This window comes from Neolamprologus multifasciatus, chromosome 17, assembly GCF_963576455.1.
Source record: "Neolamprologus multifasciatus chromosome 17, fNeoMul1.2, whole genome shotgun sequence".
Lineage (NCBI taxonomy): Eukaryota > Metazoa > Chordata > Actinopteri > Cichliformes > Cichlidae > Neolamprologus > Neolamprologus multifasciatus.
In genome coordinates this window covers 9,420,906-9,997,621 of record NC_140455.1, presented here as the reverse complement: position 1 = coordinate 9,997,621, position 576,716 = coordinate 9,420,906, and the positions used below count along the sequence as shown (strand labels likewise).

At 40.3% G+C, this 576,716-nt stretch overlaps 18 protein-coding genes, 4 long non-coding RNA genes, 1 other non-coding gene and 3 pseudogenes across 57 annotated transcripts; 15 read left to right on the top strand and 11 right to left on the bottom strand.

The window, feature by feature from the left end:
- Positions 1 to 83,424: 83,424 nt before the first annotated feature.
- Positions 83,425 to 86,794, bottom strand: LOC146498953 (uncharacterized; annotated as a pseudogene).
- On the bottom strand, positions 86,535 to 87,711 carry LOC146498952 (uncharacterized; annotated as a pseudogene).
- A 58,667-nt stretch (positions 87,712 to 146,378) lies between these two features.
- Positions 146,379 to 167,804, top strand: LOC146498951 (complement factor H-related protein 1-like). 7 transcript variants are annotated; one of them, XM_085138689.1, is made up of 17 exons: positions 146,388 to 146,608; positions 146,725 to 146,919; positions 147,122 to 147,227; positions 147,381 to 147,457; positions 147,578 to 147,769; positions 148,468 to 148,650; positions 148,787 to 148,981; positions 149,107 to 149,289; positions 149,853 to 150,020; positions 152,587 to 152,754; positions 153,089 to 153,280; positions 153,377 to 153,562; positions 153,946 to 154,113; positions 154,433 to 154,618; positions 155,042 to 155,221; positions 156,253 to 156,432; positions 167,479 to 167,804. In XM_085138689.1, exons 1-17 carry the CDS (start codon positions 146,539 to 146,541, stop codon positions 167,670 to 167,672), a joined length of 2,823 nt encoding a protein of 940 aa, XP_084994815.1. In that variant the 5' UTR covers positions 146,388 to 146,538; the 3' UTR covers positions 167,673 to 167,804. The 7 variants fall into 7 exon arrangements, with proteins under 7 accessions (XP_084994810.1, XP_084994812.1, XP_084994811.1 ...); XM_085138682.1 differs by lacking the exon at positions 167,479 to 167,804 and adding an exon at positions 156,963 to 157,292 and having other exon boundaries at positions 146,389 to 146,608; XM_085138683.1 differs by lacking the exons at positions 154,433 to 154,618; positions 155,042 to 155,221; positions 156,253 to 156,432 and adding exons at positions 164,524 to 164,679; positions 165,103 to 165,282; positions 166,306 to 166,485 and having other exon boundaries at positions 146,392 to 146,608.
- A 9,002-nt stretch (positions 167,805 to 176,806) lies between these two features.
- LOC146498950 (uncharacterized) lies at positions 176,807 to 178,964 on the bottom strand. Its single transcript, XM_085138697.1, has one exon. The coding sequence runs from the start codon at positions 178,803 to 178,805 to the stop codon at positions 177,291 to 177,293; it is 1,515 nt and encodes a 504-aa protein (XP_084994823.1). The 5' UTR covers positions 178,806 to 178,964; the 3' UTR covers positions 176,807 to 177,290.
- A 9,528-nt stretch (positions 178,965 to 188,492) lies between these two features.
- Positions 188,493 to 190,890, top strand: LOC146498949 (uncharacterized). Its single transcript, XM_085138705.1, has 2 exons — positions 188,493 to 189,498; positions 190,418 to 190,890. Exon 1 carries the CDS (start codon positions 188,501 to 188,503, stop codon positions 189,077 to 189,079), a length of 579 nt encoding a protein of 192 aa, XP_084994831.1. The 5' UTR covers positions 188,493 to 188,500; the 3' UTR covers positions 189,080 to 189,498; positions 190,418 to 190,890.
- A 3,527-nt stretch (positions 190,891 to 194,417) lies between these two features.
- On the top strand, positions 194,418 to 210,193 carry LOC146498948 (complement factor H-related protein 5-like). Its single transcript, XM_085138281.1, has 15 exons — positions 194,418 to 194,701; positions 194,885 to 195,064; positions 195,495 to 195,600; positions 196,261 to 196,337; positions 197,569 to 197,748; positions 198,008 to 198,196; positions 198,417 to 198,602; positions 199,071 to 199,250; positions 199,714 to 199,902; positions 200,774 to 200,890; positions 201,242 to 201,430; positions 202,973 to 203,158; positions 203,582 to 203,761; positions 206,972 to 207,151; positions 209,773 to 210,193. The coding sequence occupies exons 1-15, from the start codon at positions 194,632 to 194,634 to the stop codon at positions 209,961 to 209,963; spliced, it is 2,400 nt and encodes a 799-aa protein (XP_084994407.1). The 5' UTR covers positions 194,418 to 194,631; the 3' UTR covers positions 209,964 to 210,193.
- An 11,893-nt stretch (positions 210,194 to 222,086) lies between these two features.
- On the top strand, positions 222,087 to 224,128 carry LOC146498947 (uncharacterized). Its single transcript, XM_085138280.1, has 3 exons — positions 222,087 to 222,437; positions 222,674 to 222,978; positions 223,116 to 224,128. The coding sequence occupies exons 1-3, from the start codon at positions 222,111 to 222,113 to the stop codon at positions 223,747 to 223,749; spliced, it is 1,266 nt and encodes a 421-aa protein (XP_084994406.1). The 5' UTR covers positions 222,087 to 222,110; the 3' UTR covers positions 223,750 to 224,128.
- Positions 224,129 to 224,462: 334 nt separating this feature from the next.
- LOC146498946 (uncharacterized) lies at positions 224,463 to 226,061 on the bottom strand (annotated as a pseudogene). The gene is made up of 2 exons (XR_014870269.1): positions 225,797 to 226,061; positions 224,463 to 225,648 (listed from the first exon to the last, which is right to left on the bottom strand). The product of XR_014870269.1 is annotated as an uncharacterized LOC146498946 (transcript).
- Positions 226,062 to 227,823: 1,762 nt separating this feature from the next.
- LOC146498945 (uncharacterized) lies at positions 227,824 to 229,354 on the bottom strand. Its single transcript, XR_014870357.1, has 2 exons — positions 229,149 to 229,354; positions 227,824 to 228,633 (listed from the first exon to the last, which is right to left on the bottom strand). It is a non-coding gene; the product is annotated as an uncharacterized LOC146498945 (long non-coding RNA).
- A 2,811-nt stretch (positions 229,355 to 232,165) lies between these two features.
- On the top strand, positions 232,166 to 243,815 carry LOC146498943 (complement factor H-related protein 2-like). 5 transcript variants are annotated; one of them, XM_085138692.1, is made up of 10 exons: positions 232,166 to 232,451; positions 239,498 to 239,692; positions 239,819 to 239,989; positions 240,553 to 240,720; positions 241,278 to 241,346; positions 241,849 to 242,034; positions 242,166 to 242,360; positions 242,487 to 242,669; positions 243,293 to 243,472; positions 243,567 to 243,815. In XM_085138692.1, the coding sequence occupies exons 1-10, from the start codon at positions 232,358 to 232,360 to the stop codon at positions 243,752 to 243,754; spliced, it is 1,629 nt and encodes a 542-aa protein (XP_084994818.1). In that variant the 5' UTR covers positions 232,166 to 232,357; the 3' UTR covers positions 243,755 to 243,815. The 5 variants fall into 5 exon arrangements, with proteins under 5 accessions (XP_084994818.1, XP_084994821.1, XP_084994822.1 ...); XM_085138695.1 differs by lacking the exon at positions 239,498 to 239,692 and having other exon boundaries at positions 232,167 to 232,451; XM_085138694.1 differs by lacking the exon at positions 241,278 to 241,346 and having other exon boundaries at positions 232,170 to 232,451; positions 241,852 to 242,034.
- Positions 233,699 to 236,539, bottom strand: LOC146498944 (uncharacterized). The gene is made up of 2 exons (XR_014870356.1): positions 235,902 to 236,539; positions 233,699 to 234,678 (listed from the first exon to the last, which is right to left on the bottom strand). It is a non-coding gene; the product is annotated as an uncharacterized LOC146498944 (long non-coding RNA).
- A 930-nt stretch (positions 243,816 to 244,745) lies between the features above and the next one.
- On the top strand, positions 244,746 to 292,737 carry LOC146498939 (complement factor H-related protein 1-like). 3 transcript variants are annotated; one of them, XM_085138703.1, is made up of 9 exons: positions 244,746 to 244,804; positions 245,661 to 245,855; positions 245,982 to 246,164; positions 246,724 to 246,891; positions 278,101 to 278,268; positions 278,604 to 278,795; positions 278,887 to 279,072; positions 282,797 to 282,976; positions 283,071 to 292,737. In XM_085138703.1, the coding sequence occupies exons 2-9, from the start codon at positions 245,780 to 245,782 to the stop codon at positions 283,256 to 283,258; spliced, it is 1,341 nt and encodes a 446-aa protein (XP_084994829.1). In that variant the 5' UTR covers positions 244,746 to 244,804; positions 245,661 to 245,779; the 3' UTR covers positions 283,259 to 292,737. The 3 variants fall into 3 exon arrangements, with proteins under 3 accessions (XP_084994829.1, XP_084994827.1, XP_084994828.1); XM_085138701.1 differs by having other exon boundaries at positions 244,761 to 244,798; XM_085138702.1 differs by lacking the exon at positions 278,887 to 279,072 and having other exon boundaries at positions 244,765 to 244,798.
- On the bottom strand, positions 246,767 to 254,865 carry LOC146498942 (uncharacterized). 3 transcript variants are annotated; one of them, XR_014870352.1, is made up of 3 exons: positions 254,841 to 254,865; positions 252,632 to 253,405; positions 246,767 to 252,536 (listed from the first exon to the last, which is right to left on the bottom strand). It is a non-coding gene; the product is annotated as an uncharacterized LOC146498942 (long non-coding RNA). The 3 variants fall into 3 exon arrangements; XR_014870351.1 differs by lacking the exon at positions 254,841 to 254,865 and adding an exon at positions 254,738 to 254,833; XR_014870350.1 differs by lacking the exon at positions 254,841 to 254,865 and having other exon boundaries at positions 252,632 to 254,833.
- Positions 254,921 to 269,285, top strand: LOC146498941 (NXPE family member 3-like). 2 transcript variants are annotated; one of them, XM_085138691.1, is made up of 8 exons: positions 254,921 to 255,476; positions 256,298 to 256,450; positions 258,472 to 258,767; positions 259,899 to 259,969; positions 262,907 to 263,116; positions 263,192 to 267,211; positions 268,554 to 268,765; positions 269,176 to 269,285. In XM_085138691.1, the coding sequence occupies exons 1-6, from the start codon at positions 255,381 to 255,383 to the stop codon at positions 263,743 to 263,745; spliced, it is 1,380 nt and encodes a 459-aa protein (XP_084994817.1). In that variant the 5' UTR covers positions 254,921 to 255,380; the 3' UTR covers positions 263,746 to 267,211; positions 268,554 to 268,765; positions 269,176 to 269,285. The 2 variants fall into 2 exon arrangements, with proteins under 2 accessions (XP_084994817.1, XP_084994816.1); XM_085138690.1 differs by having other exon boundaries at positions 254,924 to 255,476; positions 255,992 to 256,450.
- LOC146498940 (uncharacterized) lies at positions 273,187 to 274,466 on the top strand. Its single transcript, XR_014870355.1, has 2 exons — positions 273,187 to 274,166; positions 274,205 to 274,466. It is a non-coding gene; the product is annotated as an uncharacterized LOC146498940 (long non-coding RNA).
- aspm (assembly factor for spindle microtubules) lies at positions 280,446 to 309,919 on the bottom strand. The gene is made up of 26 exons (XM_085138681.1): positions 309,184 to 309,919; positions 308,908 to 309,051; positions 306,608 to 308,150; positions 305,813 to 305,908; positions 304,701 to 304,802; positions 304,450 to 304,596; positions 304,112 to 304,351; positions 303,970 to 304,037; positions 303,737 to 303,878; positions 302,595 to 302,725; positions 301,741 to 301,916; positions 300,886 to 301,031; positions 300,529 to 300,614; positions 300,224 to 300,436; positions 299,222 to 299,426; positions 298,735 to 298,883; positions 298,101 to 298,229; positions 297,606 to 297,800; positions 292,006 to 297,285; positions 291,688 to 291,837; positions 291,400 to 291,591; positions 288,321 to 288,513; positions 287,203 to 287,357; positions 284,900 to 285,076; positions 284,617 to 284,789; positions 280,446 to 284,530 (listed from the first exon to the last, which is right to left on the bottom strand). The coding sequence occupies exons 1-26, from the start codon at positions 309,457 to 309,459 to the stop codon at positions 284,428 to 284,430; spliced, it is 10,611 nt and encodes a 3,536-aa protein (XP_084994807.1). The 5' UTR covers positions 309,460 to 309,919; the 3' UTR covers positions 280,446 to 284,427.
- A 133-nt stretch (positions 309,920 to 310,052) lies between these two features.
- trnah-gug (transfer RNA histidin (anticodon GUG)) lies at positions 310,053 to 310,124 on the top strand. The gene has a single exon. It is a non-coding gene; the product is annotated as a tRNA-His (tRNA).
- Positions 310,125 to 319,560: 9,436 nt separating this feature from the next.
- On the top strand, positions 319,561 to 324,306 carry LOC146498936 (uncharacterized). Its single transcript, XM_085138606.1, has one exon. It carries the CDS (start codon positions 319,727 to 319,729, stop codon positions 322,292 to 322,294), a length of 2,568 nt encoding a protein of 855 aa, XP_084994732.1. The 5' UTR covers positions 319,561 to 319,726; the 3' UTR covers positions 322,295 to 324,306.
- A 1,394-nt stretch (positions 324,307 to 325,700) lies between these two features.
- depdc1 (DEP domain containing 1) lies at positions 325,701 to 332,791 on the top strand. 2 transcript variants are annotated; one of them, XM_085138604.1, is made up of 12 exons: positions 325,701 to 325,943; positions 327,460 to 327,725; positions 327,846 to 327,990; positions 328,137 to 328,267; positions 328,378 to 328,508; positions 328,838 to 328,885; positions 329,037 to 329,174; positions 329,534 to 330,541; positions 331,086 to 331,258; positions 331,418 to 331,594; positions 331,826 to 332,032; positions 332,475 to 332,791. In XM_085138604.1, the coding sequence occupies exons 1-12, from the start codon at positions 325,896 to 325,898 to the stop codon at positions 332,610 to 332,612; spliced, it is 2,610 nt and encodes an 869-aa protein (XP_084994730.1). In that variant the 5' UTR covers positions 325,701 to 325,895; the 3' UTR covers positions 332,613 to 332,791. The 2 variants fall into 2 exon arrangements, with proteins under 2 accessions (XP_084994730.1, XP_084994731.1); XM_085138605.1 differs by lacking the exon at positions 329,534 to 330,541 and having other exon boundaries at positions 325,705 to 325,943.
- Positions 332,792 to 335,948: 3,157 nt separating this feature from the next.
- On the top strand, positions 335,949 to 346,698 carry LOC146498934 (retinal Mueller cells isomerohydrolase-like). 2 transcript variants are annotated; one of them, XM_085138354.1, is made up of 15 exons: positions 336,154 to 336,218; positions 337,093 to 337,175; positions 339,221 to 339,371; positions 339,785 to 339,892; positions 340,813 to 340,954; positions 341,184 to 341,331; positions 341,764 to 341,845; positions 341,993 to 342,125; positions 342,411 to 342,553; positions 342,643 to 342,772; positions 344,110 to 344,224; positions 344,362 to 344,456; positions 344,562 to 344,673; positions 345,335 to 345,501; positions 346,540 to 346,698. In XM_085138354.1, the coding sequence occupies exons 1-14, from the start codon at positions 336,208 to 336,210 to the stop codon at positions 345,478 to 345,480; spliced, it is 1,599 nt and encodes a 532-aa protein (XP_084994480.1). In that variant the 5' UTR covers positions 336,154 to 336,207; the 3' UTR covers positions 345,481 to 345,501; positions 346,540 to 346,698. The 2 variants fall into 2 exon arrangements, with proteins under 2 accessions (XP_084994481.1, XP_084994480.1); XM_085138355.1 differs by having other exon boundaries at positions 335,949 to 336,218; positions 345,335 to 346,698.
- A 3,446-nt stretch (positions 346,699 to 350,144) lies between these two features.
- On the bottom strand, positions 350,145 to 357,333 carry LOC146498933 (uncharacterized). 3 transcript variants are annotated; one of them, XM_085138351.1, is made up of 12 exons: positions 357,140 to 357,321; positions 355,279 to 355,446; positions 354,849 to 355,045; positions 354,519 to 354,697; positions 354,301 to 354,381; positions 353,814 to 353,992; positions 353,521 to 353,728; positions 353,316 to 353,407; positions 352,543 to 352,699; positions 352,283 to 352,405; positions 350,442 to 350,672; positions 350,145 to 350,330 (listed from the first exon to the last, which is right to left on the bottom strand). In XM_085138351.1, the coding sequence occupies exons 1-12, from the start codon at positions 357,157 to 357,159 to the stop codon at positions 350,244 to 350,246; spliced, it is 1,722 nt and encodes a 573-aa protein (XP_084994477.1). In that variant the 5' UTR covers positions 357,160 to 357,321; the 3' UTR covers positions 350,145 to 350,243. The 3 variants fall into 3 exon arrangements, with proteins under 3 accessions (XP_084994477.1, XP_084994478.1, XP_084994479.1); XM_085138352.1 differs by having other exon boundaries at positions 355,279 to 355,443; XM_085138353.1 differs by lacking the exon at positions 352,283 to 352,405 and having other exon boundaries at positions 357,140 to 357,333.
- Positions 357,334 to 359,818: 2,485 nt separating this feature from the next.
- fnbp1l (formin binding protein 1-like) lies at positions 359,819 to 409,306 on the top strand. 4 transcript variants are annotated; one of them, XM_085137149.1, is made up of 17 exons: positions 359,821 to 360,006; positions 389,103 to 389,218; positions 390,433 to 390,483; positions 393,308 to 393,455; positions 394,490 to 394,552; positions 395,590 to 395,694; positions 395,956 to 396,084; positions 396,682 to 396,828; positions 396,971 to 397,201; positions 400,562 to 400,576; positions 401,787 to 401,896; positions 402,088 to 402,220; positions 402,313 to 402,407; positions 402,918 to 403,093; positions 403,179 to 403,216; positions 403,313 to 403,433; positions 404,830 to 409,306. In XM_085137149.1, the coding sequence occupies exons 1-17, from the start codon at positions 359,983 to 359,985 to the stop codon at positions 404,835 to 404,837; spliced, it is 1,710 nt and encodes a 569-aa protein (XP_084993275.1). In that variant the 5' UTR covers positions 359,821 to 359,982; the 3' UTR covers positions 404,838 to 409,306. The 4 variants fall into 4 exon arrangements, with proteins under 4 accessions (XP_084993277.1, XP_084993275.1, XP_084993274.1 ...); XM_085137151.1 differs by lacking the exon at positions 400,562 to 400,576 and adding an exon at positions 398,128 to 398,295 and having other exon boundaries at positions 359,819 to 360,006; positions 403,313 to 409,306; XM_085137148.1 differs by having other exon boundaries at positions 403,313 to 409,306.
- Positions 406,056 to 478,185, bottom strand: bcar3 (BCAR3 adaptor protein, NSP family member). Of its 7 annotated transcripts, XM_085137135.1 has the most exons (20): positions 478,033 to 478,184; positions 477,730 to 477,913; positions 471,318 to 471,456; positions 465,944 to 466,058; positions 448,932 to 449,127; positions 448,564 to 448,821; positions 441,413 to 441,455; positions 423,297 to 423,425; positions 421,556 to 421,681; positions 421,350 to 421,466; positions 420,873 to 421,105; positions 420,099 to 420,199; positions 419,021 to 419,155; positions 415,710 to 415,934; positions 414,941 to 415,566; positions 413,418 to 413,533; positions 412,393 to 412,564; positions 411,909 to 412,020; positions 410,540 to 410,743; positions 406,056 to 410,436 (listed from the first exon to the last, which is right to left on the bottom strand). In XM_085137135.1, the coding sequence occupies exons 3-20, from the start codon at positions 471,405 to 471,407 to the stop codon at positions 410,258 to 410,260; spliced, it is 3,177 nt and encodes a 1,058-aa protein (XP_084993261.1). In that variant the 5' UTR covers positions 471,408 to 471,456; positions 477,730 to 477,913; positions 478,033 to 478,184; the 3' UTR covers positions 406,056 to 410,257. The 7 variants fall into 7 exon arrangements, with proteins under 7 accessions (XP_084993261.1, XP_084993262.1, XP_084993260.1 ...); XM_085137136.1 differs by having other exon boundaries at positions 471,318 to 471,446; positions 477,730 to 478,185; XM_085137134.1 differs by having other exon boundaries at positions 477,730 to 478,184.
- A 3,025-nt stretch (positions 478,186 to 481,210) lies between these two features.
- On the top strand, positions 481,211 to 504,027 carry hps3 (HPS3 biogenesis of lysosomal organelles complex 2 subunit 1). Of its 4 annotated transcripts, none has more exons than XM_085137143.1 (25): positions 481,211 to 481,583; positions 482,156 to 482,233; positions 482,325 to 482,396; positions 482,716 to 482,809; positions 482,995 to 483,068; positions 483,970 to 484,182; positions 484,976 to 485,036; positions 485,258 to 485,346; positions 485,569 to 485,683; positions 485,998 to 486,151; positions 486,232 to 486,314; positions 486,827 to 487,001; positions 487,253 to 487,334; positions 487,522 to 487,679; positions 487,865 to 487,966; positions 490,233 to 490,341; positions 490,459 to 490,676; positions 491,025 to 491,202; positions 491,495 to 491,728; positions 491,914 to 492,111; positions 492,245 to 492,433; positions 492,558 to 492,662; positions 495,908 to 496,114; positions 496,229 to 496,316; positions 497,874 to 504,027. In XM_085137143.1, exons 2-25 carry the CDS (start codon positions 482,183 to 482,185, stop codon positions 497,999 to 498,001), a joined length of 3,177 nt encoding a protein of 1,058 aa, XP_084993269.1. In that variant the 5' UTR covers positions 481,211 to 481,583; positions 482,156 to 482,182; the 3' UTR covers positions 498,002 to 504,027. The 4 variants fall into 4 exon arrangements, with proteins under 4 accessions (XP_084993269.1, XP_084993267.1, XP_084993266.1 ...); XM_085137141.1 differs by having other exon boundaries at positions 484,967 to 485,036; positions 486,001 to 486,151; XM_085137140.1 differs by having other exon boundaries at positions 481,213 to 481,583; positions 484,967 to 485,036.
- A 994-nt stretch (positions 504,028 to 505,021) lies between these two features.
- On the top strand, positions 505,022 to 513,319 carry LOC146498929 (uncharacterized). 3 transcript variants are annotated; one of them, XM_085137146.1, is made up of 16 exons: positions 505,022 to 505,159; positions 505,226 to 505,353; positions 507,105 to 507,263; positions 507,474 to 507,515; positions 508,292 to 508,410; positions 508,846 to 509,020; positions 509,110 to 509,235; positions 509,522 to 509,565; positions 509,662 to 509,731; positions 509,854 to 510,068; positions 510,585 to 510,765; positions 510,935 to 511,018; positions 511,727 to 511,872; positions 511,994 to 512,232; positions 512,318 to 512,427; positions 512,594 to 513,319. In XM_085137146.1, the coding sequence occupies exons 2-16, from the start codon at positions 505,231 to 505,233 to the stop codon at positions 512,741 to 512,743; spliced, it is 1,983 nt and encodes a 660-aa protein (XP_084993272.1). In that variant the 5' UTR covers positions 505,022 to 505,159; positions 505,226 to 505,230; the 3' UTR covers positions 512,744 to 513,319. The 3 variants fall into 3 exon arrangements, with proteins under 3 accessions (XP_084993272.1, XP_084993271.1, XP_084993273.1); XM_085137147.1 differs by having other exon boundaries at positions 505,024 to 505,159; positions 505,297 to 505,353; XM_085137145.1 differs by having other exon boundaries at positions 505,023 to 505,353.
- A 546-nt stretch (positions 513,320 to 513,865) lies between these two features.
- LOC146498928 (uncharacterized) lies at positions 513,866 to 517,701 on the bottom strand. The gene is made up of 4 exons (XM_085137153.1): positions 517,461 to 517,701; positions 515,146 to 516,315; positions 514,496 to 514,581; positions 513,866 to 514,379 (listed from the first exon to the last, which is right to left on the bottom strand). Exons 1-3 carry the CDS (start codon positions 517,496 to 517,498, stop codon positions 514,527 to 514,529), a joined length of 1,263 nt encoding a protein of 420 aa, XP_084993279.1. The 5' UTR covers positions 517,499 to 517,701; the 3' UTR covers positions 513,866 to 514,379; positions 514,496 to 514,526.
- Positions 517,702 to 576,716: the final 59,015 nt, after the last annotated feature.

The window sequence follows — 576,716 nt, the reverse complement described above, 5'->3', positions numbered from 1 at the left end:
CATCTTAGAACAAAACCAGTGTAACAATGTGTCATTTGCAATCACAGCTTACAGCACTCAGAGAGACAAAGTCAATACCTCCTAATAGACACAGGAAATTTGTAAGCTGTCCTGTTGTCTTGGCCAGAATGCTCATTCAGTCCAACCGTGGCAGTGCCATTTTTTTTACTGAGGCTCATCAACTAAAGTATGATTAACAGTTTAATGGTTAAACAAAAAAACATCAGCCCATGCAGATAGGTTGGTTCTTTGTACCACGCCTTCAAGATAAACATCTCTGCTCTAATAAAATAGCATGGGAGCTGTTTGTGCTTAAAACTGGAAAAAAGGATATTCACACTATCTTTAGCAGCTTGTACCTTTTAATTCAGTGGTCCCCAAGATTTTTTGCACCACGGACCGGTTTAATATTAGACAATATTTTCACAGACCGGCCTTTAAGGTGTCGTGGATAAATACAACAAAATAAAATAATACGACCAAGAAAAAAACTGTGGTATTTTGTAAATATAATAATAAACACAAATTCACTGTGTAATTGTGTAACTTTATTAGCAGTGTCCTCCTGAAATGTGCCAACAACAATGACAGTAAGATCCTCCTCTCTGCCCCTAAATTCTCTCTGGTTGCTATGGGCTGTTTTGTTTAGTTCATTGATTATTTAGTATTTTCCCCTTGTGTCTTCACCGTCTGTGTGTCTGTGTTTATATATGTTGTATGAGCCCTTGAGTCTTGTTTCCTTCTTTGTTCCATTCTGTTTCCTCACCCCGTCATGTCTCCTCTCTCCCTCATGTTCCTCGTTCCCTCTCGTCTGCCTCTCCTGTGCCATGTTCCTCAGTTTCCTGTTTTATTGTGAAAGTCTTGTGTATTCATATTCGGTGTGCTTCCCCAGTGGCGTCATGTTAATTTGTGTCAGCTGTGTTTCCCGTGTGTTCTCAATTCCCTCGTTATCCTCCTGTGCATTTATGTCAGCATTTCCCTCGGTCCTGTGTTGCGATCTCCCTCATACCCGGCTGTGTTTCATTCATCGTTTAGTTCCTAGGTTTTCCAGTTTAGTTCTTGTGTTAAATCGTGCCAGACTCTACCCAGAGGAAGACATGTCCGACATTGTCTGACCATCACCATAACAAAAGTTACAAGTCTTCTGGAAAAAGTTAATAAAAAGGTCACATTCATCTGATTTAAAGAACTCCGTTATGCTTATGAGTCCTATAAGCCATACTTACCGATACTAATTTTATTCCAACCTCCATTTATGTTTTTTCTTTCTTTTTACTTTGGGGAACCTGCTATTGCACATTCAAAAGAGAAGAAGAATATTCATTTATTCAGCCCTGGAGGGAAAGTCAGTCTCATGGTTACAAAGGTTGATGTAAACAGCTTAACCTCAATAAAAGTATAACCAGCAGGCTGTATGTTCCTCTGACATACTGAACACAGCGGTGGTGGTCCACTGTTAACCTAAAGCCAACCAAAATTTCACCATTTATCTTTGTGAACTGTGACTAATGAATAACAGAGGTGGAAATTTACTGAAGCCAAGCATGGCGGAGATGTGATCATCCACCCTGAACACATCACACTTCTCTCCAGTAGTGCAATAATGGATGGTAGATGGCTGCCATTACGACCTTCCCTCTGCACAGCAGAGCACCATGAGCCACATGAAATCAAATTACTGCTCCAGAGGTGATTCACTCTCCTCACACAACAAAGCCCCATTTTTTTCTTTCTCTCTCCTTCTCTCTTTGTCTCTTCTCATCTTCTCTCCCTGTTTGCTTCTCGTGTTAGCTTTGCAGATACCCTTAGGTTTAGAAACTTTAGAGTGGCAGACTGGGATGAAGTTTTATTCATTGCAAAATTATGAAAAATTAAAATTTTAGAAAATAATAACACCAGCTGAAACGAATGCTTTAGTTTCGGCTGGCAATGAAACAGTCTGCAATCTCAGCAGATCATCTGACCTAAAATACTGGTTCACCATTACCTTTCTGTATATCCTTTTGAGAATCATGTGCTACATAAGCTGCTTAAACATACAGCTGCTGCTCGCCTGCAAGCTGCTTTGAAACCTTTGACTTTCCATGCGTGCACGAGGAAGTGTGGAGATCTCCTGAAACTTGACACAAAGACAAAGACAGGAAGCAAAACCAGCTAAAGGGAAAAGACTGAAGCTCAAATATCAGGAATACTACTACTACTACTACTACTGATAATAAATAAATAAATACATTCATAAACCAGAACCGCATACCAAAATGGCACAGAAAGGAATGTAATAAACAGGTAGGAATATATCTAAGTAACCATTTGAGAAATAGAATAGTCAGCTAATAATAAATGATAATAATAAATAATGATAAAAGTCGTATAGGACTGCAGAGGTGGGGCAGAGGCAGAATCACACCAGAGAGAACGAGATGAAGACACGAAGTAAAACCAGAAAAAACACACAAGCAACGAGAATAAGTTATTTAATTAAGACAGACAAGAAGAGCTCACATGGAAAGCAGAACAAAAGACAAAATCTTGTAGACCAAAACAGTAACCAAACATCAAACCACAAACTTTTTTTTGTTTTTTTACATTTTAAGGTTCCTGATTTGTCTAGTCTTGGTTAATTTGTGTCTCTGCTATTTGTTACTGTTGCTTCATACATCTTGCCTATCACTATCTGTTAGGGAAGGCTAATTGATGAGGCCCTTGCTCTGGTCTTCATTTCTGCTTTTGAACAGTGCCATCTCTTTGACTCTTCGTTGGAAGAAGAACAAAAATGTAGAGGGAACGAGAAAATGGGGTAGTGCTTTGAGATCTCATAAATTCAATATATTCATATAGCCTAGACGCCCTAAAAGTGCCTGGGAGTGCATTTAGTGAGTCCATAAGTCACAACAGAGACGCGATGGTGATGCATGAGGACATTGGCACTCAGTTCATTCTGGAGCAGGTACTTTCTATCAGATAAGTCCAACCTTAATTTCTTCCGCTGGCCTAATGTGTTTTTAATGCAGCCTCGTGAGTTATGTTGCTGTCAGTCTGCTGGCTTCAGAGGGATGCTGGGATGTAAGTGGGCGGCAGACAGCGACCGAAAAAAAAAAAAGGTGGCAGAGATTAATCGCAGCGGCAGAGGCATCACATTTGATCAAATCCATATTGACTGAGACCACTGAGAGGGTTGCATCTGTGGAATTCAAGAAATGGGATGCTCGGCTTGTCTTGGCTGGATAAATGAGCTCAGTCTGTTCAAACGTGCATTTGACAAAACAATACGGATTGACCTCAGAAGCAATTCGTGTTATTGATACCGTGTGGAGGCAGGGAAATTTGTCATTGGGAAACGGTTCAATGGAAATGTTATTAATTCTCTGTTTGTTCTTTGTGTGTAGACCTAGTCTTGAATTGACTAAACATTACGCTATATGCCAAGAAAGGCTTTTTAGTGTAAAAGTAAGCCTCTGCCTTCCTTATTCATAATAATGTAATTATTTCCGCACTATATTTTTCATTTAAATAAAATGTCTTGGTCTGACTTCAGTAGCATCAGAACGCATGGCACAGGTTTCCAATTATTCGACATTGTGGGTAACAGAGGACTGGCTTGTAAGCATAGATTTCTGCGCCACAATTTTTACTTTGCAGTAAAAGGTGTAGATGGGTAATGGAAAAATTTGCAATTCGGATTCCATTATTGATGTCACATATTAATGCTCTTATCGATTCAAATTGGGTTCACATTGGCTCCACTTTGAGAGTGGTTCCACCTTTTACCCTCTTTTTGTGATCAGTGTTAGTGTCATTACAATATACATTACATTCATTACAACAACAATCCAAACAGTCACACAGTCACACAAGTCCCTATCCTAATGAGGACACATCCAATTTTTCTTTTACACATGAACACAAAGTCAACAACAAAGATGGAAATCAGTCCAAATATACTTCAAAACAATGATTCTGCTTTAGAAACATGAGCAGGTAGAAATGGATGCTACACGCCTGCCATCACTGTTTTGTTTTGTTTTGTTTTTTTTTTGTGGGGGGTTGTTACCTATTTAAGTTCAGTGTCTGATTGCTTGGCTGGGGTCAGCATTCACTCACATATATCATCAATCTCGGTTCTTGGCTAGATAAGCATTAGCATGCTTTATGTGAACATGCTTGCAAAGAGCAAAAATTGTGTTTGCAGTATAATGCAGCTGTTTCTGTCCTGAAATCAGCTTGAGCTTCACTATTGCACTCTTGTTCTTTGCATGTTCATAGTGTCCACACATAATGCGCCACCGATTCTTGATTCCCATCCCTAACAACTGGTATGTTTCAATTGTGAAACTAATATATTTTCTGTAGAGGTGATGCAGCAGTGGCTTTCTAACAACTAAAACAGCATGAATGGTGTTTACACTTACCTTTCCTCTTTTGGTTGTTTTGATCAGTGAGTTAAAGCTAATCAGAAATGTGGCTTTAAATTTTAAAGACCCCTCTAGATGTGGTTTAAAGGTCTGACATGCCTTTTTCTCACGAAGGTTCAGTAGTACTCAGCGTTCTTAAAATTACACCCTTTTTTTCCCCCTTCATTGGAAAATTCAGACACTAAAAATGTGGAAGTTTCTCTTGTATTCTCTGTGTACTAGATAATTCAACTATGAGACTTATTTTTAGCTAATTTTACACCATGGCTGACATAAAGACCTGATATCCACTGGTAAAACTTTAAGGAAAAAACAGACAAATTTTCTCCTTCCGGCAGAAGAATTTAAAAAGCCCGCACGTGCATCCATTCAACACATTGAAGGTCATATGAAATATTTATTAAATGTTCATCATTAAATATTCACGACTAAAAAAGCATAATTGACGTTTAGATATAAAGTTACTATAATGGAAGAACCAGAGACTAAAGTGGATCTATTATATTTATTTTAAGTCTTATAGTCTTAATGTTTCTTTTTGCCACAGAAAAGGGTACTGCATTAGCAGTAGTGAGTGTGTATGTATAAGATGAGGCTACAGTGTAGCAGTTACTTAAAAAAATTGTTTAAATGAACGGGATAAACTGGAAAGGGAGGATCATGTACATTTTCATTTCATTCCTTTTCGAGCATAAAATTGGACTTACTTATATACACATGATTAATATATTTGGTATTTTGTTTTGTTGTTTTATATGTCGTTTGTACTTAATTATTTTAAAATGTTCGAAATAAACGTATCTAACTAACAATTTATTTATAATCACAGTTATTATCAGTACTAGTGTATATATAGTTGCTGTTATTATATTTATACAGTTTTATTACTGCTACACATGTAAAATTCAAAAGTTTTGTTGTGCCATGAAATCAGAGTCACGCACAAAAAGTGCTTAATACAGAACAAAAATAAGACAAAAAAATAGAGTTTAAAAGAGAGTGAGGAAAAGTGTCATATGTAAGTGATGATATCATCCAGTCTATAAAAGAAACTGTTGGTATTTTATTTGGTGCATCAAACTTAAACTAATGCTTTCTAATTAAACAGTTATCAGTTATGTAATCAATCAGTGTTGGTCCAATGTTGTGTTATTGTGTTATGTTATTACGATTATACCGTTTTTTTATATTACTTTTCCCAGCCTGTTAATATCATTCAGAGTAAGATGAAGTTGATGTCGCTACAGGATTCACATCAACATAATTTGTAGCGTTATATAATAAATCTAGTGGATACAGCTCTGGCACTGTGAATTCAAAGGTTCTTCCTTTACTTGTGAGTCACTGCATGTTTTTTGCTCCAGTTTCGAGTCTTTGGCCGAAGGTTTTGCCACAGGGCTTCCAACATGCATGTCCCTTGCGCCGCACGCCCATCAAAGTGTTCAAAAGGAAACCTTCTTTTAAAACCACCATGCTTCCATTTTTTTCCTCGCTCATTCTTCGCTGTATTTTTGTCCCCCGGCCCTGATAATCCCCCGTATCCTTGGCTAATCAGCAGGAAAGGAACAGGACAGCAGTGAGCTCAGGGTTGAGTTTTAAAAATGCATGTTCTCCCACTGAACACACACACACACACAGGAGCCCACAGGGAACCAGTCTTCACTCTGGCGGGGGCGGGAGAGAGAACTACAGGGAGATAAAAACCTCCACACAGCGTAATGACATGCATGACTACCGACTGCATGAACACGCCATAGATCAGTGATGACGGAGCGGACATTTCCTGAGTTGAGGGGAGATACACAGAGAGAGGGTCTGAGGCCACAGAGGTGTGAGGGTGGCCGTATGTGTGTGTGTGGAAATGAGGGCTGGTTTCGGGTGGGAGGTCCTCTGCCAGTTAATTGTGTTTCCTCAGCCTTCTGCCTGCCAATAAATTGGCCCTGTGGTGTCTACCCAACCGGCCAGGCTGCCAGAGAAAGGTCACAGGTGCTCCGAGAGAACAGGACTACAGCACTGCATTCACTATGAGATGTAAAAACAAAGAACCAAAAAGTCAGATTTTCCTTTTCTTTTCTTTTTTTTTGCTCATTTTTACATTTCTAGGTGCTTTCAATATGCTGCATTTTTATCTCAAGACAGTCACAGCAGCAACATGGAAATTGATGAGTAAACAAATCAAAAGCTCGCTTGGTATTTTTACATCCGTGCAGAAACATTCACTGTCTTTTCTTTTTATTTAATTTTTTCATTATTTTTGCTTTTTGTGAGGTTGTAAGCATGTGTTTTTGTGTTTCTCACAAAAGCACCTGACTACAATGAAGCATCACCCAAACACTAAAAAACTATAATGCACAATAACAACTTCTGCTGCTGCTATCATCGCCGTGATGTCGGCAGCTAAATATAGTTTACAACATTTGAACCATGAAGCTTCGTGCTTTCAAGCAATCATTGAGAAATTTCCCTCATCTGAAGTGGGTTAGAGGCCCCTTCAGACTGTGATTTTGTTCTGTTTGACATGTGAGCTGACAGGCGTTGACACAAAGCTGGTAAAATATGCAGTCGCGACTACAAAGAGGTGGTTCTTGATCACACTATGAGGTACAAACCAACCAAAGATAACCTTCAAAGAATATACTGTTAAAAACAAAGTTGGGCTACATTACTACAGTCACACTGGCCAGGCTAAGTTTTTACATTCAATTTAATTCAGTATTTAATTTGCCATATAAAACTACTAAAAACTATGTTTCCTACTACCTTTGTTTGGACTGACAACACATAGACATATAAGAAATGATATATATGGATTCTATTATCTTATTTTGATTTTGTTATAACCTGTTACTGTGATTTACATAACTGTTGAAATACATAACAATTTAAATACATATACAATGTTCCTAAATACATATTTTGTTTTGGAAAACAAAAAAAGATACTTATCAGTTAACATATTTATTAGTAAACATTTAAACAGATTTTTCTCAACAGTGAAATGAATGTTACACATATGCTATATACACAAAAATACAAACTAACAAAAATAATTATACTCATAATTCATGCATCCATCCATGTTCTGTCCTTATCAGGGTTGTGGGCAGGCTAGAGCCTATCCAAGCCACCGGGCAGAAGGAGGGGTACACCCTGGACAGATCACCAGTCTTTCACAGGTCTAACACAGAGACACAGACAAGCATTCACACTCAGGGGCAATTTAGAATCATTAGTTAACCTGCACCTTATGTACATTCTGTAGTATTCATTCCACCTCATTTCATTTCTGTATTTTATGTATATAAGTTTAGATTAGTTATTTATAGTTGGTTTACACAGCGTTGTGTATGTATGTGTAATGTGTATATATAGACACGAGTGTGTGTGTGGTTTACATTGCTGTGCTGGAGAGCCACCATCTACCGGAACCAAATTCCTTGTATGTGTCTGCACATATACTTGGCCAATAAACACGATTCTGATTGTGAACCTAACCCCACTAACTGCATGACTTTGGACTGTGGGAGGAAGCCGCAGCACCCAGAGAGAGCCCACGCAAACTCCACACAAAAAGGCCCCGGCCAGGTGGTGGACTCGAACTCGGACGTTCTTGCTGTGAGGCACCAGCGCTAATCACCAAGCAAACGTGCTGCCCTTGCTCCGTAAATTATGTCACGTATACAAAAATCCGTTTCAGCAGCAAATAACCAAAGCCAGCACTTTGCACTATCAACTTCTTAAAGTATGTTTAAAAGGAAATGAATGTTTATCAAAATCTCAATGCTATTGACTTAAAATTTAATAATACACAGAAAGGCTCTTTTGATTTAATTTTAATAGGGAGTGGTCACTTGAAAGAGATGAACATGATTTATTGAGAAAGGGAAATGAATGTATTCGGTGATTAGACTCCGAAGACCCAATCCTGGCAGAACGGAGTCCCAGCAATCATAGGATTAAGGACAGGACCTCCTGGAGTCCAGACACTGAGTCTTGTGGCGAAGATGGAAACTGAGGTTTGGATGGAGCTCTGACTGAGGTGTGTGTGAGATGGGGAGGAGGTTTGTTGCATAAAGAGAGCCTGAAAAGGAAAACTGGCAGTGAGCAGAGATTTAAACCACACAAAGTAGAGGCTGATTTGCTCAAAGAAGGCAGACAAGAAGATGTTTGGACTAGAGTAATGATCTCAGTATTGAGATTGACAGCAGACAGACAGGCAGCCTTACACCTAGGAAAGCAAACAGATGACTTATTATAGATATTCCTTTTGAACTTACACATATGCTTTTCATGTATGTGTGGCTTAATAATATGTGGTTTAATACACAATATAACAGAGAAGACGATCCAGTAGACTTGTAGTCAAGACCGCCTAAGCCAAGACCAAGACCAGAGGGTATCGAGACCAAGACAAGACCAAGACAAAGTCGAGACGAGACCAAGACCTGATTTGTTTACAGGTGTCAGGCATATTTATGTGTTTTTGCGATGCACTTGCAAAGCCCTCCTCACTGTCTACTGTCTCACTCACTTACTGAGAGGACAGACGCACGCTCCACTTGACTGTCGCGTCTCTCACCCTCTCTGTTTTTCACATATGGATATTATCCTATATTCTCGCATGTGATTGTCCACAATATGGAGGGATTGGAGCATAGTTGAGCCACTGTGTGAGAGCTGAGCAGCAAAATGAAATTAAGTGAGGAGCCGGCTCTGGCTCAATGGGAGTCGACTCTTCTGATTCACTACAAAGCATTCTCTAAGCACGGCTCTCAGAGCTGATGCTTTTGCGCATGACACATTATCAAACGTTATGTTGTGTATCATGGATACTGTTGACTCCAAATCTTCCGACCACTATGTCGATCTGAGACAGCAAGACCTAGACAAGACCAAGACCACGTAAAAGTGGTCTCGAGACCACTTTTACGTGGTCTCGAGTCTTGACACCTCGAGTCTTGACACCTCCAACTCTACGATCCAGTACAGATTTCTACAACAAAATGTATTTAAAATGGACTCCACAGCTTTGAAACTATCCTCTCGGTTTCTGAGAACTCAAATTCTTAATTTCAAATGCCCACCTACTGAGCTCTCTATAATTCAAACTGTACCATGGGGCAGAAACATCAGACTTTCACAGCATGACTTTCATGATCAAAGAAAATCACAATGGCTATAATTTTGTGTTACCTATGAAAATTTGTTGAAAATCAATTGCATTCAAAGTATGAGTATACATAGATAAAGAGTTTGTTCCACAAACAAAAGAAAATGTAAAAGAAAAGTTACAAGCACATTAAGATGTTTAAGGCTATACATGGTCAGTACCACTGTACTATAACACCCTTGCTGTAACATTCATAATTTTAATATAAAAGGAAATCTATGCTTTTTGCAACATAGGGGCTGTTTGAAAACTAACACACACACACACACACACAATGGACACACATCAACATCAATATTCTAGATAATTACTAAAATCTGTGCACTCCTTTGTTTTATGTTGCATTCAGAGATCATTTGATTTGCTTCTTTAAAATGCACATATAGATATTGTAACATGATTTATTGCACAAAATCTCTGAAGGTGGCACGGTCTTGCTACACACCACTAGGTGCACACTTCTGTCACAATACACAGCCACCACCTGCCTGAGTATTGTGTAGGTTTCCATTGTGCAGCAGAAACAGCTCTGACCCCAAGGCATGGACTTCACAAGACCCCTGAAAGGTGTCTCGAACCATTTATTATGTTCCTTAAACCCTTCCTGAGCATTTTTTTGCACTGTAGCACAGTCTGTTTTCCCGCTGGAAGAGGTCCCTGCTATCAGAGAATACTGTTGCCATAATGGGGTGTATGTGGTCTGCACCAGTGTTTATGTGGGTGGTACGTGTCAAAGTAACATTCACATGAATGCCAGAGAGCTATGTGAATGCCAAGGTCTCCCCCGCATAACAGAGCACCTCTCCGGCTCCTCCTCTGTTCAATTCACTTCTTTCCTTCTGCTTGCACGTTTATTCTGCTTCCAACGTCTCAAGCTGACTGTTCATTTGCTCCCTAATATATCCCCACCCCTTGACAGGTGCTACTTTAATCAATCAATCAATGTAATTCCCTTCACCTGGCAGCAGGTTTAGCTGATTGGTTGTGGCTGATTGGTGTATTATGTAGTAGCAGACTTACTTAATAAAAGAGATGAATGCAGCTCTCCAGCCAGGGAGAAAGACCCATAAAATCCATACAAAAACAAAGAAAATAAAAAAATTCTATTAGGTCGATATTGTCCCTCAGTGAGAAACAATACAGATGCTGACTGGTTTTGAAATCATGGAGATATAAGTGCATCCCAACTATAAATTTAACAGACAGGTGTCATTATTTGTGCATGTCCGCTAGAATTTTCTAGAAATCCTTTTTCCCCAGTTAGCAGTGAGATCGCGTGATAACTGGAAGTCTTGTAAAAGCCTGGGAGTCTCAGCTGAAGGACGGCCTTCTGTACCTGTCTCTTTGTTATTGATTCCTGTGCATGCTACTGTCAGATGAGTGGCAGCTGGTGTGATCTCTGAAGTTCCTTTCATTGCATTTGAGGCTTTTTTATGTGGCTTCCCAGTTCCCTGAGTTATGTGCCTGCTCACTTGTTTGACTCTCCATTCATTATCACGCTGTCTTCCTTTTTTACTCTTTCACCTTAATGTTCTTTTCTATGCTCTTTAAAGATTTTAGGATCAGTTTTATTTATTCATGTTGGCATCTTTAGAAGCACATGAGAGAGTATTTGAAAGCATTTACACGTGTGACATTCATCTAGCTCATATGTGGGTCCATTTTGCCATACAATTCCCTCTCAGCATTGTTTTTGCTATGTAACCTCAGAAATCTCATTTCTCAGAGCTGATGTAGTACTCCGGGGCTAAACTCTGGACAAACAGCAGCATTATTTATCTCATTAGTGATAAATATTACCCAGTGCAATGCTACATTTGCAGATAACTACACTGGTAATGGCGCCCCAGCATTATTAAAGCTTTTCTTTTCTTGGCCTCACTGCTGCTGTAAGAGTCATTCCTGTGAACAACAGGCACACAGTTTTTTTTGTTTGTTTTTCTCCAGGCTGTTTAGGTTTTACTTTTTTTAAAATCTCATTACATCATCTGTGTTGAATGGCGCTATTTTAGCTGCTGGCTACAGGGCTGTGACTGCCTTGCAGACTGGCCTCACAGCAGCTACATGTTTGCTGAATAACAATCACGTGTTGCTTTGAATGGAAGCCTCGTTATCGCCTGACGTCATCGCCATCACTGGCTGTCCATCAAAATGAGGCAAATGGACAATACTATTACTACTAATCTACGTCGCCTGCTCCATCTGCTGCTGAGACATGAATTAGAAAATGATTTTGTATTTTCTTCTTTTATTGATTTCTCTTTCTTATTTGCCCAGACCGAGCAAACAAGCTGCTGCGCTTGGCTGCAGAGGTCTGGCTGTATCTCTGATGGATTAAGGTGTTTCAGTGTAACAATTCACCAATCTGTCATGTTCTCAGCAAAGTCCCAATTTGGTGTTAATATGCACTTAACCCTGATGTTATATTGACGATACATACAGTTAAGTGCACAAGTTTATGGATAGTTACAGTTTGGACTTTGTTTTAATTCAAGAGGCTTTGAAGCCTAAACCACGAATCAATTACCTGATTTTTTTTTTTAATGAGTGTTTATTGAAACTTCCGACAAATTAAAAAAAATAAAACAAGAAAAAATATGAATGTGCATATATGATTTTTGGGTTGCTTTTGCAGTATGCTTTGGGTCATTATACATTTGCAGTGTGATTTGTTTCCAGCATTTGTCTGACTGAACAGGAAGTAAAGCCTGTACACTTGCAGCCTATAGTCACCAGTAAACACCATCATGATCTGGTACAAGTTGATGTTTGTTCTAAGAAGTCCTAAAAATGTTTTCTGGAATTTTACAGGCTCTTTTGAATGTTTTCTGTCAAACACTAATCTGTTCTTCCTGTTCTTGAGTGTAACCAGTGGTTTGCACTTTGTTGTAAACTCTGTATTTCCATTGATGAAAGCAGCTCTTGATTGTTGATCTTGATGTTGGTAAGAATGTACCTATTTTATTGTTTTATTAACCAAACTTTAGTTGTGTCCTGTGGCTAATTTTTTTTTTTTTTCACTTGCGTTGCTATTCGTCTCAGATTGAGAATCACAGTAAAAAAAACTACCATGTACAACTTCAACACTCCGACTCAGCATGGAAAAATGAACTGATTGTCAGTCAATTATACCGTTAATTTGGAACTTTTGAAAATGGGGGACTGTGGATAAAAATGGTTGTATTACATAATCATTTAATGCCACACTTTTGTTAAACCTCTTTAATTAAAGCTGAAAGTCTGCACTTCAATCACACTTTCATTATCTGACTTACTCTGGTGGTTTACAAGGGCAGAATTACAAAAACAGTGCCACTGTGCAATATTTGAAGACTCAACTATACATCATGTCCTTCAGATTTAGTACTTTGTTTTAAGATATATGAATTTGAGGAAGATTACCATCTAGTCGGTGGTCAACAAAGATCTCAAGGTTTAATATCACAGATCTCAGATCTACTTTCTTTCTTTTTCAACCCGATATTGACTCACCAAGACGTGAAAGACGTGAAAGACGTGAAACATACACGCACGCAGAAATTTTTAGTAAGCTGCAGTACCTGCAGAGGGGGATATTTTATTTCAAGTCAGCATGAAGATAATCACGGAAAAGTGTTTTAACAGACATTGTTAACGCACATAGCTTAATTGTTTCAGGTGATTAAGGACTCCTGAATGTACTGTATACATTTTTTGCTGACTGCTGACTTTATGGCTTTAAATATATTATCTCCCCTGCTGGTAATGAATCTTTTGCATGCGTGTTCACTTCACATTTTGGCGAGGCAAAGCATTGGACCACTGTGTCCACTAAATGTTTTGTAGTGATACTGATTTATTTTATTCACTGAATATAGCAAAAAAAAAAGAAACAAAAAAAAGAAACAAATAAACACTGTGCAATAAAAAAATTCATTCCACAAAAAATTGTAAACGTTTTTTTTTTTATATCATATTTACTTGTTTTTCGGTTTCTAGTATTTGTTTGCATAACATAGACAGATGGGAGTACCTTTATGGAAGTTAGCATCTGCTCTCTGTCTGTGTTTCACACTTCATGTTTTTTTTTTTTTCAAACGATCCATCTAAAATCACAAATAAATCTATCTGGTTCACTGGAGTTTGAGTTTTATAACAGTTTATTTAAGACTGGCAAAAACAATAATGCCCCTCTAGGGGCTTTTCCAACATCATATTACCACTCTGTATTTGAGAAAAAACACAAGAAAAAAAGCCTGAGAGGAAAAGTACTATAAATGGCATCATGGTTTCTGTCAGTGTGTTTGTCATAATGTGGCAAATAGTGACAGCTAGAAAGTTTAAGACATTTATTGATAAAGAGTGAATTGTGAAAAACTAGTAGGCTGGAGATAGAAAGGTCCTGCAGCACAATAGTGTCACACACAGGAGCTCTGCCAGAGAGGAGAAAGGGAGCTTACACAAGTACAGAAGGTTTGCAGAGATGAGTTTGATAAACTGTGTCAGTCTTGCTTGTGTTGTAGAACAATGGAGTCACAGACGGGGGTCTGTGGGCAGCTGGTAGCAAACCAAAAGTTACTAAGTGCAACAGCCAGAGTGCACAGGCAGGTGAGCAGGTGAGCCTTTCCTCTGACAGGCTGCAGACAACGGGATGAAGGTTTAAGCTTGGCTGGAGGTTTCCACATACATACAGAGTGTAGACAGGTGTAGGAAGGAAAGAACTGTGGGGAAACTGCCCAGAGACGGACCCCGTGAGAGGACCCAGCCCAGCAACTCCACCTGAGACTAACAGCAAAAAAGTTGGAGAAACAAAAAAAAAAAAAACTTCAAAGCTGCACCAACCCTGTTTTCTGTGATGTTTGTTGCACATAATAAGCTGAAAATTTCAAATACCAGTGAAAAAAACCAGCTGTGGCTTTTCATGTAGTTTTACAACATTGCAGTAGTGCATAAAAGGAGCACTGATGAGTGTTTTAACAAGGGACACATATCAATATGATTCTAATTACATGGGATAAAAATAAACATGAAACAACAGTCAGTGCACCAAATAACTTATTCTACAGGCACTAACACAAAAATTGCGAAACAATAAACGATACAACAATTTGTGAGATATAAGAGGATGAAGAAAAAATTAGACATACAAATCACATATTCAGCGAATTAGACAACAAAATTGCAAATAGAGGAGCTGCACATATATATGTGTGTGTGTGTTATTAATTAATTAATTAATTTTTTTAACTTGATTTCTACTATTTATGTGTAGCTCTTACATTGTGGACACCACTTCCACACAAGAACAGTAAACAAGGTAAAGCGTAGGTACCACAGGTATGCAAAGCTAACAGATTTTCCTCTAAACAGATTAATTAGGGCTACAAAGGTTGAAAGAATATGTCCCAGTGAAGTATTTCAAAAATGCTCTTCACAGCTCTGCTGAGAAAGTATAAACACTAATGAGCCAGATGTTGACTTTGTTTAGAAACAGTGGGGACAAAAAGTGACATAACTAAAAGCAGAATAAGTGCACTGTTAAGAACCAACTTGCCTGGTTCCCTTCATAAATCAACAGACCAGGGGAGGAAAAGAGAAACAGCCGAGGGCAAAGAAAATAAGAATACAAAACATGCTCTGAAAATATTCTTATTTCCTGTTTTTTTTATTTAAGGGTTTTGACTTACTCCACTTCTACACTGAAAAAAATAACATGGTGGATTTACTTCATTCAATAGTGGACATTGGTTGCACAAAATAGTTTTGCTTTGGCAGCAACTTAAACAACTGAGTTAAATAAACACAACTTATTCATATTCAATAAGTCTGTGCAACATGTTTTAATCCTATGTTTTAATATTTTAATCCTTTGACTTTTACCCCAATACTACTTGGTCACTTAAATACTACATTTAATTTAGAATTAAATGTAGTATTTAATTTAGAATTAAATGTAGTATTTAGAATCACCAATTAACTTATCCCTAATAACTGCATGACTTTTAACTGTGGGAGGAAACCAGAGTACCCAGAGAGAACTGACGGACTGAACCCAGGACATGAGGTGTCAATCCAGGCTTAACAAAAGTAGGAACGCTATGATTACAAGGCTTGATCCAGAATTTTCTGTACGTTTTTGTCCTTGAAAGGTTACACAACAATAAATAGCAACTGCATACATGTGGTGTGTGTATAGTTGTCTGCCTCTTAAAACCCCAGTGATTTCTCTGTGGTTTGAAATCTCATGTGATCTTGTGAATTTTGTGAGTCCAGGCTACTAACCACTCTTACTAGATTGCATCATGTCATCTCAACAAGAATAACTGCCAGGAGGGGGAAAAAGTGCCTAACATATAACCCACATATGTAGCACATACATTTTAAACAAATCACTTTGTTGTGACACTGAAAAAAAAGAACCAAATTCCCTGTCCCTATTTGTTGATTTTTTTTGTTATAATATCGAAAAAAAATGTATTTAACAATATAGACTGTTTTGGCTGTGTGGTTTCATGACTTTATATCATATACACTGATAAACTGACGAATGAGCCACTTTAAACCAATGCAGAGGCCCACTTATGCATAATAATAATATTAATATTAATAGAAATAATGACACACACTGTAAAACCACCAGAATCTTCAAAAAGGTCATACCAACCACCACTTGTTTCACTCCTACAGCTTATGTTTGCAGTTTGTTAACCAAGCCTGTTAGCATTAGCAAATAATTTAGCACTAGCTTCCAAATTGCTCTTTTAATCTCCTGCCTCAACGACGCACCTGCAAAATATATCAAACACGAAACAAAATATTTTGAAGAAGATCTTGTCCTGACAAAGACGGATGTCTTCAAAAGTACTTTCCTCTAATGCGGAGTACCAGTTTGTCTCCAGGATCACGTTTTGCCATGACAGTAAATATACACACAGGCTCAGAAAGTGCACACAATATGGGCTAACCTTACAGATGGTAAGGCTAATGTCAAATATAGATGTGGGAAGCAGCATCACATCCATTCCCACTGGTGAAAGTCCATAATTTAGTTATGACCTCACATTCTCTGGCAAAGTATTTCACGCACATTAATATTGTTCACTTTGAAATGAAATATCTGCAGCTTTGCTTTACTCCTTCCCACTCTCTCAGGCTTGCACTTAATGCTCTTCTTCCTCTCTTCTTCCTCCTTTCTCAGTCTTACACTTTATACTCTGTATACTTTATCTCTCTCCCCACTTCTGTCTTCCCCCCCATGTCTCAGTTTCCAAAGGCTAATGCACTGGAGCAGATAATTATACACACCCTCCACCTCGCTTCCATACTGGCGTCTCAAACAACATCCCTCTCCTCCATGTGTGCACAGTGAACCTGCATTGATGCAGGAGGAGAGAAGACAAAATCACATATTCAGCGTACAGTGATAAATGAGGACACATATGCGGCAAACAAGCTGTCGTAGTGACATTGCTGGGGGCATTTCACCCCATTACCAAAATAGATCCATGTTATATGTGTGTGTGTTTCCCCATCACCCAACACAAATGTGCAAGTTAAAAGTTAAAAGCTTAGGACATAATTTAGACTTGCGTTGCAAAGATAACACGTAGAGCACTTTTTGAAGATGTTCGTAAGATGACTCTGACAATGGCAGCCTTAATGATCATATTTTAATGTGTAACGTCACCTTTGAATAGGCTTAAAGAGAAGTAAAGGTCAGGGAGGTAAAAAAAACAACAACAAAAAAACATCTAAGTCTTTTTCATATTCACCGCTATAGTCACAGTTCTTCCCATGCAGTCTCTAATTATCCTGACATAGTGCCCATAAATAGGAAATGTAAATGCCAAACTTTATCTTGTCTCCTGCTTATATTTACTGAAGCATACAAAATGACATGGTCCTCTTTACTCATTTCTTTCTCATTTCCCCACCGAGCTGCAAAATTCAGTCCTCTGTCCTGTTGCCAAATCAATCTTTTCTGGGACATTTGGGCCAAATGAATTATTGCTAAAGAAAACTGAGCTCAGGTGAAGTTCAGTTGGCAATGCATATAACAAAATCATGTAACTGAATAATTCAGATCATAAAATTTATAGTCTGCTTCCAGCTCACAAAGGTTAACAGCTTAGTTTAAAAGAGATGTTTACGCTTAAACATCTAATTAAATTGTGAATGTGCAGAATGGGCAAATTAGACATATCAGCTTTCTCAAAAAACACCCATCCTAGCAACCTGATTGAACCACTGAAGTTATTTGTCACAGAAAACAAAAATATTTTTGTATATTTAGTAAAAGCTAAATTAACACATGACCAGCTATGTTAGCAGGAATTAGTTTCTGGCCTGTTCTAATTTTGTTGGATGGTCAGTGAACATCTGGCAACCACCATTTGCAATGGAAAAATGTGCATTCCCCAACTGGTTGACAAGCAGTTGCTGGAAATTGCTTTGGAATCAGTTGTTAAGCCCACAGTCATGCAGGCCTAGAGATTGGTCAGTGACACAGTGGTAACCCCTGGTCGCTATGGTCCGCCATACTGTAGGTGTTTTACTGGGCTGAGAGAGTGCATATGCCATTTACCACACATAAACTGCTAGTTACAAAGAAAGAATGTGGGATGAGAGTGTGTGAGCCCTTGAGTACTTTGCACATTTATGTTTGTTTGTTTGTTTAGAGCAAGTCAAGCTGAACATTGTGAAGTGGAAATGAAAGTAAGGTAAGAGAGAGCCGAAAACTGCAAAAAACAGCTAATTTCACAGAGCTTGAATTTCTCATCTTTATAATTGATTTCTGTTCACACATGCCTACTTGAATTAATATGTAGGATTTACCATTATAAAACTACCTTGTAAAAAATGAGTGTGTAATACATTTTGTGAAACCTCTCATTTTTATTCATTAATGTGTGTATTGGGGGATTAATTGAGGATGCTATAAATAGCACATTTGTGTGCAACAGTTGTGCGTAAGCTGCTGTGGTGCTGCCGGAGGACCTTCCTGATGCATTACCTCTACCTCAGTCACCACCTTTCCCTCAGCCTTTCAGCTCTTTAAGGTTATTCCTTTTCCCCACAGTAATTTTTTCTGCTTGTGATTTAGGAATTAAAACCACCAAAGTGAAACAGCCACAGGAATAGCTATTGATGTGTTCTGTGTGTGACCCTGAAATAAAGGGATGATGTTTTTCAGTGGTGTCTCTCTGATAAGGAAGAAACAAATGATTTATGAACGCATGCTATCAGTTATGATAATGGCTAGCACTGATTAGTAATTAAAGCTCCAGCTTCCCATTCAGTTTTCTCATGCCTCCTAAACCTGAAAGCGCCTCCTAAAACTGTTGATCTTTTCACTGCCATGGCATGCTCTGTCTCTCAGGAGATAGAGCAGGTTGTCTACTAACTGGAAAATCAGTGGTTCAATCGCCGGCTCCTCAAGTGTTCACTGTCAGACTAGAGGAGCACTAGACGTTTAGTATACAATGTTAGTATGTGCCTGGGCAATGGAGTAGTATGTGCCTGCTAGGTTAAAAGTGCTTTTTTAAAAAAAATAATTTGGGGCGAATGAGTTCTTAAATAGAGTAGAAAACCATTAAATAATAGTCCATTAAAGATGAAAATTTGAAAAGGTCATACATGTAGGATGTTTTTGCACATTTCAAGCCATTTGTTGACCTCTTGTTTCACATGCACTGGAAAGAAACCAGAAAAAATAAAGTAGAAATAAAATCATGCATTGATTTTAACTAATGGTTCCCTCTAAGAGGGCAAGTGGATCCAAACCATGTTAGCAAATGTCACTGACAACATACTCTAAGAGAGACACCAATCATCTTGAGGGTTCAGGTTTTCCTTTCATTTGTCACCTGCATATAAATGTTTTAATGTCTATGAAAAAAAAAAACAACCTGCACACTAAAAATACAGGTACAAGTGTGGGTGAATGTGGTATTTTGGTGAGTTCTCTCACCCACATGACGTGTGTGTTTGTTTCCAAAAAGAAAGGTGACACACAACACTATAGGCACTAACATGCATGTGCATGTGTGTGCATATCAGATCAATTTTGTAAGCCCTACAGCCCAGCACAAATGAGTCACAGGTGTGAGCAGAGCCAGAGGATGTTTTCCTGACACAGTCACAAATAAACGAGATTTATTTCAAGGAAATCTTTTGTATGTGGACCACAGACTGTACATAAAAAATGGATGCAGCCTCTGAGTCAGAAAAGTGACGTCATCGCAGAAGTGCCTAAAACCTTATTTTTAATGGCCAGCAGTGGACAATTAAAATACCGCCCCCTGAGAAATGTCTCTCAACTACCAAGCTCTACAACCTGAGTAGAGACTTTTCCAAGTCTCATTGAATACGACCTCGAGGTAACAAAGTCAACCCTGATAATAAGGGAGAATGTATTTTTTGGATGTACCCACTATGTTATTCACAAATTGCTACCCTGATAAGCTGACCCGTGCTGCTGGTGTGGCTCTGAGGTGTACCAGGGACCCATGATACACAAACTCTCATGGCTGTTTTCCAACCCCTACACAGTATGCTACAAATGTAAAGGTAAAATATTGTAATTGATACTAAAGAGACTCATGAGTTTTAATTCAGATTGATGACTGTGCCCTCTAACCTTACCTACCAGTGATAATGGGCACCAAACTCTGCCCTTCCCTCTGTTCGCTAGCAGATTGTGTGCATTCAGTTTCAAATGCAGGTAATTTCAATATGCGCCGTCTGCATTTGAATTTACCCTCCACTTCAAAAACGATAACTGCGTTCAATCCTCTTCTGTAACATCTAGATGCTGAAGTATCACGACTTCAACTTGTCCATCTGCTCATATGAATGCCTGAAGGCAATGAGAAAGAAAGAAAAGTGTGTGGAGACCGTGTAGCAGGGAATAGTTCAGTGGTATCAGCTGGAAACCAGGCTGCGGTGCATCAAAAAGGAACTCAGCTGATATTATTATGCATTTTACTGCCTATTAGATTTCATTACTCTTTCACTGAATGTGCCAGGATGCTGTTCCAGAACGTTCCGTCCCACTTTAACCTCTGTTTGCACGGTAGCACACTGTCAATCACATAAAGCATACCCTGCTTTATTATCTATTTTATTCTTAATTGGGAGACTAATTTACTAACTGAAAAACATGCTGTATTAAATAGGACTTTAATTTAGCAATTGAGCTCATTAGAAAAGTGTTTACTGACGTAATAAATCAAGTGAGGAATAAGGTTATTTTCGCAGACTTATTGGAACCTGAGGAAGTCCCCCTCCAGCTGGCTGTCAGAAGGATTAACGTACTTACATTTTAGTTTTAGGACGCAAATGTTATGTTAATCTTTCATGTGATATGGACTGCACTTGGATTTACATATTGTATTTCAAGTCCTTCTCAACACTCAAAGCCTTTAGAATACAAGCCACCTTTAACAAACATATGTTAATAGACTGTTTTATTTTACAGACTTCACATCAGTGGCAAATTAAATTTAGAATCATTAATTTAAATAATGCAACATATCTTTGGGAAAAGGGGAGCACATGCAAACTGTACACTGAAAGACCCTAGCTGAACAGGAGATTCAAACCAGGGTTTCCTTTTTCCAAAGCACACTATGGAGAACATTAGGACCAGCCACACCGTAGGCTGTTGTTGACACTATAGAGCCGATATCTGCTGCCAGGTTCCAAGATCTGGTAGAAAGCCTGAAACCAGAAGAGTGAAAGTCGATGAGGCAGCACAGAAATGCCCATAGTTGGCTCAGTGCAAAGGTTTTCACATACTTTTAACCATATTGTGTGTGTGTGTGCGTGTGTGCGTGCAAGCAGTCATAGAGATCAGATATCATCGCCAGATACCATTGCAGAATTTACTGCTCTACTGCAGTCATTGAATAGCACCTGGCCTGCATGGCCTCAACAGGGAGAAAATATATTGCTCAACTGGTTCAGAGGTCTGTGACTCGCAGTGCTGAGAGCCTTACAATCCAGCTGGAGGAGGCCACAGGAAGAACTGATTATATGGAATATATAAAACTGATAAAGAATGTATCTGGGTTTGTGAGGCATTAAAATTAGAGGAAAGGATCAGGCTTTAATCAATACGAAGGGCCATAATAATCCCCTGTATGCATTCATTCATTTACTGCAAAGTTCACATTTGTTTCTTTCTCATTACACTAGCAGCAAGGAAGCAGCCGATTCCTTTGTCATTTCAGTCACAGATATATGCATTTCACAAAAACATCCAATTCTGTGGCTGCTTCACAAGAAAAGTGACTCTGCACACAGTTCATGAGATCTTTTTTGCAATTGTTTCAAAGACCCTCATTGCAAAAGAAGAAATGCTTCAGCAATGGAAGTGGAATAAAAAGAATGATTCGGTAGTTAATGTAGAACAACAGAAAAACAGAGCAAACTCAGAGCTGAACTCTGAAAATTGCAGCGTAAAAACAGTATCAAATGCTTTGCAATAAAGATGACAAAGAGCCGAACCTAAGAAGTTGAAGATGCTGCAACTTCACTATTTTCACTATAAGTATCCTCACCTTTCGAGGCCACAGCTGTGTACAAAAAGCATATTATATATAATTTATATATATTTGTCATGTGTTTTTCCAGTTCGTGTGGATGTGTTCGTTTGTGTAAATTGGGAGAATGTTTGTTAGTTAAATCTTCTCAATGTGATAATAAATTATAACAGTGAGTCTATTAGTTCTTTAAATTAGATTTCATCTCACAAAACTTTGCCATTGCGATCAGTATCAACAAACAAAATTGGCTGTGTCATCTCAAGACCTTTTGTTGGTTTAATAGCTTTCACTCCTCTGTGAAGGCTTTCCACAAGTTTTAGGAGTGTGTTTATGGAAAACTTTAAAGACATTTGTGAGGTCAGACACTGATGTTGGACAAGAAGGCCTGGCACACGGTTTCTGCTCTAATTCATCCCAAAGGGTTTGTATCAGGTTGAGGTCAGGACTCTGTCCAGGCAAGTCAAGTCCTTCAACACCAAACTCGCTCATCCATGTCTTTATGGATTTTGCTTTGTGCACTGGTGTGCTGGGGCTCTCCCTAAACTGTTCCTGCAAAGTTGGGAGCATGAAATTGTCCAAAATGTCTGGGTGTGCTGAAGCATTAAGAGTTCCTTTCAATGGAACCAACTCCTGAAGGAAAAAACAACAACAACACAACAATCTCGGAGATGTGTGATTGGATGGAGACGTGTGATTTGTCACTCCAGACAACACATCTCCACTTTTCTAGAGTCCAGTGGCAGCATGCTTTACACCACTGCATCCAACACTTTACATTATGGTTGCTGAGATAAGGCTTGACCATGGACACCCAGTCCTTCAGCTAATCTGAAGACCAAATGAAGTTTACAGGTCTGTAGTGATTGACTTTTGAGAAAGTTGGCAACCTCTGCACGCTATGCATCTCAGTATCTGCTGACCACACTGTGATTTTACTTGGCCAGCTACTTTGTGGCTGAGTTGCTGTCATTCCCAGTAGATTCCACTTTGTTATAATGCCTATATGTGAAATATTTGGTAGAGAGGAATTTCGTGACTACACTTGTTGCACAGGTGAATACTTTTGCATATATTATGCTTAAATGAATATATTCACACACTCATACAAGTTGTTCTATTCAGGTGTTCCAATCACTTCCATGGCCACAGTTGTAACAGGAAAACACTTCTAGAATTTTTATATTTGTAACATTCAGAAAATGTACCAGTTTAGGGACTTATGTTGTTTGCCTATCATAAACCAGATACACATACAGATACCAAACACAAACCAGCCCAAGTTTTAAAGATCTGGATTTCTGAATATACGATTACAATGACTATGCCTTTGCAAGACATTAGGCACCAGCTAATCATGCCTCTGCAGCATAAGTAAAGCTCTAGAGAATGGGAATAAAATGTCACCCGCTCCTAGAGGTGTTCGTCATCATCAAGTCGCTGTTCCACAGGGATCCACAACATGCTGAACACAGTTATGCCCGTTGGCATAACTGTCAAATCTGTCATGTTTCTTCTAATTAGTTACACTGTTTATATTGGTACTGTTTATATTCTTATCCTTGCAACATTAATTTGATGTCTGTATTACTGTCTTGTCTTGGCTTCATTAGCCAATACATTTTAAGTCCTCTTCAACCAATTATACAGTGAGAATTGAACTCATGAGCTGGCTTAACTGTAATTGGTTGCCTTGTGTTTTTGTCCAGCCTGACTCTGAATACACAGTGGTTTCAAAGCATTACTGTGTTCAAACAATGAAAGCCTTTGAATTAATCAGTGTGGTTCTGTCCCCTATGTCTTTGAGCTTAGGAGCACTGGAAAAGAGCTGGAAAAGATCAGGTAAAGCCCGACTTCAGTCTGTTATCTTGGTATTCATGACTATTCACTGCTGTGCTACTGTCATTATTTCTTAATGAAATAAAAAAAGGTTCTTGACATGGTTGCTCATGAAATGCTTGACTGAGGCATCCTGAGATACTTGTTTTCAGGTACTTTAAATAAAAATAATCCCATACTGAGATTTATTGCTTTCTGAGTGTTAGCATGTATGTTTCTTCTGTTCATATCTAGTATGTAGACCACCATTAGCAATAAAGTAAGTACATATTTAAACCCCTAATTAGCTATAATGGCTGAAAGTAATGTCACCTTACTGTGAATCCTCATTAAAAGTGAGATGTGACCTCTACGCAGAAGGCGAGTAGCTCGACAAACTTCCTTCTGTCTTCATTGAATAACAGACAGCAGAAGTTTTGCTGCATAAATAGTTTCCAGAAGTTCTTCTTGGGATTAGGAAGGGGGTAAATTCATCAATTTTATTGATCTCACCCCATCTACCACAGAGGACAGTGGAAAGTGAAAAGAGAAAGTGACACAGAGAGTCTGATCAATTTTTTCAGACAGAACTCAAAAAGTTTGGCAGTATAAACAGCAGTGGGGTCTTTGGAGATTATGCTTCAAATAAGCGTGCCAGAGGCATATAAAGATATATACTAAGCATAAAAAATGCAGTTGATCCTGAGGTAGCGCGCATCTCTACTTGGAGGTAGTGTGAATGATCGGTTTGATAGGATGGAGGTCTGTTGCTCTGTAAGACAGGTGAAGGTTGGCCATGAGAGACATTTCTGTGTCGATTAGCTTTTCCTGAACCAGGAAGCCGGCACTGTTTGGGCAGAGGGAAGCATATTACGCAATGAATGCAAAGTATGTGTACTAATAGACAACACTTCTCTTAATTAGATCTGTGTATGCACACAAAGACGTGGTATATAATTGGCATTCTGCCTGTATTTTAGGCTATGGTGGGTGGTCAGATTGCAGCAATTACTTCACCGAGACACAGAACTCCAAGTGCTTCAGTGAGTGGGAGACAATGTGTGTGTTTGTGTGTTCAAGGTGGCAAGGAGAGAAGTAGACAAATAATTTTGTATTGACTTACTAAGTGGAAACCTTAAGCAGTTTAGTTCATCCAGCAGGTCAACAGCTCTTATTTGAAATGGAAATTGAATTGCACACTGCATACACTTTTGTTTTACATCCCATTGTATGTCTCAAGGAGCTCTTCTTTCCCTAAAAGATAGTTAGAATTTTAATGTTCCGTTAGAGGAGCTGGAGCCTGTTTTTGGTCGAATTATTGATGAAGCTGCTTGGTATAGCTTATTTATTATTTAGTTTTAGTCAAAGTGATTAGTAATTAGCCATGATGCTTGATGCTGAAGCTGGGGCCTGTTAAATTGATGCTGTAAAATAAGTCTGGGACCAAAACAAACTCAGTTCAAACCTGTTCATTTATTCATATAAGACTCATCAGCGGTGCACTTACATAAGCTTCACCTCATTTTTGCCATGGCTGCTTTGTTCTCACTCTCTTTTTTTAAGTGTTTGTGTGTTAATGTTTGGATATAATACTCAGATACGATGCCAGTGGTGGTGGGAATCAAGTAGAGGCTAAAAATACTTTGAGATACTATCGCTATTATCTTCAGTACAAGATTATGAGTTGTTTTTTTTTTCTTCATTCTAACAAGATCATTAACAACGCCCTGAGGTCTATCAGATATCATTAGACAACCCTGAACTAAAAATGAGGCAGACATGATACTGTGGAGGTCTATTTACAGAAAGGCAGGGGCCTGAAAATAGCTTTAAATTATGTGTCTCATTATTGTTTCAATGCACATTAGCTGTTACTTTCATTAGCGAGTACAAAAATCTAACAGGATGTTGAAGGTGTTGGTAAAGGAAAACCAGAGCAACATGAAATCTAATTCCTTGTCTTTGATGTAAAATCATCAAAAAGACTCTCGAGAACCAATTCCAATGGAGGATAATCTCATGTACGTTTTTTGCATCGCTTGAGGCATATATTTGTCATAGTTTAATTATTTGCCATAAAACACGCACATGAGGGTAGCGAAGGTTATGAAAAAGGCAATCAACTATGCCAAATGAATATACTTTAGCGACTGTGCTCCAGGGGATAATACATATTTATTCAAAATTATTCATGTTTATGAGCCACAAAGATTCTCATGACTTCCAGAGTGGAAGAAGACACACACTATTTATGCATTTTAATGCTCCATTGTGATTACAAAATCTTAGAGAGTTCAAGTATTTGCTGCCTCCCAGTATTTAAATATTGGCAAAACTATTCCTGTTGCAGCGAACTGCATTTTCTGAAGACCGGCATTAAGGAGAAACTATTAACCTTTATACAGACCAAGTATGATATAAAAACTGCAAATGAGCAGGTGGGCATATGTCTTAAAATCTATATGCATTGATTCATTTCATTTATGCTCAACACTTCACTCCCAATGCTAAACCAACGGGATCCTTGGTTTAAAAAAGAAGGAGATATGTGAAAATTGAAACAACTGATGGATCAGAGCCTGTTTTTCACCAACTGACGGCCTTAATTAAGAATAGTTTTAAAGTGTAATTAAAAATTAGTTTTACACTGATACAGATGATCTAAGTGGGGAAATTAACTATAGCTATGACAAATATTTTTGGTGTCAGGGAATAATTTGTATTAAAATTACAGGGTCAATGGGTTTTTGAGACATTAAGCAACCGCAGCTTTTAGCACCTCCATGTTGGAGCAAGCTTAGTATTTTTCTTTTATATGCCTCCTGTGTTAACACCTTGTCTCCACAAATTCTGTTTTATCAAGTTTACTGTGTGTTTCAGAGATGAGCATAAATGTGTAATGTGTTGCATACTTTGGTTTCCGTTTTGCTTCTCAAAGACACCCAATTTTTGGCATTGACAGTAAAGATTTTAGCACAAAACCTCTATATATCGAAATGTTTTTGTGCTTTTGGTTGGTCTTTGGTTAGGGATATTAGCTTCCTTAATTCTGCTACTTGTCACATTTGATTTAACATTTGCAACTTTATGAACTTCAGCCATGCACAGTGTTGTGTGGGAAGTCACTTTAGTTGTGACATTCTGTTGATCCTCACAACAAGCGAAAGAACAAGCACAAGAATCTCCACAGGGAGGTCAAAAGTCAGGCTTAGCTAAAGAACATACCCCTTGAGCGGGTAACAATTCAGTAGAGTAGCTTGCTCAGGGGGGAGACTTCAGTAAGAAAGATGCTTGTCCAAATGGAGGACAAGACCAGCTCCTTCTGTCCTTTTGTCTATCTCAGATGCCTTTCTCATTTGCATACTCTGACACCTGATACCAATTTTGCTCTAAAAAATCTAATACTTGAAGTAAAGGTCAAAACAGGCCTTAGTCCTTACTCATCATATTTTAATATGCCTTGGGTGTCCTGTATTGTCTTTATCCAAACTCCAGAGTTAATGCCTTTTCTTAACCATCTGATGACATTTTCTAAACCGTCCACAGGCGTTAAAAAAGATGGATGATCTTACCCACTGGTTAGTCATGCTCCACTCTGAACCCTGCAGCTGAACACTATTGCTGTGGCCCTTTTGGTGTTTTAAAAATGCGTATGATGACTGATTGGTGGGTCTGAGCATACCCTGGACAGTCCTCATTTTTGACTCTAATTATAACTATAATTTTCAGAATAAACTTCATGTCTTTAATAGATAGTCTCAAATAGATGGGCTGCTGACCAAACAAAAGAATATAGGTTTGAGGCACTTCAGCACTGGCCCTGCTTTTCATATACAGAAACTACTTCCAAGTTTCTTGAAGTCTGTGAAGTAGTGTTGGTGCCTAAACCTAAACTGAGTGATTTAAAACAAAATGAATTAGCAGTACAGTGGCTCAATGGTTCGCACTATTGCATCACAACAAGGACAACCCAGATCCCTCCTGTGTAGAGTTTACATAAACTCCCTGTGCTTGTAATGGATTTTTATACAGTGATCCAGTAGAACACTGGAGAGAGTGAGACTCCAAACGTGTTAAATAAAGGTCAAGAGATAAAAGTGAAAACTAAAATTAAAAAAATGCAAAACAAAATTTTTCCACTTTGTGCAGAAGCTAAAGTCCTGCAGCCTGCCCAGTGATTTTTGGCCCTGATGCATCATAGCATTAATACAAAGGACACCTTGTGTATATGGAAAGCCACACAGCAAAAGCAAATCCATTGAAACGACTTGGTCTCTTTAAGTTAATGTGGATATTTTGAGCAACCCCATCAGGTACCAACTAATTGAGTCACTCCGCTCCCAGTGGACGACTTTCTGCATTTACTTTAAGCCCCAAAATAAAAATAAGAAAAAATATGGTCCAGTCTTTCACAAGTACAGAAAATAAATTAAAACAAGAAAAGATAAAAGAGCCTCCACATGGGTAAACAGCTCCAACACGCCTCACTGCCTTGCTGTATAAACTGTATCATGTCATGCTTTTCATACTAATGAGAGACAATTAGTCCTGAGAAACAGTGAGACACTCCTCCATGTGTCAAACCAGCATTCTCTGTTTAATGTGGACTCATTTGTTATGCACCTAGGGCTTATTACTGGATGGATGACTCTGGTCATCAAAGTTGACTCAGCAAAGTGGTATGAGAATTTAATTGCAAGGCACTGTCTACATCACGTGGCAGCCCAACTGTGTCAGTGCCTCCTGTGTATATCAGTATCAGTGTGGTTACACCAGGTCCATTGAGGGTGCTTTTAGAAGTAAAACTCCTTGCAGTGTTTGTCTTGACAAGAATTTTCAGGCCCAACTCAAACATTGTTTGCCAGATAAGAATGCTTCGTTTGTTGCATTGATGTGAAAATTCTTTGAAACAGTAGCGTTTAGTATCAATTTCCCTTACTGAGCTAGTGTCCAATTTGATGTACACAAAGAATGAAAAATTGTGTCTTAATTGATATTATGAAGAAATGGATACTGTGACAAGTTAAAAGCAGTTTGAGTTTTAAGAATATCACTAACAGCCAAATAAACATCCCTAGACATTATCAGACTTGCTTGAAAACTAGCATTATACTTTCCTTCTGAGTCTTTCCATCTATTATTCGCCATCTGTAATTCATTTTTTTGTTTCTGATAAGGCGCATGCAAAGCATACTTACACACCCCCATATTGCACTGGTGAATTTGCGTCTGTTGACTTGCTATATGTTGCAATCAGGAGAAATGTGCCAAGTGTGATCAGTATGAGATAGGCTTCTGTGATACAGTATGTGTCACTGCGACACAGTCACAGCTCCGAACTGCAAGCTCGCTGGTGACTAACCTGATTCCATCTGACAGCTTTCACATAATCTCCACATCATCCCCAAATAGAAAAAAGGATGTTGTGAAATTGCAAGCTGTGAATGAATCAAGAACAGTCTTCATATATTGATTTCTGCTCTAGCACCAAATTTAACTTTAAAAGTACCTTTGTTTTCTGGGGGCATCAAATATGATTAATGACATTATGCAATTTTCTGCTGTCTTGACATGATTAATGTTCCAATTTCAAGGGAAATGTATTTGTTATTATACTGGTAATATCACATATCTATGCGTACTTAAAAATCATATTGCTACCTTTTTGAATGCTGGAGCACGATTTGTTTTTGAAGCCAGTGTTTAGCTCTGGACTGCATCACTTCCACATAATTGGTTTTCTTTGTTGTGATATTTTTAAAATGACAGACCAGAACGCATCTGCTTTATAGCAGATGCGTACTTATTTTCCTGAATCTCTCAGTTATGACACTACAGGAGTCATGAAAGTCATTTCTAAGATTTTAGAGCAGCACAACAAAATAACGGGTTAAAAATAGATGCAATGGAAGTACAAACAAGCAGTCAGACATGTTGTTGGTCAGTGATTCCTGAGATTAGGGACAAAACAGGTTTTAATTTTCTAAAATATATTTTTTGATTTTTCAAAAACATATTTACATATAATTGTTACACAAAGGTTTGGCTGTCTCACCATGTTTTGGTACAATCTCCCAGGTGTAACATTTTTTAATAATTTATGTTTTTGCTGGAGAAGTGCAAGGTTTTTGTCAACACCGTCAGACACAAAGAAATGCAAAAATATATATTTTTAAATTAAGTTGTTTCAGCTATTTTGACTATTAGCAGCTTCTCTATTCTATTATTTATGCACATATGTTTTCAAAGTAATTATACCACATTTAAAAGTAAGATTGTTTTGGCTTTTTATTATTAGAGTTACAGTCATACATATTTTCAGAAGCTTGTATTTAATCTCTATAAGAAACAATCATATTAAGCAGGATGCAAATTACACATTTATTGAGAAAATTACGTATTTTTATTGGAAGATCGTGAGGGAGGAAAATATATGGTTCTCCAAAAGAGAAAAATAAACAAAAACTCCAGTTGACAAGGTGCTGACGGTGGTGACACAAATCTGACAGTGTTGACACACTAGTAGAAAACAAGATTTTATTTCTTTGAAAATGACCATTAAACCTTAACAACCTTTGTAATATCACAAAACACATCATAACAATTCTGTTTTTGCACATGTCAAGTTCTACATCTTAACAGTTCACCAGCAAGTAGCTGCCTATTACTCCTTGATTCCTAAAGTTCTCTGTGGTTATGTGTTTAAACCCTGCTGGACTTTCTCTCCTTTTGACTCTCTGTGCTAAATTCCAAAACCTTCTCTTCTGCCTTTTTTCTCTTTCTTTCAGATCACTGATGTTCTTTATTTTTCTCTTTCTCTCTGTATTTCTCCATTTTTCCCTTTCCTTTATGAGAAACTCTTTCTTCAACTCAGTTTGGCTGTTAATTTTTTCTCTCTTTCGTTTTTGATCATCTCTGTTCCTTCTCTTTCGTTCCTCTACTGACAGGTTCTTCTTTGCTATTCTAGCCTGAAATGTACCATTTTGTAATCACTATAATTTTTCTGAACCTTACGCTTTTTTACAGATTAAGGATGAATATTCACAAGACAATTATGCATTAAGCATTAGAGATGCTATCCGGTCTTTAAGTCTGATGTCATTAGCCATTTCCAGGTCCAAACTCCGCTGCAGATCCCAAAGTCCAAGGAACTCTGCGGCATCACTGAGAGTTACAAACTGTCTAAATTCTTTCATCTTTAATAAAATGATCAGTGTGGCTGCTCTACCAGGTGTAACATCCAGGCATCCATGAAATCAGAATATATGAAATTTAACAGAGTTAGACGTTAGATTGCTTGTTTCCACCTGAACATGATATACTAGCTCTGCTACCACTTCCAACATAGCTAGCTGGTATATAGTGATGTGCTACGTGATTGCTAGCAACACAACTATGTTAGCATAATATAAACACAGTGAAGCTAGAGGATGAATGCTAACTGTTTATAATAATGAATAATAATAATGTAGACATAAACAATGAGATTCAAGATAAGGCAAATTTGATAATATTTGACACATCTGTAAAGCAGAAATATCAGTAAAATACACAAGAAGTAATATGACTGAAATATTAGTAAAAAATAACTTAATATAAATGGTGAATAGCACACTTTTGTGGCATTTGTCAACACCATTAGAAAAAGGGTCAACACCGTCAGACAAAAATCCTGATGGTGTTGACAAAATACCCTACTTTCTCTCATAACACATGTTTTTCTGACAGAAGCCATCTTGTTTTTCATCAGTTGCTTATGGCTTCTACAATCTACCTAAATTAAGCTCTTTTTACAAAAAACAAAAAATTAAATCTTAGATTACATCGACTTTGGTGTTGACACACTATGGTTGTGACACAGAGTTTATCAGAAAGGTGTGCAATAAATGAAATTAAAATAAAAAAAAAATATCACAGCAGTGACCTCATGGCATGTGTATCAAACAGGAAGTGGTAAAGGGGTCCTCAGAGTGTAAGCTACCCACAATAATTCCTGATTCTTTTCTACTTTTAAAAACATCTGATGGTGTTGACAAAAACTCTGAACACGATTTTAATCACTTGAAAAATATGTAAAAATAAATTATCAATTGCATATTTTGATATTATATAAGGTATTGACTTAGATACTTAGTGACGAGAGCCATGATGTTTAATTTTACATTACTTTTTAAAAAAAATTCTGTATTTTAATATTATCACACCTGCTTCTGAACAATGGATTTTTAAGGTACTGGTAATGTATTGTACTATTTAAAATAAATAAATATGTATAAAAAATGCAAAATCATACTTTTGTTGTATAAAAAATTGCCTTGGTTTGTCTTTTAGGCAGTTGGGTTAACACTTGTATGCATATTTTTAACCACAAAATTGGGTTTTATCTGCCGGACATGTTTTGTCCCTTATCTCAAGAATCACTGTGGTAATATCTTAATCCAAGTCACGTCAGTTTTATCTGTTAACACCAAATTATATCATCGATCGTATTTGTATATCACATATAGTGAAGACACTACAATTATAGAGGGAAATCCCTAATAGTTTAACTAATAATTCAATTTTCCCATAGAATGAGAAGTTAGCACCAGTAATATGGCTAATAACCTCTGACTGCAGAAAGAAAAGCTTTGCTCAGTAGGTTTAATTTCAACCAGAATGTTCAATTTGAAACTTTGGTAGATTTTTTCAATTAACTCATTAGCGTATACATCTTATATCAAGAAATAACAAATTGAAGCAACAACTCATGTATCACATATATTTATGAGATAATTATTACTTCATGTCTCATTAACACAGTATCTCACAGTCTGTTGCTTAGTAACTCATCATTATCTATAAGTTTGAAATTAATGGTACATCATTTGTCAAGCAGCATTCATTATTTTGTATCCTATCATTTTGCAGCTACTCACAATTTTGTGCACCGCATTTTCAAGTGAATAGTGTCTTTTATATTAATAATTTACCACAAAAACAATGCTTTGACTTAAATGAAGTGCCGCCATTTTAATTCTCAGCGGCCTAGAAACTACTGAATAAATGTAGAAAAGGAAGTGTATTTGCAAAACTAATCATTGTACTGTATTTCCTATCTAATATAATGTCTTGATCAAGGTTTTTATTAGTGTCTTCAGCAACTCTCAGTGCGTGTACTGGACAGTCTGTTAGCTCAGAAACATTATAAGAATCCCAAATAACAATCCATCTATTTTTTTTATACCTATCTAGTTCACAGCTGCAGGAGGGTGTGGGCTGGAGCCTTATCTTTATACTATTACAGGGCAAGAGGTCCGGTACACTCTGGACAGATTGTGAAATAAAGATACTACCTGCCTCCAAAAGCCACCGGGATGAGACACAGGTGCTCATCCCATAACTTACCTACTTATTCTTTATATGTAGTTTTTATTCCTCAGTAACCACAAAAATTAAGTATAGGCCCTCCCCTACTTTATTTAGTAATGAAGCATGAGGGTAAAGTTTATTTATAAAGGGCTTTTCACAGAGATAAACACACATAGCACTGCAAATAAAAATGAAAAAAAAAAAAAAGCAATAATCACAAAAGTATATAATAAAAATAAAATACAGATAATAGTAATACAAGTTAAAACACAGAACTAAAAATATGTTTAAAAAACAGATGATTTTTTTAAAAAAATCAACAAAACAAACTGTCAATAGAAGTCTCAACAGAAACCATCATTAAACAAACATATTTTTTAAACTGCTTTAAAGACTTTAAATCTAAATAAATAGTCTGGAGTTAGTCTATTTAGTGCTTTATGTGTAAATGAATTCTAAAATCTACCAGAAGCTAATCTAAAGAATCTAAAATAGGAGACTGGTAGCTGTGATGGTGTCATGTTCAATATGGCAGACAACTCTTGAACTCATTGGCAAGTCTTGTCCCAACAATGGCTGATAGTTTCATGGGTATAGCAACTTTTATTTTAAGAGATAATACCTTAAGCAGTCAAATGAAATGTCAAAAGTTCTGACTCAGTTTAAGTGAGCAGTGCTACCTTTGATTCAACTCTTATTCACAGAGGGACACTTGAAAATTGAGTTTAACAGTTAGATTTTAGTACATGGATGATGCAAAACTTGGCCACATTGTGCATATCCTGAGGTTTATTCATTACTTAAATGATTTGCAGGGGAAAGGCCAGAGTTTTTCTGCTCCAAAACACCATTGTAAATGGTAAATGGACTGGTTCTTATGCAGGGCTTTTCTATTCTACCTGAGCATTCAGTGCACAGCTGGTGCAACATACAGCAATGATTCCATCTGAATATGGAGATTACAGCTCATGCTTTATGATGTGAAAAACTGTTGTGCGTTAATGAGTAAAAATCAAATAGAAGGCAGGCAAATCCCCTGGCATTGTGTTTGTCATGCTACTCATTTTATACCAGCACAGTTGGTGTGGAGTGCCATTGTACATGTAAAATGTCAATAAAGGGAAAGTCTATTCTATTCTATTCACCATCTCTCTTTAGCACCTAGATTTTCTATCATTACTGTACACAGACTCATAACTTTACCAACTTGGCACACAAACCAGTTTGAGGAAATTCTAATTTGGCAGTGTTATTAATGCTTTGCACTCACTCAGGCTATCTCTCTTGCCAATGTGACTGCATTGTGTTTCTATTTAAGAAGTCAGAGCATTGTGATCTGTTTCCTGAGAGTGCAGTTGTTGTTTTTCCCCAGTTTTTTCTTCTTCTTTTTTTTCTAGGTAATTAAATTTCTTTCTGCAAGCCCTTTATCAGCTGCTCTGGTATTTGCGGTTTATCTGTCACTCTAATGAGGCTGGGTTTTTTCCTCCCTCGGGGTGTGTGAAAGACTTTAAATCTATCAAATTATGCAATCCTGCTGCACATGGAAAACTAATGAAAACAAGGCAGTGGGATATTAATTTGAAATGATTTGAAAGAAAATTCTGCAGCAGGAAAGTCAGGCAAAATGGGAGTAGTCTAATTCAGTGGGAAGACACATGATTGAGCTCTTTAGAAAATCCTTGAAACAGTTGACACTCTGCACAATTTTCCCCCAGCAGTGCTGTAAAATTTTACTTTGAATACTAATATCACATTTGCTTTAGAGGATCAGTGGTCTTGTTATGACTGCAGGGATGCACAGGGACTTTATAGCCCACTGTCTCCCCATTTACGCTCCCTCTTCAGTCTTTTTACAAGCTTTATGATTTGATTAATATTTTTGCACTGCATGCCTTCTGCATAGACTTTCCATCAGAGAACTTTGTAATATGCACATATCAGATATTAGCCCTCTACAGGCATGCCAGTAAGAGATCAGACGGGTATAAAAGTAGCAGTTTTCTCAGTAATTCTTCTTACAACCCCCCCACCCCCTTAGGCAGCATCACATTAGAAGCTGATTTAAGGCTTTGTTGTCTTCTATAAAGAATATGGCAAAATAATGTCCAAACATAGAGAATCTGTCAATATGTCAGATGCATAAATTAATCAGTGTCATCCTTATCAATCTCAAGTGCTTTTTAGTGCCATCTTTATTTCTTTAGTCTTTAGCAGATTCATACTGGTCTGTGTAGTACTATTCCCTGCTCATAAACCCATCTAAAAAAAACCTAAAAGAGGGTTTATGTTTAAAGTTTGGGCTTTTCATCGTATGTTTCCTTTCTGTACTTGTAAATGAAAACGCTTCTTACCTCTCAAGACAAAAATGTCAAGCACCGAATCCTATGTTCCTCCCAACACTGATGGAAGAACCCAAGGTAAGACTGAGGTAAAGGTCTGTGCACTGTAAAATCTAATTATTTCCCAGAACTTAAAAAAATTATGCAAACTTGTTGCCTCAAAGTAAGTAAATCTTACTTAAGATGAGGACAACGTATTTATTCTTATCTCTACCAATGACAAGATTTTCTAGCAATCTGTATATTATATAGGACGATTTTAAATACCTCGTGACATATTGTATCATTTCTCAGATGGAAATGAAGTAAAGAAGAAAATACACCATGAGGTTAGAGAACAAGAAGAGATGTTTACACACAGCTCATTACCATAAATACTATTAAACAGAGATAATGCCCAAAATGTCCTTTTAAGTGCTGAAAAAAAATATTAACAAATAAACATAGAATAAAATTACTTTTTAAAATCTGTTGGCTGTTTTCATATTCATAGAACAACATTTTTAAGGAGTCCTGGTAGGTTAGTTATTAACATCAAAATACTGGTTGTGGCTCACAACTTGATCATTCATATAGTATATCCCACCAAATGAATTAGTAACCGTAGTATCAAGTTCCTGCTTAAAATCTATCTTTTAGCCATAATGGTTATTTTGCAGTTAAATGTATTCGTAATTAAGAGATTTAGTTTCACTACAGCAATCTGTTTGACCATCCCCCCTTTACCCAGGGGATGCCATACCCTACATTTACGAACTTCCTAAAATCCACAAGGAAGCTGTCCCACTCAGACCCATAGTCAGTAGCATAAACTCAGCCACTTATAACATTGCAAAACACCTTGCTACCATCCTTGCTCCTCTCGTGGGGGACACCCCACACCACATCAAGAACTCCACCGACTTCACTGACAAGGTCCAGAAACTTACCCTGGACCCAGATGAAACCATGGTGTCCTTTGATGTAGTCTCTCTCTTCACTTGCATACCCACCACGGAGGCCGTGGAGACTGTCAGAAAACGACTACAAGAAGACAGCTCCTTGGAAGACAGGACCAACTTCACACCCGATCAGATCTGCACACTGTTAGACCTCTGCCTTACCACAACATACTTCAAATACAACGAGGGTTTCCACAGACAAAAACATGTCACCTATTGTAGCCAACCTTTACATGGAGGAAGTAGAAAGGAAGGCTCTTGGCTCTTTCAAAGGAAGAGTACCCAGCCACTGGTACAGATATGTAGACGACACCTGGGTCAAAATCAAGACACAAGAAGTGGAATCCTTCACTGCGCACATCAACGCTGTGGATAAAAACATCAAGTTCACCAGGGAAGACACAAAGGACGACTGTTTGCCTTTCCTGGACTGCGCTGTGCACATTGAAGAGAATGGCAACCTCAACACTAAAGTTTACCGGAAGCCCACACACGGACCAGTACCTCCTGTTTGACTCCCATCACCCTCTGGAACACAAACTTGGGGTAATCAGGACCCTACACCACCGGGCAGAACATGTTCCCTCTAAGCCTGAAGGAAAAAAGAAGGAACACACGCATCTAAAGGAAGCACTCAAAACTTGCGGCAATCTTAAATGGATGTTCTTAAAGTCAGCAAAGATGCACAGAAAAGAAGATCAGACACCAGCAAGGGAGGATAAGAAGGACAGGCGCAACAACATTGTCATCCCCTATGTAGCCGGTGTATCAGAGAAACTCAGGAGAGTTTTCTCCAAGCATGACATCCCAGTGCATTTCAGACCCAGCAACACGCTCAGACAAAAACTGGTTCACCCAAAAGACAAAACTCCAAAACACAGACTTAACAATGTGGTGTATGTGGTACAGTGCAGCGAGGAATGCCCAGACCTCTACATTGGAGAGACCAAACAGCCACTTCACAAGCGCATGGCACGACATAGAAGAGCGGTCCCCAAACCCCGGGCCTCGGACCGGTACCGGTCCATGAGTCGTTTGATACCGGGCCGCGATAGTTGAGGCTCAGGTGTGAAATGTATGGTTTTCAGGGTTTTTATCGGTTTTGAGTGTTATTTTGTTATCGTTTTTTTCGTTAACTCGGTTTTCCTGGGTCTTTTCACGTGTGTTATGAATAAATCTTCTTTTTTACAGTACCGGTACTAGTTTTATTTTGCTGTATTTATCCGCAACACCTTAAAGGCCGGTCCGTGAAAATATTGTTGGGCATGAACCGGTCCGTGGCGCGAAAAAGGTTGGGGACCGCTGACATAGAAGAGCCACCTCCACAGGACAAGACTCAGCTGTCCATCTGCATCTTAAGGATAAAGGACACTCTTTCAAGGATGCCAATGTTTACATTTTGGACAGAGAGGACAGATGGTTTGAAAGAGGAGTGAAAGAAGCCATCTATGTCCACTGTGAGCAACCATCTTTGAACAGAGGCGGTGGTTTACGACACCAACTGTCTGCCATCTATAATCCAGTTTTGAGTTCCCTCCCCAGACGCCTTAACGCCCACTCACATCCTGGGCCATCTGACCTCAGGAATTCGCATGATAAGGTGGGGCCAGGTTTCACAATGAGCTCACCCTAAACTCTGGCTGATTGGGACCCACACCCATTTTCACACCTTGGCTCAGGTGATTAGAGGATCATCAGGGGTCCTTTTGTCCCTCTGTGGGGGGACACTCCCACTAGGTTTAAATCTGGGACTCCCCACCATTTGACCTTAGAACTGAAGAAGCTTCTCGGATGAGAGGTGAAACGTCTTCAAGTAACTTAAAGAAGTCCAGACGCTTTTCTTTGCAAGCTCCTTTGACGACCAAGAGCAGCACTATTTTTTTTCACTGAGTATACATAGAACTGTATTGTTCATTGGTCATATGTAACTCAATGTTATCTTAATTAAATCAATAATGTTGCCTTCATTATGTCTCATTTAATTGCATGCAAATATGTCCGGTGGGAGGGTTTTTCATCTGTTTATGTTTCTTTAGTCGACCTTGAGTCTAAAATTCCTCAGTGTCCTTCATTAGTAATCAGCAGCTATATTCTCTCCTTCAGAAATGTACAGATGTCTGTTTCCTTTGTCTGCATCCTTGCTCTCTTATGTCCCTCCATTGGTGTGAGGGCTAATGGGCCACAGTTCTCTGAGAAGCAAGGGGGAATTATCAAGACCTCTTAAACTTCAGAGACCCCCCAATGTTTGGTGAAGGCGCTGAATTTATTTCCTAAAATTACCACCTCCAGAATATGGTTGAGCTCTCTCTGGAAAGTCAGCAGATGCCACTCAAAATGAGCTCTGCCGGAGAGAGTCCCTCCAGTGGGGTTTGCTGTCAAATATTCATCATTTTCTCATAATACTGCTAGAATATTCTGCAGGCAGCTTCCATTATCATGCATATCAGCCTTTAGCTGTGGCTTGTGTTTGAATATAGTTAGTTACAATCATCTGCTATTTGATTAAAATGAACATCAGTATACATTAATAATGTTTTGTGGATTATGAGCAAACAAAAACTTTTGTTTACACTTTGTTTTGGTCTTTATAAAGTTATGAGGAACAAATGTCTGCACAGGGGCATGACAATTAAAGAACTTCACTACTTCCCATTGGGCTAGGATATGCTTAAACAGATAATAAAAGAAATAAACCTTTGGATCCTTTTTCCTTAAACTAAAGCAAGTATGAGGAAATGCAAATATAAACAAAATGGTTAACATAAAATTACGGCCTCAGTTATGGTTCAGTCACACTAGAATAAAAGTAAGACCACAGAGAGTGCACTAAATTCTTTTACATTTGACATTTGGTATCAAATGCATGCAGTTTCTTCCTGTTAAAGGGGAGTTTTTCCTTCTCACTTTCACCAAAACTGTTGCACATAGGGGGTCATATTATTGTTGTGTTTTTCTCTATATGTATTATTGTAGGGTCTACATTACAATATAAAGCGCCTTGAGGTGATTGTTGTTGTGATTTGGTGCTATATAAATAAAACTGAAATTGAATTGAATGTAGTTCCACCAATCATCTGATTCACCAAAGACTGAATGTGCAACACTCAACCTTCGGGTTACCACAAGGTTCCCTGGTGGGAGGCAACATGTCTCTAAGCAATCGTGGTCTGACTTGGACTGACGTAAATCCCCCAGAAAAATAAGCAAGGGTTTGGCAAAGCTCCAATCTAATAAATAGAAACATAAACACAAACAGATTTCAATCACATTGCATTCAGTCTGAGTCAGTCTGCAACAAGGATCACAACTCGTCTGTAATGTGTCTCTTTGAAATAGGGGATTATGTTTTGCTGCCTTGCTATATAAAAGCAAGGCAGCAAAACACCTATGTCATTCTGAAGTTAAGTCCTTATGTTACTCCTTGTGGAGGAATTTATGAATTTTGCCTGGACTCTGAATGTAAGTAGATAATGTTATTTATAGTTTATCTAGATTGTACGTGTTTGTAAGAGACAGCAGGAAATTTGCAATTTCACAGCTATCCCACATCGCTCTATTTTCACTGATAAAAGATTGCATGTAGATTGCAAACTTGACCCCATTTAGCTTAAGACTGACTCTTTTTCATTGCCACCTTTATGCATGCATTCATGCTTTGAAGACAGTAACTTATTGCAAGTGGTTGCAGATTTGGACCCCATCTCTGAAACAATAAAATTGCAACTTCACTGCACACTGTGACAATAATTAGATCTGTCACTTTTTTCCCGTAGCAGCAACATTAGCTGAGAAGACAGGATCCAAATGCAGGATTAAAGAATACAAGGAACTGAGCCTTTACTGTGGCGGACACAAAATCTATAAGGTTCAACAGAGATACAAAAACACAAGGAGCAAAGAATAGAATAGGACCAATACACAGGGATAATCTGGGCTAAACAAGAGGAGGCCATACAGGCACAAATAAGGCTGGCCATATGTACACAAGGAGATTTACAAAGATGAACAACAGGGGGAAAGAATCAAGGGAGGACAGTCATGTAGCAAAAATTATGTAAGTCATGAAGTGTTTGCTCATAGTGGAGCACTTATCTTACAGTATAAAGTGTCTTAATATGATTTGGAGCTATGAAAATAAAAGTGAACTGGATTTTAAGGAAAACTGACTAAATGTTACTAGGAAGTAGAACATACAGTAATAGAGGATACTATGGACTATTGTAAACAAAAAATTACAATTTTACTAATTTCTTGCCTCCATAGGAATGAAGAGTATCAGTAACCAGGTGCCGATAATCAAATGTGCTTGATTAATTGATCACTATCAAGTATGAGCACCTCTTTGAAAGCAGATTTTTTTTGGCACTTTGTTCGTTTGGAGCATTCAGGTGTGAGTTAACATGGTTCTACGAAGGAAAATATCAGCAATGATCTTAAATAAGCAACTTTTGCTGCCAATCAATATGGTAAATATTTTAAAGGCCAGTTCCAAACCATTTAAAGTCCATCATTCTACAGTGTGGAAGATTATTCATAAGTGGAAAGTATTCAGTGTCCTAGTGTTTCCAGAGGTAAATGTGCTAGCCAATGTGCATTAAGGCCAGACTGTTCAATACTCTGAAAAACTGCCAAAAAACAAACAACCCACAAACTACCGACCTCTGTTAGCATCTTAAATGTTAAAGTTGATGACCTTAAGCAAGTTTTTGACATTTGATTTCTAAAATATTTGTTTTCTTATATTTGTTTTTATCACAGCTGCTGCACTGAATTTGTTAAAAACTATACTGTGCATTTTCCAAGTGTGTCACTGTGCATTCTCTGTAGCTATCAGTGTTTCAGCAATTATGAAAACTCTCACTTTCATCGTTGAGAAGCTCCACAGTAGCAGTTGTGTAACAACTAGCTTTAATAGTTAAAAGAAAAAGTTAACTAAAATCGTACTAATCTCTAATAACACAGCTGCAATAAATGATGCACTTACAGATAATCCCAGGTAAATGTCACTTTTAAATGTCAGACATAATGAGTGATTGAAATCCACTATGTGTGTGTGTGTGTGTGTGTGTGTGTGTGTGTGTGTGTGTGTGTGTGTGTGTGTGTGTGTTTCCAAACCCTGATGCCTTCTATTGCTGGCCAAAAACGTTTCTAATTTCCATGATTCACAGTGCTGTACTGCCCGGCTCTTTGCTTCAGTGAATGTGAACACTGACACTTTATTTAGAGTCAGTCACACATAAACTGTCCCACTGAAAATTATCCCCCCAGAAATGATCTGTTTCTTGTTGTTTGATTTAAGTGCTCAGTGCTAAGTTGTAAAACTCAGATGAGCATCCTGATTCCTTTTTGCTTAAGAAAGACAACTCACCATCTGAAAGCAGGAACCACTATGCACCATTGGAGGTTCAGCACCTTGGACAGAGACCAGTACACATCACTTTCTGGGAGAGTAGGGAAAGCATGTAAACCTGCTGGCCCACACACAGCCGGTGAACCGCAGACAGAGGAGAGAAGGCAGTCCAAGATGAGATTCTGCACTGCCAGCGTGATTGCTGCTCACACCAGTGTTGGATGTCCCCATGCGCAAACCTTGATGATGTACAGGGCTCTCAGGTCACCTGTGCTGCCTGTCCATCATCCACTGCACCCCACACCACCCTTGCTTCCTGCATGCACTACTGATCTGGTTCAAGAGCTTTTTCTTTTGTTCTGTCTTTGTTACAAAAAAATAAAAATTACAACGAATCTTTATATTTGATAAATTGCAATAAAATAGGCAAACATAAAGAAAGCAACCAAAAACAAACAAACCCAAAAGTACTTTCATTATGTTGTTATTAGATATTTTTAAAAATATCTCTTCAGACTAAATTTCTGACACAGTTGTAAAGACATACAATGCTGAGCAAAACTCTTGAGCCACCCCTCATTTCTTTATATTTTGTTTCCAAGGAGACAGACTTTCTTGTTATTTTAAAAACTAGTCTTAAGCAGTAATTCTCCAGGTTTTATGGAGGTATTCCATAGTTTTTGTTTGGATATTGACTGCTTTTCACCTATTTTCATATCTCAGCATGGTGTGCAGTGTGTCCATAAAAAATGGAAACTGGACAAGTGGAGGACAAAAGAAGAATTGGACCATCACAGGTCCATAATAAGTGCTTACATATTCTATATTTGACTTTGTTCTATTTTCCTTACAAAGCCCATGGGAGGCATGAAAGTATACTAATCAAATTTATTTCTCTAAGTCGAAGTTACAAGGTGCTTCACAGTGTGATGAGGATTCCTGTCTGAAAATCATTGTGACAAAAAAAAAACCCAGACAATTAATTACCGCTCTGATATGCAAACAGCAGACTGCCCTGACGGCAACAGCAGCTGTTTCTATGCTTTCTCCTTTTATACTTTAATGTCTGGTTAACTTCACGCCAATGATAACACACAAAAACCTGCGAACTGCTTTGATGAAATGTTAAAAAGGTGAAACTTTTCACTTTTTAATCATGTTTTTTAGGATTTTTATGATGAAAGTGAAGGCTCCACATTGTCTGTCTGTCTGTCTCTCTCTCTCTCTCGCTCTGTGTGTGTGTGTGTGTGTGTGTGTGTGTGTGTGTATGTGTGTGTGTGTGTGTGTGTGTGTTGGGAAGGTTACTTTTAAAATGTATTCCACTACAGATTACAGAATACATGCACAAAAATGGATTTTGTGCATGTTACGTTACTCAATGACAGTAACATATTCTGAATACTTTGGATTACTTAATATGTTATCATGCTTTTTACAACTACATGAATGTACTATTGCTGTGTGATTTATTACTATTACTGAAGGTTACTTGACATACCAATACCAACTATATTTTTTTAAATCTTAATATAAAATGAGTAACAGTAGGTTGACATTAGGTAAGGCTGCACTTTTTGCAGCAATCTCCTATAGAAAACTATTCCGCGCGTATATAAAACAGGTCCGCAGCTCTCTCGCTAATACATCAGGTTCTGTGTCGGGCTCGTAGCCGAAAAATAGCTTTACTTTGTTGTCTGGGTCAACTTTGCTAGCGAGAGACAGAGAGAGGCGTCGAAAGGCTGCTCCAACAGAACTTATTGTTTGGAGGAAAACACGAACATGGTGTACAGTCGAGTCTTAATAGCTTACTTACAACTGGGCTACACTGCCCATGAGGCTACATTCTTTAGGGCTATGCCTGCAACACTCTGCCTATTGCCTTCATAATAAATAATATTTTAAAAATAATTTAAAAGAATATTTCTTCACATCATTATGCGGGCTGCAAGTAGAGGTGACAAGGTCCGCGAGATTGAGACACAGGCATTAGAGACTCGTTTGGGGCGTGGAAACCAAAAATAGAGAGGGCATAGCCGAACATATGAAAATACCACCGTGTAATCCCTTTATTTCAGCAAAGTAACTGTATTCTGAATACCACCTTTTTAAACGGTAACTGTAACGGAATACAGTTACTTATATTTTGTATTTTTAAATACGTAAAGCCGGTACATGTATTCCCCAACACTGTCTATCTATCTGTCTGTCTGTCTGTCTGTCTGTCTATCCTCCGACTCGTCACCTAATTTGTCTTCTCCCTTTTCCTTTACCTTCTAAATCATATGAGAACTTAGATGAAATTCAAACCTTCTTTGCAAGCGTGTGGTTGTTGTATGAAAAGTGAAAAGGAAAACCAACTTACAGAGTCAGTCAATTAAACCATCTGAAAAACTGCTAAAACCAAGAATATCCCCACTTGTATCCAGAACTGTGGAATCAATAGTTTGGTTTGGTGAACAGATGTGCACTACATTTACCAGTGCTGTGAACATTATTGACCCTGTAGAACTGTAGGCACATTTTTCACACTTTTATCCTGACCCTTGCTATAAAATATGTGTAAAATGTTCAAGTGTTACTGTGGACTTTACCCAGGCTGTATATACATGACAAGAGCCCAAGACCCGAAGTTTAACTTGTTCTAATGGAGAGGTGATCTAACAATATTGAACCCTGACAGACTTATGCTGAAAGAGGTGACTGAAAACTACAACATTTTATCAGTTGTGAAAAAAAGATATGTATCGTTTCCGGGAGAATCAGATGTTAACTGAAAGTATAATGGGGTGGATTTGAGGTGTTATGGAATTGTGAAAGATCGTAAAGCCACGCTGTATTGTCTGTGAGAGGAAAATAACTTACACACATACCTACTTGTTTGCTAGTGAGACCTGGAGAACATCCGGTAAATGTGTTGAATGTGAGAAAATCTGCTCGCTCTCTCTCTTTCTTCCTTCTTCTGACCTAAAGTTGTGTTCAGTCACACACAGAAAAGCACACGCATATCCGCTCAAACCTTCCCATGCCTCTCAGTCAGGAGATTTTCCAAATCTTGCTTATTTCATGGATTAGTTACAGGAGAGGCTTTAAAAATTGTATCTGAACGAACATTTTCAGGGGGAACCGCTATATAACCTTGCCGCTACCACACTGTCTGCCAGACTTAGGCTCATCTTCTCTGTAATAAAGGCAGGCACAAAGGAATATTCTTGCTTCTGCCCTGAACGCAGAGAATGCTGTGCTTCTTTTCTTTTGTCCATCACAGAGTCGTTTTGCTGTGCTATTCAAAAGGCATATTTCAGAAAAGAAATATGTAATTTAGTTTTGTCAAAGCTCTCAAAAGGACCTAAAATGTCACGCATAGAGCACAGAGGGAAATAAATTATTAGCCCGGTTCCTTAAATGACAAGGATGGATTAAACACAAACGAAAAGAAAAATCAGCAAATGTCATGACATGAAAAAAAGGGTTTCATAAATACAGCATGAAAATACTGCTGAGGTGGTGATCTGAAGAAAAACAGCTCTGTTCAAGTTATGAAGTCCAGCTTTTTAGAAATGTTATGCAGGTCATGTATAATAGGGAGAAAGGGGTGACTGAGTGTAAAGATGATCTCTTAGATGGCATACATGAGTGTTTTGACAGAATGTGTCACATTTCGTATTTTTAATTATTGTTATTTTTTATTATACAAAATACTTAGGAACTTTGAGTTATAGGAGCCCATTTCTGGGTCCCAGAATTCAGTCTTACAGTTTACAGTTATCAAATGTTGATTTGACAGATTAAGGTGTAGATTAATATTAGGGAAATGGCTGCTAAAGAGTTTTCTGGGTGCAATCAGGGGGCAAGATGTGTCAGGTTTGGTGGATCTTGTCTTCATCAAATCTGCAGGTGTGTTGCAGTGGAGAGTTGGATACTTGAGATGAGAATTAGTGCCTCTAAATCTGAAGCCATGGTTCTTAGCTGAGAAAAGGTAGGTTGCCATTTTCCGGTTAGTGATGTGCTGCTGTCTCAAATTGAGAAGCACAAGTATCTTCAGTTCTTGTTAAAAGTGGGGCAGGTAAAAGTGGGGCAGACTGGCTTATTGGTATCATGTTTGCAGTAATACAGATGCCGAATAGGGGCTGCTGCTCATCCACATCAAAAGGACCCAGCAAGTTGGTACAGGCATCTGATTGGTGTGGACACCTAGATGAGGTCTTTTGGGCATGTCTGAACTTGGAGGAGACATGTAGCAAACTGGAGAGATTCCTGGCTCCAGAAATTCTTTTTGTCTCACCAGCAGAGCCAGAGGAGGTGGCTGGGAAGAGAAAGATCATGCCATCTCTCCTTACACTGCAGTGGTAGAAAATGAATGAATAGGTGATCATTATTTAGCAATTATGGCAAGTACTGCTAATTAGTGCTGGCTCATAATTTGTATTCGCACTGGGAAACCAGATTTTGAAATTGTGTCTGATTTTTCTCAACTGACATGTCCATCATAGCATGTGCAGTTCAAGGAACTAAAACAGCTGTGAAATAAGCTTTAGCAATGTTCTTCTACCTACAGTTTCCGTGGGTACTGTGCAGATCCCAAGCCAATAAAGCACATGGAAAGGTGAGAAAACTTTGAGTACCAACTACAGAGTCAACTTTCCTCAATCTCCTTTCCACTGAAGTCAGCATCCTTATACCCATGGAGGCAATACCATAAGTCCCTAGAGTCTACAGTTATGCATTCATGAGTGTGAGACTGACCTGGAGGACAGTGGCACTTCTAACAATCAGGATGTAATATTTTCACAATAACACTAGAATGCTGATGTTTCATATTCATCATTAGAAGCTTATTAGCAAACTCACAAAGGACAGCTGAGCTGATTTCATTTTTCTATGTATCTAGTCATAAACCTAATCGTAATACCAGAGTGATAGTAAGCAAGGAGAATGGCAAAGTTGTAGTTTCACCTAAAGTGCCTTGAATTTTTGAATCAAACTTAACTATAACTGTTACTTTACTGCAATATTTATAACTAGTGTTGCAATCAATCCCTTCTGTGGCCAATAGCATTCACATCATCTTAACTTTTATCAAAAACAGAAAAAAGCTGACAGAGAATGAACTGACCACATGACTTTCATCAGTGATGATGTAATGCAACAAAGTCAGGCTTTCCTAACTCATTTATATTTTGAAGCTCAAGACCCTGGTGCTTTAATGTACATCAAAAGAGTTCTTTTGTTGACAGAGTTCTGGTAACATTAAAAATAGATGTCCCTTACCTTTAATGAACAAGTTCAAGCCTCAGGGCTTTCTGTTAAAAGTCTTACTTCAAAGTTGTTCAGCTCTGTTATGAAAGAGAACCTCCAAAAATCATCCTGTCCTTCAAGACTTCTCATCAATTCACTGCTCATGACCTGATCACATATGCCAAAACAGTGTAAGACATCAAGGTAAATAGATTATGGAGTCTAGTGTTGTTTGTTAATGAGCTATCATTTATATGAGAAATCAACTACTTACAGATTTATCTATGGTTACCTCTTTGCCCTGGAGTTCCAATTAAACAGACTCTTTCAAATGCGAGAGGTCCGAATCAATTATTTCAATTAGCCTATAGTTGACCAAATGCCCCCTTTTTAAACATATTTTTGCTTTTGAAGTCAGCCTGCAAAGTGGCTGCTACAGCTTTGGTAAACAGATTGGCTTTTTGTTTCAATTGTTTTAGAAAGCTGCAATGTGACAATGTGACATTTACAGAAAAAAATAATCTAATTTGCTTAACAAATTTATTATCTGTCAAAAACTTGTTTAAACTAAAAAATTACACTGTTATTTTATTAGGAAAACAACAAATGAAATTAATGTTTTTATCCCCAATCCTGTTCAGGAATGCAAGTTGGCATCTTAATAATATATATATATATATATATATATATATATATATATATATAAAATATTTGCACAGAAGTACTTTTCTTTTACAAAAAAAAGGTGAAAAATCACATTCTTGAAGTTAAACTTTCTACATTTTTGTGTTCTTGGATGATATTTATTTATTCCTCTTTAATTGCGTAGTTTGCATTTTCAGTCAAATTCATGTCAAATTGGTGTAACAGGAAGTGCCCTCAAGCAAAGTAAAGATCCCATTGGTCTTTAATTACAGTCACAATATCCTGATGATATGTTTTTAGCATTCTAATAAATAGGATTGATTACAAATCAATTTTACAACAGGGAGCCTGCATAAAACAACACTGTCATTTCATTCCCTTCCTGTTTACTGAACACATTTGGTTTTGGGTTGTTTCCAAGCTTTGTCCACATCCTGCACCAAATGATTAGAGGAGCTTCTAAAAATCTGCTTAGACTCAGAGCTCTGCAGGACTAGCAAATGGATGAAATGCATTTTTCCTATTCCTTTTTTTATGCTTTTTCATTTAATTCTGCCTGAGCTTTCAGAAATGACAGAATAACACCTGTGAATACCCACATATTCAAAGTAAATCCCCTTTTCAAAAGTGGTTGTAGCTCACTGCAATATAGTTGTGAGGGCTGGCAGATGTGAGCACCCTGTTATGAAAGCGACTGACCCTCCCCACTCTACATGTTTTTGTGCTACAGTGTCAGGCTGCTGTTCCTTTGCCAGTGCTTTATCACTTAGACTTTCTACTGGGTCTTTTTCTTTTTTCCTGGAAGCCCTCTGATGGAGCCTACTATTCAATTCACCAAAAACAACATGAAAGGAGGCATTGTGTTCGTTTAAAATTGGACTCTACAATTACATACCAAAGATGACACCTGCTGACGATTTAGTTGCCAGTCCGTCTTGTTTTTAAGCAGCCTGGCTGCTTATTTAAAACGCTTAAAACATTTTGCAGATGGCCACACAGCAGTTTTTCCAAACACAAGTCTATTTTAGCTGAATTGTCTCTAAACTAAAGATCCATGTTCAGAAAATACTGAACTGTAACTAATGATCCCTGGACAGATCATTGGTGCATCTTAGGGCTCCAAGATTTCAAAATCTTTGTTTTTTATATGTACCTCTTTTCAGTGATATCAACTTTAATAGCAGGATATTAACTAGGCATATAATTATTTTATTTCTGACACATTTTTCAAATAACCTATATTTGACAGCAACATAATAAAACTGGAAATTCTGCTTTTAGTGGCCCCCATATGGTTACCCCTATGAAAAAATTCTGGAGATGCCCCTGATTACACGTCCACGTTAATTTTTGGGTTCTCCAGGTGTGGAAAAATTCCTCATTTTACTAATTAAAGTATTTACTGTTATACAGTTTTTTAAAAATTTATCATGCATTGAATGGAAGAAAAAAAGGTGAATTGGGAATGAAACTGCAAGGGATCCAAAAAAAAAAAAGCAAAACAGTAGAGTAAAACTTAAAGTGGCACAATATGAGGCTATGGCTAAAATTAGCCAGTACTAGCAAGGGTCCATATCGTGCACTTTTGGTATATAATATTTATATTAATGAATACAATATTAATTCTATTTTGTAAACTTTGTGTTAAAAGAAGGTTATACTTACTGGTTAATGACTTCTGACTGAATTAGTTAGGAGGTGTTAGACAATAAGCATGCAGGTCAATCAATATCACCCCTCACTCATCAAAACATCAAGCTGGTGATGGCAAAAACACTTATCTCTGAAGGCTTAAGAGCAAAACTTCTCATATCAGTGGATAGTGCCACAGCAACAGTGTCCATATTTTATATACTCTGTGGCTATTAGCTCTTATTTCCAAATAGAAATGTCCCGACAACAGCAGGGAAACCAGTGTTTAATCTAAGAACGAATAGTTTGTAGCTAAAATTACATCTTTTTGCTTCTCTCTTGTTTTGTGTGCTTACATTGATTTGACTATTTAATAAATTATTTCATGTTTTCTATGGCTCAGTCTATGATAAATCTATTCTATCTGTTAACCTCCCGGCTCAATCACCTCTTGCTTATGAAAACGATTGCTTTGATCGAGAGAATTTGAGTTGGCATTTCTCAGTAAAGGTACAGAGAATTTGTACTTGCATACTCAATAGTTCCTACTTGTCAAGTACACTTAAGAGCCCTGATTTTTAAACAAGGACACAGCTCAGGGTGAAACATTAGCTTATGTTATTTTATTATATATATATAAATATAGTGTTAAAAATTAGTCCAGCAATTTGCTGCCCCATAAAAGGACATATGGAATTATTTTGAAAGATTATAGACACTGGACTGATTTCACTGTCCAATGAAAAGAAAACACAGATCAAATGTTATTTTTTTTTATCTATTATGTTTAACTCTAGTAGACTTTCAAAACTTATAACAGACAGATGGTGTTTAGAATGCAATCAATTAAATATTAAAAGAAGTTAATTTGATCATTTCTGGAGCAGACTTGATGACACTCTTCGGGATAACCACAAACAGCATGCTAGTCCAGATGTTTCTTCTTTGGGTAAAAATGCTCTCATTTTCCTTCCTGAATGTAAATTTGGATAGAAAATAAACAAGCACAACACATCTGAACATCAAAAAAGCTCAACTGATTCATTTCAATAATAAACTGATGGTGCTCCAGTGAGACTTAACTTTAATCTCAGCCAAACAGATTTGCTTGGGGGGGAAAAGACTAAAATAAACCAACAGATTTCTGATCATCATCTCTTTCCCCATCACTGTTGAGTAAGTTGAGTAAGTAGGAGTGTGATCAGAAAGCAGTGCTGTCAGTGCATGCACAGCCCAAGCACAGCAGCCCTTCAAGTCGGCACATTGGCCCAAACGTTCATCGGCCCACCAGCAAAATGCCAGGTATGGCAGATTACAAGTCCTGCCCTGCCCTTCAATCATAGATCAGGAACAGGTCAAGTGCCAGGCTGGACCTGGGACACCCTTACTCTTGGAGTTCGATAGGTGCAGGGCTCCTAGTCTCTGAAGCTGTCGGCATTGGCTGTCCCAGGTCAACTGGCAGCATTGGTCAGTTGACCCAGTTTGAGGAGACTGGTGAGAAGCTGGCTTGGGTACTGGGATGCTGCTGCTGCCGCTGCAAGGGGTAAGTAAGAAGGGTGACTAAATACAATGAATAAACTAGGTTAGAGACCCAGAATCATGACATTACGTGTGTTTATCTGTGAACACTCAGAATGAAGGTTGATTATTTTCTGGTTTTCCCTTTTTGAGTTCTAACCACTGTCACCAGGAAAGATCCCAGGTGCAGGAAGCACAGTGATCCAGCACAACAGGCGCAAGATGACAGCAAGCAGGGCATATCTTACAATCTTTGAAATAGAGGTGCAAGAGTGTGTTGGGCTAAAGAAAATGCCAAATATTGGATAAAGATTTTTTTTAAGTATTTCTTATCTTATCTACCAGCATTTTAATCATATATGAAGGAGCACAGAGCTTCTCAGAGATTGAGACTGTTGAAAAACATTCACATTCTTTCTGTTACCACTTCTTTTATACCTGTACAGCCCTGAAGCATGTATTTTTCCCCTGACTTGCAAAACCAACTGTTCGCGTAAAAGCTGAGTTGAGGTAAGGTAGCACATTTGCCCTCCATTAGTGTTTCTTTCTCTCATAGTTGTCAACCTGCTGCACTGTCAGTCGAGTTCATTCTAAGAACTAATTGACTGTAGAAGTTCACCTGCACCTATATAAGCTTTTATAAGATATAGCTTTTTGAAATTTGATAAAATATTTGTTGAGGTAAACGTCACTGTTTTTCATTCTTAGTTTTACTAGTTTGATTCGTTTATTAATATTACTTTAGGGGAGAAACCTGAATCCAAAGGCACAATGTGACAATGTGTGAGTGAATGGATTTTTTCTCCTTTTTTTCTTGTGCTATTGTGCCATATGTTGGGTTCCTTTGATGTCTTTCAATCAGAAAATGCTCTGCAGTAATAAGTATTGCATTCAGAATCTTTTGTGATTGTTTAATCTTTATCAATAAATCATATTTTACAAGCTAATGTTATGTTTTGAATTAAAGTCTATATTTAAAATCCAACAAGGGAAAAATAAGCCTAGTGGAGTAGAATATGAATATGAGCCTCCATACCTAGCCATTAATCTGAAAGTTATGGAGCTGAGTCACAGACGTTCCTCACATCCTTCACTGGATCATTAGATGTACTATCCATGCAGGACCTTGACTCGGATGCTAAATTTATGTCTTGGTTTTATGCTTGAAATGCACTTGAGTTTCTAGAAGCCAGGAAAGCGTTCTTCAGTACCTTGCTTTTGTGCATCTTGTTGGCTGACTGGCTCTTTTGTACTTTTGGATGGCAGTGAAGGTTAGGCTGTTCCTGATCAAAATTCAAGTCACACGCCTCAGGGATGCGTAGTCATTCAGCTGTGGACCCAATGGGTCAGGGTCTGACTCAAGGGTCCTTTCATGGTCGTAACCTCAGCAGAATGAGGATCGGTTGAAAACACATTACAGAGGTGGCTGCAGCATTGGGCAGACGATGATGATCTTTGACTGTTCCGCCTCAGCAGCCAGTTGTGTGAAATCTATATCAATTAGGTGTATCAGATTTTTTAGGTGTGACAGTGTGCATTAAGACGTGTTTAATACTACAGCTGAATGAAATGCTAGTGTGTTTTCCTGTCTGCTGCCATAGTGTTTTCTTATTAGATTCTTCAATCTAACTTTTTCCACCTTTACATTTAGACTTATTTTTCGTTAGAAGCTTACATATAAAAGTGTACATACAAGTGAGTGTACTTTGTGAACTCTTATAGATAATACTGATACAAGATTATATAAAACAATGAAAAACAAGTTCTACATCCAAGCGCCTTAGCTTTGGCTCCACATTTATTTGTCTGCCTAAATTTTCTGAATGAAGAAGGTGCAAAACTGTAGTGTTCCTGCTTTCTGACTCTAATACTTGCTGGAAACAATGACTAGCGCAGGAGACGGAAGACTTTCTTTTGTGTTCTGACTGTGTGTGCTACTCACTTCATGTTTGTATTTGTCTGAGCTGTGAAGCTTGTCGAATACATGTTGACGAGGGAAAGGGCATTAATGCTGCACTTTTCCTCACACTGGTGCATTTTATGCTTAATGTTGCTAGAGAGGATAAAGCTGGGGAAGACAAGCCTCTATGCACAGAAAAAGTACATGCTACACTGTAACATGATTGACTGCAGCGTTATTCTGGAAGATGTGCAATGATGCATAGCTGTGACAACTATTATTCATTTGGTGAAAATCCCTTTCTAGAAGTGGGTATGCATTGTATACCCGCATACAGCTCACACATCACTGCATAAAGGACAAAGGTCTGTGGACAAGCCAAAGTAAATCTGGGTAACAATTTGACACAAAAAAGTTTTCAGAATTTTTATCAACATTCAACACCACAACTGTTGCTGAAGATTGTGAAACACAAAAATAAATGCATCTGTAAATTTACATACCTCGAATTCATTATTAAGTAACAATGGAAAGAAAAAAATTAAAACAAAAGTGTATTTAACTCATTTATTTGGTCTCATTTCACTTCAGTATCTACAGCATTTTGCTGTCCAATATTGTTGTTATGGTGGGCGGATGGGACTCTTTATTCACAAAAACACCAGGTGCAGAGTATATACAGGTGAGGGGAAGTCGGGGTTTCCAGGGGGTCCAAAGGTGGGTCCGGGGAAGGGTATGGGTTCTTCACACTCATACTCCAAAATACGCTCCGCTGGGGGAAATCCTTACATATGCAACAACTTGTGCTCATGCTCAGGGTTCCAAAGGTCAGGGTTACAGGATGGGTCTGGGGAATCTATCCACAAAGAGACGAAGGTCACAACCAGAAACAAACTCATGAAGAAAACTAGAATTTCACAAAGCTGGGGTTTTACATTAACGTGTCTGACTCAATCATCCAGCAATCCTTGACTTCCACTAGTCGTTAGGGAACAATGTGGATTCCCCAACTGGTATGTGAGTGGTTGCAGGAGATAGCTTGCAGGTATACAGTACACTGGAAATCTTCTTTCAGTTGCTTTGGTTGCTAGATGATACCATCTGTTACCAGTAATTTGTATGGATAACACAGAATTGTCTGTAAACACTCACCAACTATATGCTAACTGGTTCTACAACTGTGAAGAGTGCAATAAAAAAAGTGGACACAGAGACCATCTGGATTCAAAGTTGGAAATTTGAAACATTTCAGCAATAAGGTAAAACATTTATGTTGGAGGGGAGCACTCTCCATGTCTACTTTCCACATTTTTTCACTACCTGTCAGCGATTACGAGTCCCAAGAGGTGTTTAATGCAGTAATACTTAACATATAGCAAAATAAAAGTTATTTGAGGTAATATACGTAAAATCAATGAACACATATTTTGTAAAAGTATTGTTAGTTTTACAATACTTGTCAAGACTTCTTTAAAGGCAGGACTGAATACACAAGACATTTGTTTATATCTATGCGCTCACTCTTATCCATACAATAATGACAAACAATGATACAATGAACTGATTAATTCAATTAAATGTAATTTGAATTGAACCAGATCAGAATAAGAGTTGCTTCAAGGCACTCTATATTGTAGGACTCTTCAATAACAGAGAGAAAACCCTAAAAACCAGACTTTTGAGCAAGCACGGAAGCCGCAACTAAGCCGCAAGCAAGGAAGCTGCAACTACTTGAAGGGGTGTGTGGCAGGGTGCTTAGGGTCAAATGTGATTGTATTTAATGGGAATTATATGGCTACTGCATCCTTTTGCACGGTGGCACGGTGGTTAGCACTGTTGCCGCACAGCAAGAAGGTCCTGAGTTCAATTCCAACGGGGCCGGGGTCTTTCTGTGTGGAGTTTGCATGTTCTCCCCGTGTTTGCGTGGGTTCCCTCCGGGTACTCCGGCTTCCTCCCACCGTCCAAAGACATGCAGCTTGTGGGGATAGGTTAATTGGATAATCCAAATTGTCACTAGGTGTGAGTGTGTGAATGAAAGTGAGTGCGAATGGTTGTCTGTCCCTGTGTGTTGGCCCTGCGACAGACTGGCGACCTGTCCAGGGTGTACCCCGCCTCTTGCCCTATGACAGCTGGGATAGGCTCCAGCGCCCCCCGCGACCCTGACAAGGATAAGCGGAAGCGAATGGATGCATCCTTTTGATTTAAAAACAAAAATATTTGTATAAATTCAGTTGCCTTTACTATAGAGGCTATGTCTGCAGACCGCATATTGACATTGTTAGACTAGTTACTGTAATAGCAAATAAAAATATCAGAAGCACAGCTTACATATAAATTGCTACTTGCATTTTGTTTAGATGGATACAATTACAATTTTTTTCAACATCTGTTAATGGATTTGAAATGGTGCTTATATAAATTTGTCTTCAGTTCATCATGCACGCTTCTTGGATACATAACACTTTATTATGATACATGACAGCTATTGGAGCTGCCTTACTGTTCACATCCTGCCAAGCATGATGCAGTTTGATGCCAGAACTGAAAAATCCATCTTAAATAGAATGTGCCTAAAACATTCACACTCTTCTATATCTGTTCACACAGATGTTTGCTGTCTTAGAAAGTACCAGTCCCTTGACAAATGATGTCTGTGATTTGTTGACCATCATTTTGCTTAGAAAAAGAAATTACTAAAAATGTAACATTCCCATTCAGTCTTAATATATGACACTTGCAGCAAAGTCATAAAAAAAATCACTCTATTGTTTTTTTACAGGGTGATTTAAAAAATCAGCCAAATCTAAATTGGCAAGCAATTTGAGTTTCGAGTAATTGTAACAGTCGTATGTAATTACAAAAGAGCATGTAAGATTTTCCTCCAAACAATCAAATCAGCACAGATTGTTTTCTTATTTGTTTGTTGATGTGTCACACACGTGTCGAAAAAACTGCAGGTCTGATTTTTGATACTTTGAAAAAGAGTCATTTATTAATGATTTATTCTTTTTCGGTTCTGATGGGAGTATAAGAAAATAAGACTGGGTAGATGGACTTTCTTTTAACTGCTGTTAGAGATTGTTAATGGCCATGCGGGTCTTTGTGCTTTTTTACCAAACAAACACTTTTTTTTAGCAAACTGAGCCATCAGAAAGCCATCCAGTGATGCACGGCCATGTTCTGGTGCAGACGGAGTGCATAGCAGGACATAATGTGCTTGCAGAGTCTGAATGTGTTTGTGAATATGTTCTTGTTAAAATGAAACATGAAGAAATTCTTGCAGTTCCTCAGTTGTGTGTACCAAGGTTTAAACTAGACACTGATTTATGATTATAACAATCACCCAAACCCCTCCCTCACCCTATGCCATCAGAGTATGTGATTTTTGGCTTTTTTTTTTTCCTTTCAAGTCTTGGCAATCAAGTTTTTTTTTCTCCGAGGCATACAGTGTCAGAGTTAACCCTAAACCTTTGATGCATTAGACTCAGAGAGTTATATTTACATATAGGCGTTCCCTTCTTGATTATCACAACATCACCCCAAAAGCAAGTGGATGTCTTGTGTGTTTGTAGCTGTTGGGTTTAAATAAATAAAAAAAACAAAAACAAAACCTCGTTTGTGTTTTATGTGCAGCAAAAAGAAATCTTTCCTACTGTGACTTTACTGTGCTTTTTATGTACTTGTCTGCTCTGGTACACACTGCTTCCAGGAAATAACCACAGTCAGTTAGTGAATCCATTATAACAGTCCCATATAGTAGGGAACCATGAACCCAATTCTGATTCACAAACTCATAAGCCCATATTCAAACCCATTATTTACTCGCAACAGAACACAGCAAACATATAATGTGCTTAAACTAAAATAAAATATAGTATTTGTGATTTTAATGGCAGCTATATGTCTCAAAATGTTGGGATTGAACCATGTTTACCTGTTCTGCCCTCACTAGATGTAGACTTGACTTAAATCAAGTTAGACAGACAGTGAACAGAATGAGAGAAAGGGACCTTTAAACAGATTCTTCTTTACTTTTGGCTGCATCTGCAGTTAACAGTGGCACGTTATTTTAAGTTTTCTATACATGGTATGCTTTATGCATTTTGCTCCTTTTTGCTTGTTTGTAAAACTAAATAAACACAACAAAACCAGATCATTATCTTCCCATTCACTGAGCATACATAATTTATTAGTTGAGATGGAGTTTCAGTGTCAATCTCAAAGTAGTCTAAGTCAAACATAACATTGAGTCAGTCCGACGTAACTTCATCCAGAAAGGCTCCCGTGCTGTCATCGCCGTGGACCGGCTCTACGTGGACGGACAGCTCTACCGCGACCCCGGCACCACACCGTGGTTATATTGACTGCACTCCAGATAAGAACCCGCTACACTCTTTTCTTATTCATTCACACTTTCTCCTTTAACATGGGTTTAACCTAGTAATATCAGTATGATGTCATAGCAGATATAACACCGTCACCCTCCGTCATTACTTTAATTGGAATGTTTCCGTTTCTTTTCTTTTTTTTGTTGTCGCTCACAGTTTATGTGGTTTCTTTCTTTCTCTTGTCTTTCACTGCTGTGATCACCTACTTCCCCACTCACCTACAAACAACACCTTCTATTTCTCTATATTTTCACACCACGATCACGCAAACACATGCGCTCAACGGCAGCACATTTACAACAGCCTCACAGCAAGCACAGACTTACAGGACACATACGCAAGCCACGCTTGTTCATATTAGTGAATAGTCACACACATAGTCAGACTTATGGAGCCTATCACCACACTTTTTTCTCTTTCTATTTACAAACAAGTGATGTTTCCACATTTTCTCCACCCGTCTAAACGAAACGCCCAGCTTACATCATTAGACATACACACACAATTATGGGCATGCTGAGGTTTGTCACATGGAATGTAAATGGGGCTGGCACCAGAGGAAAGAGGTTAAAGATATTTAACCAGCTTAAAAAACTACAGGCAGATGTTGTTTTATTACAAGAAACTCACAGACCTGTTACAGGTTTAAACGAACTTAAAACACCTGAGTTTCCTAATGTGTTTGCAGCTTGTTATAATTCTAGACAAAGAGGAGTAGCAATTTTAATACATAAAAATGTTAATTTTACAGTACTCGATACAGTTATAGATCCAGAGGGTAGATTTCTAATTATTAAACTATCAATATTGAACAAAAAACTATGTATTGTAAGTATATATGGTCCAAATGTTGATGAACCCTCATTCTTCCACAGATTTTTTAGTGCACTCTCTGAACACCTTGATTGCACGCTCATTCTTGGAGGCGACCTCAACCTTGGACTAAATGAAGAAATGGATAGGCTCAACACAACAGGAACTCAGCGCAATTGGCAATCCACAAATATAATCAAACAGTATATGAGCGACTATGGCCTTTGCGATGCATGGCGCTCCCTTCACCCCAACAGTAAGGAATATACTTTCTTCTCACATGTTCATCACTCCTACTCTCGTCTGGATTATTTTTTGGTCAGCAGCTCACTGCTGAGTGACATTTCAGACACTGAGATTCACCCTATAGCTGTCAGTGATCATGCTCCTGTATCTTTAACACTAATGCACAAGAATAATACTACGCCAAGTAAAAACTGGAGATTTAACACATCACTACTTAAAGATGAAGACTTTATTAAATATTTTAAAAAGGAATGGATTTCATATTTAGACTTTAATGACACTCCCGGAACATCTGCTTCTGTTCTATGGGAAGCAGGAAAAGCTGTGATGAGAGGTAAAATAATTTCTTTCTCATCACACAAAAAGAAAGAAGAAAACAAAAATATTCAGGAATTAGAAAAAACCATCAAATCCTTAGAAGAAGCCTACGCGTTCCACCAAGATCAAGAAATAATGAACAAAATATGCAAAACAAAACTAGAATTAAATGAAATTATTAATAGAAAAACACAATTCCTTGTACAAAGACTTCGCTTGCAGAATTTTGAACACAGTAACAAATCAGGTCGATTTCTAGCAAACCAGTTAAAAATAAAGAAAGAAAAAACAACTATATGTGCTACTAAAGATTTATCGGGGAACACAATATATGACCCTGGAAGAATAAACAAGATTTTTAGGGATTTCTATGAAACTTTATATTCACCACAAATAAACCCGTCTAAAAATGAAATTGATTTGTTTCTTGACAACGTAACTCTTCCAAAATTACTAGACAGTCAAGCAATGGCACTGGATTCGCCACTGACGCCAGGTGAACTCCAGGAAGCCCTGATAAGTATGCCCAATAATAAGGCTCCAGGTCCAGACGGCTTTCCTGCAGAATTCTACAAAGAATTCTGGACAATTTTGGCACCAGTATTCCATGGAATGTTGCAGGAAATCAAGAAAAATGGCAGACTACCACCAAATATGAATTCTGCTAACATTAGTCTCCTGCTAAAACCAGGAAAAGACCCTTTATTTCCCTCAGGTTATCGTCCAATATCCCTTATAAATGTAGACCTTAAAATAATCTGCAAAGCTCTCTCAAAGAGATTAGAGAAAATAACCCCCCTCTTAATTCATCCTGACCAAACTGGTTTCATAAAAGGTCGGCACTCCTCAACAAACACTCGTAGATTACTTAATTTAATAGACTACTCATACAATAAAAACATTGAAACCATAATATTATCTCTAGATGCAGAAAAAGCATTTGACAGAGTTAACTGGAAATTTTTATTTGCAACTTTACACAAATTTGGTTTTGGAAACTCTTTCATAAATTGGATAAGAATATTATACAATTCCCCAACAGCTCGTATCAGAACAAATGACCAGACATCCTCCAGCTTTTGTCTCCTGAGGGGCACCAGACAGGGATGCCCACTCTCCCCTTCACTTTTTGCAATTTTTATCGAACCTCTAGCAGCAGCACTTAGACAGGCTACAACAATTAAGGGCATAAAATGTAAGAACGTAGAACATAAAATCAGTCTCTATGCGGATGATGTGTTGCTTTTTCTGCAAAACTCACAAATCAACCTCTCTGAGGTAATTACTCTAATAAACTGGTTTTCAAGAGTTTCAGATTATTCAATTAACTGGCCAAAATCTACAGTTCTTCCCATTAACTGCTCCTTCCATAATTCATCTTCTGCCCCACTACAATCTGGAAATATTAAATATTTAGGTATTAATGTTTCACCTAAGCTTTCAGACTTAATTAAATCAAACCACATCCCACTTCTAAAGAAAGTAGAAGGCGATCTGACTAGATGGAAATCTCTACCCATATCACTCATGGGAAGGGTCGCCACTATAAAAATGATGATCTTGCCAAAAATAAATTACTTATTTTTAATGATCCCTAACAAACCATCACAAGATTGGTTGAGATCTCTGGATTCACATATTTCTAAATTCCTTTGGAAAGATAAACCCCCGCGCATCAGCTTAAAAACGCAAAAAGAACCAAAGATAGAGGAGGATTAGATCTGCCTAATTTTCACCAATACTTCTTAGCCAACAGGCTTCAGTTCATCTCAGAATGGTTAAAATGTACCCTCTTAGATGAGCCCTGGCTAGATGTTGAACAGGCACTATGCAATGATCTAGAGATTTCAGACCTACCATTTATTAGCTCAAACATCAAAAGACATGAATGCTTTAAAAGCATCAACATCAGCTTTTCTCTGACAGCATGGTGGGAGTTTCTAAAAATAACGGAGTCTTCATTAATCCCATGCAAACCTACACCTATCTGGAATAACCCTGACATATTACAAAACAATAATATGATTAATTTCCCAGAATGGAGTTGTAAAGGAATTAAATACTTAGAACATATATTAGAGGGAACAGAATTTATTCCATTTGACAGACTAGTTACACAATATGGGATCAACAAGAAAAGATTTTTAGAATATCAACAAATTAAATCCATAGTAAAAAAGAAATTTAACCTCAGTCAAGTTGAATTACAAACACCACCAAGTGTGGTTCAATTTCTTACTCTTAAATCCCCCAAACTATTATCTAAAATATACAGAACACTTTCTAAAATAGATGAATCAATATCCCTTCCTATTGCAAAGTGGGAAGCAGATTTATCAGTCAGCTTAGACCAAAACGTCTGGTCTCAGATTTGCTTAAAAACCTTTAAATTGATTAAAAATCCCAATCTGCAATTAATACAATACAAAATACTGCATAGAGTGCACTATACAGGTCATCGAATGTTTAAGATGGGCTTTACATCCGCCAACAACTGCTCACACTGTCAAGGCAATACACCAGACAGTTACATCCACGCTCTTTGGTTCTGTCCACCAGTGCAGAAGTTTTGGCACGAGATATGTGAGGACTTATCAAAGTGTCTGAAATGTAAAATTCCAACCTCCCCTTTAGTATGCTTGTTGGGAAATTTGGATGATGTCACTACAGAAATTAATACAGTCCACATGGTTTTTATTGCCCTATGCATCGCCAAGAAAACGGTCCTCATGAACTGGAAAAATAAAAATAATCTTAATTCTAGCCAATATAGAAACTATCTAATAGATCACATTAGTCTCGATATAGCCTCTGCCACCACATTAGATCAATCCCTCTGGGCTCCTTTGATCGGCTCCATCACCTAGCGGGGGTAGGGGGTCGTGGTTTGGTCCCGCCTTGGCTATTGTGGTTGATGTGGAGGTTGGGATGGGCTTAGGGCACCTGGAGGACCCCTAGAGACGTTATCCCTGGAGGGCTTAACCCGGGGGTTGTGTTCATAACCTGGTTAGTGGCTCTGGTCGCTCTCAGAGGTTGTTCTCCTCGTGGCCGCGTGCAGCGGGGCTGGAGGATGGTCTGTGCTGGCGGACGTAGGTTACTGGCCTGGTGGCCTGGCTGCCCCTGAGTGGATCCGGGGCGGGCGTGGGGGTTTGGGGTTTGGGGGTGCTTCGCCTCCGTGCTGGGGCTCTGGCTGGGCCTTGGGGGCTTCGGTCCTCGTCGGTGTGTCGCCGAGGTTGTGGGCGGGTGGGTGCACGGGGGCTCAGCCCTGGCGCAGCGGGCCTCTTGTGCATCGGCCTAACCGGGGGGCTCTTGAACTGGCAGGGAGGTTGTTCCATCTTTGCAGGAGTCCACTCTGCAGGTGGGGGAGAGACATAGGAGAGGTGGAGAATAAACTTAACCTGGGTGTCTGTGTCTTTTGTAGTCTGGGAGATGATTGAATGTTGGGGTGGGTACAGTTTCCTCTGCGGTGGGGTGGGCTGCCCCGGGTCCTGTGGGGCTTGGCGGTGCTGCTGCCGTAGGCCCCGGTCTGGATGGGCCTGGGCTCCCTTGCCTTGGTGGATACCAGAGGACGGGGGTGCCTATTGGGGTCAGCGGGGGAGCTGGCCCTAGGGAGGTACACCCTCCCCTCCCTTCTTTTCCTCCCCATCCCCGGCTGCCTCCCTCTTCCCGCTCCACCACACCCACCCACACAGGTAGGGCTTTGGGGTGCGGGTGTGTCACCAGGGTGCAGGGGAGACATTCCCCCCCCCCCCCCCCCCTCTGTCCTCTTCTGGCCACCTGTGCCTCAATTTTATCTCACAACTTAGACATCCACATTACTTACACTCTCATAACACACACACATATATATATATAGGGCCTTGAGGGTGGGCACGTTAACGGCGTCCAGTAGACGGTCTGTGTATTCAAACCTACCTCTGGCGCCGGTGCCCACCTCTCAATTTTAAATCCATGTAGACATTGAGGGTTCTCGGGAGGGGCCGTGCTAACACCTGCTGCTCTCTGGCAGCAGCACCATGCTCTCCCTTGTTTTAAATACACTTTAGAGCAACACGCAGCAACACTACACTTGAGCGGGAGGAGGGAGGTATGGGGTCTTAACACACCCCCGTTCTCTGCTAGCCATCGGGGCGGGGGGGCTGGGAAGAGATGCTGGCTGTCCGATTGGCCTCCCTGCTGCTGCGGAGCCTGGGGCGGTCTGCTTGCCTCCACCCCGGAAGGAAGGGTAACATCTCTTGGGTCTGGTTACCGTTTCCACCTCTGGGGGTGAGGATACCTGGACCCGGGGTATAGAGTATGTTTGGGGAGTGTGATTGTGTGTACATGTCCATTTACGTATTTTCCTACGTTGGGTGAGTGCTGAGTGTTTGTATATGTGTGCATGAGGGTGGGAATGCATGTCTGTGTCTGTGTGTGCCTGTTTGTCTGTGTCTATATGTCAGGTCGGGTCTTAGACTCCACCTCTCTGGGAACTCCCAGGCCCTCCAAAGTGTGGAGGCCTATCTCCCCTCACCACACTCCCTGCCGGTGACTGATGCCCTCAGGGGTCGGTGCATTGTTGGTTCTTGGTGTCCGGGGCTGGGCGCTCAGGTCATGTGCCAGCTCACTCCCGGTGGCTACTTGGCGGGGCCTGGCGCCTGCTGCTCGGTCAGGCCTCTTCCGGGGCGCGGGGGGCCCTCGGGCCTCCGGCCTCTGTGCCTGCGGCTCGGTTCACTCTGGCACAGCTGGCTGCCGGCGGAGCCGGCGGGCACGTCGGTGCAGCCCCCTCTAGCTTCTGCCCGGTGGCTACTGGGTGACCCCTCGTCTGGGGATCCTCAGCCCTTCCCATGAAGGTGGCACGGATGCCCCTCCGGTGGTCCTCCTTGGGCTCTTGCACTCTGGGGCCTCTGGATGTCTGGGGCCTGGATCTCCTCCATGCCTGCTTCATGCCCTGGGGAACAGGGCTATGGCTCTCTACATCCTCTAGCAGACCATTACATGGGGAAACCATTTGAATACAAGCGCGCCGATCCACACAGGTGTGCAAATGGGTGTTCACTGTTCGTAGACTTAAATCACACCTTTCTTGGCTGCTACTTCAAAGCACATTGTGCGCTGTCTGTCCTGCGTGCTGCACAACAACATTCAATATTTAGTATTTACTGCTGTTTACACTTAGCTAGATTAATGCGATGGTGTTGTGTATAGTATGTTGCTTTGTTTTGTTTTTTTTGCTTGTTTTCTATTCTTTTTCTCTCAACAGGTGATCCCGGAGATATTTTTTCTTCCCCCCTTTCTCACTGTCCCTCTCCCCTTCTGTTTTTCTTTTCCTTCCTCTTTCTTTCTCCCTTTCCTATCCCTCACTCATGTCTGTCCCGTCTGTAACAACTGAAAATAAAATAAATAATAAAAACAAAGGTCGATCAAATGGACCAATACGGCAATGTCATGATGATCCATTTGGCAAAATAAATCCATTGGGTATCCTTGTTGGTCTTCAGACAACAATTCTGATGGCTAAAGAACCAAATGGGACAGGCGAAAAAAAAAAAAAAAAACCATAACATTGAGTGAACTAGCATTATTCCTCATAACAAGTTAGCAAACACATGCTAATATTTATTAGCATTGCATATAAAGAAATGAGTCATAGCCATCCATCCATCCATCGTCTTCTACTTATCCGGGTCTGGGTTGCGGGGGCAGCAGCCTAAGCAGTGAAGCCCAGACCTCCTTTCCCCCAGCCACCTCCTTTAGCTTGTCCGAGGGGACACCCAGGCGTTCCCAGTCCAGCCGAGATATGTAATCTCTCCAGTGTGTAACTCAGGATATTCACATTATATGTGCATCACCAATTAGCCAGTAAGGTTATAATACAAAATGGAAACTAGGCATACATGAGCCAAGGTTTCACCTCTAACTGTGCACTCCCCAACAACCAAAATACCACCTAAAACACCATGATAGAGCATTGATTTGCTCAATCACATTTCACATAATCTTGGTCATGACTATAAGCTTAGTCTGAGGGTTGGAGCTTTTCCCAGGTCTCATAAACTTGTTTTATGTACCATTCTTTAATTTTTTCTTACTGTGGTTACCAGTACTGCAGGTGTGTTTCACCAGTCACAGTACACCTATGTCACTCAGAGTTTTCTTGATCTGAAATAATGACTACTCAGTAGTAGAAACTGAAGAAAAAACGCTGCAATGACCGTTCTGCAGTGCGGACACTCTGAAAATAGAGTACTTTCTGTGGTACCAATAAACAAGGCAAACAATAAGATTTACTACCATTAACATGAAAGCAAAATGAAAAATATAATAAAATATATCAGAAGGCAGAGGTCTTTTTGCATCCTTTATATTGAGAGAGAAAATATGTCAATAAAGAAATTAAAGGCTTAATCAGGTAAAATATTACAATTGAGGAAAAAAGTCAAAGCATGATAAACATATAGTTGAGCAACAGAATACATTAAAAAAGTTTCAGTAGATCTAGTTTTGGACTGCGAGAAGAAAGTAAAAAATGTTTTTTTTATAAACAAAACGAGGGAATGAGGTTGATAAGTTCATTGTTTTTTTGGAAACAATTCCAGTTTTCCATCAGTTACTCTAAATGCTGTCTGACGGTTATGTGATATGCTGTTTGTTCAGTCTGTATGTGTGGTCAGTAAGAACTGCAAATATAGAATGAATTGGTACACATATACTGCCAAGAATTATGGCAAAGGTGTTTTTGAAAAGCAAATGAGACAGAGAATTCTTAAGGAAGGATCATCCCTGCTTTTAAGTTTAGATCTCGGAACCTCTCACAAGACTTACCTGAGGATCTCAGCCTACACTTAGCCACATATGGGATTAAACATTAATGGATCTGCTCTGAGACCTGTCCCATCTGGACCTTATAATGCAATAACTGGAATCTTAAAATCTACTCTAAAATACATAGGTCTGTGGTGTAATGAAATTGGAATTGGTGATGTAGAATCTAATCCTTCATTAGAGATGGTGAGATTTCTGGTAGTGGCACTTTGAATTAACTGAAGCTGGGAAACGTGGTGATTGCTTTTGCATGAACAGACTGAGTGGGTTACGGTAGTGTAGTCATGTGAGGGATGTCAATTTGGAAGTGGAGAGTTAGAATTTTGTGTAACTGGCTAAAAACACAACAATTATTTTAACATGCTCACCAACAACGGTACATCAACATGTCAGTGGTGCATCACATTCTGGTCTGTTCAGGCCAACATTAGTGTAGAGTTATTTTTCTAAATTGAATTTCTCATATCTTGATATTGATTTTTCATATATTAAAAAAAAAGCTTTTAAATTGTTTTTTAAATGTCCTTGTTTAGTATTAACATCTACCATCATCTAATTGTTGTTATATATGAAAAAATAAATAAACAGAAGTGCAAAACATCCACTTAAAAAGAGGCCCATCAAAATAATGATTTTCTAACAGCATAAACACGCTTTGAGCTGAATTTTCGCTTGAACAGAAAACATCACATGAAGTGTTTTCATTAAGGTCAAATGTAGTGAATGTGTAGATTAAATAAACACTGTTTATTATTAAGTGCTTGAAGAAAAACTGATTTTAAGAACCTTAACCTCACGATGTGGGACATGACACCAGGGCATTACTCAGTGATGTCGCATCACCCTCAACCCACAGTTACTTCACAAGTGTCCATGAGCCAAAGAGAATCACCTTGATTTAAGAGTCCTCTATCATCATTGTTAGCAGATCTGCAGACCCATGTTATACATATGAGATTAACTCCATAGTTAATACCTTTCAGTTTATTACAAAATGGTCTGGGTACACCACAGGATGGAAACCAAGAGCAGGATTATAGAGATAAACCCTGCTCAACTTACATTTAGCCCCTGACCCTGTGGTTGGAAATCCCAAGAGATCTCTGGCAGTGCTCTGTAATAAGCTTTTATTGAAGTTTGAGGAACCACTGTATTGGGACTCAGGAGGCTCTTTGTCAGGGCAACTGAAAGACATTGGTCCCTCGTGCTTTAATAAAGGACTTTCAATTCACATCAGAGTGCCTCGGGCCTCTTGGGGTTGCTGTTGTGACCTTAAAGCCAGCTGAGCAGTCATTGTTTTTATGTCTTGCTTGCTGAATACAGAGAAGCACCTGATTCTGTAGAGAATTTAGTCATTGTTTTAGCATAGTGAACTTTGGTACATGTGTTCAAACTACCCAAAGGAGGGATCCTATGGATGGATAGATAGATAGATAGATAGATAGATAGATAGATAGATAGATAGATAGATAGATAGATAGATAGCCCAAGAGTGCAGCAACAAGTCGTCCAACAAGTCACAGAACAACATCCAAAGAACTGCAGGCCTCACTTGTTTCAGTTAAGGTCAATGTTAATTACTCCACCTCCACCATAAAAAAGAGACTGGGCAAAAATGGTCTGCATGGCTGGGTTCCAAGGTGAAAACCACTGCTAGGAAACGGAAGATAAAGGCTTCTTTCTCAGTTTTGCCAGAAAGCATCTTTATCATCCCCAAGACTTATGGGAAAATACTCTGTGGACTGTTGAGACAAAAGTTGAACTTTTTGGAAGGTGTGTGTCCCATTACATCTGGTGTAAAAGTAACACAGCATTTTAGAAAAGGAACATCACACCAGCAGTAAAATATGGCGGTGGTAGTGTAATGGTCTAGGGCTGGTTTGCCTCATGATCTGGAAGACTTGCTTTGGTAAATGGAACCATGAATTTCTGCTGTCCACTAAAACAACCTGAAGGTGAATATATGGCCATCTGTTCATGACCTCAAGCTAAAGCGCACTTGGGTTCTTCTGCAGGACAATGATCTAAAACACACCAGCAAGTCCACCTATGAATGACTTGAGAAAAACAAAATGGAGACTTTGGAGTGGCCTAGTCAAAGTCCTGATCTGAATCTGATAAAGATGCTGTAGCATACCCTTAAAAAGGCGGCTGGTGCTTGAAAAACTTCCAATGTGGCTGAGTTACAACAATTCTGCAAAGATGAGTGGGCCAAAATTTCTCCACAGCACCGTAAAAGACTCATACCAGACCAAACCTCATGGAGACTCTTACCTGACTTCATCTGTTAACCTGTCCATCAGGTACAAAGAAGGGGTACAGCTGAACCCTGATGTAATTCAACCTCCACCCCTAACCCATCTGTAACTTCTACCACAATATAAACTCACTGATTAATGTAATTTTGCCTTTTTTTTAAATCAACAGCTCTTTTTGTATCAGATAGTACTGCTCCTGAATTTGATCTATTTAAAAAAAATGCTAAATTGGCATTTGTAATTTTAATGTCATATAACAGTGTGCGATTCATAAATCATTGCATTCAACTTGTACTTTTCATAACCGGGCTTGTACTTGAGTTGCTTGAATATTCTAAACAATTAGAAAAAATGACCTGCTCTAAACACCAGTGACACATTTTCTTCCCCTGACAGTGAGCTGTGTGGTATCAGTGGAATATTGGCTTCATGAAGTAAACTTTCTGAGATTATCTTTTCTTACTTTCCTCAGATGTCCATCATTTGAGGAGCACTTATCTGGTATTCGTACCTACTGTCAGTTTCAGTTTCAGTTTTCAGTTTTATTTGTCATATGCAAGTTAGCACAGGGTCAACATTGTAATGAAATGTGTTTGACGAGCAGCAGTCACTCAGCAGCATGATACAGTAGGAGAAACTATAATAAAATATAATAAAATAAAATAAAAAAAAATAGAAAAATAGTAAGGAGCAAAATATTAGAGCGACATGGTAAAAGAGAAAAGATGACTAACTATATATGTATCTATAAATATAAATATATGTACACTAGTGATTAAATAAGAAAATCTTGAAAAGAAATATGACGGGAGGGTAGCTGGGATATTGCACAGGAATGAGCAGCAGAAAATTACAGTATTGCACTTTTAAATATGATTTGGTAGGTGGGTATGAATGAAATCTCACGGGCTTGTGTCAAAGATTAAATAACAGCAGAATACAGTTTCAATAAATACATACACATATTGCATGTTAAACTTTAATGAATCGATCGTATCTTCCTATGTTCACTACAATTTTTTTCCAGTAATAATTTGCTCTGAGCATCTCTGTTTCACTGTATTCTCCTAGTATGCCAAAAATGGTCTAAGTTGCTTCCTAATGACCTATCCTCTCATGCATATTTTATGTAATGATCTCATTCACATTTGAAAAGAGGCTAATTCACAGCATAAATATTTGATATGGACCTTTTATATTCCCACCTCCCACATTTCAATTAACGATAAAATGCATCTTTGGGATCACGATTCACAGCTTCGCTATCCACCATGGAAACTATTCCACTCATCACATTTATGTGTGCTCTGCTTCCATAAAAAAAACACAAAGCATTAGCAAGATTGCAGTTTCCATTGATTAAAGCTTCGCCAAGCCATCCCTGTTGGTCACACTGAGCACACTTCACAAGCCACGTAAAGCTTTTGAATTTATAATGATGCTCAGACAAGTGGTCACCGTTTTAAACGCTGTGTGGTGTCTTTACATAATGTGGTAGCACCTGCGTCGGTTACACTGCAAGACCAAAGGCATAGGAGGCCGCAGTGCCTCATCAATCACACAGGGTGTAATCAGACACAGATTGCTGCAAATCGCCCAGGAGGATGGGAATCAATGTAAGGCAAAATTAACCCAGGGACAAAATTGACAAAGATGAAACAACTGGTACAAAATTGGATATGAATTCCAATTATGATAAATACCATGGCTCAAGGCATAAGGGCTTGTTTGCTGGCACTAGATTCTTTGAAGGACGCCAAGTGGAACTGTTCTGCATGGGTTGATATGGAATATGGAGCGGTCTCATAGCCAATAACAAATACAAAGTATCCGTGTACCCTGCAAACTGGATCCCAGCTTTTTTTCTGAGCAATATGAAACTGCAAAGTCATGTTGTCTGCCATAATTTAGAGAAAAATGCGGGCAGAGAGCAGCTTTGGAAACAAAACACAAATCAGTTGAATTGTTTATTGGAACAAATTTTTTAGAACCTGTCAATTACAAATCAACCACAAAGAACCATGCATGAGGATTCTCAAATGAAGTTTAACAGGGTGGTAAAGTGATGTGGAAACAAAAATGCAATTTGATTGCTTCATTGTGACAAGAAAAGCCTTTTCCTTTCCTGTGCTACTTATTCATCCTGATTGTTTGGGATTGGCTTACCCACTAATGATGTTTGCCTTCTCTTAAGTCTCATGAAACTTAAGTCTCATGAAACTTGACCATCTCAGCCACAATCCTTAATGGGCAAAAACACAAAAAGTAAATCTAAAACAGCAGCTACAGTTAGTTGTTTTTTGTAGGAATCTCCACTCAGCAACCCTGTCATGCTGCAGAAGAAAGTGTCTATCTGTGCCAGTCATGCCAGTGACAGGATGACAAGAAGTAAACACTAATGAGTGGTCCTTTCGGTTGAGCTGAATGGTCCGTTTGGTTGGTGGATGTAGAACAAAACCAGTCAGCTCACCAACTCACTGGGATAACCAGCACTACGTGCCAAGTAAGAAATATGTAAATTTGAGAAGAAAATGGAGCTCAGAGGAGAGAACATTGTGTACTTGCAGTCATTAAATGGCTAGACACCTGATTAAAATGTTATTATGGATATGTAAATACGCTACCATTTATTCACATACCCCAATAATTTTACACAGAGATCGTATGGCAAAATGGTGTTTAAAATACCTTCTATATATCCTGAGTAGTAACTTTGTTTCAAAATCCAATCATCTTTAAGCACAATAGTTACAGATTGACCACATAAATCACTTCTCTAAGTATAGTATAAACACTGACACTTAACCCTTTGTCTCTACAAAAAGGAATTCATTGTGGAAAACAATTTCAACCTATAATCATGTGGAAAAGAAAGTTTTATAGGACATCCAGTCCTGAGTAAAATTGTAAAAAAAAAGTGCACCCCATTTTTAGGAGCAAAACAAGACATTGTTTTCTGTATGACTTTATCTGTCTCTTACATCATTGTGAAGGAATCTTGGGCCACTCTTCCGTACAGTGTTGTGAGCTTTTGGGTATACACTCTCATACACTCACAGCATTTCAATTAGTTTGAGGTATAGACTTGGACTGGGTTATTGCAACACCTTGGTTTTTTTTTTCAGCCATTCTGTTGTAAATTTGCTGAGTGTGCTTGAGATCACTGTTCTGTTGCATGACTCACTTTCAAACCACCTCTAGCAGTCTGATAGACAGCTTCACATTTGACTTCAGAACACTTTGGTATACATAGGTACACATGGTTGACTCAGTGACTGCAATTGCAAAACAAACCCAAATAGCCACCCATACACTAGTGTCCCTGACTGCTGGCATGAGATGTTTGTGCTGATATGCTGTGCTCAGTTTTTGTCATGGTGCTGTGCATCAGGACCAAACATCTCTACTTTGGTTTTGTCTGTCCAAAGAGCATGGTTCCAAAAATCTTGTGTCAATGTAATTCAGATGTAACTTTAGAAAACTTAAGCCATGCTGCTCTTTGTAGAGAGAAGGGGCTTTCACCCAGCAACCTTTCCAAACCAGCCATACTTACTCGGTCTTTGTCTCGTGTCCTAAACTATGAGCTTTAGCGTGCTAACTGAGGATGTAGCTGAGATTTAGCTCTTGGGATTTTTGAAATTTCTCTAAACAATGCACGGTCTGACCTTGAGATGAATTTGCAGGGATGTTCACTCCTGGGAATATTGTGTCATTGGGTTAATATACATCTGAATATTCCAGATCAAAAAACTGCCAGAACGTCTGCTTTATAGCTGTTCTCACATTTGCTGATATCAGTTAATCAAGTTCATGTGATTAACATCCCCCTCTTAATTCCTATGAATATGTTAAGGGTGTACTTTTTGTGAAATTCTTCTATATCACATGACTTAAACTTTCTTATAGATCTCTTGGCCTATGTATATTTAATGTTAGTATTTCAGATACCCCCAATTTTCCAAACAAAGAAATATTCATATAATTATAGGACAAAGTAGGTTAATAATTTTGGAAACTGAAATCTCAGTAACCCAGTTCACACTGTCATAATTCTCAGAGAGTAAACCGGAAGCTTTGACAGGCTTCTAAAGCCTGAATAGAGCAGAGCCATCCTCTCTATCTGTGACAAACCACTGAACCCCGACCAGTTTAACTGATCCTTTCTAGAGCTGAGTTCTCCCGTGCTCTTATCTGTAGGAGTGTGTTGATGTGACTGTGTCATGATAATGAAGTTAGGGCCACAGAAGCCTGTCTCAGTGACTGAGTGATCGCCTGCGGGTCTTCTGCCACCACCCTCATTCATCACAGTGATGATAGTTTTCTCTCCCTCTCTTCCCTCCCTCTTTCCCTCCCTCTCTCTTACTCACCATCTTTCCATCTGTCTCTCTTTCTCCATTCCCAGTCTCCTCATTTGCATTTGTACCCTTTCTGCTGTTCATTAACACTTGATAAATGCCGCTGTGCAAAAAGGTTTCCTTGAAGTCATTTACTGAGTGAGTCATGAATATTTCCTCCACCCCTGCTCAACCCCCACCACACCCATCATACACAGTCATTTTCTGACTGTACGGCTGAAACACAGTTTTAATGCAGGTCATCTGTCAGACACCCACTCCCTATTATCTGTTACCTCTATAGATGTGGCACAGTCCTCGACAGCAGCACCTAATTTCAGCCCTGAGATATGTGAAACCTTTGAGGACACCCAGTAGATTGGTGTACTGACACTATGTATGTCTTCCGGCCTCTCATTCACCCCACATTTGTGGGGCAGGGCCAGAGCGGTGGCTGATGCATGGTACAGACCTCGGAGTCAGAAGTAAAACCTTTCTAAGTATCCTTGATGAAAGACTGGACAGACTTAATGAATACTGGGATGTATAATGACCCTGAACTAGAAGTAGGACTATGAGAATATGAGATTTTCACAGCATGATTATGGTGGTGCATTCATAAACATGACAATACTGACAATAAAAATGAATTTTAAAGAAAGGAGATTATGCAGTGCTTCATGGATGAAGAGGTTTGGTGAAGGGATAATATGAATGGAGTGACTGAAGGGCAGATGTTAAACACATATGAAATCAGAACACACTGCAAACTTTCAGCTACCAGAATCACCAACAAAACATACAGCAGATGTGAAAAAACACCCAGAAACTGTCTTTTTAAATGTAAAAACCATAATCCATGAATACCCTAAATAAAGCAAATGGTAAAATTGTTACTGGAAACATCTAGAAATGATCATAAAGCTAAAACAGAGCAGCAAACTTAAGTTGTTTATTCAGACCATGCACACAGCACAGACATCACTGTGAGTAGCAGAGTTTAACACAGCAGCTACTGATAGCTAAGAGCTTTCCAGAAAGTGATGAAAGTAAGTCTTTAATCTTAACTCTATTTTATATCATCATATGGCCATTTGTTATGTGATATGCATTTTTCATTATTAATTATCACTTGTATAGACAGTACTGTATAGACAGTACCAGTACTGTCTATACAACTGTCTGAACGGACTCACGCGCAGGGTCTAGGTCTTGAAAGCTCAAGAGTCTTTATTACGATACACCAGGTGATTATTTACAAAAGTGAGGGGAAAGCCGGGCTCCGGGGGTCCACACACGAATGGGAAAGACGCCGAAAGTCACACACACACTCCGTCCACTCCTCACGCTCCTCTTCACACTCCAATCACTCAGGTAACACAGGGGTTGGTCCAGGGAATCTGTACACAGAGACACAAAGGGATTATAAGGCAACTCGCTGTGAAAACACTCTAGAAGTAACTGAGCTGGGGTTACACTGACGAGGGTCGGCAATGGTCCAGCGACGAGAAACACAGAGCTGCCATCTTATAAATAAGCTGGAACACTTGTGATGAGCCACAGGTGCGTGATTGCGACCAGGTGCGTGGGCCAAGGGCAGGAGCCCACAGGTGAGCTCCGCCCAGGCAGAGGGAGGAGGGAAAGAGGGGAAGTGAGAGAGCAGGAACAAAAAAAGAATATAAAAACATATGTAGCCATACTGAGCCGACCAGGTAGGCACAGGGACCCTGACAGGTACAGTGCTTAACCAGTTTGTTTGAACATCTATCATGAAAGCAAGAAAACAAATATTTTAGAAATTTGTCAAAAACTTCTTTAAAACTAAAAATAAATCATATGTTGTTGTTTATTTGGCTAAACTGAATTCACACATTTTATACCCAGATTTGAGCCGACTCACTGCCAATACAAAATTATCAAGCATAACACTCCTCTGTGAATCGCTACCTTATCGTGGTGGAGGGGTTTGTGTGTCCCAGGGATCCCAGGGGCTATGTTGTCTGGGGGCTTTTGCCCCCTGGTAGGGTCTCCCATGGCAAATTGGTCCTGGGTGAGGGACCAGACAAAGAGCGATTCAGAAGACCCTTATGAATAGAACATCGAGGGAACAGTTTACCCTGCCCGGGATAGGGTTACCGGGGCCCCACCCTGGAGCCAGGCCCGGGGAGGGTGCCCGAGGGCGAGCGTCTGGTGGCCGGGCCTTAGTCCATGGGGCACAGCCCGAAGAGGAGACATGGGCCCATCCTCCCGCAGGCCCACCACCCGCAGGAGGCGCCATAGGGGTCGGGTGCATTGTGTGCCGGGTGGCGGCCAGGAGTGGAGGCCCTGGTGGACTGACCCCCGGCTGCCAAGACTGGCAATAGGGAGATGGAAAGTCACCTCTCTGGTGGGGAAGGAGCCTGAGTTAGTGCGTGAGGTTGAGAGGTACCGGCTAGATATAGTCGGGCTCACCTCTACGCATGGCTTGGGCTCTGGAACCAGTCTCCTGGAGAGGGGCTGGACTCTCCAGGAGTTGCCCCTGGTGAGAGGCGGCGGGCTGGGGTGGGTATTTTAATATCCCCTCGGCTTGCTGCCGGTACGTTGGGGTTTTTCCCGGTGGACGAGAGGGTTTGTTCCCTGCACCTTAGGGTCGGGAAAGGGGTCCTGACTGTCATCTGCGCTTATGCGCCGAGTGGCAGTTCGGAGTACCCAGCCTCCTTAGAGTCCCTGGGGGGGGGGGGGGGGGGGGGGTGCTGGAAGGTGCTCCACCTGGAGACTCTGTTGTCCTGCTGGGAGACTTCAATGCTCACGTGGGTAACGACAGCGAGACCTGGAGGGGCGTGATTGGGAGAACCAGCCTCCCTGATCTGAACCCGAGCGGTGCTTTGTTATTGGACTTCTGTGCTAATCACAGTTTGGCCATAACGAACACCTTGTTCAAACATAAGAGTGTCCATAAGTGCACGTGGCACCAGGACGCTCTAGGCCGTAGGTCGATGATCGATTTTGTAATCGTATCACCAGACTTGCGACCATATGTTCTGGACACTCGGGTAAAGAGAGGGGCTGAGCTGTCAACTGATCACCACCTGGTGGTGAGTTGGATCAGGTAGCGGGGGAGGACGCTGGACAGACCTGGTGCACCTAAACGCGTAGTGAGGGTGTGCTGGGAATGTCTAGCAGAGGCCCCAGTCCGCGAGATCTTCAGCGCACACCTCCGGCAGAGCTTCAACAGCATTCCGAGGGAGACTGGGGACATTGAGTCCGAATGGACCATGTTCAGCGTCTCCATTGCCGAAGCTGCTGCATTGAGCTGCGGCCGCAAGGTGGTTGGTGCCTGCCGTGGTGGTAATCCCCGAACCAAATGGTGGACACCAGAGGTGAAGGGAGCCACCAGGCTGAAGAAGGAGTCCTATCGGGCTTGGTTAGCCTGTGGGACTCCGGAGGCAGCCGACAAGTATCGACAGGCCAAGCGGAATGCGGCTCGGGCAGTGGCTGAAGCAAAAACTCGGGTGTGGGAGGAGTTCGGAGAGGCCATGGAAAAAGACTTTCGGACTGCCTCGAAGAGATTCTGGCAAACCGTCAGGCATCTCAGGAGGGGAAAGCGGTGCTCTACCTGCACTGTGTATAGTGCTGGCGGAGCGCTGCTGACGTCGACTGAGAAAATTGTCAGGCGGTGGAAGGAATACTTTGAGGACCTCCTTAACCCTTTAAAACCGGTCGGAGCGGGCACGCTCTGTTTTGCGTAACTATTTTTAAATCCCGGTAACTCTGCAACCATGTGAGCTAGCGCAATAATTTTTTTGCATATGGAACCGGAGGAGTTGTACTTACATCTTATGCCATCAGCTTGTCCTCGGTCACAGTTTCCTTCCACATATAGCTTTGCAAAAACTGCATAAAAAGCACTTGCAGCAACAAAAACATAATATTCCAGAAACACGCTTTGCCGATCCGATCAGCTGTTCATAACACTTCCTACATTGGAATAGACGTCAGCGCGAACTATCGCATGTCCGCCATGACCTGCCCGAAACCGGAAGTGACGTCATTTTCGCGGAAATGTAGTTTTTTATCGTCCTGGTGTCAATGAGCCTATACTGGTGTTTTTAAAAGTTATGTTTGACTTTATGACTTTGTGTGTGGTTTCTGGGATGCTTAGGACTCACTTTTTTGCAAATTTGCACTATAATATTTATTTTCGTTTTTCCTGCAGTGTATAAAAATTGGTGTATTTCAAAAATAAAACTATGAAGGCACTCAAAATAAATTTCCTGTGGTGGGAAACTATTTTGTGCAACTTTTTTGTATTTACAGTTTTGAGGGATAAGCTTCTTAAATTTCTCTAACTAGAAATATATGTTAAAAAAACAAAAACGATTTTCAATTTTTTTGTAGTTTATTGCACTTTTTTGCAATTTATGTAATCACTATGCACTTAATTCATACATATTATTAAAATCTTGGCTGTAATGGTTGTATTGATGTATAGCAACTTGAAATGCTCCCAAAAATGGCTCCACAACATGTAAAAATATAATATAAGCTCTGGCGGACTTGGTTCTATGGTAGGTCTTAAAGGGTTAATCCCACTGACACGTCTTCCGAGGAGGAAGCAGAGTCTGGGGATGAGGGGAATGACCCGCCAATTTCCGGGGGCGAGGTCACTGAGGCAGTTAAACAACTCCTTGGTGGCAGAGCCCCTGGTGTTGATGAGGTCCGCCCCGAGTTCCTGAAGGCTCTGGACGTTGTAGGGCAGTCCTGGTTGACACGCCTCTGCAATGTTGCGTGGAGATCAGGGGCAGTACCCGTGGACTGGCAGACCGGGGTGGTGGTCCCCATCTTTAAGAAGGGGGACCGGAGGGTGTGTTCCAACTACAGGGGGAATCACACTCCTCAGCCCCCCTGGGAAAGTCTATGCCAGGGCGCTGGAAAGGAGAGTTCATCCGCTAGTCGAACCTCGGATACAGGAGGAACAATGCGGTTTTCGTCCTGGTCGCGGAACACTGGACCAGCTTTTTATCCTCTCGAGGATACTTGAGGGTGCATGGGAGTTTGCCCAACCAGTCTACAAGTGTTTTGTGGACTTGGAGAAGGCATTCGACCGAGTCCCTCGGGGGGTCCTGTGGGAGGTGTTGCGGGAGTATGGGGTGTCTGGCCCATTGCTACGGGCCATTCGGTCCCTATACAACCGTTGCAAGAGCTTGGTTCGCATTGCCGGCAATAAGTCGGACTCGTTCCCGGTGGGTGATGGGCTGCCCTTTGTCACCGGTTCTGTTCATAATTTTTATGGACAGGATTTCTAGGCGCAGCCAAGTGGCGGAGGGCTTCCGCTTTGGTGGCCTCAGAATCTCATCTCTGATTTTTGCGGATGATGTGGTTCTGTTGGCTTCATCAGGTGAGGGCACTGGAATGGTTCGCAGCCGAGTGTGAAGCAGTGGGAATGAGGATCAGCACCTCCAAATCTGAGGCCATGGTTCTCAGCCGGAAAAGGGTGGAGTGCCCACTACGGGTCGGGGATGAGTTCCTGCCCCAAGTGGAGGAGTTCAAGTATCTCGGGGTCTTGTTCGCGAGTGATGGGAGAAGGGAGCCGGAGATCGACAGACGGATTGGGGCTGCAGCTGCAGTAATGCAGACGCTGCACCGGTCCATCGTGGTAAAGAGGGAGCTGAGTGTAAAAGCGAAGCTCTCAATTTACCGGTCGATCTACGTCCCTACCCTCACCTATGGCCACGAGCTGTGGGTAGTGACCGAAAGAACGAGATCGCGGATACAAGCGGCAGAAATGAGCTTCCTCCGAAGGGTGGCTGGCCTCTCCCTTAGAGATAGGGTGAGAAGTTCGGCCATCCGGGAGGGGCTCAGAGTAGAGCCGCTGCTGCTCCACATCGAAAGGAGCCAGCTGAGGTGGTTCGGGCATCTGACAAGGATGCCCCCTGGGCGCCTCCTGGGTGAGGTGTTCCAGGCATGTCCCACCGGGAGGAGGCCCCGCGGCAGACCCAGGACACGCTGGAGAGATTATATCTCTCCGCTGGCCTGGGAACGCCTTGGTGTTCCCCCGGATAAGCTGGAGGAGGTGGCTGGGGAGAGGGAGGTCTGGGCCTCTTTGCTTAGGCTGCTGCCCCCGTGACCTGGCCTCGGATAAAGCGGAGGAAGATGGATGGATGGATGGAACCCACAACCAATAAAACTATGTTTTCTGTAGAAGAATGCAAGTGCATGACTGTAATTTGTTGTTTTAATCCAAAAATGATAACATGCTCTGATTTATTTTTATGTAGCTTTTTTGTAAAACAGTAAATTTGAAAAACTCTTATTAATAATAATTATTTTATTTTAGCATTAAAACTATTTCAGTTAAGGCGCTTGTGCAAAATGGTGGATTAAGCATTAAAGAAACCTACCACCAATAATTATCAGTATTGTTAATTTAGAAGAGCTGTTAAATAAATATGATATTGGGTGGAAGTCTAAGCACCGTTTAAGTACTGTATATTTCAACACCCACCCCGCAAAACTAGAATTTAGAAAACTTCTCAAATTATGAAAAATAAATAAAAACTGGCGCAAAGCTGCACCAGGAGACATATCACAAACTCAAAAGATCTTATAAAAAGTTAAAACTCCTCCTAAATAGACACCAAACAACCACCAAGATGCAAATCAAATCTAGATAATGCTTACCCACATTTCACCCAACTGTCACATGCCCATAGCAAATGTTATTTGTCATATTGGTCAGGAGAAAACCAAGGAAGAAAGCAGGTCTCAAATTCCAACATTATAGATAATTTTTTCTCGGGTGATTTCTGTTTAAAGTAATAAGATGATCCCAGTTTGCTTTTTGTCCTTTCTGTTTTTGGTTTCCAACTAAAACAAGGATTTTTCAAACCACTTTGGCTGTTTTATTCAACTGACCATATGAAATTTGGGTTTGTGAATTATGACAGAACCTGGCCCCCAATGTAAAAATACAAATGTAATTCAGAGAACATGGCTACATCATTTCTAAAGTCTTCCGTGTCAGTGGTCTGTTTTTAAAAAGAACTTTTACTGGCTAACTTTTTTTCCCCCTTTTTCTGCCTGTTACTGCTCTTTCTCCTCATGTGCCCTCATTTTGCACTTTGCAGGAGCCATTAGTCTAAAGTACGGTCTCTCATGCATTAACCATTGGCTCCCATTAGATCTGCCGTCTCTCACGTAGGAAGAGCCGAGGTGTTGGGAGACAGACTGAGTGCATGGCCCTGATGCTTTTACAACAACCCTAAAGAAGGCAAGTCATCTTGTCCTTATTAGCATCCTGCTCAGTCATACCTTCAGCAAAAGTTAGCATCTTCCAAAAGGGGGTTTTCATATTAGCAGTAACAAGGGGAACAAGATGACACACACTTTCATGAACCTAATGACTCATACGCTAATTGTGATTGGTTGATTTGCTGCATCGCTGCCAGATGGAGTGCTGATTGAGGCTTTTTGATGTTGGGAGTATAAATTTTAAAATGTAATCACATCAAAAAATGACCTTCGCTGTTCTGCACCTGTTGCCTCAGTCATTAGCAAAGTGTTTTGATGGTTTACTCTGTGTAAATAATTTATATCATCACTCCAGCCATATCTCCCTACACTGAAAGGAGGATATTTGCAGACAAAGGTGAACGTTAGCTTACTGCTGACATATCTGCTGTGTTTGGGGGGGCAATGCATAGCTTTGCTGTCTGAAAGATTATTTCTACATCTATCTGTAGAAATCTACCTTAACAGTGGTTTTCAATGGTAAGCCAGCTCCATGGCCACAAAGCTGAACTCAAATTTTAGCAGAGTTGAACAAATAGTCTGGAATCTCCGGAAGGGCAGAATGGGGGGGAAACAAACAAAACAAGGTTTCAAGCATGGGGTCTCTTTGTACTATGCTGATTTTCTTTTCTATATATACATGATGATTTCTGACATCTGACAATTAGATCTCCATTGTGGTCCTGCTGATTGTATTTGCAGCAGGTATCAATTAGCCCCAATTAGATTTGACACAGTTGCTATTGAATTAAGTGCAGGTGACTGCCTGTATTTTACTAAATTGTTATATTGTAATTACTCATTTAAATCATTTGCTTAAACACTAGCGCTGGCAAACACTGTTTTGTCTGTTCATTGTCCCAGTCAGATGCTGTTTAACAAAATTCCTTTGTGTGGCTCGACATACAAAACCTGAGTGCTGTATTTTTTTTATTAAAAATAAATAAATGAATCTTATGAGTGTTAGTCACATTTGGCATCCACTGCCTTCTTATGTTAAACTTAGATAACATTTATATTTCTTAATTAAAGTCATTCTAGCTGTGGTGCGTTCATAATTGTCCCTGCTGTTAAGCTGTAGATGCATTTTGTCCATGTCTGTAACTTCAAACCAGTTAACAACAGACCTACAGAGATACGTTTGTCCTGCTGCTAATTTGTGAAGCGAGACAAATAGCAACATCAAATCTAGACGTGGTGAAGGATTTAGTTTTAACAGTCACCACAGAGGGCAGTTGTTGCTCAGGTGATAGAGCAGGTTGAATTTTAATCCGAGGTCAGTGTGTTGAACCTCTGCTCCTTCACTTCATGTGTCAAATATTCTTGGGCAAGATACTCAAGGCAAGTTGTCCCTGATTGATCAAAATCACAGTTTTCTTTCAAACATCACCACCAGCATGATTAACTTTTCCATCAGTGTTTTAATAGAGCAGCAGCCGGGGAGCTACACCCATACTCACAGAAGCTGAGGTAAACAGATGAGGACAAAATGATTAGTCTCTCATTTGAAATTTAAAGTTTTTCTCAAAATTTCCCTAGGTGCTTTTTCAACTGAACAAGGAATTTAAAACATAGTATTTCTAAACAAAGCAGTTTTCTTTAGAGAGGATAAATTATTCTCTTATACACAATAACAGAAAAAAACCATTTCAGAATAAAACAAAAATGACCAGTGTCAAAATTATTAGCCCCCAAATAACTGAACAAACTGGTGCTGTGCAATGATGTGCTTTAACTTTGCAATGTCCAAAGCTAATAAAATCTATTTACAGCTGAGGGCTATCTTTCAATTTAGACATAATATAAAAACCTAAGCAAAAGTTTGAGCTGTCACCTGATAAGGACCATGGAAAAAACAAAACAAATCAGTTCAGACTTAAGAGAAAGAATCGTTGATGCTCACAAAGCAGGAGATGGATGTACAAAGTTATAAGAGCATTTCTAAGTGTCAAGAACTGCAGTAAGAAGTATCATCAAGGTATTTAAATAGAATAGAATTCAACTTTATTGTCATTGCACATGTCACAGGTACAAGACAACGAAATGCAGTTTGCATCCATCCAGAAGTGCTTTAGCCATGATATAGATATATTACAAATATATATTAGCAATAATAGTCCACGATGAGCTCCTTGGTCTTCTCAGTGTTAAGCAGCAGGTTGTTTCTGTCGCACCACTCAGCCAGACGATCCACCTCCTCCCTGTAGGTGGCCTCATCGTTGTCACTGATGAGGCCAATCACCGTGGAGTCATCTGCAAACTTAATGATGGTGTTAGAACCATCGGCAGGTCTGCAGTCGTGGGTGAAGAGGGAGTAGAGGAAAGGGCTCATCACATGCCCTTGTGGTACACCGGTGGTCATTGTGATTGTAGATGAGCAGTGGTTATCCAGCCGGACAGGTTGGGGGCAGTTGGTCAGGAAATCCAGTAACCATTTGCACATGAGGGAACTGATGCCCAGGTCTGTCAGTTTCCTGATGAGTTGTGAGGGGTGGATTGTATTGAATGCTGAACTGAAGTCTATAAACAGCATTCTGGCATAGGTGTTGTTGTTGTCCAGGTGTGAGAGAACAGGTGCAGTGCGATGGAGACTGCATCCTCTGTGCTCCTGTTCTGGCGGTATGCGAATTGGTGGGGGTCCAGGGTGGGGGGGAGACAGGATTTGAAGTGTGCTAGGACCAGCTGCTCTTTATGATGAGGGGGGTGAGTGCTACTAGGCAGTAGTCAATGAGGCTAGATGGGTTGGAGTTTTGGGGTATCTTGACGATGGAAGTGGATTTGAAGCAGGCCGGTACCACGGCGTGGGCCAAGGACAGGTTGAATATGTCTATGAGCACTCCTGCAAGCTCCTCAGAACACGCTCTGAGAACACGCCCGGGGATGCCATCAGGACCTGCAGCCTTGTGGACATTGATCCTGCTCAGCACCGCTCCTACATCGGTGGGGGAGAGAGTCAGAGGTTGGTGGTCTGGCATCATGTCTGCTTTGGTTGTGATTGTGGGGTTCCCTCGCTCAAAACAAGCATAAAAGTTGTTGAGCTCATTGAGGAAGGAGACATCAGAGGATGCGGGGGAGGGTTTGGTGGTCCTGTAGTCTGTAAAAGTCTGGAGTCCTTGCCACATGTGTCTGGGGTTGGAGTTGGAGAAGTGTTCTTCTACCTTCTTTTTGTAATGGTGTTTGGCTCTTTTGATACCCTTCTTTAGATTAGTCGTGGCTGTAGTGTAGGTGTGTGCATCTCCTGACCTAAAGGCGGTGTTGAAAAAAAAATTCCCTTCTGCAGAAGAGAAATGGGAACGTTGGGTTACTTAACGTAATCCCTGGTTCTTTGATAACAGAGTGAGGTGTTTCACTATGGGAATCGCCTCGGTGTGACCAACTACGGAAGCTCCAATGACACCACGTCTGTCTATGACAGACCTGTCGAACTGTGCTCAGGGCTCCACCCCCTCATACTAACACGGCCGACCAGCTCCTCCTAACTCATTCCAAGCAGATTTTTTTCCGTGCCTAAGCAAGGAGGGAAGTGTTGGTGAAACGCCTCACTCTGTTATCAGAGAACCAGGGATTACGTTAAGTAACCCAACGTTCTTTTTCTAACTTCGCTCGGTGTTTCACTATGGGAGATATGGCCCACTCCTGGATTGCGCCAGCTCCCGAAGCTACTCTCCAATACTAATCCAGGATCTCAGGTCGAACCTGAGGCACCAGAATCCAGCACTGTCTGAGCCAGGGATAACTGTGCAACATCCAGCTGATAAAACCGGACAAACGTGTGCGGCGTAGCCCAGCTTGCTGCTGCACAAATATCTTGAACTGATACACCTCTGAACAAAGCCCAGGATGTGGCCACACCCCTAGTGGAGTGAGCTTGGAGTCCCGGGGGGGGCCTCCAAGCCCTTACAGCTATAAGCCAGAGCTAAGGCCTCTACAATCCAATGAGCTAGCCTCTGGCGTGATACGGGCCTGCCCTTGTGAGGGGAGGCCAAGGAAACAAACAGCTGATCCGACTTCCTGAATCCAGCTGTTCTGTCAACATAAGTCCCCAAGGCCCGGACAGGGCACAAAGTGTTCAGCCTCTGCTCCCTCCCTGAAGAGAATGGAGGGGGGTGAAAAGCTAGGATGACGTTTCCAACACCTTAGGGACAAAGGCTGGGTTAGGCCTTAGGCGTGCTTTAGTGAGTCCCGGGGTGAATAGACAGAGCCTGTAATTCACTAACTCGCTTGGCTGTGGTTAGAGCCAACAGCAGAGTGGTTTTAAGAGAGAGAAACTTCAACCCCACTGCCCCAATAGGCTCAAAGGGGTGGCGGGAGAGGGCGTCTTAAATGACTGACATATCCCATAAAGGGACCAGTGGTCTAGAAACTGGGAGCGTTCGACGCGCCCCTCTCATGAAGCGACATACAAGGGGGTGCTGCCCGGCAGGTTTATCACCAAACCCCACGTGGCAGGCTGAAATAGCTGCTAAATAGACCTGTATGGTGGAAAAAGCTCTCCTTTTGTCCAGCAAGTCTTGAAGAAAACACAACAGCTCCACCACTGAACACTGAAAAGGGATAATCTGCTTTTCATGGCACCACTCTTCAAAAACACGCCATTTACTGCTGTAAACGGAACAAGTGGAGGAAGCTCTGGCATTCTGAATGGTTTCAATAACCTTCGGAGGCATGCCTGCTGCCTTCAAATTTCACCTTTCACGGGCCAGGCCCAGAGAGCAACCTGGTCTGGATGGGGATGGTATATCCTCCCCCCGCGCCTGAGACAGAAGGTCCCTGTGGATGGGGAGTGGCCATGGCTCGTCCACCAGAAGCTGGATGATTTCTGCTATCCAGTGTTTGGATGGCCACCGTGGAGCTATTAAAATCAGTGACAGCCCCTGATCCCTCACTCTGATCAGTGTTGGGGAGATCAGGCTGAGGGGAGGGAAAGCATACAGCAGAGTTTTTGGCCATGGATGTGCCAGCGCATCCACGCCCAGTGGCGCATCTGCGTCTGACAGGGAGAAAAACAGAGGGCACCGTGTGTTTTCTCGCGAGGCGAAGAGATCTACGGCAGCCCGGCCGTATCTCTGCCAAATCTGCTCCACCACCTGTGGGTGAAGCCTCCATTCTCCAAACAGTGGATTTCCTCTGGACAGGAGGTCCACCCCCCTGTTCAGAATTCCTGGCATGTGAGTTGCCTGAAGGGAGAGGAGCCGAGTGCTGCTCCACACAATTATTTCCCTGGCTAACATGTGTAGCTGCCGGGAACGGGTGCCGCCCTGGCGGTTGATATAAGCAACTACAGTGGAGTTGTCTGTTTTCACTAAAATATGTTGTCCCCGGAGATATGGCAGAAAATGCTGTAAGGCTAGGAGCACTGCGCGGAGCTCCAGCACATTTATGTGATTCAGAGCGGGTCTCTGTGACCAAACGCCATTCACTGCTCTGCCCATCATAGTTGCACCCCAACCTGACAGGGATGCATCTGTGGTCAGCGTCACCCTGGATGATACTGCCCTGAGAGGTACCCGCGCAGCGAGAGCTGTCGGGCTCCTCCAAGGCCGGAGAGCCGTGATACACGGCTGCGTTATTTTTACACCACGACTGAGATGTCGGCGAGGGCACAGCTGCAGAGAAGCGACCCACAGCTGAAAATCTCTCATCATAAGCAGCCCCAAATGTACCACCAATATCACCGAGGCCATGAGGCCGAGGAGGCGGAGACAGAGTCAGAACCGCACGACTTTCCCCAGCTGAAAACGGGAAAGACAGTGAGTGAAGGATGCAATCCTCCGCTCTGAAAGTGTGATACGATAAGAGTCTATTCTCAGCCCCAGATACTCTGTAAATTGTGCGGGTTCCAAGTGGCTCTTTTCCAGGTTGATTGTGAACCCAAGCTCCGTGAGGTGATTCACTACCACCTCGGAGCATGTTAGATAATCGTCTATGTAAGAGCATATTCTGATGCTGCTGTTCCTTAACGGAGACAGCACTGCCTCCACACATTTGCTGAACACCCTTGGAGCTAAGGATAGCCCAAATGGGATAGTTTGAAACTCGTACGCTACGCTCTGATAAGCAAACCTGAGATATTTCCTGTGTGGAGGATAAATGGCGATGTGAAAATATGCGTCTGATAGGTCGATTGTAACAAACCAATCACCCGTGTGAATTGAGCGACAAAGCGTCTTGTGTGTGAGCATTCTGAACATGTACTTTCTCAAATGCTTGTTTAACACACACAGATCTAGAATAGGATGGAGCGACGTTCCGTCCTTTTTCGGGATTAGGAAATAGCGGGAGTAAAAGCCCTGCTGAGCTTCTTCGCTCGGAACCACTCTGATCGGCTGTTTGTGTAACAGGGAGGATATTTCCTCCTCCAGCACATTCGCTGAATCACCACTGGCCACAGAAGCTAACACTCTGCCGAATCTCGGTGGTTTTACCACAAACTAGTCTGTAACCATGGGAAATGGTTGACAAGACCCAGGGATGAACTGCGCATGCGCGCCACTGCTCCAGCCGCGCTGCGAGCGGGCCTCTGAAGAAGCGGTAGCGTGACGTCACCCCTGTCTCCCGGAAGGAGTTGGGGCTCTCCCCCTCAGGAAGAGCTTTAGCTCCCCCCGCTGGGAACAAAGACAAATGGCAGTGATTTTCTTTTGTTTTTATTTTGAAACTGGGGGGACATTCCGCCCTTGGCAAACTGCCTGGCTGCAGAAATGCACGTTTTATTTCTTTTGTTACCCCCAAACCACAGTGAAGTTTCTGGTGACTCTGGGCAGTGCTTGGTGACACAGACAGAGTGCTTAGGAGTGTTTGGTGACACTGCGCCATTTGTCCACAAGTCTGTCCTCCCTGAACTGGAGGAGGAGACTGAGAGGGTGCTCCTGGTGAACTGGAAACTTCCGGAGACCCTGAACCTTGGAGGGATTTGGTTACCCCTTCTAACACCTTCCTTCTCTTTGGGGGAGAAAAGAGGTGTGACTCAGAATGTTGCAGGTGTGCTAGGCTGACCGCTTCTTTTTCCCCTCTCCGGGGTGTGACGGCTTGTTCTTTGCAGCAGCTGCTGCAAAGGAATGCTTGCCCCAAGGTCTTCGGTTCTCTACCTTAGCCTGGTGGGCACCCTGCTGGCCTCCTGCTCCTCTCTGCATTCTAACCCCAATCTGTCTCCCTCTCACAGCTGCTGCTGTTGGTGCAAAGCCAGCTCTTGGCATCTGCTGGGGCTGAGAGTTAGGTTTTCTGGGTAAGCAGAGGTTGAATGCTTCTCCCTCCTGCGTCTTGCGGGTGCTTGTTCCTCTCATTCTCTCCAGGGCTGGGCCAAAGAGACCCTTGGTTGGGTCATAGGCTGCATCCATGACCTCAGCCTTCTGAGCATCACCTAGGCCTGACAGGTTTAGCCACAAGGCTCTCTCACCCGAGACTGCAAGGCCCATAACGCGGCCACACCCTTGGACTGCTCCCCTGGAGGGGCGAAGAATGAGATCATTAACCACGCAGATTTCATCCCAGAGGGCTGGGTTCGGGGAACCCGAGTCAAGCTGACGGCCCATGTCTTCCAGAATTTCTGCCTGATATGCTGATAGCAGTGTGAATGCATTAAGCGAGCATACTGACTGTGCAGCATATTTGTACATCCTTTGATAAATAGATGCCGTGAGGCGATCTATCTTGTTGGGCAAAGCCGTGAGGCGATCTATCTTGTTTGGCATCCTGGGCGGCTGGCCATGGGATGCCTAGCTTGGCAGCAGCCCGTTTGCAGACCTCATACAAATTGCTGTCCACCGGGGGTGCAACTTCAGCCCCACTTGGTGGCCTGGACTGCTGGGGAGGAAAGGTAGAGTCATCCTCCTGTTCCTCATCCATGTCCTCCAGGTCAAGGAGGTCGGAGTCAGCATCGCCCTCCGCGTCCTCTCCCTCCGCGTCCTCGTTTTGATTGAGGAGGTCCTCGAACGATGGGGGCATGAGCGGGGACTCTTCTTCCATCATGTCCACCCAGCTTGTGGAGGCTCGCGGATGATGGATATCACTCGTAGCAGTAGCAGCCGACAGGCAGGGTCCTGACTGTACGTTACTGCTACTCTCAGCCTCCTTTCCAGGACTTTCTCTGCCATCAAAGTACAGTGTGGGCATCCCTGAGGGTCCGCCAGTGAAGCCTGAGCATGCTTGGCACCCATACAGACGATGCACATTGGATGAGGGTCCCTGCCCAAGATGGTGGCACCGCATGATGCGGGGCACGGGTGGGATGCAGCCTCTTTGGCCTTCGGCTCCGACCTTTTAGCGGGAGTAGGAGCCATAGACATGGTTAGCGGAAAGGGGTGAGACTAGGCTACACCAGGCTCGTCTTGACACGTTAGCCCGTAAGTGGCTAGGACTAGCAGCGGGTGTTAATTCCGATCTAGTCGCCGCGGGAGTCAGCTCGTTGTGACACGTTAGCTACACTCCACTAGCCAATATTGTTAGCAACTTAATGCTAACCAAACCCTAGATCGACCAACAAGTGAATGCTAGTGAGACGCTAATGTGGTTCGAGGCCTGCTAACAAGTTAATGCTAGCCGGACACTGAACGAACAGCTCGCCGTATCGCGTTAGCCCGAGTCACACAACATCGGCTACCTCGCTAACTAAAACCAGAAACCACTGGGACAGCTCGCCTGACGCGGTTGCTGTTCCACAGTGCAACTCTAAGTACACTTCTTTCGAAGAACTTACTCAGCACGATCCAAACTGGAACCGTAAAAACTGCGTTCGGCGACGAACTCCTACACGGGACGCCTGAGAACTGTTAAGCAGCTAATCAAGTTAGCCTGGATGCGCTGAGGGAGCTCAAAGTAGTTTCTCACGGGAAGAAAGCGAGAATGAGTTAGGAGGAGCTGGTCGGCCGTGTTAGTATGAGGGGGCGGAGCTCTGAGCACGGCTCGACAGGTCTGTCATAAACAGACGTGGTGTCATTGGAGCTTCCGTAGTTGGTCACGCCGAGGCAATTCCCATAGTGAAACACCGAGCAAAGTTAGAAAAAGAACTGGGAATTTCGTCAAGGTGGAAGATTTCACGAAGAAAGAAGGATATGTGAAGACTCTGAAAGAAAGCAGGAAAACTGGGTCTGGGTCATCGCTTTGTCTCCCAACATGACAAGGATCTAAAATATACATCACGTCTGCTATTAAAACTAGGAGTGGCTGTAGCTCAGGTGGTAGAGGAGGTCACCTACTAAAAGTTCGTAGCTCAATCCTCATGTGCTCTGTCTGCATGCCAAATATCCTTGGGCAAGATGCTAACCCCTTATGCATCCCACCAGGTGTGTGTGAATGTGAATAGAAAGCACTTACATGGGAAAACCATGGAAAACATGTATGTATGAATGGGGCAAGTTGTAAAAAGAAGAATACCCACACTGAGGGCACAAAGCGCTGACTTGAATCCTATTGAAAATATGTGTGGTAAAGTTTTTACTAGAAGGGAGTCAAATCTGGAGCAGCCCGAGAGACTCACCAAACAAGAACAGGCTGGGATTGCACAGGAGATAAGTGTGATATTTGCTGACAATACTTCATAGCAAGTGTGCAGGCTGTTACCCAGCAAAAACAATACACTTTTGGCTATTAGCATCAGGGGAGCTAATAATTCTGACCCTGGTAGTTTTGGTTTTTTGTGATCTGTCCTCATCTGTAATACACAACCAAACTTGGAATTGACTTCATGATCAAAGCTTTGCAAAAATATTACTTCAACTCAGTGAAACCTGCAATAAACAGGAGCTTATGAAGGAACCCATTTCCATCTCCATTACCTTTTGACCTTGTGGCCTGACTTCCTGTGGAAGAAAAATGGGTATGGTGTGTTGTTTGTTTACCTTTTTTGTAGCTGCATGCAGGCTTAGTCAAAAACCTTCACATACGCATATCAACACCTATTTTCATTTATTTAGTCTCGGTTTACAATTATGTAAATGTTTTGTTTAGGAGTTTTTCAGTGTGAGGTCTTCATAGGTCCAAAATATTAGAACACACCCATCATGAACCGAAACCAACTCAATCCCAACATACATCTATTAATTAGTAAAAAGATTTACCTGAATAAAGCAGGACCCAAGGACACTAGACCCAGCCTGAGTAAACCTGAGAATAACAGATTAAATCCAAAAGAAACAAAAGAGAAAAAAACAAAAAAGAGGGAACGCACACATTGGCGGCAGAATGAAATACAATGACTTAATGAGATCACTTAAAACAGCTGCAAGTGGAAAGAACAGAAATTGAAGAAGACCGAAACCCAGCCGCAAACAAATGAGACACTTGGACTGATTACAGTTTGGATGGTCTTCTGTTGGTTCCTCAGAACAGAGTGGACTTGTGAGGACCTCCAGTGTGCTATAATCTGTGCATTTTAATTGTGCTAATTGTTATCTCAGGCTTGTACACAGAACTTTATTTTTTGGTTTTTATACACGCCAATTTCAAATTTTTGTGGACTAAGACTTGCATAAAACAGCAGTTATTTTATTTTGGATGTAGTCATTTTAACTGTTTTTCATTATATGTGTGTGTGTGTGTGTGTGTGTGTGTGTGTCTGTGTATACTTAATACTTAATCTATTTGTTTGTCATAATTAGCACTGAAGGCAGCAAACTTTAATGACTATCAGTAGCACTTGCTGTGCATAAGTGCTGACTTGGCTCATCTTGATCAAGAATAAGTGCATCTTGAATATGATTAGCCTCTAAGGCTACCTGAGGAAGCTTCACCTTCTAATACCAAAGGCATATTCTGATATGAACATTTACACAAGCAAACACACATATTTTTGCACATGATGTGCAAAAATGTATCATAAATAAAGTTACTCAGTATGTGTTAAATATTTTTTATTGGATCTTATAATCCGTTACAGTCCATTAAGACCCAATCCAGTTGCCTTTGACACTTTGATGAGTTTGTTAAAGATCCAAAAAGCTTTGTTACGACCACAAACTGCATAAAACATAAACAATAAACATGTCCTGAAAGATGAAGGAGACACAAATGCACAAAACAGAATTGTCATGTGGAAAACAGAAAGGATTTGACTGAAATAAGACTGCAGCGTAGGCGTTTTGTAGTTACAGGATTTTCTGGTGTGACTGCCTCAGTTAGCATGTTGGATTAAGCACAGTAAGCTTTGTGAAACCACAAACCCTGCAGTTACAGACACACTGGGATGAGATGCTGGAACTGACAGCGACAGCTTTCACACTCTTTGGTCCACTTTGAATTCCTTCCTCATCAAAACATTTAAACTTTAATCAGTTAGGAGAAACACTGAGAGCTGTAGCTCCATTTCTTTCTCTTTTTTTGTGCAAATTGGGGAGGGGGGGGGGTATGGAATGATGTCTCTATTTTGAGCTTTTGGTGCGCTGCCTTCTTTGCAAAGGAGAATGTTTGTTTTCCCTTTGCTACTAAAACAGTCTCTTTGAATCCCCCCAGGACTCTGAGACCTCCACTCTCCCAGCCTTGATATTGATGCAATTTGATGTTCACATCTGTGTATCTCTCAGGCATTTTTTTTCTCTGGCTGGTTTCTTCAAGCACAATATCTACTTCAGTTTTTCCTGCTGGAAAGATGATATAATTGGCCCAAATCCAGCTCTGGTTGCTTCTTTTTGTTATAACCAATCAGGCATCATTAGTCCTGGCTACCAGAGAGGTTTCTGTGCATGTGCGCTTCTTAGAACAAGCTGCACTTTTTGTCTTTCCTTCTGTGCTTATACAGAGGAGTAAGTCTCTGTCTCATCATGAAGTGCAACATAGAGTTGCAGGGCATTTAGTCCATGTTATTACCCTGTTAGCCAAGTGATCACTGAGAGCTGGGAGGAGGAGTTTGCAGATTGAACCAGTCAACAAAATAAAGAATCCAATGTCTGTTTGTGTTGATTTAGTGTGCAATAAAAAAAATGATATTTGTGTCTCCAAGACTGTAATATACATATTTGTAACTATGATAAGATTTTTACTGCCATTTGTGCTAAAATGGACGGAAAAAATATTAATAGACCTTTACCTGTAATTGTAACTATGTGAAAAAAACTTAAATATAGTTAACATCTATTGCTATACGGGGAAGGACAAGAAATAGCGGTGGTACCCAGAGATGGGCAGTAACGCGTTACTTGTAATGCATTACTGTAATCTGATTACTTTTTTCAGGTAACGAGTAAAGTAAGGGATTACTATTGCAAAAACGGTAATTAGATTACCGTTACTTTCCCGTAGGAGCGCTGCGTTACTGCGTTACTAAAACTGTGATTGTTTTTTGCGAGAATGTCTCATGACAGTGACGTAAGCGAGTTTGACATTTGTGACAACAGCTGTGTGCAGATCAACAGTGGATCATATATCGAGTGCGGGAGAGAGTATGAGCATGCAGCGTTTAAAGCTTGGAACTACTGACCTTATTTTGAGTTTGATTCCATAAAAAGTGACAAAAACATTAGTGTCCATTGTGCGTGGGAAGAAAACTGATTTTTACAGCGAAAAAAACCCCCTAAACTTCCAAGCAAGCACCGGGAGTGTGCTACCACGTAATAGGAAACTCACAGAGGAAGTCACGGATTTATTCAACTGACCGCTGCGGCACACCTGCACCAGGGCAAACCTCCGCCTATGCCACTCCTGCTTTACAGGTGAAAATAGAGCAACAGGACCTCTAGTCTTTGATGTTATTTACTTTCTGCTGTGTTTTACTTGCATCTATTTGAAAGAGTGAGTGTAAACTAGTGTTGTGCGATACCACTGATTTCCTTTCCGATCCGATACCAAGAAATATTCAGGGTGGTATCGACGATACTGATCCGATACAGATACTTTGTACAAAAATTTATTTTATTTATTGTATTTCAAGTTATAGCATCATAATGATTACAGGACATCAGATTACTTGTTCTTATCACTTAATAATGCAAAGTTCATCATATAGAAATACTAAAACTGAAGTTGTGCGCTATTTGAACACGTTGCCTGCCTGCAGCACTAAAGGACTCGTGTCTCGCCCTAGCAGCACCTGTCCCTCTCCTCTTCAGTTCGCCTCAACATACGCTCCTCATATTCTGTGATATGATTTACTCTGAGGTGTTTGACACGGTTAGTGATGTTGCCACAACCATACATGCCAACCCTCCCGATTTTTCCGGGAGAATCCCAAATTTCAGTGCCCCTCCCGAATTTCTCCCGATTTTCCACCTGGACAACAAAATTGAAAAACCATATCGCAGAATTCATAGCACAGCCCAGCCAATTCCAGTTACCAACAATGGCGGCAGCGACTTAGTTTTAATATTACTATTATTTCTTTTTCTGGGTCGCAAAAAAACTTTTAACATGTTTTCAGGTGAGAATGTAGCTGTGTAAACTTCAAATATCTGAGCCGACCGACACATCGTTTTCAAACCCCCGCGGTCTTTCATTACTCGGGTTAAACATGATATATAAGTCACTTTGATAACTTAAAAATGTTATTGTTTGGCTTTTTCAGTGTTTTATTTGTTTGTGAGCAAATCGGTTTGGCTGAGAATAAAGTTATCAGATTAGATTAAATGTAACTTTATTAATCCCTCGGGAGGGTTACTCCGGGGTTTTCACACAGCTGAATAAACGTCAAACAGAAAATGATTAAACAGAAGAGTTTACGTCAGCGCCCGGTTATATTTTAGATAGCAACGAGCAGACGGCAGAGTTTCATTCCACCGAGGGAGCTCGTGATGTACTACCCGGCTTTCTTTAGACCGCGAAGGCCGGGTCCTCAGGTGGAAGCAGCCTCTGAATTTGGACACCCCTGCTGTTTCTGGGCCGGCCAATAATAACAGTGATATTTAACGTATTTTATCCGATAAATAAACACTGTAAAATGTATTTATCACCCCAAAACAGCCCTTTTGAATGTCTCCCTAGTATGGCCACAACACCTCACTCTTGGAGCACTTCTTTTGCCACATGTATCGCAAACCACGTCTCAGCTATTTGTGGAGGTAAAATACGTCCGCACAATTACGCTCAGCCATTGTTGTGAGTGCGCACGCCAAGGGGCTGCGAGACATTCATACAGCCGTATTTCGCACATGACTATGAAAGGCGGTAGAGGAAGTAGTTCCTCTGAATGTAGACAATCCGAATGTTATAGTTTCTTTCCACTGTGTACCTGTTAATGATAAACTACAAATTTACCCTAAATTGCTAAAATATCGATATTTTAATGTGAGAATCGATTCTAGAACATAAATGATTGGAATCGGAGGAATCGATATTTCAGGATCGATCCGCACATCACTGGTGTAAACACACTAAAAAATATATTTTATGTGCTGGAATGTGCAGAAAATAGGTTTAAATGTTAAACAAATTTCTTCCAGTCAGAGAATGTTGCATATAATAAAATTTTTGCTTGATGCATAAAGTTAAAAGGTTAAAACTAATGAAACAAGTTTTAAAAAGAGACTTTTCCATTTGATTACATTTTGTACGATGGATTATGCAGAAAAAGTAGAATTGGGCTGAAAGCTTTATTACCTATTCAGGTTGTAAATCGTGTTTTTAAAAAGTAACTAAGTAACTAAGTAATTAATTACTTTTGAAAATAAGTAATCAGTAAAGTAACAGGATTATTTTGGGGGGGAAGTAATCGGTAATTAGTTACTGATTACTTTTTTCAAGTAACTTGACCAACACTGGTGGTACCTGATTTATAAAATATTTGGAAAAATGTCACTTCCATGATCTCAGTGTAGACTGCTTCTGTACTCACTGGCCACTGTTGGGTGCATCTGTTCCACTGCTCATTAACACAAATATCATATCAGCCAATCACATGAAAGGAAGTCAATACATTAAGGCAGGTAGACATGATCAAGACAACCTGCTGAAGTTCAAACCAAACATCAGAGTGAGGAACAAAGGTTATTTATGTGCGTGGTAAATGCGTGGCATGGTTGTTGGCGACAAACAGGCTACTTTATATACTACCAGCCTGCATAGGTTTTTATATATTATTTTAGTAACCAAGGACTCTATTAAATATTCCATTAATTAGTCACGTAAAATCTACCTTTGTCTTATTAATGCACAATAATAAAAACTTAAAACAGAAAAATACAGGTCTTCTCATTTGCAATGTTTTTAATATTTCATTGCATTTGCATGGCATGATAAACTAACTTTTTTTAAAAAGCAAACATTTAATGAAATTCAAAAAACTAAATAAATAATCACTAGTGCAGTAATGTCAAATAAAAAAGGAATATGTGCAACCTAAACTAAGGCATACAACAAAACCGCTTTTACTTTGTCTTCTTGAAATGAAATTTTCTTAATTAGTAGGAGGCAAAAAAGACCACCTCTCTACTTACTATAGGTATCACTGTGATAGAAAGGAGGACAGCTGTCAACAGCCTTCAGTAAGCTGCCTAATTTAAGCTGTCAGACTAATTTAAAGGGTCATCTTCATACATATGCTTTTATATTACTCGTCTGCAGGGAGCTTTAATGAAGGTTTGTGGCTGTGTATGATGTTATTTTTGTGCCTCTATTCTGAGCGCACATAAAAAAAAATTTGCAAGTGCAAATGTTGAGGAGAAAATTATTTTGAGTAAACAAAAGTTTAATTTGAGCGAACAAAATTAATCTCTGCATGCAAGGAATGTATTTCAGTGTTTGCTATTATCCAGATACACAAACACACAATTATAGCCCCTCTCACTCAGTTGTTGGCATTTGCTCTTCCTCAGATCTCTGCTCTGTGTGCTGACAGACATTGGTGGACCTGCTCTCAGTGTCACTCTCGCTCTCAACATTTGATTGGCTGTTACGGTCTCCAATCCTACGGTGGCCCCGAGAGGCCAAACGGACTGCAACTTCAGAAAACACTTGCAAAAAGAAAAATGATGCAAAAAGAAAAACACCTGCAAAAAGAAAAATGCTGCAAAAAGAAAAACACCTGCAAAAAGAAAAACACTTGCAAAAAGAAAAACACCTGCAAAAAGAAAAATGCTGCAAAAAGAAAAATATTGCAAAAAGAAAAACACCTGCAAAAAGAAAAACACTACAAAAGAAAAATGCTGCAAAAAGAAAAAGACCTGCAAAAAGAAAAACGCTGCAAAAGCACACAAGACACAACGGAAATGTTTCTGGGGAGACAGGTGGACCAGTTGCACAAACCAAAACATGCTAACAAGTGCACTGGGTCTGGGAGGCACTTCAAATAAGTAAAAGCGGGGCGGCCAAAGAGTAAACTTTCAAAAGTAAGTACTGAATATTATGTCACTTATTTATGTGCAAATGTTTAATAATGAAGAACATTAAAACATTACTGTTGGCCACATGCCGGCAAAGTCATGTGACATTAGCGATGTTTGTACTTTCAGCGTTTACTTTGTTTTAAAGCCTTTACTTAAGCCTTTACGCCGTTCGCTAGTCAACCTTAATCTTACAGAGAATCTGATGATTTTGTGGATAAAGCTTTACCCTTTAAAGCCGGTCGGAGCGGGCACGCTCCATTTTGCGTAGCTTTTTTAAAATCCTGGTAGCACTGCAACCACGTAAGCTAGCGCAATATTTTTTTTTTGCATATAGCTTTGCAAAAACTGCATAAAAAGCACTTGCAGCAACAAAAACATAATATTCCAGAAACACGCTTTGCCAATCCGATCAGCTGTTTGTAACACTTCCTACGTCCATCAGCGAGAACTATCGCATGTCCGCCATGACCTGCCCGAAACCAGAAGTGGTGTCATTTTGCGGAAATGTAGTTTTTTACCATTAGGGCCTTATGAGCCTATACCTGTGTTTTTAAAAGTTATGTTTGACTTTATGACTTTCTGTAGCATTTCTGGGATGCTTAGGACTCATATTGTACTGTTGGAAATTGTTTATTTGGATGCATATGCTTTTTTTTTTTTTGCAAATTTCCTGTGGTGGGAAACTATTTTGTGCAACCTTTTTGTATTTACATTTTTGAGGGATAAGCCTCTTAAATTTCTCTAACTAGAAATATATGTTAAAAAAATAAAAACGCTTTTTTGTAGTTTAATGCACTTTTTTTCAATTTATGTAATTACTATGCACTTAATGGATACATATTATTAAAATGTGGACTATAATGGTTGTATTGGTGTATATCAACTTGAAATGCTCCCAGAAATGGCACTACAGCATGTAAAAATATAATATAAGCTCTGGCGGACTTGGTTCTATGGTAGGTCTTAAAGGGTTAAAGTCAGTCATATATCCACAAACACAACAAGCTGAAAGTCAGTGAATGCTGCTCAGTTTGCGCTATCACGGCACAAGCAGGATTCACTGCACTGTTAATGTTAGCTCTGTTATATTGCTGCCTCTGTTCGGTGGTGTCGAGCCAAACGGACTTTAACGTTGTTTGAACGAGCTGACGGTTCACTTGTTAAGCTGAAAGGAAGATGCTATAATCACAGGAGTCACACATGTGTCCACTGTACCATCTGGGAACTCTTCTTGTTTAGCACTCGTAATAAGACAAACACTAAATCCTCCTTCTCTTGTGCTGTTTTGTAGCAGTGTATACACCTGAGACTGTCACCTGTCTGCCCTGCACTCTCTCTCTTTTTCTTTCTCTCTGATTGTGTAACAAAAGTATGAACATGTGTTCATAAGTTACACGTGTGTTTGAATCCTGCAGCTCATCACACATTTGATTTTCATGTGTGACAACTGCAAGTGTCCAGAGTGAGGACAGACTGAGTGACCCACTGCTGCACATCATCTGTGAGGCTTTGCACCCCTGATGATCCACCAGGACAAACTCAGCAGTGTGTGAGGAAGAGGAGGAGGAAGATCCAGCAGCAGCTGACAGATGGAGAGAATAGACAGACTGTTCCCTGTTTGTGAAGGACTGCTAGGAAAGTTAAGAATAACTAATTGTCTGTCCTGAATCAGTCTTATTAGGTAATGTTCAAATAATTTTATCATCCCAGTGTTTTCAGTGTGGGAGAAAGTACTCAGGGCCTTCAAGTTAAACACTATGAAAGGCAGAAACAAGTTTAATATTCAGAAACCTAAAGTATGTATCAGCAGGAGAATGGACCTAAAAATAAATGTTTGTTTCAGTTCTATGAAGCTTTGAGTATTTTAGATTAGTAGTACTGCTGTGTTTGTTGCATCATATTGCTGTAATTGTTTATATGCTTTATATATTCTGAGGTAAGTTGATCTATAGTGTTACATCATATTCTATAAGGATGTTATGTGCTGGCGCCTGTTGCTCGGTCAGGCCTCTTCCGGGGCGCGGAGGGCCCTCGGGCCTCCGGCCTCTGTGCCTGCGGCTCGGTTCACTCTGGCACAGCTGGCTGCCGGCGGAGCCGGCGGGCACGCCGGTGCAGCCCCCTCTAGCTTCTGCCCGGTGGCTACTGGGTGACCCCTCGTCTGGGGATCCTCAGCCCTTCCCATGAAGGTGGCACGGATGCCCATCCGGTGGTCCTCCTTGGGCTCTTGCACTCTGGGGCCTCTGGATGTCTGGGGCCTGGATCTCCTCCATGCCTGCTTCATGCCCTGGGGGACAGGGCTATGGCTCTCTACATCCTCTTGCAGACCATTACATGGGGAAACCATTTGAATACAAGCGCGCCGATCCACACAGGTGTGCACACGGGTGTTCACTGTTCGTAGACTTAAATCACACCTTTCTTGGCTGCTACTTCAAAGCACATTGTGCGCTGTCTGTCCTGCGTGCTGCACAACAACATTATATATTTAGTATTTACTGCTGTTTACACTTAGCTAGATTAATGCGATGGTGTTGTTTAGTATGTTGCTTTGTTTTGTTTTTTTGCTTGTTTTCTATTCTTTTTCTCTCAACAGGTGATCCCGGAGATATTTTTTTCCCCCCTTTCTCACTGTCCCTCTCCCCTTCTGTTTTTCTTTTCCTTCATCTTTCTTTCTCCCTTTCCTATCCCTCATTCATGTCTGTCCCGTCTGTAACAACTGAAAATAAAATAAAATAAATAATAAAAACAAAGGTCGATCAAATGGACCAATACGGCAATGCCATGATGATCCATTTGGCAAAATAAATCCATTGGGTATCCTTGTTGGTCTTCAGACAACAATTCTAACGGCCAAAGAACCAAATGGGACAGGCAAAAAAAAAAAAAAGGATGTTATGTGTTTGTATACTTTCTGCCCAGTTTGACCCATTTAACAGAAGTCAACCTGTTTAAGGGTCTGATATCTATTCTGTATGACTTAAAGCAGTTATGACATGGTCTGATTTTCTCACGCAATAAAGGAATATTTCATATATCAGTCTACTCTTCATTCTATCAGAAACAGCTATCACAGCTCGTACATTTTGTTTTTACACATATATGTAAGGGGATGAGGTCCTGCCCCAAGTGGAGGAGTTCAAGTATCTCGGGGTCATGTTCGCGAGTGATGGGAGAAGGAAGCCGGAGATCGACAGACGGATTGGGGCTGCAGCTGCAGTAATGCAGACGCTGCACCGGTCCGTCGTGGTGAAGAGGGAGCTGAGTGTAAAAGCGAAGCTCTCAATTTACCGGTCGATCTACGTCCCTACCCTCACCTATGGCCACGAGCTGTGGGTAGTGACCGAAAGAACGAGATCGCGGATACAAGCGGCGGAAATGAGCTTCCTCCGAAGGGTGGCTGGCATCTCCCTTAGAGATAGGGTGAGAAGTTCAGCCATCCGGGAGGGGCTCAGAGTAGAGCCGCTGCTGCTCCACGTCGAAAGGAGCCCCCTGGGCGCCTCCTGGGTGAGGTGTTCCAGGCATGTCCCACCGGGAGGAGGCCCCGGGGCAGAACCAGGACACGCTGGAGAGATTATATCTCTCGGCTGGCCTGGGAACGCCTTGGTGTTCCCCCGGATGAGCTGGAGGAGGTGGCTGGGGAGAGGGAGGTCTGGGCCTCTTTGCTTAGGCTGCTGCCCCCGCGACCCGGCCCCGGATAAAGCGGATGAAGATGGATGGATGGATGGACATATATATAAGCATTGAGCCAAATTTAGTAATGCCAACATATTAAAAGAACAATATTTGTCTCTTATACTGTATATAATACGTCTATAGATACACTGTCAAAGATACTTGTCTTTGAGTGAAGATTTAAGGTGATAGGAAATATAAATAAATGCAACTTGAATCTTTACTGAAGCTCAGTATTTGACACGGAGTTCAAACTCACTGCTGTAATAACTAATAATGATTAATATAATAACTATACTATTGGCCTTATTATATTTACATTACCAAAGTGAGATGACTTTAGTCTCATGACCAACATTAGCTAATTGTTATTTACTAGCTAATCTTAAAATGACTGTTCAGTACAGAAATGAAGCCCAACAATCATGTTTTACAGTCCTGTGGTCTCAGCCTCACATACTTATCAAATCACACAAAGCTCATGTAGAAACAAATGTACAAAATATGTTCTCCTTCATTTCTGTCAAACAAAGCTGTATGAAACGTTTCCAACTGTTAGTATCGTGGTTGCTAGGCAACCTGGGCAGCGCAACGGAGGCTAGACCGTCCCGTTTCACAAGCCTACAAGCCCCGCACTTCCGGCCTCAGCGGTCTTTAAGTACGCGGCCCTTGAGGACCGTTAAGGCTGTGTACTTTAAGGCTGCAGACCCTGAATTGGGAAACAGTCCCTGAATTGGGATACAGCCATGCATACATGTTTTGGTTCGTGCAACTGGTCCGTCCGGTTATTGTCTCCCCAGAAACATTTCCGTTGTCTTTTTTCCTATTTCCGTTGTGCTTTGTGTGCTTTTGCAGCGTTTTTTGCTTTTTTTTTATGCGTTTTTTATGCGGCCCTTGAGGACCGTTAAGGCTGCGTACTTTAAGGCTGCAGACCCTGAATTGGGATACAGCCATACATACATGTTTTGGTTCGTGCAACTGGTCCGTCGGGTTATTGTCTCCCCAGAAACATTTCTGTTGTGTCTTGTGTGCTTTTGCAGCGTTTTTCTTTTTGCAGGTGTTTTTCTTTTTGCAGCGTTTTTCTTTTTGCAGGTGTTTTTCTTTTTGCAGCGTTTTTCTTTTTGCAGGTGTTTTTCTTTTTGCAAGTGTTTTTGTTTTTTGCAAGTGTTTTTCTTTTTGCAGCATTTTTCTTTTTGCAGCATTTCTCTTTTTGCAAGTGTTTTTCTTTTTGCAGGTGCTTTTCTTTTTGCAGCATTTTCTTTTTGCAAGTGTTTTTCTTTCTGCAGCATTTTCTTTTTGCAGCAGTTTTCTTTTTGCATGTGTTTTCTGAAGTTGCAGTCCGTTTGGCCTCTCAGGGCCACCGTATCAATCAGCTCGCTAGCTAAATCCAGTCGAGTGGTTTGGTTTAAACTAGATTAAAACCAACAACGATCTTAAAAAATTATATATTTAAAAAAATAATAACTAAACATACTAACAGAAAATGGCAATAATAATAGCAAACACTGAAATGCATTTCTTGCACGCAGCACTGATTTTTGTTCGCTCAAAATAAGCTGCTTCTCAATATTTGCACTTGCAAAAACGTTTTCATGTGTGCTCAGAATAGAGGCACAAAAACAATGACATAGCTGTGTAGACAGATGGCAGTGGATGGGAGCAGCTACAAAGCTTGATTTTCTTCATGTTTTCACTTGTTGAACGGACGATTTGACGATCCCAGATCTGCAGCAGGGCAGCACTGAGCTTCTGGACAGTCTGAGTTCCAACCTGCTGGTGTTGAATATACCAAAACATAATGTCCCAGAGGTGCTCTGCTGGATTCAGGTCAGGTGAATGTGGGGGCCAGTGTTATGACCCAGGTCATTGTTGCCGTGTGGTGCTGTTATTCGCCACACCATGCGGGGGCATTGTTTGTACTCTGTGATGTCTGTGTTATGTAAGTTTCCAGGTGGAGGCTGACCATTGGAGGAAGGGGGAATGAGGCCAGCTACAAATTGGGACCTGACTGGGCCGGCAGCCTCTCCTACTACTTCCTGTTTTCAGTGAGCTGCGCGTTTGGGGCCCTTCGTGGCGTGTGACAGAGCTAGGCAGCAGTAAAAACAGTTTAGAGAGTTGCATCTGGACATGGTAGCTGTAGGGGTGGGAAGCCGTTTCTTTTACAACCTTTTTCTCCTGTTTCGGGTAGGGAGACAGGTTAGAGGTTTGTATTTTCTTTTGGGGTTGATTCACTATAGGTAAGTTAGTTCTGATTCATTTCCAGTGTGTTTTGTTTGTTGTTTTGGCCATGCCCACCCTGACGCTCGCTACCTGTCAAGTTAATAAAACGACTAGTCATTGTAAAGCTGTGGCTGTGTGATTTACTTCTTTTTATTATTTTTCTTGTGTTGCACTCCAGCCCCCCAGGCCGGTGTGTAACATAATTGGGGGCTCGTCCTTGCCCGTTTGTGTTTTGTGGGGTTCGTGTAGGCATGTGGTGTTTTTTGCTTTTTGTGCCTATTGTTTGGTGGCTGGTTTGTGTCGTTGGCCGCAAATGGAGTTTGATTTGGATAAGTTCGCTAAGACTCCTACATTGCAGCAGTTGAACAGGTGTAGGAAGGAGGATTTGCTGCTTATTGCCGGCCGTTTTGATGTGCATGCTCCGGTGGTGGTGGAGAAGGACGAATTGCGGCGGCTTATCGCTGTGGCCTTGGGTGAGCGGGCCCTGTTGGCGGGTGTGGCGGTTGCCAGTGAGGCAGGCGAGGCTGCTGTGGAGCCGCTAGCTCCTTTACTTTTTTTTTTTTTTTTTTTTTTTTAAAGCCTTTATTTATATGCCCAGAGTAATATGAAGGAGAGGTATGATAGGAAAACCCTCAAGCGTACCTTTCTGCCTGGTGAGCATGTTTTGGTTTTCCTACCAGTCGTGGGTTCCTGTCTTCAAGCTCGCTTTAGTGGTCCTTATGAGGTTGAGCGCCAAATCAGTGACACAGATTATCTGATTAAAACCCCAGATAGGTGGAAAAAGTCCCGGGTCTGTCACATCAACATGTTAAAGAAATATGTGGTCCGTGAAAAGAGTCATACCAACATGGGCTCCCCTGTTGTGACGGTGGGATCACCCTCCTACCAACCTGAGATGGATGGGTTGCATGAGCACCAGGGACCAAGTTCTGGGGTACGCTTAGAGAATTCTAAAATCCTGGAGGATCTTGAGGCTCATTTGTTTTACTTGGATGAGCCCCTCAAGCAGGACATATATAGTCTGATCTGTGGCCATACCATGCTTTTTAGTGATAAACCGACTCAAACCACCATGCTTGAGCATGATATAGATGTTGGTGACCACAGGCCCATTAAGCAGCATGCCTACTGGGTCAACCCAGTAAAGCGGACTGTTATGAAGAAGGAGGTGGAATACTTGCTGAAGAATGGTTTTGCGGTCCCTAGCTTCAGCCCGTGGAGTTTACCTACCCTTTTGGTGCCTAAATCTGACCAAACTCCACGCTTCTGTAATGATTACCGCAAAGTAAATGCCATCACTAAACCAGACTCTTTTCCGCTCCCACGTATGGATGACTGCGTAGATAGGGTGGGTTCAGCCAGATTTGTCATGAAGCTGGATCTTTTGAAAGGTTATTGGCAGGTGCCCCTTTCACAATGGGCGGCTGAGATCTCTGCTTTTGTGACACCAGACCACTTCCTGCAATATACGGTGATGCCGTTTGGGTTAAGAAATGCTCCGGCCACGTTCCAAAGACTGATGAATACGGTGCTATTGGGTGTCCATGGCTGTGAGGTTTACTTAGATGATATTGTAGTTTACTCACCAACATGGCCAGAGCACATGGACACGCTGCAGGAAGTTTTTGCCCGGTTGAAGGGTGCCTGTTTGACAGTGAATCTTGCCAAGTGGGAGTTCGGCAAAGCTGTGGTTACCTATCTGGGGAAACAGGTGGGACAGGGGCAGGTACGCCCTCTCACAGCCAAAGTCCAGGCCATTTTGGATTTCCCAGTACCAACAACACGCTGTCAACTTCGCCGTTTTCTGGATATGTGTGGCTACTACCGTGGGTTCTGCAAAAATTTTGCCACAGTGGTTACTCCCTTGACTGCGTTGACAAGTCCGTCACACCTCTTTTTGTGGAACTCTGACTGTCAGGAAGCCTTTGACTCAGCCAAAGCCCTGTTATGCAGTGCCCCAGTGTTAGGTGCTCCTGATTTCACACGCGCGTTTAAGTTAGAGGTGGATGCCAATGCTTATGGTGCAGGTGCTGTGCTTTTGCAGGAGGATGACCGGGGAATTGATCACCCAGTCTGCTACTTCTCGAAGAAGTTCAATAAGCATCAGATGAATTATAGCACAATTGAGAAGGAGACTTTAGCGTTACTTTTGGCCCTCCAACATTTTGAAGTGTACGTCAGTTCCAGCCCCGCACCAACTGTTTTTTATACTGACCACAGTCCCCTGGTCTTCCTTTCTCGCATGCAAAATAACAACCAGCGCCTCATGCAATGGTCCTTGTTGCTGCAGGATTTTAACATTGACATTCATTATCTCAGAGGGGCTGATAATATTGTGACCGATGCACTATCCCGAGTAGAGACCTAGATTCAGCATCTCTTAAAGGATGGAAATGCTTGATTTTAGATGGGGGGGTGTTATGACCCAGGTCATTGTTGCCGTGTGGTGCTGTTACTCGCCACACCATGCCGGGGCATTGTTTGTACTCTGTGATGTCTGTGTTATATAAGTTTCCAGGTGGAGGCTGACCATTGGAGGAAGGGGGAATGAGGCCAGCTACAAATTGGGACCTGACTGGGCTGGCAGCCTCTCCTACTACTTCCTGTTTCCAGTGAGCTGTGCGTTTGGGGCCCTTCGTGGCGTGTGACAGAGCTAGGCTGCAGTAAAAACAGTTTAGAGAGTCGTATCTGGACATGGTAGCTGTAGGGGTGGGAAGCCGTTTCTTTTACAACCTTTTTCTCCTGTTTCGGGTAGGGAGACAGGTTAGAGGTTTGTATTTTCTTTTGGGGTTGATTCACTATAGGTAAGTTAGTTCTGATTCATTTCCAGTGTGTTTTGTTTGTTGTTTTGGCCATGCCCACCCTGACGCTCGCTACCTGTCAAATTAATAAAACGACTAGTCATTGTAAAGCTGTGGCTGTGTGATTTACTTCTTTTTATTATTTTTCTTGTGTTGCACTCCAGCCCCCCAGGCCGGCGTGTAACAGCCAGTTAGTGGTATCAATTCCTTCATTCTGCAGGAACTGTCTGCATACTCTCACCGCATGCGGCTGGGCATTGCCATATGCCTGGAGAAACCCAAAACCCACTGCACCAGTGTAGGGTCTGAATCTTTACATTTAAACTAACAAAACATCAATCTTTTAAATTGGTCATTAGTTAAAATCTGTGCCATTCATCGAAAATTGTGGTTCTGACACCCTGCTCCATCTATATATATTTTTTACCCCATTTTTATTCAAGGCTTTGAGAACTAGAGCTAGCTTATCATGGCTATGTTAGTCAGATAGTAACAAAAATTTATGGCACAACTTCACCTGCTTCCAAGGTGCATGGAGAAGATGAGAAACTAACAACGCAGGAACTCCAGCAACACTTAAAGGCAAAGAGGAACAACTTTATTAATTGACCAACACGTTTCGACTTGTGGCCTTCATCAGGGTCATGTTAGTCAGAGAGAAAAAAACAAGTAATTTTGAAGCATAATAGGCATAAACTGTAAAATATGCAACAATATGACAATATGATGTTAAAAAAAACACCTTTTGTTGTGGTTCCCCCACTGGGTGTGCTTCAACTATAGGGGGATAACACTCCTCAGCCTTCCTGGGAAGTCTATGCCAGGGTGCTGGAAAAAAGAACCCGTCGGTTGGTCAGAACAATATGCTTTACTCAGCTTTTTACCCTTTTGTGGATACTTGAGGGGGCATGGGAGTTTGCCCAACCAGTCTACATGTGTTTTATAAAGGTATTCGCCCATGTCCCTCAGTGTGTCCAATGGGAGGTTCTTCAGGAGTATGGGTGCATAGCCCATTGTTACAGACCATATCAGCCTAATACAACAGTTGGAGGAGATTGGCCCGCATAGCCAGCAGTAAGTCAGACTTGTTTCCGCTGGGTGTTAAATTCCACCGGCACTTCCCTTTGTAACCGATTCTCTTCACAATTTTTATAGACAGAATTTCTAGCCGTAGCCAAGTGGCAGAAGGCTTGCAATTAGGTGGTCTCAGAATGTCAACTCTGCTTTTTGCAGAAGATGTGGTTCTGTTGGCTTCATTGGGTGATGTCTTCTAGTTTGCACTGGAACGATTTGCAGCTGAGTGTGAAGCGATGGGAATGAGTAGCAGCACCTCAAATCTGAGGCCAGCTGGAAAGGGGTGGAATGCCCACTCCAGGTAAGGGATGAAATTCCTGCTCCAACTGGAGGAGTTTAAGTATCTCATGTCTTGCTCATGCAAGTGAGGGGAGAGGGGAGAAGGAGATAGACAGACAGATTGGGGATGCGCTTGCAGTGATGCAGATGCTGTACCAGTCTGTTGTGGTGAAGAGAAGCTCTCAATTTACCGGTCGGTCTATGTCCCCACCCTCACCCTATAGTCACAAGCTGTGGGTAGTGGCTGAAAGAACAAGATCGCAGATACAAGCGGTGGAAATGGGCTTCCTCCAAAGGGTGGCTGGCCTCTTCCTTAGCGTTAGCGTGAGAAGTTTGGCCATCCAAGAGGTCCTCTGATTAGAACCGCTGCTCCTCCACATTGAAAGGACCCAGTTGAGGTGGTTCCTGGGCTTCTCCTGAGTGAGTTGTTCTGGGCATGTCCCACCGGGAGGAGGCCCCGGCGCAGGCCCAGGACACGCTGGAGAGATTATATCTTTTGGCTGGCCTGGGTATGCCTTGGTGTACCCCTGGAAAAGCTGGAGGAGGTGGCCGGGGCTACTGCTCCTGCGACCTGGCCCAGGATAAGTAGAAGAAAATGGATGGGTGGACGGTGAAAACAGCTGCTGTTAGTCTGCTTTGCTTTATGATGGTTTATTCTCTTTAATTTATAGCATGGACACAGATACATGTTGTGGTATCAACAGCTGGAATTTAAAAAGATGCATTATTTTACTGAAAATTCTTCCAAATCAACATATCTGTTTTTAACACATTTGATTTCTACTTCTATAGTTGCTTGTCTTATAAAACATAGTAGAACATCGTAGGTATATGTATACTCAACCTCAGCCTCCTGCTTTTTGAGGTACCAGTGTGAGCCAGTGAGTCCCCTAGAAGCTCTACAAACATATTGGATTTGTTGATGAGCATCAGGGCCCCTAATGAAAATTAAATTGCCCCTCAAGTGTTTATAGCCTTGGAATGGAATTAAATCTTATCCCAACAATTCTCACTTGTTCTTCCTCTCTGTTTTGAGAAAGAGGGGGAGAAGCTGATTAAAGAGACAAAGAAGTTTCTGCCTTGATGACAATGAAGCTCATCTAATCTAAAACTAATCCCTTTTATTCTCTCCCTCCGAGACCTAACCCTCCCTTACTGACCCATTACTCCCTCTTCCTCCCATTCTTCACCCTCCCATCCCTTTCACTCACCCTCATAGTACTTCAGTTTTAATACCAAATCTCGGAGGCCTGACTGTGCATATAGCTCTCCATGGCTTGATAAGCCCTCGATAAGCAGTCTGTCTCTTTTCCCCAAGGACCTAGAGTCTGAGCTTTTCTTTCTGACCTCTCTTTGAGGTCCAGGTTTCTTCCCTGTGGAGGAGGCAGGCCCAAAGCTCTCATCCTGTGACCCGTCCGAGAGAGCCGCTCAGAGCTGACAGGATCAAAAGTGGAGGCATCGAGCTTAGGGAATAGAAATCTCTGTACATGCTCAGACTGGTGAGGAGGAAGGAGACCAGCTTTTCATGTATGTGTTTTTTTTCTTTCACTGCTTCTCGCTTTCTCCACTTATAGTGAGTCTCACTGTATGCATGTGCAGTGGGATGTGCCACTGCATACAAATGTGCTGAAGCGCTCTGCGACTTTGCGTTTTTCCCTTTGTTGACTTTTCCTGGCAGAGGTGTGATGGGCTGACTACAAGATGTTAGTGGGTAGATGTAAACAAAGGCACTGAACCAGAAAGAAGGGTCGACATGTTTTCCCAGAAGGCAGCAAAGCTAATCACATAGTGTTGTAGACATCCGTTGGATCCCACAGCAGGGGCTGCTGCAAGAAGAATTACACCAATGTGACAAAGGCAGCATAGCAGGCCACTGTATTTCTTTATTGTTATAGTAGATTCATCAAAATTATGAAGACATATTTGTAGTTACAAGGTGTTCAGTCAAACCATTTAGATAGTTTGGGCTTTGTAAAAAAACGTGTTGTTTTAGGGAGTTTTGGTACTCACTGAGAGTGAATGCCTGCTGTCAGGCTTCCCATGAGATACAGTGCTTTCTCTTTGCATTTGCACAATTAGAATTACAGTACAAAGGAAACAGTATTGAGGATGCGTATCATATCTTTGTCGTGGTGCTTGGTTTTCATTATGACAACAGAGTGTGAGTGTGTAAGTGGACCCACAAGGAGGAGGGGAGTTGGTGTTTAATATGTAGCTCTATCCACATGCTGCGCATTATTGTCTTTTGTGTGACACAGACAGAGCAGCAAAGTTGTGTCACTACAGCTCTTCTCACAGACAGTGGATGTGGTCTTTTTATTTATGATTTTATTTTTTAACCCTTTAAAGCCGGTCGGAGAGTGCACACTCTGTTTTGCGTAACTATTTTTAAATCCTGGTAGCACTGCAACCACGTAAGCTAGCACAATAATTTTTTTGCACATGAAACCGGAGGAGTTGTACTTACATCTTATGCTATCAGCTTGTCCTAGGTCACAGTTTCCTTCCACATATAGCTTTGCAAATATTGCATAAAAGCACTTGCAGCACATGCTTTGCCGATCCGATCAGCTGTTCCTACGTCCATTAGCGCGAACTATCGCATGCCCGCCATGACTTGCCTGAAACCGGAAGTGACGTGATTTTGCAGAAATGTAGTTTTTACCATCAGGGCCTTATGAGCCTATACTTGTGTTTTTAAAAGTTATGTTTGACTTTATGACTTTCTGTGTCGTTTCTGGGATGCTTAGGACTCATATTGCACTGCTGGAAATAGTTTATTTTGATGCATATGCTGTTTTTTTGCAAATTTGCATTATAATATTTATTTTCGTTTTTCCTGCAGTATATAAAAATTGGTGTATTTCAAAAACAAAACTATCAAGACACTCAAAATAAATTTCCTGCAGTAGGAAACTATTTTGTGCAACTTTTTTGTATTTACAGTTTTGAGGGATAAGCCTCTTAAATTTCTCTAACTAGAAATATATGTTGAAAAAAACAAAAACGATTTTAAATTTTTTGGTAGTTTATTGCACTTTTTTGCAATTTATGTAATTACTATGCACGTAATGCATACATATTATTAAAATTTGGGCTATAATGGTTGTATTTATGTATATCAGGTTGACATGCTCCCAAAAATGGCACTACAGCATGTAAAAATATAATATAAGCTCTGGCGGACTTGGGTTCTATGGTAGGTCTAAAAGGGTTAAATTATAGCAAGCTGAGAGTCAATGCAAGAGGAAAATTTTGCTTTTGACGCACTGATTTGTTTTTTTGAACCAGGATCTAGAATGTCCCCAAAAAACAGATTTTAGGAATGTTTTACTACAGACTAACAAAAAAGAGGGAAATTCCTTCAAGAGTTACAGGAACTACGCTATAAGGGAAAAAAAAAATACTGAGACACACCTCTTAATCTTTGAATTCAGGTGTTCTGAGTCCCTTTGCCAGAGATGTATAAAATCAGTCTGCTTTTACAAACATTTGTAAATGAATGGGTCATGTTAAAGCGCTCAGTGAATTTAAGAGTAAAAGGTGTCATTATTGCAACAATTGGTTAAGTGTCTTCCCTCCTGAATAGGTGGGTAACTTTGTTGTTACCTACATAGGCTGGTTTCCCAGGTTGTTTACATCAGACTTTAACATAAAGTACAACCTTGAATAAAAACAAAATAACTGTTTCAAAAGGCTTAAGGCAGAATTCTATTACTACTTGTGTTTCAAACTCAAAACCAATTAATTTACCCTTGCAGCAGGTGACATGTTCGGTTATTTTTTTTAAAAAAAAAAAAAGGGGAGAGGGAAAATTACAAAAGGCAGCTTCATGTGATATCTGGCCATTCATCTTTCCTGAAGCGTGACAAAGGGAAATCTGGATTCAGAAGAGATAATTTCTACTCCCACTGGCAGACTATAATTTCCATTTTTTAGAGGTCTGTCACCTGACAAGATCTCACCATAAGAAACAAGCTTTTTTAAATTATACAGTCTAAATCCAACACAGGGAGTCTTTTCTTCTTATCATCTTTTTTTGCTGACATTTTGTGTTTTGTATTAATTCTCATAGTCTTGTTAAGCCATGTTGGACACAAACTAAAGTCTTGCAAAACTGTGAATACTCTGAATACTAAATGTTGTTAACAGAGTCTCAGAGTCATCAAACACCGGTATTCTGAAAGTGCATTAAGTACAGTGGTGTTTTGTGCTAAATGCTGCCTTCACTGTGTTTACAGACAACTAAACATTTCACTGATCATTTTACTTTTAAATGCAGCCAAATCTCTGTGCAGTTGTCATTTTTAACACACACAAATATAGATTTTTAAAGCCAGCTTTATTGCTGAAGCCCCAATGTATTGCTCTGGTATGCCCAATATTAGTATCCAGTAAAGCTTTCTGTATTATAATAATCAGTACTGTATGAACTCAAATGGCTGACATTTTATATGATATTTAAATGAGATTTTTTTAAACTGTTAAAATAAAAAACTGGTTAATCACCTTCACATATGAATTTGCTTTTTAAATTACTTGATCTAGTTAAAGCAGCTGTTGATGTACGCTCTCATGACAAGGTCTTTCGTGCCTCTGCAGATAGTCCATGTGAGCTATACAGGCAATATGACCTGGCAGAGACTTGCTCAACCCAACTCTGTTGATCACCAGCAGTGAAAAAGCAGATAAGGAGTGACAACACAGCCAACATGATAACACAGTTTGCATTTAGGTGACAGTAACAGAGTCTTGGGGAAGTTTTCTTTTTAAGTTTGAAGAGAATGAACATAAAAAAAACACCATCAAAGGTCAGAAGATAAAATGCCAGTGTTAGCTGTGGGGAGACTTCAGCAAACCAGAGCAGATGTAACAGATAGTGTCTCTAAAAAACATTAGATCAATTATTCATACACAGAAGAAAATATAAGGGAATGCATGCATCATTGCTTTACAATCATATGAGCTAAATTCATACAGATGAGTCATACTAAATATAAGGACAAGCAGACTCAAATTACAATATGTAAAATTGGAAAACAGTGCATCAGCGGCTATAGTATGTCACATTTTTAGTTTGAAGCCATTTTAACAAAATAGAAAAAAAGATTATTATACTTATAGAGGCAGTGATGTTATGTGTAGTTTTCAACATGAGTGATAGAGTACCATATTCCAGCTTTGAATCACCATGTTGTTAGTACTGCATGGATCATCACTGATGCTGGTGAGCATATTTTGGACACTTACAGTAACTCCCAGAGCAGCATCATCCTACAGTACAAGCTTCAACATCACCTTAAAGTAGCTTGTAGGACTGAAATTGTATATAGCTTTTTGAAACTTTGAAATTTAAAATGATTAAATAATAATTAAAAAATTAATTAAAATGCATTCCTTGTTCAAGTCTTGACAACCTCTCCCCATCCTTCAATTTTGTGCACGTAATGAGGAATACGTGCACAAAATTGTAACAAGTAATGCTTTTGCTTTGTAAACACAAGTTAGCTAGGCTTTTAAATAATCACCTGAGAAAAACTTAGGGATATAAAAATAATATCCCTAAGTTTTTGTGCTGTCTGTCTTTCCTGTGCTTATAGTGTTTCGCCTGTGGCTACAGCTAGCTAAAACTATACTGCATTCATTTAAGCAAAATATTAATTAAATGGAATGCACAATTTTAATTATAGTTAGATTTTTCTGTGACTCAATATTCCAGCCTACAGTTTTCCTACATATAAAGCACATTTTGCATCATACACAGTGCTGTATTTGCATTTGATAATTACAACTTGATGAACTGTATTTTACCAATATTTATATTTTCTTGCATTTATAAAACATGCCACTCTGCTTCCGGTAGATCTGTCCATGTTTCTTGATAGTCATGTACTGCCAGCAATGGTTATTTTATTCAAAAATGCTCATAAGGTGATTAAACAACCCTAGATTGACTGATTAAGTTCAGAACTCGCTTCATGTGACCTCTTAACATGATTGTCAATTGTCAAAGTAAGAGGGCAACGAGAAATATTCTGGGTATGCTGAACCCAGAGTCAGTTACTTCTGTACGATACTCAAGTCTTCAGTTAGCGCTCTCTCCAGTGGAAAACTCAGAGTTTGCTCATCTCAGTCTTAACAAAAAGTGAATTTTCAAATGTGACTTTTGAGATCAGGGCCTTTGAGTTTGTCTGCTGATTACATGCTCAGAGCTGATAAATTATTTTGTGTATGTCATACTATAGCATGAATATTATTTCCAGTAATATAACAAAAAAGCTACAGCTACAGTGTTGCTCTTTGTGTTGTTCCTTGTTTGTTGCTATAATTTTTTTTTGTCACAATGTGTAAAGAATGAAGCGCATGGACCCAAATGCAAATTTGAAGGTGACGTTGAATAAAGAAAAACTGACCTTTATTGAAAAACAGAAAGTCCAGGCCAATTCCAGACCAAGAAACAGGGAGCAAAGGAATCTCTGTAGATTCAGGAAAACGGGGAGCTCTGTAGGCCAGCTCGATGATGAAGGCCCTCAGGTGGTTCGGACAGAGGTCCACGTTGGCCATGGAGACCCTTAGGTGACATGGTTGATAGGCTAAGGCTAGGATGGAGTTTGCCAGGTGGCCAAAGAAGAATCCAGCAGCAACTCACTGGGGGACTGTCAACAGTATACCTCCTGTGGCTTGGCAGGAGGCTGACAGAGACCCTCAGGAATCTTGGCTGGAGGCATGTTCAGGCGGTGCTGATCCTTCCAGCTTAGACTCAACCTCAGCTGTGACGGCATGCAGTCTAGTGAGAGAGTAATTAACTCATTGTTAAAGACATTTTGTGTGCCTTAAACATCACATCTCTCATTTTTTTCACTCTTTCTTTGTTTTCCCTGTGACCCTTGCAGTATCATAGTCCCACTCCCAGATGAGTGTCGAAACAACAATCAAGTAGACCTGAGAAGACTTTTTGTGAGAAAGGAATTTGGGATGGATTTCTTTTCTTTGACAAAAAATAATAACTATAATAAACATATAATAGAAATTATAATAATAACACGGGTAGAACTGGATACTTGCTTCTACTCTGCAGGTACTAAGCACAGCGTGGATCGCACCAAATTTTAAGTCATAAAACACAATCACAGCAATTTTTACTGAATGACTCAACAATTTTTAAGTCAATAGCAATGTTTTCAACCTAAATTGGTTTAATAAAAAGTAGGTATTTTAATAAAAGTTAATCATCACTACTCCATTCACTTTTAACATTCCCATTCATTTATTTTGGAAGTACCATACTACTGCAGTTAACTTTGGGAGAGACTAGTAGCCTCAGTGCTGCAGGGGAGAAGGGGGCAGATAAACTATAGAATACTGTATTCTACCAGTTATATAATTTTGTTATGATTAAAAACAAATTTGATAGTGTACAATTTTAATTGTGGTATTTTTTATTTACCTCTTGGATGACCTGGGCACATGTCTAGAATGCCCTGCTAATCAGGCCCAGAATTAAATTATTCAGATAATTATAAAACCCGTAGAACAACCATACATTAATGAAGTTTTAAAACATCAGAACATTTTTGAGTTAATAATTTTTTTATACAAAAACATTACCTTAATACTGTTTGCATTTCAGGAATACCAAGACTAAGTTGCAGCCTTCATGTATTGAGGTTTCAGTCACTTTACATTCATGAACCACTTTTATAAAAAACTACACACTTGTACTACTTGAAGTTCCATTCTTGTTATCCAATAACAGAAATCTGAAGTGGCAGTGGGCAGAGAATCACCAAAAGTGGAGAGTAGAAGACTGGGAAAAACATCTCTGTGTTGAGGGTCCAAATGGTTCTCTCAGAATCTGGCATCATGTCCACAAATCCATGGACTCTTGTGTCAACAATCTCAGCTGTTGGTGGAGGCACAAATCGGCTCATTAATGCAAATCAATCATAGTTTGAAATCCACAGCTTGTCTGACTTACAGTTGTTGATCATGTGCATCCTTTTGTGCACACTGTTTGCCATCTTACAGTGGTTACTTCAAGCAAGATAATGCACGGTGTCCCAATGTACAGGGTGGGCCATTTATATGGATACACCGTAATAAAATGGGAATGGTTGGTGATATTAAAGTCCTGTTTTTGGCACATTAGTATATGTGAGGGGGCAAACTCCTCAAGATGGGTGATGACCATGGTGGCCATTTAGAAGTCGGCCATCTTGGATAAAACTTTTGTTTTTCCAATAGGAAGAGGGCCATGTGACACATCAAACTTATTGGTAATGTCACAAGAAAAACAATGGTGTGCTTGGTTTCAACGTAACTTTATTCTATCATGAGTTATTTACAAGTTTCTCTTTGTTCACAGCCATTGACATGTCGAAGAGGTTAACACATGAGGAGTGGATCGAAATTGTGTTGATATCTGGTGAACGCAGTAACCGGGTCATTGCAGCAGATTTCAATGCAAGACACCCTACGAGACCACCCATCTCCCATGCTACAGTTAGCAAACTGCTTGCTAAGTTTTGTGAAACTGGTTCAGTGTTGGATTTGCCAAAATGTGGACGCAAGAAAACTGTCACTAATGAAGAAACATCAGTGGCTGTCCTAGCTTCATTCAGCAAGAGCCCACAGTGTAGCACTCGCCGCATGTCACTGGAGAGTGGCAGTAGTCGAACATCCCTTCGGTGGATATTAGCTACTCACAAATGGCACCCTTACAAACTCCAGCTACTGCAGCATCTCAACGAAGATGACCCAGATCGGCGCACAGAATTTGCAGAATGGGCAAAACAAAAATTGGAACAGGACCCTCAGTTCACGCAGAAGATTGTGTTCAGTGATGAGGCAAACTTTTATGTGAATGGTGAAGTTAACAAACAAAACCACCGCTATTGGTCTGACACTAACCCACATTGGATGGATCCCTCCAAGACTGTTGGAACAACAAAAGTGATGGTTTGGTGTGGTATGTGGGGTACAACGATAGTGGGTCCATTCTTCATCAATGGAAACCTCAAGGCCACTGGATATTTGAAATTGCTACATGATGATGTGTTCCCCTCTTTATGCACTGAAGCTGGCACGTTCCCTGAGTTTTTCCAGCAAGATGGTGCACCACCACATTATGGGTGCCAGGTCCGAGCATTCCTAGATGAACAGTTTCCTGGAAAGTGGATTGGTCATCGTGGGCCAGTTGAATGGCCCCCAAGGTCTCCCGATCTGACCCCCTTAGACTTTTATCTTTGGGGTCATCTGAAGGCAATTGTCTATGGTGTGAAGATACGAGATGTGCAGCACCTGAAGCTACGGATACTGGATGCCCGTGCTGGCATTTCTCTTGCGGTGTTGCTATCAGTGTGTGAAGAGTGGGAGAAGAGGGTTGCATTGACAATCCAACACAATGGGCAGCACATGGAACACAAGTGGTCAGAAACTTGTAAATAACTCACGAAAGAATAAAGTTATGTTGAAACCAAGCACACCATTGTTTTTCTTGTGACATTACCAATAAGTTTGATGTGTCACATGGCCCTCCTTCTATTGGAAAAATAAAGTTGTATCCAAGATGGCCGACTTCTAAATGGCCACCATGGTCACCACCCATCTTGAGGAGTTTGCCCCCTCACATATACTAATGTGCCACAAACAGGACTTTAATATCACCAACCATTCCCATTTTATTACGGTGTATCCATATAAATGGCCCACCCTGTATCTTAAACTGGATTCATCAGCATGCCAATGAATTGGGGTGACTTCAGTAGTTTAAACCATTCTGTATCCTGAAGAGCACCTTTGGGATGTAGTTCAAGAAATTTGTTGCAAATAGGCGAGATGAAATCATGTCAATATAGTTTCTCATGGAATGTTTTACAAGACCTGCAGAAGCCATGGGATCAGGAATTCAGGCTCTAAAGATTAAACTGAAGACTGAACAAACAAGAAATAACTTAAGAAGGAGGCTGCAGTAAAAGCCTGGTAGAGTATCTAGAAGAAGGAAACAGCATTTGATGGATCTTGATGTTCAAGCATTCTAGTCTTCAGGGAGTGACTGACTACAAAGCACTATCATTGAAATATGAAACATATTTAAATTTGGTTAGTTTGTCGACTTACTATGTATACAAACTACCAAAATCCTTAAACAGTTAATAGCTTGAATTAAAGCTCAAAGTGTGCACTTCAGTCACATCTCAGTTGTTTGATTTAAAATCCACTGTGGTGGTGTAAACTTTGTGTCTTTGTCCAAAAATCTATGGACCTAACCCTGTTAGGTCTACACACTTTTGCACATATTTTCTATGTATATGGTTTATAAGGCCAATTTGTCCTCATCATACATCTTCTCTTTGCAAATGTGCAGTGTTGGGAAGGTTACTTTTAAAATGTATTCCACTACAGATTACAGAATACATGCACAAAAATGGATTTTGTAACGTATTCCATTACGTTACTCAATGACAGTAACATATTCTGAATACTTTGGATTACCTATTATATTATTATGCTTTTTTACAACTACATGAATGTACTATTGCTGTGTTATTTATTACTATTACTGAAGGTTAGTAGCCATACCAATACCAACTAGATGTTTAAATCTTAATATAAAATGAGTAACAGTACACAGCAAATTCAAAAGTGTTAAATGTTTTGGTGTTAGTAGTCTTAGAGTTAATTTTACTCTAAGTAGAGTCACATGCTTTTAATGTAACTCTGAGGTGTAAAATGATAGTAGTTAAAATCGAGTGTTAAAAATGAGTGTTTCTATTTCAAATCTGGAGGTGTTACAATGGAAACATTAACTCTTGACCTCTTAACTCTGAACTCCTACAGGGGCTATGACACTAATAGAGTAAATTCACAGACTCCGCCCCCAGCACGGCTCCAATCGAAGCTGAAGTGAAGCCGTTTCAGAACATTTTGCTCTACATATTTGAGTTGTTTGCCATGCTTGGTAAGTCATTTTTTCAAAGATTGTTTCAATTATTATTATTAGCTTTTACTTCTGTGGCTCTTTGGAGTTGAGACAAAGCTGTGTGAAAGGCATTAGCCATGTTGCTCGCTGATAGCACCGCTCGCTGTTTTAGCTAGCTGAAAGGTATTGTTTTCGGCAAATACCACAGCCTTGAAAAAAAGCTTGCATGTGAATTTTCGGTTAAATTTTTTGGTCAAATACACCTAAAACAATGTCTAGAATGTGAAATGTTGGTATAATGGTGCTACTTGAAGCCTGAAAACGATCTCCCATAAAAAACGAGCAAACAGCAGTAGCAGACGTCCTGACTGGGTTCTACGTTAGCATTTAGATCCCTCCAGAGTTTTGTGCACACGGTTTAGGTAAAAATGAAAAAGGTTGAGGTTTTACATTTAGTTCAGTATTACCTGTTGCCTGTGTCCTTATCTTTTGGGAAAATACTTTACACAAGTAATGTCTCAAAAAGGATTCCTTTTTTTTTTTTTTTTTTTTTTTTTTTTTACTGTGCTGCAATTGATTTGTGCCATTAATTAGTGTCAACTAATTTTTATTCAATCTCCACATAGAATATGCTTGTGAAGATGGAATATGGGGGAGAGCAGAAGTGCGTTGAAGTTCCACAAAGTGATGAATGAAGGACATGCATATTGTATTTTGTATTTATTGAAATAAGTGATGAGAATGCTGTTATTTGCATTTACCAGCTCACCTATGTCAGACCTTTTTTTTTGTGGTGCACAGTTCAGAATAAATGTTTTTCAAAAACCATTGCGTCTTTTTAGTAAATGTTTATTTCCAAAAGAAATTTCTAGAAGTTCAGAACAGTAAAATTCCCGCTTTTTAGAATTAATTAGAAGATAACTCTTACGTAGTTAAACTAAAATACTCTTTGAGAGTTAATATATAAACTCTTAACACCAAGTGTTAAATTATCAACTCCAGAGAGATTTGGTGTTTAACACTAAATCAGAGTTAACATACCAACTCTCCAAAAAGAGTTAAATTAACACTCTCTGGTGTGGACCCATATAGACACTTTAAAAGTGTTGAAATCAAATCTGACAGTGTTAATTTGGACATGCTGGATTTGCTGTGTAGGTGGACATTAGGTAAGGCTGCACTTTTTGCAGCGATCTCGTATAGAGAACTATTCCGCACGTATATAAAACAGGTCCGCGGCTCTGAACCGTAGTAAAGGGACCTCTGGCTAATACGTCAGGTTCCGTGTTGGGCTCGTAGTCGAAAACTAGCTTTACTTTGTTGTTTGGGTCAACTTTGCTAGCGAGAGACAGAGAGAGGCGTTGAAAGGCTGCTCCAACAGAACTTATTATTTCGGAGAAAAACACGAAAAATGTGTACAGCCGAGTCTTAATAGCTTACTTACAACTGGGCTCGTCAGGCACTCTTTTTGGCTGCAGTGGTTAATATTATACTTACATGCTTCCAGCTCCCGTTTCTGCTCGGTGACAACTCGTACTTTTCCTTTTTCTCCCTCGCTCACAGACACATAACGGGTATAGCAGTCCATTCTCCCTGCAGCACGGACTACACTGCCTATGAGGCTACATTCTTTAGGGCTATGCCTGCAACACTCTGCCGTCATATTAAATCATTTTTGTGAATAATTGTTTTAAATATTTCTTTACGTCATTATACGGGCCACAAGTAGGGGTGACATGGACAGATTGAGACACAGGCATTAGAGCCTCTTAATGCATGTTTTGTTTGGGGCGTGGAAACCAAAAATAGAGAGGGCATAGCCAAACATATGAAAATCCCTTTATTTCAGCAAAGTAACTGTATTCTGAATACCACCTTTTTAAACGGTAACTGTAATGGAGTACAGTTACTCATATTTTGTATTTTAAATATGTAACGGCGGTACATGTATTCCGTTACTCCCCAACACTGCAAATGTGTTATATTAACCTAACACGAGTCTCTAGCTAGCTAAGAGGTAAGAAGTAAATATAACCCAAGTGACATATTAACACTCCAAATGAATCTATTAACTCTTTTTTTCTTCTTTTTCAAAATATTCATTTAGAGCATGGGTTATCTTGTTTATACGTCAATCAGCTTGCTAATTTATTGCTAACTTCCAACTCAGCTGTGGACAGTTTAAAAGGTGGACGTAGCTACCGTGACAAGTCTCAAGATGAACGTTTCCCCCGTCGCAATCTTAGCCAGTAAGCATATGATATCTTACCCCAGATAATCCATTATGAAACATAGTATAACCGAGATTTACAAATTTTACTTAATTTAACTTTTGATATGACCCAAAATTTGTGCCCAAAAACCCAGCACACAAGTATTTACAGAGGTCAAGACAGAAAACCGTTTTCCTATAGGACTTAACCTTTTAATCTTTTTGCAATTACAGGTATTGCCATCTAGTGGCCCTCAAATAAACAAAATAGGCAAGTTGAGGGGACTAAAGCGTTTGCTTGATTTTTCCAATCTGGAATTCTATAAATGTTTTTTATTGCCTATGGACTCAGGTCCATGAGAAAGACAATGTAAGAGATTGAGCTGTTTAACACTTGGATAAATTGCCACACTGATAATTTTAGTGAAGTTAAAAGACTAAATGTTTTGTGGGGTTTTAAGTCAATGATGTCTCTCTCTTTGTTTGCGTTTAGGAACTGCAGGAGCATTTGGACATGGAAATTGCGAATGACGTCAAAATTTACAGTGAAAGCATTGTTAATAGGTGCTAGCCACATGTGTTAGCTAGTAGTTGATCAACAAACAGGAAGTTGAAAGGATTTTTTTTAAAGCCCCCTCAACTGTGTTTACTTGCCACTCAGAGCATCACACAGCAGCACTGATGATGACTTGAGAGCATGTCTCCTGTCTGACTTCATTAACAACAACATCACTAAGCATGCATGAATATATACAAATGCACTGACCTGGTTTTGCTGCTGTTGCTGCAGCTGAATCGCAGGGCCATCTATAAATAATTATGTAGCAGTGAGTTGGCTCCATTTTGTTCTGAACCTACAGAGTGACTGATTTTTAGACCCAGTCTCCAGGGGAGGCACTGAAACGGACATCAGGGAGATTCTGCCGTGTGAAAGGTTTCAGGTAAGAGTAGGTTCCCAGTTGCTTTAGAGGCTAAGTGTGATTTGAAGCATTAAACGCATTGCTATGTAATACCCGCTTTTATAGTTCTCCACGTGAGCAGCCAAAAGTGTAAAGGCTACAGGACATAATCAGGTTTGTGAGGCAAAGAAAAGACAAATACAGCTGCACTGTTGCTCGCATTGACCTGCCTCTACTTGAAAGCATGCCTGAACCTTTTATACACACAAAAAAAAGATGAACGCAAATACATAAGCTCACATTCACTAAGATCCTCACTGTTTCACTTGATACCGTACATACAAAGTCCAAATGAATCCTCCTGCTTTAAAAGCAGCTGGCAGGTTCAGTGCCTTGCTTAAGGGTATTAAGAAATTACATGGCTGCTGACGGAAGTGAGAGCAATACTTTGCTCTCATGCAAAGGCAGAAGTCGGCATGCACACATTCATGACCAGAGTAGGGATTTCAGAAACAGTGTATGGGATCAGCAACAGTAACAGGAATCCCAGGCTGACACTGTTATAATGTTACTCCTGTGCTGCTTTAGAAAAATAAAATACTTTATACAATATTTAAATCTGATGGTTATGTCAGTTAATGTATCCAAGTATGCCACACTTTTGTATCTGTGTGCATTCTTACCTTTGGTATGTGTGGGTGTGACCTCGGATATGCTTGTGTATACCTACAGTGCTGTGAAAAAATTTGCCCTCTTCCTAATTTCTTCATTTTATGTCATAAATGTTGCAGATTATCAAAGAAATTTAAATACTAGCTGAAACACCCTTTATTGTGTTAATTTAAACCTGATTCTTGTATATTAGTAACTATAATGCAAACAACAAAAAGCAAAATGGTGAATGAGATTGACTGCAACATCGCAGGTTGATTTGACAACCGTCAAATAAGCCCCTTCCTTTGTATATGATTCAAAAAAGTCAGACAGCAAAACAAAGCCAAATTGAGTTGTTATTTTTTTTCCAAACAAAGAAATCCATGAACATCAACATGCTGCTACTCTGAATGGTCCATATGGTTAATCAAAATGGAAATATAGTGGGCGCATTATTTATTTGTTTATTTTCCCCATTGCTTTTTTCCTTTACGTGATTACAAAACAACTGTTGGAAAAATGAATTTACAATTTTGCATATTGCCTACTCGTCACCCCGCAGTCATTTAAACAGAGTGCACAGTAAATCCACTGAGTGCAATTTCCTAACTCAGTGACAAAGCTGCAATCCTAAAGTAAGTGACAAGTGTTTCTTACAGACATGCATGAGGCATTCATCACACGAATCAGGAACAGCATTATTAAGCTCGGGGGGAGAATCTCACACACAGCAATCCTTTCATTTCCTTTCAGCCCTCTCTGAACTAATGAAGAGTTATTACTGAGGTTAGTCGACCACAAGAAAACCCTGTCGCTGTCTCTCTGAGTGAGGAATTAAAGTTAATTGACTGTACCGGGGATTAGGTGTAGGCCACAACCAAACCAGTCTGCTGTTTGAGGTGCAAAGTCATCGCACATCCTCAAATTGAAGTATTACTTTCAGCCCATGTAACATCACTGTCCTCTATATCTTTGCAACTTTGAACACCTGGTGGCAATGTTGCAGCTGTATGTTTTTCCTCTAGTAGCAATATTTCAAATGAGTTTAAAGCACAAAATCACAGTTTTTACACTCCATACCCCGTGGATGATAATTCTGGAGTTAAACAGATGCAATAATCAATAACTCATTCCAGTGTGGTGCTTTATTCTCCAGTGCCAAGTTGCCAACTGCTACTGATAAGACTGCTGAATTAAAATACATAATACATACTTACAATCTGCTGAAAGACAACAGAACAATATGTGTGATTTGAGAAAGTATTTGGAGAACAGTTTAACTTTAAATGTTCAGACTTGGCAAAGGATCCATCCATTTTCTCAAGTACTTATCCAACATGATATTACAAGAAACTATCCTAGCTGACATTAGGTAAGAGGCATGGTACAGACTGAACACCTAACAGTCCAATGTCTGTGTTCCATGTGTAAAAAAGGACACTTCTACAGTGTTTTTCTAGTCTTCTTGGCTTTGCAAAGTGTTCTACTTTACAACCAAATTTACCTCTTCGAGGATATATATACTTGCATCCCCAGTCACGACTGATTTAGGTCTAACATTCATATCTTTGGACTGTGGTAGAATCTTTAGGGGCACAGGCAGACATGCAAGCCAGTACCCCATATAATTTAAAAAAGAGGGTGGGGTGGGGAGGTAACAGACACGGACACATTTCTCAAAGATAAGTACTCATTTGCAAGTATTAGCTCTAGAAATGCTCATTAATTCAATTCAATTCAATTTTATTTATATAGTGCCAAATCACAACAAAAGTCGCCTCAAGGCGCTTCATAGATACAGAGAAAAGCCCAACAATCATATGACCCCCTATGAGCAAGCACTTTGGCGACAGTGGGAAGGAAAAACTCCCTTTTAACAGGAAGAAACCTCCGGCAGAACCAGGCTCAGGGAGGGGCGGCCATCTGCTGCGACCGGTTGGGGTGAGAGAAGGAAGACAGGATAAAAGACATGCTGTGGAAGAGAGACAGAGATTAATAACAGGTATGATTCAATACAGAGAGGTCTATTAACACATAGTGAGTGAGAAAGGTGACTGGAAAGGAAAAACTCAATGCATCATGGGAATCCCGTAACTGTTATCCAAGTAACAGATGAGCGATCAAAGGAAAGGTAACTGACCTGTTAAACTGGTCTTGGTTTCACTGTAGAGTACTACATATGCCAAGTATATTCTACTAGCAGGATCAAACAGTTAGCCCCTCAGGCATCTGTCTGAGTAGAAACACACTGGAAGCTGCCAGGTTCTCTTACTGGACAATGTAAAGCAAACGCAGCAGGGGTGTGAAGGTAGAATTCCTTGAATCAATTCCTTGATTCCCCTTATGTAGGTCCCACAGAGCTACCGTGAACCCTGCAGGCTGGGAGTACCAAATGCATGGTGAGCCATGTATGTTAACTAGCCTTCAAGAATTGTTTATGTTGAATTAACAACCTAATCTCTTCCATTCATTTCTTCAAAGTGTCTTGCTGAAGGTCACAAATATGTTACATGCGGTAGCCATCAATGGGGAGTCTGAACTAGCTGTTCTCACCTGGATTTAGACAGAGTCCATTTAATCCTTCAGGTCAAAGACATTAAGAAGGTTTCCAATTGTTCTGCCATCCCATTACATAAACACTTACATTAGCAAGTCAAATATCTTTCAGCTTTCGATTCATCTTTTCCAACTACCGCAAGCTGTCCATTATATTATTCTCAGGCCTTGCAGAATAATATATTACATTAGGCCAGCCAATTTGTGCTTTTTGAAGGTTGATGTAAATAATATTTTAATCAATGTCCCCCTAAAATTCATTTTTTTAATCTGTCAAAGTATATGCCTATGGGAAGTAAAATTCATTTAGTTATATCAGCTGACTTTGCTGCATAGTTGAATAATTTCTACAAACTGAGACCTCAGAGCTTTGCAAACTTCTAGGTCCTACCACTGCTGGAACAGCAAAAAGGCAGAGAAATATAGACATACACTACCAGTCAAAGGTTTGGCACATGTTCTCATTTAATGTTTTTTTCTTTATTTTCATGACTATTGACATTGTAGTTTCTGGAATTATGGAATTATGTAGTAAACAAAAAATGTGAAATAATTCAAAACATGTTTTATATTTTAGATTCTTCAAAATAGCCAGTTTGCTTTAATTACTGCTTTGCACACTCTTGGCATTCTCTCGATAAGCTTCATGAGGTCGTCACCTGAAATGGTTTTCAAACAGTCTTGAAGGAGTTCCCAGAGATGCTGAGCACTTGACCCCAGAGTGAGCATCTTCACTCTGCGGTCCAGATCCTCCCAAACCATCTCAACTGGGTTTAGGTCAGGTGACTGTGGAGGCCAGGTCATCTAGCACAGTGCCCCATTACTCTCCTTATTGGTCAAATAGTCCTTACACAGCTTGGAGGTGTGTTTGGGGTCATTGTCCTGTTGAAAAATAAATGATGGTCCAACTGAATGCAAACTGGATGGGATTGCGTGTTGCTGCAGGATGCTGTGGTAGCCATACTGGTTCAGTGTGCATTCAATTTTGAATAAATCCCCAACAATGTCACCAGTAAAGGATCCTTACATCACACCTGATTTGAGGAAATCAAGAGAGGCTTTAGGAAACATATATAGCAGTATATTCAGACACATAATGCAGGGGCACATTATACATATTAATAAATTAAGAAAAGAAAATTCAAGAATGAAAACTGACAGGTAAATATAAGCTGTTGAAGTGTTACAGAGAAATAAGAGAATGTAGTTTCATATCTGTTGTATCTTGTTCCATTTGTAACCAGTATTTTCCTCTTTCATGATTAATAACAGTTACAGCAAATGTTAACATTTAAGCATGACATGATGAGTATTTACTGTGACAAGGGAACTGAGCAATTTTCCAAGTAGAGGCTCAAAAATAAATATAATGCAGCGCTGTTCTCTTCTAATTGCCAAAGAGGACCATCCCACTTTGTCATATGAGACACAGTGTTGAATTGGGAAATGATTCTCTATGAGTCACCAGCTTCATATTACCATGCATATCACTACAATTGAGTGCAGACAAAATTGTTGGTTGTACAGTGACATTAAGACTAGCAGAGGTCAAACATGAATTGTTTTTCTATAAAAATCCAATTTTTGCCTTGAGTTCATCTAAAATATAGAAAATACAATCATTTGTAATCATTATTATTGTTTTATGTGATGGAAAAAAATATTGGTCCAAAAATGGATGGAGTACCGTAAACTGCGAGTTCTACTTGTACTGATCATCTAAATGGACGGATAGATATCTTAAATTTGACATCGGCAAGTTATTAGTTAAAATGAACTGTACAAGCAGAAATTAAGTCAGCAGTAACACAAAGGAGGGAAGGATATAAGTTTTCCTCAACAAGACTTCTGGGGATTTAGGAAAACCCAGTTTACCCAGTTTACTATAAACCTAACTGTTATACTGCCTATTGGTATAAAAGAGGGCCCCTTGCTAGCTATCTCTCATTCACTGTTAGAAACCTTGGTGTTTTCCTGGACAGCTCTTTCAAACTCGAGAAACAGATCTCCTCTGTGGTAAAAAACAATTTCTACCAGCTACATCAGATATCTAAACCAAAGCCATACCTCCCTTTGAAGGATCTTTGAAAAGCTTATTCATGCTCTTATCACTTTAGACTACTGTAATTCCCTCTCCTTGGTCCTCCCATCTTCTTCTGTTCACCAGCTCCAGTTAGTTCAAAACACAGCTGCGCGTCTCTTGACTGGTACTAGAAATTATGCCCACATCACACCAATTTTAGCCTACCTACATTGGCTTCCTGTTGAATATCGTATCAATTTCAAAATTCTCTTGCTTACCTTTAAAATTTTAAACAATTTGGCTCCCAGCTATCTATGCGAACTCCTCCATTAGTATATCCCTAATAAGGCACTTAGATCTTCCAATCAAATGCTCCTGACAAAACCGAGGTCTCGTCTGAAGTCCAGAGGTGATTGGGCCTTTGCTGTCGCAGTTCCCAGACTCCTTATATTCGTTCCTCCGAGTCCATCCAGTCTTTTAAATTGCGTCTTAAAACATATTATTTTAGTCTGGCTTTTAATTCAAACTAGTATGTTATTTTGTGGCAAGTTATGGTTTTTTTTACCCATATTGTTCATATTGTTTCCTTCCCTCCTTTTAACTGTTTCTTTTTATTCTATCTTATGCTATTGCTCTGACCAACTGTGAAGCACTTTGGTCAACTTTGTTGTATTATTATGTGCTATAGAAATACATTTTGATGTGATTTGATTTGAAAAGAAAATATGCTGGTTCAATTACTTTTATTTGTTACAAAGCTTTTAAGCTCTTTTTAATCGAAAGCAAATGTTCTACCATTTTTACTCCACCACAAAGCCTCAAAGATATTTAGTCACTAAGGTATAAATACGATAATCAAGTAGATAAAAGTTTAATTTACTCCACTGCAGGTTTTAAAGAGTGGCAGTTCAAGGTGGTCAATAAGATTAAAAATTGAGAGCACTGGCTAACAAATGAGCAATGAAAGTCATTTCCTGTTCACTAGCTATGCAAGTGTAACTCACATGCAAATATAATGACATGGACTCAAACCTACAAACTGGTAAATGTCCGTTTTGAAGAAGGGCATCTCTCTGACACATTAGGACAAATGCATAAATAAGCTTTTCAAATGGTCTTCTCTTATTTGTAATTTATCATTTTTACCTTTCAGAATTCATCACACATGTTTACAAATGTGTTTTGAGCAATTTCGTTCAATACTTGACAGAATTCAAAGTGATCGCAGCCATCTTCCGTCTCCTCACCCTTCCTGAAATAAGTTCTTGCTAGCCTGCTTTGTCTGTCCACAGGTTTTCCATGTGTAATGTTGTCAGCGCACACTTGGGCTTTTTCAAACAAGGGTCTGAACTCTGCAGCAACCTTCTGTTTCATCACTCTAAATCATTCATTATTCCTTTGTGAGCAAAGACCTGCAGGAGGCAGCTCAGCTGTGTTATAAAAAGATATTTAGGATTTGAGTCGGTCAGCCATGTGTTTTAGGGCCTATTTTCTTGACAGTCTGCTGTAAGAAGCATAAGGATCAAAGCAGGAGAAGCACTGGAACATAAATGAGTATCGACTCTGCAGAAAGGCAACGACAGCTAAGGCTAAGCGTATCGTGACAATCTGTCATTTTTACACATCAGCCTCTCCATTGTGGAAAAGCAAAAGTCTCAGTTAGCTGAGAAACAGCCAGTTCATTAACCTGCAAAATCATTGTAACTGCTTACTGTATATCATTAGCATTAAGCTGAAATCTTTGGGGAGGGCTTGGCTGTTTGTTTGCTATGGGCTCAAACATTCATGCTCATCCTGTTGAATAAACAGGCGGGGATTATCCCATCCTAATATGCAAACTTCTCCAGCAACAACCTCAAATAGAGCCACTAAGAACCCCTGCTCATCATGAGCATTACAATGTTTAGTCATTCACACATACATAAAGAAATATGACTAGCACTGAAATTTATTCTGTAAAAGGTCAAAAAGTTCCAAAATATTTCATGTGACAATTTTTAGGTGAGCTACATTATTATTCCTAATTCAAAGCATGAGTTTGGTGGAAGGCTGAAAAAGTGTGAATAAAAACACTTTCCTTTTTACTGAAGAGAGTGTCACAGTGCATCATAGTCACATGATTAACAGTCATTTAAAAAATTGGGAAAAGCCAAATAAGGAAATATGTAGAATTTTTTTTTCTAGCAGCTTTTAAGTCTGAAAAGAAAAACTCAGCAGCAGATAGATAGATAGTTGGATAGATAGATAGAACTTTAGTTTGCCATTTATCCTTCACTGTATGGAAGTAAATGACAACCAAATGAAGCACAGCACTGTTGAAATGAAAATAGAAAATGTGCTTTATATATTACAGACTCTGCGTAAAGGTCAGTGTTTGCACTTTGTGTCATTTGTATATTTTCCTCTGTGGGCAAAAAGCTGACCATAAAACTAGAAGTGTTAAAACCAACTGGTGTCCGTTTTATTCCTGTTTTGTTTTGTTTTTGTTTTTGTTTTTTTGATAATACAAAGTGTGTTTCTGATAATATTCCAAACGATTTTATTTTATTGTATTTTATTTATTTAGCTGATTTCTTTTCCTGCATTTCAGTTTGTAGCTCTGGCAGCAGAATGGATCGCTTCTGTCCTCTAGTGGAGAAATAAGGTAGGGTGCAACCAAAGCCACTGTTGACTGTTGGTAAGTATTGGAGTCAGTCTCTGTAATTTAATTGGGGGCATTTTTTCAAAATGTGCAGAATACATTTGCACATCTTGTGGACTGTGTCGTGTGATGCATGGTTATGTGACCCTTCAGTAATCCCTGTATACTGTAGGTGGATATTTTTAGCCAGTGTGCAATCGCAGAAGGCCTACAGTAAGTGCCTCCATACATCTAGAACAGGAAGTCCCTTTGGGACTGGGACAGAGTGTGGGAGAGCCTTTGGGAGTTAAAGCCTCTGTTTTCACAGTTTCTGCTCAGCTGTGCTCTGAATAAGACTGACCCACAAAACATAGTAATTAACAGCAGACTACTTTCTCCAAGCTTATCATGAGGCTTAAACCATGTTTACCATTAGGTTAATGTGCTTGTTTCTTCCTCCTCATTCCCTTCTATAACCCTATTTCACAAAACAGTTAAGATGCTGTGTGAATAGATGTTAGACATACAATAAATACTAATAAATGCAATGCAGTCATTTGCATTTAACTGAGTAAAAACACATAAGCTCAAAAGCAGCTACGTATAATTACAGCAGCATGTTTACTGCTCTGTTAAATCACTTTTTTTCAGTAACGCTATACATTTTGGGAAACTGAGTCACTGTTTTGCTGTAGTTTGAAATCAAATTGGGTTTTGATATTGATATTGATATACCATTATTAGTCCCACAAGGGGAAATTTCATAAGGCTGCCGACCTATTGCACGCAATGGCGGCGCCATCTTACCCTCCAACCATACATACATTACACAAAACATCACATGGGGAAGACAGGTCAGAGAGGTATAACAATGGAAAATGCACCACATGAGGAAAGATAAGGAGAAAAAAATAAAAAAATAACTCCCCCCAGAATGAGCCAAGACTTTGGCCAATTTTGACAATGATGATTAATAATGCAACATATTTTTTTCAATGAGTCACGAGGTTAGACTACAGGCAGGGTAATTTAGACTCCATAGACGTTTGCTGTTATCCTTATGCAGTGGCATTTTTGGGTTCTATGGGTTGTACAGTGCATCCCATCCCTCAGTCAGATCCGCCTTCATTTATATCTGAAATATGCTCCCCTCTGACATCCACAACAGCCCTTCTCCCTTTCAAAAAGCAGCTGAAATGTCACTTATTCAATAAAGCCTTTGATTTTTTGTGTGTGAAGGCTCTATAAAGATTTAAGATATAATTGTTATTATAAGTAGTAGTAGTAGTTTAGAAGTTGCTGTACATGTCATCAATATATCAACTTTACAGATATTTAGCAAAGAAAAATATTATTTACAATTTGAACTTACCAACACAAAAAAAAACCCCTCAACAGCTAACATAGATGAAGCAGGAAAGCAGGGGTGTGATTTCCAGGGGGGTTAGGGGGGTTATGACCCCCCAGTAATCAGACCCAGCCAATATACCCCCCCCCCCCCCCCCCCAGTAAAATTATGAATTATTTTGCATAAATAGGCTGTTGATTTTCTTTACTCATTTCAGTTATTACCAGCAATTTATCATCTGGGAATTTACCCAGATTTATTTATTTAGAGAGAGAGAGAGAGATCTTGAGGACTGGTTAGTGACAGTTAGTAAACCAGAAAGTTAGTGGGAAGTGAGGGTAGCTATGGCCTGTATTTATATAGCGCTTTACTAGTCCCTAAGGACCCCAAAGCGCTTTACATATCCAGTCATCCACCCATTCACACACACATTCACACACTGGTGATGGCAAGCTACATTGTAGCCACAGCCACCCTGGGGCACACTGACAGAGGCGTGGCTGCCGGACACTGGCGCCACTGGGTCCTCTGACCACCACCAGTAGGCAACGGGTGAAGTGTCTTGCCCAAGGACACAACGTCCGAGACTGACCAAGCCGGGGCTCGAACCGGCAACCTTCCGATTACAAGGTGAACTCCCAACTCTTGAGTCACGATCGCCCACACTATGAAGAGGATGTAAACCAAGAAGGCAGATGGTCTACATAATATATACGTGAAGGTATGGAGATGCCTGTGAGAGAGAGGGCAGTGTAGAATCTGGACCTCACAAGGGTGATGTACAGAAGTGTACTAAGTACAGAGGGATAAAGCTGATTGGTCATACCATGAAAGAGTATGAGCACCTGTATGGCTTCAGGAGTTCCACTGTGTGATCTGGATCTAGTGAAAACATATATTAGGTACCAAGAGAGGATCTGTGGTACTGCATAAGGGAGTCTGGAGTGGTTGTGAGGGGAGCTGATATGAGGCTCTTACAGGACATACATGAGGACAGCCAGACAATCAGTGGTGAAGTGTGCAGCAAGAGTGATGGGTCCGAGATAGGGTGAGATTACATAAGGGATCTGTTCCGAGTCCCTTCTTGTCTGAAATGATGGACAGGTTATGCCAATGTTCCTTCTAAGCTGTAGTGATGGGATTTCCGGCTACATTGTAGCCACAGGGCAGCTGTGGCTACAATGTAGCTTGCCATTGCCAGTGTGTGAATGTGTGTGTGAATGGGTGAATGACTGAATGTAGTGTAAAGCGCTTTGGGGTCCTTAGGGACTGAGTAAAGCGCTATACAAATGCAGGCCATTTACCATTTACCATTTTTTTTAGAGAACCGGCTCTTTCGGCTTGGCTCACTAAAAAGAGCCGGCTCTGAAACGAAAGAGCCGGCTCTTCAGGTTGTTTTGTTGCTTTAATTAATTTATTATTAACAATAATATAAAATTATGCACAAAAAGAATTACTAATGTAAAGAAAAGGTGGTTTTATTTATATATATTTATAAGCGCTGGCCCCTAGAGACAAAACACATACAAACTCCAAAACACATTTCTAGCGTTAACTGAACTTCCAAAACAGAGCTACTAGATCACTTAAATTACACAATTGAAAGCATATGTATATTGTTTGTGTATTTATACACAAGCACTCACATAGTTTCAAATAATTTAAAAAAATGTTCATTTACCTGTTACTACAACACACCAAATCCGGTTGTTGGTACTTCCTGGCTTGTGTAGCCACTAGGTAATAAAACCTCAACACTGCGCCTAGCATCCTAGAGCACTTCTGGGTTTTTTTTACGTGCTTCAGAGTTTGTACGTGCTTCGGGATTTGTACATCCTTTGGACTTTTTATGTGTTTTGGAGTTTTTATGTGTTTTGGAGTTTGCATGTGTTTTGGAGTTTGCATGTGCTTCGGAGTTCATACGTGCTTTGTCTCTAGGGGCCACCGTAAATATACTTTTATTTATTCACTAAACATAAAATGCAATAAATAAATAATATAATACAAAAACCAACTATTCACATTTCGACTTTTAACTATTTAAATTTTCAGCTTTTTCCTTTTAAATAAATTTAAAGTGAAAAAAACCACTGCAAACCACAGCACAATTAAATATAAATGAAAATATAAAAACAAAAAGAAGATGCACATTCTCTGTCATATAGGCCTGCATGAATAAACTTTCTGAATCCTTTATCATCTGCAACTGAAAATAGTTGTGGATGATTACTATACTTTTCTAATGTGACGTTGTTGTCCCTGGCTCTCTTTCTCTCTCTTTCCCTCCTGCTCTGTTCCTGTGTAACCTCCCCCTATTCCCAGCGCAAAGCACAAGGCTCGCATGCGGAGTGAAGCGGAAAAAAGTGCGAGAGAGAGAGGGTGAAAGAACCCACGGCTGGCGATAAAGAGCTGGCTCGTGTCGTTCACGTCAAAGATTCGGCTCTAAGAGCCGTTTCGTTCGCAACCGACACATCACTACTAAGCTGCGCACATGCGCAATTGCGCACTGCTGGCACGGTCTCTGCGCACAGAAAATCTGTGTTGTGCACAAAAAAAAATCTAACCTGAATTGAAATTAAAATTAATACTTTAACAATACTGTTTTTCAGTGTTAGTCAGTAAGTGACTGGCTGCTCCCATATGGGATTAGAACGATGCCATCTCATCCCATAATCCAGCCAATAATGCGATTGACATCCGTATATACACAGCTAATCAACGTCGTTGACAGGCTATGACAGCAAGCCTGCTGCTTGTGGCGCAGAGAGGAAAGGGTGGGGCGGGGGGGGATTTTCTGACCGGCTGGAGCAGCATCTAATAACCAACTTGCAAAATAAAACAAAATAAAAACAAACCAACAAACACGAAAACTCCAGACATTATAATACAGACTTATAATTTGCACCGATGTTTTTTCGAAATTCTATACACGAAAAGTGAGCGCGAGAGCCCTCGGTGCGCCTGCTCGCTGCTGAAGTCAAAGTTAACTTTATCTCCGCTATATACAGTCCAGTATATAGAGAGACGAGACGACGAGGCTCCAGTTACAGCAGTGCAAGTAAACAAACAATATATATAAGAAGAAAATAAATCTACACTTTAGGACCAGGGGTAAAGGGATCAATAACAATTTAAAATCTGTAATTTACAGTTTGATTATTTAAAGTCTCACACACAGGGGAGGGGGACGGCTACTTCCAAATAGAGCACATTTCATTCTAATGATGTAAATCCAAGCCCATTATGTATTCATGATTTGAATCCTGGGTTGTGTGAAATCTCAGAAATATACCTTAGACAAAGTGAATCTGTGAACTAAGGTGTAGGTCTGTTAGATTATGTTGTGGTGATCCTCAGGTTGAGGGATGGGTGTTCATACTGAAGTGCAAAATGAAAACCAATGGAAGATGGACAAGAAAAGTTCAAAGCCATCAGGTGCTCAGTTTAGAAAAAAAGAGAAAAGAAGAGGAAGAGAAACGAGCAAAAGATACAGGTAAGCAGATCTGTCATTGGATAATGGCAGGTCATCCTGAAACAATCAGAATCAGAATACTAATAATGTGGGTTACAGTTGCTCCAAGAAGAAATGGTAAAAATAGTAACAGTAACAGACTAAACTCCAAACAATACATTATGTTACAGATTTTAATATTAATTAGTCATTGTCAATTGTTGATTTGTCCTGTTCTCATTGTATGACGAATTATGATGACCGTTTGCATACTATGCATACTCTCTCTCTCTTCATATGTGTGCGTGTGTGTACAACAGTTTTATGTTAATGTACAATCCTTAATATGTTTTGTGTGTGTGTGTGGGGGGGGGGGGGGGGGGGGGGCATAGGGAGTGTTCGCCCAGGGCGCCAAACAGGCTAGGACCGCCATTGGTTACAGGTGTGATACATCTCCTGTTGTCAGGCCTGCCGGTATCAGGCTGTTGTTCTCTTTTATCTCATATTGGACAGAAATGATTTTTTGGAGTGGCACAAATAATTTGTGTGGCATCAAATTTGATGCAGAACACCTGATTGTTCTGTAAATAGTTTGAAATATTTATTTAAAAAACACCTTGGCTGCATTTTTAGGTAAACAGCTGCAAAAAACTTTGTTGTTTGCATAACTCAGTTACTTTTTTGAAGAAGTAACTATATAATTAATTGCCCAACAATCGTCATTATATACTGTATTTTGCAGACAGAGAGTTACAGGACTCTTTCCCAGACCACAGACTCATACTCATAATACAAGTCAGAGCTTTATAAAAAAAAAGAAAGAAAGAAAGAAAGAAAGAAAGAAAGTTGTGTTTTCAAAATTGGAGTTCAAGTTATTTTTTACTTCCAATAGTGTTAACATACTGCACAGGTCATTAACAACCACAGTGACCAAAGTGCACACATCTGCTGTTGCTCACAGTGGTCCAAGGGACCGCTCAGGGAGTTTGTATGTTCGCTCAGACACATGAAAAATTAGAGGGAACATTGGTTACGACATGAGCTCATCATCTCCATGGACTTTGATATTTGCAGGTGACATTGCGAGCAAGAGCAGGGAGCAGATGAAGGGAGCCCAATGAGGTGGAGGTATGCTCTGGAAAGAAGGAGAATGAAAGGTAGTAGTAGTAGCAAGAGAGATAACAAATAAATTTTATTCAGATAGCACCAATCACAACAGCAGTCACCTCAAGAAAGAGTCAGACGATGACCTATGAGCAAGCACTTTGGCAGCAGTGGAAAAATGCCTTTTTAACAGGAAGAAACCTTCAGCAGAACCAGGTTCAGGGAGGTGCAGCCATGTGCTGCTACTAGTTGGAGGTGAGAGTGAGGGAGAGGACAAAAGAATTGCTGTGGAAGAGAGCAAGAAATTAATAACAACTGATATTTAAATGCAGAGTGGTGTATAAACACATGGTGAGTAAAAAGAGGTAAGAGAAGGAGAAATGCTCAGCACATCATGAGAAGCCTCCAGCAGCCCACGTCTAATGCAGCAAAACTAAGGGTGGATTTAGGGTCACCATATCCAGCCCTAACTGTAGACTTTATCATTTAAGATTTAAGCCTAATCTTAAAAGTAGAGAGGGTATCTGTGTCCTGAACCTGAAGTGGAAGCTGGTTCACAGAAGAGAGGCCTAAACGTTGAAGGCTATGCCTTTTATGTGATGAGAAGGACGTGTGAATAAGAGAGAAACTGCAAAGGCTATGTACATGGTTTTGGCCCAGGACATGACAGAAAGTTTCCTGAACTTCAATATCAGTAAAGAAATTGTTTATTTAGCAGGGTAGAGGTGGATTTGCAAGGTATGCAGGCAGAAAAAGAAATAACCGAAATTCTTAGAAGATACGTGTTTCCAGGTTCATGAACAAACAGAAATGCCACCTAGATTTAAAATTGTTAGTGAGACACAAAGGATACAGAAAGGTTCACAGTCTTTGATCTGGGCACTCTGTGGCTTGAGCTCTGTTTCCTGAGAAGGCAGGCAACAAAGTTCTTATAACCCTGCTTTCTCCTTGCCTGTGACAGTGATTCACTTCTGTGAAGCAGATTATTTCCCAGCAGGCAAGCAAAAGTGGGCAAGGCAAGTAAGCAGATGGATAACGGGCAGATTTTTCTAAAGACATTCCTGAGCAGAGGTAAAGAAAGGACTGTGTGTGTCTCATAAAATAACGTGGGTCGATGGATCTATTTTTCCTTGTAATCCACAAGTTGACTAAAATGGCTTCATATAACTAGATAAAAATTGTGAAGTGTTGGTTTTGTCATTCAACAACTGAACAGCAAAGGTATGCATTAGTTTGCAACAATTTGAGGCTTTGTGGGTGACTGATGTATAATTAGATCTAAATACTGTAAGGTGAGTCTTTTTTATAATGTGTTCGTGTTATTATTTCATTTCCTCTGGCAAAGGGAAGACATGTTTTTGGAAGCATTTGCATGTGTGTCAATAAAATAAATTCTTATAAAACTAGGTGTAGAGGGGGGTCAGGTTATCGGTCCATTAAAATTTGTCTTACATAGACTAAATTCGTCAAGGTCAGCATAATGATTTATTTGTCAACAATTAAGAGCAAACATTATAACTTAGAAACAGACTCATCAGCAGATTGATATGGAGGTCAAAGTGATAATAATGCTATATAGAGCGATTTATTAGAACTGTGTTTCATGCTGCAATACTTTGTGCTGACAACACATAGCCGTATAGAGAGTGTTATTCCAAATATCTATTTAACTATATTATTATGCGATTAATAAATTAACAGGTCATGACTGTTTCAATATAAAACAATTTGAAATAAAATAAACTTCAGATAAAAAACTTTTTTGACTTCATATTTATTACTGAACATTTTAAAAAATGTTACTAAACAACAAAATGAATGCTACACATCTACTATAGCCACAATAAAAACAAGTAATAATTGCACTGAAAATTATATCTAGTATATTAAAATGGGTTTCAACGGGGCAAATAACAAAAACCTGCACTTTTCACTTGTTTCTACTGCACTGCAAACTTCTTGAAGTTTAAAAAGAGCACAAGAAACAAAATGAATATATACAAAATGCTTACTATTGGTAGAGCTCTCAGAATGCTTTTTTTTTACACATGAAACAGTTGCCCATTTTTAATGTCCTCTCATTTAGCAACACCTAATCAGTACCTCAAGAGGGCACTGCTGAGCAACTTCTGAATCAGCTGTTTATGAGTGTACAGGCATGTATGTAGTAAGAATAGATCTAATATTCCTTATTTACTAGTGTTGTTGTTCTGTTTTGTTGAGATAAGATAAGATAAGATAAGATAAGATAAGATAAGATAAGATAAGATACCTTTATTAGTCCCACGAGTGGGAAATTTCATAAACCACTCTGCACAAATCTGAACAGGACACAAATGTGTTAATATACATATACATTTATACATCAAAAATACTGAGAACAGTTACAAACAATAAAATTATGAGATTAGACACCAAGTCTCCCCTAGGTTATCCGGCATCTTCCCAACACAAACACTGTAAACCAGTCACTTTAGTAAACGGGACTTTTAAAGAAATTAATAACATTAATTCATTTCATCCATTTAATTAAACATTAAATGAATAAAGATGTGGGACATGAGTAGTGCTTTAATGTCTGCTATTCATGAAAGTTATTTTTAATGGTTTTAAAAATAGGGGGGAAATGTGTCAAGATACAATAGTTACTGTAAAGTCTTTGGTTAAGTCTAGCTGAAATTCATACAAGAGTCAAATTGCGTCACAAGGTCAACAAATTTTTAAAAAAAAAGTTATTCAGAATTGCCTACATCACATCAGGACTGCATGGTTTTGAAAGTGTAAGACTGCAATCTTGTAAACAATTTAAGATACACTAGCATGTAAGTTTAAAACAGTCATTGTTAGCTAGGCAAACCGTGTCGAGATGAGAGGAAGAGGGCCCGAATGCAGACACACGGGAATGAGGTGGATATTAACAAAAGACAAGCCTTTATTATTGGCTGAACAAAAACACTACAAGTCAACAACGAAGGGGAGAATTTAAAACACTAATAAAACGTAGACTGGGTAAGGCTAAACTAAAGAACATGAGGAATATAGAAAAGGACAGAAGGAAACAAACAAGCTGTGTCCAAATTCAGAGGCTGGATCCTCCTGAGGACCCGGCCTTCGCGGTCTACGTGGGCAAAGGTCTTTTGAAGGCTGGGTAGGCTGGAAGTGAGCGGCTGTGAAATTGGACAGTCTAGTCTTCAGATTGACCATCTCACACTTCTGTTTAATCATTTTTCTGTTTGACATCTATTCAGAGGTAGTCTCAGCCAAACCGATTTAGTCACAAACAAATAAAACACTGAAAAAAGCCAAACAATAACATTTTTAACCTATCTAAGTGACTAATATTTCATGTTTACCTGAGTAGTAAAAGATTGCTGGGGGTTTGAAAATGATGTGCCGGGAGTTCACTGTTCTCTCTGGCTCTAGTGAGCTGGCTAGCTATCAAGCTAGTGGGTAACACACAAGGACTACAAAGAAACCAAGAACTATAAATACTAAATAAATAATATAAAACTATAAACTATAAACCCCATAAGGGTTATGTGATCAGGGCCTGCTGGCTGTCCATCGTGCAAGGCTGAGAGCTATAGGTGACCCAGGCTCTCAGTGGACAGTGGTCAGTTTTTCGTTTGTTTTTGGGGCGGGGGGGTAACTTCCTTTTGGTAGTTACCCCCCGCCAAATGAGTCGGTCCCCTCATTACTACTCATCAGAACATTCTAAGTTTCTATTGTAGTTATAATAGCTTAACTTGCACTAGCTTTATTTGAGCCTGTGTATGAGAGGAGGGTGATGACTTGAATATTGACAAGCAGGGTTCTGGTTAGGCGACAGAATTGTTAGGCATTCATTTGTAGAGATAACCCGAAGTGTACACATAAATAAGAAAGTACCTCATGTACTTTGCTGAGTTATCTCTGTCATTAATTTCACATAGGCCAAATGCCTGGAACTGAGCTTTAGTGACAAGAGAATGTGTATTCAGTGATACTTATTGAAAACAAGTTCATTATGTATGAATGGGTATTTATGTCTCAGTATGAGCTGTTTAACCTACAGAGTGCATTACAGTAGAGTGCTCTGTTTTTGGCAGCAGTACAGTCTTGCAAGCATAAAGAACCACTGTTGAACCAAGAGGCTCATTTAATGTGAGTTACGCTCACATTAAATGACCCATAAATCCCTTGCAGAAGGTCGCTACAGTTGGTGCCATGACCAGGTGCTGAAGGCAGTTGCAGAAAGTATAGGCAACGCCATCATCCCTGGCAAACACCATCTTGGCCCCAAAGACAAGAACTGCCTTTGTCAAAGCTGGAGAGGAGCCCTGTCGACAGTGAAGAGCAAGGTCAGGTCTCCTCTATACAGCCTCAGACTTGCAGCTGCAAGCTGACCTGGGGAAGCAGCTGAAGGTCCCTCAGCACATCACTGAAAGATCACTTCAGCCGGACATAATTATTGTCTAGGAGGCAACTCAAACTCACTGTAGTCTGGGAAGGGCATATGGAAAAGGCAAATGAAAGAAAACATGTACCAGGAGCTGGTAGAGAAGTGAGAGAGGGGGGCTGGAAGACACACTATGAGTGAATAAAGGTGGGCTTAGAGGTTTTGCAGGACACTCACTTTGCAAAGTCCTCAGTCAACTTGGCCTAACAGCAGTGGCTACGAAGAGAGCAGTCCGGTCTGTATGTGAAGCTGCAGGTAAGGCCACAAAGTGGCTGTGGATAAAGAGGTTGACTGCTGCTGGGACGCAGACTGGTGTCTGCTCAACTTTAGCTGGGTCACCTGGGGAGAGCGTCTGATGTTGAAAGACCCGAAATGCAGTGGCTTGCAAAAGTATTCAGCCCCCTTGAACTTTTCCACATTTTGTCACATTACAGCCACAAACATGAATCAATTTTATTGGAATTCCACGTAAAAGACCAATACAAAGTGGTGTACATGTGAGAAGTGGAATGAGAATCATATGTTATTCAAAACATTTTTTACAAATAAATAACTGAAAAGTGGGGTGTGCGTAATTATTCAGCCCCCTGAGTCAATACTTTGTAGAATCACCTTTTGCTGCAATCACAGCTGCCAGTCTTTTAGTGTATGTCTCTACCAGCTTTGCACATCTAGAGACTAAAATCCTTGCCCATTCTTCTTTGCAAAACAGCTCCAGCTCAGTCAGATTAGATGGACAGCATATGTGAACAGCAGTTTTCAGATCTTGCCATGTGACAAAATGTGGGAAAGTTCAAGGGGGCCGAATACTTTTGCAAACCACTGTATCCAGTGATCCCAGGTTACGTCACTGATGATATGTCCCAGCGCATCCAAAGATGTATCGTGCACATAAACCCAAGTTTCAATTTGCCAAAAGGATTGCTTCATTTAAACAGAAAAAAATAAAATGAATGTCTGGGGGTATATGGGGGGGGGGGGGGGGGGGGATGGGCCATTGGATCAAGAGCTTCTCTTCCTAAAATAGTTAAACCAGGGGTTTGGATGGCTTTGGAAACTGTAAACAGGGCATGCTTTTTTAACTTTTAACAAATTTTAAAATTTTTACAGCTAAATAAAACACCTCCTCCATGACCATTCATGTTACACAAGTAAATAAGTAATATAAATATAATGACAAAGTTCCTGTTTATTCAAAGATCTATAGAAATGTATGATCTTTTTAAATGAAAAGAAGAAAAAATACATTCTCTGTTAACACACATTTTACATTTTATAAATGGAGAAATGAGCAACTTTTTATGTAATGTTACACATTTCTTTATTATAATTTAAACCCAAAGCAGCATTTATGTAGAAAAACTGAGCTCTATTGCTTAAATTACTCTTCTTTTTCTTGTATTAAAATATCTCAGGGATTAAATGTGTGATTAAACTTCTTTACACAAAAAGGAATTTTGCTGGTCCGGCTGACTTAAGATCAAAATGGGCTGTACGTAGGCCACAATGTAAAATGAGTTTAACACCTGGCACCCCTAATAGAATAAGACAAGCTCTCTGAAAAAATAGTTGTTAATAAGCCTTTCGAATCTTCTATATCAAAATCGAGTTTTTACTGTATAGTTGGGGTTTTTAAAACTTAATATTTTACTTTTAATTTTTAGTGTCCTTCATAGTGGCTGTTTGTAACACTGAAACACCACCACAAATTTGTAATATTCCCATTAGGTACAAAACATTCCAAGGTTTGACATTCGTAACTTCACAAATTGCTCAGCCCATCCATTGGTGGATAGGTATACTAGATACATATGATTAGTGAACCACATATGTCTTTTGTCTTTGACCCTGTTGAATGCGATCTAAAATGCATTGCTGTACTAATGAAGCTGTTCTTAATACTACAAGTTGTGCTGGAGCTTCAACCTAGTTAGACCCTTGTTCTTGTTAATGCACCTTAACAAAATGCAAACCAAATGCAAACCAAAATGGCATCCTTTATGTGTCCCAGTGTTTTATTCACATGCATATTTGTGGGAATGGGACCTCACCAAAAGTGCTTGCCCACCCAGCAAGATGGCTGTTGACCATGATGGAGAGGGGATGGCAGCTCTGACCAGACCCAGTCTAATAAAACAGGCAAGAGTAGGTTCAGTCTCAGCAGCACTTTCAGATTAGCATATATAAGAATGTCTGAAGGTACATTTAACCAGCTGTTTAACCACTTCATCCTTTTGATGTTGGCAGTTAACCATGTCACACACTGCTCATAGCTTTTAATTGAGCAACTTTTTTTGTTATTAATATATTTTAATATACATTTTAAAAAATCAAGACACTAGTCTGTGTTTCTGAACTCACAAAGAACTGATTTTCATATTTTGAGATATGTGGAACTCACAGGACAGTCACTACAAACATAAGATTTATAGAATATGATGCTTGACATTAAGCAGAATATAAAGTCTTTTTAAAAAGCAAAACCTTAAACATATGCAGCAGTAATAATAAACCATTTAACACAGATGAGGAACAATTTGTCTGCAGAATAATTCTTTTTACTTTTGATATTTTAGGCACACTTTGAACGCATAAAATCCATTCAAAGTGTTTAGATTTTAGAGTGTTTTGTGTGTTGAGTTGTTTTCCCTGTGTTTTATTTTCCTAAAGCAATAGTTTAAAATATTCTTCCACCATTGTTAGCTAATAGTACATTTTTTTTGGTAACATGGTAAATATTTATTTTAGTATAGAAGTAGCAATATTTTACAATTCTTAAGTTGGTTCTGATCCATTTTACCTTGAATTGCTAAATAGTGGAGAAAGATGTTTTTGCTTCTGTGTATATTTTTGTTTGGGGTCATCTCTGCTTCCCTTTCTGTAAAACACACTTGTCCAAACTAAAGACTTAATGCTGTGGTCCTGCTTTCTACCGTCAGGCACTGGGCAGCCAAACAATCACCAAGAGAAATTACAAAATCGTCCACAAACACTAGAATCGGACTTTAACAGTTAGAACACATTTAGTGACTTCCTCTTTTAGTCTAAACATATTAAATCTATTTTCCACTGCCTATGTCCAATTCAATTCAATTTTATTTATATAGCGCCAAATCACAACAGCAGTCGCCTCAAGATGCTTTAAATTGTACAGTGGCTCGTACAATAATAGATACAGAGAAAAACCCAACAATCATATGACCCCCTATGAGCAAGTAGTTGAAAAACTCCCTTTTAACAGGAAGAAACCTCCAGCAGAACCAGGCTCGGGGAGTGGGGTGAGAGAAGGAAAACAGGTTAAAGACATGCTGTGGAAGAGAGACAGAGGTTAATAACATATATGATTCAACGCAGAGAGGCCTATTAACACATAGTGAGTGAGAAAGGTGACTGGAAAGGAAAAACTCAATGCATCATGGGAATCCCCCGGCAGCCTACGTCTATTGCAGTATAACTAAGGGAGGATTCTGGGTCACCTTGTCCAGCCCTAACTATATGCTTGAAAAAGTTTTAAGCCTAATCTTAAAAGTAGAGATAGTGTCTGTCTCCCGAATCCAAACTGGAAGCTGGTTCCACAGAGGAGGGGCCTGAAGGTTCTCCCTCCCATTCTACTTTTAAATACTCTAGGACAGGGGTGGGCAATTCCAGGCCTCGAGGGCCGGTGTCCTGCAGGTTTTAGATCTCACCTTGGGTCAACACACCTGAATCACATGATTAGTTCATTACCAGGCCTCTGGAGAACTTCAGGACATGCTGAGGAGCTAATTTAGCTATTTAAATCATCTGTGTTGGTTCAAGGACGCATCTAAAACCTGCAGGGACACTGGCCCTTGAGGCCTGGAGGTGCCCACCCCTGCTCTAGGAACAACAAGTAAGCCTGCAGTGCGAGAGTGAAGTGCTCTAATAGGGTGATATCATACTACAAGGTCATTAAGATAAGATGGGATCTGATTATTTAAGACCTTTTATGTAACCACAATGAGAACAAAATGACTGCGCAATGGACTTCAGGTACCGGTTATGATCAAACTCTGCATGCTGCTGAGTACACACACTGAGAGACTTCAGTTTTAATTGTGGAGAATCTCTGTAGAAAATTGACTGAAACACTGGAACACTGCAAGTGTGTCTGAGGTTTTCCCACTGTTAAATATGGTACAATTTGCAGTGAACAGCTTACTGCAATCCTTACTAAATAACATTTTAAGGAAATATTTAAATACGCTTCAAGCTCAAATTGTGCACAACAAGGTAAAGGTCAAACTTCCTGTGTTTAGGACGTGTTCACAGCTTTTACCCACATAGCAAAATTGGTATGGCCCGGATCTGGCCCATGTGCTTACGCATGGCCCACATACAGACAAAAGAATGACGGCCCTTCAGTGGCCCAGATCTGGTTTGCCAGATGTGGCCCACACATGGGCCAGCACAAGACAGGTGCAGACACACTGGTGGTCCTGTGCTGGCCCAGAACAGTTTCAGCTCTGGCACCAGATGTCAGCCTAATATGTGCCTTAACCTTTTAAAGCCAGTGGGAGCGGGCACGCTCTGTTTTGCGTAACTATTTTTAAATCCCGGTAGCAATGCAACCACGTAAGCTAGCACAATATTATTTTTTTGCATATGAAATCGGAGGAGTTGCACTTACATCTTATGCCATCAGCTTGTCCTAGGTCACAGTTTCCTTCCACATATAGCTTTGCAAAAACTGCATAAAAAGCGCTTGCAGCAACAAAAACATAATATTCCAGAAACAGGCTTTGCCGATCCGATCAGCTGTTTGTAACACTTCCTACTCCATCAGTGCGAACTATCGCATGTCCTCCATGTCCTGCCTGAAACCGGAAGTGACGTCATTTTGCGGAAATGTAGTTTTTTACCATCAGGGCCTTATGAGCCTTTACTGGTGTTTTAGTTATGTTATGTTTGACTTTATGACTTTCTGTGTCGTTTCTGGGATGCTTAGGACTCATATTGCACTGCTGGAAATAGTTTATTTTGATGCATATGCTGTTTTTTTTCAAATGTCATGGGGTGGGGGACAAGTTATCTAGGGTTTTTACTATGCATGTTTTGCTGTGTTTTACCTTTTTAATATTTTAATATTGTACACTGTTTTTTTTTTATGAGTTTTACTGCATGTTTTTATGGTATTTATTGGTGACTTGTCCTGGAAAGACTCCGCCCGTACCTGATTATAAACCTGATCACACCTGGGAGGTCCCAGAGGCCAATAAGAGGGCCTGGCAGACCACAGAGAAGGAGGCTTGAGGGGAGGCTTGAGAGACGGGCAACAGTGGCGGAGTGAGTGGTGTCAGGCGGCAGCGCCTGCAAGCCCGGACGACTGGTGGAGCTTGCCGTTAAAGAGAGAGGAGGATACAACGCCAGCAACCAGGGACGTGGAGCGAGCTGCAGCAACAGGAGGCCAGATTACGCGTCTGCAGGGAATTAGAGGCGGCGAGGAGGGCCGGTGCCGATTGGCGGTTACAAAGAAGCGGCGGGCAGAGTTAAGAGCTCTGCCCTAAGTCTTTTGACTTGTCCCCTTCTAATGAATGAAAGCTGCCTAAAAGAGTAGTGACTGCCGCTGCCTCCCTTTCTTTAGCGCACCGGGGCGCAGAACGCGGAGAGGAAAGCGAGGACGCCACCAGGTTTCCCTTCTGCACCGCTTCACTGGATTTTTAATTCTTCATGACTTTTATACTGTGGCGGATGCCACTGGACTTTTAATGTTGTGTTTTATTGATTTTTATTGTGTTGTCCCCTGGCCAGGGTTGTTTTAATTCATTTTATATTTTTTAACTATTTAAATATAATAAATTATATTTTAATTATACAGTCTTTAATTCGTGTGCATTCCCTTGGCGGCTCCACTGCTCTGTCCATTTGGAGGAAGGTTTCCCTCCTTTAAAAACACTGTGGAAATAAAATCAAATTTGCTCCGTTACACAAATTTGCATTATAATATTTATTTTCGTTTTTCCTGCAGTATATAAAAATTGGTGTATTTCAAAAATAAAACTATGAAGACACTTAAAATAAATTTCCTGTGGTGGGAATCTATTTTGTGCAACTCTTTTGTATTTACAGTTTTGAGGGATAAGCCTCTTAAACTTCTCTAACTAGAAATATATGTTAAAAAAACAAAAACGATTTTACATTTTTCGTAGTTTATTGCACTTTTTTGCAATGTATGTAATTACTATGCACTTAATGCAGACATATTATTAAAATTTGGGCTATAATGGATGTATTGATGTATATCAACTTGAAATGCTCCCAAAAATGGCACTACAACATGTAAAAATATAACATAAGCTCTGGCGGACTTGGTTCTATGGTAGGTCTTAAAGGGTTAATCAAGTCATGTAATAACAACATGCACCAGGACATAATAGTGCAAAGATAACATGACAGAACTGTTCAGACACTGATTCTTATATAGTGCTTTTCTACTCTTCCAGGTTACTCAAAGTGCTCTGTACAACATGCCACATTCACACAGTTTCTCTAAACTGAGTGCTTTCTAGCTACATTCATACACATTCTCACTCTTGACATGCAGACTGGATGAACTAGGGATTGAACCACTAACCTTCCAATCAGTAGCTGACTTGCACTACCTGCTGAGCTACAGCACCTACAGGCAAAGATGTATAAACCGTCACTAGGTATTGGATAGAGTGTACACTCACAAACCTGTCAAACCTGCATTTGAAACGTTGGCTACCATAGCAGTATAGCATTGCACCATGGCATTTGGGTCTTCTAACTAAAATAGGAACATAAGTGCCATCATTGCCAGACCTGGCCCACATCTGGTTGACATACACTCTGTCATGACACCAGTTAGTCAGAAGTGCCAGCTTGATTCCAGATCTGGGCTAGACCTGTTTTCTATGGGCCTGGGTCACACCAAACTGCAACAAAACTGATATGGCATGCCATTACATAGACAGTGCCATCTATGCCAGGCCTGGCCCATATCTGGATGGCATACCACTTACCATGCCAGAAGTCAGCCAGCAGTGTCGGCTTGATACCAGATCTGGGCCAGACCAGATTGCTATGTGGGTAGTCACTTTTTTTTGTGCCTTTTTAGTGAATCCCAAAAACACATTTTAATGCCAAAAGAATGCAAATCTAACCAAAGTCCTAGCATAAATGTCTATTAAGTGAAAACTGCATATCTGCAGGTGTGAAATCTAGGTATTTGGTCATTTCTTGCTCCATTTAATGATCCAGAAGTTCATCTAGCCAAATCAGCCTGTTTGCAGCTGGATTAAAGCAACTGTTTATCTAAAGATCAGTCAGTCTTTTAACATGCTAAACTTGCACAATGTGCTATTGCGATATGGGGTAATGGTTGCTGAAGGTACCCTTTGCACACCTACGTCAATTGATTTGTCAGGAATGTTTTTCAATAATAGTTAGTTGTAAAACTGTCTTGTAAATGTTATTCCATATTACATTTTAAACACAAGAATGTTTTCTTTATGACCTCCAGCAGCAGTCTTTTTCAATCTGATAGAAACCTGGAGAATGAACAAGTTAACATTTCATCATCATACTATTCACATTTGAAGATAATAATAGTTGATGTGAGCACACAAAATATCTGCTTCTTACAGCTTGATTCTTTAAAAGGTTTAATCATTTGACCATCAATCCACATTGCTCTTGCTCTTTCTGCTTCGTCAGCAGTGGGGCAGGGAGGTAGTTTGCAGAGCAAACAGTACTCGTGATTCTCAGTCAGTAGAAATAGTTTCACAGTGTTGGAGGAAATTCAGCTTTATGCAAAACGTCAGACAGAAATGTTAAAATTCCCATGTTAGGGTATAATAGTTAGTCTGCTGGTGAAAAATGGAAAAATACATACTGTATAAAGTGTTTGTTTACTTTCTGACTCACAGATGCCACTTGCTCATTGAATATCATAACAAAGCCATACTGTATGGTCCAAGAAATGCATTTGTAGAGTGGCACATGTAATGTATGTTCAGAAGTGAGTAACATGAAGCTATGGAGAGAAATGAGGGCAAATCCAATATTGCTCAACAGCTACATTTTGTTTCAGTAGTTTGCAAAACAAAGTCAGGCTGCCTTTCTTTTTTTCTTTTGCCAGGTTTTTTGGCAGTTCTCTCCTCCCATACAAAACCAGTTTTTGTGTGCGTGTATTTTTTTTCATGGTTACAACAATTGTATTCATGTGCACACAAAAATTAGGTTCAGTTCACAATTTGGCGAGTAAAAAAATGATGCATTTGATCTGCTTTTGAAGTAAAAAATACAGTTCACTTTGTATTTGTCTTGCCAAGATGCAACATACTTTGTTTGCCTTATTGATTCACGCAAATGATTAACAGGAAAGCAAAAGAAAGTGAATATTCCCGTAAAAGTTTGTTTGTTCTTTGGTTTGTCACTGTACGGTAAACATGGTAACCACACAAGGCCATGAAATTATTTTGCTGCAAATAAATGCCCTTAAAATTGGTGATGAAGATTTTAAAGATCAATTGTGTCATGAAAGTAGCTATATGTAATCACTTCCTGTGTGTGTGTGCGGGTGTGTTTTAAGTGTTTGTTTGTTTTTGGGGGTTTTTCCCGGCGAGCCTAAGGTCATATTTGGAGGCAAGGACAGCCTTTTGTAAATCATTGAGCAATCTCTTCTTTCCCCGTGAAATCCAAGCTCCTCTAGTGTACAACAGTCTTTGAGTCTCCAGTCTTTAGTTCTGTTTGGTGAATGAGGCTAGCGAAGATAAAATGCATGTAACAACCACAAGCTGTATCCTACTTTTGTGGATGCATACACTGACCTTTGTGAAAAGCCAAGGTAAGACCCAGTACTTCGGGTGATTTCTATGATCTTCTCATTTTAATTACACAATATTTTGATGTTGAAATAAACACAAAAATCATGTATGCTGATTTTTATTTACCGCTATCCAGATAATCCAGGACCGTGTACCCTTGAAGATTTTAAAAAGTACCATCTCTACGATGGCAATTTTGACATAAGTGGTATGCAGGCCAGTTACCCAGGTGGGAGACAAGTGAAAGTGGGCTGCAATGTGGGCTACAGTGGCTTTTTCAAGCTGACCTGTGTAGAGGGAAAATGGCAACACAGAGGCACTAATTGTCAACGTAAGTTAACATTCACTTATGAATATCATCTTTGCCTTACCAAAGCAGCGTAAACATCATTAGCTTGTTTGAGTTATTGCTCGAAAATTCATATCACAGACTGCAATGCTGAACAATATGTAGTGTACTTTTATGAAATGTACAGCAAATTCCACTTTTCTCTGTAGTACTTTTACCCACATTTTGTCTTATTTGCTTTAAGCGAAATCATGTGGTCATCCTGGCGAAGCCCAGTTTGCCGATTTTCAACTTAGAAAGGGGGACGATTTTGTCTTTGGCTCAGAAGTTGTATACACCTGCCACAAAGGGTATCATAATAATTTTAATCACATTTTCCTTGTGATTTTATTTGTTTTGTGTTTCTTAATCTGCATAGTTATGCATGCTCTGTGCATATTATCTGTACATTTGGCTTTTCTTTTAGTCATCTCCATGAATTCTCTGTTATAAACCTGATTCAGATTTCAAATGGTCAGTCGAACAAACTTCCGACGTTGTATGGCAGAAGGCTGGGATGGCGTTGTCCCCGTCTGTGAAGGTAGGAGCTGATATAAATGAAATTATGCAATCAGTAATATACACGTAGAAAGAAATAGCAACCTGTGTTTATGTTTTTGTCTGACTTTGAGGGTTTTTTTCCTAATGTTTTTCACTCCAGCTCAGCAGTGTCCATCAATTAATGTTCCCAAAGATGTGAACGTGATGGGTGATGCAGAAGAAGCTACCTACGGCAATGTAGTTCGATTTAGCTGCAAGTCCAACAATCACATTATGAAAGGGGCAAGAGAAATTTATTGTGATGAAAATGGAGACTGGAAAGGCTTGGAGGCCGGCAATCCAAAATGTGAAGGTAAAGTGAAGCTGGCTTACTATTGTTACTATTACTTTGTTCTCGAGTAATTAGGTAGTAACACCCAAACAATCACCAACCCCCTGAAAGAGAATAGAGGAGCAACTCTATATTGTATATTCAATTTTGAGCTATTATGAAACACTTAGTTTCGTAATAGTGACACATTTAACACTATTTTATAACTAAAATGGTGTTAAATGTGTCACACAAATGTATCTGTGCCATGTGTAATGCTGTATTTTATTTAGGCCAAAATTTAGAATTAAATAATTATCACTTGCATACAAAATTAGTTTATTTATACTAAAGGTACAAGAATAGAAAATGAAAACAGAATACATTTAGGGCAAAAAAACCCAAACAATTTTTGTACTTAAGTATTAGATAGTTTGGGGGAATATTTGCCTATTTGGTTAAAATAAAGGTACCACTGCTATGGACATAGGAAGTCCAAAAATATCAGCTTCAAACAAAAACAAAAAAACACGAACAACATCATAAAATTGGCCTACAAGTGTAATTAATGAGAAAAACATTGCAGCTGCTTTGCTTGTTTTTCAGTAAAATGATCACTTTCACTTTTCTACTTTATCAAAAAAGCTTCCTTTCACAACAGGTTAATCAGCGGTTACCTTTTATGTACCTTTCTATCAGCAGTTGCTGTAGTTTTATTCTCTGACTTTATCCTTCAACAGTTGTAAAATGTGAACCACCGAGGATTGAAAATGGTTTTGTACCTGGAGATATCAAAGAGTACAATGAACGTGATATCCTAAACTTTGAATGCAATCCTCAATATAAACGTGCTCAAGATTTACCTTCAATCTGCACAAAGACAAGAGACAGAGCAGAGTGGATCCCCACACCTGAATGTGAAGGTAAACATAGACAGAATTACATACAGTTTATACATTAAATGCCACTGACTAGTGAGAACTGGAGCTGGATGTCATGGTATTGCTCTGTCTTGGTACAACACACTAACTCATGTGCTGCATTTCCCATCATATGCAGAAATAAAATGTGAGCTGACACTGCCACCACTCCGAGGAACCACATATGAACCTGCTCATAGAAGTAGGTTTTCACCTGGTGAAAAGGTAACAGTTACATGTGAGGAGAGATCCTGGATTGGGACAACCCGCACGCGCTCAGTTGAGACTACTTGCAATGAGGATGGACAGTGGTCTGTCAGACCAGTATGTCAAGGTATAAAACTACAAAAGCTTTAGACACATATTCTAAGCTCACTGTTCTTTGCTTTCATGTAGTTCAATCAGCCATGAGGATGATGAACAATTTTTTGAAATTATCAAGTCTTTCTTTCTTTACAGAGGTTACATGCAGCCGTCCACATAATAGACTTTTGTCCTACTTGAAGCACTCTTGGCCTGATGAGACAAAGAAATTGGGTGATATTGTCAGGTACACATGTAGATCAGGATACAAGAGGAAAGATGACGTCACTCGGGCCACATGCACCAGAGATGGATGGGAACCAAATCCACTTTGTCAAGGTATGGTGAAGTTTAGTTCACTTTTCTTCTAATTCTGACATGATCTTTTTAATTTCTTTAATATTAGTCCATATTTGAGAAAACAGGAGAGGATTGCAGAATATCTTTGGTCAAACAGAAGCCTCAAAGGATCATTCAGTCATAGAGTAAAATCTTACAAACCAGCAATATAAATTTTAGAGACTCTGTGTGATAGTTCATAGTGAAAGAAAATGGTAATAACATTAATTTTTTTGTTTATTTGTGTACTAACCAAGCACTAAGCGAAAGAGTGTACAAATACTCACTGGATACTATTTTCTGTACAGACTGCAAGAAACATTTTTACTGCAACAACAACTTTCAGCTGGATGTTGAATCCACAACTGAACATTTTTCTTGTCCTTTGACTGAACATATTCAAATATAAAATACAGAACTGTTAAATGGAATCACATTTACACTGGGGAGCTGCTGCTTTTACTTAAATGATTATATGAAAGTATCTGAATGTTTTACATGACAAAATTATCTGAATCAAAGTAAATGCAGAAGCTTAATAAATGTGTTTTTGTTCCTTTCAGAGATAAAATGCAGGAGGCAACAGTTTAATAATGCAGATATTACTGGAAACATTCAGGCTGAATACAGGTACAACGATCTTGTCCAGTATAACTGCAAGAGAGGTTATGAAGGAAGTTTCACTCTAACCTGTGGAGAAGATGGCTGGCATGGGTCTAATGAATGTACAGGTAAGAAAATGCAATAAACTTAAAAGGATACATTTATTCAGTTATTCAAGGACTACTGTTTTTCATGACAAATATAAATATTGTAAACAACTGATGACAAAAGACAAATGTATAAACTCTGTATAAAAGGTGAGCATTGCTTTCAGGACTGAAAAGTGAATCCGATATGAAAGTTCAGTCAACATGAATTCTCTCAAATCGGGGAACTTGCAGAAAAGCATCTGGTTCTACAGAATGGTAAATGATCTGTATTTGTATAGCGCTTTACTAGTCCGTAAGGACCCCAAAGCGCTTTACACATTCAGTCATCCACCCATTCACACACACATTCACACACTGGTGATTGCAAGCTACATTGTAGCCACAGCCGCCCTGGGGCGCACTGACAGTGGCGAGGCTGCTGGACACTGGCGCCACCGGGCCCTCTGACAGAAGTCTATCTTTAGTCTATCTTTATCTTTACATCCCTTGATGAGCTCCACAAACATTTTTCTTTTGTGAAGCAATGCATGTTTCTCTTATCAAAGAGTAACATGCATTTTCCTTGACAATGATGTCATCGCCTTGTCCATCTTCTTCTGGGATTTCTTGCCCTGAAAATAAAGAAAAGGTTATACTTTCCACACATACAAATGTGCTTGGGGCTCATTCGGATCCCAGTGCCGTAAAGTTTGTCATCAGATGGTTAGAGCAAGGTTTTGTGCCAAGGTACAGATTTCTTTTTTTTTAACGGAGCTAACTTATCCAAAAAGAATTTCTATGGTATTGCACCTGGTGGTAGACGTCGAGCAGACATCAAAGAAGTTTAACACAGAATAATAACTGGGCCTTTGGGTCTCCGGTTGTCCATGTCTGCATCCGACTTTAACCTTGGCTTATGTATCTGTTTGAATCCTTTTTTTGTTTAGTGTTCACATTTACTTCTATTCCTAATTCCCACTTCTATTAGTTTGATTCCTCCTTTAGTCTTCCATGCTTTGTGTCGTCTTCCTTTTATTAAGTTCATTTATGTGTCTTCTGTGATATCTCACTTCCTGTTTTATTTTGAGAGTTTGTGTTCCTTATGTTTTGCTTCTGGTTTTGCTTCATTAATCTTTTTTCCTCAATCTGAAATCTCCAAAGTGACACCTGGTGGCCAGTTTGGCTATTGCCATATCATAATAATGGGCATGATGTTTTACTCAGGGTCTGGAGTTTTTGTCATAGCGAACCTCCTGCTGTTCTTAATGAGAGATTCACACCAGAAGCATCAGTGAGAATTTTAAAAAAAAACAGTTAAGAAGTAGGTCGCCTCTAATTAATTAATTTGTTTTTCTAACATTTAATTTTCAGGTATAAATATATTCCTTATGTCAGTGCAGTATATGAGTAACGTTATATACTGACCATGAAGTCAGTTAATGCAGTAAATAACATTTTCTATGAAACAACAGAGAACAGATGGAGTCATAGCTGAATATTAAAACAGAGGCCGTTTGATCTTAGTGAATTTACAGTACATTGTCTCTCCTTGCTGATATGAGTGAATGGAGCTCAAACTCCAGTGGCTGACTTTCTAACTTTCACTCATGACAGTAACCATTCGAATAAGATATTTATGTATTATTTATATAATATTTCTTTAATTACACTTTGGATTGCAGTGTATAAGTGACTGGATAGTCTATATTGATCTTTACCATACACAACAAAAATAATAATAATGAGATGAGGTATTGTTTTCTGTTACACATGCTCCTGTAAGAAATAGAACCGCAAATATAAAAAAATTGTATTATTTAATTTGTGTCTGTCTATCAGTTGAAATCACCAGCTCTTGTTTTGTTTAGCTCCCTCTGCTTCCCGGAGTCTGCATTTTGGGTCCTCGCTCACTCACAACACATCATGGGAAGGCTTTGCGCAACTAAAAGCCTATTCCACAGGGTGGCTGTCCCAAAGGTCCAGCACCTGATTTCTTCAATTCTAATATATAAGAAGGGATGCTAGTAGAAAGGATGACTCTTTCCTTGTCAACTTCTTTCAGATGTGTCGCTAGCATCAAATTAAAAAAAAAAAAATCCTAAAATTGTATATTTTTCAGTTTATGACATTTGCAAATCATTTCTGTATCTTTTCATTTACCTTTTGTACTGCATCTCAAAAATTTTGATATTGGGGTGGTAAATACAAAAGAGAAGTATGTTTGTTAATGCCTACTGAGTTCACTAGTTTGTTGGAAAGTTCAGTCTCACTTGTGGCTGAGGTTTTTGCTGTTTTGGTAAGAATCTAAAGCTACAGTCTGAAAGTCTAATAGTAGTGACAGTCATGAACCAAATTTCATTCAAACATCTCACGTAAAGACAATCAAAAACCACACGAAATGGAGGTTTGCCAAAGTCAGCAGGATTCAATGCTAGTCACTTAATAACAGACATTACACAGTCTATTCAGGAGTATTAAGGATATTTAAGCCTAGTCCAACGATAGTTGAAGAATGTTATCTATGAATCACACTTACTAGTAAGACAAGAATGTATTCTGACTGCTCTATGATAATATCTAAATGTAATATCTGTCTTTCTGATAGCTATAACAGGATGTCCAACAACGAGCTTTGACAGCAGACTTAAAGTTTGGCTACATGGTGACAAACTTTACTTCAGGTGTGAGGATGGCTACAAACTTCTCAGCAAAGGCTGGTGGGGTGAAGCCACATGTGTGGACGGTGTTTGGTCTGGAGTTGAAAAGTGTATTGGTAATTAAAGTTTCTAATTAAACTATCTTCTGTTATTAGCTTAAAGCAAACACAGTGACTTGTTCAATACCAATGTCAAGATGGGGAGTATAAGATGTTTACATAGAAAAAAATATATTTTAGAATCTTTTTAAAACATTTTTTAACATTTAAGTTTTATCTGCAGTTATGTTTAAGAAAACTGGTGTGAAAATATTTTCTGTAATATCTTACAATAAGTGCATTCATACAGCGTTTCTTCCACTGCTTATTCTGATCACATTTTTAAATGGAGGAATGGATTTCATCCATCTGTAAAATTTTGCCTGATTGTTTGTAATCATATCAACTTTAGAGGAACAAAAGTGTGGAGAAGCTCCTGAGATTCCTAATGGGGAAGGAACACTAGGGAGTACTGAAATACACGGACAGACCCAAGACATGATATTCATTAATTGCACTGAAGGATACTCTGCTGAGATTGAGGAAATAACTTGTCGTGACGGACGATGGGATTTAAATGGATCACTTGATGATATCTGTAAATGTGAGTCACCTCAAGCATTATTTTCACACATATTGATAAAGAGATTACAGTGTGTAAATTAATAGTTTACATGTTTGACATGTTCATGTCTTGCAGCTAATCAGGGTAACTGCAGCCTTCCACCCAAAGTTAAAAATGCTGTTATTACAACTCGTTATCGGAAGCAATACCCATCTGGCTCTGAAGTAACTTATCAGTGTCGTGATAAGTACACAATAGAGGGGGACGCCACAATTAAATGCACAGCTGGGAAATGGAAGGAGCTCAATATTCAGTGTATACGTACGTACATAAAAATAAAATATTGCTGTGAATAAGCTTTAAAACTGTTAAAAACACTGCTGCCTGTCATTCTGCCTGCTGATATATTTCATCTTTATTCATCTTTCTTTCCCCACCCTTCATTAAGGGTAGAGAAAGACTGTAGTCCTTTGAGGGACAAAACAATGGAAACAATCTAACCCAACATTGTACCAAAGGCACAATCTTTAACTAACCTTAAATATACTGTTTTGGTTTGTTTTTTGTTTTTTTGTCTAAGAACAGTCTGCATGTGTACCTCGGTTTACACACCTGCCGTTATCTTCATTTTCAGCACTATTGGTCAAATCAATAATGTATGTAACAATGTATATAATATTGACAATACTATTATGTATATTCAGTGTACTGTGAAAAGCTTGTGGATGAGTCACAGATGATGGACTTCACAGCAGAGAAAGAGAAATACATGACTGGAGAGATCATTGAATATCAGTGTAAGAATAGAGAAGGAATTATTGGCAATGCAACGTGCCAACATGGCAAGTGGGATAAACCAATAGAATGTGAAGGTAAGTAGACATAAAAAAAAAAGGAGTTTTCATACAAACACCCCAATGTGGTGCAGTTTGTAGGTTTAGACAATTATTCTTCCCTTTAATCACTTTTAAAAGAATTGCCATTCTTTTCTGACTTCTTAAAAGACTCGACATTAATTACTTCTTAATTACAGCAATGAGAAACTGAATGCCTATTAATAGTAAATATTTAAAGAAAAACTTGCTTAGTTTGAAAATGTAGTGAAAAAGTGTCTTATTACTTTGAATCTGATTTGGTTTCATGTTTATAATGTAAACCTCATAGTAAAACAGATTCTCTTTTTCAAAACAGAGAAATGTAGAGTCCCTGAAACACCAGCAGCTCTAACAATCACCACAGATGTAACAGACAATCAAATGAAAAAAGGACAACATCTAACATTTGCTTGTAAAAACAGTAATCACATCATCAAAGGGAATGCAACGCTTGAATGTTTGGAAAATGGACAGTGGAGCACTCCTGTTCCCAGATGTGGAGGTACATCACTTGTCCTCTTGTGATCTTACTGTTTATCAGTACAAAGGATGGAAAAAGATTGCTATTGCTGTTTTTGGTATTTCTTGGGGTGTCGTGTGAATGAGTGTAAGTTACACACACTTTAAACCAGAAATTAATAGTTGGTTTTGAGGCAAAAACACATTTCAGGTTATCAGTAAAATGTCCTCTGCCTGATCTGCTCTTGTGCTAATTAGTTTGTGTGAACATTGTTTCTGGTTAATTCTTTGTCACAGATGGCCACACAGTGTTAAGGTAAAGGAGAGTGATGCACAGGGTGTATGACAAATATTTCACTTCAAATGAAAAATGATGCATGACAGCAGGTCAGAGTGAAAATGTGATTATTGTGACAAAATAGTATCTAATGTTGGTTTTTCCTCTGTTATTGCCCACAATTTTTAGCTGCCAAGCAATGTAGGACGCCACCACGTCTTTCAGATGGACGGACCAAAACAACGGCTAAAAACACGTACAGACACAATGAAAAGGTTGAATATGTGTGTGACAGAGACTACGGCATGGAGGGTGGGCCGTTCAAAACCTGTGTCGATGGTGATTGGGTTGGAGAGATGAGATGCCGCCGTGAGTTACATTTCCCTTTTGTTGCACACAAAGTTTTTAAATATGTTCTAAGTAAACAAACAGACAGTGGAGGGACGCTGGAACCAGTTTGAGAAGTTTAGTAAATCTGAGAAGTTGGTTAAGTGTGACGTTGAAAAGTTGTTTTCACTAACACAGACAGTAGCTCAAAACTGTTTGAAATGTGGTGCATTTAAGATTATACCTGAACACACCACAATGTAGACTTCAGGGTTAGTTGCAGTTATATCATTAAATAATAATAATATTAATACGAACAAGAAGAATTCGTTTTTATAGAAACCTCTGTAATTACCCACCATCCCCAAACTGTGCTGCAGCTCTGAGAACATCACAATGGCTTCAGTTCTAAAGTGGATGGGTTTCACTTGTTCACCACCCACTACTTCTCCTAGATACACTATTGCAGTCTGCCCAAAGTCACACTTTGAGAGATTTAATGTCAGGTTTGCCTTTCAATGATTTCAGTGTTTTTAAGTGGCCCTCTATCATTGCCACAGACATCACACATTTCATCACCAGTTAACATGGGTTACATGCAGGAACAGGGAAATACAACATGCTATGGACATGTCAGAGGAAATGTGAGAACCTGATGAGCGCACACGAACCACAGAAGAGTTTGAACTTAAAAAAAAAAAAATTTTTTCACAATAAAATGATTAAAACAATTAAAAGGATAGGATCTGTAAGATGTGGGAGAGGGCAGTAGATGAATATATCAAAGAAGCAGATCATTTCAACAGCAACATGAGTTTGATACCAGTACAACACAGTTTATCATTAGTTACAAAGAGTGCTGACCACTTTCTAAGCATAACAGAACTACATATATAGGAAGACAAAGCAGTCTTAAAGGCTGTGATCTGCACTCGGATTGCATGATGAATACTTCACCTGAAATGTAAAATAATATGTGACGGTATAAAAATGTCATAAAAATATGACTAAAAAATTATTGTGACTAAATGTTGTCTAAACTTTTTTTTTCTCTATTGCTCACACTTTTGCAGCTGGCCAGGGTTGTGGGAGGCCACCACCTCTTTCAGATGGAGACACCAAAACAAGTACTAAACAGCTGTACCAACATAATGACAAGGTTGAATATATCTGTCAGCGTTATTACGTCATGGAGGGTGGACCGTACAAAACATGTAAAGACGGTGAATGGACTGGAGAGATTACATGCCTCCGTAAGTAAAAGTTTTCATTTCATTTCATTCTGTGAAGATACAAGTAAAAAGTCATTTTGGTTTCTGTTTTTTTAATTTTGTTTAATTCCAGAGGTGTGATCGATATTTACAAAAATATACACGACTGCTTGTGAGCCTCTCAAGATGAGAAACTATGTATAAAATATGAAATTAAATATGTTACTCACAAACAGTGAATGCATTGCTTTGTTGAAGCCCTTCAATAAACATCTTAAATGTTCAGTTTAAAGTCCACTGTGGTGGTGTACACCGCAAGCATTTAAAAAACTGTGATAGATTTTTTTGGAGCCTGTTGTGTTTGACATAAGAAATCAACAGGTACAAAATCATTTCTCAGTGTGTGGATAGTAGGGTCTGAGGTTTACATTCCAGCATTTGACCACAATTTAGAATTAGGCAGGAGAAAGAAAATTTTATTTGTAGCCACAGAGTCCTTTACAGAACACAATATTCTGTACATGCATGTATTTTACTAACATTAAAAGACTGTTTATCTTTATGTCTTACAGAACCCTGCACTGTGAATAAAGACGACATGAACAGACATAATATTCAGTTCAAATATAAAGAAGATGATAAACTGTATTCAGAACATAATGATGAAATCGAGTTTAAGTGTACCAGTGGACACAGAGATGTTGAGACAGTGGCAATGCGTCAGAAGTGTGAACATGGTGTGATACATTTGCCGACTTGCCAGTAATGCTTTTTTGTACAAGACTAGATAAACACGAGGGCACTAATGTGTCAATAATTGAAGAGCAGATTAAAGACTTAGACCAGTGAAGTACCGGTGCTGTTTGTGGTCATTTCAATAAAAGCTAATAAATGCTGACTGAGTCTGTTTTCAGCGTCTACGTGTTTTCTGAGTGAAATCTATCTTGCATAAATCTTCTAACACAAATTCAGAACCTGTATGCCTCACTTGGCTTAGCCTGAGAATTTTATGATTTAATAAAGGTTGCCCAGCAACTGAATTTTGAATTCTAACTATCTGATTTAAAGAGTTATCAAATGATCTGTACAAAAACATGACTTGGCTGATGTTTGTTCAGTCATAAAAACCTTTTGATCATTCTGGAGTTTCCATAACTTCTCTCTGGGTCATTGTATGTAGAATCATTCAGACAAGGAAAAAAATCCACCTGACGTGTACTTTCCTCTATAATATATCAGGAATTTTAAGTTAACAGGTTTTTTGGTCCAAACAAAGATTTTTTTTCCTACAGTCAAATACAACCCATATGAGCGTTTGCAAAATAGGCAGACCCAACAAAACCAGTTATCATGAGATGGCTAATAAATTACCTAACTTTAAGAGCATTCATGTTGTTATAGGCAGTGTTGTTGTTAATGTATGTTTGGGGGCGCTGCACCCCAGAACCTTCAGAGGTTTTTCAGGGTTCTCAGCTGCCGGATTGTTATGGGTGGGACAGTTTTCCTGTATGTGTGCGACTAGCTGTGGTTGTTTCTAAAAGTGGTCAGTAAACGTCCTAAAACTGGCACTTGAGTTTCCGAGCATTTTTATCCTGAGGTTATAACACATGTCAATACAAGCTGTTTGTGTAGTATCGCATGCTCTTTATTCCTCACATACTCCACTGAGATGAGACAGTGTGTCATTTTATGATCAGCATATTAGTAACGGCACAGTCTGCTTGAAATGAAAATCATGACACCGATAATAATTAAAAGAGCTGAGAAAAAAAACTGTTAGAGACAGACGTTCTCGTTATTTTTAGCTTCCACTTTGCATTTATTTGTGTGTTTAATGTATGTTTTATTAAACAATAATAAATTATTAAACAATTAACATATTCAGTTACATAAAATCTGTCCTTAACTACGGAAATACGACTAGACCCACATCAAAACCTTGCCAAATAACACCAAATAGAATCTAAACAGTGCAAATCATTTTCCAATTCAAGGTACTACTTAAATGTTACTTACTTAAATGTTATACAATTTATACAGAGGCTTTTTAAAACATGTCAAAAAATCCTCATTAATTCTTTAGAAAAATAAATATAAGAAAGGATCACTTATTCCAGTTGTGTTGGGTTTTTTCCATGAGCGAGGACAAATATGCTCAAAATAATTAGATTTCACTTTTTATTAGAGACAAAGAGGTTTAGAGACAAAGCACCCAGGCTGTAAAGACTTTTATTGCATGTCACAGAAACATCATGTTAACATCATGTGACCGGTCTGAACAGTTGAGGGTGGTCTGATATGAGCTCATGTTTCTTCTTTTGCACCTCTCTGGATCTCCTTATATAGAGATGACCCTCTTGCAGGCAACGCTCCCTTTAACATGGCAACCGCCTCTTGTCCTCTGTTCAGGTCTGCATAAAGAGATAGGGAAGGGAGCGAGGAAAAGATCTGGGTCTTCTGTTTTTTCTTTTTTCTTTGCATAATTTCATCTATATTTTATTGTGTTGTGGTTTCCAGTGTTTTGTGTTGTTTCACTTTAAATTTGTTTAAAAGAAAAAGCTGAAAATTTAAATAGTTCAAAGTTTAACTGTAAATAGTTGTTTTTTGTATTTTATTATGTTATGTGGAGTAAATAAATAAAAGCATATTTATATAATAAACATATATAAATAAATAAATAACATTTTTTTCGGTTCCTGTTTCTATATACATATAATTTTTTAGGCGTTCCCTTTCTTTTCAGAAGCTTGTCTCACTTTGCTTGGAAGTTCAGTGTTTCCCTTTTCCCACTCTAATCACACAATAACTACTTACTAAAAACTTAAATGGAAATAGGAAACATTAAATTTCAACAAGATCTTCAAGTTGAATTAAATTTTTTAACTGAGTAACAAGCAAAAAAAATAATTAAATCAATTAGTCACCTTCAGTATCGAAAATAGAATAAGTAGAATAAAGTCGCAAAGTAACTTGTGATTTAATTCACTACTTTAGTTTAATGGGCCACCACCACACACACAGACACACACAAACCAACCCAGAATTGCCACTTCCGATATGGTTGCAGGCCTGGATCGCTGTGGTCGGGGGACCCAGTGGCCCTGAAAAAAATTATAAACTGGCGCCTCTCTTCTGAGGAGTATCCTGGTCAAATCCAAGAGGAGTCCTCTTCCCTGCCGCACTGTCTGTCACACAGGAAGAAAAGCAGCAAGCCTCCTCCCAGGCAGCTGCAAACTGTAGAACAAAGTCTCCAACCTTGAATCCAGTGCAGTCCTTGCTGTAATTTCCAGAGGCCGCCGTTGCAGCTAACACCACTTGATTAGTTAGGCAGCCGCTCACTGTTTTTCTTGGAAAATTTAATGACTAGTCCAATGTATTGTGAGTTTTTCCACGTACAGTGGTTAAAATGGTTTTGTTGTGACCATCAACTTTGTCGTTACTATTTGTAGAGTTTTTTGTGAGAGAGAAGACAAATATGCTCCAATTATAAGTTTTCGCAATTTATTATCAAAAAACTGGTTTTACATGGCGCTATAGACCTCCTCTCTCCGGCTCAGAGACAAAAGGCTGCTGCACCCAGGCAGTAAACATTTTTTATTATGTTTGATAAGGATAATGTTATACATGATTGGTCGAAACAGTTTAGGGTGGCCTTAGGTCTGATGTCGGCTCACATTTCTTCTTCTGCAACTTTGAACTTTGACGTAGCATCTCCACTTTAAGTGGCTTTCGGTCAGACTTGCAGAAAGAGAGAAAGAGCTTCTCCAATCCCAAAATTTATGACCATGTTTACCTTCTGGTGCCTTCAATAGTGAGACAGAGCCTAACCCGCAAATTCGTTAGAGAAGGGAGCTCCTCTCTATTTATGTCTGTTAGTATCTGAGTGTAGCAATCTACTTCTAATACTACTCTACAATGATTAACTATGTGCAATAAAGTATAAAACACAAATATGTGAAGCTAATTATGAGATATTTATTATTTATATTTATTGAGTCTGTTGGCATCATGAAAAGTTTATGAAAGACTCCACAAAGCTGGGGGGCACGGGCCGTGAGCACACAGGGACTCACCCTACTTAGACTTGCCTGAGTGGAGTCTTCTCATTTGTCTTTAAACCTGGGCATGAGTGAAAGTGATAGGTGGGGGAGGGGTCTCAGGACTTTCACAGGAGGCTATGGTGCAAGGTGGAGAGAGGGAGAGTGTAGTGTACCTGTGGATTGTAGGCTGGCTACAGGTAAGTCAGAAGGGGTAAGCATTCACTGCAGTGTCAAATCTGTTGAAAAACACATTCAAATCTCTGGCTCTGTCCTCACGCAGATCTATACAAAATCTGCCATAAAATCCTCATAGATCAATATCTTTTCTGCTTCACCTAATAAAGTTGACCCCTTATCAAATAATAAAACATTCAGTCAGTATTTCAGGATTTTAACCGTTTAAATGCCAGTTTCATTATTTGAATTGTCAATTATTTATTTTGAAAAATAATTATTATTATTTTCCATATAATAAAAAGTAGGAGGATGGAGCATGTGTCTTTTTTCTCTTTTCTTTTGGTAATTTATTGATGTAATGACCTTGTCCTCTTTCCACTAAAGATTTTTCTTAACTGGAAGTGACATGAGCTGCCTGAACAAACATGTAAATGAATGACAAGCACAATGGTAAACAAATCACATAAAAATTGCAGAACAACTCTGTGTGTGCCAGCAGTGTGCTATAACTTTGTTTAATACTTATCGATATAAATATTAAATATTTTAGTATACTTATATTTATACCCAACAGTTGAAAACAGACATAAATCTGAATAATTGATTTTGTGTGTGTGTGTGTGTGTGTGTGTGTGTGTGTGTGTGTGTGTGTGTGTGTGTGTCAGGTGGAAGGGTTAAATGCCAGTGTCCCTGAGTAAGTTTCACAGCATGCACATATTCATGTGGTAAAAGAGTTCAGTCTGTGTAAGTGTGGAGGTGAATGACTTCTTAGGCAGTATTTCCTGAACACAGCAATCCCTGATTTGAATAATGAGACTCTTTGGCCTTCCTTGGCTTTTTCTCCTGTGGCTGAATCCAAATGAATCTTTACAGCAGAATGGTAAGAAAGTCTTATTACTAGTTTCTGTCTTAATAATAGTTTACAGTAACAAACAGATGTTTAAACAGTGGATCGAAATCAGCCTTTTAATTAGTCAATGACACATTTATTCATTTTAATGCAGTGTTTTGCACATTCACTCAGCTCTCCCAGGAGAAGACACAAATCCTTTTTGGAGTTGTGTCAGAAACGACATTTGTTTAAGAATAGTTTTATGCAAAATGAAAGACGTCATCACATCATACAGCTGACATAGATTCTTATTTTTATTGTTTATATTTAATATTTATAATCAAAAGTGGCGATGCACGTTATTTAATTTAATAGAACCACATAAAACTTTCATGTAGACGCCAGCCTCCATGGAGAAAAAGGCTGAAAGCAAAACTCATGAAAACCTGGAAGGATTTTAGTCATTTAACCCACTAGTTGCCAGACATGCTGGTGCGTCTAAATCACATGATTGATTGAAGATGATATGGCAGCAAGACCCACAATTGCTGAGTTTTTATTTCAAGAAGATGTGGAGGGTGAAGGTAACAGTGGTCCCAGCGGTAATCGGAGCACTCACTGCAGTGACCCCATAGCTGGCCTAGTGGCTCAAGCATATCCAAGGAACAACATCCGAGATCTTTGTCTAGAAGCGCGCAGTCCTAGGAACAGCTAAGACACTGAGCAGGACCCTCAAGTACCCAGGCCTTTAGTGATGACCGTGGGGGGCAAGAGGGGAATTTGTTTATATTGTGCGTGTGTGTGTGTCTGTGTGTTTGTTCCCGTCACACTCACAATTGCCCTTCAAATCTCATTTAACAAACTGCATCTTTTATTATAACATACTAATGGTCAAAATGCCTCATCTTTCAACAATTTCAGAAATAAAATGTCAACTGATTCTTCCACCACTCAGAGGAACCACATATGAACCTGCTTATAGAAGTTTGTTTTCTCCCGGTGAGAAGATAAGAATTACATGTGGGGAGGCTTACTGGATTCTGAACACTCAGACCACCTCAGCTGAGACTACTTGCAAAAATGACGGAGACTGGGCTATCAGAGCAGTGTGTGAAGGTATAAAACCGCATCTGCTTTATACACATATTTCAAGGTTAGGGTTTCTTGCTTTGCAGCGGTTCATTTATACATGAAGATGATCTGCCCCTATTAGTTAGTCTATATCTCTTTCTAGAGGTTACATGTAGCCATCCACAAGCTCTGTATTTGGATTACTGGGGTGATTCTGGGCAACAACAAAGACTGGGCGACACTGTCAGTTACACATGTGGATCAGACTACAGGAGTACAGATGGCGCTCCCTGGGCCACATGCACCAGAGATGGATGGAAACCAAATCCACTTTGTCAAGGTATTATGAGGTGTAGCTTGTTTTTCTTCAAATTCTGGTTTTGTTTCTTTCATTTCATGTATTTGCAAAAATATGATTTAAAAAATCTTGTGAATAACTGCACATCTTTTCAAAACTTGTCTGTTAATAAATGAACGATGCATGTTGTATTAAGTATACTGAGTGCTCACATAGAGAAGAAATGCACCATATTAGAGCCAGTCTACTCACAATATTATTGTGAAAATTTATTCGGAATAAAAGAAAGACAGTAGTGTCCAGTATAAATGCAAGAGAGGTTCTGAAGGAAGTTTCACTCCAATCTTTAGGGAAGATGGCCTGCATGGCTCTAATGAATGTAGAGGTAAGAATGTTCAGGATAAATGTGATTGTTCACATTCATTTGTGATATATTGCTCTTCTTGATAAAGCTAACTGTTGCAAGGTAGGAACTATTTATTCGGTGTTCGAGCACAAGGGCACCGCAGCTTTTACTTAGCTGACCTTGAACAAAAAAAAAACATCATTGAGCCAAATCAATGATCACAACAAATCACAAATCACAATTTGTGCCGTGAGGCGACTTTTGTTGTGATTTGGCGCTATATAAATAAAATTTAATTGAATTTAATTTAATTGAATCATTAGGAATTATTACTTCTTATAAAAATAAGAAGAATTAGAAGAATGGGATTTGAATGAGTTAGATGTGGGAGATGGCAGTAGACGAATAAACAAATAAAGCAGATAAATGCAGCAGCAACGTTTCCTTTACAACATTTGGCAGGACTGTGAGGAGGGAATTAATTAGAAATCTCAAACACAAATTTGATACCTGTCCAACACAGTTTATCATTAGTTACAATGAGTGCTAACCACTTTCTGAGCATAACAGAAGGATATATATCAATAGGAGAGATCATAAGTAATATCAGTCGTTCAGTGGGCTGTTTGAGTCAGAATTGGCAGTTTATTTGACAAAGCAGTCTTAAAGGAAGGTTATATAGGATATCTAAGACAAATGTTTTATGTTTTATTGTGAAAAAATCTGGGTTTATGAAATTTTTAAATCATTGCATTCTGTTTATATTTACTTTTACACAGCACTAGAGCTTGGATCATGAATACAAGGGACAAATACGTTTATGACCATTGAGTTACTACTAACTCCTTATTATAGGGAATACTGAATCTGACTCTAAAGTAACTTATCAGTGCTTAACTAGAAGGAGAAGCCACAATTAAATGCACAGCTGAGAAATGGAAGGAGCTCAATATTCAGTGTATACGTACGTACATGAAAATAAACTATTGCGATGAATAAGATTTAAAACTGGAGTCTTAAAAGTTAAAAACACTGCTGGCTGTCACTCTGCCTGCTGGCATATTTCATCTTTATTCATCTTTCTTTAGTTATATTTAGTGCCAACATAGGACAGATTTCCAATTTCATTGTAGTGCTGTACTTAGTATGACTCTGCAATGACAATAAAGAGTTATCTAAAAGACTGGACATTAATTACTTCTTAATTACAGCAATGAGAAACTGAATGCCTATTAATAATAAATATTTAAAGAAAAACTTGCTTAGTTTGAAAATGTAGTGAAAAAGTGTCTTATTACTTTGAATCTGATTTGGTTTCATGTTTATAATGTAAACCTCACAGTAAAACAGATTCTCTTTTTCAAAACAGAGAACTGTAGAGTCCCTGAAACACCAGCAGGTCTAACAATCAAAGGACAACATCTAACATTTGCTTGTAAAAACAGTAATCACATCATCAAAGGGAATGCAACGCTTGAATGTTTGGAAAATGGACAGTGGAACAATCCTCTTCCCACATGTGAAGGTACAACACTTGTCCTCTTGTGATCTTACTGTTTATCAGTACAAAGGATGGAAAAAGATTGCTATTGCTGTTTTTGGTATTTCTTGGGGTGTCGTGTGAATGAGTGTAAGTTACACACACTTTAAACCAGAAATTAATAGTTTGTTTTGAGGCAAAAACACATTTCAGGTTATCAGTAAAATGTCCTCTGCCTGATCTGCTCTTGTGCTAATTAGTTTGTGTGAACACTGTTTCTGGTTAATTCTTTGTCACAGATGGCCAAACAGTGTTAAGGTAAAGGAGAGTGATGCACAGGGTGTATGACAAATATTTCACTTGAAATGAAAAATGATGCATGACAGCAGGTCAGAGTGAAAATGTGATTATTGTGACAAAATAGTATCTAATGTTGGTTTTTCCTCTGTTATTGCCCACAATTTTTAGCTGCCAAGCAATGTAGGACGCCACCACGTCTTTCAGATGGACGGACCAAAACAGCGACTAGAAACACGTACAGACACAATGAAAAGGTTGAATATGTGTGTGACAGAGACTACGGCATGGAGGGTGAGCCGTTCAAAACCTGTGTCGATGGTGATTGGGTTGGAGAGATGAGATGCCGCCGTGAGTTAAATTTCCCTTTTGTTGCACACAAAGTTTTTAAATATGTTCTAAGTAAGCAAACAGCCAGTGGAGGGACGCTGGAACCAGTTTGAGAAGTTTAGTAAATCTGAGAAGTTGGTTAAGTGTGACGTTGAAAAGTTGTTTTCACTAACACAGACAGTAGCTCAAAACTGTTTGAAATGTGGTGCATTTAAGATTATACCTGAACACACCACAATGTAGACTTCAGGGTTAGTTGCAGTTATATCATTAAATAATAATAATATTAATACGAACAAGAAGAATTAGTTTTTATAGAAACCTCTGTAATTACCCACCATCCCCAAACTGTGCTGCAGCTCTGAGAACATCACAATGGCTTCAGTTCTTAAGTGGATGGGTTTCACTTGTTCACCACCCACTACTTCTCCTAGATACACTATTGCAGTCTGCCCAAAGTCACACTTTGAGAGATTTAATGTCAGGTTTGTCTTTCCACGATTTCAGTGTTTTTAAGTGGCCCTCTATCATTGCCACAGACATCACACATTTCATCACCAGTTAACATGGGTTACATGGCGGAACAGGGAAATACAACATGCTATGGACATGTCAGAGGAAATGTGAGAACCTGATGAGCGCACACGAACCACAGAAGAGTTTGAACTTAAAAAAATGTTTTTTCACAATAAAATGATTAAAACAATTAAAAGGATAGGATCTGTAAGATGTGGGAGAGGGCAGTAGATGAATATATCAAAGAACCAGGTCATTTCAACATCAACATGAGTTTGATACCAGTACAACACAGTTTATCATTAGTTACAAAGAGTGCTGACTGCTTTCTAAGCATAACAGAACTACATATATAGGAAGACAAAGCAGTCTTAAGGCTGTGATCTGCACTCGGATTGCATGATGAATACTTCACCTGAAATGTAAAATAATATGTGACGGTATATGAACATAAAAACGTGACTAAAAAATTATTGTGACTAAATGTTGTCTAAACTTTTTTTTTTTCTATTGCTCACACTTTTGCAGCTGGCCAGGGTTGTGGGAGGCCACCACCTCTTTCAGATGGAGACACAAAAACAAGTACTGAATACCAGTACCAACATAATGACAAGGTTGAATATATCTGTCAGCGTTATTACATCATGGAGGGTGGACCGTTCAAAACATGTAATGACGGTGAATGGACTGGAGAGATTACATGCCTCCGTAAGTAAAAGTTTTCTTTATATTTTTCATGTTACATTGTGTGAAGAGAAACGTAAAAAGTCATTTTGGTTTCTGTTTTTTAATTTTGTTTAATTCCAGAGGTGTGACCCATATACACACAAATATACACGACTGCATGTGAGCTTCTCAAGATGAGAAACTATGTATAAAATAGGAAATTAAATATGTTACTCACAAACAGTGAATGCATTGCTTTGTTGAAGCCCTTCAATAAACATCTTAAATGTTCAGTTTAAAGTGGTTGTGTACACCGCAAGCATTTAAAAAACTGTGATAGATTTTTTGGAGCCTGTTGTGTTCGACAGAAGAAATCAACAGGTACAAAATCATTTCTCAGTGTGTGGATAGTAGGGTCTGAGGTTTACTGAAAAACATGTTTTATGTTTTTCCATGATGAGCTCCAGTAAGATCTTTAATTTTTTTTCCTGTTGACTTCAGGTGATATTATAAAATAGATATGATGAAGTTGAATTATAGTACAGAGCCCTTGTCACACACATAGTTATACGAGCACACCACGCAGTGAACTGTGCAAAAAGAGAGAGAGAACATTATGTACATGCAAAAAGAGAGAACATATATACATATAACCATAAAGGTGAATTAAATAAAATAAGACAATCTGGAAATTTCAAAATGAAACATTTGAAAAGTGTACATTGTGCAGGTGGGTATTAAAGTGTCCGGTACTGTAGTGAGGCTGAGAGGAGTCAGGCTGGGATGGACAGGAATTCAGCATGTAAAATAGTCACAGAACTATTACATAAAATTAACAGTGAATGTAATCACCCCACAAGAGCAACAGCAACAGTAGATCATCTGTGTACTATTCCAGCGTTTGACCACAATTTAGAATTAGGCAGGAGAAAATAAATTTTATTTGTAGCCACAGAGTCCTTTACAGAACACAATATTCTGTACATTCATGTATTTTACTAACATTAAAAGACTGTTTATCTTTATGTCTTACAGAACCCTGCACTGTGAATAGAGACGACATGAACAGACATAATATTCAGTTCAAATATAAAAGAGATGATAAACTGTATTCAGCACATAATGATGAAATCGAGTTTATGTGTACCAGTGGACACAGAGATGTTGGGACAGTGAGAATGCTTCAGAAGTGTGAACATGGTGTGATACATTTGCCGACTTGCCAGTAATGCTTTTTTGTACAAGACTAGATAAACACGAGGGCACTAATGTGTCAATAGTTGAAGAGCAGATTAAAGACTTAGACCAGTGAAGTACCGGTGCTGTTTGTGGTCATTTCAATAAAAGCTAATAAATGCTGACTGAGTCTGTTTTCAGCGTCTACGTGTTTTCTGAGTGAAATCTATCTTGCATAAATCTTCTAACACAAATTCAGAACCTGTATGCCTCACTTGGCTTAGCCTGAGAATTTTATGATTTAATAAAGGTTGCCCAGCAACTGAATTTTGAATTCTAACTATCTGATTTAAAGAGTTATCAAATGATCTGTACAAAAACATGACTTGGCTGATGTTTGTTCAGTCATAAAAACCTTTTGATCGTTCTGGAGTTTCCATAACTTCTCTCTGGGTCATTGTATGTAGAATCATTCAGACAAGGAAAAAAATCCACCTGACGTGTACTTTCCTCTATAATATATCAGGAATTTTAAGTTAACAGGTTTTTTGGTCCAAACAAAGATTTTTTTTCCTACAGTCAAATACAACCCATATGAGCGTTTGCAAAATAGGCAGACCCAACAAAACCAGTTATCATGAGATGGCTAATAAATTACCTAACTTTAAGAGCATTCATGTTGTTATAGGCAGTGTTGTTGTTAATGTATGTTTGGGGGCGTTGCACCCTGGAACCTTCAGAGGTTTTTCAGGGTTCTCAGCTGCCGGATTGTTATGGGTGGGACAGTTTTCCTGTATGTGTGCGACTAGCTGTGGTTGTTTCTAAAAGTGGTCAGTAAACGTCCTAAAACTGGCACTTGAGTTTCCGAGCATTTTTATCCTGAGGTTATAACACATTTCAATACAAGCTGTTTGTGTAGTATCGCATGCTCTTTATTCCTCACATACTCCACTGAGATGAGACAGTGTGTCATTTTATGATCAGCATATTAGTAACGGCACAGTCTGCTTGAAATGAAAATCATGACACCGATAATAATTAAAAGAGCTGAGAAAAAAAACTGTTAGAGACAGACGTTCTCGTTATTTTTAGCTTCCACTTTGCATTTATTTGTGGGTTTAATGTATGTTTTATTAAACAATAATAAATTATTAAACAATTAACATATTCAGTTACATAAAATCTGTCCTTAACTACGGAAATACCACTAGACCCACATCAAAACCTTGCCAAATAACACCAAATAGAATCTAAACAGTGCAAATCATTTTCCAATTCAAGGTACTACTTAAATGTTATACAATTTATACAGAGGCTTTTTAAAACATGTCAAAAATCCTCATTAATTCTTTAGAAAAATAAATATAAGAAAGGATCACTTATTCCAATTGTGTTGGGTTTTTTCCATGAGCGAGAACAAATATGCTCAAAATAATTAGATTTCACTTTTTATTAGAGACAAAGAGGTTTAGAGACAAAGCACCCAGGCTGTAAAGACTTTTATTGCATGTCACAGAAACATCATGTTAACATCATGTGACCGGTCTGAACAGTTGAGGGTGGTCTGATATGAGCTCATGTTTCTTCTTTTGCACCTCTCTGGATCTCCTTATTTAGAGATGACCCTCTTGCAGGCAACGCTCCCTTTACCATGACAACCACCTCTTGCCCTCTGTTCAGGTCTGCATAAAGAGATAGGGAAGGGAGCGGGGAAAAGAAAAGGGAGAGAAAGAGCTTCTCTAACTCCAGAAATTATTAGCCGTGTTTCCTCTAGCATAGTGGGCCTCAAGGTTTTGTACCTTCTGGTGCCATCACCAGTTCAGGCAGGCCTTGCTCCTCACACATTCCACAGAAAAGAAGGCTTCTCTCTGTTTATGCCTGTTAGTGGGTGAGGGTAGCAGTCTAAACATAACTATGTGCAGTAAATGATAAAACAAATGTGTGATGCAAATTATGAGGTAAAAGCATTATTGATGAAAATTAATTTGAGCAACTGCCATTCTTTAATCTAGAGCAAAAACCAATCATCCTAATGTAGCAATCCTGAAGTAGCTAGGCCCGCCTAGAGTTTGTTTTACTTTATCTTACTAGTGATGGGTCGGTCGCGAACAAAACGGCTTTTGGAACTGCTTTATTTTTTCTTTCTCTCACACTTTTTTTTGCTTCATGCCACACTGGTCAATATGTGTTTGTTTTTTTGTTTGTGCTGAGCAGAGGGGGGAGGGGCAATAGTTACACTAACAGCAGCATTAGCACATGAACAGAGGAATTGGGAGAGAGAGAAAGAGAGCCAGAGGCAACAACAAGAAACAATATTAGAAAGGTATAGTAAAGAAAATGAGTGATGCAAAATCTGGAACCATTTCAATTCTACTGACATTACAAAGGCAGAGTGTAGCCTGCCTATATGATATTCTTTTCTACAAGAAAAGAATATCATATAGGCTTCACAAACAAACTGCACAGGTACCTGAGAACTGTCCACCCATCAGTGCAATGGGAAGATAAAACACAGTCAGTTGAGTGTGATATTAATGAAAGTGCCACTGTGTCTACTGCAACTGCTGCTGCTGCTGCAGTATCTACAGCATCATGCATCTGAATGCAAACCTTTACCTAAATTAAAGATCTGGGTCTTCTGTTTTTTTCTTTTTTCTTTGCATAATTTCATCTATATTTTATTGTGTTGTGGTTTCCAGTGTTTTGTGTTGTTTCACTTTAAATTGGTTTAAAAGAAAAAGCTGAAAATTTAAAGAGTTCAAAAGTTTAACTGTAAATAGTTGTTTTTTGTATTTTGTTATGTTATGTGGAGTAAATAAATAAAAGCATATTTATATAACAAACATATATAAATAAATAAAAACATTTTTACATTAGTAATTCATTTTGTGCATAATATTATATTGTTGTTGATAATAAATTAATTAAAACAACAAAACAACTTGAAGAGCCGCTTGGGAGCCCTAAGAAGCCAACACTGTTACATCTGGGCCTTTTTAGAGAATCGGCTCACTAAAAAAGGCCGGAATTCCCATTGCTATATCTTACCTGCTAATTTTGTTATCGGTTCCTGTTTCTATATACATATAATTTTTTAGGCGTTCCCTTTCTTTTCAGAAGCTTTTCTCACTTTGCTTGGAAGTTCAGTGTTTCCCTTTTCCCACTCTAATCACACAATAACTACTTATTAAAAACATATCTGGGAATAGGAAACATTCAATTGCAACAAGATCTTCAAGTTGAATTAAATCTGTTAACTGAGTAACAAGCAAAAAAAATAATTAAACCAATTAGTCACCTTCAGTATCGAAAATAGAATAAGTAGAATAAAGTCCCAAAGTAACTTGTGATTTAATTCACTACTTTAGTTTAATGGGCCACCACCACACACACAGACACACACAAACCAACCCAGAATTGTCACGTCCGATATGGTTGCAGGCCTGGATCGCTGTGGTCGGGGGACCCAGTGGCCCTGAAAAAAAATTATAAACTGGCGCCTCTCTTCTGAGGAGTATCCTGGTCAAATCCAAGAGGAGTCCTCTTCCCTGCCGCACTGTCTGTCACACAGGAAGAAAAGCAGCAAGCCTCCTCCCAGGCAGCTGCAAACTGTAGAACAAAGTCTCCAACCTTGAATCCAGTGCAGTCCTTGCTGTAATTTCCAGAGGCCGCTGTTGCAGCTAACACCACTTGATTAGTTAGGCAGCCGCTCACTGTTTTTCTTGGAAAATTTAATGACTAGTCCAATGTATTGTGAGTTTTTCCAAGTACAGGGGTTAAAATGGCTTTGTCGTGACCATCGAGTATAGGTTACTATGTGTAGAGTTTTTTGTGAGAGAGAAGACAAATATGCTCCAATTATATGTTTTCGCAATTTATTATCAAAAAACTGGTTTTACATGGCGCTATAATTCAATTCAATTCAATTCAATTTTATTTATATAGCGCCAAATCACAACAAAAGTCGCCTCAAGGCGCTTCATAGATACAGAGAAAAACCCAACAATCATATGACCCCCTATGAGCAAGCACTTTGGCGACAGTGGGAAGGAAAAACTCCCTTTTAACAGGAAGAAACCTCCGGCAGAACCAGGCTCAGGGAGGGGCGGCCATCTGCTGCGACCGGTTGGGGTGAGAGAAGGAAGACAGGATAAAAGACATGCTGTGGAAGAGAGACAGAGGTTAATAACAGATATGATTCAACACAGAGAGGTCTGTTAATACATAGAGAGCGAGAAAGGTGACTGGAAAGGAAAAACTCAATGCATCATGGGAATCCCCCGGCAGCCTACATCTATTGCAGCATAACTAAGGGAGGATTCAGGGTCACCTGGTCCAGCCCTAACTATATGCTTTAGCAAAAAGGAAAGTTTTAAGCCTAATCTTAAAAGTAGAGATAGTGTCTGTCTCCCGAATCCAAACTGGAAGCTGGTTCCACAGAAGAGGGGCCTGAAAACTGAAGGCTCTCCCTCCCATTCTACTTTTAAATACTCTAGGAACAACAAGTAGGCCTGCAGAGCGGGAGCGAAGTGCTCTAATAGGGTGATATGGTACCACAAGGTCATTAAGATAAGATGGGGCCTGATTATTTAAGACCTTGTATGTGAGGAGCAGGATTTTGAATTCAATTCTGGATTTAACAGGAAGCCAATGAAGGGAAGCCAAAACAGGAGAAATAAGCTCTCTCTTTCTAGTCCCTGTCAGTACTCTTGCTGCAGCATTTTGGATTAGCTGAAGACTTTTCAGTGAGTTTTTTGGACATCCTGATAATAATGAATTGCAGTAGTCCAGCCTGGAAGTAATAAATGCATGAACTAGTTTTTCAGCGTCACTCTGAGACAGGATATTTCTAATTTTAGAGATGTTGCACAAATGGAAGAACGCAGTCTTACATATTTGTTTAATATGTGCGTTGAAGGACATATCCTGGTCAAAAATGACTCCAAGGTTCCTCACAGTGTTACTGGAGGCCAAGGTAATGCCATCCAGAGTAAGAATCTGGTTAGATACCATATTTCTAAGCTTTTCAGCGCCGAGTACAATGACCTCAGTTTTATCTGAGTTAAGAAGCAGAAAGTTAGTGGCCATCCAAGTCTTTATGTCTTTAAGACATTCTTGCAGTTTAACTAATTGGTGTGTGTTATCTGGCTTCATGGACAGATAGAGCTGGGTGTCATCTGCATAGCAGTGAAAATGTATGCTATGTCTTCTAATGATGCTGCCTAGGGGAAGCATGTATAATGTAAACAGAATTGGTCCTAGCACTGAACCCTGTGGAACTCCATAATTAACCTCAGTGTGTGAAGAGGACTCTCCATTTACATGTACAAATTGGAGTCTATTAGATAGATATGATACAAACCACTGCAGTGCAATACCTGTAATACCTACAGCATGTTCTAATCACTCTAATAGGATATTATGGTCAACAGTATCGAATGCTGCACTAAGGTCAAGAAGGACAAGCACAGAGATGAGTCCACTGTCAGAGGCCATAAGAAGATCATTTGTAACCTTCACTAAAGCTGTTTCTGTGCTGTGATGAACTCTGAAACCTGACTGAAACTCTTCAAATAAACCATTCCTCTGCAGATGATCTGTTAGCTGTTTGACAACTACTCTTTCAAGGATTTTTGATATGAAAGGAAGGTTGGAGATTGGCCTATAATTAGCTAAGACTGCTGGGTCTAGAGATGGCTTTTTGAGTAAAGGTTTAACTGCAGCCAGCTTGAAGGCCTGTGGTACATAGCCGATTATTAGAGATAGGTTGATCATATATAAGATCGAAGAATTAATCAATGGCAGGACTTCTTTGAGCAGTTTTGTAGGAATGGGGTCTAAAAGACACGTTGATGGTTTGGAGGAAGTAATTATTGAAGTTAACTCAGAAAGATCGATTGGAGAAAAAAAGTCTAACTTAACATCAATGGTACTAAGAGTAGCTGTAGATAATATTACATCTGTGGGATGATTATTGGTAATTTTTTCTCTAATGATAAAAATTTTATTTGTGAAGAAGTTCATGAAGTCATTACTAGTTAACGTTAAAGGGATGGTTGGCTCAAAAGAGCTCTGACTTTTTGTCAGCCTGGCTACAGTGCTGAAGAGAAACCTGGGGTTGTTCTTATTTTCTTCAATCAGTGATGAGTAGTAAGCTGTTCTGGCTTTGCGGAGGGCTTTCTTATAAAGCAACAAACTATTTCTCCAGGCTAAATGATGATCCTCTAAATTTGTGACATGCCATTTCCTCTCCAGATTACGAGTCATCTGCTTTAGGGTACGTGTTTGAGAATTATACCACGGGGTCAGGTACTTCTGATTAGAGACCTTAGTTTTCACTGAAGCTACAGTATCCAGAGTCATACGTAGTGAGGAGGTGAAATTATTAACAAGATAATCGACCTCTGTTGGGGTAGCGTTCAGATAGCTGCTATAGACTTCCTCTCTCCGGCTCAGAGACAAAAGGCTGCTGCACCCAGGCAGTAAACATTTTTTTATTATGTTTGATAAGGATAATGTTATACATGATTGGTCGAAACAGTTTAGGGTGGCCTTAGGTCTGATGTCGGCTCACATTTCTTCTTCTGCAATTTTCTGAGCATCTCCTTATTTGGAGATGCCACTTCAAGTGGCTTTCGGTCAGACTTGCAGAAAGAGAGAAAGAGCTTCTCCAATCCCAAAATTTATGACCATGTTTACCTTCTGGTGCCTTCACTAGTGAGACAGACCCTAACCCGCAAATTCATTAGAGAAGGGAGCTCCTCTCTATTTATGTCTGTTAGTATCTGAGTGTAGCAATCTACTTCTAATACTACTCTACAATGATTAACTATGTGCAATAAAGTATAAAACACAAATATGTGAAGCTAATTATGAGATATTTATTATTTATATTTATTGAGTCTGTTGGCATCATGAAAAGTTTATGAAAGACTCCACAAAGCTGGGGGGCACGGGCCGTGAGCACACAGGGACTCACCCTACTTAGACTTGCCTGAGTGGAGTCTTCTCAGTTGTCTTTAAACCTGTGCATGAGTGAAAGTGATAGATGGGGGAGGGGTATGGGCAGAAATCTGTGCCATCAGAAACTGAATTTGAATAAGTTACATTTTAATTTGAATTACTAGGATTGAATCTGAATTGTAACTTGAATAAATGCTTTTAAAAACTGAATATGAATTAGCCTAATTTGAAATTCAATTTATTGGTTTGAAAATGATCAACACTAAATTAAAATTGAATTTTATAGTTCGAAAATGAATTCCTTTGCTTTGAAACCATATTTTATCCTTTAAAAATGTAGCTCTCAAATAATTTCAGATTCACTTCTCACCATTCAGTTTCAGTTCTACAATTCAATTTCAGTTCCAAAATTCTGGTTTTTTGGGACTTACATCCGGTTCCGGTTCAAGAGTAGTCGAGTGCAGATTAATAGAACTACGTTTTACTAGCGGACCGAAAGTGTTACTGACGGGAATCTACAGCGTCTTGAGCTGAATTAAGACTTCAGAAGTCATTCGTCATGTCGAATGACCAGCGGATAAACTCTCAGGTTGGTAATAAATGTATTACATGTATAAGAACAAGCGTCATGTTAACAAATGATAGCCGTACAGTAACTTTTATGCTTATTGTAGCTGTTAGCTAAAAATGCTAATTTAGCGTAGTTTGCACTGAATTCAGCTTCGACAAACAAATATGATCGACTGTTTCTAGTAGAATTCCAAAGTTGTCATATTGTACCCTCTCAGAGCCCTGTATGCTTGTAGAGAACCCTACAGTAGGGAAACATGCAAAACAGTGTCCAAACCTTTGTATTTTATCTTTATTTATGTCTTACACAGCATCCCAACTCTTTAGCTAACTTAATAACTTTAGCTAAAGTGAATAGTTGGTCTAATTCATTAGTGCAGCATTTGAAACAGAAACGGTCATAGATGTTATGTTTATCCAAGTACGCTGTTAGGTGGACAGCAACTGCATTCTCTTCTGACATAAAAGTCATATATACATCTTTTGATTTTATATAATAATTAATTGATGCTTTTAACATTTTTCTACCTGAAAGAGCTGAAAAAATGTTCAGTCTGTGATCTGTTCTTCTGCTTAGCCAGGAGAAAAGAAAGTGGCCCTGCCTCTATGAGCTCTCTGACCAGGCCAAGACAGGAATGGAGAAAATGGCCTCAATATGGGCTTTGTTGGAAGGCATGTCATTACTTTACATAAAGAAGACTGATTGTGAACATTTGTTAATCCTGGCTAATCAGACTCTCCTCTTGTATAACTTTTAATGTGTCACAATCACAAAGGCAGGAATCAAACACAGGACTCTAAATAGTTTCAATTCAATTTCAATTTCAATTTTATTTATATAGCGCCAAATCACAACAAATGTCGCCTCAAGGCGCTTCATAGATACAGAGAAAAGCCCAACAATCATATGACCCCCTATGAGCAAGCACTTTGGCGACAGTGGGAAGGAAAAACTCCCTTTTAACAGGAAGAAACCTCCGGCAGAACCAGGCTCAGGGAGGGGCGGCCATCTGCTGCGACCGGTTGGGGTGAGAGAAGGAAGACAGGATAAAGACATGCTGTGGAAGAGAAATAGTGCAATCAAAAGAGGTTTATTTACACAATGCCACCAGGTGAGATATATAAATATATACAGTGTTGGGGGTGAGAGGGGCTCCGGGGAATCCAAGGAGGTACAAGGGAAAAAAGGCAAATACAATTAAACTCCTCTTCACACTAGCACTCATTCACAATCCACAGAGGTCCACTCACACTCACTCGATGGGGGTCTGGAGGGAAACAGGGAAGGGTCCAGGAAGTTCTGTACATGGAAAGGAAACACGTAGAGAGAAAACAGGAATCACAAGGCCAGCTGACACTAACAGAGGTAAGTACAACAATCCAGTGGAGAATATCACTCTGCCATCACCTTAAGTAGTAGGCAGGGTAATCCAGGACAATGAATTACAGGTAAGTCAGCTGCCTTCAAGTGTGTTGGTCAAGGGCCCTGTAAATGAGTAACACCCAGGAGGAGAGGAGTGTGTAAAAGAGAGATAGAAAAACACAAACATAGACAACACAGAGAGGAATGGAGGACTGTGACATAATATTCATATTGATATAAGATTCTGATAAGAGACAATATTATCAAGTAATCAGGTATAATGAAATAACACTCAGACACTTGTAACAGTTCAACGTGCACGGGTGGGAGCTCAAGTGAGGCCCACACCCTGCAGCAATTCTCTGCCTTTATTTATACACAGCATGAAACATACAAGAAAGGAAGTAACATTCCCTAGCCAAACAGGCAGGTGTGAGATCTCGGAACTTATGTTCAAAAAAGGTTATGTTCTTACAAGGTCATTTCTTACTCTTTGGGTGGCGGTTTCCTGTGAGATAATGTGAGAGCAAAACAAGTCTTTTTAAGGCAAAGTGTAGACAGTTGTGCAAGTGGTTAAGTAAAAACAGAAATATGAACACTCTTAGCTTTAGTATATCAGCAATAATGATTAATAAAATGTCTTAATAATAAAAATCTTCTAACATCCCCTCCTGTTGTTCAAATTTCTGTAATAACAGCATTGCTATTGGTTCAATTCATAACCTCTTGCCTAAACATTTTCGGTCAGAACGTCATTGAGCAATCCTGGGTTCAATTAGACTTCAACATCATCACATGAATCCTTTTCCAAAACATCTTCCATTTGAGGCAGTGTTACATAAGCATTGATAGAGGTCATCACTATGTTTGATACCATTTTCTTCAGACAGGGTATTACACATGTTGTGAAAACACATAAAAGTAAAAGTAAAATTCCAACAAAAACAAGTCCTTTAATCAGTAGGGACTTCCAAGAACCACTTAGCAACCATGTGAGCCAATCTTCAGTGCTTGTGACATAGTCTTGTTGCTGAGCGTCCTTAATCTTTCTCAAAGCGTTCAGAGCGTCGGTCATGTTTTGTGAGTGCACATTGTCTGGGATGTATGTACAGCATGTGGTGTTAAACAATACACACAAACCTCCTTTTTCAGCTAAAATCATGTCCAGTGCGACTCTGTGTTGCATCACTACAATGCGTATTGCGTCGATTTCTTCATTTTGTGCCTTGTTGATCTTTACTGAGGCATTTAGGAACAATCCAAATCGGTAGTCAAGTGTCTCAATCCTGAGCATGTTTTTTCCAGTTCCCACCCAAGGGAACAGGGAGTGGAGAACTTTTTGACCGGTGGTCCATAACTTGAAGTTCTTAGGCACATCTGATCCGTAGACTGAGTCATGTGGCAACACTTCAGCGACTTCACGCTTTGCTCTTGATATGCGTGCGTGTGTCTCTGCTGTGATCTTGAAGGTGTGGTCTGAAATTAGCACTGGTGCACACAGACCGGTGGAGTTTGGTGGGAGCATGAAGTAGGTTTTAGGCCCGCAGGCCCAAGCGGCTCCCTGGACCCAGAAAGTTCCATTCTTGAAGGTGAATGTTCCTGTGGATTGGGTCATGTCAAAGGTTTGTGTGCAGTTAAGGTTCCGTCCGACCTTTCTGCTTCCGTCCGAGAAGGCAAAACATATTGGGTGCTGTATGTCAGGTGGCAGAACTATGGCGAATGATCTGCTTTTGGTGTTGTTGGCGTTGACGTTTACCCAATGTTCTTCGTCACAGGCGTAGTTCCAGTTTGTCAGATTGTAGGCACAATGGGTTGTCTGTTTGAATATGACCCTTTGCTGTGAGATTGGTTTCATGACACGTTTAACATCTGTGTCATTACACCATGGAATTTGGTCTTTCTTCTTCGTGCTTTGACCTTTTAGAGCCAGTCCTGTTGTCATCAAATCTCTGCGTGAGCAGTTGCCAGTTATCGCTTTGTTGAATATGCACATTGTTTCATCGAGTTGAGGTGCCATTCCATATATTGTTGCGTGTATGGCCGTTGTTGGCATGTGTGAACACACATAGCACTCCGTGCTGTTGTCGGTGCGTGTTCTGTCGTACACATACTTATACCACGCGTTGTTCATCCATGGGTGGTTGTGGTCTTGGTTCAGGTCGCGCAGGTGCGAGTTGTCATGTGTCCATCTTTTTTTCAGATTTCTTTTGTAGCTGCCTTGCAGTGTGAATATTGCAAAGAGAGCCACCAGTGATAGGAGGATCGCTGATAGCAGGAACAGTGTCTTCATGGTGACCAAGCACACTAAAACCTCTGGTGCGTAGACTAGGGCGAGAAGATCAAGGGCGGGCTTTTTGCCCAATCAGCCCTCTCTCCACCACTAGAGCACCGGTGAGATTCTAGGGAGCTGGCGTCTTAGCCTGATGTGTCCTGTACCTTCTTTGTGTGGCTCTGATGAATCCACGAGGGTCGTTCTGCTATTTTGCATGCAGTTAGGGTCGTCAGCAGCACCTGATAGGGGCCCTCCCACCTCGGTGAACTCCAATTTTTCCTGTGGAGTACTTTAATCAGGATCCAATCGCCTGGTTTCAACCTGGAAGAGACTGGAGAAGAATCACTCGGCAGTTGGTTGTTTAGCACAATCTCTTTGTTTTCAAGCAGTTTAGTCATCCATTCAGCTAGGGTGGTTTCCCTTACTGATTTGTCTATTGGCTCGCTTGTGATCGGCAGTGGAAATGGTCTGCCATGAATGATTTCAAAAGGTGTGAGCTTCTGAGAGCCTTGCGTCAGTCTCATCCACATTTTTACTAGGCCTACACACTCGGGCCATGGCCTTCCTGTTTCTTCCATGCATTTTCTTAATCTTTGTTTTATTGTACCGTTAGTTCTTTCCACTAGTCCGGCACTTTGTGGATGGTATGCACAGTGATGTTTGATGCTAAATCCTAAGGCTTCAGAGACCTTGCTAATTATGTCATTTACAAAATGTGTTCCATTGTCACTCCGTATCAGGCTAGGGATGCCATATGTGGGTATGAAATGATTGCATAAGCATTTTGCTACTGAAATTGCATCTGCTCTTTTTACTGGATAGATTTCTGGCCATTTTGAAAATACATCTATAATTACTAGAGCATATTTCGAATTTTGGCATTCATTCAATTCGATAAAGTCCATGTGGATTGTATGGAATGGGTGAGGTGGTGTGGGAAAATGACCTCTTTTGGGTCTGAGATTTCCCTGTGCATTGTGTTTTTGGCAAATCATGCATGTTCTGATAAATTCTTTTGCTGAATTTTCGAAATTTTGAGTGTAGAAGTGTTTAGAGAGAATATCTATCATCCCTCCTGTTGACACGTGCGTCGAGCCATGTGTCACTAATGCTGCTGTCTTGTGTAGAGATTTTGGCAATATTGGTTTGCCATTACAGGTCATTAAGTCATTTTTCAGTTGTGCGCCACATTTTAACCACTTCTTTTGTTCTGCAGTGGGTGCGGCTTTCTGTTCATCTTTCAGTACATCAAGTGGTATTAACTCTGTGGTTTCAGACATTAAGGTTTCTATTGGCTGATGTGCTGCCTTTTTTGCAGCTATGTCTGCAAAGTTGTTGCCTTTAGTAATTTCAGAGTCATCTTTTTGGTGTGCAGCACATTTGCATAATGCCAGCTTCTTTGGCAGAGTTATAACTTCTAGTAGTTGTTTTAAAAGATTTCCGTGTTGCACAGGGTTACCGGTAGAAGTAACCATACCTCTGTTTTGCCAGATTTTTGCAAAATGATGTACTGCTGCAAAAACATATTGGCTGTCTGTGTATATGTTTATCTTTTGTCCCTCATGTAGTTGACATGCTCTGATGACAGCCGTCAGTTCAGCTGTTTGAGCAGAGTGTGAGGAAGTTAGTGGTTTAGCTTCTAAAACCTTGTCAGCTGTGGTTACTGCATAGCCCACACAGTTTCTCCCCAAACTATTTTTGGATGCTGAGCCATCTACAAAAATGTTAGTGAAGGTCAGTTGCGGTGTGCTATGAATGTCAGCTCGTGGTTTCGTTTCCTCATCTAATTTTTGCATGCAACAGTGTTTTTCTCCGTCTGCTGAAGTGGGGAGAAGTGTGCTTGGGTTTAGTTGTCCACACTTCTCAATTGTAATGTGTGACTGTGATAGCAGAATGCCTACATATGAGAGCTGTCTTGCATGTGTAAGATAAGACAAGTTTGCTTGCAGTAAGATGGAGGTTACAGCATGGGGAACTTTGATAATTAATTTATGACCGAGAACAATGTCGGCAGACTTTTTTACTGCCTCTGCTGCGGCTGCACATGACTGTATGCACGTAGGCAAGCCTGAAGCAACTGAGTCTAATTTACACGAGTAAAAGGCGAGTGGTCGTTGTTTTTCCCCAAATGCTTGTGTTAGAACGGCCTTCATATAGCCTGCACCTCCGTCTACATGCAAATAAAATAATTTGTCATAGTCTGGCAAGGCTAAGACTGTGCGTGTTTGTAGGGCAAGTTTCAAATCATTAAATGCTTTTTCTGCTTCTGGTGTCCATTCTATTTTATCTTTCAGTGCTAGATTTTTTCCATAAATTAAGTTTTGCAAAGGTTGAGCTAACAGAGCATATTCAGGTATCCAGCATCTGCAAAAGTTGCAGAGACCTAAATAACTCATCATCTGTTGCTTTGTGAGCGGTTTTGGAGCATTCTGTACTGCTAGTTTCCTGCTGTCTAACAGTGTTCTTCCCTCCCTTGTGAGCTTGTGGCCAAGGTATGTGACCTCTGAGCTCCACAGTTGTAATTTGTGCTGTGAGACTTTGTGGCCTTGTTCAGCTAAATGTTGTAATACTGTTATTGTGTTCGCTTTGCAGTCTGCCTGTGTGTTTCCCGTGATCAGTATGTCATCTACGTACAGGAGAAACTGTCCTGGGGCAGGGAGAGTGCAAAGCGACATAGATTTCCTTAAAGCTTCTGCATACAGGGTGGGGCTGTTCTGGAAACCCTGAGGTAACCTTGTATATGTATACTTCTGATTATCAAAGGTGAAACCGAACAGAGCCTGTGAGTCAGAATGTAGCGGTACAGAGAAGAATGCATTTGATAGGTCTATAACCGAAAACCATTGCTCTTTTGGTGTTACTTGATTTAGGATTGTGTGTGGATTTGCTACCACAGGTGGGATTTGTTCTGTTACGTCATTTATTGCTCTGAGGTCATGTACTAGGCGATACTTTCCTGTGTTTGCTTTTTTCACTGGAAAGATCGGAGTGTTACAGGTCACTTTGGTTGTTTTTACTAAAATGCCTGCTTTCTCCATATCTGCAATTACTGGCCTGATGCCTGCCTTTGCTTCTGCTGTTAAGGGATATTGTGGTTTGACTGGCCTGTAGGTTGTGGTGGTTTTTACTACAACGGGATCTGCTCCTTTAATTAATCCTACATCTGTAGGTCCTACGGACCACAGTGTTGTGGGCAGTTGTTGTAGTTCTGGGTGTAATTCTAATGAGAGTTCATGTCAGTTCTCACTATCTTCCTGCACGTATACATTAGTGCTGTCAATCATGTGGGTGGCTGGGTGGGTAGTGAGTACCCACCCTAATGTGTATCTCATGCATCCTGTTCTGCGACCTTGAAGCCATCCCTCATGTGTTTCTTCAGTTTTTTCATATCTGTCCCTTTCAACTTGAGCGAGAACGCGGCCTAAATCTTTCCACTCAGTGCTGTCATTGTGTGCTACTGATACATGTGGTTTAGGCATCCTGTTCACTCGTTGCACTATTTCTGGCTGAAGTACAGAGCAGACTGCATTACCACTTTGAGTGACATATAGGTGCTGCAATGTAAGCATTTGTGGGCCCAGTTTATGCACCTGTAAGTCATACATGGGGTCATGACCTGGGCTTTGTTTGAACCTCAGTGTGTTGTGATACTCTGTGTAGCTCTGCCGTGTTGAGTGGGTTCGCAGATATTGATTTGCTATGTGTTGCAAAGGTTCTAGTGAGGGCAGGTCTAATGTCCAGTAGTAGTGCGGCTCTCCCTGCCCTTCACACACATTAATCTGACAGTCAGTGAGGTTTTGCTCTTCATTCAACATTAACTTAGCATACATGCCTTCTGGCCCTGGCAATACACCTATTTGCAGTTTTCCTAAGGAGTCTCTCCCTAGAAGGTTAACTGGGCAGGATGGGTCATATATACATTGATTTTTGCAGCTGCGTCCACTGTCTGTATGTACTAACAGTAGGCTCTCTGTTAAAGACTTAATGCTGGTGTGCCCTGATGCTGATTTTACTATCATGGTGTTACTGGAGTATTTCAGATTCGGTGGTTTTTGATTTAACACAGTTTTACATGCGCCTGTGTCACATAGCATAGTCATAGGTTCGTTGTTTACATGAATAATTACTGTGGGTTTATGTTCAGAGCCTAAAAGTAATTGTTGTATGTTATAGATTTCAGTTTCATCCTCAATGTTTTGTTCAGCTTCAGTATTTTGCTCTAGTCACATACTTTCTCTGTCACTATGATTCTCTTTTTTGTTTCTGCAGTCTCGTGCAAAATGTCCTTCTTTTCCACAATTATAACAACGGTTGTCTCTGTCATTTCTGTGCTTCCTGTTACCTTTGTAACCTCTGCTTTTCTGTCCCTTTCCTCTGTGTTGTCCTTGACCCTGTCCTCTGTATTTACCAGAAAATGCTATGACACCTGTGTCGGGATCTACAGTGAAAACACCTCCTTTTTCCTTCTTTTTCAGCACTCTAGTTGCATGCTCTGCATATTGTAGGGCGTCTGCTAGATTTCCTGTGTTTATTGTCACCCAGTGCTTTTCGACATGGGCTCTGACTGCGGGACGGAGACCATTTAGAAATGCATTTTTTAACTGCTGTTGGTAAGGTCTTTCAGGGCGGTCTTCATAATCTAGGCCTGAATGTTGTCGGAAAACCGGGCGTAGCCGATCGAGGAAGTCTGATGGTGTTTCGGCTTCCTTTTGTTTTACTTCTCCTATTTTGGAATAATCTGCTCTGGGGGCTAAACGAACCCTAATTCGGTCATATAAGTCTGTCAAAGTGTTCATTAAATCTAGGGAATCTGGGCCAAGAGGTCTTCCTTGGTCATCTGCACCTGTAAAACCGTCTTTCACTGTCCCCATTCTCAATCCTAGCAGGTCTTGCACTACTTGAAGCATTTCATGACCGTTTAGGCCCCATTGAGTTCTAATTAGTTCCACTGCGTCTCTCCACTGTTGAAAGCCTTCATTTAAAGATGGAACATCTTTTTCGACATTTTGTCTGTCAGCTTGGGTCCATGGTCTAAAAGCATACACAAATGGGTTTATATCTCTTTCTGCGTTCTCACCACCTATCAACTGTCCATATCTGGGATTAGGCGCAGCTATCATTGGAAAAATTCCAGAGGGTCCTGGAGGATCTACAATACCTCCCATGTCCCTGCCTGACGGGTCTTTCCCTATGTCTTCCTGTGGGTTTCTTGTCATACAGTTTAATGCACTTCGGGCTTGGGCATAAGGATTAGGATTAGGTTGACTAGTGAAGGGATTTTTTGATTGTGGCTCTGGTGCTGACGGTGCTGGTACATAAAGTGGCGGCTGTAGGCTTTGTAATGTTGTTTCCTTTTTCTTTTTTCTTTTTTCACTACGTCTGTCTTCCTCCTCTTTCCATGCTTTGAAATATTTTAACTCTTGAGTACGTTTTATTTTCTTTTTAGGACTTTTTGCATTGTTTAATTCTGCTTGGAGGGTCTCCTTTAAAGTTATCACTGCAGAGGGATTACATTTTCCCTCCCACGCAGGGCATTTAAACTTTTTTGGATTCCTCCATCTGTTTGCACTAATTTGTCCGGCGCCTGGACATTTTTTCTCTAACCACTGCTCGTCAGCAGTGAGTTTTGTTGATTTATTACCCATTTTCACTAATTTGTTTTAAATGTTTTATGTTTAGGTACCTTGAAAATTACAGCTTTTTAACTTTTACACACACAAACAGCCGTGGTGCTTTCTCTGGCACGAGGGATGAGAGAGGTTATTAACACAGCCTTCTACTTTCAAGCTACCCTTGAAAGCGGTGTTAATTTTATGTGATGAAGCACAACCTTTTTCTCGTCCCACCAGTACGTGAGCACCAGTCGGCAAACAATACGGTGGAATAGTTCAGCCTCCCTATTGTGCTGTAAAATGTAACTTATTCCACCAACAAAACAATAAAATAGAAATATTTCGCGCGTTTAAAGGTTTTTATTATGACGCTTTTCCCTCTAAAATAGCTACCAACCCTCTTTCAGGCGAGCATTTACATTTAGAGTTTCCTATAATAGCTACCAGTCCTCTCTTAGGACGAGCATTTACATTGTAGGAGCTTCCTATAATAGCTACCAGTCCTCTCTTAGAACGAGCGTTTACTTGTAGGAGCAGCGTCAACTCTTATTCGAATTTTTCGCAAGATGTGGGTGAGTGTTAAATATTCACCTGATTTATTTCGTGGTTGTTTAGGTCTGCTCCATCAACCCCCAACGTCGTGGACCACTTTATAAGAACGCTGGCCAGAAATCGAATTATAGCGTCTCTGGTCTTTATCCTCTGCCTGGAGAGGAGCTGTCGACAGACTTCAGCGCGGGCTTCTCACGACGTCAGGACTTGATGAAGGTTTCCTAGTGGAGCATGAAAAAGAAAATAATCAATGTCCACTCCGGCTCGGAGGACCATTAAAAATGATAAGAGACAATATTATCAAGTAATCAGGTATAATGAAATAACACTCAGACACTTGTAACAGTTCAACGTGCACGGGTGGGAGCTCAAGTGAGGCCCACACCCTGCAGCAATTCTCTGCCTTTATTTATACACAGCATGAAACATACAAGAAAGGAAGTAACATTCCCTAGCCAAACAGGCAGGTGTGAGATCTCGGAACTTATGTTCAAAAAAGGTTATGTTCTTACAAGGTCATTTCTTACTCTTTGGGTGGCGGTTTCCTGTGAGATAATGTGAGAGCAAAACAAGTCTTTTTAAGGCAAAGTGTAGACAGTTGTGCAAGTGGTTAAGTAAAAACAGAAATATGAACACTCTTAGCTTTAGTATATCAGCAATAATGATTAATAAAATGTCTTAATAATAAAAATCTTCTAACAGATTCACTCCACTGGGTGAATACGGTAGAAAGAGAAAGGGAGAATAAAACAATATTTATTTATTTATTGGACTTTATTGACCCGACCTGCAACAGACTGTCTTCATACACCTGGAATGATCGATTGCAAACACACTATATGCATGGAGTATGAACATTTGAATCTGGAATAAACTGTAGAGCAACTTAACTTTCATGTAAGGGGTCTGGTGATTTTGGAGAGTTGTGTGCTTTTAGGAATAGCAATTAAAGAAACCATATCAGGCATTTTTGTACTTTGTTTTCCTTTAGGCGATCAGATTTTTTCTTTTGAGTATGATTTTTTAAATCTAGTGTATTATACTCTTATATGTCGTCCATACTTTATTAATGCACTTTGCATCCTTTTGAAACCTTTGTAGTAAAGTTGTACATGCACAAAATCTTCCTTAAAATCCTCATAGATCAATATTTTTTGGTCCTTTTTTATAAATCTCTACCTTAGACTCTTCCTCACCTTTTCCAGATTTTCACAGTCCTAAACATGTGAACGTTACACATTTACGTAAGTGGCACAATAAACAGACCACAAACCTCATTTGGAAATGAATTTGATTGCAATGGGAAGCAGAGACAAAAAGTTAGTCATTTATTCCACCTCCTCACTCATATGGAAGCTGATTCAATCTTGTTGTCACTTCCCCATTTGATCTAAATACGGACTGAATGTAATGCAGCTAAATCAGCACATGAATCCTAAGCTGACGTGACTGGATTAAGATGAATCTGATAATGGTCACAGACAAACAAAAGTAAATTAACTTTTCATTTAGGGTAAGTAAAAAAATTATATACTTCATGCCAGTAATATTTAAGATTTCCATTCACGGAGGAAGCTATTATATGAAGCATGAAAACCGTGTACAAGAATTGCATAATCTTCTTTTTACACAGCATATTTCCCTTTTTATGGCCCCTTTATACATACCTTATGTACACTGCAGGTCTAAAGGTTTAGAACACCCCAATTTTTTACAGTTTATTATTGAAAATTATGCTGTTTATTGTCTCATTGCACTCTAAAATGAAAGTATAGTACAAAAAAAAGCAATTGGAGTTGAAAGAGAAATCATGGAATTAATTTATAGACCAAAATGTATTTTAAACTTTTGACTTATCAAAGTAGCATCTTCGGCAGATATAACAGCTGAACAAACCCGTGGCATTCTTTCTACAATAGAAATCAAATATTCTTCAGAGAGTTCTTCCCACATCTGTTACAGATGTTCCCATAAATGTGTAGCACTTGCAGATTACTTTGCTTTCACTCTGTCCAGTCCATCCCAAACTCTACGGGGTTTAAGTCTGGACACTGTACAATACAATACAATACAACTTTATTTGTATTGCACCATAAAACCACAGGTACACCAAAGTGCTTCACAAAATCCAAGAAAACAGTAGCAATTGGCCACAGTTGCCTTTCCTAAAAAACTATATTAATACATCAAGCTATTTTCTCTTACTGCTGCTCTCCTAATTGCTGCTTCTCTTATTGGGTAATTACATTATTATATATTTTATATTATATATCATAAAATATAAAAATCATAATGATGAATGCATTCATGTGTGGCCTAGACCACTGAACATTTCACAATGGTTGTGCTAGTATGAGTCTTTTTGTTTCTTTTTGGTTATTTATTGATGTAATGACCTTGTCCTCTTGCCAATAAAGCTTTTTCCCTTAACTGGAAATGACATGAGCTGCCTCATGAGCTGAACAAACATGTAAATGAATGACAAGAAGAAAACGGTAAACAAATCACATAAAACTTGCAGAATCATTCTGTGTGAGCCAATATCTTTAATACTTATATCAATATTTCAGTATACTTATACTAATATTTAAAACATTTCATTAAAACAACAATCATTTCATACAGTAATAAGTCTGAATAGCTATTTTCACAAAAATCAACTAGAATTTTGGATTTTAATAATACAATTCTAAAAAATATATTACTAATAGTATAAAATGTTGTGGTTGTGGGAAGCCACCACCTTCTTCAAATGGAGACACCAAAATAACTACTAAACAAGAGTACCAACATAATGAAGGAGTTGAATATGTCTGTCAGCGTTCTTGCTCATGGATGGTGGACCATTCAAAACCTGTATCGATGGTGAATGGACTGGAGAGATTAGATGCCTCGGTAAATTACAGTTCCTTTTATATGTTCCCTTTTTATTTTATTAAATACAGAAAAAGAAGAAAAGATTTTAAGTTTATTCTAGTCTTGTCATTCTTAATATGAGGACCAAAGAGATGCTGATGCAAGTGAATGTCATCATTAGGCTTGAAAGAAACACAGAAAACCTTGGGAGAGACCAAATTAATAATCTGAGAAATTGTTTTATTTTGATAAACAAATGTACTGACCAGGTCAGAAATAGGGTGGATAATCACAGAATGCTTTCAACTTCACAACATCTACCCGAGAATCTTGAGGAGATAGGAATATCACTGTCAAAATCAGGAGATGCTTCATGAATTTAAAAACTGATAGTTTACAGGTGGTCCACTCAAGTACAAAAATACCAACAGCAAGAAGGCCAGACTAGACTTTGTCACAAAACCTCTAAAAGAGCCACCACAGATCAGATATTTTTTCCTTTGTAGAGATGAAACAAAGATTAATGTGTAATCGAATGATGAAGAAGAGTATGTAGAAGGAGAGAAAAAGCATTATCTGAAGCATATTACATTTGATAATATATGAGCTATCAAATATCAGCGAGCCACACAAATCTCAAGTCAGTGCTTCTGAAATTTCATCAACATGTGGACTTTGCGAGAAGGGGGGGAAATGCTCTGCAGAAGAACCCACAGCCACTTCCAAGACAGCAGTGACACACGCATGTGGACGGGCATCCAGGCCATCACCAACTACAGGAAGACAACACCTGTCTGCGATTGTGACCCCTCCTTACCAGACACACTAAACAACTTCTATGCACAGTTTGACGCACAGAATGATGTGTTGGTGAGGAAGTCCTCCGACCCTCACAACAACCAGGTTCTGTGTCTGACCTCTGCTCATGTGGGGAAGACTCTTCGTAGAGTTAACCCATGGAAAGCTGCTGGTCCAGATAACATTCCTGGAAGACTACTCAGAGAATATGCAGACCAGCTGACAGATGTCCTCACTGACATCTTCAACCTTTCCCTGAGGTGCCTCAAGGCCACCACCATGGTTCCTGTGCCAAAGAAGTCCCCAGTGTCCTGCTTTGAGAACCTTATCATGAAGCGCATTAAGACCCTGCTGCTACCCGCACTGGACCCACTGCAATTCGCCTGTCACCATCATGACGCCATCGCCACCACTCTACATCTCGCCCTCTCCCACCTGGACAATAAGGAAGTAGTGTACGAATGCTGTTCATAGACACAATCATTTCTCAGCACCTGATTGGAAAAGTGAGCCTACTGGATCTGAACACCTTCCCCTGCAACTGGATCCTGGACTTTCTGACAGAAAGACAGTTCGGATCGGCGACAGCATCTCCAGCACCACCACACTGAGCACTGGACCCCCTCAGGGCAGTGTGCTCAGCCCACTGCTGTTCACTCTGCTGACTCACAACTGTGCAGCAATGCATCATCAAGTTTGCCAATGACATGACTGTAGTGGATTTCATCAGCAAGAACGACGAGTCAGCATACAGAGGGGAGGTGCAAGAGCTAACGGACTGGTGTATAACCAACAACCTGTTTCTGAATGTGGACAAGACAAAAGAAATGATTGTTGACTTCAGGAGAGCAGAGATCACTGTAAAACTTAACATTGATGGATCCTCTGTGGAGGTTGTCAAGAGCACCAAATTCCTTTGTGTCCACCTGTTTTTTTGCAGTCTTTGCAGATTGCACTTTACGTAGTCCTGTGTTGATTGTCTGTTACATGTCATATGTAGCACCGTGGTCTCGGAGGAACGTTGTCTTGTTTCACTCTGTACTGTACCACTGTACATGGTTGAAATGACAAAAAAAGCCACTTGACACTTGAAATGTGGTGGAGGTAATATTATGGCATGAACATGTATGGCTGTCAGATGAACTGGGTCACCAGTGTTTACTGACGATGTGACTGCTGATAGAAGTAGCAGGATGTCCCAAAAGATTGATTTCTATTCATGTGGATGTAGTGTTTTCAGTGGTCGAAATAATTAATCACTCATCCAAGTGACTTCTTCAGTCTCAACTAAACGCAGGTTTTTTCAACCTGAAACTAGCACCACTGACTAACAGTGGCCCGTTAGGTCAATTTCATGATCACTAATATACAAATGGTCATTGATCAGTGGTCATGAGTACAATTCACAGAGAGTTTAAGAATGGCTGAAATTACAGCACCGCAGCCATACAGGTGTGCAAATTTCTGACTTAAAATTCTGAATATTTGTCTAACAAATAACTCTGCTCTAAAATCCAAAAATAAATAAGTACATAAATTAAATAACTGGCCCACTTATTTAGAGAAAGCTCAGTTTAAATCCAAATGTGACTTTTAAACATTTCTTATTCTTCAAAATTTCAGTACAGAAATCTATGTTAGAGATCGCATGTAAAATAGCCATAGAAAAACAAGATAATGACATTTATAGTTAGGCAGGAAAAAATAAACTAAAAAATAAATAATACCCATAAAGTCCTTTAAAGAACACAATATTGTGTGCATTCCTGTATTTTATTAACATTAAAAGGCCTTTCTTTTTTTGTCTTACAGAAACCTGCACTGTGAACAGAGAAGACGTGAACAGACATAGTATTCAGTTTCGATATTTTAGTGTTGATAAACTGTATTGAGAAAATAATAAAACTGAGATTGTGTGTACCAAAGGAAGACATGTTGGGGCAGTGGGAATGCGTCAGAGGTGGTTGATGGTGTGATACAGTTGCCAACTTGCCAGTAATGGTGTTTTTGTACTAAATTAGATAGAAATGGGTCTACGAACTTATCAGTAATTATTCTGAGTGAATAACTAGATCACTGAAGTACTAGTGCTGCCATTTTAATAAAAGCATATAAGCTGACTGAGTCTGTTTTCTACCTTTACATGTTTACTAAGTGAACTCTATCTTGCATTCATGCTGTGCCAAGATACTGAGATATTCAAGATCTCTGCACTCCCTTACATTTTCAATATGTATGGAAGGCTGATGTACAGTGTTGGGGAGTAATGGGATACATTTACCACTGTGATGTATTTAAAATACAAAATATGAGTAACTGTATTCCAAATCAAATTATATCACTTTTATTGTCACGTCACATTACTGTTACACTGGTACAGCAGATGTGAGTGTGATTCTTGTATATGCATATGTATGCATATGTATGCAGGCCGGGGTGACTAGAATCTTTGATGATCCTCCCCACTTTCCTTAGGCACCGCTTCTTGTAGATGTCCTGGAGGGAGTGAAGCTCACCTCCAATTATCCTTTTGGAACACCACACCGCTCTCTGGAGAGCTTTGCAGTTGTAGGCGGTGCTGTTGCCATACCACGTGGTGAAGTATGCTCTCAGTGTCACAGCGGTAGAAGGTCCTGAGGATGCCGGGGCTCCTGCTGAATCTCTTCAGTCTCCTGAGAAAGAAGATGCGTTGCTGCGCCTTCTTCACTGTTTTGTTTGTGTGTAGTGACCATGTGAGATCCTCTGCCACATGTACACCTAAGAAACGAAAGATACTCACTCTCCCCACAGCAGCACTGTTGATGGTGATGGGGGTGTGTGCTTCCCTACACCTCCGGAAGTCCATTATCAACTCCTTTGTCTTTGTGACATTGAGGGTGAGCTAGTTGTCTTGGCACCAGTGTGTCAGTTTCCTGCAGTTTTCTGTCCAGCTTTGAGGGAACGATGGTATTGAATGCTGAGCTGTAATCAGCTGTAAAAAAAAATGTACAAACAGCATTCTCACATACGTGTCTCTCTTCTCCAGGTGCGAGAGGGCAGTATGTAGTGTCAATTCCATTAGAGTTACCATTTAAAAAGGTGATAATTAGAATACAGTTACTTTGTTGAAATTAATGGATTGCACGGCAGTCTTTTCCTGTTTCATATGTTAGGCTATCCCTGACTGGGATAGGTGGGATTTGACAGAGCCTCTGGAAGAAAAGCAGGGTTGGATCAAAAGAAGACCAATTCCCGTACAGCAGCAACCTGCACCAATCCCTGGTGGACCAACACCAGTGGAGAGTTGCCGTTTTCCAGGAAGAAGAACAGGTGGCGATGTGTCATCTCCCTGGAGACAACAAGGTCAACTTCCACCCTCCCGAAGTGGTACCACCTGCAGTTGGACTCTCCACGCCGCTTGCCTTGGATCCCCCTTCGAGATGATGTCTGCTGCCATATTCAGTGGCCCTGTTACATGTCCATGAACGGCTCTGAGCGAGTGGAACCAGGGGGTGGGACGAGTGGATAACCCAGAAAGGATTTGAACTGGGAAGGCTCTAGCTTGCACTTTTTGACATTCAGACACAAGCCCAGAGTCTAAACATGACACACTGACTATGTGGCCTCATAGGAGAAAGAGCAGTGCCCATGCACTGCATAAGGTCCATGCATAATAATGAAAATCATGAACAATGAAATAATGAAAAGGTGAAAATAATGAGTACGTCTGTCAAAACTACTGCTATACTATGGAAGGTGAGCCATTCAAAAGCTGCAATAATGGTGAATAGACCAAATCAATGAAATGCCTCAGTATGATACAACACTAAAATATGTTTATATTTTTGTATTTCATGTGTAAGATTTTACATGAAGGAGTTTAATGAAAAACCATGTATTCATTACACGGAGTCATTGAAAATCATATGGTAAAGGTGAACAACAAGCAGAGGCTGAACATATAAAATGTCCTGTGTTCAATAAACATGTCAGTGAATATGGTGGTGTGAAATGGTCAAGAACTTGTAGAATAGTATTGTATAAGCAAACAGTTTGCATTCATCTTCCACAACTATATTTGACTTATATTGGTATTTGATTCCAAGGAATAATCTGAAAAACTGAATCCCAGAAGCAAATCTATTAGAAAAGGAGTTGGACAACAGACTTCTACCAATTTTGTGAAATTTAAAAAGAAATAGTTTTCTGTTCCTAAAAATTCAAAAATGACAAAAGTTCTTTCAAATTTTCAAAACTAAGTTTCATCTTGGTTGAAAATTTTTCTAAAAGGCATAGACAGGGGTCAGCAACCTTTAACACCCAAAGAGCCATTTGGACCCGGTTTCCACACAAAAGAAAACACTGGGAGCCGCAAATACTTTTTGGCATCTAAAATAAAGATAACACTGTATATATTGTTTTTTACTTTTATGCTTTGTGTGAACAACTAAGATGTGTTGCTTATGAAATCCATGAAGTGCTACAGAGAAAATTACATTTATGTAATTAACACATTTTGAACTCTTAAAGAAATATTACAAAAGGAAAGACACCAGCCTGAACTAAACTGATCCATGTAGCAAACAAAAACTGTTGTGAGACGCCACCTTTATATCGCTTTTGAGCTTTTGGAGCCTTGACCTGGCTTTTAAAAAATAATTGGAAAAAAAGCACTATGCTGCTAAAAGATGAAAAATAGATATTTGCAAAATTCTGCCTAATTATGTATTTTACCTGGTTAATGTGTGTGGCTGGGCGTGGTCTGCAGCGCCGCTGCAGGGGAGGCGGACGCACCTGAGCGGCACCAGCAATCACACCACGTCGCCTTAACATCTGTGCTCTCTCTGCTGTTGTGTTGTCGGGCTGTGAGCTGAAAAGCTACAGCCGGCTGTATGCGTACAGCAACCGTGTGTAAAAAGTGGTCAATAAAGAGATGCTGGAAAGCAAGTTCACGGAAACATCGTCGGGTCTGCCGTGATATGTTTACAGTGGAACTTCTGCTCCTGAACCTCTGCGCACAGCGTCTGCAAATCGGGGCTGTACGAAGTCACTTTCAGGACTGTAAGCTGTCGTCTGTGAGGCGTGAGCAGTGTGTGTTTTTAACATAGTTCACGGAGGAGAATAGCTGCCGACATAATGTGGATCTGAAGATCCATAATTTGCCTGGGGTTGAAAGTCTCGATAAATGCACGGCGTTTCGGCGGGTACACCGGCTTCCGCGAGTGTGACGCTTATTTTGAGCATGAAAAAATAACAAAATATAGTTTTATTTGTATATTTCAATATCACAATAATCTTCCAATTTAGAACTACAAGTTAAAAAAGAACTAACATAAATAAAATACACTTCAGCTAAATACTTCTAATTTATTTTCCCAAACCACACAGAGCCGCACTATAAGGACTAAAGAGCCGCAGGTTGCCGACCCCTGGGCATAGATATTGGTTATGTTTGAATTTAAAGATGTTCTCTTAAACAACAACTTCTTTAAAACTATTTACCGACCTGAATCTCTGGCTGACTTTTACAATGGACTTTGTACCTCAGTACCATCTGCATTTATGACTTACTAGTCGTGGTGATCAAACTGCACAGTAACCTTTTCAGCGAACACTAATCATTCTATCACAAAATAAGATATAACATCTATTATATTTTGCAAACTTGTTTTGAGCATCATAGACCAGTCTATATTTTCAGGACTAATTAATCTCATATTTCAATTTAATTATAAGAATAGACGGATTAATTTATATGATGTTTGAAAGAGGACACAAACCTTCACAAATCAACTCTATAAAGTCTATAAATTATTATAGGGTGAGTTTTGTGAAGTGTTGTCTGTGAACTCCTCTGGCATGTTCAGTGAAACTTGTTGTTCGCGATATGTCATTTTGAGGCTTGTGCAATTCCAGTAGGGAAGTCCATATTTTAACCATTGGCCTCAAATACTGTGATAAACACACAGCAGTTCTGCACAGAAAACGCACAGTTTGTCAAAGGATTTGTGCACAGTGAAAATTTGCTTTGCAGTCCACTTGACAGAATGCGACTGTCATTAATCCTTCTGTTTCTCCATCTATGGGGACATGTGGAAGTTTCTTTCTCAGAAAACGGTAAGTCAGACTTTTTTAAATGCTGTGTTCTTTGTTTAGTTTAAAAGAGAAGACATTTCTTCTACTTCTACGTACCCTCTTTTTTTAATTTGTTCTACTATCTCTTTACATATAAATGAAGATGTAATTTTGGAATCCTTGGTCAATCTATGTATACATCTCTTTCCATGTTGTTTTTTTCAGTATGTTCAAGGCTTCCAAATGTTCCTCACTCCTATGTGTCAGAAAATACTAAAAAAGATGAGTACCGCGAAGGAGATGTGATACATTTCACATGCGAGACTGGTTATATATCTGGTCCAACCCTCAGATATATATGCACAAATACTGGCTGGGAGAGTTTGCGTCAGGGAAAATGCAACTGTAAGTTAAATGGTTTGCCTGCTATTTTGCTGTTACTCTTATGACTGTATTTATAGGGTTACAAATAATCCTTAATCCCTTCTAAGATGCAATTCATAACATTTCACAAAATATCAATTACCAAAGTTTTATCCCAAACGTTAGTTTTTTGGAATTAGAAAGAGTTGTACTGAGACAGCTGCAGTATGCTGCTAACAGTAATCTATTGTATGAAAATAGCAAATCACTTCCTCAAATCCCTGCATCAATAACATTGTACCCACACTTCAACACTGTTATTAACTGAAGAGTTATATAAAATAGCATAAGAATACATTTATGTCACTGTCGGCAAGCACCTGATTTCAATTAAAAATAAGCAATAATAAGAGAAGAATAAGGTCTAATTCCTACTTACTCATGAAAAATATTCTCTTTTCTTTTTTTTCAGTAAAGCCATGTGAACTCCCTGAGGACGTTCCCAATGGCTATTATGAAATTATCCGCGGAGAAGAGCTCGTTTTTGGAACAACTATCAAATACTTTTGCAATCTAGGGTATGTGGATCTATAATAATTCAGTGTCATAATGTACGCGCTCTGAAAGTCCCATGAGGATCGCTTATATTTGTGTGTCAAAACAGAAACTCTTCAAGTTGTTTTAAGACAAAAGTCCCGTACAACAATGCTGTTTGGAAAATGTCAACAGGAATGGGACAAAAGGAAGCCATTATTCAAAGGAGCTTTGAAGAAGCCTGGCAGACTATTAACTACATTATTCCTAAGACTGCATTAAAGAAATTACAAGAAAGCTTGCATAAGAGAGTTCAGGCTTATTTTTAAAAATGTTTAAACATAAATTTAGAACTCACTGTTGGTACGAAAGTGAGTTCCAAGACCTGTTTCTGCTGATTTTTGCTGCACTTCTTGTGTTAGGTTGACATACCTCAGTCTTTTCTCCCAGTTTCCCTTCCTGAAGAATGGCCACACTTCCACTCAGGTCTTTTCCGATGAGGCTTAAGTGAACAGCAGATGATCAACAGTGTTAAGTGGTTTAGGTACAAGGGAAGACCTAAAAATAATTCAGTGTCCAATCACTGATGTCCGATCTCAAGACCACTTAAAATGGTTACTTGGAAGCAAAATGATTGCTCAAGTACTCTATAATTTTTAGTGTGTGGGTGAAAATACAAAATGAGATATGAGTTGTAATTGCAGGTATACAATGGGAGATAGCGATGGCACCCGAACTTGTCAGTTGGACGGATGGAGTAGTACTGTGCCAGTATGTGAAAGTAAGTCTTTCAGTCAACACCCCAGCAATGTTACTTTTATCGACATTTGTAGTTTGAACTAGCTTAACAGTGTATATTTATAAGGTCCTCTGATTACACTCGAAAAATGTGAAAATTTCAGTCGTCCTGTTAGGTATGAGAAATGAGCTTGCTGTATATACCCTGTGTACTACATTTTAAATATATATTGCTCAAGATTTGTACCAATTCCTGTGGATCCATATTGCACCTGCGATGGTATCACATGACATATAAAGCAAGAACTGGTGCTTGTATATAACCCAACCAGTCACTTAGGACAGTGTTTACCAACCACTGTGTCGCAGCACATAGGTGTGCTGTGAGCAATGATCAAGTGTGCCATGGAAGATTATCTGATTCCACCTGATTAGTACTCTAAGCGATCAGTGTAACAGGCAGAACAATTTCATTCTCTTCCAATAGAGGGTAGTACAACTACCTGCTCTAATTAAATGGGTTTCCAACTGCCATTAAAACAGAAGAAGACAAAGAAGAAATTACATAATACTCATGCTGTAAAACAATGGAGCACGTAATAGCAACAGATAAATATTTGAAAAGACAACGTAATCAGTCTGACCTGGTCCTGGGGAAAATTCTGACCCAGATGGAGGCCCTAGCATGAGTAGTGGTCAGAAGAAAGCAAAAAGGGTATACTGGGAGCAGATCAAACCAATTCCGCTATGCTTGGTGCGCAGGTAAAAATTATCAATATACTTTTGTGGCATTTTTGTTTGGTGGTGTTTTTTTGAATGTGAAATATGTTCCATGGCTCCAAAAGGTTGGCAAACACTAACTTAGGACACCTAATACACCTTTCGGCTTTTTTCTTACATGAACCTTGAACTCATGAACTTATATTTACAGTCCAGTACCTCAGTACATCTTTTTGCTGTTATCAGGCATTCAGGTTATGCTACTAGAGGTTCATACTTTTAGCACTTCTTCTTCACTCCCCTCTATTTATTTGTGACTTGCTTCTTTCTCATATAGTTTATTTATCTTTCCTTATCTTTTTGTGCTCTTGCGTCTTCACCTTACATTATGAAGCATCTTGAGAAAACATTTTTTATGAATTCTTGGTATATGAATAAAACGTAATTTAATTCAATTTAATTGATCAAGGTCAGTGATGTGTCACTCATGGTGAAATGTGATTATTGTGATGGAATCCTTTTTAAACTTGTATTTTTGTTGCCCATATTTGTAGCTGCCGAGGGTTGTGAGAAACCACCACATCTTTCAAATGGAGACCCGAAGGAAAGTTCCAGACTGCAGTACAGCCATAGTGAAAGGGTTGAGTACATCTGCCAGGATTACTACAGAATGGAGGGTGGGCCGTACAAAACCTGTGTAAATGGTCAATGGACTGGAGAGATGAGATGCCTCAGTAAGATGTAGATCTCTTTATATTTCTGCATAGTCCATTCTTTGCATTCTGCTTATGGAGCCATTTTGCAGCCGCTATGTGCAAAACTATAAAAATAGTATAAAGGAAGTATTGTTGCTTGTGTTTAACTCTCAAAATGCATGTTTGGTTATCTTTAAATAAGCTTCTCCATGTTTAATAGTAGCATTCACAGGGCATAATAAAAAAAAAAAACTTTATGTCTACAATCGCAATAATGACTCTTACTTATTGTTTTCAGGAATCCCTTGTGCAGTTGGATTAATGGACCCTAATCTGCAGGTAACTGGATTACCACAAGGGAATGAAGCGATAAGGACTGGGGACACATTACATTTTCGTTGTGCTGATCAGTATAAACTGGAAGGTTCTGAAGTAATCGAGTGTTTAGAAACTGGGTACTGGAATACTTCCTTTCCATCCTGCTCTGGTATGTTTACTTTAACCGAGAAAAGCTGAAGTGATTAAAGTGATTTGACATGTTTTTTAAATGTCCATATATTTGTGTAACAATTATGTAATCATTATATTTCATTTGTTAAAATTATATAACGATTAAGATTTACATTTTATTTGGTTCCTTTGGGTCTAGACTACTGCTGCATTACACTTTAAACTGAAAGATTAAAAGACTGTCTTCTTTAAAACAGATGAATGCAAAGTCACAAGAATATCAGACAGTGTAAGAATCACATCACACATACAAGACAATGGACTAAAGAAAGGACAAAAGCTAACCTTTACTTGCCTTAGACGTAACCACTTTATGCAAGGCAATAAAACAGTTGAATGTTTGGCAAATGGACAGTGGAGCGATCCGTTTCCAACATGCGGAGGTAAGCCAGTTTTTTTTTATGTCCACTCACCCATTATATGTAACAAGAAAAGATCATCCAGTCACAGTGCACTCCAATTTCAGGAGGTTTTAATCACATTTTTTAATCCCCAAAAATGTTACGGTTACTTTTACTCAGGCAAAAATTACACAGGAAATGTTTTTGGACAAGTCTTGCGGTTGATCCTAATTACAATTACTGTGTAGGAAATGTCATGTACATATGCGAAGCCCAGTCAGTAATAAGCGCCCAGATAAGCTGCTCATGTTAATAACAGCTGTAAATATAAAAAAGAGAAGTCGGAATAAACCCCCAGTAATTTGGGAAGTTGAATCTCTAAAAGATTTACACAAAAATTGACTGTAAGATGTTGCATAATGGTACTAATAGTATTGTGAATAGATATTAAAAAATGTTATATTAACAGTTTCAAGTTTTTTGTTTGTTTTTTATCTATATTCATTTAAGATCCTGTGGGTTGTGGGAAACCACAACCACTCTCAGATGGAGACACCAAAATCAGTACTAAAAGGCAATACAGGCATGGAGAAAGGGTTGAGTGTATCTGTCAAAATTACTACATAATGGAAGGTACACCATATAAAACCTGTGAAAATGGTAAATGGACTGGACAGATGAGATGCCGCAGTAAGTTATAGTTATATTATGTTGTATTTTCTAAGATTCTGCATATGTAAAAGTATTTTAGGGGTCCCAAGTTTTTGGGGTTTTTTTTACCCTTAAATTTAGAGAAAATTGAGTTTACACAGGAATCAGCCTTTCAAGCTGTTGACATCATTTATTTTGAGAAAGGATGCAGAATTTGGGGGCTTCATGTTCTTAGATGCGCTCTGTTTTATGTTAATTAAAAAAAATGGGAAATTTAAGACAATTTAACATTAGACTGTTTCATAATTTGATATTGTGTGAGGTCTGCACTATATCTGGAGTTTTGATACAGATACAGATTGCATTTTATCAGACTTCCTTGGTTTTAAGCACTGTGCCATTGTAATCAAGACTTGAATAGTTATATATGATATATGTTGTGCATTCCTGCATTGGTGTAATGTACTGACATTAACAAAATCTTTTCTCTTAACTCTTACAGAACCCTGCACTGTAAATAGAGAAGACTTGAGCAAACACAATATTCAATTCAGATATGTCATAGATGATAAGCTGTATTCAGAACATAATGATGTAATTGAGTTCATATGTACCAGGGGAAGACCTGTTGGCAGTTTGGGAATGCGTCCGAAGTGCATTGAAGGCGTAATGCATCTGCCCACATGCCAGTAACATTTCTGTCTGTTGGATATGATGAGCATGAGCACGCAAATCTATAAATGATTAGTGCACTAATGTGTGTGGTCATTTTATTAAAAGCCTATGTACTCAGTCTGTGTTCTTTCTGTACATCTTTTTTTGTGTGTAAAATCAAAGTCATTCATAAATCCTTTGTGGACAAATACACAAAATGGGGGCCCTATCTTTCCCGTCTGAACATATTCTGATTAAATAAAGATAACAAAAAGAAGTAAAAAATAAATAAAATAACAAACTCCCTCCCTTTGGCAGGAGATCATACCTGCTATTAAAGTGTTTTTGTAACCTAGACGAGCACACACATGTACACACGTGTAACAGTAATTGCATGTAATGTTATTTTAATAAAAGCATCACGGGGTCTGTTTTAATTCTTACATAAGTTTAACTCTGCTGAAAGTCTTGGGGCTTTGGGTTTCATGGCCTAACAATGAAACAACCCCTTTTTCACAGTCTTTTTAGGCCTGGAGTCCAGCAGCCACATGTTGATTCATTGAGTTCACTTATCATTTAAGTTGAGTTACTTTTGCCTTCCCACCAGCTCGATGCATTCTGGCCATTCTCCCTTAACCCCTGGCACCAGCGAGGCTTTTTCAGCAAGAAAACTGAGCATCACTGGATATCTTCTCTTTTTCTGAAAATTCTTTGTAAACGCTGGCAAAGTACATTTGAAAGTCCTGTGCTTTGTACACCTAACCACCTGTCCAGTCCTTCTCCGTAGCACTTGTACAACAGGAGTCCAAGGTTGTATTTAAATAGAGACATTTGGACAGAGCCACTGGACAGTCTGTGCTGTGACCTGATCTCTCTGGGTGGAGTTCGAGCTGGGGGAGGTCACTGAACAATGAAGCTACTGAAATTCTCCTCAGAAAACATTCGTCAAAAGAACATGAAGCTGTCTTTAATCCTTCTGTTTCTCCAGCTGTGGGGGTGTGTGGAAGTTTCTTTGTCACAAAATGGTAAAGTGATCTATTATTGTTTTTCAGTGTACCTAAAATCACATGTTTTACCTTTGTGGAAAGGCAGTTAGAATTTAAGAAGAGTGCCATATACACTGCATGTGGTCATCACAGGTGTTTACTTACTGCAGGGGAAAAAGCATGGCATGAATGTAATCGTCTTAGTTCTGTCTTAGTTTGATCTTTGTGTATTTTGAAGCATAATTTAAATATCCAATAATTTCATGATTTTTTCCTCTCTTCTGGTGTTCACTAAAACCAACTACTCTCTTGCTTTAGCTCTCATTCTTGGTGCTTTGCAGCTTTGTTACATAAACTCACATATATTTCTACATATTTTGCTTTTTTCAGATCGATCTTGTAAAATCGGTGTTATGGATCCTCATCTCTACGTAGCTGGATTACCACCATCAAATGAAATAATGGCGACTGGACATAAATTGCGTTTTCTGTGCAGCAATACACGTGTACTAATTGGGTCTACAGAAATTGAGTGTTTAGAAAATGGACAATGGAATTCCCCCTTTCCTACTTGCTCTGGTATGTGCACTTTTATTACCACAATAACGTGAGGTAACAGAAATGAGCTGTGACTATGATAAGGTTTTCTGTTTTAAGTTGCTGTTAGGAGCAATTTTGTATTGCAGGAAAACATCAGCATTCTGTAGCAGTTGTGTTGTTGCCCTTGTATCACATAAATCATTAATCTAATGATCCTGATGAACCCTGTAAGGTCAAAGTCATCATAGGAAGTATTCTAATCCTAATCCTATATTTTTGATCTGCTGTTTATGTCTAATATTGTAGGTTCTTGAGATAACGGCTGTTGTGAATTAGCATCACATAAATATTACTGAACTGGATACATTTTCCAGTTTTCATCTTTTTAATCTTTCCTAATCATTTTAAGAAAGAGACACCTGTCTATTTGGAAAATGTCTCTTCATGAACATATTTTTTTTATACTGAAATCTTTTACTTTCAAGTTTTTTTATATATTGAAAATGTAATGCTGATTTATGCAGACATTTGCATCACATTTGGTTTCTTGTTCATACTGTAAATCTCATAGTGAAACAGATTCTCTTCTTCAAAACACAGAAATCTTCAGTCCCTTAAGTACCCACCAGTTGAAGGTGCCAGTTTAAAATATATTTTTGCTAGTTTTGTTCTCCCTGTTATATTGTAGCTACAGGAGATTTGTTGAGGTTTAATGGAAATGATTGAAACTTGATACCATTTTAATCTAAAATTAACAAGGGGATTTGAAAGCGTAGTTGTCTAAGGCAAAAATGCATTTCAGCACACTGAAACTAGAATGAAATTAGAATATCGGGTTTTTGTTCAAAGCTATCAGTTTCGAATGATATCCAATGACTGAATAGCTGTGGTTATCAATATCTGTCAACAATAGGGAATTTTCTCTGCCGAGATATCATTTCATTCACTGTTGATCAGTCTGCCCTGCTTAAAGGAAATAATGGGCAACTATTGTCCACATTAGAAGACTCAAGTGTGAAGAACTTTTATATGAATTAAGGTTGTATTTTTCTGCCAGGTGCTGCTAATTAAATTCAGTCAGCAATCTTTAGCACTGCTATAAACACAGATGTTTTGATAGTTTGTTCATCTGGATCATTCAGTGTGTGTTAACATATACTTCCCAGCAATTGAACAGTTATTCATCAACTCAGCTAAACAATACCTATGAAAAAAAGAGCTCACTATAGTACATCAAAATAAACTATTGCTGTGAATACGATTTAAAACTGGAGTCAAGTTAAAAACACTGCTGGCTGTCATTCTGCCTGCTGACATATTTCATCTTTATTCATCTTTCTTTCTCTACCCTTGGTTAAGGGTAGAATTGCCATTCTTTTCTGACTTCTTAAAAGACTCGACATTTATTACTTCTTAATTACAGCAATGAGAAACTGAATGCCTATTAATAGTAAATATTTAAAGAAAAACTTGCTTAGTTTGAAAATGTAGTGAAAAAGTGTCTTATTACTTTGAATCTGATTTGGTTTCATGTTTATAATGTAAACCTCACAGTAAAACAGATTCTCTTTTTCAAAACAGAGAAATGTAGAGTCCCTGAAAAACCAGCAGGTCTAACAATCACCACAGATGTAACAGACGATCAAATAAAAAAAGGACAACATCTAACATTAGCTTGTAAAAACAGTAATCACATCATCAAAGGGAATGCAACGCTTGAATGTTTGGAAAATGGACAGTGGAGCAATCCTCTTCCCACATGTGAAGGTACAACACTTGTCCTCTTGTGATCTTACTGTTTATCAGTACAAAGGATGGAAAAAGATTGCTATTGCTGTTTTTGGTATTTCTTGGGGTGTCGTGTGAATGAGTGTAAGTTACACACACTTTAAATCAGAAATTAATAGTTTGTTTTGAGGCAAAAACACATTTCAGGTTATCAGTAAAATGTCCTCTGCCTGATCTGCTCTCGTGCTAATTAGTTTGTGTGAACATTGTTTCTGGTTAATTCTTTGTCACAGATGGCCACACAGTGTTAAGGTAAAGGAGAGTGATGCACAGGGTGTATGACAAATATTTCACTTGAAATGAAAAATGATGCATGACAGCAGGTCAGAGTGAAAATGTGATTATTGTGACAAAATAGTATCTAATGTTGGTTTTTCCTCTGTTATTGCCCACAATTTTTAGCTGCCAAGCAATGTAGGATGCCACCACGTCTTTCAGATGGACGGACCAAAACAGCGACTAGAAACACGTACAGACACAATGAAAAGGTCGAATATGTGTGTGACAAAGACTACGGCATGGAGGGTGAGCCGTTCAAAACCTGTGTCGATGGTGATTGGGTTGGAGAGATGAGATGCCGCCGTGAGTTAAATTTCCCTTTTGTTGCACACAAAGTTTTTAAATATGTTCTAAGTAAACAAACAGCCAGTGGAGGGACGCTGGAACCAGTTTGAGAAGTTTAGTAAATCTGAGAAGTTGGTTAAGTGTGACGTTGAAAAGTTGTTTTCACTAACACAGACAGTAGCTCAAAACTGTTTGAAATGTGGTGCATTTAAGATTATACCTGAACACACCACAATGTAGACTTCAGGGTTAGTTGCAGTTATATCATTAAATAATAATAATATTAATTCAATTCAATTCAATTTTATTTATATAGCGCCAAATCACAACAAATGTCGCCTCAAGGCGCTTCATAGATACAGAGAAAAGCCCAACAATCATATGACCCCCTATGAGCAAGCACTTTGGCGACAGTGGGAAGGAAAAACTCCCTTTTAACAGGAAGAAACCTCCGGCAGAACCAGGCTCAGGGAGGGGCGGCCATCTGCTGCGACCGGTTGGGGTGAGAGAAGGAAGACAGGATAAAGACATGCTGTGGAAGAGAGACAGAGATTAATAACAGATACGATTCAATACAGAGAGGTCTGTTAATACATAGTGAGTGAGAAAGGTGACTGGAAAGGAAAAACTCAATGCATCATGGGAATCCCCCGGCAGCCTACATCTATTGCAGCATAACTAAGGGAGGATTCAGGGTCACCTGGTCCAGCCCTAACTATATGCTTTAGCAAAAAGGAAAGTTTTAAGCCTAATCTTAAAAGTAGAGATAGTGTCTGTCTCCCGAATCCAAACTGGAAGCTGGTTCCACAGAAGAGGGGCCTGAAAACTGAAGGCTCTCCCTCCCATTCTACTTTTAAATACTCTAGGAACAACAAGTAGGCCTGCAGAGCGAGAGCGAAGTGCTCTAATAGGGTGATATGGTACTACAAGGTCATTAAGATAAGATGGGGCCTGATTATTTAAGACCTTGTATGTGAGGAGCAGGATTTTGAATTCAATTCTGGATTTAACAGGAAGCCAATGAAGGGAAGCCAAAACAGGAGAAATATGCTCTCTCTTTCTAGTCCCTGTCAGTACTCTTGCTGCAGCATTTTGGATTAACTGAAGGCTTTTCAGTGAGTTTTTTGGACATCCTGATAATAATGAATTGCAGTAGTCTAGCCTGGAAGTAATAAATGCATGAACTAGTTTTTCAGCGTCACTCTGAGACAGGATATTTCTAATTTTAGAGATGTTGCGCAAATGGAAGAACGCAGTCTTACATATTTGTTTAATATGTGCGTTGAAGGACATATCCTGGTCAAAAATGACTCCAAGGTTCCTCACAGTGTTACTGGAGGCCAAGGTAATGCCATCCAGAGTAAGAATCTGGTTAGATACCATATTTCTAAGCTTTTCAGCGCCGAGTACAATGACCTCAGTTTTATCTGAGTTAAGAAGCAGAAAGTTAGTGGCCATCCAAGTCTTTATGTCTTTAAGACATTCCTGCAGTTTAACTAATTGGTGTGTGTTATCTGGCTTCATGGACAGATAGAGCTGGGTGTCATCTGCATAGCAGTGAAAATGTATGCTATGTCTTCTAATGATGCTGCCTAGGGGAAGCATGTATAATGTAAACAGAATTGGTCCTAGCACCGAACCCTGTGGAACTCCATAATTAACCTCAGTGTGTGAAGAGGACTCTCCATTTACATGCACAAATTGGAGTCTATTAGATAGATATGATACAAACCACTGCAGTGCAATACCTGTAATACCTACAGCATGTTCTAATCGCTCTAATAGAATATTATGGTCAACAGTATCGAATGCTGCACTAAGGTCAAGAAGGACAAGCACAGAGATGAGTCCACTGTCAGAGGCCATAAGAAGATCATTTGTAACCTTCAATAAAGCTGTTTCTGTGCTGTGATGAGCTCTGAAACCTGACTGAAACTCTTCAAATAAACCATTCCTTTGCAGATGATCTGTTAGCTGTTTGACAACTACTCTTTCAAGGATTTTTGATATGAAAGGAAGGTTGGAGATTGGCCTATAATTAGCAAAGACTGCTGGGTCTAGAGATGGCTTTTTGAGTAAAGGTTTAACTGCAGCCACCTTGAAGGCCTGTGGTACATAGCCGATTATTAGAGATAGGTTGATCATATATAAGATCGAAGAATTAACCAATGGCAGGACTTCTTTGAGCAGTTTTGTAGGAATGGGGTCTAAAAGACACGTTGATGGTTTGGAGGAAGTAATTATTGAAGTTAACTCAGAAAGATCGATTGGAAAAAAAGAGTCTAACTTAACATCAATGGAACTAAGAGTAGCTGTAGATAATATTACATCTGTGGGATGATTATTGGTAATTTTTTCTCTAATGATAAAAATTTTATTTGTGAAGAAGTTCATGAAGTCATCACTAGTTAACGTTAAAGGGATGGTTGGCTCAAAAGAGCTCTGACTAATTCTTCTTGTTCGTATTAATACGAACAAGAAGAATTAGTTTTTATAGAAACCTCTGTAATTACCCACCATCCCCAAACTGTGCTGCAGCTCTGAGAACATCACAATGGCTTCAGTTCTTAAGTGGATGGGTTTCACTTGTTCACCACCCACTACTTCTCCTAGATACACTATTGCAGTCTGCCCAAAGTCACACTTTGAGAGATTTAATGTCAGGTTTGCTTTTCCATGATTTCAGTGTTTTTAAGTGGCCCTCTATCATTGCCACAGACATCACACATTTCATCACCAGTTAACATGGGTTACATGGCGGAACAGGGAAATACAACATGCTATGGACATGTCAGAGGAAATGTGAGAACCTGATGAGCGCACATGAACCACAGAAGAGTTTGAACTTAAAAAAAAAAAAGTTTTTTCACAATAAAATGATTAAAACAATTAAAAGGATAGGATCTGTAAGCTGTGGGAGAGGGCAGTAGATGAATATATCAAAGAAGCAGATCATTTCAACAGCAACATGAGTTTGATACCAGTACTACACAGTTTATCATTAGTTACAAAGATTGCTGACCGCTTTCTAAGCATAACAGAACTACATATATAGGATGACAAAGCAGTCTTAAAGGCTGTGATCTGCACTCGGATTGCATGATGAATACTTCACCTGAAATGTAAAATAATATGTGACGGTATATGAACATAAAAACGTGACTAAAAAATTATTGTGACTAAATGTTGTCTAAACTTTTTTTTTCTCTATTGCTCACACTTTTGCAGCTGCGCAGGGTTGTGGGAGGCCACCACCTCTTTCAGATGGAGACACCAAAACAAGTACTAAACAGCTGTACCAACATAATGACAAGGTTGAATATATCTGTCAGCTTTATTACGTCATGAAGGGTGGACCGTTCAAAACATGTAATGACGGTGAATGGACTGGAGAGATTACATGCCTCCGTAAGTAAAAGTTTTCATTTCATTTCATTCTGTGAAGATACAAGTAAAAAGTCATTTTGGTTTCTGTTTTTTTAATTTTGTTTAATTCCAGAGGTGTGATCGATATTTACAAAAATATACACGACTGCTTGTGAGCCTCTCAAGATGAGAAACTATTTATAAAATATGAAATTAAATATGTTATTCACAAACAGTGAATGCATTGCTTTGTTAAAGCCCTTCAATAAACATCTTAAATGTTCAGTTTAAAATCCACTGTGGTGGTGTACACTAAAAACATTTAAAATACAGACAAAAACATTCATTTGTGACAAAAAGTCCAGAACCCTTTACTGTTAAGCTGAATTTTGGAAATTTGTCAAAAAAAAGCAAGACTGGATTTTTGAGAACTTAATGTGATAGATCAAAAACTCCCAAAGGCTGTATCTTTTAAATATGATACACTAGGTATCGGGGGGATAAAACTCTTTGAGGCATGTTGTGTTTGACATAAGAAATCGCCAGGTACAAAATCATTTCTCACTGTGTGGATAGTAGGGTCTGAGGTTTACTGAAAAACATATTTTATGTTTGTTGAGATGAGCATCAAGTAAGAAATTCTTTAATTGTTTTTTCTGTTGACTTCAGGTAATTCTAAACAATAGTCATGATGACGTTGAATTGTGGTACAGGGCCCTGCTGTAATTTTTTTATCTGGGTTTTTAGGCCAGTAAGGTCAGTGGGTCGGAAATGTTTCTAAGACTCAAATTATGGATATATTTAGTAAATAATAAAGTTTTCAAATCAGTTCTAATATAAAAAGCAGCTAGTGAATGGATGCTGGAACCAGTGAATGAGCTGTCTCCTTCAAAAACCTGTTAACATCCCAGCTGCTGATTCTAGTAATAATCTAGTAAAAAACATGTAGTTGTTACATTTGGTGAAGCTGTATATATGGAGATTTTTTAGGTAGTTTTTCAAAGTTCAAAGAGCATGACTGAAGTATTTATGATACTGTGTGTGGTTCAAACCTCAGTACTGTGTTAAGTATTGGAGTGAAAGGTGCAAGCAGGAATTCTGATTAATTATTAATTCTTCATTTAACAAGTGTGCAGTCTAGAGATATAATAACAGCATATTGATTCAAATGAATATTTGGTCTGAAAAACAAATGATCATTTCTGATGAAGGTTATTCTATAACATTTGCCCAATGAACTGCAATTCAAAACCTTTGGGACAAAGCTCAATTCAAACTGACAGCAATAAATAACAATAAATAAATAATAATAAAATTAATTCTAGCAGCAAGATATGAAATCAAATCACAATTTAAAATCAACAAGTGATCCAGATTCCTGAAATTCTGTATGTTTATCTAAAAGAAATAACAGAAACTAGTTTACTTATTTGGAGAATGAGTAAAATTAATGAGTAGGTTTACATTGAAATGTGACTTCCAAGATTCAAGATTCCTTATTTGTTGCATGCATAGTTATACGAGTACAACACGCAGAAATGTATCCTGACACGCTTCTCGACTGTGTAAAAAGAGAGAGAGAAGATTATGCACATGCAAAAAGAGAGAACATATATGCATATAACCATAAAAGTGAATTAAATAAAATAAGACAATCTGGAAATTTCAAATTGAAACATTTGAAAAATGTACATTGTGCAGGTGGGTATTAAAGTGTCTAGTACTGTAGTGAGGCTGAGAGGAGTTGTCATGGTCCTGGGTCATTTTGACCCAGCGTTTTGTGTTTCCTGGAGTTTGATGTATATTCAGCCCTACCTGTGTCTGTCCTCGGTGCTTTGTTCATGTCCCCGTGTTGTTATGTAAAACAGTCTGTGTGTTTCCTGTTTTACTTTGTAGGGTTGTGTCTCGTTATGTCCATTGGTTCCAGCTGTGTCCCCGCCTGTCTGCCATTACCCGATTACCGTGTGTGTGTATATATAGTGGGTGTCGGTCTGTGTTCGTTGTCGGCTCGTCTGTGTTTCATGGTGTCCTGTTCCTCGTCTGCGTCTCTCTGCCACTCACCCCGTTCGTATGATCTCCGGTTTGTTATTTAGCTCACCCAGTTTAGGTTTATGTTCTGTCCTGCCCTCAGTTCTGTTATTTGTGCACTGTAAATAAAACCCTCACTCATATCACCATATCGGCTGTCTGCATTTTGGGTCCTCCTTTTCCTCCACACCACACGGCTCACCCCGCCAGCCGTGACAGGAGTCAGGCTGGGATGGACAGGACTTCAGCATGTAAAATAGTCACAGAAATATTACATAAAATTAACAGTGAATGTAATCACTCCACAAGAGCAACAGCAACAGTAGATCATCTGTGTATCATTCCAGCGTTTGACCACAATTTAGAATTAGATAAGATAAGATAAGATAAGACTTTATTGATCCCACAACGGGGAAATTTTTTGCATCACCTCAGCTCAGGTACAGATATCAGAAGAAAATACAAAAATACAATAAGTACAATCAATGAAAAAAAGTAAAATAATACACTATATACAATAGGCAGGAGAAAATAAATTTTATTTGTAGCCACAGAGTCATTTACAGAACACAATATTCTGTACATTCATGTATTTTACTAACATTAAAATACTATTTATCTTTTATGTCTTACAGAACCCTGCACTGTGAATAGAGACGACATGAGCAAACACAATATTCAATTCAGATATGTCAGAGATGATAAGCTGTATTTAGAACATAATGATGTAATTGAGTTCATATGTACCAGGGGAAGACCTGTTGGCAGTTTGGGAATGCGTCAGAAGTGCATTGAAGGCGTAATGCATCTGCCCACATGCCAGTAACATTTCTGTCTGTTGGATATGATGAGCATGAGCACGCATATCTATAAATGATTAGTGCACTAATGTGTGTGGTCATTTTATTAAAAGCCTATGTACTCAGTCTGTGTTCTTTCTGTACATCTTTTTTTGTGTGTAAAATCAAAGTCATTCATAAATCCTTTGTGGACAAATACACAAAATGGGGGCCCTATCTTTCCCGTCTGAACATATTCTGATTAAATAAAGATAACAAAAAGAAGTAAAAAATAAATAAAATAACAAACTCCCTCCCTTTGGCAGGAGATCATACCTGCTATTAAAGTGTTTTTGTAACCTAGACGAGCACACACATCGTCTAGGTTACAAACATGTAATTGTTACATGCAATGACATGTAACAGTAATTGCATGTAATGTTATTTTAATAAAAGCATCACGGGGTCTGTTTTAATTCTTACATAAGTTTAACTCTGCTGAAAGTCTTGGGGCTTTGGGTTTCATGGCCTAACAATGAAACAACCCCTTTTTCACAGTCTTTTTAGGCCTGGAGTCCAGCAGCCACATGTTGATTCATTGAGTTCACTTATCATTTAAGTTGAGTTACTTTTGCCTTCCCACCAGCTCGATGCATTCTGGCCATTCTCCCTTAACCCCTGGCACCAGCGAGGCTTTTTCAGCAAGAAAACTGAGCATCACTGGATATCTTCTCTTTTTCTGAAAATTCTTTGTAAACGCTAGCAAAGTACATTTGAAAGTCCTGTGCTTTGCACACCTAACCACCTATCCAGTCCTTCTCCGTAGCACTTGTACAACAGGAGTCCAAGGTTGTATTTAAATAGAGACATTTGGACAGAGCCACTGGACAGTCTGTGCTGTGACCTGATCTCTCTGGGTGGAGTTCGAGCTGGGGGAGGTCACTGAACAATGAAGCTACTGAAATTCTACTCAGAAAACATTCGTCAAAAGAACATGAAGCTGTCTTTAATCCTTCTGTTTCTCCAGCTGTGGGGGTGTGTGGAAGTTTCTTTGTCACAAAATGGTAAAGTGATCTATTATTGTTTTTCAGTGTACCTAAAATCACATGTTTTACCTTTGTGGAAAGGCAGTTAGAATTTAAGAAGAGTGCCATATACACTGCATGTGGTCATCACAGGTGTTTACTTACTGCAGGGGATAAAGCATGGCATGAATGTAATTGTCTTAGTTCTGTCTTAGTTTGATCTTTGTGTATTTTGAAGCATAATTTAAATATCCAATAATTTCATGATTTTTTCCTCTCTTCTGGTGTTCACTAAAACCAACTACTCTCTTGCTTTAGCTCTCATTCTTGGTGCTTTGCAGCTTTGTTACATAAACTCACATATATTTCTACATATTTTGCTTTTTTCAGATCAATCTTGTAAAATAGGTGTTATGGATCCTCATCTCTACGTAGCTGGATTACCACCATCAAATGAAATAATGGCCACTGGACATACATTGCGTTTTCTGTGCAGCAATACACGTGTACTAATTGGGTCTACAGAAATTGAGTGTTTAGAAAATGGACAATGGAATTCCCCCTTTCCTACTTGCTCTGGTATGTGTACTTTTATTACCACAATAACGTGAGGTAACAGAAATGAGCTGTGACTATGATAAGGTTTTCTGTTTTAAGTTGCTGTTAGGAGCAATTTTGTATTGCAGGAAAACATCAGCATTCTGTAGCAGTTGTGTTGTTGCCCTTGTATCACATAAATCATTAATCTAATGATCCTGATGAGCCCTGTAAGGTCAAAGTCATCATAGGAAGTATTCTAATCCTAATCCTATATTTTTGATCTGCTTTTTATGTCTTATATTGTAGGTTCTTGAGATAACGGCTGTTGTGAATTAGCATCACATAAATATTACTGAACTGGATACATTTTCCAGTTTTCATCTTTTTAATCTTTCCTAATCATTTTAAGAAAGAGACACCTGTCTATTTGGAAAATGTCTCTTCATGAACATATTTTTTTTATACTGAAATCTTTTACTTTCAAGTTTTTTTTATATATTGAAAATGTAATGCTGATTTATGCAGACATTTGCATCACATTTGATTTCTTGTTCATACTGTAAATCTCATAGTGAAACAGATTCTCTTCTTCAAAACACAGAAATCTTCAGTCCCTTAAGTACCCACCAGTTTAAGGTGCCAGTTTAAAGTATATATTTGCTAGTTTTGTTCTCCCTGTTATATTGTAGCTACAGGAGATTTGTTGAGGTTTAATGGAAATGATTGAAACTTGATACCATTTTAATCTAAAATTAACAAGGGGATTTGAAAGCGTAGTTGTCTAAGGCAAAAATGCATTTCAGCACACTGAAACTAGAATGAAATTAGAATATCGGGTTTTTGTTCAAAACTATCAGTTTCGAATGATATCCAATGACTGAATAGCTGTGGTTATCAATATCTGTCAACAATAGGGAATTTTCTCTGCCGAGATATCATTTCATTCACTGTTGATCAGTCTGCCCTGCTTAAAGGAAATAATGGGCAACTATTGTCCACATTAGACTCAAGTGTGAAGAACCTTTATAGGAATTAAGGTTGTATTTTTCTGCCAGGTGCTGCTAATTAAATTCACTACATTAAACAGATCGTCAGCAATCATTAGCACTGCTATAAACACAGATGTTTTGGTAGTTTGTTCATCTGGATCATTCAGTGTGTGTTAACATATACTTCCCAGCAATTGAACAGTTATTCGTCAACTCAGCTAAACAATACCTATGAAAAAAAGAGCTCACTATAGTACATCAAAATAAACTATTGCTGTGAATACGATTTAAAACTGGAGTCAAGTTAAAAACACTGCTGGCTGTCATTCTGCCTGCTGACATATTTCATCTTTGTGATTCTCGTTTGGCTCTCAGCGAAGGCGGTCGCACTTTTCTCCTCTCCTCCTTACCCTTATCTTCCCTGCTTAGCCTCTGTGTCCTTGTCTGTCTCATGTGCATTACTTTCCCTGGAACAGTCTCTCACTGTCGTTCTCTAAAACCTAAAAGAGAATTATGGATTTGATCAACTGGTCTCTGAATGCTATTGACACCCTCTTCTCAACGAGAAGTCTGGGCTCGGGAGAGCCCGAGTGCCCTGGAGGGACTTTCCCTGCTGGTTACACGATGGACGGGTGGCAGAACTGGAGAGTCATGTGCCTGGCGGGACTGTCGATTGAGGACGCTGAAGATATCTACCTATTTGGAACCATGATGACAGGGTTCTTGCTGATCGGAGCTGGCTTGGCCCTAACTTATCGGAGAATTGAGAGAGCGGAACCAGCTCAAACCCCCCCAAGGCTGCCCGCTGGAATCGAAGCGACGGGACGAGCGCGACCTCTCACAACGAACGCAGCATGGTTAACACCTTGGAGACGCTTACAGCTGCTGTGAAGACTCTAAACAACACTATTGAGCGTATGGTGGGATACATCAGAGAGGGCCCTGCTCAAAATGAGACCCTTGAGCGAAAGTTGGATCACATCACAGAACGGATCACTGCAGTTGTGAGGTCTCAGAATCAAAAGAATGACAACACCACGGATCAGAAGTTTGATACCATCATGGGGAGGCTCGCGGCTCTCCAACGGGAGATCGAGAGACCAGCATCAGAGTGTTAAAGATCAGCTTTGAAAATTCTCGTGAGCTGCTCGTATGGAAAGAAAATCAACAAATTCGGGATCAAAATGCAGACACCACCACGGCGCCAGCTGCAGGCCCAAGGCTGAAGCCGGACAAACACTCCCTGATAACGACTGTGTGATGACTATTCTCCTCATCCCATGCAAGGCCACCTGGATTGGCTGGAGGACTGTTTACTTAGCCTGATAGGGCGAAGGACACTGTCTCAGCTGAACTATGGACACGCACACACACATACACTTACACTGATAAGCACTCACTTATCCCCCTTCCCGTTCCAACGCCTTCGATGCTTGTTGCCTCCTGGGAACACGAGGCGGGTCTGGGCCCGCGCTGCAGAGACGGCGCCATTGCAGGATTGCTGCTGTGTTACCTGGGATTACTCCTCATCCCCTACCCAACCCTGTGGCTTGTTATGTCTTCACAATGTTGTGCCGTGGACATTCATGTGCTTTTTTGTGCAGAGGAGTTTTTTTTGTTTCCTGTTCTCATGCTGTCCTACCATGGAAGCACAGCATGAGTGGAGGTCTCTTTTTTTCCTCTTGTACCTTCCCGTTGTGTGGACATTTCAGTGTTTTTCTGTAACGCTACCAATCTCCGACTTGTAACCCGATGTAATGTTTGTGTCCTGTGTGTAAGGTCGGGGGGGGGGGGGGGGGGGGGGGGGCAACCTGTGTGTGACAAATAAAACTTTCATTCATTCATTCATTCATTCATTCACTTATTCATCTTTCTTTCTCTACCCTTGGTTAAGGGTAGAATTGCCATTCTTTTCTGACTTCTTAAAAGACTCGACATTAATTACTTCTTAATTACAGCAATGAGAAACTGAATGCCTATTAATAATAAATATTTAAAGAAAAACTTGCTTAGTTTGAAAATGGAGTAAGAAAATGTCTTATTACTTTGAATCTGATTTGGTTTCATGTTTATAATGTAAACCTCACAGTAAAACAGATTCTCTTTTTCAAAACAGAGAAATGTAGAGTCCCTGAAACACCAGCAGCTCTAACAATCACCACAGATGTAACAGACGATCAAATGAAAAAAGGACAACATCTAACATTTGCTTGTAAAAACAGTAATCACATCATCAAAGGGAATGCAACGCTTGAATGTTTGGAAAATGGACAGTGGAACAATCCTCTTCCCACATGTGAAGGTACAACACTTGTCCTCTTGTGATCTTACTGTTTATCAGTACAAAGGATGGAAAAAGATTGTTATTGCTGTTTTTGGTATTTCTTGGGGTGTCGTGTGAATGAGTGTAAGTTACACACACTTTAAACCAGAAATTAATAGTTTGTTTTGAGGCAAAAACACATTTCAGGTTATCAGTAAAATGTCCTCTGCCTGATCTGCTCTTGTGCTAATTAGTTTGTGTGAACACTGTTTCTGGTTAATTCTTTGTCACAGATGGCCACACAGTGTTAAGGTAAAGGAGAGTGATGCACAGGGTGTATGACAAATATTTCACTTCAAATGAAAAATGATGCATGACAGCAGGTCAGAGTGAAAATGTGATTATTGTGACCAAATAGTATCTAATGTTGGTTTTTCCTCTGTTATTGCCCACAATTTTTAGCTGCCAAGCAATGTAGGACGCCACCACGTCTTTCAGATGGACGGACCAAAACAGCGCCTAGAAACACGTACAGACACAATGAAAAGGTTGAATATGTGTGTGACAGAGACTACGGCATGGAGGGTGGGCCGTTCAAAACCTGTGTCGATGGTGATTGGGTTGGAGAGATGAGATGCCGCCGTGAGTTAAATTTCCCTTTTGTTGCACACAAAGTTTTTAAATATGTTCTAAGTAAACAAACAGCCAGTGGAGGGACGCTGGAACCAGTTTGAGAAGTTTAGTAAATCTGAGAAGTTGGTTAAGTGTGACGTTGAAAAGTTGTTTTCACTAACACAGACAGTAGCTCAAAACTGTTTGAAATGTGGTGCATTTAAGATTATACCTGAACACACCACAATGTAGACTTCAGGGTTAGTTGCAGTTATATCATTAAATAATAATAATATTAATACGAACAAGAAGAATTAGTTTTTATAGAAACCTCTGTAATTACCCACCATCCCCAAACTGTGCTGCAGCTCTGAGAACATCACAATGGCTTCAGTTCTTAAGTGGATGGGTTTCACTTGTTCACCACCCACTACTTCTCCTAGATACACTATTGCAGTCTGCCCAAAGTCACACTTTGAGAGATTTAATGTCAGGTTTGCTTTTCCACTATTTCAGTGTTTTTAAGTGGCCCTCTATCATTGCCACAGACATCACACATTTCATCACCAGTTAACATGGGTTACATGGAAGAACAGGGAAATACAACATGCTATGGACATGTCAGAGGAAATGTGAGAACCTGATGAGCGCACACGAACCACAGAAGAGTTTGAACTTAAAAAAAAAGTTTTTTCACAATAAAATGATTAAAACAATTAAAAGGATAGGATCTGTAAGATGTGGGAGAGGGCAGTAGATGAATATATCAAAGAAGCAGATCATTTCAACAGCAACATGAGTTTGATACCAGTACAACACAGTTTATCATTAGTTACAAAGATTGCTGACCGCTTTCTAAGCATAACAGAACTACATATATAGGATGACAAAGCAGTCTTAAAGGCTGTGATCTGCACTCGGATTGCATGATGAATACTTCACCTGAAATGTAAAATAATATGTGACGGTATATGAACATAAAAACGTGACTAAAAAATTATTGTGACTAAATGTTGTCTAAACTTTTTTTTTCTCTATTGCTCACACTTTTGCAGCTGCGCAGGGTTGTGGGAGGCCACCACCTCTTTCAGATGGAGACACCAAAACAAGTACTAAACAGCTGTACCAACATAATGACAAGGTTGAATATATCTGTCAGCGTTATTACATCATGGAGGGTGGACCGTTCAAAACATGTAATGACGGTGAATGGACTGGAGAGATTACATGCCTCCGTAAGTAAAAGTTTTCATTTCATTTCATTCTGTGAAGATACAAGTAAAAAGTCATTTTGGTTTCTGTTTTTTTAATTTTGTTTAATTCCAGAGGTGTGATCGATATTTACAAAAATATACACGACTGCTTGTGAGCCTCTCAAGATGAGAAACTATTTATAAAATATGAAATTAAATATGTTACTCACAAACAGTGAATGCATTGCTTTGTTAAAGCCCTTCAATAAACATCTTAAATGTTCAGTTTAAAATCCACTGTGGTGGTGTACACTAAAAACATTTAAAATACAGACAAAAACATTCATTTGTGACAAAAAGTCCAGAACCCTTTACTGTTAAGCTGAATTTTGGAAATTTGTCAAAAAAAAGCAAGACTGGATTTTTGAGAACTTAATGTCATAGATCAAAAACTTCCAAAGGCTGTATCTATCAAATATGATACACTAGGTATCGGGGGGATAAAACGCTTTGAGGCATGTTGTGTTTGACATAAGAAATCACCAGGTACAAAATCATTTCTCACTGTGTGGATAGTAGGGTCTGAGGTTTACTAAAAAACATATTTTATGTTTGATGAGATGAGCATCAAGTAAGAAATTCTTTAATTGTTTTTTCTGTTGACTTCAGGTAATTCTAAACAATAGTCATGATGACGTTGAATTGTGGTACAGGGCCCTGCTGTAATTTTTTTATCTGGGTTTTTAGGCCAGTAAGATCAGTTGGTCTGAAATGTTTCTAAGACTCAAATTATGGATATATTTAGTAAATAATAAAGTTTTCAAATCAGTTCTAATATAAAAAGCAGCTAGTGAATGGACGCTGGAACCAGTGAATGAGCTGTCTCCTTCAAAAACCTGTTAACATCCCAGCTGCTGATTCTAGTAATAATCTAGTAAAAAACATGTAGTTGTTACATTTGGTGAAGCTGTATATATGGAGATTTTTTTTTTATTTTAGATTTTTTCAAAGTTCAAAGAGCATGACTGAAGTATTTATGATACTGTGTGTGGTTCAAACCTCAGAACTGTGTTAAGTATTGGAGTGAAAGGTGCAAGCAGGAATTCTGATTAATTATTAATTCTTCATTTAACAAAGTGTGCAGTCTAGAGATATAATAACAGCATATTGATTCAAATGAATATTTGGTCTGAAAAACAAATGATCATTTCTGATGAAGGTTATTCTATAACATTTGACCAATGAACTGCAATTCAAAACCTTTGGGACAAAGCTCAATTCAAACTGACAGCAATAAATAACAATAAATAAATAATAATAAAGTTAATTCTAGCAGCAAGATATGAAATCAAATCACAATTTAAAATCAACAAGTGATCCAGATTCCTGAAATTCTGTATGTTTATCTAAAAGAAATAACAGAAACTAGTTTACTTATTTGGAGAATGAGTAAAATTAATGAGTAGGTTTACATTGAAATGTGACTTCCAAGATTCAAGATTCCTTATTTGTTGCATGCATAGTTATACGAGTACAACACGCAGAAATGTATCCTGACACGCTTCTCGACTATGTAAAAAGAGAGAGAGTAGATTATGTACATGCAAAAAGAGAGAACATATATACATATAACCATAAAAGTGAATTAAATAAAATAAGACAATCTGGAAATTTCAAATTGAAACATCTGAAAAGTGTACATTGTGCAGGTGGGTATTAAAGTGTCTAGTACTGTAGTGAGGCTGAGAGGAGTCAGGCTCGGATGGACAGGACTTCAGCATGTAAAATAGTCACAGAAATATTACATAAAATTAACAGTGAATGTAATCACCCCACAAGAGCAACAGCAACAGTAGATCATCTGTGTATCATTCCAGCGTTTGACCACAATTTAGAATTAGGCAGGAGAAAATAAATTTTATTTGTAGCCACAGAGTCCTTTACAGAACACAATATTCTGTACATTCATGTATTTTACTAACATTAAAATACTATTTATATTTTATGTCTTACAGAACCCTGCACTGTGAATAGAGGTGACATGAACAGACATAATATTCAGTTCAAATATATAAGAGATGATAAACTGTATTTAGAACATAATGATGAAATTGAGTTTAGGTGTACCAGTGGACACAGAGATGTTGGGACAGTGAGAATGCGTCAGAAGTGTGAAAATGGTGTGATACATTTGCCGACTTGCCAGTAATGCTTTTGTGTACAAGACTATATAAACACGAGTACACCAATGTGTCAATAATTGAAGAGCAGAATAAAGAATTAGACCAGTAAAGTACCAGTGCTGTTTGTGGTTATTTCAATAAAATGTAATAAATGCTGACTGAGTCTGTTTTCAGCTTCTATGTGTTTTCTCAGGGAAATCAATCTCGCATAAATCTTCTACCACAAATACAGAACAAATATACAGAATTTGGCTTTATTATTTAATAAAGGTTGCCAAGCAACTGAATGTTGAATACTGACGACACCAAAACAGGTAGGATCTTGTTAGCTTCACAGTTGTTGTTTTTTTCTAGTTAAGCAAGGACACTAGAAGCGTAAGACAGTTTCTGGGAGCAGTTGACAAATTTGAATACATTTCCAAAGGTTTCCTACATTGTGATGGTGTTTGATAACAAATCTGCTTCCCACACATATTTCAGCGAAGAAAATCTTTCCTCTGTGGATGAAGTTGCAATAACACTGAGAAATATTTCTGCAGCCTCTTCTGGCTGAAAAAGTTATCAAATGCTCTGCATAAAAGTTGTACTTGACTGATGTTTGTTTAATCATAAAACCTGGTGTTCTTTCTGTAGTTGCTAAGACTTTTCTCTTTCATTGCATGTATAATCATTGAGACAATAAAACCTGACATGTACTTCCCTCAATAATGCAATCTGTTGTCTGTTATTCTTTGGTGCTGTAGAAGAAAAACTCATTTCAGGAATTTTGAATTTAACAATTCGTCCAGTCCAACTGAGGATTTGTTCCTACAGTCAAATACAACCCATACGAGCATTTGCAAAAACAGCACACCTACAGATTGGTTTAAGTTATATCTTTCTAATAGGTCTTTCTCGGTCAATTTCGGCCCGTGTTTCTCCTCTGCTGCACCTGTCTCCTGCGGCGTGCCTCAAGGATCTGTCCTTGGCCCCCTGCTCTTCTCACTGTATATGCTCCCCTTAGGCGCAATCTTTGAGAAGTACATCACTGCACATCATTGTTATGCTGACGACATACAGATCTACTTCGAATTAACTGATGATTCTGCTATGTCTTTGCACGGTTTTCGTGAGTGCATGCGAGAGGTAAAAAACTGGCACGCAGGTAACTCTTATCCTAAACGACAGGAAAACTGAAATCATTGTGTTTGACAGTAGTATCCCCCTTGGGCAACTCCGTGATGCCTTCGGTTCCTTTGATAGTTTCCTCACCGACACTGTTAGTGACCTGGGTGTGTTTTTGGATAGCTCTTTTAAATTTGACAAACAAGTGTCTGTTGTTGTCAAATCTTGCTTCTATCAATTGCATCTTATTAGCAAAGCCAGACATTAGAGAGCTGGAAAGCTTATCCACCCCTTCGTGACATCTAAGTTGGATTATTGCAACTCCCTTTACTTTGGTCTTAACTCTACTCTCCTCCATAGACTGCAAAATGTTCAGAATGCCACTGCTCGTCTCCTTACTGGTAGTGAGCGGCGTGTCTCTATCACCCCTGTCCTCGCCGACCTGCATTGGCTTCCCGTTAAGTATTGCATTGAATTCAAAATTCTGCTGCTCACCTTCCGAATTATTAACAATATAGCTCCAAGCTACCTCATTGAGCTCCTTAGATTACACACCCCTACTAGAGCACTAAGATCATCTTCCCAGTCACTTTTGGTATATCCGAGATCCCAGCTGAAGACTAGAGGTGACCCAGCGTTTGCCTTGGCTGCACCCGATCTATGGAATAACCTGCCCATCGCTATCCGCGAGTCTCAAATCACGGTAAAAAACCCACTTATTTAGCCTCGCCTTTTCTACCAGTTAATGAATGTTTGTTAGTTAGTTTAATGCTTATTTCTATCTTCAGTCTAGTCTTAACGACGTTTAATCACGTTTAAAATTTTTGATTGTTTTATCCTTTACACATATTGTTCTTTTATGCTTTTATATGCATTTCTTTTGCTTCTGTGTTTTTAATGCCATTTAACATGCTAGCATGGTGGTACTTTGCCATAGCCTTCATCCTCCCTGTTACTTCATCTTACCCTCTTGTATGTTAAGCACTTTGGTACACCACTGGTTTTAAATGTGCTATTTAAATACAGTTTGTTGTTCTTGTTCTTGTTGTACAGGTGGCAGACCCAACACAACAAGATATCATGTGATGACCGATAAATAGTACTTCACTTTAAGAGCATTTGTATTTCATGTCAATAGTCCCTAAAGACTACACTGAGATCAGATAGTGTGTCATTTTATGACCAACCTTTTATTAACAGCACATAACTAAAAGCCCTGAGCAGAAACAGAAAAAATAAACTTTTAAAGATGGGCCTCAATTTTTGTTTTTAGCTTCCAGCTTGTATTTATTTATGGGGTTAATTTATGTTTGATTAAACATAACATTTGTATTAAATTAAATTAAGAATAAACAGTTATCATATTCAGTTCCAAAAAAAATCTGGCCATAAGTACTGGAATACCACTAACTCCACATCAAAAACTTACCAATAAACGCCAAACAGAATCTAAAGTCTGCAAATTATTTTCTAGTTCAAACTTACTTAAATATTTTATAATTTATAGAGAGGTGTTGTTAAACATGTCAGTGTCACAGAAGCATGGCAGACCTAACCACATTGTCACACCCAAACACACTTTATTTCTTGTTTACTGTTCTTACAATAGCTGCCAGCCAGACACATCCACAACAGCTACAGCAGGACCCAGTACAGACTTTAGGCCGGCGAGGTGTGATTGAGGTGCCGCTTATGTGGACTGGAATTCTTATTCTGTCAGTGGGTCCAGATTTTATGAGCACAGAAGAACAAACAGGTAAGTTGAGGTCACAGAGCCAAACTATTAACAGAGATTCAAAGGAGTCAACTAATTATTTCCATTTTAACAATCAGGTGTCACATGACGATTACTATAACTTTCTAATGTGATGATGTTGTCTCTTGTTGCTGTCCCTGGCTCTCTTTCTCTCTCTTCCCCTCCCACTCTGTTCCTGTACTACTGCCAGTGTAACTACCCCCACCCCCCCCCCCTGCTCAGCGCAAGCGCAAGGCTCATGTTAGTAAAAGTGTTTAATACGTAGTCGTTTATTGATACCTGTGCTAATATATGCTAAGCTATCCGTTCATACCATTGACTGTAGAAAAGATGGACGACGCGACCCCACCCCAAGCCAAAATACCCCGCTTGTGGAGGCTGCCATCTTGCAAATTTGGAGCCAGAGTCTGCGCAATAGGGCTTTGGAGTTGACGTAACCCCGCAATGCATTATGGGAGCGCAGTGCCATTTTCGGGGTCTACGAATCCAAAGCCCTATTCACTTTGCTGGAACGCCGACGACAAGAATCATGCTTAAAAGCAGCTCAAAAGAAAACGGACGGTATAGAGACCGATTGCGGCCAGAGGCGAAGCAGCAGCACTTGAAAAAATTAGAGTGCATCGCAAATCTGGACCCATATAAAATACGGCAGTGGAGTAAAGACCCAGACGACTTACCGCCACTGTCCTACCCCGATGTCTTCGCCTATCTTGTTTGTGGAGTAAGCGCCTACACAGCGAACCAGTTCCGAAATTACAAGTCACTGGAGGCGCACATCCAATTTACCAACGGCTGGGTGCAAGATTTGGGTATTTTCAAGCCGCCAAACTCTGAGTACGTCGTCATTCATACCAAGGTAAGTCAGCTGAAGCGCATCAAGTGTAATAGCCATTTTCCACCCCCCACCATAATTAATGTTATACATTTATCATCGAACTGCTAAAATATCGTTATCATATCATGTGCCCATAATTGTAAAGTAGATGCAAATTAACACATTGATAATTGGGCAAATTATTAACGCCAGTTGGTGTCCTCCCTGTCTCATTTCATTTATTGTCTTTACATCAACCTTGTCCTTGTATGTTACAGGTACTGCACTCCCAAAGATTGAATGAACCTGCATTACGACCATTGGTAATTGTAAGCACCACGGGGAAGGTCGAAGCTGCACACTGCACCTGTATGGCCGGAGTTGCTGAGACCTGCACCCATGTCGCTGCACTTCTATTTAAAGTGGAGGCAACAGTGAGGATCCGTGGCACAAAGACTGTCACAGATGAACCAGCCTACTGGGTTTTGCCGGGGAACACAACCAAGATACAGCCAGAGGTTGGCCATAACATTGACTTTTCATCTTCAGCAGCACAAAAAAAGACTCTTGATGAAAATATGTGGTGAAAGGCAGAAGAAGCCGTCCTTCAAAAAGAAAGATTCCTTCTGCTACGTTTGAGGAGTTGTCACCAGTGTTAGACACACTTCAAAAACACAATGGTATGTGTGGCGTGCTGGGAGAATCACAGCTTCGATGATGCACGCCTGTGTTTGCCACCACTGTAGAAAAACCCGCCATTACTGTGGTTAATCGTGTTTGCTACCCTGTTAACTCTGTCAGTAATGTGCAAACAACTTGGGGACTGGAGCATGAACAGGACGCTCGACACGCCTACACCCAGAAAATGTCAACATGTCACAAAAACCTACAGGTCCGTATCTTTGGTTTTCTTTTGAACACGGGTTTTCCTGAAGTAGGAGCATCTCCTGACGGACTAACCACATGTGACTGTTGTGGGAAGGGGTGCCTGGAAATCAAATGTCCATTTAAATACCAATGTGACAGCATTCAGCAAGCATTGGACGCACATGACAAAGACTTCTGCCTCGAGTTGACAGCAAATGGAATTAACTTGAAGAAGACACATCATTTTTACTCACAAGTGCAAACACAGGTCTTTGTGGCCAACGCAAAGCACTGTGACCTGGTGGTATGGACACAAAAAGACATGGTAGTCATATGCATCTTCCCTGATGTGCACTTCTGGGAATCACATTTAAGGAAAGCTCAGGAGTTCTTTCAGAAGGTGTGCCTTCCTGAACTTTTAGGAAAACATTTCTCTAAGCGAAATGCAGCCGCGAGTGGTCACAAAGTTTTTCCTTCTGGTGTCTAGTTTTCTGTCAGAAGTGCATTGAAATATGTATAACTTGATTTCAAACCTGCAGCACTTACCATGTAACAATTGTCAAACTGTAAAATAAAGAGTGAAATACAGTTATTTGTTATCTTGCTTTTATTATAACGTCATTTTAGTGAAACAGGTACAGAAATGGTTACATAACGTAATGTCAGTGTGTTCATACAATAACACATAAAAAAAAAAGGTTTTACTAGTACTATGTCTTCAGAGACATACTGAGAGTTTTCACAATTATTAATTAACAAGTACAAGTCTCATGTGTGCCTGGTTTCACTACCACACTAGGGCACATGTTAACCAAAACACAACACACCCTCACAATTTTATCAATGAAGGTAACGTCTTCACCCTCACATGTGTATAGGAATTTCTTTTACCTAGGTATTTAATCGCATTATGTTATTGTATTAACATGTCTGACACTCATACTTGAGACAAATGGTAGGGGGTGTAGCAAAGATGTTGGGGAAACAGGAACTCCAGAGGACCAGTCTTTTGTCTCTTGAGGACTCTGGGAAGTAGCAAGGGAGTGTGAACCTTAAGGTGTGAAACAGCTGTGTACTGCCTTTGTTCCTGAAGAAGGTATTTAACTGAGAGCCATGCTAGGCTCAGTGAGAACTCTGCTGACCGTCTGTCCCGTGGCCATGGAGGGCTCCACAAGCTTGTTTGTATGTTGTGTGCATGGATTAAAGAATGTTAGCTACCGCTCGTCTGCAGGCTTTATTTAAGTGGAAAACTTCCACAACACATGGAAGAAGAGAACGGATTGGCATGGTGGTATGTAGCATTTTGAACTTGTTGCACAAACTGCCAATTACTCGCTCGACATGGATTCTTAGGTGTGCAATGGCTCGTGTATTTTCTATGTCCTTGGCATCTAGTTGACAGAAGCCCCTTGTAAATGCTGGGATCTTAACCTCCGCACACATCATTCCCACCGCATCTCTGATGTCAAAGCCTCTGTCAAAACTACATCCCCTGGTAACAGCTTGTTAAGTATTCCACATTGCTCTGTGATGTGTTTATCTGATGCACGGCCCCCCCACCCCTTAGAAATGAATGAAATTGAACCTTGCGGAGTAATCCCGATCAGGTATTTCATGGTGTGTGTACCCTCGTAGTGTGAGTACATTTGAGCACGAGCCTTTAAATTAGATGGTCGTTCTGTACGAATTTCAAAACAGTCTACAATGATGGCTACCCGATTTCCAAAAGTTTCCGTAAATTGTGGAGGCATTGTTGCTTGCAAACAGTGCCTCTCTGGCCAGTGTACAAGTAATCCAAAGCGAGCATACAAAACGTCTATCAGCGTTGTATCAGCAAAGATAGAAGAAAGAGTTTTGTGGGAGACATTGAATAGATAACAAAGATGCTGAACAGGAAGATCAAGTCTAAGTCGCATAAGTGTGAGTAAAAGCATTTGGAAATGCGACAGTTTCTTTGATGCTGGTAGGAAAGCTTTTACATTCTCGAACACGGACATAAAAATAGCAAAACAAGTAAAACCAGTGTAATATTTCACTTTTTCCGTATCATCCTTTAAAAAGTTTTCATTCAGCTCTGTCTTGTCCAACTTTGATTTAAGCTTTCTGTTCTCCTCCAGCAGCCGGTTTATTTCTGCTCTGCTCTGTACACAGCGCACACAATCATTTGTCAGTCTTTGATCTTCTGTCTGTTTCTCTCTGATATCACTGTTTTCTGCATCTGCACCCGTTACCTCTGCTTCTACTTGTCCAAGACAAATTTGGCCCTCAGCCAAAATAACAAGGTTGTTATGGAGTTGCTCTTCTGTGGTGTCCATCTCTGGCTGCTCTTCTGTGGTAACTTCTGCTGGGGCTTCACCTTCACATTCTGCAGCTCCATTGTGAAAGCCTGTCCAATAAAAAGAGTGCAAATACACAAGGGAATTTTAAAATGGTTTATACATTAAGGCAGTATGAATACTCAAATGTTTGTGTTAATTGACTAAGATCAACTTTTAAAATAAGAGATTGTGGTTGGGGGTGCGGTTGTTGTTTACCTCCTACTAGTGCTTTTTTTTGTTGCCGTTGTGTTCGCCTCCTGTGACGGTCTGAATGTGATGTTCGGATTTCGGAGTGCCCCATGTGTAGCATTGGTACCCAGTCTGGATTTGTTTGATCCATTTCATAGGCAGGCTTCCCTACAGTTGTGCAAAAGAATTAGCGAATCTTTACATAGCACATATGTCTGCAAAGTCACTCCATTCATGTTTGATCGCAATTTCTATAACTTCCGAGACCACCAACGATAATATTATTCAGCTATAAAGTTTGATATGAACATATCTAGCACTTACAAGTGATATGGGGAGATGGAACAGAACTTGATATCAGCTCGTCTCACGGCTGCTATCCAGGCTCGAAACCTTCGTTTGGTAACATCCGATACATGAGCTCCTTGATATTGCTTCCAGGTTGGGAAAGCATAAAAAGACAACCCAAGCTTATTCCCGTGCCGATCGTAAGATCGAACATTGCAGCCGACCACACAGCAAGTACGAACCATGGCTGTGCTTTCGCTCCTTCGTCGCTTGCTCTTAGACCCCGAAAATGGCGGATCAGGCCAAAATCCTTTCCACGCCCACCCCCGTGACATCACGCTCCAAAGCCCTTGTGACTTGAGGTGGAGCGACTGTGTAACGCTCCCGCCCACACACCCGCTGGACGTGACCGCAAACACGCCCCCCTACACTTTTTACATAGCCCGGCTGCTCGAGTTTTTTTGCTGGTTTACCGCGACTGACGACTCGTTTATTTAAGGTAAATAGAACCATGTCACTGTTATAAAAAAGACACACAGCTCATCATCTTATAGTTCTAAAATCACTCTGTTGTTAATTCATTAGCTAGATTAGCCGCTAGCATATACACTGGCTGTATCCCAATTCAGGGTCTGCAGCCTTAAAGGCCGCATTTTAAGGCCGATTACGTCACCGCGACGCGACGAAGGCTGTCCCAATTCAAAGGCTGCTCGAAATGCGGCCCTCAAATGCGTCCTTCATTTCCCTGAATTTTAAGGACGTGGCGGTGTAGACTTCGTGGCCCAACATATCCCAGAATGCATTGCGTGGTGGTGGGTGTGGATAATTTTGCCGAAAAAAACGGCGGATGAGGGGCGCCGGAAGACTAAACTTTAAGTAAGTACTGAATATTATGTCACTTATTTATGTGCAAATGTTTAATAACGAAGAACATTAAAACATTACTGTTGGCCACATGTCGGCAAAGTTATGTGACATTAGTGACGTTTGTACAAACTTGGTTTTAAAGCCTTTACTTTAAAATATACGCCGTTCAATAGCTGAGCTTAATCTTACAGAGAATGATCAAAGCTCATGTAGAAACAAACAAACAAATGAACAAAAGATTTTCTCCTTCATTTCTGTCAAACAAAGCTGTATGAAACGTTTCCAGCTGTTAGTATCATGGTTGCTAGGCAACCTGGGCAGCGCAACGGAGGTTAGACCGTCCCATTTCACAAGCCTCGCACTTCCGGCCTTAGCGGTCTTTAAGTACGCGGTCCTTGAGGATCGTTGAGGCTGCGTACTTTAAGGCTGCAGACCCTGAATTGGGATACAGCCACTGTGTTAGAGGCTTGTTGCTAGCTAGTTAGCGATGCTACACACCTGCTACTCTAATAATCTGTGTTATTGAAGGATTCAGCACTTCTTGTGTTTTTTTTAATCTACTTTTAGACAGCGACGAGATCAGCTGCACACTCTACAGAGGCCCAGAGTTACTGTTAATATCAAAAATATAATGCTGTCCTTTGAGATTTTAACATAAGACTGAGTGTAATGGATCTAAAACTGTTTAAATCTCTACAGCCTGGTAACATGGAGACTTTAAAAACATCAGCAGAACGTTTCAGTAGTGTAGTCTAATTTGTTCTTTTCATTTAATAATAGAGTCCATATTATATCAACAGCTACATTCACCCTGGAGAGAAACTAGTGAGGGAGACCATCAGGACCAAGCTGGGTTTCCTGGGTCCAGAGGTTTGGAGAAACTTCTTCCCTTTCTTTCATCACAGCTGTCCTGTGCCATAAGTTCTGTTAACCCGCTGTAAGAGGCATCATTTAAGAAACAACAGGAAGACTGAAGCTCATGGCATTGATCAAGCAGGACTCATGATCTTCACCAGCAGCTCCCTCACAGGGAAATCTTCAGCACTCCTCCGTAGGCCCGCCCCAGGAGATGGATAAACCCAGCATTTCATCAACACTGTGATGAGACCTTTGGTTTGTGTAATGTTATAAATACTCAGATACTCCCCAGAGGCTCCGGACTTTTACATAAAGATATTATATTCAGTCCTGTAGAAAGTTATATATTTAAAAATATGTGATCCTCTCTGGTTACTCCGGTATGAATAACTCTGAATCACTTTATGATAAATAACACACTATCTGCAAAAAACTGTGAAAGAATTCCAGATGACAAGTTTGTAGTTCAACATACAAGTGACGACCTTTGACCTTCATCAGGTTTTATTTAATTGTGTTAGAGAAAATCTCATATGCTCTTCGTGCAGCTGAGTACATCAAGTGTTTAAAACGGAAGCTGTGCAGGTCTGAGATCAGCAGCTTTGTGAAACACCAAACTGAGGTCCTGTTAATGCTGATATATAGTGACACAGTTACATGAGTGATTAATCCTTTTGTTTTTTTGTCTTTAACTTTATCAATAAAACAGCTGCAGCTTTCACTACAGCACGTGTGGTACTTTAACCTTTGTACTGTTTCCATCAGTTCATTTTGCAGTTAACATGTGAACATGTTGGATGATCTGTCTGCTGTCACTGGGTGGTGCTGAGGACTGAATCGGAGGGCAGCTCCTGTAATCACAAAGACAACAGAACCATCAAACTCAGATATAAATTTTATCCCTCAATATTGAAATAAAGCTGATTCTTCTGTCCTCACACACTCAGGATCTGAAGTTCTTCGCTTACATTTTTTTCAGTATTACAGTACACTAATCCATAGTTCCTGATTAATGAGGAGTTACTGAAGTACAAGCTTTAAAAAAAAAATGGTTACTGTCTTTACAGATGTGGCAAGAGACTGAAAACATGCTGTTGTTTGCACATATTTAATATTCAGCTCTGCACAGGAGCTGAAGCAGGGTGCAACCTGTTGCTTTATACAGTATAATACTTGTAATAAAAGTACAGTAACAGTAATTAGTGACTGAGCAGCCCGGGGCGTTTCTCCTGATTTCTTTAGTAAATTCATTCACCTGCACAGCTAAACGAACCCTGACAGCCGAGTGCTCATCTTAGCTAGCTAGGTCTCAGGAGCTAGCTAAGGACGGTAGTTAAGGATTAGCTTACAAACACGTTTAACTTACTGAAAAAGTGCAGCGGGGCCTCGGGTCCTTCTGTCGGGTAGTCCAGTTTACTGAAGAACACCTCAGGCTGTCAGGTTAAAACACTCGGTCGTGTTTTCGTAGCGTAAACGCTGTTCCTCCTCTCAGAGCCTACGCTCTATCTGCTATTCGCGAACAGAGATACGCAAGTTTCTCCGTGACTGCAGCTGTCAGTCAAAGCTCTTATGATGACGTGGTGTGATACTCGAAAGGTCGGGTAGTGACAACAAGGTCTGCGCTTAATTAATCTGCGCTCGATTACTCTTGAACCGGAACCGGATGTAAGTCCCAAAAAACTGAATTTTGGAACTGAAATTGAATTGTAGAACTGAAACTGAATGGTGAGAAGTGGATCTGAACTTATTCGAGAGCTACATTTTTAAAGGATAAAATAAATTAATTTTCAAAATATAAAATTCAATTTCAATTTAGTGATGATCATTTTCAAACCAATAAATTTAATTTCAAATTAGGCTAATTCATATTCAGTTTTTAAAAGCTTTTATTCAAGTTACAATTCAGATTCAATCCGAGCAATTCAAATTCAAATTTAACTTATTCAATTTCAGTTTCTGATGGCACAGATTTCTGCCCATAGGCGGCCGCTACTTAGTTTTAATATTACTCTTATTACTCTTTCTGGGTCACAAAATAAACTTTTAAGATATTTTCAGGCAAGAATGTAGCTGTGTAAACTTCAAATATTTTCTCGGTTTTTTAAGACATCACATATTTGCAAAGAGCTCTGACGTTTTCGGAGAAGTCTGTTACCCACCAGCTCGATAGCTAGGCGGTTCACTAGAGTACGTGAGAACAGGTTGTCGCTACTCAGGTTAAACATGATATATAGGTCACTTAGATAACCTAAAAATGTTATTGTTTGGTTTTTTTCAATGTTTTATTTGTTAGTGAGTAAATCGGTTTGGCTGAGATTACAGTTGAATAAACGTCATACGGAAAACTGATTAAACAGAAGTGTGACATGATTGAGAATTTGCGCCAGTGTCCTGTTATTTTTTTAAAAGTAAGGAGCAGACAGCTGAACTCCACCGAGACAGCTGGTGACACAAATCTGAAGGCTAGACCATCCAATTTCACAGCCGCTCACTTCCGGTCTATCCGGCCTTCAGAGGATCCGGCCCACGTAGACCGCGAAGGCCAGGTCCGCAGGAAGATGCAGCCCCTGAATTTGGACACCCCTTCTTTCTTTCTCAACTATATAGTGCTGCGAAAATGTTTTTGTCCCTTCCTGATTTTTTGCATATTTGTCACACTTACATGTTTCAGACAATCAAACAAATTTTAATATTAGACAAATATAACAAGAGTAAATGCAAAACACAGTTGTTAAATTATCTTTTTTTTATTAAGGGAAAATTCCTCCAAACTTGTGTGAAAAATTCATTGCATTCAAATTCATTAGAAAAATAAATGAGACAAACTACAAATTCTAATTATGATTTCTGATCTCACAACTATTTTTGGCAAAATTTATTACAGTATAATACTGAAGTCATAATAAGCGCTCCTAATCTGGGACATGATATTACCAAATCTATACAACAATTCTTACATCAGATGAATTGAAGGGTAAATGGAAATGGTTATGGAAAGAGATGTGAGTTTGACCATTTTTGCTGTTTTTAGGTTGAACATAATTGCAAATATGGAGTGGATCACTAGAGACAAATGTTTGCTGACAATCTGTATTCACTCCTTCTTTACTTCTGATTTCATTTCCATTAAAAGACAGAAAACATTTGTCTCTTTATTGAGTTGTTCCTGTCACTACACACACAAAACAAATCTCTTATATACTGACTGCCTCGGGACACAACACAACATTACTGACGTGCAGTTGTTTCCAAGTCTGGCCTCTTATCTTGTATGAGTTTAGGTCGAACTGAACATGTATATTTGAGTTATAACCAAGTCGTGTCCAATGGCAAAACATCAAAATTAGAAAATGATTCACAATTTACCATCACAAATGTTTTAGACCAACCAAATGTGACATTAATTTCTTCTTTAGAGGGAACTTGTTAAGTACAAAAGCTGAAAAAGGTTAGATTTACATTACAATTCAAATCAAAATGACTGAAGATGAAGGAAAGGACAAAACTGTATGGACATTTCATTCACGAGAGTTACTTGAGTTTTCATTAATTTTTCAAAAGACTACATCATTTCAACATTACTTTGTCCTCTCTGTCTCTTCTTGTTTTGAATGCTATAAATTAATATATGAATTAATAGACAAACAACCTTTTTATACTTTCCTACATATGCATAAAATCAAACCAATGTTTTCTGGAGCAAACACAAAACACAGGAAAACATGTGTTAAAGAGTGAAAACATTGAGCACTGGCCTACTGGTCTTACGTTTCTTGGAACAAAGTGGTGCTGGCAGGGACATGTTTTTGAACTTTCTGTTTACTTTTTCTGTAAAGTATGCTGACAAGAAGTAGAATAAATAGCATGAGGCCATATTAAGAAATGAAGGCAAATCCTGCATTGCTCAACAGCTACATTTTGTTTTAGTAGTTTGCAAGAGGTCAGAGTTCATCACTGTTGACTTCGACTGCAGTTCTCTCCTTTCTTACAAAATTATCCAAGTTTTCCCAGTTTGTTCCTAAGTGTAGTTTAGACTGTTCATTTATATTCAGACTGCTTTACTTTAAAAAAAAAAAAAATTCCAACTCAAACCTTGATAAGATTAAAAATGTTCTTTGCTCTATTGATTCCTGCAGATGATTAACAGGAACAAAAAATCAAATCAACATTTGGCCATTTATAAATATTTGTGTTTTCACCAACTGGTGAATTGTATTTTTAATGGCATGACATGACCTCATAATAATAATTTATATAACAGCCTGAAAAGGACTTGGACTTGTCATAGTAGCAGGTATTTATCACAGCCTCCTCTTCCTCATTTGTCTACTGAGTTATCTAATTATCTAGTTTTTGCAGTGTGTGACTTTGTTATGTGTAATAACATTAGGGAAGGATTATGGTGTTTATAAGAGTTTGTTAGGGTCCCACTGTGTCATTAAAGTGGCAGCATGTGATCACAGTATTTATATCTGTTTCCAGTGAGCCAGAGATTGTTTTTGGAGGCAGGAACAGACTTGTGTAAATCATTGAACAACTTTTTTTTTCTCAGTCTGCAGTGTTTAGTTTTCTTTGATGGATCAGACGCACAAAGGCAACATGCACGCAATAACCAAAAGCAGGATCCTGTTTTTGTGCATATGTTCACTGACGTCAGTGAAGAGTCAAGGTAAGTACTTCAAGTGATATCAATTATTACATGATGTTTAGATGGTTTTCATGTTAATGTGAATAATGGGAGTTTATCCAGGAGTTAGTGTCATGAACTGGCTGTGTAATGCAGGCAGGGTAGGACTTAAATGCAGACTCACGGAGACAGCACTTAGACCTCCAAAACATTATGTCGACAAAAAGTACTGCAGCTGGAGGGCGACACAGAGGACAAAGACACAATTGGAGCCTAAGTGTACAAAAAGGTAATATAGAATAAACTCAGAATTAACAAATGAACCTTAAAAACACACAACACCTCAACACATAAGAAACATGAAATACTGGGTCAAAAACACCCAGAACCATGACGCTTAGACCTGGGACTTTTCACTCCTAATTTATCAAAAAATAAATCAATGTTGCAAATTCTTTATTTAGCAAGTTGAGTTTGAGTTTCATCAATTAAATTAAGTCATTCTTACTTATTTAAATAAAGTATATTAGTTGCTTGATGTTTGGATGTCCTGGTATTGATCTGAGAAAGAAAAAAGAACCTGTATTTATGTCTTTGTTATGATTTTGAGGGTTTTCTTCTAATGGTTTTTCACACCAGCTCAGCAGTGTCCATCAATTAATGTTCCCAGTAATGTGAATGTGATATGAGATGCAGAAGAAGCAATTTCCAGCAATGTAGTTCGATTTAGTTCGAAAGGAGAGGGGGGCCCTGCTGCTTCCAAATAGAGCACATTTCATTCATAATGTTGTAAATCCAAGCCCATTCATGTATTCATGATTTGAATCCTGGTCTGTGCGAAATCCCAGAAATAAACCCTAGACAAAGTGAATCTGTGAACAAAGGTGTAGGTCTATTAGGTTATGTTGTGGTGATCCCCGGGTTGGGGGATTTGTGTTCATACTGGAGTGCAAAATTAAAACCAATGGAAGATGAACAATAAGAGAGAGAAAAGAAGAGGAGAAGAAACAAGCAAAAGATGCAGGTAAGCAGATGTGTCATTGGATAATGGCAGGTCATCCTGAAACAATCAGAATCAGAATACTTTATTAATCCCTAAGGAAATAATGTGGGTTACAGTTGCTCCGAGAAGAAATGGTAAAAATAGCAACAGTAACAGACTAAACTCCAAACAATACATTATGTTACAGATTTTAATATTAATTAGTCATTGTCAATTGCTGATTTGTCCTGTTCTCATTGTATGACGAATTAAGATGGCTGTTTGGTAGCCATTTGCTTACTATGCATACTCTCTCTCTCTTCATATGTGTGTGTGTGTGTGTGTGTGTGTGTGTGTGTGTGTGTGTGTGTGTGTGTGTGTGTGTGTGTGTGTGTGTGTGTGTGTGGAGGGGGGTGGTGAGTGTTTGCCAAGGGCGCCAGACAGGCTAGGACTGCCACTGCTTTGGAGTGCGGCAATCCAAAATGTGACAGTAAAGCAAAGATTGCTTTTAGAAGCGCCTTCTTTCAGCAGTTAAATAGTAACAGCCAAACAATCACCAACCACCTGAAAGAGAATAGAGCAGCAACTCTGAAATTGAACTTCTAAAATTGTAATTAATAAGAAAACATTGCAGCTGCTTTGCTGGTTTTGCCAGTAAAGCGATCGCTTTCACTTTATCAGAAATCTTCCTTTCACAACAGGTTAATCAGCAATTACCTTTTATGTACACAATTTAAATTGATGTTTTATTAGTTTTCTTATTTATACAACATGTACAACAAATTCAACTTAATCACCGTGGGGGGAAAAGCAAGGCAAAACAAAACAACAACAAAAGAGACAAACGGACAAAAACAAACGAAACACAAAAACAAACTGAACAAACCAAGAAATACAATGACATTATACAAAATCGGGCCTCCCATTTTGTACATATTTCAACCATTTCAACCAATAGTCTTCAAATAAGTCCGCCTGCCACTTTAGCCTAAAAGGTATTCTTTCCATAACAAAAATAGTATATATCACATCAATCCATTTATCTATAGTAGGAGTATCCTCTTTAAGCCAAAGGCAAGTTAGAGATTAGATGAAACGTTATTAATCCCTCGGGTGGGTTCCTCCGGGAAATTCAGTTATGGCCTTTTTGGAAGCTACCGACAGCACACTGAACAAATATTTATCCAGTTTGCATAGATTAAGACTCTCTAGGTTGCCTAGGTACAATAATGCAAAATGAAATTGTATTCTCTTTTGGAAGATTGTTTCCATGACCTTATGTATTTCCTTCCAAAATGGAACCACACAGGGACATTCCCAAAAAATGTGGAAATGATTTGCTGTTGCATGTCCACAATGCCTCCAGCATGTTGTATTCTGAGAATAATTGGATTTTTGAGCTGGGGTAATAAAATAACGAATTACATTCTTCCAACTGAATTCCCTCCACAAGGGGGAGCTTGTTACTGACCACTGCTGCCTACAGATCCCATCCCATTCCTCTCCTGTTAGGGATATATTGCTCTCTGTTTCCCATCTTGCTTTAACTTATCTTGTATCATCACCCTGTAGATTGATCAGTGAACAATATAATTTGAAAATAATTTTTTTATAGGGTCCATCTCTATATGCATTCTCGAATATATATATAATCTCTTCCTTCCCCATTGATAACTGAGGATTTTTAAACTTTTTATTCAGGAAGTCCCTCAGTTGCAAGTATCTAAAAAAATCTTGATTTTGCAACCCAAACTTTTTCTTAAGGTCCTGGAAACTCATCACTTTTCCATTTTTTCAACAAGGTACTGTATGTGGTGAGACCTTTATTTGCCCATGTTTTGAATGTCGAGTCAATCTTACTAGGCAAAAATTCTGGGTCATATGCAAACCACTTAAGGAATCTGGCCCTCTGGTTTAATTGATACTTTTTAAGTACTCTTTCCCATATCTTTAATGAACTTACTATCCAAGGGTTGCCCGGGTCTCCCAGGAGTCGTAACTCTGAAGGATCTCCTATCAGTGCCCCGACAGGGAAATTACCTCCCAAGGACAATTCCACTTCCTTCCATCTTGAACAGTATCCAGGTTTACACCAGCCCACCAGATTTCTTATTTGTGTTGCCCTGTAGTAATCCTGTAGGCAAGGGAGGCCTAATCCTCCTTTATCCTTGGGAAGCTGAAGTGTTTTGAACTTAATTCTTGGCTTTTTACCCACCCATGTAAATCTTGAGAGGATCCTATCCCATTCTACAAAGTATAGATCAGGATTTTCTATAGAAACAGACTGGAATAAGTACAGTATATTTGGGAGCATATTCATTTTTATGATGTCCACTCTAGAAGAGATGCTTAGATAAAGGGTTAATGACCATCTGCTAATATCTAGCTTTTTTAAGTAGGGGGTAGATATTTGATAGTTCTTTTGTCCCAGCTTAGTTTGTACTTGCTGAGCAGATTTCTTTTTTTTTTGGATGGGGGGGGGGGGGGGGGGTATAAAAGCTACTAAGAACTTGGGTTTTATATTCAATTTATATCTCGAGTATAGCCCATCCTCCTTTAACACTGACATGAGCTTGTTACGACCCGTCTAGGGCCAGGCAGTAACACGAGTGAGGCACTCGCATCCCCCCCAAGACCCAAGCAGCCACAAGAGACAAATCCTTTAGTTTCACTGGGATTTATTTACAATGTGGAAAAAAAAGGAACCAAAACGGGAGTGTCAACGCTTCAGGGTGAGCCAAGGCCAAAACAACAAACAAAACAGATCTAAACAAATCCCACACCCCTGACCTCACCAAAACAAAGTCAAAAATAAAAACAGAGTCTAACCTCCTTAACTAACACAACACAGGAGAAAAACGGGTGATCAAAAGAAAACGGCAGCTCACCCCTACCCACTCCACTTTCACAACTCTCAAAAGCACTGCAGCCAGCAGCTGCCACGGGAAGACTGCTGGGCCATGAGGAGAAACGCGAAGACCTCTCTCGCTGTAGCGCTCCAGCCTCTTTTTAATGGGCGGGTCCTCCAGCTGGAACCAGTCATGTCATTGCAGTGTATCCATGCACCAATCGGAGGAGGGCCCTGGACCAGCTAAATTAACATAAGACATAACACCTGCACAAAACAAACACGTAAACATGCAAGGTCGTAACAAGCTCCATAAGTGATTCAGTAGGTTTTGATAAGTAAACCGAAACATCATCTGCGAACAAGGCCAATTTCTGCTCACTTCCAGCAATATTAATCCCTTTTATTTTACCATTCTGCCTAATCCTTTGAGCCAATGGCTCTATAAAAATAGAAAATAAGAGTGGACTCAGTGGGCATCCTTGTCTTGTGGAGCTTTCAAGCTTAAAAGCATCTGAAAGTTCACCGTTAATCTTTATTTTTGCAGTTGGGCTATAATACAAAGCCCTCAATATTGTAATGATGGACCCATTAAACCCAAATCTAAGCATTGCTTGGAATAAAAATTCCCATCTCACAGAGTCGAAAGCTTTTTCAGCATCTAGACTCAATAATATAGCTGGTATTTTATTTCGATTAATATGTCTAACAATTTGCAGAGTTCTCTTAACACTATCGTGGGTTTGGCGCGACCTAATAAATCCAGTTTGGTCTAGATTTATTATCCTTGGGATAATCCCTTCAAGTCTTCGTGCTATGATTGATGTAAACAATTTGTAATCTACATTTAATACACTTATTGGCCTGTAGTTGGAACATTCTAGTTTGTCTTTATCATCTTTAGGTATAACAGAAATTATGGCTTGGTTCCATGAGGAGGGTGTTTCTCTCTTCGTAAGTAGCCAATTAAAGTTTTAAGTAAGACCGGTGTCAAAGGTTCCCCTAATTTCTTATACCACTCCGCAGTAAAACCATCTGTACCTGGAGATTTGTTTGCCTTTAGTTTTCCAATCGCGATGTGAAGTTCTTCCCTTGTAATTTGCTTCACTAATGATTTGTTTTCTTCTACTGTAAGTTTAGGGAGGTGTAACATGTCAAGCAAACTCTCCATTTGATCATCGTTGTTTGTGGGTGGTCGTGAATATAATTTGTCATAGTATCTCTTAAAGCAATCCTTAATTTCCTCTATACCCTGCATTTCCATTTTGGTTTCCGGGTCCCTTATCCTGTATATTGTTCTGTCTGCTTGTTGTTTCCTTAATCTATATGCCAGTTGTTTCATATATTTAGCTCCCCCCTCATAATATCTTTTTTTGGTCAACATTAATTTTGTTTGGATGTCATGAGTGTATATCTCATTAATTAAATTTCTCTTCTTTGCCATTCCTAATTTTGTCTTAGTATCAATAGTATTTTTATGTGTGGCCTCGAATTACAATAGTTCCGACTGCAACTTCTAGAATCTTGCAACTTTGGATTTTTTAATATTGGAGGTTATAGCAATAACTTTTCCTCTCATCACTGCTTTGCACGCATCCCACAAAATCGGTGGGGGTAACTCATCTTTATCATTGAATTCCAGGTATTCAGCAATGTCTTTTGTCAACTGTTCACATGTCCGTTCATTCAGTATACTAGAATTTAATTTCCAGTTGGTTATTTTTCTCCTTTGAGTAGAGTTTAAAGATAAATATTGAGGGCAGTGATCAGAAAAGTCCATTGGCCCAATATGGCACTCATGTATTCTGTTCATATCAGTACCAAAAGTGAGGAAGTAGTCTATTCTCGAATAAGTTGCATGTGGAGATGAATAGTAAGTATAGTTCCTTGCCGTTGGATTAAGATGCCTCCAAGTATCCACCAATCCCATCTCCTCTATCAGAAGGTTCAGTTTTCTAGTTAGTTTTTGTGATTGAGATATTCTCTCCCCCGATGCGTCCAGATGTGGTTTTAATGTAATATTAACGTCTCCTCCGCAGACAAGTAATCCCTGTGCCTCTGTCACTACTTTCTCGAGTACTTGCCTATAGAAATCAAATGTGGAACCTGGAGGAATATAAACATTATAGAACGTGATCAATTCCCCATCCAATTTCCCCTGTACCAGGATAAATCTGCCTTCTCTATCCCTAATTGTAGCAAAGTGTTCAAAAATGACCCTCCCTGATATTAAAATAACCACCCCTCTTGTAGGTCTTAAACCATTTGAAGAGTCATAAGCATGCTTGAAACCTTGTCTCTTAAGTGTCTCGTGCTCAAGGCCCACCAAATGTGTCTCTTGTAGAAATGCCACATCAATATCCTCTCTTTTCAGTTTACGAAGAATTTTTCCCTGCTTTGTCCAGCTTTGGAGTCCATTTACATTAAGTGAGAGTACCTTTAACATTTGGCTTTATTATAACGCCAGACAGAACAATGAATGTGCATTCCAAATGTCACTGAAATAAAACATTGTGCCCCCACTGTTAACACAAAACTAAGATAAGTACATAAAAACAATAGAACCAATATAGAGTCGTCCATATACTCAGGATCATTCGACCCCTTTAGGTCCCTGTTGGAGAGAGGAGAGAAAGGACCCACCATACGGTGGGGGCTCTCCCTAGTGTTGTGGCGACTGTCCAACTGGTATATCCCACTTACACTAGATGAGTCCAACATATATGGTAACTTATAAATCTGATCAACTGAACTATCAACATACCGACTTGGACACAATGAAACCAAATAGAGCATATTACCTTCTTATTTAGACTGCTTGCCTGTGAGTGTAGCTCCTATCCTCCTTGTCATTCATATTTAGTAGTCTCTTCTATATTCCCGCAGTTTGCGTCGGACTCGAGTTTCCATTCGTGGCCCTCTGTCCCTCTCTATATCCACTCCGTGCCATGAAAATGCGTTACATACTTTCTCTTCGGTGCTGGGTCCCGAGTTTGCGCGTGTGGGGGCCACCTCTATGCCCCGTGTTCTTAGATCCTTGTAAGACCGCGGACCGGTGCTCCAGTATGTACACTTTCATGACCAATTGTTGCAGTTGTATTCATTACTTTGACTTTACTCTTCAGCAGTTTCAACATGTGAAGCACCGGTGATTGAAAATGGTTTTGTACTTGGAGATATCAAAGAGTATTGGTCATGGTATTGCTCTGTCTTGGTACAACACACTAACTCATGTGCTGCATTTCCCATCATATGCAGAAATAAAATGTGAGCTGACACTGCCACCACTCCGAGGAACCACATATGAACCTGCTCATAGAAGTAGGTTTTCACCTGGTGAAAAGGTAACATTTACATGTGAGGAGAGATCCTGGATTGGGACAACCCGCACGCGCTCATTTGAGACTACTTGCAATGAGGATGGACAGTGGTCTGTCAGACCAGTATGTCAAGGTATAAAACTACAAAAGCTTTAGACACATATTCTAAGCTCACTGTTCTTTGCTTTCATGTAGTTCAATCAGCCATGAGGATGATGAACAATTTTTCGAAGATTATCAAGTCTTTCTTTCTTTACAGAGGTTACATGCAGCCGTCCACATGATAGACTTTTGTACTCTTGGCCTGATGAGACAAAGAAATTGGGTGATACTGTCAGGTACACATGTAGATCAGGATACAAGAGGAAAGATGACGTCACTCGGGCCACATGCACCAGAGATGGATGGGAACCAAATCCACTTTGTCAAGGTATGGTGAAGTTTAGTTCACTTTTCTTCTAATTCTGACATAATCTTTTTAATTTCTTTAATATTAGTCCATATTTGAGAAAACAGGAGAGGATTGCAGAATATCTTTGGTCAAACAGAAGCCTTAAAGGATCATTCAGTCATAGAGTAAAATCTTACAAACCAGCAATATAAATTTTAGAGACTCTGTGTGATAGTTCATAGTGAAAGAAAATGGTAATAACATTCATTTTTTTGTTTATTTGTGTACTAACCAAGCACTAAGCGAAAGAGTGTACAAATACTCACTGGATACTATTTTCTGTACAGACTGCAAGAAACATTTTTACTGCAACAACAACTTTCAGCTGGATGTTGAATCCACAACTGAACATTTTTCTTGTCCTTTGACTGAACATATTCAAATATAAAATACAGAACTGTTAAATGGAATCACATTTACACTGGGGAGCTGCTGCTTTTACTTAAATGATTATATGAAAGTATCTGAATGTTTTGCATGACAAAATTATCTGAATCAAAGTAAATGCAGAAGCTTAATAAATGTGGTTTTGTTCCTTTCAGAGATAAAATGCGGGAGGCAACAGTTTAATAATGCAGATATTATTGGAAACATTCAGGCTGAATACAGGTACAACGACCGTGTCCAGTATAACTGCAAGAGAGGTTATGAAAGAAGTTTCACTCTAACCTGTGGAGAAGATGGCTGGCATGGGTCTAATGAATGTACAGGTAAGAAAATGCAATAAACTTAAAAGGATACATTTATTCAGTTATTCAAGGACTACTGTTTTTCATGACAAATATAAATATTGTAAACAACTGATGACAAAAGACAAATGTATAAACTCTGTATAAAAAGTGAGCATTGCTTTCAGGACTGAAAAGTGAATCCGATATGAAAGTTCAGTCAACATGAATTCTCTCAAATTGGGGAACTTGCAGAAAAGCATCTGGTTCTACAGAAGTCTATTGAAAAATATCTTTAGATCCCTTGATGAGCTCATAAACATTTTTCTTTTGTGAAGCTCATATATATCAAAGAGTAACAAGTATTTTCCTTGACAATGATGTCATCGCCTTGTCCATCCTCTTCGGGGATTTCTTGTCCTGAAAATAAAGTAAGGGTTATACTTTCCACACATACAAATCTGCTTGGGGTTCACTCGGATCCCAGTGCAATACATTTTGTCATCAGATGGTTAGAGCAAGGTTTCATGCGAAGGTACTGATTTTTTTTTTTTTTGAATTTTTTTTTTTTTTTTGACAGTGCTAACTTATCCAAAAAGAATTTCTATGGTATTGCACCAGGTGGCAGACGTCAAGCAGACATCAAAGAAGTATAACAGGAATAGCAAGTAGGCCTTTGGGTCTCCGGTTGTCCATGTCTGCATCAGAGTATAACTTAGGTTTAACACACACATGCATATTTACAAACCTAAATATGGAAAGTTGGAACACTGCATAAAATGTCAATACAAAGACAAGTCAATGATTTACAAGTCTCATATTTTAGTCACAATAGAACACAATCTAGATAGAAATCAATCTACCCAGTTAATTGAATTATTGGACTTTGAAGTTTGGTTTATTTAAAGTATCTGTTTGAATCCGGGACCAACCAACAATCAATCACCAACCACCTGAAAGAGAATAGAGCAGCAACTTTGAAATTGAACTTCTAAAATTGTAATTAATAAGAAAACATTGCAGCTGCTTTGCTGGTTTTGCCAGTAAAACGATCACTTTCACTTTATCAAAAATCTTCCTTTCACAACAGGTTATTCAGCAATTACCTTTATGTACACTTTCATGACCAATTGTTGCAGTTGTATTCATTACTTTGACTTTACTCTTCAGCAGTTTCAACATGTGAAGCACCGGTGATTGAAAATGGTTTTGTACTTGGAGATATCAAAGAGTACAATGAACATGAAATCCTAAACTATGAATGCAATCCTCAATATAAACGTGCTCAAGATTTACCTTCAAGGTGCACAAAGATAGGAGACAGAACAGCGTGGATCCCCACACCTGGATGTGAAGGTAAACATAAATTACATACAGTTTATACATTAAATGCCACTGACTAGTCAGATCTGGAGCTGGATGTCATGGTATTGCTCTGTCTTGGTACAACACACTAACTCATGTGCTGCATTTCCCATCATATGCAGAAATAAAATGTGAGCTGACACTGCCACCACTCCGAGGAACCACATATGAACCTGCTCATAGAAGTAGGTTTTCACCTGGTAAAAAGGTAACAGTTACATGTGAGGAGAGATACTGGATTGGGACAACCCGCACACGCTCAGTTGAGACTACTTGCAATGAGGATGGACAGTGGTCTGTCAGACCAGTATGTCAAGGTATAAAACTACAAAAGCTTTAGACACATATTCTAAGCTCACTGTTCTTTGCTTTCATGTAGTTCAATCAGCCATGAGGATGATGAACAATTTTTCGAAGATTATCAAGTCTTTCTTTCTTTACAGAGGTTACATGTAGCCGTCCACATGATAGACTTTTGTCCCACTGGGAGCGCTCTTGGCGTTGGGAGACAAGGAAATTGGATGATACTGTCAGGTACACATGTAGATCAGGATACAAGAGGAAAGATGGCGTCACACGGGCCACATGCACAAGGGATGGATGGGAACCGAATCCACTTTGTCAAGGTATGGTGAAGTTTAGTTCACTTTTCTTCTACTTCAGATATGATCTCTTTAATTTCCATATTTCAGAAAACAGGACAGAAAATAATCTTTCTTGAATTGAAAGGTATCTTTGGTCAAACAGAAGCTTCAAAGGCTCCTCACAATAAAATCCTCATTCATACAGTAAGAAAGTGGGAGCCAGCTATATAAAAATTAGAGACTCTGTGATAGTTTGTAGTGAGAGAAAATAGCAATAACATTCATTTGCATTTTTTGTGTATTTGTGTACTAGCCAAGCACTAACCAAAGTAGTGTACAAATACTCATTAGATATTATTTTACTACAATTACAGTTTGCAAGTGACATGTACTACCACATCTTTCAGTTGCGTCTTGTTGCATGCAAACTTACCTTATCTTACCCGCATAGTGTTTTGTGGCAGGACAGAACAGTAACAGATAGTATGCTTTACTGCCCAGCAAGTGCAGAAATACAGTGTGAGTTTCTAGATTTTGAATAAGGAAACAGTCTTTTAAGTAAATTAATGAATGGTGAAGAAAAATTAACCAGCATACCAAGGTAATGTAGTATCACAGTTGCATGATCATCTTTTTGTCAATCTTGGCTCTTCACTTATTTTCAGAAATTCCATCCTGTGGGATACCTCCAGCTCTTGAGGATGGAGACACCAAGACTGCCATCAAAGAGCATTACAGCCATAATGAAACTATTGAATACATGTGTCAGAGGTACTACATTATGGAGGGAGAGCCTTACAAAACCTGCCTCTATGGTGAATGGACTGGACACATGAGATGCCTCAGTAAGTTACAGTTCTCCCCAATCTTAAGAATAATTTTATCATAATATTCTTTTACATCTTTATCATAATATTCTTATATCTTTGTCTCTTGCAGGGCCTTGCATTGTGAATGAAGATGAAATGAGACCCCATAACATCACCTTGAAATCAAGTGCCACTAAGTATTTAGTTCATGATGAAATAATAGAGTTCAGGTGTACCAGAGGATTATCTACTGGTACTGTGGCAATGCGTCAGAGATGTAATAGTGGTGTGTTAGTCCTACCCACATGCCGAGAGTGAAAAGTTGAAATGATTTCTTATCTTCTGTTTTCAGATGTGGAATAATAAATCACAGATTGTCTGATCTGGTCCGTTTTCTGCTTTCTTCCACTTCACACTAGAAGTAAAACTCATATGTTCATACAGACATGTTTCCCATATTTTGCAAGTACACTGATGAAAATTAAAATATATATCTAATCCACAAGCACTCTTAAGCAGTGTTGGTCAAGTTACTTGAAAAAAGTAATCGGTAACTAATTACTGATTACTTCCCCAAAAAAGTAATCCTGTTAATTTACTGATTACTTATTTTCAAAAGTAATTACTTAGTTACTTTTTAAAAACACGATTTACAACCTGAACAGGTGATAAAGCGATAGATCTGTCAGCCCAATTCTACCTTTTCTGCATAATCCATCATACAACCCATATGAAAAAGATATATATAAATCTTATAAAGTTTGTATCTGTCTTGTGTGAAACTTGTATGAAAAGCATACAAGAGTGAAAACAGATATAAGATCCCTTGAAAAATTATATAATGAAACTTGTATGTTTTGGATACTTACTAAAACAATATATGAAAGTAATGAGAAAGTGGCCACTTTCATGAGTAAATCATGTAAGTTTTTACTATTTCTTTTCCATATGGGAAAATGTAATCAAATGGAAAAGTCTCTTTTTTTTTAAACTTGTTTTATCAGTTTTAATCTTTTAACTTTATGCATCAAGCAAAAATTAAATTATATGCACCATTCTCTGACTTGAAGAAATTAGTTTAACATTTAAACCTATTTTCTGCACATTCCAGCACATAAAATAAACGATTTTTTGTGTTTACACTCAGTCTTTCAAATAGATGCAAGTAAAACACAGCAGAAAATAAATAAAGTCAAAGACTCAGCGGTCATGTTGCTCTATTTTCACCTGTAAAGCAGGAGTGGGGTAGGCGGAGGTTTGCCCAGGTGCAGGTGTGCCGCAGCGGTCAGTTGAAGAATCAGGTTGAAGAATCAAGGTGCACAAAAAACGGAGACAGAGCAGCGTGGATCCCCACACCTGAATGTGAAGGTAAACATAAACAGAATTACATACAGTTTATACATTAAATGCCACTGACTAGTGAGAACTGTCATGTTTCGGCTGTGTCCAGGCAGGAAAAGGATCCAAACGCAAAACTCAGCACACCGGAATTAAACTCAAAAAGCTGCTTTATTGCAGGATGGCATGGAAAACTAAACTGGGACATGGGTAAACTAAAACACAAGGAAACATAGCCATGAGGGAGACTACGACACTGACAAAGAGAAACACAGGGCTTAAATACACAGAGGGATAATGAGGGAATGAGACACAGAAGGAGAGCACAGCTGGGAGTAATCAGGCTGGACGAGACAAGGGAAGCAAAACTAGAAACACTCACATGAGACGTGGACCTTCAAAGTAAAACAGGAAACACACTGAACTCAAAACATGTAAACTTAACAGCAACTGAGACAGAACATAGGGAGCTGAAACATGGGACAGAAAGGCAAGGTAGACACAACATGAACATAACGACGCCCACAGGGAAAGAGCAAAACAGAGCACCGAAACACAGGACCTCTTTCAAAATAAAATAGGAAACAATGAAACACTGACATGACTACATGGACTTGACAACATAAGAAACAGACATGAAACACATGAAGGATAAGGGAGACTTAACACAAGGGTTGAAAACACAAGGGGAATAGAATAAGCAAATGAACAGAAATCTAATGAGCTTAAACATGCACTATAAACATCAAAATGAACTAAAACTCAAAACGCTGGGTCATAAGACCCAGGATCGTGACAAGAACTGGAGCTGGATGTTTGGATGTCATGGTATGTGTCTGTCTTGGTACAACACACTAACACGTGCTTCATTTCCAAACATATGCAGAAATAAAATGTGAGCTGACACTGCCACCACTCCGAGGAACCACATATGAACCTGCTCATAGAAGTAGGTTTTCACCTGCTGAAACGGTAAGAGTCACATGTGAGGAGAGATACTGGCTTATGGAAACCCGCACACGCTCAGTTGAGACTACTTGCAATAAGGGTGGACAGTGGTCTGTCAGACCAGTATGTCAAGGTATAAAACTACAAAAGCTTTAGACACATATTCTAAGCTCACTGTTCTTTGCTTTCATGTAGTTCAATCAGCCATGAGGATGATGAACAATTTTTCGAAGATTATCAAGTCTTTCTTTCTTTACAGAGGTTACATGCAGCCGTCCACATGATAGACTTTTGTCCTACTGGGAGGTCTCTTGGCGTGATGAGATAAATAAATTGGATGATATTGTCAGGTACACATGTAGATCAGGATACAAGAAGAAAGATGACGTCACTCGGGCCACATGCACCAGAGATGGATGGGAACCAAATCCACTTTGTCAAGGTATGGTGAAGTTTAGTTCACTTTTCTTCTAATTCTGACATGATCTTTTTAATTTCTTTAATATCAGTCCATATTTGAGAAAACAGGAGAGAACTGCAGAATATCTTTGGTCAAACAGAAGCCTCAAAGGATCATTCAGTCATAGAGTAAAAACATGCGAGCCAGCAATATAAATATTAGAGACTCTGTGTGATAGTTCATAGTGAGAGAAAATGGTAATAACATTTTTTTTTTTTTTTGTGTACTAACCAAGCACTAACCGAAAGAGTGTACAAATATTCATTACATGTTATTTTCTGTACAGTTGTCAAAAAACATTTCTACCACCACAACAACTTTCAGCTGGATGTTGAATCCACAACTGAACATTTTTCTTGTCCTTTGACTGAACATATTCAAATATGAAATACAGAACTGTTAAATGGAATCACATTTACACTGGGGAGCTGCTGCTTTTACTTAAATGATTATATTAAAGTATCTGAATGTTTTACATGTCAAAATTATCTGAATCAAAGTAAATGCAGAAGCTTAATAAATGTGTTTTTGTTCCTTTCAGAGATAAAATGCAGGAGGCAACAGTTTGATAATGCAGATATTACTGGAAAATTTCAGGCTGAATACAGGTACAACGATCGTGTCCAGTATAACTGCAAGAGAGGTTATAAAGGAAGTTTCACTCTAACCTGTAGAGAAGATGGCTGGCTTAGGTCTAATGAATGTACAGGTAAGAAAATGCAATAAACTTAAAAGGATACATTTATTTATTTATTTGTGGGCTCTTGTTTTTCATGACAAACATAAATATTGTAAAGAACTGATGACAAAAGACAAATATATAAACTGTATATAAAAGGTGAGCATTGCTTTCAGGAATGAAAAGTGAATCCGATATGAAAGTTCAGTCAACATGAATTCTCTCAAATCGGGGAACTCGCAAAAAGGCATTTGGTTCTACAGAAGTCTATTGAAAAATATCTTTAGATCCCTTGATGAGCTCACAAACATTCTTCATTTGAGAAGCTCATATATATCAAAGACTAACAAGTGTTTTTCTTGACAATGATGTCATTTCCTTGTCCATCTTCTTCTGGGATTTCTTGTCCTGCAAATAAAGCAAGGGTTATACTTTCCACACAAATCTGCTTGGGGTTCAATTGGATCCCAATGCCATAAATTTGTCATCAGATAGTTTGAGCGAGGTTTCGTGCCAAGGTCTGCATGCCTACCTATTTTTTTTTTTGACAACGCTAACGTCAATTCAATTAAATTCTATATAGCGCCAAATCACAAAAAAAGTTGCCTCAAGGCGCTTTATAGATACAGAGAAAAACCCAACAATCATATGACCCCCTATGAGCAAGCACTTTGGCGACAGTGGGAAGGAAAAACTCCCTTTTAACAGGAAGAAACCTCCGGCAGAACCAGGCTCAGGGAGGGGCGGCCATCTGCTGCGACCGGTTGGGGTGAGAGAAGGAAGACAGGATAAAAGACATGCTGTGGAAGAGAGACAGAGGTTAATAACAGATATGATTCAATGCAGAGAGGTCTATCAACACATAGTGAGTGATAAAGGTGACTGGAAAGGAAAAACTCAATGCATCATGGGAATCCCCGGCAGCCTACGTCTATTGCAGCATAACTAAGGGAGGATTCAGGGTCACCTGGTCCAACCCTAACTATATGCTTTAGCAAAAAGGAAAGTTTTAAGCCTAATCTTAAAAGTAGAGATAGTGTCTGTCTCCTGAATCCAAACTGGAAGCTGGTTCCACAGAAGAGGGGCCTGAAAACTGAAGGCTCTCCCTCCCATTCTACTTTTAAATACTCTAGGAACAACAAGTAGTTCTGAAGAGGGAGAGCGAAGTGCTCTAATAGGGTGATATGGTACTACAAGGTCATTAAGATAAGATGGGGCCTGATCATTTAAGACCTTGTATGTGAGGAGCAGGATTTTGAATTCAATTCTGGATTTAACAGGAAGCCAATGAAGGGAAGCCAAAACAGGAGAAATATGCTCTCTCTTTCTAGTCCCTGTCAGCACTCTTGCTGCAGCATTTTGGATTAGCTGAAGGCTTTTCAGCGCGTTTTTTGGACATCCTGATAATAATGAATTGCAGTAGTCCAGCCTGGAAGTAATGAATGCATGAACTAGTTTTCAGCGTCACTCTGAGACAGGATATTTCTAATTTTAGAGATGTTGCACAAATGGAAGTCTTACATATTTGTTTAATATGTGCGTTGAAGGACATGCCCTGGTCAAAAAAGACTCCAAGGTTCCTCACAGTGTTACTGGAGGCCAAGGTAATGCCATCCAGAGTAAGAATCTGGTTAGATACCATATTTCTAAGATTTTCAGGGCCGAGTACAATAACCTCAGTTTATCTGAATTAAGAAGCAGAAAGTTAGCGGCCATCCAGGTCTTTATGTCTTTAAGACATTCCTGCAGTTTAACTAATTGGTGTGTGTTACCTGGCTTCATAGATAGATAAAGCTGGGTGTCATCTGCATAGCAGTGAAAATTTATGCTATGTCTTCTAATGATGCTGCCTAGGGGAAGCATGTATAGTGTAAACAGAATTGGTCCTAGCACTGAACCCTGTGGAACTCCATAATTGACGTTAGTGTGTGAAGAGGACTCTCCATTTACATGCACAAATTGGAGTCTATTAGATAGATATGATACAAACAAGTGAAGTACCTGTAATACCTACAGCATGTTCTAATCGCCCTAATAGGATATTATGGTCAACAGTATCGAACGCTGCACTAAGGTCTAGCAGGACAAGCACAGAGATGAGTCCGCTGTCAGAGGCCATAAGAAGATCATTTGTAACCTTCACTAAAGCTGTTTCTGTGCTGTGATGAACTCTGAAACCTGACTGAAACTCTTCAAATAAGCCATTCCTCTGCAGATGATCTGTTAGCTGTTTGACAACTACTCTTTCAAGGATTTGTGATATGAAAGGAAGGTTGGAGATTGGCCTATAATTAGCTAAGACTGCTGGGTCTAGAGATGGCTTTTTGAGTAAAGGTTTAACTACAGCCAGCTTGAAGGCCTGTGGTACATAGCCGATTATTAGAGATAGGTTGATCATATTTAAGATCGAAGAATTAATTAATGGCAGGACTTCTTTGAGCAGTTTTGTAGGAATGGGGTCTAAAAGACACGTTGATGGTTTGGAGGATGTAATTATTGAAGTTAACTCAGAAAGATTGGAGAAAAAGAGTCTAACTTAACATCAATGGTACTAAGAGTAGCTGTAGATAATATTACATCTGTATGATGATTATTGGTAATTTTTTCTCTAATGATAAAAATTTTATTTGTGAAGAAGTTCATGAAGTCATCACTAGTTAACGTTAAAGGGATGGTTGGCTCAAAAGAGCTCTGACTTTTTGTCAGCCTGGCTACAGTGCTGAAGAGAAACCTGGGGTTGTTCTTATTTTCTTCAATCAGTGATGAGTAGTAAGCTGTTCTGGCTTTGCGGAGGGCTTTCTTATAAAGCAGCAAAGTATTTCTCCAGGCTAAATGATGATCCTCTAAATTTGTGACACGCCATTTCCTCTCCAGATTACGAGTCATCTGCTTTAGGCTACGTGTTTGAGAATTATACCACGGAGTCAGGTACTTCTGATTAGAGACCTTAGTTTTCACTGGAGCTACAGTATCCAGAGTCGTACGTAGTGAGGAGGTGAAATTATTAACAAGATAATCGACCTCTGTTGGAGTAGCGTTCAGATAGCTGCTCTGCTCTATGTTGGTACAGGTCATTGAAGATGACAACAGTGGGTGGATTATATTCTTAAACTTAGTTACAGCGCTTTCAGAAAGACATCTAGTGTGATAAAGTCTACTCTCCACTGCTGTGTAATCAATTATTGTAAATGTAAATGTTATGAGGAAATGATCAGACAGGAGAGGGTTTTCAGGAAACACAGTTAAATGTTCAGTTTCTATGCCATATGTTAAAACAAGATCTAGAGTGTGATTAAAGTGGTGGGTGGGTTCTTTTACATTTTGAGAGAAGCCAATTGAGTCTAATAACAGATTATATGTCATGTTGAGGCTATGGCCATGGTTATGGCCAGTTTGGCTATTGCTATATCTTGTCATTCTCTCCTTGCTGATATGAGTGAATGGAGCTCACACACCAGTCTCTCTCTTTCTAACTTTCAATCATCTACATGACTACCCTTCAGTCGTTGCGTGGATCAGGGATTTATTCTGTCCCTGGGCTGGGATCCATGTAGGGGGTCTCAACCGAGTCTCCCTTTTTTGCCAAGAGCCTTCCAGACCTCCTAGGACCGCCACTGCACACTGGTAACCATAGTGCCAGGTCTCGCTGTTCCTTTCAGCTGGACTGGGTGTGAGATCCTCTCCATCCCCTCCTTGAATTCTCTGGCCCAGCTTGGGCCCTTTCCATCAGACCCAATTCGCCTCTGGCACCACATGCTACTAGTGTCTGTACCGCTTACAGAACCATAACTCCATCGCTCCACCTGCAACTGAAAAAGGAAACTCCCCAGATAACCCTCTTTTGGCACATGGACCTTGCCATGCGTCAACTCCACACAATTAGAGATGCACAAAAAAGTTGCACATTCTCTCAAAAGATTCCCAGGGCTTCTCCCTTGGACTAACTCTACTCCCAGCCTGTAACCATTTCATAAGAAAACATTAGCCAGTGGTTAAATGTTAAGCTTGTTTAACTCCCAGCTCCACCTGGAGCCTGTATCCTGGAAGACAAATCTGTTAAATAAAACTTCACATTCGCAACCAACTGTAGATCATAAGAGCAATAAAGTATTCAGCATCAAAGACAAGTATCATGTGCAGGTTTTCTCAAATAATTAAACTACAATTATTGCCATAATTTGCCCCAAATCATGAATCATCCCAATTTATTCCACATTGTAATCAGTGACTTTCCTTAAGCAATGTCACTCCACTCATTTATCACTATGAGCTTTATAGTGGTCAGCTAATAAACCCAATATTAAACTATTCCATAAACTGCATCTCTTATTTGTTATCTCATGTCACTTGTCTGTCTCTGCTGAATCCTCTACATGCACTCTTAAAAAAACACAAACATTAGCAACACACATGGACAATCCTGGTGGTCAGGCGCAGGTCGACAGGTTCCAGAGGTGCTGCAAAAGGTCATAAAGTTAACCCTGCTGCTGTAAAAAGAATGACACTGGTTTCAACACAGGATGTGTCTCCCACTATATTCACTTCTCCCCTGTAATATTCAACATTTTCCCAAGAACACAGCGTAATAGCATAATCAACACACAGTTCCCTTCACTCATAAACCCAGTAGTCCTGTGGTAGAAAAAACATTAACCATTAGTGTGTGCTGCTATAACACATATCAAATCACCTGAAGAACTGTAATGCTGTAGAAAAGAGAATGTAGATGTTAGCGCTGCGCAGGTGTATACACACTTTCTCACAGTAACTTCTGTGAGCAACACAAGCCTATGAATCACACACCCCTAGTAGATTCACAAACACAGAAAGTGGCATTTAAAAGTTAAATCGGCACGGCCCAACGTTCATGCAACCTACGATGTTGGTGTCATCTTTCTGCTCCTGTAAAAAGAAACACACTTATATTCATTCACCCTTTGTCATGCCTAGGTGGAGGTGCAATCTTACATACTGGTGTCAAATCAGTCAGGTCTTGTGAGCTTTTGTCAGCTTTTACCAGTCAGTCAGTTTGTTTTTTCACTCATTCATTCATGCAATCATTCATCCATTCTTTCTTTGCTGATAGTGGAAACTATCGTCGCATTTCATTTCCACCCTCAGCAAAATGACGTCATTTCAAAAAGAAAAAGAAGAACTTCGGATTACCTCGCTGAATCCTTTTTGACAGGGACTCTCATTGTCCCAAATAAGTGGCTTTCTCCTGAGGCCATTGTAATTTTGGAGAAACTCACTTGCAACGATTTTCTCAACATGTCGTATAGTGCTTTTAATTCCCATCGTGCAGATCTGCTTAAAGAAAAGAAATTCACAAACAAGTTAGTGCACTGTTCAAAAACCAAAAAAATAAAATAAAAATAAAAACAACAGATCAAAATGAAAAATAAAAATACAAAAGCCCGGTCTTAGGACTTGTCCCAGAATATTCTTTCTCTAAAAAGTGAAAATACACCAAACCTAAAACTTGGTGGAAAAAAGAAAAATGCCAATTAAATCCCCAAAACTTTCACCAACCAACCCACGCACTTCACACAAACGCAATATTCTTTGAAATGATCAGTTTTCTTCCTTTGTCCCCAGGTGTGTGCCACGGTAAAACCTTCCCCATACATCAGAAACAAAAAACAAAACAAAAAACTAAAAGTCTGCTAGTTTCACTCATTTAAACTCTGGCTGCAGGATTCTGTTCACCCCTGCAATCATATTCCCCAAAATAATACTAATTCAGTTGTCTATGTATCCCTTCTCAGACAGGATGATGGTAACAGTATTGCCTACTTAAAATCGTGTTTGATCCTAATGAGCTTCATTACGTGTGTGTGTGTTAGTAGGGTTAATACATTTTCTATTTCTGTGTGTCCTTGTATGTACCTTCCCCCTTTTTTCTGAAACAAAACTCCGTTCACTCCAAATTTCGATTCAGAAACATCTAAATGAAAATCTCTGTCATGTCTGTTAGAAGTGACTGAAAGAGTAGGCTCTGTTTTGAGTTTTGTTCAAAAAAGAATGACTTTATATAGGGAAAAATATATATCACATCTGCAGGACACCTTAAACTAGTTTTTTAATTAAGCAGCAAGGCAGAACAAAGTCGGGGCTGTATCAAGACACGAGGACTAAACCCCAATTCAACCAGACCCAGAACTGATCTGGAATTAAAACAGGACTACAACAGTTCAAAATCAGGACTACTTAGGACTTAACCAAAACAGAACCAGAATCAAAACACTCAAAATCATCATAGACCTGCACTACACTTATTTTTTAATTCTACCAAAGTCCACTATTTAGATTGAGAAAAGTTTATATAATTATTTAGCCTTGCTGTGCAAACAAGCCTGCATAACTTAATAAATATAGAATTTGAAAAATAACAAACCTAAAAAGAAACATTAGGTACGAGATACATGAGTACCTATGATACGGTGATACTTTTGGTAAACAACCATTTGACTAACATGTGTGTCTCACCTGCTCTTGTTCCATCTCTGTTCTGTCCTCATTCTCCTCTCTCTCCCTCTTTGTGCTGACAATCAAGCCAAACACTAGTGATGTGACGTTCTGTATCGAGGCTTCGAAGCGTGTGTCGAGTAATTGAGGGGACGTTTCCGCGAAGCGCGTATCGAGGCTTGCTTCATTTATGGGAGGAGCTGAAAATGATGACGTCCGAAGCCTCGCTGCCCGGCTGTACCACGTGACTGGTTCATGAAGCGGTTCAAACTTTGCCGCGAGATATGACAGCGATATGAACCCCTCAGACTTCATTCAAAAATGTAGGTGTTTGATGGAGAGTTGCGGTTAGTGAGAGTTAGAGACAGTTTGGAGAGAGTTTGGAGGTTTATGAGAGTGAGGAGAGAAAGTCAGGAGAGAATGGAGCCAGCTAAGAAGAGGAGGATGTCCTCCCCTGTGTGGGAACATTTTGATTTTATTCCTCCCAACAAGTTATGTAAATTTCTACAGAAGATGTATTTTCATAATACTGATGGTGCAATAAAACATATGTTAAGCTGTCTTTACATTTGTACAAGGTGAAGTGTTTGCTATGTGCCAGGGAGCTGGGATATAACAACAACACCTCATCCATGCTTAGGCACTACAGAGCTTTGCATGAGAATAGGGGGAACACCGATTGTGGAGCAAGACCAGGTGAACCATCAAATGCCATGATAATATAGCATGCAGTAATGTTACTAAATGATATAACAATATTATACAATGCAATAATTGACGTGTGTAATATTTATATTTGTGCTTTGTTTTTGTTGTCTTTCCTCAGGAGAACAATCTCAAATAGATGAAGACCTGGTTAGCATGGTGATTGAGGACTCCCAGCCATTTAGCATTGTGGAGGACAAAGGATTTAAAAGATTTGTTAAATCATTAAATCCTAGCTATGTTCTCCCCACTAAAAACGTCATAAAAGCAGTGAAAATTTAGTTTTTACAGAATAAAATGTGGGCAGGACTGAGGCTCAAAGCCTCAGTGTGTAGCTGTCCATACCTGAACGTTACAAAAGCACAACCACTGTCCATACCCCAACCACACCTCACCTCACAGTAAATGATCATTTCCATTTTAAGCATTTCCAAATGATCATTTTCCATACTGCCAGCATAAATATACAAAGTATACTGCCATCACTACAATATAGATGTTTTACACACTCCTTTTGTTGTTGACATTTACAGGCTGTGTGCAAAAGGCCACACTCTTCAAATTCATGCCAACTAATATTTTTACGTCCAGTAGATGTCCTACTAGAGCAAATGAAGCTTCAAGAAGCTTTGCGCTGGGGTGAACCAATTGGATGAAAAGCTTCAGTGCTTCATGAAGCTTCATCTGCCCATCACTACCAAACACCAACATCATCAAATATACAGTTGAAACCATATATATCAATCTTTCGTGATACACCGTCATATTTACATTATTTGTACAGGTCGAATTATTTGCTTTGGTACCTGGTCAAACTTCAGTTCTCCTCTGCCAGTGAGCTGTTAGAGAAACACAGCCAGGCAGCAGCTCCTCCCACCCCCTCGCTCAGTGTCTGAGCTCGGATCATACCAATATTAGGGGGGATTTACGCACAGTCGTAAATTCCCACAGTGTGTACTAGGTGCTTCTAATATTGTGTGTAGTTTTTTGTTTTATACAGTTGTCAGCCAGGCATCTAACTAAAATTACACTACAAAAGACCCTGGGCTTCTGAAAAAACAACCTGGGTTTAAGCCCAGTAAGCCACCCCCCGCTCCGCCACTGTTAACAACAATATAAAATGCATGTCTATCACACATCTGTTTGACCGTCACCAGTTAATTCGTGATGGCAGTTAATCTGGAACACCGGTTCCTCTACTGCACAGTGTGAAGAGGGAAAGACAGTACACGTAGTCAGTTTAGACCTTACAACCACACCCATGTTTTCTTTTACCTGAAATTCAGTACCATTGGAACTGTGGACAGTCCTGTTCTACAATTGGAGATAAGGGCTGTTTGCTTATCATGAGGGTTCAAAACTTTTTTGTCCCAATCCTAAAAACGTGTGTCTGCATCTTACTTGTGCTGGCTGTGTTTGTCCTAATCACGGACATTCTGGAGGTAAGGATTTGTTTTTTATGTATTTATATAAGACAAGACATGGGAATGGGACACATACATATGCAGATTAAGATGAGTGTGTGTTACCCAGCTGCGTCTACGTGCCCAGGTCAGCGCAGTGAGAAAGTTGCTATTTTTAAAGGAGTGAGAAAATAGAAAAACGATAAGAAAAAGACAGCAACCCCACTACATAGACGCTTTCATCTTTCAGACATAAGTTTCCTTTCATTGTGTGCTTGAATTAATTGTAAACAAAAAAAGTAAAGTAAATAAAACTATGAAGAGCTCAAACTATGCTTCCTGTTAGCAAAAGACAAAGACAAAAATTACAGTGCGGAGTTTGTATTTCAGAGGTTGAGAAGTTTTTAGTTTTAGCTGATTTTTTTGCAGGATTTTCAAAAAACTGTTACTACTACTATCAAAACATCAGTGCCAACATTAGTCCCCTCTCAGGATGAATTTTTCATTACACAATGTCAACAACGTTTATCTGATGCATTTTTGTTCACTGCCAGAAGTTTCACAACAAAGTGAACAACACCAAAATCATCCATCCACCCACCATTTCTGATGTTACTCCACCTGCTGGCGCGTGGTACAACTTCTGCAAGCTAAAACCACTCTCCCCTAAGGAAGCCTTTGAAGAAGACCTCTTGCTACAGTCCATTGCTTGGCCTGACACTCCACCTTTACAATCTCTTTCCCTGAGAAAGTCCAGTGACCCAGCCCACAGCACCTTCACCATTCTCGATAGGATGGGAGGAGGACAGTGGCAAATAGGGGATAAGATGGAGGTTATTATTAAAATGTATGATTTCCAGGGCCGTCCAAAGAACTGTGGGGGAGACGTCATAGTCGCTCGCCTACACAACCCAACTCTTGGTGCAGGTGTAGCAGGGAAAGTAGTGGATCATCTCAATGGCTCCTACTCTGCTGTATTCTCTTTACTCTGGGAAGGAAGTGCACAGGTTGAGGTAATACTAAATTTCATCACGTTTAATGCGATTGTAACTGTGGTAGATTTGTGATTTTTTTCAAATTCCCATCTTTTTTTCAAAATTAAACAAATGAAGGAATACATTTCTTCATCTACATAATATAAAATGATGCATTCCTCTGTCTCTGAGTAATGCTGTGCTGAAAAACACATTAGACTAGAACACGTGTTTTTTCTTTGTCTCCCCTTTTTCCTCTTCGAGCTGCTTCCTTTAGGGATTGGCACAGCAAATCATCTGCTTCCGTCTCACCCTATTCCTTGCATCCTCCTATCACAAATCACCTCCTCAACTCAAGATTTTGTTAAAGTTGCCTACCTGTAATGGCACTTCATAAATTATTTGCATTAAAACCCTCTCTCGTCTACTCGTTTGTCTACTATTTCATCCAGTTTTCCCCAGAAATTCCTTTCTCTTCTGACATCCAACTTGTTGGGCAACATTCAACATCACCCGTTTGATTTAAAACTTTAAACTCCTAATCCTACGGGACAAACTCTTCATCTCCACATAGGGCTGGGTGTCTCTTAAGAAATGATTAAATAAAACCTTGCTTTCATGTGAAATATTTTTGTTTGAGTCTGCTTTGGGTCCACCTCTTTGCTCTCTTGCCATCTCGGCCTTTTGTGACCATGCTACTCCTCTTTTCAACAATATAGTTTTCTTCATCCTTGGGCTATATCTGTTGGGCTGTCATCATCTGTAATGCTGTCACTTGAGTTTTCCTCAACATTTTCTGTTGCCATTTCATCTTTTATCTCACTTTCGCTTCTAATGTGCTCACATGTTGACATGCACAGCTGTTGTAGCACAAGCATTAGCACATATGCTGCTGCTGGCTGCTCACACTGCATGCGTCACCTAACATTACATAGCTGTTAGTCTATTTCTGCTACATGACTGGTTTGATGTGGCAGTACTCTCATTGTCATTGTGTTTGTCAAAGCATAGATGAAATTAGTTTGGTTGACTTTATATTAGTCACATATTCATGTCAAAAAGTTATTTTTGCAATAATTATTTTTATTGTTTTGTCGCCCAGCCCCACCTTCACAAAACTAATCCTATTTAGTAATTCAGTAATTCTACATTTTGGTATGAGAGTTTGACGCTACCTACAGTGCTCCTAGGGTTGTATCTCTTCCACCTGGTCTCAGATGAAGCTGCAGATGCAGTAAATATACCTCATGCCTATATCTTTATGAACTTTTTTGTATTAGTATTGTATTTGTATTTTTGCACCTTGAGAACTGTTAGCTGTTGGTTTTGCATCCCTCAACATGCAGTATGTCCTTATAATTTTGATGACACTGGAGTGAAACAAAAACCCTCTCTCTAGCAGATGAATGGTATCTGAAAGTCATGTAATTAAGAAATAGGAAAAAATCAAGAAAGACCTGACAGATCTAATGAAGTATCAAATCTGTCAAGGCTAAGTTTCAGGCCTTGATTCAAACTGCAGTCAACAAAGACTTGAAATATCTGTACAAAGAATTAACACTGATCCAAACTGCAAAGCCAAAATAGAAAACAAGAGGAGCAAAACTACACTACCACACTGCAACAATCTGGCATCGATCATATCAGCAGCCACATCCTGAACATTAAAATGTTACTAATATCCAAATGGATGAGTAGTACATTTTTAATGAAGGTTTAAACTATCTTTCAAAAATGATAGAAGTTAAACTGGTCAGACCAGGACTTCCACTTTGCTGTACGTGGCATTCTTCAGCCCGAGACTTTGCCATTTGGTTCAGCCCCGTTTCTATCTGGCTATGCTATTGTCTTGGTTGGCAGGTGACAAGTCAAACCCACTATTATCATTTTTACTGAATGTTCATCTACTATATATGATTCACTCCACCATTTCATCCTCAAAATCTCAAAGTAGACTTTGTTGGTCTTTACTGCTACTACCTCAAATGAACCAGAAAGACTGTATGTCCACCTTGATAAAAATTTATCTGAACTGACAAACTGATTCTCTTTCCTACCAGGTAATACTGGTTCACCCCAGTGAGGCAGTCACAGTGCTGGGCAGACTCACCAGAGAACAGCCGGATAGAGTTTTTTTCGAAAGCCAGTTCCGCTCAGGGATTGTCAGTGAAACTACCACCTGTAATGTATGTTTGCGTCCATCCCGGCAGCCTATGTGCAACTACACTGAGCTGCATACAGGTCAGCAGTGGTTCTGCTACAAGCCAAAGAAGCTCAGTTGTGATGCCAGGATCAGTCACTCCAAGGGGGGATTTACACAAAACATCACCGTCATGGAGAACAAGCTGTTTCAAAGGTATGCATTATCTATTTTGTATGTCTGTAGTGAGAGGTTGAGGGAGTTATAAACAGTAGTAATATCTGCAATATAGTAATAATAGTATAATAATAATAGTAATATCTGTGTACCTGGATCCTGTCTTCTAAAATAAAAATCCTTCAACATTTTTAAGCTACTTTACAGAATAATAGACAATAAGCAATTCTTCACTGATACTCTTGGTAGTGGCCACCCAGCAAATGTTAACCCAAAAGAGAAATATTGGCCTCTTTAGCTGCTCATTCATTATGTTCACCATCTGTCAGTCAGCCAATAAATTCCTTAAGCGACCACATTAAATAGATTTTGATAGTCACTGGTGTTTAGCCAGGGCGCTCTTTGATTAAAACTGTTCCCTACTCTGTTTAATAAAAAACTCTGAGTTATCCAAGTGAACTGAATAAAATTTTAAAGATGAAATTTGTCATAAAAAAGAGGTCTTTCTTCTCAAATTTAGACACTACAAAAATACTACTAACTATTTTCATTTTTTATTTGCTTTTAATTAAAAGTTTAAATGTATTAAAATTGTAACATCATGGAAGACAAATTTAAACAATCATATCATGAAATTTGCAAATCAAAGCATTGTTTCAAGCTAAAGACTTAAAAACAAAATCACCATGACCTCGTCATTGTCACGGCCAGGATAGCCGGTGTGTTTACAGAGTGGACCCAAAAGAACCCAAAAGCAGAAGACTAACATATAACAAAACACATGTCGTTTATTTGGCTGAAAGGAAATAAAGCCACAAAACAAAGGCAAGGGGAACTGGGGCAAAACTAAACTAGAAACTAAACTGGGAACCGCTAAGACTAACTATGAAAACTGTGAAATGAGAACATGAACACGAATCTGAGCAGGAGCGTTTTGTTCCCCCCCCCCCTTCCCCCTTTTCATACCGCGCCCCCCCCCCCCCTGCAATGGCTCTTCCCCCCCCCCCATCGGGTGGGCCCCACACTTTGGGAAGGTCTGCATTAAGCTATAATGTTGCTTCAGAGTTCTTATGCCAAAGTGTTTGAATATACATTTGAACTTACCAGTAAAGGAGATTGAAATTTATTATTATTATTTTTAAAAAAATTATCATTTGTGCTTTATCTCAGTGGTGTCAACTTAAAAGTCTCCATCCAAGCTTCAGGACTTGCCAACATCACTGTATTGCAGCAAAAGAAAGGTAAAGTCCAATTTTTTACCAGCATTTGAATTACTCAATAAGTAAATTGAAAGAGAATTTTCTGTTGGCTGTTAATCATATACAAACATTTGTAAATCATTTCTATCTTGTTTAGATAGTGTAGATAGATTTTTCATGGTTCCTGGCTTTCAGACACAGATTTGGAGGGTTTTCTTTAGCTTTGCAAACGCTTTCTTTTAAAAGTTAGAAACCAGAATTAGGGTTAGGGAGGGGCAGCAAAAGGCACGCTGGAGAGCCAGAGATTAATAATAACTAATGATTAAATGCAGAGTGGTGTAAAAGCACATAAAAAGTTAACAGAGGTGAGTAAAGATGAAATGATTAGTCCATGATGGGACACCCACAGCAGCCTAGGCCTATTTCAGCATAATTAAAGGAGGGTTCAGGGTCACTTGTTCCAGCCTAACTGTAAACCTTATCAAAAAGGAATGTTTTAAGCCTAATCTTAAAAGTATGATGAATTGGGGAAATACCTGAAACCTGCATTCTTTCTAGGGGACAGCAAGTCCTATAAGTGCACAACAGAGATGAATCATTTGCACAAAAGTCTATGGGGAAAATCAATATCCTCATTTATTAATGCTCCATTGTGTATATAGATTCCTGAGTAGGGATGGGTATTGATAAGATTTTCACGATTCCGATTCCATTTTCGATTCTGTTTAACGATTTGATTCTTTTTTTAAAAAGGAGAACACTAAGGTCGAATAGCTTAGAACTTTGTTTAATATCTTCTCTTTGAACAAGATAGAAATTTAGGAGTAACATGGCCTTACAAACCCCACAGTGAGATCTTAAGAGATCCACAGCCTACAGCTCTTCAATGGGGTGTCACAGGGTCCCCGGGGGAAAAAAATGTAGATGTAAAATAATAAAATAAATATTTTTCTGTAGCAATAACAAAGTATAACATAAATTATTCTGTAGCAATTACACAAGAATATCCAGTAATGTCCCTGCCTACAATTAAACACATTCACTTACCGAAAATCATCTGCTGTGGCAAATGGGTGCAAGCCTTTGACCACAAACTTAGTCACTGCTCGGTGACATTCATCTATCCTGGCCTGAAAGGAGACGCTACCGGTAGACTGCAGCGAGAACTGCCAGCATCTGAGCCAGCCAGACTCTGTCTGTCTCATCATGGTCACCTAAATGCACAGTAATGGCAGGTTTTGTAATAAGGCAGATCGCGCTAACATAATATGCACTGTTAGTTGATTATTTACTTGCCGCATTAACGGGAGAGGACGTGCAAACGTTACCACTGCTGCTGGGTTGAGATTCACGAGTCCGGAGCGGAATTAAAAACACGACATTGATTTAAGGTTAGGGGGCGATCGTGGCTCAAGAGTTGAGAGTTCGCCTTGTAATTGGAAGGTTGCCGGTTCGAGCCCCGGCTGGGACAGTCTCGGTCATTGTGTCCTTGGGCAAGACACTTCACCCGTTGCCTACTAGTGCTGGTCAGAGGGCCCAGTGGCGCCAGTGTCCGGCAGCCTCGCCTCTGTCAGTGCGCCCCAGGGTGGCTGTGGTTACATTGTAGCTTACCATCACCAGTGTGTGAATGTGTGTGTGAATGGGTGGATGACTGGATATGTAAAGCGCTTTGGGGTCCTTAGGGACTAGTAAAGCGCTATATAAATACAGGCCATTTTTTTTACCATTTATCGCGTGTTTTGTGAGCAAATGCTTTTGCATATTCGTAGTGTTTCCTCCCTTAAATGAAATATCTAAGTTATGCAAGTATTGCAAGTTTCCCTGTTGTCATCCGTTCTCGTAAAGTATGACCAAACTTTTTAGCGTTTGAGCCGCCATGTTTCCTGCCAGGTAAATGACGCTCCGCAACGTGGCGACGTCATTCGGGGCGACTGGAATCGATAAGGGAATCGTTTGCAAACATGGCAAACAATTCCAAGGAATTGAAACAGTGGGAACCGGTTCTCAACAAGAACCGGTTTTCGATACCCATACCTATTCCTGAGAGTTTTGTCTTGATGCATGCTCAATCATCCAGGTAAGTAAATCCCCAAAAGTATATTCTGTTCATCTGGACGTAGTGTTTTCAGTGGATCACTGAAACTAGATCCACTGAAGGAACAATGGTTTGGGACGTCAGTTCCTTCATCATAATTATGCAAATTCTCATGACCATTGATCAACAACCACTGTCCAAAGACCACTGATCAGTGGCCATGAGTATCATTCAAAGACTTGGGGAATGAGGTATATTTCCATACCTAATTCACTTACCTCACCTAAGATGAACAGCTTCAAGGAGGCTGGGATACAGTAAGTTAACCATGCAGATAGGTTTTCATATGTGCTCTGTCAGAATATCTACATAGACACACAAGACCATATAGCATGCATTTGAGTATCTTTGTGTATCAAATCTTCTGAAAGATCTCGCTTCCACTTTGCGCCTGGGAGAGAAATCAAATCTTCAGTTTTTACCAATTACTTGGGCATTATTGATGACAAATTTTGTGGTACATAATTTTTAAATGTATCTTACCCATGGAGGTACCGTGTTCACCAGTTCTTTTTGTTTGAAGGATTTAAGTTTGGCAAGAATTATTCTAGGTCTGTGTTGTCTTGTCACTTCCTTCCCAGATGTTGGACACAATAGAGTGAACAGTGAATTCCATTGTTTTATTATAATACGATGCCACCTGTGCAACATGTCAAATTGTGAAATTTCTTTACTACAAAATATTCCACAGTGAGCTGTTAATGGTATTATAACAAAAGTTGAAGTGACTGACTTCCATGGTTGAGGAGCTGCATCCAAGCATTACGTCACTAAACAAGTGCAATTCAATGTGTGGGATGGATTGGTGTAAAGGGATGGGGTGGTGTGTGTTTGGTGTGTGTATATACAGTATGTTGATTTTTTTTTTTTTTTTTACCTTTCAGGTCAGATCTCAAGGCAGCCAGAGGTGATTCTGGAGTCTGGTCCCTCTGGCTATTACTACCAGGGTGTGTGGCGAGCTTTAGGTGGCACCACAGTTTGGCAGTTTAACACTTCCTCAGCCATTACTCAGTGTCTGAGAGGAAAGGTGATTAAAATGTACGGAGACTCCACCATCAGGCAGTGGTTTGAATACTTTAATGGAGCACTATCAGGTAGATACATGCAAAACCTTTCTTGCACCAGTTTGATTTTCTGTACTTTACTTATTCCTTCTGTAATACTTTCAGGTCTCAAGGAGTTTAACCTACATAGTCCTAAGCAAATTGGACCTTTTATTGCCCTGGACTACCCAAATAACATCTTCCTGACGTACCGTTGCCATGGTCCTCCTATCCGGTTTAAGAATGTCCCCATCAGCGAGCTGCATTATATTGCCAATGAGCTAGACAATGTGATTGGAGGCAGCAACACAGTTGTAGTTCTTGGCATTTGGTCACACTTCAGCACTTTCCCCATTGAAGTCTACATCAGACGGCTGCAGAGCATCCGCAGGGCAGTGGTGCGCCTGTTGTCCAGGGCTCCAGAAACACTGGTTGTCATTAGGACTGCAAATCCCAAAGCTTTGAACCTCTATGAGACACTTACTAATAGTGACTGGTACTCACTGCAGAGGGACAAGGTGCTCAGGGCCATGTTCAAAGGATTGAATGTCCATCTGGTGGATGCCTGGGAGATGGTTGTGGCCTACAACCTGCCACACAGCCTCCACCCACAACCTCCCATTATCAAGAACATGATTAATGTTCTCTTGTCCTATATATGCCCTCACAAGGGTGGCTAGATTTATTTTTTAAAAGACCAGCCACGTATCAGATGGACTGCATTTTAAAAATCTTTTTAACAGGAATTTGGGGTGGGAAAAAGAACCAAAGCATGATGGGGTACAACTATCGAGAGTGGGGTTGGTACATAAAATTCACCAAGCGTAAGCAAATTCCATAATGAAGTCATCTCCAAAATACTGATTGGTTTCAGTTACACGATATGGTATTTAATGTCACGTGTCCAGCTGCTTATTTCTGAGAAATAAAGTGCTCACTGCTGCTTTGGCTCCAAAAACGGTTTTTCAGTACATCTTTTTATTGCAGCTGTTGTTACAGTTTAGTTTGGGAGAAGAATAATGATCAAGATTGAGAAATATATTCATGATCTAAGGTTAGATGGTATAAAAGTACAGACCAGTCAACTTTTAGTTGTTACAGGCTTTTTTCTCTTGTGTGAACTGTTTTGTGCAACTAAGTCACACTACATCTACAGGAACCTGCGAAGCCATGGAGGTTCACCTCTGGTTCACTGGAGAGGTGACAGTGATCTGTTGGAGAGCTAATACTCAATCTGCTTTCCAATTCTGCCAAACCAATATGCAAAATGGAGGACAGGTGCAAGGAGGAGTATTGAAGCCCATGTTCCGCCCATGGTCAGACGCCACTGTCCGCCACCAGAGTTTTGAAGAAATAAAAACACAGAAGAGAACAGAAAACACTGTGACTATGACATGGGGAAGAAGACACAGCTGAAATGACACATGTCCAATTAACAAATACATTGAAACAGGCAGATGCAGCAACAAGAACTTTACAGAATGCATGGATACATTTACATGTATAACAATCAAGAAATAGAAAGAGTGAACACTGAAGGAACAATGTAAATAATATAGTTGGGACTACATTTACTTTGTAGTTTTCATGAGGCACTATAAAGCAGAGATCCCCAACCTTTTTTGCGCCACGGACTGGTTTATGTCCGACAATATGTTTACGGACTGGCCTTCAAGGTGTCGTGGATAAATAACAAAATAAAACCAGTACTGGTACCAAAAAAGAACATTTATTCATAACACACGGGAAAAGACTCAGGGAAACAGAGTTAACAATAAAAACAGAAAAAAAAACTTTGAAAACCATATATTTCATACCCGAGCCTCAATTTGTCCAATCTCTGCAACTCTCCGTGTGGTCAATAGTGATGTGTCGGTCGCGAACGAAACGGCTCTTAGAGCCGGATCTTTGACGTGAACGACGCCAGCCGGCTCCTTATCGAGAGCCGTGATTATTTTTTTTTCCTTCTCTCACCCTCTCTCTCGCACTTTTTTTCGGCTTCACTCCGCATGCGAGCCTTGTGCTTTGCGCTGGGCAGAGGGGGGAGGGGCGGTAGTTACACTCAGTAGCACAGGAACAGAGCAGGAGGGAGAGACAGAGAAAGCCAGGGACAACAACGTCACATTAGAAAGGTATAGTAATCAACCACAACTATTTTCAGTTGCAGATGATAAAGGATTCAGAAAGTTTATTCATGCAGGCCCATATGACAGAGAATAGGCATCTTCTTTTTGTTCTCATATTTTAATTTATATTTAATTGTGTTGTGGTTTGCAGTGTTTTGTGTTGTTTCACTTTAAATTTGTTTAAAAGGAAAAAGCTGAAAATTTAAATAGTTAAAAGTTGAACTGTGACTAGTTGGTTTTTGTATTATATGATTTATTTATCACATTTTATGTGGAGTGAATAAATAAAAGTATATGTACGCTGGCCACTAGAGACAAAGCACATACAAACTCCAAAACACGTACAAAACACAACAGAAGTGCTCCAGGATGCTAGGCCCAGTGTTGAGCTTTTGTTACCTAGTGGCTACACAAGCCAGCAAGTACCAACAACCGGATTTGGTGTGTGGTAGTAACAGGTAAATGAACTTTTTTTTTTTAATCATTTGAATATATATGAGTGCTTTTGTATAAATACACAAACAATACACATATGCTTTCAATTGTGTAATTTAAGTAATCTAGGTAGCTCTAGGTCAACATTCAGGAGGCAACTTCATAAATATAAATACAAAGGGTTTACAACAAAGTGCAAACCACTGGTTACACTCAAGAACAGGAAAGACAGATGAGACTTTGCCAGAAAACATCAAAAAGAGCTGCACAGTTTTACAGTGAGATCTTTGGACAAATGAAACAAAGATTAGCCTGTACCAGACAGATAGGAAGAGAAAAGCAGCAACTCAAGACAGCTGCTCTAAAAACCTAGCAGAGCATCTCAAGAGAGGAAACGCAGCATTTAGTGATGTCCACCAGTTCTAATCCTCAGACAGTCATTGACAGCAGGAAAAAGTATCATCTAAATACTAAAAACCATCCATCCATTCTTATCCTTTTCAGGGTCACGGGGGTGGGGGGGCTGGAGCCTATCGCAGCTGACTTAGGGCGAGAGGCAGGGTACACCCTGGACTAACACAGTGACACAGATAACCATTCACACCTGCACTCACACCAATGGGCAATTTAGAGTTTCCAATTAACATATCCCCACTAACTGCATCTCTTTGGACTGTGGGAGAAACCCAGAGTACCCACAGACAACTCACACAAACTCCACACAGAAAGACCCTGGCCTGATGGTGGAGTTGAACAACGGACCTTCTTGCTGTGAACAATTTAATTTCAATTTTTGGAGGCTATCCACCGTACCACCCACTAACTAACAAGAAACCATCTTCATGTTGAAAATTCTATGAGTTTATTTAATTGCTTGTGAGAAATGGGGTATAATGGTTTCAATTCTTTACTTTGGTAAAACCTGTTGAATTAAAGTCTGCATTTCAGTCACATCTTGATTGTTTGATTTCAAATCCATTGAGGTTGTGTTGAGTCAATATTGAAAAAATTGTGTTAGAGTCCAAAAACTTATGGACTCATCCTGGGTTTTCAGGTTACGAAGGTAGTTCACATCTTACCCTGACACATTATATTACCAGGACAAGTCCATAGTCCATATTTGCAATTATGTTCCCAGTGGCAACCTAAAAAGAGCAAAAATTGTGAAATTCACATCTCTTTCAATTACACCAAATTCACACACACACAGAAAAACCAAAACATTAATGACAGGTGCTGGTGTCACTGTAATAAAAGTAAAAAACACAAAAGCAGAGTAGGAAGTCGATTTCTAAAGACTGGGGGTAATCCAGCCATACAAAGATGTGGGTGCATTACCCCAACTTTACCAGTTGTATCTAAAGTAAAAACAATAAATAATGGTACCACTCACTTTATGAGTTTATGTTACAATAATAATTTTATTATTTTATTAGGTCTATTTTTTTAATAATGCAGTTCTGCTTTTAACCTTCAATCAATCAAGGAGTGTCCAGTAGAGAAAGAGAGATGCACACTTTTGAACTTTGTTTTTTGTTAACTATGCTGAGAAGAAGTAGAATAAATACCGTGAGGCCATATTACAGTTTTTTCTGATTGCTTAAGCACATTTTTTGTAACTATTGGCTATTTTTGCAAAACTCTACACACAAATAAGAAAACCTGTCACCCAATTATCAAAACATTGTAGTTCTCTTGCAAAAGCGAACACAGCTAGATTAACTCTTCACACCTTCGTAAAAATGGTGTTTTCGTATCAAACAGTACACACAAGCCATCATCTACTAAGCACACAATGCGCCAACTGCACACTGATGGTATGAATACAAAACACATCTGGCTTTTGCTTTCTCTGTGCACAAGCTAGGCCATGTCAGTTTGAGCTCATACTTTTGTCATAGGTCTGTAAACATGGAGGGATCCAAACTTCAAGTACTGGTGTTTATTTACACACATCAAAACAAACACAAGTGTTTATTTCCAAGTATAGGATTATTTGCAATCGCCATATTGACTATATGGGTTTCTTGGTCTGCAGTGAACAGGCTTCCTCTGCCCCCAGCATCTGGTCGTCTAGCAATTCTGTAAAGTAACAATTTCAGTATTTTTACATCTATGGTATTGTTGTGTTTCTCATTAGCATATGGCAGTGCTACAAATCTTAGTGCAAAGTGACTGTACTAACCGATTCTCATTTCAAAATGTCCTTATGATGCTTGCTACAGTGTAGCGGCTCGAGTTAGGCTGAACCCGTCGACCAGCTTCCCTCAGGGTCATTCCACGGTTGATTACATGGTCCACTATTGTAGCTCTGATGTCATCAGCAATTCTATTTCTTACTCTTCTTACCCTTCCTCTGCCCCCTCCTCGTCCTCTTCCCCCCTCCTCGTCCTCCTCTCCCCCCTCCTCGTCCTCCTCTTGTTCCTCCTTGTCCTTGTCGTCCTCTTCATCCTACTTCTTCACCTCCACGTCCTCTTCCTCGGCCTCCTCTACTTCTCACTCTTCCTGCTCCCTCCATTGTACTCCACACACAGAGCTTACCTGTATTATAGTGCTTGGGCTGATTGCAAAGTGAACTAATTATCTAAAAAAGTTTTTACATGTGACAGTGTACCAGACAGTTGGCAAAATAGTGTAAATAATAGCCATAAATGTGTATAGTTTTGCTAGGAGTGTGTTGATCATTTGGAAATTGAGTGTAAAGCAGTGAGTTGTGTTTACAGTTCTGCAAAAAGAGTGCTGTGCAGTGGATTGTAGCTACAGGTTTTCAAAGTGTGTGTTACAAAATGGCAAACTGAGTGCAAAGCAGTGTTTGTGCTTTTAGTTTTGCAAACTCAGTGAGTGGTTTTGCTATAAGTATTAATAGTTTTAGAAAATGTGCTATAAGAATCACAGTTAGGGTTTAAGCATTCAGAAAAAACTGTAAGAAATGAAGGCAAATCCTGCATTGCTCAACAGCTACATTTTGTTTTAGTAGTTTGCAAGAGGTCAGAGTTCATCACTGTTGACTTCAACTGCAGTTCTTTCCTTTCTTACAAGATCCAAGTTTTTCCCAGTTTGTTCCTAAGTGTAGTTCAGACTGTTCGATTATATTCAGACTGCTTTACTTTAAAAAAAAAAAATTCCAACTCAAACCTTGGTAAGGTTAAAACTTTTCTTTGCTCTATTGATTCCTGCAGATGATTAACAAAAAATCAAATCAGCATTTAGCCATTTATAAATATTTGTGTTTTTACCAACTGGTGAATTGTATTTTTAATGGCATGACATAACTTCATAATAATCATTTCAATAACAATCTGAAAAATCTACTATTTGTCTAGTGAGTTATCTAATTATCTAGTTTTTGCAGTGTGTGACTTTTTATGTGTACCAATATTAGGGAAGCATTATAGTGTTTACAAGGGTTTGTTAGGGTCCCACTGTGTCATTAAAGTGGCAGCATATGATCACAGTATTTATATCTGTTTCCAGTGAGCCTGAGATTGGTTTTGGAGGCAGGGACAGACCTGTGTAAATCATTGAACAACTTTTTTTCTCTGTCTGCAGTGTTTAGTTTTCTTTGATGGATCAGACGCACAAAGACAACATGCATGCAATAACCAAAAGCAGGATCCTGTTTTTGTGCATATTTTCACTGACGTCAGTGAAGAGCCAAGGTAAGTACTTCATTTGATTTCACTTATTACATGATGTTTTGATGGTTTTGATATTAATGGGAGTTTATCAGGAGTTAGTGTCATGAACTGGCTGTGTAATGCAGGCAGGATAGGACTTAAATACAGATTTACGGAGACAGCACTTAGAACTCCAGATCAGATAAACAGGGAGCCAAGGTCGTAGCTTAGGCGCTGTGTGAGAGAAAGAATGTGAATGTTTAGGCTTTTATGATTAGGTGGGGGCCACTAGAGGCTATAAGAGTTTGATCAAGGCTCCACCATTTTGAGATCTGATGTTGTCTGCTGTATGGTGTCCATCTCCCACGTGTGTGTTCATTAATCATCGTTGGACTTGACCCGGCCGGACCAGTGTTGTTATTTTGGTTTTTACTCTTGTATCCATCCCCAATATTTGAATCCGTGACAGACTCAAATACAGATTTACAGAGACAGCACTTAGAACTCCAAAAACAGGGTCTTCATTAATCCCATGCAAACGTACACCTACCTGGAATAACCCTGACATATTACAAAACAATAATATGATAAATTTTCCAGAATGGAGTTGTAAAGGAATAAAATACTTAGAACATATATTAGAAGGAACAGACTTTATTCCATTTGACAGACTAGTTATACAATATGAGATCAACAAGAAAAGATTTTTAGAATATCAACAAATTAAATCCATAATAAAAAAGAAATTTAACCTCAGTCAAGTTGAATTACAAACACCACCAAGTGCGGTACATTTTCTTACTCTTAAATCCCCCAAATTATTGTCTAAAATATACAGAACACTTTCTAAAATAGATGAATCAATATCCCTTCCAATTACAAAGTGGGAAGCAGATTTATCAGTCAGCTTAGACCAAAACTTCTGGTCTCAGGTATGCTTAAAAACCTTTAAATTGATTAGAAATCCCAGTCTGCAATTAATGCTCAGCCCTGGCACAGGGGGCCTCTGGTGCATCGGCCTAAATGGGGGGGCTCTTCAACTGGCAGGGAGGTTGTTCCATCCTTGCAGCAGTTCACTCTGCAGGTGGGGGAGAGACATAGGAGAGGTTGAGAATAAATTTAACCTGGGTGTCTATTGTCTTGTGTAGTCTGGGAGATGATTGAATGTTAGGGTGGGTACAGTTTCCTCTGCGGTGGGGTCGGGTGGGCTGCCCCGGGTCCTGTTGGGCTGGGCGGTCCTGCTGCCGTAGGCCCTGGTCTGGATGGGCCTGGGCTCCCTTGCCTTGGTGGGTGCGGAAGGACGGGGGTGCCTACTGGGGTCAGGAGCTGGCCCCATGCCCCTCCCTTCTTTTCCTCCCCATCCCCGGCTGCCTCCCTCTTCCCGCTCCAACACACCCACCCACACAAGTAGGGCCTTGGGGTGCGGGTGTGTCACCAGGGTGCAGGGGAGGCATTCCCCCCTGTCCCCTTCTGGCCACCTGTGCCTCAATTTTATTCCACAACTTAGACATCCACATTACTCACACTCTCATAACACATACATATAGGGCCTTGAGGGTGGGCACGTTAACGGCATCCAGAGGACAGTCTGTGTGTATTCGACCCCACCTCTGGCGCCTGTGCCCACCTCTCAATTTTAAATCCATGTAGACATTGAGGGTTCTCGGGAGGGGCTGTGCTAACACATGCTGTTCTCTGGCAGCAGGACCATGCTCTCCCGTGTTTTAAATGCACCTTAGAACAACACGCAGCAAAACTACACATTCAATTCAATTCAATTCAATTCAATTTTATTTATATAGCGCCAAATCACAACAAATGTCGCCTCAAGGCGCTTCATAGATACAGAGAAAAGCCCAACAATCATATGACCCCCTATGAGCAAGCACTTTGGCGACAGTGGGAAGGAAAAACTCCCTTTTAACAGGAAGAAACCTCCGGCAGAACCAGGCTCAGGGAGGGGCGGCCATCTGCTGCGACCGGTTGGGGTGAGAGAAGGAAGACAGGATAAAAGACATGCTGTGGAAGAGAGACAGAGATTAATAACAGATACGATTCAATACAGAGAGGTCTGTTAACACATAGTGAGTGAGAAAGGTGACTGGAAAGGAAAAACTCAATGCATCATGGGAATCCCCCGGCAGCCTACATCTATTGCAGCATAACTAAGGGAGGATTCAGGGTCACCTGGTCCAGCCCTAACTATATGCTTTAGCAAAAAGGAAAGTTTTAAGCCTAATCTTAAAAGTAGAGATAGTGTCTGTCTCCCGAATCCAAACTGGAAGCTGGTTCCACACAAGAGGGGCCTGAAAACTGAAGGCTCTCCCTCCCATTCTACTTTTAAATACTCTAGGAACAACAAGTAGGCCTGCAGAGCGGGAGCGAAGTGCTCTAATAGGGTGATATGGTACTACAAGGTCATTAAGATAAGATGGGGCCTGATTATTTAAGACCTTGTATGTGAGGAGCAGGATTTTGAATTCAATTCTGGATTTAATAGGAAGCCAATGAAGGGAAGCCAAAACAGGAGAAATATGCTCTCTCTTTCTAGTCCCTGTCAGTACTCTTGCTGCAGCATTTTGGATTAGCTGAAGGCTTTTCAGTGAGTTTTTTGGACATCCTGATAATAATGAATTGCAGTAGTCCAGCCTGTAAGTAATAAATGCATGAACTAGTTTTTCAGCGTCACTCTGAGACAGGATATTTCTAATTTTAGAGATGTTGCGCAAATGGAAGAACGCAGTCTTACATATTTGTTTAATATGTGCGTTGAAGGACATATCCTGGTCAAAAATGACTCCAAGGTTCCTCACAGTGTTACTGGAGGCCAAGGTAATGCCATCCAGAGTAAGAATCTGGTTAGATACCATATTTCTAAGCTTTTCAGCGCCGAGTACAATGACCTCAGTTTTATCTGAGTTAAGAAGCAGAAGGTTAGTGGCCATCCAAGTCTTTATGTCTTTAAGACATTCCTGCAGTTTAACTAATTGGTGTGTGTTATCTGGCTTCATGGACAGATAGAGCTGGGTGTCATCTGCATAGCAGTGAAAATGTATGCTATGTCTTCTAATGATGCTGCCTAGGGGAAGCATGTATAATGTAAAGCGTTCTCTGCTGGCCATCGGGGCGGGGGGGCTGGAAGGAGGTGTTGGCCGTCCGATTGGGATCTGGGATGCGGGGCTTCCCTGCTGCTGCAGAGCCTGGGGCGGTCTGCTTGCCTCCACCCCGGGGGAAAGGGTAACATCTCCTGGGTCTAGGTGCCGTTTCCCCCTCTAGGGGCGAGGGTACCTGGACCTGGGGTATAGAGTTTGTTTGGGGAGTGTGATTGTGTGTACATGTCCATGTATGTCTATCCCTACATTGGGTGAGTGCTAAGTATTTGTATATGTGTGCATGAGGGTGGGAATGCATGTTTGTGCCTGTGTGTGCCTGTTTGTCTGTGTCTATATGTCAGGTCGGGTCTTAGGCTACGTCCACACTAGCCCGGATAGATTTGAAAACGGCGTTTTCATCTGAAAACGCTCCGCGTCCACACTGGCGTTTTCAGTTGTTTTCACAGAGTCGTGCGTCCACATTGAAACGGGTGAAAACTCTTACGTTCCAGTCCTGGAACCAAAAGCGAGTGAGAATTAAAGAATTTGAAGAAAAGCTATCTGGAGCATGTACAAACTGATATTCATCTTTTTTAGGGCAGTCAAAATTGAGAGCAATCAAAAAAACCGCTGTATAATGCACTCCGCTAGCTTTGTTTATTTGGTCACATGACTGCATCACATGACTAAAATACATTGTCGTTTTAGAAAGTCTGCGTTTTCGTGTGTCCACACTGCGATGGGACCGCTGCATTTTGAAATGAATCAGAATCAGAATCAGAATTTATTTGTCACATACAGGTTGCCCCGCAGTAAAATGAGACACCACCCCCCCCCCCCCCCCCCCCGACCTTACACACATAACACAGACATTACATGGGGTTACAAGTCGAAGATCGGCAGTTACGGAAAAAAAAACACTGAAATGTACACACAATGGGAAGGTACAAGAGGAAAAAAAGAGACCTCTACTCATGCTGTGCTTCCATGGTAGGACAGCACGAGAACAGGAAACAAAAAAACTCCTCTGCACAACAAAAGCACATGAATGTTCACAGCACAACATTATGAAGACATAACAAGCCACAGGGTTGGGTAGGGGATGAGGAGTAATCCCAGGCAACATAGCAGCCATCCTGCCACTGCACCGACTCGCCAGCACGGGCCCAGACCCGCCTCGTGTTCCCAGGAGGTAACAAGCATCGAAGGCGTTGGAACGGGAAGGGGAGATGAGTGAGTGCTTATCAGTGTAAGTGTGTGTGTGTGCGTGTCCATAGTTCAGCTGAGACAGTGTCCTTCGCCCTATCAGGCTATGTAAACAGTCCTCCAGCCAATCCAGGTGTCCTTGCATGGGATGGGGAGAATAGATAACAGTCGTTATCAGGGAGTGTTTGTCCGGCTTCAGCCTTGGGCCTGTGCAGCTGGCGCCATGGTGGTGTCTGCATTTGATCCCGAATTTGTTGATTTGTTGAGAATTTTCAAAGCTGATCTTTAACACTCTGATGCTGGTCTCTCGATCTCCCGTTGGAGAGCCGCGAGCCTCCCCATGATGGTATCAAACTTCTGATCCATGGTGTTGTCATTCTTTTGATTCTGAGACCTCACAACTGCAGTGATCCGTTCTGTGATGTGATCCAACTTTCGCTCAAGGTTGTCATTTTGAGCAGGGCCCTCTCTGATGTATCCCACCATATGCTCAATGGTGTTGTTTAGAGTCTTCACAGCAGCTGTAAGCGTCTCCAAGGTGTTAACCATGCTGCGTTCGTTGTGAGAGGTCGCGCTCGTCCCGTCGCTTCGATTCCAGCGGGCAGCCTTGGGGGGGTTTGAGCTGGTTCCGCTCTCTCAATTCTCCGATAAGTCAGGGCCAAGCCAGCTCCGATCAGCAAGAACCCTGTTATCATGGTTCCGAATAGGTAGATATCTTCAGCGTCCTCGATCGACAGTCCCGCCAGGCACATGATCCTCCAGTTCTGCCACCCGTCCATCGTGTATCCGGCAGGGAAAGTCCCTCCAGGGCACTCGGGCTCTCCCGAGCCCAGACTTCTCGTTGAGAAGAGGGTGTCAATAGCATTCAGAGACCAGTTGATCAAATCCATAATTCTCTTTTAGGTTTTAGAGAACGACAGTGAGAGACTGTTCCAGGGAAAAAAGTAATGCACATGAGACAGACAAGGACAGAGAGGCTAAGCAGGGAAGATAAGGGTAAGGAGGAGAGGAGAAAAGTGCGACCGCCTCCGCTGAGAGCCAAACGAGAAGTGATGTGAAACGAGAATGTATGCGTTTTTGAGAGCGTTTTCAAAACGCTGCATTTTTCCTTGAGGAAAGCACCGTCTCAGCGTGGACGGGAGATCAAAACGGAGCTCTCAGGTATGTACCAGCTCACTCCCGGTGGCTACTCGGCGGGGCCTGGCGCCTGTTGCTCAGTCAGGCCTCTTCCGGGGCGTAGGGGGCCCTGCGCCTCTTCCGGCCTGCGTCTCGGTTCAATCTGGCACAGCAGGCAGCCGGCAGAGCCGGCGGGCAGGCCAGTGAAGTCCCCACTGGCTTCTGCTCCGTGGCTACTGGGTGACCCCTCATCTGGGGCTCTCCTCAGCTCTTCCCAGGAGGGTGGCACGGATGCCCCTCCGGTGGTCCTCCTTGGGCTCTTGCACTCTGGGGCCTCTGGATGTCTGGAGCCTGGATCTCCTTCATGCCTGCTTCATGCCCTGGGGGATGGGTCTAAGGCTCTCTACATCCTCTAGCAGACCGTTACATGGGGAAACCTTTTAAATACAAGCGCGCTGATCCACACAGGTATGCACACGGGTGTTCACTGTTCATAGACATAAACTACACCTTTATTGGCTGCGACTTCAAAGCACATTGTGCGCTGTCGGTCCTGCGTGCTGCACAACAACATTCAATATTTAGTATTTACTGCTGTTTACACTTAGCTAGATTAACGCGATGGTGTTGTGTTTAGTATGTTGCTTTGTTTTGGTTTTTTTGCTTGTTTTCTATTCTTTTTCTCTCAACAGGTGATCCAGGAGATTTTTTTTTCTTCTTTCTCTTTTTAAGAGCCCTTATCACTGTTCCTCTTCCCTTCTGTTTTTCTTTTCCTTCATCTTTCTTTCTCCTTGTCCTATCCCCCAGTCATGTCTGTCCCGACTTCTCTAGGCTGGTTGAGGTGGAATTGGAGAGAAACGGTAGTGTTAGGTGTGACTGTTGTTATTGTAACTGTGATTTTTCTTATAAGTGAATTGCCCAGAGACAGACCTGAATCCATTCCGGCGACTCCACCATCACAGGCCACGGTGAAGCGAACCAAACGTAGTGAAACAGGTAAATCAGATGAGTGTTTCGATTATTATGGTGGTAGAGAGTTGGACTATGTTAAAGGGTCCACAATCTCGTATACATTTGATCTTTGTGCTGTCATTAAATTTAAGGGCTTGCTGAACAGTTGGGTCCAACATCTTTAATGGCAGTACAAAATCGGATGGCGTTAGATATGTTGTTGGGAGAAAAAGGGGGCGTTTGCGCGATGTTTGGGGATATGTATTGTACTTTTATTCCAAATAACACAGTTCCCGACGGCTCTGTGACCCGAGTTCTGGAAGGTCTGAGAACGTTGTCCACCACAATGTATGAGCATTCGGGATTGGATAACCCGCTGGAAGCGTGGATGACCTCTGTCTTTGGGCAATGGAAAGGTTTCATTATGTCAATTATGGTTTCTTTGTCTGTTTTTATTGCAGTATTAGTGACATGTGGGTGTTGTTGTGTGCCTTGTATCAGAGCCTTGTTCGTAAGACTCATAAATCGTGCTGTGTGAGAATCTGATACAAAGGCAGACACCATGATGCCACTTTTGGGAAATGGGGAGTCACAGTATGAAAACATTATGGTGAGAGATTTAGTTTAGTTTTATCTGCCTTAGGGCAGATAAAAAGGGGGACTTGTAGGAATGTTTAGCTTATTTTAGAGTTTAGAAATGTGTTAACATAGAATGTAGAATTATTGTAGAGACACTGACACTGCCCTCAATGTAATAAAGGCCTGACTGTGTCATGAACTTAGGAGTAGATTGTAGGAGACCCCTCCCCCAGTTGAACTGTGAAAGGTCTCAACATTTGTAACTGGATAACTGTGGTCTGGAAGGGAGATGGGTTTTATGACCTCTAGGGAGTCACCTACACCCACAGTGTTTTAACTGTCATGCACACTCACTCACGTGCACACACATACATACAGGTATGCGTACACAGTCACTCACGAGCACTCACATAGACACAGACACAGAGTTTGCAGCACACCGTGGGGGGGTTTTATGATGGGGACGCCTCTATAAAGCTGGCTGTAACTAACAAAGGGGTGAAGATTTTGCAGAGGGATCCACCGGCCTCGTCTTCCCTTCTAGAAGTGCATGCTTAAATGAAGATGAATAAAGATGAATAAAGGTTTTGTGAAATAACTACTGAGTTCCGGTGCCGTCTCTGGATGCCTCGACGAATAAAAGAACAGGAGTAAAACTGATTTCGCAACAGTATCTATAAACCTAAATGCGGAAAGTTCGAACACTGCATAAAATGTCAATACAAAGACAAGTCAGTGATTCAAAAATCTCACGTTTTAGTCACAATAGAACACAGAACACATGAAATTAATTTACCCAGTGGATTGAATTATTGGACGTTTTTGAATTATTGGACACATTTGCTCCTATTCCTAATTCCCAACTCTATTAGTTTGATTCCTCCTTTAGTCTTCCATCCTTTGTGTCATCTTCCTATTTATTTAATATTTAATAATTGGTATATTCATGTGTCTTCTGTGGTATCTCACTTCCTGTTTTATTTTGAGAGTTTGTGTTCCTTGTATTTTTCTTTTCATTTTGCTTCATTCATCTGTTTTCCTATGATTTAAACCAATCTGAAATGCATCTCCAAAGTGGTACCTGCTGGCCAGTTTGGCTAATGCCATATCATATTCTGTCCTTGTTGATATGAGTGAATGGAGCTCCCACAACAGCCTCTGTCTTTTTAACTTTCACTCATCTACATGACAGTAACCATTCGAATAAGAAAAATAAGAATAATGAGACTAGAAAGAAAAGAAAGAGAAAAGCTAATATCAAAAATTCTATTATTGGATTTATTTTGCCTTATGGACTGTCTATCAGTTGAAATAAACAGCTCATGTTTTGTCTGCTGCACAGTAGAAAGGATGGCTCCTTCCAACTTCTTTCAGATGTGTCGCTAGCATTAAATTTTAAATGACCTTATTTTTTTCCTAAAATTGTATATTTTTCAATTTATGACATTTGCAAATCATTTCAGTATCTTTTCATTTACCTTTTGTAATGCATCTCAACATTTTTTGATATTGGGGTGGTAAATACAAAAGAGAAGTATGTTTGTTAATGCCTACTGAGTTCACTAGTTTGTTGGCGGCATAGACCCAGGTAAGCCCATTTTGCTGTTTTGGTAAGAATCTAAAGTGACAGTCATGAATCAAACGGATGAACATGATCCAAATTTCATTCAAACATCTCACGTAAAGACAATCAAAAACCACACAAAATGGAGGTTTGCCAAAGTCAGCAGGATTCAATGCTAGTCACTTAATAACAGACATTACACAGTCTATTCAGTAGTATTAAGGATATTTAAGCCTAGTCCAACGATAGTTGAAGAATGTTATCTATGATTCACACTTACTAGTAAGACAAGAATGTATTCTGACTGCTCTTTGATAATATCTAAATGTAATATCTGTCTTTCTGAAAGCTGTAAGAGGATGTCCAACAACGAGCTTTGACCGCAGACTTAAAGTTTGGCTACATGGTAACAAACTTCACTTCAGGTGTGAGGATGGTTACAAACCTCTCAGCAAAGGCTGGTGGGGTGAAGCCACATGTGTGGACGGTGTTTGGTCTGGAGTTGAACGCTGTATTGGTAATTAAAGTTTCTAATTAAAGTATCTTCTGTTATTAGCATGAAGCAAATACAGTGACTTGTTCAATACCAATTTCAAGATGGGGAGTATAAGATGTTTAGGTAGAAAAATATATGTTTTGGAATCTTTTTAAAACATTTTTTAACATTTAAGTTTTATCTGCAGTTATGTTTAAGAAAACTGAGAGTGAAAATATTTTCTGTAATATCTTACAATAAGTGCATTCATACAGAGTTTCTTCCACTGCTTATTCTGATCACATTTTTAAATGGAGGAATGGATTTTATCCATCTGTAAAATTTTGCCTGATTGTTTGTAATCATATCCACTTTAGAGGAACAAAAGTGTCGAGAAGCTCCTGAGATTCCTAATGGGGAAGGAATACTAGGGAGTTTTGAACGACACAGACAGACCCAAGACATGATATTCATTAATTGCAATGAAGGATACTCTGCTGAGATTGAGGAAATAACTTGTCGTGATGGACGATGGGATTTAAATGGATCACTTGATGCAATCTGTGAACGTGAGTCACCTTAACCATTATTTTGATGCATGTTTTTATGAAAAGATTACAGAGTGTAAATTAATAGTGTACATGTTGTGATGTCTTACAGCTAATCATGATAACTGCAGCCCTCCACCCAAAGTTGAGAATGCTGTTATTACAACTCATTATCAGAAGGAATACCCATCTCGCTCTGAAGTAACTTATCAGTGCTTTGACAATTACATTATGGAAGGAAAAGCTACGATTAACTGCATAGCTGGGGAATGGAAGGAGCTCACCATTAAGTGTTTACGTACGTAAATGACATAAATGAATAAAAATGGTGGGGCAAATACTTTACATCATCAAAAAAAAACCTGTAAGAACTGGGCATTAATTTCAGTTTCATTGCAGCAATGAGAAACTGGAAATGGTTAAAAAGCAGTGAGTGTTTAGAAGCTAGGTATTGGGAGTATCCTGTACTATTTTTAGCACAGAAAATTTTTGATTTTGTTTTCTTTATTACAGTTACACAGACTGAAATCTTTTACCACATGATTATGTGCATGCTGTGAAAATGTCTCAGGGACACTGGCACCTTTCCAGCTCACAAACAGCAGACGCACACACACAACATTTTATACTATTAGTAATATACTATTTAAAATTGTACTATTAAATTACAGTGCACGAAATAATCTAGGCAAGCCTCCAGCTTGCACTGGAACAGTTCGGAGCTGGCTGTGATGCGGTGGGAATGAGAATCACCACCTCCAGATCCAGTGTTGGGGAGTAACGGAATACATGTACCGCCGTTACGTATTTACAGTTTTTTTCTGATTGCTTAAGCACATTTTTTGTAACTATTGGCTATTTTTGCAAAACTCTACACACAAATAAGAAAACCTGTCACCCAATTATCAAAACATTGTAGTTCTCTTGCAAAAGCGAACACAGCTAGATTAACTCTTCACACCTTCGTAAAAATGGTGTTTTCGTATCAAACAGTACACACAAGCCATCATCTACTAAGCACACAATGCGCCAACTGCACACTGATGGTATGAATACAAAACACATCTGGCTTTTGCTTTCTCTGTGCACAACGTAGGCTATGTCAGTTTGAGCTCATACTTTTGTCATAGATCCATAAGCATAGACGGATCCAAACTTCAAGTACTGGTGTTTATTCACACACATCAAAACAAACACAAGTGTTTATTTCCAAGTATGGGATTATTTGCAATCGCCATATTGACTATATGGGTTTCTTGGTCTGCAGTGAACATGCTTCCTCTGCCCCAGCATCTGGTCGTCTAGCAATTCTGTAAAGTAACAATTTCAGTATTTTTACATCTATGGTATTGTTGTGTTTCTCATCAGCATATGGCAGTGCTACAAATCTTAGTGCAAAGTGACTGTACTAACCGATTCTCATTTCAAAATATCCTTATGATACTTGCTACAGTGTAGCGGCTTGAGTTAGGCTGGACCCGTTGGCCAGCTCCCCTCAGGGTCATTCCACAGTTGATTACATGGTCCACTATTGTAGCTCTGATGTCATCAGCAATTCTATTTCTTACTCTTCTTACCCTTCCTCTCCCCCCTCCTCGTCCTCCTCTCCCCCCTCCTCGTCCTCATCTTGCTCCTCCTTGTCCTTGTCGTCCTCTTCTTCCTACTTCTTCACCTCCACGTCCTCTTCCTCGGCCTCCTCTACTTCTCACTCTTCCTGCTCCCTCCATTGTACTCCACACACAGAGCTTACCTGTATTATAGTGCTTGGGCTGATTGCAAAGTGAACTAATTATCTAAAAAAGTTTTCACATGTGACAGTGTGCCAGACAGTTGGCAAAATAGTGTAAATAATGGCCTTAAATGTGTATAGTTTTGCTAGGAGTGCATTGATCATTTGGAAATTGAGTGTAAAGCAGTGAGTTGTGTTTACAGTTCTGCAAAAAGAGTGCTGTGCAGTGGATTGTAGCTACAGGTTTGCAAAGTGTGTGTTACAAAATGGCAAACTAAGTGCAAAGCAGTGTTTGTGCTTTTAGTTTTGCAAACTCAGTGAGTGGTTTTGCTATAAGTATTAATAGTTTTAGAAATTGTGCTATAAGAATCACAGTTAGGGTTTAAGCATTCAGAAAAAACTGTAAAATACAAAATATGAGTAACTGTATTCCGTTACAGTTACCGTTTAAAAAGGTGGTATTTAGAATACAGTTACTTTGTTGAAATAAATGGATTACACTGCGGTACTTCCCTGTTTCATATTGTGGCGGGTCAGGACTGTTTGGGTTTTGTTTGACAGCTACGTTCTGTTGTTCCAGGCGGCAGCGTTACGGTTGCCATGGTTACAGGGTGACGCTCTCTCTGCGTGTTTCCTGGGTGAGAGAGGCCTTTTTGTTGTTGTTGTGCTAAGCTAATAGGCAGAATGCTACAGGTATAGCTCTAAAGAATGTAGCCTCATGGGCAGTGTAGTGCGTGCTGCAGGGAGAATGGACTGCCATACACGTTATGTGTCTGTGAGCGAGGGAGGGAGAAAAAGGATAAGTACGAGCTGTCATCGAGCAGAAACGGGAGCTGGAAGCATGTAAATATAATAATAAGCACCGCAGTCAAGAAGAGTGCCTGACGAGCCCAGTTGTAAGTACGCTATTAAGACTCGACTGTACACCGTGTTCGTGTTTTCCTCCAAAAACAATAAGTTCCTTTGGAGCAGCCGTTCAACGCCTCTCTCTGTCTCTCGCAAGCAAAGTTGACCCAGACAACAAAGTAAAGCTATTTTTCGGCTATGAGCCCGACACAGAACCCACCGTATTAGCCAGAGGTCCCTTTACTACTGTTCGGAGCCGCGGACCTTCAGTAACAGTAATAAATCACAGCAATAGTGCATTCATGTAGTTGTAAACAGCATGATAATATATTAAGTAATCCAAAGTATTCAGAATACGTTACTCTCATTGAGTAACGTAACGGAATACGTTACAGAATACATTTCGGGGCATGTATTCTGTATTCTGTAATGGAATACATTTTAAAAGTAACCTTCCCAACACTGTCCAGATCTGATGCTATGGTCCTCAGCTGGAAAAGGGTGGAGTGCCCACTCCAGGTCAGGGATGAGTTCCTGTCCCAAGTGTTTCTCGGAGTTTAAGTATCTTGGGGTCTTTTTCACAACTGAGGGGAGAAGAGAGCAGGAGATCCACAAATGGATTGGTGATGCGGTGTACTGGTCCATCTTGTTCAAGAGAGATCTGAGTGTAAAAGAGAAGCTCTTGATTTACCAGTAGATCTACGTCCCTACCCTCACCTATGGTGACAACCTGTGGGTAGTGACTGAAAGAACAAGATCGTGGATACAAAAGGCAAAAATTGGCTTTTTCTTTTACTACTATTACAGTTTGCAAGTAGCATGTACGACCACATCATTGAGTTGCGTGCTGTAGCCACACAGTGTTCTGTAGTAGTACAGAACAGTAAGTGAATTGTGAGTTTCTGGATTTTGAATTTAAAATCATGTGTAAATCATATTTTCAGGCTGGCCACCCCCACAAAAATCATCGAGCTCCCCCGGCAAGAATGGATACAAATACTAAATTTGAGAAACTATTTTCAATTTCAAATGAACTCACTTATTATAGCATCATATGAATTCAATTCCCTGAAAAATGTCAAAAAGAAAAAAACCCTCAGATCTGCTAACTGTGATTAAGGGAACAGCTTCTTAAGTAAATTAATGAATGGTTAAGAAAGCTTTTAATGCTTATTATTAGCAAATGCATGTTTTAGACATTTACTTAATTATTCATGTCCTTCAGTAAACGATATATAGAATAAATATGAGAAAATAATATTAGTTACTCAGGAAAACAAATACAACTACATGTTTCTTTCTAAGGTTTTGAGGCATTTTTCATTGAAGGAAAAAACATAATTGAACAGCACTTCCTCAAAAGCCAGCATACCAACGTTCCTGAAAGTATCACAGCTGCACCACGTGATCATCTTTTTGTCAATCTTGGCTCTTCACTTATTTTCAGAAATTCCATCCTGTGGGATACCTCCAGCTCTTGAGGATGGAGACACCAAGACCGCCATAAAAGAGCATTACAGCCATAATGAAACTATTGAATATATGTGTCAGAGTTACTACATTATGGAGGGAGAGCCTTACAAAACCTGCCTCTATGGTGAATGGACTGGACACATGAGATGCATCAGTAAGTTACAGTTCTCCCCAATCTTAAGAATAATTTTATCATAATATTCTTTTACATCTTTTTCATAATATTCTTATATCTTTGTCTCTTGCAGGGCCTTGCATTGTGAATGAAGATGAAATGAGACAGCATAACATCACCTTGAAATCAAGTGGCACTAAGTATTTAGTTCATGATGAAATAATAGAGTTCAGGTGTACCAGAGGATTATCTACTGGTACTGTGGCAATGCGTCAGAGATGTAATAGTGGTGTGTTAGTCCTACCCACATGCCGAGAGTGAAAAGTTGAAATGATTTCTGATCTTCTGTTTTCAGATGTGGAATAATAAATCACAGATTGTCTGATTTGGTCCATTTTCTGCTTTCTTCTACTTCACACTAGAAGTAAAACTCATATGTTCATACAGACATGTTTCCCATATTTTTAAAGTATACTGACCAAAATTAAAATGTATAAATCTAATCCACAAGCACTCTTAAGTAACGCAAGATGTCATGCATTTATTAAAGTATGGGAAATATGACTAATGCCACTGATTTGTTCCTGTTAACTATGAAGGTTCCTTAAATCAGCGGTCCCCAACCTCCAGGCCGGTCCGTGAGTCGTTTGGTTCCGGGCCACGAGAGTTGAGGCTCGGGTGTGAACTGTTTAGTTTTCAGGATTTTTATCGGTTTTTAGCGTTATTTTGTTATCGTTTTTATCGCTAACTCGGTTTTCCTGGGTCTTTTCACGTGTGTTATGAGTAAATCTTTTTTTTGGTACCAATACTAGTTTTTTTGTTGTTGTTGTATTTATCCGCGACACCTTAAAGGCCGGTCCGTTAAATTTTGTCGGACATAAACCGGTCCGTGGCGCAAAAAAGGTTGGGGACCGCTGCCTTAAATGAACTTATATGAACATGACAAAAATAATTTTCACTGGTCTGGTTTGCTTACTGCTCTTTCAACTCTTCAGTGGTTATTGTCACATAATGACTGTTGCTTATGATTACCTAACAGGGTGTGGCTCATTTTTACCCACTGTCACACCTTAACCATTAACCCCTACTGTAGTCCATTTTGTAAATTTCAGTCATTCTAAGTGTGAGTGGAGGATTATCACAGGACTTGTTAATCACAAGTCAGCAGCCAATGACACACTCCTGCGCCCATCTGTTCATACTGTCTTCTTGTTTGCACAGGCCAGTATTACATCAAAAGGGATTTTAGTAAAAATTGCCGTTTTGGGAGTAATGGCGATCCTGACATGTGCTGTTACAGGTTAACCTTGCATGCCTCTCCCCACTGTAGTAGATCCAGAAGAAACAATTTAATAGACAAATCCATTTTATTATATACATAAAAATGAATTGGTTTACAAAAAATAAAAATAAGACAGCAATACTTTTCTTAAGTTTTTAAAAAGAAGATCATGGATTAAAAATATATATATACACATGAGCATGCTTATTTACAGCACAATGGACAGTGTGTTCGCCACCATCTGAATGGCCCTGAGGGGGTCTACAATGTCTTTGAGCTTATCTCGTCTGAGAACCCAATCTGGTGCAAACCTGAAAGAAAACAAAAAACTTTTAGTTATCTCTGGAAACATACAAGCACACTTTCAGCGTATTATGTAACTCAGGAATATCCATACTTTGGTGCAGCGCGGGATTTACGAGGCGTCACTGGAACGAAGAAGCTCCCGTTGATCGACGCGCTCATCTTCTGCTTGATGATTGTTCTTTCTGTGTCCATCTTGTGTTTGCGAGCAGTGAGGCGGTAAATACTGTGGATCCTATCCAAGACCTTGGGTAGCTTTTTGACCTCCTAAAGAAAATACAGTAAGCAAAATAGTTAGCATTTTCTCTTGTGTAAAAATATCGTTGATATTGGTATTTATGCACTCGTGTTATCTGTTTGTGACAGTGTCTACGGACCTCAGTGCGTTGCTTGTCCTGCAGCAGGAGCGCAAGAAGGAAACAGGCCTTAGTGAAGATGCTTCCACCCTTTTCTGCCACTTTATCCCCTGCCTTCTCCCGGTATCTCTGCAGCAGGTCCAGCAGCGTCTCCACAGAGTTTTCCACTGAATACACCGCCTCAGTGGTCTTGTGGTACTGAGGAGGGAGGGGAGACGATGTTAGTCCTGCACACTTAAACAACACTGACGCATCCACTGTTGCATGTTCTATTTTGGCTGAAAAAGACAGAAACACTCAAAACTGAACACCACCCCGTCCACTTTGTTCTTCATATTTAATGCTTCACACAAAAAAGTGAACATAATACATGTTTTATCTGCTACATATCCACATAAATGGTCACTTTGCAGTTAAATTAGCTTTACAGAAAGCAGTTTCTTATAGATTGTAGATGACATGTAAGGCCTTAAGCAAAGCTGTTAAAGCCACAATCATGAGACAGCTTCCATGCTGGTAATCTCATTTCATTAAACACTGCACAGAACGATGGCAGGTGTAATTTCTCAAAACTAAGCAGGGATTAGTTTGTCCTATTGTTTGATGTTTTAGAACGGTACAAATTAACCGTTTTTGTCAAATGAGTCTGGTGGCTTTTGTGGGGCAACATATTTGGATACAAAAGCTTCACATTCCCATACAAATGTTTTGCTGCTGCCCTCATCCACAGCAGTGTAAGCTTCTCAAAAGCACGGGTGTGCTGACGGTCATTTACCATCGACAGTATGCAGATTACAGGTTTATTCAACCCCCACGTGTCTAAACAATCCCTTTCCAGCCAGAAGATTCAAAACAAATAAGTAAAATGTCTGAGTCTACCACGCCAACATGTTCCCGTCACAGTCAGGCAGATTATGTTGCAAGAAGAACAAAGTTCACAGCGAGAAGAGAGAAATCGATAACAGCAAACAGTCTGACAGAGGGTCAGATCTATATACAGGAAATGCTTTTAGAGAAAACAGGAAAGCTTGATAACACTTTAGTTCTGATATTTTCAGACAACCAGAGTTAAGTGATAGAGCTCTATAAATGCATCTTCTCTGTGTTCTTGCAAGTTATTGTTTAAAATAATGCAACCAAAAATACTGCTGAATTTAAGAAATACTGGATAGTGATGCAGCACCAACTTTTGATGACACAAAATGTCTAGCCATGAGAATACTGTATAAAAGTACTCTGCATTTACTATATCTGTACATAAATAAGTATTTGTTACCACCTTATATTACAGTCACACTAAGGAAAACAATGGCCGGCCCAAAACCATTGTGTAAGTGTGTGATAGGTTGGTTGCTGTAACTAGGGATGTCACCAGAACCAATATGTGTTGTATCATTTCCTACCAAAATTCTGAAAATGTGAGTAAGGACTGATATCCCAAAAAGCAGTATGCAAGCAAGCTATGTTACTCTACTGTACTGAAATTGTGTGGCCTAAGTGAACTACAAGAATAGCTCCCAGATCAGTTTGAATAGATCAGCGTGAATGCTTTTCAATTAACATTACAAACATCCAAACCATTATCCTGCTTTTATTATGCCAAAATGTAAATTACCAACAAAGCTGTGAAATCAGCTTTGTTCCACTGGCTAAAATGTTTGCAATGGCTAACATTAAATGCTTATTCTAGTGTAATATAACATTAGTAGGCTTTATAATGTTAACATTTTAAATAAATGATCTGCCAGTGTTTTAAAAATGACTTTAATGAGGCAGTTTATGGTTGAGTATGTGAGATGTCACTTCAGATCATTTCTGTTTTGGTATCGAATTGGGCTGTGAGAATTGTTCAGTTCTACTGCTGTTTGTACCGACTACTAATGTCCAGTATCGTGACACACCTAGGTGGAAATACTTGCTAACTTTTGCCAAATGTGAGGAAATTCAATGCAACCAATGGGAAACTATCATTTTTTTCTAGTCACAAGGAGGTTGCTGTCCTAACCTTAGTCTTAGGTGAAATCTGACATTGACATTGTTAAATATGCTGGAACTGAGGAGTGGAGGAGGTGGAGATAGCAAAATATAAGCTAAAACATATCTCCTCCATTTCATGTGTCTTCAGACAGTTAAAACAGCTTAATCTAATGTTGGGCCTGTAGGAAAACAAAAACAAAAACAAAGAATAAACAACTGTCTACTTTCAGCTTTAATGTCACACTAAACTAATTAACCGGTTTACCTTTTATGTTTATAACCTGACAGTACCGGATTACTACATGAGGGAGCATTAAATACAAAGTGCTCTTCTGTGTCTGCAGTACCTTGGAAAGGTTGAGAAGTATCTGAATGGAGAAGGTGATGACGTCCATGCAGGGGACGCTCCTGTTACAGCAGCGGATTAGTGTGAAGATGACGTTAGTGGCTCCGCTCTCCACCAGCCGCTCGCAGCACTCTGGGGACAGCCTGGTGGCGGTTTCTGCACACGAATGCAACATGCAAACACAGAGGCACGCACAAAGAGATTTCAGTGAGGACAAATCATAAGATGCACTCTTACATGAATAAGAAGTATGCATTTTGGCCAATTAGGCACATATACATTTACACATTTTAAACTATAATATATTTAATAGATTTGGGAGTGATTGCAGAAATAGTCCCTAAAATATTACCCACCATAATTCAAAGACCAGAAGGGGGTTTTGATTCTACACATCACACATTAGAAAAACAAGAAACACAAAGAAATGCTCCAGAAATGCTGAAGCGTTTTAAAGAGGCACAGTTTCTCAGAAGAATTTCTAGTAGATACGTCTATGGTATCAATTTAAGTACTCATTCTCGAGTTGTCCATTCACTCATTTATAATGGTCCTCAATGTTAAATTGCACTGAATATCTCATCTAAAGATTATTAGAATGAGGAGAAATATCAGCATGCAAGAAGCACAAGTACAAATCAGTACTGAATATCTGCTATCTTTGGGCCCTCAGGCAACACTGCTTTAAAACCAGGCATGGCTGTGTCATGAAATCATTGCCTGGGCCCAGGAACACTTCCAGAAATCACTGTTACTTCACAGTGAAAAGTAACTATATTACTGGGACCATCTAAATGTTTGGTAGGAACTACATGCATCTTCTGCCTTTCATAATGATATGTGAAATACAGCTGTATTAATTCGTCACGGCTCACGTGTGCTCATTCACTCAGTTGAAAATATTGTCTGATCGTAAGCTGAGTAAACTATAACTTGCATGGCGTTTGTTCAGTGCTGTGGTGGGGTGAGCCAAAGATATTGTCATTAAGCTGTTTAGTGTTACATAAGTTGCCACATCTAAAGCTGTGGGATGACTTGCAGGGAAAATGCTGTTTAAAACAATTTTTCCATTTTTGTACTCAGCATGAGGGGAAACGAGTAGACAACAAAAAGCCTTACCAAGATTTTTCAAGGCCTCCAGAATGTACGAGAAGTGTTTATAACGAAGAAGGTAGTCCAGTGCAGATGAAGTTTTGTTGCACAGTTTGTCTTCCTCTCGGACACTGGCAGTGACCACACGTAAGCGGTGCCTCAGCTTTACAATCTTGGGATTGTCATTCAATCTGCGGGAGCAGTGTCCTCTCCACAGAGCCTAGAAGGAGAAAGTGGTTAAAATTAAAATACATTTAAAACAAACAAAACGAAAACTCACATTAGTTTCAAACTGTTGGAAAACTAAATAAGTTAACAATTTTCAGGGCAAAATGTGTATAAAATTATTTGATTTCCATCAATTCATAGCAAACATTTTGCTAGTGTAAACTCTGTTATTAGAAGTATTAAATATTAACAGCAAAATTAAAGAAATGATCCCAGCGAGGCTGTTACTGCCTTGCTTTGTAGGTTGTAACAACATTTTGCTGACTACATTGTCCACAAATATCAAAACGATGAGGATAAAGTAAAGACTGGATAACAAGTTGTTGCTTTTAATTTTGGTAACACTTTAAAACACAGCCTGCAACTAAGGGAGTGATTCCTCCATCATTAAATTGAATTTCAATTTATTTTTCTTTTAATAACAATGTCATTATATTTACCTACAAAAACAAATCAATTTTATTTTTAAAAGATCTGTCATACTCATAAACATGATGAATATTAAGAAAAGATGTGAAAAAAAAGAGATAATAATAATAATGATGATGATATACAAAGGCATAATTAATCTACTCCATACTATGACCTGTACATAGAAAAGTACAGTTTATTTATGATGTAAAATTGGGAAATTGCTTGTCCATAAAATTTCCGTGAAATTGGGCAGTACTTAAAAGTATAAATTGTGTCTTTTTTCCTATAAAACACCTTAAGTTATAAAATTATTAACGTTACTTATGCATTACATAAATTCTCCTCTGTAATTTGCTATATTATTGTGGTCGAGGGGTTTGTGTGTTCCAAGAATCCCAGGGGCTATGCACTCGAAAGGCCTTTTGCCCCTGGTAGGATCTCGTAGGGTAAATTGGTCCGGGGTGAGGAACCAGACAAAGAGCTGTTCAGAAGACCGTTATGTGTACAAAATCAAGGGAACAGTTCGTCCTGCCTGGGATAGGGTTAGTGGAGCTCTGCACCCTGGAGCCAGGCCTGGGGAGGGTACCTGAAGGAGAGCCCCTGGTGGCCTGGAGGCCTGACCGGACACAACCTGGAGAAGGCAAATGAGCATTTCCTCCTGTAGGACCACCATCCACAGGTGGGTTTGGGTGCTATAGGGGTAGGGTGCCAGTCAAGGGAGACCCTGGTGGACCGATGGACCTACTGAGGCTGGTGAAATGTCAACTTTCTGGTGGAGGAGGAGCCTGAGCTAGTGTGTGAGGTTGAAAGGTACCAAAGAGATATAACCAGGCTCACCTCACACAGCTTGACCTCTGGAACCAGCCTCCTGGACAGGGGCTGGACTCTGTCTCAGTTAGAAGTTGCTTTTGGTGACAAGCGGTATCTTGGCATGTCCTTGGCTGGCTGCCTGTATATTGGAGTTTTTCCCCGGTAGACGAGAGGGTTTGATTCCTTCGGGTCAGGAAACAGATCCTAACTGTTGTCTGCACTTATGTGCGCAGTCCCTCAGTGGGGTGCTTGAGGGTGCTCCATATGGAGACTCTCTTGTCCTACTGGAAGACTTCAACATTCATGTGAGCAACAACATGACGGTGTGTACTGGGAACGCCTAGCAGAAGCACTCTGGCAGACCTTGGACAGCACTGGACAGGATTGTGGACATTGTGTCCAAATGGACCACGTTCAACACCTTCATTGCAGAGGCTGCTGCACTGAGCTGCGGCTGTTAGGTGGTTGGTGTCGTGGTGGAAACCCCTGAACCAGATTGTGTTCACCGGAGGTAAAGGGAGCCATCAGCCCATGAGGCCTGACCGGGCGCAACCTGGTGAAGGTAAGGTTTCCGTTCCACCAAAGCCTGTAGGACGTCGGAAGCAGCTGGTGTGTACCCTGAGGGAACATTGAAGACCTCTGTAACCCCACCGACACATCTTCTGTAGAGGAAACAGAGCCTGGAGATGAGGTGGATGATTCATCCAATCACCGTGGGTGAGGCCAATGAGGCCGTTTAAAAATTGAAGTTCCTGAAGGCTCTGGATCTTGTAGGGTTGTCTTGGTTTAAAATCCTCTACAATGTCGTGTGGAGATTAGGAGCGGTACCTCTGGAACATAGTGGTTGTTCCCATCATTAAGAAGGGAGACTAGAGGGTGTTCTCTAACGATAGGCAAATCACACTCCTCAGCATCCTACGGAAAGTCTAAGCCAGTCGATTAAGTATATTTGACGCTGCATGGGAATTTGCCCAACCAGTCTACATGTGTTTTGTAAACTTGGAGAAGACGTTCGACCGCATCTCTTGGAGTACTCTGTGGAAGATGCTTTGGGAGTATGGGGTGTGTTGCCTGTTAATATGAGCCATTCGGCCCTTATACAACCGTTGCGAGAGCTTGGTCCACATTACCGGCAATTAGTCAGATTCATTTTCAGTGGTTTATGCATCAGATAAGAATGCCTCCTGGATAAGGTGTTCTAGGTCTGTCCCACCAGGACGAGGCCCCGTGGCAGACGCAGAAGATATTGTAGAGTTTATATCTCTTGCCTGGCCTGAGAACATCTCGGTGTTTCTCAGATTAGCTGGAAGAGGTGGTTGGGGAGAGGGGAGTTCTGTGCTTCCCTTTCTTTGCTTAGCTATGGGTTGTCATATAAAGTGTTACCTATATTTTCTTTTTAAAATTAGGCCATGTTCACAACAGTCAGATGTTAAAAACTGTCCTCCTCCTGAAATTGTTTCCCAGTTGTAATATCATGGACTGATGAGTGTAGAAAGAAAAGATTTAGCAGATCTTTAATGGGCTGTTCTAACTGAGGTGACTGAAGGTTGAATGAACTTTGGACACCTAAATATAGACTGAATTAGAAATCTGCGACTCTCCCCTTTAGAATTACAGGCAACATCTTTACCACACTCAGCACTGACTACTGTACCTGGGCCTTGAGAATACCCTGCTGAACCCTCTTCTGCCGCCTGAGGAGCAGGAATTTCCGGATAGCCTGCTGGATGACAGTCGCAGCCTTGTGGCGACGAGCTAGCCAGTGCCTGACTGCTCTCTGAGCTGTAGCCACCTTCTGCTTGTACTCCAGATAGCGTCTTCTCTGTTGCCTCGCTCTCACCAGTCGCTTTAACAAAAAAAAAAAAAAAAAAAATCAAGATGTCATTTGTAAAAACTGTTGTACTCTTCAATAGATGTAGCAGTGTGGATGTTTTGTGACTACCTGTATGGTGATAACAGAATGGATCTGTCTTTTAGCCGACTCCAAAGCCCAGTGAACTCTGAGTGTTCGTTGGATCTTTATGGCACTGAGATGGTGAAATATGGCCGACGTAAAACGTAGCCTCCTCTCTACACGAGCAGCCTTTACAACCTGAAAAACATTGGCTTACATTTAACCAGCAACTTTTTTTCCCTCCATAATCAACACATTGAGACTGCTTACTACAAATCACATTTCAACACTGTGAGACGCCAAACAAGCTGCAGTTCCTCTTAATTACGGTACTCTGTTTATTTTTGTACTGCAAATGAACTTTACCTGCTGTCTTGCAATCCAGGCTTGCCAGTGTTTCTGAAGTGTGATGGCAGCTTGCCTCACTTGGATGTATTTGCTTCTCTCCTGCCTGCCGAGTTGCACTGCTCGAATCCTCTGCTGGAGCTTCACAGCTGCAGCTTTCTTTCTTTGGAAGACACGCCGTTCCACCAAACATCTCCAGCATGACTGGATTACAACAGCAGCATGATTTTGTAAGCTAACATCCCTCCTGACGCGCCAGCCTCTCAATGCTGCCTGGAGAACCATGGCGGATTGTTTCAACTTCAAAAACTTTGCTCTTTCTTGCCTCTGAAGAACACGAGCCCGATAACGTCTCTGGATGATAATAGCAGATAGACGCATGGCCTGGAATTTGACTTCTTCTCTGTGTTTTCTGAAGGCAGACTGGATCACAGTAGCAGCTTGATGCCAACGAGCAACTTCCTGTCTGACCTGCTGCCCTCTGTACGCTGCCTGAAGAACAACAGCAGCTTTGCGCAGTTTCTGATATGTTTGCAACTGTTTCTTTGCTGCTACAGACGCTCGATATCTTCTCTGAAGAGTCAGGACAGAGGATTTCAAAGTGAGATACTCTCTGTGTTTGCAGTGAGCTCTGTAAGCTCTCTGGATAACACTGGCAGCTTGATGCTTTTGTTTGATCATCTGTCTTAATTTCATTCCACGATATGCAGCCTGTAGAATGATGGCAGCTTTTCTAACCTCTTGATAATGTTTCACGACAATGTTTCTGGTTCTTTGAGCTCTGAACCTCTGCTGTAAGACACAGGTTGCCCAGCGTTGTCTCCTGAACTCTGATTGAAGTTTATATCTCCTGAAGTTTGCTTGAATGACAGTAGCTGCTCTGTGCATCTTGGCAATGTCAGACCTGACACGATGACCTCTGAAAGATGCTTGTAGGACCACAGCAGAATGTCTCATTCTTAGGAAGTTTTCTCTTTCTTGCCTCTGAAGAACACGAGCCCGATAACATCTCTGGATGATGATAGCAGATAGACGCATGGCCTGGAATTTGACGACTTCTCTGTGTTTTCTGAAGGCAGACTGGATCACAGTAGCAGCTTGATGCCAACGAGCAACTTCCTGTCTGACCTGCTGCCGTCTGTACGCTGCCTGAAGAACAACAGAAGCTCTGCGCAGTTTCTGATATGTTTGCAACTGTTTTTTTGCTGCTACAGAGGCTCGATATCTTCTCTGAACAGTCAGGACAGAGGATTTCAGAGTGAGATACTCCATGTGTTCGCAGTGAGCTCTGTAAGCTCTCTGGATAAAACTGGCAGCTTGATGCTGTAGTTTGAGATATTGTCTGGATTTCATTCCACGATATGCAGCCTGTAGAATGATGGCAGCTTTTCTAACCTCTTGATAATGTTTCACGACAAGGTTTCTGGTTCTTTGAGCTCTGAACCTCTGCTGTAAGACACAGGTTGCCCAGCGTTGTCTCCTGAACTCTGATTGAAGTTTATATCTCCTGAAGTTTGCTTGAATGACAGTAGCTGCTTTGTGCATCTTGGCAATGTCAGACCTGACACGATGACCTCTGAAAGATGCTTGTAGGACCACAGCAGAATGTCTCATTCTTAGGAAGTTTTCTCTTTCTTGCCTCTGAAGAACACGAGCCCGATAACGTCTCTGGATGATGATAGCAGATAGACGCATGGCCTGGAATTTGACTTCTTCTCTGTGTTTTCTGAAGGCAGACTGGATCACAGTAGCAGCTTGATGCCAACGAACAACTTCCTGTCTGACCTGCTGCCCTCTGTATGCTGCCTGAAGAACAACAGCAGCTTTGCACAGTTTCTGATATGTTTGCAATTGTTTCTTTGCTGCTACAGACGCTCGATATCTTCTCTGAACAGTCAGGACAGAAGATTTCAGAGTGAGATACTCCATGTGTTCGCAGTGAGCTCTGTAAGCTCTCTGGATAAAACTGGCAGCTTGATGCTGTAGTTTGAGATATTGTCTGGATTTCCTTCCACGATATGCAGCCTGTAGAATGATGGCAGCTTTTCTAACCTCTTGATAATGTTTAAAAACAATGTTTCTGGTTCTTTGAGCTCTGAACCTCTGCTGTAAGACACAGGTTGCCCAGCGTTGTCTCCTGAACTCTGATTGTAGTTTATATCTCCTGAAGTTTGCTTGAATGACAGTAGCTGCTTTGTGCATCTTGGCAATGTCAGACCTGACACGATGACCTCTGAAAGATGCTTGTAGGACCACAGCAGAATGTCTCATTCTTAGGAAGTTTTCTCTTTCTTGCCTCTGAAAAACACGAGCCCGATAACGTCTCTGGATGATGATGGCAGATAGACGCATGGCCTGGAATTTGACGACTTCTCTGTGTTTTCTGAAGGCAGACTGGATCACAGTAGCAGCTTGATGCCAACGAGCAACTTCCTGTCTGACCTGCTGCCCTCTGTACGCTGCCTGAAGAACAACAGCAGCTCTGCGCAGTTTCTGATATGTTTGCAACTGTTTCTTTGCTGCTACAGATGCTCGATATCTTCTCTGAACAGTCAGGACAGAGGATTTCAGAGTGAGATACTCCATGTGTTCGCAGTGAGCTCTGTAAGCTCTCTGGATAAAACTGGCAGCTTGATGCTGTAGTTTGAGATATTGTCTGGATTTCCTTCCACGATATGCAGCCTGTAGAATGATGGCAGCTTTTCTAACCTCTTGATAATGTTTAAAAACAATGTTTCTGGTTCTTTGAGCTCTGAACCTCTGCTGTAAGACACAGGTTGCCCAGCGTTGTCTCCTGAACTCTGATTGTAGTTTATATCTCCTGAAGTTTGCTTGAATGACAGTAGCTGCTTTGTGCATCTTGGCAATGTCAGACCTGACACGATGACCTCTGAAAGATGCTTGTAGGACCACAGCAGAATGTCTCATTCTTAGGAAGTTTTCTCTTTCTTGCCTCTGAAAAACACGAGCCCGATAACGTCTCTGGATGATGATGGCAGATAGACGCATGGCCTGGAATTTGACGACTTCTCTGTGTTTTCTGAAGGCAGACTGGATCACAGTAGCAGCTTGATGCCAACGAGCAACTTCCTGTCTGACCTGCTGCCCTCTGTACGCTGCCTGAAGAACAACAGCAGCTCTGCGCAGTTTCTGATATGTTTGCAACTGTTTCTTTGCTGCTACAGATGCTCGATATCTTCTCTGAACAGTCAGGACAGAGGATTTCAGAGTGAGATACTCCCTGTGTTCGCAGTGAGCTCTGTAAGCTCTCTGGATAAAACTGGCAGCTTGATGCTGCAGTTTGATCATCTGTCTTAATTTCATTCCACGGAAGGCAGCTTGTAAGACAACAGCTGCATTTTTCTTAACACTCAGGGCATGCACCTCTGCTCTCATCTTTTTGTTAGCTCTGTAACGTGTTTGCAATACAGTGGCTGCCCAGCAGAGCCTCTTGTAGTTGTTTTTCTGCTGGTACATTCTATACTGAGACTGAATTGTTACAGCTGCCATGTGCTCAATACACAGCCGCTTTCGAACTACATATCCTCTGTAAGCTGCTTGTAGACAAACTACTGCCCTTCTCTTTGAAAGATAGTGCAGCCGTGCTTTTCTTGCCAGGGTTACTGCTCTGTACCTCTGCTGACAGGCCAAAACTGCCACTCTGACAGCCAGGAAGTTTTTTCTATCCCGGATGGCCAGAAACTTTCTCTGAATGACTGAAGCAGCTTGGTGCATGTTTGCAATCTTCCTCCTGGCCTTGTGGCCACGGTATGCTGCTTGGATTACTATGACTGCATGTTTCATTGTTCTGTAACTCTGCATCTGTTGATCCATGAGCCGTTTGGCCCTGTACCTTTCCTGAATAATGATGGAGGCACACTTAAGGGCAAGGTAAGACACACGCATTCTGTGCATCCTGAAGTGAGCTTGGATTGCTCTGGATGCTTTATGTTGCCTCTTCAAGTCCCGCCTTTCTCTAAATCCCCGAAACACAGCTTGTATCTTAACAGTCGCCTGCTTAAGTTTTCTGAATTCATTTAGCTGCACCCTGCACAGCAAAAGAGCTCTGTATCGGCTCTGGATGACAATCGCTGCACTGTGAAGGAGAAGATAACGTTTCCTACATAAAAACATCCTGGCTAAAGCCTGAATGACAGTCGCTGCCTGGTGCTTTTTCTTCAACTCTGCCCTAACTCTCATCCCTCTGAATGCAGCTTGGACAGTAATAGATGCCGCTTTCTTTTCTAGGTATCCTCTCCTCATCTTCCTTCCAGCCAAATAAGCTCTGTAATGGCTCTGTAGAACCACAGCTGCTGCCCTCTTGGCTCTGTACTCTGCTTGAACTTTGTGCTGGCGATAACAAGCCTGTATAAAAGATGCACACTGATGCCACTTTTCTATCCTCTTCCTGTCCGCTCTGCCTCTCCAGTTAGCTTGCACAATGAGCACAGCGGCCCTCAAAGAGTTATATTCATTGTTTGTCTTGCGACTCAAAAGTGTTGCTCTGTACTTTTGCTGTATTAGAACTGCAGCTCTTTTCAAGATCAGGTAGCGCCTACGGGCAGCGTGCTTCCTAAAAGCTGCCTGGATCACAGCTGCTGCCCTGTCCTGTTTTTTCAGAGAATCTCGAGCCACTTTCCCACGATACGCTGCCTGTATGGTAACAGCCGCGCATTTCATCCTGACAAACTTTTTCCTCTCCGCGTCTCTTGTCATGGAAGCTCTGCACCAGCGCTGGATTACGACTGCAGCACACCTCATTTCCGCCACTTCTTTTCTGACAGCGTGCCCTCTGAAGGCACTCTGGATGACAACAGCCGAGTGGTGCTGCAGTTTTAATGTGAGAAAACGGCGCCTCTGTGCAAGGCCTCTGTACTGGGCCTGAATGAGGAAAGCACTTCCCTTGATCTTTCTGTACTGATTGAGACACTTATGCATCCTGTACCAGGACTGGATTCTCACAGCAGCGGCAGTTCTTTGGGACATTTTTCTTCCGTACCATTTCTTAAAAGCAGATTGTATCACTCTGACCGCACAGTTTTCCTTTTGTATTTTCTGAGCTTTCCATCTTCTATAGCCTCTTTGTATTTTTACCACAGCGCTCCTAAGTAAGAGATAATGTGCTCTGTCTCTTTTTGAAATGGCCCATGCTCGTGAGTACTTCTGAATGACTGTCGACGCCCAGTAGATTTTCCCATAAGCGGAGGCCGCCCTCCTCATTCGCCATTGTGCTTGGACAACGATGGTATGATATCTGAGGCACTGGTAAGCCCTCATGGTTGAAAACATCCTCCACTGAGCCTGCAAGGACAAGATAAGACCCATTTAATTCAAAGAACAAAAACATGTGGTAGCTTCATTATGCTGGATTTATCCTTGATATGACAAAACAGTAAAATTATCCAAAAAAAAAAGTGTAATCACATTGTTGACTAGACAGCACATTAATAGATGATCATGAACATCAAAATGTCCTTGAACAAAGTCATTCACAACTAGAAACAAAGTCAGATTAACCATCACCTGAGAAGCTGAATCTAGTTAGATTCAAAAAGCCAAAGCCATATGTGACTTTGTCAAACACCACTTCTAACCCTCAGATATATAACGCACATACACACCTGGATGACGGTTGCTGCTTCATGCTGCATAGCCCGAAGTTGAGCCTGTTTTTTAAGTCGCAGCTTTTTGCGGGCTGCATAACCTCTCCATGAGGTCTGGATGACGACAGCAGCCTGGTTCTGCCTCTTAGCTCTGCGCCTCTGAAGAAAATTCCTCACAAATACTTGGATTTTCATGGCAGCCATGTTTCTTTCCTGCATGGAAACAAGAAGCAACATTAAACACATTATAACCTTCTCTACAGAGGTTACTTTTTTGGTAGCATTTTGTAAGCGTGTCAGTCTGCAAACATGATGGGTTAACAATCCTTTAACGTGTGACTTACATCCACCAACGTCTTCAAGGTTCATTTATTGACAAGTACACCTCAAACACCCATAGTTACCCATGACCAATATTAGGCCAGTATCAGACATAAAGGGCTAAAGGGTCTCATTAACACTTGACTTAACTGCGAGTTTAATTTAACTGATGAATAAGTAAAAACCACAAACCTTGTAGAGTTCTAAATCTTTCTTGAGCTTGTATTTCCTCCAGGCTCCCTGTATGACCCGCGCAGCTCTGGTTTCGTCCCGCAGGTCCAACAGGCGAGCGCACAGGAAGGACAAGTACGACATCACCACCTGCAAGTCAGTTTACGTGGATGAAGACAGTGCTGCATTCTCTCACATTTTGGTACATTAAATATCTTTACAATTGAGGCGTTAAAAGCCTCATTTTACCAAATCCTGACATTTTAAAGACAAATGATTGCAAGAGAGTTTGTCCTCATGGGGGAGGAAATTCAGTCAGGTTACATGGGTGAGGCAGCCACAAAGTCAGCCTACTCCTGTAAAGTGAGCTTAATTCATTTAAAAGCCAACATCTGTCACAGCGCTACTGAATCAGAAAGCTACATTTGTATTATTGTTTTTTCACATGATCATTTATACATCTGTAGCACAAGACTGCAGGCAGGGAATTAGCGGGGGAATAAGCTTAGTGCAGTGTTGGGAATGTGTTCCTCTTTGTTACTTAAGTACATATAAAACACACTGAATGTGGATAAATAATCAGTTGTTATGAATCTCACCAAAAACAATGTTCTGTGTTCCTGCAAGCTATGACACACCTTCCACCTGCTCTCACCTTCTCATTGGGGATAGTGTTGGACATGTCGGCCGGGTTGATCATGGCGGGCACACCGCCCAGAAAAGACACCGCACTGTTGACCAGTTTGAAGTTGCTTTTCTCGTTCTTCAGTAGCTCTTTAAACTCCAGCGATGGAGAATCAGGTCCTGTTGGCGAATAAATAGATGCTGTCAGTAACAACTCTCTTTTGTATTGTGTATGTATTTTGATGTTATGACATCAGGAAGCTGAGGTAACCGTGACTTAAAAAAAATTTAAAAAATTAAGATGTAATGTAATAAACATGCTGTGTTATTTATTTGTTACATTTCTTTTTTTTTTTTTTTTTTTTTTTTTTTTAAATAATTCAGAGTTCCTTTCATATTCACTGTTTTCATGTTCTGACAGACTACAAATGTCTGTTTGAGGTACAAACATCCAAGTGAACTTTTTTTCTCTTTAAATGCCCCCCGGCACAGATGGTTGCAGAACACAGCTGACATACCGTTTGGGCCTGTGGGCAGGGAGTCAAAGGAGCTGTCGGAGTCGCTGGCTGAGCAGCTGAGCTCCAGTCGGCCTCTTGGTGAGCACTCGACAGTCTGAGTGGTGCGGTGACTGACAGACGCTTCTGGCAGGAGACCCGGGTGGTAGTGGTGGATAAGGTAGCACAGGACGCGGCCATCCGAGAACGTCACGGTGAAGTTCTCCACCTGCACACACAGGCAGAGAGAGACTTTATTTATTGTTTCCAACTAGTTTTCTGAAAACTTCTCACTGATCCATTACACGAAGGCTAAAAACGTAAACTTAACTGTTTTGCTGTGTTAATGTTTTACCAGAATTTCAAATATCATACATCAATCGATGTTAAAATATACACACATGTATCTGTCTGTCTGTGTATCTATCTATATATATCTATATCTATATCTATATATATATATATATATATATATATATATATATATATATATATATATATATAGAGAGAGAGAGAGAGAGAGAGAGAGAGAGAGATATCAAATATGATAATTCCAAAGGTCAGCAAAAACCAACAAACCTCTGTCATTTTGCATCACACAAATATCATTTATATTTACAGTGTTGCTTCGTTTTGTTCTTCTGAAAGCCCTGAGATGCCTAAAGTAGACAATTAATTAATTCATTAATTAATTAATTTTCTTTATAAAAAAAATGCAAACAAGAAGCCGCAAAGGTTATAAAAAGATGAAGATGATAAGCAATGAGGAAAAGTGTGTAGATATAATCTAAAAGCGACACAAAACAATGACCAAAATCTACTGTATTACAGCTTTGTAAGATCAAGGTAACGTTTTATTTAGTGTGCATCAACCTCAAGTTAAAAAAAATTTAGTTAGTGGGCAAAGTGTAAAAGCAACCAGTAAAAGAGATAAAACTTAAACACGCCTCAATTAAATCAGTTTAATTCTGAATGTAAAACTATTTTCTTTGGTTTCTTAGCTAAAATTAAACTGTTTAGTCTCACCTGCAAGTTGTAAAAGTCACAAACGGAACGGACCCAGTCCATAAGCAGGGTAACTTTGGTGCTGCCATGTTCGTACGGGACTCTGGTTTTTGCAGGCGTCTGCCGAAGACCCCGATCGGCCTTTAGAGATGCTAGCCTCCGTTTAGTCCTCAGGGTTTTCTTCAGAAAGCCAATCTCCTCCTTGAGCTGATCCTCATTCAGAATCACCTCCACCTGAACATATGATGCAGTAACACCATATCAATCAACTCTCTTCACTTATTGGGATGGGGGTTCTCAAATGAGGGAAACAAAGGCATACACACATGAAATGCAAAGATGATTTTCCACAGCAGGCTCAGCGTCTTTTCTCTGTGTCCATCCACAATGTCTCTTGAATCAATGGTTGAGCCTGAAAATAAAAACAAAACATTTAAATACCATCAAAGCAAAGTTCTGAGTTTTCCAGATTTTCTATTTTCTTTTCATGTACGCTCAATAAAGTTTAGTAAGAAAAAAAGTCAGCAGACTACAAGGTGATATAGAACTTGTTTACACTCAAGGGGCAAAACTATAGCAGTGAGAGATTTCCAAAGAAAGTGTATGAATATAAAACACAACGAATATGTTCATATCTTAAACAGTATATACACAAATTTGATTTTCAGAAATTGATTAATTACCACGTTCGTCCTTCAGGTCGATCCCTTTGCTTTTGAGAACTTGTAGAGCGACATCGACGTTGTGGACCTTCTGCAGGCGGCTGATGGCCGGGAGGCGGAGCTTCACAGATAAACTCCAGTCCTGGACAAGGAGTTCCATCACTCGCCTAAAGCAAAAAGATGATCCTTAGCTTCCATCATCATCATCGCTTCAACTGATTTGTCATGCAATGAAATATTTATGTCACACATTTAAATCCCACAGCAGCAGCAGCTGAACATAAACGAGTATCTAATGAGAACCTGATCCACACATACAGGGCTAGTCAAGGTCAAATCCAGCTTTTGCCATTTTAAATCTGGCTCATGTCAATTTCAATTCTTTAAATACATTTAATTAAATGCTGTAATAACCCTAACTACATGTTGGCCAATCAGAGTACAGGACAACATTAGGGGCAACATACCCACTTGAAATACAGGAAATTTTAAAAAAATACCCATGTAATTACAAAACAGAAAAATATGTAACATTAAATTGCATCATATCCTGTAGGGAACCTGAGACAAATAAAATGAAGTCAAAGATTTGCTCTGAATTTTCTTTTCTATTTACGGAGCAAATACAAAAAAATTTTTTTTTAAAAAAATCATTTGACAGACTCACAGACTTGAAACTGAACCACTGTCAGGGCTGTCAAAGAACCAATCCTTCAGTGAGAAATCAAGGAAGGAAATCCCCTGTCTGAGAGTCCTTAGCTCCCAATTCCCTTGAGGAGCGGGAATACTGCTGCCTATCTTAGCCTGACCTCTGAGAGAAGCACACACGCATCTGGGATCCGAGCATCGCATTAAAATTCATGCCGACACACTCACACTAGACGAACGCCACATTTTAAGTCAACTGCCAAATTCTTCACAGCAAAGTCGAACTCGTCCAGGGGCGTCTGAACGTGGGAGACGGGTAACCCGAGGTAGCTGAGGTGCCGCGGGAGGATCCCCTCTCCGCTCAGGAAGTCCCTTGAGAAGGCCAGCAGCAGGTCTTTACTTGCCTGTTAAATAAAAATGTAAAAATTGAGCAGTACATAGCATGACAGAGGTTAACACAAGCCAAAAAGATCAGAAGAGGGAAAACTGTTTTTCATGCTTTTATTTCAGTCACTCTTCGCCTCCCTCAGTAAAACCTCCTCGGATCATCTCCAGCTTGTGCAAAACGCTGCTGCGAGGCTCGTTACCACATCCTTCGAGACCTCTAACGTCACACCTCCGCAGATCTCACTGTGCTGGCTCCCCATTAAATTTTGAATTCAATTCAAACCTCTAGTTTTTATCTTCGGGCCTCTTCATGGTGAAGCATATCTGTACAGAGATTAACTTTTCACCAGGACTCTTGGGTCGCCTGATCAGAGCTTATTATCCATCGCTAAATCTAGAAGAAAAACTAAACTAAAGCTAACTGAGCCTTTGCAATCGTGACCCTTACTCTTGAAATCTCTCTCCTTGATTCTTTGATCCATGAGCTCAGTATACTCAAAAAGCAGTTCAAGACTAATCTTTTTAAACTATTTAAGCTTTTTTTTTTTATCATCATTCCAAAAGCACAATGACATTATATGCTCTCCCATTCAATACCAAGAAAAGAGTCTAACTATCTTAAGCTTTTATTCAATGTACAAAAATTGTAATTTTCCACAAATGTTTGTTGGTGACACATTGTGTCTCTGGCATACCTTGAACTCAGCATCAACACAGAACAGACAGGGGTTGTGTTCAATGAGCCGGGACTCTTTGGCTTTGTCCAGGAAACACACGAGCAGCAGCAGCTTCTTCAAAGTGAAGCGGGACAGCGCCTCCTCGTGGCCTAACCGAGAAAAGGTAAACAGGCGTTCATACAGTGACAATAAAGACAATTTCCAGTTTACAAAGGAAACTGTGTTTTCTTATTTTGATCACAAGATATCCTTGTTTTAAAAAGTAGTCTTTACACTCCCAAGTTGTTTGAGTTATTTAATTGCAAGTGGGATTAAAAAGGAATTCCAAACATCTACAAAATCAGGAAAGTATTTCCTTCATCCTTTGCTCTGTCATCTGTCTTGGGCTCTTCAGCATTATGTTCCCAGATTAATTTTAGGAATAAAACAGCATTAGAGGTTTTGGGACATTGATCCAATGAATCCAAAGTGATCTTTAAGCCTCATGAGAGCTAATCACATTCAAAAAGTAATCGGTTACTCAAAGTGAAGAGGGGAAAAGAAAAAGTGAAACATCCTGTTTTTCACCTGAGTGTTAATCAATTATGTTTGTATTTGGAACATTTGAATAATCATGATCATCCAAATAATCATCACATCAACTGAAGCAACTGCAGCTGCACATTTCAGGCAGTTATAGATCTGGCAGCATAACATTGAGCATCATGCACACTGACTAAGCACTGTATCTATATTTATTATTTAGTTATATTTATTTGGTTGTGCTGCCCATTTCCTCATCTATTTTACTTTTTTTTTCTCGGTCTAATAATATAAAGCACATCTATTCCAGTGCAAAATGTCATTGTTGTTGTGTTGTTAGAAGGAAATTAAAAGTTTGAGTCTGCAAAGGAATAACAAGAAGTCAGTTAATTAAGGTTGTACTCATGCCCAAGTTGTTAATTTTCTATAATAAAGTGGTGGTATAAAGGGTGGTGGTGATAAAGGCAAACCGAGACTTGTGCTACAGCTCAAGTGGGAAATTCAAAAGCAAACCTGGGCTGATAAACACACAAACAATGCCCCCTTTTTAATTACTTTGAATTCAATTAAACTAAAAGTCTCGGCTCTCCTGGTATTTCTATTAGCTCTGACGCTGACCCAATATCCTCTCAAATTACCATCTTTGTAAAGGTGGGGCACTCGGGGGTGTCTGAACTCTGCAGCAATGTCCGGGTTCCACAGCAGTCGCTGGAGGATGAACACAGCCAGGCCCAAGGTGTCGCTGTTGCTTTCCAGTGAGATCAGCTCTCCGTAGATCGTCTGAAGATGAGCAATATTCAGGGTAAAAAAATAAATAAATAATAACATTGTTGGAAATGGACACCAGAAGAAAACACATGTGCCAGAATACCTCAAGTCCGATCCGTAACCACAGAGGGTTGTACGAGAGGAGCCAGTTGAGGACTTTTTTACGTTCACCTGAAAGATGGCACGAACAGGCCTTAGTGACAGGAATCTCAGAGCATTGAGCTTTAATTAAGCAGGACTCTTACCTATGTCCTTCCAAAGGTGGCGGTCCTTCCTGACAAGCAGCCGCCGGGCCTCCACCTCCAGTTCGAGCCTCTGAATGGCCTTGACCATGGCGTCAGATGTGAACAGCTGGCAGGCGGAGCGACGGAGGCGATTTAGCTTGCGTCTGGCTGTGTAAGTGCTGAAGGACATCTCCTCTTTGGTGGGAGCTTTGGGCACACTATACTTGTCGTCACCGCCCATAGCAAGGGACACAGCATTTACTACACGAGACACAGAAGAGGAGGGTACAGATTTAAGAGGTTAGAGATATTTAAGGTGTTACCAGGATCTTCTCATGTTTGAGCCTGCTGCCTGTTACCTTTGGCGACCTCGGTGTTGACCTTAAAGTCATCTGGGGTGAGGACGTAGTTGATCCACCATGTGAAACCCCTCTCCTGCTTCTCTATCCACCTCTCATCATAAAACATGTTCTTGGCAGCAAACGGCATCGGGTGTCTGGGTAGAGCTGAAAGAAAACAGTACAAAAACAAACAAACAAACAAATTAAAGATAAAAGCAAATCACAAAGCTCATTTCACAGTGTTTATCATTCTTCCAATGTTCACAAACCTGTTTGTGCAGGCTTAATAAAGCTCAGCTTCGACTGTGCCACAGCAATTACTTTTGCTGTCTTCATAGAGGGAGCACCAGGTGCCTTTCGAGATGGAGCACCTGTGAACAACAGAAGAAACTGTTATTGACGCCATTATCCTCATCATCATCAGCTGCTCCCTTTATGAGTCGTAACAGGGTATCATCCTTCATTCACACACATATGTTCTATCACACTTCCACTGACTTTCACTCTTCTTCCTTCCCTCAACTAATCGCAGCAGATTGCTGAGCCTGGTTCTGTCAGAACTTTCTTCCTGTTAAAGGGGAGTTTTTCCTTCCCACTGTCACCAAATCCTTGCTCATAGTGAGTCGTGTGATGGGTAAAGATAGTTGAAGAGACTCCTATCTGACAATACCTTTCAGCCACCCTGAACTTCCTACATGTCTTCATACATGTCTTGCACCACCCTCACATACTTCACTGTGACTCCTGACTACCTCATAAATTACCACAGTTCCACTCTTGGCACACAATCACATGAAGTATTTGGTCTTTGCTGCAGTTAAACATATGTTATGTTATATTAAGCCCTTTTCCAGCTCCATACTTTTATCTTTGGACTCACACAGATCAAAATAATCTGTGTTTGTCTTATGGCTGTGATGGAGTAGTCAATTTTCTTTAAGGAGGTTCCTAATTGAATGAAGTGACTCAAAGCATCTCGTATAACCATAATAAGAAAATGCTAAATGATTGACTGGCAACCTGTCAGGGTGTAGCCTGGCATTCACCCTGTGACAGCAGGACTACGTCCATCCCCTGCAACCCTGAACTGGATAAGTGATTAAGCAAACAGATGGATGATAGCACTTCATGTCACTTTATAGGCTAAACACACTCTTTTCCAATCTTTTTAATTAAGCTGTTTTGTTTTTTTCCTCACCAATGGTACATTTCCTATCAAAGTCAAGGAAAAGAGTTTTTAGCTCGTATGAATGACTTGTATGCAAGCTAACTTGTTACTTAAAACTTTGGCCCTGAGTTGTACGAATATCCATTTTTGTAACAGTGCAGAAAGGATTATAAGCATTATTTAACCCTAATTTATCAACATATTCCTGTATACCTTGTGAGACGGCTTTGGAGTGTGGTAGCTTAGCCTGGGCAGGAACTGCAGACTTCATAGTCCTTAGAGATGATGCGGTCACTGAGCGAACTGAGCCTACGGGGAGGGATAGAAATTGCATCAGACTTCAATAAATCCACAATATAAGGACATTAATCATCAGCAGTTTATGCACCTTCAAACTGCAAATATTACAAACACGGCCTGAAAATAACACCCCATGCTCCGAGTCCAGCACCAAAGTTTAAAATAACGATATCTTTTCAGTTCTTATTTTATTTTACAGCCCTGTGACAGACTGAGAGGAACTCCAGCTTCCCATGATGGATGGCTAAATTTTATTTTTTCTGCCTGTCATTTAGCCCTTTGTTTAGGGAATGAAATCTCTTTAAAATCAACTGAACTGTCACTGGTTTTGTAGCCAGTTTGCAAAACTGATGTGATAGATAAATATCAGCCAGTGACATCCACTAATAATCAGTCAGCAAGGACAACATCGGCTGATACCAACATCAACGGATACTGGCATGAGCCATATATCACTATCACCAGCAACCCTTTTATTGAAAGTGAAATAAATAAATACAAAAAGAACAAATGTGTTGAGCATAAGTAGCTTAAACAATTCAAAAGGTGCTGATTTAAAGTTTGTGGAGATATCGTCTAGATTTTTTTTAATCCTCCTCTCTCTGAACATAATAGAGCTGTTAGTATAAAGCATATCTAAAATAGCAGACACAAGCTACAGCCTCCAGCTCAACAAAGACATGAACAACCTTCTTGAAGGAGGCTCACCTGATGTTCTCTGCCTTTGTGATGCACCTCTCCGCTCCTGGACTGATCGGGGGGGCTCGGTTTTCCCAGGCACTACCTTGCTCCTTTTTACCTGCTCAGTTTTCCTGTCATCTTCAATCTTCCCATCAGCTTTCAGAAATTCCTCACTCTTCCTCTTCTTGCTCTTCGCTACTACGTTAACGGGAAACAAGTCTTCCTGAACACGAGGAGGTGTAAAAACTGCTAGGGGCTGCTCGTACACTTTAGATTTTGACAAGAGGTCATGATGATGAGGAGAAGATGAGCCCACAGGTGTTGGAGAGGCGACGGTAAAAGCAACAGGAGCAAGGACTGAATGAGGTGGGGACGTTACTGAGAAAGAAAAGCGAGAAGGAGCCAGAGGTGGAGGGGAGGAGACAGGGAAGGTGATGGGTGCAGGTGAGGCAGCGAGCCTCGGGCTGGTGCTGGAGGAGATAAACTCTGGGACCTGAGGTTTGTCATCACACGGGCTGATTCCTTTGTCCAAGTCTATGACAGGAAGGCTAGGACTTTCTGGACCTGACTCGCTGGAGCTGCCATCAGACAGCTCCAGCGTTTTCTGCAGGAGCCTTCGTCGTGACTTCTTTATTTTCCTTCCACTTGAACCATTTCCCTCCACCGGTGCCTTACCCTTTGTCACTGTGGCAGAGGTGAAAGAACCTTTTTTTGTCCCTTCAGGAAGTTTATCAGCCTCTGAAATACCCAGCTCTCTCGCTTTCTCTGCCTTTTTGCTGACAAAGAAAGTAAGTCTGGGCTCACTGGACTCTGACAGCTCAGGGCTACCAGATGACGCTTTGAGGACATCTGTGTCAGGTCGACAGCCGTGTTTTTCACTGTTAGATTCGAGCGAATCTGAAAAGTTACAGCTCGAATTATTATCTGGAGGGCTGGTGTTAACGTCGATCAGATCAGAGTCGATGAGAAACAGGGCCTCTTTCAAAGACGGGAGGGGGCTTCTAGGTAACTCACTGTCAGCAGCAGCAGCTGCAGACTTTGCAGTAGCAGGGAGTGGGTTTTCTGACTCAATCCAAGGCATGAGCTTCTTAAACCTCTCTGGCGTCCCAATTGGCGACAGCGTCCTGTTGAGGATTTTGGTAAGATCTTTGTTTTCAGGTTTTCCTGCAAGGACATCTGGGCTCGCGGACATGATACCAGAGTCTACCACCTGTGCAGCCGGGACAAGCAAAACCAGCGGAGAGTTCCTATCAAGTTGTTGGACGTTCTCCTTTTCTGGCAAGACCAGAGATTGTTGCTCCTGGCTCAGATTTAAGGCTTTCTGCTTGTCTGATTTCAGGCAGCGATCCCCAGCGGGGCTGTGCTTGGTTAGGGACCTCTCTATGGCACCTTTGCCCTCGTTAAGTGAAGCGAGCGGGCTGCGTGGCTTGTCCCGTTTGTATTGTGGATTTCGAGACACTTGGAAGGTTTTATTGGCAGCCATCTTGAGAGGGGGGTGCTCGACCTTCCTTCTGAGTGTTGTCATTTTTTCACCCTCTCTCTTGCTTTTGATTGTGTCCCATAAGGTCTTCTGAAAACACACACACACACATTTTCAATGATGTGTAAAGTTGCAGCCTACAAAACAAATCATACAAGCTAGGCCTCCAGTTAAGGCTATAACTGCCTCATAATAATCAGACTAAAGAGTCATACCAGTTATTACTGAAAGCACACATCACAACTGCACTGAACTCACCAAATATCACCAGAAGCCTTACTTTTGTATCTTACTCTTGGTACAAAAAAGGCAAGGCATTTTCTCATTTGATGAGATCAAATGTGATATTCTTTACCTAAAATAGCTTAAAGTCATTCATTCACATACAGCCTAACTTAACCTCAAATGAGCTAGGCCAGTGGATGCAATGTATGTTAAAAACACTGTTACAATAGGCAACATTAAAATTTAAAAAAAAAAAGCTTAAACCAGACACAACACAATAATCAACATCCTGATATAAATATATCTCAGTTTTCACTGAGTCTGTCATTACGTGCACATTACAATTTACAGATCAATGACCATATTTCATATCCAACAACTTGCCTTGATCTAAAAATGCTTTTGTTTTACTTTTCACGTGGTTTCACTTCTGTTTAGTGACTGACATGACCTCAGATGATTAACAGTGCATTTTGAAATAAATAATGTCTTCACTGCTGCTTTCTTACTTGGCAGCTGCTCATCAAAACATACTGCAAAGTGAAGGCGGAAAAAAAAAACTTCAGCTATGTGAGAGTAACATTAGCTGTAAGAGCCTCCGTGTAAAGCTGTGGATGCTTACCTTTTTCCTTTTTGGTGCCTCTGCTCTCCCCAGCAGGACAGCCTGGTGTTTGAGGACACCGCTGGCATTTAAGACGATTAGCTCTCTGATCCCACCTTCTTCGGTTGGCGTCCAGGTCACCACCAGAGTGAACGAGCCCCCAGGCTGAAAACAAGGACCGACTCTTATAAACGGAAATCTTTAAGAGTGTATTTAATGATATGAAAATCCCCGTGGAGTTTGGAATCTGGTGTGTGAATGGGTACTCGTGTATTTTCTGTATAAGCTAAAACATACCTGGATTTTGAACGTGCTGCAGTCCACTGAAAAGCCTTTACTTGAGGGGATCTTATCAACAGAAACCTCCGCTGCAGCATACTCTGTAGGGTTCTCGATCCTCAGAACAGCCGACTTGGAGGTACCCAGCTTAACCGATCCAAAGGTTACGAAAGGAGCCTTTGAAAACTGGATCAAACTCAGGACGGGAACATCGTTCTCTTTGTCTGTGTAGTCTCTCCTTGTTGGACTGAAGTCCAAAAATCCTCTCTGTCCCGAATGTACGCCTTGTGCCATTTGTAATTAATAAAGTCAATCTTGTAGCTTAAAAAATGAATTTAAAAAAACAGCTTAGTTAACATTAATTACATGTTAACTGTTTCCAAATGGCCGTTTAGACCCAACACTTGTTAGCTAGCAAACGTTCACTCTCGCTTACTTCGACAACACACTGACAGACAATCTAGTTTGAAATTCGGACGTCTTGTTTATTGAACCAATGATAAACGAGAGATAACGACCCCATAACCAATGGGTAAAGAGAATGCGTTGAATCCGTATGAATACACGACGGTTGACCAATCAGCAAGCGAATACGTTTTTAAAACGCCGTAGGCTACGCCCACACCACGAGGCACAGAAAATATGTCCACTCTACTACGTGAAGGAAGTAGAGCCATAAACAAACAGACCGCAAACGTGTCTCTCACGGTTTTAGGAATAACTTGCTGCTCGCTCAGCAAAATCTGATAAAAACTGTAATTCGAATTTCTAAATGACTTTTCTGTTGGTCCCGTATTGGCCATAATTAATAAGATTTTAGTGTTTCACCACCATGCGAGCTTAGGGGTTCTGTCAACGACCCATGCTTCCCATCCCACGGATAGCGCGCCGTGATCGTATAGTGGTTAGTACTCTGCGTTGTGGCCGCAGCAACCCCGGTTCGAATCCGGGTCACGGCATATTTTTCCCTGCAGAAAATATTATTTAACTGAAATAAAAAGTAACACAAATCCTTTCGGATCAGGCATATTTTAAGTTATTTCTGAACTAGGAAGTAAAAAAAAAACATAACTGAATTGTAATTGGAAACCAACTTTAACTAGCACTTTGGCTGTCGTCCTTAACACTTGTAAGATCTTTATTCGTTCTCTAAGATACGATAAGATAAGATAACCTTTATTAATCCCACACGTGGGAAATTTGTTTTGTCACAGCAGAAAGTGGACAGTGCAAAAGTTATGTAGCAAAAATTAGAATATAATAAGAATAAATACAGTACACAACAGTACAGAATAAAATAAAATACTATAGAGACGAGTGCATACCCCAAAATATTCCCGTTTGTCTTTGTTACATATAAACAAGCGTAAAAACAAAAATACTGAAATTACCAAAGAGTGACTAGGTTTCCAAAAATGCAGTAGTTCCCTATTGTGCCCAGCTGGGGGCAGCCTTTCTCCTTACGTCAGCAACAGCTTGTCGATTTCCGTTCAAGTCATACAGTAAAGACACAAATACAGTCTTCTCGGCTGGGAATGAATTAAATCAGTTCATTACGTAGTGAATGAAACGTTTTCAGTTTTTTAAATAATAACTATAATAATAAGCAGAAACTCGATATTACACTTTTCAGCACATACACAGCAGACCCAGAATTCTAACTTAAATCTTAAAAATTATTGAAAAGGAACCCTATCAAGTATTGTTATATATGACATTACTGTAGATTGCCTTTACTGATGCATTTTAGTGATCTATGCATTTTATTTGGCATTTTATGCCGATTGCCCTTCCTGACCCAGCTCTCCCTATTTAATCAAGCCTGGGCCTGGCAGTGGCTCAAGGCCCTTGCTGTAGTGACACAAAATGCTTTAATTGCCACAACAAACCATTGAAACTGTATTTCTTTTACTTGATATTGTCAATAAATACAAGATTGATCTATGTGACATGCCTTAAAAAAACGAGTAAAATTTATACCGGAAGTTGTTACATTCCAACTTATTAAGAAAAACTCTGTGGAAGTGAGAAAGGAAAACGCTGCCACTCGGCATATTACCATGTTGCCACCTCTTAAAGAGTTTTTAATATTTTTTTTAATCATAATAAATCAAGTAAGGATTATATTTTCTTTTCTTTGTTAACAAAACATCTACTGGACTGTGGAGTAAATGGGGACAAACTTGCAGGATAAAAAAAAAAAAGACGAACTCTACTGTGTTTCCGAGTAACCGTATTATGGAGAGAAAAAGAGCAACAAAATTCAAAGTGCGGCCGACATGACCGCAGCCGAACACGTGAGAGCTCACTGGACCAGTTTCTCATTGATTCACAAGTCCAAATGTTTAGGAAGACATCCCTCTTGCGAGAATCCCTGGAGTTCAGCCAGCAGCAAGTGGAAACGCTCGCTGCTGAAAATGCCACGCTAAGGGAGTCGGTGAAATCTCTCACAGAAAATGTTACCCAGCTCAATAGAGAAAATAAAAAAAATAAAAGAAACGGTTATTGATCTACAAGCTCGTAGCATGCGTGATAATCTAGTATTTTCTGGTATTCCAGAAGCCGCTGGAGAGGACGCGGAGACCACGGTAAAAAGCTTCATCAAAACCCACCTGAAGCTGCCGGAGGACACGGTGAAGAACATCGTCTTCGATAGGGTGCATCGCCTCGGCCCCATTCGGGCTACGGCCGGGAGACCACGTCCTATCGTGGCCAAATTCGGCCACTTCAAACAAAAGCAACATGTGAAAAGCCGCGGCAGGGAATTAAAAGGAACGGACTTCAGCGTGAACGATCAGTTCCCCAAAGAGATCCTGGAACGACGCAGGGTCCTTTTCCCAATCCGACGCGGCTTCATCCAGAAGGGCTCCCGCGCTGTCATCGCTGTGGACCGGCTGTACGTGGACGGACAGCTCCACCGCGACCCCAACATCACTCCGTGGCTGTATTAACTTCAGACCAGATAAGAATCCGCTACACCCTTTCCCTATCCACTCACACTAACTTGGATTAACATTTGTTTAACTTACCGGTATCAAATCGCATCTTAAGTGTGATTTCATAGCAGTATTAACACCGTCACTCTCCGTCAGTGATTTAATTGGAATGTTTACGTTTTCTTTTCTCTCTTCTCGTTTTTTTTTTTTTTTTTTTTTTTTTTTTTTTTTTTTTTTTCTCTCTTTTCCCCCTCTTGTTTTTATGCTGCTCACCCTCGTCCTTGGTTTCTTTCTTTATTTCTTTCACTGCTTCGATCACCTGCTTCCACACTCATCCACAAACAACATCATTTATTTCGACACTTACTCACTGCACGATCACGCACAGTCATGCGCTCAACGGCAGCACATTTACATCAGTCAGACAGCGCACACAGACCTATGGGATACACACACTTAAGCCAAGCATACTCATATTAGTAAATATGCAAACACATAGTCAGACTCGGGGAGCATCTCGCCACACATTTTTTCTCTCTCTCCCTCTCCTTATTTATGAACAAGTGAGGTATTCTCTCCACCTGTCTAAGCGACACACACAGAGTACACCCCTAGTTATGCACAGACATCTATGGGTGCACTAAGATTCGTTACATGGAATGTAAATGGAGCTGGCTCCAGAGAAAAGAGGTTAAAAATATTTAACCAACTCAAAAAACTACAGGCAGATGTTGTCCTTTTACAAGAGACCCACAGACCTCTTAGAGGTTCGAATGAACTTAAAACACCTGAGTTTCCTAATGTGTTCTCAGCCTGTTATAATTCTAGACAAAGGGGAGTAGCAATTTTAATTCATAAAAAAATTAATTTCACAGTACTCGATACAGTTATAGATCCAGAGGGCAGATTCTTAATCATTAAACTATCTATACTTGATAAAAAGCTATGTATTGTAAGTGTATATGGTCCAAATGTTGATGATCCCTCATTCTTTCACGGTTTTTTCAGTGCACTCTCTGAACACTTAGATGGCACACTTGTGCTTGGAGGCGACCTCAACCTTGGACTGAATGAAGAAATGGATAGGCTCAATACAGCAGGAACTCAGCGTAATTGGCAGTCCACAAATATAATCAAACAGTATATGAGCGACTTTGGTCTTTGCGATGCATGGCGCTCCCTTCACCCCACCAGTAAGGAATATACTTTTTTTTCACATGTTTATCACTCCTACTCTCGTCTAGATTATTTTTTGGTCAGCAGCTCACTGCTGAGTGACGTTTCAGACACTGAGATTCACCCTATAGTTGTCAGCGATCATGCTCCTGTATCTTTAACACTAATGCACAAGAATAATACTATGCCAAGTAAAAACTGGAGATTTAATACATCACTGCTTAAAGATGAAGACTTTATTAAATATTTTAAAAAAGAGTGGACTTCATATTTAGACTTTAATGACACTCCCGGAACATCAGCTTCTGTTTTATGGGAAGCAGGGAAAGCTGTGATGAGAGGTAAAATAATTTCTTTCTCATCACATAAAAAGAAAAAAGAAAACAAAAATATTCAGGAATTAGAAAAAAACATCAAATCACTAGAAGAAGCCTACACGTCCCACCAAGATCAGGAAACATTGAACAAAATACGCAAAACAAAACTAGAATTAAATGAGATAATTGATAGAAAAACAAAATTCTTAGTACAAAGACTACGCTTACAAAATTATGAACATAGTAATAAATCCGGTAAATTTCTAGCAAACCAGTTAAAAATAAATAAAGAAAAAACAACTATATGTGCTGTTCAAGATTCATCTGGGAACACAATATATGAACCGAAACAAATAAACAACATTTTCAGGGATTTCTATAAAACGTTGTATTCACCACAAATAAACCCATCTAAAAAGGAAATTGATCAATTTTTAGACAACATAACTCTCCCAAAATTATTAGACTCTCAAGCAATGGCACTGGATTCGCCACTGACATCAGGTGAACTCCAGGAAGCCCTGATAAATATGTCCAATAATAAGGCTCCAGGTCCAGACGGCTTTCCTGCAGAATTCTACAAAGAATTCTGGACGATTCTAGCACCAGTTTTTTACAGAACGTTGTTAGAAATCAAAGAAAAGGGCAGACTTCCATCAAATATGAATTCTGCAAACATTAATCTCCTGCTAAAACCAGGCAAAGACCCTGTATATCCCTCAAGCTATCGTCCAATATCCCTTATTAATGTAGACCTCAAAATAATCTGCAAAGCTCTCTCGAAGAGACTAGAGAAAATAACCCCCCTCTTAATTCATCCTGACCAAACTGGTTTCATAAAAGGTAGGCACTCATCAACAAATACACGTAGATTTCTTAATTTGATAGACTACTCATACAGTAAAAACCTTGAAACTACAATATTTTCCTTAGATGCAGAAAAAGCGTTTGACAGAGTTAACTGGAAATTTCTATTTGCAACTTTACACAAATTTGGTTTTGGATCTTCTTTCATCAACTGGTTAAAAATATTATATAATTCCCCAACAGCTTGTGTCAGAACAAATGACCAGACATCCTCCAGCTTATGTCTCCTGAGGGGCACCAGGCAGGGATGCCCACTCTCCCCTTCACTGTTTGCAATTTTTATCGAACCACTAGCAGCAGCAATTAGACAGAATTCAGCAATTAAGGGCATAAAATGCAAGAACGTAGAACATAAAATCAGCCTTTATGCTGATGATGTGTTACTCTTTCTCCAAAATTCACAAACCAATATCTCTGGGGTGATTGAATTGATAAACTCTTTTGCAAGAATATCAGATTACTCAATTAACTGGTCAAAATCTACAGTCCTTCCTATTAATTGCTGCTTCCATAATTCCTCTTCTACTCCACTGCAATCGGGAAATATAAAATATTTAGGTATTAATGTTTCTCCCAAGCTTGCAGATCTAACTAAATTAAACCATACCCCACTTTTAAAGAAAGTAGAAGGTGATCTGGCTAGATGGAAATGTCTACCCATATCACTCATGGGAAGGGTTGCTGCTATAAAAATGATGGTATTACCAAAAATAAATTATTTATTCTCAATGATCCCAACTAAACCGCCGCAAGATTGGTTCAGATCTCTAGATTCATATATGTCCAAATTCCTTTGGAAAAATAAGCCCCCACGTATAAGCTTAAAAACACTACAAAAAACCAAGGATAAAGGAGGATTAGAACTACCGAACTTTCAGCACTACTTCTTAGCCAACAGGCTTCAGTTTATCTCAGGATGGCTAAAACATACCCTCTTAGATGAACCTTGGCTAGATGTAGAACAAGCACTTTGCAATAATCTAGAGATTTCAGATCTACCATTTATCAGCTCAAACATCCAACGACATGAATGCTTCAAAAGCATCAACATCAGCTCTTCTCTGACAGCATGGTGGGAGTTTCTAAAATTGACGGAGTCTTCATTAATCCCATGCAAACGTACACCTATCTGGAACAACTCTGACATATTACAAAACAATAATATGATAAACTTTTCAGATTGGAATGGTAAAGGAATCAAATATGTAGAACATATACTAGAAGGAACAGAATTTATTTCATTTGACAGACTAGTTACACAATATGGGATCAACAAGAAAAGATTTTTAGAATATCAACAAATTAAATCCATAATAAAAAAGAAATTTAAACTGGGTCAAGTTGAACTACAAACACCACCAAGTGTGGTTCAATTTTTTACTCTTAAAACCCCCAAATTACTATCCAAAATGTACAGAATGCTTTCTAAAACAGATGAATCAATATCACTTCCTATTGCAAAATGGGAAGCGGATTTATCAGTTAACTTAGACCAAAACTTCTGGTCTCAGATTTGCTTAAAAACCTTTCATCTAATCAGAAATCCCAGTCTTCAATTAATTCAATACAAAATACTACATAGAGTGCACTATACAGGTCATCGGATGTTCAAGATGGGCTTTGCATCTACCAACAACTGCTCACACTGCCAAACCAATTCACCGGACAATTATATCCACGCTCTTTGGTTCTGTCCACCAGTTCAGAAGTTTTGGCGCGAGATATGTGAAGACTTATCAAAGTGTCTGAAATGTAACATTCCAACTTCCCCCTTAGTGTGTTTGTTGGGCAGCTTAGATAATGTCACTTCAGAAAAGAATATAGCCCATATGGTTTTCACTGCCCTATGCATAGCCAAGAAAACAGTCCTCATGAACTGGAAAAATAAAAACAATCTTAATTCTAACCAATATAGAAATTATCTATTAGATTACATTAGTCTTGATACAGCCTCTGCCACCACATCAGATCAATTGCTCTGGACTCCTTTGATCACCTCCATCACCTAGTGGGGGTGGGGGGTCATATTTTGGTCTCGCCTTCACTGTTGTGATTGGTGTGGGGGTAGGGTCGGGCTTAGGGCGTCAGGCGGTTCCCCGGGAGCATCTTCCTTGGGGGGCTCAACCCGGGGTAGCGGTCATGGCCAATTAGGGGCTCTGTTGGCTCTTAGGTGACGGCTTCCTCGTGGCTACGTGCAGCGGGGCTAGGGGAGGGTCTGTGCTGACGGACGGGGGTTACTGACCTGGTAGCCTGGCTGCCCCTGGGTGGGTCCGGGACGGGCGTGAGGTTCTGGGGGCGCTCCGGCTCTGGCCTGGGGCCCTGGCCGGGCCTCGGGGGCCTGGGTCCTGGTTGGTGTGTTGCCGGGGTTGTGGGCCGGTGGGTATATGGGGGCCCGCCACTGGCGCAGGGTGCCGCCGGTGCGCCGAGCCACCTGGGGGGCTCTTCAACTGGTGGGGGGGGGGGGTTGTCACATCTTGCAGGAGCTTTCCTCTCTCAGGAACTCTCTCTGCAAGAGGGGGAGATACAGGAGAGGTGGAGGAAGATCTCAGCCTGGGCGTCTATTGTCTTATGTAGTCTGGAAGATGAGTGGATGATGGGGTGGGTGTAGTTTTCTCTGTTGTGGGGTTGGGTGGACTGCCCCGGGCTCTGTGGGGCCGGGCGGCGCCGCTGCACTGGTCCCCGGTTCGGATGGGCCTGGGCCCCCCTTCCCTGGGGGGTCGCGGAGTATGGGGGTGCCTACTGGGGTCAGCGGGGGAGCTGGCCCCAGGGAGGGGTCACTTGCCCCTCCCTTCCTTCCCTCCCCATCTCCAGCTGCCTCCCTCTTCCCGCTCCACCACAACCACCCACACATGCAGGGCCTTGGAGTAGGGGTGTGTCACCAGGGTGCAGAGGAGGTAACCCCCCCCCCCCCCTGTCCCCTTCTGGCTGCCTCTGCCTCAATTTTATCCCGCAACTTAGACATTCACATTACTCACACTCTCATTACACATACATATAGGATCTTGGGGGTGGGCACGCTACACGGAATCCCAATTACCATCAGGGTGTACACCTCACCCCCGGCGTCGTTGCCCACCTCTCAATTTTAAATACACGTAGACATTGAGGGCTAGCAGGAGGGACTATGCGCTTACCTGCTGCTCTCTGGCAGGTAGCTCCATGCCCTCCTGGGTTTTAAATGCACCTTAGAACACACATACATCAACACTACAATGAGCGGGTGGAGGGAGGTTAGGAGTCTTCTCTCACCCTCGTTCTCTGCTTCCTGCTGGAGCAGGGGGGCTAGGAGGAGGAGTTGGCCGTCCGACTGGGATCCGGAATGTGGGGCCTCCCTGCTGCTGCGGAGTCGGGGCGGTCTGCTTCTCCCCACCGCAGGGAAAAGGGTAACACAACCTGGGTCTGGGTGCAGTTCCCCCCTCCAGGGGCAAGGGTACCTAGACCCGGTTCGTAGAGTACGCTTGGGGAGTGTGATTGTGTGTACAGCGTCTCTTTATGTCTGTCTCCACGTTGGTTGAGTGTGGAGTAAGTGCATATGAGAGCATGAGGGTGGGAATGGATGTTTGTATCTGTGTGTGCCTGTATGTCTGTGTCTATATGTCAGGTTGGGTATCAGATGCCACCTCTCTGAGGACAGCTCAGGCCCTCCAAGGTTTGGAGGCCTATCTCCCCCCACCACTTCCCCTGCCGGGGGCGGACTCCCTCAGACATCGGTGCGTTGGTGGTTCTTTGTGTCCGGGGGTGGGCGTCCGGGTACACACCGGCTCACTCCTTGGCGGCTGCTTATCGGGGCCTGGAGCCTGGGGCTCGCTTGGGCCACCTCGGAGGTGGGGTGCCCCCGGCCTCTCGGCCTGGGGCTCGGTCACTCAGGCACAGCTGGCTGCCGGCGGAGCTCACGGGCACGTCACTGCAGCCCCCCCTGGCTTCTGCTCCGTGGCTGCTGGGTGACCCCTCATCTGGGACTCTCCTCGGCTCTTTCTGGGACAGTGGCGCGGCTGCCCCTCTGTTGGTCTTCCTTGGTCTCTTGTGTTCTGGGGGCCTCTGGATGTCTGGAGTTTTGATCTCCTCCATACCTGCTTCATGCCCTGGAGGACGGGGCAGTGGCCCCCCCACACCCTCTAGCAGATCATTACATGAGGGAACCTTTTAAGAAAACAAGCGCGTCCATGCTCACAGGTGTACACACGGGTGATCACACACACAAACTACACCCTTTTTGGCTCCTACCTCAATGCACACTGTGCTGTCGATCTTACGTGCTGCACAATAATGTTTAATATTTAGTAGTTACTGTCATATTCCCATATATCATTGTGATGTGGTTTATTGTATTACTCTCGTTTTCTTCTGCTTGTTTTCTTTTTTCTTTCTCAACAGGTGATCCAGGTGATCGATATATGTATTTATTTTTTTATTTATTTATTTTTTTTCTTCTGCTTATTCTGTTGGTTTTTGTTTTTTGCCCTTCTCCCCCGTCCCTCTTCTCAACTGTCTTTCTTTCCCTCTTTCTTTCTCCCTTTTCTTTCCCCCAGTCAAATCTGTCCCGTATTCAGCAAGTGAAAATAAAATAAAGAATAAAAGGTGAATCAAATGGACCATTACGGCAAAGCTGGGATGGTCAATTTGGTAAAGAAAAACCGTTGGGCATCTTTCTTCGCCTTTAGACAATAATTCTGATGGCAAAAGAGCCAAACGGGACAGGCAAAAAAAAAAAAAAAAAAAAAAAAAAAAGGAAGACATCCCTCTTTTTATGTATTCTCCTTTGAACTTGTACAGTATCTTAACTCAATTAAGAACTCCACTAACCCAAACGTTATAAAAACTATTGGTGTTTCTGAAAAAAATAAGATCTTTCAATCACTTTATTCTTTGGCTTGATCAGTTACTTTCCCCCTAGCATATTTATATTGCTGTTTCTGAATACTGTTCTTGTATTTGTTTATCTATGCATACAATTCTTTTGTAAGTACAACACCATTATTGTGGTACTGTTTAATTCCATTTTGTATTGTACTGATGTTTAAATAAAGGTTTGAGAAAAAAAACAGTTTTCTTCTGCCATGCGCACCCGAGTTACGAGTTGACGCGGGCGGTTGCGCATGCGCGAATTCTCGTGCATTCGAACGACTTACCTCATAGAAGGTTTTGATGTGTTACGTCAAAGAAGTCCTTTAATGTGGTTTTCCTTTGATCCGGGAAAGTCCTTAAATAGGAGCCAAGCTAAGTCAAAAAGTTATCACTACCAGAGACCCCCTCGACAGTAGTTACATGTCAAATTTACCACGCTCTTTCAATTCAGAAAGTTTAGCATTTCAGGAAGATTTTAACAGAGAGAATCCGTGTGAAATAACAATGTCTGCAACACAGGATTATAATACTCAAACCCCACTGGTTGTATCACCAGATGAGCTGTCACCGATTATCGATAACGCCTTCAACAAGCTCGATGATGTACAGTGGACTTTAATAGAAAATGGAGCTTGGGATTCTGATATTCAAGCAGTTTTGGCTGATATGATTTCTGAAATCATACAGATCACCTCAGCCAACATTTTGAGACGTGCTCTTCCCGTCATTCAGAGCGATGCATCTGCAGAAATAGAAACAAATCCATCATTTGGTGACTCCATCTCAGTCACTATTGCAAACCTGCTCAATATCCCAAAGCAGATATGTCACAGTGCTAAAAAGCTGACAAAGATGGTTGAGGAGGAGATTTCAAATAAGGTCAAATATATAGTCTCCCTGGTCAGAGAGCACTTCAGTTTACCATCAGACCCCGCTGTTTACGTCACTGGGGCAATTCGTAATATTAGAAAACTGCGTGTCATGGTTTCTCATGCTCTCTCATGCTTGAAAAGATATGCACGTAAACTGAAATGCCCGTGCATGGGAAAGGAAAGCGATTCAAGTAAGTCTGAGTCCAGCAAAGATAGCATTGAGTCCAGCATCTCAGTCAAATCAGCCACCCAGGAGGTTAGTGAAATTCTGACCAAATGGTGTCAAGATTCAGATATTACAGATGATGAATTATCGGATGATGACAGCGATATGGAAATTGAGCCACTCGCTAAAATAGAGCAACTTTTCGAAAAGAAAGAAAGTTCAGAAAGTGGGGAATGTGCAGAAGCTGAAAGGCAGGCAGAAAGTATTCCACCTGAGACCCCAGTAGAAAAAATTGCAGCTGACATTGTCAATATTATACTTGACAATCTGCAGTGCACTGACACTGATTATTCTTGTCACAGTGAGAAATGTACCTCACCCAAATCTGGATTCAACGGGGGAATCATCTTTGATAAAGTGAGAGAGTTTTTTACCTCACGTACTCATTCCGCACCGCAAAAATCACGCAAACTGCATTTTTCCAAGATTGCAGGAAAACATTTTGAAAAGATGAAAGGGGAGCTGAAAACAACAGTGAAGAAGAGCAAAGACTATTTTATTAGTCTGTCAAAGGTAACCCACTCCCCTGAAACTGAGAGAATGGGTTCCCACGACAGTATGAGTGTCAGCGTCCCAGGTTCAGCATGCGAAACTCCTCGTTCAAATTCTAGCATGTCTGTCCGTGCCCCTTCTAGAAGCTCATCTACTCTGGGAAACATGATAAAATCTGCTACTCCAACTAGCTTTAATGTCATCAAATCTGAAATTAGTGACATATACAGCGAGTTCACAAAAGAGAAAGAACATGACATTATCCAAGACAGGCTCGAAAACATTAAAATAAGCGAGAAAGTGAAGAATTTCTCGAGAGAATTGACAGAGAAACTGTACGACCATTTAATGATAAGTCGTATATACCAAATTCCCACAACTGTTATGGGTAGAAGTCTATCAGACTCCGTCATCTCCAAGACACCACAGCAAGTAGCTGAATCGAGAGTTTTCTTTTCTCCTGAAGTCCTCTATGTAATCATAGAAGACGCAGTTGGAAAGTTTTTGCAAAAGATTCTGCTTTTGGTTGATGGTGAAACAATAGATGAAATTGTTCAGAGCGAAAAAGTGTCTGATGCTGTTGAAGAGATCCAAAAGGTCATTGCAAAGGGACAGAAACGAGCAAGAGACACAGAATCAGACTATTCTCAGAAAAGTGTCAGAGAATCTAAAAAACCCTGTCCTTCTAGACCAGCGTCTCTGGAAAAGCAGGTCAAGTCACCAGAGAAATGCTCAACATCCTCTTGTTCAAGTTCAACACCAGTTCTCGAGAGGATGGAGGAGGAAATGTCTGGAAAGTCAGAGGACAGATTCTCAGATGACATACCCTCGGAAAAGTCTGAGGAGAAATTCTTGGAAAAGTCTGAGGAGCAAACCTCAGAAAAGTTAGAGGAAAAACTGTCTGAAATGTCTAAAGAGAAACCCTCAGAAAAGTTGGAGAAAAAGCTCTCAGAAGTGTCAGTGTCATCTCAGGCAGCATCCGAGAACCTTGCCATGTGTCTTATAGCTAGACTCGTGGCTCAGTACAAAAAGAGCCTAAAAAAGCCGCTTTCATTACCTAACAAAACTTTAGGAGACATCATTGAACATCTCAACAACTTGGTGCAACCTGAAATCAGCATTGAGGAGTCTATAACAAATCTGGACAAGAATGTGAGTCAATTGACCAAAAAAATGTTTAAAGGACTCATCAAGGAGTTTGGCTCCACAGAACAGGTCATGAATGCTGCTTCTGCAAGTGATAGTTCATTTGATGAGGCTATTTTGAAGCATTTGAAAATCAATTTGGGTGTCCTCACAAGTCCTCCACAAAAGTCCAGAATTGCCAGGTTCTTTGCAGCAGTGGGAAAAGCTATTATGTATCCCTTCAGATGCTGTTTTAAGGGCAGCGATGACTAAAGACCTTGACTTTTCCACTGCCTTGCTTCAAATCAAAATTCCTAAACGTCTTTACAGTTTTCCTAAAAAACTATTATATCTTCACTGTGTCTCCTTTGTGTTTTCCATCATACCCAGCCAGCCGCAGCAGATGGCTGCCCCTACATGAGTCTGGTTCTGCTGGAGGTTTCTGCTTTTTAGAGCAGTTTTTCCTCCCCACTGTCGCCAAGTGCTTGCTCATAGGGGATCATTTGATTGCTGGAATTTTCTAAAGATGGTGTTTTGAACTGTAAGGTGGAGGTCCTACAGGCCCTCCACCTTACAGTTCAAAACACCTTTGGGAGACTTCTTAGTTAATTGGCACTAAAATTAAATAAAAAAAAAAAAATACAAATTAAAAACAAGTTGACTTTTGTTGTCTTTTCTTGATGTCAACCACAAATTAAAAAAGTGTAGCCTATGTGTACTCTGGTCATCAGTACTTGTATTTTAATGTATTACAGTATAATTTGATATAGTGATCATTCTGTGTCAAAACCAAACCTTCTGCTCAACTGTTCACAATGGAAAAGTTTAACGTTTATAATGATTGCTGTAAATTTTAGCTTCATATATCAGATACTTTCCTGTTTTCAAATATTGGTTTAATGTTGTCACGGTCCTGGGTCGGTTCGACCCAGCATTTTGAGTTTCTTATGTTTTGGTTTATTTTTGCATTATGGATTAGTTTTTATTCTCTGGTGATACTGTTTTGATTATAATTATATTCTGATTCTTTTGTTATCCGATGATGATGTTGTTGATGACGATTATTTCTGGTTTAGGTTTTGTTATCTTGCCCTCATGTTTGGTTTAGGTTGCCTGTGCTTATTCTTCTCTGCCCGTATGTCCCTCTGTCTGTCCGTGACATCATTATGCCTGTTTACGAGTCTTTGCTGTCGTGTGCTTCCTATTTTATTTTGTAGGTCTGTGTCCTATGTCAGTGCGTTCAGCTTTGTGCTCTCCCTGTCTCGTCAGTGTAATCAGCATCAGCCGTGTCTCCCAGCTGTTTCCTCTTCGCTCCGTTCACCTCTCGTATTTAGTGTCTGTGTCTTCCCCTACTCTGTGTCGCGTCGTTAACGTCTGTTCACCCTCGCTTCCTCTGTGTGTTCCGTAGCCAGCCTACCTGCCTAGTTATTCTGTTCTTCCAGTTTAGTTAGTGTTTTTCTGTTCTGCTTCTTACCAGCAATAAAGCTGTGTGTTTTGACTTACTTCCGCCTCAGTGAATCCTGCATTTTGGGTCCTCTCTTCCTGCCTGCCTACACACAGACATGACAAATGTTAAGAGATATATTCTAAAACACTTCTTCAGCTGAGAATCAGAGAGGAGAAACACACAGTTTTACTTGTTGCTTAGCAAGGGCAGCTCTGAGCTCTCGTACGAGAGTGAGGGCTCAGGGACTCGCAGCTCTGAGACTGCCCTGGTCTTTATTTCATACATCAGTGGGTGTTTGTTCCTTACATTGGAATGTGTGTGTGTGTGTGTGTGTGAGATCAGGGTTTGTATATGGATGCAGTGCAGCTGTTCCCTCATCACCTGCAGGAGTTTGTAGACCTATTGACAGGGAAAGAACTGCGAGTGCGACTGCCTTTAGAAGAATTGGACATACTGCTGGAAGACTGAGCACACACACAATCTTAATTCAAGTGTGTGTTCAAATTGTCAAATTTGATGGGAAGAAAAGCACAAGCACAAAGGCAAACTCGACACATATACAGCTGCAGTAATTTGAGCAAAGAGCTGGGTTTTGTTTGTTTGTTTTTTTGTATATGTTCACTTATGCAGCAATCCAAAATCAGCATTTTACTGTTGTAACTCATCCATGTGATGTTAGTTTTGTCTACTTTGTGCATCAGAGGTGGGTTACAGTTGCAGGCTGGCTTCCGTCAAAGGGAACCAAGACAAATTATATCTCAGTCTCTGATTTCCTCAGTTAGTCTGCTGACTTGATCTATGGAGCCCATCTTTTAGGGCCTTTGTGACCTGAACATCTGGATAGCAGATAACGCATGAAAAAAGTGTGAGAGGATTGGGGGGATTATTGTTTGGAAATCTTGTTTGGGAACCACTGGGGAATAAAAGTTATCATCTCATAATCCATCAGATGATCCACAGATGTTTTCAATGTCAAATATCAATAGAAAAATGCAACTGTAAAAATACAAGGGTGCATAAAATAGGAAATATCTTGCCACTCAGAAAATTGGAGCAGCTCCACCAACCCCAACTTAACAAACCAAGATGGTGATAGTTTAAGTAGACATCAGTAAAACTGTAAAAGCTTCAATATGTACTGCCACTATTGAGCTTTTGTGACTCGCTAAATGAGCCAATCGCAGAGCATTGACCAGGCTCTATCATTAGGATAGAAAGCCAAGCATTCAGTCTAGGACTCATGTCACTTCCAACTCCAATATCCAACTTCGGAGGCAAGTGGAAGGAATCATTACTGTGTGGCCAGAGTCAACCACATCCCCCTGGTATCTATCCCTTTAAAATTGTCTCTAACACCCACTGTCTTTTTTGTCTTTCATCTCTTTGTGGCTGTAAATGATTTCCCCTACAGAGTGCTTTTAAAGATATGCTAATGTAAATTCCATGCCATGCCTATGCATCAGTGAATGCAAAAGGCCTCCCCAGGAGGACTTGCTCCTTCACTTAAGACAGGCTGGAACAGAAGGATAGTCCGAACAGTAAAACACTCACATCTTTATATAAAATGTATAATTATTAATATAATTATTATTTTTATTAGAAACCTTTTAAATAGAAACCCATGTGCAAAGAGCATGAAGTTTAAATATAGGCTCTGGTGATGAGCCTGGTTCTGTAGCTGGGCTTTGTAGTCAAATATGTTTGAGTTTTTGGTTGAGGAGGAGCATCCAGTGTGTTTAAAAGCAAAGATTAATGAGGTCTTTAAGAGTGCAACAGTCAAAGGCATACTTTTAGATGTTACATTGGTTTACAAGTATAATTACATATATACAAATCTTAAATTGGCATCTAGATACCAAATGCATTATACCACTGGCTTATAATTACTGAATCTTCAGGTCAGCGTATGATAGAGGTAGGAAATTCCAGGAATTAACTTTAACAGCTTACGTGTCGGTGATTTAATGAATATTATTATATAAGAATGCGCAATGTAACGAAAACTGAAGAAAAGGGTACCGTAGTACACGAGGAAATACACCTGCATAGCCTTTCAACATAAAGCAATACAGTCATTTTCTACAGCTGACACAGCTGTAACTAACTGTAGACCTAAATTTAGTGTCAACTGGAAGAATTTTCAAATAGCCTTACTACCAAATACCCTACAGTCCACTTTTTGTTTTGATCCTCCACCCTCTTCCGTTAGAGGCTGGTCACGTGACCAGAACGTCCATCCAATCCGGTGGCAGAAGCACAGGGCTCGTAATTTTGAACAGATGGGGAGCAGCCAGGCTGTGGAGAGTTTCTCCGTAACTAAACTAAAGGTTGTAGCGAGAAATGCGTAAATATTTCTTCGAGTGATGGATAGTATCCGTCGCTACAGCGAATGAAGGAAACCCTTAGCGCTGCCCTTCCGTGATAAATATGAGTTCTCATGTTATCAGCCCTGGACCGTACCGAGCCACGAAATTGGTAAGTTAAAGTTCACGAGCTAGCTAATACCTAGCTACTCAGTGTAAGATCGTCATCAACGGAAGCGCTAAACTCAGCTGCAGCTGCTTTTAAACACACGCGTTTTGCCGGCTTCTCTAAAAGCAATACTGCAAGAAATTCACAGTAAAGTATCCTCTCTGTATTTCAGCGTTGTAAAATTGTGTCTCTCTCTGATTTAATATCATCTTCATGACTTTGTTTCAGCAACAAACGTCACCTGTAATCCAGCTAACGAGACCGATTAGTTTACATGGCGTTTGAAAACCGGACCTTAAAGTACGAATTTTCATTAACGACACTGATGTGATTTTAATCCAATATATGCGGTGATGTCTTTTAAATATATATGTCAACAACCTTTGTTCAGTGAGCTATAGACACTCACATATTTGAGTTTCTACCGAATTTCCCAGAGGAACCCACCCGAGGGATTAATAAAGTTTTATCTTATCTTATCTTTTTATCTTCTAATAAAAGAAAGTCACTGGGATGGTGGAATTGGAATATTTAGAGCAATTCTGTTTACAAATATTAGTTCATTCATTAAGATAAATCCTTATCCTAAACCAATAATGTTTGCAATTAACGTTCCATGGCTGCTCGATTAATCTGTTATCGTATGAGTGTAACAGATGCGCAGGTATCATAGGGCTGACATATATGGTTCTTAAAGAAACTTTGTTTATGTTTTTAAAAAAAAGAAAATTCACGATCGCTCGTAATCGGAAGGTTGCCGGTTCGAGTTCCGGCTTGGACAGTCTCGGTCGTTGTATCCTTGGGAAAGACACTAAACCCGTTGCCTACTGGTGGTGGTCAGAGGGCCCGGTGGCGCCAGTGTCCGGTGGCTGTGGCTACAATGTAGCTTGCCATCATCAGTGTGTGAATGGGTGGATGACTGGTTGTGTAAAGCGCTTTGGGGTCCTTAGGGACCAGTAAAGCGCTATACAAATACAGACCATTTACCATTCACCTTTAATGGTGGACCTAAAGGATAGATCACCTGTCAATCCGGTTGCTGTCAAACCTCCAGTCCATCAGTGCAGGAATTTATTCCACAACTTAAGTGACTTCTGCAGTAGCTGCAGTGACAACAAGTAAACATTTGTAAATACTAACTTGTTTTTGAGGTCATTGGTCTTGTGATTCCTGAATCTGCAATATGCCTGCAGAAACCAAAATAGTTTGTTTTAAAGTAAAACTGGTCTTACCGCTGCACATGCTTTTTGAATTTTGTGCATAATGAGCTACCAGTTGATGAAATGTGTACCAACGCTTGGATATATCTGCCAGCATCTGAATCAGCAGATACTGTGCTGGCTTAATTACAGCTTAGCGATCTTCTCTGTAGTACAAGTGTCCTGTCTTACCCACTGTTACTTCTCACGGTCAATTGTCATTATATTGTTGTGCACTTTTATCAGCTTTCCAATGGAGCAATTCTGTACCGTATGACACATTGTTATCTTGTTTCCTTGCTGTGCGTGTCCTGTTTCAGTGGAATGAGGTGACACGTTTGTTTCGGGCTGGCATGCCCCTCAGGAAGCATCGCCAGAACTTCAGGCACTATGCTTCCTGTTTCACTGCTTCTGCTGCTGTTGATTGGCTGCACCAGCTGCTCTGTAACAACAGCAACTTTGGCCCCGACGTTACCAGGCAACAGACAGTTCAGCTTCTAAAGAAGTTTCTGAAGAACCATGTGATTGAAGATGTAAAGGGACGCTGGGGAACAGAGGACCTGGAGGACAACAATGTGCTGTACAGGTAATCTGTTGGCAGAAATGTGCTTTTGGGGATTATTTAAAACGGGGCTTAATATGTTGATTGTGCTCCACATAGCATCAAACAGTCTGGTTTTTTTGGTTTTGTTTTCTTTGTCCACAGGTTTCCTTCCAATTCTCCTCTGAAACCCATCCCCTGTTCAGCTCCAGCCTCAGAGTCCAGATCCATAAAAAAGAGACCTTCATTCAAGGACAAAGAAGGTTTCTTCAGGTTTAGAAGCACAAGGAGGCAGGAGAAAGAAACCCAGGTGAGTTAGATTTATCACGGTTTCAATTTAAAACAATATGTTGCATTTGAGAGAAAAACAAGCTCATAGATGCAGTTTTGTACTAATAAAAAAAAAAAAAAGATTCACTCTGTGATGTTGGTTCTTGTTCTGTACTTGTGTTTCAGGAAAATGTGGATCCTGCACTCCGAATACAGCAGGAAGGCGACAATCAGCCAGAAGAAGAGCAGCAGAAACAGAGACGAGAGCTGACAGTGGAGGATGAACAGGAGATCTGGAGAGACATCACGCTGACCCAGTATAAACACACAAATCTAACCCCCCAAAAAATCATTCTTTGCAAAAAAAAATAAATAAATAAATGAGAAAGACTTCCATGTATATCTAAAACTTGTGTATGTGTTTCAGTCTTCAGAGGATTCTGGATGTTCCATCTCTTGACGAGGTTTTAGACCATCGTTATGTGAATCCACAGAACATCATCCACAATATGACGAAAGTCAACAAACACGGAGTGGTCACACTGGACGACAAGACCAGTAGGTTCACACACCAGTATAAAGGAAAAATGCACAGGATAGTTTATGTATAAAGACCTCATCTTTGAAAAAATACTTTTTACCATAAGGATGTGCTTTGAACCACATACTAAAGTCCTAGAAGTGCCATTCCCCAGTGTAAAAGGCCAAAACAACATAATAAAAAACATTTTCTTCAGGTAAAAGTATCTGTGAAAATGTGGTGTTTCTGGGCAATTTTGAACCAAAAAGTCTGGACATAATTTAATCCAGAGGTCTCGAACTTAAATGAGTTTGACTCATTATACTGTAAACCAACAAAGAGTCTAACATTAGAACTGCCTCCATAGATGACCTTCCAGACTGGGTTCTGTCTGCCATGAGGAGCCTGGCCAATTGTGAGTAGCTGCAACTATGTCCTGCATTAACAGTTTTAAAAGGAAAAAGCTTTTTTTTATAGATTTTTTTTTAATGTGGTTTAATGGATCTATTTACTGAAGATATTATTCAGTGTTGTTACAGTTGCAGTAACATGGCGTTTATTTCCAGGGCCAAAGTACAACGGCACACAACAATCCTATCCTGGCTTTGAAAGAGATGTCTTCAAAACAGTGTCCGATTACTTCTACAGCCTCCCACAGCCACTGCTCACATATGAACTGTATGAGCTGTTTATCAATGTTCTAGGTGGGTTTGCTGCTTCCTGTTCATTTTTTAGGCCTTTCAGAATCTACATGTTGGTGTTGTGTTAGGATCAAATTTGGCTGCAGGTCTTTTCTGACATGTTGTCTCCACTGTGAGTTGAGTGTTTGACCTCTAACAGTGCTTTGTGACCCCCTAACAGAAGTTTTGGTTGTTTGTGGGTCCTAACTGTGATGTGAGCTGTTGCACTTTTTGTTTTTGTTGTGCCTGATCAGCTGTATGAACAGTAATGGTTTGAACTAACTAAACCTTCTCCTTCCCCTTTGCTGTCTGCTTGCACTGACACCCTGCCTGCCCCCTTGGCTTTCTCTGCCCCCCTTCTCCATGTCTTCATCCACTTTCAGTGTTCTGCGGCTACGTTGCAGCGCCTTCTATGCGCCAGCATTTGAAGCGCAAGAAATCAGACCTTCCTGCAGTCCCCCCTCCAGCCAAGTCGTCTTTTCGCTCCACGGAGTGTCTCCTCCTGTCGCTGCTCAGACAGGGGACATGCGACGAGACAGAATCCCCCATGAGCGAGGTAATTGGTGAGAAACTTCAGTCCCGGCTGGCAGCACTGAAAGGAGGCGGCGGTGCCGATGCGGATGACGACCCATTAGGAGGCAGCTGCATCAGCCTCAGTACAGTTGTTCCCACAAGACCTCAAACAAGGAGTTGCTCCCTGGAAACCATCCTGGATGACTCTGCCCCTCTTACTAGACAACAGCTGTTTCAGTCCAGTGACAGCCTGGCATCCTGGGCCTGTAGCAGCAGGAGCCAGGACGACAGCTCTTCCATCACAACACCTCACACTCGTTCATTCGGGACATCTGTGTCCAAACCAGCACCCATTACTTCTGAAAACGCTCCAGGAGTTACAGCCAGAAACAGGCTATCTGTCATACCCTTGGCTGGACTGTCAGCTTCACACAGGCTTCGTTCCTTACGGCCTCACAGCTTCAGCAGCTGCCTGGACATCGTCATAGAGACCAGGGAGGAAGATGTCAAAGAGCTTAAGTGGCAGGGTCGAGCAGCAAGCTGCCTCAGTGTAAACTCTCCTTCCAGTCAGTGTCAGGCTTCCTCAGCTTCACATCCTCCATCACTGTCTTCCTGTCATCCCTTCTCTTCCTCCTTTCGTCCTTTCCCTTCTTCTTTCTCGTCTGCTGCAACCAAAGCACAAGGGTCTAATGCTGCTACAGGACCCAGACCGGCCTCCAGCACCTCTAACCTTTGGACGCTTCCTGCACCTGCTGCTGTTCGCCGCTGCCTCAGCTCTCTGGAAGTGTCCCACCTGTCACAACCTGTTTCACTGCTCAAAGCGCCTGTGTCTGTGTCCGCCGGCAACTCCCAACCCCCCAAAAACCAAAATGAGCACAGTAAGACCCTCTCACCTCTACCTGACTCTGTGTCTATGTCTAATCAAATTAACCTCATCTAACATCTCACCCCTACTATCTCCATTTGTTCCCTCACTCAAAGCAGGAAGGCCAGTTCCAGAAAATGGCCTCTGTTTTTGTATTCAGCAGTTGACCTTTAACATTTAACAACAGGAAAAAGGCAAAAGTCTGTTTCACAGATCATGTAGCTGCAGCACAGTTTAGCCAGATAAATAGTGCTTGTTTTCTTGTACAGACCCACAGATTTCATTAAAATCTATAGAAACAGTCTAAAAGGAAGAGGGCATAGGAGTCCTTCATTCCTGGATGACAGTCGTGCTGCAGTGTCATGTTCACAAGCTTTACCTGCCTCATTTCACACCATAGCTGTAGTCGAATCATCTTCTCATTCATCCATTCATTGTATAGTCTAGCAAGTGTGACGTAGCAATGGATGAATGTGTTCCTGAAGTGTTGTTCTTCAGTTTGACTGAAAACACTTACTTGCGTGTGCGTGACTTTCTAACGGTGTTCCTGCATGTAGGCGTTCTCCAGCCTCAGTGTGAACGTGTAGCCATCGAGGCCCTGCAGCTCTGCACCCTCCTCCTTCCACCCGCCTCCCGCAGGAAGTTGCAGCTGCTCATGAGGATGGCGTCACGCATCAGCCAGAATGTAGACATGCCTCGCCTCCACCCTGCTATCGGCACCCGGACGTTGGTAAGGAGCTAGCAAATATTTTTTGTTCCCGTCTAATACTCTGAACATTCCCTAAAGAAGTGTGAGCACAGACATGTATGTCATGTTCTTTTATCATGATGTCCCCGTTTGTTCACCTTTTATTCACTTGTGTATCTGGATGTTTGTTGTGGATTTCAGATGGTTCACACATTTTCAGGCTGTGTCCTGGGCAGTGCTGAGGAGTGTGATTTGGACGAGCTGTTAGCAACCAGGCTGGTGTCATTTTTAATGGATCATCAGCAAAGCATCCTCTCAGTCCCAGAGTACCTGCTTGGTGCCATCAGTGACCATATACAGTACCTACGAACATCACAGGTATACCTTCAAACTGTAAACCACAACCAACTAATTCTTAAAGAAGCAGAGTAAGTGATACCCTGCATGTCTGTTCAAATACAACCTGCAGAAGCAAGCTGATAGCTGTGAATGCTCAAAATACACCTTTTCATGCTGCTGGAGCTTTGAGGGGAACCTGCCAGCTTCATTGGGAGCTTTAAAATCTGTTAACATGTTGATTTCTTCATGTTTGTACTGTCCTGATTTCAGGTCCCAATGGACTCTGTTTCAAAGACTGACAAAAGCGATCCGGTTTGCCCTCCATTGCCGGTCTACACGTTCTGCCATCAGATCAGTGGCGCTGAGTTTGAACAGCAAAAACTGGAGTCTTCTCAGAAGGCCATGGAGGAGCTGCTAGAGATCCTGGTGACAGATCAAAACATCAGTGAGAAGGACAGACGCAAGAAACTGAAACGGGTAACAGTCTACTGAAAGTCGAGGCGATGCCTCAAGTCTGGTTCTGTTTGCACAAAGATGCAAAGTGAATAAAGAAGTGTCCCTCTTCCTGTCTTGATTTGTAACCCTAGTACTTGACCAATGAGTTTCTCATCAAGTTTCAAATTTCCTTCAGTATGGCGTGATGTTTTAAACTGTAACAGTGGTAGCTAACATGCCAAACCCCATGGTTTTAAACAGTATCCCACTTACTTATGGGAGAGGTAACAGTGGCCATCTTTGATACACACTCACACATATTTGGTTTTGAGTCAATTTGCAGTGTTTTCAACTTGAAAGCTATTTTCACTAGCCTTCAGATTCCTGAAGTTCACACAAGGATATAACACGTCACTTCATATCCTCAAAAATGCTGGAAATCTGCAGACTCAGCAAAGTGAGATTTTCTTATTGTTCTCCTAAGTTTCAGAAGCAGTACCCAGACATCTACAGGCAACGATTCCCCTCCCCAGACGGAGAGAGCAAGACTGACAGCAAACCAAAGATTAAACCTCCACTCCTCAACATCAAGAAGACCAAAGCTTTCAGCATCAGGAACTGAACGACTGCAGGAGGCGCGCTCTCGCCGCTTACGTCGTGATCGCTGCACTGATATCACACTCCTGGCAGGACAATTGAGAAGTCGTTTTTCCCATGGCAGCCAAAAGCAGTGTGTTACATTGGAAATGCTGTTTTTACTGTTGTGTTTATTGTAAGTAAATGTAGACTGGATGATTTTAACAGGAGTTGATTTGTGTATTCATGTGTTGTGTATATTTGTATTGAGTTTTGTGTGCTGACTTAGATGAAGGCTTGTGACCGTAGCTCGACAGAGTCGTTCATACCATTTAGGTTCTCTGAATACATGTTTTATGAAGAAAGGTACTTTACCTGTTGTCCCCTCACTTTTCTTTTCTATTTGTATCTGATACTTGTGTGTGTGTGTGTGTGTGTGTGTGTGTGTGTGTGTGTGTGTGTGTGTGTGTGTGTGTGTGTGTGTGTGTGTGTGTGTGTGTGTGTGTGTGTGTGTGTGTGTGTGTGTGTGTGTGTGTGTGTGTGTGTGTGTGTGTGTGTGTGTTCAAGTAAGAAGAAGCAAGCTTCAAAAGGCAATTGGGAGAAAAATATGCAATTCTAAGATCACTGGTCAATGTGGGAGCAATTAGATTTCTTAATTTATATGACAGCAGGAGGGAGTGCTAGTTGTTGTTTGTTTTTTGTTATGTTGATGTTTTTTGAAGTTTCAACGTTTTCTGTCATAGATGCTTAAGTTTTATTTGAAACTATTTGTCAGGCCTGATGTTGAGCATTTTCTCTTTCTTTGCCCTCATCTTATTTTTCCCTCTGTCGAGTATGGAGTTTTTAAAACTCTTTTTGAAATCTTAGTTTTATTTCTTGGTGATCTTTTTTCAGGATGCCAGCTTTTTCATATCTAGCTCAGTTATTTAAATCGTGTTAATCTTTCCAGTTTCTTTTTACTTCTTGAGCTTGTGTGTCTCATCCCTGCTTTGTTTAGTGGATTGTTTGCACTTGGAGCTAGCCCAGCATGCTTATGTCAATCACCAGTGTGGTCATTTATACATATTTAAGGCTTATTAGACTTCCCAAACCAAGTTTTTCCATCAGACACCTGATATGCCCTTGGCATGGGTAGTGCCTTGTGAGAGCTTGACCTGAATACGCATCCATTCATTTCAGTGCTGCATGCTGACAGGTATTTGGTAAACTGAGGGGAATTACACAACTCATGTCAAGTGTCTGAAGAAATCTTAATATTCAAATGGTGTCAAATGCTCTTTTATTTATCTTAAGCTACATGAAGTATTACTTCTACCCTGGTATGTTTGTGTTTACCTCAGATCAGATGGTGCATGCATGTTTAACGGCACATGCATTCATCATCGGTGTTCTGTGTTTTGTACCTACAACTGTTCCTCTACATTGTTTACTATGCAAAGTCCTGGGAAATAAATTTTTTTTTTTAGCTGTTCAGTGTTTCAGTGGTGTTTGTATTGAAGTGACAGCTTTATTTAAAACATTATTATTATTATTAATAATAATAATATTATTATTATTATTTCTGGTGTTGAACATCTACCCGGCAGGATTTTTTTCCCTTTGATATTAAATTGATGTTCATTTTGGAGAGAATTTTGCACTGATTTTAAATTATAATCGAGCAACCCCTAAATGCATTTTGTATCCTGGAGACTGTTTAAACCTAAAAGCAGCTTCACAGTTTTATTAGTGGGCAGTACCATGTGACTTCTTGTTTCTAAAAAAAAACACCATCCATTTATTCCAGTGTTTCATGCTGACAGGTGTAAGCTGGGGTGAATTACACAACCTGTGTCAAGTATCTGAAAAAATCTCAACAAATTCAACTCCCATGTGTCAAACTCTCCTTTTTTTAATTTATCTTAAGCTGCATGAAGTATTACTTCTCCCCTGATATGTTTGAGCTTACCTCAGATCAGATGGCGTGTGCATGTTTAACCACACATGCATTCATCATCGGTGTTTTGTACCTACATTGTTTCCATTGCAAAGTCCTGGGAATAAACTTGTTTAGCTGACCAGTATTTCAGTAGTGTTTGTCCTGAAAGGACAGCAATAAAGGTACACGATTACATCTGCCTGGCCACCAGATAGGTAATATTACCTACTTCTTTTTACATTACTCTGATGCTCCTGGTGGGAAGATTTTTGCTCAAGTGTTAAAATTATAATAGAGAATCACTTAGATGCATTTAATATCCTGAATATTCCTTAAACCTAAAAGCTGCTTCACAAAGCAGCAGGCAGAACAAAAACGGGCAGCCAGGCTGCTGCTAAAGAAACTCGTTCAGTGTGCCTGAAGTTTTTCAGCTTTTTGTTACTTTTTAGAAGTAACTATAATCTGAGTGTAGCCAGTCAGAATTAAACCACAAAGTTTATTATTTGCAAATGTGTAAACTTGTGGGCTTCATGATTTCATATTTTTATTGTCCTCTATTACCTCCGTGATCTTTCTTGTGATCCAACATTTACATGATACTTCTTCCATGGCATAATAATAACAACCATATTATTATGCCATGGAAGAAGTATCATGTATCTAAAAGATGGACACAGTAACCATGATTTCCGATTGATTTCTGTAGGTGCTATAAAAAATGCTATAACGTAGGTTATAGCATTTTGGCTGCTGTCTTGTTGGATTTTGTGATCCAGAAGCAGAGATATTTAGATGTGACAATAAGTTGCTAAATGCCTGATAATTTGTGCTAACAGATTATTAAAATACTAGAATTGAATTCACTAAATCTGAATCACAAAATAAATGGTTGCTTTGTGTCTTAGTGTTTGTCAGATTACGCAACTGAACGCGCTCCAGTAGACAGCAACACCACGATCAAGGTCAAGACCCCAAAGTCTTGTCTAGAAGCTATCAGCTTTTAGGTTGTAAATCAAAGAAACACTTTGATACAGCTCCTTGACTTACCCACCTTAATTTCTTGTGATACTGCAAGCCGCAGGTGGTATCTCTATAAGAGGGAAAGCATCTCAAACCAATAAGAATTCCACCTGTCGCAGGATGAAATGAAGCCCATTTGTGTGTGTGTGTGTGTGTGTGTGTGTTACTCTCCTTCCTCACTGAGTAGCTAATTAAAATAGTTTCTCAGCCTTTGTCAAAGCTGTCTGGAACTAATTAGATAAGATTCTTTCTGCAAGCATATCCACCTTCAACAAACACACTGCTTTTAAAGGCTGAATTTGCTAGTTTGACCCACATCACTGGTGACTGTTTGTGTTCCCAGACCTTGTTTAGGTGGGCCAGAGAAAGTTCTGCAAAGAGCCAGGGGCCTGGCGTCTGAAAGGAGAGGACACAAAGCTGGTTTGTTCAGCTCTGGTTAAGACTTGGGGGGGAGGTGGAAGAGGTTTGGGAAGGGGTGCTGAAAAGGGGGAGCAAAAGGCATGAAGGGAAAATAGGCGAGGAGAGGAGGAGAAGAAGAGGACAGGGAGCAAGGAGGGATGGAAAAGGGGAGGGGAGAAGGAGAGGAGGGTGGATGGGGCACCGTTTCCATTGCTTACCACAGGAAATCTGTGCAGGGTTTAAATACAAGCCAGAGCCTCTTTTGTAAGCAGCTTGTGTGAAAGTGTGTGAAGAGCGTAGCAGCATGGTCAGCCGGTGAGTAACATCTTCTCTTTAGTTTCTCAGATGCATGGCAGTAAAGACAAACGCTTGAAAGGTTGAAAATGACTTTTCAAGGTTGGGTTTTGCTGGTTTTCCCCAACAACATAAAAAAAAGCAGCTGGCAGACGTGCTTTGTTCTGCTCTGCTCGAAATGATCTGATGATGAGTCATCGGAGCAGATTTCAAACAGTTTAGCTCGGGAGTTTCAACCTGAAATTTCACAGTAAGTCACTGGTGCTGTAGTAAAATACTCGATGGATCTTAGAAAAGCTCAGAAAAGCTGATGCATGTACTCTGAAGGAATCTTGGCCCAGTAACTGAGGAAGAATTTCAGCCCTGCTTCTACCACACAAATGCAACAAAGCAAAACAAAACTACGAGAAAGATTGTTGATTTTAAAAGGAATAGAGAAATGTAAGAAAACACAAAAATAATAATACATGACAAAACAAGACCACTCAGAACCCCCAGAGGAGGCCCACTGTACTTCTGTGAAGTTTGAAGACAGCTGAGGAAATATAATGCAGTGTGACCTTGACTTTGATCTGATTTTCACAAAAAGTAAATCAGCTCGAGCTGTTGTTGGTATCTACCGTTTGAGAAAATGTGGAAATGATATCTTGACAGCTATGGATGCTAGACTGCAAACAAACAGACAGACAAACAAACAAATGGAACCAATTACATACTCCCTCCCCTTGAGGGGAGGACAATGGGTAAAATATCCAACAAAAGAAAAATGAACTGGCTGTTAACAAGACAAACAAGGAACAAGCAGTTGAGAAAACTTGTAGACATATTTCATTATTTCTGAACTCCTTTAGGAAACAAGTCCAAAAAAGAAAAACTTTTTGTATTTTGTTTGCAGCGTGGAGCATCCTGCTGCCAGCTACAAGAAGATCTTTGAGTCTGTGGAGGAGCTGAATGAACCCATACCAGCAGTTATCACTGGTAGGAAAGAGCGACTGACAAAAAATAAGTAGCAATGCATGGCTGTGTCGATGGCAGTGTGGCTTTAATCACTAACATTTATGGCTCCAAGACAGCGAATCACCCGAAATTTCCTCCAGTACCAGTGTTCATGAGATTTCTGATTTAGTGGTAATGAATAATCTGCAGTTAAATATGCTTTAGTTATTGTGAGAGACTCATGGTCCTCTAAAGATTTATCATTACAGGTTGGGCAATTATGAACAAATTAAGGATCACATGTGGGAAATTAGAAATTCTTTATTTTGCTGAGGAAAATTTAGCTGTGACAGATCTCCTGTCTCCATAAACTTGCATCTATGATCTGATGACTATTACTTATGAGTGGCAGAAGCAAAGAACAATGTGCCACACTCCTCTGTTATATGTTCACATTTGCAGTGTGAAGGTGGCAGGTAATGGCAGGTATACAAGGGGGAGCCCATTTTTCTACACTTAAAAGTATATTGGTTTGCTTTTATAACTTGCGCAACAACTTTCAGGTCACGTCATTGCATATGTTTACAATGATGGACTGTAGGAAGGGGGGAGGGGAAGGATCCAGGCCATGCACAGTATAAAAACTGGACATACAGCTACTGTCACAATGTCATCTGTTGATTTCTAAAGTGCAGTTTTGAAACTTCATGATTGGCGTTTTCATTGTCACCATCTTGAGCTAAAAAAAATAATAATAATTTAAGCAGGTGCGACAAACACGGGCAGGTGTGATTGCTCTCTCCCTAACAACTTGTCAATCACAAGTCATCAACAAATTGACATGCCATTCTGAAACATAGTATAACCAAGATTTACAAAATAGACTTCACTGTTCTTCATGAAATAAGTGACTGAGCCCATAAACTCAGGAAAGGGTTAACACAGGGGAATGCTGGAAGACTTTTCCCATAGACTGCTGTGGGACCTGAACACTTTCAGTAACCACAGCTATCCCCATCTGGTGGCCTTCAGATTGCATGCAGGGCTAAAGCATTTGACACTGCCTGTGTTTTCCTCACATGGAATCTACATTTATGGTTTTCTAACCCCTCTTACTCTTGAGAACTTCCACTGATGGTTGCATTGATATAACAACAAAATTGCATCACAAGCGTGCGGTTTCTCTTTTTTTTTTTTTATCATCTGAAATGTCAAATGGAAACATCTGCAAAAGGCATTTCTCCTATGACATCCACAAGTGCACTGCCTATTTCAAAGTCATAGTGAAACAATAAACACAAGTTAGCGGATTATATTAACGCAATCAACTAATATACACTAAAATAAATATGTACGGCATAGTAGCTCAACGCCTGAAAATACACCGGCCAGCATTATCACTACACTAGTGTGCTTTTTTAAATTACGTATAGTTATTTGTTATACCTACAGTTAGTTCCGTATTTAGTGTTTACTTAAATAAAACTCCTTTGGTGACCATTAGGTTACTCACAGGTAACGTACGTTGAACATGACACGCGAAAGACACAAACATCGCTATCACAGAAGGATAATAAAATGAACATAATACTTAAGAAAATCAATAGTTAGGATTTATAATAACATTATTATGTAACATATACAAATAAATATAAATATGTATATATGTGGCATGTATATGTACTGCCTCATGGAGTGTAATGTTTTTTGATTGAACTAAATGTTGTACATTGGTTAACATAAAGGCCACTGTGAAAGTAAGTCCTTTGATGCAAGGAAAATAGAGAGAAGACATTAGTCTGACTTAGTCTGAGATATACTCAGCTTCAGGCCTGACCTGTTCACCCATCTACGCAAAATGCATTTTTGGTGTTACTGCCAGGACCAGTCTTGTGGATAAAAACACTGTAGTGTTATAAGTGACACTGGGGTGTTAGAAATGGGTAAAGTTTGATACTAACCACTTGGTGTGCATAGTGTGAAAACAGGGGTGGACAGAATCCTATAGTCTGAGTTTTTAGACAGCAGAATGTGGCATCATGTGGTCAGGATGTGCACGGCTTCATTTGATGGTTTTATCACTGCAGGTATTTTCCCGTCATGGCTGGGGGGAAGTCTTCTGAGGATGGGTCCCGGTCTCTTCGAGGTGGGAGATGAACATTTCCAGCACCTGTTTGATGGACAGGCTCTCATCCACAAGTTTGACCTGAAGAACGGTCAGGTGACTTATTACCGGAAGTAAGAAAACGGATTAATCTACAAAAGCAGAGCACATTATTTTTATATTTCATATTTCAAGTTGCAGTATTCTGAGGAAATACCTTTTAAAAACGTACATGTTTCTAGCTGTACTGACATCAGGACGTTAAGGCATTTTCTCTTTAATCCACAAAAAAAAAAGAAGAAGAAGAAAATCTGGTTCTCATATTCCCAGCAGCTCCAAGCTCCAGTTGTGGGTTTTTATGACATCTGATTTTGTTTTGCAGTTCTTTGCAGCTGAGGAAAAGTGGGATGTTGCAAAGAAACAGGCAACGAATGAAGAAGGCTTTTTGTGTTTCAAAGATTTCAGTCACGTGCCACAATGAAAATTTTTAAAGTAATATGAGTGGGATTCAAAAACAGCTGGCATACTAGTTGATGTTTGTGCTCAGGTTTATTAGAACAGATGCTTATGTTCGGGCCATGACAGAGAACAGAGTTGTCATCACTGAGTTTGGCACGGCAGCCTACCCAGACCCCTGCAAAAACATCTTCTCAAGGTAATCCCAAACCCATGCCCTAAAATGCACACAAAAGGAACATTGCACTGTACAAAAGCTGTCAAATTAAAACAAATAGCTCAATAAATAAATAACTTAATATGCAATTCAATTGAAAAGCATTTTATTTATATGACTTAAATTATTGTGCTTCCTTGATTTCATTTAAACATGCTTTTCTCATTTGATTTTCCATTTAATCAATTGTCAATGTACGGTTATTTCTTTATTATTATTTTATCGATGTATTGCAAAAAAACAAGATAAGAAGATAAAACCTTTCATTTGGCGCGAAGCTGAGGCCAGGAGACTGTACTGAACAGTTAGACTGGAAGCAACATTCCTGTGGTTAGGAAGTGCACGATGTTGAAAGCGTTCACTCCCTGGAGAAACCTGTTGGGGTTTTTTTTTCCAAGATCTATTTATAGATTTTTTTTTTTTTTTTAATTCTTAGTGTTTGTCATTTATGTTCCACATATCCCCTTTCAGTGTCCTTAAATGAACCGTGCTCATTCCCAGTGCTATATTTTTATTCTTGAACTTCATATAGTAGTTTTCACGAATCATAGTTATGAATAACTATCAATATTCTAATAAATATCCATGTTATATTATAATGAGTCTTGGTGCATCCTCTCAGCTCATCCATTTAGCTCCCTCCTTGTAACTCAACCTTCATCAGAAACAGGTAGTTTTACCAGTAGGTGGGTTGGGGTTCCTGAGATGACCATATTAAGGTATCCTCCCTCTTTGATGCTTTACAAATCTCAGGAGTAAAACAGTGTCAAACTTGAGCTTTTGGTTCACATACACTGATCTTACCATGTTGTGCCTGTGTTGTTGTATTATTACTATACATTATATGGGTTTAGGGAAACGGTTGGTTTAATATAAAGTTTTCCTCGTGCTTGTAATTTCAGGTTCTTTACTTACTTCAGAGGCATTGAAGTGACCGATAACTGTTTAGTGAACGTCTACCCGATTGGTGAAGACTTCTACGCAGTCACTGAGACCAACTACATTACCAAAGTTGACCCTGATTCACTGGAGACATTAAAAAAGGTGGGAGCTGATTGGTTTAAATTTACAGTAAGCTAGAGCCATTATTATTTTCTGGTAGCTTTATTAAAGCTATACCCTCCCCAAATATGTCAGAAGGAAGAGTTCTAGTTTTCAACATTGCTGCATTTTCAGTTGCTTTATTATTCTTTCCTTGCAGCATCTTTGACTGTTTCCGGTTGTGATTTTACATATTTAGCTTTCAACTTGAATGTCTTCCAATTTGCAATAGGTGGATCTTTGTAAGTACCTCTCAGTGAATGGGGTGACCGCCCACCCCCACATTGAACGAGATGGCACGGTCTACAACATTGGTAACTGCTTTGGCAAGAACATGAGTCTGGCTTATAACATTGTTAAGATCCCACCTGTTCCGAAAGGTGAGTTTATTATACACAATACTCTCAATGACTATCAATGGATATGTTTTAATTGATTATAATTTTATTATTTTATTATTATTATTATGTTTATTGATGTTTATTGACCTTTAAATTATATAGTAAATTTTTATCTTATAGAGATTTGGGTTTGAAAGGAGTATCATGCCTGAATTTTCCAGATAAGCTTTTAAGCACTGACTGTTTTGTTACTGCGACAATAGACTGTCAAAAAAAAAGTATATGATAGATAAAAAGGGAGCGAACAGGATAGAGGAAAACGGTGGATAACAAAAAGAAGAAGAAAAGAAAATGAGACAAAGATTTAAAAAAAGAAAAAGGTTTAAAAGAAAAGTTGAAGCAAGCAGAATGCAGAGAATTAAAATAAAATTGTCAGGAACAATGTATATGTTTGTATCTCTGTGATTCCAGATAAATCAGACCCCATAGAGAAGTCCCAAGTGTTGGTCCAGCTGCCAAGCAGTGAGAGGCTTAAACCCTCCTACGTACACAGGTACAGAGTTATCTCATACGTGTACACATGTACACAAAGCCTGGTTTTTGTTTTTGTTCCTTTCTCTTTGTATTTGACGTTTTACCATTAAGATGAACTGTGCTTTGTCTCTGAGTGTCTTTCACTGTTTTGCTTATCTGTCTCCAGCTTTGGTATGACAGACAACTATTTTGTATTCGTGGAGCAGCCGGTGAAGATCAACCTGCTCAAGTTTTTGTCAGCTTGGAGCTTCAGAGGAGCCACATACATGGACTGCTTTGAGTCCAACGCCAGCATGGGGGTAGGCAGGGCACAGGCATTAAAGAAGGCCCGTGGAATCCTGGAATCCAGTCTGTTCTTAAATGCTGGAGTTACAAACACCTGCAATATCTGAATATAATTTATATTAGATCTTTTGGACTCTTTTGCATTAATTTCACGAAAAGCCACACAGCTGTGCTATTTACTAAAGTCCCCTGCTTGCTCCAAGTTTCTAAGCCTTCTCCTGGGAAAAAGTTAATTGATTGGTCATGTGTGTCTGCTTGGTATCATCTGGTCAGTGAGTATGTGTGTTTGTGTGCTGCAGACATGGTTCCACTTGGCCAGTAAAGAGCCAGCAGGTTATCTGAGTAGTCACAAGTTCAGAACATCAGCATTCAACCTCTTTCACCATATTAACGCCTATGAAGACAAAGGATTCATCGTTGTCGATCTCTGCACGTGGAAAGGGTAAGTGTAAAGCTGTGTGTCTGTGCAAGTGTCTTACATCTTACATGCAATTATGTGACATCTCTCTCACTCTCTCTGTTTCTTTACAGTCATGAATTTGTGTATAACTACCTGTACCTGGCTAATTTGAAAGAGGAATGGGAGGAGGTGAAGAAAGCAGCTGCACGAGCTCCACAGCCTGAGGTCAGACGATATGTCCTTCCACTGGATATTCACAGAGTGAGTCTACACACAGAGATAGTGCAAGTTATTAATGTCATCAGTTATATGTTCGATCATTAATAGTGATTATTTAGCACTGTAACAGGATCTACTGATTAGGCAGGCCACATTTCCTAAAATGCAGAAGAAAATTCTTTATAACAACACAGTATTAGGTATTGTAGCAGCTAGATAGTGTAATGGTAAGACTACAAACCTTTAGAGTGGGAGTCGCAAGCTCAATTCCAGTAAGGGTCCTGGCTTTTCCTGCAAAAACCTGACTTGTTGCTTCCAAATTCCACATAAGTACAGGACACTTGCACCTTTGTCGTGGGTCTTACAGTGTCATTGTTTCCTCCAAACGCTGGCCTGCAAATTGCATATAATTACAGGGTACTTACACCTAATACACAGGTCGTATTATAAAGTGCTACCAGTTTTTTAATCTAATATGTCATAGGATTGATCAGAAACATTGTAAATGACAAATAGTGATTAATGGACTCACGGCCTCTAAAGCAAATTTTTGCTACTAGTATAGTATACTAGTATAAGTGGAAAAGGTGTTGTCACTGTTATTTATGTGTACCTGTTTATCTGAATATAGGTCAAGTTAAATTAAATCTACTTATATTAGATACAATATTATATTATATTATATTATATTATATTATATTATATTATATTATATTATATTATATTATATTATATTATATTATATCATAGTATAATTGGGAATAACAATCATTAGCATCTCTGTGTAACCTAAAATGTACTTAAAAACTTAATAATTTATTTAAATACCTTTTGTTTCACCTGCTGAACTCTTCATCAAAACTGTGAGAGCAGTATTAGACATTCATGAATCAGAAAATAATGAAATAACGGGATCTGTTTTGAAAGGCTAAAACTTGCTTTGGGGCAAATTTTATCTTTGTATTTTCAGCATTTTGTTGTGTGGCAGTTTGAGATATTTACCTTTAAAAGTGCTATATAAATTGTATTTTTACTTTGTATTTCTTTTATTAGATCCTTACTGTAATGGTTCCCATAGAGCTGGATTTACAACATTGGACTGACCAATTAGTTAGCTTGTTTGTCATATCAGGAAGTAACAAAATAATCCAAATAAAAATCTAGTTGTTATATGACATACAAGATCTGAGATCTGAGAAAATTGTGCAGCATCACAAATAATTTTAATTTGTGACAACAAAATGTTCTGTCGTTCCATATTTATTCAACCCTAAAAAAAAAACTGCATGAAGCCAAAACATTTACTGTAACCTAGGAATGATATCTCTTTATCTTTAAGCTCCATGGTATTCTGTACACAACTTTGTGTGTGTTTTCAGGAGGATCAGGGGAAGAATCTGGTATCTCTGTCGTACACTACAGCGACCGCCGTTCTTCACAGCGACGGTACTATCTGGCTCGAACCTGAAGTGCTGTTTTCTGGACCAAGACAGGGTATCACATATACACTATAGTTTACATGTTCTCTGTATATTCCAATATGTGTATCCTGAAGGGTACATAATACACCGATTGTTATGACATATTAAATATGTGCTCATATTGATTTATTTTCTCTGTCACTCTCTCAGCTTTCGAGTTTCCACAGATCAACTATTCAAAGTGTTGCGGGAAGAAGTACTCCTTCGCCTATGGCCTGGGACTCAACCACTTCATTCCTGACAGGGTAAGAAGAGTTTTCATTGAACACACCAGGAGACGAGGACAGTTGCAGGGCCCGTGACGTTAGCTAACTCCACAAGACATTAAAAGCAACTGGTTGCTGCTTTAGATCGTCAAGCTGAATGTGCAGACCAAAGAGACCTGGGTGTGGCAGGAGGAGGACAGTTACCCATCAGAGCCACTGTTTGTGCCGTCACCCGGAGCTACAGAGGAGGATGATGGTAGGACACATTCTCACATCTTAGCCCACAGAATTACACACTAACACTAGTCTTCAGTGTGTTTGTGGCTTTCAGATCATATTGAATCAAGCATGAAATTCACTTATTAAATCATTGTCTTCTTTATTAGATGCTTATCATTTTTGTTTAATATATTAGGTAAAAAAAACAAAAACAAACAAGGCTCATCTTGAATATGCTCAATGGGTAAAGTGACCGCCTCCATGTTTTTATATACAGTCTATGATCCAAAGGCGCATTATTTTCTATGTCCAGTAAGTGGAACTCCTGTAAATGCTTTAAGTTTTCATGGAAAATTAGACGAGTAAGGATACATTTTAAGCTACACTGCAGTCATTCACACATTGGCAAGTGTTTGATATATAAGTCAACTTTGTGTAATGTATGTTTCAAACCAAAGTTTTTATTAGCGCTACATAAATCTCTGCCTAGCACAGATGACACAACCTAAATATGGGATGTAAACTTATCCTTTCTTTCATTCATTCAGCATCAAAAATACATATTTTATAATCTTTACACACCCAAACTCTAACTGTAGACACATTACGCTCATTTGAAACAACTTTTTTGCGTTTGTCCTTATGAACGTTTGCTGTAGAGCACACAAGCAGTTGCCTCCCATGTCTGGGTTTTGCAGGTGTGTTGCTGAGCATTGTGGTAAAGCCAGGTGCGCAGAGACCAGGTACCCTCCTGGTGCTGGATGCCAGAAACCTGACAGAGCTCGCCAGGGCAGAGGTCAACACTATCATCCCCATCACCCTGCATGGGACTTACAAGCCATGAAGCTGTGTTTCTTCCAAACAGGTGCTTCATGAAATACACCAGTCTGGCTCTTTTCTCCCACCATAGACGAGTTTTCTTATGGAAATGAAACCCCATCATTGCTTTACAATGCTGCTAAAAAAAAATTCTTCAGCAGTCTCTGTCATGTTACCTGGCCACACAATGCATGTTGGTTCTATTTTTCCTGTAGCTGGTGGTGAGAAGAAGCCCAGCGAAGCATTACCAACAACCACATTTACTGCATAATCAGTTTATGTTTATGTAATTGTTGTTGTAAAGCCACAAATGTACACAGACGGTATTTTTGCTACAGGTATTTGAAACAATTTTGGTCAAATACAAAAACTGTTAATGTGTATTTGTTTTGACAACACATGTTGTAAAAATAAATCCGTGCATACATTCATCACTCATCACAAAATTGAGGCAACGTTTGGAAATGTGAGCTATAAAAACATGTAATCCTACCAATCCACTAAAATTATGTGATGAGCAGGATATGGGTCTGGCCACGTACTAAAACAACCCCACAAATGTGTCAATCCAAAACTGAGATTAACATGATATTAGAAAAGAGTTATACATTGGTGCATTCATGTCATTTGGATTAAGCACCATTGCTTGTTGCATATGGACTTTTGATATCAATTTAAATTTGACTCTTCATTGCATTCAAACTTCAGATTTCAACATCTTTTTAGAAAATCAACAGCATGTTATAATACCAGATGAATAGTTGTGGATTAACTGTACTTTATACATATATGTTCCTAAACTTGTTTCTGTGTACACACTGTGGTTGTTACAACTTAGTTTGGCACCAAATACAGTAAATATGAAGTATAATCAAACTTCCACAGTGCTTTGTGAAAGCTAGCTGTTTATCGTTGACCTTCATGTATATGCAGCACTGTTTATAAGCCAATTATATTGTTGAATTTAGAAGAAAAAATGTACATGCAAATAAAATAAGTGCTATGTTTCTGCAGGTCCACAGCTTGCACAAGCAGGAGGTCAAATGTTGGGTTATTAAACTAAAGCAGATCTCTGTTCATTCAGCAGCGCACCACCCTGGCATAGGCACTCCCACTGACCAACGACATGTACGTGTCTTCTCTTCTCATATTACATGTAGTTTTTAGTTGATATAAGATGATCTTTTTAAATTTTATTTGAATGTTTAATTTCCCTTTTTGGTTAATAAAAAAAAAAAACTTGTGTTCTGTGTTCTTCCTCGAAACATTACAAACAAATGACTACACAAAATGTTAAAATTCATGATAACTAAAAAAAAAAAAAACAACTGTACTACAATAATTACATTTTTTTTTCTAAACTGGGTTTCTTTTGGAACAAACTGACAGAAATAGAGTACGTGTTTCTAGTCAACTGTTTTTTTTTCAGGAAGAAACTAATTTTAAACCAAAATACAGGCTGCACTGATCCAACTTTTCCAGTTCTGATCCAATGCAGATACGTAGCTTAAGTACCAAAGTGATACTCATGTTATATTAATAAGCATTAATCCTCACTGTGAGAAAGAAACTGGAAATCATTCTTTTACGTGTAAGGCTACAGGTAAAAGGAGCCAATGCACTGCTGTTCATGCTTTGTGTTGTAAAGAACAAACACAAAACATACCAGAGAAATATTTTGTTCTGCAACTTGGTCTGAAAGTGCTGACAATCAAAACCTGGGGTCGTTCTTCGTACCTCGCTTACTACATCCAAGATCAAATGACACATCCAAGATCAAATCATCGCGCCAACTTTGAGCTCGCTATTCCGGTTTTCCGAACACACCTGTTGTTGACGATTAGTACAGCTGGATGAAGTAATGTGAGATCACTGGGTGGCTTAAAAGGGGCTACGCATCGATAGTAGAAACATTGATCGGCAACCCTTTGATTGGTCGGCGAAAATGTCGAAGGAGCGCGGTCAGTATTTTTCGGCAGCAGAGCAAAAACTCTTGATTGAGGGATTTCAGGAGTTTCAGAGTTTAATTAAAACGCAAGGCAATACTGCAAAGGCTGCAAAAGCAAGGAGAGGGGGCTGGCAGAAAGTTGCTGACAAATTAAACTCGTAAGTAATTTATTATATTATATCCTCTTTCACATTAGAGCCACAACAGGACCCACTAGAACATGGGAACAAGTAAAAGTGAAATATAAGAATATTCTACAGAATGGTAATATTTATCACTTATCTTGCTTTTAGTCTCTTGAAAAGAGACCCTGAAATAATCTGTTTGTTTGTTTATAACAGCAACCAAGAAAAGGGCAGAGCAAAAAAAGACAGGTGGTGGTCCTGCACCCCCTCGTCACACCCCGGCAGAGGAGCTGGCCCTAGGGTTGAATGCTCTCCTTATCAATCTTGCACCTTCCGCAATGGGTTGCTTGCTCGCGTACAAACGGACAGGACATGGCTGCGACAGACTTCCCAAATCCACCTTCGCTTTTATAGCCGTGGTCTCTCATCTTGATTACACGAAGTAATTTACTATTACTACTCTAAAATATGAATTACATCTGAAATAATCAAATACATGAAATAGAATGATTAATAGTACATTTCCCTTTTTTTAGGAAATGACCTGTATGTATCTGTATGAAATCAATAAAAGAATCAAATACTGCATTATCTTTAGTTACATTGATAATATTTATTTATGGAAAAACAGTGGAAAAATATCGCTGTTGCTTTCGTATAAATGAAGCGGACATACAGTGGGGCAAAAAAGTATTTAGTCAGCCACCGATTGTGCAAGTTCCCCCACTTAAAATGATGACAGAGGTCAGTAATTTGCACCAGAGGTACACTTCAACTGTGAGAGACAGAATGTGAAAAAAAAATCCATGAATTCACATGGTAGGATTTGTAAAGAATTTATTCGTAAATCAGGGTGGAAAATAAGTATTTGGTCACCTCAAACAAGGAAAATCCCTGGCTCTCACAGACCTGTAACGTCTTCTGTAAGAAGCTTTTCTGTCCCCCACTCGTTACCTGTATGAATGGCACCTGTTTGACCTCATCATCTGTATAAAAGACACCTGTCCACAGCCTCAACCAGTCAGACTCCAAACTCCGCCATGGCCAAGACCAAAGAGCTTTCGAAGGACACCAGGAAAAGAATTGTAGACCTGCACCAGACTGGGAAGAGTGAATCTACAATAGGCAAGCAGCTTGGTGTGAAAAAATCAACTGTGGGAGCAATCATCAGAAAATGGAAGACATACAAGACCACTGATAATCTCCCTCGATCTGGGGCTCCACGCAAGATCTCATCCCGTGGGGTCAAAATGATCATGAGAACGGTGAGCAAAGATCCCAGAACCACACGGGGGGACCTGGTGAATGACCTGCAGAGAGCTGGGACCAAAGTAACAAAGGTCACCATCAGTAACACACTACAACGGCAGGGAATCAAATCCCGCAGTGCCAGACGTGTTCCGCTGCTGAAGCCAGTGCATGTCCAGGCCTGTCTGAAGTTTGCCAGAGAGCACATGGATGATACAGCAGAGGATTGGGAGAATGTCATGTGGTCAGATGAAACCATAGTAGAACTTTTTGGTATAAACTCAACTCGTCGTGTTTGGAGGAAGAAGAATACTGAGTTGCATCCCAAGAACACCATACCTACTGTGAAGCATGGGGGTGGAAACATCATGCTATGGGGCTGTTTTTCTGCCAAGGGGACAGGACGACTGATCCGTGTTAAGGACAGAATGAATGGGGCCAAGTATCGTGAGATTTTGAGCCAAAACCTCCTTCCATCAGTGAGAACTTTGAAGATGAAACGAGGCTGGGTCTTCCAACATGACAATGATCCAAAACACACCGCCCGGGCAACAAAGGAGTGGCTCCGTAAGAAGCATTTGAAAGTCCTGGAGTGGCCTAGCCAGTCTCCAGACCTTAACCCCATAGAAAATCTGTGGCGGGAGTTGAAAGTCCGTGTTGCTCGGCGACAGCCCCAAAACATCACTGCTCTTGAGAAGATCTGCATGGAGGAATGGGCCAAAATACCAGCTACTGTGTGTGCAAACCTGGTAAAGACCTATAGTAAACGTTTGACCTCTGTTATTGCCAACAAAGGTTATGTTACAAAGTATTGAGTTGTATTTTTGTTATTGACCAAATACTTATTTTCCACCCTGATTTACGAATAAATTCTTTACAAATCCTACCATGTGAATTTATGGATTTTGTTTTCACATTCTGTCTCTCACAGTTGAAGTGTACCTCTGGTGCAAATTACTGACCTCTGTCATCATTTTAAGTGGGGGAACTTGCACAATCGGTGGCTGACTAAATACTTTTTTGCCCCACTGTACCTGAGTGGCCGCGATCTAATCCTGTTTACATAAAGTAAGCCTGCTCCCAAGCAGGTTTACGCTTACGGATCTGTTGCTATGACAGCAAGTCCCGGATGAGCTTCGGAGAACCGAACGATCCAAGATCACGCAAAATCGTCAACAATCAAATCCAGCTAACTTACTTAGCGAGGTACGAAGAACGGACCCCTGATGAGGAACTGCAGGATGCAGTTCCTCATCAGGGAGAGGGATTTAAATGCAGGATTTAAATCCCTCTCTCCAGAGTGGTTTGACCTAGCACCTACATTTACGGTACACAGGATTGATTACATATTTGTCGTGGAGACCTCAACAAATTTACAGAGAAGCTTCTTCCATTACACGTGAAAACGGGATTGTTGTGAGTCCAACAAGAGCAGTTAAATCTGATGTTTGACGGGGACAGAAGCCTCTACATACGCAGAGGTATCGATTGCAGAGTCTCTGTAGACAGCTGATACCGCTGCTGTTTGATGATGTCCAAAACGTCTCTAAGAACCTGAAACCAAAAAGCAATAAATACAACAACAACAACAAAGAAGCATTCTTGAATGTGCTCTCGAATGTTCCCAAAGACACAGATAATCGCTTAAAAATGGGTCATTTTTACCTTCCGGGTGTTCTGCGGCAGAATGACTCCATCATCCCACAACCTGCTGGAGGAGAAGAAAGCTGAACTCTCTTCCACCAACATCCTGTTTAGTTCCTCTTCCTGCTTCTTCTGCTCTTCTTCTTGCTCACCATCAAGGGGAAGCAGAGAGCCAATGTGACCCGGAGGGGCAATGGAAACTTTGGCATTGGGCCACAGGAACAAGAAATTAGGATCAAATGCTCGGCCACACTGTTGAGGAACGAGGAAGGAATTATTACTGTAAGCCACATTCTACAAGATTACAATGAATCGGTAAGAATTATCATTATGTGCAATTTCTGTTTTGTTTTTTTGCATATCTTCTAGTGGTGCAACGGATCAAAAGTCTCACGGTTTGGATCGGATCACGTTTTTTTTGTCACGGATCGGATCAATTTTCGGATCAGCAGAAAAAAAGAAGACAAAAATTTAACTCGCCATTTGCTTATTTAAGTATTTTTTGCCTATTAAAAAACATTCAACTCAAAACTCATTCCACGCAATTATATAAAAACAAATTAAGATGCAATATAGGGCAGTACAGGGCTTTCTATCTCCCACTCCGCTGTGATATAATGAGCGGTCACGGTCACGTGGCTTTCCGTTGCCCTGGAGGTAGACCCATTTGTAGTTGGGCAACAGAAGATGCCTGGGACAGTTCAGCCATAACTTTGAACTTTTCCTGCTCATACATGCTTGGAGCGATCTTGTCACTGAAGTGGATGCGCGACGGGATATCATAGTGTGGCTCAAGCACGTTCATCATAGTTTAAACTAGTGCTGTCAGCGTAAACCTCGTTAAAATGATGTTAATGCCATAACTGCATTAATGCGGCAAATCTCTGTTAACTAGTTACCACCGATCGCCCGTGCGTGGGGCTGCACGGCGTCAATGCGTCAACTAACGCGTTGGCTAGTTTGAAACCCTTGTTTTGCACAACGGAATACGGCCTCCCATCTGCAGCTAAATACGGATCACGTGCGTGCCGAACCGTGGAGTGGGATCGGTTTGGATTACGGATCAACCGTGATCCGGTGCACCACTAATATCTTCTCTAAACTTTCTGCGGTAGAGACTTGAGGCTGTCTTGGGTCTTTAAGCAGTCTTAAGGAATAGTTGAAGGACATTCAAATCTTTTTGGAAGTTGGCTGCCTTTTATTCTGTTCACTGTCAAGATGGTCCTGCACGGCTTTAGTCATGTTGCGGTCAGAGCTCCTGGCAGGTCAGTCCATGACATGACTGATAGTGTTTCATTGCTTGCTTTCCTATCCAGAAATGCTTTTACTGTAATGGCAGCATGTTTGGGATCATTGTCATCCTGAAAAATGAAAAAAATCTGATAGTAATTTTCTTCATTATTTCATTCATTTTCAAGATCCCTAACATCACTTCCGGATATGTATTCTCAAACTATGACATTTGTTTATCTTCTAGTTTTTTTCCAGGCATGTCACTTATTTTGTCCTTCACTTCAGATTTTTTTTAAAAACACACCTCACGCCAAGCTTAGATATTCCAAGTTTCTGTTTAAAAGTTCTTCAGGAAGCACCTTCTTCCTGTAAAAATACTATTTTATGCCTGTGAAACTGTGTCACTTTTGTTTTTGCAGAGGCGACCAGAAACCCACTGGCACATTAAAAATGGACTCTGCCAGGTTGTCTGTTATATGGGGACACAACACTGGTTCATCCCTTAATTTAGCTGCCTTTTATATCACGTTTGATTCATCGATCAGTGTTACATGGCTTAACAAACAGAAAAAGGATCTGAAAATGGTCATGTACAAACTCTAGACTGAAAAATAAATTGATTCGCTCACCATAGCATAGCTGTCTGCACCATGGCAACCACCAATCACCACAGTGATCTTGGGGACAGAGGCGGATGCTACTGCTGACATCATTGAACCCTGAGCTTTTAGATGGTTACTGTTCATCTCTGCCTGGGAGACACACACATGAAGAAATGGTACTTGGGATGTTTCTTTACACTTACTGGGGACTCAAAGTGATTCTAAGCTCTTCCAAACTTGAGTCCCTGTGCATTTGTTTTGAGTGAGAATGAAGTGAGAGTGAATACCTGTTTTGTGGACAGCGTCAGTGCTGCAGTGGGTGCCGTGTTCTGGAGGAAGAGGAGTGGGACGTCTCTCTGGTTGCACAACTGGACAAAATGGCTTCCTTTCAGTGTGGCCTCATATGACAGCTGTCCATCATTCGCTAAAATTCCAACTAGGTGACTAACGCAGTGAACACAAAGAAAGAATTACCTTACGTTTAGCTGAAGTATTACTTATGGTATTCACTATCAGCCACATGTAACAGGTGTAACATCATATTTTAAAGGGAAACCAAAATCATATTAGCAAAGCTACTAGATGAAAGCTCGGGTTTCAGGCTACTGTAAACGCTTTTAAAAGAAAATGTTTCTACTGTTGTTTCAGTTTGATGTCAGTGTGAGCCAATTTCCCTAATCTGGCCCTCTCAAGCGCACAACTCTGGCTATAACATACACAACAGATCAATCCACCTACTGTTTAAAATTTCTGCACACAAGGGGCAGCCAATCAGAGGAAAGCTGGTTTAAAGGGAAGAGAAAGGAACAGCAAGTGCTTGTTTCAGGCAGTGGGTGAATTGAGAAGCTCCATCATGGCCCGTACGGGATAAATAAGGATTATTTTAGATAATCATGCAGAGCTACTCTAGTCGAGTCCAAGAATAAAAAGCAGGACTGCAGTAAATGTAAATCGTGTCCTCAGTATTACAAAAAACATTAGGAACACAATGTCAACAATCAGAGTTTATGTGCTACAAGAAGACTTCAGTGAGCGTATTGGTTGTGTTTATATCTTTTACCCATGTATCTTTGCAAAGCCAGTGACGAGTGAGGTTCCATAGCGAGCTTTAAATTCCAGAAAGCGGCTCCCATCTACCAGTCGACTGACTACCTGGGCAGAGCAACAGAAACAACCAACTAAGGTCACTGAGCCGCAACTCAACATAAGAGTAACAAACTCATCAGACTAGAGCACTTTGTGCATTTGTGTCCGTCACATTGTACCATCTTAACATCCAGGCTGTAGTTGTAACTCTTAGGGGCGAGTCCTAAAAGCTCTTCCAGACTGTGCAGTGGCTCCTCCTCTGCGTTCCTCTTCTTTGTCTCCTCCTCTTCCTCAGGCAGCAGGAAGTTGAGGGTTGATATAATGTTTCTAGTGTAATCAAAAGCCTCCTTCTCCTCCCAAGCAAAGTGATCCACGCAGCCACTCACTCTGGAACAAGATGGTAACTTGATACATGATGATATGAACTAATTCTTCTGTTACTATTCAGGACTGATTAGATTTACACACATACTCAGCATGGAGCCTGGCCCCTCCCAGGTCCTCTGGAGTCACCTCCTCTCCGGTAGCAGCTTTCACAAGTGGCGGTCCGCCCAGGAATATGGTTCCTATTCTGTGCACCATTACAGCTTCCTCCGCCATAGTGGGAATGTAAGCTCCACCTGCCGTGCATGACCCGCACACAACAGCTACCTTTAGGATGATAAATTTTCATATCAGAACTGCAATTTGAAATAGTGAAAAAACCAAAAGCAAAAACAAAGAAAAACAATGAGAACTTAACAATGGTAACTTGTTCTCTCTTCATTTTTAGACTGAAAAATTCTCTGCCTGTGGAGATTAATTATGCCAAAATTTTAAATAGAATCGCGGTCTTCAGATTATGGTCTCCCTGGAGGGGCACAACAAGTGTGTGCATATGAAACATTTTAAGCAAAGTGTAGCTTATAAACAGGAATGATAATCTATATAAAGACCAAAGCCTTCTAACTCATCCTTACCTGGGGGATCTTCATGGCAGACATGATGGCTTCATTGTAAAACGTCCTTCCTCCGTGATTCTTATCAGGAAAAATCTCTGACTGGACATTTATACACAGACGAGGAATAAGAAGCGGAAACAGCAGTCAGTATAAATTTCACTAGCATTCACTTATTCTAAAGGTAGAACCCTTACGCGTATTAAATCGGAGATGTGCTTATGTGTGCGTGTGCTAACCTGCAGTGGCAGGAACGCTCCAGCAGAGTCGACCAGGTACACACAAGGCAAGCGATTTTTGATTGCTATTTCCTGCGCTCGGAGATTCTTCTTTACCGTGATAGGATACGATGTGCCTCCTTTCACTGTAGCGTCGCTGGCAGCAAACACACACCACAGGCCATTGATCCTGCCGATGCCTGAATGATGTTTGTACAGACGAATAAAAAAATGCATAAAGTGTCACACTCGGATCCCAGAAGATGTGGAGTAAACAGAAGACGATCTGAAATAAAGAAATTAAATGAGGGTATTTAGCTGCAGTCACACTAATCTGTAGTCGTTTCTGACCAGTTATACTGCCGGCTGAAGGTATGTCCCCGTACGGAAGACCCAAACCAGCAAATGGTGACAGCTCCAGAAAGTCCTCGTCATCCAATAGGAGGCGAAGCCTGTCTCTGATCAGCAACTTCCTGTTTCTCTGAGTGTGTCTGGCTATGGCCTTCTCTCCTCCCCCTTCCATCACCTTCTCACTAAACTCTGTGTACCTAATAAATGGAGATAACCAGGGATAATGAATGACAACATTTTGACAACACGTGCAGATCTGGCAACACACTATCACACACAAACAAGCAGGGAATTTATTTTGAGATTAAAAAATAAATAAACAAAAATCCACTTAATAAATCTAAAATAGTTGATTAGAAACACCAAATTGCAACAAGGCACATACTAATACACTAGGATATGTGAGAGCAAATGTGTGAGCAAAACCTACTTCTTACACCAGGCGTTGCTATTTCTGAGGTTTGCTTCATAAATGTGTTTGTGGATGGGCAGAAGGGGCAGGTCCAGCACAGGGAAGGCACTAGGCAGGGCTCTCCTCTTCCCTGCAACAGAGCTTACACCGCAGACTGAACGCTGCCAGTACCGCTCAACAAACCTGCTAAACAAGAATCAGGGAAAAAATATTTAAAGACTTCTTTGCAACATGACAACAAAAGGAGAGGACTGCAAATAAAGATTATGAAAATCTGCAGAGTAAATTATTGTCCAACAGTACACTGAAGTTCAATAGTAATTTGAACTGAAGAGTTCAAATTACTATTTTAATTCCAGGATTTTGTATGCAGTAGTGCAGGGGTAGCCAACTCCAGGCCTCAAGGGTTGAAGTCCTGCAGGTTTTAGATATCACCCTGGGTCAACAGGCCTGAATCAAATGATTAGATCATTACCAGGTCCCTGGAAAACCTCAAGAAATCTTTAGGAGGTAATTTAGCCATTTAAATCAGCTGTGATGGATCAGGGACACATCTAAAACCTGCAGGACACTGGCTCTCGAGTAGGGGTGACACAGACCGGAAGCGGCCACCGGGCTGGAAGTTTGAGCCCCCTAATTTACACTGAAACCTGACGTCAGCCAGGTTTTCGCCAGGAACGATGATTGGCCCATACGTTAGCATGTATATGATTGGCTGCTTTGGAACTTTTGCCCCCCAATGCAAAAAAGAAATAAAATAAGTCTGTAATATTTACGAGCTTGAACAAATTTGATTAACCCTTTAAAGCCGGTCAGAGCGGGCACGCTCCGTTTTGCGTAACTACTTTTAAACCCCTGTAGCACTGCAACCACGTAAGCTAGCGCAATAATTTTTTTTGCATATGAAACCGGAGGAGTTGTACTTACATCTTATGCCATCAGCTTGTCCTCGGTCACAGTTTCCTTCCACATATAGCTTTGCAAAAACTGCATAAAAAGCACTTGCAGCAACAAAAACATAATATTCCAGAAACACGCTTTGCTGATCCAATCAGCTGTTTGTAACACTTCATATGTCCATCAGCGCGAACTATCGCATGTCCGCCATGACCTGCCCAAAACCGGAAGTGACATCATTTTTCGGAAATGTAGTTTTTTTTTTACCATCAAGGCCTCATGAGCTTATACTGGTGTTTTTAAAAGTTATGTTTGACTTTATGACTTTCTGTGTCGTTTCTGGGATGCTTAGGACTCATATTGCACTGCTGGAAATAGTTTATTTTGATGCATATGCTGCTTTTTTACAAATTTGCACTATAATATTTATTTTTGTTTTTCCTGCAGTGTATAAAAATTGGTGTATTTCAACAATAAAACTATGAAGACACTCAAAATAAATTTCCTGTGGTGGGAAACTATTTTGTACAACTTTTTTGTATTTACAGTTTTGAGGGATAAGCCTCTTAAATTTCTCTAACTAGAAATATATGTTAAAAAAGACAAAAACGATTTTCAATTTTTTTGTAGTTTATTGCACTTTTTTGCAATTTATGTAATTACTATGCACTTAATGCAGACATATTATTAAAATTTAGACTTTAATGGTTGTATTGATGTATAGCAACTTGAAATGCTCCCAAAAATGGCTCCACAGCATATAACATAAGCTCTGGCGGACTTGGTTCTATGGTAGGTCTTAAAGGGTTAAACAGCAAAGTGTTGCTGAAGCGTTAACCTCTATGTGCCAACAGTTGTGTTTTCGTTTTGTTTTTTATCAGAAATTAACGCACCACCAGAGCTCAGCAGTTGCAAAGTGTGCCAAAGGTCAGTCTGCTGATAAATGAATAAATGAGTTAGGGGACATATAAACACCTCTTACCTTGCAGTGTAGCGGTGCATACTGTCATACAAATAAATTCCAGATTATTTAATTGTTCGTAAGTGCATTGCCAATCAGAACAGAACAGAAACTCAATCCCCCTCCAGATGCTGCTTCTTCTTCCTTCTTTTTCTTCTTCTTCTTCCTCGCGGTATACTGTAGGGTGGCGCAATTCCGCCACCAACTGCTACGGAGTTTGGATTAGACGGTAATGCTGCTACTTCCACTACTACTCCTACTTCCACTGGAGGCAAATAAAATTTACCTACTCTACTCTCTTCCGTTCATTTCAAAGCTTTAGTTCCTTATTATTTTGCAGGTGTAAAAAATATCATGCGGTGTTATTAAAAACTCACACAGCAGCTCCCATAATTACTACTTTTACTATAAGTGTAATTTGTGCCTTTATGCTACTGAAATAGGTTTATGACTAGACATGGGCAATTTGTTTTGCCTCTTGCCTTAGCAATGTTTCATGTATTGTGCAGTGCCAATAAAACATTTCACATTTGTTGCTTTTGCTGGTCTTAAATTACTGCAGTATTTGAGCAAAGAAACAGGGATGCAGTGGAGCCTATCTCAGCTTCCAAAGCTGAGAAGCAGAGTACAACTGGGACAAGTCCCCAGGCTGTTATAGGGCTAGCATAGAAACAGACAACCATTTATACTGAATTTCACTCCTATGGGCCTGTGTACCTGGAAAGAACTTACACAAGAAGCTTGAGAAACACACAGGACTTAGAGAAGAGCTAGAAGATGTGGAGGGTGAAGGTGATAGTGATCCCCGTGGTAAATGGAGCACTCAGGAGGGACCCCCAAACTGGGAGCTTGAAGGATAAACAAAGACCCCCTGCAGGGCAAGCAGGGATTTAAAAAGCATCAAATGATATCATTGTTTAAAGGTATCAGGCAGGAGAAGGGTACAAAAAATTTCCACAGCATTGGATACTGTGGAACCAAGTGGAGAAAACATGGGACGAAAAACCTGGATGCCCCCCAAAACTAACTCTAAAGCCAAGATGAATACTGGTCAGTGAGGCTGCCAGGGGACTCGCCATGCACTAGTTGTGTATTACACGTGGCAACGATGTCATGTATTTTCCATATGTCGAAATTATGTGATAGGGTTGCAGGACAGAAGTGTTTTCTGACGAAAATACACCTTAAAAAAACATTTTTTTTATTAAAATTATTATTTTCTCCTAACACATTTGTTCATCAGTTGAATTATTACAGGTCACATTAAAGTGGGAAAACTTTTGAATCATTGTGATCACATTTTTTAACATCGCAAAAATGATGCATTTAAACAGGGTTGTGTACACTTTTTTTTTTATCCACTGTATCTGTGTAAGCAATATAATTATAAGGAGGCCTCATGCTGAGGTCAGTATTTTTTAGTTTTCACTGGCCTTTAGTTCTTGCCAAGCTCTGTGGTGCAGTTTGTCCTGCTGTGGTATTAATCTTCTACAGAAAGATACAAGCCAGCAGTTTAAACTTAATGCCTACGTAATACAAAGTTTTCCGCCGGAAACGTGAGTTACTATCAAATTTAACAGCAAATAAATATGGTAAATCGAGCTGATTTATGGCAACAAACCTGTGAAGAGCCAGTCTGATGCAGCAGAACTTGCAACTATGTAGAGAGGAATGAAAAAACATTTATTTTTCATTTTAAACTTAGTATTTAAATTCTTCGACCTTTTGGATTATTTCCAGGTTCAACTTGCAAAAATTTACAATATTTATTTATTAATTATAGATATAAATCAAGGTCTGTAATAATTCAAATTGGCCGCTAGAGGGAACCACTAAATCATTATTAAAAAAATCTGTAAACGGATTATATTTGAAGCGTTTTTAATGCTCTAGGTCATCAGAAATACTTTTCTGATACTTTTCAACACTTTTCAAATAAATATTTTGCCTCGTATGAACTTTTAATATACGCGCTGATGTCAAAATAGCAAAACAATAGAAAAATAAAGCTATCCAAACACGTAGCTTTAAACATGACTTTTTGAAATAAAAGGAACTATAATCAATTATAAATGAATTTATTATTAACACCAATAACAACCGGCTTTATATGAATTATGTGTAATGATGGAAATATGGTAAGAGATAAGGACAAATAAAAAATAATAAAAAATAATAATTAAAATACACCAAAGACAAACGAAATTAAAATATTTATCTAAACTTTGCAAACTTTACGACGCTGTTAATACTAATATTTTCATTATTGTGTGGTTTAATGGCCTGTAAAATGGGACAATGTAAATAACTTTTTATTTTAATTAATTTTAAATAAACAGTCAACAAATGCGCCAAAAGAGAGCTTCGTGAAATATGAAAATGACTGAAATTAAAATGTATTACATTGTCATACCATAAAATCTGTTTTTGTTTTTCCTGCAGCATTTCGTATTATGCCGACTAAATAATTCATTCCATTTCTATACTCGAGTTTGTATCCAGTTCATACATTTAATCAGTGTTTGAATTAAACTGAGCTGCTGAAAAATTGTCTTTTTTTAATTCGTATTTTTGCTTTACTCTGTTCTTTCTTTATTGTTGGTTTCAGGTAAATACACTTAATATGAAAGACCTGATTAAAAATGTTCACTGAACATAAATCCGTTTTTCTCTTTGTAGATTGTCTGTGGTCCAGGGCCCCTGGAAGGGCGTCCCTGCTGATTCAGGAGGAGGAGGTGAAGGAGGTGGAGTGTTTGTTCAGTCGGCAGACAGTCAGAAGGACCGAATCCCGGCGGCCGTTTGGAGAGTCTGAGTGGGGGAAAAACTGCTTCCAGTACTGGAGAACTCAGAAAGAGGATTTCGCAATGAGTTGGGGAACGGAGCTCTGGGTACGTTTCAACTCTTTTTAAGTGTGCTTGTGAGAAAGTGCTGGGCTTGTTTTCTTTGTGTTTCGGCCCGGACACCGCCGCGACTTTGGGGCAATAGAGCGGAAGAAAGGTGCCGTGTTACCTTTTTAGCTTTGTGTCGCGGAGAGCGGCTAGGCGCTGGTGCTAGCCTGGTCGGCTGCGGTGCTGTAGCCGGCGAAGCTAAAGCTAAAGCTAATCCGAGGCGCACCTTAACGGCTGTGACAGCGGAGGAAACAATAGGCAGGCACGGCTGCAGACACACGGCCACGACAGCGAGCCGGGGCGCGGGTCACGCTGCCTCCACCACCCGGCTATTTGCCAGCTTTAATAATATCTGTGGTGGTAAATTGATTTAAAAAAAAATGTTTATTTGTCTGGCAACTTACTAAGTTGGATGTTGACGGTTTTCTTACATGTGTTACACCCAGTTTCTGGCAGGGACTCCCGGCTGGAGGGTGGAGGGGACTCCCTTTAAACGAATCGCAACTTCACAGCCGTTTGATTCACTTACTAATTGGCATAACGCTTCCCTTCGTTGCCAGTTCTCCAGCCTTTTGTCCCAACTTCCATGTTACTGGAAGGAACACATGGTTATTATAGACACACACACAGCTCACGCCGTGTGTGTCCTGCCTTTATAGTGAAATCATGGCTAAAATGTGAGTAACATTTAAATGTTACAAGTGTGTCAAACACGAGCTGCAGCTGATATTAGAAGATGTTTTTTTTTTTTAAACCATCCCTGTCTCAAAATAGTGTTTCTTAGTTGCGGTGTATGCAGATTTTAGCTTAAATTAATCTTGCGGTGGGGCTCCATCCTGTATTTTTTTTTGGGTGTTGGCCATTACGAGCTGTGTAACCAGAAAGGCTACCAGAAGCACTCCCCCCTCTCTCTCTGTATATGTGTGTGCGTGTGCAGGAGGAGGAGGAGGGAGCACTTCATCTCCCCAAGATGATACTCCTCCGGCTGACCTCAGTGATTATTATCTGCATTTTAAAATAAATTCATATTTTTTTTCCTTTTCTTTTTCTTTTTGCTTGCTCAGCACTCACATGTAACCCGATCATCTGCTACCCACAAAGAGAGATCTGTTTGGTTGTCTGAGATGCAAAAGAAAAAAGAGGGGGGAAAAGACTTGGGAAATAAAGCACACATGGACTCACATATGATTTGTCAGGGGTTTGTTGGCCTCGCGTCTGCTTTGAGAGTTTCCCATTCAGTTTTTCTTCTGTGGATCAAAATCACAAAGAGATGTGAATGAATGGTGATCCGCTGTGCTAATGTTATGGATGTGATGATTTTGTGAGCTGCAGAAATGCATTGATATAACAAAGGAAAGCAGTAAGTCTGTGTGGGGGTTTTACATGAAATGCTCTGTGTCTTGTGTTTACCACAGCCCAAGCAGTGTACTGTATATGAGTAACAGAAAATTATGAATGATGAGATACACTGTCACATGCTCCAGTCTGTATACCATCAGTGAAGCGCTTCCGATATGCTGACTGTAGACGCTGGCTGACACACACCGTCATAATCCCCGAGTCCGCTGATGGGATTAATGTGTTGGCTGTCTGATGTCAGATTAGGTTTTATCCTCCACAAGACACCACATAAAACTGTTGATTGGCTGTTGTGCTTTACAGATGACTGCCCCTCTAATGTCAGGAAGTGTGCTTTTATTTTCTGTTTTTGTTTTATTCTAAAATTGAAGTCTCTGATTTCAAATAAAAGTCTGAGAATAATAATAACAATAAAACTGTGTCCAACTAAAAGATTACAGTTGGCTTAAAAAACTGTTATTCTATGTACAGTTGGGTAAGTGGCTGCTTCACCTATTAAGTTACTGGCTATATTTTGCTATATTCTAATGTGAGCAGTTCAAAACTCAATCAGATTAAAAAAAAAAAAAATGAAATTCTCACATTTGGGCGGCAGAATTTAACACTAAGTCACCCCAATCACAGTTTTGTTTGTTTGTATTTCACCCTGTATCACCTTCTTAGGTGTCGTCCCTAAATGAAACGGGAAGAAGTGAAGCAAGCGTCGTTTTCAGTGCAGCTTTGTGCTTTTACTCCGCTCTTTGGCTTTAGCCCAGCTCTTTGAGACGCTACAAAGCGAGCAAGGAACATCCTATTACCTCGCTGGCTTCCTGCCGTCCGACACACACTCGTGAAGTAGGAAGCGTTTGTCTGAATTAAAGCTCTTCTGTGTGTTGTATGAGTGTGTGCGTTAGTGCCAGGATGCTGCCATGCTGTGCTTTGGTCTCTCCGGACGAGGTGAGCTGGAGGCCAGCACAGTGGAGCAGCCAAGTCTGACTGAAGGACAAGAGACTGACGGGCGGTCGTCTCTGCTGATCGGCCAAACCGAAAGACTAGGATAAGGGGATCGAGAATGGGAAGGTGTGGGGTAGTTGGAGAAAGGACAGGCTGGACATGATTTCACTTAAAAGGCTGTCAGATGGAAAGGAGACTGATTGTTGAGGCTCAGATTCAGAACAGCGACCTGGCTTTAGCTTCATGCACAAAGGCTCACAGGACTTTGGTGCTCTTTCCTTCATCTGTCGTGCACATTTTCAGAAAAGACTCGCTATTTTGATTCTTCACATGTCACACGGGAGGTGCTGTGCATGGTAGTGGGGTTACGTCTAAATGATGCATTTAGCAAGAGGATTGTTTGCGTTTTTGGCATCAGGTGGCCTTCAGACTCATACTAGGGTGTTTGTTATCATTGCTCGTGTTGGTGATATTTATAGACTGGCCTGCAGTGTATCAGAGTCTAGCGTCATCTATTTTTATGGCACTATTCTTGCTGCTTTCAGGTCTTTTTGTGTCTTTTATGCAAAAGATTAGATACTTTTGAATAATGTTGTATACAGTAGTAGTAAAAAGTATACTTACTATATGGCATTGTGCCATTATTAGAGAAAGACAAAAATCATTGGGAAATTGAACAGGGCTATACATTTTACCCAGTCTGGAATTAAACCTGAGACTCGGTGCTGACAGCTGGAAGCTGTTCCTGTTTGTTGTCTTTTGCAGCCATTCAGCTATCGATTTGCCAACAAACACCTCACATTTGCAGCTTTTATTTGTTCATTTTTTTTGTTTCATCATCATCATCTTTTTCTTCTTTCAGCTGCTCGCTTTAGGAATCACCATAGCACATAATCTCACCCTGTCCCTCCTCTGTCACACCAACCCTCTGCATTTTCCTTCACTACATGAATCTTCTCTGTGGTCTTCTCCCCTTTCCTCCTGCCTGGCAGCTCCAATATATCCACTATCCCTCCCCAGAACAGGTCCAACCTTTTTTCTACGAATTTGTCTCCAAATCAATCAGCCTGAGCTGTCCCTCTGATGTGCTAATTTCTAATCTTGTCCACTCTGGTCACGATCAGTGAAAATCTTAACATCTCTAGCATGACCTCCTGTCTTTTTGTCAGTGCCGTCTCCAAACCAAACCAGCAGGACTCACTACCATCTTATAAAACTTTCCTTTCAATCTTGTTGCTATGCTTCTGTAACAAGTCTCTCTGACACTCATCTCCAGCTGCTCCAGCCTGTGTGCGCTCTCTTCTTATCCACTCTTGCACTGTTGCTTTGGATGTTTAAACCCATGTATCAAACCTCAGTATCGCTGCTCCTATCTTCACTATTTCTGTTTACCTTTCCACCTAAGTGTCAGCTGCACACACGTTTTTTGTCTTTCTTCTAGTGACTTTCATTCCTCTTCTTTCCAGAGTATTAACCCCCCCCCCCCCCCTTACCAGGCATGTTTTCCTGAACCTTTGGAGGTTTTTTCACCATTTTCTTTTGTACAATTGATGTCACTCAATTTTTAGTCAGGATTTGCACTTGTGTAGTTGGCAGTTGTGATGTGTTATCAATGTGCAGCTCTGAGGATGTGCTGTATTGTGTATGTATGCTACATATTGTCCTCTATTGTTTTCTGACTTTGTTGCAGTGGGTATTATTGGGCCATTTCAGTCTGAATCTTTAAAAAACAACAAGTCCCTTGACCATTTTCCAGAGTTCTCCTCACTCCTTCTCCCATTGAGGCTGTGCCTGGTTTTAGTCTGATGTCCACAGACTTCTAATAATGTCTGCTTCCAGTTTCCGTTGACTGTAGCCCAGGGTCTGTTATTCTTATGATGATATAAAGCTGATAACTTAAGAGTACATCTGATTTGCAGCATGCAGAGTAATTATTCTAATTTTATGGGGAGTTCTTAGCTTTAGTTTCTGAATGTGTAAAATATTTTGACAGCTCTGTGTGACTGTCTGTGTAGCGTAAACACAGAACAAATCTCAGGCTTTTATGGGCAGTGTCTTCTCTTTGTATTCCACTTTGATAGCGGAAGGTCTTTTAAGAAGGTTCCTACTGTTTAACCGGGCAGTGGTCCGGTTTGTTGCAGGTCACAGCGGGTGCGAATGATGTCATGTTGAAGCCAAGGACAGTGGCCTGGACATGACAAGCTGTTACAGTCAGGCCTGGCCAAGCTTGTCAACACATTGCATGAATGTGGAGGGGGTGTTTTTGTAGGTGCTAGTGAGAGACGTGTTGTTTTCAGCTCTGGATGTGCGACGCAACTGATGCTTGACGCCCACATTGCTTCGTGGACGACCTGCTTGTTAGGGTGGATGTCTTTCTTAATTAACTGAAGCTGTGCCAACACACATTTACTAAAGACGGGGACGAAGATGAAGGTGGACAGGAATGAAGGAAGTGTGAGAGAAGAAACGCTGCAGAGGGAGGAGGTTAATGATGAGAGTAGAGGGAGGTGTTGGGTGGTAGGAGGTGAATAGATGAAGGCGGATGGATTGCGTAGCAAGTAGATTTTAAAGACTTAATGGGTGAGATGGAACTCTAATCATCCTAGTGGGAAAATCATTAGAGACAGGGTACATCAAGTATGAATAGGATGTAGTGGGTCAAAGCAGAGCATAATGGGTTTAGATAAACGGATCCAAACATTAATCAATTTTGCTGAATGGCAGTGGAAATTACCCTTTTTCTTTTTCTCTTTGTTTTTCTCTCAAACGCCTGGGTGAAAATTTTAGTCTCGCGTTTGTGTCTATCGAAATATTTGGATTCAATGACTGGAACATCTAATTTTCTAATGAAGAGATGCCAGCATGGCTCAGTAGAACGGCTCAGTCAATCAGAAGTGGGCGCCGTTAAGAGTGTTGCTGTTAATTGTGTCTGTTTTTTGGTGCTGCGATTTAGGTTATTCATTAGTTTATGGATTAAATTCGTTATATCAGAGCTTAAACGGTCTGAAATATGAATGTAGCCACTTTGCTCGCTCTCTTTTGGTTAGTAGAGAAAGCAGAAATTACTTGTGATTGTCAGCCACTGAGCATGGAGGACTATGATGGGTATTATGAACTGTGATAGTCCCAGAAATCACAAACCTACCTTGTAATGATAAAATTCTTCCTGCTGAAATTTTACAACTTCTCTCATCACGTATATACATGGACTGGTTCTTATATAGCGCTTTTCTACTCTTCTGAGCACTCAAATCGCTCAGAAGAGTTGTTTTGTGCATGATTTGAGAGCTCTTACTTAAACTGGACATTTTAGACCATATTTAAAGGTCTCCACTGTGAACACAGAGAGCTGGAGAAACAACCAGGTAGTCATTTCCATTAAACGTATTTGCGTTTGCCACCTGGGACATACACACAGTTAGTGTGAATGAGTTGTGTGGTGGTAAGAAACAGCCATAGAGACCCTTACGCTCAATGTCCAATGCCGAAATTTTGTTGAGACTCATGGAAGTGGAAGTTGTAATCAAGGCCTTATTCCAGGTCTTTAATGAAATTTGGTTACCTCATCACATGCTGGACATGAAGGATAATAATGGACTAAATTTTGATTCGTACAAGCAACATTTTCTGCTTTCTAGCGTACACGCACACACACACACACACACACACACACACACACAACCTGCTCTGCCTCCTCTGAGGCACACCTACACAGAATTGATGCAGCTTGCAGGGTTGAAAATACTTACCTTAAACATGCATATGTTCTGTTGGCCATCAGGGAATGATGAATTTGGTTGCAAAAATAATTCTGGATGTGTTAAGTCTTTGAGAAAATTGGCATTAGCTCGCTCACTATGTGACCTCAGAAGAAAATTTCCTGAGAAGTTTTTAACCTTGGTTGATAGTTTCAAGTCATGCTGTTGAAACATCCATCAGTATAGTGACCTAAATGCTCAGCTGAAGGCTTCAATTTACTAATGTGTCTCTCACATGCATCTGTCTACGTTGCTGACAGATTTCCTGAAATTCCAAAACACAGCATATGTCTAAGCAGACTCATTGAAAACACCTGTCGGGTGTACAGAGCTTTGAAGAGCTCAGAAAGACAATGTTTCAATTAGTAATCAACTAGTCTCTCTGGAAAGTGATTTTAGCACACCCTATCCCCGACGTAATGGTGAGATTTAATCAGAATCTGTGCGTTTGAATTGTGCCAGCAATGTCAGGGATGCCGTAGACAAGGAAAGGGAGACGGTGAAATGAAACAGTTGGCTACAAAAAGAAGAAAATGAATTACAGAATCACCATCCCACCTAATTTCATTCCTGCAGGCTAGTACACATACACACAAACACAGAGCCTCCTTCCTCTTGGCATTTTTACAGAATTTATCTCCACTGTTCCACTCGTCCCTTCTTCTCTTCCTTCCTCTTATCCTCCTATTGCCTCCCTCTGGATTCGATCACAGCTGCATCCATCCTCCCAGCTGTTTAGCAGTCAAGCTCCACTTGAGTTCAGACCACAGGACACCTGTGCCCCTTTCATACCAGCACTGTGACCCAGGATGAACCCTTGTCCCATCTGTCTACATGGGTCAATGTGTGCTACATGACCTAGCTGTGTCAGAACTTATTGTTGGTGTGAACAGTACCTTTATTTGCTATTAAAGTTGTTCTTTTTTAAACTTTGGGATTGTTATTACTGTTTGTTCTTTAGCCAGGGGACTAATTGTGGTTACAAGTCGCCTGGAATTTCCGTACTGGTTCCATTTTTGGAATTGGTGAGTGACGTTTGGCCTATTTTTTAGATGCATTTTAGATTTTTGACTTTAACTCATTAGCTGTGTTTCCTCATACTAATCATAAACATAACATCTTACTATTTATACATGTTGATGTTTCATCATTTATTCTGATTTATTTTCAGGAAGTATAAAGTGATTCACCACAGACAGAACCAGTTTTAGACCTTGGAGCTTAGAGTCACGACTTGTCAGAGCTGCAGCTGGGTTCAGTGTTGCGCTGTCTTCCAGGAGTCAGTCAGTCTGTCAACTGTTTATTAGTCAGTTACTTTATTAGCCAGTGGATAAAAATGCTGCTTTAGGACATGTGGAAAATTGGAGTTCTAGGGAAAATTCACCAGAAAAATTCCCAACAGCTTCCAAACCAGTCATTACACTAAACCTCTGCTGAATGTCTGGCTGCTGTCAATCTCTGCTTGTGTAACATGAAAACAGACAATGATAAATTTTATATTAATTCTCTTTTAATTAATTATCACAACTAGTCTTTAAGAAAATACAGCTTCAAATACTATTATATCCATGTATCTCTTTAATATATGTGTATATTTGGTTTGATTAGGTCTTTGTTTGCAATATTTTGACTTTATCTTGAACAGTCCATCAATTTAAAGGAATTAAGCTTGCTGTAATTATCAATGTAACATCTTAGAATTTGGCACTTACAACCAAGTGGAACCCACAGGGGCTGAAAAATGAAGACAGCATAGATTTGAAAATTGCAGTTTCTTCACAAAGCCACCTGAATCTGACTTTAAAAGCAAGTTAAACCCCACGGACTCGGATTAAAATGCCAAGCCTTACAGCATCACCTTTTGGAGAATTTAAGTGGTCTTATGTGACAAAACACAGTTTACAGTGTGCAACAGCTGCTGTTTTCTTTACTGAATTTTGTAACTTTGTTTGATAAAAAACAAAACACAGTGCAACATGTTGAATCTTTAACATGGAGAGTCTAAAGTCGGTGGGGGACTATGGCCATGACATGCAGGGTTTCCACCAGTGTATTTAAAGCCTGCCTGGTTGAAGTATGGTATTGAGCATGTTATGGCCTATTTCTTAAAAAAAAAAAAAAAAAAAAAGTATATTAAAAAATGTGAATTTTAATAAATAAAGTTTAAAAAAGGAATAAGGAACCCATTACTTGTTAATAATTAATATTGTATTACTTTTTAAGAGCAAATCCTATAACAGTGCCCGCTTATTAGTGTATGCTACATTATTTATAGCTGTGTGTAAAATTAGGTCAAATAATCGATTTACTTATTAAATATAAGCATTTTAGGTCACACTTTATAATACTGTCCCCAAACAAGGGCATAATTCCCCTGTCATTCAACAGAATTTCAATGTTCTAGAATAAGGGCGCGACAAATCCAGTTTTTAAAAAAAGCAAAGAAATGATTATACTGCAAGTATGAAATGTTCTGTGATTCAACTGTCCTTACAGTCTACTAATATGAATTTAATGAGGACTGTTCTCCCTTACCAACTTATAAGAAAAAATAAATGACATCAACATTTGCAACTGTGCAACTTTATGAAGATGCAGTCTAACCTTTTTTTTCTTTCACCATCACTGTCCAAACATAACTTGGTGTACAGGAAGGGAGGGTCCCATGTCCTGCAAAATACCTGGAAGTTAGGCAAGGTTAAGCCACTTCATAATACAGCCTGGACCCCAAAAATACAGTGTGTGATGGGAAAATATTATTAGTTACCATGAGATTACACAGTATTTAAAACTACTTGCTTCTTGTATAATTTTGTCTCCTTTTCTCTAAAATACTACTTACTCAACTTACAATGACTCATTCACTACTTAAATTTACTTACCTTCTAATTAGTTTTTATTTCCTGTAAAATACACGAAGTTGGGTACTGCTTCTTTTCTTTTACTTACAGTATACATTTTTTTGTGTGCTGTAAAAACTTGACTTGTTACCTCCTTATTTTAGTGTACCAACCTTCAAGCTGAAATTCTCTTTAATGGAATAAGCCCCCTGCAATTAGTCATATAATAACATGTTTTTTTTATCTTTGTAAATCAGGTTTTTATTTTTTTTATTTATTAATTTTTTAAATATTTTTGCTTGTGTGGTGTTGCTGGGTTTCTTTCTTTCTTATTGTTATTAAATATTAAATCAACAAAATAATTAGCAGATCATCTACCTGTTAGGGAAACAGCTCAGTTGCAAGTTAATGAGCAGAGTCCTTTTTATCAACATCCTGTTTACATCACTGTGATGACATGGTTTTTATTTTTCAGTATACCACTCTATGGATTACACAGAAGCCACTACTACTATTTCATGTAATATAGTATTTTATATAATTATATTATTGCCTTTACATAGAAGTAGCATGCTTTGATAAATTCAATTAAAATGGATCCAAGCAAGGTTTTAATAGGCTGTGGAGTCTTTGGTGAGCCTGATAGACCATGCAGAGGGGGCTTCATAGATGATAAATGCCCTCCAGCTGATGTCCTTTGCTTGTTGTGTACTAAACATGTCAGGTGCCGGCTAAACTTGCTCACCTGCAGGACTGATGATATCTGATGTGCGGCTGGACACGATACCAAATCGCTACAGACTTAAACACAAAACACCGGGACGTGCAGTGTTTCACAAAGACAACATCGAGACGCTCATTGTCCTCAGTTTCAAGTTTAGTGATCTTTCTCAGTGTTTTCCCTAAAGGCGTCTTCACCCTGAGCGATTTATGGCAGGCTGAGACTTGATTTAGCAATCAAGTGATGAATGTGGGAAACTCACTATTCACCAATCCATAACTGTAATCCCTGATTACAGAAGGAGGAACTTCTAATGGTGTTTTTATGGTTGTCATGCAAGCATGGCGCTTGCTGAGTTTGACGTTACATCATGTGCTGTGTGGCATAATATTTGTTGTACTTCGGTCGGTCGTGGGCCTCTCGATTTTTGCAACCGCTGCAGCTGGGTTAAAGACACAGGTGCAGGATCATGCTGGTTTTTACCTCTGTATACAGAGGGAGAGGTTGCAACAGTTTGAAAACTTGAGACTATGTAAGGAGGAAACACTTGGCAAAGTCTTTGCTTCCATTGTTGAGATATTTTCTTCCTACATCAACACGTATGTGGCGGTATTGTCTGAGTGGTGACTAATATCGTTCAGGAGAATACCGCAGCAAGCTTATGATGCCTTAACGGCTGGCATAAATAGACACAACTGTGTGATGATGTTGCTATGGCAAGCGAAGCAACAAATGGGGAGGGGTTTCTGGTGCTCTAAGAAGATAAAAAGATAAACTGTTATGGAAATTCCAACTTCACAGTCAAGTTATGGCATCGAAGGTGTGGATTAAATGGTAGAATTTGGAGACAGAATGCTGTCATCTCATGGCTGATTGGTTTGTACTGTAATTGTAATGACTCCATTCTTATGCTAACGCACTTCATTCCACCACATCCTCTTCTGTCCCGGGATCATGTTTGAACAATTCCAGCACAGATACTTTTGGTAAGGGGTTTCCCACGGGCCAAGATAAAATAGGAAGTCTTTCAAAATGGTTTAATGTCACAGAGCCTCAAATAGACTTTAGTGATGGTGAAACGCTTTTCAAAGAAGTTTTCTCCCATGGGCTGCATGTGGGAAGATGTTTTTCTTTCTGTCTGTTTGAGTTAAACTGGATGAAATCCTGGTGTGAGTAAAGTATGCGAAAGAGACAACAAAACGCTACTTATTTGGTTTTACTGATCCATGTGTAAAGTCAGGAAATTGTGAGAAATGCCTAAAATTTTGATATGTTGAGCAAAGTGTACAATTGCATAACTAAGTAAACAGAACCTGGCATAATTATTGGAATATTTTCCAGGATCATGGAGCTTAATGTTGAGATGATGAAGAGTTTTATGAAAACTTTTGTTCAGGGCTAGTGTAGTTTGCTCCTAATTCATTTTCGTCAGTGCAATATTAGGAAATCTAACAAAAGCCAAGGCTCCTATGACATCAACTGGATGTCAGTCCCACAGGTCTGATATCAGCTGTGGTTTACAAGAAACCTCTCAGTGATTTCTATAAATTCCAATTGTTTAGCTTGCTGCTCACATTGCATGGGAAAAATACAGTGGACGTATTTGTGGGGTATTTCTTGTTGTGACGTAGCACGTATGGGAATCACTGGCCTTTGTCAGAGGTTTGCCATATTTTGCATACTCTAAATATAGTGACATATTTAGAGAATGCATATACATGGCTCGAGTGAAACTAGGACAGGTCCCTCTCCCCTTTCCTGTCTTTCTTTTCTTTCACCCTCCCTCCCGTGTCCAACATACAGCCTGCTTGCATATGAGGAAACAATGCTCATTCTAGCAGCAAGAGTTCCCAGGCTGTTTATTTGGCCAATGAAGTTTCAGAGGCCCATAAAAATGCTGTGTTGCTACACTCTGAGCTGCTCATTTGCACATACTCGCACTAGCTGCTCAGCATGGAGGGTTGCTGGTTACCCTGGTAACCTGTCTACCAAGTACCTCCTGGTTACAGCAGGCACCCCAGACCATAATATATCAGGTAGTCAGACTGCTGAGAGTAGCAGCCTACCTCCGAATTCAGGAAACATGATATGAGAGCATGTAAAAGACCTGTTATTCTTTCTTTGAAAAGTGGGAAATATACTTACTGTAGCTCTTTTTTTTTCTGACAGCCTTTTTTATCCAGTACTTGATATTGTGTGAAACCCAGTCTAGTGAGATGGCAACAATAGCCTCCAAACAGGATTCATATTACTGAAGCCATTTGTGAACCAATTTAAAGCCATTTGTGACCCTGTATTGTCTCAAGGCAGTCTTCAACAAACACTACTTTATTCTGATGTAGTCTAGACTCTTCATTGTTCATTTAAACCCTCTTGGCAAGAGAAACAATGTTAGAAAGGTTAAAAAAAAGAGATGCAGTAAAGCTAGTAATGGTCTTAGTACTAACTAGGGAGGCATCCAAACCATTCTTTGTTGCTACCAGTGCTATTAAAATTCATTGTATGATACCAAAAGTATCAATGAAATGTTTTAACATTACCTTTTATTTATAATGCAAGCACTTAATATGAACATGTACTATATTGTTACTCCCTAGCAAAAATGAAATGGTTTGCTAGTCACTAGTCTGGATAAAGGTCGGATAAAAAGTGTTCCAAGTTACATTTTTAACACCGTCCTACAACTGAGTGAAATTTTAAACTGTAATAATAAGACTGTGTGGCTAAATCCAGACTGTTCATGTTTTTAAATTGAAATCTGTGTTTGAAGTCCATTTATTTCATGTATGCCTGCAGACGCTTCATGTCACCACCACAGGCTCACACACTGCAATTTTCCAGCCTAATCTTCTGATTGACTCATGTTCAACTGACCATTTAGCTTGGTCAACTAATAAAGTGGTTCAGTTACTGACATTTAGTTGGCCATTAAAGCGCATGCCATTCCCTTACTCCGTAGAGGGTTTGGACAGAGGATTTGGAGCATGTCTTAGCTGGCTTTTGGCAAAAAGGTGGAGTATAGGCCGGATAGATACGCCATCAGAAAACACTGCACAAATGCTTTTGTTGCCAGACCCCAATTCCTGGAGGGATTTCTTGAAAAGAGCTCAATAAAACAGTCATTGAGCTGATATGTCAGTCAATTTACTCACGGGAAATTCTCCTAAAAAAGTGATGCAACCATTTCTCTAAAGAGAAGTCAACGATTTACTTGTCTGTGTTACATAGTGGGGTTTTCCTTGCATCATAAAGAGTAGGTGACTGAGAACAGGTACTGCCCACCAACCACAGAACAGCCTAAAGTCTTTTATCTATAACCTAAGTACTTGATAAAGAGTAAAAACAGTAAAAATAAATCTGAGTATCTATATACACACACAGGCGCGCACGACTTCAGCACAGTGAGTTTCAGTGGTTATTCACATTAACCACCACACATCCTGTTTTTGTGTGTGTGTGTGTGTGTGTGTCCACAATATGAAAGTGCAGGATGTGATAATTACTAAATCTGTTCAGCAGTCCACTGAGTTGTGTCATCAGGCCTGTGTGTACAATCACAAACAAACAGCTCATTCATCTCTGGAAAAAAAAGCTCAAGCATGCTCAATTTCTCCAACCGCTAACTGCAAAGGGCCTTAATATCACAGTCAGGGTTCAACATGAGGGTCCAGCTGTGCGTGCGTGTGGTAGAGTGTGTGTACTGATCGTGACACCTACCCAACACAGGACACATACTGGTTAATGTGGCGGACTGCAGGTTATGACGCTTGTTTTGGGTGCTGAGAGCGGGCATGTTTTTTCTTTAGACAACAAACACATCACATCGGTTTAAATCCACTCAAATCTAAAAAAAACCAAACAATTATTTTTATTGATATGGGAAAACGCTTGTGTTCGTTTACCTCTGTTGAAATGTGAATAACATAGAGTTACTATCAAGGTTTGGGCTGATTATTTATGCAGCTCTTGTCTTAAAAAATGCTAGACAAAATTATGACCCATTCCTTTCAGCAAAATAGTTCAGAGTCTCAGACAAGACTTTAGTAAATGTTTAAATCTGTGTGTGCCTCGCAAATGAAGAGCGCCTCACATAGCAGTATCATTGGAATATTCCTTACAATGATACCACAGTGTTCCCGTATAGCCAGTGGAAAATTTCCTTAAATAGCTTTTTAACTCAGAAAGTGCATGCCTTCAGTGGAAACATCTCCTCAGATAACTCTTTACCCTGGTATGCATAAGTATGCAGAAATGCCCTTCTTTAGGGAGTGCCTGAGCATGATTGCACTCATCATGTGACTGTGAACAGGTTTTTTTCCCCCTTTGGTGTTTACATGTTGAAAGGACTTGTGTAGGCCAGCCCACTGAATGTGGATCATGTGGTTTAACCATTAACTTTATCTGATATGACTAATATATACTAGGAGGCTACAACTTGGATATAGAATAGTCATCAGCTAAAGGGATTGGTAGTAGTTTCAGTTGAGAGAAGGCGTGTTAGTATTAAAAGAGCTGTCAAAAATCTGTATTTTTACTCTTTGTAATAGAGATACCACTAATGTGCCGTGGCACTAGTTAAAGATGCTGACAACAAATTTAGCAAAACAGATGGACTGATATGCTTAATATATTCCAAGTTGTAAACTTTTACCGTCTCAGTAGTGCAGAAAACAATAAACACAATGCTTTCAGCTGTTCTGAGCTAACCTGAAGCTACAGTACTGAGCAAAAGTCCGGTACCGGTCTTTGAGTCGTTTGGTGCTGGGCCGCGAGAGTTGAGGCTAGGGTGAAAAACTTATGGTTTTCAGGGGTTTTATCATTTTTTATTGCTTTTTTTTTTTTTTATCGTTAACTCACTCGTACCGGTTTCATTTTGTTGTATTCATCCGCGACACCTTAACCCTCTCAGGCTCAAATTAAACTTTTTGTTGCTAATGCACAACCAAGTCCTGCAGTGGTACTTCTGAGTAAAAAAAACTCATAAAATATGTATGTGGGGTAATCAGGTTGTTAGCTTTTAGCTGTTGCAAATTGGCAATGCCTGCCTCGAGAGGGTTAAAGGCCGGTCCCTGACATAAACTGGTCCGCGGCGCAAAAAAAGGTTGGGGACCGCTGTTTTACAGTGGTCTTTAGCAGTAGATCTCCAGTGACTGCTTTTTAAAATTTGTCTTTGGACCATTTTAAGAAAAATGTTTTTTGCCAAAACCATTACCCTCCCTACTGGGTGGTGGCTTCTGATCTACTCGAAGTTCATGAAATACTCAGAACAGCCATTCTGGTATCAACAATTGTGTCACTTAAATCACCTTTCTTCCCCAATTCAGTCTGAATTTCAGCTCACCGGGATGTATATATTGGGAGAGCTTCTGTAGTCCATGTTCATGCGGTATTAGTCATAATTGTCTCTTAAGACTTGTATGTCTCATGATTTACTCATGGAAGTTGGCCCTTTGCCTTTTTTTAATGTAACATTACATTTACTTGCTTCATACAGAATTCTTTTAATTATGCTGAACTGGAAAAATGGAAAAGGAGCTGTTTCGATGAGCAAATCATGAGTAATGATGTGAGACTTAAGTCTGAGATGCATGCTCATGTAAAATAAGCACTTAAAGTTTTTCCCATTTTTGTTCTGTGTGGGTTATATTTGTTCATATTCAGTATAACAAATTACAGAAGCCTTAAAAAGACAACATAATGAGCCCAATAACTGTTCAAGCTTTGTAATAGTCATGTTTCATCAGACTGAAATCAACCCAGGATTTGAGTACCCACATACATACATGTATGTGCAACACTGAAAACCTTGAATTAAGGGTAACCCTTGCTTTTCTTTTCTGAACTGAATGGTTTCTGTCATATTTCATTGACAAATTGACGATGGATCAGAAATTAATGAGGACGATCAGCTTACCAGAGAAAACCTTGGAAAAACCCAGAACCTGTTCTAATGGTCATCAACGACACAACATATATCAACATTTTAACTGATGTAAGGAAGTCTCAAAAGTCATCATTAAGGGTACAGGGGAGCTCATCAAATGTTGTCTTTTTTGTGGGAAAGAGTTAAACCACACAAGAAAGCCACTATAATATTTTTGTGGGCTGAGGGAGAACATGTATAGAAAGACTGTGTAACTGTTGGTGGCTTCACGTGGTAAAAATATTCAGTCCATTCTATCACGTGCAAAAAAATGGCTTTTTGCACATCTGCTTGCTCTGTGAACTGATGTCATCCTCTAACACATCTGGCCTTTTAAAGGCTCCGAATAAAAGGACCCTCACACATCTGTCCAAAGGGTTTCCCCTGCTGCTCCTTTTCAGAGTCAGATGGTGACCCAGCATCACCCTTCAGTGTCAAAGGGTCGCCCGTTTTCCCCAAGCATCTTTTTCTCTGTTCACATTTTGTCTTCATTAAATATCGCAGGACAAGTGTGACTGACTGGAAAATTCTGTTCCCTTTTAGTCTTGAAAACAAACTGATAGCACTTAATTATTTAGTTGTTTTTTTTTTTTAAGCTTGACCAACAAGATGTTCAAAATTAAACAGCAGTCCTTTCCCCTCCCAAAAAAAAGGGATAAAGTTTCTGTCGTCTCCTGTGAAACACTACTACGATCTGTCACCAGCACATCATACCTGCATGTTTTCAGTTGACATTGAAAGACTGGTTAGAATAGCCATGGACTATGTTACTTGTATTGGTAACATGGTTACATTTTTAAAAATGTGCTATATAACCAGAACTTGCTAGAACACAATCATATCATTAGATTCATGTCTCTCTCTCCCCCCCCCCCCTCCCTCCCTCCCTCTGGTCTAACTAGTCTATCAGGGTGTGTATGCGTGGCAGCAGGGTAGCTAGACAATGGTAGGGATCAGGTTGCAAGGAAACCAGACTAGATAGGCCCATGCAGGAGTGCCCAGGTATAAGTTTGTTTTGCTCGTACAGGTATTAAATATAACATGAATGACGTGTAAGAGCAAAACCACAGTATTTGGAATTAAAATGAGTGGGTGGTTGTGTTACCAGTTATCTATACCAGCTGTAAATAGTTTCATTCAACATTGACCAAAGGCCGTAACTTATTTGGTATTGTTAAATGTTGCCTCGTGTGTTCATTCTTTTTTTTTTGTTGCAACAAAATGCGAGGATTATTTTGTTTGTTAGCATTTTTGTGTGTAGCTACAGACGATGAATGTGTAATTTCATAGTAAAAATATGCAACTATGAAAATGCTGCTTTATATATCTTTGAATTTAAGCAACATTTTTTTACAAGTCACACAGTCTACTAGACTAGGCTATCTATCAGTTTTAGCTTTAATAATGGCCTACAAATGAAAATTTAAGGAAGAGACATTATTTTATTTTTTTATTATTATTTTATTTTAGTTAAAAGAAAATAAGTTACAGGGATTGTTGTTTTTTCATGGGACACATTGGCGCAAAGATATTCATATATTGTTCTGCTGATATGGAAAGAATACAGGAAAACAGTGTGTGAGTGTGTATCGTGGTAAATGTGGTCAGATGATTAAAACAGCATCATCCATCCATGTTTATGATCAGCATATGACACACACGTGCACTCTGCTTAAACTAGTTTAATATTTTTTCGTCTGTCAGCAACAAAAGCTTGTTATGCACTGAGTAAGTCTGATGTGGTTAAAGTATAACTGTTAATGATTTATGGTTGGATTGTAATGGCAGAGGGGGAGGCAGCTTTTCTTTGACATGACCAGAAAACAGATGTGGGTATAAGAAGCAAGAACAAGAAAAAATAGAAAAAGTGCACTACATGAGTTTATAAAAAGACACTAAATACATAGTTTTGTTTGTTTTTAGGTGTTTTTTTTTTTTAAAAAGTCATTATTTGCTGGAGTTAACAGTGGCTAAATTACTGATGCAGGGGTAATACACGCCGGGGTGTTCTTCTGTGGCAGGGAAGCATTTGGTTAATGTTTAAATACATCTCAATGTTCTATCTGAAATTGCTCACTAGGTCAAGTGTAGCTGGTGTGCAGTCGTTTTTATTCTTTATTATTTCTTTGGACTGCTTAAAAACCCAGTCACAGAGGCTGGAGTCCTCTGCAACCATCTGGCAAGCATCAGTCATGAAGTAATAAACAAGTATTACTCGATCAGTTGGAAGTTGATGGCTTTTGTTGGGAAAATGACTGCTAAGCCCCCAGTCATACAGGCTGGTCGGTGACACCTTGGCATGCACTTGTCGCTACGGGAAAAATGTGTATTCCTTTAACTGGTTGGCAAAACCCTTTTTGCGATTTCTTTGGTGACTAGCACATTGCTGTGGTCATAGTTTGAGTGGAAATGACAAGGTTCTAGGCTAGCTAGTCTCAAAGCTGTAGTTTTGAAGTTGGGTTGTATCTTGGTTCAAGCTTTTTAGCAATGTACTTAAAGTCCTGCATTAGTTTTTGGAGTGTAACTAGCTTGTGCTCAGTGGAGCACCTGCTAGCATTTTCTCCTCCATAGCCTGGTAGTACTTGATGGTGTGTTTTTGTTTCAAGAGCTGAAACAGATTTGTTACTTCCACCTTCAGCAGACTCATCTTAGCACAATTTCAGTTGCATAAGTTACACAGTTAGCCACTGTGTTTAACTACCGTATTTTCCGCACTATAAGGCACACTTAAAATCCTTAATTTTCTCAAAAATCGACAGTGTGCCTTATGTATGAATTCTGGTTGTTCCTACTGACCTTGAACCAATTTTATGTGGTACACGGCGCTAAAATATCTGTCAAAAAATGTTTTAGTACGACTTTGGTAAGCTACGAAGTCGCAATGCTTGATGGATTGTCGGAGCATTACGCCTACTGTAGTCGGGAGCCTCGTGGAGTAATGGGGGTCCAAAACTCCGTCCACTTCAGGTCCCAAAGTCAAACGAACACTGCGGCATCACTGAGAGCTAAAAATCTTTAATAAAATGATCAGCGTTGCTGTTTTACCAGGTGTAACAGTTAAGTGTAACATCCAGGCACCCATAAAAACAGAATTTATGAAATTTAACAGAGTTAGAAGTTAGAAGGAAGTTAGCTCGCTAGTTTCCACCTAAACATGATATAGCATGTTCTGACTGAGAGATTTCTGAAAAAAATAAAACTTACAGCTCTGCTATCACTTCTACCATAAATGAAGACAGAAAACGAAACAGCAGTGATGCTTGTAGGGTTACTGAAGTTTGGCTAGCTGGTATATAATAATGTGCTACGTGATCGCTAGCGACACAGCTATGTTAGCATAACATTAGCACAGTGAAGCTGGAGGATGAACGCCAACTTTTTTCCACTCCGTAAAAGTTAAGGCAAGGGTTCCCAATGGTTAGGGACAAATGCAATCGCATGGCAGGATGCTGTAAACGGACCAAACTTCAGTCAGGAGAACAACCAAGATTATTCATCCACAATACAAGGTTAGTCATTAATATACTGCAACAACTAGAGCAATGGAATAGAGCAGCTGCGAGAGATTTCAGCATTAATGAATCAATGGTAGGGAAGTGGAGGAAGCAAGAAGAATGAGTTGAGTATAGTTTGACTTATCTGACTGTTTTGTTTCGCTTAATGCCCCTTATAATCTGGTGCGCCTTATGTATGCCTTATGTACATCGGCAGTGCGCCTTATAATCTTTTGCGTTTTATGGTCGGTAAATACGGTAAAGGTGTTCCTACACGTGTAAGGTAACCTCTTTATATATTTATATATTATGGGTTAATGGACGTTGATCTTGTATTTGATGACCTCTTAACGTGCTTGGAAACAGGTGGACATCCACTGTTGCATTTTTACTTGTAAAAGTACAGTGTTTTCAACCAGCATCTGTTCCAACTTTCCATTTTTCAGTTTGTGTTAAAACATCTGTGTTTGTAGTGAGTTTTTCTTTTTAAGCATCTGTAAAGCTTTTTTTTCTTTCTAGATGTTTTCCTCAAAGTCACAGTTGCTGGCACACAGCAAATGCTGGTTTCTATTAAAGGGGGTCCAGGACCAATGATGGGCCAAAAATGTATGACCTGTCCGAGCCACTTAAGGATCGAGAGCACATATGCTAGAGAAGTATCTGTTGACAGTGGTTAATAATATTCTCAGTTACAATCCAATTTCTTTGCTTTGAACCTCCGCGGATGCCAAGTTATGGTTGCAGTCATGTGAAACCAATTAATAGTTTCCTCTGTAAAAACTGCACACAGCTGTGAACTCTTGGAGATAATCCTCAAATCTGACAGTAAACACGCAGACTGAAAAACAAATGCTCTGACTATCACATGAGAGGAAACACCCGTGTGCTCACTTCAACCGAACCATTTGCAGTGGTAAACAAAAACACACACCCTGACTGGACATGAGCTTAGCGGGTTCACATGGGAAAACAGTCTCAGTGTGTGTCTGCAGGCCTGAAGCAGCTCACTGACTCAGAGCAGAGTGTAATTCACAAGACTCACCAATTCGTTTTAATCCACCAAAATGATCTATAATTTGGACACTTGTGAATCACAGAGTTCCTTTAATGTTTGTGTGGATAGGCAGGTTTGTTTGTGCAGGGTCACAGTGATGCATGCACTGGTTTCTATTTCTGCTGGGCAAAGAATGAGGCCTGCAAGGCAAAACAAATAGTAGTAGAGGTATAGGTGTGTTTTTGCGCATGTGTTTACAGTGTGTAGATAAAAACTGTGTGAAAGGCTCAATTAACTATCTCAATTAACTGTGCAACCTGGCTAATCTATCCAAACCCCCCGTACTGTATTTTTGTTGCTGGTTTGAAAGCTAGAAGCTGCGTACGAGAACAGGTGAAAGAACGTTCAGTGCTGTGTGGAGTACTTAAGCATTTAGTAAACCCTCCACCACAGAATCATACTAATGGAATAGAAGAGCTCTCTGAGTGCTCTCTGCGGAGTCAGAGTTCGAAAAACTGAATAAAACCTGTAGCAGAGAGTGAAATGGGTTCAAGAAGCTGGCTGTTCCTGCTGTCTGTAGCACAGTTAAGGAGGTAAAGTCGACGGCATGCCAGAGCCCCCGTCTGCTTTGCCCTTAGATGGCAATTGGATGCTGTTCAACCCAACAACCTTACAGCAACAAACCCAAGTCTATTCAAATCCACATGCTCACATCAAGGGAAAAAGCAATGTGTGTGTGTGTGTTTGTGTAACATTCAGGTACACACACACTATGTGTTTTTACCTCTTGCTCTCTAACAGGGCTGAAGGTAGCCAGGAGTTTTACGCTCAAAATGAACCCACTTTTATTTTTGATGGAGATAAAACAAAATAAAAGACAAAAAAACATTTTGCTATCCTGTTTTTTTTTTAGGTTTTTTTTTAGTATTTGACTTGATCAGTATTCTCAATAAATCTAAAATCTGCTTATGGCTCAGGCTTCTTCTGCTGGGCTGTGGTTGTGTCATGGCTCACCGTCTGCGTCCCTGTATGCAGACTTAGACAAAATAATTATCTCAAACAGGGCTCATGCACCAATCTTCCTCCTGTTATCCACTTGTTTTTCTTACCTCCTCTCTCTCCAGGCCTCTCCTCCCTCACGCTCCCTCTTCAGCCTCCAACACACACATTCCTGGTAGAAATTTCTTTTTTCTTTTTTTGGTTGTTTTTGGGTAGCGTGAGCGCAGATAGACACAGTAAACACACACACACATAAACACACACATACACACAGTGCAGACATAGCCTGAGGGTCTTCAGTGTGATGCCAGTATTTCAGACAAGTTGACATTTCCCACCCAGTGTCTGCCTTGTGCACACCAGTGTGTGTGTGTGCGTGTGCGTGTGTCTGCGTCTGTGTCTGCCTTGTGCACACCAGTGTGTCTGTGTGTGTGTGTGTGTGTGTGCGTGCGCGCACCACGCTCTTGAATGAAACAGTGTGTAATTAGTCTATTGTCTTAGTAGTATTCGCTATGCTAATTAACCTCCCGTTATCCCGTTGAATGCTCCCAGGCTGGCTGAGTATCTGATTGGCTTTGGAAGTGTCGTGTGGCCGTCTGATTCGTTAGCAGGAGGTGAATTTGCTATATAATCTGCACACAAAGAATCTTTAGCTCCTCGCAACTGGGAGCTAAATGACTAATTTATTCTCTCACCCTGAGATTTAAGTTCATTAAAGCAGAGCAGTGCTTTGTTAGAGAGAATCTCAGCAAAAGTAGATTTATGACCCATTTTTATCATGCTGTGAGCCATTTTTTTTTAGAGATTTCACCATATACCAGCTACAGTGTCATGTGTCCAATTAGTCATGTGTCAGCCTAAAAGTTAAACACTAGTTGTAATAGCCTCACCTGTACACTGACTCTGACTCCAACAATATTGGCTGACATTTTTCTTTGTATGGAATCACATTTGACTCTAAAATACTTTGCCCAAGTCCTGTGACTGCAACATAAACCCAAATCATCACCCCTCCACCACCGTGCAGTTTGTATGAAGTGTTTGTGAGTAGGGCTGGGCCATATGATACCGTTCACAGTAATACCGGTATAATTTTGGGCAAGGATAAGAAAATGAAATATCGCGATAGAATATGGGTAAAACGCGCATGCGCAGTGCCGTTGTTTTCATACGCACATGACGGAGAATGAGAAGGGCGAAAGCGGGTCGTTGAATGAAACGGATGAACCAGAATTGGTTTGTAAAAATGCTGCAACTTCAGTAGAGTGGAACTGGTTTGGCTTTCGTCCGTCAGATACACAACAAAGCACTATTTTTTGTAGAGCGTGCTAGCGGGCCGTCGTTATTACCGTGTTTTTTGGAAAGTACGGCACACTTAAAATCAATCCTTTGATTTTTCTGAAAATCGGCAGTGCCCCTTATAATCCCGCGGGCCTTATGTATGAATTCTGGTTGTGTTTACTGACCTCTAAACGATTTTATGTACACGGCGCTTGAAAATCTGTCAAATGTTTCAGTACGACTTTGCTAAGCTACGAAGCCGCACCGCTTCATGGATTGTCGGAGCATTACGGCTATCGTAGGCAGGAGCCTCGCAGAGTGATACGTACTGTGCTTCAACATAATATTACCGTAGTGTGTGTGTATAACCTCTTTTTAAGTTTTGTGGATATTATACATGGTTATGCTGAGGATATGTCGGCCAATTTCCACTGGAAATGCCGTTTGGTTAAACTGTCAGCAAGGAATTTGCATTTGCACTGTTAAATTTTTATATAACTTTAATGCACATAAAAAACAGCTGCTTGTTTAAGTGAAAATACATTGATGTTTTTTTGTTTTTTTTTTTGCACTAATAAAGTTGTGGAGAAGTATTTTGTCTAGTGTCAATTATATCGTCAGTTATATCGTTATTGCAAATTTTCAAATGTACATTGTGATAAATATTTTTGGTCATATCGCCCTGCTTTATTTGTGTTGATATGCTGTGTTTGGGTTTTTTGTGGTGCTGTGCATTATAGCCAGACAGCTTCACATTGGCCTCGGCTGTACAAATGACTTTGTCCCAGAAGTTTAGTATATTTTTCATGCAAACCGAAAGCTGTGCTGCGATGTTTTAAGAGAGAAGAAGCACGGCAACCCATCCAACTAAGCCATACTTGTTCAGTCTTTTTCTAAGTGCATTATCATGAATCCATCATGAACATTTAACATGCAAACGGAGGCCTGTAAAGTCTGACTATCTGATCTTGTGGTGAATTTGCTGGGACATCCACTCCTGGAAAGACTATCTTCCATGTTTTCCATTTGTGAATTCTGTTTTTAACTGTGGAAAGATTGGAAAATTGTTTGGAAGTGGACTTAAAACAAGCTTCCTAGCTTGATGGCCAACAACAATCGCTTCTTTAAGATCGCTGCATCTGCTTTTATAGAAGTTCTCACAGTTGCTTATAATCAATTATTCAAGTGTTTTTGATTATCATTACGTGACTACCGCTCTCAGTTACTATGGCACAGTGAGGGTGTACTTGGTTTTGTTTTGTTTTGTTTTTGTTTTTTAAGATTGCATAGAGTCCTGTAAAAAACCCCTTTTTACCCACAACGACTTTATGAATATTTTCAATCAGCAAACCTTGGCTATATAAGCTTATCTACATTGGAGCTATCTTAAAGTACAGTGTAAGGACAGCATGAAGATTCACATTTACTGATATTATGAATTTACCAATTGACCGCCTATGTTCAGACTGTTCACTAGGACCTGTATCTGAATCTCCCAGCAGAAATAAAGGCTAACTGGAATTGGCTGCTATTATTTTTATTTTTTGCTCCTTAGTTTCCTTATAGTGAATTGTTCATGTGTGTTAATGTTCAAAAGCATTACTGCAGCATTATTGATGTCATCTATGATTCTCAGTATGGGTTATATAAAGATAATGACAATCTTTTTTTCCACTAGTGAGTCATAAAAGTGGAGTGTGTTATGATTTGACTAGACAGAAAAAAAAATCTGTAATAGTCTTTCATCATATTGTAATTAACTGATAGGGAACTTACACTGTTACACCTTCTCTGGTCTGGAATTTTGTTATAATGGGCTAATGGGCATAATGGGTTAAGCAGAGGACATTTACCTGAGCTGGGTTTGTGCATGAAGCCAAAGGTCAACATTAATTTATTTTTGATATGCTATCTATGCTAGTTTGGGTGGAGAGACTTAAAAAAAATTTCATCTAATTTTTCTGTCTTTTTAAAGTTTAGACTTTAAAACCAAAAAAATAGGATTTTTTGGTTTTAATAGGATCTTATTTTGTTAAAAAGATTTTCAGTTAAAGTATTTTTCGCTCTGGCTAAATGATATCGCTTTCAGTGCAAGTATTTTTATCCCCAGCACACACTGTACAACAGTCCAAATGCATTGTGATGGAGGGGTCTAGTGTTACTGCTGTGTTTGTGGAGGCACCTCTTCCTGTGATTATGTGGGGATTGTGTGACAGGATATGTTGTGTTCCTGCTGATGATAATATTGCTGTTAGTTCACCTTTCTGCTGCTTTCAGGGTTCAGCTCGTATGATGTGTGTTACTTTGTGAGCTAGCCTTTTTAAATATCACATAGTATACAAACAGAAATGGTGAAATCAAATCCCAAGGTATGTGTTCATCATTTTAATATTTCATTTGTACATATGAACATTGTTTTGGATCAATGTACCAGCAGTTTAAATATTAAACTTAGTTGATTAGTTGATTGGCACAGCCAAGCAGCACTCTGTTTTCCGTGGATGATGTGGTTCTTTTGGCTCATCAGATGGTGACCTCCAGCTCATACTGGGGAGGTTTGAAGCCCAGTGTGAAGTTGCAGGGATGATAATTGGCACCACTGAGTCCAAGGACATCTCAGCAGGAAAAAGCACTGATGGAGTCTTATGTCTGAGAAAAGTTACTGCCTCAAGTAGAGGAGTTTAAGTACCCTGGGGTCTTGTTCACAAGAAATGGAGAGATTGATAGATGTTGCAGTGAAGAGAAAACTGAGTGTGAAACTGAAGCTATTGATTTACTGGTCAGTCTACCTGTCCTCACCTGTGTCTGCAGGCTTTGGGCAGTGGCCAAAAGAATACATCACGGATACAAACGACAGAAATGAGCTCCCTCTGCTCGTGTTAATACTAGAGTTGTCATTATACTAGAATTTCAAACTCGATACTGAGGAAAATACTTGCTACTCAATACCGTTTTCGATACTGCAGGGAAAAGTTTGACCCCGTCCTGCAACAACAGCATTAGTGATAAAGAAGTCATTTCCTGAAAAAAGTTAAGTTGTGAATTTCCAGCTAATTTTTCCAAATACAAGTTAAAATGAACAAAATAAGCATTTAAGATTCAATTTAGTGGTTGTATTTGTTTAACAACAACAACAAAAAAATTCTGATAATATAATTACAGGTCATAACGGGTAAAATGTATAAAAGAGCAAAGAGTATAACAAGTAACACACATAACACATCTCAGTAATTCATTGTAGAATATCATCATTGAAAAGTTAAAATACACTGTGTATACGCTGCGAAACACTGAACCAGTCACTGCTTGTATTTTAAAGCTGACCACACGGCTGTCTACATCAAAATGAGAAAGACGTTTTAATAAATGATTGTAAAAAAACAAAAAAAACCAACCTCTCATCCACTGTCTCCACTACTGCAGACCTGCACATCCTCAGCTGCAGAATTATGATCACTGGTGCAGACTGACTCTAATTGATTGTGTAGGCAGTCTGTCTCCATCTACAAATTGGACGGCAGTTATTTGCAAACCTTCACCAATCTGTCTGAGAGTGATTGCAGTCAGACTGCAGCTGTTTGGAGACTGGTTGCCTCCTGGATGTCTCCTCTGTGAGGGAAGAGAACCTGGGACAAACTCTGGAAATGAGAAATGAGATCTCTCAGCTGGCTTGGGAACCCTTGGTGTTCCCCGGAACGAGCTGGAAGAGGTTGCTGGAGATGCCGGAGTTTCTCTTCTTAGACTGCAGTCTAACTCTGATAACGGCTGACTGGCTTAACACGGGACTGGATACACAGGTTAAAAAAACTATTGCTGGTCTTGTTACTTAGTACTTACCGTAGTTATGAGGAATACTAGACGTCCAAAAACTGATATTTGACTCCCTGCAGAGAAAGTGTGAGTGGTGCAGGTGCCTTTACTGAGACCAAGCCACATTGCAGATCCCAGATTTAGGCTGCAACTCTTCAGCCAGCGTTATTTTCATCCCAGAGAAGACCGGGAAGATGCTGTCATTTCCCCAGTGAGGCAGCCTGTGCTCAGCTTGCCACAAACTACAGGATGAGCTCATACTCGTATTACTTATTCATAGGCACCGTCACAGAGGCTGACGCAACCACAGACAGACATGCTGCTAAAACGAGCCAGACAGGCTGGCAAGAAACAGGGCCGGTACGCATTAACCAGATGCAGCCAGACAGACGGGATGCAGAAAATATTGATCCAAAAGCTCCACCAAAACATGCAGATTGCCGTTCTTTGATTTTTGTTTTTTCACCCTGCTGCTCGGCTTCTTGTTTTGTCTTTGGCTGCTCGGTTTTGGGTGAAATCTTTATGCTTGAATAAGAAAATGTGCCCTTTTGCAGTTTATTTCTCACTTAGAGAAAACTGCCAACACGCTCCATAGAGACCAATGGGAACTCTGTGTTTCATCCTGCTGCTTGTGTGAACATGCTGGGGTCGCTTTGTTTATCTCACTGGTTGTAATTAGTGAACATATTCTTTGACTGATGGCTGCTTTTGGACTGCAGCCCCCCCCCCCCCCCCCCTCTTGTTTGCAGTTTTTGTCTTGAACCAGACAGAATTTCTTCCACACTTCCCAGTGGAAACACGATGTTACAAGCTTTAGTGAAGCACTTATTATGGACCTCAGTGGACAGTGGGGAGGAAAACGTGGCAGAATAGTAGAGTGATACATTGAATTCAAGTATAGCAGGAGGGAAAAATGCCTGTGTCATTTTTAGTAACATGCAGTTTTTTCCACATTGGTTAGAGAAATATGATTTAGAGAAGCTGTTTCTGCGTGTGAACTGAGGTTATAATAATAATAATTATTATAATAATTGCTTTTTGAAATTGCCAGAGAGGGGCATTGCCAAATTTAGGATGGCAGGCTGGTGTGTGGGGTGAACAGTAGATCCCTGTTGGTGGAAATCCGATTCCAGGAGGATGTGAAGGGAAGGAGGACGTCCTAGGGTGCTGTGTAGGAATCTGTAGGTGAGGAGGGGGATTTTATAGGAGATACAGAACTTAACCAGGAGCCAGTGAAGATGCATAAGGGTGGGGGTGATGTGCTGCCGGCGCTTAGGGTGGGTGAGAACTCTGGCAGTTAACTTCTGAACATATTGCTAATGATTTTAAGACCATACTTGGCATTTAAGTATGGGTATCAGTTGCTGCTGACACTGCTGTTCTATGTACACAGCAAGGTAAATTGTAGTATTGTTTCGGCTTCCTTTTGTTCTCTTTGTGTTTGAAGAAAGTAATAACTGGACAAGCAAGGGTTGGCTGTTTCATGTTTGCCTCTGTGACCTTTATTTTTCTCCAGTTCAAGCTTCATGTTGACACACACACGCTCACACACCCACATGCAGCCTAAAGCACGCTGAGCAGTAGCTCATGTGGCTCACTTGATGGGTATTTTGATGTCAGTGTCCACAGTAGTTGACATATTTCCACCTTTTTGGTTTGATTTTGTCTTAATGGAGAGCTTTCAGTACTTTGAAAAAGTCATGGTGTTCATCTGAGTTGACAGAAGTGACAAGGATGTTCAGTATTTGAGTGAAAAAGGCAGAGTAAGATCCACTATAAAAGCAGTAACAGTGCAAGCTGGTTCCAGCTGAAGAATTGCTACAGCCATTAGCAAATCTACAGCCATTGTGGTGGCCTTACGCAAAACAATTAAGTGACCAGCAACCACCAATGTGGGCTATAGATAAGAGTGTTTGTCCTGGGCAGGGTCCAGGGTTGATTGTGTTTGATGGGGGTGATTGTGGAGCAGGATGCTTGATCGTTTACCGCCATGAGTCAGTGCACTGTTGAAGTATGTGGATAGAAAAAATTATCTACAATGCAACAAAAAACAAAACAAAAAAAGCTAATATATTAAATTATAAAGTTTAAAATTGTTGCACCACCAGTTTACAGTGAAGTCTTGGTTTCCTTTTCAAAAAACACCTCAAGCAAAGCAACCAGAACACAAACCCAATGAAGCTTCCATCGGTTTGAGAGGGATGGACTATAAAGAGCATTTCTGGGATGTAAATGTTCGCCCTGGCTGCTTTCTGTCTGCATTCTTTGCATGCGTATCCTCCGTCTGTGTAAGCGCATGGAGATGTTAACATCTCCTCTTCCAAGCTGAACTGATCCCCTCTGGAGAGTCAGAAACCTTTGACTGCAGGAGCAGGACAATAACTGCAACTACTGCAGTGAACAGATGATTGGTAGCCAGTGAAAAAGAATGATGCAGGACATATTTGACAGTTGTTGCATGCATAATGCTGATTCAACTCATCTGGACATGAAAATGCATTGTTCACTCACAATAAATGTAAACAGTTGACCCGAAAACCTTCAGCTGGATGGATTTCAAGGAGAATGGATCAAATGTGGGCCTGTGGCCACAGACACTGATTTCACTGGCCTTTGGGTTCCTGATCAAACCACCAATAATACTGAAGTCTGAAACAGTATGTCATATGTAATTTCTACGAATCAATCATTAGTCCGTCCTCATGCTGATCTTAATTTTGCTGCTTCTGATGTCGAGTCTTCAGCTGATTTATTGTAATTTGTCCACATGTGGTGGTTTAAATCAGGGATGCATGAGATGTACACAGCTCACTAATACTTTTTAGAGCTGAGCCAGCAGAAGGAAATGTGTATCTCATTTGTATGTTCAGAGTCATTCCACATGGACTGCTGAGTAATCTTCGAATTTGAACCCTTTGTTCACCGTGTCCTGAAAGTCCTTATTAAATGTGTCTTTTTCTGTCTTACTGTGTTTTTGTCTTTAGGACCAGTTCGAGAATCTGGACAAACACAGTCAATGGGGGATTGACTTTCTTGAGCGCTATGCAAAGTTTGTCAAGGAGAGACTGGAGATAGAGCAAAACTATGCCAAGCAGCTACGGTACACACACACACACACACACACACACACACACGTATACAAAATGTCAAATACAGAAAGTTATATTGATATACTTTAAGACAAAAAAAAGCATAAAATGCAGCTTTATGAGACAGATTAAGTGTGATGGTGTTGTCTTTTCCTTCATACACATACTGTGAAATCCTTTGATGCTGAAGATTCTATATTGAAGCTTTTTTTGTGCCTTTGATCAGGCTAATGTAAATGCTGCCACTCCTGGGACTGAATCCCAAATTAATATTTATATCCTTTGGTATAATACAGCTGCGTGTGCACTGTTCGGTTCATTAAGAGCAGTAACACACCAACAGCAAAAAGCCTTTCTTCAAGACAAAAAATGCAATATGCTTAGAATAGTATAAAAGTTTTATTCTAGTAATGTATGGAAGATGAAGAAGGTCAGAGATGAAGCGCTGCTTGTTTTTTTTTGCTCTTTTTTTGCCATAGTTACATGTAGCACACTTAAAAAAACAGTCTAAAGCAATGCACTGACAATAGGAATGAAGTCATGAGATGAAATGATATAAAACTAAAAGAAGGGTAAATGTATGTATTTAACAGCAGCCTGTCTTTGTCTCCAGCATGCTCAAAATCTGAGCTATAACAGCATCAGCACTTTGCAGTGCAGACCTTTATTAGAACAGTGCCTCGTGTGTTTATTCACTGTGTCTGTTGATTCAACCTTTTTCAAAACTCACCGGGCACGGACCTAGTAACTCGCATTTAAAAACCAGTAGAGTCCCACTGGCGGCACATTTGGGATTCCAAAGGGGGGATATCTCTTGTGAATAGATGAAAAAAAGACGCACACCGCTGAGGATTTGTGAAGAGTGATCAAAGGTCTGCATGAAACATGTTTCCAGGAAATCAGGCAGAAACTCCTTATTTTGTCACTGATAGCAAGACAACTCGCATGCATGCGCGCGCGCGCGCACGCACACACACATACACACATATTCCTCTGCACTCTAGCTAAATAATTAAATCACACTGTAACTGTAGTTTGTGCTAGCAGAGCCTGAGGGAATGGACAGGCAGAGACTTTGATGTTTAAATGTGTTATTCATCTCTAATAATAAACTATGATGCCTATTTTCTATGTGTGTTTGTGCGTGTGTATACATGTGTGTGTCTCTCTACCAGAGTTAAAATGTCTTACACAAGTCTGCTTCTCTGTGTCTTTTGTCTGTCAGGAACTTGGTGAAGAAATATTGTCCAAAGCGCTCCAAAGATGAGGAGCCGAGGTGAGTAACCTTAAGTGTCTGTGTTTCTGCTTTTGTTTACTTGTCGGATGTCTGCAGACGGTAAGAGCGGAAAAGGCCTGTCGGACACTTTATAAATACTGTTTGTCCGTTGGAAGGACCCAGACGCTGGCTTTGATGCCATGGCATACGTGTGCTAAAAAAAGAAAAAAGAAAAAAAAATTTACTAAAAAATGTCAAAACTGTTCAGTCTTTGTTTTTCTGTTCTTTAATTGTAAGCAAAAGCCACAGCCGAATCACATGACTGATTTTTGATTTTCATTAAGTAGAAAAGGATAATACACCATTAAGCTGCGAGTTTGTGAAGGCTGATGTCTTACAAACAAAAGTCTGCGAGAATGTGGATTCTTTGTTTCTTTGTTTGAAGGTTTGGAGACACAGTTTCTTTAGAAAGTTGGCACGCACTCATCGTGGATGTAAATATTTTCGCTATCTTGGGTTTCAATAAATTCTGCGAACTGCTTTTTTTTGTTTTTTAATGCTGGACTAATTGCATAACATGCAAATGACTCAGGAATTTATTATGGGTTTCCTAAAATATGTTTTAAGTTGAAATTAAATATACATAGCCAACAATATACTTGCACTGTCTTTCAGAGGTACTAAAAGTTTCAAAATGTGTTGACAAGGCACTCACAATTCCTGTGAGTGATCCTGACTGATCACAGCTGCAGCTTCTTTTCATATAGATTTTCTTTTCACAGCACTCATCGGTCTGACCAAGAACAGTAAAAAGTCCAGGGTGCTCAGTTCAGATCTGAACAGGAGAACTGTAGATTCACACGCGTCTATAATGTTTCTTGGAGCCATTTCTAAGGCCCCAGTCACACAGACCTAGAGACCAGTTGGCAACTGCCTGGCAACCACTGGGCACTGTGGAAGAATGAGTATAATTTGACCAGTTGTGAGTGGCTGTTGATGGTTCCTGGCAGTCGTTGGGAAATCCCTTGTTAAAGCTCCAGTTATGCAGGCCAAGAGACTGGTCAGTGACTGCCTGGTAGCCACAGGACACTGGGGAACAATGTGCATTCCCTGAATGTTTGGTGAACGGTTGTGGAAGGTTGTTGGTGAAATTGGTCTTAGAGGTATATCGTGCTGCAGTGAAAACCTCCTAGCAAGAGCAGATTGCCACAGCTGTCCGTAGTTTGTATAGAAGAAACCAGCTTCTCTGCGACTCTCTAATTTCACCCAGCTTACAGCCTTCAGAAACGACACATTTTTCCCTTGGGACATGACGTGACCAGCGGGTTGCCAACTGGTTTCTGGGCCTATGTGACTGAGAGCTGTTTGCAGAACATCAGGTAAAAAGTACAAGTTGTTGGGGAGGATATCCATTTAGCTTAGGTCTGAAAGAGAGGCTGGCTGTCACCCTGAGATGAGTTGGTTCAGATGGTCAGAAGAAAAAAAAATCCTCCAAGACATCAGTGAAACATCAACGTCACAGTCTGCTGTCAAGAAGCTTCACATCGCCTGTTGTCCAAGAAAGATGCATATTCTCTAGTACTGAGAGCTTCTGGAAATTAAATGGTCAGATGAGTCACACCTTTAGATGCAACTTTGTTTTGTAGGCGTAAAAGTGAGGACCGAGAGCACTGTACCCATGATAATGAAGAAGGTAGACTGCCTCAGCATAACCTCAAACTGCCATTTGAAGCTTGGACTCAGTCACACATTAAGGCTGCCTCTGAAATATATAAAACAACTGAAAGTCAGTTACCAGGAAAACAACCATTTCAATTTAACTCCACTAATCCTTCCTAGAAGAGCAACCAGAAATTGTGCCAGAAACTTGTTGACACCAGAAGCGCCTGGTAAAGGTGCAGCTTCCTGAGAGTCACTTTTTTTTTTAAAATCAGGTGCGCTGCATGTAAAGTATGTATACCCTGTATTTATTTCTGCAAAAATTAAAGCTTTGATTTAAATGATGTTTGCAGTGTAATCATTCAGCCTCAAAACAACAACAATTCACAGAAATAATTGAAAGGCTAATATTAACAAAACATTCACCTCCATGATGAATGTATGTAAGCTTCTAACTGCAGCGGGATACGTTAAAATGAGTTCCACACCAGTTTGAGTGTCATTTATATGTAACTAAAGAATATGACACAAAAAAAACAACTAAATAAAGCAGTGCAGAATGTTTGGATGTAGTTTGTTTGGAGCAGGGGTGTCAAACTTGAGGCCCAGGGATCAGAATCAGCCTAGCAAAGACTCCAGTCCGGCCCACTGGACAGCTATGGAAAATGTAAAGAAGAGCATAAATTTTTGGAGTTGTAACTGCATTTTCATACATTTAGGCAATAAAGACCTTCCACATGGCCATTGATAATACACCAATGTAATTAAGTAATAGATTAAACAATGGAATGACTGAAAGGTTCCTGTATTTCACTATCTAAATATGTCCATTGAGCTACCAGATCCTTTCCTGTAATTTTACACATTTATTTCTTACAATTTAAGCCTAAAGAGCAGTGCTGGCCCATTTCTTTCATTTACTACTGCCGTATATATATATATTTTTTTTTTTCAAAACCGAGACATGTGTTGCAGTTTCACTTCTTTTTCTTATATTAAGATATTTCAGGACTAAATGTGTAGATAAACTTCTTTACACTATAAAAAACAAAGGGAGTTTCACTGATCCGGCCCACTTAAGATCAAAGGGAGATGCACCCATGATGTAAAATGAGTTTGATGTCCCTGGCTCAGAGTTTATGTTTTTGTGCATATGCGTGTAGTACACTAGAAGACACGGGACATGTTATGTCTTAATCACGTTAATTATGTGGCTCTCCTGCAGGTTCACGTCATGTCTGTCTTTCTACTCCATACTCAATGAGCTTAATGACTATGCCGGTCAGAGGGAGGTGGTGGCGGAGGAGATGGCTCACAGGGTTTATGGCGAGCTGATGAGGTACAGCCAGGACCTGAAAGCTGAGAGGAAGCATGTGAGTACATTAACATGTTCATACTTCACTGCTCCCGCTGCGTGCCACTGAACAAAAGCCAAACATGTGTTTTATTTTCTGTCTGTTTTCAGCTCATTCGCTGTTAGATCACATTTGTCAAAGAAACTGTTGCTTCCTGTCATAAAACGGATGTTGCTGTTTACCCTTAACATCCGCTGTGTCGCCTTCATATGAATTTGTGTTCTGCTTGGCTTTACTTAAGAGGATAAATATGTTGGATGTAATGTTAACCATCTGTCTTTTCCACCATCTGCTGATGGCAAAAAGTGAAAGGCTAAAAGCCATGCGTTTGGGGGGAAACAGCGCCCTCTGCTGGTTTTGTGCTCTATAGCAATCCAACACTCATTCTTGTATGGACAGTAGTACTCTTAGGATTACACCAACATGATAGTGGTTTTTGTTTGTATTTAGATGTTTAAAGACTACATATAGGTTTAGGATCAGGAAGTTTTAATAGCAGGTGGGTGGGGCTGCAGCTAGAGAGACGACCCTACGAAGGATCTCACTTTGTTTGAAATCAAACAGATGCAAGAGTAGAGAAGCTTAAGTCTTTTCCCATCTATAATATAATCTTTGAACAGAGTAACCGTACATTTAGGATTGAAAAGCATGAAAGGTTGGCATAGATTCTAATGCTGGCAGAGAAGTGCTGTCCATTCTTTCGTTTATAATATATTATCACAAATATACTAATATTAGTGTGGCAACAATCCCAGCTGAACAGCCACTGCAGTATTAGTCTTATAAACTTTTAAGTGCATCACATAGTTCTCAATATGCATGTCAATAGATTCATTTCCATGACAACCGCACAAACTAAGGCGTCTGATACAGCTGAGGACATTTACTGCTTTAGTAACTGAACTCAACTCTTCCTTCAAGTAATTGTTGTTTTATATGTGACTGTGACACAGAGTCCAGTAATTTTGTATTTGTGCATATTTATATGTATTTTCTGTTTCTGTGTAAATGTGTCTCGTTGTGTGTGTTTGTGTGTGTGCATAAATGAGCAGCATCTACAGGAGGGCAGAAAGGCCCAGCAGCATTTGGATCACTGCTGGAAACAGATGGACAATGTAAGTGAGGCGAGAAGGAGGAGGTTTGAGTAGAAAAATGTACTGTTTAGTGTAAATATCATCTGCTCAGGACAGCCGGCTTTATTCATCTCATACTTGTTTGCATGAGGAATGTAAGATATGTTAACAAAGGTAACAGAAGGGCAAATAGGATCCACTTTATCCCCCACTTTCACACGTTACATTATTTATACAAGAATGAAATATGCAATTTCAGGGTACTTGCATTTGATTTTAGCATTTCACTATCTGTGCTAATTTATATATATAAACACATATATATGTATGTATATGTAATATTGTAATATTAAAGGACATGTTTCTGAGGGTGAAAAGACAGCTGGGTTCCTTTCTTCTTCCTGGCAAACTTCCCAGTCTGCAGGGACTGAAGACAGGGGCCAAGACCAGGAAACACACTGAAAAAACACACATACACAGAGACCTCAGTGCAGACCAACCCCTCCCACAGCAAGGCAAGGCCCATGTGCTGCATTTGGCCCCTGACAGGCCTGCTTTTTGGCTCTTTACGGGCTCCAGAGAGAGAAAGAAGGAGCGAGAGATTGCATTTGTTCACATCTGACCTCATTCACTTGCGTGAGCTGAGTTATTTTACACCAGTGCTCATTACTAGACCTCTCTGTAATCACAACAACTCCAAAATAAATGTAAATAAAAAAGTAAATAATTCTTATCTTTTCACATTTCCTGGCCCGAGGCCCATTAGTTGAGTTCAGTGCTGCACAACCATTCGAGTGTTTCAGTGTGCGGGCTGCGTGACTTTAATGGTGACTACCTGGTGACTGAACTGTAATGTCTCAGCTATTCGCTGCGTTTCCTTCACTGGTAATGTAACCCAGATGGCTTGGCAGGAAATAAACTATCCTCCTCTCTGATTCATCTCCCTCTCATTCACATATTTTTTTTATTTTTAAATTTTTTTTTATTGAGACATGAAATGGAGAGGTTGCGAAAATGTTATATAATCTTTTGAGTTACTCAATTTACTTAAAATTGTGCGTTTATTTTCTCCCTTTCAGAGTAAAAAGAAATTTGAAAGAGAGTGCAAAGAAGCCGAGAAGTCCCAGATCACCTACGAGCGGCTAGATAATGACATCAACGCCACCAAATCAGAGGTGGAGAAGGTAGGAAGCCCCCACCTGTAATAACACCGTTATGTGCCTTGCTGTGGTAGCAGTCTCCTCAGCTTGTTTGCACGGTGGGATCTATGCAATGACGTGACTTTTCCCTCCTTTTGAAAATTGGAAAACACAGTATTTGAATTTGTTATGGCTTCCAAATTAGTCGTAGCACCGTGATGCATGTGATTTATAATGTGGACAGACTGGAGGTTGGTGGGACATCAGTGACTGTTGATGTTGTGTTGGTGTGTATGATCTGTTCAGGCCAAAGCTCAGTTCTACATGCGCACTCACGCGGCTGATGAGAGCAAGAACGAGTACGCCGCTCAGCTCCAGAGCTTCAATGCAGAGCAGTGGAAACATTTCCACAGTGCCATACCACAGATCTTTAAGGTAACTCAGACATGTTGAACTGTAGCTCTAGCTCTCTCTCTACAGCACACCTTCCTCCCCTCACACAGAACCTGTCACAACACATAGTCACTCCTCCATGAGCCTGGAGGTTTCTTCCTGTTAAAAGGGAGATTTTCCATCCCACTGTCGCCAAGTGCGTGCTCATGGAGGAGGGGGGTGGGTTGGGTTGGGTGTTGGGGGGTCATTTGATTTTTTTGAGGGGTCTTTACCTTAAAATATAAAGGACCATGAGGAGGTTGTTGTTGTTATTTGGCTCAATATAAATAAAACTGAAACGATTTGAAGGGAATTGTACCTTCAAGTCCACGTTGTTATTTACTGACACAATCTCACTGATTCTTTTTCATTGTTTTTCAATGACTTTGTATAAAGGTTTCCATGTTTCAGTGAAAGCATAGTGCTCTGTGTTAGTGACCCATTAAATGTTTAACACATGGCTTTAACTGATCTTCTAACCAGGTATCAGTGTTTGTCATTAAAAGGATCTGCTTGCAGGGGTTTGCACCTGTGTCTATGTGTGTGTCGTACTTGGCTACTTCCTAGTGTTGATTCCATTTCCTGTGCTCTGTGTAACAGAATCTGCAGAACATGGATGAACGTCGGACGGTAAAGCTTGGAGAGACATATCGAAGCTTTGCTGAGGCAGAGCGGAGAGTTATTCCCATCATCTCCAAATGTCTAGAGGGAATGGTTTCAGCTGCCAAGGCTGTAGACGAGCGAAGGGTAAGTGTAGGAAGAAAGGAAAAAGAGCGGTTATTGCTAGCATCTTCAGAAATCTGTGAAACCGATAAGCCGGTAGTAGTCTAGACGTGGGGTTGGTGTTTGGATAAAGATAGGAAAACTTATTTTCCTCCTCACTTCCCAGGATTCAGCAATAGTTGTGGAGTCATTCAAATCTGGCTTCGAACCTCCTGCTGACTTCCCCTTCGAGGACTTCAGTCAGAATTTGAGCAGAACGGGCTCAGATGGTACCATCAGCAACACGCCCAAAGGAGACAACCGAGAGCGAGACGGTGCACCGGGGCCACGGTCTGATCCAAAACACCCCATGAGCAGAACCAAGAACAAGCTCTGGCTGTTTGGGAAGAAACCAAAGGTACAGGAAGTGATGAATAATTCTTGTTGCTTCAAAGTAATTCACTCTTGTGGACCTGTTCATGTTAGTCTATCAAATATAGACCTAGAAAAAATAATAGTGTCATAATGTAAAACATACAGAAAAGATCTGAAAATTTCTGTTTGCAGGTGAATTTGCAGTTATTTACCCATAATCCTTAGATGTTTATCAGTCAGTAGGACGTTTATAAGGGCTCTCCATTGTGACCTACATACCTACATTGCACTAGAGCGTGTTCTTTAACAGACTTCATACAAACAGTCAGACAGCTTTATTAGGAGCTCATTTTAACCGTCACTGCCCTTTACATCATACATTTTTCTCTTACAGAGTCTTTTTTTTTTTTTTTTGCATATTTTCAGATATTATTAATGTTATTCCCCCATATTTAATCACTTCCTCTGGACCAAGCTTGTATTCTCAGCTCACGTTGAGCTGCAGCTTTTTTTTGTCACCTTTCCAATAACAACACCCTCAAATGCTTCCTACAACACACTCCTTGGACCTTGCCTGTCTCCATAAAGACCGTATTGATCAATCATTAACTGCCTGCTGTTGGTTCATCTGAGCGTCATCATTTCTTTTTAAAGGCTGTGTGGCTTAGATTTGACGTCACTTCTTTTCAACAGAGAGCTCCCCTGATCCACGTTGACAGAAAAATGTTAAACTGAAACTGATCTCAGTTTGGAATAAACAGCGTCCACGCCGGGCTCCAGCGATCACGTGAAGAAGCGGATTGAGATTGATTTTTCAGGAGATTTGATGAGTTGCATGTGGAGGTTTTTGGTAGATCTCTACAACAAAAATGTGCTGAGTTAGAGGATTTGACTGTGGATGGATTATGATGGCTGAACCACTAAAGGACTGACTTCTGGCTCTGTCCTCTCTTCCTGCTCCCCACCCAGTCCCCCGCCTGTTCTCCTCCTCCACCACCTTCCTCCTCTCGTCCCTGGTCCACCTCCCAGTTATTCCCTGCACGCCGGTTTAGTTCTGACCTCGTCAGCCACTACCTATCTGAGATAAAGACTACAGTTCCCAGAATCCCGCGAAATTTGCGGAGCCTGAGGAGAGGGGTGAGACAGACAGTAGTGCCTGTAGTGTGTTCGAGTGAGGCAGGTTGATGTGTTGTTTGGTTTTCAATTCTTCTACAGGCTGTCTGCAGGCCCTCTGTGGGAGATAACAATCTTGACTTACACAATGAGCACAAAAAGCACACTTTCAGTTTTGACCTGGATCATTTAACTACTTTTGTCCTTGATTGATGAATACATTGAGCCCATACATTGTCATTTGACTTGAGAAACTTGCAGACACCCTAAAATATGATTTTTTTTCTTCTTCTCATTTCTCCTTTGTTTCCTGTTTTCCCTTCCTCCCATATCCTCCACCCTCTGCTTTTCTTTTTATCTCTCTTTCTTTTTTCTCTTGGTGTGATTATTTTGCTACCTTCATGTATAAGATGGAATTTTGCTCTAATCCCAAGACGGAGGATCCTTGGTGATTGACGGTGTGTCGGTGTGCGAGGGATTCAGAGGGTATTTTTGGCATTGTGGCTGCAGTGTTGCAGTGCAGGCATACAAAATAAAAACAGAGATGCCAACATCGGACGTGTTGTGCAGATGTTGGTCTGAGGCTGTAGTTGTAGTGTGTTTGTGTGTGTGTGTCGCTCTGCTAATGGCTTTATTCAGCTGTCAAATAGAGCTTTTTGCTCTCCCACAGTTTTAACACAAACATGTGAATAACATTCAGACTCCGTTTCAGTCCTCAGCTTTGATTGGCTTTTATTCCTTTCAGGTCTGTCAGCTTCATCTGTGATTGGCAGCTTTTTGTTTGGTCTACTAAATTTGATACAATCTGAGAGTTTAAACAAATGTGCAAGGCGGCATATGTTAGCAAGTGTTTATGATAATGGATTCATTTTGAGTGCATCTCTTTGAGCCGCTTTATTCTTCTTAGACAGGGTAAAAACAAAGCAGTATACTGTTAACAGTAGATTCATGGATAGATGGATAGTTGATGAAGTAACAGTATGGAACGTGATAATACCTTGCAATTTGAAGCCCTGTTATTGGATCCTACTTTGTTTATCTCCATGTCGGCCAGCATGAATCTGCCATCTTCGCTCACAGGCACTGTGCCTGTGAATATAACACACACTGCTCGCTGCTGATCTTTGAAAAAATGCATCTGTGCTCCTGCATTATTGCTCAGGTGCAGCCATGCATGGGCCATGTATGAACGAGGACAGAGGATTTAAAAACAAAAAAGAAAGAAAAAAAATCTTATATGCTGCTGAATTTGGAGCACGGTGTTCATTCTACTTTACAGATGATGTGAGGACATTTTAAAATGAAAAATTTCAGTTAGAAAATGCTTGTTTTTGTAGACCTAGTATGAGTATGAAAATATCGTGCAAGGTCCATATTATTCTGCAGCTGCTTTTATTGCGAGGCTCTGCTGTGAAATGTAAAACAGGACAGGATCAAGTCAATACGATTAATTTTTATTTATTGAGCAACCACTTGGTGACAGTGGGAAGGAAAATGTTTTTTTAACAGGAAGAAAACCTCCAGCAGAACCAGGCTCAGGGAGAGGCAGCCATATGCAGCGACCGATTGGGGGTGAGGGATGGGAGACGAGACTGAAGACACACCGTGGAAGAGAGTTTGACTTGGTTAGGAAGCTGCCGATGAGCCATTTAGCAGCACAGCATATGACATTTTATAGGACTGGGTCAGAGCCTGTAGTCAGACCTCCCAGAGCAAGATGGCAGCAGCGAGCCCGGCTTTATGTGGAGAATGAACTGTGCATCAGTGACTGTTGCACTGCCACCTGCTGTCAAAAAGCAGAGTAGCACAAATCCAGCAGCAGGCTGCAGTACTGTACAAGATTTTCCTTTAAATGTGAACTGTGACTCAAACGCTCTGCAGGCCCACACATTGGGTAGTTGGGATGTTGTTATTTGATGCAAGAACATGTTTTTAACTAGTTTACCAGTACGTTTGTTGCTCTCTGTTAGTTTTGTGTTTTCCTTTGTCCCTTAATGAATCAGCAAGAAATCTTCCCACCATGAGAATCTCCTGAGTTATGGAAAGTGCTGTAACTTTGCACCAAAAAGAAGCAGGAGTGGTGTGTACCTGTGAAAGCGTGAAACACAATCAGAGGGAAGTTTCACGGGGACACACACACACGCTGCTGCTGTGTTTAGTAAACACGAGGTGCTGTACCACACTGAGAACGCACACAGTAAACACATCCAGTAACCAGTGTGAACACTCTTCTGACAACTAACAGCATCCACTGTTGTTCTCTCTTTTTTGTTAATGTGTGACGGCTCAGTGGTCAGTGAAGATGGTAAGTGAGTCTGTGTGAGTGTGTAGACTAGTGCTGTTGAGAAGACCCGGCCGTGTAGATGCCGTGCATCTAACCTCACCATGTAGGACTCCCATAGTGTCCAACACACAGTGCACAGCCCAGTAGTGCTAGCTGGCCACTTCCTCTCCAGGTAGAATAGATTTCCTGTTGTCTGTCAGTACAAACAGTACACGTGGATCCTCACGAATACAGACTTCCTCAGTTTTAGAGGAACAGCTGTTGTTCCTGTCAGCTGCATTCAGAGCTGTTTATTAGGCTATATATAAATTATTAATATTATTATCATGCTTTATATATTTTCTGCTATGGAATTGATAAAGCAGACTCATCACACCATGAGTGGACTTTAAGGCCAGCACAGAGTGTGTGAGCTGTCCCTTTAAGCTCACATTAATCCAGTCTTCATGTTTTCCCTCTACACTGTGCTGCTGTTTATCCCTGCAGATTATTTTGGTGTGAGTCGCCCAGCTACGCAAGTGAAGCATGCAGCTAGCTAGCGTTACAGTTCAGTATTTGCATACTGTCACGAGCCCGCGTCACAGGCGGAGGCACACTGATAAGGCTGGTGGTGCATGGATAGGAAAGTTTGTTTGTGTTGTTATTTTCACTAGCTAGGTCATGCTTTGTAGAAGAAAATGTTTGGTTTTTTTTCCTTTAATGTATATTTTTTTGAGTGTTGAGGAAAAGTCACATTGATTAGTTCCCCTTTTTTCAAATTAAGGCACACATCTCTCCAGCTGATGTCTCAAGAATGAGGCGACTCGCATCAAAGCACTCTAGATGGATAAATACTACTGAAGATCAAAGGTTTGATTTGGTGGTCTTCTTTAAAATTCAGAGAAAGGGAAAACAGCAATGTGAACGTTTCCATGACAACTGAACAAATGAATTGCCGATGAAGCTCTTTTGACAGTTTCTGGATCAGAGGCTCTAGAAAAGCTGCTGTTTCTTTCACCTCTAACATTTGACCCGCTTATTTCCACAACAAACCAGCTCACGCTGCAGCATCTGGGCTCCTGATGGAAATAAGTCGCTGGTGTAATTGCATCTTAACAAAGAAGCAAATGCAATAAGCTTTGTTGCTTTTGTTGTGCTTTCTGGGGATCATTCTCTGACGTCACTCATCTAAACTTAATCAATTCCGCGACAGAGTCTAATCCTGTTTTTGTTTTGTTTTTTCCTGCCCCAGGCACCGTCCCTGGAGGATTTCAGCCACTTACCTCCTGAGCAGAGGAGGAAGCGACTGCAGCAGAGGATTGATGAACTCAACAGAGAGCTCCAGAAAGAGATGGATCAGAGGTAAGACACTGGCCAAGCCATCCAAACCAGCAAGATTGTAGAAAACCTGCTCTGGATCTTGCAACTGTTAAATGATGTCACTGTCAGATATTTCCATCCAGGATCCAGGTTCACTTTTATGGCCCTCGAACTGTTTATCGCCATCAGTCTGCTCTATAAGCTTCGCTTGCTTTCTTGTGTGTTTCTGTCAGAGATGCTCTGAACAAGATGAAGGACGTGTATGAGAAGAATCCTCAGATGGGAGACCCCAACAGCCTGCAGCCCAAAATATCAGAGACCATTTGTAACATGGAGAAACTGCGCTCTGAAATCCACAAAAATGAGGTAAAGACAGGACAAGAAGGTCTCAGTCATTATCTACATGCAGCTTCTGGCCACCTGTTGAAATGTATACTAATGAACCGTGTCACTGACAGACGTGGTTGTCTGAGGTGGAGGGAAAGCAAAGCTCCAGAGGAGACAGAAGGCACAGCGCTGATAACCATCACCATGGTCCTCAAGGCAGAGAGAGGTATCAAATCTCCCGTCTTTTCTTTGGAGGACTTATGTTCCTCACTGAAAATGGACCTTTGTTTTTCACTGTTCAGAAAAGTTAAAGAAACAGATTGAAAACACATCAGATCTCAATCATGCACCAGAGTTAGGACTTAAAGGATGAAAAGATGCCACATCTTTGGATGGAAATAAAAAGGCAGATTTCAGAGACAGCCCAAAAATCAAATCAAAGAAAACTGATGCAGCAAGCTTGTCCACTTTGCTGAATTTAATTGCGGCAGCTTAAATTGGTATTCAGCAGCTCGTCTCGCCCCCACGTCCTTTCATTTTTCTGTCCAGCATATTTTCTACAATTTTATTCAGTTTTCTTTATATAGCTCCAAATCACAACAACAGTTGCCTCAAAGCACTACAAATGTTTCATGAGCCTGTACTCTTGATGCACGCTGGTTCTTGTTTATCTTCTAAATCAAATATAAGTGTGACCAGTCCCGTGCACACTAAGCTCACGCCTGTTTCCTGTCAGCCCTGAGGGCAGTTACACAGACGACACCAGCCAGGAGCATCAAACGCCTCATCACCGGCCCGGTCCAGCGCAGCCTCGACATCCCAACCCCGACCCACACGAGTTCGATGATGAGTTCGACGACGACGACCCTCTGCCTGTCATCGGACACTGCAAAGCGCTCTACTCGTTTGACGGTAAGCACATGCAGTCTGAACTGAGCTGGTTACAGAGTATCAAGCCTGATGTGGTCTAAGTGTCCTGTTTTTGTTTGACTCTCAGGTCAGAACGAGGGCACGCTAGTGATGGCAGAAGACGAGGTGAGACTCTTGAGTTTGATTTGAATGGTGCGATTTGAAAACGTCTCCGGTGAGTCGTGGGAGAACGTGACGTCCTGACTGTCTGCCTGCCCGCAGGTGTTGTACATCATCGAGGAGGACAAAGGCGATGGGTGGACGCGGGCGAGGAAGCAGAGCGGGGAGGAGGGCTACGTTCCCACTTCCTATGTAGAAATCACGCTGGAGAAAAACAGCAAAGGTGCCGTCACCTACATCTGAGGCTCCGCTGTCCTCTGTCTGTCATGCTCTCCATGTCTGCCTGCTTCTCAGTGTAACACCACTAAAAGGAAAAGAGACATCACTGTGAAACATCTGCATGGACTCCTGTCGTCTTGTTTGCCTCGTTTCCATCCCATCCCTTCATCCTGCACGCCCGCTCATTCTTTTAACCCCATAATCACTCGTCTTCCTCTCATACCTGCGATGTTTCTAAGCACGAACAGGAAGGACTCATCATGTGGTGTTTGAGCGATTTGTGTGTAATATATGAGGCATTCGTGTGCTCATCCACCGCTGTATGTAAGCTACACCTCTTCTCCTAGATCAAATGAATTAAGATTGTTTTATATTATACGTTAGAAAGACTCTATTTTTATTTTAACACGTATTCTAATTATTTTACTGTCTATGTTATTTTTAACTGGAGATGATCAAATTCTTGATTTTAAGCTCTTGACATGTCTGTTTATTGAAATGAAATATGCTGCATTTACTTTGCCTTTCTGTCTGATTTCTGTGCGTGTGCGTGCGTGCGTGCGTGCGTGTGTGTGTGTGCATTTTTGTGCCATTGTAATGCTGATTTATCAGTTATCACTGTAAAGGATCTGGATAAAATCTCTACCTATTAGTTTTCCAGAGTGGGCAGTACATGTTGTTACAGGAGTCGCCTGCTCTGGTGCATGTTCATCAGACGAGGCAGGAATTCTTGTTCCTCATGTGGGTCAAATTCTCAGGTTATTGAAGGATGCTTGAACCCACATTCTGTAAACTTTCAGTCCAGTCCAGCCTTTTAGATTAGGACTAACTGAGACAACAGACCACAATGAATAAAGTATCTTTTTTTTAAATTAAAAGCTGTAGTTTGTAGCAAAGCAAAGCAGTAAATGAAAATTATTAGTCACTGTTTTCTCCTTTTTGAATCAGGATAGCGCTTTTATGTGCTATAATTCTATCAGTGGGTCTTATGTAGGATCAAAACAGATCAAAAAGAGTTGCAGTTAGTTAGCCTAATTGTTTTTAAACCGGTTATAGAGCTTTTTTTAGGCTCAGGAGACTAAGATGTAGACCTGGTTTGTTGTTTGAGTCACTGATTGAAACCTGGCCTGACCCTCAGTGTTTCCACCGCTATCCATGAGGATAAAAACCAAGCAGCGCGGGTATTAATGGCGTCTGTGCCAGCTGAAGCAAGTCGTGTCTGAAGAGTGTTTATCGCAGCAAAGGGCACCACATCATCCTTCATTTCCATTCGCCATTTGAACTTTTCGCCAGAACTGTGTGTCTGAAACTCAAGCATCCTCAACTTGAGCTGAGTGCGAGCAGGTTCAGCTCGTGTGTGCTTTTCTATTAACGGTCTCTTCTCCTCTATGTGACTGCAGGTTCCTGAGGGGCCGCAGAGTGGCCGGGCGGTTTGATTGGCTGGTGGAGGGCTCGTGCTGATTGCTGATTATTGGTGCTGGGGAGGGTGACTAAGAAAGAGAGAGAGAGCGAAAGAGCGGAAAAGGGAGAGAGGGAGGTGGAGGAGGTCGGAGATTAGGCGAGCTGCCGGGGAGGTTTGCATGTCTGCATGCTCACGTGTCCATAAGCAGCAAAGCATTCTGGGCTTTCAGAGGAGGGAGGTAGAAGAGATGATGCCAAAGCCACGAACAAGCAATAAAGGATTTAATATCTTCACATGAGATCCAAACCCACCTCTGAGCTGTGGATCGTTTTTGTCTTTCAGGGTAGGAAGTAGCAACCACAGCAGTTTATTAGCTACACCAAGCTCAGCTGCATGCAGTCCTGACATTATGTGAGAATTGTAAAGACTTTATGTTGAAACTACAGAAAGCTCCGGATTTTACCAACTACTTCCTGTTAAACCATCATAAGCAGCTTCAGTAAAATCTGAGCATCGATCTTTTATTTCTGTGCCACGCTGCTCACGTTGTGGGCCTTTATGTCGAGCTGCCCTGTTCTGACCTTGTATCGATGGGTCACCTGTATCACGTACAAATGTGACTAAATATAAGAAATGGATTTTAAAGGTAGGTTAGGACCACTTCTGCTTGGTGAACCTAATAAACTGATTAGTTTTACATTTCTTGAATTTATCTTTTAGTGTTAAATATCAGCTTATCCTTTCTATAAATTACATTACTCTCTGTACCTGCTGGACACACTGTTTGGGGGCAAGTCTTAAAAACTTTCTCCTATAATAACAAAGTTGTTTTTTATTAGTACCCCACAAGTACAACTTGTTCCCACCTTGCTGGTTTATTTATTTAAAATTTCCTCACCATATTTTTTTAAAGTGTATCTCTCACACACACATACACACACTTTCTCCCAGACTTTGGGTCCAGCTTGTGGCAAGATTTAAATAAATAAATTAAAAATAACAGCAGACGTCAGAGGCCACGCCAGGGTTTTCTTATCTTTCAGGGTCAGGTGCTCATCCAGCATTTGCTGCCACTAACAGTCAGTCCTGTACCGCTCCTGCTCACTTCTCATCCTTATTTGTGCTGTGTTGGTGATGTCTGCCTGCCTGAGCCACTCTGCTCCTCGTTGCCTGCCTTCACTCTCTTACAGTCGCATGTGGGGTTTTTGTTTGTTTTTTAAAAAAAAATAATGTGTCATAAATGTGTCTCAGCTATGATCTTGTGCGAGTTTTCTTTCTTTCCTTCCATCTGTGACTGTGCATATGTGACTCCAGCTCTGTGTGTCGAATGCCATGATGTTCCAGCATGAATGGGATTTTGTTCGGTTTAATGTCTCCGTGCGGCTCATTAGACAGATAGCAGGACTATCGGGGAAATACAGGCCCTCTCTCCCCTCTTTCCGTTTTTCTTTCTTCTCCTTTTCCTGGTTGAGTTGCGATTCCACCAGTTGACCAGCAGATGGCGGCCTTCCCTCACCAAACCACAGCTCTGCTCGCTCCGGACTGTGCCTGAACACCAAACTAAGAAAGAGGAGGAGGAGCTCCGGTGTCTTTGCAATTAAGACTGCCTTAAAACTTCACCTTGTTTTCCTGTGGATGGATTTTTCTCACAAGCATAAAACGATGCGTCTGCTTTTACGCCTGACTACATCTCCCATCGGCCAACTGGGCTGACCTGACCTCTTTCGGGCGACTGAAGAGGTTTCCCATTTAATCGGTTGTACATGAGAATGTGATGACAAGCACGCATGCATCAGCGACATGTACACATGTACGGAAGGCCAAACATTTACACATACCAATGAGTTTTTTGTCCCCTCCCCGCCCCCCGGCTTAATAGGCTTTCCATACATGTGAACATGTTAATTTGTGCACATGTGCGTTTTTGTTAGTTTTTAACCATTGAATGATTTGTACATATTAACACCTGTCATGTTGAATGTGTTTCCGTGGTGATTGTTTTTAGGTTTATCGGCCATTTTTATGAGAGACAAGTTTAGAATTGAACCGATGCACTTTGTCCGAAAGTACTACAGCATTTAAATCTGACAAACAGTGACTAGATGAATGAATGAATGAAGGTGAGAGACACGTGAACTATCTGAATGACCCTTGTGCAGAAGTGAGAAACCAAACAAATAAGCGTGAGTAATTTCTCTTGACTGTTTTATACTCTTTTTGTATCTCATTTTGAGCAAAGAGGCTTTTTTGTGCATGATTTTGTAGTCTTTGAATTCATTCACCAGTTAGTTTTTTTAATGGCCCACTCGATCTTCTGTTAGACTAACAAAATTATACACCTACTGCTTAACGTAAAAAGCCGCCAACGATTCATCTCACGTGACGTAAGTGTAAACAGCAGGTGGCCATGCTTTCGTTGTAATCTGTGTTTCTTTGATGAAGCTGTGAACCGTGCAGAGCAATGCTGTAGATGTTGTTACTTGAACTTTTCGCCCCGCCCTCTTCATCTAGGACTACAACTGATACTTCCAGGACTTGTTCAGTGTACATTTGATTTGATTTGCAAAGACGTCACCAAGCTTCATCAGTGATTTTTCTTATGTGTACATATGACTTTTTGTTCCAGTGTTAATGCAGTCATATCAGGTTATCCAGTTTCTGCTTTAAAGCAGTGAAGACCACAGCTAATAGTTTTTAATCGCCGGACAGTCAAGTGCAACAATTATGAACGAGTTGCAACAAACTGCAAGACATGACTTCCAGTTAGCTTCACATATGAGAAGCTTGAATGTTCCACTGATTGTTTCAGCATTCAAACTTACCCCACCATAATCTTCAGGCCATTATTGTCAGACAGCGAAATCATGTTGTGAGTGTGATAAACTTCCAACAGGAATACGATTTAAATTTTGCTGACATTTATGTTGCGGAGCATTTAGAGTGGTAAGCATTTCATGCAAACCCTTAACTAGATGTGATGCTTTAAATGTGACTGCTACACTTTGGTTTGGTTCAAGGCCCGTTTGGAGCATGCTTCCCTTTAAAGCTGCTGAGTGATGCAGCAGCTTGCAAGTGAGAAAACACACCAGACTCCAAATATATGCATAAAACTGTGTATTCTAATGGACACTGTGCTGTAACTCTGAATATAATGCAAAAGTACTAAATAACAATTGAGCTTTGACGCTATACTAAATCTGCAGTAAGTTTTATGTACAAACAGTTTGTTTTTTAATAACACTGTGAGCGTGGTGCTGTTCACTACCCAGCAAAAACCACATGTTCTCCACATTCCTGTTTTTGTCCTGTGGAAACTTTGTATCCAGCAACCATGTAAAGATACTTTCCAGCTGTTTAAACTTTTTATTTAAAATCAGAAAGAAATGCAAGAACAGCAGGTACAAGGTGCTTTAGCAGGATGTTAACATGTAAATCTGTGTTTCTACCATGTTGTAACCAATAGCAGTACTTCTCTTTTCGTATTGTTGTGCACATCTTTTTTACTTTGAATGTCTTTGGACACTTTGTGAACAAAATGCTTTTTTTTCTTCTCTCAGAATATTGTTCTAATAAAATAAGCAGCATTGAAAAGAAGTGGAGTTGTTTCAGTGGAAGTTTGTGGAAGATTTTAGAACAATGACAGTGCACACATTCAATGGTAACACACTCAACTTCTCCAGATCGTGCTTATGGCATTTAATCTTACCACAGTAGTTCATAATAATATAAACATTAATGTATCAGCATGTTTTTTCTTAAACAGTCATCTACAGAAAGTATTTACAGTCTATTATTAACATGCTTTAAATATGTACAGCTTTAATGTCTCGCTTATTAACATATTTCCATTATTTCTGCGTGTGTGTCTTTACAAACACATTACTCAGGCACACAGATCATGACTTTCTGCTCGCAAAAATGATTACCTGCTGATTCCTTCTGTCGCCTGCTGAGTGGAAGAATTCATCATCTCAGATATTTACGTCTTTCATTGCTGGGCAAATGGCCACATAGATTTAAAGTGCCCTGATTATTATATATATTTGTTGTTATGTAACATACCAGCATAATAGTGCAAAGCTAATGAGGCTAACAGAAAACAGAACAAAAATACAATTCTGACAAACTTTAAGACTGTTGGAAATCGTCCATCCTTTTTCTCTATTACTTGTTCAGGTGCCGCAGGTGTTGTGACATTTTTCAACCTGCTAATGTACACTGACGACATCGAGCAACATCATCTGACAGAAATGACCACACACACACACACGTTAGCCATCTTAAAGAGAGCACTGCAGACAAAGGCTAAAAACAGGTGCTGGAGCAATGTACAGTATGAGAACGACAATGTGGCTATTTATTTATTTATTTATTTATTTATTTTTTTACCAGGACATTTAAACCCTGAACACAGAGAGACAACCACACCTACAGTCAGTGTAGAAAGACCATTTCACCTGAAGTGCATGTCTTGGGGCTGTGCAAGGAAACCCATGCAAGCACAGGGAGATCATGCAAAGGCCCACCTGCTGTGAGATGACACCCATACCACCGTGCTGCTGCTCGTCAGTCATTCTAATTTTAGACGCACAAGTGATTTGTGTACAGACAGTACACACACCCTTTTCTTGTTATCCCCTCTACACCCTGATTTTCAAAACAGTGATATAGACCGACTAAAACAGCTGGAAACGATGGGCAGCTGTTCCACTGAAAATGAATGAACATGAATGAGTATGAATCTGTTTACCTAAGTTAGTCTCAAATCCACTGTTGCAAAGTTAAACACAACCATGTGATATTAACTTATCAATGTGATTAAAAGTGGATCACTGTTCACGTCACTTCCTGAAATATTTCCACTGCATCAGTCTGATTAAAAAAGTTAAAAGCGAGATGTGTCTGAGGTGTTTGGGTGCAGACATCACTTTTCAGTCTAGTGTGTCATGACAGCGGGTAATATTTTTTGAGCTTTCCAGTGTTTTATTTGACTGAAACTACGTAGCTGTTTTTTCTGGTGATTGTCCGTACTGTAAATTCATTCTTTCTCCTTCCTAAAATTTGTATTTATTCCCCTTAATCCTTTTCTCAGACAAAGGGAATCAGAAGCTGTTTCACTCTAAAAAGCCATCAGGCAAACCTGGGATGTGTAATATTGGGCTACATAATTAAAGCTGACCTGATGGGACAGTGAACATCTGGACTGAAAAAAAGGAGTTCCGTTTTCACAGATGTTCTGAAGCTTTTCATGAATGAAATGAGCCCCTTTGGTTCACATTCCATCAGAGCACATTGACCTGAAGGTGAACATTCCCGCCTGCTGTGCTGCTGAGCGCCTTCAGAGAACAGTGATCCTCCTGATGATCCTGATTCGCTCACTAATCACTTCCTGTCTTTTCTGTTCTGCTGTGTTCGCGTAGAAGAAGTCAGATTATGGTTGGTGTTGTAGATGGAGGCTCCAGTTTCCGTGACAACGCAGTGAGGATGAGGTTGAATTTGTTGTAGCGATCTGATTGGTTGACCGTAGCTCCGCGACTTCCCCAGAGCAGTCGCAGCTGAAAGTCTGTCTTAAACACTTCGAGCAGATCGTCGTCACACTGAAACCCTAAAGAACAAACACACAGGTGGATTTTATTTATTCATTTGTTTTTAAAGGAACACGTGACGCCCGTTTTTGGTAGAATTTGGTGGACTTTTCTGGTGTTTACCTTGTAAGATCTTCTGTGCATTGGCAGTGTAGCCGTGCGCATTGCGTGCAACGTTGCGTGCAGCCTCCAGGTGGCGCAGCATGATGTCACAGCCCTGGTCGCTGGTCTCCCAGAGCTCCACCCCGTCAGGTGCAATTGAAGGACGCTCCATCAGCGTGAGGAGTGGCAGGAGGAGGGGCACACAGACCACCGGAGGAGAGGAGGCTGCAGCAGAGTGAGGTTAGTAGAGTTTATGAGCGCCATAAAAAACGTAAACACTGACTTTTGCTTTAAATATAGAAAAAAATTAATGCAATGTTCATCCTTACTGGCTGAATTTGAACAAAAGGTTTTTTTAAATGTTTTTTAAACATAGCAACAGTAACCCTTTTATAAGACAATGCTTAAGATCTACTTACCCCATGTATTTTATTAAAAAGACGAAACAAAATATACTCAATTTATTTGATGATGTTTCATTTATGAACAATAGGATATATATATTTTAAATTACAGTAATGCTATGATCCATCTCACATTCACCAGCAACTGTACCAGGCACACCTGTTCAACTGCTCCTTTACACAAATGTCTAATCAGCCAATCACATGGCAGCAACTTGATGCATTTAGTCATGTAGACGTGGTCAAGGCGACCTGCTGAAGTTTAATTTGAGCTTTAAAAGGGGGAAGCAAGGTTATTTAAGTGACTTCGAACACGGCATGTTTGTTGTTATAATATATAAATTTTGTTCTTTTCGATATAGTCATACATGCTACGATCAACTTGGCAACCGGCCCTTCCCCTACCTACCCTGTGTGTCCATGCAGAACATGGTTGCTGGCTAAAGAAAAGTGAAAAGATTTAGGGGCAAAACTAAGAGAGAAAAATAAAAATAAAGCAAAAACATATGCACCAAAATGTGTCAAATTAGCCGACACGTTAGTTATCGGGCTGCTGCTGCTGTACCGTTAACAGTAGCATCAACAACAACCCTCACAGTCACAGGAGGCTGCTGTTGCTAGCAGAGAGTGAGGTGGGCTGCCTGGAGCAAAAATGCCGTGGCAATCTTTTGTCCCAGTCCAGACCTGGTTATCATCTTACTTTCACCAGGAAAAACAAAGGTTGTTGATGAAAACTATGAAGTCAGTCATGTGGTGTCTGGATTCTAAGTGACATGCACATCCTCGATACCTTTAATACAGCCCTGACTAACACAGAGATGGAGACCATGTAACCTGGATGCTACATTTTCAGAGAGTCCCAAAAACACAGCCTCACACTTCCTGAAAGTCTAAATGATGATTTGACGTAATTTCTTTTCTTTTTTTAGGAAATAATACATATTATATCTTTAAGCTGTTATCAGTGGCTGTGTTTGTCCTCTTACCGGTGCCTTCGTACAGATTCTTGTAGAAAGGCTTGAGTGTTTTCTCGTAGCTGATAGCAGTCTGTGTGAAATTCCTTCGTAGAGTCGTCCATGTTTCCTCCAAACGACTGATCTAAATCAACAACAAACATCAACTTTAAGAGTTTCAAACTACAATTAAATCTCTCCTTTTTTGTTTTTTTACATAGTAGAGAGATTTTAGTTGTTATATTCGTTACCTGGTTTTATGATTTTTTGTAATCATATCATTGTGGGGACCATAAATTGGAAGTTTACTAAACTTTTTTTTTTTTCTTTGCTTCTTTGCAAGCTCCTTTGACTACGATGACCTGGATGACTGAGAACCTTCACAGACATACTAAACTTATGGGGACCAAAATCCAGTTCCCACAAGTTTGAAGGCATTTTTGAGACTCAAAATGTGGCTTTAGTGTCATTGTTACGATTGGGTTATGCTTAGGGTTTAGGGTTAGGCATTCATTACCTGAGGCAGGTCCAGAGCTTTCATCAGGGCTGTGAAAGCAAACAGGTCACCAACCGTGTCCTTCAGCTCTATAGCAACCAGAATGAGGCGATTTAAAGTGGAAGCCCGCTCCTCCACGCTACCCGTACATCCCAGAATATCCACAGCAACAGCTATTGCCATGGTGTGGTGCCTAGGAGACAGAGGGAAGAGATGGGTGGATTACAAACAGCCCCCAACAGCAATGTCTTTTGTTCCTTATCTGATCGTCCAGCGGTGCAGTAGTCTAACTACAGACCTCACTGTCTGGAGGGGCGAGTTCCACGATGGGTTCCCCTGTACGACATGTTTAATGGTGGTATGTCAGCTTCAGTTCAAACTTCTAACAACTAGTCCCTTAGTTATGCTGCGGGCTTCTCATGATGCACTGAGCTTTGTCCATCACTCTCCATGTTTTTATACACCTCTCTGCATTTAATCATTAGTTGTTATTAATCTCTGGCTCTCGCCCACATCTCGTCTTTGTCCTGTCTTCCTCCCCTCACCCAGAACTGGTCATGGCTGTTCTCCTTGAGTCTGGTTCTGCTGGAGGTTTCTTCCTGTTAAAAGGGACTTTTTGCTTCCCACTGTCGCCAAGTGTTTGCTCGTACTGGGTCATTTGACTGTTTTATTGTAGGATCTTTATCTTAAAATATAGAGCCCCTTGAGGCAGCTGCTGTTGTGATTTGGTTCTATACAATCAAAACAGAAGAGATTGAATTGTGTCTGCTACTACCCCAAAAGAGCTAACCAATACAGTGTATTTACCTGTACATGAAGATAAATATTTATAAGGAGATTTATGCTATAACAATTCCCTGCTTTTGCTTATGTGTGGATTTTTGTACAAAACACAAAAATATAGATTCTCTTTATTCCTTGCAGGAAAGCAAATGGCTCTTTCCTCTTTTTTTTGCATTAGGTTTTAAAAAGAGACTGAAACTATTACTTCACAATATACGCCAGTGTGTGGGTTTAAGTTGTGATTTGTCCTCTCACTTATGTACCTTTCCATCAGGTCCAGCCTCAGCTGACGACCGTGCGGCAGCGTCACCAGCTCCAGACCGGAGGACACGCCCATTTGACCTTTAAGCTCTGGAGTCACTCCCAGTATCCTGGCAACCTGGTGGGAAGAAAAAAATTTTTACAAGTAGCTGTTAGAACAGTTTTCTGTTATAGTTTGTCACCCTGTTTCATTGTATGTGCCTAGCGCATGTGTTTGGATGAGGCAAAACATTTTATTTGGTTGTGTCTCTGCATCATGAAGATCATTTTTGTTCTGCAGCAGCATCATCAGGTGCAGGGTGGAAATCTAATTCTCGATAGTGCACAAACACACACACACACACACACAGAGGAGCTGTGTGTCACAGCAGCAGTAAACATGTTTACCTGCAGATTAAATGCACGCGTCGACGTCTGTCTAGTGTCAGTTTTCATTTTCCCAGCACGGTGTTGCTGTTTGCAGCACTTTCTGATATGTTATTATTAACAATGAATCATTCCGGGTCTTTGCAACACTAGTACATTTACTAAATTCTAAAACCATCAGTTACTGCCAGAGGTGGGAAGTAAAGAAGTACAAATACTTAGTTTCTGTACTTCAGTAGAATTTTCAGGTATCTTGACTATTTTATCTTTCTGACAACTTTTTATTTTTACTCTCTTAAATAAAAATCTGTACTTTCTTCTCTTTACATTTTCAAAACAGGCTCGTTACTATTGGGGTTTGATGCATTTTGAGGTGTGAGGCAAACCTTTTTTTTTACGTCACTCCATCTCAAACATCAAACCAATTTGAGCCTAAACAGTAATACGTGAAAGACAATTCTGTTTGTGTATTAATCACCAGGTTGTAAAAAGACGAAAGAGGTAAAATCATGTACCATAGTCGGGAATTAAAGTGGGCTGGTGTTCTGGGGTGAGTTTTTTTGTTTTGTGTTTTTTGGGCACGACACCAGAACGACTGCAGGTGTGCACAAGTGCTGCAAAAGAGGAACGAGGAGTGAGAGGAGCAAAACGAGTATCTTTTTTTAATAATTCTATCAGCTTTACAAACACCAGCAATCACACAAACTGCTTGTGTGCAGTTTGTTGCACAGTGTGTTGCTAGCTAAAGGTCCAGCTGCTGTATTTCACAAGGAGAGAAAAGAAAGAGCTCACTCAGAGATGGAGAAAGATAAGAAAGACAGGACAAGAGAGGAAGAACAGAGTTAGTTACAGTTAGATGTAAAGGTAAGGATGCTTAGTGGGATTTGATATACTGGAAAAGCTTTAATATAAATCCTCATGTTTTAACCCAAATATTATGTGTGTACATGTCACATTATGCTTTATCATAATACAAAACTACTGCTAATCAAACTGAGGCAGACTGTTTTTTAAGAATTGGATGAAGATCCTCTGCAGGTAGTGAAGATAAAAACAGGTTAGTTTGCTGCACTGTGATGGATTTAAAGTAAAGAACAGTGTGTGACTGGTGCACAGTGGCTGTGTTTCATATTTAGGTTTAGAGAGAGTGTATGTATACCTGGCAGTCAGCCATCAGCAGGTGTCTGGCTAGGCTGTGGTGATTGTGGCTGAGCACCAGCTCCTTTGCTCTCTTCAGAACCGCCATCTCCAGTGGTTTGTTTTCTAGAGGCAGAAGTCGCGAGTCGAACTCTGCTGGCCTGAACATGGACTCCGTCTCTATGACAGGCCGCTGAAAACTACTCCTCTCTTTTTTCCTCCTCTTATCTTTCTCCTCGTCTTTCCCTGCATCTTCATCCTCTTCTTCGCTGGTGTTTTCCAAGGCTGCGATAGCATGATGGTAGGAGCTTCTGTCTCCTGCCACCTCCTCCTCCTCCTCTTTCCCCATCTCCCCTTCTCTCTTCAGTCTCTCCACATAGCTGCAGAGTGTTAGCTGAGCTTCACGGCTGTGCTCTATGATGGGGTTAGGAGAGTTTGACGATTCCCACTCCAGAGGGCTGCAGGACCTCAGGGCTGCAGGGCTGGGCTGCAGTCTTTCACCCTGTCCTGTTATTGTTTCTGAATCGGGACACTTAGCAGCATCAGCAGGTGAAACTAGAGACCCAGAGGAGCAGCAGGAGTCTGCAGGAAGCCGTAGATGTTGCAATTTCAGGGGCTTCACTGGAGGAACAGGAGGGCCTGCAGTGGCTGTGGAATAACAAACACATCCATCTATAATGTTGCATTTGAAAATAAAAGTCAATATTGATGTAAACAGATGTTTACCATCCAATAATAATAAAATAACTTTGCATAAATACATAAAAAAGATATATAAAATAAAAGGATACCTCCACTCGCCCAGGAAGAATCAGGGGTTTCTACACGTCTGGGCTCCTGTGGAGGTGCAGCCAGTTTGGGAGAGACACAGGAGGTGTCTGTGAGGTTTGAGGAGCTGGAGGAGGGAACTCTAGCCTGAGGACAAGAGGAGTGAGCCAGCCTAGCCAGAGGAACCTTGCTGGGTTTGGGAGGCGGTTTAGGACACAGCTGGCTGTCAGAGCCCCGGATCGCTTGGCCTGGAGGAACACAAGTGCCGTAAAAGTTACACAAAAGCTGTTTTGGCTTTTATACATATAAAGACTTGGAACGTTTTTAAGTATCTAATATTACAACCCCTCTGACTTTTTAACATTTTTAAGATATTATTATTTAAATTCAAATACAATGAAAAGCATGCATCACACTCAGATTTCAGATATACAGTGGGGCAAAAAAGTATTTAGTCAGCCACCGATTGTGCAAGTTCCCCCACTTAAAATGATGACAGAGGTCAGTAATTTGCACCAGAGGTACACTTCAACTGTGAGAGACAGAATGTGAAAAAAAAATCCATGAATTCACATGGTAGGATTTGTAAAGAATTTATTCGTAAATCAGGGTGAAAAATAAGTATTTGGTCACCCCAAACAAGGAAAATCCCTGGCTCTCACAGACCTGTAATGTCTTCTGTAAGAAGCTTTTCTGTCCCCCACTCGTTACCTGTATGAATGGCACCTGTTTGACCTCATCATCTGTATAAAAGACACCTGTCCACAGCCTCAACCAGTCAGACTCCAAACTCCACCATGGCCAAGACCAAAGAGCTTTCGAAGGACACCAGGAAAAGAATTGTAGACCTGCACCAGACTGGGAAGAGTGAATCTACAATAGGCAAGCAGCTTGGTGTGAAAAAATCAACTGTGGGAGCAATCATCAGAAAATGGAAGACATACAAGACCACTGATAATCTCCCTCGATCTGGGGCTCCACGCAAGATCTCATCCCGTGGGGTCAAAATGATCATGAGAACGGTGAGCAAAGATCCCAGAACCACACGGGGGGACCTGGTGAATGACCTGCAGAGAGCTGGGACCAAAGTAACAAAGGTCACCATCAGTAACACACTACAACGGCAGGGAATCAAATCCCGCAGTGCCAGACGTGTTCCGCTGCTGAAGCCAGTGCATGTCCAGGCCCGTCTGAAGTTTGCCAGAGAGCACATGGATGATACAGCAGAGGATTGGGAGAATGTCATGTGGTCAGATGAAACCAAAGTAGAACTTTTTGGTATAAACTCAACTCGTCGTGTTTGGAGGAAGAAGAATACTGAGTTGCATCCCAAGAACACCATACCTACTGTGAAGCATGGGGGTGGAAACATCATGCTATGGGGCTGTTTTTCTGCCAAGGGGACAGGACGACTGATCCGTGTTAAGGACAGAATGAATGGGGCCAAGTATCGTGAGATTTTGAGCCAAAACCTCCTTCCATCAGTGAGAACTTTGAAGATGAAACGAGGCTGGGTCTTCCAACATGACAATGATCCAAAACACACCGCCCGGGCAACAAAGAGTGGCTCCGTAAGAAGCATTTGAAAGTCCTGGAGTGGCCTAGCCAGTCTCCAGACCTCAACCCCATAGAAAATCTGTGGCGGGAGTTGAAAGTCCGTGTTGCTCGGCGACAGCCCCAAAACATCACTGCTCTTGAGAAGATCTGCATGGAGGAATGGGCCAAAATACCAGCTACTGTGTGTGCAAACCTGGTAAAGACCTATAGTAAACGTTTGACCTCTGTTATTGCCAACAAAGGTTATGTTACAAAGTATTGAGTTGTATTTTTGTTATTGACCAAATACTTATTTTCCACCCTGATTTACGAATAAATTCTTTACAAATCCTACCATGTGAATTCATGGATTTTTTTTTTCACATTCTGTCTCTCACAGTTGAAGTGTACCTCTGGTGCAAATTACTGACCTCTGTCATCATTTTAAGTGGGGGAACTTGCACAATCGGTGGCTGACTAAATACTTTTTTGCCCCACTGTATTATCAGATTGTGAATTAGAGCAGAGAGCCCCAGCAGAACAGGAGGAAAATTCATTGTCTAACATTCAAGCAATGGCAGGAGCAGCCCGGGAGAGTGTATTATATTACACCCACATACTTAGGAAGGCACAACGGCTGATTAATTTTAAACCCCCCACGTGGGCTTTTATTGGCTCTTAGCAAGCACCACACAGTTATTTTTAGCCTGATAATCAGTCCAAACTGCCACTTTGTTTAGCTTCATTATTTCTATACCATTCAGATGCCTGGACCAAGACTACTTTATTTCAACCTCGATTGCTATTCTTGTCATTTATTTCCTCCATCAAAGTGGTTTTGTTTGCAGGATTAAAAATAAAGAAAGAGGTAAAAAGTACCAACATTTAGAAGTCAGTACATTTTGGATTTGTCCATAAACTGTCATTATGACGCAGGGCAAACTTGTCATCTTGCATCTAATCTTTATAAATTCATACCAAAACAAAAATTGAAGACATCATCATGATGTTCTCAACAAAATATCAAACTAAATCCCTGGATCAGGACATCCTTGTCCTTTGGGACTTGATTTATACAACCTGTATAGGGAACTTTTAGTCTTGGCAGAGCTGTGGGCGCTCAGGCTGCTTTTGTTAATTGCAGTTTTTTCTCGATTGTTCTGTTTGTAGCTCTGTATCTAGCAGGAGTGCTGCTCTATACTGTACATTTTATGCACTATGACCAAGCAAATCTATTTTAATCTATTTTACACTTAACATTAAAAGTTAATACTGATAAAGAGGACAGTAAAACTACAAATAAAGCCAAACATCTATTTGTATCACATGTCTTGCAATTGTTAGGTTTCATAAACTCTATTAGGGGCGATCGTGGCTCAAGAGTTGGCAGTTCGTCTTGTAATCGGAAGGTTGCTGGTTCGAGCCCCGGCTCCGAAAGTCTCGGTCGTTGTGTCCTTGGGCAAGACACTTCACCCGTTGCTTACTGGTGGTGGTCAGAGGGGCCCGGTGGCGCCAGTGTCCGGCAGCCTAACCTCTGTCAGTGCGCCCCGGGGTGGCTGTGGCTACAATGTAGCTTGCCATCACCAGTGTGTGAATGTGTGGATGAATGAATGTGTAAAGCGCTTTGGGGTCCTTAGGGACTAGTAAAGCGCTATACAAATACAGACCATTTACCATTTTCTATTATATGAACCAGTATACGTAAAAGTCTTCAGGGATTCGTCTGTATAAACGGAATGATCGCTGAAGAAACTCATCTGTATACTGCTGGTTCTTCTCCACCAAAATATTTGTATACCTGCTAGAGGCTCTGCTGATTTCCGTGGGAAAGAGGGGCTCAGCAGTGGCTCGCTGCCTGTCCGAAACACCGGCGACTTGGAGTTTGGGCTGGGAAGGAGCGAGTCAGGTGTCTGCAGGGGCTGCGGTTTGGATCCTGAAGACAGAACAAAATTACAGAAGATGGAGTTACAGAGATGACAGAGAAGATAATGAGACGGTGGGTAAATAGAAATAAAAAAAAAGGTTACCAAAAAAAGGAAAAGATGAGGTGGAGGTGGGGAGGAAAGGAAATATTTTTTTTAAAAAAGGCACTGAGTTGATTAGAATTCCCACTTTTGTTTTTGAGGTCTCATATACATTAGATCAGCTTGTAAAAATTATATACAACAGATACAGAGAAAAATAAAGGATTCAAAATACTTCAAGCCACTAAAATCTATTCATCTCATTTTCTTCCACTTAACCGATTCATGTAGGCAGCAGCCTAAGCAGAGAAACCCAGACCGCTCTCTCCCCAGACCCCCTCTAGCTTATCGTCTCTGCAGCATGTCTGGACGTCCTGCCCTGAGACATCCTCCCAGCAGAACATGCCTCAAACACCTCACTTAGGAAACATCCTTGTCAGACACTCAAACCACCTCAATGGGCTCCTTTTGATGTGGAGGAGTGGTGGCGAGAAAAAACCTCCAAAATAAAAGGCAGACACGTGTGACTGTGGATACGAGTGTATAACAGATGTAATTGGAAGAGCATAAATTAGTACATATAGTTTATGTATTAAACTTGTTAGAGTTAATTGGAGCGATGTAATCCGTGGCTCGTGAGCTGCAGGTTGCTGACCTCTGACTTACAGAGAGCACGGCTGCCCTTTGGAGAAAGTTCATTTCTGCTGCTCGTGTCCATGACCTCATTCTTTCAGTCTCTACCATCGCTGAGGAGTTTGGGTTGAGTGGTAAATCGACAGCTTCGCTTTTACGCTCAGCTCTCTCTGAGTGTTTAATATACAGATGTGTAATTATAATAAAGGGAACAACTAAAACTTTCAGCCTCTCCTCAAAGGTCACACAGCTTTTCAGAATCTCCAAGCTTTTACTTACCAAGAGGAAGGAAGCTTTCTGATTGGTGCGCCTTGAGTGGGTGTCGCCGCTCCTGGACTTGATTGAGACTTGCTGGTTGGCTGCCGCAGCGATCCTTCAACCTGAAGGAGGAGGAAGGGCGATAAAAATATCCCAATCACACATGGGCATCGGAAAAACCTCTTACAAATATTTCCAATATAATAATAAAAAGGTACCATTAGTATTCAAAAAAAAAAAAAGTAAATCACGTTATAAACACTAATCCTTTCATCCCTTCTTTGACTTTTTAAAAAGCCTTTTCTCTGTCCATATATCCTCATCTCTGTGTTCTGTTTCACTCTCAGCTCTGTATTTATTATCCCCTCACAGCTGGTCTGACCTCTCTCAGATAGATACAGAACCCTGTTTAATGTTTGTGTGCATTGAAATTGCACACAGACAACAGCTCTTCATTTACAGAGGACGTATGATATGTATGGGACATGTGCATGTGCGAACTTCAGCCAAAACGATTGGATGTAAACAGCTCAGTGCAAAGAGTAAAACCTTAAAAGCAGAACGATGTGTGGAGGTGGAGACTGTGCAAAGGTGGGTCTCTACTATTCAAACACAGCAGACAGATTGGTATTTGGTCTGTAGCCCACTATCCACTTGCAGTAATAGGCTTATATTAATCAAATCCAAGAAATCTCACATGCTCAGTGGAACAACAACCACGTTATGAGAGCCAGCGAGGAATTACAGTGTTTAGGTGTTAATTAGGGTGTTTACGTGTGTTTCTGGAATGCAAACCTGAGCTGGCTGCCTCGGGCAATGCCATTGTCCTGGCAGTGTGTGCTGTCGTGCATGGCCTGTGTGTTGTCGTATGTGTGTCCGTTGGTAATATTGAGGCTGAGGCGTTTCTGGTTCCGCCTCTCCTGCGACATCAGCCTCTCCCGGTGACTGCTCGACAGTCCGTGCTTTTCCTCTAAGCAGCGCAGCGGCAGCCCTCGGTTGATTGGCTGGAAGATGATGGCCCCTACCACCTTCAATGTGTGGGCGGAAGAACAGATAAGGTGACCTAAAGAAACCTCAACATATTTTATTTATCTGCGACTATATTTATCTCACAAGCTTGAAACTCTTAGCACTTAAACACAACTTACTATTAACTACCGAAAGTTTTTCTTTTATGTGCTATAATGAGGAAAACCACCAACCAGAACAATAACAATATAAAATAAACTTTGAAGCAAGATTAATTAAAAGAAAAATAGTGACTAAACCCACCTGTGAGACAGGTTTTCTGTTGCCAACATAGTATCTGATGAGTGCAGGGATGCTGTCGAACCCTTCTCTGTCTAGGCGGTACTCAACTCTGGAGTAAGCTTCATTCAGCATCACGACCTGAAGGCAAAATAACAGACCTAGCAATTGTACCTTTTATATACTCTAGTCAAATATTCATCTCAGTGTAGCTGGAACCTCATATGTACCTTCTTGTTAATTTTAAAGTGCTGAGCAGTGTTTCGCCATTGGCATGTGAGAACGTAACTTCCTGGTAAAGACAGCGAATCACGGATCAGGAAGTCTCCATCTCGCTGCACCAGGTTTTCTGCAACCTGCAAAAAGAAATAAGTGACACATGGGCACACTCAACTTTACGCAGCCATGACATTAGAGAACTTTACGTTGTCTCACTCACTTCCTGGTGACTTACTGTAAACGATAACAACTACTTGCCTAACAGTTACCCTTACCTTAACCTTAAGACATGTCCTAACCTGAAAATTCGTAGATAATGTTGGCCCCTGAGAAAGCCCAGCCTGCATCACGTGACTGTTCAAACAGATTTAGGAGCCCATAATAACCGGCCCACACACACACGAACACATACAGTGGCCCACAGTGATTGTTTACAATACAAACGTTTAATGGTAGGCTAGTACCAGCTTTGTGAGCTTAGTGATGGTTATGTAAGACATGAGGACCATTCCAATTTATCCAGTTAGTGAGCTGCACGCTTAAGGGACAGTTTCATGTAGAATCACATTCATTTCACGCTAAAACCTTTATATGGGAAATCAAAATAATAAAGCTTTTCATCCAGAAAACCTTTCAGTGTTTTTGTGCATCTATCAATGCACAAGTCAAATGACAACATTTTTGACAAGCTTGATCCCTGTTTATCATTTACCACAGAAAAAATGAGACCTGTTATCAAAGTAACTCGGTGGTTAAAAACAACTTCTTCCAACTAAGCTCCATATCGAAAATTAAGCCTTTTCTTTCCATAAGAGATCTCAAGATTGTCATTCATGACCTCATCTCCTCCTCCTGGACTACTGCAAATCACTTTACACGGGTCTCAGTCAGTTGTAGGCTCCTCACAGGCACCCGAAGAAGAAGAAGAAAAAAAAGAGATCATATTTCACCTGTTTTAGCTCCTTTCAGCTCAGTCTACTCTCTGTGTTTGTCCCTGAACTGTGGAACAGCATTTCCCTCAAATGACTGATAAAACTAGACTTAACACCTATATTTATTCATTGGCTTTTGATTCTTGTGGTCATTATATGTGCCTATGTAAGCCATGACTGTTTATATTTACCACCTACTAGCATGTATTTTACTTATTTTTATCCATTCTGTCTTTTAAAGAGCACCTTGGCCAGTGTCAACTGTTGGATGTGTTATAAAGTATCATAAAGCACTGTTAAATGCACTTTAAAAATACATTTGACTTTCATTTATTATATGATTAAAAAAAAGGATATTTCTTTGACCGTTTACACATGCAGTGCTCTTTATTTCCCTGCCTTGTTACATTTATTGGTTCTCGCTCTTCTCGAACACATACACTCTCTGTCATCCACAGTTTCAGACTTTAATTAAGCAAATGTTTGTATAAGTTAGAATGGTGGTTTAGTATAGCCAGGGGAAGCAGCTTATTAAAAAAGATTACATCTCAGTGCTGGTTTTAGGGGAACACACAATATCTCTCTCTCACATATGCGCGCACACACAACACACATAAACACACATAAACACACCATACAGAATGAAGCCTTTCTTTCTGTCAGCGCTGCTGCAGGGGCCACTCTTTACGCAACAGTCTTCCTGTAAGCACCATGTGTGTAGCATGGAAGACTAATAATAGGTAATCTGGTTCAACAGGTTTCTAACCTGGCTTTTAAAAGGAGGGACTCGTGACTCAGATTTGTGTGCGAGCAGTGTTACCTGTCTGGGAATCGATCCGTGGTACCACGCGTGACTTCTCGGCTCCTCGCAGTCCATCTTCAGTTCTTCCTCGAGCTCCTTGCGAAGTTTCTCTGAAGGACAGTCCAGGATGAACTGATCTCTGGAGAACTGGAATAAAAGCAGAAAAAGCTCATCTTGTAACTTTATCCTGCGTAGCTGAGAAACCCAAAGACAGACGACAGAAATTCAGCATCCACATATTTAATTAATTTATTTATTTTAATGAAGTAAAAAAGGAAGCAGGAACAAATAGGAAACTTATGACTGATTTTTTTTAAAGTCGCCTTTTTTTAAAGTCACCAAATAACACTGCAGAGCCGGGATAGGTAGAAACCAGGACTGTAATCTAATTCCAGTGAGATTACTGAAACTATTGATCAGCCACTTTAATCCCAGCAAAGCCCAAAAAGGTTGCCTAAATGGAAAGTAAAGGACAGACAGCTCTGTTAACCCTGACAGGATGTCGAGTCAACACAACCACCTGAACACACACATCCCAAACACGACACACACACTTACATGACAGCTGCTTGGTCTCTCCATCCTGCCACCTTTCTCTGATCTTCAATAACAAACTTCATAGCAGACACATTAAAACTCACACACACTATAGTTAAGTCTCTTCTGTTTGCTCAAACAACAAGCCCGCACACAGCCTCTGTCTGCGTCTGCCTCCTCTGTGATTTTCTCCTTTATCACTTCCTTTCTTGCCTTCGTCCAGAGTCATTCAAAGAAATGTCATCATCCTGACACCGCCCAGCTACCCAGACCGGCCTCTATGCACACCTTCACCTGACGTAGACAAGTACACGCACGCACCCACAGACACACACACACACACACACACCTCTGAGTGACGCATAAACTTATCTAAACTAAACCTTTTTTCTTTTTAACCCATTAGAGACTGCTACACTCAGTTTATTCTAGTGAGAGACACCATACTTTTGCATTTCAATCATTTAAATGTCAGTACAAATGTCTTGAGCTATTTATTTATCCAAGCAGCAGGACTTTATTATAATTTTTTTAAAATGGTCCAGAGCAATATACTTCCAGACTTTCTGAAGGGATTTTCAAATGGTTCTTTGGACATTGGCTGCTTTTTCACTCATTTGCACTCTAGTCCTAGTACCCGTCACTGACCTCACTGACCTGCATCATTTGAGCATAAAACACCCAACTGTATGGACAAACCAGTCTTGTGTCTAAACAACACTGGCTGTGTAGACATAACACTGGTTTTATGCTGGTTGTATGTTTGTCAAACTGCATCTAACACAGGTTAGTATTAAAATTGTATTTTCATACCAACAGGTGATTCCCAAAGGGTTATACGCTGAAAACATGGAATGTCTTGGCGTGTTGTGCAGCATGTCCATGAAAAAAAAATGTTAGGAAAAATGGAACATAAAAAAGTGTAAGGCTTAACAGCTCCCTACACAGCATGAACAGTATCTGAAAGTCATGCACTTTCAGATAGTACTCCTTCCCTTTGTTGTCAGACCACAAAAGAAACATCAAGTCCCACCTGTCCAGCAACAACACACGGGAGGTGTGGCAGGGAATGCAAGACATCATCAACCACAGAGGCAGCACTGAGAAAACGGAAAACCTGAGTGTGCAGCTGGCAGAGGAAATAAACAGCTTCTTCGCCCGCTTTGAAACATCACAACAGCAGCACTCGTCTGCCTCAGCCCTGCTCCCATTCTCACCCTCACCTGGTTCCTGCACCGCTCCACTCACTGTAATGGAGCACGATGTCAGACGTGTGCTCCTAGCAGTGAACCCCAGGAAGGCAGCCGGTCCAGACAAGGTACTAAGAGCATGTGCCCACCAGCTCACCCTCATCTTCACCAGACTCTTCAACCTCTCACTGGATCAGGCAGCCATCCCATCCTGTCTAAAATCAGCCACAATCATTCCAGTGCCAAAGAAGTCTCCCATCTCCAGCCTGAATGATTACCGCCCTGTGGCCCTCACGCCGGTAATCATGAAATGCTTCGAGAGACTAGTCCTTCAGCACATCAAGGATTACCTCCCCCCAGAATTCGACCCCCACCAGTTTGCATACCGCACAAACAGATGCACAGAAGATGCCATCGCCACAGCCCTCCACGCTGTGCTGAGTCACCTAGAGCAGTGGCAGAGCTACGTCCGAATGCTCTTGGTGGACTACAGCTCAGCCTTTAATACAATCATCCCGGACATCCTCATCACCAAACTGGTCACTCTTGGCCTCCCTCCTCTCACATGTGCCTGGATAAAGGACTTTCTCACAAACCGGCCCCAGACTGTAAAACTCGGCCGTCATCTCTCCTCCACTCGCACACTGAGCACCGGCTCCCCACAGGGTTGTGTGCTGAGCCCCCTCCTGTATTCTCTCTACACCCACGACTGCAGTCCGACCCACAACAACAATCTCATCATCAAGTTTGCTGATGACACCACGGTAGTCGGACTCATCTCAAAGGGAGACGAGGCAGGAAGGAGGAAGTCCTGAAGCTGGCAGCATGATGTTCAGAAAACAACCTGGTACTGAACACTAAGAAAACCAAAGAGCTCATTGTTGACTTCAGGAGACACAGCACTGACTTGGCCCCCCTTTACATCAACGGGGAGTGTGTGGAGAGGGTCCACACCTTCCGGTTCCTTGGTGTCCTCATCTCTACTGACATCTCCTGGACAGACAACATCTCAGCGGTCGTCAAGAAAGCCCAACAGCGGCTGCACTTCCTGAGAGTCCTCAGGAAGTATAAGCTGAACTCCAACCTACTGCTGACCTTCTACTGCTCGTCCATTGAGAGCCTGCTAACCTACTGCATCACGGTATGGTACGGCAGCTGCACCAAGGCGGATAGAGTGAGGCTTCAGAGTGTGGTCAAGACAGCACAAAAGATCATCGGCTGCCCTCTCCCCTCCCTGATGGACATTTATTCCTCCCGCTGTCTCAGCAGAGCAGCAAACATTATCAAGGACAGCTCCCACCCTGGTTTCAACATGTTCAGCCTGCTTCCCTCAGGGAAGCGCTACAGGTGCATCAGCACAAAAACCCACAGACTCAAAAACAGTTTCCTCCCCAAAGCCATAACCACCCTAAACTCACACATGCACCGATAACACAGGCGCCCCCCCCCCCTTTTTTTCCCCCCCCTTTTCTTCCCACTTCCTCTATGGACCACCACTGTGCAATACCAATTCTATGTGCAATACCCCAACTGTATATACACAACACTATTTATTACATATTACTTTTTTTTTTTTAAAACCGGCTTGTATATTTGTACATTTTATCGATCGATAGATAGATAGATAGATAGATAGATAGATATCGATCTATCTATCTATATAGATAGATAGATATATAGATATACTTTCCCTCTGTTAATACTATCCATATGTATATAGTGCTGCAGAACTGTGCCCCCCCCCCCCCCAGCATGTTTACACTGAGTAGGAGATGCTCTGTATCTCATTGTACAACTGTATAGTGACAATAAAGGCATTCTATTCTATTCTACTTAAGAAATAGGGGGAAACAGCAAAGCCCCTAAGAGAAGCAACTGGCCCTTTAAGTTGATCTACTGTTCACCGAAGCCTCATCAGAAATGGTCTCTGTGGCTGTCAGAAAGTCATTATTAACTGAGGGAAACAGGGAGAATAGGGCTGAGGTTTTGCCAAATTACACAAGAACTGGACTGAAAGTCTGTGGCAACAAGACTTGTAGAGCGATGGATCCAAATTGGCAACTTTTAGTTAAAAATGCTGTCAACGTGGAGAGAGGTACCACAAGGAGCGTCTACCTCCATCTTTAAAACACGATGGAGGATCTGTCAGGGTTTGGGATGCGTTTGTGGGATATAAATGTAGAAAAGAATCATCAGATTTTTTAGCATGACAAACACTGCCAATGTAATGATGATGATGATGACCGAAGTTAGGCAACTGTTATGATGATGATAAATACATATTTACATGTCTCACAGCCTCTGGGGTAACAGTACTGGCTCAGGTTCAGGTACAGTTACAGGTAAAGTTTCAACTGACAATCTTCAGCTAAAACTCTGAAGACTGAAGGTCAATGGACAAGCTCTCAGAAGAAGTCTTTGATCCAAGAAGAAGAAGAAGAAGAAGAAGAAGAAGAAGAAGAAGAAGAGGTTTGAGGTAGAACACTGAGGAAAAAAGCAAACACGCTCACACAAACAGGAATTACTAATCCATGTCCATGCAGGAAACTTGGAATATCATATCTGTGCCATTTTTATCTCTCTGCTAGTGTAGACTAGCTCTCTTCCTCTCTAAAGTCATTAGAATAGACCCCCTGCCCCGAGTCTCCATACATGACAGAAAATCAAAGTGTCACATTACAGCAAACATTAAACTGATCACTGGCTTGGCACCATGGTGCACATCCAACAATTTACTTTATTTCCAGTTTGAACCAGAACCACTGTGTATGTGTGTGTATAGCAGTGGAAAATACTTGGGGCAGTGTAATTGTGCTGTCACTTAGTCTCCTGGGCTCATGTTTTTTTCCTGCCATTTTTTAAACAAAAGATTCAACGAATAAGTAAATGATAACAGACAGTCTGAATTACATGATCATTTTATTGGAGCTTTCTCTTATCAATTAACATTAACAGTTGGTGCCACTGGAGTAAGGTAATGGTCTATCTAACATCAGACTGAGAGACAAACATTTGCTCATAGATGCACTTTTTGTTGTTATATTTACTTATAGATCATCCATAGCTATTTGGATATGTCTCCGACAGGGACAACACGTGGACAGAGATAGACAGGGACCAAACTACAAGTCCAAATTCACGCACCTTTCTTTTGTTTCACTTTTTGTTTTGCTTTTAATCATTTTCTTTCCTTAGGTGCTGTGATGTGTTAAAACAGGATACACTACACCCATAACGCACGGCTTGCAGCATGTTTTTCCTGTTGTACGGGCATTGCGCAACAATTTTAAAATGCACATAATCAACTGCAATAACTGAAAACATGAGGGCTGCTGGTTTGTATTATTCCCAGCTTATCCGGATTTGTTACCGACTCCACTCGCATTTGTGATTCTCACACTTATTTCAAAAGACACAATACGTTGCTTTTACGTCTGCAGTCTCAGTGCCAACAGACTGATGAATTAAAGCGCGGGAGAGCTGGTGAGAAGAGGGATGCACGGCAGCGGCAAGGATGACATGTACATATAAAGTTGAACAGTGATTAATGGAGATGGGGATAGATGGTTAATGCACATTAACAGAAGAGTGAAAGAGCACAGAAAGAAAAATTGAAGAGAAACTGAAGGAATAAGAGGAAGGAAGCAGAGAAGGAAATAGGAAGGAGGAGATGGATATATTGGATGTGAGGTTTTGTTTAATAGCCTGGCCTTTAATAAGACCCTGCAATATGATGTCATCCTCCGTGAGTGGCTACATTTATACCGTACCAGCCAGTGTGTGGACCACAACACAGCAGTGAAGTACAGTGAACTGGACTGGCCTGCTACATGGCATACAGCCTTTCCTTCTAGTGTGAATGACTTCAGTTGTGACAAAATATGGGATAAACAATACACTAACGCTAAGCTTAATTTCATATGAACTGCAAAACCTGCTCAGCGTCATCCCATGGTGATGCTTACTGTTGAAACCCAAATTGAAATCAAAATAAAAACCCATGCATTAAGGTAAATGTTCTTCTTAAATTAGCAAAATCTCCTGACATTCCCCATGCAAATTAATGATAATTTGTATCAAATCATTCAATTTTGGATTCAGTGATTTTCGGTCCAGTTCTTGTGTAATTTGTCGTAGCTCAGCCTTTTCTCAGTCCCTTCATTAAGAATGATTTCGTAACAGCCACTGAGACCGTTTGTAATGAGGACACACTACACACCATGCACCAAGTTTTCAGCTAACAGCACTTTGGGAACCTCCTTGTTGTTGGAAAAAATCCTATTTTATGCCTATTCAACTGTTATCTTTGGTATTTTTCATAGCTTAAACTAAAGAAATGGGAATAAATGATGTACCAAAAGGATGATTCTGTTCATCTGGACGTAGTGTTTTCAATGGGAGAAACGTTTCGTCACTCATCCAAGTGACTTCTTTAGTCTCAGCTGACTGCAGGTTTTCACAACCTTAGTCAGTTCAGTTTTATTTATACAGCACCAAATGACAGCAAAAGTCGCCTCAAAGTGCTTTATGTGGTAAGGTAGACCCTGCAGCAAACGGTAACAAACTGTACATTTGCAGAATGACTGAAACTAGCCCACTGAATGAACAATGGGCTGTGAGGTGACCATTGATAAACAACAGCACAGCGTGTTTTGGGGTTTAAAAGCCACAGAGACACGGTGTTTAGAAAAAATGTGTCTCAGCTGTTCTGATACTCCTGACACGTACGGAATCACTAAGGGTTTTCGCTTAGGTATCAGTAGTCCTTCTCTCCTGGATCGGCTGGATCTTTCCTTTGGCACCTTCCCAGCTTTGACAAATGTCCAGCCTGGATAACCACATTTACTCAGGGCCTTCTTGATGTGATGGTCTTCTGCTTCCCTGGCTGCTGTGTCAGTGGGGATGGTGTTCGCTCTGTGTTGTAGCGTCCTGATGACACCCAGTTTGTGATCCAGTGGATGATGAGAGTCAAACCTTAAGTACTGATCCATATGCGTAGGTTTACAGTACACATCAACTTTTAAAGGGGGCCTAAGGGTACATCTTTGCCATCTTACAATGCTGTGATTGCAACCATTCTCCAACTCTCTGTGAATGGTACTCATGGCCATGGATCAATGGTCTTTGATCAGTGGTTGTTGATCAATGGTCATGACAATTTGCATATTAATGATCAAGGGATCTGACCTCACAGCCCATTGTTTATTAAGTGGGCTGGTTTCAGTCATTGTGCAAATGTACTGTTTATAAGATTGGGGAAACCTGCAGTCAGCTGAGACTGAAGAAGTCACTTGGATGAGTGAAGAAATGTTTCTCCCACTGAAAACGCTACGTCCAGATGAACAGAATCAACTTTTGGGATTTGCTTACCTGGATGAGCATGCATCAAGATGAACAAATGATGTGTTTTTACAACAGACTGCTTGTTACAAGGCACCTAAAAATTGATTCTTTGTCATCCGTTATGTGTAGACAACAGTGATTCATCCCTCGAGTTGGTTATGTTTTGTGATTCATAGCTCAGTGTTAAGCAGCTTAACAAAAAAAAAAAATCTGACATGCCACAGAAAATAATCTCCAACTAAAAACAAAGGTACTGTTAAAAAGGATCTCTGCAGTGATTGGATTTTCTTCTGATTTCATGGATTTGAAGATTGAAGGTACTTCAATCCTCACCTTACCTCAACCCTCTGTGGCTTATGCGCTGAAATAAAGCAGTGAACCTGAGATTCTTAGTTGATACCGCCATCCTGCAGGATTGCAGATAACAAAAAAGCCTGAAGACTGATTAGAAAAAGCAGCTCCATTTGAATCATGTTCAAATATGCAGCGGAGTCAGTATATTAACAATTCTTCAAACACCAACTAAAATACTGTAGAAGACCATAGAGGAAACTCTTCTGCTGCCTCAGTTGCAACACATTTCTTTCAAGAAGAAACAATAAAAACTATTGCCTTGGTCTCTGGTTGGGTCTCAAAATAATCTTTATCTGTGATGCTACACTGTACAGTGGGATTATGACCACTGCAGCAGTATACAAGCAACGCAGCACCATAACAGACACATCATTACAATTATGGTGACGTCTGAGATCATTTTAGAGGTGAAGTCAGGCTATGCAGCTTTTCATCTTCTTTATTTCTATTTTTAGAATGCAACCAATTAGTGTTATGAAAGTCTTGAGGTGCTGAAGGCAAAAGTTTTGAAAGTTTAACAAACAAAATGCTTAAATGAGAGTTGGGATACCCATCAAATGGGTTTCACTGGGGCAATCATCATTAAAATAACAACTCTTTGGTCTGCTGTACTTCTGGCATTTCCTTTTCATCTCTCTTACTTAACCATTTCAGTTTTTCCTCCTCCCTCTCTTCATGCTACCATTTCCCACTGTGTCTACATACTGCATAGTATGCATCCCCAATCAAGTCACAAAGCTTTAAAAAGTGAATACATGAATGCAAACAGCAGTGCAGGTTGTGTCAAGAATGTCGAATTGAGGTGGGCTTAATGAGAATATTCCTGCTGAACAGTCATGCAGCATCCAAATGCTTTTCCTCAGAGCAGCTTCAGTTTAGCTTTTTAGGGCCTGACAACAACACTGTGTTTGACTTTAACATTGAATTAAACGGGCATCATTACAGATGAGGACAGTTGATAAAACCTAATAGCTGTTGATGTTTTGATTTTCTATCTCTGCGTGTTGTCTTTGTCATCAAAAAGGTCCCTTCCTTTCCTGTTTACACACAACTAAATACAAACATCTTCCTGTGTTTAGGCCAGAGAGCATCTGATTGGTCAGCCTGGGGCAGCCAAAGAGGGTTCATCGTCAGTGCCATCTTAATTTGTTCTGTAAGCCACGATCTCAGCACCAGCATCGGTGCCTCACTAATGCTCTTGTGGATGAGTGGGAACAAATCTCTGCAGCTAGGTTCCTGAACCTGTACGAACAACGGCTGAATGGCTATAGACTGTTGGTCATATACTGTGAAAGTCAAAAGAGGATTGCTTCCAGATTCAAATCCTACAGCGATAACTGAGGTCGACTGCCTCAAAGATACAGATGAGATTCATGTTTAGTGATGTAAAAAGATTTTTTAGAAACAGTAGAAAGGATTGATCTCCAAGCAATGAGCTAAGCCTGAAATGCAAAACTGAGGGTTTTTAAGTTTTAGAGCATCATGTTTTAAGAGCTAAAGATGAATAATGGTTTCTGCTATACAACGATAGAGAAAGAACCTTATCATGCAACAGGATTAAGATAAAAAGAACTTTTTAATGCATAGTTTTACAGCAAATGTAAGCACAGAAGCAATCTAACTATGCATACAACCCAGCTATGTTGGATCATGGCAGCTAATGCAAACAAAAAAAACGAAAAAGTGTCAATGATATGATCTAATAGCTAAGGATACCAGCACAAGTAAGCCTGAATCTCAGCAGGCACAGAAACAGGAAGCAGGGCCTTTGTGGATAAATGGCAACCTCCCAGAGAAACAGATGGAGGGGAGAATGAAAAGGGGAATGGAACAAAACCCCAGGCAATATGGAGTCAAAAGTAAAGACACAGAGAGACAGAGAGAAAATAGAAAAGCACTAATGAAGAGGATGAGGATGAGCTGGGGGAAATCTCACAAAAGAGACAGAAGAGCGTGAGATGGATGGGAGCGGTGCTGTGCAGTTCTGGTTCTTGAGAAAACAACAAAGATATCAAATAAGGATAACAAGTTCACATTGCATCGAAGCATCATTTAAATGAACAGACTGGAGGATTCTTAAAATAACCAAGAGAGTCACAGACAGAACATCTCAGGTTTTATTCATTCAATTTCTAAATGAGCAGTAACTTAACTATTGGTCATTTGTTTTCCCTCTAAAACAGAAGGTCTGGATAGACAGCACACATCAACAACAGTCATTAGAGGCAACTCTTAGTGAGAGGAAGTGCTGATGAACTGCCATATGCATTAAGTAGGAATCCAAGTTTTCCTGGATGGTTTGGATTGGTTTGAGAGCACAGAGTAATACTTTTCCCCCTCTTTGACAGCTTTCCATTTGAAGGGAAATGGATTTTAAGCGTACTTTTCCATAACACTGACATATGGTTGAGAGTTGACCGGAGAAAATGCACAGAAAAATATCGTCTGATGAAGATGCAATATGCTGAAAACTTCAGAACAACTTCTTGGCATACTTTGTGGTGAGATCAGTGCATCACCCTGTGTGCTCTTACAAGATACATATAAAGACCTGTAAACAGACTTTATCCAGGCACAAAGTGCATTTTAGCAGCAGATGGAAATGTACAGAATTCGCTGAAGACAATCTCCAGGCTGATCCACAGAGGGACACACCACCCCACCTCAGCCTCCTGCCCCGCTGCTGCTCACTGCATCCAATCAAGTAATGACATTCATACAATTTACTGATGTCATAAAGAAGACAAACTAGCACAAGCTGGTAATTTATCATCCACATGAGGACTACTACCCCTATCCTGTTAACTGTCTAACCATCTCACCACTTCCTTCACACACAGCCTTATCTGTCTGCCAGCACTAGTTATGGATGAAGCCAGCATATATCTCACAATCACACCCTCAGACAGACAGTCGCACAGTTGGCCATTTATGAGAGTGTCTGGTCTGACTAATAAAAGCCCAGTGTTCACAGTGAGAGTGATGGAAAAGAGAAGGACTATTTAGGCTGATTAGATTTTGCTCAGGCTGGAAGTGTTACCACACACTTTTCAGACTGTTTTCTGCAGGGCAATATGTTGTTTTCTTTCCACCATCTCCTTGAAACAACAAGATGAAACGAGCCTTGAAAAGCAGGCTTGCATTAAAGAATGTTTCTGAAGTTGCATGCTATTAATACTTTAAAGGCAAACAAACCTCTTACTTTTTAATCTACCCCTGGACTAAGATCATCTCATGATGGACAACACCAGCATAAAGTCTGTAGCATGCAAGCATTCACAAAACACCTGCACATGGGCACTTACAGTTACACCTTGTATGATGAATTTTACACAAAGCAAAAGTACAAAACATGAAGATGAATTCAATGATAAAAATAGGTAACATGGACACATTCTCACACACACTCTCCTGTGTTTCCTCACCTTTGCACCGATGACAGAATTCTTGTGGTAGAAGCAACACAGAGCTGCTGTCAGGGCTTTGAGGTTGCATCTCTCCGACATTATCGACTTGTTCTATCTGCCGACACTAACGGGGTAACAGATGCTGCCTTCGGCCAGCTCAGTTAGATCTGCGGTCAAGGTGACTGAAGAACTTGAACGACAAGTTCCCAATGATTCCCATTTGCCTCTTCCAGTAAAACCTTCATTAAGAGTTACATAGATGGTCGAGTACTAACTCTGCAGCTGGATCAATATCACAAGTCAGAAATTTTCCAGTCTCTCAGACTAAGGAGTGAACATCTCCCCTGGGATAACTGTTACTAACATTCTGTCGTCTCTGCCTCTCTCCTCCACAGTCCCCGCAGAGTGAGCCCTCCACTTTCTCACACATTTTTTCTTTAAATTTCTCTTTTGCCCTGCCCCCCTAAGCTCCATATATGGGAGAGAGAACGACCCATGTGAGCTGGTTTGCACCAATCATGTGTTGATAAACTGGGAGTGACCCAAAGGCAGAGTCTCCCTGCTCTCACTGCAAACACATGGGCAATGGAAAGAAAACTGTGTACATCGGCTTTGCATCCTCTGCATGCATTCAGTATGATATTTCAAACCTAAACTGTTGCTAATGTTTCCCTCTGACTAAAAATCATTTTTTCAGAATTTGCACTGATTGTGCTGATTGGTTTGTTACTCAATTTAGTCTCTAAAGTGACAGTTTGACCAAAATACTGGCCAAATAATTATGTATGCCTTTTATGTCTGAGTACTCATAGCTGTGGAGTTTCTGCATTACTACTTTAGGTTTATCTGCCTATAAAAAAAAAAGTCCAGCCCTTGTGTGACTGTCTTTCAGTCTCATATAGATGTTAAAGTTTCCATAAGAGATGCTCTTTTTTGGTGCAAAGCCATGGTTGGAATTGCAGCTCTTCCAACTGCTCAAACCAGCAGTTTGAGAACAGAAAACACAAAAAAAACTAAAAGTATATCACTTCCACAGTTGGCAGTAAGTATTTTAAGAAAACAGCTATGAGTCACAAAGAAAGTTTCAATAGGAAATAGCTGCTGTTCAACCAGTGTTGTGTACTAAATAATCCACTTGGAGACAAAGGGAAGGGTCTGCTAAGAGTGTGTGCATGTGTGCTGTGGACTGACGCTGGCCACTTGTGTTACTTAATGCCAGCTGAGCAATTACACCCACACACTGGTGAAACTCTTAGGCTTTCACACCAGTTCACACACAGACCCATACTGACATCCGACATAAGGAAACTGGCCCCAAAGCAGGAAAGTGAAAAAAGTATATTGGCATGAAAATATGATAAAGTTAATAAATATGTCGTTTTCAGGCCAGTAAAACTTATCAACTTCTTCAGGGAAGAAAGCGAGGAAAACGTCGGTTGGACAAACATAACTAGATCCAGAGAGAAAATATAGCAGTGTACAAAGACAGGAAGAAAAGAAATAACCATGAGTATACAGCACAAACACTACCATCTCTACATAAGAACAGCCACTTGTACACAAAGACTAGACACACACTGAGGGTGACACGCCAGCAGCAACAAGTTGAAGGGAATATTCGGTCGCAGGAAACTGAGCCACTAATTACAGTGTGAACTCTCATGAGGACCCATGAAGGAAATACATGTAGAACATTCCCTAAGGCACCACATAGAGGCGCACACACTCCCACTCCCACACACACACACACACACAAACACACACACACACACACACGACTGGCGACCACAGCAGCCCCAAATCACCAGCTAGGCTAAACGTCCACCTTAAAATACACACATCCGTCGCTCTAGGAATGCTTTGGAAAAACAGCGAAGGACAGAAATTGGGGCGCTGAGGTTCTATGTTTTCTATTTCTATCTGTTTGTTGGTTCTGTCAAATACGAGAGACTGTGCTGTTTCAGCAACCTGAGGTAATTACATGAAATATAATAAAATGGAAAATTGGGGATGAAAGAGGGCTATTTTTTATGTAAAAAATATGCTTAAATATGTAGTTTTATTTCAGGATGTATATTTTACTGTCCGGTGGGACTGAGAGAAACTATATGCAGTCAATGATGTTGAAAGTAAAGGATCTTTTCTCTTTTCATGATGTGTTAACAGAATATTCCACTCATCCTAGGATTTATTTTAACTTCTTTTGCCAAAGCCTGAATTGAAGTACCTAAAGACATACAAGGCACCTAAATTTCCCATAATGCAGCTTAACCGGCCAAAGTACAATAGGACAACAGGATGCTAATGTAAGCCTGAACTGCCAGGAGCAGAGATGAGGAGTGTGGTACAAAGGTCTGGTAGACACCTCTTTCTAACTCTAGACAGATTGTAATATGTAAAACTGTTCTACACCCCATGCACGTTTAGGATTTTGCCACCAATATACAAAACTGATCAGAACAGTAGCAAAATATAAAGATGAGAAGTGCTTTCTACGAGAACGAACAAATACAAGTGATTCATCTTTCAGTTTGCATTTGTTTTATAAACACATCTCATACAATCTGCATCAAATTGCATTAGGTAGTAAGCTTCATAAAGAATTTATGTCCAAATGTACTACACATCCATTTACAAGGTCACGATTCCCAACAGTCTCAATGATAATGAATACAGTAAAGGAGACATGCAGTAGGCACAGGTTTACATTTCCTGACAGTGGCTGCAAGCTTGGTTGGCAGAAATTGGATTCTACGGTGCAGTATGATATCACACCACAATCGAAGCTTCACTGTCCTTCTGCACCAGTTAGGCAGCATTCATCACGCTTCCTCATCCCCTAATGCATCAATAAAATCAGTGACACTTCTATTCACCCTCTGGGTGAGTCTGTCACATGCACACATGTGCAGACTGTGTGTGTATATGAGGTGGGAGTGACTGAGTGATCAATAATATAATAGACTGCGATCTTGGTGTCGAGCCGTACTGATTGGTTCAACGTGATCCTTATATAGTCAGTGAAAGCGCATGCAGTAAGAGGCTACAATACATCTTGTGGGTCAAAAGAGAAACTAATTTGTTGGTGTATTTGCTTTTGTAAAGTACACTGGAGCACCAAAGTTCCATAAACTACAATTAAAAATACAAACTACTACTCATACTTATTTACTTTATTGTATACTTGAAAAACAAGAATACAAACATAACAATTTTACAAAGAGAAGATCAGCTTCACAGTTAATGCAAGAAGCATCTGATATTTGGTTTGAACGCTGGAAAAAAATTTTCCTGTTTTATTTACAGTGCAGATGGACAATTTAATATAACATGAAAGACAAGTATCAGAAAGGTTGAGGGTATTTTAACATTAATACATCCATACATATGAGCAACGTGACTTCCATTTTCATGATACGAAGACTGGTTCTAGACTATTTTCTTGTTGTTTTCTTCAGTACGATTATTCTGTGACTCTCTCTTTAGCCCAGATTTAGATTAAATCCATGTCTGGGAAACTGGCTCATATGGTTTGACCCAAATCTAAAAACAGACAATTACTCAGCATGAGCTACAACTGTTTAAAAACGGGCGATAGCTACAATAAAGGAGAAAAAAATATCCGTGTCTAGATTATTACCCAAAAGTTTTAATGTTTTTTTTTTAGGTAAATCTGAATCTAAGAAGACAAACCTTGATGTTACTTGCTTTCTCCCTTGAGCATAGAGCGTATGATCACGAATTCTGTAATCTAACCACACTTGCTCAAAATCATCACTGAGAAAATCTGGAGACTGAACAGCCACTGACGAATTAACAGGAAAATTATTACTGATGATATTCTGTAGCAAGCTGGTGGGGGTTACTGGCCAGCTGCCTGTTCCACTTATAGGCTGACAAACTGAATAACTGACTGGGTGTCCAGTTCATGGACGAGCAGAGAGACAAACCAAGCTGGTTGGTGGGGTGCCGAGCGTGGCTGGCTGCTTGCTGTTAAAGTCATGCTGGCTCACAGACAGACTGGTATGAAAGTCACACTATTGTTTGGACTTCTAATTAACAAACATTCACAACAACATCCATCTACAGCGACATTTCTACTTTCGGGTCTGACAGTCCCTTTCCTCAGTTTGGCCAGCAGATGGTGCACTCCTCTAAAACTCAACAAATGCTTGAATAGCTGTTTGTAAGTGAATTCAAACAGTTACTGCTCTTTTATCTTTATTATTAGGAAAGCACAGTTTCAAACTGGTGCCTTCAGTATGTGTGTGCTCTATACAAGTGTCATCCACACAGAGTTAATAGCTACTGCAACCCAGGACCAGACCACACACACACACACACACACACACACGCACACACACACAGAGCATTATTGTTTCCTAAAGCTCTCTCATGAGGGTTTACAGCAACTTTCAACTCATTGTGTGGGAATAAAAGAGTGCAAAAGAGTCTTTTAGCAAAGGCTTAGTAGAAGAAGAGTTGTGTTCACACTGAATCACTGAGGGTCTTTCTTTTCCTCGCTCTATCATTTAATTTGTCATCAAATAATACAGAGATTGTGCTGTATTATACTGCCACCTATTGTACTATTAAGTCTGGCCAAGTCACAGTAAAATCAACAATCTGCTCCTATTACCTTCTACTCAGTAAAGTTATACAGTACTTATCTTGATACCTACTTTATAATCCTCAGTAAATTGTACTTTCTGTGAGAAAGAGACACTTCAATTTGACTTCATTCCTTCACCAGTGCTTTTGCCTCTTTGTCAGCATGATTACTAAACAACACCTTGTTGGTTTTCTTTAAATCTGGTCAATAGGTGGAGCACGATTAAAGGAAAAAACTATTACATTTAGCAAAATCTGGTTCCATTGTCTTTAAATGTGGAAGACAGGGCACTAGACTTCTTCTTCATGTTATGTCTATTTCTAGAGAAAAAAACAAGCTGATTGGATGCTTAGCGACGAACATCAAACAGAGGCTGTCAACGAGAAGAGAAACTGGCCATAAGGTGTTGAAGTTGAGAATATATTAAAACTATTGTTTTCCACAGAGACTTCCTTCCCCACATACACCCATTCTGCTCACATCTACTTGACATAATCACAGAGAACAATGCAACACTCACTGTACTGACAACTGTTTGTAAAAAGAACAAAGCATATGCCACACAATACCTGTACTGTACCTGTACGGTCTATGTGTGTGTTTTCATCCACAGTGGAAATGCAAACACACCTGGAGCAGCACAGAAGCAGAGCTGACAGCTAGGCTTTCACACATATTATATAATACCTGGAATACAGTAGGCCACATATACGGTCAGCACGCAGACGCGCACAAAATAGGCTACGCACTCTGTTGATACACCATGTGTGTGACCAAAGAAATGCACACAAAGTACTATTTGTGCATGTGGGCTCACAGGTTTGAGAGTGTTCTGTGAGGTTAGCTCCCACATGTGTGACCCGCTCCCATGGGAAGGACAGAGTTTGCTTTTTACAATGGGGTGTTAGCATCCAAACATATGAGCCAACAGATGGAGGAGAGAGGAGTAGTTGGAACGTGGTCGTACACAGAGAAAAAGAACTGATTTGAAAGAAAATGTTGGGAAAAAGAAAAGTGGAGAAACCACTGTGGGTTTGTATGTAATGACAGGCTTTATTTACAGTAAAATCTAGTAGTTTGCAGTAAATGTTATGACATCTGCAAAGATCTGAAAGAAACTAGTGATGTCGCTGTTCACAGGACAAAATTAGATCACATAGGTCAGTGTCATGAGGGCCAAAGCGTCGGTGTGGACAACACATAATGCAAACTTCATGCATGACTCCAGCTCAGGACATATTTGCTTGCCACCCTCCTCTCTCTGATTTCCACTGTTTCTTGCCTACGTCTACAATCTATGACAGAGATGCAGGGATTGGACTGTAAAGTTTGAGTAATTATTTTTTTATTTTGAGGTATAAAAACAGTTTTTTTCTCCATTCGAGGAAAGAAAGTTTACCATTTTCACACAAACAAATATCATTTAGGAAAATGATAGAATTATTTATTTTGATAAATAATGAAGTTGAGTGTAAATCGTCCACAAACCTGCGCATTTCTTTATGAACAGAAGGTACAGACGAGCCGTCTACGATGAGCTGTGCTGATATATGAACAGCTGTCTGTGACTACAGGCCTGATTAACTGCTGCGCTTTTTCCTCCCACACCTTTGCCTCATAATACAATTTGATTTTTGCTGGTTTATTTGTTTACTTGTCTCTTCTCTAGCCACACAGTTGCAAGCGTGGGAATCGGAAAATCGTTCCTGTTTAATTTCATTCATTGATTTAAAACCAAAACAAAACATAAAAATACAGAGTCTTTCCCAGTAATGTAATCATGTCAGTGTCTGTTTAACACTGTTGTTCTAAGAAACCTGCAAAAATACAGGCATAATTATGACTTAAATAAGGCAATGTCTGACTAAAGATTAGGTAAACCAGCTTCAGCACTCAATTTGGTTGCTGCTCAAAATGTATTTAGATTAGATACCCTGCCTTTTCTCCACTAAATGTGCAGTACAGAAGGTTTGTATTTTGTTTGATGGTCTTAATAATACAAATTTCTTAACAACCGAGCAGACAGGAGCCAAAAATAAGAAAGGCAAAGAACTGTGTTAACAGAACCATTGCATCTCGGTCGTCGTCCGTCTTTGACTGAAAACTGCGGTGCAGGTGGTACGAAAATGATTTAAAGCTGTGTGACAGCAACAAAACTGAGCGTATGATTTAAAGGGACATTATCCAAGTAGTCGAGGTGCAATTAGATTAACCTCACCTAAGAGTGATGTTTACACCTCAGTCTGCAGAAACAGCTGGTGTTTCATATCCAGTGGCAGATGTGTCCCGTTAGATGTAATCCTTTATTGGTGGGCTTTACTAAATGTTTTACTTTTATTCCCCCTGGCAAAATGTCTTTACTTTAGTACTGCAGTATTTTCACAGCAGGGTGGGAGGTCTGAGGTTTTACATAACTGCTAGTATAACTTTTTCCTTCCTACTATAATACACACAACAAGCTTCCACTTTAGTCTGCTAAACTAAATTAAGCCTGCCGGGGTCGTACATCTTATTTTACTTCTGTGTGTTTTACCATTTTACAATCAGTCTTTTTAAATACTGTTTTATGCGTTATAGAGGTAGTAATAAGCAGCCATATTTTCAGTAAGCAAAATATTTACATTGATTATCATGGAACCGCTTATTTTCAGCAACAGCAGACAAACAATATAGCACCACTGCTTTTCCTACCTTAACGTAGTCCACTGTGGCGTCGGGCCCGGCTGCAGGCTCCCTGGGGAACACAGACAGAGACAAGGTCCGATTTAGAGAACACATCCTGCCAAAAGGACCCAGATGGGACCTTTAGGTCCTCCTTATAGCTCCTATTACAAATAAACTGCACAGTCAAGGCCGCTCGCTGACTGGTGCTGGGTAGATGGGTATTCAGCCCTCGTCACTCCGTAAGAGATGAATTATAGGTGTGGAGGTGTGGCACTTTTTCTAACAGGTCTAACAGGGTGATCCAAACAAGTGCCTGTTTGATAAGAAGCCAAACCTGCGCTCTAAAGCAGAGGGCTGATTCTTGTGGCAACGCAGAGTTAATCCACATCTACTACTGTAGGTCCCACTTGGGAGTGGGTTTCTCAAAGAAAAGAAAAAGAAAAAAGAATCAAGTGGAACCAAAGTTTGCACTACACTGCTTTAAGTCTCCTGTTTTCCCGGTTTTGCTGCCTGACTTTCACTCCCTTTCTTTTAGTGGTAAACATGTTCCCTTACTGCCTGTCTGACTTGGCCTCCCTCTCTCTCTCTCTCTCTCTCTCCTCCCCCATCATAACACATCGCAGCCACACGCCTGCCATTCAGAGTCCACTGACAATTTCACAGAGAGGTTAGAGCACACACACAAACACACACTTTTCTAATTTCCTCTTTTTGCATTTTTCTGTAATTCTCTTATTCACAAAAAAATGCTTTTGTCCACCTTCCTAATCTCAGCTTACACGTGCTGCAGTTTTATCTGCTTTTTTAATCACTTTTGTTTATCAATTGTTTAAAGATCAGATTACTCATTTTCAATCTTCGTATTTTTGTTCTCCGTTTGTTTTTTTCCGCCAATGTTAGCTTGTCATATTTTATCCCTTAACAAAACTCTTTCGGTGCTCTCCATCTCTGCGTTGAACATTGGTACTCGAGTTGCAGCTCAGAGTCTCGACAGGAGGCTTACGACCAGGGGCTCAGTGAAAGGGGTAATTAGCTCAAATCCGTGGCTACATTACCAAGGTTGGTAGTTTAAATCCCTTAGGCCTGCACTGGTTTTCCCACGGGAATATTAGCACAGTCCATTACTTACCAAACCAAATATGTGCAGCTCTAAGCCCTCGCAGTTTAAACATGGCCCCAGATAATGAGTGGGATTTAGTTATGTAACTGAACAGAAGCCCCCATTCACAACAATGTATAGTCATCATTCATGGAAGGTGTTCAGATCTCTCTTACCCTTAATGAGTTTGCAGAACCGATGAAATGCAGCACATTAAACCTGATTCTATTTTAGGTGCACAGATCAGTCATCTGGCAGGTCGTCAGAGCTTACAGATGAAATCTGCACCGAGGTTTCCTCTCAGTGGCCGTGTCTGACACCATCAGGAACTTCCTGAAGGTGCTGAGAGAAAGCACTTTCAGCTGCACCACAAGGAGTCGCTACAGTAGGTCGCTCCGCCAGGTTGATTTTTTGTTCTGTTTTATACTGTCTCCACCTAAAATCAAACTGGGCATCCTTCACCAGTGTAAACCCCTACACTATAGACTAAACATTCATCCATTACAATAATACCATGTGTGTGTTGTGTTATGACATTATAGAATTATTACCAACAAAACTTAAAAATTGCCAAACAGATGAAAACAACATCCATTAGCATGTGCAGTCCTATTTAGAAACAGATCTATAAATGTATGCATGCATACCTGAGTACAAAATAAATCAAATTAAATGTACTATAAAGTAAAACTTTAAGCACTTGAGTATACTGGAGCTGAACTCATTTCTTTGTGAGGTTTATTTGACGATTGTATGACTCAGTCCGTCACTGTATTTGGAAAAAGCGCCATAAATGTAATGTTGTGAAAGTTTTTTGAAGTCTAAGAAGGGGGCGCTCTTTCAGGAATTCACGCTCCGAACCGCCCCCTTGCCTTACCTCCTAAACTGCCACAAAACTAGCAGCAGCATCGAGTTTGAAGATGTGATCAAGTGCTTTCGATCTACTTCACTTTCCACAGCATTTCCGAAATTGCTCCCTTTCATTCATTCCCATACAGATGCCGTGTGCTCGTTCCTGAAACGTCTTTTCACATTTTTGGGGTTATTTTTTTTCACTGTAGACCATTTACAGAAGTAAGACAAGACAAGTTTCAGGTATTAGCAGGGACAGCAAACGAATCTGTTTGCCTGCTGTTAAATTCTCAATTTTCCTTTGGTTTTTTAAAAAAAAAGTAAAATATACAACTATGAGGAATAAAAAAACTAGATGGGTACGTGTATGCATCCATGCTCTCCCCTGCTATTCCAAAATTACAGGATGAATCACCAAGCGATAGATATAGCTTCCTTTTACTCCATCCATCCATCCTCTTTCACTTATCCAATATAGGGGTCACAGTGGGGATGGCGCCTATCCCAGCTGTCTGATAGGTTGTGTACACCCTGGACAGGTCCACCAGCCTACTGCAGGGTAATAGAGACACAAACATTTATGCTTACATTTGTACCTAAATTCAATTTTAAAAGTCATCAGTTAATCTAACACATATGTCTTTGGATTGTGGGAGGAAGCTATAAATAGCCAGAGACCTTCTTGCCGTGAGATGACAGCGCTAACCACTGCACTGCTGACATGCTGACAAAATTTAAAACGTGAACTGCTGGTGATACTCTATATCAAAGCAATAGGAAGCTTCTACCAATGGGAAAAGAGCTGTGAGTGGCTGCAGAGCCTCTGTCCTATGTTATAAAAGCACCTGCAGGTAATGCATTATGTTTGGCATACACTGATTAGTGCTTGATATTCAACGCTGAAGATAAAGGACATAGAGACATAGAGCAGTAGAGGAATTTCTGTGGTTCGAAATCTAAACTAAAATCAGAAACTCAAACTAAAATCAGAAACTCACTGAACATTTTCTGTATCCATGTGTGTTGCTTCTCTGAGGTCAGTGGTTTGCTGGACCTTTGATGGGACCAAAGTTTTTTACCACTCCAACCACTTGCCCCTTGTAACCTCGGCCTGGATCTCCAGGATTAGGTGGGTTCAATGCAGACAGACAACACCCATCTACATCCTCCTGGGTTAAAAGTGCCAAAATTGAGGGAGGGAAATTCCCTTTTTGAAAATTCCCCTCGGGCAGGTCAAAGGTCAGGCTCACAAACAGAGTGATAGCCCCGGAGCAAACAGAGATTCGGTGTCACTCCTTGTGTGCTAGGTTAACAATGTTTACTCATCCTGGCTACAGCGTTAAAATCATTTAAACAGAGCATGATGGATGTGCGATAGCGAAGCATTCCAGGGGACACGAGCTGACCACTGCGAGGCAGCACTCGCCACAATCTTTTTCTGGCTACTGTTGTTCTTTGCGCTTCACCGCACAATACTCAGCATGACCACAACTGGCTTAAGTTAGGAACTACACTATATTTGTGTGTGGGAGAGAGAGTGTGTTGAAGGGAGGCTAAGACAGAGAGAGACAGACAGACAGACAGATAGGGAGAAATGGAAAAAGTTGATGGCAGCATGCAGAGTCTGAAGGCAGCCTACAGAGGTCAGTGTGCTTCCATTAGAAAGACTCTGTGAAAAGTCTCAATTTACTGTCAGTTTGTGTTTATTTTAGCTGATTTCTATGCATTATAGTTTTAATACCACAGGCTGAACAGTTTTTCTAAAATAGATGGCATTAATTAATTCCCAAAATGCATTTGATCTTAGTTTCATACAATATGCTGCAAAACACACTGGCTCTGTTGGCAGACAGTTGTCCTACAATGCAAAGCAGAAATGAAATGGAGTAACAAAAACAAAATAAATTGATAAATTAGAATAAATTAGAATAAGAACGGCTCTGACACCTGGCATCTTTTCAGATACAACATCTTTTCAGTACAAATAGGTAAAATACAAGGCTAAATGTCATTTGCACTGCTGTAGATAGCAGATTTATTCTGAATCATCCCCTTTCCAGGACAATCTGTTGGGTTTAGCCTACAAAAGGACATTTTTAGTGAACCTTTTGTAATGATTCAGCTTTCACAAAACTACAAAAAAACAATAATATTGAGTGCATTTGGAAAAATGAAGTCCATTTTGTTCTTGATGATCAATGATCTGTTTACTGGTATGCATTTTATAGTGCATCCAAGGTAGCATAATGTTTAAAATTAAACACTGAACTATTGTTCTAAAGAAATGTTTGATATCTGTTTGTGTAGAATTTGCTTTCCTTGGACTTGAGATCCGTGAACTACCTTGCTATCTTTAAAAACAAGTTTAAGATCCACCTGTGCACGATTGCGTTTGTTTTGTTTTATCCATTTATACAATTTGTTGCATCTTATTTTATACAGTAAAGCACTTTCTGGCTCTTAAAAAGCACTATATGAACAAACCTTACATAAAGTACTTGTTAGTGAGTTATTGTTAGCGGGTGGGGAATTCAGAATTTCATTTACACTATACAAATAAAAGGAAAAGTTTCAGATGTCACCAGTCTGTTATTGTCCATCTATACTCCCTCCAACTCTGAACTCTCTCTGCTCAGTTTCCTCCTCCCCCTCCTTTCTTGGTGGTCCTAGAGCTGCCCTCAGAGGTCAACACAAAGACACATGGGCCAATGGGAAGATAGTGTGACATAAGGTTAGGGGTCATAGGCCAGCAATGGACAGTCAGTGGTTACATTCCATAAAGACATACTCATCATTTTATAGAAATCTCTGCTGTGATTTGCTTGTAGTTTGAAACCAAATGCCCAGAGGTGGGAGGAAATTCTGGAATTTGGAAAATTTCTGGGAGTGTTAAGATCACAGTAAGCAAGCAATCTATATATGCACTAGAAAAATAAAAAGTTTGAATGTTTTAGTTTGAATAGGAAACTTTAAATTTGAGGACGTGGACTTGAATAAGATACTTCCCTTTCTGTCAGGTCATTAGCTGCCATCCTTACATTATGGCTCAGTCACACTAGAGTCAAAATAGAAGAGCGTGTGACTAGGTGGTTGTCATGGTTTCACATGTCCTCAACCTCAGGGTGATCACTTTCAATCACAAGGTTTGCCTGGGTGCAGAAAGCACATGGCTACAAAAACTGTGGCCCAACTTGGACTGACTGCGACCACACTCAGACAGATTGGAGTACGCAAGCAAATTATTGCCGTCTAATTCATAAATGCAGACTTGCAGCTTGCCAACACACTGTAATCAATCTGACGACAGCAATTGACTGAGTGGGTGCAAACCTGGTCCTCGTCTTTGAAGCAACCATTTCAAAGGCATCGAGATCCAAAGTTTATTACTTAAAGTTGCAATAATTTTGGATCTGCTCTGACTGCTTAAAGGGAACACTATTGACATTCTTTGCTGTCAGCCTAAAGTGGAGTTAATGGCAAACAATCTAAATCAAATTAGACACGTTTTAAAAAATGAAAAGTAGCTCAGAATGCAAAACTGTGTTATATCACCTGAAGTTATTCAGCTCAATTTTATTTGTATAACGCCAAATCACAACAACAGTCTCCTCAAGGTGCCTCGCCCCAGTGGGGCTGTGAGTTTTGGCCTGGAATAATTCAACAACTGAGTGGTAATGACGACAGAGAGTTCACAACACGAGAGAGACAAATATACTAACTGAGCCTTATTTGGAAATACTCTGGATTTGAGTCAGTAGATGGAGAAGTTTAAAAACTCAACTGCGCTGATTCATCACTGAAACGACCAGGTTATCAAGCTATCACAGCAGGTCCCTGGTGGTTTGTTTATCTCCAGTTTCATGCTGAGCAAAAGATAAGACTGGTTTAATTAAGATATGTTTAATTATCTGTAGTCTCGATATTTGGACTCAACATCTGAATGGTTCAAACCTGCACAGGTAATCTGAAGGAATAATCAAAAGCGACTTTTGCCTGATTCTCACAGTCTTAACTTGAAGTAAGGCTGGGGGGGGGGGGGGGGGGCGTTAAGATCTCTGTCTAAATAAATAAATAAATCTGGGTAAATTCCCAGATGATTAAACATGCAACTATTCCACATTCGAAATGAGTAAAGAAAATTAACAGCCTATTTATGCAAGATAATTCATTATTTTACTGGGGGGGTTATAATGGCTGGGTCTTATTATTGGGGCGGGGGCGGGGGGTGTCATAACCCCCCCTAACCCCCCTGGAAATTACGCCCCTGGGTGGATGAGAACCAACATGCCAAAACTTTAGAAGTATGCTTTCTTGATGAACTTTATCATCAAGTAATGGCTGAATTTTGATGAACTGTATTCAGTCAAAAGGCTCATTTATGCATGAAAGGTGTAAAAACTGGCACTTTCTGTGCTAGCTGTTTAAAAAAAAACAAGAAAATACCCATGAAGTTGTACTAACGTTATGAAAGAACACACAAAAAAAAGAAGAATATGCTACTCATTATTTTGCCACCTGCACAGACTGAATTTGACCTGGACAAATTGTCCCACTGTATGTCAGCGGTCTATGAAATCTATCCGGCATGGAGGCAGACAGATAAAAAGTAGAGACAAAGACTTCACAGTAGTCTCTGATCTGCCACGCCACACCCTGACCAACAAAAGTAACCCAACTGCTGGGGGCTACACGAATGCGCCCACAGACGCACATCACATGCACACACAAAACTGGCTACATCAGATACAGTCTGTTGTAACTCTACACTAGAGATAGAAAGGTGGAGGACATGATGAGGGATGAGATGTGTGTGGGTTTGTGTGTGTGTGTTCTCCCTCTGAAGTTGAGCTAATCACTACACCCCCTCAGGGGTCTCTATTCAACCTCACTTTTCTCCATCCAACTCCACACTGTCTCACTCTCCAGTCTGAAGAGGAGCAGTGTTTTCTCGAGAGCACTAACAGTCTCTGATCATCAAACAGTGCCAACCTTCAGAATGACAAGACACCGCTGCAACAATCACCTTTTATCATGATAGTACTGAACAAAAGGTGCTTCTTCTGAAAGATGGTTTCCCTCCACAAACATCTGACAGATATAAAGATAAGCAACAGTCTTACTTATGATGAAGACTATCATTTGCCCAGAATGTGCAAGAACAAACCGCAGAATGAAAATGAAACTATAAACATCCAGAAGCATTATCCATGTTTGTGAACATGTTTACCTGTAACCATGGAAGTCATCAGCGATATTTTGGACCAGTGAAGAGGTCATGGACTGATGACGGTACTCAGCAGTCAGTAATGCATTCTCATAAATTAAAGGCTCTGTGTGATTGGCTTTGGGGTCCCAGGTGTAGTTTCCATGTGTGGCGAGGTTGACCCCTCCTCTTTTGCGCCGAGGCAGAGTCCCATGAATAGAGATTGGCTGGTAGGCGGCAGCTGGCTTTTCTGATAGGCTGCCACACTGGCCTGGATGGAGGCTGCATGCAGGACAAAAAGCAAACAGTTACTCACAATGGGAAATGTTACTATTGCTGATTTCCAATAAACGACTCAACAGCAGTGAGCTTCTGATGGCTACACAGCTTACCCAGGTCTGGAGCTGAGAAGATCCATGGAGGATGTGAGAGAGGCCTGGTGCCTCCTGGAGGAGCAGGTATTATTGCTTGGGGCACCAAGAGGGCTGCTGGGTACTCCAGAGTGGCCTGTGCCTCCTCCCAGGGTGTGGTGTGCTTGAAGAGACCTGGGCAGACTTGCAAAACGCCCCTCTGCCATCATCCTCAACTCTGGAAACAAAACACATACAGACATTTACTGTTAAACAGTAATGACATACACCATGACTTTGAATTACTTAATAAAGATTAATAACTTTACTGAGTTCCTGCAAATATAAAGGAAACTAAGTGAATGAATCAAACAAATTAGCTGTCTTTAGGTGTGTTATAACAAACAGTAATCTCAGCTATACATTTGTGTAACAATGGCTGACATGAAGCACTGACTGAGATGAAATAGCACACACAGCCAGTATACAGTAGTTGTCGCTCTTTAATGCAGACACAAAGCCATCATTCTCACTCTCTTTCAAGTGTTTATACATATAGAAATACTTACTAGCACTTTTTGCTAATGTTTAGCAGACGCAGCAAGTTAATCTGACCTCTGAATAACACCCCATCTCTGTTTAATGGATTTTTTCCCCCTTTTTTAAAAACAAAAAATTTCATGTGGACACTCTGAAACAAAATCTGTAGCTATACTGTGTCTGAAAATGAAGCCAATAAAATGCACACAAGTTAGCAAATGGACAACAATTTAATACTTCCACTGAAGAGGGGAAGATTAAAGTAAAGTAGATGTGTTTGAGAATTTTGCCTGAGCCAATTTTTATACAATAGTTGGATCGGTGCCACGTTTTCTTTTCTCCCACACCAGACTGAAGGCTGACTTCAGCCCTCTGTTAGTGGATATGAGAACAGAATAGAGGTCTGACCCTGTGTGCCTCAGTGTTATGTGATATTTTTAGCAACAACCTCTGAGTATCAGTATCAGTACAACACTAGGACATTTTCAAAATACTTCGTATTCCAGTAATCTCCTTAAAAACGGATTCATACACCAGATACTTAAAAAAAAAAGGGAAAAAACAGAAAAAAAGAAAAGAGAGCAGCACTGCACCCAACTTTATTTTTGCCCATTAGCTAGATCTTGTGTAATGAACAAACAGACACAGTTATAAATACAGCATGATGAACATGACTGATAGGATGACAGGGAACTAAAACACAGGACAGAGAAATTCCCCTGCTGTGCGATGATGAGTGAACAGCACAGCTTTATCCGCTCTGAATCACTCACAGCGCAGCAGTTAGTCATACTGTACAAACTAAAATAACACGGTAGCAGACTGGATTCAACTGACCCTCTCTCTAATCTCAAACCTAAGAATCTGATCTGAACAACTGAGCCCGTGTTTGCTATTGTTAAACAGCCTGATTATGATCAGAGAACACAAGCTGAAGGAACATAATCAAACTGACCGGCGTTCAACTGACCTGCAGTAACTGCAGAAAAATGCTGCTGGACCACTTTTACATGTGCGTGATAATAACAAAAAAGATGATCCGCAACAAACAACAAAAACGAACAGCTCAGACGGACATCATTTCAGACCATGTGTACAGTACAGAAACGTGCCTCCTAGCAGCAAACTGTCTTACATTGAATACTTTGATAGCAAGCTGAAATGATAAAATGTCTTTGTAGCATTTTTGTTTAGACTTCTGCCAATGCGAACAGAACTAGCGCTTAAAAATATGTGAAAGCATAAATTGGAGCAGCATTACAGCCACAGAAGTCAATTTCCCCGCTTCCAGGGCTGTGCTAAAGTATGCTCAATGACTGAGATGATTGATACCCTGTGTGATGTCTCCAAGATTTGTGTTTAGTAGCACTTTTTTGGTCTTTTGGCAAAAATACTCACATAGTTTCTCATCTACGGCTGTTGTTTGCTGTCACGTTAAATGGCAAACACTAGAGTTAACACCAGCTGAAAGGAGAAGGCTACAAACGAGAGGACACAACCTTTCAGTAGGTTCTTGGAGTTTGGTCACTCCTAAATAAACCAGGACCGCCTTAAACTGGAACTAAATGCTAAAACTTAACTCCAGCAGGGGGTCACTGAGCCACCAGCTTGTAATCATGAATATCAATAAAAATGCAAATAATGGTTTAGAGAAAGGAACAGCTGGCTGGTTCAGGACTCTTCAGTGTACACAGTAAAAGTCCTTCTAAGGCATGCCGGGTCAGAGAGAGTGGATTCCTCTGAAGGGTAGAACGACTACAACAGGAGAAGCTATTATACGACCCTCGGGGACGGTCAGCTGTATGTGTATTTGTGTGTGTGTGGCCCTGACCATCTGCCAGACACACACACACTCTCCTGCAGAGGAGAATTGACTGACTCTCACTGATTGAAAACACAAACACTTAGCACTTACTCCCGTATACTGGGTCAGTTTAACTAATACATAAATGATTCATTCTGAGAGCTACAGCTACACTCTTGTCCTGTATCATTTGCCTACTCTTTTCCTACCATTTATTTTTTTCTGCATTATTTCACTCTTCTCTCACTGGTCCCTACTCATCCATCTTCCCCCTTTCTCTTGTAGTCTCACGCCCTCCTCCACACAGACATGCCCTCCCTTCCTTCTTCCCTGCCTGTCCATCATGGCAGCCCCCAGACTGGTCCTTCTCCCTTTTCTTTATCCTTTTACCTCTTATAATAATGGACTCGTCTAGTTCCCCACCACTTTTATCTTTGTCCCTGGTTCACCCTCTCTTCTCCACAGCTGTTCAACCAGTAGTTATAACTCTGCAAATGAGTGCAAGTGCTTCCTATACCAAGTCTATTATTTCCTATGTATGGACAGTATACGCTATAGTGGGTCAGAGAGATTTGAAAAGACATCCATGCCAAAGAATTTGTGTTTTATACCAGCAAGTTTTAACTTCACATTAGGTTTGAGTGACACTTGCTAGTGCTTTTTTTTTCATGTACATGCATCAAGGTGTGTGCACGTTAAGTAACGTAAAAACATCTTAAAGTCAGAATTGTAACGGTTAATACTAGCGCTCATAACATAATCCCTCAGAAGCACAAGTGACAATATAATCAGTAGACGGCAGAGAAGATAGCGGTATCAACAAAAAAAATATCAAGAATTCTGAGTCGTTATTTCTACAATTTTGACCCACATTTCAACTGGCATCAATTTTTGCTTGATGTTTTACAGAAAAACTGTTTGTTTTAAATAATGTGCAAACACACAGGAATGAACATTTCTAGATAATGATAAATTATTCATTCTAAGAGCTGGAGAAAGAAAAAATGTTTTTGCTTATAAATTTATTATTATTTTTTAAATCAAAACTAAACTAAAATGAAACAGCAGTAAGAAAAATCAACATATCAGAAACTTGATGCAGTCTCACCTTCAGAAACAACAAGAAATAACTATGTTTACATATTTCATGTTTACCATTGTACTCATGTTCATATGAGGCAATGTAGACGGTTACAAAGAGGAAAAACAGTCATAATTTAATAAAGTTTCAGTTTTTATTCCTCAGTTTCATTTAATAAATATCCTTCAAAATGCCCAATCATTCCCCTGCAATTGGTGGATCCTTATCCAACTGTCACATTGTTATTGTATTTAAACTGGTTATGAGGAATATTTTAAGAAGGTATTTATGCTATCTTACCTAAACATATGGTAGCGCAAAGCTGAGTACAAGTGAAATTTTTGTTATTACCTCAACCCAGTAAGATTGGGTAGCTAGACAATTCCAAAATAAATGGTTAAAAGGGAAATTCACACAGTTTCACATGTTCATAAAGGTCTGACAGCCAATAAAAAGTTTTATTCTTTAGCCATGTAACAGACAAAACATCCTCAAGTGAGATTTGTTTTGTCACCAACACTAGTGAAGGCCTTGGGTTTGGAACAATAACATTTGTGCACAAGACCTTGGGGGGGGGGGGGGGGGGGGGGGGGGGGGGGGGGAACGTGTAGATTAACAGGAAGAGGAAATGGCAGTATAAACATTTAGAAGACAGCAGTTCATTATAAAAAATTACTATCAATAAAACAAATATGCCTTCCTCCTTTTCACAGAGTATCTCTTGAGTTTGCTTTCTATCTGAAGGACACTACTTCGGTTCAATTCAATTTAGTCAAATGTTTTGATGGTGAGCTCTCTCAGTATCTCTCCAGCCAACCCAACACATCAGCCAGGAGGCAGAGAGCTCTTTGGCTAATCCACTCAAGTAGTGGTTTTAAAATATTGGCCTTTTCGGGGAACATCAGGAGTCTTTAAGAGAGTTCCGCGAATCTCTTTTAGTCCTTTGGTACCATGGACAGACGGTTTACAAAACACAAACCGAGCGTCTAGATTAAAAAACACACTCGATAAAATGCTTCAAAAATAAAGTAGGGTTTTAACATTAAGCTTCGGATGCTGCAGAGGTGGTCTGTCATTACACACCAACATACACACAACCGGGAGGACGAGCGCAAACATCAACATGCTTGGGAATGAGGGATTTCCTCTGGCTGGCTTAAAGTGTCTTCCTGCTTTAACATGCACGCAAATACTCATGCGCATGCACACACACACATTAGGAAAACCACCCCTGGCCAGAAGTGAACAATGGGAACAACTGTCACATGACCACTGTGTAGAGCCAGTCTTTGTTAGAGAGAGGGAGAGGTGTCCTACTGCGCTCTTCAGTGCGTGGGCTCACCAGTGTGTGTGTGTGTGTGAGAGAGATGTGTTTAACATATTAATGAGGCTCTTATTAAATCCCACAGCAGTAGCTGCCATTTCATACTTCTAAACCTTTGTGCACATCTCTCACTCTGTCAGACAGTCACACCTAACTTCCCCTCAGCATGTGCACTCATTTTGTACATTTACGCATCAGTGTTAACTGTACAGTCACTGTACACCACACTGTCAGACAGTTGCACAAAGTGTCAGCTGAGTAGGTGATGAATGGAGCTTTTAGATTTTCACTTCAGTAAAAGATGCAGAGTGAAGAACTGTCAGGAAGAACCTGCAACCTTAAATCTGAAACTAAGTATTTCAAATGATGTTTGAACTACAAAGATTGCACTGCATTGTGGGATGCACTTCTGACATCTTCTCATGTGTAAACAATTTAATTAAAAAACTGATATATTTAATTATTTGTTAAACTGATCAAATTAAAGGCTATATATGCCTGAAGCATTGGTTAGTGTTATCACTGTTATCTTATTGTTATTTCACAACTAAAGCTATGTTACTTACAAGGAAGCACGAATAGTGCAAGCCAGGCTGTATAACAAATTCTGGCTTGTCTCCAAAAGGAAAATCACCAGGACAGTGATTGGTTTCATTTACTCAAGCTTTTGTTCAGAAAACAGGCAGAACAAAAACAGGAAACGGGTTAAGTAAGGTAAGGTAGCACATACCCACTACGTTAACTACATGTGGACTCAAAAGGATCCCAAATGAATCGATATGAAGCAGGAAAAAAAAAACAACTGCTAAATATGTTACTCTAAATGTAAATTGATTGGTACTTACATACTTAATTTGATCACCCAAACCGCTTCTTACAACAAGCCCCAATTACCCATTTACACACACATTCATACAAGGGCTTGTTTCTGTGTCCAAGTGTTTCACACCTAGCGTTCACACTCCAATGGTTGTATCGGAGCAACTCGATGTTCAGTCTCTTGCCAAAAAGCCAGTGATCAAACCACCAAGCTTCTGATTAGTAGATGATCTCCTCTACCTCCTGAAGCACAGCCACCCAACACTTCTTCACATAAATGACTAAATCAGTGTTTGACCTTTTTGGGTAACAGACCCTTCTCTCTGACAGTTCGATGGCAAGACTGATCCCACTTCAAGCCTTTTCATACTTGTCTGTACAACAGTAAGGAAAGGTTAGAGCTAGAGGATAATGATGTGAGCTTAGCATAAGGACGAGGGGTACCTGTAACACCATTTCAAATCCTGTAAAGCTTGTAGCTTTTTAAAAATGTCATTAAACATCATGTAATGTGCATAGTAGAAAGGTACCATTGTTCTGTTTTTGTCCATATTTCCACGTCATCTCTCTTACTGCTTTAATAAAGAAAAATTGCAGGTTCTAAGTTTAATTCAAAAATACTCAGCCTCTTTGACACAATCCCCATCACTGATGTTGAAGATGCTGTGTCTAGCCCAGATGCTTCAAAGTTCCCAACTATATTATTTAGTATACTGCTGGATGGATAAATCTGGATCGTACTCTCTGTACTTGTCTCATGTTTGTGTGTCTCTAAAGTCTTCTGGGCATCGGATGACAGCATTAGAGGAAAATGTACAATATTTTCTTCAGATTTAAAGTACCACATATTGGTGATGACCAAGTAATGCAGCAATGTACTTAAATAAAGACCATAAATATCTGTTTTTCCCCCTTTTCCAGCTATGCAGGGACTCTGTCTTTGCAAACATCAGTAGGTTGTATAGTGCTGATGGCTTACTGGAATACCACACAACTGACACCACAGGGAATCCAAGTAACACACCACTACACATACAATACTGACCCTGGAAACACACAATCGTCACAAATCTGTGCTCCTTGCATCTGACACAGACACATTTTAGCATTAATTAAAAGGTTGAATCTCATTGGTTTACTCCAACTCCACTGAGAAGTTCAGACGTGACACTGACTAATGTCTGAAACAACCTGCTGCATGCATGTGTTCCCCCCCAACATCAACACCACACAGACACACATGCTTAACTCTGTCATCATTTAGTTGGTGGCTTGCTGTTTAAAGATGTGATCTCATAACTGAGAGGTCAGAGTTTCAGCCTCGACCTGTCAAAGTGATCGTGAGCAAAACAGCAAAGCGCTGTCTGATAAGAGCTTTTAATTTACAGTTTTGTTTTAAACTCACAAATCTTTTAAGTCACATGTCACAAACACATATTCATCATCTCCGTATTTAGCAACAACTAATTTTAGGTGTTGTAAATGGTTAAGCAACGCCATCTCTCATAAGCAGCCAGATTTTTGAGTCATTTATCACATCGAGTCAGGATAAGCAAATGCTTAAGTGAGCGAGCCTAACAAGAAAAAGAAAATGATGAAAGAAATGTTGTTGGTCTTATCTTTCATATTTCGTGTAATTATTTCCTGCTGGGTTTTCCACAGCTAACACCACCAATTCCAGCAACCGCAGTTACACCCAGCGCCTTGGGATGGCAACTTATTGCTCAAAAAAAAATCCCAGAGTAAATCTTACTCACTGGGAGCTGTAAACAAGCAAACCAAGAGGGATGGACGGACAGACAGCTGTGAGATGAAGGGAAAGCACAGCGGCGTAGGGAGATAAACAGCAGCCAGAGAAAGAAAGTAACAAGTAGAAAAACAGACAAACGGGGGAAAAAGAAATTGCATTCAGAAGACGATCATAAAGATAGCTGCCTCAGCTCCGTCTCCTCTGCTGTCAACTTCCCCACACACACATTCCTACACCCCACTGCATACAAGTGCGCTCCTACAAACTTCTCATTCCTACCTGCAAGTGTGAGCTCCTCCTCAGTGTGTGATCGCTGCTCTTTTCTCTCACTTCACAAACTTATTGACTTTCATAATTTGAATGACTGACTAGCTAAAAATTGCTGACCGGCTCCTTTGGATGGGCAACAACGAGTAGCGCAGCATTGTCACAAACTCTGCCCTCCTCCTCCTCTCTTTGGGGAGTGATTTGTGAGCTCTCAGCCCCGCCTTTCATGCACTTCTGTGTTTGGGAGGAGTTTTCTTTCTCTTTTAGCAGAGTTGTCTTCTACCCCCCAGCACAGAAGAAAACTCCCACATACCCTCCTCTCCTCCATCTCCCCCTCCTCCGTATTGCCTTCACAGCCTCATATTTCATGCTCTCAACCTTTTTGTTTGGTACCTCTGACACCAACACCACCAACTAGTCTGGTACTTAAAGAAGATTTAGAGGTGACCTAATGTTGCTATTTGCAGAGAGGCTGAAAAATGTGGTCTTGGCATGAACGTTGCACGTTTGAGCAACCTAAGGCGCTCTCAAGCCTCATGGACTTTAAGCACTTGACTCTGTGTCAGCTGAAACATTAATCAGTAGAGTTTAGAGTCTACTTTGGTGCATTCTTTTAACAGGAATGCTGGCGAGAATGATTAAATTTCATCTGTGAAAGAGAAGAGCAAGAAGAAGAGCTCTCCTTGTGTCATTACATCAGGTATGAGCTCATTTTTAGCCCGTGTTGTTTGAATGTGTGTGCGGCCCTGCTCGCCAGGCCTCAGGACAACACTCTCCTGTCTTTGTGCTCCTGTTCCTCTGTATTGTCTAGAGGTGATAACACAAAGACACGTGCACACATGCATGTTCATGTGTGAGTGTGTGCGTTTCCTGTCAGACAATACAATAAGCCCATCCTGCTGCGGTGAAAGCCAGGATGATCAGATGACCCACATTAGACACACACACAAAAATGCTACATACATGCATGTGTTTTGATCTCAAGTTGTTCACACTACATTTGTCAAAACTGAGGAACCTGAATATTGTTTTTAATTTCTCTTTTACCTGCAGTTCAGAGGTTTTTTTTTTTTAGGTATTCATTAATGTTCCAACATTTGGGAACGCGACATTATCGCCCAGCAGGAAGGAAGGCACTAACTTTCAGTTTGTACTTTTATAAGAAGTTGCGCCTGACTTTTCAGGTTTGAAATAAAAACGAGGACACGCACAGAAATTTCAGGTACTACATCTTCTGGTTTGATTTCTAAGTGATTTAAATAATTTGTTCCTGTCTGTGTCTGATCATGCCTTCTAGTAAAATCTGATCGTAAACCATAAGAATGATAAACAAAACAATGAACATTTTTACATTTAGCTCTGTGACTCCTTTACTATGGGTAAAGGTCTCTATAAAGGGATCAAGTGATTTCTATAACCTGGGGAAGGAGCTATAGAGAAACTGAAAGACCAAGCCAAATTACGTTTGCATTTTATCCTCTATTTTGATTTTGCCTGTTAGCAGTATTTGCAGTGAGGCAGCACAAGTAGTTAAATTTGCATTTCTTAAAAAACACCACAAATATTGAGTAAATCTAGTCACTAACAAATTATCTCTTTAAATTAAAAAAAAAATAAACGAAACTTACTTCTTGGCCTCTTCTTGACGATGAACAGAGAGCACACTGTGAATGTTAGAGGCCAAAGCCTAGAAGCTGCTCTTGGACTCCTGCCTGCGTGGAGTGCTATTTGGAAGTAAAAGCTAAATCCATCTGAAGCAGATTTTGTTTTAAAGTGCCTTTTCACAAAGGCATGTAAAAATTCTTGGCATGTTGTACGCGAGGGTGGTATTTCCAGAAAGCAGCACGGTGAGTCAGAAGTATAATCTGTCATCATCTCCTGAATCACCTGAGCTTCCCAAAATGTGAGGGCCTGGAGTGAGGAGCAGAAGCATTATCCTTCCAAACTGACTGGCACATGTCTTTGTGATGAAAACGCAACCACCCTTTCATCTAAGCCCACACAGAGGTGCATCTATAGTTTACGGTAAATGAGTATGTGGCAATAATGCAATGGAAAAAAAAAGAGTCACAAGTCTTGTAAACTTTGATGAGGTAAAGTTGTTTTACCAATTTCAAACACCACGACATACTTGGAGTTTGGGGCTGAAATGTCACTCTAAAGCAAAACAGATTAAATTAGCACTAAATGTCTACAAAGTACCAGTGATTTCCTGCTGTTTGAAGTTTGATTGAATTTGCTGTTTCTTCTTGTTTTTGATTGCTTAAATATTAGGAAGCGTGCAACATCAAAGCTTTATCTTTTAGAAAAGTGGAGAAACAAACTGTTTACATAACTGCATTTTTAAAAAAAAAAATTTGGAGATTACCACACCATTATAGCAATTTCCTGCACTTCCTGTTGGTGTTAGTCCTTAGCCCAAACCCTCCTTTGACACATGGACACTAAGGTAGCACACTGGAACAAAGCCTTGCTGGCACTTTGAGGTTGGCACTGTTTTCCACCCATACACATCAGGGTGCAAGTAAACCATTAAGTAGATGGGCTTGGCGTCACTCCCAACTGAAGCTGCTTCCTGCAAAGAACAGGATCTGCTATTACAAGTTTATTACAGTCACTTCCCTCATTCTGTGGTATTCCTCTTGCTTCTCACTAAAGCTCTGAAGTAAAGAAAAATCAAGCATAGATTTCAACCTTTGTTCCATTTTTACTTTTCTCTCTATCAGCTCCTTATTCCTGTGCTCCTTTATTTTTCTTATAGCTCTGTTTGCAGATGCTTGTCTTTCCATGTGTGTATTTCTGATCAGTAAACATTTCTCTGTTAATGCCACTCCTCATTCATCCGTTGCAGCCTCAGGGTCTTAAGAAAAAGAAAAAGAAAAGGCAGGTCTTTGGCTGAAGAATCAGTTCAGGTAGAATTAAATCTGCTGGTTTCTGACTTATCCAGTCATGGTTTCTGTGGAACAGCTACGTCAGTCAATACGTCAATTACAGCAGCTTATCAGAATCGTGTTTATTGGCCATGTATATGTGCAGACACATAAGGAATTTGGTTCCGGTAGATGGTGACTCTCAAGCACAGCAATGTAAATCACGCACACGCACACGCACACACACACACACACACACACACACACACACACACACACAGCTGTGTAAACCAACTATAAATAACCAATCTAAACTTATATACATATAATACAGGATGACAGAAATGAAATGAGGTGGAATGAATACTACAGAATGTACATAAGGTGCAGTTGTAGTCTGGCAGTGGGAGCAGTGTGACAGGTCAACTGTTTAGGAGAGAGATGGCGAGGGGAAAGAAACTGTTCCTATGTCGGGTGGTCCTGGTCTGCAGGCTTCTGTACTGTCTGCCAGAGGGCAGCAGGTCAAAAAGTCTGTGTCCAGGGTGTGAGGGGTCTGTGATGATTTTCCCTGTCCGTTTCCTGGTTCTTGAGAGATACAGGTCCTGGATGGAGGGCAGGGGGGCGCTGATGATCCTTTCTGCTGCCCGTACAGTCCCCTGCAGTCTGCACCCGTCCTGTTTAGTGGCTGCACCATACCAGACTTTGATGGAGGAGCACATGACAGACTCAATGACCGCAGTGTAGAACTGGATTAGCAGCTCCTGTGGAAGACTGTACTTCCCCACTTGTCTCAGGAAGTACATCCTGTGCTGGGTCTTTCTGAGGATGGAGTTGATGTTGGTCTCCCACTTTAGGTCCTGGGAGATGGTGGTACCCAGGATCTTAAAGATCTTCACAGTCGACACAGGGCTGTCTGATATGGTGAGGGGGAGCAGAGTTGAGGGATGTCTCCTGAAGTCCACTGTCATCTCTACAGTCTTAAGAGTGTTCAGCTTCAGATTGTGCTGACTGCACCAGAGTACCAGCCGCTCAACCTCCTGCTGGTATGCAGACTCATCACCATCCTGAATGTGGCCAATGACGGTGGTGTCATCTGCAAACACATTTATGTGTAAATGTGTTCCATAAAGATTGCTACATGCAATCTTTAGTAATTTATTGAATGTGTTCATAAAAAAGGACCAAATACAGTGTTATTCACACTGTCCTAGTTAGAATGACATTGATCTATGATTCATTCAATCATAATAAAACATACCTAACTCAAAGAATAAACCAGTGCCGTCTATACATAACAGACAACTTAACTGAACTCATGTTAAATTGTATATAGGGCCATCTTTATGTACTGTGTTACGAGCAGGCTATCACAAAAGAAAAAACAAACAAACAAATAAAACAAATCCTTTAGTTGAACCTACAAAAATGCCAGAGAGTGTCTGACAGAAATAAAATAGTCTTTTTATACCATAAGGTGCTTCCCAATCAGCTATCAGCTGAAAACCTGGTGTATGGTGTACAGTGTATCCTTAAAAAATCTTAGCAAACTGGACAAGTGGTTGACAAAAGGAGGAGGGGCAGACCTAAAAACTATCTACATGAAATGAACAGTATCTGAACATCATGTCCTTAAAAAACAGGAAATAATCCAGCAAAGACCTGACATAGGACCTGAGCGATGCATGTGCTCTTTCCATTCCCCTGCTACTCACCTCATCAGAAACGGTCTCAGTGGAAGGGTGGCTGTCAAGAAGCCATTATTGAGGAAGGGAAAGGAGAGAAAAGGCTGAGGTGTGCCAAATTACCCAAGAACTGGACTGAAACTCAGTTTCAACAGCCCTTATGTAGTGATGGATCCACATTTAAAATGTTTAGTTCAAATCGTCATGAACATACACAGAGGAGGGAGCCAACACCCAAAGAGGAACTTTGAAATGCCCTTCAAGAAGCCTGGAGAACTATTCCTGAAGAGTAAATACAGAAATTAGGAGAAAGCTTGCCTAAGAAAGTTCGGGCAGAGTTGAATAAAGATGTTCATAACAAACACTGATCTAGCTGTACAAACTCCATTTTTTTCCATTATATACTGCAATTCCAAAAAAGTTTGCAGAATAAATCCTAGCTCTCCTCGCAAAATATCAAGAAATGAAGAGTGGCTCTGTTCTTCAGAAAAGGACAAAAATGGTCATTTGTTAAGATGGTTAAAATAGTGAATGTTTAATTTCACAAGACCTCGAGCACTTTTCACAACGTGACACTGACATGGAAGCATATAGCAGCAGTGTTGGACAGATTCCAGAAGTACATAAGGACCATTTCAAAGTTTACTTTTTCTCCAAGAATTCGACCATTTGGATAAATCTGGGAGCTAGATATTCCCTGTTTTGACATTTGTGAGATAAGAGCAGAATTGTTGACAGCTGAGTTTGTGTTACTGACACATGCAGACAGAAACAGGAAGATGTTTATAGTACACTTAGTATTAACTGAAGGTCATGCTGATGAGTCTATCACCTTCACAAGGGAGATTAACCAGCCTGAAGCCTGGCACCGAGAATTATCTAATATTTAGTACGAAGAATGTCTGTGAGGTAAACTCAGTGCACACATCTTGTGTTTTTACATAAACTGTATGTGATGTGCACTGAGAATCTGCAGGTCTCCACTGCGAACTGCGCTAGATTCTATTTAAAAAGACTTGATTTGGTTCTTGTTCTACTCTCTGCTGTTAGTAACAAAGTCACATTTTCTTCCACATTGTAAATTGAGGTCAAGTCTCATTAAGTCACATTCATGCTGTCCCTTCCTCACTCTCGTTGTGATCAAATGCAAAAAGCAGCAGCAAACAAAGTGAAATCTCATTTACGCTAACATTACATGTCCGTCTAGAACTATGTCTCTTACCATGAGGATGTTACTTTGATGCACACCAGCTGCATACGTTGCTGTCCAAACTAACCCCTGAAGCATCAATACTCCCTTCAGCAGCCTCCCAAAACAAGACAGTGTCTGCAACACAACTAAAGCTGCTTATAAATGCACAGAGGAACATGACGAATAGTCCAAGACAGGTAGTCCTGACAGGAGTGAACAGCAAGGTGAGGCACACGAAAAAACAGCCTGATTCAGAGGACGTAATAGATCTACTGTCAGACACTGCTGCATCAACAGTCACATTTCAAATATTTGGTTGTAGTGTTTACAGTACAGCCTCTACTTTTGTTGCTGCTTATTTGGCAAGTAGTGACCAGGTAGGGCGAGGAAGCTCAAAGATGGTGACTCATTATATAAAACCATCCATGCAGCTAGGTACACATTGAGCGTGTTCAAGTGCATCACCTTGAAAATATTTAACACATGACTGGAATTTGAACTTGAAAGATGAAAAGAGCACACACAGTCCTGTTACTTTCAGAGTACAGCACTGATTCGATAAACCTGGGTGCTGTAAACCACAGTCCTGAAAGGAATATAAAAGTATTCATTAATATGTGCTTATGTACACCTTGATGCTTCCCATGCTGATGCTGATAACACAGTATTATCACATAATGCTAATGAATGTGGTTATAAACTGAAAAAACAAAACCCCAAAAAAACCTCTCAAACAACTACCGATCAGGTATTTAAACATGGAATTTCAACACAGCATACACAGAATAGCCTCAATGACACAAACAGCTGTAACAAAACAGTGCCTCAAAATAAAATGCCTCAAATATGTGAGGCATGAGCATGCATGTGGGGGTTTTACTGATGCCTTCTATTTCACCCTCTAAATGCTCTAATTAGAACATCTCTTCTTTTCCACTGCTTTTTAATACCTGCTGTTAAGGAAAGTACCTGCTGCACACATGCCTGTGGGTGGGTGCGCACACACACACACACACACACACACACACACACACACACACACCAATAAAAAGTAATATGATGAAATGAATATATGCCTGAATGCAGTCTGTGAGTTTACGTTATATTCTTAAGAAAAAAAAATTACATATCGTTGTTGGGACCAAAAATTGGAATGTTACTATCCCAACTAACAGCCCTTATGAGGACAAAATGCTTGTGCCCACGAATTTAAAGGCATTTTTGAGACCCAAAATGTGGTTTTAGTGTCAAGGTTACAGTTAGGCTAAACCTGACCGCAACCTAAGGGTTAGAGTAAGCGGCTAAGGAAGGCACTATGTCAATTAGATGTCCCACTAAGATATGAAAACACAGTGTGTGTGTGTGTGTGTGTGTGTGTGTAAGAGAGATGCTATTGGCTGAACAAAACTGGACTCTGTGATAATGATAAGCTTGGCAGCCTGCCAGGCAGACAGATAATACCACAGTAGTTGGTGACTGAGTGATTTCCACCAGAGGCCATTTCATCTCAGCAGCAGTCGTCAGCCTGTAGGCCAGGTCTCCAATAGTGGTCACGCAGTGATCCAGGAATGTGAAAATAAATGTTTTTATAAGGGGTGAGCTGTAATGATAGGTAAACTACTCATCGTATGCCTCGTCTACATATCTGTCATCAGTGCTCCAGTTTCACTCACAGGTAATGACAACTTGTCAATGAATAAAATAAAATAATAATAATAATGATAAATAATAATGATAATTAAAAAAGAGTTTCCACTATTTGTAAATATAAGTCATGAAATCTAGCAATGATAGTTCTAATTCATATAATGAGGTAAGGAATACTGGAATATGTTTAAATTAAAACATTAAAGTCCACAGCTTTTCCATCAGTATTTTGTTTTCTTTCGTTGCAATTTAACTTTTAAAAATGTATTTATTTGTAATTCAGTGATCCTGAGCATTTTGTGGCTTATAATATTTTTGGGAAAACGAATGATGACAAAAAGGAAATATCCTTATTATTGGTGTTATTACTATTCATGCACATGGTGAGAGGTACTGTTTTGTTGTTGTTTATTAGTCATATTGTTTGTCATGTTTGTTTGTAAGTACACATAAATTCAGGTACAGACGTTTTGGTAAATCACTGATTTGTACATTAATTTTTCATAGGCATGAATTATACACAGATTTGTGCCCACGCTCTGTTAGTAAATGAGGCCCGTTGTTTCAGTCTTGTGGTTCATTTTGAAAACCTATACGATGCTGCCATGTTTCTTTTAGAAAGAAGAGGTTTTCTGATGGACACACTTTCAAACAAGCCAGACTTTTTCAGTCTTTTTCCAACTGTGCCATCATGAACTTTAACATGTTAACTGAGGCCTCACAGTCTGAGATGTTGCTCTTGGGTTTTTTGCAATTTCTCTGAGCATTTCATGTTTTGACCAGAACATTGTGTTTACACACAGCTATATGGTCCAGACCAGCAAACTACCAAAACCTCTGCCTTTATAAGGATGGTCACGGCACCTGGCTGCTAGATTCCCTCTTAATTCCTGTGGAAGCACATTTCACAGGACTGTACCAAGTCCAGTTTCAGGTTACTTTCTTTGTACCCATTTGTAGATATGGTCTGCAGTTAGTAGGTCATCCATCCTCATTCATGCACATTTTCAAAATAAACCCAGGCAACACAACAGATATGCATAGTAAAACATACTGAAAAAGGAAAAAGAAATACTTTACTGCTAAATGACCAGCAGTAAAACCAAACTTCCACAAAACCTAAATTATGCCAGACCAGATGCAGAAAGTCAAATGTTTTTATACTTACTTTAACTTGAGGTCTCTTTGTTTGCGTGTTTTGTTTTTTTAGACACTTCATACCAGATGGGTTTGCAAATTGCTAGGTTTACTATGAGACAGGAGGAGACTCTTTATAGTCCCTGCTTCCTCTTAACAACTTCAGAAAGTCTGGCTCCTGAAAAATGTTCAGAAGTTCAGCCAAGAAAGACACTGTGGGTTGTTTTTTTTTGTAAGTGATGCAGCGGGCGCAGTGTTTTGATCACAAAGTGGCTATTTTGCCCCAAGTTTGCATCTTCTGATTATGCCTGCTGTTATGCAGGTATGATAACAGCAACAGCCAACAAGATCCACTACAATAATTTAGTGACTTTTCTTATACAGCAGTCACCAAGACAACAGCTAGATTTCACTTTATAACGCATGGGAACCAGAGCAAACAAAGCAGTCTGTCACGAACACACTAAAAAGCACATCCACGCATGCATACATGCACACCTCCAAAAGTGATTAAACCCAGTAGGAGTGCAGGCCTCAGCACTCTTCTCCCTAGTTGCTGACAGCTTTGGTTCACATGCTGTGTGTGTGTGTGTGTGTGTGTGTGTGTGTGTGTGTGTGTGTGTGTGTGTGTGTGTGTGTGTGTGTGTGTGTGTGTGTGTGTGTGTGTGTGCGCGAGTGAGAGAGAGAGAGAGAGAGAGAGAGAGAGAGAGAGAGAGAGAGAGAGAGAGACAGCATTATCCTGAGTAAGATAACCCCCTACACCAGCGACCCCCAGGCACAAGCAAGTCTTTACATGACACTAATGCTTCTGTCTCTGTCTAGTCGCTGGGCACACCAGGAATCAAATCAAACACAGATCCAGAATAAACAACTTCATGGAAAAGATCAGGTAAGATAAAAAGTGTTTAGGCATCCGGCAGCGTGTGGGAGTGCAAGAGTACCTCTCCTCCTCTCTCGCTCCTGAAGGAGGCGTAGAGAAGTAAGAAGGTGCAGGCGGTGGAGGTGATTGTGGACTCCAAGCACCAAGAGGTCATACTCTGTGAGGTGAAGCAGATCCTGGAAAATATAAGCAAACAAAAACGTGCATGTAAAATCGACCTGCTCTGGAAATAGTGTTGGATACTGGATCGTAAAAATAAATACTAAACCACTGAAATGTTTCAAACTACCACAGGCTACGGAGTTCTGTGGAGCAGTCGACAGCTGTCCTTGTATCGTATCAGTTACATATTGGGTTCAAATAAGCTGTGTCCCAGCCTACAGTAAAGCATTGACTTATGGTCAATGGGGTGGCTGTAGCTCAGGCGGCAGAGCAGGTCAGCCACTAATCAGAAGGTCGGTGGTTCGATCCCAGGCTCCCTCCTGGCTGCATGCCAAATGTCTTTGGGCAAGATACTAACCCCACGTTTGCCTACTGGTGGTGGTCAGAGGGCCCGGTGGCGCCAGTGTCCCGCGGCCTCGCCTGTGTCAGTGTGCCCCAGGGCAGCTGTGGCTACAATGTAGCTTGCCATCGCCAGTGTGTGAATGGGTGAATGACTGTATGTAGTGTGAAGTGCTTTGGGGTCCTTAGGGACTAGAAAAGCGCTATACAAATGCAGGCCATTTATGGTTTTATTGATATTTACACTTTTTAAACACAAGTTTTACATAAACTGAGTCTAGAGGACTCATTGGACCCTCAGGACAAACTAAAATTTGATCTCAGTTTGAACAGTTTCATTTTCAGATAGAAGACAAACATGGTTTTTGCTGGGTTGGGCTACAACATACCTGCAGCATACCATTAACGCAAAAATATAATTCCCAGTTAATGCATCCAAACCAATCTAACAGACCTGCAGTCAATTCCGAAATGAATCTCCTACATTGTCATTTTTTTGTCAACATTGTGAAAAAGGCAACTATGGCAGGAATGAGGCATGGCGTGACCACAATTCTGCATTCTTCAACATATTTTTTTTACAGTTGCGTTCTAACACACTTCCACGGCTGCAGCTCCCTAGCTGCCAGCCACACATACCCACAAAAACAACATGACAGGACCCAACACCAAGCTGGCGAGGCGTGACTGTGATGCCGTGCAGGTGCGTCCGCCTTCCCTGCCGCAACAATTCTACTTGTGGTTTTACTGAGGTCATAGTGCGTGGTGCTCGGGTACTGGGCAGCAGTATTTTTACAGTCTGTAATATTTTGATCCTTTTGTCTGTTAGAGAAAAGTCAAAAAGCAAAACCATTTCTAACACTTTTAACTAGATTTAACTATTCCAATACTTATTTAACGGCTCTTATTGTCATTCCAGCATATATTTTCATCAGGTGAAATTGTATTTTGCACTCAGGTGCTTGTTAAGCCCAACAACAAGAATAAAACACATCAAGAGCAATAAATACAAAAATACTGGCAGGCACCAGTGCTGCCCCTCAGCCTACTAATAGATGCACGTATGATATATATTTGAAGATTCTAGATGACTTCCATCTTGAGTTATGGCATTCACAAGATTTTCAGAAAGCAGTGCATAATAAAAGCTGAGCTGACCTCTTATCTTCCAATGTGTCATCTCCACCTCTCATCCTGCTGCTGTCATTACACTGTCTTAACACACACCCTGCCACACTTCCACACTCGCTGTGTTATTAACTTACATGACCTTTGAAGTAGAGACCTACCAAATCTTTGAACCATAACCCAACCTTCTATAGTACGCTTGTTACCAAACGGAAAAAAAAAACCCACCCAAAAAACCCCCCACAACACACACAGACATGTACATGTGACACAGTGTGTCATCACACGCTGCTCTCAGCTCAGACCAAGGGCTTTTTGTTCTGATTGCTCAACAATATGACTATTCTCATGGCTCATGACAAACACTGCTCTATTTAGACTCTGAGCATGCAGTGGGCACCCATGAATGTAAACACACACAGACAAATTAAAATCACAGTGAAAGGGCGCACAAGCACACTGCAAGTAAGAAACTGCTCACCTGCATCCACAAGTAGCCAAATACATGCACACAAAGCAACTCTGCCTCATCCGTGCACAAAAGTGCACACAAAGGAGGAAATGGTTTAAAAAATAACCCTGAATGGGAAAAACAAAACACACACACACACAAAGGAAAAACAAAAGGAAAAAAAAGAAAATTAAAGAGATGAACCTGAGTTTATCAAGGTGCGTACAACACATGTGACAGATGGTCACTGGGCTCAACATGCCTAAACAGCTCAATAATAACATGCTGGCAAGTCAAGAAAGATACTACATTTGTTCAGCTCATCACACACACACACAGTTCAAGGTGTGTGCGTGTGCATGAGGGGGAGCGAGAGAGAGAGAGATAAGTCTTTCTGTCTGTCTCTCTCTATCTCAGAATCTCTCCCTCCCTCTCCTGTCTTTCTCATCTCCGTCTGCATGGAACAGCAAGTTGACATGTTTTCTTTTTTCTCTGTTTTCCACATCACGCAGAGCTGAACAACAATATGAACTCCCATACCAGTCCTGTGGAGAGCTGACATAGCAGTTGTGGATGTTGGTTTTGCCAGCGTAAATGTTATTTCAACAATGAAGGTGCAAGTAAATGAAAAGACAAGCAGAGACGTGGGGATGTTTCCGGACATTAAACATCTCACTGTGGCGCAGTGATCTGGAATTTTTTTAAATCCTGCATGAATCGATATTTTTGGTAATAAAATGGCCTGTTGAATTTAAATGTCTTTGACATTTGAATCACGTGGCAGAAAATTTTTAAAAAGCAGCACTTCTATCTCCAGTGGAGACACAGGTTAAATTATAAGGTGGGGCTGAGAAAGACAACAGCTATGCTCTCTAACTAAATACTGTACGTTAACTGTAGTTTTGGGGATAATCAAGAGAAATCAAGAATCATCATCACCTCAAAATCTATAATACATGCATCCATTCTCTTCCTCTTATCCTTTTTCAGGGTCGCAGCGGGGCTGGAGGGGGCTTAGGCTGAGGGGCAGGGTGCACACTGCCCACTCACCAGTCTGTTGCAGGGATAACACATAGAGACAGACAACCATTCGCACTCACATTCACACCTATGGACAATTTAGAATGACCTATTAATCTAACCCCACTAACTGCATCTTTGGACTGTGGGAGGAAGCGGAGAGAACCCAAGCAAACATCCAACATCCAGGCAGATATTAAAAAAAAATTACTGTAGCAAGAAGTATTGGGTTTAACGTGTTACTATAATCAAAGTACATACTTAGAAAGGATAAGAGTGTGACAGGTAAGTGCTAACAGCATCAAGTACAGAAACAACCACATTATATTGCTAACACAAAGATAGCAAAGAACCCAGAAAGACGATAAAGCTGAGTTCATGCTAATCGCAGCCCAGCACCCAGACGCTGAACTTCAACAAAGGCATTGACATACAGCCAGACTTCCATTCTCCATTTCTACCTGTGCATGTTTCTAAAGTAGAATCACAATGGCTTTAAAGTCTATTAGGGATGTTTTCATGTTGTGTTGTCAGCTTTCTTCTTATGTAAACCCTAAAAGAAAGCTCTACATTAGCAGAGAGATTTGTGTTGGTGTGTGGAACTGTAACCAAAGCTTTATACTATTAGCTGGTAATTACATGACGATGCATTTTAGGTCAATTTACGGAGTAACGAGAAAGTGATGTAACTAGTAGTGTAACAAATTACTTTCTCTTTAAGTAACATACTGCAAGAAAAGTAAGAAGTAGCATGTAATACATTACTTTTTTGGAATAATGACCCCAACACTGGCAAAGGCTGTGTTAATGATGTTAGTTTAGTTTTGTGTTCACAAGCATGGATGGCTCAGAGGCACTGAACCTCATGTTGTTGTTCTAATATGAATAGGAGGGTTAGCAACACTGCACTGACTTGATTATGAATGAAGGATGGTCAAGAAAGAGGTAGGGGATAGTTCTTAGTTTTATCCTCCCATAACAGCAATTACAGTGTAACAAGAAGTGCAAACAACTCCTCACCATCACCTTAAGTATATATGTCAGACCTTACAGAGACTTTCCTTTACACTGAAAAAAAAATACACAGTCTACATCCTAAAGTATTAGCTACATGTAGATCTACGCTCAGAATTTTATCTTTTTAATATTGAGATAATATTTCACGTAACAACTTATATCTACACTCTTTTGTTTAAACATGACTAGAATAGCCTTTTCTTGTGCAAGCTTTCTTGTATTTTCTCTATTATGCCTTCACTATGCACAGATGCATTCTGGGTAAACATTAGCTAGAGGTAACGCAATAATTCATGTCTTATTGGCTCATGAATCTTGTCCCCTAGCCAAAGGCTGTGTACCATTCAGCATGAAGTTGGGTAATGGCTGAACAGCCTCCACATCGCTGTCCATTCAGGCCGGTGATGAAGTTTTATAAGGCTGCTTTAGTAGTCAGTCGTGGGAAACTGCCTTAATAACAACCACTATTTCAGTTGTTGGAATGCAAACATTGTGTGACTACTTAAAAAGGTCAGTTCATTCAAATTACAATGTATTTATCACTTACAGCTCACGGGGACAATAAAACACCTTTTATATTATTGCTATCAATCATGTCACTTTCTCTAGAGAAACAAAGATGTTGTGCCCTCTGTATAGGTCTTGCTTCAGATTTTCCAACTTAAATTAACTCAACATCTGGTATATGATCATGCAAATCTCATTATCTGCTCAAACAACGGTTTTTAATTTTTTTGAATGTCCTCTGTAGTTCAAAATGTTTATCCAAATCATCAGTGGTGTCCTTTTGTGGTTCTTCTTGTATTTGATTTGTTTGTTTGTTTTTTCACCCAACTTAGGACAAGAACTACCAAAACTAAAAATATATACGTAAAAATGTTAAAAGTATTATATGTCCTTTAAGCTGGCTCATACTGGAATGGATTCACTTGTCACACATCACTTTGAAGCCGATTGCCATTTGGTTGCCTAGGTAACCAATTCGGAGCTCTAATCAGCGGCATCCTGCGCTCTCATTGGTAGCAATTTCAGTCATTTTTGACATTTTTATACCATGTCTGAATACCATAGTTAAAATGATTAACAATCAACACTAAAACACTTCTAAAGCGTTGGCAGGTTAACTACCCACAGAAAACCTTTTCTTGAGCGCTAGAAAATGATGTTTACTTTCCAGTAAACATCATTTTCCTCAAGAGGTTTTCCTCCAAGCTTGTTGTTTTATATAATTTACAACAGCTTCACGAGTCATTTAAAAACTCGGATGCTAAAAAACATGTGGGTTGTGCTGCTGTGTGTGCACAAGTACTTGTATTACCTCTACGCCATCATATTCCTGCTCCAGTGCTGTGCAGTACTGTGGCAGTCCCAGCTGACTCAACCATCGGGAAATAGACTGATGCTTCATGGTGACAGATCAACCACACAGATGCACGCAGAGTTGAGTCTTTCAGAGACTGAAACACAATTTTTTTTTAAAAAGATCGAGAGAGAGAGAGAGAGAGAGAGAGAGAGAGAGAGAGAGAGAGAGAGAGAGAGAGAGAGAAAATATGTGTTTAATGAGCAGTTAAACATATAATACAATTACGTTGCAAATTTTAACACTACAAGTTGCCTATTTCAGTGTCGGATTTGGTGCTGTATGCAGTTTCTCACACATACACTAAGATTAATCAGTGTTTCTCTGCTTAGTGACCTTGTATAACTAATGGCTCTGGAATTTGCCAGTTAATTATGAGCTGGACTGAATGGTGCAAAAGACTCGCAAACTATGATAAATATTTCCCAAACTAATTTCTGTGTGTGCCTGGATGATATCCGTCTGTATCTGTATGATATTAAACTGACAACTTTTCTTCAGTCTTACTCTTTATCAGTCTAATGAGCTGTTAGCAGTATCGCTACAGGACACCCCAGAGCGATGATGTCTCAATCTTAACTGATACTGATAATGCAAATCAAACTGTCTGTGCCTGTGCTGCCAGGGCCAAGATACACCCTGAAATCATTTTAAAAAATGAACATGATACTGGGGAATAACGCTGATATAACCAAAACGCCCTTACTGATTACCACCACACATCATTTTATCTAGAAGCCCAAACTAACATTCACACATGAGCACAAGTCAAACATAATAAAATGCATTCAGAAAGTATTCGCTTCCCTTGGATTTCACATTTTCTTATTTTGGAGCCTTTCTGGTAACCTGTGTTCAGAATCACTCAATTCAGAATAACTCAAGAGCTCAATAGGAAACATTTGACTGATGAACAGTGAGTAATCGCTCTCTTTGCTGCACATCATCACGTTTTTTCTTTTTGAAAGCTAGTATCATTGTGTATCATCTATGTGATCATATTATATTGTGTCACGTAGGTGGCAGAGTACATATGGGGTGGTATTGTGTTTCATGCGTGTGTGTGTGTGTGTGTGTGTGTGTGTGTGAGTGGTGGCATGTCACATACAAAGACAGAACATCTAACAGCTTGTCAAGCAACGACAGAGTGACTGATCACGCGCAGCGACCCCCACCCACCCCAACCAATCACATTAAGTGAAGTTATGAGGATTTACATTTTATCAGTGACGTCCCCAAAGGTTGTCAAAACCTACCAACATCAACCAATGCTGGGATCCATCATCCATATTAATCTAACCTGTGTGTGCCATTATATAGATTAGAGAACAAGAGTCAGTCACGCAGTATAGGGACTCCATTCAGTGTCTAACACCATTTCCAGTTCAGCCCAATAGAGGTCATTTGAGAGAGTAATCTCTGTATATTACTCACCAGCATATATACAGTACGTACTCTACACAGTGTATATTATAGGCATCAGAAAAAATATTCACTCCTCCTTAATCTGGATACTGAAGGAAGTAAACTACTGAAGGAATAGAAAAAAAATAAATACAACATTTAACACTCAGAGACATTTGCCTCACCTTCATTCAGCTATCTGGAGACAGGAGGGTTGCATTTCTAATTGGCTGACAACCAGTAATTAACTGTAAGTAACAATGTCAGGAATATTTATATTTATTTGAATGTGACTTATCTGTTTGACTTAAGTTTGACTTATCTGACTGTTTCAATTCGCTTAATGCGCCTTATGGTCCAAAAAATACGGTAATAAACCTCAAAAACAACTGATTGTGCATTTAAGGCTTTTTGGATACGTCAGCAAACGTTAACACTGAGTGTATTTTTTCATTTGTGCAAACATCATATAAAAAAAAAATGCTGTCAATAAAACTAGTCAATACTTATTTGATCCGGATATAAAATTCTCTATATGGCCGTTAACTTACAGTGAAAGCATTTCTGTGCAAGCTCACCTATTCTCTCTCTCTGTGTGAGTGCACATACATACACAAAAGCACAGTCGTTCACTTTACTGTTCAATTTCATTATGGTATTATACTGCCGCTGCAAACACACACACTAATATAACTAATCTCCGTACATTATTTGTGAGTTGATCCATCAAGCTGTATTGTTTTCCTAAACATTACTCCAAGTCAATTTTATGAGTACAACTGTGCCACACAATGCAACAAGACACTAATGATGATTAAAGTCAGTAAAGGACTTGTATCAAAATAGCCCTATGGCATCTACAGACACAGCAAACAAATTATCTAAATGGCAGAGCTTCAGCTTGATACCCCATTTACTGAACATTCAAATCATCTTTGTGACAGCTGGTAGAGGAACAAACAAAATATGAGACACGGGGAAAAGGTAGACAGTCATTATTCTAATGAAAGCCACTAATACTGGCCACGGTGCTGTTGTTTTGGTCGTCCTTTACACAGATGTGTAGTTAATGTAATGTTTTTGTAAGGTTTTATGGTGAAACTGACATTTTCTAAGGTTTAACAAAAATGAGTAATGAGTACTGGGATGCCACGTTTTAAACACTAAATACATAAATACACACATATTCTGACTCACAGGTAACTGCCCCAGTCATCCAGTTTATGATACATTAGCAGACAATCCAGAGGCTTAAAACTCGTTGAGAGTTTTTTTTCTAAAACCGCATTATGTGATCACTAGCATAAGCTTTTTAAATTTGTTCTCAATTTTAATCTACTTTTCTAGCATGCCTTATGTGAAGCAACTCGCAAGAACAAACAGAAATTGATCTAAGTGAGGTTCACAAACTGTCCATTTCACTTTCACTTGTTAACAGATCGAGAAAGGTCGACGTAACGTGGTTACTATAAAAATGTGCCATCCAGTCTTGGAAATTTAATGACTGGGTTAACTGAGCTTGTGCAGTACAAGGATGCTAGTGAACCAGTGTTGGCCACACCCTGTCTACTACTGATATCAAGACCTTTTCACTGCATCTTTCAGCCAGATGCTTCGTGTAACAACTGAGTAGCGTAGACTATTGAACAGCTGTATATCATTTTAAAGTGTTGAGGCTTCTCCCAGATATTGCGAGTGGTTTATCTCATAAAGATTTTACAAGGCTCCACATGGCTGCTGGAAGATAACAGAGTCTTTCCAGATGATCCCAAAATCTAGGAACAAATCTGAAAACTGTGGAGGAGGTTTAAGGGAGTTGGATAAGCCTTGCTTGGGGAAAAAGTCATATATTGCCTTCATAAGACAGTTCGATGGAGATGACAACAACCGGGCAAAGAGAAAGGTCTCATCAGAAATTTCTGGGATGTCTTTTCTACATTTTTCTTTAATATACAAAGAATGGGATCTGCTAGCATATTCCCAATAGAGCTGCCAGAACATAAAAGCTCAGAAGAAACCAGCACATGAGTACAAATAAAGTGAGCAGTAAAGAATCATACTGGAATTTCCAGTAGAACCAGTCAACAAGTTCACCATCAAGAAAACTACACTCTGTCCCTTGAGAGTTCTTCTTCCTCTCCTCTCCACTTCCTGTTGGTTTGACCTCAGCTGTTTCCCATGACCACATTTCTCTGGGGGGCCGTCACAGCATGCATTTTTATTACAGCATATAAATAGACTCACTTGCTGTATGATCTAAAGAGGCCAGGCTATTTGATAGATACTTACCGAATACCAAAGCAGCTATGGCAAACAACAAATTCAAAGGCCAGAGAAGCCAAGACAGCATTAGAGGACAATTCCCCTTTCCCCCCCAGCCACTGTCTAAAGCCTGTATTGGCTGCCTTTTATAGTCCAAGGGCATCCATTTTGCCAATCACATTAGACTGACACAATCCAACCAATTGAATTAAGCTGCAAAAATAACATCAGCATCACCACCAAGGCAATTCCAGCTCCTGTTACTCAGCATCGCAGCAAAGTGTTTGATTATTTTAAATGAAGGGCACTGTGCAGAGCGAAGATGCTTTCCCCTCACATAGAACAAAAGGCCAACATTCCAGGTGGCAGGTAAGGTTTCTTCACGTTTGTCTGCTGAAATGCATCCACCAATTTCAGCTCACTTTGCACATTTTTCAAATGTTACACTCTTTATGCTACTGTGCTATTAGCTGGAAAAATGCAAAAACAACTGGGGGAATTTTTGTTTTTTTAAAAAGGGTGGGGCCACTTATAGAAGCAATATATAGCAAGAGACATAATCATAATAATGAGGTATTAAAACAAACTTTTAATATTATAAAAAGGAAAAGAAAACCTTATTTTTTCTATTGTTTCTATATGGTGTGCTATTTGTAAAACACCTACCCTTAGTTATGGTAATGCGTTACTGGAAGACAAACAGTTGGATCCAGGCAGCGCCCATCTTTCAGTATTTATTGTAAACTCAAACATGCAGTCATTTGCAACTGGAAATGATCACAGATGGCAGATCCAGCCATCTAACAGAACTGATTCCCCCATTTCAAATTACACACCACGCATGCATCTTTTCATTACCGATCTCAGCTGCATGCCAGCATTGCTTTGCATCACTGCAGCGCAATGCAGGGTACATTTGCAATACTTGGGCTTTGCAGGGCTTACCTGGCATAAATGTCTGCAGCACATCAAAAACCAAGTAGAAAAACCATACATCTATAATGTGAGCACCAAAAACACCAATTTACTCGCTTTGAATGTGTTCACTGAAACTTGAACTGTGCACTGAAATGCAGGCAACATTATAGTTAGTCAAAAAACTCCCTGGCCTCTTCTGAGGTGTTAAAATAAATATGTGAGTGATGTGGAATATCATTTTCTCCCTGTGGTCGGATGCTCGCCTTAAGAACAAGTCTGAAGCCGCCTTCAAAACATGTTTATCTGTAGGTTACAGTAACTATAAAAGCAGAAGAAATATAACAGATGAGGAGAAGTCAATGAGTTACCATAGTAGGACAAAATCAAAAAACCTTTCTTGTTGCTTGTTCTCTTCTTAGTCTGCAAAAATACTTTTGAGTCTCTCCCCTTTCACTTTATTTTCTTTTTGAAAAACTTCTTGTTTTTCCAACTACTTCCCCTCTCTTCATTTTCTTTCATCATCGGTGTTTTTCTCATCCTCCTCACTTCATGTTTGTATCCTTTTCATTTCCAGCTGTCCTCCCTACCATCATCTATTCATTTCTATCCATTTGCTCTACAGTTCCGTCTCAAAGAAACGGAGTTAAATCTGCTTGGCAGCTGCCAGGATTTTGTGAACGCGTACATGTGTGCCGACGCTAAACCACTGCCTAAGGGGATATGTGAATTTGACAACGTCATCAAGTTATCACACACACCTGCATATCGAGCAAGGCCAGGCTTGCAGCTAAGTAGCCACACAACAGCAAACATCTTATTTGTACGAAACGCTGAAAGACTTTCACCGTCCTCCTGGTCCAAAGAGAGAAGTTACTATCACACTGCACCACAATACCAGCAACTTTCATTTGGTTTGGATTTTTGCCTCCAAAAGTTACATTTCATTCAAAGTTTTCATTCTCTTCTCCCAAGCTGATTACAGTCTTTTATGGGATGCAAATGTACCCTGATTTATTAGAGTATTTAAATACAAGCATCTTTACAACCCCCAAGGGAAAGAGGAAAATACTTTGGCAGTGTAATTTAAGCCCATAAAAGTACACAATTTCCAGTCAAGGTTCACCTACACTGCACTCTTTCCCTCAAGGACAATACTTATAACACCTTGACTGACAACAATTGATATGCCAGTGATTTAAATTAATATCATAAAGAGTTGTTACACGCTTAAAGGTGTGTCTTGGGTTTAATTTTACACCCCTGGTTGAATCTCTGAAATGCTTTCATGAGCTCTGAGCCAACAAATTTCTAGCCTATAAAACATGACTGCAGATATGTACCCAGGATAATTTACAGCTAGTTATTACTTGTGTGGAATTTAGCAGTTCTGCAGTTTCATCTTTCTTGCTAAATGCAGCAAAATGTCCTCAGAATGTTATTAAAAAAAACAAAAGCATCCAGTGTTTGAGGGATATTTGTGAGGAAGTTTTTATGCCATGTAACTTGAATGTGTCCTGCAATAATTGTGACTTAATAGTTACATTAAAAAGCCAATTTAGAAAAACAGTAAAAGAAGTTAAAGAAGTGAGTGCAAAACAGTTCTGCTTCACTTTCACCTCCAAGCACACAAAGTCTTAACTCCTAGCAGTTCAAACATGCACACTAGTTCAGTGCAGCGATTAGAAGGGATTTAAATGGTTAAGACTCTCCGGAGATTTACTGTATTTCTCTCGGTTTTTTGCAACAAATAATCCTAAAGGTAAAAGTGCCCATACACCAGTCTTACCTTGAGAGAGTTGCAGAGCGACACAAACGGGCTGCTGCCTGCACATCTGCTGGGGATGTAATGCAAAGCTGATAGGAGACCCCCACTGCCAGAGTACTGATTACACCACCCTGGTTTTGGGACTGTGTCTTAGCGGGCAGATGGTATCATCCATTTCAGTTACTACAGTCAGACCCCGGAGTACCTGTCAGTACCGCAGCAGACAACGAAAAATTGAACTACAGTACGCGTCTTCGTTTTATTTCTCTAGTGCCAATTAAAAGGCATGTAAAAGTGGCGCTTCGTTGGCTACCTTAAAGTTACCTTCTGATGCTGTGGCAGGACCAGGCGGGGCAAATGCAAATCAAGGTGGTGCTAATTGGCTGGAAAAGCCCTCCGGCAGCACTGTCTTTGGAGGGTGGAGGAACAGGACTTAAAGGCTGTCCTGCTTTGTCATAAAAGGAACCCGTGTGCTGAGTCTGCGTGTTATCCGCTGTGAAGGCTGGAGGCGTTGCTGTTTCTCTGCACCGTCATTTCTTTTAAATTATGATCTAAATAAAACCCCGATTAAAATATCATCAAACGTTTAGGTTACACAAGGCTTTTCGGGTTTTTGAGTGTATGTTAAATCTAATTATGGCCATTGGGTTGCAGGCCAGATTATTGAGCCACTTGCAGGTGGTACAGTTAGCACCATTTGCGATGTTTCAAGAGCAAAGGAAAGCAAAATTAAAAGTAAAAGTAAAATATTTAAACGGATACAAAACTGTCGAACGCAGTAGCTAGTTAGCATTCCGGTTAGACATCCTGATAATTTACATGTTAATCAACCTGGCGCCTTTTCAAACCAATGACTGTAGAAAACTGTTTTCTATATATAGAAGGTTTAAACCTGGACAAAAAAGGTGAAAAAAAAAATCAACCCACAAACAGTCATTAGCCTACTCTAAAGTTGTATATACCTTGTTCACATTGTAGACTTTATTTTTTAGAAAAATAGAATTAATAACTTAATTAAATGTACGGTTCCACCTGGTCTCCCTAACTTTCATGTTTCGTCTGCTACTTTCAGGCGAAATCGTCTTCCTTTCAAAATAAAAGACTTCTGTCTTCAAAATAAAGACTGAACTAAAACCTAAAACCACTTAACTTTATACGTAAGTTTTTGTTCTGCGTTGTTGTTTGTTTGTTGTATTTATCACCTCACTTTACACTTTTTGATTGAAACTAAATCTGACGGTTTTTAAGTTACAAAATATAGCAAATCAATTCATCAAGAAACGTAAGCGAATCAGCAACAATCCCTCAAGAAGGGCTGATCCCAAAACGCATACGGCTCTTTGCATTATCACAATATCTAAGTACTGGTATTACTGGGCAACAACTGGGAATAATCGTGTCGTATTTAAGAAGGGACGATGCCATCTTGCGGAGGAAAATGGAAAGCCACAAACTGAAATGGTTCCTTCCAAAGTAGCACTACTTTTACTCCACTAACGTTAAGCTGTGAAAGTCATATATTTAAATGGCTATAGAAACATTATTGGTATACATTACTAATCTGCACTGTATGTTATGTATTTCATCTGGAAAACTGTTTTTCCAAATATGTGGAAATTAAGTCTTTAATAGTTAATAGTGTGCCAGGAGTAGTTCTCAAGAGTAGGCAGAGAGGAAATAGAAAGAAAAATGTATGTATTACCAGGTAAAATGGTGCCAAAAGACTTCTGAAATATTTTCAGCTGTCCCTTTAGAGATACAGTCACTATTTCACAGAGGTAATCAATCACTGATTCACTATATCTGGTGCCCCTTTGTAGGTTATCTACAGATACAGAGGTTAGAGGGCAGATATAATGGTAGCCCCCCTTTGGATATCTGCTGTCATGTTCAAATCTGTTAAATGTTTTCTTTTATTTAATTTTCATCCTTTGGAAGTTGATTATTGATTCTGTTTTCTTTCCATTCACCTAAAACGGCAACAAAAAACTGATCTGATCTGCCTAGTTACAAAATAAATACATAATAAAATAATTCTGTCACCAATGTAAAAATAAATCCTTGATAATTACAAAGTGTGTCATTTGTAATGTTCTTTCAACCAGTGGTCTGACTTACAACTTCACATAAATCAGCACCAGTGTTGCTTCACATTTGACTGATGGGTGAATTGGTGCTGATGTGACATTCACAGTATAATTAGACTCACTTTAGACAGCGACATTCCAGCTTTGGTGAAGGTGCTGTATTTGATACGTCAAAATAGTAGGGATCACTTGTGAAGACTAATCTGCAGTGTTGAATTTTAATTTTTAATTTGTTATTTTACTTTAATAGTTTAGTTATTACTTTTATTGAAATAATAGGAGGAGCCTCCAGATTTTTTTTTAATGGGGTGGCCATATGGGGGCCACTAAAAATATTGGGTTGGCACACCAAAAACAGAAGGGTGCAGCGGAGGGGAGGGGGTGACGCCGGGAAATTGTGAGGAACATGCAAAGTGACACAATCCGAATGACAAAAATTGTATAATCAGGAATAAATAACAAGTTACTGTTTCAGCTCATTGCAGGGTGCCTTCCTCTCTCTTGTGCTCACGTTTATTACCAACATAAGACAATCTTACCGGTGTTGTGCCAAATTAGGTATCCCCGACAGAATTTGTTTCCCCTGCGTCGGGAGCACACGCTGGACTGTCCAAATCACGGACAAACAGTATCCCACATTGTTGATTTTTAGTTTGCAAACACTTCTTATAATGACTAACTACTCCTGACATTTTTGAGATGTTAGCTCTTTATACAACGAAGTTATAGTGGGATACAAATAATATCAGGCTGATCCTGCCACAATTTGTTCCCCCTGCGTAAATCACGGACAAACAGTATCCCACATTGCTGATTTTTCGTTCACAAACACTTCTTATTATGACGCATTACTCCTGAAACTTTGGAGGATTTAGCTCTTTATATAGTAAAGTTATAGGAGAATAAAAATAGTTATCAGCCAAAACGTTAATGGTTTGTTAAAAATAATCCCATCTGATACCCGTGAGCAATAAATATATAATTTTCTGTTGTAACCCTCAAACTGAATGGTAATGTAACGATACAAATTTTTCACTTTTTCACAAAATGAAAACATCAGTACTTCTTGGTGCTCCCAGCACAGGGGAAACAAATTCTGTCGGGGATACCTACTTTGGCACAACACCGGCGACCCTCAAATTTTGAGGGGTGGCCAGTGGCTCCCCCTGGCCCTCCTTAGTGGTGCCCTGTCTCTCAGGACTCATACTCTAAGCTGGATGGAGGAGGCAAATTGCTCTGCGATACTATGATATATCATACTATCTGCAAACTGGTAATGGGTTACAAGAAGTCACGAAAGTATATGAAAAATGTCAACAAATATTTAAGACAAAAGACAAAACAGAACAGAACCAGCCCTTTACTTTATGATAGCTCGATAACCAATAAAAAAGTTGAACGCAATACAAGCAGACTCGTAAGCCAATCAAAAGCAGAAAAGGGCGGGCGCTGGATTGTTGTGGTTGACGTTTTACTTCCTCTTTCTTTGCGGCGTGAAATCAATAAACTGCAGCAGCGAAGCTCAAGTAGGAAGAGAGGAGAATCCGCGAGAAAAGCGACTTCACGAAGGAAAACGTCTGTCGCATGTTTTATGTAGAAAGTCAAAAAAGTAAGAAGAACGAAAATATTTGGTCGAAGAGCTCATGTGATGTGAAGTGAAACAATCCGGGGCTGCTGCTGCTCACAAGACTGCTGCATGTGATATCGATTATAGAAATAACACAGGGATGACCACAGCCCTGCTTCGGGCCCACATGGACGGCTAGAAATTCAGGCTTGAATACAGAGGTTTGTAGTGTGTGTTTTCTTTTTACCTTTATTACAACCGTGTTGTTCCCGCAGTCCTCGAGATTTAATTGCAATAGTTTCGCCTTTCCCCCCCTGACTGATGTTAAAGTTTGAGAGAAAGTCTGCAGAAAGAGTTTTTAGCCTCATTCACTGGTCAAAAGTAGTTTGAATTGTGACGCAGACCTGCAGATCAGTAAAAAAAAACAACAACTTTTCCTAGTAAACGCCAACAAATATCTACCAAAGAAATGGAGGAAGGACACTTTCGTGTGAAATTCATGTGTGTGATATGATGTTTATGTGTAAAAAGTAAAAAAAAAACTGCACGAGAATTATATGTGCAAGTATGCAAATTAGCCCAATGTGTCAAATAAAGGAAAAACTTTCCAGATGGCATCAGTCCTCATCAATAAACAATCCAGCGCCTGAGACTAAGTGCATCCTTTTCTTGAAGTAGTCCTGTTTACCCTGATGGATGAAGCCTCTGAGAAACACAGATAAAGTAAGAATGAAGCACCTTAACTAATGTTTTGGGGTTTTTTTTTCTTGTTTTAAATTTCCACCTTGTACAGAGTCCTCTTGCCAGAAGAAGACCAAACATGGTGCACGTCTACAACTGCCATCCTTTCTCCTCTCAGCAGATTGTGCAGGTAAAGTGAAACCTGACTGACGCTGATCCCCGCGTCAGGCGTGTTTTATTACCTACGCTCGTCTTCACTGCTTTCCCTCTCTGTGGCTCAGGTGGAGAAGGAACCCGGACTGGTCTGCTGTGGAGGTGGAGCTATTTTTGTGGTGGCGACTGGAGGATGCAAGGTTGCTTTAATGTGCTTATGTTTACAGTTTGTGACCTTTTAAAAAATTATTTATTTTAGTAATGACTTTGGTGGTAGCGAGGCAAAATAAGATAAAATAGTCAGTTTTGTGTTAAGCCTCTCCCACCAGATGTGCAAAGGTATTTGAGGGCATATCAGTCCCGTTAACTCCACTGGGACGAGTTAATTTCGCTCCAGACCACTTGAATTACATCATGCTCAAAGGTTATTATTGATGTTTTGTCTTCCTCATCTTACTTAAGCATTTAGTAACTAACCCTTTGTAGTAGCCTGACACTGTTGTGCTGAACTGAATCCAGGTGGAGGCGTACAATCTGGAGGTGGAGGGCTGCCCCCTCATCTGCCGCTTTTCCACCATGGGCGCTGTGAGGAGCATCCAGCATAGCAAGATAGGTAAAGACATGTCTACCTCTACCCTCCGTACTGACATGCACTTTTTTGCTGTCTGTCTCCCATATGTGAGCAAAATGGCTTCAAGTGATGACAGTGTAAACTGGAAAGGCATCAAAAACAAAGACACTAGACACTGAAAAATCTTGGGTTTTATCATTGCCTCCTCTGTGCTCACTCACTTCTAGGAGACTACCTGGTGACCATTGAGGAAAAGAACAATGCCACCTACCTGAGAGCCTACACCAACTGGCGTTATCAGGTACACAAGAACCATCTCGAGTCCAAATCACCCAAGAGTAAAAATAGGACAGAAACCTCCTTGTGGTTAGGGGAAAAAGTGTTTGCGAGGTGATTTTTCATTCGGCGGCAGATTGCAAGTAGTTGCAGTGACCAACTGGTTGCCCAGAGGTTGAATGCACACCACCTTTAACTAGGATTACCTCGCTCTGGTGGTATGCAACCTGTCTCCAAGCAGTTGCAGTCCACCTAGAAATGACTGCGGTCAGTCTCACAAAGCGTAGCAAAGGTTTGTAAATAACTAGCATCTAGATTATGAATGCAGATAGATGCTAACACATAATCAGTCAGTCAGTCTATCAGTCTGCTCTAATGGATGCGGATCATCTCCAATGCGTTTCTTTGGAATGGCAAACTTGACTCGGCTCGTTGTGAATTAGTTTAATTATGGTTCTATACATAAATCTTATGTTGCTTTAATGTGATTAAACTGAGGAATATAATAAGCTTTTGTAAGAAAAAACTATCTCTCAGATTTAAACTGTGAATTTTTTGTAACTGGTACTCAGATGTGGTTGTCAGATTGTTCTAGCTCTCTAGCTAGCTGTCTTCATTCGAACTGTACGTCCTGTTATCTTCATATCACAGTACACTATACAAAACCTTCAAATTGAGGTCACGAGCACCCTCAATCAGTCTCAATGGTCAGATGTCCAAGCTTACCTATGTTAGAGACAGACTGTCAAAGCAAATGGTATAAAGAGCGTTTAAACATGTGCATAGTTATGGATAAATTATGCTGAGAGCAAGAAGAAATAAGCAAATTATATTCCACCAAAGGCAGTCTGCAGCTGTCATGTATATTGCTGTTTTCTAATTACACACTGGGAAATATGTTAATGCCTTATTTGCCCTCTGTTCAGGCAGAGGAGAAGGCCCGCGTTGGGGTTCGTTTGTTGGGCCACTTGCTGGGTGGAGCATCTGTGTGGGGTGGAGTGCAGATGGAGATTATTGAGATCCCTCTGTCAGAGCGGCCCATTGCTGTGTCTTGCTGCCCGGTTAGAGGAGACCTGCTGGTTGGCTCTGAGAACACTCTGGTTCTCTTTACGTTGAGACAACACAACCAGCAGAACCTGGTAAGAACTCAATTCTTAATCAAAGTTTACCCGCTTTATTGACGTTATGGAGTTTATCTGCATTTAAATTTACAATTCAATAATGTCTTTAATTTGTTAAAGACTGTTTATTTAAGTTTTTGTTACTTTTTTGTGCAAACCGGTGTAGCTTCTCTCTAATAAGGGTCGATTTCAAGGTGCTTCAACCTTTGTCTGCTGCTCCACAATACCTTCCACATTAATCTTAGTGCTTCTTAAGCATCCCCGTTGGGATTTGGTCTTCCTCTCATGCTGGACTCAGGACAGAATGGATGCTGCATTTATTCAATACACCATTTTGTGGTACTGATTTGTGATACGGTGCTTTGAGTGCTCAAGTTAAGGGGAAAAAAAGCTCTATATCAGAACCAAAGTCCTATTCTTCAGGACTGAACCAAAAATGAATTCCTTCATTAAAATCAAAGTTGTCCTGTGTGCCAGATGGGAGTCTTTAATGGGCCGATTCAGGCCCCCACGCCTTATGTTTAACATCCCTGCTTTAAATAATATCTCTTCAATATAATATGGACGTCTTGGACATAAAGATTGTTTTTCTGCACATACTGTTGATAACTTGCACTCTTTTTTTAGAAGATTTTAAAGTATTTTCCAAATATAATGAGTACCTTTACAAGGTTTTGTTAAGGTGGCAGCTTAGCACCATTTATTTTAATAGCTGGCTGTAAAAAGATCAAATGTTGTGGTAACGTCTTTCATCGAACCTACACACTATGTTACACTGGAATAATGTTTGTTTCTTTGGGAGGAAAATCAGGAGAATCAGAGTCTTCAGAGCAGCTGGCCAAACACTCGGCAGCGCTGCGGTCAGAGTCAAGGTAACTAAAAAAAAACACACATTTATTAATTTATTAAGATATTTTCAGTCGAACACTCATTTTGTATCTCAACTATCTAAAAATCATCATCTGATCATTGATCAGAGAAGGATGTCTTACAATGAGCCGTGTGTATTTTATTTCATATAGCAAAGAGTTTACATTAGATGTGAATTAGGACTAAAAAGCTTCTATTCAATAGGCCTGTTTTCTACCAACAGCTCAGTCTTCAAGTTCCAGCCAGAATCTTTCCGTCCTGGATTTTGAACGCTCCGTCATCCTGCACCTTCCAAAAATCACACCTAAGCAGGTGCTTTTCTTCACTTATTTTTATCTGTGACTGTGTCAAACTGTTATATCAAGCATGTTCACTGCACCTATTTATATTTAAAAATGTAAGTCTTTTCTGAGTGGATAGCTTGCATTTACATAATGAGAGAAAGAGAACAATTTCTGTAGTACTGGGAAATTTATAACTTGAGCATTTTTCCTTGTTTTTGTTTCGTTTTTTTCTAAATATTTCGACCGCTAGGTGGCACTGTGCGACACATATGTGGCTGTGCAAGGAGAGCTGGAAGTCTTGATATTAAAACTGGATGAAACCTCTGAACCCCAAACCCTGGAGGAACCACTGGACACAAATAACGGTAACAGCACACATGTAAATGCTCTATAATGTGTTTTAAGTCGTGGCTTTGGGGTTTATTTTTTTCTATTTAACTAGAAAAGGATGAGTAGAGAAACCTTTATGAATATGACTTACATTACTAAAGCTGACAATTAGACATTTCTCAAGCATTCTTTTTGTTTTTATTCTACATATTTAATACTAAGAAAACAACATAAAAAATGCATTCAAGCTCATATTTTTACATTGTCCACATGCAGCAGAGCATGAGAAATTTTATCAAATGTAGGAGTGACCTGTGATATGCGATCTGTGATCTTTCTGCATGCACAGCAGAATATCTGGAAGACCAGGCTGACTTTCTGGTTGTTCCGAGACACCAGGAGTTACTTGGCGATCGAGCTAAAGACTGCGACATCCCAGTTAGTATTGAAAAAACCGGGCTGGAAGAAGGAAGGCAGTATGCGCTTTCTTACGTTCTTTTCAGGTGTGTCTGCACTTCTGAGTTTGTTCCTTAAGAATATTTCTCCCAGCTGAGGTTTGACTGAACTCCCTCCGGTCTTGCAGGCACTTTTCTCCAGAGTTCTTCCAAGGATGCAGCATGGATGAGATGCAGCTTCACTCCCTGCAGCTTTACCCGTTGTTCACTGGTGAGTACCACATCAGTGTCGGTGCTTTGTGACAAGATGCAGGTTTCTTGACTGGAGTGAAGAAACAGTAGCTGATGCTACAAGTTAACAGTGCAAGATGATCTGTTATGAAATGAGGAGAAATGGCATTAGAATTTTTTTTTCTTAGACATTGTAGTCTGTTCAGGAGTTTACATTCAGTCATCACAGGCATGAATTTCATGGTAATTTTGGACTTTTAATGATGTTTTGAACTCTTTGTTTTGCTCTAGTGTGAAATGATTGCACAGCACACATCCTTAATGACTTTAAAAAACATTGCATTTCAGTAAAGTGTCATACCATGACATTCATGCCCGTGATGAGTGCATGTAAAGCTTCATTGCTATAGAGATATCTCTGTGGTATTTCTACAGCACCTTCACATTTCGGTGCAGTTTGCTCATGTTGTAAAAAATAATCTGTTTTCTTTTTGTCCTTGTGTGTGTTTTTGCCCAATCATTATTTTTGAGGGATTGTTACTCTCTCCCCAGGTAACCAGTCAGTGTCTCCCGATGAAGCGACATGTGTGTTCTGCTTCTTCTCCCTCCCCACCACGGGCTACCTGTACAGTCTGAAGGGTGGAGTTGAGCTCCTGTCAGCATATCAGTATCCAGAGAAGGTCCTGGAGGCGGCGCTAACAGACCACCTGTTGCACGTCATAACAAAGTATGTCTGCAGCCTTGAAGGAGCCTGCATTCTGTGTGTATTTACATTTTACAGGGTTTCAAAAAAATAGGGCTCTAAATTCAACAGTTCACCAAACATCAGATAGATTACCTTTTTCATCAAACCCATCAAGCCTTATTTCCATGATATTCCAATTATACCCAAATATAGAAAAGTTGGTGTGTAATTTTTAATCTGTGGTTCTTACTTTCTTCGTGGATTACAAGTACATTTCTCTTTGTGGCTGGTAGGAGTGCATTGCAGTGTTTTACAGTACGATGTGCAGCTCTAGCAGCCAGGATTGAAGACCCCTACATCGATACGACCATGAAGGTATGAGCCTGGCACTGTTCGCGCCATTTACAGTATTTACAATAAGTGAAGCTAATTTAAAAGAAAGTTCAGCCTCAGTGCTCCCCTCACTGCAGAGATCCAGTTGGTGGCGCTAATATCTGTATGGATTGTTATTACATGTCTGTAAAGACACATTTACGCGTGTGTGTGTGTGTGTGTTTGTAAGGCCTGCCCACCCAGCAGCCTGGAGGTCTGTGCGCTCAGGATGCAGCTCTTCATCGGCCTGCGGTCGATGTGCGTGTACGGGCGCCATGTCATCCTGCTCTCTGCCGCCGACGCAGAGACACCGGGGGAGATCGAACGCGGCACACAGCGCAGGGGCCTGTAAGTTGTACGCACACACACGCCGCCATGTTGATTTGTACGCCTTTTGATTTTTAAAGGCTTTTTCAGGTTTGACCTCAGATACTTCCCTGCAGTTACTTGCATGTGCATGCATGTACGCACAAACATTTGAACATTTATGAGCCTGTTTGCTGTATGTGTGTACGTGTGTGTTGTTATTATAGCGAGTTGAAAGAACACAACATGCTGACTGGTATTTTCCTGGCGGTGGGAATTGATCCCGCAACCACGCCAGCTCTGGAGAGCCTTCTATCACGCCCCTTACTGTAAGACAAACCCAAAACCCATCCAACCCCCGTCCTTGTTGTCACTTTCAGGCCAAGCTGCAATGACGAGACCCTCAAAATACTCTCGTTCTCAAAGGAAATCCTTATAAAGTCCCCTTCTGTAACCCTTGTTTCTTTTATGTTACAAGACTAAATGATTCTTCTTTGCTTCCGTGTAGGGGTTAGAGGAACTCCATTAAAAATATTTTAAAAAAAAACTAAAAGCACTCCAAGAACACAAACCTCCACCAAGGGAGGTCACTTTCTAAGCAGTATTTACTCTGGTAATAGTATTGTATACACGGTATATTTGTATATCTCTGTTCTTTTTAAACGTACTTTAAGGAGTTTGCAGTGCAGCAAAAATAAGGAAAGTGTGAAGGTGTTTGTTATTTGCCCTGCTGAAACCTATTTTTTATGTTAATATAGGACATGTGTGGGATTCAATTCATTTTTTAGTAAAATTAATTTTTGATCTCAAGTTTATTTAAGAAACAGTTTTTAAAAGCCGTGCAAAACTTGTCCAGCTATCGTGTTGACAGACAGAAAGAAATGCAAATATACCAAAAGCATAACCTAATATCACAAACAACATATTATTTCATTAATAAGAACTTAGTGATCATGCCGTTTGATATAGAAAATAAAGAAAGGCAAATATAAAATTATATAAAATTTAAAATCACTTTTTTTGGATTCATAAGAAATAAAGAACTGCTTAGCAGAAAAGGTCGTTAAGCAAGTAAGTTGCATGTGTTGTGAAGAAGTTCAGAAACCCTGTGACAGTATGCAGTCAGTCATTTCTGTTTAAAAAATGGTAAATGGTCTGTATTTGTATAGCGCTTTACTTGGTCCTAAGGACCCCAAAGCGCTTTACACATCCAGTCATCCACCCATTCACACACACATTCACACACTGGTGATGGCAGCTACATTGTAGCCACAGCCGCCCTGGGGCGCACTGACAGAGGCGAGGCTGCCGGCCCTCTGACCACCACCAGTAGGCAACGGGTGAAGTGTCTTGCCCAAGGACACAACGACCGAGACTGTTGGAGCCGGGGCTCAAACCGGCAACCTTCCGATTACAAGACGAACGCACAACTCTTGAGCCACGATCGCCCCAAAAAACCAAATGATTAAAGTGTTTGTGTGAGTTTTGCAGCTTGGTCTAAAAGAGACAGCACTTCCTGTTTTAGTTTCTAAACCTAGCCATGGTAACCTGCCTAACTGCCCTCGGTGTGTGTTTGTGTCTTTTTTTTTTTCTCACAAACTAATCGTGCTAGAATTGACCTAAAAAGACAATTTTATCACAGAGGTTCCTGGATTCCTGTAACTCTTTCTCTTTGACTGACACAGATGCACACACACACAAGCCCCTCACCGTGTAACAAACACCTCAACATACCCTTGGTATGAAGCTCCTGTTACCCTGTTCACTAACTGTTTGTTAAAGCTGGGCAGACACTTAACAAACAGCTGAATTATGCTGTGAAGTGTTAGTCACTGATGTAGCACAGCGCATGTAGAGAGCTAAACGATTATAGTTATCTATCTGTAGCTTCACGTGATCTAAATGTGCCAAAAAATTAGGTATAATCTGCAGTTTACCAGATGGCAGGGGAGGAAGACAGGACAAAAACATAATTAATAACTAATAATTAAATGGAAAGTGGTGTATCAATCTAGACCTACTGCAGTGTTACTAAGCGAGGAGCCAGGGGCACTTACAGTCTCCCAGGCTACCATTGTACTCGTTGGTGTCAAATGATAAACCTGTTTAAAGACCAACAGGCAATAATTGGTTCTAAAAACTAACTGAGAGCAAATGAAGCAGATCTTATAGGCTAGATTATGTCCTCATGATCATTCTGACAGTTGTTTAGTGTGTGCCCAGTTTAACAGTTTCTTTGAATTTGTAAAATGTAGTGCTGCATTTCAGCAATATGCACTTTGTTTCCCATCCAGTGTATTTTGGATATTTTTGTTTTTGTTGTTTTTCATCCAAACGTTTTTCTTTTCTGGGAATATCTTGTTTGTTTATTGGTTTGTCTTTTCTTGTTGTGCAATGTTTAGTTTATTGTGTGTGTATCTGTACTGTCTTGTTGGTGTCCTGTAAAGACAAATTTTTTTTTTATAGTTAAAATATCTACAGTAGATCACAACAAAGGTGGGTATAAGTACAGGATTCTTCCTGTGTATGTTGTGACTCAATGGTCAAAATCTTTGCTAATTTTTCTATATGTTGCTGTGTAATGTTTGATCTCAGGAGCAGGAGGTGGACAGTGTCTTCTACCAAAGAAAGCAGTGCAGCGGGACATGGATGGAACCTCTATGTTGTGGACACCGTCCCCCCCTTTACTCTCTACCAGGAGATGGTAACTCTCATTTGCCTGAATTGTGTGTTGCGCAACTGTTGATGATGAATATGAAAAACTAAACAAATACAGACCTGCTGTGCAATCACTTGTGATTTGTCTGTGTGCGTTTTTCAGGTTGAGTACAGTCAGCGTTATGCAGAGACCAACCCACAGGCCCAGAGTCTGCGACACCTCCTCAGCGAAGCTCACCTCCTCCTGCGTGCTGCTCTACTACATGCATCAGACGAGCAACAGACGGGCCCAGGTGGCCCAGCAGACCACAGGACAGATCGACAAGTGCTGGAGGAGGCGCTGAGAGAGAACTGTGCCCAGCTGGGAGACAGTTTCAGCAGGTAACACACAACCTCTCCTGCAGGCAGGTTAGAGGGCTAATATCCCTTTGAATGTGTAGAAAATGTCTCCTTAATATGTTCACTGGCTTAACTCGCTGACAAAATAACCTAAATACACTTTAATTTAATGGTTAATGAGGGCACTGATGAAGCCTCTGTTATTTTTAGCCTTTAAAGTTCAAGGTCCATGCACATTCTGCATTGATAATAACATTTTATGGGTTTTTAAATGTGTTCAGTCAATGAGAATTTACTCTGTTGGACACCTTTACCTTCAGTTTTTGTATTTTCTGGATATTTTATTAAAATTTGTTTCAGCAAAACTTTTAATCTCTTCTTTTCTCTAAGGGGCGGTCAGAAGGAGTGTCACCTTGCTCTGCCCTACTACAGGATGTCTGGTCTTTCACTCACAGAGGTCATGTCCAGGAATCGGCCATTTCCGGGCAGCCCTTCCTCCTATGGCCTTGGCTTTCTGTTTTACCTGAAACATTTCCTGTTAGAAGACTCGGAGCAGACCCTCAGTCAGGTACACAAAATCTAAATGAGCATGATTTAACAAGTTGAGGAGATTACTTTTTCACAAAGGGCCAGGCAGGTTTGGTCAGCTTTTTTCCCTTAATAATTTAATAATAATCATTGTAAACCATTTTGTAATTACTTAGAATGTCTTTGTCAAATATTAAAATTTGTTTTAAACATGACAAATATGCACAACAAACCTTAAGAAACTAGTAAGGGAACAAAAAATATAAAATATTGAATCAAAAGAGACGGGGAATGAAAATGAAGAAACCTTTTTAATCTTCTTTTCCCTGCAGGAAGCAGCTGATCAGGTCATTGACATTTTCAGCCAATCAGAGCCTGTAATGCTCATAAGCGTGTGCACCAGCCCCTGCATGATAAATGTCAGTCCTGCTCGGACGCTGCAAATTTTACAAAATCTGGAGGACTCGGTGGGCGTGTCGGTTTCACTGACAATCACCATGGCTACCATGATGCTGCGTTTGAGTGACCTGCAGCAGTACACACAGCTGATGGAGAGACACGCTGAGGTCAGGATTTCACTTGTTTTCTTTGGTGTACTAACTGCTCAAGGTGCAGTGCAAGGTCAAAGTTTGCTACATGATATTGCTTCTTTTTTTTTATTGTATGTCCATATTTTTTTCTATATTATATACTTTTCCACACAAAATGGACCAAAATAAAGAAAGTTGGTCCCTTTCCATTCTGTGCGTAGATGCTGCTAGTGTACGGGTTTATCGAGGAGCCGAGGCTGCTGCTCTATGGTGGATGTGCAAACCAGCATAGACGTGTTTATCCCACAGCTTTAACCCGCCAGATGGCCGACTCTCAGCCTGGACTGCTGGTGGCTGCCATGGTGGCTTTACATGAGAACAGCAAAGTTAAACTGGAAGAGGCCGATCACATATTCAAGGTACTATTGGCACCTGGAAGTGCAGTGCCTGGAGGATAGTATATCAACCCGCTGATTTGTATTACTGCCTCTCTACACTTGGATGTAGAATTAATTTCAGTTTTGCAGAATCTGATGCTTTCTACGCTTTTAGGAGCTGCGTTGTGAAAACAGCCTGCAGGTCGATTTCTGGGAGGCGATGCTCATGGCATCATCAAATGACGCTGTCATTCAGGAGCTTCTGTTTCGGCTGGCCTCTGTCTACATCGACCGTCTAACAAATACAAAGTCAGAAAAGCACATGGCTCCAAAGCGCAAGTCACTGAAAAGTGCTGATGACCTGGTAAGGCTACTTGGTGGCCTCTGTTTAGTAACCCCCCACCAATTCTTTTAATTTGTTCAATAACCAGATCTTAAAGACACGAGTTTCATCCAATCAGCTGCTCCCATGTTTGTGTCTGTTCCAGATCAACTCGTGCTCTCATTACGGTGCTTTGTATCCATGGCTCATTCTTCTAAGTCCAACAGACATTACCAGTTCCCAACACCTGGAGGCGCTGCACAAACTGCAGGTATTTTCTAAAGTCTGCTTTGACTGCATGGATTCAATACAGTTAAGTCCATAAATATTTAGACAGAGACAACTTTTTTTTCTAATTTTGCTTCTATGTTACAACAATATATTTTAAATGAAACAACTCAGATGCAGCTGGAGTGCAGACTCTCAGCTTTAATTCAGTGGGTTGAACAAAAAGATTGTATAAAAATGTGAGGAACTAAAGCGTTTTTTAACACAATCCCTTCATTTCAGGTGCTCAAAGGTTACTGAAAGTAAAATGTTAATTTCTAATACTTGGTTGAAAACCTTTTGAAACCCCTTTGCTGTCAATGACAGTCTTGAATTCATGGACTTCACCAGATGCTGGGTTTCCTCCTTTTTAATGCTCTTCCAGGCCTTCCCTGCAGCTGCTGTTTGTTTGTGGGATTTCTGTCCCAAGTTTAGTCTTCAAGAAGTAAAATGCATGCTCACTTGTAACTGTAACTTGTAACTAAGTAACTGACTTTTCAATTCAAGAATATTCCACTTCTTTGCTTTAATGAACTCCTGGGTTGCTTTGGCTGTATTTTTTTTGGATTGGAGCAGACATTGTGTATCTGAATACCTCAGAATTCATTTGGCTGCTTCTGTCCTTTGCCACATCATCAATAAACACCAGTGTCACAGTCCCATTAACACCCATGCATGTCCAAGCCATCACACTACCTCGGATGATGAGCTGTTTCACACCTTCTCCATACGTTTTTCTTTCCATCATTTTGGTAGAGGTTAATCTTGGTTTCATTTTTCCAAACAGTGTTTTTCCTGAACTCGGCTGGCTATTTCTAGATGGTTTTTTTTTTTTATCAAAGTCCAATGTAGCCTTTCTATTCTTGAGGATTATGAGTGGCTCGCACCTCGCAGTGAATCCTCTGTATTTACTTTCATGCAGTCTTCTCTTTACTGTAGGCTTGGACATCGATACTCATACCTCCTGGAGAGTGTTGTTCACTTGGTTGGCTGTTGTGAAAGGGTTTTCTCATCACCATGGAAATGATTCTGTGATCATCCACTACTGTTGTCTCCTGTGGGTGTTCAGGTCTTTTAGCGTTGCTGAGTTCAGCAGTGCTTTCTTTGTCCAAAAGTTGATTCTGTTCATCTGGACGTAGCGTTTTCAGTGGGAGAAATGTTTCGTCACTCATCCAAGTGACTTCTTCAGTCTCAGCTGACTGCAGGTTTCCCCAATCTTATAAACAGTACATTTGCATAATGACTGAAACCAGCCCACTGAAGGAACAATGGGCTGGGAGGTCAGTTCCTTCATCATAATTATGCAAATTCTCATGATCATTGATCAACAACTACTGATCAAGGCCCGCTGATCAAAGACCACCAATGGCCATGAGTACCATTCACCATCTTTCACCATCTTACAATGCTCTGATTGCAGCCATTCCCCAACTCTCTGTGAATGGTACTCATGGCCATTGACAGCTCACTCGGCACTGCCGAGTAAAGGGGACGTGTCCAAATGAAGCCCATGTCAAGGCCTGTATGGTTCTTCAGAATATCACGTGACGAATGACTCTCTGAAATGATGTGCCCTGTCATGTGATTAGAGCTGCTGAAAAGATGTGAAAATTAGTTTTTTGCATGAACTGGATCTGAGGTGATTCCGAGGATCATCACGAGAGCACACGGAGATTGTTAGCGAATTATGGAGCAACCGAAAAGGTCAAATAATATTAGCAGTTAGGGGGCATTTTGACATGCTATAGCCCAATAATAAGTCTTAAATCAGTCTCAGAGAGGATGGTTAGTAAGAGGTGTGTGTGTGTGTGTGTGTGTGTATAATTATATTATACAGGACCTCATATCGGTATTCTCCAATTGATACATTTTTACATTTATATATCGACTGTTATGTCAGCCCCTTGCATTATCACAGTAGGGCTGCTGTACATGGAATGACCAGCAGATGTCAGCACATCCAAATGAGCTGTTAAACGTTGCTTTGTGTGATCTGCCTTTTGGTGAACCGATTGGCCGGAAAGATTTGACACATTCACGGGGCTTCATCACACCATCACTACTATAGTACCACTTTCTCAGATGGGTTTTTTCTGTTTACGCGGCTTAAGGATGGTTTGTTTCACCTGCACAGAGAGCTCCTTTGACCCCATGTTGTCGGTTTACAGCAAAAAAACAGGGCTATTAACTCCAGGCCTTTGATCGGCTTAATTGATAATGACATAACAAAGAAAATGCCCACACCTGCCCATGAAATGGCATTTGAGTTAACTGTCTGATTACTTTAAAAAGAGGGTGGAACATGTTAACAAGCTAAAACTCCTCAACCCTTCATCCAATCTGAATGTGGATATCCTCAAATGCAATCTGAGTCCATTGATCTCCATTATATAACTATAATTGGAAGATGTTTCAGTAAACGGGTAAAAGAAGAAAAAACACTTTGTCATTGTCCAAATATAGTTGGACCTTACTGTATAACAGACTAATGCAGCCACTGAGACATCACTGAATTGCTGCCCAACCTGTGCAGGAAACACAATTTCTTCTACTCGGTTGTGAACAGACCCCTTTTTTTTCTGTTCACAATAAAACCCTTAAATGCTTTTACAATAAAACCCTCAGTACTCCTACAGCAGTAAATGAAACTCCTGTTGAGAAGGTGCTGATAGTTGTGGTTTATGCCTTTTTATAAAACAAAACAAATATCCCCAGTACATTCATTATGAAGAGGGAAATCTATTTTGTTTGTTGCTGTAAATGTTTCCTTCTGCTATAAATTTGGGAGCTGTTTTTTGGAGCCATCTTCCAATGGCCATTGAAGTAACTGCGGTTTTCAGCCCCCGGGGACTTTCAGTGTGTGACAGTTTAATGCCTTTCAGCATCTTTATTACTAACACACACGGTTTCTGTTCCGAAACACACACAGCTGCAGCTTTTCAGCCACCAGCCAACTACATACCGACTACAACAACGACAGTCAGGAACCGCTTTTATGCTGGCGAGGCATGATTGCCAATGCCGCGTAGGTGTGTCCATCTCCCCTGCAGAGGCACCGCAGACAACGCGCCGCCACAGTGACAAATACATTTTGACAAATACATTTTATCTGTGCTATCAGTAGTGGACTTGGTGACATATAGCAGTTTATTTATGTTTCTTTATGTTTCTTTTTCTTCTCGAGGACTTTAATTTAAAATCTAGCTGCTGTTATTCTGTAATTTTAAGTGTTCCCGTTTGTGTGTGCAGTCTCTGCTGTGTGGTCCATCTCTGTCTGTGGGCTCCGTCGTGCCTTTGTTGGAGCGCCTGTCAGACGAAACCTTATGGGGCTTCAGCCTGCACCTCCTTTGCGCTACCAGAAGGGGGCAGTATGATAGGAGCATTGAGAAGTTGCTGGACAGATGTCCTCAAGCGATCATACCCTACGCCAATCACCAGTTACAGGAGAAAAACATGGTCTGTACTGATCACGGGGCTTACATTTTGAAGTCTGTAGCTACACTTTTTAGTTTATTTTTAGTTTCGCACCTAATTCAACTCCCGTCTCAATCACATGTCTAATCTCCGCAGGCACTTTGGTGGCAAAAGCTCCTCCCAGAGCTTTGTGATCGCACAAGAGCGGCCTCAAACAACAGCATCCTCCTGGCTGCTCTCAAAGGTAGAGGTATTTTTCCAAAGAACTTTCACTTTCGTTTAAAACAATTAGGATTTGCTGTGCTTTCGTCAGTCATGACTCACTAATGACCTTGTATTGTTCAGACTTATAATTTTATTACGCGGCAAAGCCGTCTGGCAGGTTTGACAACATTTTTGACATGAAATGAATTCCGATTAAATCCCTACTTTAAGTCACATCCTCAGCTATTCAGAAACCTGTAATTAATAATGGATTACGTGTTCAGGGAACAGATTTGAATCATTTAAACTGTAGAATACAATGACAAGCAATGAAGTCATCTTAGTCCAGATCTTCAAACAGTTTCAACAGTTTAATCAGTTTAATGGTCTAAAACTTAAACTGGGTCTTAAAAAAAATAGCTGGATGTAATTTTATTTTACTGTTTGGTCTTTGTTTTTGTGTGCCAAGCAACTTCATTCAGTCATTCATCTTGGTTGAAAAAGTGGTTCTCAAGAAAGCCCAAACCCACAGTCTGTCTGTTCTGTGTAGTCATGTTTTAAACAGACACAGTCAATCTTTTCAAAAGCAAAATTGACTGCCTGCATGAAATGTGTTCAGGGAACATCAGTAAACTGTAACTTCAGCAACTAAATTGCTCTTCTGTCCCATTTCTAGGGAAAGGCATTCAGTCATTCAGCTTCTTAAATCCTATCTGCACATTAAATGTAGCTTTACTGACCAACAAGTTCCAAGCCTCCATTAAACTTGACTAAAGGTGTGCTCACACTGGGTACTGTTGCCGTGCATGATCCTCTTCTCTAATCCACCACTGGCGAGCATTCACACTCATCTAAACTATCCTGGTCAGAGTACCCATCACTTACTCTCCTCACTCGGGTTCTTTTGAAAAGCACAGGGAAATTGATGTTTTTATGCATTATGTGTCTTACTTGGGGAAGTGGTGATATGTGTCCTCTCACATATTTGTTAATTTCTTGCAGCAATTTTTATAGAGGCGGCTGTCATTGGGAAAGTGTTGGAGATCTGTGCTGGGGAATGAACAGCAATTCATTACAATATGATTAAACAAAGTGAACTCTGAGGGTGTAGCAGGCTTGGGTAGACTGGTGTCTACTGGTGTAACACTGGTGTAACACCCCAAGCCACTTCTGTGTGGCTTGGGGTGTTACGTTCCCCCCGAAGGGGTCTAGGCATGCGAGTGAGGGGACCAGTAACAAATGAGTCCAGAACAGAAGGAAAGGAAAACAGACAGGTGTTTTTAGTAAATAAAATAGTCTTTATTATAGATAATCTTAACATAAAGACCCGGCAATGCCGTTTTACCAATAACACTTGGAAAAAGGAAAAAAAAAGGTTGCAAAGGTTGGATATATTATGATGGGAATCAAAGAAATATCAGGAAATTACTTACTGATATTGGCAAAGAAACTAGAAGTATGAGGAAGTAACATCTCGTGTGTGTGTGTGTGTGTGTGTGTGTGTGTGTGTGTGTGTGTGTGTGTGTGTGTGTGTGTGTGTGTGTGTGTGTGTGTGTGTGTGTACTTGAGTTTAATGAGACTTGTTTTTTGTCAACAGAGACGCTTGTCGTAGTTGCTATGGAGATGAGCCCCGCAGAATTCCTGGAGCTCATCCCTGATGATGGCACAGCATCATACTTCTTGCCACACCTGTTGACGTGCAGCCAGAGACAAGTGCTGGCCTGAAGTGTGCATACACACACACACTGAATACTGAGAAAACATTTCGGAAGAGTCTTCAGAGTTGTGTTTGTTGGCCAGCCACTGTGGATGACTCAACTTGCAGTATTTAAACTATTTGTTTGATATCAAGCAATCATGTATTATAAGCACTGTGCAACTAAACTCAAAGGCTTTAGAGTACTATGGTGGACATATCTCCTATTTGATGTGATTGAACAAATACAGGAACAGGCCTGCCGGGGGTGTACTATGATGTGAGATTAATGGCTTAGTGAGGTGTGTTTAGAGTTTAGGTTTAAAACCAGTGCCATTATCATAAATTCTGTTAATGAAAGCACTCACCATGGTTAGATCACTACCCGAGAGAACTTTATATATGCAGACCTGTTGGTTGGTACGTTAGTAACGCCACTTAACCTAAACCATGCAGTTAGGTTACTCATGCTTTCTCTCTCACATTGTCACTGGAATTTACAGGTGTTTGGTTACTGATGCAGCAAATGTTCACATATTCTTTTATGTTTGGTCACTTACCAGTTGTTGTTTTTTTAATTGCCATTAATCAGTTATAAATTCACACGATTAACACTTTTTCTGCACTCTCCAAAAGTTGATTCTGTTCATCTGGACGTAGCGTTTTCAGTGGGAGAAACGTTTCGTCAGGCTTCTTCAACAACCACTGATCAAAGGCCATGAGTACAATTCAGAGTTGGGGAATGGGTGCAATCATGCATTTGTAAGATGGACCCTTTGGCCCCCTCCTCGATTCAGAGATGGTCTTTCCCTTTTCACGTAAATGGCCTCCTTGACTCCCCGTTCAAACCAGCGTCCCTTCCTCATCAGGATGTGTACATCCTCATCATGGAAAGAGTATCCACTGGCCTTGTAGGTGTAAAAAGACTGCAGAGTCCTGGTATGAGTGGCGAAATGTTTCTCCCACTGAAAATGCTACGTCCAGATGAACAGAATCAACTTTTGGAGATTTACTTAGGCATTAAGACACTTTCCTGCACGGTTTCTCTTTTGCTGGATTTGTTCCACCTCACTCATTTTGCTTTTTGGCACAATATTTTCTTGTATGTTATTAAAGTTTCTCAACCCTGAAGTGGAAAGCCCAGATTACTAGTGAAGCTACTCTAGGTTTTCTACATCAAGCTCTGTTCATAACCTCTGTTACCATCTCATATGTCTGAGCGATGCAAAGAAAGCCTTCCTACACTGATGTTGCTTCATAGTATCCCCTTTAGGTCATGGAGAGCTTTTAGCAATCCCCCTCCTCGGGGCTGAAGCCTGTTTATCTGGTTTTATGGAGTGGGGGTGGGGTTGTTTGCAGAACTGTCGATATGTAGATATCGTTTTGTTTTGTTTTCCCGTTCATAATCTACTATCACTGGCCACGTTGTTAGGTACACCTTGCTAGTACTGAGTTGGAGCTACTTCTCTCATCAGAGTGTACTTAGACTCACCAGCCACTTTGTTAGGTACACCTGTTCAATGCTATGTGTTTATGAAACACTTTAAAATACAGATTTTTACTGTTAGAACTGCAGAGGAACATTCAATTTATTTTATTTTTTTAACTAAAGTTCTTAAGTGTGGAGATTTAGAGGTGAGTGACCTTTGAGCACTGATTTGTCCACTGATTTTTTTTTTTTAAACAATTGCATGAATGTCTGTTAAGTGATAACGCTGTTCAGATAAACGGTAAATACATACCTCAACACATACCGGCGTCTTCTTCCTGCTGTATTTACTGTTTATTGTCACAGAGTGTGAAAGTTTAGTTTTGGCCACAGAAACTTTAAACCTGTTTGTCACAAACAAGTGTTACATATCATCTGAGTATGTAGCAGATATAGAGATATTGTATTCAAGCAGCTGCCAAACAGTCTACCATTGCAGCAGCTCACTTGTTTTTTTTCAAATGACAGTTTACTTTGACTATACTTTCCATGAACAGCTGAAGCGGCCAGAAAGTGTTTGTGAAGTAGTTGGGTTCTGCAAACATTTTAGGATTCAAGTAAACAATAAGCACAGTAGAACAAATATTGGTTTCATATGTCTTTGTGAACAAAATCATTTATCATAATCAATTACATCTTCTCCATTGAACGCCTTTTAAAACTTATTTGAATATTTCATCATGTAAATCAACAACTAAGACCCGAACTCTTTCATGGCATGCATTTTTAATTTTTCTTTGCTATTTGGGTTGATTGGGACCTAAAGAATGTAAAAACAAAGAATTACCAGATTTTTTTTTTTTTTACCTAATTTTTGTTTTTGAGAAAAATGAGATCCACATATGAGGACATTTGTATCAATTTTTGATAGAACAGTGGCAGTATAATGTCCTCGTAAGTGGATATCAGGCCCTTGTAGAAAAAAATTAAGTATTTTGGTCTAGACGTCCCAAAATGTGATGTCCACATATGTGGACGCCAGGTCCTAGGAGGTTAAGAAAGAGGAAATGTTGAGCAGAGGAATGCAGTCAAGTGAGGGTTATGAGGAATCTGTCTTCACACAGCTGATTCCTCATAACCCGGGCGATCGTTATCGGTTACAGTTCGTCTTGTAACCAGAAAGTTGCCGTTTCGAGCCCCGGCTCGGACAGTCTCAGTCGTTGTGTCCTTGGGACAGACACTTCACCTACTGGCCTTCACCTGATGGCCAGAGGGGCCGATGGCGCGACATGGCAGCCTCGCTTCTGCCCCAGGGCAGCTGTGGTTACAACTGTAGCTTGCCTCCACCAGTGTGTGAATGTGAGAGTGAATGAATAGTGGAATTGTAAAGCGCTTTGAGTGCCCTGAAAAGCAATCAATTATTGTTATCATAACCCTGGTAAGTAAATCCCAAAAAAGTTGATTCTGTTTATCTGGATGTAGTGTTTTCAGTGGGAGAAACATTTCGTCACTCATCCAAGTGATTTCTTCAGTCTAAGCTGACTGCAGGTTTCCCCAATCTTATAAACAGTACTTTTGCAGAATGGCTGAAACCAGCACCACTGAGGGAACACTGGGATGGGAGGTCTTTGATCCTCAACCCGTCGGTAGGCAGCTCTGAACACCACGTCCAGAACACCCTGGATTTTTTTGAGAAGGTGTCATTATGGAGGCAGATGAAACCGTGGTCTCGTACGATGTTACATCTCTCTTCACTTGCATCCCAGTCACGGAAGCGTTGGAGGTAGTCCGTAAGAGATTACAGGATGACCCCAACCTCAGCAACAAACCACTCTCAGCACTGACCAAGTGTGTTTGCTTTTGGAACTGTGTCTTCATTCCACCTACTTCACATTCAAGGGTCAGTTCTACAGGCAGAAACATGGGTGTGCCATGGGCTCCCCAGTTTCACTCACCGTGGCCAATTTGTACATGGAAGAAGTGGAAAAGAGGGCTTTGCTATCCTACCCTGGAACACCACCAAGCCATTGGTTCAGGTATGTGGATGACACCTGTGTGAAAGTCAAATCTCAGGACGTACCACATTTCACGGATCACATTAACTCGGTGGACTAACACATCAAATTCACCAGGGAGGATATGAAAAGTGGCAGGTTAGCCTTCTTGGACTGTGAGATTTCCATCAGTAATGGGGGACATCTAAAAGCTGACGTGTACCGTAAACCTACGCATACGGATCAGTATTTAAGGTTTGACTCTCATCATCCACTGGAGCACAAACTGGGTGTCATTAGGACGCTACAACACAGAGCGAACACCATCCCCACTGACACAGCGGTCAGGGAGGCAGAAGAACATCACATCAAAAAGGCCCTGAGTAAATGTGGTTATCCCAGCTGGACATTTGTCAAAGCTGGGAAGGCACCTAAAAAAAGCTCCAGCTGATCCAGGAGAGAAGGACAACCGCTGACTAAGCGAAAACCTGTAGTGATCCCGTATGTATCAGGAGTATCAGAGCAGTTGAGACACATTTTTTCTAAACACCAGGTCTCTGTGGCTTTTAAACCTCAAAACACGCTGCGCCAAAAACTGGTCCACCCCAAGAATCAGGTCCCCCGACACAAACAGAGTAACATAGTGTACGCTGTTAAGTGCAGGAGGATTGCCAGGATTTATACATCGGGGAAACCAAACAACCTCTGGCGAAGCGGATGGCACAACACAGAAGAGCTACCTCGTCAGGCCAGGACTCTGCAGTCTATTTATACCTACAGGCCAGTGGACACTCTTTCAAGGATGAGGATGTACACATCTTGGACAGGGAGGAACGCTGGTTTGAACGGGGAGTCAAGGAGGCCATTTATGTGAAAAGGGAAAGACCATCTCTGAATTGAGGAGGGGGCCAAAGGGTCCATCTTTTGCCATCTTACAATGCTGTGATTGCAGCCATTCCCCAACTCGCTGTGAATTGTACTCATGGCCATTGATCAGTGGTTGTTGCTCAATGGTCATGACAATTTGCATCAAGGGAACTGACCTCACAGCCCATTGTTCATTCAGTGGTGCTAGTTTCAGTCATTATGCAAATGTACTGTTTATAAGATTGGGGAAACCTGCAGTTAACTGAGACTGAAGAACTTGGAAAAGTTACGAAACGTTTCTCCGACTGAAAATGCTACGTCCAGATGAACAGAATCAATTTTTTGGGACAAACTTGTGACACACATCAGCCTCCAGTCATCTCAGGGAAAACGGTGGTGCATGGAGCAGTATGCATTCCATGACAGTGAAAAGGGAATGCACAAGACTTCTTGGAAGTTAGATAATGTGATAAACAAAGGTAACATTAGAAATACCAAGTCGTAGCTCACACCCGGCTTCTCAGAATCTTGTCCAAGACATTTGGAGTGACTGCTGCGAATCACCATTATCAGGGAACACAGGACCACCATCATAATTTCTGTTCCCTTCCCTCCTGATTGCAAGTGGCAGTAAACAAAGTGGATAGTTTGCAGACATGGTTAAAAGAAAACCCCCTCTGTCAGATGTTTTTTTTTTCTTTTAATATCAGAACACGATTTTTAAAAATAATCTGGTCTTTAGCAGCTTCTAAAATAATTTAAATATAACCTCAGGTGTAAAATTGCACACAACAGATTCCACTGTTTAATTGTTTATTTAACAAAAATGCTAAATAAAATAAACATTTAACATGTTTAGCTGGTTGAGTCTAATGATGATCTACTCCAGAGAGGACTAGCAAGTCTTTCCACTAATGAATCTCACTACACAACCATGGACTTTAAATAGTTAGAAAATTAGTCGGTTAACCAAAAGCATTTGAATAGAAGCACCTGGTTGCTGCTTTCCCTTTTAATTCCTATGGCAGCAGTAAGGTGTTTTTAGCGATTTACTTACTCCTTCTGCATTTGGCTTAGCTTTTCTTAAATAATGACAGCGCATTATTTCATATGTTGTTCACCTGAGGTTATATCTACCCAATTGTTAAAAAAAAAAAAAAAAGACCAGACAATTTTTATTATATTTTTATATGTAAAACCTTAGAATTGAAAGGTGATGATGGGACAAAGCAGTGTCAATAGGAAGAAATGCTAATGGCAGAACACTTGATCCCAGCACGGACCCAAAGGCCACATTAAGACAGTAGAACCTAGTGAATATGTAAAATGTTGTCTGGGGACGCCACTGCACAGATTTCCCCTGGGGAACAGGCACACGTGCTGCTTCATACTCTTGTTTTATTGTGTCACCAAGCCAGTGAGAAAGTCACTGTCTGAACAGAGCCTTATCCCTTGCACTTTCAGATGCAATGACTGGAGTGGATATACCAAATCCAAATCACAGTTTCTGTACTGCAAAGATAATGCAGCCCAGAGCCTCTGACATGGTCTCCTTGTTGGAGAAAAACTTAAATTCTGCATGGTATGATAAACTAAGGGCTTGAGGTCAGTCAGGAATGACAGATTCCCTTCAAGTGCATTTGTAAGGCTGGAAAAAACCTGGAGAGGAATGCCATACCCATATTTCTACAGCTAAGGACCATTCTCCTTTTGAGCTGCCACAGGTCCGTGTTCAAGACCCTGCAGGGAGTAGGGAACCAGACTGTTGATGGACACTTGGGTGCCACCAAGAGGACCCTGAGCTCTGACTGTCTGTGAAACATTATTGAAGGAATCAGGGGGAAAGCGTAAAGAAGGTGGTGTTGGTGAAAGCATCCAACACCAGGTTTTTCCACGTGAAAACAAATTTCTGATTTAAGTTTCAAGAAATACACAAAGATACTAACTCCATTTATCCATGTGACATTTCATGGGATCCATTTGAACCTCATGAAGGATATTAAATGGTAAATATTCAGTTTTTGATCCTGCTGATTAGTCTCAGTGAAATGAATAAACATAATTAGATATGGAATCATTGTTTCCTAGTACCTGCTACCAAAGCGCACGCTTGAGCCCAAGTAATTTCTTTATGATGTTTTAGCTGTTATTTTACACTGTTTCAAATCAAAGGTCCTGAAACGTCTTCCTTGTAAACTTACATGTTGTAACAATTAATTTTTGCAGTACTTTTAACAGGAAAGTTGAAGTGAATGAAAATTAAGCCTGAATAATCATTTTAAAGAAGGAAATAAAAATATGGATTCTGAAATAATGTGTTACAGACTTTCTCCTTGCAGTCTATATTTTAATAAGGTAAATGAATGTTTTTGTTAATAATGGCATGATAGCTTTAAGAGCAGTATTTTAATAATCAGCCTTATGATGAAAGAAATTCTTAGGATAGCATGATTAGTGACCTTTTCTCATGACAGTGTCTATAACTTGAGGACAAGTCTCCTTCAAGGTCTACAGAGACAAAGTGGCATTGCTTGGGCCACATGTTGTACTTCTAAAGCTACTTTTGAATCAGGCAGAGCTTTTTTTCAATTCATTTTTTATTTTGTTTCACACGTGGTACCGCAGTAATTCATTTCCTATACCCAAACCGTCCTTTCAAAGGTCACACTGTTTTTGAACAGAACTCCCACAAATATCAGCTTCTAGATTATCCACACGACCAATCACAGCCTGAGAGCACAACTGTGAGCCAACCACAGCTTTAGACTGATAGGTTGCAGCTTGAGGTAATGAAACTTCACCTGTTTAGATGTTTGGTGGTAGCCTCTCAGCTAAGCAAGATAACACTTAATTAGCATGAAATCAGCTTTGAGTCACAAGAAGCCTGCAAAAAAGAGGTAATAAGAATAAGGATAAAATAAAGCACAAGCAAAGGTTAGATACCGTAAACGGTGTCATTTTAGGAAGGATGGCGTGTGAGAAGAAGTCACTGGTCATTAAAGAAAACATTGAAATGAAAGTGTTTTCTTCAAAGGAGCCTTGTAAAGTCTTGATAACACAGGAGGAAGAGGAGGAACACAGCGTTCACCAGGTGTGTCTTTTTAAATACTCCACTACAAGACATTATGTGTGATTGATAAATAGTGCTGACCCCATCAGGAAACTTTTTAAAGCTCATATGATGTGCAGAGTGGTGGTATATCATAATCAGATCCAATATCTTTTGACTAACCTCAGAACTAACATATAAATACACCTTAAAGGGTCGACATCCTACTTCTAGACAGTACAGAGAGGTATTGTTTTAGATACTCACCAAACCTGTTTGGTTTTACTTTGTATGTAGAACTGTAGATGTATAGATGTTGTTCTGCGTTTCCATTCAGACTTCACTTTCACTTGCACCTTGCTGGTACTGGGATGGAAACCCTTTTTCAATTTAGAACTGCTTTCATGGCATTTTTCAACAACATAATTGCTGCAGATTTGTCAGCTACACTCGTGATTCAAATCTCTTGTTCTACCACATCCCAGTAGGTGGCTTTTTCTCAGTTGGTACCAAGTGCACCAAATGTGTTAGAAGATGTCTCCTACATCATACATGCATACATTTTTCCAATCTTCTGTTCCTGAATCTTTCTGGGACCATGGAAATCGTGGCCTCAGTTTCCTGGTCTTAGCTGATAAGAGTGGCACCTGGTGTGGACTTTTGCTCCTGTAGCCCATAAGCTTTCTCACCTCTAGCATCAACAAGACATCTTCATCTTCAATTTTATTTATACAGTGCAAAATCATAACAACAGTCGCCCCTAGATGCTTTTTATATTGTAAGGTAGACCCTATAATGGTACAACAGAGAAAATGAATGGTAAATGAATGGGAAGACAACAATCATCATCAATCACGTAAACGCACATTTTTTTTCTTCTCACTCTTAACTAACTGAAGATTTTCATTGAACTACCAAATAAACAAATTGGTACTCTCTTTCTGGCCAAACACGTGGCAGCACTTCTGCTATAACTTTGTTTGAATCTAAGAAAATAATAATGCAGACATTAATTATTGACTGCAAGTGAAAATTGTTTTCTTTGCAAATAATTCTCACTGAACTAACACAGACAATCCCACGACGCGTTTGCCATCATTAAATAATTTTTCTGCTTTTTAAAGAACTTATTTTAACGTTGCATTCAACAACAAAGAAAGCGCAGTACCTTTAATATCCACTGCATGTTCTCATTGGTGTAATAAAATCTTATGGTCAACAGTATCAATCTGTTCTAGCCGGACAAGCACAGAGATGAGTCCACTGTCAGAGGCCACCATTTGTAACCATTGCTGAAGCTGTTTCTGTGCTCTGATAAGCTCTGAAACCTGACCGAAACTCTTCAGATAAGTCATTTCTCTGTAGATGATTAGCTTTACTACTACTCTCTCAAGAATTTCTGATATAAAATTGATGAAATTCTGTTGGTACAGCTAAATAACAATCTGTTGTCAAACCTGTCAAGCAAAAAGCACCATGTTAGACTACAAGCCACAACATGATCTAATATGCTTCAGATACATCACTGAAACTGTTCAATCAAGCAAAACTGAACCAGAGCCAAAGCTACAATTTCAAATCACTGTGATTAATCAGCTCTAATCATTGCGGTGAGCTGAATTGTTCTGATGTTGTAGTGGCTCCACAATGTTGAAACTACTACTCATGTATTCAAAACAACAATGGTGTTTTGCTGCCTGATGGTTAATGATGCGGACTCACATATTCGTTTGTTGCATCATTCGTGTGCTCATACATAATAAGCCAGCTCCTTGTCCTCCTCTTGTACACAGCGATACATGGCGAGTCCTCTGTTCTCCGACTCAGAGGAAGCCCCTGAGCTGCAGGTCCAAACTCAACCCAGACACCAGGCTGAAACAGATTCCCCAGACCAGGAAGAACCTCAGTGCTCTGCTGTGGGCTGCAAACAAGAAGTAGAGATAGAGCTGGAGGTTAGTAATAAGGCAGAAGTTATAAACCACTTTGTAAGAAATTTGTAGTAGAAAAAAAGACATCCCATGCTAAATAGCTGGTCAGGACCTCCAGGAATGGGCTTTTACTTTACTTTATTGCTTCTCTACCATGTTCATCTTATTTGTATTATTTTTTTTTAGTTCACATTTCTTGTTTTTATTCACCCTTCTTGTTTTTCCTTCCTGTAGGCGATTCCTTCTATCAGAAAGTCGAAGAGTCATCCAGCAATGGTAAAGTCAGGGGATCCTTTATTCATTACTGATATGTCATGACTCTTCATAACATATCACCGACTCAGGCATTTGATTTGCAGCCTGGACTCTAGAGCAGGGATGCTGCATACAAACAGTGAGAGCAGTGCAAACAGCATATAACTATATGGTGCAGTGGTCCAGTTCCCCTACTGGAATTAGAACAAAGCACAGCAATGTTAATTCAAATCAGTTCACACCAAATCAGAACAACAGTCCCCTCAAGGATCTTAAATTGCCTCCCTAACATTGGTTAACGTCTGTATTATATGAAATTGGTTTTTCATCCCAAACCAGGTGGACAATAGCTTTTTCTTTATATTATATTATTCAAAGTGTATTTTGATATATGGGGATGGAGCTGGATTTGGTGAAAAACTGAATTAGACATCATAAGATTGAAATAAAATTTCCTTCAGAAAATATTCACACTTTCAAGTGTATTAAAAAAAACTTTTTCTCTCTACATTACTACTACTACTTTATATTTTTATTTTTATTGTAGGCTTGACCTTAATATTGATGAATCTGTTCATCTTTTTGCGCAGTGTCAGAAAAATGTTAACTTCAGTCTCCAGCACATTATTTATCATCAACGATTTAAGCTTTTTAATCAAAGTTCAATCAGTTTTTACAAACTTTATTTTCTGGCAAAATGGAAACCATATTTCCCATTTCCTGCACAGTTTTGCCCCATTGCTACTTTAGGATATTCTCCTGTTCGTGAATCCAACATGTAACGCTGTGTATTTCAGCCATATTCTAACAAAGCTGGTCATCTCAAATGGAAGAGACTGATTCCTCAGAAGAAAAGACTGGTGGTTAAAGATGTGGTCTGTTTACCCAGAGGTCACTCTATGTCACAGCTGGACAGGTGAGTGTTTATGTAGGAAAGAATAGCCCTTACTAACCAACAATACTAATAAGGAAGGTATTGGTAGAAATTTTAGATTGGTATTGGCATTGGTATGTGGTGTGGATACGCATGGACCCCCTCTGATGATTCCTCTGACTTTTCAAAGAACCGAGATTAATCAGAATATTGTCCACTTGATTTGCAAATTGTGCCTTCACTGCCCTGTGATTTTTATTTATTTATTTATTTATTTATTTATTTTTAATCCAATGACCAGAATACCATAAAATCTGATTCAAAATGCCATTTTAGGTCAGTGAATGTTTGAGTAGCTCCCACTGTTTCTGAAGCGATGATTGTGGCAATAAAAGGTGTTTACATAGCTCAGTTTGAATCTACTCTACTATTCATAACATTTTTCAGTGAAGTAAATGTTATTTTCTGTTCTTCCAGACAAATAGTTCCAAAGAATAAAGACCAAGCAGCTCTGGAAGCCGTGGTAATGACTGCTCGCATCACCATTGACCACAGCTGGTCAGCCACTCAGGTGAAGGGTCGACTGGCGATGCTCTTTCAGGGGCACTTTGTAAAACAGGCAGGACAAAAGTTTTCATTTACATATCTGCAGGTGGGTGTGAGATGTGTTCTGCCTGAGGTGTCTTAAAGTCTGTTCATTTTAGTACACAGAACATTTCTGAATGTGTTGGTTGTTTCCAGTGTGTGCAGAGCTCCAGAGCGCTGTTTGTCCCTGACACCCCTTCAGAGGGCTGGACTGGAGAGCAGGTCCTCAGGATCTCTGAACATGGTACTTTATATATCCTGAGCCACCACGACTACTCAGAGGTAACTACTGCTGCTTCATTACTAATACCCTGATGTGATCATTATAAAAGTAGGACTTGGATTTGATACATTTTTTTTATATTTCAAAAGCCATAAAGACAACTTTGTGTGTTAAGATTCAGTTTAAAGGTCATTTGGCTTCTGTTAAAAAAACTGGACGCCTTGTTCCTGTGAGCTGGGGAACACGGGATCTTTAATTATTTCGTTTATTTCTCCAATCAGCTTTAGCTTTGCTCAGTCTCCCTCCATTTTGTCTGTAGTTTATAAAGTTTTCTTCTCCTTACAGACAGAATCTGAAGGGTCAGCAAGTGAGACACTTGTGGTAAAAAGGCAAGAAAACATTTCCTGTGAATACACATTTAGAAATGATTACTGACAAACTAAATAGCTGCATTATCTGAATTTGTGTGTGTTTTGGGGGGACAGCACAGACAGCTGCCAAGATGGTAAAAGTGAGCTAATAGTCCAGCCTCACATCTGCAGGGATACAAAGAAGGTGAGTTTGGAGGATAAAACATAAAAAAGTCAATCCTAAATTCAGTTTGTAGTATTATTATTATTATTATTATTATTATTATTATCTTTGTCTCCTGTTAAACTTGCATCTTTTGTGTGCAGTCCACTGTCGACCTGGACACCATCCTGAGAGCGTTCAGACAGGAGAACGTAGATCCAGGACTGAAAACTCACATCCAGGTGAGGCGGACAGATCTACTCCACGGCGCTCTGGAGGTGGTGAGGAGGCCCGACTTCTGCTTCAGGGCGACGCCTGTTATCTCCTTCAGTGGAGAAGAGCCCGACGGCCACGAGGCCCCTGTCGGAGAGTTTTTCAGGTCCTCACCATTTCCCTGAAACTATTGCTGGAGCTGATGGCCTCTGGCATAAAATAAGTCGTATGGTTTTCTATACTGAAGCTAATTTATTCAAACTCTAATCCAACATAACTGTATGAATTTCATCAAGATTTAATATTCACTTTTTTTTTTGTAATTGGAAAACTGGCTTACAAAAAGATTTCCACATGGACCACCTTCTGGTAGCATGTAGTCTGTAATAGGATCATATTCTATACATTTTGGGGCTGCAGTAAACAATGTGAAAATTGTGCCAAATGCTCATCAACCATCCAAAACCCCAAATATGTGAACAGATGGTATTTACAGTAATACAATTTTTTTTTTTCTTTGATGAATGACATAATAATGGCATCTAGGTTTCGTTTTTGTTTGTTTTGGTGCTCCACCATTCTGAGAGAAATATTCTCAGTTCTTCTGAAAGAGGTTTCCGCCAAAACACCAAAGCATAAAGGTGTCGTTTGTTAATTCATGTCTACATTTCTTCTCATGCAGGCTGATTCTGCTGGAGCTGCAGCACAGCTGTGTGTTTGAGGGTCTTCCAGGAAGTCTGTTCATGACCTGCAACTTCACAGCTCTTGAAGAGAGGAAGTACTATGAAGCTGGGGTTCTCACTGGCTGGTCACTGGCTCAGGGTGGGCCTGGACTTTGTTGCCTTCACCCTGCATTGTATCAGGTAGAGTCCTTAACTGAATGTGTGCTAGTGTAGGCACTACAAGAATTTGTCATACAGTATTGCCTATTCTTTGCGAATGTGATATTAGATTACTTTTTCTGATGCCCTGTAGCTGTGTCAGGTATTACCAGCACAATCTTTGTCTGTATGGCTTATTTTACTGTCACAGGTGATGTGTTGCCACAGTATAACATTAGAAGACTTCAACTGGCGGGACATTATTGATACCGAAGTCCAAATCCAACTGAAAGAGGTAGCACACAAGAAGAAAACTCACAACTCTAATTGTAACATATTTAAAAACTTGATATACTGCTGTACCTGTGTTATTATACATGGTTAGTTTGGATAATGATGATTTTAATATAAACCAGTTATATAAAGTACATAAACATCGGTCCCACTGGAGTAAAAAATTGGATGGCAACCTCATAGCTGCACCAACCCACTGGTTGCCCAGAAGTTGGTTGTGCAACAACCTTGTGAAGGAATTTCTTTTTCATATTTGTGAAGCTCTGCTTGGACACTAAGAAAAACTGGGAACTGTGAGTTTCTGTGTAGTAGAGAAAGCAACAGATGACAAGACTTTGTAACTGCCAAATGACGCTATTCAATACAGTCTGATAGCAGACTGCATCTTACTGCCATTCAATCACCCTCCTGATGTGTGATAGTCCCTTTGAACACAGGTCACAGACCTGGTCCCTGTCTTAAGTAACCATTTTGATGAGATCACTGCACATACCTGGCAATTGTAGTGGTTTCCTAATGTGACTGTAGCATAATTACAGTGCTGAATAACATCATCTTGTTTCTGCCTTCAGCTGTAGAATGATGAACTGTTTGTATGGCAGTTTTTTTTTTCTCACCTTTAAACTCTTCTCTGTATTAAACCCTCAGTCCTGTGTACATAATCACCTTCTGTGCTCCGCACACAAATGATGTTCCTCTGCTCTCACAGCTACATAGTTGTACTGATGTAAAGCTGCTGTCTCCCAGTCTGTGCGACTGGGTGTCACGCTGTGGGATCCCTGAGATCTGTTCAGCCAACTCTGATGAAATACCAGCCATTTATAGTCGCCTGGTAAAACACTACATCTACGACAGGTAGGGCACACACAAATGCGTACATCCTACACATGGTGTCGACAGTTTCAACTTGAGCTACATGCAAATGTTGCCCTTTCTAAATACAAAAGTTTAATTTCATCCACTTGCTGTCCTTCAGGGTGACTAAAATGATCTCCCAGTTTACTGAGGGGCTGAATAGCTGTGGTGGGCTGTGGGACATGGTTCAGTCCCACTGGGAAATTTTTGCCCCAGTTATGAGTGCACCGCAGCAGCCTCTGAGTCTGGAGGAGTTCAAGCAGCTTTTTACCATCAGCTTTAGCACTTCAGACGCCCAGCTGAGGGCAGATGAGGAGGTCACAGCTGGACACTGGGAAACAATCCTCACTTTAGTGCGTGGTAAGGTTGGAGGGTGTGGTGGAAAGAATAAAGATGCTCCTAGTGTTTCAGGTTAGATAAAATATGTCTCTGTTTGCACAATCAGATGGCAAGGCAGAGTTTTCCTTTGAAGACCTCCTCACCTTCATCACAGGAGCTGACCGTTTGCCTCCTCTTGGCTTCCCCAGATCCATCTCTCTGTGTTTTTACTCTCAGGTTGGTGTTTAACATAAAAATCCTTAAAATCCTGCCTTTAATTATGATTCAAATTCACAAGAATCACCACCAGCATCAACTATCCAAGATGATAAAATATAGCTCCTTTTCCTTTGTCTAGAGATGAAACTTTGTCACATTTCCCTCACCGTTCCTTTTTTTTCAGGATGCCAGCATGCTAGATGTGCGCCTGCCTCATGCCGCCTCCTCTTCTCTGGAGCTCTACCTGCCAAGGGGAGTGGCTGGAGCTGTGGACCTGCTGGCCCTGTTAAACAGAGCTGTGCATAAAGTGCTGCGAGACGGAGAGGACAACTGAAGAGAAGTGATGATGAGATTATGAAGAGAATTCCCTCTCACTGGAGATTAAATGTTTCTGTGTGATGTTAACAACATGACTAAAAGGACGCAATTTGCTCTGTGTGCTCTTTGATGCTGGTGACACGATGCTGTAGATTAGACCAGTGTTTGTATTTTGTAAAGACCTCAGAGTCTGATGGTTTTAAACTGTGTAGTGTTTATAATAGAACCTATGCGCATTTTTTGATAAGTAGAATCATGTATTTTAAAAGAACGGGAAGGAATGGTACTCAACCCACAAGGTCTTAGATATTTTTGGCAGGGCCAAGTCAGAGTTGATGGATCCATGTTGAGTTTATTTGTTGATGCAGATAAGGTATGTGTTTTCTTTCACTAGTTATTAAAATGGCACTTACGAAGAGCACATTTAACGTTGAATAGCAAGCTATGTTTTCACTTTCTCTTGTATTTTCTAACAGCTGTTCTTGATATTCTGTATATGGGTATAAATCTGCTTTTAATTCACAAGTTGAATAAAGTTTCATTTAAAAAGAATTCTGAAAGAATAAATGATACAAAGAATGGCCATTACAAATGGTTATATCTCTTTATTCAGAATAATCAGAATCAGATATTTCTGTGTATATGAGACTTTAGTAGCAGGAGTGACAAGTTTGTAAAATTTAGTCACAGTTTAAAGTGCAGTACAAATCAGCAGACATACAAAAACAAATTCTGAAAAACAGTAAAAAAGTGTGGTGTTGGTCAGCAATATCTGAAAACTGATTTATTTTCTTTATTAAGGTGCAGTATTTATGCACCAACGGTAATAATTTTCCTTGTTTTCCATGTGGAAAAGCTGAGTTAACAAGAATCTGTTATGGAAATTTAATTAAAATCTATTGACACGGTGAGCAGTAAGCTAACACCTTTCAACACCTGTGGAATTCTCACCCACTGAGTGTCACCCACTTTCTCAGAGGCCAAGCTGTGTGTGCAGTACAATTAAAGCTGAATGCTCTTCCGGATCTGTACTTTTAAATGACTCATAAGTGATATTACTAAAACATGTAACCAATAAATAAAATAATTTTTGTTTCAAAACATATAAACTATTTGATTTCCTAGTCACCATTTCGTCAGTGACATCTGCTTCTTTTGGTCTAAAAAAGGAGAAGTATTGAAATTATTAGCCAGCTGCCTGGTTTGAGATACCTATTGTACTTTGCAAGATGATAAACCAAAAGCGCATTTGTAATTCATGGGAGCTACAGTATTGTGTTTCTGCAGTTTGATATAATTTCAGAAATGATCATGTAAGGGGATTGATATTTAAATATGATCTGCTTTCACCCAGGTTTAGGTTTCATACAGTCACAGAGCAATCCAAGCCCATCTGGTTGTCGACCACTGCAGCACAGCTGATGTCTCCTTCTCACACCAATGTACTCATCATTCAGGATATGATGAAGCGACTGAGGCAAACTGCCGCTCTGGATTATGTTGAAAAAAATCTACTAACTCACTGTTAAACTCTTGCCTTCATATTTCCATTTTTGACTTGTGTCCACATTCAATTTTTATGCTCCAACTTTTTTAATGTTTGTCACAGAGAGAAGGTGGGGTATTCCATTCAGGACCTTGGTGTTAAGAAACTAAATGGAAAGAAAACACAAAGGTCAAACATTTGAATTTTTAAGACATAATTTGTGTGTGTGAAATTACTGATAAGTCAAGAATGTACGAAGCAAACTTTAAGATATAGCTATACCTGTTCAAGAAGGGCAATGATGGTTGCATTGCTAACCTGTCCGTATGTAGTCATCCTTATCTTTAGATGTGCAAGTGCTTGTGGGCCTGTTGGAATTGAAAAAAAGAATTTTAACAGTATAATTGGTAAGTGTAAAGCCATTATACATCATAAAATGCATTTGATTATTGCTATAAGGCACATTTCCCTCAATACTGAAACAATTACACAATAACATTTTTAGATTTTTAGATGAAACCAGGAGTCACAACAGCGTTTGAGCCTTTATGGCTTTTCCTATAGTACTTTGTGGGCCGGTCTCTAGTCAAAATGCCTAGGCCGTTTTTTTGTCCCAGTCCAACCCTGGGTGGGGGAACTCCAGGCCTCAAGTGCTGGTGTCCTGCGGGTTTTAGATCCACCGCAGCTAATTTAAATGGCTAAATTACCTCCTCACCATGTCTTGAAATTCTGCAGTGGCCTGGTAATGAACTAATCATTTGATTCCAGTGTGTTGACCAGGGTGATATCTAAAACCTGCAGGACTTCAACCCTTGAGGCCTGGAGTTTCCCACCCTCGTATTAGAGTGTGAATGTTGGAAGGACAACAGAAGGTAGGAAGAGAAACTGTTGCACACATTGAGTACTTTTCTGAATTAATTGAAATCACATACTTTGAATGGTGGTTGACCCTTCTGTAGGGGTTGTGGTGCTTTGTGCTGCAGTTGTAGTTGGAGTTGTAGTTGTAGTGGTTGGCGCTGCAGTTGTGGTTGTTGGTGCTGTAGTTGTAGTGGTGGTTGGTGGTGCAGTTGTGGTGGTGGTGGTTGGTGCTGTAGTTGTAGTGGTTTGTGCTGCAGTTGTGGTTGGTGTTGTAGTTGTAGTGGTTGGTGCTGCAGTTGTGGTGGTTGGTGCTGCAGTTGTGGTTGGTGCTGTAGTTGTAGTCGTTGGTGCTGCAGTTGGGGTTGCTGGTGCTGCAGCTGTGGTTGGTGTTATAGTTGTAGTGGTGGTTGGTGCTGCAGTTGTGGTTGGGGCTGCAGTTGTAGTGGTGGTTAGTGTTGTGGGTGTGGTTGTTGGTGCTGTAGTTGTTGTTACTGGTGCAGTTATGGTTGCTGGTGCTGCAGTTGTAGTGGTTGTTGTTGGTGGTGCAGTTGTAGTGAATGGCGCTGCAGTTATGGTTGCTGGTGCTGCAGTTGTAGTGGTTGTTGGTGCTGCAGTTGTTGTTGGTGATGCAGGTGTGGTTGGTGCTGCAGTTGCGGTTAGTGTTGCAGTTGTAGTGGTTGTTGGTGCAGTTGTAGTGGTTGGCGCTGCAGTTATGGTTGCTGGTGCTGCAGTTGTGGTTGTTGTTGGTGCTGCAGTTGTAGTGGTTGGCGCTGCAGTTATGGTTGCTGGTGCTGCAGTTGTAGTGGTTGTTGTTGGTGGTGCAGTTGTAGTGAATGGCGCTGCAGTTATGGTTGCTGGTGCTGCAGTTGTAGTGGTTGTTGTTGGTGGTGCAGTTGTAGTGAATGGAGCTGCAGTTATGGTTGCTGGTGCTGCAGTTGTAGTGGTTGTTGGTGCTGCAGTTGTTGTTGGTGATGCAGGTGTGGTTGGTGCTGCAGTTGCGGTTAGTGTTGCAGTTGTAGTGGTTGTTGGTGCAGTTGTAGTGGTTGGCGCTGCAGTTATGGTTGCTGGTGCTGCAGTTGTAGTGGTTGTTGTTGGTGCTGCAGTTGTAGTGGTTGGCGCTGCAGTTATGGTTGCTGGTGCTGCAGTTGTAGTGGTTGTTGTTGGTGCTGCAGTTGTAGTGGTTGGCGCTGCAGTTATGGTTGCTGGTGCTGCAGTTGTAGTGGTTGGTGCTGCAGTTGTAGTTGCTTAAAGACAGTGAGTTAAGCGCAGATTAGAATGACTTAACACGATGAAACTTTCAGCCCATAATTTCAGTAACAGCCACAGACTGCTGGCCCCTCTCCAAAAAACTCGACAGAAAATAATCTGTCTACTAATCTTAGTAGCAACTCAAAGTCATTCCATGCAATCATTTGATATTGACAGGAGTTTCAAGTATAAGCTTAGAAGCACTAACTTAAGGTAAGCTTTATTGAACATGTTAAGCTTTATCTTGAATATGTGCTGTGTGGTCAGCAGAGCATGAAAATATTTAACTTCACTTAGTTTCAAAGAAGCCATCTGTAGACAGAAAATTTGATTTCTAAAAAACATGAACTGAAAATGGGTTTTATATGCCATATCATTACATATATCATACACCCAATCCAATGTTACAGTTGAATAAACTGTCATTAAACCTACTCATCCAAGGTGCTCTAGTCATATTGGGGCGATCGTGGCTCAAGAGTTGGGTGTTCGTCTTGTAATCAGAAGGTTGCCGGTTCGAGCCCCGGCTTGGACAGTCTCGGTCGTTGTGTCCTTGGGCAAGACACTTCACCTGCCGCCTACTGGTGTTGGCCAGAGGGGCCGATGGCGCAATATGGCAGCCTCGCCTCTGTCAGTCTGCCCCAGGGCAGCTGTGGCTACAACTGTAGCTTGCCTTCACCAGTGTATGAATGTGAGAGTGAATGAATAGTGGTATTGTAAAGCGCTTTGAGGGGTCCCGAAAAGCGCTATATAAATGCAATCCATTGTTATTACAATTTAATAAACACAAATAAATTCCCCAACTTATTTGTGTTTATTAAATTGTAACAATATGACTAGAGCATCCAAGGTGCTCTAGGGATCACTGGGATGGGATCACTGGAGAATGAACACCACAAGTGTTCATTCTCCAGGAGTTTGTGCATTCCAGTGATCCCAGGATGTATGTTCTCGGAGGTAACCAAAATTTTGCTCTCAGTACTGCAGTTTAAAAAAACCTGATTATTAATATTTTGTGGAGTCTGTGCTATTATCATTTTGTTTTAGTATTGTACTACATTTGTTGTAGTTGAATCACTCCTCTAAAGCTGTCTAATATAAGAAAGTACAAACAATGCTATAACTTGCAATAAACACTTACTTTGTGCCGAAGATGTCTGAAAATATGCCAGCAGACATATCCAGCAAAGTATTCTTTTATCCATGATGAACTCTGCTACTACTCACTACTCCCAGATTGTCTCAGACTCTAGCTGTGTGTTTTCTGTGTCTGCACACTTTACTTAGATGAAATGAATTGCTCCTCCCTCCACTATTAAAGAGTGTCACATGACCTGAAAAACCACAAACCAAAGGTATGTGCACTGAAACTTACATCTTTATATAATGCAGGTTAACTTAAATAGTAAAAATGCTCCACAAAGTTCAAAATGAGTAAATGTCACTAAATGTTTAAGTGCATGATAGGAGTACTGGTACATATACTGAGAGCTTTTCCTCATTAAAAGTATGTTAAGTGTAGTAACAGGGGAAGCATAGATGAAATTAGTTTTACTTCAAGTTAATATTGGAAGTGCTTGAGAACTGCAGTATTCAATTTTTTAATATTCTACTATAGATTTGCTGTGAAATTCTCTTCAGCTTTGCCAATCTCCGAATCTGAGTGACTGAGTTATGACAATACTGATGCAGTATGTAAGGACTAACATTTTAAAGCTTCCAAGGAACTACAAATCATCATAATAGAACAAATAGCCAGATCCTTGATTGCACCCTGATGGTTAACTGCTCAGTATGAACTTATTTTCCTTCCTGTGGAATTAACTGAAATACATTGGGTTTTTAAAAAGATATTTATATATATTTGCTCAGTACTTGCCATTCATTTGTTTTCAACAGGTGTAGCTTGCACTTTCTTTTTTATTGTTTAACAATTGTAGAAAAACAGCACACACAAACAACACAGTGGATATAAAAGCAGCTTTCCAAGGTCAAGAGGGAAGTACAGTGCTTTCAGCCATGTGAGTTCACCTAAACTAAAAAACGTCAACGTATGTCATAGTATGATTTACTGGAAATCGTCACAGAAGTTGGCAAACCAGTTTTTCATAAAATGTAGCTCACCTTTTATTCTGGTCATCCTGCTTTTCACCTTAGCCACCACTAATCTCTGTAATTACTGAACACTTTACAGTTCTCATTTAATTCATTCAGTCACTTTGTTTTTCCTGGCAGAGCAGTTGCCAGGTTCAAAGCATTTGTAATTATATTAAAATGCTATTACTCTTCCTATGAGATGTAATGCAATCTTACACTCTTATTTAAGTTTTCCTGTGTGCTGCTTATCACTTGGTATAATAAACTTGTGTTCTTTCATATATATCGTTTGACATATTTGTTTGTTTGTAGGGGCTGCCACTTGTATGTATTTATTGACTAAATTTATGCATAGTGCCAGTCTCAAATTTATTTACTTGAATTGCATGTGAAGTATGTGCTATTGACTTGTGCTGAGTTTCTGGTACACCAGGTGCTGATAATCAGGTGCCTGACTGTTGTCTGATTAGCAGCATCTTTAAGCATGGACCCTGCTACAGCTGTCAGTTGGTGTCTGCACCAAGCGTGCCACATTTGACCAGTGTAGGGACTAACGCGTTATAACACGCTACAGTAACTACGTTATTATTGTGGTAACGAGCATGGTAAGTAGTTATTATGCCAAAATCAGGAACACGTTAGTCGTTACTGGGATTTAGATAGGGTCGTTACTCGTTACTTCGTGTGGTGGCTATCGCAGAGCTTCCACAGATTCAGTAACATTAGCCAGTGGTGGAGGCCAGCAGGTGGATGAGGGAAAGGGGACGCAGAAGGAAGAGAGAACCGAGGTGGCCGCCGGTCTGAGTGTGAACTGAACTTCAGGTAAGAAGTTATCACCTGCAGATCTATCTGGATCAGATATAAACCAAGTTTAGGTGGAGTTTATTTTCGTTATTCTGACTTTTTCTGTAAGGTAAGGTAAGTTTATTTATATAGCACAATTCAACAACAAAGTGATTCAAAGTGCTTTACAGAGACATTTAAAAACAAAAACACATAAAAAGCATGATTTAAAATTGATTTAAAAAACAGTAGATAAAATCAGAACAGTAGATAAAATCAGTAGTTAAAATTTAAGTTTTGAAATTTAAGCTTAAAAGTGTGGATTTGGTGTTTTAGCGTACTAGCTAGCATGACGGAGTTTCTATACAGCTGGGTGGGTGCTATGATGTTACTGATGTTGAACTTTATTTTGTTCATAAGGTTAATTATTAGAGTTGCCGTAAAAAACAGAATCATCTGGTATTCAGAGAAAATATCATGCATTTCGTGAAAAGGAACAGTTTGTCCTGGACTTCAGCTACAATGAAAAAGACACAAAGCTTGAGTTATTCTGTGTCTTTGCTGCACAGCTGCCTCTTCTTCTTTCATTCTCCACCTCCCTCTCCTGTTTCTACTTCAATCATGAAAACTGATCAATGATCAGCTGATCGTTTTTTCTCTCGTTTGTTTATCACCCACTTTGCGCCAGAAAGAGGAAACCGCCGATGTAGCGTTAAACAACAGCAGCACGTTTAAGCTTGATCAGCTGTTGTTAGAATTTATTTAATATTAATTTCTAGTATAAACCAGGAGATGTCCTTACTGAATCATCAGAGCTGAACAGGTGATGGAGAAACAGGTTTACCTTTTAGGTGACATGAATGAGTTGAAGGGAAGTTATGAACTGTTTCCAAGAGACAAATAACACCAGGATCCTTTTCTAAGTAGCTGACAGCTGGTAACTGTGCAGGGGCGGGTCTAGCAAAGTGTTGCCAGGGGGGCCAGGTAGGGCATTAACAGGGAGAGGGGTCACAAAGAAATACTTTTCTTTCTTATTCTCATTTAAAATGTCTAGCTTTTAAAAAATAATTGTAAAATAATGAATCTTACAACAAACGATTGATAGATTGATACATATATACCATCAAAACAGTGTACATCACTGTCACAACAGCGTTTGTTTTCATTCAAAGCTTTATGATTTTTCCTATAATGGTGGGCCGGTCTCTAGTCAAAATGCGATTTTGTCCCAGTCCAGCCCTGTATGCAGCTCATCTGCAGTCTGGAGTTACCTACATCTTCCTATTCGGAAGGCAGAATTTCCGAGTTCTGAGTACAATCGAAAGCACCACGACTGCAGTTTTTGTGTTGGATGTAAAAACCGCACATGACGCTGTGACGTAGGCTAGAATCATGGCAGCGGTCAATGACGGTCCAGGCATGGGATTTCTCTCGTGGAAATATGCACATTATTATTTTTTTCTATTGGTAGGTTGCACAGTGCACTTGTGGCAATTAAGCAAGCTAGAAGACTTGCAAAGTTATGGAAGCAACACATTAACAAGAGAATTCTGAGTAAAACCAAAGTTACTTTCCCTAGTAACTAGTTACTTTGAAAGTAACGAGTAACTTGAAGTAACTGAGTTACTTTTGATAGAAGTAACTAGTAATGTAACTAAGTTACTAATTTAAAGTAACTTACCCAACGCTGCATTTGACAGATGGCATAGAACATCTTCAAGCTGGTGTTCTACAAAATCAAGTTGCAGCGATATTAAGGAATAAGACTCAAGTTCTATTCCAAAATTAAAGGCCAAGTTCCATATAACAGGGCATGTCAGACACAGTATGATGAAGGCAAAGCTGGCATCCCAACAAGACAACATCAGAAGACTTTCCTTACCATGTCAGCACTTTTACGGGATGATATGACCAATGGTTCTCTACCAGGCAATCTGGAAAAGATCAAGCATGTCAATCTATGGTCTCATAAAGCTGCCAGGAGGTCTGCCATGACTCCAATTCACCATCATCACCACTGTTGACAACATGTCCAGTGAAACCGGAACATGTGGAGGAAATTAAGTTCAGCAACGAGTCCAGATTTTGCCTACAGCAGTTGGATGTAGGGTCAAAGTGTGGAGAAGACGCAGATGACACTTTCCTAATATCTGCATCAACAGCATAAGAGCTTTTAGTGAGGCAGCTCCCTCACTGAAAAAGCAAGATAGATGAGATAAGTTTCTGCAACAATTGGAATCCCATATCTCCACATTTCTGGTAATCAACTTTATCTATATAACATCACATTTAATTATGCCCTGCGTAATTTAATAATTATTTAAGCCTTAAAATCACAAAACAGAATTGTGTTTAAGGCTTTACACCCTGGGGTTTTGCTTTGCTTGCTTTGCTATGTGTTGTTTTGTGTATGTACTTTCTTGCTGTTCATATGATTCAGTGTATTAAATTCTGTTCCCAGAATTCTACGTTTTTCTAGAGGATCTTTTTGAGTTAATTGATTTGAATTGGATCTAAAAAAAGTTGATCTCCACATTGTTGCTGAAATAATATTATCATGTAGGCTTCAAAGATCCGCGTCTATAAGTGTTCATGTGCGTCATCTGTTATTATGAGCTTCCTACCATCGTTAAACTTTGCTCTGCTATGATGCCTCATCTAAGTCTAATCACCAAAATGTTTGCGTAATAACTCTGTATTCAAGTGATGCAAGTTCAGTTCTTTCTAATGTTAGTTATCCTGCTTAGCAAAATGCATCAGTAAACTGTGAGAGTGAGTAACACAGGCACAGATATCATGGCTAAAATGTTTAGTCATGTTAAGGCACCAACCTTTGATTAAAAGAGCTTTTAATAGTTTAATTGAGAAAAGTACAAAAGCAAGCAGTGATGAAAATGTATTTGTTATGAAAGTGTAATTACTAGACAAATGTAGTCTTTTCGTATGAGCATGCACTGAATAAAGCAGAAACGCACCCAGTCTGCTGCTGCTAAATGAATGAAATAATAATAATAAAAAAACATTAGACATAGGAGTTTGTGTTAGTTATTAATTTAGCTTTTGAAAAGTTAAAAAATAACTTGTTGATGTTTGCCAAAAATATAATTTTAGTTTATTTTTATTTAGTCATTGTTTTGTAAATGGTTTTGCTCCTGTGTGCAGTCTCTGCTGTCAGCTTCATCTGTCGTGGTTTTTTTTGGAGCCTCTGTCCAAAGAAACCTTCCAGGGCTTCAGCCTGCGCCTCCTCAGCTCCATCAGGAGGTGGCAGCATATGCATATTACACCTGGACTAGATTCACTGCTCTTGTGCTTTGTCATTACTGTTCCCACAGTCATGTGACAACTGTGGTAAAGATTAAGATTTATTTACTCATGTATCAAATTGTGGACAAAAATCACAAATTCTCGTTGACTTTCCTGTTTAAAAATATGCAATTGTTGCTCCATTTTCCCAAACTGCATGACATTTTTTATTTTGCTCTATGCCAGAACAATTAAAATAATTTATACTATAAAACTAGGAAACTTTGAAACATGAATAAATATTTCAACAATAACGTCAAAGTGTGAAAAATGCTATACTTGCATTTTTCTTTATTTTTTGTGTGTTTGTTTTTTGTGTGCCAGATTTAAATTGTCATATAGATATCTGTGCCAATGTATCTACAAATGTAATTAAGAATTATAATTATAACTAATGATGCATAATAAAAGCTTCCCCTGCACACACAATGTCTTGGACCAGCTCTAAATTTAGTTATAGTATTTCAAAGCACAATACAAACAGTACACAATAACCAATACACAGGGAGAGCTTTTAAGTTCTTCAAGTGAACTGGAAAGATGAATAGTAGAATAATAGTTCAGGATAAAATTTCCAGAGGCCTTTTGTCGTACAACAGGTGCAAGATACAACACTCAAACACTTGGTATGCTCCCCACACTAAAGTTACAGCAGTCAATTTCCTTGTTTAGACGAGGAGTGAGTGAGAAGTTTATTTTCCTAGTCGACAGGCTTCTCAGAGTGAGATGTGCTTTTATAGCAGTAAAACAATGGTATTAATGACACCTCTTTCAAATGGTCTTTGATCAGATTGTCTGGTTTAATATCCTTGATGTACTGTGCAAGCTGACACTTAAACAACCATAATAACCCAACACAATTTAATTTCACAAAATTATCATAAAACTTATTAGATCATCTAATGCTCTGTGTAGTTGGAATACTTTCTTACACTTGGAAACTAAGTCTACCAATCTGGTGTGTTGTGGATGTTACTTCGGGATCCCTGCAACACAGCTGATGTCTTATATTCACACAACATGAAACATATATGTCATGATGGGATAAAGTGACTGTTGCGAGTGGGTGCTCCACATTTGCTAAAACAAATCCACCAACACACTCATGAATTGTTGCTTTCATACTTTTACTTTAGTCTACTGTGCACATGAGGTTTTATGGACCAACAAATATAGTTATTGTAAATATTATTTTATGTATGCTTGTAACATGTTGTCACTTCTAGTGTGCTTTAGTATTTTGCATTTATCTATTAATATATTTTGTAATTATTAATTCTGATCTACAATTCCGACACTTAACTGGATTTTGAGCCCTGGCTTAAGCTGAGCAAATCGATCCAAATATCAATGATATCGACATTATACTAGCACAATAGGGTTGATACTTTGCTTCTCTCTTCTACGTTCAATATTGAATTGTGTTAAATCACTTTTTTTTGAAGAAATATACCTCAAACATACACGATGAAAAATCTTTTTGTCAGCTTTTTGTGCTGACTGTCACATCAATGTTATTTATAGCATATAACACATTAAAAGAACAGGAGCTGACCAAAAGAAGCTCCTGTCCTAAAGAAGAGCTTTAGAGATAGACACATTTACTTTCCAGGTCTTCAAAAAAACCAGTTTCAAATTACGCGAAAAACACTGTTTTATTAACAGTGATTTAGTTGTCATTGAATTGTGTTAGAAAATTGCAAATTAATGAGTCAAATTAATCTTATGAGTCATGATACATGGCTCTTCCCTACATAAATTTATTACATAAAAGTATTGGCATTGTCATTACTGTCCCTGTATTTACTTGGTATCAGATCGATACCAAAATAATACAATATATAATTGTATTATGTAATTGTCATAATAATATAATAATATACATAATGATTACAGGACATCAGACTACTACGTTCTTATTGCTTAATAATGCAGAATAATCATATAGAAAAAAGACTCCTGAAGTTGAAGTTGAAGCATGTTGCCTGCCTGCAGCACTGAAGGACTCTGCAAGAGACGTCTCTCTCCCCCTAGCAGCACCTGTCCCTCGCCTCCTCTTCAGTTCGCCTCAAGATAAGCTCGTCATATTCTGTGATATGATTTACTCTGAGGTTTTTGATGTGGTTAGTGGTTGATGAGGTTAGTAGAGGTTAGTGTAGAGGTGAAATACCTTCACACATGACTCCGTTTACGCTCAGCTATTGTTGTGAGTGCGCATGCCAGGCGCTGCGACACATTTATACAACTGTATTTTGCCTATGACTATGAAAGGCGTGAGAGGAAGTAGTTCCTTCCAATTTAGACGATCCGAATGATGTAGTTTCTTTCCACTGTGTTCCTGTTAATGAAAAACTACAAATTTACCCATAAGAACTAAAATATCGACATTTTAATATGAGAATCGATTCTAGAACATAAATTACTGGTATCGGAAGGATCCGCACACACCACTAGTAGAAACAGTCTGCATGTCTAGGTGCTGGATCTTATGTATCTGTTGCCATGGAAATGATTGGAACACCTGACTGATGGGTGAGTAAATACTATTGGCTATATAGCCATTGATTTTAGGATTGCTTGATTTCTCATCTACCAATACCTGCCTTGTGAGAATACATTGCATTGTGGGTTAACTGACTAACAAGCTTTCAAGCTGTTTCAAACTTAGGAAGTGGCATAAATGGTAAATGGCCTGTATGTGTATACCCTAAGGACCTCAAAGCGCTTTACACATTCAGTCATTCGCCCATTCACACACACAGTCACACACTGGTGATGGCAAGCTACATTGTAGCCACAGCCACCCTGGGGTGCACTGACAGAGGCGAGGCTGCTGGACACTGGCGCCACCGGGCCCTCTGACCACCACCAGTAGGCAACGGGTGAAGTGTCTTGCCCAAGGACACAACGACCGAGACTGTCCAAGTCTCATCGAACCGGCAACCTTCCGATTACAAGGCGAACTCCCAACTCTTGAGCCACGATCGCCCGATAAAACATAAATCTATTGTGGGTTGTGTGAAGAAGGGCATCTGGTGTCACCACATCAACTGTGGTGTGATCCCATGTGAAAAAGAAAGTAGCCGAAAGTAGCCACTTGGTGGCTCAAATAAAAGTACATGGGGGCTTGCCCAGTCGGGCCCAGGTGGGCTGGCCACAGTGGCCCAAATGACATGTTGAAGAGGACATTTTTAGTGAATGTTGCTACTATAATCCCAAAATTGTTATACAAAAGTGCATTATACATTATATTATACAGTATATATTACACCACAAAGTGCAAAAATAATTAAAACAAATTTAGTTTGGGGGCAGGGATAGCTCAGTAGGTAGAGTGGTGGTCCCATGAGACTTATAGTTAATATGTACCTGACATTTCAACAGCAAGAGAAGCTTGCTGAGACTTCTTCTGCACACACAATGTTTTGGACTTCCTCCAAATTTTATTTATACTTTAAAGTAAAAATACACAACATTCAGCAAACAAGGGGTGATTTCAAATTCTTTCTTGCCAATGAACTGGAAAGGTGACCTTGAGTATAACAGAATCACTCATAATAACAGTAATACCTAACAGACAATTGATTTTCCCATTTTGAGGTTTGGTATTCATTCACTTAGCATGCTTCACTCACTGTAATTTTACTTATTTTTAATATAGAAAGGAGGAGGAAGCAAGAAGCCAACTTTAAAGTTTTCTGGTTACCAGGGTTGTCAGAGTGACCTCTGCTTCTCAAGCTGGAGAGCTGAAAAAAAAAAACGCCTCTTACAAATCTCTGACAGATCAAAGCACATTTCCAGTTCTCACATTTATGTAAAATACAACCAAAAGTCTGTAATTACAAAACTGTTTGTTATTTCTTTTCACTCAGAAATTATTGTCTTGACTTGTAAATCTGATGGCTTATGGAAACAGCCGGTGTCTACAACTGTGTCTTGTTTCAAGATATGATAAAACAGCTGAGGCATACTGCTGCTTCACATTATGTTAAAACAAAGACATCCTTGAATTGTTGTCTTCATTCAGACACTTTTGAGTTCTGTCCATATGGAGCTTTTATGGGCCAACTCTCTTTCGTTGAATGTTTGTCACAGAGAGACTGTGGGCTGTTCCATTCAGGATCTGGTTCCTAAAAAACTAAACAGAGAGAAAACACAAAGACTAAACATCTAAATGTTTATCTCACTTTCTTATCATTCAAAGTAAGTTTAAAGAATCCACAAAGCAAACTTATTTTAAATGAGATATAATTTTATATAGGCATACCTGTTCAAGAACGTTGATGATGGTTGCATTGATGACCTCTCCATAGGTAGTTATCCTCATCTCTATGTGGGCTAGTGCTTGCAGGGCTTTAGACTTTAAAAACATTACAATCAGAAGTGAATAAAACAGCATAAGATTTTAAAACTTGTGAATTTTGTTGTTAGTCTTCCATGTGAAAAGTGTTACATGTCTTTCAAAACTACAGAAGTTTGCATTTGAGCTCTCCAATATTTTTATATGCGGTTGCTACTTCTATTTGGAGAGGCGCTGAGCCTTCTGGTGGCAGCGAGGGGCCAACTTTGGCTTGTTCCAGAGGACCACTGCTGCTTTTTTTCAGGTCAGGTTGGAATGGCCCTTTTCCTTCGCTAGTCAAGCAGTAGGAGTATGTGGTTTGTGGGTCAGCTACAGAGGAGGTGGTGCATTGTGTTCAGGTGACAGTGCCAGGTGAGGCTGAGAAACACAGCCTGAGATCATCATTGGTTTACTCCTCCCCTACTGGAGCAGCACATTGGGACAAGAGGTGAAAGAGGAACAGAGGGCAGAACTGTTCCCAACAGGTCAGTTTGGTTGCCGGAGTGACCATAGGGAAGTGCTACATGAACTCCTAAACTGTACAAATAAAAAAACCTTACTGGAGGTAAAGTCATTAAAGTCTTTAAATGCTCATTGCACAGGTCTTGCACAACTTGTCTTAAATTCTCTAAATATTTATTTATTTTTCTCTTTTTTCTCTTTTATCATTATTATTACTGCTATTTTCTTCTTAATATAACTGCACACTTTCTGTATGCTCATGTAAAACTGAGGAGCACGAGCCAAAGAATTAAAATGTGGCTACACTGTTTATCTGTACATGACAATAAAACTTGAAACTTTAAATTAGCTGCTCTACAAATTTAGCTAAATAAATCTAGGCCAACTGAACTGATATGAGGTGATTTCAGGGACACAGATATTACTCCAATTAAACAGAATAGAAAGTATTAAAATGAGCTCGACCTTACACATATGCAGCATTAATCCATTTAACACTTACAGAGAACATTTTTCTGCAGAATATTATTTTTTTATGTGGGCTGAGGTGTTGTCTCTGGTTCAGGAGTTGCTTGGTCTTAGGATTGTGACAGTTGTAGGTCCTTTCCTGGTGGCATCTATGTTCAGTGGCACTGACATGGGCCTCAAATCCACTTCTTGAATGGATTTTTCTTGACAATCCTCTCCAGACTGCAGCCATTGTTGATGTCAAGGTTCCATATTCTTTGACACAGCACTCTGTGAACAGGCATCTCTCCTAAAATGACCTTCTGTGGCTTACCCTCTTTGAGGAGATGTCAGTGGCTGTAATCTCATTTTACCTTCAGCCACATTAACTGACATCAGGTGATGGCAGTGCAAGTACACAGGAAGAAAAAGGCACGTTTGATGCTTTCTATCTATATGTCCTTCAAGCAGACAATGGAAGAACCTTTGCAGCACAAATAATGGCACAATTGTAACTGTGATTATTGAATTTAGCACAGTAACACATTGTATGACCATGTTACTGAAAAGTGTAATGTGATTACAGTAAAACATTACTTGGGAACGTGTTAAAGACAGTTTTGGGTTACTTACACTAAACCATAAAATCTTCTTCCAAAAATTATTAGGAATAAAAGTAATTTGGTTAAATAGAAAATATATACATTTCATAGGCTTATAGCTATAAAACAAGAAGAACAACAACAAAAAAAGAAACTAAACAAAATATTTTTTCCCGACATAAATATGTAATTGATATTTGAATAGCAAGATAGGCAAGTTTGACAAATGATGTTTAAACAATCATGACAGAAACTTCCTCCAAGTTCTTCTGCACACAGTGTGTTGGACCTCATCCAAATTTTAGTTATACATGTACTTTAAAGTACAATGAGTACAACAGAATCACTCATAATAACAGGTTTTGTCAGTAATACCTTACAGACAATTGTTTTCCCCAATTTGAGGGACAATATTCATGCAGTTGGTACACTTCACTCACTGTGATTTCCATGTTTATATAAAAAGAAGAGGAGGGAGCAAGAAGCATGCTTTTCTCGAGCTGAAGAACCAAAAACACCTTTTTACAAATCTGTGACAGATCTAATTTCCTGGTCTTCGATCCAAAACCAAACCAAAAAGCACATTTTATTTATGTATTTATTTTATTTATTTAGCAAGAAACACAACAAAAGATTTCTCAAAGCGTTTTATATTGTTAGGTAAGGTAAAGGTAATAACTAATAATAAAATGCAGAGAGGTGTATGAACACATATGTTACCAAACAAAAAATGTGAGTGGAAAAGGTGACTGAATGTTTAATATTTAGTATTTACTGTTATATTCCCATAGATCATCGTGATGTTGTTTATTATATTGCTCTCTTTTTCTTCTGCTTGTTTTCTCTTTTTTTCTTTCTCAACAGGTGATCCAGGTGATTGCTATATGTATTTTTTGTCTGCTTATTTTGTTGGTTTTTGTTTTTTGCCCCTTATCCCCGTCCCTCTTCTCCGCTGTTTTTCTTTCCCTCTTTCTTTCTCCCCTTTCTTTTCCCCAGTCAAGTCTGTCCCGTATTTAGCAAGTGAAAATAAAATAAAATAAACAATAAAAGGTGAATCAAATAGACTATTACGGCAAGGCTGAGATGATCCATTTGGTAAAGTAAATCCGTTGGGCATCTTTCTTCGCCTTTAGACAATAATTCGGATGGCAAAAGAGCCAAACGGGACAGGCAACAAAAAAAAAAAGAAAAAAAAAGAAAAGGTGACTGAAGAAGAAACACTCAATGCATCATGGGAATCCCCAAGTAGCCTCGGGCCATTGCAGCATAACTAAGGGTCACCTGATTGAGTCCTAACTGTATGCTTACTCAAAAAGGAAAGTTTTAAGCCTAATCTTAAAAGCAGAGAGGGTGTCTGTCTCCCGAATCCAAACTGAAGGCTCTGCCTCCCATTCTACTTTTATACTCTGCAAACCATAATTAAGCCAGCAGTCTGAGAGTGAAGTATTGTAATGAGGTGATACGGTAGCTACTATAAGGACATTAAATTAAGATGGGCCTGATTATTAAAGACCTTGTATGTAAGGACCAGTATTTTAAATGTGATTCTGGATTGAGCTAATGAAGGGAAACCAGTATGGGAGAAATATGCTTTCTCTTTCTAGTCTCTGACAGTACTGTAGCTGCAGCATTTTGGATCAGCTGATGGTTTTTCAGTGGAACATCATAATAAGCCTTAGAGTGTGAAGAGGACTCTCCATTTACATGAACAAATTGGAATCTCTAGGATAGATATGATTCAAATCACTGCAGCGCAGTACCTGTAATAACTAAAGCATGTTCTAATTGTTCTAATAGTATAATATAATGGTCAACAGTATCGAACGCTGCACTGAGGTCTAGCAGGATAAACACAGAGATGAGATGAGTCCACATTTTTGATATGAAAGGAATGTTGGAGACTGGCCTATAATTAGCTAAGACCACTGGGTCTAGAGATGGCTTTAGTAAAGGTTTAACTACAGCCAGCTTGAAGGCCTGTGGTACATAGCCGATTATTAGAGATAGGTTGATCATATTTACGACTGAAGCATTAATTAATGGCAGGACTTCTTTGTGCAGTTTTGTAGGAATGGGGTCTAAAAGACACGTTGATGGTTTGGAGGAAGTAATTAGTAAGTCAGAAATATCAGGTGGAGAAAAAGATTCTACATGAATATTAATGTTACTGAAAGTAGCTGAACATAATGTTACGCCTGTTTATGAGTAATTGTTGCTCTAATAGTTAAAATTTTATTTGTGAAGAAATTCATGAATAAACAGTAAGATGTTCTAGCTTCACCAAAGGCCTTATTTTTATAAAGCAGCAAACTATTTTTCCAAGGTAAATGATGATCTTCTAGATTAGTGAGACGATTGCTACCACACACAACCTCGGCCTGTACTTCGGGGATTTTGTATTTTGAGGTGTTGATTCATTTAAACTAATATAATTATCCTGCTGTTATCAGGTTTTTGTAGGTTTTCTGCAGAGTAAAGCAGTTTGTTGAATTATTAATTCATGTACTAACTGGGACTTATAAGACAGAGACCTAAAGTTTAATAATCTACATTTTGCTGTTTTACTATTTGGTGCAGATGTGGATACTGTGATGTTCTTTCTTTGTGATTCTTTTATGTTTAAGTCATTCTTTGCAGATTTTTACTTTGTTTTTGTCTATTTGGGAGCTGGCATAGTTTCTAAGAGGCTGTGGTTTTGGGGGGATAATGGGAGGAGAGAAGCTGCAATGAGGTGTGTAAGACTGCAACTCTGCTTTCTGGTCCCAACTCTGGATAGTCACGTTTTGGGGGTTTATTAAATTTTGCCAGATTTGCTGCTCCATGCAAAGTGAGATGGATACCATCTCTTCTAACAAGACCCATTTTCCCCCAGAAAGTTTACCAAGCATCTATAAAGCCCACATTGTTCTTTGGACTCCACTCAGAGAGCCAACAATTTAGTAAGAAAGATCAGCTAAACGTGTTATGGAACATGCAGCTAAACATGTTATGTCTTCATATGGACTTCGATCCATGCAAGGCGTTTATGGGCCAACTCTCACTTGTTGAATGTTTGTCACAGAGAGACTGTGGGCTGTTCCATGCAGGATCTGGTTGCTAAAAAAATGAAGAGAAAGAAAATACCAATAATGTTTTTCTTATTTTCTTATCATTCAAAGTAAGTTTAAAGAATCCACAAAGCAAATTCATTGTAAATAAGAGATAATTCTATATAGTTATACCTCTTCAAGAAGTTTAATGATTGTTGCATTGCTGACCTCTCCATAGGAAGTTATCCTCATCTTCATATGTGCTAGTGCTTGCAGGGCTTTAGGATTTAAAACACTACAATTAGGAGTGAATAAAAGAACATATAATTGTGGAACTTTTAATTGATATGTAACCCTTTTCACATGTGAAAAGACAACAAAATTTACAAGTGAAAACTTCTATCAATTTGAGGTTTGCCTTTGTATTTGAGCCCTGCACTTAAAAAAAAAACAACAACATGTGGCCAAATTATCTATATAATATATTGTAAGTGCAATTCAGTCTCTCTTTGTCACATACAAGAACAAACTTGTTGCCAGTGGCAATAGGACAACGTTTTTGTAACAATTTCATTTTAAAAATTCTCATTCAACCAATTGCTAACACAAATGCAAAGTTTAGGTTACCTACGTAACCCCAGTTCTCAGAGTAACATGCCTGAGATGTGTCACTATGGGATGCGCCTCCCTCCATATTGTAGGATGTAGGAGATGCAAATTGATGCCACAGGTGTGTCTACTAAAAATCTCATGAGTATAAATCTCAGTTACCTCAATCTCAAGGTTAGAGTTCAGAGGTCAAGTTTTCTAAAAACCTTGTCAATCCATTAACGCGAGAAAAAGAAAATGTAGGATTTTGAAATGAATGTCATAGTTGCATCTACTAGGCTTAGGCGTACTACTGGCTGCTGCTAGTAATTTTCTAATTAATATGTATATTAATATATAAATATGCTCTCTATACTTTTTTCAAATATATTGGAATCACCTTCTGTGGCTGTTGTTTTTGTGGGTGGTGCTGAAGTTGTGATAACTGAAGTTGCTGCTGTAATGAATGTTATTGCAGTTGTATTGGTTGGAGCTGCAGTTGTGATGGTTGGAGCTGCTGTTGTGGTGGACGGAGGTGTTGTTGTAATAAATGGTACTGCAGTTGTGGTGGTTGGTGCCGCGGTCATGTTATTTGGTGTTGCTGTAGTTCTTGTTGGTGCTGCTGATGTGGTAGTCGCAGCTGCATAAGTTGTTGTTGGAGGTGCAGTTGTGCTGGTTGATGCTCCACTTGTGCTTTGTGCTGTTGTCATGACTGTTGATACAGTTTTGAAGATCACTATTAAGCAGTTTGACTTTCCAACCCTTACATGATTATTTATTGTATCATTTGCACTTTGCCTACAAGTTTTTCTTGTACTTGCACTTGTGGTGGTCGGAATTGCTGTTGTATGGAATGTAAAAGAAACTTTTAAAAGATAGCAGTATCTAAAATGGAAAATAAAGTGCAGTTCAATTTGAAAGAGCTGTGTTTTTTATTTTTTGAATATTTATTCTCGCTCATTATTAATCCAAAATTATTTCTTATCAAATTAATCGATGGAATAATTGATAGAATACTTGATTACTAAAATACTTGATTACTAAATTACTGATGTGGAACAAAAAAAACAAAGTTCAGTAAAATTTTGGTCCTGTTTAGAGTAAAATGGAATAAATATGGAATTCATCGGGACATTAGTTGGAATTTTTTTTAATGAGAATATTAGTTATTTTTGGGGGTTGCACTGAAAGCATGCAAATATCTAGAAACATTTATTTACTTTAAAATAAATATAATTTAGTTATTAGTATCCCACATTGTAATAAATACTTACTCTGTGCTGCATGAAAACTTCCAAGCAGTATTATCCAGCAAATAATTTTTTGGTGGTTGTAGTTACTTGTCACTGCTCTCAGAGTAGACTGTTTTTAGGTGTGATTGTGCATTGTACTTAGATCATGAAATGCTCGGCCCTCCACTATTCAAAGGGAGAGTTAAACAATTATTATCAGAGACTAGTTTCATTTATATTGAAACAACTAAGCATGTGCATGGGAAAATACATGTATTTGTAATGTACAACAAGTAATTTTTTGCTTTTTGTTATTAATAGTAAAATGCATCACACTTTAGAAACATCAGCATCCTTTCACTTTGCAGCATTACAAGGTGACAGTCCAGTGTTTAACAGTTAATGTCACTACAATCTCTAAAAGTTTAACTTAGTTTAGTGTATCTGGTAGTGTAATGAGTGATTTGTAATGTCTTCATGATCTTAATAAGTAAAATTCTCATTCTCATTGTAGGCTGTGAATGGAAGCACTCTGTAGGAGTACATCACTTAGTGTATATGAGTCATAGGCAAAGGGTTGTATTTGAATTTAACAAAGACACAATTAGTAACACAAAACATAGAATATAAATTGTGAATTGTAGATTAGATTTAAGAAATGCCAACAGTTTGTGTACATAAAGTCAAATTAGTTGTTTTATTTTGACCTTACTGCTGGTGGGTATAAAATGAAACTGAAAGTACGCAGCTAAAGCTAATTCCTAAACCCAGAATTTTGAAAGCACAACTGGGTTAACGTGCTAGTGCTGTCAGCCAACTAAAATGCCATTGAAGTTAGCAACTAAAGCTATTCATGTGGCAGTCAAACAGGTTTTTCATTGTGTGCTGGAGTTTCTCCCTTCATAATAATTTTTACTCAAATAGAAAGTTTGTTACAATCAACTTTGTTAATTCTATCTGTTTTCTTTAATTTATAGCTACATTCATTCCGTGATGTGACAAGTGTGTTCAGTTGGTGAACAGTGTAGACTGCATGCAGACCAGTTTAGCACCCAGACTCTTCAACTACAAACAATGATCAAATCACCTCAACTATACTTATCTAACTAACCTACTCTGAGTTAGTGCTGATTTTGTTCTCATCTTTGGTAAGGAGAGGTCGGAGGAAGGATGACCACAACTGGATCAGAAGATGCACTTATCCCCATGTACTGTGTTGATTACAATCACAGAACAGGAAAGCAGCATCCCCTGGGCATTCAGTGAAAGTACAATGTAAATCTTTCTGAGTTAACCATCTAACATGGCAAAAATGAGCAGAGAAGACAATGAAAAACATGCAACCAATTTGCAGGTTCAGAGGTCAGGCTGGGTCAGTCCGTCTAGTGTCTCTGCTGGAACTTTCAATGTCTTGAGTCCAAGCTTCAGAACTGCTGATTTCACAGAAGACAAAAGGGAAGAGAAAGCTTTTTTCCACATACATGATTTAAAACAGAGTTTAAACCTTAAACTCTTCTCTTCCTCGAATCTTTCCCGTGGACCACTGGAACCCCTGGCTTTCCCCCCACCTATGTTCTGAACCTGGTGTTTTTGTGTAAATAAAATAACTTTTAATTTGTGATTCTAGTCTGTGCCTGAGTCTGATCCACTTGCCGTAACAATTCAAGTAATAGACTGTATGTCATGGTTACATCATATCGTAAATAGGTTAAAATAAATAAGAAGCCATACTGGCTCGGACGTCATCCGGATTAACAAGGTCCACGTCAGGTGTTGAGGAACCAAGGCACCCTGATGAGAAGTGGACTACTGGAACAAGATGGGGAAGAATTCCAGAAGACCTTGGACAACCAAACTGTCGTGAAACACATCAAGGATAGCTTTGCTGAACCCATTCCAGAGGATGTCAAGCAAAATACTATTGTTTATTGATACTGTGTGTATTCGTGTAATGAGTGTTACAAAATGAAGAAGCGAAAGATATAAATCATTATTATTTAAAACATATGAAATACACCAGTAGCGTTTTAAGGTCTGTGATACACTGAACAGAAGATGTAATGTTAAAGGTGACGACCCTGGCACAAGCAGTGATGAATAAAATGATACTGGCACCAAGTGGATTGCCGGGAGTGTTGGTAAAAGGTGAAGAGCAAAGCAAGGAAGTGATGGGAGCAGCATTTGTGATCAAGCATAATAACAAGTTCTGCCAGTAATATCTGCCACACAATTGATTTTCCCGATTTGAGGGACAATATTCATGCACTTGGTATGCTTCACTCACTTTTCTTTGTCTATATAAGCAAGAAGCCAGCTTTACAGTTTTTGGTTACCAGGCTTGTCAGAGTGACCTCTGCTTCTCGAGCTGAAGAACTGATAACGCCTCTTACAAATCTGTGACAGATCAAATTTCCTGGTTTGAGATTTCTATTATACTTTGCAAGTTGACACTCACACCAAGAGCACATTTCTAATTCTCACATTTATGTAAAATACAAGCAAAAGCGTAGAATTACAAAGCTGGTTGTAATTTAATCTTCTTTTTTACTCAGAAATTCTTTTCTTGACTTGTAAATTGATGGCTTGCTTTATTTCAAGATATGTGAAGAGGTAGTATGACAGTTTAGTCATACTGCTGCTTCACATTATGTTAAACCAAATACATCCTTGAATTGTTGTCTTTATTCAGTCACTCTTGACTTCTGTCCATACAAAGCTTTTATGGGCCAACTCTCACTTGTTGAATATTTGTCACAGAGAGACTGTGGGCTGTTCCATTCAGGATCTGGTTGCTAAAAAACTAAAAAGAGAGAAAACACAAAGACTAAACATCTAAATATTTACTTCAGTTTCAAAAGCAAGTTTAAATAATCCACAAAGAAAACAAATTTTAAATATATTATATGAATATAATAATATAATTTTATAGGCATACCTCTTTAATAAGTTTAATGATGGTTGCATTGCTGACCTCTCCGTAGGTAGTTATCCTCATCTTCATATGTGCCAGTGCTTGCAGGGCATTAGAGTTTGAAAACATTGCATTTAGAAGTCAATAATAAAATAATATAAAGAATATACATTTTTATAAATGCAATTCAGTCTCACTTTGTGACACACTTCTGGTTCTTTTAGAACAATATGATTAAAAACTTTATGTTACTTGCATAACCTCAGTTCTCAGAGTAGTATAAGTGAGACGTCTCACTATGGGATGCACCTCCCTGTGTTTTCCTCACAAACATTTGTCTCATTCCACCAATTCTAACTAGCTGGTGAGTGGAACGACCTTTGCAGAACAACACACCTTAAGTAGCTTGTGTACTGTAAGCCTGGTTACCAATATAACAGTAATACAACAGAAAAATAGACTTTGCAGAAAAAGAAGGTTGCCATCTCCAGTTCATGCAAATGCATATGTGCACTGGTGTTAATATCATCTTCACATAACAATGCAAATTATGGTGATTAAAAATATTTTAAATAAAGTTAAAATAGAAAAACAGCCTGCTGCTGATTTTCAAAAACACACCCATGTTACCTGGTGATATTCACAGTTTAATTGCCTGCTCAGTTATATGTATGATTTCCTCAGACAGCTGGCCTGCTTCTGTTTACCATAGAGCACTTGGAGATGATCATTGACTTTAAATGGAGCTCCAGGTTTGGGGGGGGGGGGGGGGGGGGCAGCGGCTGCATTATGGTCACCAGTTTATTTCTTCAAAAGAAGAAAAAGGGGGCAGGGAGAATGCTTTTAAGGTAAGAGATCAGATGATGCAAACACCCTAGACACATAGGCTGGGTTGGGTTTTAGCAAAGTGAGTGCACAAGGGCATGAATGTCAATTGATGACTATCAAGTTAATGATTTGTTTTTCACAGAAACCATCATTTGTAATTATTAGCACTTTAAACTGTGACTATCCTCCTGAGAGGAGGATAGTCACAGTTCATGTATGTTCATGTATGTCCTCTGTGGTTGACACACAAATCACAAAAAATACCCCCAAAAAGATACTTTTCCCCCCTCTGTTCTCAGAAGTGTATCAGCAGTTAATACAGGTGTGTTTTCTAAATCAGCAGCAGGTGTTAAACAGACAAAGTGACCAAGATGTATGCGGGAAAACCTTTACAGCTTTACCTGCTCGGTGTTGTTAGAAGAAAAAAAAAAAGCCCGGTTGTTATTTATGTCACACAAATACAGGTATGAGTCCAGCCAGAGGGCTGTTTTACTATTTTAACTTTATTAAAAATATGTCTAATCAATATAATTTGCAATGTTTTCTGAATATAATATCAATACCTATGCAAGAATGAATATGCATGAACTGGAGATGGTGACAGTCTTTTTTGCAGCGTCTTTCTTCTGGTCAAATCATGTGATATGCACACAGAAATTGATACATTTGGAACATGAAGACTGGAATATATGAGCAAAGCCAGTTAATGAATTATCCAGATCAACTAGAACATTGTTTTCCTTTCTTTAAAGAGGCAGGAACTGTTTATTATTTTTCTTTGTCATAATTCTTTTGCTGTAAATGATTTGTTTTCTTCATGCTCTGTTGTGCAGCCCATGTTTTTTCATCAAAAGAGCTGTCTGCATGTCGGACAAGGCCTGGGCTAACCCCAGTGCTTTCTCTCTTTGAATGTGTGATGGCTGCAGATAACATTCACACACACAATATCGGATGGCAAGCCTGGCCCATCAGACTCAAACCGGAAGACTCTACAGCAACTGGATCAGGATCAGCAAACTGATATTGCTCATAAAAAGACACATAATCTATCTCTGATGGGTTTGATAGCAACACCATCATCCCCATAGATTTACCTATGGTTTGGACGGCACAGTGCTACGCATGGAGGCAAATATCAGTAAACTTGGTGATTTCTTCCCACAGATTCCAGTCAGGTTTGGATGCCATGTCTAGGGTTGCCAACTCCCTGAGAAATAAATAAGGGACACCTCGTGGCCAGGGCCGGGTGACCCAGTTGTCTTCACCCTTCCCAGTGTGGTGAATTTTTTAGCTCTTTTTTGTGTGTGAAATTATTTTTTTAACCATTTGACTTGAATTTGATTTAAGTAGATGCGTATTCTTTGTGATATCAACACATGGGAAACAAAAATCATTTAGGCATTTATTTTTAGCTCAAAATGACAACATTAACACAATAAAACAGGTCTCTTTCTTAAACAGAAGCCTGTCATGCTTAACTTTTGAGAATAAAAGTAAATCTTTCTTTAAAAGAACTCTGTCCTGCTTAACTTAAAATTATATAAATTAATAGAAAACAATAGAAAGAAAAATATTCTTGTAACAGTGCACATTTAGTGCATTTAGTGCAATTGGCTTCAGTAGAGGCATTATTTCAGCTTTTGCTCCCGTTTGTAAACCCACTTGTTCCCATGATTACGCATCATAACTCATCATCATTATTCATCTATGTATTACTTTTATGTATTACTCATCTATTTGTTGTAATTATCTATCCTTGCAGTTGTTTATTACACAAAATAAATTATATTATCACACTTCTGCCCACATAGCGCTGATATTCACTGCACATGCCCATTTTAACCTTAACCAGAGGGTTTAAAAACAAACAAACCAGTGTTTACATACCATATCTGCTTCTGCCGTGGCCTGGTGGACAAAAATTGGTTAAGGGTTCCCCGAGCTTTCACGCCCCTCATGTTCTTCATGTGCCCACCATTAGAAGCATGCCTATGGAAAAAGTGCGCCGGCACACAGTGCAGTGCGCTTTATAGGTGTTATCGTGCACTTTTCCAGCCAGGTGTTTTCCTTTTCCCATTCTTCCCTGTACTTTTGCAGCCTTTTTTTCTTTCTCTGAGAGGAACAAACATTGCTGGTCTAATGCCTGGCTCACACTGTGCGATTTGTGGCCCATTTTGAGCCGATTTTTGAGTCGTGCGACCAATGTGGTGATCGGCCCGATTTTGGCCTTCATCGTGCATCGTGTAGTATACGTGGGGTAACGAGAAGCGATTAACACCCCACGATCAGCTCCCGATCATCAATCGCTCGTGAGGGTGTCACCGCAGCCGCTCACGCACAAACACGTAAACGTCGGTGAAAAAGACGGAGCAGCACGGCTGTGCAGCGTGTGATCTGGACACAAGCGATGGAGGCACAACTTGTAGAACTTTGGAAAGCTCATCCGAGCCTTTTCGATGTGGCATCACCAAATTATCACGACCACAACAACCGTGAAAATAGTTGGATTTACATGCTCAATCACAGCTGCCTGATCAGTGTTTTTCATAAGCAATTTAGCAAAGTTGATGGTGGTGTGTGTCTGTGTGAGTGAAAGACAGAGAGGGAGAGCGAGCGACAGATTTTCTGTTATAACCTTCATTTTATGGAGGCACAGTGTGAGCACTCAGGTCGCATCAGAGCATCGGGCAGTATAGTGTGAGACCCTGCATCGTGACCTACGAACTTATAACCCATGCGAGCCAATCGTGCAGTTTGAAAATCGCACAGTGTTTGCCCAGCTTCAGGTGTACTGTCGTCTGAGACTTGCACCGCAGTGTCGGCGTTTGTTTCCCTGTTGGCCATGCTTTTTGTTGTGGTCATCTGTTGTCTTCCGGTATTTTCTCCGCAAGCGACCTTTCCTCAACCAATGAGATGAGCGGTAATCTGAATTGTCATACTCGAATTGTCATAAGTGTGCTGTCAGCTCATTGGTCACAAAGCAGGAGCGGGGCTGGGAATTATGTTTTCAAACAAAGCGTTAATTACATTAAAACTTATAAACTACTTTTGATTCTCACTGTATTACGGGACAAAGTGCGTCCCTTTTCAGCTCAATACGGGACGTGTACTTTTGTTTCTAAATACGGGACGATTCCGTTTTTTAAGGGACGGTTGGCAACCCTAGCCATGTCCTTGGATAGCTCTGCTAGGTAAGCAGCGAAGTAAACACATTAATGCCCTTACCACTACAGCTGCCACTTCATAGTGACTTTCAGTTACGGCAGTCTGAAAATGGTCTGCCTCTGACATGAGTGTGGTAGCTATAGATTGAGGTAGGCTGGAACTAACATCTTTCTTTGGACATGTGAAGTAAGCAGTGCTTCTCCATGTTTCTCAGTCCCCCTCAAAATCCAGGGAAAAAGCTCCTTGTATTGGGCTACTGCCATAAGACTGTCCTTCCATGAGACTGTCACCTCTTAAAACAACTTCAACAAAACTGGGATTAGCTGTTTTGCTGCCCTGGTGGCTTGGGGCATTTTTTCCCCTCATAACATGATGTAGTGGATATGATGGCCCACAAAATATCAGTCTGGTTATTCTGAATATCCATTCTGTGAGTAGGGGAGGCTAATTGATATGTTATCTCCACAAACGCACAGTCGAGAATCTCCATTTGCTATGTTGTGAGATAAGTTTGAATTTATATTCACTGACTGAAATGCTAACAGTGAGAATAGCGTATGTTAATTGCATTGCTAACTATACCCGGCTGGCCTGCTAAACTGTACAAATAAACAATCTCACTTGAGGTTGTGTGGTACAGTGTCTTACTCTGAGTTATATACTCAGGATGACACAACAAAAAAGAGGCAGCTAGCAGCTGGAAACAGAAATTAGCTAAACACTTCTGTCTATGGACAGTTAAGCTAGCTAGCCAGGTCATTAGCAGGTTGAGATATGCCCCTAAGGGAGATGTGTTTGAATAATGACTACGTAATAGTGCAAATTATTTGGGTGGTAGGTCTGGCCAATGTGGTCATTGCAATTACTAGCCAATCAGAACAGGTAGTATGGGATAAATACTTCTAAGGAATATACAGGGAGGCGCATCCCATTGTTATGTACTGTGTAACGCAGGCAAAGTAAGGACACAAAATGCAGACATACAGGCAAAACTAACCTTGAATGCAGCTTTAATGCTGAATTACCAAACATGTTAACCAAGGAATTCACAAGGTAACTCAAGTTAGCTATTCTGAGCTATACCGAGTTATACTAAGTAGATGGCAGATGTGCACAAAGAACCGGCAGATGTGCATACAGAACTGGCAGATGAGCTTAATTGTTTTAGTTAGTGCACATCCTGAGATATCCACAGTTTATATTAAATAAAAGACTGTTTTCAAAATGGTTGGCTGTGAATAATAGCTCATAATAGATAATAGCGAAAATCAAGGTTTCTCAATCAAGAGACTGGTATTTAAAGTCCTTAGCATTTGAAATCATTGGGGAGAGTCTGCCTTCAAGTTATAAAAAGAAAGCAAATGCTACTGTTACTAAAAAAATAATTATCTGTGATGATGCTCCCCTTGTCACACCAACTCTGTAAAATGTATTAAAAATTTGACCAAAACATTATGGATCGAAATTCTAATAATGATAATAATGTATACTTTATTGATCCCCGTGGGGAAATTCCTCTCTGCATTTAACCCATTCACTCTGTGTGGTATGTTAGACATTTATTTAACAAGTTTCAGTGTATTATCATATGCTACAGGGCCGTGCAGAGAGGTTTAAAGGGGCGGGTGCTCAAAGTTAAAAAGGGGCACATTGAACCAGGCTGAATAACAACAACACACATTCATCAAGAATCTAATATGGGAAGGTAAGGGCTGTGTTGATCTGAAACTGTAGACATTAAAAAGTCCATAGGAGAGATGGTAGCTGATTAAACAAGTGTCATGAGATAATAACAAAATGCAAAGATTGGTGACAGCGCTTGGTACCATAAGGCAACAAAAAACTGTGAGAAATAATTTAGGCTCTGCCTGTGAATCACTCTTTGCTTCTCTTCTTCCTTCCATCCCATCATTTCATATATCACTCTCCACTTGCTGTCTATGTGAGAACAAGGCACAACTTGCTATTGCAATAAACTATAATCTAATTATCCACACCTAACAACTCTTGCACTTAATCTATAATAAAATGATGACAGAAAAATGTTATAGCACTGCCTTTAGTAGCCTCACACAGCTCCTACTGTTTCCTCCTCATGTCCTTACCAGCCATGTCTGGACAATGTTATATCATGAGTAATATTTTTTTTTTTAATCCATCTAAATAAAACACACACATGCACGCACACACAGTGACATTTTAGACCTTCTTCAGAATACTGTATATACTATGGGCATCACTGTGCTGATCCAGAATCCTTACATTATTATTTATTACTAGAGCTACAATAATAAAGCAATGAGGAGGGGGAAGTAATAAATATGAAATAATGTATTTATGATGATTCCATTTGTTTCACTATCCACTCTGTGCAGGGGCAAAGCTTATTACATTTTTAAACTGTAGAGATACAATAATTTTACTGCTGTAAAATCCAAATTTTGTCTTATTTAAAATATAAATCTAATATAATCTGCTTCTTAATGTATGTTCTTTAAAATACAGCGTGTGTTTTTTAATATATTATAATTATAATAATGCATAATTATGTGGACATGCATATTAGATTATTTTTAGTGAAATATAATCCCTCCAGAAAGGCAGGAAAAGCCCGGAAACTTACTTTAAAACTAAATATGTTCTAAATACTTCAACACTAAATATGTTCCCTAAAACGGTGGACAGAGCTACAGACCCATGACAGCCAGGTAGCCAGCAGCTATGACCAGCACTACTTGTGCAGTTAATAAAAGGACAGGTAATGTTTGTCGCGCTGTTGCACACACAGCACGCTCGTTTGTTTCAGTTCGTCAGTTGCCACAAGACAGCTTACCAACGTGTACGTAATAAGCTAATACTCCTGTGTGCTATACACTACAGTGTACGCTGTACACCTACTTACTGGTTTTGTCGCATCAGTCTGTGTCTCTGAGTTAACTTGTGTTTCTCCTACAGCTCCGGACCGCTAAAAAAGCGCGTGCTCTTTGTGAGCTCGTTCCCGGCTCGTAACCAGCGCGTTCTGCCGTCAAGGGCAGAATCATTGGTTAAATGTGATCATGTGACTGATGCAAGCCAGATCCTTTTATTTAGCAAAACTGTGATTAATAGTTAAATATTATTGTTGAGGGGCACAGACAGGACTCCGCACGCACACACACATAAATAATAATAATAATAATTTAAAAAAATTTAATTTAATTTAATTTAAAAAAAAAAGAAAGTTGCCTCAACAAAAGGGCACTTTGGGCACCCATCGGGAAATGGGTGGGTGCTCAAGCCCCTCTAGCCCCCCCCCCGCGAGTGCCTCATATGCTATATATTTTTCCAAGAAATTAGACTCACCTTTCACTGTTGTAATGGTTGATGGTGCTGTTGTAGTGCTTGGTGGTGTTGTTGTCGTGGTCGGAGGTGCTGTTGTAGTGGTTGGTGGTGGTGTTGTAGTGGTTGGTGGTGTTGTTGTAGTGGTTGGTGGTGGTGTTGTAGTGGTGGTTGGAGGTGCTGTTGTAGTGGTTGGTGTTGTTGTTGTCGTGGTCGGAGGTGCTGTTGTAGCGGTTGTTGGAGTTGTTGTAATGGTGTTTGGTGTTATTGTAGAGGTTGGTGGTGTTGTTGTGGTTGGTGGTGGTGTTGTAGTGGATGGTGGTGTTGTTATAGTGGTGGTTGGTGGTGTTGTTGTAGTGGTTGGTGGTGTTGTTGTAGTGGTGGTTGGAGGTGCTGTTGTAGTGGTTGGTGGTGCTGTTGTAGTGGTGGTTGGAGGTGCTGTTGTAGTGGTTGGTGTTGTTGTTGTCGTGGTCGGAGGTGCTGTTGTAGCGGTTGTTGGAGTTGTTGTAATGGTGTTTGGTGTTATTGTAGAGGTTGGTGGTGTTGTTGTGGTTGGTGGTGGTGTTGTAGTGGTTGGTGGTGTTGTTATAGTGGTGGTTGGTGGTGTTGTTGTAGTGGTTGGTGGTGTTGTTGTAGTGGTGGTTGGAGGTGCTGTTGTAGTGGTTGGTGGTGCTGTTGTAGTGGTTGGTGGTGTCGTGGCGGTTGGAGGTGCTGTTGTCGTGGTTGGTGTTGTGAGTGTGGTTGTTGGTGGTGCTGTTGTAGTGGTTGGTAGTGCTGTTGTAGTGGCCGGAGGTACTGTTGTAGTGGTTGGAGGTACAGTTGTTGTGGTTGGGGTTGTTGTTGTGGTGGTTTGTGGTGCCACTGTGGTAGTCGGAGGTGCTGTTGTAGTGGTTATTGGTGCTGTTGTGCTGGTCATAGGTGCTGTTGTGGTAGTTTGTGCTGTGGTTGTGGTGGTCGGTGGTGCTGTTGTAGTGCTTGTTGGTGGTGCTGTTGTGGTGGTTGGAGGTGCTGTTGTAGTGGTTGGTGGTGTTGTTGTAGTGGTGGTTGTAGTGGTTGTTGGAGGTAATGTTGTAGTGGTTGTTGGTGTTGTTGTAATGGTGGTTGGTGTTGTTGTAGTGGTTGGTGTTGTTGTGGCTGGAGGTGCTGTTGTAGTGGTTGTTGGTGTTGTTGTAGTGGTGGTTGTAGTGGTGGTTGGACGTGCTGTTGTAGTGGTTGTTGGTGGTGTTATAGTGGTGGTTGGAGGTGCTGTTGTATTGGTTGTTGGTGTTGTTATAGTGGTGGTTGGTAATGTTGTAGTGGTTGGGGGTGTTGATGTGGCTAGAGGTGCAGTTGTAGTGGTCAGAGGTGCTGTGGTAGTGGTTAGTGTTGTCGGTGTTGTCGTCAAAGGTGCTGTTGCAGTGGGTGGTGTTGTCATTGTCGTGGTCGGAGGTTCTGTTGTAGTGGTCGGTGGTGGTGTAGCGGTTGGTGGTGTTGTTGTAGTGGTTGGTGGTGGTGTTGTAGTGGTGGTTGGAGTTGCTGTTGTAGTGGTTGTTGGTGTTGTTGTAGTGGTGGTTGTTGTGGTGGTTGAAGGTGCTGTTGTAGTTGTTGTTGGTGTGATTGTAACGGTGGTTGGTGTTGTTGTAGTGGTTGGTGGTGTTGTTGTGGTTGGAGGTGCTGTTGTAGTGGTTGGTGGTGTTGTAGTGGTTGGTGTTGTTGTAGTGGTGGTTAAAGGTGCTGTTGTAGTGGTTGGTGGTGTTGTTGTGGTGGTTGGAGATGCCGTTGCAGTGGTTGGTGGAGCTGTTGTCGTGGTCAGAGGTGCTGTTGTAGTGGTTGGTGGTGTCGTGGCGGTTGGAGGTGCTGTTGTCGTGGTTGGTGTTGTGAGTGTGGTTGTTTGTGGGGCTGTTGTGGTTTGTGGTGTGGTTGTGGTCGTCGAAGGTTCTGTTGTAGTGGTTGGTGGTGTTGTTGTGGTGGTCGGAGGTGCTGTTGTAGTGGTTATTAGTGCTGTTGTAGTGGCCGGAGGTACTGTTGTAGTGGTTGGAGGTACAGTTGTTGTGGTTGGGGTTGTTGTTGTGGTGGTTTGTGGTGCCACTGTGGTAGTCAGAGGTGCTGTTGTAGTGGTTATTGGTGCTGTTGTGCTGGTCATAGGTGCTGTTGTGGTAGTTTGTTCTGTGGTTGTGGTGGTTGGAGGTGCTGTTGTAGTGGTTGGTGGTGCTGTTGTAGTGGTTGGTGGTGTCGTGGCGGTTGGAGGTGCTGTTGTCGTGGTTGGTGTTGTGAGTGTGGTTGTTGGTGGTGCTGTTGTAGTGGTTGGTAGTGCTGTTGTAGTGGCCGGAGGTACTGTTGTAGTGGTTGGTGATGTGAGTGTGGTTGTCAGTGGTGTTGTTGTGGTTATTTGTGGTGCCGCTGTGGTAGTCGCAGGTGCCGTTGTAGTGGTTGGTGGAGTTGTTGTGCTGGTCATAGGTCCTGTTGTGGTAGTTGGTGATTTGGTTGTAGTGGTTGGTGGTGCTGTTGTAGTGGTTGGTGGTGCTGTTGTTGTGGGGAGAGGCCCTGTGTTTGTAGTTGATGGTGTTGTTGTGGTGGTCAGAGATGATGTTGTAGTGCTTGGTGGTGGAGTTGTAGTAGTTGGTGGTGCTGTTGTGGTGGTTTGTGGGGCTGTTGTGGTTTGTGGTGTGGTTGTGGTCGTCGAAGGTTCTGTTGTAGTGGTTGGTGGTGTTGTTGTGGTGGTCGGAGGTGCTGTTGTAGTGGTTGGTAGTGCTGTTGTAGTGGCCGGAGGTACTGTTGTAGTGGTTGGAGGTACAGTTGTTGTGGTTGGGGTTGTTGTTGTGGTGGTTTGTGGTGCCACTGTGGTAGTCGGAGGTGCTGTTGTAGTGGTTATTGGTGCTGTTGTGCTGGTCATAGGTGCTGTTGTGGTAGTTGGTGATTTGGTTGTAGTGGTTGGTGGTGCTGTTGTAGTGTTTGGTGGTGCTGTTATTGTGGTGAGAGGCCCTGTGTTTGTAGTTGTTGGTGTTGTGAGTGTGGTTGTTGGTGGTGCTGTTGTAGTGGTCGGAGGTGCTGTTGTGGTGGTTGGAGATGCCGTTGCAGTGGTTGGTGGAACTGTTGTCGTGGTCAAAGGTGCTGTTGTAGTGGTTGGTGGTGTCGTGGCGGTTGGAGGTGCTGTTGTCGTGGTTGGTGTTGTGAGTGTGGTTGTTGGTGGTGCTGTTGTAGTGGTTGGTAGTGCTGTTGTAGTGGCCGGACGTACTGTTGTAGTGGCTGGAGGTACAGTTGTTGTGGTTGGGGTTGTTGTTGTGGTGGTTTGTGGTGCCACTGTGGTAGTCGGAGGTGCTGTTGTAGTGGTTATTGGTGCTGTTGTGCTGGTCATAGGTGCTGTTGTGTTAGTTTGTGCTGTGGTTGTGGTGGTCGGTGGTCCTGTTGTAGTGCTTGTTGGTGGTGCTGTTGTGGTGGTTGGAGGTGCTGTTGTAGTGGTTGGTGGTGTTGTTGTAGTGGTGGTTGTAGTGGTTGTTGGAGGTAATGTTTTAGTGGTTGTTGGTGTTGTTGTAATGGTGGTTGGTGTTGTTGTAGTGGTTGGTGTTGTTGTGGCTGGAGGTGCTGTTGTAGTGGTTGTTGGTGTTGTTGTAGTGGTGGTTGTAGTGGTGGTTGGAGGTGCTGTTGTAGTGGTTGTTGGTGTTGTTATAGTGGTGGTTGGTAATGTTGTAGTGGTTGGGGGTGCTGATGTGGCTGGAGGTGCTGTTGTAGTGGTCAGAGGTGCTGTGGTAGTGGTTAGTGTTGTCGGTGTTGTCGTCAAAGGTGCTGTTGCAGTGGGTGGTGTTGTCATTGTCGTGGTCGGAGGTTCTGTTGTAGTGGTCGGTGGTGGTGTAGCGGTTGGTGGGGTTGTTGTAGTGGTTGGTGGTGTTGTTGTAGTGGTGGTTGGAGTTGCTGTTGTAGTGGTTGTTGGTGTTGTTGTAGTGGTGGTTGTTGTGGTGGTTGAAGGTGCTGTTGTAGTTGTTGTTGGTGTTGTTGTAACGGTGGTTGGTGTTGTTGTAGTGGTTGGTGGTGTTGTTGTGGTTGGAGGTGCTGTTGTAGTGGTTGGTGGTGTTGTAGTGGTTGGTGTTGTTGTAGTGGTGGTTAAAGGTGCTGTTGTAGTGGTTGGTGGTGTTGTTATAGTGGTGGTTGGTAATGTTGTAGTGGTTGGTGTTGTTGTAGTGGTTGGTGGTGTTGTTGTAGTGGTGGTTGTAGTGGTTGTTGGTGGTGTTGTTGTAGTGGTGGTTGGAGGTGCTGTTGTAGTGGTTAGTGGTGTTGTTGTAGTGGTGGTTGTAGTGGTTGTTGGAGCAACTGTTGTAGTGGTTGGAGGTACAGTTGTTGTGGTTGGGGTTGTTGTTGTGGTGGTTTGTGGTGCCACTGTGGTAGTCGGAGGTGCTGTTGTAGTGGTTATTGGTGCTGTTGTGCTGGTCATAGGTCCTGTTGTGGTAGTTGGTGATTTGGTTGTAGTGGTTGGTGGTGCTGTTGTAGTGTTTGGTGGTGCTGTTGTTGTGGTGAGAGGCCCTGTGTTTGTAGTTGTTGGTGTTGTTGTGGTGGTCAGAGGTGATGTTGTAGTGCTTGTTGGTGGATTTGTAGTAGTTGGTGGTGCTGTTGTTGTGGTTTGTGAGGCTGTTGTGGTTTGTGGGGTGGTTGTGGTCGTCGAAGGTTCTGTTGTAGTGGTTGGTGGTGTTGTTGTGGTGGTCGGAGGTGCTGTTGTAGTGGTTGGTAGTGCTGTTGCAGTGGTTGGTGGAGCTGTTGTCGTGGTCAGAGGTGCTGTTGTAGTGGTTGGTGGTGTCGTGGCGGTTGGAGGTGCTGTTGTCGTGGTTGGTGTTGTGAGTGTGGTTGTTTGTGGGGCTGTTGTGGTTTGTGGTGTGGTTGTGGTCGTCGAAGGTTCTGTTGTAGTGGTTGGTGGTGTTGTTGTGGTGGTTTGTGGTGCCACTGTGGTAGTCGGAGGTGCTGTTGTAGTGGTTATTGGTGCTGTTGTGCTGGTCATAGGTGCTGTTGTGGTAGTTGGTGATTTGGTTGTAGTGATTGGTGGTGCTGTTGTAGTGTTTGGTGGTGCTGTTGTTGTGGTGAGAGGCCCTGTGTTTGTAGTTGTTGGTGTTGTGAGTGTGGTTGTTGGTGGTGCTGTTGTAGTGGCCGGAGGTACTGTTGTAGTGGTTGGAGGTACAGTTGTTGTGGTTGGGGTTGTTGTTGTGGTGGTTTGTGGTGCCACTGTGGTAGTCGGAGGTGCTGTTGTAGTGGTTATTGGTGCTGTTGTGCTGGTCATAGGTGCTGTTGTGGTAGTTTGTGCTGTGGTTGTGGTGGTCGGTGGTGCTGTTGTAGTGCTTGTTGGTGGTGCTGTTGTGGTGGTTGGAGGTCCTGTTGTAGTGGTTGGTGGTGTTGTTGTAGTGGTGGTTGTAGTGGTTGTTGGAGGTAATATTGTAGTGGTTGTTGGTGTTGTTGTAATGGTGGTTGGTGTTGTTGTAGTGGTTGGTGTTGTTGTGGCTGGAGGTGTTGTTGTAGTGGTGGTTGTAGTGGTTGTTGGAGCAACTGTTGTAGTGGTTGAAGGTACAGTTGTTGTGGTTGGGGTTGTTGTTGTGGTGGTTTGTGGTGCCACTGTGGTAGTCGGAGGTGCTGTTGTAGTGGTTATTGGTGCTGTTGTGCTGGTCATAGGTGCTGTTGTGGTAGTTTGTGCTGTGGTTGTGGTGGTCGGTGGTGCTGTTGTAGTGCTTGTTGGTGGTGCTGTTGTGGTGGTTGGAGGTGCTGTTGTAGTGGTTGTTGGTGTTGTTGTGGCTAGAGGTGCTGTTGTAGTGGTTGTTGGTGTTGTTGTAGTGGTGGTTGTAGTGGTGGTTGGAGGTGCTGTTGTAGTGTTTGTTGGTGGTGTTATAGTGGTGGTTGGAGGTGCTGTTGTATTGGTTGTTGGTGTTGTTATAGTGGTGGTTGGTAATGTTGTAGTGGTTGGGGGTGTTGATGTGGCTGGAGGTGCTGTTGTAGTGGTCAGAGGTGCTGTGGTAGTGGTTAGTGTTGTCGGTGTTGTCGTCAAAGGTGCTGTTGCAGTGGGTGGTGTTGTCATTGTCGTGGTCGGAGGTTCTGTTGTAGTGGTCGGTGGTGGTGTAGCGGTTGGTGGTGTTGTTGTAATGGTGGTTGTTGTGGTGGTTGAAGGTGCTGTTGTAGTTGTTGTTGGTGTTGTTGTAACGGTGGTTGGTGTTGTTGTAGTGGTTGGTGGTGTTGTTGTGGTTGGAGGTGCTGTTGTAGTGGTTTGTGGTGTTGTAGTGGTTGGTGTTGTTGTAGTGGTGGTTAAAGGTGCTGTTGTAGTGGTTGGTGGTGTTGTTATAGTGGTGGTTGGTAATGTTGTAGTGGTTGGTGTTGTTGTAGTGGTTGGTGGTGTTGTTGTAGTGGTGGTTGTAGTGGTTGTTGGTGGTGTTGTTGTAGTGGTGGTTGGAGGTGCTGTTGTAGTGGTTGGTGGGGTTGTTGTAGTGGTGGTTGTAGTGGTTGTTGGAGCAACTGTTGTAGTGGTTGGAGGTACAGTTGTTGTGGTTGGGGTTGTTGTTGTGGTGGTTTGTGGTGCCACTGTGGTAGTCGGAGGTGCTGTTGTAGTGGTTATTGGTGCTGTTGTGCTGGTCATAGGTGCTGTTGTGGTAGTTGGTGATTTGGTTGTAGTGGTTGGTGGTGCTGTTGTAGTGTTTGGTGGTGCTGTTGTTGTGGTGAGAGGCCCTGTGTTTGTAGTTGTTGGTGTTGTGAGTGTGGTTGTTGGTGGTGCTGTTGTAGTGGTCGGAGGTGCTGTTGTGGTGGTTGGAGATGCCGTTGCAGTGGTTGGTGGAGCTGTTGTCGTGGTCAGAGGTGCTGTTGTAGTGGTTGGTGGTGTCGTGGCGGTTGGAGGTGCTGTTGTCGTGGTTGGTGTTGTGAGTGTGGTTGTTTGTGGGGCTGTTGTGGTTTGTGGTGTGGTTGTGGTCGTCGAAGGTTCTGTTGTAGTGGTTGGTGGTGTTGTTGTGGTGGTCAGAGGAGCTGTTGTAGTTGTTGGTAGTGCTGTTGTAGTGGCCGGAGGTACTGTTGTAGTGGTTGGAGGTACAGTTGTTGTGGTTGGGGTTGTTGTTGTGGTGGTTTGTGGTGCCACTGTGGTAGTCGGAGGTGCTGTTGTAGTGGTTATTGGTGCTGTTGTGCTGGTCATAGGTGCTGTTGTGGTAGTTTGTGCTGTGGTTGTGGTGGTCGGTGGTGCTGTTGTAGTGCTTGTTGGTGGTGCTGTTGTGGTGGTTGGAGGTGCTGTTGTAGTGGTTGTTGGTGTTGTTCTAATGGTGGTTGGTGTTGTTGTAGTGGTTGGTGTTGTTGTGGCTAGAGGTGCTGTTGTAGTGGTTGTTGGTGTTGTTGTAGTGGTGGTTGTAGTGGTGGTTGGAGGTGCTGTTGTAGTGGTTGTTGGTGTTGTTGTAATGGTGGTTGGTGTTGTTGTAGTGGTTGGTGTTGTTGTGGCTAGAGGTGCTGTTGTAGTGGTTGTTGGTGTTGTTGTAGTGGTGGTTGTAGTGGTGGTTGGAGGTGCTGTTGTAGTGGTTGTTGGCGTTGTTATAGTGGTGGTTGGTAATGTTGTAGTGGTTGGGGGTGTTGATGTGGCTGGAGGTGCTGTTGTAGTGGTCAGAGGTGCTGTGGTAGTGGTTAGTGTTGTCGGTGTTGTCGTCAAAGGTGCTGTTGCAGTGGGTGGTGTTGTCATTGTCGTGGTCGGAGGTTCTGTTGTAGTGGTCGGTGGTGGTGTAGCGGTTGGTGGTGTTGTTGTAATGGTGGTTGTTGTGGTGGTTGAAGGTGCTGTTGTAGTTGTTGTTGGTGTTGTTGTAACGGTGGTTGGTGTTGTTGTAGTGGTTGGTGGTGTTGTTGTGGTTGGAGGTGCTGTTGTAGTGGTTTGTGGTGTTGTAGTGGTTGGTGTTGTTGTAGTGGTGGTTAAAGGTGCTGTTGTAGTGGTTGGTGGTGTTGTTATAGTGGTGGTTGGTAATGTTGTAGTGGTTGGTGTTGTTGTAGTGGTTGGTGGTGTTGTTGTAGTGGTGGTTGTAGTGGTTGTTGGTGGTGTTGTTGTAGTGGTGGTTGGAGGTGCTGTTGTAGTGGTTGGTGTTGTTGTGGCTAGAGGTGCTGTTGTAGTGGTTGGTGGTGTTGTTGTAGTGGTGGTTGTAGTGGTGGTTGGAGGTGCTGTTGTAGTGGTTGTTGGTGGTGTTATAGTGGTGGTTGGAGGTGCTGTTGTATTGGTTGTTGGCGTTGTTATAGTGGTGGTTGGTAATGTTGTAGTGGTTGGGGGTGTTGATGTGGCTGGAGGTGCTGTTGTAGTGGTCAGAGGTGCTGTGGTAGTGGTTAGTGTTGTCGGTGTTGTCGTCAAAGGTGCTGTTGCAGTGGGTGGTGTTGTCATTGTCGTGGTCGGAGGTTCTGTTGTAGTGGTCGGTGGTGGTGTAGCGGTTGGTGGTGTTGTTGTAATGGTGGTTGTTGTGGTGGTTGAAGGTGCTGTTGTAGTTGTTGTTGGTGTTGTTGTAACGGTGGTTGGTGTTGTTGTAGTGGTTGGTGGTGTTGTTGTGGTTGGAGGTGCTGTTGTAGTGGTTTGTGGTGTTGTAGTGGTTGGTGTTGTTGTAGTGGTGGTTAAAGGTGCTGTTGTAGTGGTTGGTGGTGTTGTTATAGTGGTGGTTGGTAATGTTGTAGTGGTTGGTGTTGTTGTAGTGGTTGGTGGTGTTGTTGTAGTGGTGGTTGTAGTGGTTGTTGGTGGTGTTGTTGTAGTGGTGGTTGGAGGTGCTGTTGTAGTGGTTGGTGGTGTTGTTGTAGTGGTGGTTGTAGTGGTTGTTGGAGCAACTGTTGTAGTGGTTGGAGGTACAGTTGTTGTGGTTGGGGTTGTTGTTGTGGTGGTTTGTGGTGCCACTGTGGTAGTCGGAGGTGCTGTTGTAGTGGTTATTGGTGCTGTTGTGCTGGTCATAGGTGCTGTTGTGGTAGTTGGTGATTTGGTTGTAGTGGTTGGTGGTGCTGTTGTAGTGTTTGGTGGTGCTGTTGTTGTGGTGAGAGGCCCTGTGTTTGTAGTTGTTGGTGTTGTGAGTGTGGTTGTTGGTGGTGCTGTTGTAGTGGTCGGAGGTGCTGTTGTGGTGGTTGGAGATGCCGTTGCAGTGGTTGGTGGAGCTGTTGTCGTGGTCAGAGGTGCTGTTGTAGTGGTTGGTGGTGTCGTGGCGGTTGGAGGTGCTGTTGTCGTGGTTGGTGTTGTGAGTGTGGTTGTTTGTGGGGCTGTTGTGGTTTGTGGTGTGGTTGTGGTCGTCGAAGGTTCTGTTGTAGTGGTTGGTGGTGTTGTTGTGGTGGTCGGAGGTGCTGTTGTAGTGGTTGGTAGTGCTGTTGTACTGGCCGGAGGTACTGTTGTAGTGGTTGGAGGTACAGTTGTTGTGGTTGGGGTTGTTGTTGTGGTGGTTTGTGGTGCCACTGTGGTAGTCGGAGGTGCTGTTGTAGTGGTTATTGGTGCTGTTGTGCTGGTCATAGGTGCTGTTGTGGTAGTTTGTGCTGTGGTTGTGGTGGTCGATGGTGCTATTGTAGTGCTTGTTGGTGGTGCTGTTGTGGTGGCCGGAGCTGCTGTTGTAGTGGTTGGTGATGTGAGTGTGGTTGTCAGTGGTGCTGTTGTGGTTATTTGTGGTGCCGCTGTGGTAGTCGCAGGTGCCGTTGTAGTGGTTATTGGTGTTGTTGTGCTGGTCATAGGTCCTGTTGTGGTAGTTGGTGATTTGGTTGTAGTGGTTGGTGGTGCTGTTGTAGTGGTTGGTGGTGCTGTTGTTGTGGTGAGAGGCCCTGTGTTTGTAGTTGATGGTGTTGTGGTGGTCAGAGGTGATGTTGTAGTGCTTGGTGGTGGAGTTGTAGTAGTTGGTGGTGCTGTTGTGGTGGTTTGTGGGGCTGTTGTGGTTTGTGGTGTGGTTGTGGTCGTCGAAGGTTCTGTTGTAGTGGTTGGTGGTGTTGTTGTGGTGGTCGGAGGTGCTGTTGTAGTGGTTGGTAGTTCTGTTGTCATAGTTGGAGGTGTTGTTGTGGATGTCGGATGTCCACTTGCAGTTGTTGTTGGTTTCGTTGTGGTGTTCGTTGCTCCTGTTGTAGTGGTGGTTGCTGGCGTTGTGCTTTGTGCTGTCGTCATGACTGTTGATGCAAAAGTTTATTCTTATGTTTTAAATAGTTTAGAAGAGTGCCATAAATTAGTTTGACTTCCCAGCCCTAACATAAACTTTTACTTCATCACTACAATTTTCATGTTGTACTGTGCGTATTATAGTAGAGTAAAGCAGTGGAACCGCTTTACTTATTATCCCTTTCATGCATTAATTCTGACAACCTCCATATATGTATATTAAGGATTGTACATACATATAAAACATATTTTACTGTAAAAACACACACACACACACGCATATATATATATATATATATATATATATATATATGAAGAGAGAGAGAGTATGCATAGTATGCCGTTGGGACTGGATCCCCGAAGGCTCGTGGCACCTCACAGTAAGGCAGCAGTTCCTCCAACACGTGTGTGGGTTTACACGTGTTTCTTTTTCTCCTGCTCACCTTTCGTGCGTCGTTCTTTTGTCTTTGCGCTCACTATCCCCTTTAACAAGTCAGCCTGGCGGCTGATAGGCCACCTCGGGGAACGCCCCCACCTCACAGGTGCCTACAATTGTCTGCTTAGTCCACAGTGGATTTGAAGAATATTGTGCAACAACCCTAAAATACATTATATAAATATGAGGATAAAACCATGCAATATAAATATCAATAAACAAACATGCAATATAAATATCACAATAAAATCATGCAAATAAAATCAACAGTATGTACCAATACACAGATTGATAAAACATAAAAAGACAAATTTCCACTGTGTGACATTTACTCGCACTGTTGTAACTGGAGCCTCGTCGTCTCGTCTCTCTTTATACTGTACTGTATAAAGCGGAGATGACAATAAAGTTTACTTTGACTTCAGCACAGCAGCAAGCAGGCACACCGAGGGCTCTTGCGCTGACTTTATAGAATTTCGAAAAAACATCGGTAAGTCTGTATCATAATGTCTGGTGTTTTCGTGTTTGTTGGTTTGTTTTTATTTTGTTTTATTTTGCGAGTTGGTTATTAAATGCTGCTCCACCCAGCCAGTAAATCCCCTGCCAACCCGCCCTCTCCTTCCTGTGCTGCAAGCAGCAGGTGCACCTCGCAAACAGAGGGCGCCCTTACTCCCAGCAAATGGACGGCAGGAAACCGATCGGTGCCTATGCCATCTCCAAAATGCGCTTGCTGATGCTGGGGCAGCATGAGTACGAGCAACTCTTTTGGTGGAGATGCCCGTGATGCCGCCCCCACCATGATGCCGCCCTCGGCAACTGCCCATGTCACCCTTATCAAAAACAGCTACTGGAGGTTGTCATAATTCATCCATGACAGGGTTAAATGACACTAATTGCAATGAAAATAACGTTGAAAGACCAGTGGGTGGATACATGAGTGTCCAATGTAGTAGTTTGTGCAAGTATACATTCAACACTGACACAAATACAAGGAAACAGTCTTTGAATAGCTGTTCACTGTAGTGACCTCTATGCGCGAAAGGGTTAATAATACCCTCTATATTATAATTTGATCTGTTTGCTCCATGTATAATTTTAACTACTTCCTTTATTTTATTTTAATGTATAAATGCCACAAGAAATTGTCTACCAGTCATATTAAACAATGCTGATCAGTCTTTTTTTTTTTTTTACCATTTTATTTATATGGAATCTTTTGGTTTTCTTTGCACTTCCCTTTCATCTTCATGGATATTGTCCAAAATGTATTATCCAGAATGCAATCTAGAGCTGTTGATCCATCCATCTCCGACCCAATTTACTAAGGTACTGTATTATTTTATACATGTAACCTAAATGTGCTTTGGGTATGATACTTTCTTCTAGCTCTAGTGCATGTACTTACCCTGTCGTTACTCAGTACTTTGCAATGGCTAACAGCTAAACAACAATTCAGTCCAGGTTTGAGCTTGTTTGTGGAAATATGGAATAAATATGGATTAAAATAAATATAATTTAGTTCTTAGTATCCCACAAACGTTGATACAGATATGACTTGTAATAAATACTTACTCTGTGCTGCATGAAAATGTCCAAGCAGTATTATCCAGCAAATAATTTTTCTTTCCATGATGGTTGTAGTTACTTCTCACTGCTCTCAGCACAGACTGTTTTTATGTCTGATTGTGCATTGTACTTAGATCATGAAATGCTCCTCCCTCCACTATTCAAAGGAATGTTTAAGGATTTGTGACAGAGACTACGTTCATAGAAACTGAAGAAAATAGGTATGTGCACGGGAAAATACATATCTGTGTAATGTAGGACAAATTCATTTTTACTTTTTAATTATTTATTAATATTATCACACACTTACACTATGGGCCTTACACTATGCAGCATCACAGGGTGACAGTCCAGTTTCAACAGTTAATGTCACTACAATCTCTACAAGTTTAACTTAGTTTGTCGTATCTGGTAGTGTCTGATTTGTAGTGTCTTCATGATCTTATTAAGTAAAATTCTCATTCTCATTGTAGGCTATGAATCACTCTGTAGGAGTACATCACTTAGTGTTTATGAGTCATAGGCAAAGGGTTGTATTTGAATTTAACAAAGACACAATTAGTAACACAAAACATAGAATATAAATTGTGAATTGTAGATTAGATTTAAGAAATGCCAATAGTTTGTGTACATAAAGTCAAATTAGTTGTTTTATTTTGACCTTACTACTGGTGGGTAAAAAATGAAATGAATTTTGAAAGCACAACTGGGTTAACGTGCTAGTGCTGTCAGCCAACTAAAATGCCATTGCAGTTAGCAACTAAAGCTATTCATGTGGCAGTCAAACAGGTTTTTCTGGTGCTGGGGTTTCTCCCTTCATAATAACTTTTACTCAAATAGAAGGTTTGTTACAATGAACTTTGTTAATTCTATCTTTTTTCTTTTATTTATAGCTACATTCATTCCGTGATGTGCCAAGTGTGTTCAGTTGGTGAACGGTGTAGACTGCATGCAGACCAGTTTAGCACCCAGACTCTTCAACTACAAACAATGATGAAATCACCTCAACTATACTTATCTAACTAACCTACTCTGAGTTAGTGCTGATTTTGTTCTCATCTTTGGTAAGGAGAGGTCAGAGAGGCAGAGAGGACAATGAAAAACATGCAACCAATTTGCAGATTCACAGGTCAGGCTGGGTCAGTCTGTCTAGTGTCTCTGCTGGAACCTTCAATGTCTTGAGTCCAATCTTCAGAACTGCTGATTTCGCAGAAGACAAAAGGGAAGAGAAAGCTTTTTTCCACATATGTGATTTAAAACAGAGTTTAAACCTTAAACTTTAAAATCACTTCACTTTTTACAGTTGCATCTTTTCTATAACAGAGAAAATTCCACCGCATTTAAACATTTGGTCAGACGTGATTATAATTTACTACATGTTTCATTTAGTTTAAATACTCTTACTTCAATTAGATTTTACAATTTATATACTCTTACATCCTCTTTTTAACCCAGTTATATAGAAATACTTTAAGAAATACTTTCCTGTCCTTTTACTCTTTAACTCTGTGCTTATCAAACACAATTTACTCAACATTATTTCTATTTATTTTCTTTTTATTATTATAAGTTATATTTTAAAAATCAGACATTCAGCTACCAATTGCTCTTTTGTGTTGCCCCCCACCCCTCGTTCATTATACTTACATACACTTATATGGTATTAAGTAATAAGTAAACATAATAATCCTCAGTAAAACCACAGGACTATGTGTATGATGAGTCAGCGACACAGTTCTTGTCTTCCTGCATTCTTCCAGACACCCAAAAAACAAGGTTGAAGCTGACTCATGCGTGCGCACGCACGCACACACACACACACACACACACACACACACGCACATACATGTTTCATTAAGAATAAAAATGCTTTATTATTGGAAAATAGGGAAAATCTCTGTTTTAGCACTTTGATCATTTTTATTCACATAAGGCTCTCAGCTATGATGAGAAAGGGCAGACAGGGACAACTTCAGTCTTATCAAACTCTCTATGATTAGATCCACGATGTGAAGTTTAAAACAAAGTTGGTGAACTGCTGTGCTTATTTCTGAAATTATATGAATGTCTCTAAACTTATTTTTCTAATACTCATTTTATTAATTTACTGTAAGTAAAAAATAAATTGGACTGATAATTCATGTTAGAACATATATTAATATTTAGAATACAGTGTAGATTTGTAGGCTGAAATCAAAATGGTGGAACATGTGTTGACGGTAAAGAAAAAGTAAACATATGTTTTATGTCATGGCCCCTGTGTCTACCCGGGTGGCTCTGCAAGGCTACATGTTTTGCTTTGGTTTTGCTCTCTCTCTCTCTCTCTCATTGCTCTGCCTGGGTGTTTCTCACTGTGATCTTCTGCTTCTTTGGCTCATGCTCCTTCTCATAATCACACACCGGTGATACATCATGTTCTCGGGCAACTTCTTAACGCACTGGCTCTGAGCTGGACTATTGAGTTTTGATACGTTAGTGTAAATCCAGCTTGGTGAATTCTAGTGTGTTCATGTGTGTACCTATTCATGACTCTGTGCTTAGACTTTCCGAACCTTGGAACCTTAAGCGTGGATTTGGGCAGTTTGAAGTGGCATGTGTGGGATCTGTCAAACAGAGGAAACGAGTGAGAAGGATCGGTTTCTCTTCCTCGAATCTTTCCCGTGGACCACTGGAACCCCTGGCTTTCCCCCACCTATGTTCTGAACCTGGTGTTTTTGTGTAAATAAAAGAACTGTTAACTTGTGATTCTAGTCTGCGCCTGAGTCTGATCCGCTTGCCGTAACAATTCAAGTAATAGACTGTATGTCATGGTTACATCATATTGTAAATATGTTAAAATAAATAAGAAGCCATACTGGCTCGGACGTCACCCGGATTAACAAGGTCCACGTCAGGTGTTGAGGAACCAAGGCACCCTGATGAGAAGTGGACTACTGGAACAAGATGGGGAAGAGTGTCACAGAACACGGAGTGTTCAGGTAACAGGACCCTAAAAGCAGACTCAGCACACCGCAGCTCAGAACTATGTACAAGTTTTATTTAACTGAGGAATATTTTAACAAAGCTAAGGAAACGAAAGACTAAGGCTCATGCCACGGGGGGAAACGAGGAGTGTGGAGCCCAGGAGCGCCGTAATCGGGACCGTGGGGAAACTGCAACAGAAAGGGGAGACACAGTTAACAGCACGCAGGTTGTCAAGAAATGAACAGCTAGACTTCATAAGTTGCCGAGGCTTACAGGTAGAGCAGGACCGTGGAGCTTGGAGGGGAGAGGCGCCCGTGAAGGGAATCCTAGGGAGGGAGGCAGTCAGGCAGGAGGACAAGCAGGCCACAGGCTTCCACGCCGAATGCTGGTCACACTGGGAGAAGACTTACGGGCTGGCGAGGAGAAGCCGTCAGAGCTGGCTGATGTAGTCCTCCGGTGATTGCCTCAGATGAGACGCAGGTGGTTAGGAGGCGGCCCAGCCCGAGGGTGTGGCCACCGCAGCCACCCACGGCTCCCTGGATGCCGAGCCACGGGCCGTTACAGCACCCCCCCCTCAAGGGTCACCTCCAGGCGGCCGCCCGGACAGCTGCTTGCGAAGGGAAACGTGGAAGTCAGTGACGAGAGAGGAGTCAAGAATAAACGACCGCGGAACCCACAGACGGTCCTCAGAGCCATACCCCTCCCAGTCCACCAGGTACTGCCACCCCCGCCCGCGCCTCCACAATCCGACTGACCGTATAAGTGGGATGACCATCAACAAGCCGGGCGGGAGGAGGAGGCTCGGACGGAGGGCACAGAGGACTATGTCGAACCCGCTTGACCTGGGAGACGTGGAACCTGGGATGTATGCGCCAGAAGTCAGGAAGCTTCAGACGAATAGCAGCCGGATTGTTGACAGCCTTGATTTCATACGGGCCGATGAAACGCGGATCCAACTTGTGGGACGCCACTCGCAGCGGGATGTTTTTAGCAGCCAGCCACACCTTTTGGCCAGGTTGATATGCAGGGGCGGGGGTCCGGTGGCAGTTTGCATAGCACGCCTGTTGTTCCTTGGACTGCAGGAGAGCTTGGCAGACCCTGCGCCAAATCCGTTGGCAGCGCCGGAGATGATGCGGTGCAGAGGGGACAGCGAGGTCAAGCTCATTCTCGGGAAAAAGCGGGGACTGGTATCCGAGGGAGGCTTCAAACGGTGACAGTCCCGTAGCGGAGGAGGTAAGGGAGTTGTGGGCATATTCTGCCAAGGAGAGATAGGAGGCCCAAGTGGAGGGATTTTGCGAGGCGACACAGTGCAGCGCAACTTCCAGCTCTTGATTAAGCTGCTCAGTTTGGCCATTTGACTGTGGGTCGAAGCCGGAGCTCAAGCTAACCTTGGCTCCTAAGTAGGGCTGGGCGATATATCGAGTTTTTAAAAAATATCGATATATTTTCATACGAGATATAAGATGTGACAATATCCTTTATATCGATATAGTCCATGTTACGTTATAATTATACTTGTGGAGCCACAAGTTTGCCTCTCTTTCGTCCACTTTTGTCTCTGCGCAACGTTACTCGGCCTCGCCTCTCCTTCACTGAACACAACTCCCCCTCTTCCCCCATAGCTTCACCTGCAGGCAGCGACAAGATGGACACGGCAAATCTCCGTTAGCGAGTTGTGGGGCTGGACGGCGTCAACGTGTTAGCGAGCTAACCGCGCTAACGAGCTAACCACACTAACGACATGCAGCCCACAGGGGCTGCACGGCCTAAAATCCTTTCATTTTCTCAAAAGTTGACAGCGCGCCTTATGTATGAATTCTGGTTGTGCTTACTGACCGCGAACCGATTTTAGGTGGTACAAGGCGCTCAGCAATCTGTCAAAAAATGTTTTAGTACGACTTTGGTAAGCTACGGAGCTGCAGCGCTTGATGGATTGTCGGAGCATTACGGCTACCGTAGTCTAGAGCCTCGCGGAGTGATACCTACTGTGCTTCAACGTAATATTACCGTATTGTATGTGTATAAGGGCCATAAAGAGGATTTCAAACTCAAGGCTGTTAGTCATGCAGTAGAAGTTGGGAACAGAGCAGCTGGGAAATCTGTCTTTGTTATTATGCTCAGCGTCTGTTAGTTTACATTTTGACTGCACAATTATGAGCTTTTTGTTATGCACAAAAACAACATTGTTTTCTTTTGTTTATGGAGCATGATTATTTAATAAATGCTGATAATTTATTTTTGAGTAATTTCTTCATGTAAATTATGCTGTATGTAAATAAAAATGCCTGTGTGACATCTGGGACACAGTGTGACTAAGAACTCTCTTTTTGTTCTTAACTTACGGCTTTAAAACAATATCGAGATATATATCTTATATCGCCACCCAGCTAAAAAATATCGAGATATGAATTTTAGGTCATATCGCCCAGCTCTACTCCTAAGAGTGAACAAAAGTCTTTCCAGACGCGCAAGGTGAACTGTGGCCCCCGATCAGAAACGATATCGGAGGGAATGCCGTGGAGTCTGAAAACATTATCCACTAGGGCTTGAGCAGTCTCAGCGGCAGTGGGTAATTTTGCCAGAGGGACGAAGTGTGCGGCTGGTGAGAATTACACTCTTCCCTGAGGAGCTGGGGAGGCCTTTCGTTTTAGGAGTTTAACAGTTCTACCCACGCCAGGGTGGCAAGAAAATCGCGCGGTGTGAGCCCAGTAAATGACGGCTCCACGGGCAGCAGCAGGAACAAAACGCCGCCCAGGAGGCCCGGTACCTGGGTCGGGATCCCCCAGGAGAGCCTGACGGATGGTTTCTTCTATGTCCTAGGTGAGGGCCCCCACCACACAGGCAGTGGGCAGGACAGTTGCTGGCGGCGATGATTCTGCATCCAGGGAGTATTGACAGGAGAGAGCGTCGGGTGTGATGTTGCGGGAGCCTTGCCAATAATTCCTTATCTCCCACATCGTAGTTCTCCTCAGAAGGGGTGAGATGGTGTGAAAAGAAAGCGCACGGCTGGAGCTTCCCTAGAGAGTCTGACTGCTGAGACAGTACAGCCCCCACTCCCGCGTCAGACGCATCCACCTCCACAATGAATTGCTTACTGGTATCGGGATGAATCAAGATTGGGGCTGATGTGAACAATTGTTTCAGTTTGGTGAACGCGGTGTGAGCCTCTGGGTGCCAGGTGAACAGTACCTTAGGGGAGGTGAGATGAGTGAGAGGAGCGGCCACCTGACTGTATTCAATTCAATTCAATTTTATTTATATAGCGCCAAATCACAACAAAAGTCGCCTCAAGGCGCTTCATAGATACAGAGAAAAACCCAACAATCATATGACCCCCTATGAGCAAGCACTTTGGCGACAGTGGGAAGGAAAAACTCCCTTTTAACAGGAAGAAACCTCCGGCAGAACCAGGCTCAGGGAGGGGCGGCCATCTGCTGCGACCGGTTGGGGTGAGAGAAGGACGACAGGATAAAAGACATGCTGTGGAAGAGAGACAGAGGTTAATAACAGATATGATTCAATACAGAGAGGTCTGTTAATACATAGTGAGCGAGAAAGGTGACTGGAAAGGAAAAACTCAATGCATCATGGGAATCCCCCGGCAGCCTACATCTATTGCAGCATAACTAAGGGAGGATTCAGGGTCACCTGGTCCAGCCCTAACTATATGCTTTAGCAAAAAGGAAAGTTTTAAGCCTAATCTTAAAAGTAGAGATAGTGTCTGTCTCCCGAATCCAAACTGGAAGCTGGTTCCACAGAAGAGGGGCCTGAAAACTGAAGGCTCTCCCTCCCATTCTACTTTTAAATACTCTAGGAACAACAAGTAGGCCTGCAGAGCGGGAGCGAAGTGCTCTAATAGGGTGATATGGTACTACAAGGTCATTAAGATAAGATGGGGCCTGATTATTTAAGACCTTGTATGTGAGGAGCAGGATTTTGAATTCAATTCTGGATTTAACAGGAAGCCAATGAAGGGAAGCCAAAAACAGGAGAAATATGCTCTCTCTTTCTAGTCCCTGTCAGTACTCTTGCTGCAGCATTTTGGATTAGCTGAAGGCTTTTCAGTGAGTTTTTTGGACAACCTGATAATAATGAATTGCAGTAGTCCAGCCTGGAGGTAATAAATGCATGAACTAGTTTTTCAGCGTCACTCTGAGACAGGATATTTCTAATTTTAGAGATGTTGCGCAAATGGAAGAACGCAGTCTTACATATTTGTTTAATATGTGCGTTGAAGGACATATCCTGGTCAAAAATGACTCCAAGGTTCCTCACAGTGTTACTGGAGGCCAAGCTAATGCCATCCAGAGTAAGAATCTGGTTAGATACCATATTTCTAAGCTTTTCAGCGCCGAGTACAATGACCTCAGTTTTATCTGAATTAAGAAGCAGAAAGTTAGTGGCCATCCAGGTCTTTATGTCTTTAAGACATTCCTGCAGTTTAACTAATTGGTGTGTGTTATCTGGCTTCATGTACAGATAGAGCTGGGTGTCATCTGCATAGCAGTGAAAATGTATGCTATGTCTTCTAATGATGCTGCCTAGGGGAAGCATGTATAATGTAAACAGAATTGGTCCTAGCACCGAACCCTGTGGAACTCCATAATTAACCTCAGTGTGTGAAGAAGACTCTCCATTTACATGCACAAATTGGAGTCTATTAGATAGATATGATACAAACCACTGCAGTGCAGTACCTGTAATACCTACAGCATGTTCTAATCGCTCTAATAGGATATTATGGTCGACAGTATCGAACGCTGCACTGAGGTCTAGCAGGACAAGCACAGAGATGAGTCCACTGTCAGAGGCCATAAGAAGATCATTTGTAACCTTCACTAAAGCTGTTTCTGTGCTGTGATGAACTCTGAAACCTGAATGAAACTCTTCAAATAAACCATTCCTCTGCAGATGATCTGTTAGCTGTTTGACAACTACTCTTTCAAGGATTTTTGATATGAAAGGAAGGTTGGAGATTGGCCTATAATTAGCTAAGACTGCTGGGTCTAGAGATGGCTTTTTGAGTAAAGGTTTAACTGCAGCCACCTTGAAGGCCTGTGGTACATAGCCGATTATTAGAGATAGGTTGATCATATATAAGATCGAAGAATTAATCAATGGCAGGACTTCTTTGAGCAGTTTTGTAGGAATGGGGTCTAAAAGACACGTTGATGGTTTGGAGGAAGTAATTATTGAAGTTAACTCAGAAAGATCGATTGGAGAAAAAGAGTCTAACTTAACATCAATGGTACTAAGAGTAGCTGTAGATAATATAAATCTGTAGATAATATAAATCCCTATATCTGTGGGATGATTATTGGTAATTTTTTCTCTAATGATAAAAATTTTATTTGTGAAGAAGTTCATGAAGTCATTACTAGTTAACGTTAAAGGGATGGTTGGCTCAAAAGAGCTCTGACTTTTTGTCAGCCTGGCTACAGTGCTGAAGAGAAACCTGGGGTTGTTCTTATTTTCTTCAATCAGTGATGAGTAGTAAGCTGTTCTGGCTTTGCGGAGGGCTTTCTTATAAAGCAACAAACTATTTCTCCAGGCTAAATGATGATCCTCTAAATTTGTGACACGCCATTTCCTCTCCAGATTACGAGTCATCTGCTTTAGGGTACGTGTTTGAGAATTATACCACGGAGTCAGGTACTTCTGATTAGAGACCTTAGTTTTCACTGGAGCTACAGTATCCAGAGTCGTACGTAGTGAGGAGGTGAAATTATTAACAAGATAATCGACCTCTGTTGGGGTAGCGTTCAGATAGCTGCTCTGCTCTGTGTTGGTACAGGGCATTGACGATGATAACAGTGGCTGAATTATATTCTTAAACTTAGTTACAGCGCTTTCAGAAAGACATCTACTTTGATAAAGTCCACTCTCCACTGCTGCGTAATCAATTATTGTAAATGTAAATGTTATCAAGAAATGATCAGACAGGAGAGGGTTTTCAGGAAACACTGTTAAATGTTCAGTTTCTATGCCATATGTTAAAACAAGATCTAGAGTGTGATTAAAGTGGTGGGTGGGTTCTTTTACATTTTGAGAGAAACCAATTGAGTCTAATAACAGATTAAATGCCATGTTGAGGCTGTCATTTTTAGCATCTACGTGGATGTTAAAATCACCCACAATAATTATTTTATCTGAGCTCAGAACTAAATTAGATATAAAGTCTGAGAAATCAGACAGAAACTCTGTGTAAGGCCCAGGTGGACGATAGATGATAACAAGTAAGACTGGTTTCTGAGTTTCACAGCTGGGGTGGACAATGTTAAGCATCAGGCTTTCAAATGAATTAAAAGTCTGTCTTGGTCTTTCATTAACTAATAGACTGGTGTGAAAAATTGCTGCCACACCGCCCCCTCGACCTGTGCTTCGAGATTTCTGGTAGTTAGAATGACTCGGGGGTGTTGATTCATTTAAACTAACATAATCATCCTGCTGCAACCAGGTTTCTGTAAGGCAGAGTAAATCAATTTGTTGATCAATTATTAAGTCATGTACTAACAGAGACTTGGAGGAGAGAGACCTAATATTTAATAATCCACATTTCACTGTTTTACTCTTTGGTTCAGATGTGGATACTGTATTGTTCTTTCTTTGTAAATGTTTAAGTTGTTTGTTGCTGGTTTTTAGTTTGTTTTTTGTCTTTTTGGAAGCTGACACAGTCTCTATGGAGATGGGTTTTTGGGGGGGTAGCAGGAGGAGAGAAGCTGCAGAGAGGCGTGTAAGACTGCAACTCTGCTTCCTGGTCCCAACTCTGGATAGTCATATTTGAGGGGTTTAATAAATTTGTCCATATTTCTAGAAATGAGAGCTGCTCCATCCAAAGTGGGATGGATGCCATCTCTCCTAACAAGACCAGGTTTCCTCCAGAAGGTTTGCCAATTATCTATGAAGCCCACATCATTACTGGGACACCACTCAGACAGCCAGCAATTTAAGGAGAACATGCGGCTAAACATGTCACTCCTGGTCTGATTGGGGAGGGGACCAGAGAAAACTACAGAGTCCGACATTGTTTTGGCAAAGTTGCACACCGATTCAATATTGATTTTAGTGACCTCCGATTGGCGTAACCGGGTGTCATTACTGCCAACGTGAATTATGATTTTACTGAATTTACGTTTACCCTTAGCCAGCAGTTTTAAATTTCCTTCAATGTCGCCTGCTCTGGCCCCTGGAAGACAATTGACTATGGTTGCCGGTGTCTCTAGCTTCACATGTCTGAGAACAGAATCACCAATTACCAGAGTTTGACCCCCAGCGGGTGTGTCGCCGAGTGGGGAAAAACGGTTAGACACATGAACGGGTTGGTGGTGTACCTGGGGCTTCTGTTTAGGACTATGCTTCCTCCTCACCGTCACCCAGCCGCCCTCTTTCCGCAGCTGCTTGGGATCTGCCGGGGAACAGCTAGCGGGGCCTATGCTATCTTCGGCTGCACCAGCTACAGGGGCCTGGCTAGCTAAGGGTGAGTGAAGGGTGCGAAGCCGAGTCTCCAATTCAGTAATCCTGGCCTCCAGAGCTGCAAATATGCTACATTTGTTACAGATATCATTACTGCTAAAGGAGGCCGAGGAGTAACTAAACATCTGACACAATGAGCAAGAAAGTGCAGGAGGGACAGGTGAAGTAGCCATGGTGCTAACGAGTCGGCTACGAGCTAAGCTAGCGAAACAGTACAGAGACAGTGAGTGAATACTTTGGCTATAAATTAGGTAGTGAGTACACAGAAAGTGTGCTTCGGATGAAGCACGTGAAGATTATACTCTGAAAAAAGAATGTATTTAAAAGTTGTTAATTAAACTGCTAAGCAAATAAGCTACTCAGAAACACCACTGTGTTTGAGCAGGAACAGGAAGTGATACTATACCACAGAGCGAGCGAACACCAAGTGACTAACAAGAGAATTCTGAGTAAAACCAAAGTTACTTTCCCCAGTAACTAGTTAATTTGAAAGTAACGAGTAACTTGAATTAACTGAGTTACTTTTGATAGAAGTAACTAGTAATGTAACTAAGTTACTAATTTAAAGTAACTTACCCAACGCTGCATTTGACAGATGGCATAGAACATCTTCAAGCTGGTGTTCTACAAAATCAAGTTGCAGCGATATTAAGGAATAACACTCAAGTTCTATTCCAAAATTAAAGGCCAAGTTCCATATAACAGGGCATGTCAGACACAGTATGATGAAGGCAAAGCTGGCATCCCAACAAGACAACATCAGAAGACTTTCCTTACCATGTCAGCACTTTTACGGGATGATATGACCAATGGTTCTCTACCAGGCAATCTGGAAAAGATCAAGCATGTCAATCTATGGTCTCATAAAGCTGCCAGGAGGTCTGCCATGACTCCAATTCACCATCATCACCACTGTTGACAACATGTCCAGTGAAACCTGAACATGTGGAGGAAATTAAGTTCAGCAACGAGTCCAGATTTTGCCTACAGCAGTTGGATGTAGGGTCAAAGTGTGGAGAAGACGCAGATGACACTTTCCTAATATCTGCATCAACAGCATAAGAGCTTTTAGTGAGGCAGCTCCCTCACTGAAAAAGCAAGATAGATGAGATAAGTTTCTGCAACAATTGGAATCCCATATCTCCACATTTCTGGTAATCAACTTTATCTGTATAACATCACATTTAATTATGCCCTGCGTAATCTAATAATTATTTAAGCCTTAAAATCACAAAACAGAATTGTGTTTAAGGCTTTACACCCTGGGGTTTTGCTTTGCTTGCTTTGCTATGTGTTGTTTTGTGTATGTACTTTCTTGCTGTTCATATGATTCAGTGTATTAAATTCTGTTCCCAGAATTCTACGTTTTTCTAGAGGATCTTTTTGAGTTAATTGATTTGAATTGGATCTAAAAAAAAGTTGATCTCCACATTGTTGCTGAAATAATGTTATCATGTAGGCTTCAAAGATCCGCGTCTATAAGCGTTCATGTGCGTCATCTGTTATTATGAGCTTCCTACCATCGTTAAACTTTGCTCTGCTATGATGGCTCATCTAAGTCTAATAACCAAAATGTTTGCGTAATAACTCTGTATTCAAGTGATGCAAGTTCAGTTCTTTCTAATGTTAGTTAGCCTGATTAGCAAAATGCATCAGTAAACTGTGAGAGTGAGTAACACAGGCACAGATATCATGGCTAAAATGTTTAGTCATGTTAAGGCACCAACCTTTGATTAAAAGAGCTTTTAATAGTTTAATTGAGAAAAGTACAAAAGCAAGCAGCGATGAAAATGTATTTGTTATGAAAGTGTAATTACTAGACAAATGTAGTCTTTTCGTATGAGCATGCACTGAATAAAGCAGAAACGCACCCAGTCTGCTGCTGCTAAATGAATGAAATAATAATAATAAAAAAAACATTAGACATAGGAGTTTGTGTTAGTTATTAATTTAGCTTTTGAAAAGTTAAAAAATAACTTGTTGATGTTTGACAAAAATATAATTTTAGTTTATTTTTATTTAGTCATTGTTCTGTAAATGGTTTTGCTCCTGGTCCTGTGTGCAGTCTCTGCTGTCAGCTTCATCTGTCGTGGTTTTTTTTGGAGCCTCTGTCCAAAGAAACCTTCCAGGGCTTCAGCCTGCGCCTCCTCAGCTCCATCAGGAGGTGGCATCATACGCATATTACACCTGGACTAGATTCACTGCTCTTGTGCTTTGTCATTACTGTTCCTACAGTCATGTGACAACTGTGGTAAAGATTAAGATTTATTTACTCATGTATCAAATTGTGGACAAAAATCACAAATTCTCATCAACTTTCCTGTTTAACAATATGCAATTGTTGCTCCATTTTCCCAAACTGCATGACATTTTTTATTTTGCTCTATGCCAGAACAATTAAAATAATTTATACTATAAAACTAGGAAACTTTGAAACATGAATAAATATTTCAACAATAACGTCAAAGTGTGAAAAATGCTATACTTGCATTTTTCTTTATTTTTTGTGTTTGTTTTTTGTGTGGCAGATTTAAATTGTCATATAGATATCTGTGCCAATGTATCTACAAATTTAATTAAGAATTATAATTATAACTAATGATATATAATAAAAGCTTCCCCTGCACACACAATGTCTTGGACCAGCTCTAAATTTAGTTATAGTATTTCAAAGCACAATACAAACAGTACACAATAACCAATACACAGGGAGAGCTTTTAAGTTCATCAAGTGAACTGTCAGCTTTTTGTGCTGACTGTCACATCAATGTTATTTATAGCATATAACACATTAAAAGAACAGGAGCTAACCAAAAGAGCTTTAGAGATAGACACATTTACTTTCCAGGTCTTCAAAAAAAACAGTTTCAAATTACGCGAAAAACACTGTTTTATTAACAGTGATTTACTTGTCATTGAATTGTGTTAGAAATTTGCAAATTAATGAGCCAAATTAATCTTATGAGTCATGATACACGGCTCTTCCCTACATAAATTTATTACATAAAAGTATTGGCATTGTCATTACTGTCCCTGTATTTACTTGGTATCAGATCGATACCAAAATAATACAATATATAATTGTATTATGTAATTGTCATAATAATATAATAATATTGCTTCATAATGATTACAGGACATCAGACTACTTGTTCTTATTGCTTAATAATGCAGAATAATCATATAGAAAAAAGACTCCTGAAGTTGAAGTTGAAGCACGTTGCCTGCCTGCAGCACTGAAGGACTCTGCAAGAGACGTCTCTCTCCCCCTAGCAGCACCTGTCCCTCGCCTCCTCTTCAGTTCACCTCAACATAAGCTCGTCATATTCTGTGATATGATTTACTCTGAGGCTTTTGATGAGGTTAGTGGTTGATGAGGTTAGTAGAGGTTAGTGTAGAGGTGAAATACCTTCACACATGACTCCGTTTACGCTCAGCTATTGTTGTGAGTGCGCATGCCAGGCACTGCGACACATTTATACAACTGTATTTTGCCTATGACTATGAAAGGCGTGAGAGGAAGTAGTTCCTTCCAATTTAGACGATCCGAATGATGTAGTTTCTTTCCACTGTGTTCCTGTCAATGAAAAACTACAAATTTACCCATAAGAACTAAAATATCGATATTTTAATATGAGAATCGATTCTAGAACATAAATTACTGGTATTGGAAGGATCCGCACACACCACTAGTAGAAACAGTCTGCATGTCTAGGTGCTGGATCTTATGTATCTGTTGCCATGGAAATGATTGGAACACCTGACTGATGGGTGAGTAAATACTATTGGCTATATAGCCATTGATTTTAGGATTGCTTGATTTCTCATCTACCAATACCTGCCTTGTGAGAATACATTGCATTGTGGGTTAACTGACTAACAAGCTTTCAAGCTGTTTCAAACTTAGGAAGTGGCATAAATGGTAAATGGCCTGTATGTGTATACCCTAAGGACCTCAAAGCGCTTTACACATTCAGTCATTCGCCCATTCACACACACAGTCACACACTGGTGATGGCAAGCTACATTGTAGCCACAGCCACCTTGGGGCGCACTGACAGAGGCGAGGCTGCTGGACACTGGCGCCACCGGGCCCTCTGACCACCACCAGTAGGCAACGGGTGAAGTGTCTTGCCCAAGGACACAACGACCGAGACTGTCCAAGTCTCATCGAACCGGCAACCTTCCGATTACAAGGCGAACTCCCAACTCTTGAGCCACGATCGCCCGATAAAACATAAATCTATTGTGGGTTGTGTGAAGAAGGGCATCTGGTGTCACCACATCAACTGTGGTGTGATCCCATGTGAAAAAGAAAGTAGCCGAAAGTAGCCACTTGGTGGCTCAAATAAAAGTACATGGGGGCTTGCCCAGTCGGGCCCAGGTGGGCTGGCCACAGTGGCCCAAATGACATGTTGAAGAGGACATTTTTAGTGAATGTTGCTACTATAATCCCAAAATTGTTATACAAAAGTGCATTATACATTATATTATACAGTATATATTACACCACAAAGTGCAAAAATAATTAAAACAAATTTAGTTTGGGGGCAGGGATAGCTCAGTAGGTAGAGTGGTGGTCCCATGAGACTTATAGTTAATATGTACCTGACATTTCAACAGCAAGAGAAGCTTGCTGAGACTTCTTCTGCACACACAATGTTTTGGACTTCCTCCAAATTTTATTTATACTTTAAAGTAAAAATACACAACATTCAGCAAACAAGGGGTGATTTCAAATTCTTTCTTGCCAATGAACTGGAAAGGTGACCTTGAGTATAACAGAATCACTCATAATAACAGTAATACCTAACAGACAATTGATTTTCCCATTTTGAGGTTTGGTATTCATTCACTTAGCATGCTTCACTCACTGTAATTTTACTTATTTTTAATATAGAAAGGAGGAGGAAGCAAGAAGCCAACTTTAAAGTTTTCTGGTTACCAGGGTTGTCAGAGTGACCTCTGCTTCTCAAGCTGGAGAACTGAAAAAAAAAAAAAAAAAACGCCTCTTACAAATCTCTGACAGATCAAAGCACATTTCCAGTTCTCACATTTATGTAAAATACAACCAAAAGTCTGTAATTACAAAACTGTTTGTTATTTCTTTTCACTCAGAAATTATTGTCTTGACTTGTAAATCTGATGGCTTATGGAAACAGCCGGTGTCTACAACTGTGTCTTGTTTCAAGATATGATAAAACAGCTGAGGCATACTGCTGCTTCACATTATGTTAAAACAAAGACATCCTTGAATTGTTGTCTTCATACAGACACTTTTGACTTCTGTCCACATGGAGCTTTTATGGGCCAACTCTCTTTCGTTGAATGTTTGTCACAGAGAGACTGTGGGCTGTTCCATTCATTATCTGGTTCCTAAAAAACCAAACTGAGAGAAAACACAAAAACCAAACATCTAAATGTTTATCTCACTTTCTTATCATTCAAAGTAAGTTTAAAGAATCCACAAAGCAAACTTATTTTAAATGAGATATAATTTTATATAGGCATACCTGTTCAAGAACGTTGATGATGGTTGCATTGATGACCTCTCCATAGGTAGTTATCCTCATCTCTATGTGGGCTAGTGCTTGCAGGGCTTTAGACTTTAAAAACATTACAATCAGAAGTGAATAAAAGAGCATAAGATTTTAAAACTTGTGAATTTTGTTGTTAGTCTTCCATGTGAAAAGTGTTACATGTCTTTCAAGACTACAGAAGTTTGCATTTGAGCTCTCCAATATTTTTATATGCGGTCGCTACTTCTATTTGGAGAGGCGCTGAGCCTTCTGGTGGCAGCGAGGGGCCAACTTTGGCTTGTTACAGAGGACCACTGCTGCTTTTTTCAGATCAGGTTGGAGTGGCCCTTTGCCTTCGCTAGTCAAGCAGTAGGAGTATGTGGTTTGTGGGTCAGCTACAGAGGTGGTGCATTGTGTTCAGGTGACAGTGCCAGGGGAGGCTGAGAAACACAGCCTGAGATCATCATTGGTTTACTCCTCCCCTACTGGAGCAGCACATTGGGACAAGAGGTGAAAGAGGAACAGAGGGCAGAACTGTTCCCAACAGGTCAGTTTGGTTGCCGGAGTGACCATAGGGAAGTGCTACATGAACTCCTAAACTGTACAAATAAAAAAACCTTACTGGAGGTAAAGTCATTAAAGTCTTTAAATGCTCATTGCACAGGTCTTGCACAACTTGTCTTAAATTCTATAAATATTTATTTATTTTTCTCTTTTTTCTCTTTTATCATTATTATTACTGCTATTTTCTTCTTAATATAACTGCACACTTTCTGTATGCTCATGTAAAACTGAGGAGCACGAGCCAAACAATTAAAATGTGGCTACACTGTTTATCTGTACATGACAATAAAACTTGAAACTTTAAATTAGCTGCTCTACAAATTTAACTAAATAAATCTAGGCCAACTGAACTGATATGAGGTGATTTCAGGAACACAGATATTACTCCAATTAAACAGAATAGAAAGTATTAAAATGAGCTCGACCTTACGCATATGCAGCATTAATCCATTTAACACTTACAGAGAACATTTTTCTGCAGAATATAAATTTTTATGTGGGCTGAGGTGTTGTCTCTGGTTCAGGAGTTGCTTGGTCTTAGGATTGTGACAGTTGTAGGTCCTTTCCTGGTGGCATCTATGTTCAGTGGCACTGACATGGGCCTCAGATCCACTTCTTGAATGGATTTTTCTTGACAATCCTCTCCAGACTGCAGCCATTGTTGATGTCAAGGTTCCATATTCTTTGACACAGCACTCTGTGAACAGGCATCTTTCCTAAAATGACCTTCTGTGGCTTACCCTCTTTGAGGAGATGTCAGTGGCTGTAATCTCATTTTACCTTCAGCCACATTAACTGACATCAGGTGATGGCAGTGCAAGTGCACAGGAAGAAAAAGGCATGTTTGATGCTTTCTATCTATATGTCCTTCAAGCAGACAATGGAAGAACCTTTGCAGCACAAATAATGGCACAATTGTAACTGTGATTATTGAATTTAGCACAGTAACACATTGTATGACCATGTTACTGAAAAGTGTAATGTGATTACAGTAAAACATTACTTGGGAATGTGTTAAAGACAGTTTTGGGTTACTTACACTAAACCATAAAATCTTCTTCCAAAAATTATTAGGAATAAAAGTAATTTGGTTAAATAGAAAATATATACATTGCATAGGCTTATAGCTATAAAACAAGAAGAACAACAAAAAAAAGAAAAGAAACTAAACAAAATATTTTTTTCCGACAAAAATATGTAATTGATATTTGAATAGCAAGATAGGCAAGTTTGACAAATGATGTTTAAACAATCATGACAGAAACTTCCTCCGAGTTCTTCTGCACACACAGTCTGTTGGACCTCATCCAAATTTTAGTTATACACTGGTCGGAACTGCTGTTGTAAGGAATGGTGCAGCAGTTGTGGTGGTTGGTGCTGCTGCTATAGTGTTTGGAGCTGTTGTCATGTTGATTGCAGTTGGTGTCATTATTGTAGTTGTGGTGGTCGGAACTGCTGTTGTAAGGAATGGTGCAGCAGTTGTGGTGGTTAGAGCTGGAGTTGTGATGGTTGGAGCTGCTGTTGTGGTGGACGGAGGTGTGGTTGTAATAAATGGTACTGCAGTTGTGGTGGTTGGTGCTGCGGTCATGTTATTTGGTGTTGCTGTAGTTCTTGTTGGTGCTGCTGATGTGGTAGTCGCAGCTGCATTAGTTGTTGTTGGAGGTGCAGTTGTGGTGGTTGATGCTCCACTTGTGCTTTGTGCTGTTGTCATGACTGTTGATACAGTTTTGAAGATCACTATTAAGCAGTTTGACTTTCCATCCCTTACATGCTTATTTATTGTATCATTTGCACTTTGCCTACAAGTTTTTCTTGTACTGTAGATATGCATTTTGTTAGTATATAACAGTGTTAAATATTTTCTGCTATAGTGTTTGTAGCAACGGTCATGTTGATTATGGTTGGTATAGTTATTGCACTTGTGGTGGTCGGAATTGCTTTTGTATGGAATGTAAAAGAAACTTCAATCAGTGATGAGTAGTAAGCTGTTCTGGCTTTGCGGAGGGCTTTCTTATAAAGCAACAAACTATTTCATGACTGTTGATACAGTTTTGAAGATCACTATTAAGCAGTTTGACTTTCCAACCCTTACATGATTATTTATTGTATCATTTGCACTTTGCCTACAAGTTTTTCTTGTACTGTAAATATGCATTTTGTTAGTATATAACAGTGTTAAATATTTTCTTGGTATAGTTATTGCACTTGTGGTTGTCGGAATTGCTTTTGTATGGAGTGTAAAAGAAACTTTTAAAATATAGCAGTATCTAAAATGGAAAATAAAGTGCAGTTCAATTTGAAAGAGCTGTGTTTTTTATTTTTTGAATATTTATTCTCGCTCATTATTAATCCAAAATTATTTCTTATCAAATTAATCGATGGAATAATTGATTGAATACTTGATTACTAAAATACTTGATTACTAAATTACTGATGTGGAACAAAAAAAAACACAGTTCAGTAAAATTTTGGTCCTGTTTAGAGTAAAATGGAATAAATATGGAATTCATCGGGACATTAGTTGGAATTTTTTTTAATGAGAATATTAGTTATTTTTCGGGGTTGCACTGAAAGCATGCAAATATCTAGAAACATTTATTTACTTTAAAATAAATATAATTTAGTTATTAGTATCCCACATTGTAATAAATACTTACTCTGTGCTGCATGAAAACTTCCAAGCAGTATTATCCAGCAAATAATTTTTCTTTCCATGGTGGTTGTAGTTACTTGTCACTGCTCTCAGAGTAGACTGTTTTTAGGTGTGATTGTGCATTGTACTTAGATCATGAAATGCTTGGCCCTCCACTATTCAAAGGGAGAGTTAAACAATTATTATCAGAGACTAGTTTCATTTATATTGAAACAACTAAGCATGTGCATGGGAAAATACATGTATTTGTAATGTACAACAAGTAATTTTTTGTTTTTTGTTATTAATAGTAAAATGCATCACACTTTAGAAACATCGGCATCCTTTCACTTTGCAGCATTACAAGGTGACAGTCCAGTGTTTAACAGTTAATGTCACTACAATCTCTAAAAGTTTAACTTAGTTTAGTGTATCTGGTAGTGTCTGATTTGTAATGTCTTCATGATCTTAATAAGTAAAATTCTCATTGTAGGCTGTGAATGGAAGCACTCTGTAGGAGTACATCACTTAGTGTATATGAGTCATAGGCAAAGGGTTGTATTTGAATTTAACAAAGACACAATTAGTAACACAAAACATAGAATATAAATTGTGAATTGTAGATTAGATTTAAGAAATGCCAACAGTTTGTGTACATAAAGTCAAATTAGTTGTTTTATTTTGACCTTACTGCTGGTGGGTATAAAATGAAACTGAAAGTACTCAGCTAAAGCTAATTCCTAAACCCAGAATTTTGAAAGCACAACTGGGTTAACGTGCTAGTGCTGTCAGCCAACGAAAATGCCATTGAAGTTAGCAACTAAAGCTATTCATGTGGCAGTCAAACAGGTTTTTCATTGTGTGCTGGAGTTTCTCCCTTCATAATAATTTTTACTCACTTTGTTAATTCTATCTGTTTTCTTTAATTTATAGCTACATTCATTCCGTGATGTGACAAGTGCGTTCAGTTGGTGAACAGTGTAGACTGCATGCAGACCAGTTTAGCACCCAGACTCTTCAACTACAAACAATGATCAAATCACCTCAACTATACTTATCTAACTAACCTACTCTGAGTTAGTGCTGATTTTGTTCTCATCTTTGGTAAGGAGAGGTCGGAGGAAGGATGACCACAACTGGATCAGAAGATGCACTTATCCCCATGTACTGTGTTGATTACAATCACAGAACAGGAAAGCAGCATCCCCTGGGCATTCAGTGAAAGTACAATGTAAATCTTTCTGAGTTAACCATCTAACATGGCAAAAATGAGCAGAGAGGACAATGAAAAACATGCAACCAATTTGCAGGTTCAGAGGTCAGACTGGGTCAGTCCGTCTAGTGTCTCTGCTGTAACTTTCAATGTCTTGAGTCCAAGCTTCAGAACTGCTGATTTCACAGAAGACAAAAGGGAAGAGAAAGCTTTTTTCCACATACATGATTTAAAACAGAGTTTAAACCTTAAACTCTTCTCTTCCTCGAATCTTTCCCGTGGACCACTGGAACCCCTGGCTTTCCCCCCACCTATGTTCTGAACTTGGTGTTTTTGTGTAAATAAAAGAACTTTTAATTTGTGATTCTAGTCTGTGCCTGAGTCTGATCCACTTGCCGTAACAATTCAAGTAATAGACTGTATGTCATGGTTACATCATATCGTAAATAGGTTAAAATAAATAAGAAGCCATACTGGCTTGGACGTCACCCGGATTAACAAGGTCCACGTCAGGTGTTGAGGAACCAAGGCACCCTGATGAGAAGTGGACTACTGGAACAAGATGGGGAAGAATTCCAGAAGACCTTGGACAACCAAACTGTCGTGAAACACATCAAGGATAGCTTTGCTGAACCCATTCCAGAGGATGTCAAGCAAAATACTATTGTTTATTGATACTGCGTGTATTCGTGTAATGAGTGTTACAAAATGAAGAAGCGAAAGATATAAATCATTATTATTTAAAACATATGAAATACACCAGTAGCGTTTTAAGGTCTGTGATACACTGAACAGAAGATGTAATGTTAAAGGTGACGACCCTGGCACAAGCAGTGATGAATAAAATGATACTGGCACCAAGTGGATTGCCG

Bases quoted from the DNA above. Each gene is read 5' to 3' on its own strand.
- LOC146498951 (XM_085138689.1), top strand. From the start codon at position 146,539: ATGCATGTAACAACCACAAGCTGTATCCTACTTTTGTGGATGCATACA. The intron at 153,563-153,945 runs GTACGTACATAA...ATGTATATTCAG, and splicing joins GCTCAATATTCAGTGTATAC to TGTACTGTGAAAAGCTTGTG. The intron at 154,619-155,041 runs GTACATCACTTG...CACAATTTTTAG, and splicing joins TCCTGTTCCCAGATGTGGAG to CTGCCAAGCAATGTAGGACG.
- LOC146498950 (XM_085138697.1), bottom strand. From the start codon at position 178,805: ATGAAGACACTGTTCCTGCTATCAGCGATCCTCCTATCACTGGTGGCT.
- LOC146498949 (XM_085138705.1), top strand. From the start codon at position 188,501: ATGCTCTGCAGAAGAACCCACAGCCACTTCCAAGACAGCAGTGACACA.
- LOC146498948 (XM_085138281.1), top strand. From the start codon at position 194,632: ATGCGACTGTCATTAATCCTTCTGTTTCTCCATCTATGGGGACATGTG. The intron at 198,603-199,070 runs GTAAGCCAGTTT...TATTCATTTAAG, and splicing joins TCCGTTTCCAACATGCGGAG to ATCCTGTGGGTTGTGGGAAA. The intron at 207,152-209,772 runs GTAAGTAAAAGT...TATGTCTTACAG, and splicing joins TGGAGAGATTACATGCCTCC to AACCCTGCACTGTGAATAGA.
- LOC146498947 (XM_085138280.1), top strand. From the start codon at position 222,111: ATGCTTAAAAGCAGCTCAAAAGAAAACGGACGGTATAGAGACCGATTG. The intron at 222,438-222,673 runs GTAAGTCAGCTG...TGTATGTTACAG, and splicing joins ACGTCGTCATTCATACCAAG to GTACTGCACTCCCAAAGATT. The intron at 222,979-223,115 runs GTGAAAGGCAGA...GCTTCGATGATG, and splicing joins ACTCTTGATGAAAATATGTG to CACGCCTGTGTTTGCCACCA.
- LOC146498943 (XM_085138692.1), top strand. From the start codon at position 232,358: ATGGATCAGACGCACAAAGGCAACATGCACGCAATAACCAAAAGCAGG. The intron at 232,452-239,497 runs GTAAGTACTTCA...CATCATATGCAG, and splicing joins GACGTCAGTGAAGAGTCAAG to AAATAAAATGTGAGCTGACA. The intron at 239,693-239,818 runs GTATAAAACTAC...CTTTCTTTACAG, and splicing joins TGTCAGACCAGTATGTCAAG to AGGTTACATGCAGCCGTCCA.
- LOC146498939 (XM_085138703.1), top strand. From the start codon at position 245,780: ATGGAAACCCGCACACGCTCAGTTGAGACTACTTGCAATAAGGGTGGA. The intron at 278,796-278,886 runs GTGAGTCACCTT...GATGTCTTACAG, and splicing joins ACTTGATGCAATCTGTGAAC to CTAATCATGATAACTGCAGC. The intron at 282,977-283,070 runs GTAAGTTACAGT...TGTCTCTTGCAG, and splicing joins TGGACACATGAGATGCATCA to GGCCTTGCATTGTGAATGAA.
- LOC146498941 (XM_085138690.1), top strand. From the start codon at position 255,381: ATGAGGGTTCAAAACTTTTTTGTCCCAATCCTAAAAACGTGTGTCTGC. The intron at 255,477-255,991 runs GTAAGGATTTGT...GTTCACTGCCAG, and splicing joins TAATCACGGACATTCTGGAG to AAGTTTCACAACAAAGTGAA. The intron at 263,117-263,191 runs GTAGATACATGC...TAATACTTTCAG, and splicing joins CTTTAATGGAGCACTATCAG to GTCTCAAGGAGTTTAACCTA.
- aspm (XM_085138681.1), bottom strand. From the start codon at position 309,459: ATGGCACAAGGCGTACATTCGGGACAGAGAGGATTTTTGGACTTCAGT. The intron at 304,803-305,812 runs GTATACAGGAAT...TGTTGTTCACAG, and splicing joins CTCCAAAGCCGTCTCACAAG to GTGCTCCATCTCGAAAGGCA. The intron at 304,038-304,111 runs GTAAGAGTCCTG...GCCATCTTTCAG, and splicing joins CCACCTTTGGAAGGACATAG to GTGAACGTAAAAAAGTCCTC.
- LOC146498936 (XM_085138606.1), top strand. From the start codon at position 319,727: ATGTCAAATTTACCACGCTCTTTCAATTCAGAAAGTTTAGCATTTCAG.
- depdc1 (XM_085138604.1), top strand. From the start codon at position 325,896: ATGAGTTCTCATGTTATCAGCCCTGGACCGTACCGAGCCACGAAATTG. The intron at 328,268-328,377 runs GTATAAACACAC...TATGTGTTTCAG, and splicing joins AGAGACATCACGCTGACCCA to TCTTCAGAGGATTCTGGATG. The intron at 328,509-328,837 runs GTAGGTTCACAC...CTGCCTCCATAG, and splicing joins CACACTGGACGACAAGACCA to ATGACCTTCCAGACTGGGTT.
- LOC146498934 (XM_085138355.1), top strand. The intron at 337,176-339,220 runs GTAGGAAAGAGC...TTATCACTGCAG, and splicing joins CATACCAGCAGTTATCACTG to GTATTTTCCCGTCATGGCTG. The intron at 342,126-342,410 runs GTAGGCAGGGCA...TGTGTGCTGCAG, and splicing joins AGTCCAACGCCAGCATGGGG to ACATGGTTCCACTTGGCCAG.
- LOC146498933 (XM_085138351.1), bottom strand. From the start codon at position 357,159: ATGCACCGCTACACTGCAAG. The intron at 353,993-354,300 runs GTAAGGATGAGT...ATCATCCTAAAG, and splicing joins CTGCCATGAAGATCCCCCAG to GTAGCTGTTGTGTGCGGGTC. The intron at 353,729-353,813 runs GTATGTGTGTAA...ATCTTGTTCCAG, and splicing joins GGGGCCAGGCTCCATGCTGA to AGTGAGTGGCTGCGTGGATC.
- fnbp1l (XM_085137151.1), top strand. From the start codon at position 359,983: ATGAGTTGGGGAACGGAGCTCTGG. The intron at 393,456-394,489 runs GTGAGTACATTA...ATAAATGAGCAG, and splicing joins TGAAAGCTGAGAGGAAGCAT to CATCTACAGGAGGGCAGAAA. The intron at 397,202-398,127 runs GTACAGGAAGTG...CTCCCCACCCAG, and splicing joins TGTTTGGGAAGAAACCAAAG to TCCCCCGCCTGTTCTCCTCC.
- bcar3 (XM_085137133.1), bottom strand. From the start codon at position 458,349: ATGATGACAGATTATACTTCTGACTCACCGTGCTGCTTTCTGGAAATA. The intron at 420,200-420,872 runs GTTTGCATTCCA...CTCCTCCTTCAG, and splicing joins GCCCGAGGCAGCCAGCTCAG to GTTGAAGGATCGCTGCGGCA. The intron at 419,156-420,098 runs GTAAGTAAAAGC...TTCTGTCTTCAG, and splicing joins AGAAAGCTTCCTTCCTCTTG to GATCCAAACCGCAGCCCCTG.
- hps3 (XM_085137140.1), top strand. From the start codon at position 482,183: ATGGTGCACGTCTACAACTGCCATCCTTTCTCCTCTCAGCAGATTGTG. The intron at 485,347-485,568 runs GTGCTTTTCTTC...TTCGACCGCTAG, and splicing joins CAAAAATCACACCTAAGCAG to GTGGCACTGTGCGACACATA. The intron at 492,112-492,244 runs GTACTATTGGCA...CTACGCTTTTAG, and splicing joins AGGCCGATCACATATTCAAG to GAGCTGCGTTGTGAAAACAG.
- LOC146498929 (XM_085137146.1), top strand. From the start codon at position 505,231: ATGGCGTGTGAGAAGAAGTCACTGGTCATTAAAGAAAACATTGAAATG. The intron at 507,516-508,291 runs GTAAAGTCAGGG...TGTGTATTTCAG, and splicing joins CGAAGAGTCATCCAGCAATG to CCATATTCTAACAAAGCTGG. The intron at 509,021-509,109 runs GTGGGTGTGAGA...GGTTGTTTCCAG, and splicing joins TTTCATTTACATATCTGCAG to TGTGTGCAGAGCTCCAGAGC.
- LOC146498928 (XM_085137153.1), bottom strand. From the start codon at position 517,498: ATGTCTGCTGGCATATTTTCAGACATCTTCGGCACAAA. The intron at 516,316-517,460 runs GTAAGTGTTTAT...ACTGTCTTTAAG, and splicing joins TCAGACATCTTCGGCACAAA to CAACTACAACTGCAGCACCA. The intron at 514,582-515,145 runs GTATGTGATTTC...CAATTCCAACAG, and splicing joins AGGGTCAACCACCATTCAAA to GCCCACAAGCACTTGCACAT.